At 48.7% G+C, this 557,340-nt stretch overlaps 3 protein-coding genes across 14 annotated transcripts in view; 2 read left to right on the plus strand and 1 right to left on the minus strand.

Moving 5' to 3' along the window:
• The window catches only part of PAPPA (pappalysin 1), a 299,243-nt gene extending 96,742 nt beyond the window's left edge, over positions 1–202,501 (plus strand). The window contains exons 8-22 of the mRNA XM_048512627.1: positions 17,819–17,947; positions 22,021–22,112; positions 48,644–48,837; positions 88,434–88,538; positions 90,493–90,637; positions 92,471–92,684; positions 107,506–107,674; positions 120,390–120,573; positions 124,660–124,870; positions 130,061–130,232; positions 134,827–134,974; positions 145,848–145,954; positions 159,535–159,606; positions 176,099–176,197; positions 195,561–202,501. Of these exons, the coding sequence (XP_048368584.1) occupies positions 17,819–17,947; positions 22,021–22,112; positions 48,644–48,837; positions 88,434–88,538; positions 90,493–90,637; positions 92,471–92,684; positions 107,506–107,674; positions 120,390–120,573; positions 124,660–124,870; positions 130,061–130,232; positions 134,827–134,974; positions 145,848–145,954; positions 159,535–159,606; positions 176,099–176,197; positions 195,561–195,668 (2,149 nt within the window). The 3' untranslated portion in view covers positions 195,669–202,501. The remainder of the gene's footprint in view (positions 1–17,818; positions 17,948–22,020; positions 22,113–48,643; positions 48,838–88,433; positions 88,539–90,492; positions 90,638–92,470; positions 92,685–107,505; positions 107,675–120,389; positions 120,574–124,659; positions 124,871–130,060; positions 130,233–134,826; positions 134,975–145,847; positions 145,955–159,534; positions 159,607–176,098; positions 176,198–195,560) is intronic.
• A 7,559-nt stretch (positions 202,502–210,060) lies between these two features.
• Positions 210,061–481,789, minus strand: ASTN2 (astrotactin 2). The gene is made up of 12 exons (XM_048513440.1): positions 481,624–481,789; positions 472,305–472,493; positions 424,425–424,549; positions 421,817–421,921; positions 416,022–416,201; positions 375,393–375,658; positions 336,758–336,891; positions 334,702–334,850; positions 261,030–261,171; positions 221,666–221,766; positions 220,438–220,621; positions 210,061–210,966 (listed from the first exon to the last, which is right to left on the minus strand). Exons 1-12 carry the CDS (start codon positions 481,767–481,769, stop codon positions 210,729–210,731), a joined length of 1,959 nt encoding a protein of 652 aa, XP_048369397.1. The 5' UTR covers positions 481,770–481,789; the 3' UTR covers positions 210,061–210,728.
• On the plus strand, positions 394,397–404,861 carry TRIM32 (tripartite motif containing 32). Of its 12 annotated transcripts, XM_048513430.1 has the most exons (5): positions 394,408–394,466; positions 397,086–397,239; positions 397,633–397,709; positions 399,110–399,176; positions 402,037–404,861. In XM_048513430.1, the coding sequence occupies exon 5, from the start codon at positions 402,090–402,092 to the stop codon at positions 404,034–404,036; it is 1,947 nt and encodes a 648-aa protein (XP_048369387.1). In that variant the 5' UTR covers positions 394,408–394,466; positions 397,086–397,239; positions 397,633–397,709; positions 399,110–399,176; positions 402,037–402,089; the 3' UTR covers positions 404,037–404,861. The 12 variants fall into 12 exon arrangements, with proteins under 12 accessions (XP_048369386.1, XP_048369392.1, XP_048369393.1 ...); XM_048513429.1 differs by lacking the exon at positions 397,086–397,239 and having other exon boundaries at positions 394,397–394,466; XM_048513435.1 differs by lacking the exon at positions 397,086–397,239 and having other exon boundaries at positions 394,400–394,466; positions 399,085–399,176.
• Positions 481,790–557,340: the final 75,551 nt, after the last annotated feature.

A 557,340-nucleotide genomic window follows, 5' to 3' on the forward strand; every position in this document is an offset into this window, starting at 1 on the left:
CTGCTGCATCCAATTTCCCCTCTAAAGCTTCTAAATCTGGCATGAAGATGACGTGTCGACTAGTTTATCCCCACCTTGGAGGTATACTGCCTCTGGACTACTTCATGTAGGTCTCATGGCTAACTGGCCAGATAGAATGATTTGTGGAGGATGAAACTTAATACTTAAAAAAAACCCACTCTATCTGAGATACAGAATGCATGTCACGCTATCTTTGGATAGGGTGCCACAACAATCAACTGCCTCGTGGCAAATCGTCCACATTCCATCAAAAATGTCTTAAAATTAGTTTCTTTTAATTTAATTTAGTATTGTTGTTGTTTAATATCACAGCTGCCAGTTCTTTACCTCGTTGTTAGCCTTTCGTTACAATGCAAGCCTCAATGCTTGCAATGCAATGCAATGCAATACAATGCAAGCTTGTAATGTATCGATGTAGTATTCATGTGGATCCCAGCAGGGCTGCCTTTGAATCTGACAGAGGCTGATCTTGTCGATTTGAAGATGTTTCCAGTAAGGCCCTAGTGTTTTTGAAATGGGGCCCAGGGTCCTGATTACCACTGGGAAGACCTCATCTGGTTTGTGCCATTGTTTCTGAATCTCGATTTTCAAATCATGGGCATTTTGTGACCTTCTCACATTCTTCTTCATCAACCCTGCTGTCACCAGGTATTGCTATGTCAACGATGGTCACTTCCTTGTCTTTGATCACTCTGGTGTATTATGCACCAACACTTTTATTATTATTGTTTGATATCACAGCTGCCAGTTCTTTAGCTGGTTGTTGGCCTTTCATTGTAATTAGAGCCTCACCCAGAGCCTAGGATGTTGTAATGTATCAGCATAGTATTTGTGCAGATTCCAGCAGGGCTGCCTTTGAATCTGACAAACATTGAGTTTGTCAATTTGAAGACATTTTAAATGTTGCCCTAGTGTTTTCAGAAGGGCACTCAGGGTGCCAATTACCACTGGGATGACCTCAGCTGTTTTGTGGCATAGTCATTCTATGGCACATAGACCTTCTCATGTTCTTGTTCATCAACCCTGCTACTCCATGCAACTCTGTGCATGGGTGGTGGTGGTAGGGATGCCAGACTCTATCTCCCACATACTCTTTGACTGTCAACTTTATAAGGATTTACGGGAGAAACTTATTGCCCCAGTGGCCCACGTCAACCCAACTCAAAGCAACAAGAAACAAATTGCTCTCTTCCTGTCTGATAGAGATCCACAACTTGCAAGCTAGGTTGCTCAATACTCACAGATTTTCAAAATGAAAAATGTAATTCCTAAATCTTTTAAAAAATAAAATAAAATTCCTAAAGTGAAGACCTATATAAATTGTAATATAAACACTAATTTGATCTTTTTTATAACAGCAATTTTAATCATATTTCCATTTTATCCTATAAATATTTCTATCGATTTGTATATTTTTACTTTTATGCCAATAGAGGTACTTGTACTTTACTCATCAACCCTGCTGCCAACAGGTATGCTACTTCAATGATGGTCACTTTCATGACTTTGAGCACTGTCATGTCCAGTGTATTATGTACTATTACTACTACCACTACTACTACTATTGATTAATATCACAGCTGCCAGTTCTTTAGCTGGTTGTTGGCCTTTCAATACAATACAATACAATTTCAATACAATACAATACAATACAATACAATACAATAATCACCCAGAAGCCTAGGATGTTTTAATGTATTGGCATCCCAGTCATGTGGATCCCAGCAGGGCATATCGTGTGGATCCCAGCAGGGCTGCCCTCTAAATCTGATTGATGTTGAATTTGTTGATGATGCTTAATTCAATTTCTATACCACCCCTCCCCTTTTAAACATTTTTTTCTGCATAGGGAATGCCCTCTGAATATACAAGAAATCAGCTTCATCTGAGGATGAACTTGTTTGTTCACCCAGTGGATTGCCTTTGACCATCCAGTGAAGATTGCTATTTAGAGTGACAAGCTGGGGCTAGTGAAGAATCATGGGGGAGGATAAACAATTAGAAACATTTCCTCCTCAAATCTCCCCCTCAAAGTTACTATAAACTTTCAAGGTGTTGGGTCAGCCTGTGGCAGCCTATTCCAAACACCAATCATGTGTTGCGTGAAGAAATGTTTCCTTTTATTAGTCCTAATTCTTTCCCCCAGCATTTTCAATGTATGCCCCCTGGTTTTAGTATTGTGAGAAAGAAAAATGTCTGTCTGTCAACATTTTCTACCCCATGTATAATTGTATAGACTTCAGCCATGTCCCCCCTCAGACGTCTCCTCTCCAAACTAAAGCGTCCCAAACACTGCAGCCTCTCCTCATAAGGAAGGTGCTCCAATCTCTCAAACATCCTTGTTGCCCTTCTCTGCCCTTTTTCTATCTCTTCGATAGAGACAGAAAGATAGAGCACTTCGATAGAGAACTCCCCCCCCCTTTGAAGCAGGAGTCCCAACATGGCGTCATGCTGCTCACCAACATCTCTCCTGACGACCACCAACTATTTTTAGGAAGTGGGTTGAATGAGGCCAGGTAGGACTTTTGCCCAACAAGGTTTCTGATTAGCCATTGGAGATTTGATTTGCTGTGCGCAATTTTTTTTTAAAAAAAATGTTGCTTCAGCCAGCAGCTGCTACCACAACATTAGAATCATGTCATGATGATTGCGTGGCTGGTTCCATTTCCTGTGTCGGTTATTTTGTGGCTACGCCCAACATGCTGTGTGCACATTCCAAAGGTGTCCACAGGCTCAAAAACCTGGGGGACCCCTGTCTTGAAGCAGAATATTAGGCTATTTGTTTGATTGTTTGTTTTTTGAGGAGTTTTGTAAGTTTTGTTGTTGTTGTTGTTGAGGAGTTTTATAAGTTAAACTAAGTGACATTTTTTTATACCTGTCTGGGGAGTTTCTCAACTCCTCCATTCCCTATCGGTAACCCTGTTCCAAAAAAGAATGCTTTCTTGTCCAGATGGTAAAAGTGAGAAGTCACAGATCAAATAAGATCATTTGATGGGGGAAGAATGACCACAAGTGAATGTGTTATGCTGTTCATCACTGTGTGAGGGACGTCTCTCATTGTGATGTTCCGCAGAGATATTATTTTGGGTTCTACGTTCAATGCTGGAAAAACAACAGAAATCTCCCAGGGATAGCAAATGCCATTTTTTTAAACTTGATTGAGAGAAGGGACGTATCTGGCAGATTACTTGTTACTCAACAGATTTAAAAATAACTTCCTTTCAAAAATATAGACTGGGTTGCCAAAAAAGAGGTGGGGGGATGACATTGTCGAGACTAAAAATGTTGAGATGTTGTAGAAACATTTTTCACAGTATTATCAGTTGTCCAGTTTGCTTTCTCTGTGTTTAGGTATAGTCTGATTGGTTTTTGGACACTTTACACTACAGCCCTGTGTGTTACAAGATATGTAGGTGGGGGGTGGGGGTGCACTCCTGAAGCCAGGAGCCATATCTGAGTAGGTTAAGCTGAGAGACTGGGTGACTGGCCCAAGATCACCCTCCACATGGGGCCCCTGAAGTCTTGGAGAATGGGTTGAAGGGAAAAGAAGAAGAGTTGGATTGATATCCCCCCTTTCTCTCCTGCAAGGAGACTCAAAGGGGCTGACAATCTCCTTGCCCTTCCCCCCTCGCAACAAACACCCTGTGAGGCAGGTGGGGCTGAGAGAGCTCAAAAGATCTGTGACTAGCCCAAGGGCACCCAGCTGGCGTGTGTGGGAGTGCACAGGCTAATCTGAATTCCCCAGATAAGCCTCCACAGCTCAAGCGGCAGAGCGGGGAATCAAATCCGGCTCCTCCAGATTAGAGTACACCTGGTCTTAACCAGTACGCCACTGCTGCACTTTTTTACATGGTTCTCCAATCAAGGCTGCTCCAACCCTGAGCAAAGCAAGAGTGCCTGTCTTTTCCTTTCCAGGGCTAATAACAGTGTGTATGGGATGGGGGAAGGTGAAATTGTACAGGCTAGGTTTGCCAACTCCAGGGTGGAAAATTTCTGAAGATTTGGGGGTATAACTTGGGAAAAGCTGAGTTGGGGGGGGGGGGACACTATAATGCTATACAGTCTAACCTCCAAAGCAACCATTTGCACCAGCGGAACAAATCTACGTAGTCTGGAGATCAGTAATAATTCCAAGAGATCTCTAGGAGTTGGCAACTAGGTCATCATGGGTCTCTGATCTAAACCATGGCCTAGCCAGTATCTATTAGATTTACAGAAATGTTGAGAAGTACAACTGCAGCTCCCACCATGTTGCATCTATTTTGGCTCTGAGTTCAGGGAATTTCATTTCCAGCTTGTTATAAAGTTCCAGCTTTTAATCTTTCCTCCAACAGTCTTCCTTAATTCGGCCCTCCCTGTTTAGACACCAGCACAAAGTGCGCTTTGTAAATCATTGTCTCTGTCTCGAGCAGAGTGGGAATAAGTTGGTGTGTTATGTTGCTGTGCCTTATTTAATGAGGCTAGTCGGACATTTGACAGCAATAGAGGAAATTGGCTCACTGTGGGGTTTCTAGTAGGGCAGGGAGACGGAAAAGGCCAGTGAAAATAGATTTCTGTCTGGCTCTTAAAATCATTTCAAAACCACAAGTGACTTCCTGGTTAGCTCTCATAATCTGAAGTGGGTCAAGTCAGAGTGCCTCTCAAGGGAAGCTTTCTGGGGCGTTCCTACAGGAGAGCCACCTTAGCAGACTCTCTTGGTATGTGGCCCGGAGGTCAGTCCTGTTCCATATGTGAGAATGGTCATACCTCTCCCCCTCCCCATGCCTCTGGGAACTCATTTCCACTGGAGAGGCCACCTGAGCCCATACGCTTAATGGATTCATCACCACTCATGAAGGGAAATAGCCCTTGGATAGTGCAATAGTGCAAAATGAGCCACGAGGCCTCCCTCCTGTTTCTAGCTGCTGTCAGGCACAGTTGACATCTCTAGAATTTCATAATCTTCCATTGTGTCACCTTATTATTGAGTCACACACCTGATTTCAGGTACTGTGCTCCATGCCTTCCACTCTGCCAGCTGCATTGGCTTTGAGTAGAATACCAAATCAGGTTCAAGGTCCTGATACTTACCTGTAAAGTTCCAAATGGTCTGGAGCTAGTGTATCTATGGGACTGTCTCTCCCAGAAGGCCCCTTGAAGATCACTGGACTCAGCAGATGAAAATCTGCTGATGGTTCCAGGTCTGAAAGATGTTTGTCTTGCCTTTTTAGACCTTGGCCCCTACCTGGTGGAATACTCTCTCCAGTGAGCCCTGAATCCTGCAGAACCTAATGCAGTTCCACAGGGTCTGTATGACAGAGCTGTTCATAAAGTTGAGGCACCCACCGGTTTTTCCATCTTGGACTCCCCCTTTCTATTTTCCATCCTTTCCCATCCTCTTTCCTTCAGTGGTTTAGTATTGTATTTTAATGAACTGCCACCGTTGAGTTTTACATGGGGTTATACATTGTTTTAGATTGATTTTATTGTTTTATATAAAGTGTTAGAAACCACCCTAAACCCATGAGGGCAGAATGTATAGAACTAATGAAATAAATGAAATAAATACATAATATGGGGGCAGGGGAGCACTTGAGCTACCCAAAAACTTTACATGCTCAGTACTCTGGACAAAACTGGGATTTAATCAGTGGAGCCGTGAAAGATTCCTGGTGCATCAATTCTAAAAGACCAGGAAATTAGCAACTCTGACTGCTGGGGAACAAATGGATGAAGACAATTTGGAAAAACTCTAAGATTTCTTAGCTTTTTGAGAAAACTCTACAATTCCTTAGCTGAAGTGGGGATGCGATCAGATTTATAATCTCTGTAGGAGCAGCAGTGGCATAGGAGGTTAAGAGCTTGTGTATCTAATCTGGAGAAACCAGGTTTGATTCCCACTCTGCTGCCTGAGCTGTGGAGGCTTATCTGGGGAATTCAGATTAGCCTGTACACTCCCACACATGCCAACTGGGTGACCTTGGGCTAGTCACAGCTTCTCGGAGCTCTCTCAGCCCCAGGGTATTTGTTGTGAGAGGGGGAGGAAGAAAGGAGATTGTAAGCCCCTTTGAGTCTCCTGCAGGAGAGAAAGGGGGGCTATAAATCCAAATTCTTCTTCTTCTTCTTCTTCTTCTTCTTCTTCTTCTTCTTCTAGTTTTGTTTTGCAAATGCCTGTTTCATTTTTGTTTTGATTCCCTTTTTGAAACTGACCCCTCAAAAATTTGCTTCCAAGTGATTTTATGAGCTTTTTTGCATGAGGGGGGGGGGGGGTCCCCTGTAAAATGGCATACCAATAAGGAAAAAAAAGTGTGCCATTAGGGCCGAATTCCCACTGAAAATTCAATTGAGATACAACCAAGTTTCAAAAGAATCAGCACTTTTTCATCCAGGTTCCAACATCCTCACTGCAGCATGTTTGTAGTGAAGACGTCTAGGCCTGCCCCTTAGCGGGGTGCCTGATGTCAGCGGTGTAATTGTTAAGCTAGCAGCACCAAAATTTCAGAGTATCAGTAGGAGACCCTCCTGATGATATCACCCAGGTTTTGTGGAGTTTCGTTCATGGGGACCAAAGTTATGGACCCTCAAATGTGTAGCCCCCATCTCCTATTAGCTCCCATTGGAAACAATGGGGGATGGGGCACCCCCTTTGGGAGTCCATAGCTTTGGACTCCCTAAACCAAACTTCACAAAACCTGGATGGGGTCAGTAGGAGACTGTGCTGATAATACCACCCAGGTTTGGTGAAGTTTGGTTCACGGAGGCCAAAGTTATGGACCCTCAAATGTGTAGCCCGCATCTCCTATTAGCTCCCATTGGAGTGTTTTTTCAAAAAGGTGCATATACAAGCAGGTCCAGGAAAATCCTTTGGTGGGGGGGGGGGGGTGCCAGAAATGGCCCTAACCTGTGTTCTGCAGTTCAGCAGTGGGGAGATTGTGAGGAAACCTGAATATTTCGGGTGACTATCCCAGGATTAACCACTAGTGGGAAATCACCCTTTGTCGCAAACATCTCATGCTGACCTTTGGACCATGGGTTTTCAAGGCAAGAGATGTTCAAAGGTGGCTTACCATTGCCTTCTTCTGCATAGCAACCCTGGTATCCCTTGGTGGAGCAGCAGTGGTGTAGTGGTTAAGAGCAGGTGAGTTCTAAACTGGAGGAACCGGGTTTGATTCCCCGCTGTGCCATCTGAGTTGTGGAGGCTTCTCTGGGGAATTCAGATTAGCCTGTCCACTCCAACACACACCAGCTGGGTGACCTTGGGCTAGTCACAGCTTTTTGGAGCTCTCTCAGCCCCACCTGCCTCACAGGGTGTTTGTTGTGAGGGGGGAAGGGAAAGGAGATTGTCTGCCTCTATGAGTCTCCTAACAGGAGAGAGGGGGATATAAATCCAACTCTTCTTCTTCCCATTGAAAAACTATATATATATAAACCTTTAATGGCATAATTAAAACAGCAGCAATATACCAGAAAAATGGCGACCTCAGTGTAATGATACAATCTCCAGTACAGTTATAACCGTTTGCTGATGACAGAGCACAAAAAGTTAGCCAGCGCTTCCAATACACTTGCAGAACCACAATCCAACATCGTTACCACAATTGATAGATTAATATTATCAATGGGGGGTTTTAACCACGGGTTTAGATATTTATTCCTGGCTAAACTGTGTAACGGGCAGTGTAATATCACGTGTTGGATTGATTCTTCGTAAGCTGAACTGCAGGGACAAAATCTTTCATTAAAAGGCACTTTCTGTATTCTGCCCTGAGTGGTAGCTGAAGGGAGAATATTGCACCTGGCAAGGGTCAGGGCTCGTCGCAATTTGGGTTCTAAGACCAAATGGAAATACTTGGCCATGGTATAGGGTTTTAATGGTATACCCAAGTGCAAGGGAGAGCAGCGTTTATTAGCCTGCTGCATCAGGTGACTATACTCGAGATCATACAATCTCTTTTTGATAGTCAGCTTTAGCTCATTGGCATTCATTAAAACCAATGCATCCAAGGATAGACCCATTTCGTGGATTTTCGCCTCAACAAAGGACCACCACTCGGTTTTGGCTATGAAAGAAAGAGCCTGGTAGGTAAAGCTTTTGTGACAGTTGTTAAAGCACAATCGTATCCAGAATTGGAAGGTCATGCACCATGCTCTTGTATGGAGTAGATGTTGGCCCACCTCCAAACAGACCGCAGCATATGGGACTGAGTGAGGTAAAACTAACTGTGGCTGACACTACTTAGCTTCCAATCTCTGATGAGATGAGGCTATTCACAATTCTCTTTAAACTTTCTCAGCCCCACCTACCTCCCTGAGATTGCAAATGCCTTAACAGTCCAGGTGCTTGGGAGCAACAGCCGCAGAAGGCCCTTGCTTTCACATCCTGCATGGGAGCTCCCAAAGGCACCTGGTGGGCCACTGTGAGTAGCAGAGAGCTGGACTAGATGGTCTCTGGTCTGATCCAGCTGGCTTGTTCTTATGTTCTTATGTTCAAGGTATCTGTTGTGGGAAATGGAAGGGAAAGGAGTTTGTAAGCCACCTTGAGTTTCCTTGACAGGTCTTCTTCTTCTCAGGGCTATTCACACTACTTTTAAATGGCATAACAAGGCTCAAATCATACAAATGAGCTGGAAATGCCAGCCACGAAAATGGACTCAGCAATGATAATACAATTTTTTAAGAAGAGGAAAAGGTGTATGTTAGTTCAGACTGGTCTATGAATGCCAGAACGTGTCCAGCAACTTTGCTTCGCTATTGTAGGCTCCCAGCCATCTCTCCTTGAGAGCAAGTAGGTCTATGCAGCAGACGCATCTTTTGGTGCTCTCGGCTTTTCGTGCCACTTCGTGTTGACGCGAGAGGCGGGCACCTTGTCGTGTAGCATTTGCACCTGCGTGAGCACTGTCTCTCTCTCCCTCCCTCTCTCTCTGGCCTTGTCCAAACAACAGAGAGATCTGACGGCAGCTGAAATAACAGAAGAGTGCTGAGCCGCCTGAGTTTTGACGTCTTTCTTTTATTTACAAAATCCCACCCCCTCCTCTCAGTCTCCCCCCCCCTTTTAACTTTAGATGCAGACAAGGATTGTCTTCATTATCTTCAGCTATGCTTCCCATAACATTTTGATTTTTTTTTTTTAAAAAAAAAGAAGGGACAGGAAGTAGTAGGGAAGAAACAGACACTTCCACAGTGAATAGGAATGGGAGGGGTGGGAAAATGAGGAAGTTCCTGATCTGGCTGTCCTAGCATGACCCTCCCTGCAGGGACTAAAAAAAAGAAATGTTTCTGGTACAGCTTCAAAGGGCGTGTGGGATCATGAAGGATTCACGCTGCAAATGCACATCGGTTAAGTTCCTTTTCCGACAAAGACCTAGTTACGCCAACTTGTGCCTCGGCTGTACCGGTTCTTGCTGCAGGTGCGGTCTTGCAGTGTGGACCATTGCATTACCTATGCAGTTAACTTGAGATACGCTAAGAGCATCTGGCACTTAGAAGTTGGAGGAAAAGTTTGCAAAGCTGGCTCGTGATCTTTGATGGCAGATTTGAGAGAGGGTATGTTTGTTCCAGAAACAGTGTAAGACGGACGTGATGTTATGCAGCGATGAGGCTCTTTAAGAATCCCAAGGTCTAGGAACTTTGCTTTTTAGCGGCCACCCGAAACCTTATGGAGGGAGAAGGAAATTTTCAGTAGTGGTTCAAGCTTTTATCGAGTTTATCGCCCGGATTTCCTGACCAACGTTTATAAGCTAAAGAAGAGGTAAAAGAGCAGCAAATAAATTTAGTGTTGATTTCAGGAACAACTGGGAAGATTGTAAGAAGGAAACTCCACCAGTATTTTTGATGGCCTGTTCTACTTTCATATTGGGGCCAATGCTTTGAATCAAATCTTTCCATAAAGAAGGGCCTTTCCCACTATCCCCTCAATATGGAAGTCACACAGTTCTCAGAAAGGTCCTTTAAAGACAGGGGGTATAAAGGAGAGCCATCATGGTGTAGTGGCACTCCAGATGTTAATGGACTACAGTTCCCATCATCCCCTGCCAGCATGGCCAATTGGGCTGATGGGAATTGTAGTCCATGAACCTCTGGAGTGCCATAGGTTCGCCACCACTGGCGAACCTATGTGGACTCTAATCTGGAGAGCAAATTTTGGTTCTCCACTTTTGCACCTGAGTTCTGTCCTCTTATTTGGTGAACTGGATTTTTTTCCTCACTCCTACATTCCTGCTGGGTGACCTTGAACTAGTCACAGTTTGTTCAAAACTCTCTCATCCCCACCTACCTCACAAGGTGTCTGTTGTGGGAAGAGGAAAGAAAAGGACTTTGTCAGCCATCCTGAGTCTCCATACAGGGCAGAAAGGTGGGATATAAATTCAAACTCTTCTTCTAAATTTTAATAAATAGCTCCTTCCTTGCATGTTTAACTTTCTGCACAGAGTCTGTCTGTATGTATTTATTTATTTCTGTGATTTATACCCCATCCTAAATCAAAGTCTCAGGGCAGCTAACAAATGGGGATGAAACCTGTTAAAACATACAAAATTAACATCAGAATAAAAATATAGATAAAACAATACATGAAGTCTGTTAAAACCCCATTAAAAATCCCCCCACCACGCACCCCCATGGCTGACATCAATAAGATGGTCCCCTTGAAAATGTAGGTCATTACAGTGTCCAATAACAGCAAACAATAAAACCGAAAACAGTTAATTAAATGTACCAGCTAACTCCCAAATCACAGATCCTACAACTACAAAAACTAAAATACAATAAACTAAAATAGAGCCTGCTCCACCTAGAGCATAACCCTCCCCAAACAATCCCTCGGGCTGCTGGTGGAATTCCTGTTGTAGCTGCCGGGCCCCACCCCTTCAGGCGTTTCCAATGGGATGGGTGAGGAAGGACTCTCACTCCTTCCCATGGACAACAGACGGCAGCTCACCAGGTCGACTTCTGCTTGGCTGGCTGGCAGGCAAACCAACAGGGAGGCTCTGTCCCAGGCAGGGCTGAACAAGCTGGCCTACCAGACCCCACCCTCTGTACCCCCTATCTTAAAGAAGCACACAAGTGTTAGGCTGGGCCAAGAAGAGTGAAAGACCTGGATTAAGAATAATCTACCATGCCCTCTATTTTGCAGGAAATAGTAATGGATAGACATGTGAAATCCCAAAACAATGCATGGCTTACATTAGTGTTAAAATGCATCCAGGCAACTTTATGTGAGCTGGGACTCCTCTGTTCTCAACAAAGTTGGAGGTAGTGTTGAATATGCAGTATCACACATGGATCTTTCCCAGACATGTGGAAAAGAATACAGCTCTTGCTTTTTGATGATAACGATATTGAAGGGTGAATAAGGGCTGCCCTTTTCTTACATGTAGATACTGCTGCTGCTATTGTGGGGTGCGCAGGTGTTGTTGTTTGCTATTTTTTTTAGTTGTACCTTGCTTCTCTACCTATTATTCACCAAAGCAACTGATACCTATTGAAAACAAAAACATACAAAATACAAATACCAAGAAAACCATAGCATCAGTCAGATCTGAAAAAAAAGGAGTTCATAGACCAGTAGGTGTATGAAGACGTGGAAGAAAATTGTTTTTACAGTCCACCTAAAAACGTCCAGGGGAGCAGCTTTTATCTAGGGGCAGAGAGGAACACAATAAAAATGCAGCTCTCAATTGCAACAGGATGTTTTGAACTCCATATTTGGGGCATACCTTTTGGCTGTGTGTGTAACTGGTACACGTCAATGAGGCCCATTAATTGCTCCAGAAAGGTTAAGGTAGCTAGGTCATGTGGAATGATTAGATGATGGAAATCTATTGAAGAAGTTATGCAAGGAATCTGAGCTGGAATGAGACCAGAAAAGGGGCTCAGGAAAAAAAGACAGATCAGTGGTGTAGAGAAGGATTTAGAAGGACCATGAGCAATAAGAAGGGAAGAGGAGCATGGTGGGAAGCAACGGTGGAAAATGACTTCAAAGTGAGCGTCCTCTTCTTTGTGAGAAGAGCTGCTGCAACATGTTGGCATTTATGTCCACTGTGGTTTCCCGAGGTTCATAGCAGATTTCTACGGATGGATTATATCCTCTTGACTGTCTCCCACCACTACAGAATCCACCCATTGTTGATTTCTCCTTCTTAGTCTAGGGGCAGTGGGGGAAGGGTCTTCACTAGAAAGTTGATGGTCTGAACCCAAAGTGAGCAGGGTGTGAATATGCAACCAGTAGCAGCTGGAATTATCTGATGGCTCTTTGCTGGGTTTACGTACCTGCCATTTGTGCAAGTGGTTTGAGGTGACGTACCCAATTCTCTTCTCCAGTATTTTATTTTATCCTCAAAATAACCAATAGAGGTAATTTGGAGAGAGACAGAGTGTGTGACTGGCCCAATATCACCTAATGAGTTTCATGACTCAGTGAGAATTTAAAGATGGGTCTCACCCATCCAATCTTGCCACCGTAGTACCACTACATCACACAATCTTTCATAAATGCTGCAAGCCTTTGTTGGGCAAACAGGGTCTCAAAACAAGCCTTTCTGATTCCACTCACAAGATCATCCAGGGTTTGCAGTTTTGGTAGCATAATACAGGACTTTTCATTGCCAAGGAAGTTTGCAGCTAGTGTGGTGAAGTGGTTAAGAGTAGGGTACTCTACTTTGGAGAACTGGGTTTGATTCCCCACTCCTCCACATGACCAGCAGACACTAATCTGGTGAATTGGATTTGTTTCCTTGCTCCTCCAAAAGAGGTCTACTGGGTGACCTTGGGCCAGTCACAGTTCTCCCAGAACTCTCTGTCTCACTTGCCTCACATGGTGTCTGTTGTGGGGAGAGGAAGGGACGGAGGCTGTAAGCCACTTTGAGACTTTTTATGGTTGAGAAAAGTGGAGTAAAAATCCAGACTCGTCGCTGCCTCCTCCTCCTCCTCCTCCTACTCCTCCTCCTCCTCCTCCTCCTCCTTCTTCTTCTTCTGCTTCTTCTGCTTCTGCTTCTGCTTCTGCTTCTTCTGCTTTCTTCTTCTTCTTCTTCTACCGCTACTGCTATTACTACTACTACTTGGAGGTGGTCCTTAACTCAGTGGTTGCTTTGTTTCATGAGACTGTAGGTTCTTTGTCATACCAAACCGCAAGCAGCAGTTTCTGAGAAAGACCTTTGACATGAGCCACTGTGAGTCAGACAGTACTGAGCTTGGTGGGCCAGTGGTCTACACTAAGGGTTTTTCAGTCATAAGACTGTGGGTCAGTCACTGATAGTTGACCACATTAAGCAGCCTTGTACTGAATCATTGGTCCATCAAAGTCAGTATTTCCTACCCAGAGTGTCAGTGGCTCCCCAGGGTTCCAGGTAGAGGTTTGGACATCACCCACGATCTGTCCCTTTTATCTTTAGATTCAGGAACTCCTTCTGCATGCCAAACAGATGCTGTACCAGTGAACCACAGTCCCTCTCTTAAAGGATCTCTGGTGGGATGTATGGAAAATGGACATGTTCAGTGAGTCAGTGGTCTGATTTCAGATTCACAGACTCATTTGAATCACTGGATTGAATTGAAACACATGCACAAGGTCCAGTCCTGGATGGGAAATAGATCTTTTGGAAAGCTGTTGCTAATGGTCTGGTTTTAATATTCATATAATCCATTTTGAGTGGTTGCGTTGAATCTGTCCCTGGTCCTCAGGGATGAATTGGGGGGAGGGGGCGGTCATTGAATCCACTGCGCAAAACACACAGACTTTATGCTGAAGAGAGCTCTTCCTTGGGCTGTTTTGTCTACAGCATTTGAACAGACTTCTTTAGCCTTTTTTACCACACCAGTGGCAAATATTCATGAAACTTCATTCATCTCTTTTTAAAGCAGCGTATCAGACTGCAGTCTTAGGACATTTTTTTAAAAAATTCAGTTCTCTTGCACAAACAATAACATTAGTAAAGAGCCGTTACTTTAAGCAAATAGTAAAGCAAATTTCAGCTGCTAGAGAGAAATCTCTCTATTATACAGGTTACAATAATACATGCTCTCTGTCCCAGTTCCTTTTTTTATTCTTTATTTTTTTCCTTTGGTCTGGGAGACAAATTGCATTTTATTACACTCAGATGCATATCAAATTATTCCTTCTTCTGCAGAAAGGGATGAGAAGGAGATATTCTGGCTTCATATAAAAATGTAAACACCTACCAGCTGGGAAACTGTCAAAAGGGAGCGATCTATGTTTCCATTCATGTACGCCACTAGCACTACAGACATAATAAAACTTTCCTGGGAGTAAGCACCATTAAATATAATGGGGCATACTTCCAAGTAAACCTGCTTATTATTGCTTCATTACACCACAGTCTTACTCAGAGTTGTACCATTCTGAATGTATTGACTTCAGTGTAACTCTATTAAGGGTACACTGCAATTAAGACTTATTGAATATAGTGGGATTTACTTCTGAAGAGACACATTTTGAAGTAATGATGGTGTGATCCATGCATACTACTACTACCACCACCACCACCACCACCACCACCACCACCACCACCAACAACAACAACAACAACAACAACAACAACAACAACAAACAAACAAACAAACAACAACAACAACAATAATAATACCATCTGTCAAATTCAAAAGGCAGCCCTGCTGGGATCTGCACGAATACTACACCGATACATTACAACTTCCTAGGCTTCTGGGTGAGGCTCGAATTGTAATGAAGGCCAACAACCAGCTAAAGATCTGGCAGCTGTGAAATCTACAACAACAACAACAACAACAACAACAACAACAACAATAATAATAATACACCAATACATTACAACTTCCTAGCCCTCTGGGTGGGGCTCGAATTGTAATGAAAGGTCAACAACTAGATATCAATAAAACATACTACTAGATCCAAGCCATGATGAACTACCAATCCATATGATCTAACAAATAACAACAGCTGTAACTCCGAGGGGTCCTGATAACTGGATTATGAAGTTAAAGATCAGAGATTAGGGGCAGGCCAGAATGGTAACCATAGCTGCCTTACCCATATGCCTGGTGGAAACAACTTTGTTTTTCAGGCCCTGCAGAACCAGATAAGGTCATGCAGGGCTTTCGTCAACTTGGACAGAGCGTTTTAACATTTTGTTGGTGTTGTCACATACCAAGAAATAATGTGTTCAGCTTTCACTATTCCTAATTTGTTTAACGGAGAAAGCAACATGTGAAGAGGTATGAAACAATTTCTTAGGTTTTAAAGTACTTAGGATTTAGTGTGTGTGTGTGTGTGTGTGTGTGTGTGACATATTATGTAAATAGTAGGAATGAGCAAATATTCTGTTTTTATATTAGTTTCTATTCTTATCAAGGCTATGGATGCTTTGGTCGATTTGACTGAATTGTGAACAGTTTTTATACAGCATTTATATGGACACAATTTGTCAGGTATAGGTAGCATGAAATGTTATGGCTGATTTACCATTGCACAAACGCTGTTGGAAAAAGCTACTGAGGTTTAGTTGAGGCATTTCAGTGCAGGTGGATTTCAAATGCCATTAGGGTGGGGGTTCTGCCAGTGAAACTGGGTAACTTCCCTGCTGCTTCTTTCTAATGAGATTTTAATTTTGAGAAGAGTCTTTTGCCCTGGCTTTCTCACACAGACTGAGAGAGGATGCAGGCACAATCGCATGCTTACTCACTCATCCTCAAAGTCCAGAACTGAGTAGATGAGTAGTGGCAAGCTGACCTTCAAGAAGACCAACTGCTCAGCTGTCCAGGGCAGCAGGCACGCATGATATGAGCAAACACTGTTGCCCATGTAGGAGAAAACACTCTGGCTCTACATACTTGTTGGAGAGCTCAAGAGGAGTCTCTGGGCCATGGCAGAGAGGTCTGGCAAGCACATCTATTTAATGGCCCAGTTACTTACTGGATTGGTGGCCTGCCACGTATAGGGTTCAACAAGGTACTCCCTCACCATTGCAGCTGCTTTGTCCTGTCTCAAGTGCCTTCTTCTAGAGGGGCCAAGTGGCCACCCAATTAGCTCCATCTCCAAGGTCACCTTTGCAGTTGCTGCAGGGGGAACTGTCTAGCAGGGAAGGTGGGGGATGAGCACCAGTGCAGCAGAGATGCTTTTGCCCCCATCTTCTCTGCTCATACCAATGTGCCCCTCTTGGCCTGCATGCGCTCAGTGCGCCTGGTGAGCTCATCTCTCCAGAGAATAAGCTGGTTGGGACTCTCAGAGATCCTGCCCTGGTTATGTAGGTCACGCACAGCTGGACCTTCTGTTGTATGAGAGGTGAATGCATGGTTTGGTGCCCGCTTGCAATCTTTGCACCAGTGTGCACACACTGCTGGAAGCATCTGTCACATCCTGCAGATGGCTCCTGTAGCATCTCATGAGTCAGTTGGATTGTGAAATCATGGGAATGACCAGATAAAGGGTTGCCATGTCAAATGAGAACAACTATGTTCACGTGTGGGGAGAGTCCTAGTTCTGTCATGAAAGACACCAGATCTGAGGCCTGACTGGAGGTTGGAGAAGAGTTAAATTCCCTCAGCTCTCCACCAGCATATCTTGGGATGGGACAAAGATTAAAAGAGGTCTGAGCTTGTCCATATCTCTGAGCTCTCCTTTTCCCACCACCATACCTCCCCTGTCCCTCAATGGTTGGGATCCCTGGCCCATCCCCCCCCCCAACTCCAATTTGGAACCTATCCTTCTGTATTAAGCAATTAATGCTAACTCTAGTTTCATGAAACTCACAATTCAAAAAAGGTCATCCCACTTTTCTACCTTGCCAGATTCTCTGTTCTCCATGTAAACAAGAACTCCGGAATCTGGGCTTCACGATACATATACCTCTTCGGATGGAAATAGTACCCTGTCATTTACCCTCTGCCCTCCCAGCAGAAATCACCTCTAATCTTTTAATGATGCTAAAGATTTAATTTCGTACTGATGCTTAATAGTCAAGTGCTGAAAGTATAGAGTTTAAGGATTAATATTAAGCCTGGAAGGAACTGAAAGTCTATATGAAAAAAGTACTTTACAATTTGGTACATTTCTGGTTTTGTGTCTGCTTTGGACTTAGACTTTGAAGTTCAAATAAAAATTGAAATTGAACACTAAAAAGTAGCTGGCAAATCTTGATGCTAAAAAAAGCTGGGGAAAACCGGGTTGTTTGGGATTACTGGATTCCCTCTAGGCAATAATAGAGCCATTTTTCCCCATTCTACAGAAAAAACCCATATCAATATGAATAATTAGGAAAATCTGGAAATCCCAAAAATCTTTGGGCCCAAAACATCCCAATCTGAATTTCCTGATTTCTTCTTTGCACACCCCTCCTCCCCAGTCTGAGGGATAGTCAACCACTCACCCCACAGTCCTCTGGGATTACAACTGATCTTAAGACTACAGAGGTAGAAATGGTTGCTTTGGCCATTGTTTTGGCCTTGTTGAGATCCTCCCTTCTCCAAAGCTTGCTCTCTTCAGGCTCAGCCCCTAATATCTTCAGGACTGACAGCCCTGTCTAACAGTGAGCAATGTCCTCATCTCTGACAACCCAACAGCCTTGTATTGTTGCCTACTAGGCTTCTAATCAGATCCTTCTTTGATGCTTGTTTGTGGGAAGAGGTAGCTTGATAGTAGAGTCTGTGCTGAACAGTTTGCATGCAGTCTTCCAGTCCTGAGGTCTAAAAAGCACCCAATGCTGCTCTTTTTTGCCTTTTCTATACTCATGTAGAATTACAGTTGCAACATCAGCACTGACTCTCTTCATCTGTTTCTTGGCTCCGATGTTGTTGTCCAGCTAATGTATTTTGTTTTCTTGTGTTGCAGCGAAATCAGAGCAGGCAGCTTATACACTTACTGGGTCGCCGTTGTTTCCGGGAGGGAAGAGAGCGAAGCATCCCCTCCTCTCGCTTATGTCCATGAAGGCAGCTACTGTGGCGATGGAATTATCCAAAAGTAAGTATGCAGGTTTTTTTGCTTAATCTTGGAAAACATCTGGGCATTCTTTCCTTTCCTTTGGATGTAGCCTGGCTTTCTGAATATAATAATATAATAATAAGCCTTTATTTGACATAACAATAATCATAACACAATAAAAAACGCTTTCTGAATATAGTTTGTACTGCAGTCCATAAGTGATTTTCTCTCTCTTCTGATTTCCCAGCTCTTCTTGCCCACATTTGCTTCCACATTCTTACATTCCTGCTGGGTGACCTTGGGCTAGTCACAGTTCTCTCAGAACTCTCTTAGCCCCACCTACCTCACAAGATGTCTGTTGTGGGGAGAGGAACGGAAAGGAGCTTGTAAGCCCCCTTGAGTCTCCTTAGAGGAGAGAAAGGTGGGATATAAATCCAAACTCCTCCTCTCCTCCTCCTCCTCCTTCCCCTAACCTGGAGTCCAAATCACAGTTTGAGTTTCCATATGTACATACAAACTATGGTTTAGAGCTGCAGACTTTTCTTCCTATCTGCTCAGCATTTCCATCTCTCAGAATAGCAGTCTCTAAAAGCAGTTAGACAGCAGTGGGCTTATCAATTCAGATAAAAGCAGTTGCTTCTTCTCTACCTGCTTTTAAAATTCTGTCCGGGGGATTCAGCACTCTGAGTTTTGCTCTCAGTTTGTAGAGCGGCTGTGCATCATATACAGCTGTGGTTTTCAACCCAGGAGCCAGGACCCTCCATTGGCTTGTGGCCCCCTATGCAGTTGCAGTTTTGGAGGGAGTAAAGAAAGGGTGCTACACTCCCTGCCTAGCTTAGCATGGTGTCTGAGTATTAGTCAACAGAAGGATGAGGCAGCCGCAATTCCAAGAATCTTAGCAACGAAGATTCATTCTTCCTTCATTCTGAACCCTGGCTTATCTGCCACTAGAATGGAATGTTTAATTTCCCCCTGAATCTGGTTACACTTACTATCAAATGTCTAGACCTTAACAAATAAGTTTTAAATAATTTTTTTATCGAGACAGGCAGTGATTGGTTGGCCAGGTAGATAGGAAGCTGGTATAAGCTTATGAGCAGCCCGCATTGTCCAGACTAGCCTAAATCGCTGAACTCACTTGTTACCCTGGCAGCGGGTAACACTTGGAAGTGAAGCACGGCCAACCGTAGCTCTGTGGTGAAATGCAAAGGCAGGCTCACTTTGCCTTGAAACTCACCTTGTCATAGGTTGGTTGCTACTTGACTGTGCTCAATTATAATGGTAAGCCGCAAGCCTATAAGCTTTCCTATACTTTAAGGTTAGCCGGGGAGACTCAGATCCATGTACCAACTTTCTCAGCTCTGGGAAATGTTCTTTCACCTGCAGTTTGCTATCCTTCTACCCTGTTCCCCTGAAAATAAGACATAGTAGAGGTTTTGCTGAAGTGCTAAATATAAAGCCTTCCCTGAAAGTAAGATGTAGCAAAGTTTTTGTTTGGAATCATGCTCGTCGACCAGAGCATGCAGCTGTGGAGTGGAAAAATAAGACATCTCCTGAAAATAAGACATAGTGCATCTTTGGGAGCCAAAATTAATAGAAGACACTGTCTTATTTTCGGGGAAACAGGATAAGCCTGGCAGTGCAGCTTTTAAGACCCATGGCCTTTAATGGGAGAGAGTTAAACTTTCTCATAGTGTCCCTAAGGCTTAAAAGTATGTAACTTTGGGGTGGAAAGTAGTAGCGATCTGTGCCTGTAGCTGTGAAGGTGGTGCTGTGCTTTGCCTCTGATGCCTGCCTCATCTGAAGACGTTGAGAAAGGGTCTTGTAGTTTTGGGGGTCTCAAGAGAAGGTGGCATTCAGTTAAGCCCCATGGAATTACTGCTGTCCTATTCCCTCTTCCCCGCTTCTTACTCCACCAATCATTTCTGGGTGTTCATTGCTGACAAGAAAAAGAGAGATAATGTTTCCCAGTGTCTTGGCGCTATCATTACGTGAGAAGTCCAAGGGGGCCTGTCTGCCAGGGTGGATTGTATTCCAGCTGCCACACAGTAGGTCAGGTTTCCAAGGCAACCTCAAAGCAAGGTTTGCTCTGCAGCCCCAAAGGAGTCTGGGTACACTGAAGGAGAGAGGCAGGTTTGGACTTTGATGCCAGGAACTGAATGTTGTAGTCTCGCCATCTACTTTGCCTTCCTCTGGCATATGATCTCCTGGGCTATACAAATGCTGGCCTTTTCCTCCCCTTAATTTTTAAAGGATCAATAACAATCAACTGAAGGTGCTGTTTTAATTACCTGTCCCCTAATTAAGGTACAACTTGTTAGGCACCCACCTGCTCGAGAGATCTGAAATTCTTCCCCCTGAGCTACACGTATGCTATTTTTAAACTTTATATTAATTGTCCTAGCCTGGGGTGCTGTGTGGTTTCCGGGCTGTATGGCCGTGTTCTAGCAGCATTCTCTCCTGACGTTTCTGCTGCAACTGTGGCTGGCATCTTCAGAGGATCCTCTGAAGATGCCAGCCACAGATGCAGGCGAGACGTTAGGAGAGAATGCTGCTAGAACACGGCTATACAACCAGGAAACCACACAGCACCCCAGTGATTCCGGCCATGAAAGCCTTCGACAATACATTGTCCTAGCCCGGTTGGATTTTTTTAAAGCATCGTTATATAGTATATTTTATATTACGTATGTTTTTTATTGGAATATTGGAAGTTGCTCTGAGGCTGCTTTGGCAAGAAAAGCAGGTTATAAATCTAATAAATAAATAAATGTATTACTAAATAATAGGGGCATTAAACTCATTTGCCTTATTTGGAAATTGCTTGTTAAAAGATAAATATAGATAGATATTGTGTATGTATAATATTTGGTTGGATAAGGACAGGAAAAAAAAACCAGCATGTACAGTGGTTAAGGCTAGGCTCAGCAAGATCTGGGATCACCACTCTGCCATGAAGCTTTCTGGGTGACCTTGACCATCACATACTCTCAGCCTAAGCTACTTTGGGTATCAGTTGTGTAGAAAGATGGGATATAAATGAAGTACCTAATATATACAGATGAAGACAGGGATGGAAAAGGGTTGATTGGTTGATGGGCAGGCAGGCAGGAAGGAAAGAAGCAGGGGGAATTTAAGGTATAGGGGTTGCCAGGAAGAGGGAAAGGGGAAATAATATGGGAAAGTGAGGTTCCCCCTGCAAATTCTTGCAGGTTTTTCACTTCATTACTGGGCCTGGCCCAGCCTCCATTACAGTACTAGGCTAGACTTTTTCCTGGGGTGAAGATGCCAGGGTAGGGAAGGAGAGATAGGTGAAGAGAGGGGCAGATAAAGGTTGGTGGTCTAGTGGATTGGAAGGAGAGAAGGAAGCAGGAAATGGAAGTGTTAAAGAAGGGAAAGTGAAAATAGTGGGGGAGAGGCGAACAAGTTGTCCTCAAGTCTTTCCAGGCCCCCTACATATTTATATAACAGTTTCAGTGTTCAAAGCACATCATGGACACTATCCTGTTGTCCTTATATCAGACCCCGGTAAGCCTAAAGCCATCTAGTGAGATTGGGGTGAAAGGAAGAAAGGAGAAGCAGTGGCGTAGTGGTTAAGAACAGGTACTCTAATCTGGAGAACCGGGTTTGATTCCCTGCTCTGCCACTTGAGCTGTGGAGGCTTATCTGGGGAACTAGATTAGCCTGTGCACTCCAACACACGCCAGCTGGGAGACCTTGGGCTAGTCACAGCTCTATGGGGGGGAAGGGAAAGGAGATTGTAGACCCCTCTGAGTCTCCTACAGGAGAGAAAGGGGAGGGTATAAATTCAAACTACTACTACTATTACTACTTCTTCTTAAAACAGGACTATTCGGATCAGTTTATTTGTGGCCATCATTTTATAAATTTCAGCTCAGTGACTTACATAGGATTTCCTGGTGGTCTCCTATCTGAGCCCTGACCATATCTAGACCTACTTAGCTTTGTCAAGGCAGTTGTATTATGTGCTCTGAGCTCCTAGGGTAATAAAGGCCTAGCTTTCCCCTTACAATGTTCTTTCCAAATTTGTGCATCATCATCTTTTTTTTTTTACTTTTTAATGTCTGGTTGTGCTTTTGAATCATATACAGAGACCTTGGCGAAGAGTGTGATGACATGAACAAGGTCAGTGGAGATGGCTGCTCTCTGTTTTGCCGGCAAGAGCTATCCTTCAACTGTGTTGGTAAGTTACTGTGGGGCGATGCATCTTTTCTGACTCCCATTTTGTTCAGCAGGAAAAGCTGATGATAAAGAATTTGTCACATGCTTAAGGCACTTTTATTAGCTGTTATTACTTGGTCCAAGTTGTTGGGAAAAGTTCTGAAATTAACCTAAGGATGTCAATGAGTTACAGGGGAACCTCGGTTTTTGTCGGTAATCTGTCCAACAACAATCGGTGAAAACCGAAACCAACGAAAATCGAGGCTCCATTGTAGCAACTGCTGAATGCAGTGGGTCGCTGGTTTTCACCACAAAATTAGTGCACGTGCGCCGCGAAAAACTGACAAAAACTGCAGTGACGAACGAAAACCGAGGCAAAATTTTCGGCCAAAGAATCAGTGAAAACCGAAACCGACGAACTCTGAAGGCGACAAAAACCAAGGTTCCACTGTATAAAGAAATTACAGGAAGATAAAAGAACCTTTTCATCCATTTTCCTGAATCTATCGGTCCCATGAAGTTGAAGGACCAGTGGATTCAGGACAGAAAAAGTGCGTACTACTTCACACAAGTAAGTGCATAACTGGTTTATGGAACTCACTGCTATAAGCTGAAGTGATGTATGCCACCTTGTATGCTTTTAAAACATCCTTGGAAGACAAAAACAGGAACAATAGGAAGACAGTGATTTACCAGCGACAGGGCGCCCAAAATAGGTAAGCAAGACCCACCCACTAAGCTCTCTTAATTCCTAGTAAAAGTGCTTAAGAACTGTGGATGTAGAACCACATTATGACAGCCTCAAGTCCCACAAGTCCTCTCCTCAGATTCAGCCCTCCCATATCTCTTGCAGTCGTTGTTCAATGGGATGGAGAAATCAATGCTTTCTGTTATTGCCTGCAGTTCAGGCCTTTGAGCTGAGCTAGCCTTTTGTGGATATAATCCAGAGCCTCTTTAAAGCGGAGGGGAAGGGAGGGGAGGGGGAGGGCTGCAACCTGAAAGGCCTGCTTGCAAGAGAGCTCTGGGAAGTGGGCTCAGTCGAAGGAGTCGACACCTCCTTTGAGATGCTAATGAGGGCCCTTGGAGGGGGGATCAAAGCTACTTGAGTCCTCCTCCTCCAGAGGTGATAATCGCTTAACCAGATCCCTTTTGCAAGCTCACTTTGCCTTGATTAGCAAGGGATTGTAAACACAAAGGCTGGGAGATGTTGAAGCCATCAAGGGAGCCTGTAGGTTTGTCCAGCCAAATCCTTCCCAGTTGACTATATTTGTGTCTATCATTTGTAAGAATATCTGGGGCCCCCAGGTGAGAAGGAACCCATGCTGGCCACACAGCTGTCCTCCACGGCCCCAAGTAAATGAGCAAACCCCATGGGTTTTATGCTGCCTTTATTATTCAGGGCTTGTTTTGGAAGCATGCCTGTATCTTTGGGTTTGATTGTCACAGAGTTTCTGCCTTTCGCCCCCTAGTACCTGTGCTTGTGTGACAGGGAGATCTTTAAGAACATAAGAACATAAGAACAAGCCAGCTGGATCAGACCAGAGTCCATCTAGTCCAGCTCTCTGCTACTCGCAGGTGCCTTTAAGAGCTCACATGCAGGATGTGAGAGCAATGGGCTTCTGCGGCTTTAAGACCTTTTGCTCCCCGGTCCCTGCTGCAGAAAACAAAGCAAAACAAAACCTGCATCAGCAACATGAGCAGTGGTTCAGAAAATGTGCCACAATACATCTGCAAGTCTTAAAGGTTGCAGGTTTTCCGTACATAAAACCATTGAGAACCACCACAGCCCCCCGCCACCAAACCCACCACAGCCCCACTTGATGGACCCAGTCTTGCAGCAGTGGGATTCCAATAATTTAACAACCGGTTGTTGACAAGCACCATTTTAACAACCGGTTCTGCCGAAGTGGTGCGAACCTGCTGAACCCCACCACTGTAGTCTTGCCAATCTTACCATATTTGCCTGCAGTTGATGTTTGGAGCACAGAGATAGTGTGGCGTGGTGATTCAGAGCAGAAGACTCTAAAATGGAAAAGTGGGTTCAATTCCCCACTCCTCCACAAGAAGCCTGCTGGGTGACCTTGGGCCAGTCACAGTTCTCCCACAATGCTCTCAGCCCATACAGAGCCAGGCAATATATGCTGATGGGGTCTAAGCTGGCCACGATGGAGAGAGGAAGACATCTTGGGGGTGTAGAGAAAAGCTCAATGAAAATGTCAACCTAGCGTGTGGTAGTGGTTAAAAAGCCAAACTCTGTGCTTGGAGTTATTAGGGAAAACCTCAAAAATAAAATGGCCAATACTGGAATCTCCTCTTACAAAGCTATGCAGTCTCGTTTGGGATACCATGTGTAGTTCTGGTTGACATATCTCAAAAAGGGCACTGCAGAGGCGGGAAAGATATAAAGTAGGGTAAGAAAGGGTTAGTTTTAAGAATCTCAGCCCATGCAGAGGCAGGCAATGGCAAAGCACATCTGAACCTCTTGCCTTGAAAACCGTACAGGGTGCCATATGTTAATGGTGACTTGACGGCACAATCTACCACCAGTTTTTGGAGCAGGTCTGTAGTGCTCCAGATCGTGGTGATAAGGACTGCCAAGTTGCACCATCCCAGAAGGATTTTCAAGGAAAGAGACAAAGAGAGGTGGTTTGCCATTGCATGTCTCTGTGAAGTGACCCTGGACCGCCTTGGTGGTCTCCCATACAAATACTAACCAATGCAAACTCTGCTTAGCTTCTTAGATCTGATGACATCAGGCTAGACTAGCCCATCCAGGTCAGGGTCACTAGCTTATCGTAATAGCACAGCTTAAGCCTAGAGCCGTGGTGGCGAACCTTTGGCACTCCAGATGTTATGGACTACAATTCCCATCAGCCCCTGTCAGCATGGCCAATTGGCAGGGGCTGCTGGGAATTGTAGTCAATAATATCTGGAGTGCCAAAGGTTCGCTGCCACTGGCCTAGAGGATGCTATGTGCTATGAAGCTAGAGTCATGTTAACATAAACACTATCCTGCTGGATTAAACCAAAGGTCTGTATAGCCCTGCACGCTGCCTCTTAACACTGAACAGCCAGATGTTTCTGGGAAGCTTGCAAGCAAAAACAAGCCTTCCCCTGATATTTATCCTTACGATGTGGTACTCTACGATTTACTTCCTCTGAATATAAAAGTTCTGCTTTACTGACCATGACTGTGAGCTTTCGACAGACCCATTCTCCATGAATTTACTCCCTTGCTCACATCCTTCCTTGCAAGAGCCCAGGTCTGTACCCCCAGTCCGCATAATATCTTTTATTGGAGCCAATCAAAATGACACAAAACAGAGTTGAAGCTGTCGAGTTTACCAGAACTCTCCATTGGCTTTGGCTCCCATGGGTCATCTCTCTTAAGCGACATCCTTCGATCCATTTTTCAGTGCCACTTTTGCAAGTGGCTGTTGTCATATTTTGTGGCAAGGAATTACTTAAGATAATTACAAGGATGTTCCGGAGAAAGGATATCCGGGTGCACCTGCTGGAAGGCTTTCAGTGAAAAAATAAAGAGTTAGAATTTGCATTTGCACCTGGGAAACAAGCCCTGATCCTTGTTTTGGCATACCCTGTGCATCTTTCTTTTTACCGTTGTGTTTTGTTGCTGCCGTTGTGTTGCATCGGCACGTCCACGCTTCACCTCTTCCTCTGCACGCAGCTTTCCCTGCGCTAGTTGGCCTGTAACTCAATTAGTCTCCTGTTTTGTTTTCTCCTGGCTTTCTCCCCAGCGTGCCCCCCCTTCTAATCAGATAAGGCTTGGATCAATCCGCTTAGGCCAGGGGAGGCAAACAGGGAGGGGGGGGGAGAGAAAAGAGTACAACTGTGTGGTCTTCTCTGTCAGGCTGCCCTGGCCTCTCCTCCAAAGCACAAAGCTGAGAAAAGAAAACAGATAAGATTAATGGTGTTTTGTTCCAATGTGACGCTCTTACCAAATGCAAGGTCTACAGTGGGGGTAAATAAATTAATTTGCTTCGGCATCTGGCAGTGGCCGGCTTCCCGGCCTTATGCAGCCCCTTTGCCTGAGATACCCTGCACGGTACAGCGTTACTCTCTCCTATGATGATCCAGTAGTGGGAGCAGAAGCCTGTATTGCAGAAAGTGGTGTCAGTTTCGTTTTGGGATTGTTTTTTCGGTAGATCACTTTTAAAAGTTGTTGTTCACAGTGTTTGGCATTTACCCCAGCTCCAAACTTTTACACAACCCTCGATATAAACCAAGGCTTTTCTCCACCCCATAAGGAAGGAAGTGGTCCCAATATTCCATATGCTCCCACTGCCTTTTTTAACCTGGTCCCTCTCCTTGGCGAATCTTTGTTTTGACTTTAATTTTTGCACACACCCTATGAACATACTACAAGTATTGAGAAGTGCCGGTTCTCCAGAGCCAAACCTCTTCTCCAAACCTCAGTTTGGAAGATAAATTTTAGCAGGAAGGAGAGGAGGATGAATCTTGCCTCCGGTGCAGGTGTATGCAAATGCAGGCACATGAGCACCAAGGCACAATGTTGTGCCACCTGTGTTTAGCCATGCTGCCACGACTGTGGTGTGCTTTGAATGGCTAATAGAATTGCAGGAGAATGAAGTTTTCTTGGTATGTCCGTCTCTCTCTCTCTCTCTCTCTCTCTCTCTCTCTCTCTCTCTCTCTCTCTCTCTCTCTCTCTCTCTCTCTCTCTCTCTGTGTGTGTGTGTGTGTGTGTGTGTGTGTGTGTGTGTGTGTGAGAGAGAGAGAGAGAGAGAGAGAGAGAGAGAGAGAATTCTGTAAGGAGAAAAAGCAGTGGTTTTTTTAAGTTTCATATCCTTTTGACTTGATCTAGCTAGCATCCAATATTTTGAAATGACACGCCTGCTCAACATCTCACATACTGTTCTGAGTACACCTGCTTAAGATTTCTCAGTGAAACAATTATGTGGGTCACAGTAGGTCTTCACTGGAGTTACGTGGGCCACCAATGTAGTGTCAGCTCCAAGTGCAAACACTTTAGCACACTGGTATCCAAAAACTTGATATTGTCGCCTGCTGCAGAAGAAAGGGGTCCCCTCTCTCATATGTTCCTCGCATTGTGCTGCTCCCTCCTGTTACTTTCTACCTAGGAAACAGAAAGTACTTGTTTAGAAGAAAGGCTCCCCGTTTCCCAATAGGGGATAGAACTCCACCTCTCAGCCTAGAGAGCAGTTGAGAGGTGGCATTCTGACTCCACAACCCCCAAAGTTATACTGCAACTCTACTCACGTGGTGGCGAACTTTACTCCAGATGTTATGGACTACAATTCCCATCAGCCCCTGCCAGCATGACCAATTGGCTATGCTGGCAGGGGCCGATGGGAATTGTAGTCCATAACAGCTGGAGTGCCAAAGGTTCGCCACCACTGCTCTACTCTGATCTATGACAAGGAATTTCCTGTGCTATCAGGATACCATCTTTCAACTTTTTTTCCCGACTGAATTTCCCACCCAAACCTGGAAGCTCTGATGCTCCTCAAGGCTATACAGCATCCCTCTTCCAAGTGATGTGTGGCCCACAGGCCATACTTTGTTCCCCAGTTGAGCAGGTAGTGTTGAGCTGGAGGGGCCAAGGGTCGAACTTGTCATGAGGCAAGCTTGGAAGCTTGACCACAAGTTCAGTTTGCTTTCTGTGCCCCCCATGTAGAAGTTCCACCAAATGCCCTTTTTTTTAGTGGATCTCTAGTCGGGTGATTCGTTGTTATTGCAGGAGGATACAGCCGCCACCATGTTGATGTCGGTAACTCCGGGCAGCAGGTATGAGGGTTACCACAACAGCTGCATAGGAGCATGAGAGCCAGCTCACAGTTTGCCAGTGGAGCTTCTTCGTTCCCATTTGAACCCAGGTCTTGCTGGTCCAAGCCTGACACTGTAGACAGTCATTCACACTGGTTTCCATTGTTCTTAACACCAGTATTGTATCTGTGAAGCTGGCCTCTTTGTATACCCTCTGTTCAAAGGCCTGTCGAGATATCTCAAAGAGTGCTTCATTGCCTCCAAAAGTCCCCTTTCGGGGGGGGGGGGTCAGCCTATCCCACCCCCCTTTTGCTTTTCATCAATCAGGTCTCCCACCCCTTTCATCTTATTGTTTTGGTGAGCTGCGGTGCATTCAGGGAAATAATTAATATTCATGAGCTTGCGGAGCACTGTTTGAGAGAGAGTCCTCTGGGGAGACGGCAACGTTAAGTGAGTGACACAAACCTAATTTTATACGTCTTTCCTTTTTTTCCAGCTCCCCTCCTCCCTTCTGTCATTGTCAGAGGAGTAATGTGCTTAAAATAAATTGATGGATGACCATTCATGTTCACGAAGAGGGTGTTTTTCCCCCTCCTTTTTTGCCTCCCCAGTCCTTAGACAACTCTTTGTAGAAACAGACATTTCCTGACAGCCAACTCTGTGTTATCAGTTGCTGATTTTTTTTAGAGAGGTACTGAGCAGGGTTTGAACTAACAGATGCTGTTCTATATAGAACAATTGATGAAGAGAAGAATTTCCATTTTGCTAGGAAATGCAAAAGGATATTTAGAGAGCTGTGGCTGATGATACTCCATTAACTTGTTGGGTGGGCTGGACCTCCTCTCTGACTTGCCTCAGCAGGGTCATCTCTACCACCTCCTCCTCCTCCTCCTCCTTCTTCTTCTTCTTCTTCTTCTTCTTCTTCTCCTCCTTCTTCTTTTCCTTCTCCTTCTCCTTCTCCTTCTTCACCACCACCACCACCACCAGTAGCAGCAGCTTTATTGGCATAAAAAAGCTAAATACAAAACTTTAAAATCAGCCATTGTTCTCTTAATCTTTTAGCTAAGGCAAGGAATTTAGCTAGTGTATTAGTAACAATTGGATTAAAATCAGCTAATAAATGGATCACAATTCTCCCATCAGATAAAGTGTTGTATGAGTTTATCAGAGGATGAATTAAAGTTTTCGGAATGTTTGCATAAAAGCAACAGTGCAAAAGCACATGCTGAACAGTTTCTATCTGCCATCTCTGGACTTAGCTATATTGTGGGGTAGTAGTAGTAGTAGTAGTAGTAGTAGTAGTAGTAGTAGTAGTAGTAGGAGGAGGAGGAGGAGGAGGTGGTGGTGGTGGTGGTGGTGGTGGAGAACTAGGACTAGATGCACACATTTTTAAATTAATCCTCCTCAGTTCTCGGAACTTGAGTTGAAAGTCTCTTGGGCTGAAGAGTCTCTGGGTAGCCAACATCCAGGTGAGGCATGGAGATCCCCATGGAGAACATGGCTGCTTTGGAGGGTGGGCTGTATGGAATTAATCCCTGCCTCCCCATAAAAGATCATTCCAGAGGGGTAGCCATGCTAGGAAAATTAGTAGGAAAAGTTGAATGCAGTAGAAAAAGAGAAAGATCCAACAAAAGGTGGATACATTTATCCAAAAAGCTGCAGACAACAAAAAAGTGAATGGAGAAGAAATATGTTAAAAATAGAGGCCAGTTTAAAACACAACCCCAATCAAAAGAGTTGTTAGTGTACTCAGAATGGATGATGACCCATATTAAATAGTTACAGAGAGTAGGAACAGTGGGATCAAAAGGCCACAAAAAGCAAGGGGGCAGACTGACCTTTCAGTGTAAAATTAAGAACATAAGAACACAAGAAAGAGCCTGCTGGAACAGGCCAGAGTCCATCTAGTCCAGCACTAGTCGCAGTGGCCCACCGGATGCCTTTGGGAGCTCACATGCTGGATGTGAAAGCAGATATGTTCAAGCTAAGCCCATCCTAACAAAACGTTATTAAAGTGCCTCTAGGAGCCAGAAGTTGGAAGAAAGCTGGGGTAGAGATTGGCCAGAAACGGGAATCAGAAATTGGACTCTCCCCTTTGAACATGGCCTATTAGAGCCCATGCCATTCATAAACATTGGTGTGTATTTTTGTAGATGGGAATCAGCTTCCAACCCCCGGTTTAAATTGTGATGTATAAAATGGCCAGAAATAGGCCAGAATCAGATCCATGTTTGGCCTGCAGTCTTTTTATGCTTCCACAAGGGAAGCGGCGGGATAGCTGAATATACTTTTGCTGCTGGCAGAGGGAATAAGATGCAAAGGCCAATTTGGTCCAAGAATCTGTTAGTCAGAAACAACGCTTGTGCATTTTTGTTTCCTTTTTTTAAAAAAAAATATTGGACATGTAGTTGTATGGCACAAACCTTGTTGTAGTTGGATGTGTCCCTAAGTAAATAGGCATGCTTAAAAATACCTTTCCTCTTTAATTTTGCCTGGCCTTCAAAAAATGAAAAAAAAGAGTAGCTATTGTACAAGAGAAGATAATTCCGGGGCCAAGAGCTCCCTCCCAAATAAAACACAGAAAGAAATGCCGTTTGTGTCTGTCCCTCTCCACACTGCCTTGGCAATTCGGCTTGCACAATGAAGCCCTCGCCCCCTAGAGATTCTACCCTGCCTCCAAATTAGGTAGATGTTTGGGGGTTTATTCACTAGGTGGAAAGCTACCCGTGAGAGATAAGTTTGTGTTTTCGGTCTGCTTCCTGTGAGACTTGTACCAACTTTGTCGTAACCTCTGACTCACAAAAGTCAATACAGAATATACTGCAGTAGCAATTCAGAAAAAAGTTCTGCTTTTGACAGCAGAAGAGGTACTGAGATGGGGGCTTCCACTTAAGTGTGCTTATATGCAGTGGCGTAGCTATAAGGGGATGGTGCCTCGTGCACCAGGCACATGCCAAGGGTATGGAAGAAGACCCCTCCTCCTTCCCCCACCCCCCGTGCCCCCCTCCTCCCACTTACCTTAGTTGAAAAGGAGCCTGGTGGGAACTACCTTAGTTTAAAAGCAGCCTTTAAAAGCAGGCTGGTGGGAAGTGTAGTCAACAGGACAGGCAGTTATGTGAAGGGGGTGGGGCGAGGGTGGGTCCATGTAACCCGCCTTTCCCCTACGTTTATTGGCCCAAACAGAAAGGGCCTAACTCACTTCTGTTCAGAATTGTGTTTTGACTTTCCTCTGTGGGGCTCATGATACTATACATATGATTCTTCCCTCCCTTGCTTTATCCTCACAATGGCCTGGTGAAATAAGTTAGACTGGGAGGATATGATTGGCTCAGGTTCACCCAATGAGCTTGTTACGGCTGAGCAAGAATCAGAACCCAACTCCTGCTTCAACATTCTATCCATTATACCACATTCACTGGCTCTTCACACCATTCATTAAATAACTTTCCTCCTTCCCTTTTTATCATCTGCCACCTTTTACATCTTTGGCCATTCCGTTCCCTCCTCAGAGGGACTTTTAGATTGCTGGTCACAATGTTTTGTGCGCTGTTTTAAATGGTTTTAATGTGAAATTTAGAGCCCTAATTTTATTATGTTGTATGTATTTATTGAATGTGCTCTTCTTGTTATTTTAGATTATATCAGTTGTTGGACACCGCCCAGAGCCCTCCGGGGGTGGGCAGTATAGAAGTCGAAGAAATAAATAAATAAATAAATCTTCCCTTCCGCCTCCCCATATATACTCTACCTCCAGTTATCTTTTTGGATTAAAAGTCCCCAAAGCTTTAGCTTTTTCCTTAGCTTGAACAAACCTGTGAAATCCTTGGGGCTTGTCTTCCCCACTCCCCCCAGAAATCTAATTAAATAGTTTTGCTGTTAAGGCAAATCAAAGTTTGCCTTAATGTCTGAACCACAAACTATGGTTTGCACTTTACTTGTGCAGATCTATGATATACATAAATTTTAGCTAGTCATAATGTCCCAGTCACAAACTGTGGTTTGCACTTTACTTGTTTAGCATGCAGAAGTGCAAGCCACAGTTTGTGACTGGGACATTATGACTAGCTAAAATTTATGTATATTATAGATCTGTGCAAGGAGAGGATGGAACTCGTGCATCCAGAGATCCTCCAGGTTTAGTTGCAGAATGTCAAACCATGGTTTATTATTATATCTGAACCATATGGTCTTTTATGCTGTGATTACCATGTCCCCGCTCTTTCTTCCATGCTGAAAATTTAACCCTCATCAAACTAAATCAGTCATTCCATGTTTTTAGCACATGCAGATTTCATTGATTTGATTTTATCTTTATTTTTTCCTATCACATTTCTACAGGAGAAAATCTTATGAATTGATTTTTTTTAATATCATTGCCAGCTTTCTTTAAGAAAATCTTATTTTTTTTCTATTCTCTTTGCAGCTTCTGACAAGCTTGCAATTCTTACAATTCTTGTGTGTAATTAGCTTGCAGCGGAGCTGAGTGATTATAATGAGCTTGGCTTTGATCTATCAGCTCATCTCTTGCAAAGCTTTTAAAGATAAGTCCAATTGTGAATAGCTGTTTCACTGGGAACAAGACTTAACTGCTTTGTAACTCAAACAGTACAGCTGCTCAAGACAAAAGCCAATCAGAAGGTGGAATTAAGCAGGAAGGAAAACAGTTTAGCCTCTCAAATAATTAAGACTAGCAGGTAGTTCTCTTGCAAATATCTTTCTGTGAAAAGCTCCTGGAATGCTTTTGGCATTCAGATTGAAGGGGCTGGACATTTTAGTTAATCTATATTCTCTCCTTCTCTGATGGCAGTTCTCCAGATGATGGGCATCACTGACCCTGCCAAGTTGGCTAGTGAAATATGAATAGAGCCGTAGTCCATGGAGGAAGAGGGTAGAGATTGTACCCTTCAAGCATCCTCCACTTTGAATCCACCAGTGAAATTCAGCCTGAATCTCGCTTCTCTGTGCATTTAGGTGCATACACTGGGGGAGATCTAGCTGTGAGAATGATGCTTTGTGGACAAGGATGATAGAGCACAGGCAAGAGGTCCTAGATTTGATCTCCAGAATCTCCATCTAAAAGCTGTTGTGTTAGAAAAGACCTTTCTTTGTCCAATACCTTGGAGAGCAGTTGCTGATCGCAGTAGATGATATTGAGCTGGTTGGAACAACGGTCTGACCTGGCATGAGACAGCTTGGAGATCTCTCCACTTTGGTTATCTTTAAAAAAAACCTACCTTGGGTGTCCATGTCATCTGAGGCTAGACCAGTGATGGCGAAGCTTTCAGGCTCAGTGTGTCAAAAATTTGTATAATGCCTAAAATACAGTCCAGTCATGTGTGGTGCTATGTATTATATAAAGAAACATCAAATAATTTTTAAAAAATGACTCAAACTCAAACAGGGAGAATAGTTGTCAGGTGTTGGTGAACCCTGGTGTGTCACCCAAAATGTTGTGGTGTATCACCTTTGACACATGTGTCATAAGTTCACCATCACTGGGCTAGGCAATGACAAGCTAAGGAGCAGTCTTCTTCCTTACCTGGTCCTGGTCCACCCACACTGGGGGAGGGGAAGGGAGTGGGAGGGGTCCAGCAACTGATCATGACCCACCCACCCTGGAGAGAGGAGGAGGGATGGGAAGGAATGTCCAAACTGAACTCTAAGTCATGGTGCCAAAACTTTGGAAGTCTGCAGGGATATTTGTCTGTTTCTCTCTATTGTTGTCAGTGAGTAAAGATATGTTTTTGGGTGGCATGACCCCCCTAACTGTTATTGTCCCTCCTGCCTGGTTGTATTGTTACACCTCCTTGTGACTGAGGCATATGGTATCTAGGTTGTGAGACCTCTTCCCCTCACCCCCCCCCCCAATATAATCCCTGGTTTTTCTTATCAAGGCATGTGTTGGGTGGTAACAGAGGTGGGTTCCCTGCCAAGGTCCATGCTGGGATGGAGGCATGTGACCCCATGTCAGGCAGGGGTGGAGGTGCACAGATATGCCAGTCCTCATGTTGGCCAGGAACAGAGGTACATGGTTCCCCTGAACCTGCCAGAGTTGGGGGCTCTTTCTCCCTCCCTTTCTCCCTCCTTTGAGGGGTAGCACTGAACCCTTTTCCCAGACCATTTTTTTCCTCCTGGCCTGCTCCTAGTTCTAATACTCTGCTTCCCTCCAATTCTGCAATGTTTGTCCATTTGGATAGTAAATGATGCTATATGTGTTCCTGAATAAGCTTCGATCAGTCTCAGAGCAAACCCCACCCCTTAGATCAGCAGATTGCTCACCTTTCCCCAAGGTCAGTTCCATGGACAGAATGATCCAGATGTATCCCCCTTCCTCCCTGTTAGATGTCAAAGGCCCCAAGAAGTACATACAATTCCAGGGTATCTCACTTTGTCTTGGATGCTTCTGAAACTGTATCAAGAAACCAGGGGAAGGGGAGAAGGTAGAGAATCTGCCTTTGTGCTTTTCTCTTCTGCCATTTGGTTGGCAGGCTGGCAGTGCCAGCACCACCAGTTGTGACAAGGGTGGTAAGTGGTGAAGTGGAAGAGAGAGGGAGGAAGAGTAGCTCCTTTCTAAGCCAGGGAAGAATTCAGAGCTTTAAAGCTTGCTTTCTTGTTCAAGCTGAGCATTACGAGCTGCCAAAGCTCAGATTCCAACTCAAGGGAATGTGAGTTTCGGCAGCATCTCTGGTTACAAGGGGAACAAAAATAAACAGGAGTCTTGTGGCACCTTAAAGATTAACAACATTTTATTCCAGCATAAGCTTGCGCAGGCTAGAACCCATTTTTTCCCCCAGACACAATGTCATTTATTGCTGTCATTTTATGGAGGATGTAAGAATACAAACAAGTAGGGTCACGGGCCCATGAAATTCAAGTAGTACAGCGTGAAATGCAATTATGTAAAATTCAGTTCTCATCAAGAAACTCACAGAGACCCTTCACTGGTTTTACATTAAGCTAGATAGCTCTGGCAGTGGATGGGGAGTCCCAAGTATTGCTAAGATGGTAAATACTTACCCTAAAAGAAAAACCCCAAGTCCAAGTTCAACTCAGGAGGAGAAATTAGGTGAAACCTCCATGAATCCCAATTCAGCAGTTTTATACTGGAGTCTTCCTTTGAAATTGTTTTGTTGTACGGAGACTTTCGGGACAGTAACAGAAAGCCCCAGAAGGCTGACATGTTCTTCCATTGGTTTCTCAATACTGCCATTTTAAGTCTTTTTTTTAAAAAAAAAAAAATAGGACTTCACCTATTGGAGAAAGCAGGATTGAACTATTGACACATGATAGCATATATCACGTTGGTAGATGAGCCCATTATGTTATAGATGATGCTACTGGGTTCTGTAATAATATTGCCTACGTATATGTTGGGGCAAAGTTGTTGCAGGATGTGGTCCCTAGGGGTGGGCATTTAGGAAACCTGAACCAGAAACAAAAATTCTGAAAAATAACTTCTTGGTATTTGAGAGAGAGAGGTTACCCAAAAGAAGGTGCCAATAAAAAAGGCACTTTTCAGGCCTGTTTGGGGAAGGAGGAAGAGGAGAAGAAGAAGAAAAAGAAGAAAAAGAAGAAGACTCTTTCTCCATCTCTAACCCACAGCCTAGCCAAGTCCACCATTGAAATGCACGTTCTGCCTCTGAATTCCACTATGGGTATCAGAGGTCAATTCCGCACTTGAGAATCGACCTAGGCTTGACCTGGGTCCCTGAAAAGTACTGACCTAGGTTGACTCCGTTGTTACTCGCCACAGCAGCCGAAGTCGTCCTGCTGGAGCTGAGCAAAGAGAGTGGGATCACCTCACCCTCTCTTTGCTGCTCATTCCAGTTTGGCTGCTGTTCTACCGTGGAAACGTGAACGTGCATCCCTTTTGCATGCCCAAAACACTGAACTGTGATTGGCTGAATGGGAAAGTCATGGCAAGGACAATTCCCCAATTTACCGGCTTCGACTTGAGTTCAACATAGGTTCGTTGAAAAAGTTGTACCACCCTGGTGGATTCGGAAATTTGATGGTGAGAGGGGGCGAAGCTGGGACGAATCCACGTCGAACTCAGCAGCTGTGGGGAGTACCAAGGTTGAACCTAGGTCGAACCTAGGTCGAACCTAGGTAGACTCTGCCAGTGGGGAATTGACCAGAGGCAGCAGGTGAGGCGAGTTCAGCTTTCTGCTGCCTGCTGCATCCCAGATCCTCATGCAATCCAGTGGCAGGTGTATTTTTCATGTTCAAGTTTAACAACCTGAAAATTTTTGGGAAAACCCAAAAAACCCAATATGTAGTATTAGCTTTTTCGTATTGTTTTTTAAAATCAGGTTTAATAAACCTGAATTTCAAAAATACTTCTTTTTTTGCCAACTCCATTGGTCCCTGCATTTAAGTCTCTGCTAGGCTGCCCAATTATTGTATGAGTTGTGATACTCACTTCACAGATTGTACAGAGCCAGGTTTGTACTTCCCAACAATCAAAAGAGCCACATGACTATTTTTGCCACTAGGCAGATTAATTACCCATTTAATCATCACTGTATCTCTGAGCATGTAGGGTTGTCTCCCACTACCATTGTTGAATTGTGTATCTGGAAGGAGGAGAATAGCTACGTAAAGCCTAGCTTAATCCTGGGCCTGAAGTAATGATGAAATTACCTGTTTCTAAAGAAATTGCCCACTTTCCTGGAATTTAGGGCAAGTGTCATGGGAAACAGTTCTCAAAAGAACCATAAGTGGCATGTCAGAGAACCACATGAGGTTCCCATTTTACTGAGTATCATAGTAGTGTCCACTTACAAGACTGACCCTAAATGAGACACTGGAGTCTGTGGAACTTCTGTATGGTTTGTGCTCCATGGCATTGGCTGCATGTGCAAGGGATACCATTCAAATTGTCTGTCTCATGCCCTAAAGCAGCCTGGTGTTGCCCACCTTAAAAAGGCCTCTGTTAGTTATTCGAAATGACCTGCCAATGCGAAGAACATATCTTCCCTTAAAAAGAGAAAAGAAAGAGAAAAGAAGATGACATACAGTAGTTAAAACCACATTTTCCCCTCGTTTTTCAAAGTCCATGGAACTGATGGAACACCTAATCTTTTCCTGGCTCCTGTAACCAATGACATTGGGCTGCTGTGCCAAAGAGGTAATGGAGGGCAGGGCGTGCCGACTCAGTAGAGCGGAGTTGGAATCGGAGAAGGGGCATGCACATTGCTAAGCTGCTCAGCAAGACTTTCCTTAATCAACTGGAGAGTCTCTCATTTAATTCAGAGATCACTGTCTCTCTGCTCCACTCCTCCCTCCGGCTTTGTATTCTCTGAGCAGACAGATTTATTGGGGTTTTAAACATAATCAGGAACAAATTAGACTCCGTAAGAATCGGCTGGCTCGAGCTGGAGCATTCTGGAGGCTGCCTCCCCTCTTGGTATGAACATGAAAACTCATCGTATTGGAGTAGATGAGTGTCCTCTTTTATCCCAAATATATGATCTTATCAGAGACCCATTATTTTTTATATTCAGCAGAGGGGAGGTGAATCACTTGGGTCAATTCCACACAGCATAATTGTACCGGGTTACATTTGGTATTTTAAAATCCGGGTCTATTTTATCCCGGTTTCTCCCTTCGCATGGAGGAGTCAAGTTAAGACAGGGAGGAAATACTCCAATTGCTTCCGCACGAGCCCGGCACTTTTTATTTTTACAACGTAATTGCAGCAGGCATGCTGCAACATCCCTGGTGTGCGGCCTTCTGACTAGCTTTTCCCCCCACATCCCAAAGGCAATGCTTCTGGTTGACGGACACAGTGTATAACAGACTTCCCTCTGTGATACACCTCTGAAGATGCCAGCCACAGATGCAGGCGAAACGTTAGGAACAAGATCTACCACATCACGGCCATGCAGCCCGGACAACTCACAACAACCAGTTGAATCCAGCCGTGAAAGCCTTTGACAATAAACTGTGCAATAGATCACAACCCTGCTCTTTTGATAAAAGCACCTTCGTGAACCGTGGTGTAGTGGTTAAGAGTGGTGGACTCTAATTTGGAGATCCAGGCAGAGGTGGGATCCAGCAGGTTCTCACAGGTTCCCGAGAGTAGGTTACTAATTATTTGTGTGTGCCGAGAGAGGGTTACTATTTCAGTGATTTGGTGCGCGGTGTATATACCGGCGTGATGGCGGCGATGCCGGCGGGTGCGCGTGGCGTGGCACCGCCGTGGTTTACGCAAAGGAAGGCGCCAGTGGCTGCGTCCTTGCCACAACCAACCCAACCGTGCCCGCCCCAGAATGCCCCGCCAGCCCCATTGGTGCTATACCACTGTTTGAATCCACCACCATGGGGAACCATATTGATTTTGCCTTAGTTTGGATGCCCTCCTAAGCTGATCTCTGTCAGCAGTAGTGCTTTGCCAAAACTTGAATGGCAGATCTCCAACAGGAGGTGCACCGGCGTGCGTGGCAGCCTGCACCTGCGTGCATTCGTTTCTCACCCAAGGACCGGCGCAGTGGCTGTGTCCTTGCCATAGCCCCGCCCAGCAATGCCCCGCCCCCAGAATGCCCCGCCCAGCCCCATTGGTGCTATACCACTGTTTGAATCCCACCACCATGGGAACCTGTTACTGAAATGTTTGGATCCCACCACTAAGCTGATCTCTGTCATCTGGAGATTAACTGTAACAATGGGAGATCTCCAAGTACCACCGGCGTGCGTGGCAGCCTGCACCTGCGTGCATTCGTTTCTCACCCAAGGACCGGCGCAGTGGCTGTGTCCTTGCCATAGCCCCGCCCAGGAATGCCCCACCCCCAGAATGCCCGGCCACGCCCCCGTCGTGCTCCGCCCAGCCCCATTGGCGCTACGCCACAGTTTGAATCCCACCACCATGGGAAACTGTTACTAAAATTTTTGGATCCCACCACTGGATCCAGGTTTGGTTCCCCACTCCTCCACATGAGCAGCAGACTCTTATCTGGTAAACTGGACGTGATCCTGGATATCTCCCTTTCCAGGGAGGCCCAGGTCACAAATTTAGCCAAACTGGCATTTTTCCAGGGCATCTGCCAGGGCGGCTGCACACCATTCCCATGAGTAAATCCCCCCCCCCTTGGATGGGGCTGTTAATCTGTAGTAGTAAAACAAAATTTGAGTTCAGCAGCACCTGAAGACTGGCAACATTTTCCAGGGTATAAGCTCTCATGAATCAAATCTCAATCAGATCAGAAAATATTTACATTTTGGGAAGAAAGGGGATAGGACAGCATACAAAAACGGCATGAAAATGAGGGATCACACATCTGGTTCATGCTTTGGAAATGTGAAATCAAAATGGGAATGAGAAACTTGAAAGCCCCTCTACTTTCCATGTTTTGGGACAAGAGAGATAGCTGTAACCTACCTTTCTGTGTGTTTTCCCAGCCTCAAAGGGTTACGTGTACCATTGTAACAAAGGTGCAGCAGAAAGCAGTCATTAAACTGTATGAACCTCACTGCCAAATTTCTTTCTTTTTCTTATTTCCAGCCATGTAGTTAAAAAATTGGAATCATATGCTATGGAGGTGGAGGAGGATGGTGGGGGAGGAGGTCTGGGGGCAAGAGTCATTAAGTAATTCAATTGTAATGAACTGATTTATTCTGGCGTTTGCAATGTTATTTCACTGTATAAATTAAGGAGAAAAGTAAACGGGATTCTGCCCTTTGGAAGGCACTCAACACAGACCCCCCACTGTTGAGTTTTTTTGACACCTACTGACAGTTATACTTGTTAGGGCTCATATCCATCCTTTGAACAAAACAGAGAGGCCAATTTCCTGCTGTGGTTATTTATTTACTGCTTATTATTTGCTATTACCCTTGTATACTTTGGAATACTGAGCACTGAAGAAATGGGCAAGCCAAACGACTGGAATGGTGAATTTTCTACAATTTGTAAGCTTAATTGGGAGTTGGGAAGATTTTGGATTGCTGCTCCCTGATATTTCAGCCAGAAAAAAAATCCCCGATGTGTGCCTCGGTTCCAAGATTGCTTTGTTTTCACACCATTTTTGGTTTCTCCCCACCAGTTTTATTCCTAGAAGATGAACATATTTTTCAGCATTGTTTGTGTACCAATGAGGAAACATTATAACACATTATATGCCTGTGATGTACATTGTAGATATAAATACTAGACAAAAAAAAACCCACGTAGCATGCATAAACAGGAATGTACAAAACTTTATTGCAAAGAACCTAAACCACAGACAAAAAAATCTGAGCAGGTATAAAAAGAAAAAAAAACCATGGAAAACATTGCTGGTTGCTACCATTTTGCAATGCAAAACCTAATTGAAGCATTCTGATGGCCGAGTCATATCCGTTATTCCAAAATTATATTGATACTTGTTACAGAAATTTCAAGATATTTAAGAAGAAGAAGAAGAAGAGTTTTGGATTTATATCCCCCCTTTCTCTCCTGCAGGAGACTCAAAGGGGCTTACAATCTCCTTGCCCTTCCCCCCTCACAACAAACACCCTGTGAGGTAGGTGGGGCTGAGAGAGCTCAGCTGTGACTAGCCCAGGTCACCCAGCTGGCGTGTGTGGGGAGTGCACAGGCTAATCTGAATTCCCCAGATAAGCCTCCACAGCTCAGGCGAGCAGAGCTGGGAATCAAACCCGGTTCCTCCAGATTAGATACACGAATAACCTCACGCCTGCTGCTCCTAAAGAAGAGAGAAGAGTTTTGGATTTATATCCCCTTTCTCTCCTGCAGGAGACTCCAAAGGGGCCACAATCTCCTTGCCCTTCCCCCTCACAACTAAAACACCCTGTAGAGGTAGGTGGGGCTGAGAGGCTCCGAAGCTGTGACTAGCCCAAGGTCACCCAGCTGGCGTGTGTGTGGGAGTGCACAGGCTAATCTGAATTCCCCAAGATAAGCCTCCCACACAGCTCAAGCAGAGCTTTTAGGAATCAAAGCCAGTTCCTCCAGTTGAATGCAGGGCTCTTAACTTCTCGCCACTGCTGCTCCTAAAACTTTTATGTACCAATGGAATTCCTAAAGTGTGAGAAGCTTCTAATTGTATTGTTGGGAAAATGTTACAACATATACTGGATTTTGAAACATTCACCTTTAAACCTGGAACCTGACTAAATTTTAGAAGTTCTTCAGTGCTCAAAATTTTAGAAGTTCAAATTATATATAGATATTAACAGATCATCTGCATACCTGGTTAGAAGATACTCTTCCCTTCCACATTTAACTCCTTTAATCTCTTGGTTAGATTTTAATTTATCTGCAGATGGTTCTAATGCTAAAATGAAAAGTAGCAGAAAGTGTAGACTTAGTTCCACAGTTAAGTTTTGCTATTCCTAATATGCAATTATGAATTACTATATTTTCATGTGATGTTGAATAGATAGATGAAAAGACATAATTAAATCAATTTCCAAATTCATCATATTATACTTTAAAAAAAATCTCAGCTCATGGAATCAAACGCTTTATAAATGTCTAACAATAGTAAAGCTGTAACTGCGCTCCCCCCCCCTCTCTCTCTGAATGAAATAAAAGCCCTATTACTTTCCTAACTGCATCCGATATACAATGTTCAGGGACAAAGCCATACTGATCCAGTTTTATTAAACGTGGGATACACTCTTTCAATCTGTAATCTGGAAACTAATATCTTGGTAAATTTTTTATAATTATATTATTTAATGATATTGGGTGATAAGATTCACTCAATGTTGGATTCTTACCTGGTTTTGGAATTAAAAGTAACTTCGCTTCCAACCAAAAACCACACAAGGATGATCCCGCCATAATTTCATTGTAACAGAAGGAGAAAAATGTATTTATTCTGCTCATAAAATACTTATGTGAATCCATTTGCCCCAGGTGCTGACCCTCCTTTTAAAGAATTAATTGCTGTATTAATTTCTTCAGTAGTTAAACACTTATCTAATAAATCTCTGTTTTCAGAATTCATTCTGGGAATATTTGCTGAGGTTGTCATTGTTTTACAACCAATGGTCCATGATCACTCAAGATCACTGGGTCCTTTCTATAATAAAGTTATCATTGACATTTTAAATCTATCCCTCTCTGAATTTCTCCAGTACCTCCTTCCGAGTGCTCTTCACCTCTTTTTGCAGCCACAATGTCAATGCTGCAGAAAGGTGCAAGGCCAGAGTGAGGGGGAATTGTGCCTGGGGCAAGCGTGCGCCCTGCACCCTTACCACGCCCCAGCCAACTCCGGCATGCCCCCCATGCCACAGAATGCCCCTGCCATGCTCCGCACCAGCACACACCTAATGCATCGTGCACCACCCCGTCCCCTTGGTGCTACGCCACTGGAAGGGTGCCATGACTCCTCACTCCACCTTTTTTTTAAAAAAAGGAATTTATTCCAGATATTTTCTTATTGATAAGAAGAGCAGTGAACAGAGACTTATCCTGGATCTCAGACATCTTAATAAATATTTGAATATTCCCCTTCCCTTTATTGTCTGGGGGTGTCTGGTTTGTGCTCCTTGATTTAAAGGATGCTTATTTTCCTGTATCCATTCATCTATCCTATAGAAATATTCCAAGATTTGAGTGTGAGGAGGAAACTTTATGAATATAATGTGAGACTGACTACAGCTCCACATATTTTAACTAAATTGAGAGGAGCTGCGTGGCTTAGTGGTTAAGTCCTTGCACTGCCACTCACACAGTCAGGAGTTCGAGCCCCCTGTGGGTCAGATATCCTGGCAGCTGGCTCATGGTCAACTCAGCCATCCATCCATTTCTTGGTCGGTAGGTGAGTACCTAGCTCATATGGCAAACTACCCCACAAAAACGGCTTGCCTATAACTAAATGTGTGTCAGCTGTAGTGGCCTTGTTAACATCAAAAGATTGTGCTGTGTATCCCTGCCAAGATGACTGGTTATTTGTAGCATCATTTGACCTTCGCCTCCCAAACACTAACCTGTCATTAATACAGAAAAGTCCCAATTTACACCTTACACAAAACATTTACTGGAGCAGTTTTGAATTTCATTGCACAAAAAGTTTATTTATCCCTTTCATGGTTCAAGGTCATCCCGACCTTGGTCACTGTTTTCTAATAGATTTCAAAAGGCCATCTGTACCCAAAAACTCATGAGATTTATGACTTCCACTACTTCTGTAGTTCCTGATGTGAGGTTGAATATGAGATATTTACAAAACTGGTTTCTTACGAAATTCAAACCCAACATAGACTCCCAATCTCATAAACTTTCCAAACCCAGTAGAGTTTTTAGGTCTCTTCATCGGTGAGGTCCCCAAATAATTTATTTAAAGATGTTGCCCTCGGCATAGTTCCTCATGATCTCACAGTCTACGCAAATGCCTCTTTATCAGGTTGGGGAGCTCCCTGGATGCCCTTGCAACTTTGGGGTCACTGGTCACAGAGTCAGTCTAACATGCATATAAATCTTTTATAAATTAGGGCAATGAGGTGCATTTTTGCATCTCTTTCAGTCATAGTCACAGGAAAACATCTGCTCATTGCTACAGACAGTACCGCTGCCAATTTTTTCATTAACAAGCACTGTCCATAGAAGTACAAGCCAAGTGGCCCAATTCAGAGGCCACTGGTGCACGGCCTCCAGAGGGCTTCCAGGCAGTGTGAGGAGGCAGCAAAAACTGAGAAACCCCAGACTCTATAGGGCAAAACAGACTTATGTCACCCTTCTGGGCTGGGGGTATTCCCAGGCCGAAAGCCCAGTGAAAGCTAACTAAGGTCACCTCCACCTCCAGCAACAACCTTAGCCCACCCCCAGCCATGTCAGCATCCAACTTCAGGGTAGCACAGCTTTGCAGGGTGCAGACTCTTCTTCGTCAAGTGCTGCAGAGCTTTGCGGTGCTCATCTGCCCCCCCCCCCCCGTTTGCCATGGTGCCAATACTGGATATTGTGGCTCTACACTGGCTCTAAGAGCAGATCCCGCCCCCTGCCCTGATTGGACTGAAGATGTCATAGGAAAAATAGTCAATGCTCAAAGTCAGCCACATCTCCATTGACTTCCCTCCCCAAACACCGCCTTCCTAAGGCACCAGCCCAGAAATCTCCAGAAATTTCCCAGAGCAAAGTTGGCAACCCTCTCTTCTTGTTCATGTAGGGTTGCCAGCTCTGGATTGGGATATAGGTGGAGATTTTAAGGATGGGGTGTCAGGAGGATGAAGTCTAGGGAGGGGAGGGACTTTGATGGGGTACAGTTTCATGGAGTCCACCTTCCATTTTCTCCAGGTGAACTGATCTCTGTCACCTGGAGATATGTAATAGTTGGAGATTTCCAGTCACCACCTGGAGCTTGTCAAAACTGTGTTCCCGTATGTGTCTGCTTCCACAGCATATCCATTCATCCACTCAGAGAGCCAACTGTTAGAAATCCCAGGAAGGAAACTAATCCCCAAAACTAGGACTATAATGCCAGTGAGTCTTGCAAACGACAGAAAGTCACCACCCCATACAAAAAAATAGGCAAAAATATCCACATAAGAACGTAAGAACAAGCCTGCTGGATCAGACCAGAGTCCATCTAGTCCAGCACTCTGCTACTCGCAGTGGCCCACCAGGTGCCTTTGGGAGCTCACATGCAGGATGTGAAAGCAATGGCCTTCTGCTGCTGCTGCTCCCGAGCACCTGGTCTGCTAAGGCATTTGCAATCTCAAATCAAAGAGGACCAAGATTGGTAGCCACAGATCGACTTCTCCTCCATATATCTGTCCAAGCCCCTTTTGAAGCTATCCAGGTTAGTGGCCATCACCACCTCCTGTGGCAGCATATTCCAAACACCAATCACACGTTGTGTGAAGAAGTGTTTCCTTTTATTAGACCTAATTCTTCCCCCCAGCATTTTCAATGTATGCCCCCTGGTACTAGTATTGTGAGAAAGAGAGAAAATATTCTCTATGGAACTTTTTCTACGCCGTGCATAATTTTATAGACTTCAATCATATCCCCCCTCAGACGTCTCCTCTCCAAACGAAAGAGTCCCAGGCATGATGCGTAGTCCCTGGTAAGTAGAGACAGTTGGAGTGATGTGAACGATATTACGTCTAAACACAGCCGATGGCCTGTCGTTAAATGTCTTGTTCAGGGAGGAAATGCCCATTCCTGCCTTCCACATGCTGCTGTCGATGGTACCCACGCGGCATAATTTCATTTCCCCCTGACTCTTGCTCCCTACAGCTCCGCTTAGTGTCTCATTGACTGGCGCAAAGAATGTTTATGTGCTTGCAGGAGACCCCTCTCCTCTGCTACTGCCCACGCCATTCTGTGCTGTGTTGGGTAAACAGAGGCCTCTGGTCTCTGGGGCTGTTCGTTTGGCAGCGCTCGGCCTTGCTAAACTCCGTGTTTCGCAAGTGTCATTTAAGAACAACGCCAGGGGCCCCAGAGTCTGCTGCTGGCAGGAGGCCTTTGAAATCAGCCGGGCTCTGCCAGCAGTTAATTTGCTTCTTTGCTATTTTCTCTCCCTGAGCAGAGATGGGGGTTTTTCCCCCTTTGTTTTGCTGTTATGCGTACTTGTTTTGTTTTTGCTAGTGCTTCACACCAGTAGTATACACGTGCGCACAATGTGTATGCGTGCAGGTAGACCTATGGCACATATCTGCCAAACGTGAACTATCCTCAGATTTTTTTTTCATTATGCCACAAATTAAAAGAGGAATATTCTCAGACTACATGCAGGGACGGGCCCTTGCTCAGTTGTAGAGCATGTGCTATGCATAGAGGAGAAAGTAGGTCCAATTATATTTTGTTCCACATGAAGACCCAAGTAAAACTGTAACTTCATCCGCCGTTTCCTTCTGTTCCATGCCCCTCGCTTGTCGTTTACTTCGGAGCTCGTGGTGTGGGGGGCGGGGGGCAGGAGGAAATGCAGATGAAGTTACAATTTTACTTAGGTCTTTATGCGGAACAGGGTATAGCTTGAAAGAGGATATTGAAGAGTAGGAATATAATGGAGAAGACTGACCTGAGATTTGGGAATAATGCTGCTGGTTAGAGCGGACATGTTGAAGAAGTGTTGGTTTTTATGCCTCATTTTTGCTCGACCTTTGCAATTGTCTTCCCTTCCCCTATCCGCAATAGACACATTGTGAGATAGGTGGGGCTGAGACAGTTCTGAGAGAACTGTGACGACCTCAAGGTCACCCAGCAGGCTACTTATGGAAGACTGAGGAAAACAAACCATAGTAGAGTCAGTTGCTCATGTGGAGGAGTGGGGAATCAACCCCAGTTCTCCAGATTAGAGTCTGCCACTCTTCACCACTACACCACGCTGGCTCTCTTGTGCTAGGCAGTCAGTTCTCTGACTCAGTATTAGATGGCTTCATCATAAGAGAGGGTGTAAAGTTTGGGTCAAGAAATTCCTGGAGATGTGGCTTGGGGTGGCTGTTTCTATGGGCCATTTCAATGGGATCCCTTATAGGAAAAGAGTTTGCTCTTGTGATCAAAAGTCTATTGAGGATCTATGGCTGATTCCGCATGGGCCAAAAACAGCAGTGTGAAAACAGTGTGAAAATGGTGTAAAAGGGTTTAAAATGGTGTAAAAGGGTTTATACTGTTTTCACACTGTTTTCACACCGCTGTTTTTGGCCCATGCGGAATCAGCCTATCTTATGTCACATTTCAGTGTCCAAAGTAATGAGGTAATAGATTTTTTGTGAACTGTAATGTCCTGCATTTCAGGAAGGTCAGATCAGGAGAAATTAATTATATTACTGACCGATAAAGACAAATACATTGCTTTCCAAATATCAAGATTTGCTGCTGCCATCAGGAAGAATGAAAAGATAATCGGGCCTGCTGACCAAAGTATGTCTGACCTGTGGTTGCTCCACTCAATGTTACTTGTCATCATTTATTAGTCTCTGGACTGTATGGTCTTTCTTCCATATTATTAGATATATATTTCAATGATGAATTTGTATTTTAATACTTTCTGGAAAACGTTTTTCCTCTTAAATTTTATTTTGGCGGAATTTCTACCTTGTTCTGTATGGTTGCTATGGCTTTCTTTCTTTCTTTGGCTAATGCAGTAAAGACTGTGTTATTGTCATCTGCAATCTTGAGTTCATGGAAGAGAGATGGAATATAAATTAGATAAAATAATTGTCAGGGTTTTTTTGGGATATTTGCTGCATCCATGTTTTGTTGTTTGATCTCTAAGGCACTTTATGGATTTCATGGTCAGAATGTGAGATTAACAAATCTGTTTTGTACATCCTGTTTCTACCTGGCTAGCTGTCAGTATGCAGCTACTGCTGGTTGCTTTGTCTCTTGTCAAGAAGGAAGCAACTGGCTAGCCCTGATTCCCTTGACCTGTATCACAGAATTGCTGTAAAGATTAAAAAATGGAGGAAGGGAGTAGGTTTGGAAGATTACAAATATTGTCAGGTTCAGATAATTCAGGAGATAGAGACTTTGGGCCGAATGTTAGTGGGCATATCACGGGGGTGGCGGTGGGGGCTCTCATTTTCCACAAAAATATGAGTGGGAATGTGATGTGATGCTGAGCCCCATTGTATTTTTGCTGCTGCTTGCCACGTTGAGACCTGCGCCGGCCCCTATCCAGAACTGCAAAGGGTAAGGGCTTTGTTTTCCCACACTCGCTGTGGGTCGACCAATCAGAAGCACAGCCTTTTTGTGGGCCAGCAATTCAAAAGGCAGAGCGGGGTCATTCGTTCAAGCTGCCGCCCCAAAACAACAGCCAATCAGAACGCAGGATACCGGGGATGTTTGTACATGTGCAGATACGCTTGTAAATACAAAAAGACCCGGGCTCATGCAAAACAAACTGGAGTATTTCCTCCGGCTTTCACTCGATTCCTTTCCGGAAATGGGCAGCCATTCAAAGGGAGAAACCAGGATAAAATAGGCCCGGATCGTTAGATACAGATTGTAACCCAGTATAATTATGCCATGTGAAAATGGCCTTAATCAAACTTATTCCTTATTCTAAAAAGATGTGGGGGCATGTACTTGATCTATGTCAGCACTAAACAAATGGTATATAAGAGAGACAAGTTTGAGTTTTATATACCCTGTATTTGGGATGGAAACTTCAACATCTTCCAGTGACCACCTTCATTTTCAAGGTGAACTTTGCAGTCCCAAATTCTTACTCATCTTGGACTGTATATCTGACCCACACCCAAAGATCTCATCCTCTTCTTCCTCCTCCTTGAGCTAAATTTTCATGCCTAGTCTTCCATCATGCTCCCAATGATTTTGCTAGCAGTTAATTTGCTTCTCTCCATGAGCAGGGATATTATTTTGCATGCTACAGACTTCCTGGTGGTGTCCCACAAGTGACTTGGAAGGAAAGATGAGCTATTTGCATGTTTTGAGAACAAATACCTTGATTTCTCCAAACCCAGTTCCAAACTGAACTCAGGAAGCAAGTCCCTCTCTAGTATATCATGTGCGAATGCACCGTAGAACGGCTGACGAACTTGTGAAATCTGCGACTCCAAAACAGACCCTGATACATGTGTTAGCAATTCTCCTTCTCCATCTCCTGCCCTGCCGTCTGCCAACCCCAGTCCTTGACAGAAAGGGCGGGAGGAGGAATTATGAAAACCAGACTTTATGGAAGCAGTAATATGTTATGCCAAGCAGGAAAATCCATTCAAACTGTTCTGATTTGCATAATTTATTCTTCGGGCAAGAGCTTGGGTTTTCTGAGGGCATTGTTCTCATTTGTCGATTAGGTCAAAGAACACACTGCCATTGCTAATTACGGAAGAGAAATGGCATTCATTTTGATTTTGATTTCCCTTTTCCCCCTGCAGATGAACCAAGCAGGTGTTACTTCCACGATGGCGACGGGGTGTGTGAAGAGTTTGAACAGATGACCAGCATTATCGACTGTGGGGTCTATACTCCCAAGGGTTTCCTGGACCAGTGGGCTTCCAACGTGTCTGTCTCACACCATGATGAACGATGCCCAGGGTGGGTGGTCATAGGGCAACCAGCAGCAAACCAGGTAAGAAAAGCAGGACGGCCCTTGCTTTGGTCATAAGAACATAAGAACATAAGAACAAGCCAGCTGGATCAGACCAGAGCCCATCTAGTCCAGCTCTCTGCTACTCGCAGTGGCCCACCAGGTGCCTTTGGGAGCTCACATGTAGGATGTGAAAGCAATGGCCTTCTGCGGCTGTTGCTCCCGAGCACCTGGACTGTTAAGGCATTTGCAATCTCAGATCAAAGAGGATCAAGATTGGTAGCCATAAATTGACTTCTCCTCCATAAATCTGTCCAAGCCCCTTTTAAAGCTATCCAGGTTAGTGGCCATCCCCACCTCCTGTGGCAGCATATTCCAAACACCAATCACACGTTGCGTGAAGAAGTGTTTCCTTTTATTAGTTCTAATTCTTCCCCCCAGCATTTTCAATGAATGCCCCCTGGTTCTAGTATTGTGAGAAAGAGAGAAAAATTTCTCTCTGTCAACATTTTCTACCCCATGCATAATTTTATAGACTTCAATCATATCCCCCCTGTCATGCTGTAAAGCCATACGCCCAACTCATTTCCCAAGCTAGATGCCTACTCTCTTTTCTGTATATGGATTCCTTTCCACCATTTACTTGATTGCAAAAAAGACTTCTGATCTACAGCATATCCCTCCCACTCTCCCCCCATAGTATTTATGGGTGAGGTGCCAGTATTTTGCCTAAAAGGAGAAAATTCAATATTGCATGCATAAGTACAATACTGGACTCTCCAAAAAGACATATTCCATCAGAGTAAGTGTTCGGTAAGTCTGTTACAGAACAAGCAAAAGGAGAACCCACAAAAAATATGGGCTGCAATAAATATTTTTAAGTGCCACAGGAAAAAAAACCCTGCTGGGACCATCTAGTCCCCCATACTGCTTCCAGTATACTGCAAAGCCATGCACCCAACCCATTCTCTAAGTCAGTGATGGTGAACCTTTTTGAGACCGAGTGCCCAAATTGCAACCCAAACCCACTCATTTATCGCAAAGTGCCAACCCTGCAATTTAACCTGAATGCTGAGGTTTTCGTTTAGAAAAAAAACAGTTGGCTCCCTCTTCCTCTGCCACACCCATTCGAGCAGGGGCCAGCCTGCTCTAGCCTCCAGCAAGTCCCGCGCGCATCGCTCTGTGCCTCTCTAGCATCTCTGCCTCCTCTGTGCCCCCACCCCCTTGGGCAGCAGCCACCTGGAGCACAGGAACCAGGCCCGCCAGCCAAGTCCTCCCTGCTCACCATGGTGTGCGCACATCATGCTCAGTGGCCCAGGCCAGCCTACATGTGTGTCTGGGGGGGGGGGTGATTTTCCGCCCCCACATGATGAACTCTGTGTGCACATGCCCACAGAGAGGGCTCTGAGTGCCGTCTCTGGCACCCGTGCCATAGGTTCTCCATCACTGCTCTAAGTTGAATGCCTACTCTCTTTTTGTGTGTGCGCCTTCCAATATTAGCCAGCTTTATGCCTCCAGCAAGTTCACAAGAGAGACTTAAAGCAAAAGCCACCCCTATCTCTGCCTCTTGTCTCTGAATGTCTTGTTCTCAGAGGTAAACTGCCTCTGAGCATTCAGCTCTCATAGCTGATAACTGTGGATACACCTACCTAAGCTAATATTTGTGGACTACCTGGCTGGGTGAAACCAAAGGCACTTGGACCATCAAGTGCCTTTAGGAAGCACCGAAGATCTTGAAGGCAACCACAGTTGCCCATGTTTAATTGTTTACAGTGTGTGCACACAGCTGATATTTGGTGCCATTAAACAGCTTAATTAATATTTCTGTAGTTGATGTTCAAAAATATACTGCTACTGAAACTGGAGGTTTCATTTAATTTCATCACTGTTTTGTGGTTTTGGATTGGGAGTTAGAGAAGTTGGAGGTGAATGTTCCATTTCCACAAGCTGACGTGGGAATAGCGAAGCGGCTGTTTTAGGGTATTTGCAGTTTCAGGCAGGTATGTATTTCTCTAGTTGGTTGGTGAATGTGAACTATATGCACAGGAATGCTCTGGGGAAAGTGAGTGTGAGATATGCCAGGAAATAATAATCCCTTCATTAAGTTTCCCAGAATCCTGCTTTGAACAGAAGGATACAAGATTTTTTTTTAATCCACCCGTGGTCTTGAGTTTAAGTTCCAGCTCCAGATTTTCAAAATTGTCTTGGGAAAAGTCATGTTTCCTTCCATCCCACTTTTAGCCATATTTAATTAGAAAGAAATCTTACCATGCAGGGCTGGATTTGGAAGTGGAAGCAGCTTACAAGCTATATGAGCATCGCAGCTCACACCTAGTAGATTGACAGCTGCGCAAGAAGAGGTGACTAGTGAACCTATATTAATTGTCACCATGGCTGGCTGGGGACCCCTTCCAACAGTCCCCTATGACATTTCCAGTATCACTGGGACTCAATTTAGCTTGGTCCAGGCTGACAGCAGACTTTGGGGATAACAAACCGCCATGAACTTTACCATTAAGTGGAAGGGCAATCTGCTTTTGTTGTCAGATATTTGCAGGAATTAGCATCCTGATAGTATTGGGATGGATTGAAGGTTTCCATTCCACCACCATAACAAGAATTGTGCTGTTCTAATGCCACTTATATAGCTGGAGGAACCAGTGGCAATTTTTCTGTTTCCCACACCACGTGGTAGTGTATTAATTACCCCTCATCATTCTGGCCTTACTGATTTAAATGTTGGGAGACTCTTTAGCCCATTATGCATGAAACACTTTCCTTCAGATTCTTCACTGCACAGTGAGGTTGTAGTGAGGTCTCCTTGTGTTTCTCAGTTTACACATGAGGAGGCACCCCACTGCCTGGTGCACCTGCTTGCCTGTTGAACTGTCCTGGGTCTCTGCTTTTCCTTGCTTCTCTTAACTCTGCACATCTGATCTCATCATACCTGGTAGTCTCAGGATGGCTGGCTTTGTTGAAGCCTTTTAAATTTCTGTTATATTGATATTGCTGTTGTTGCAGTAATATCAATATTGTAGACTCTTTCCAAAATTAACCGCCCAACTCCCCCAATGAAAGAGGCAAACAATTCCCTGGGCCACCCTCTGCTAAAGAAGGGGGACATGTCCTAGAACTGATATTCTCTCCCCCCCCACATACACACACAACAAACTCTTCCTGTTGCTGTTGCTTCTGCTGCTGCTACTGCTGCTGCTGCTAGAGGAGGAGAGAGAGGCTTGTTATTTCAATATCCCTTGGTATTTTAATATTCCTGTATTAGGGCTATCATTATTTCGATATAATATGGGTACAAATGCTTGAAGTTGAAATAAAGTTTTTGAAGCCCTCCTGATCATGGGGGAGGTGGAAAGTGAGTGGGGGAGGTGGGGTAGAGCCAAAAAGCCTGAAACAAAAAATAACACAGGGCCATATATTTCATCCTTCTTGTGAAGCAAGGGTATATGTCACTCTTTGTCCACTCTCACAAACAGAGATTATGGGATCTGATGCACAGTGAATGTGAGATGGGGAAGGGGGGGAGAAAGACATCCATGACAGAAGCTTCCTTCCTTCCTTCCTTCCTTCCTTCCTTCCTTCCTTCCTTCCTTCCTTCCTTCCTTCCTTCCTTCCTTCCTTCCTTCCTTCCTTCCTTCCTTCCTTCCTTCCTTCCTTCCTTCCTTCCTTCCTTCCTTCCTTCCTTCCTTCCTTACAGCATAGGCATACAGGAGTGTTAAATGGAAAACGTGTCTTTCTCCCACTCAGAGATTTAGCTTCCAGGGACTCTGAGGTAGGAACTGAACCCTGAAGAATGACAATCCCAGCAAGTAAAAATTAACAAAAGTTAATATTCCCCAAAGGCAAAAATGGGGATAAAATCAGGACAGTGATTTATCAGGGATGTGGAACAGAAAGAATAGGAGCTATTCTTTGGTAAATAGGGCGATTTGGAGTATACGGTAGATCTGAATGAATTCAGCCAGCATTCTGTAAGCTGAGGCCCATGTTCTTGGCTGCTACTGGATACCTCCCTCCCCTTCCCAGTCTATCCCTGACTCAACCATTTTGAAGGGCCAATGGAACTCCTAGGAGCCAACATTCCATCTCTTGTGTGCTTTGGCTTGCTCCATGTTGGTGTGCTGGCTTCTAAGAAACCCGGTTATGAGGTACTAACTCATAAACTGTTACAAGAGTAAATGTTGCGAAGTTTCTGCTTTCCAGATAATGTGTGGGCACCTTCATCATCATCAGAGGGGTATGCTTTGAACCTTTCAAAGACAACCATGCTACCCAGGGTGAGCTCATTCTCATTGGGGCAAATTAAGCATCCTCCTTGAGAGGGTCATATGATTTTAATCATAGCTCAAATGAATACATCTAATAAAACAGGTAGTAGAAAGTGGCAAAGGGGCTTGTTTGCATAGGTTATGAACAGTGGTGGGATTCAGCAGGTTCGCACCACTTCCGCAGAACCGGTTATTAAAATGGTGCTTGTAAAAAACCAATTGTTACATTATTTGAATCCCACCACTGGTTATGAAAGTTGTCCAGTTTCAAGGGAGAGAAATTTACATGGTCAGGGCATTCTAATAAACTGGGAGGCCTTGGATCATATATTAATGGAAGACCTTAGTTCTTCATACCAGTGTGAATAAATGAGCCAAAAGTGTTTGTCTGTTGGTCACTCTATTATTGGCTGCTTACTTAATTCCTCTACCAACTGTATATCAAGCATCTTTCAGTTCATAATAATTTCATATCATATATTATAAATATCACAGAGGGGAAAGAAATTAAAGGTCTGGAAAATGACTAAGCTTGGATATCAAGTCTTAAGGGGCTAAACTATATGAGTCAATGATTAGATATGCCCAGTGTGTTATATTAAAAAAAAAAAAAACTTTGGAAATTGCAACCAGTTTAGCTCTGGACTATGGAGTGAAGAAACTAAGGGTATTTGCGTTTACCTTCCAACATACTTTCCGCAGTCGAAGCTGCATCCTGAATCTTGTGTACTTAAGAGTTCTTTGTGCAGTTTGTTTGTGCATATTAAATGAAGACACCTAGTAAAACAGGTAGTAGAAAGTGGCAGAAGGGTTTGTTTGCAGAGGTTATGGCTGTCCAGTTTCAAGGGACAGAAAATATAGGCTCTATACAGTCATTCCAGTGAATGTTCATAAGTTGGGGTGGAGCTTGTTGACATGATCCTGGCCCCTACCCTGTGCGTACATCCATCCATTATCCTATCCTTAAAACATTCAGCATTGGGAGCAAAATTGGGGAGGGAGACACCATGGTATTGAAAGATTCTCCAGGAATTCCCACAACCTCTGGCCGCTTCCGCACTGCCACGCTGGGGGTTGGGTCGGCGTACATGATGCCAACCCAACCCCCCCGGGACCGTTCCCGGTAACGACAGGGAAGATGGCGCCGTGCCACGGCATCACCCGATTGACTTACTTTCCCTGCGACCTTCCGGTGCATCGCCGAGGCCAGGGGACACGCCCCCCTGCCCTGCGCGACCGCTCCGAAGTCGCAGGGCAGGGGGCGTGTCCCCAGGCCTCGGCGACGCGCCGGAAGGTTGCAGGGAAGGTAAGTCGATCGGGAAAGGGGGGGATGGCGCCTTCCAGCGCTGGAAGCTGCTGTTTTCCAAAAACCTCGCTCGGGGAGTGAGATGGGAAAATGGCGGCTTTGCGCTGCTGGGGGGCGAGCGAGGGTGACGCTGCTGCGAACAGCTCCCTAGGGATGGCATTTTTGCCGTCCCTAGGGCGCTGTAAACGGCCCGTGAGGAAAGGGTCTAAGTGTCATAAAGAATGGAGGTATTCCTAGAGTGTTGCTCCATAGGTGTTATCATTTCCCAGTCTTTACCGGGAAGTAGCATCGCCATCTTGAGCTATGCCCCACTTCCACTCCCGCTCCCCAAATCTCCCAGTGCTGCCAGGCTTATTTGTAGCAACTCTTGTTGTGGACTCGAGGTGACAAATAATCATCGGTTCTCTAGCACAAGAGGTCATCAAACAAATGGCAGGCCTTAATGATGAATTGCCGATTGTATGCTGCTTATGACACACACAGGCCAAAAGAATAACCATTTGAACCTTTAATGGCTGCTTTATAAACACCCCAGGAATTTGAAAATTTGCTTTCAAAAATCGGTTGAAGATAGGGAAAAGATGGAAGGATACGGGGGAGATCCATGCACATATGGGATTCCTCTGGCGCAAGAGGAGAAGCCTCTTAGCTTGGACTGGAGAAGTTGTAACAAGAAGTCCAGGAGGCATGCCAAAGCAACTTCATGCACATCCTGGTTCTTGGCCAGGTTACTCCAAAGGAAGCAAAAGGCTTCTCAATCACAGGAGGCAGGTTTCCTCTCAGCCGCTCTCCAGTTTGAGCATATTGTATTCGTTGGCCATGTCAAAGGAGTATTCACTAGTGGGGATAAAAGTGTAGCAAGGAAACAGGACTCTCCTATAATACAAAGATTCTAAGAAGGAAGATTTCCACATCTCCACCCCAGGTATTTGGAGCTTTGGTGAGCAGCTGGGCCAAGAATTGGGGTACTTGTAACCTGCTCTTATTTTTGGAACAAGCAAGCTAAGATTCTTGAAAGATTAGTGAATCACAGTGCAGTTGTGGAGGGAACCATTCTGGAGGCGGTGTGATCCCTGTACTGGCATAAGAGGCAATCACAAAAGCACCTTTCCCCCCTCCAATAATACATCTTTGGCAGATTCCGCACGGGCCAAAAACAGCAGTGTGAAAACTGCGTGAAAATGGTGTAAAACTGTTTAAAATGGTGTAAAAGGGTTTATACCATTTTCACACTGTTTTCACACCGCTGTTTTTGGCCCATGCAGACTCTGCCTTTGTTAAGATTTTATCAAATCATTTACATAAATCTTATAAATCTTATAATACATATAATCATCACTGAAATATATCACATCTGAATAAAATATCCTAACAAACAATAAGATACTAAATAATCATTCAAAACGAATAATTCCTCTGACACTACTATAAACTCCATCTTTTCCCTTAAAATTATCTCAATACAATCTAATGTATTCTGTTCTATAATTCTTTATTTCACAGTATTATATTAGCGATTATTTCAATACTCTACAGATAAAACATGTACATTTTGTCTCTCTTAACATATTCCACCCATAAATTCCAATTCAGCTTAGACGCCTCAAAGGGTACATTGCATTTTTGATTATTTATTCTATCAACCATATGTAGTTGTTGTGCTTTCCGTTTCCAATCTTCAATTGAAGGTAGTTTTTTTTCCAATTTCCACACTTGGGCTAAAATTGTTTTTGCTGCCATAATCATATGATAGAGTATATAGGAGCAGCAGTGGTGCAGTGGCTAAGAGCAGGTGTACTCTAATCTGGAAGAAATGGGTTTGATTCCCCGCTCTGCCACTTGAGCTGTGGAGGCTTATCTGGGGAATTCAGATTAGCCTGTACATTCCCAACACACACCAGCTGCATGGGCTAGTCACAGCTCTATGGAGCTCTCTCAGCCCCACCTACTTCACAGGGTGTTTGTTGTGAGGGGGGAAGGGCAAGGGGATCGTAAGCCCCTTTGAGTCTCCTTACAGGAGAGAAAGGGGGCATATAAATCCAACTCTTCTTCTATATGCATGCGTGGCTTTAGTTTACAGTCGAATCAACCCTGGCGATCAGTGGGGCGACAGATGTCGCAGCCAGATCACCCTCACATCCAGTCCTTAGAAAACACCAGCCTCAATAAGTAGGGCTCATTCCGCACATGCAGAATAATGCACTTTCAAACTGCTTTCAGTGCTCTTTGAAGCTGTGCAGAATGGCAAAATCCACTTGCAAACAGCTGTGAAAGTGGTTTGAAAATGCATTATTTTGCGTGTGCGGAAGGGATCTAGGATTCAGTGGAAAGTTGGTTTCAGTGGAAAGTTTGCCTTTGTTCAGGGGTGCAAGGGTTAAGCACCTTCTCCATCTTTGCTCCCCACAGTTCCAATCCAGCCTGGTGTAATGGTTAAGAGTGGCTGACAAATCTGAAGAACTGGGTTTGGCGCCCCGCCCCTTCACATTCAGCCTCCTGAGTGACCTTGGGCTGGTGGCAGTTCTCTCAGAACTCTGTCAGCCGCATCTACCTCACGAGGTGCCTCTTGTGGGGAGGGAAAAGGAAGGCGATTGTCAGCTGCTTTGAGACTCCTTTCAGTAGAGAAAAGTGAGCTAGAAAAAACAACAACTCTTCTTCAGTTCAAATTGCTGACTTCAATGGGGTGGCTTGAGACCTCCCGAGGTTACAAATGATCTCCAGGCAACAGAGATCAGTTCAGCTGGAGAAAATGGCTGCTCTGGAAAGTGGGTTATATGACATTATGCCCCCTTGAAGTCCCTCTTGAAGACTTCTCACTTCACAACCTGGGACTGGCAAACCTAATTTGGCAACTTCCCCCTGGCCCTGCTCTAAACGAAGAAACTATTTACGATTTCTCCCCATTTCCTCAACATCCTGTGGTGCCATCACAAAGGTCCAGTTACATGGGATGTAGGATGGAGTTGTCAGTCTTCAGGTAGGGCAGGGGTCTTCAAACTATGGCCCTCCAGATGTTCATGGACTACAATTCCCATCAGCCCCTGCCAGCATGGCCAAATGGCAGGGCTGATGGGAATTGTAGTTCATGAACATCTGGGGGGCCATAGTTTGAAGACCCCTGAGGTAGGGCCTGGAAAACTCCCAGAATCACAACCAATTTCCAGATGACAGAGATCAGTTACTCTGGAGAAAACTGCTTCTTTGGAGTTCTGTGACTCAGACTCTAGATATGTTTTTCAAGCCTCAAAAACAGCTGGGAGGGGGTAGAGATTAGGGCAGGGGTGTCCAACTGTGGCACCCCAGATGTTCATGGACTACGATTTCCATCAGCCATTGGCCACGTTGGCAGGGGCTGATGGGAATCGTGGTCCATGAACATCTGGAGGGCCAGAGTTGAACACCCCTAGATTAGGGCCACAGTACTAGGGAAAGAAGTTACATGTCAGACATGCCACCTCCGTTTCCTTCACTTCAACCAACAGCCTCTGGGGCTCTTTTAACTGCACTAGAAGCAGGGAGAAGGCAAGCACAGTTTGGGTTCCCAATATTTTTCCCTGTGGGGGCTCCTGTAGAAACTGGGGAAGATATTTTTTAATTAGGGAAACAGCACAACGGGGAAGAGTTGAGCACTCCAGCCGTTCAGCCCGACTTCATGTCAAGCATCCACAATTTAGGCTCAAAAAGTACATTATAAGTTCCAATCGCTGCAAACGTCACATGTAGTTTGACTCAAAGTTGTTTGCTAAAATGGCTATTGTTAACAGCTTGAGACAGATTTTGTTTGAAGAGTGGCAGCAAAAGAGAACCACAGTCAGATGTCAGAGGAGATTCCAGGCAATTATACTTGATCCCTCGAGGGATTTCTTTCCCTCCTACCTTCCCCTTGGTTTTGAGAATGAATCCTCTCTCTCTCTCTCTCTCTCTCTCTCTCTCTCTCTCTCTCTGTGTGTGTGTGTGTGTGTGTGTGTGTGCGCACGCGCCTCTCTCAAGAGTACACAGACAAGTCATCTAAGGAGAAGAGAGGAGCCAGTACCAAAGGCCCAGTACACCCTGTTCCTATTTTGTGTGTGTGTGTTGAGAGTGTGTGTGATGTGGTGTGGATCCTACAGAAAAAATAGATAAAAGGCACATAAAACAGTTGCAGAGAGCAAAGCTCTCATTGGGGTTTGCAAGTAAGTCCCCCCCCCCCCGTGAGATGGAGGTCAAATATTTAAAAATAAAAATGGTTAGGTATTGCAAAATCATATCTGACTGGGGTCCAGAGGCTTATTGCTGAGAACAGGCTGCCTGTCCAGGCTTAGCAAGGACAGCCCATGACATTTGGGTGCTTGAAGCTGAAAACAAATAGTAATTTGCAAATACACGTCAGAGAGAGTAGTTAATAGTGCCTTTGTCCCCTCACCCCTTTAGTGGGTTTCCCAAAGGCGTCTGCCTGACTATTGTGGGAAACAGGACGTCAGAGCAAAAGGACCTTTGGTGTGATACAACAGGGAAAAACGTGTTCTTATGAACCATAATAGTTTCAGTTGGCTCTTCCACGTTCAAAGGTGATCTAGCTCAATACCAGAAGACTTCCTGGTAGGTATTGTGATTGCTTGGGGAAACGAGATGCTGGCCTCGATGGACCTTTCATGTGATCCAGCAGGGCTCTTCTGGTGTTCTGTATGTGGTGGCACAATTCACTAGTGCAGTGGCAGGTGAGAACTCCATGGAAATGGATGATAGCTATGATAGAGCATAGTCATGAGCTGTGCTCCATGGGTCCACCTTCCATCCACTGCCTGGACCCCAAATCCACCACTTGATGTCTGCTGCTTCACTGCAGCCTATTTCTAACTTCATTGCTAAACCTGAATCTTTATTGTACTATTTCAGCCTGCCAGTCACATGACTACATTCTCTTCATCTTATCCCCTCTCGTTAAAAAAACAACACACCAATCAGTAAGGAGAAGGATTCTAGTCTAGCCTTTTCCCTGATTTTCTTCTTATATATGTGGAGTTATTGTTTTTCTTTCTTTCTTTCGAGTGGTGTAGTGGTTAAGAATGGTGGAATCTAATCTGGAGAACCAAGTTCAATTCCTTGCTCTTCTACATGAAGCCAGTTTAGGTGACCTTGGGCTAGTCACAGTTCTCTCAAGACTCTCTCAGCCCCATCTACTTCACAAGGTGTCTGTTGTGGGGAGGTGAAGAAAGCATAATTGTTAGCCTCTTACAATTATAGAAAAGTGAGGTATAAAACCAATCCCTCCCTCCCTCCCTCATTAGTTCGTTCGTTCGTTCGTTCGTTCGTTCGTTCGTTCGTTCGTTCGTTCGTTCGTTCGTTCGTTCCTTCCTTCCTTCCTTCCTTCCTTCCTTCCTTCCTTCCTTCCTTCCGTCCGTCCGTCCGTCCGTCCGTCCGTCCACCTACCCATGGTTTCATTGAGAAGCAAATGCTTAACTGGGCTGTCTCAGCATCTTGAGACAGAGGCATCTGGAACATATAAAATTTCCATAGACTGAATGAGACCCGTGGCTCATCTAACTTAGGCTCATTCCGCACATGGAGAATAATGCACTTTCAAACTGCTTTCAGTGCTCTTTGAAGCTGTGCGGAACGGCAAAATCCACTTGCAATCAGTTGTGAAAGTGGTTTGAAAACACATTATTTTGCATGTGCGGAAGGAGCCTTTGTGTCCTCTGCTGTGGCTGGGAGCAGCCCTCCAAGGGCAAAGGTCTTCTTCAGCTCTGCTGCCTGAGGTGCTTTAAGGGGAAATGGAACCTAGAACTTCCTGTTGGCAAATCCCATGTGCTCTATCACAACCCTTTTCCTGGCTTTGTACCTTTGGCTGTTGAAGCTGCTCAAACTCCCTTCCTACCCAGACTCTGCTCGAAGAGCCCTTTCCGATCTGGCGTCGGAGGCGTAGCGGCCTGACTGTCCCCCGACCGGCCCCAGGCCCATGACAAATAAGCCCCTTGTGTGTCATGGCTAAAATCCACTGCAATGTGAGACTCTCCATTCCTCTGGCTGGGCAGCTTGCCAAATTTCTTCCATGTCCCCACAGCTGGGAACACTGGCACAGCACGTTCCCTGTGGTGGTGAGAGAGAAGCCACCCTGTCCTGTCTTGAGGAGGGGATTTCAAGGGGTGCTGGCATAGGGGAAACAGGAGAGGCCGTCTGTCTCTTGCATAATTTCCCTGCAATTTGGCTGGCCGGTTCTCCTCCGATACGTTAGACTCAATAATTTGTCTCATTTCGGTCGACTGGAGACATGTCTGGCATTTAAGGTTGTGGGGAAGAAGGGGTTATGCCTCCGGGACTGGCACTTGGGAGTCCTGTCATTTGAAGAGAAGGATGTGGCACAGTTAATTATTTAGACACTTTTGTGTGCTCCAAGTGTCTCCGGTTACAAGGGACGGTCCTTATTTTCTGGGTTTTGCCTCTGATTCATCTCTGTTTTGTCCCCTTTCTTGCCTTTCGGGGAAGTTCTCTTCCAGTGTCGTTAGCACAAAGCCTTGCCTTGGCAAGGCTGCCATTCTTCAAGGTTTAGCCCATCTTTCAGTTGGGGAGTAGCGGTGGATGAATTGTCTGAAGCGTACGCACACGACAGACACCTGCCCATGAATATATGCATGTCGTAAACACCTGCGCTGTGTGTGTGGCCTTCCTTTCATACTCTGTGGCAGCAGCTGAACTATATTTTTTGAAGAGTTGAAAGCAGATTGTAAACAATCATAGACCACAAATGTCTCCGTCCCGTTGGAAACATCTTGGGGAATGTCCTTCTCACTGTGCAAGGAGAACAGCTGGCCCTGCTTTGCTCCCTCTATAGGACATCCCAGATGCCTCTGAAGAATGCTGTTCCTGTGCTCATTCCCTGGTCTTGCCTCTTCCCCAGTGTCTTGCCAGCCTCAGCGCCACTCAGCTGGATGGAGGAGAGTTAGCTGCATTTTTAAAGGAACAGTTCTGTTCAAAGCAGCTAGCTTTCCTCTGTCTGAGTGACGCCACTAAGGCTGGCAAAACACTGGGGGCGGAGACAAGGCCAGGGAAGGAGCACATCCTCCCTGGCTTTGTCTCCACCCGCAGTGTCTTACCAACCTCAGCACACTCAGATAGAAGTTAGGTTACGGTGACCAGACGTCCCGCTTTTGGCGGGACAGTCCCGCCTTAAAACAATTTGTCCCACGTCCCACGGGTTTTTTGAAGTGTCCTGATTTTTGGAAGGCTGCCGCACTGCCCCAGAAGGCAGTGCGGCAGCCTCCCACGCACGCGGCTGCAGGAGTGCACTGCCTTCTGGGGCGCTCCTGGTTTCCTGCCCTGTCACAGGTCGGGAAACGGGAGCGCCCCAGAAGGTAGTGCGCTCCTGCAAATGCATGTGCATGTGCGTGCGTACACGGCCGGCCGGCCATCCCAGTTTACAAAGGTGACCATCTGGTCACCTTAAGTTAGGTGCATTTTAAAGGCTCCAGAGGGTTGTGGAATCAGACCTGGTTCTCCAGATTAGAGTTCAACTGCTCTTAACCACCGCACCACGCTGACCCTGGAGGTGGTGGGATTTAGGCAAAATCAGGGTCAATTCAGTTTCTGACCCCTTTAGGAGTTTTACAGTTTCAGACACCACTTTACTCATTAAAATATATAAGTCCAATGTCTGCAGATAAGTTGGAATCAATCTACAGCACTCTCCCCTTTACTGAAATAAAGAAAAGAGGGGTTGAAGTTTGAGAATCAAACCCTGTGGTTCTCACCTCTAGATTCCTGGAAGGTTCACTTCCATAGAATGAAGTAGATAGACCTCTGCTGGGAGTGTTTACTGCAGAGAGTGTCCTCAGCTTCTGGTTTGAGCCTGGAGATTTCCTGGAATTGCACCTGATCTCTGTTGTGATGGAACTTGGAAGATATGCCTTTATTTTGGTCTAGTGTGTTAATTTGAAGATCTTCCCTCAGGTCACATGTTCAAGTAGCCAGTTCATTGAGAAAGCTTGCAGAAACCTTATTACTCAGGTTAATATTATTTAGACAATTCCACCTTCTTCTGGTCTCCATTTTGGAACCCAGAAATTTTCCAAACTACACAGATCAGTTTCCCTGGAGAAAGTGGCACCTTCAGTGGATGGACTGTATCGCCTTCTACCCAGCTGAGGTCCCTTCCCTCCCAGTACCCTGCTTTCCCATGCTCTACTCCAAGATCTCCATCCTAAACTCGAGCTTTCCTAGGTACTGCCCCCAGAATTCGAGGAATTTCTCAAGCCACCATCGGTGATTCTAGACAACAGGGATATGGTTGGACTTTCCTACCATGCTAACACCAGCTGTCCGGGCCCTGCGGGACCTTGGTGAGTTCTGCAGGGCCTGTAAGAGGGAGCTATTCCACTGGGCTTTTGGGGGGGCTGGCCGCGGCTCTACGGCCCCCCCACTGAGGCTGCCTGTCTTCCACCTTGACTGGGCCTGATTTCATCTTGGGCCCTGCCTTTCCCCCTCCCTCTCTGGCCTTTGGATCGGGCACCTGTTTTTTTTAACAACTTTTGTTGTTTGAATTTCTATTCATTTAAAGTAATTGCGGCAATTAGATTTTAATGGGGTGAAGTTATACTTTTGTATTTATTTGCTGTCATTGTGAACGGCCATATTGTGAGCTGCCTCGAGCCCTTCGGGGGTGAAGCGGCCTATAAATCCAACAAACAAACAAACAAATAATAGACTTCTCATGGTGGAAAACAAGATGTTGGAATGTACAGAATTTCTAGTTGATCTGGCACAGCCCTGGTTGCAAAAGGGTAGGATAACTCCCCTGCTTTTTGGTTTTCCTGTCCCTTGACCATCTTCCTTCTGCGCAGACAAAAACAAAAAGAGAACCTGATGATGCCTATATTCTTAGCAAAAACAGCCCTGGTCCCACTCACGCCTCACTAAGAAACACACACACAAACATATGTGTGGCTTTGCCAGAACTAACTTAACTGCCTTTGCAAGAGGGATTAAATGAATCCTTTCCTTCTCGTCCTCATGCCTCCAGTCAATCAAGCTGGGATAAAAATACGCTAGGAGGTTATACTTGATTGAATTGAACCACAATAATGGGAGGAAGAAGACAGCAAACAAGGAGGGAAGCATAGGGGGTGGCGGTTCAGGAATGGGGCCAGCCGTGGCTTTTCCTATATAATTTGGTTTCATGTTCTGTACCAGAAAACATGTCAAATATGAAAACGGCTCTCCAAGATTGTAACGTTCTCGCAAAGCCGCAAATACACAGACATGCAGGGCGCTATTCTTCGGCAGAATGGAATGCCCTCCTCCAAGCCACACGCTCATTTTCTCTAAGCCTGGAAGTAAACCTTCTCATACCAACCACAGAGGATTTTTCCCTCTGTGTTTAATGGTTTCTTTGTTTCGTTCATACCGTAAGAACTTCAGAAAAGCCTGCTAGATCAGGCCGAAGGTCCATCTAATCCAGCGTCCTGTTTTCCCCAGTGGCCAACTGGATACTAGCAGACGGCTTACAAGCAGGGCATTGAAGTCAAGGGCTGTTTCTTATTTGCGTGCCAGCACTGGTACTCACAAGTATTTTTTCTGAACATTGTTGTTCCATTCACCCATCATGGCTGACAGATTATTTTATCCCATCTTCACCCATCATGGCTGACTGATTATTTTATCCCATCTTAAAAACTTCTAAACTGGTAGCCATGACTGTGCATCTGTGGCACCAGTCACTATGCTAGAAACATTTTCCCCCTGCATCTTGATGCTGAATGGAATTTTCTTAATGGTCTTCTTTTCTGTCTCCATTTTCTTCAGCAAATTCAGGTCAGGAAGAATTCCTAAATTCTCCACATGTGGATTCCTCCTTGAATTTGAAGTTTCAAATTCCACAAACTTGTCCCCAAACTGGAACGAATACCTCAGAAATTCTCAGTTGTTCACTTCGTTGTTGTTTGTTTCTGAACTTTGTGCTCAGCCCTGTTCATATGCAGTTTGGTGTCTGCTTTAAGAGGAGATCGCCCAAAAACTATCTGGATGTGCCTGTTTATGCATACAGTTGTACCAGATTCCTTGTTGTGTGGTGTTTTACCATTGTACTTCTACACATTAAAACACCACACTAAAAGGGGCTTGACAAAACATTGCAAACAAAACACAACCTATTGTTTAAGGCTTTCACGGCCAGAATCACTTGGGTGCTGTGTGGTTTCCGGGCTGTATGGCCGTGTTCTAGCGGCATTCTCTCCTGACGTTTCGCCTGCATCTGTGGCTGGCGTCTTCAGAGGATCTGATGTTGGGAAAGCAAGTGGAGTATATATACCTGTTGGAGTGTCCAGGGTGGGTGAAGAAACATTTTCTGTGAGTAACAAAGAAGACAGCCAGGTCAATAGGTGAGGGCATCTGAATAGAAGTATGAGTAACAATGAAGTCTATAGCATGGGAGTAACAATGAAGTTAGCAAGGTCAATAGGTGGGAGCATTTGAATAGAAGTATCTGGCCTTTGTTTCTTTTATCTATAGTCATCCTATGTTTGTCCTACTCATCCTACTCACAGACAATGTTTCTTCACCTACCCTGGACACTCCAACAGGTATATATACTCCACTTGCTTTCCCAACATCAGATCCTCTGAAGATGCCAGCCACAGATCCAGGCGAAACGTCAGGAGAGAATGCTGCTAGAACATGGCTGTACAGCCCGGAAACCACACAGCACCCAAAACACAACCTGATGGGATAGCAGTGTAGCATTCTTATTTTTGTGTAGTGTTTTAGTTGTAACACCCTACAGACAAAAAATCCCAGCTTGGTACACCTGTATGTACAACCACATCATTTTTTTCACAACATAATGAATAATGCACTTTGCCAGCTAGTGTAGTGGTTATTATGTCAGATTAAGGCCAGTGAGATCCAGATTCAAATCCCCACTCGGTCATGGAAGCCTAATGCCTTTGTCAGTCACACACACAGCCTCATCTATCTCATAAGGCTTTTGTGAAGATAAAACGTAGGAGAGGTAAATGTTGGGGTGTAAATGAAGCAAATAAACAAACAATTAGTTTTAGATGTTAAACTAAAATTCAGGAGGAGCGCAATGCAGCACACAGAGAAATTCTGGAACCTTACATGAATGAATGAGGGTAATCCATTCATCCTAGATTCAGAATGCTTCTCAGCTACAAATGTCTATCTTTCTGTACTGTCGGTACAGAACCCAGGGGCATAATGGTTAGGGTCTTGGCCTCACTTAGGCCCCTTCTGCACCTGCTGAATAATGCACTTTCATTCCACTTTCAGTGCACCTTGCAGCTGGATTTTACTGTGCGAAATCGCAAAATCGACTTGCAGTTTGTGAAAGTGGATTGAAAGTGAATTATTCTTCATGTGCAGAAGGGGCCTCGCAGGAGATCTGGATTCCAATTCCCACTCATCCATGAAACATTCTAGGTGACCTGGAGCACTCTGTCCCAGCGTAATCTACCTCCCAGGGCTGTCGTGAGGTGAAATAGAGGAGGGGGGGGGGCATGTAAGCTCCTTGGAACAAAGGAAGGTTTTTTTAAAAAAAATATTAAATCAATGTAGTTTGTGTGTCTGGGTGGCACATTATCGGTATCCTTTTCACCTTTGTCTATGTTCAGCGGCACACAGTGTAGGTGGCTAGTCTGGTTTTTATTATACCACGAGGCTGCCTTTGAGTCAGTGTATTAGCAATCAACTCCGTCCTCTCATTAAAAGGCAGAAGCCAACCAACATGGAAAAAACATGGAACAGGGGTTTGAAATCAATATGAACTTGGCAGGGAGTTAGAATTCTGCTCACCATGTTTTCTGCAGAATTCATGCTGGGGAGTTCTGTTTTGTTTTGTTTTTTTATTGTGGGAAGAGTTGCCAAAGAACTTTGCCCGAAGCTCATGGAGAAGGAATTTTGAAAGGAAGTTAAAAGAATCTCAATAAGATTGGCCAAATGAGCTTTGCACATTTTTAAGGTGTCACTCATTCTTGCTTACAGCGAAAACGGAGACCAACCGGTTGTTCCTTGATTGTTTATGACTATCAGTGGTTACAATGGAATTGAAGGGTTCATTCCAATATGCATTTAAAAAGTATCTAAGCATACTTTTAAAACTGGATTAAAAAAAAAAATCTTTCCAGGGAAGCAGCGGGTTTAATTCATAATCTTGGGTTAGGTGGCCTCCTACATAGTTTATTTGTAAATATCTATTAAGATGTGGGCAAATATTTATTTATTTAAAAAATAATTTTCATGAATGACTGGGAAGACCATTTGCATCTCACCTATTTTCTTTGACAAATGTCCTGGCTTTAGTTCTTTTACAGGAGTCTTACACTGTATACCATTTATATGCCAAAGGGAAATATGGAAATATCCCATATAGCAAGCGGTTTTGCCCATGTTCACAAGGGCATATAGCAGGGGTGTCAAACTCGCGGCCCTCCAGATGTTCATGAACTACAATTCCCACCAGTCCCTCCCAACATGAGCATTGACTATACTGGCAAGGGCTGATGGGAATTGTAGTTCATGAACATCTGGAGGGCCGTGAGTTTGACACCTGTGGCATATAGAGACCACTGAGCATGTATTCTTACATTGTAAATTCTATACATCCCCAAGAGTCACGTTCATCAAACCCCATCTGAATGAAGCTGTACTGACCTCTGACAAAGGAAAACTCAGATACTTACTCAGTGACAAAAACCCTCAGATTATTACAGATGTAGCCACGTTCCTAATAAGGGCAATAAAGATCCAAAACCTCCAAGTCACTCCGGTCTAACCATATGGACAGTCAATTAAAACTAGTTTGCATACTTTCTGCTTTCCCCTATTTGCCATCCCTAGTGGGTAGTTTTATTCTATTTTATGTATTATATGCCAATAAAAGGTGTTGTACTTCTATGTCACGCCATCACCTTTCCATGCCATTTATAGGCAAGCAGCTCAGAAAAGACCTACATCGTTTGCAGGTTGGACTGCAGTTTCATCCCAAGTGTCAAGCAGTCGTAAAAGAAACTTGAACTTTCAAAGTGAGCTGGAGCAGTTAGGCGAGGGGCCGGTGCCTCATCAAGAGGGCATCTGCTCGGCATGCAGGGGGTGCCAGTTCAACCCCCAGTGTCTCCAGTTAAGGAGATCAGGTAATATGAGAAAAATCTACTGACCTCTGAAAGATGTCTGTCCAAGGCCCTGAAGAAGTGTTGCCAGTCTGAGGACAACAGTGATCTTGATGAGCTGAAAGATTTTTATCCCACCCTTCTTCATGTCACCTTCCCTTTCTTATTGTATCCATTCCACAACCCTGGATATTCCACCACCCCATGCACACTTCCATTAAGCTGTTGCCTCTCCCTTAGAGAACAACATTGCCCCACCCCAAGAAATCCTTGAGCTGCGGAGACTTATCTGGGGAATTCAGATTAACCTGTGCACTCCCAACACACACCAGCTGGGTGACCTTGGGCTAGTCACAGTTCTTCTGAGCTCTCTCAGCCCCACCTACCTCACAGGGTGTTTGTTGTGAGTCTCCTTACAGGAGAGAAAGGGGGGGGGGGATAAAATCCAACTCTTCTTCTTCTTCTCCTCCTCCTCCTCCTCCTCCTCCTCCTCCTCCTCCTCCTCTCACCCCAGGAGTCTGCTGTTCCCCACAATCCCATGAAAGGCAGGAGAATGGCAACCGTACCTTTCATTTTTGTGATGCATTTACTTGGGAATTAACCCTGCACCGCATGGGGTGGGGGGAAGGTTGTTCGTGTCTCGGCGGAGGTGGGGAGGGGGGGGCTCGCTATCCTCCTGGGTATGAGAAAGTTCTGTTCTTTCATTATGCAGCTGTTTTCAAATTGAGAAATTGTTCTCTTGACCTTTCCTGAATGCGAACGTGTGGTCAAACCTGGCATGCACTGCTGCACGCCTGTTTCCAGCAGCCACCGGCAACACTTGGCCAGTCATCTGTGGCGAACGTGTGCGAGGGATTGCCTTCAATAGGATCTGGAAGGCCCAGGAGAGTCAACAGGAAGTTGGGGAAAGGGGGTGCTGATGTTGAGATTGCCAACTGGCAACTCTTGGAGTTCAGGGAAGCTATCAGATCTGTGGTCCTGTGTACATGTTGGGAAGGGTTGCAGTGTCGAAATATAAAAGTCTCTTTATTATTATTTTTTACTTAGCCAAGGCAGGGTGTTGTGTTTTCGTTACAGACCTGGGTTAGAGGCGGGTGGCTGCATTTGCTATCAGTAGTTACGTTGTTGGCCCAGATGATATCATTTTGACGTGCGCTACAGGTATTGGGAAATTGCTGTTTCTTGAAATCCAGAGGGCTAACTCATGTTGCTGGGAAATAGCAAATTTCTCTGCACACAAACATGTCCGTACATAATCGCAGCTTGCCCTCTTGACCCCAGTCTTTCCCTCTCCCATCCACTTCCATGTGTCCTGTTGCCTGACTTCTCTTTCCACTGTGATGTCTCTTCGCTCTCTCAAGATAATACCTCGTAGCTCTCTTTCCAGATCTTACTTTTCATATACATTCCCTATGTTCCCTCAAAGTGTAGAGCAAGCACAAAGGCTTAGCTTTATCTTTATCTCTCCTTTGCTTCTCTTATTAATATATCCCCAAGTCATCAGCTGCTCATGGCATGTGCCACAGGGTGTGAATTCTCAGACTGTGCTTGTGAAATACCCCTCCCTATAGATGCACATGTGTTGGTCTTCATGTGCTCTAGAGTCAAGATGCATCCACCCTCTGCTGAGGAATTCTAGAAACTAGGGGAAGGGACTGAACCCTGAAGAATGGCAATTGTAGCCATTCTCACTAACCTAACTATCAAGAATGCATCCTGCCCAGTGGTGGGATCCAAAAATTTTAGTAACAGGTTCCCATGGTGGTGGGATTCAAACTGTGGCGTAGTGCCAATGGGGCTGGGTGAGGCGTGTCGGGGTGTGGCCGGGCATTCCAGGGGCGGGGCATTCCTGGGCGGGGCTGTGGCAAGGACACAGCCGCTGTTCCGGTCCTTGGGCGGGAAACAAATGCACGCAGGTGCAGGCTGCCACGCACGCCGGTGCACCTCCTGCTAGACTGCTTCAAGTTCTGCGTGCTACTGCTGAGAGGAGGGGCGTAACTAAGGCAAAAATCACGTGGCAAAATCACCAATTAGTAACCCCCTCTTGGCACACACAAATCATTAGTAACCTACTCTCAAGAACCTGCTGGATCCCACCTCTGATCCTGCCCCCTCCACACACCCACAAAAGATATAAATGATTTACTAAGGCCAGGCCAGAAAATAGGTGCTGTGGAAAATAGGCACTATGCCTTATCAAAGGGGGCAATAGAAATATATACCTTTCCTGTGCATTACTTAAGTCTCAGCCATATCCTGAAATTCCTTCCCACAGAAGATGCATTTGGTCATCCAGATGGACAATATATATTTGCCTTTGCTTAGAAATGATCCAAGGTACTCAAAATGAGCAATGTTACTTATTAACAGAGCAAACTTGGTTTGATTTGAAAATTCAAGCTTCTTTTATGATTTTCCTATGCTTGGGACAAAGCTGTGTATCCTTTCTTTTGCTTACCATCAGTGGCGTAGCACCCATGGGACAGGGGGGGAGTGTGACGCCCTAGGTGGAGCCATGGCAGAGATGTGGCCAGGCCATGGAGGGGGCATGATGGGGGTGTTCCAGGGCGGGAGTGGGCGGCACCACTGCAGGGCAGTTTTCCCTCACTCTACTTCTGCTTACCATTGTAATAAAGAGGTTAGAGCATCAAACAACAGCTAGGAAGATCCCGTCTCAAATTCACACTTGTTGATAATGCTTATTGACTAAACTTCGAGCCCCCTGTGGGTCAGATATCCTGGTCAACTCAGCCATCCATCCATTTCTTAGTCGGTAAATGAGTACCTAGTTCATAGCTAGGGGGAAAGAATAGCCGGGGAAAGCAATGGCAAACTGCCCCACAAAAGCAGCTTGCCTATAAAATCACTGCTGGCAGTGGTACCCCAGGGTCGGACACGACTGAAGGGGAAACTTTACCTTTTTTTACTACTGACTAAACTAGGCCCATGGGCCCTCTCTGTCTTTCTCTCCCTCTCTTTTTCAGTGCCTTGTTTACCTCAAAATGTTGCCATGATAACAAAGTGAGGAAGCAGACCATATAACCAATGGTGGGATCCAAAATTTTTAGTAACAGGTTCCCATGGTGGTGGGATTCAAACTGTGGTGTAGCGCCACTGGGGCTGGGCGGGGCATGACGGGGGCATTGCAGGGCATTCCGGGGGCGGGGCATTCCTGTGGCAAGGATGCAGCCACTGCGCCGGTCCTTGGGAGGGAAACGAATGCACGCAGGCGCAGGCTGCCACGCACTCTGGTGCACCTCCTGCTAGACTGCTTCAAGTTCTGCACACTACTGCTGAGAGGAGGGGCGTAACTAAGGCAAAAATCACGTGGCAAAATCACCCATTAGTAACCCCCTCTCGGCACACACAAATAATTAGTAACCTACTCTCGGGAACCTGTGAGAACCTGCTGGATCCCACCTCTGCATATAACCCTGTTCTCCTTAAGTGGGATAAAACTCAAATAAATAAATACGTGATAATAAAATCACCAATGGAGGAGGTAAATGGGAAATTGGCCAAAGCAGATAGGCAGGGAAGCTGTGGCTCAGCCGCGTGCTTTGCCTACAGAAGGTCAATCCTTGCTATCTCCAGTGTAAGGCTGTTTCTGCAGGGGCAAAAAAAAGCCAGTAAAAAGCTGGTAAAAACAGTGTTATGGGTGGAGACTTTGCATGGCTGCTGTTGCAGAAATGATGCTGCAGCAATGAAAAATTGAAAACCGGTAAACTAGTGAGTCTTCTCTGGTGTTGTGCAAAGTGCCCACCAGGAATTGGTGCCGTAGCGCCCGCCCCACAATGGCGGCCCAACCGGGTGAAAAAAAGAACACAATTTGCAAAGTGCAGCCATTTGAAGCGCTGCGATTCCGCTGATGCGCTACCTGTCCACGGAGTGGCCAGCCATGCGAACACTCCATTGCTGCAGTGTTGCCAATAACACCGATGGCACAATGCTGTAATTGGCTATTCAGAAACGACCTAAGAGATCAGGCGGTGGTGACTCTGTATGTGTACCCTGGAGAACAGTCAGAACAGACAATATGGTCCTTCATAAAATGGTGGACAGGCTCAATATAAAATAGCTTTTTGGTGTTTGTGGGTCCAACCATGCACAAAGTTGAAAAGAAATTTTGCAACTACATATCGACGTGCATCTCTTTTCAGAATGCTACGTTTAGTTTTGTTTTATAAAGTACAAGCTTCAGTTAAAATTCTTCAGCCATACCATGCCTAGCATTAGATCTTTGGCACATCTACAATTACTGTCGCTACGCAACCTTTGTTGAATCCCAAGATACGCTAAGAAGTTGTTGTTTTAAAAGTAAAGTCTGCTGTTAAGTCCCAGCTGACTCATGGCGGCTCCATGACATTCTACCTCGTAGAATGTTCAAGGCAAGAGATGGCCAGGTGGTTTGCCATTTCCTGCCTCAGTGTAGCAACCTTGGATTTCCTTGGTGGTCTCCCATCCAGGTATTGACTATGGCAGGGGTCTGCAACCTGCGGCTTTCCAGATGTTAATGGACTACAATTCCCATCAGCCCCTGCCAGCATGGCCAATTGGGATTTGTAGTCCATGAACATCTGGAGAGCAGCAGGTTGCAGACCCCTGGACTGTGGGCTGCCCAGCTTAAGCTACCAAATTTTGATGAGATCAGGTTCTTCTGGGCTATTGGGGCTGATATACAAGGCCACTATTTGTCCTGACAACCTCCCATATATATCCTTAATGGCTTTAATTGATTCAGTTTGCATAAATTTTATTTAGTGTTGGTGGGTTGCAGAAGTGATACCCCCCTAGATTCTACCTTACCCAGCAGAAGTACAGGAAGTGATACCCCACCTACCCATCCTCACCACAGGCCCAGGAATTTTTTGTGTCCTCCAGGTAGCTGACAACACTAGTTTTAAAAATACAATCCACTGTCCCTAGAATCCCAGCCAAGGATGTACAAATATGCATTTCCCCCCCTTGCTTTTCCCTGTCCTGTGTTGTAATGAGCCTTTTCATCTTGCCCACATTTGTTCCTGATTCATTCCCAGCTTGTTTGTTTCTTTTACACTGGTTTATATTATGCTGATTCACAAACAGAGTTGAAAAACAGACGTGGGGCAAAGCTGGTACAAGGAAACAAAGGACAGTTCAAAATTGGTTCACCTAAGGGAGAAGCAGGGCTGCTTTGGCAGCAAGCAACTCAGACTGGAGTACCAAATTGGTGGGGGTCCACATGGGAGAATGTTCCCACTCCTCTACACCCAGACATGTAGCGGCAATGGGGACATCCAGAGCAACGTGTCCCGGGTGCCGCCATTGCCACCATGTGTCGGGGGTGGGGCATGTCAGGAGTTTCAGAGGCAGAACAGGGGTGGGAGGGGCACCCAGGCAGCTCGTGCCCTGGGTGCAGTTCTCCCTCCCTTCGTCCCTGTCTACACCTGAGTTACTTTTACCCCACTTACCTACAAAATGACTACACCGATAGGGCATTAGGTGGCTTTAACCTTTAAATTTTGCTGTATTTTTTATATGATGGAAGCCACACTGAGCCCATAAGGGGAAGGGCAGAATACAAATGTAATAAATAAATACTTTAAAAAGCATGGCACATAAACAATGAGATCCCTTATTCTCTGCTTTTGTGTGTTCGTAAAGGACTGTCAAGTTGCAGCTGGCAACCCCAGCAAGAGACTTGCAATTCAGATGAAAAGCAGAGATGGTTTGCCTTTACCTTCCTTTGCAGAGTCTTCCTAGATTGTCTCCCTTCCAAATACCAACACTGCTTAGCTTCCAAGATCTGATGATATTGGGCTATATACCGTTCCGCTTTCCTCCCTCCGCCTACTTTATAGGCATGTAAATGGTCATAAAGCCATTCCTGTCTCAGCAGCAAGGTATCATAAAACCAAATTCATAAGTATAACTAAAAACCAGTGAAGATATAGTAAAGAAACAACATGAATAAGTCAATGTGAGCATTTCACACAGAAGACCCATATTAGCTCTTTGAAATTGGGAAAGCAGGATAATAAATGCAATCCTGCTTCCTTTTCCTGCATTGAATATCCCCGTGTTGTAACTAGGAATATACAAAGATGTCTTTTTTTCTGTGTGGTCAATGGAAGCTTTTGGATCTTGCCCATTTTGTTGCTAGTGATGGCAATTCATATGTTTCTCTCGTGTCATTTTTACACTGTTAAATGCAACTGACATACCACTGGCATTTACAATCTACACATATAAAAAGCTAACATGTGTTTGTTCCTCACGCCCTAACACCGAAACACCTGGACAGATTGCCCTGAAATTTTCCGCCAACACTTCTCATCTTTGTGAGCGTGTTTTGCGCTACTTACAAGGTTCAGGTGATACACCTGAGCCAGGTAAAACTAAAAACCGGGGGTGCGGTTTGGTGCGCATGCGTGACACCTCCCACCGGAACGTCTGTGTGATGTACAGCAGCCGTTGGACAAAGCTGCCCGCCCACTGCCTGAGGAAGCTGCGATCAGATGGCCCAAAGGAGGAAACACCCCGCCTGCCACTGGAAGAACTTCCCCACAGCGGCCTGTCTCCGTGAGGAACAGCAAGCGTGGGAGAAGGCCAGGTGGCCGGCCCCAGAGGAACGCGTGACCGCAGGGGCGCCTGGAGGTGGTGAGCCAGCCACCGCCGGGACACCCGGAGGAACAGCTGATTGAGTCCAGTCCCACCCCCAAGCAGACTGGAGCCAGTGGAAACACCGTACAGGTCATGTGCCCCCTGCGCTGTTCCTCTCACTGGCCTGTCTGTGTAAAATCAAGGAGCCCATGAAGAGCGCCAGGTGCCCAGCGCCGAAGGAAAGCACCAGCAGAGGGCCAGAAAGAGGAAGCTGCCCTTTGGCCCACTCTCAGCCACCAATGCGTGGCCGGGTATGCTAGTTGTTTATATGAAACTAGACAAAGAATCTTCACAGACGAGATAGAAAATGGTGGAAAATAAAGTCTCACTTGACTTATCTGCACTAGAGAAGCTGAGAACCAATACTTTTTTTGTTAAGAGCGCGCATGAGAAATTCAGTAGCAACTTTAGTAGTATCTGTCTACATCAGTCTTTTGCTCCCCCAAGTTTCTTCTTTGATCCTCTTCTGTTGTTTGGAACTAGCATATAATTAGCTCAAGCAGGAGCGTCCTGTTCTGCCTTAGTGGAGCAGAAAGGTTCAGTGTTCCTTCTCCGAGCATGGTCCTGTTTGCCAAGGAGGCCGTGTGCAATTTGTTGGCATCTGCCGGCCTGTGCATGTACGTGGAAACTTGGTCCCGTCCGCTTGTCCAAGTGGAAGCGAGCCATTATTTACACTTCATTCACAAGAACGGTCCCCACTAGGGTAATCTTGAGCAGGGATGGATGACACAACTGCTTTCCAGCAAAACAGCTTTGTATTAAAGTACCCAGGCTTGTGACACACTGTTTGTTTATCAATCCAGTGATGGGTTGCAAAATGTCCCCATTACGTCACATACCTACATGCATTGGGCAAGTTTGTGCTTTGTGCTTGACCTGTGTGTCTCGTCAAATTTTGGTTCTCGGTAGGCCTCTGCAGCCAAGCTTGTTGCCAAGGAAATCTGTTCCTCCTCTTTGGGTCCCTTCCCAGAATTCACTGGGACTGAACCATGAATTTGGAAGAGGCATTTAGGAAGAGGCTGTGTGGGAGCTGGGTCAGAATGTTTGGCTGTTTCTTTGCTAAAAGAGGACCAAGTTCCTTGGACCTTTCGATTCTGTTCATGAGGGAATTTCATCATGCTGCATGGCACAGCACAATACTCCAAAAGAAGCAGTCCTTGCATGGCCGTTCAATTTACAGAGGCCCTTTCCTCTGCCATTTCTGGTCACCTGGTCTTTTCCTCTCTCACACCAATCAAATTCATGGAAGAGGCAAGGTTCAAACCAGGAACTTCCTGATTCGGTCCTCATACTTATGGCCCTCTGTGCCACATGGCAACATGAAGAAAGTTCAGACTGCTGCAAATGACTTATCTCATGGTTGTTTCCATTTGTTTTAATAAGTAACTAAGGAATGGTATGTTGTTTTCAGATCCACTGGGCCTATCAATACAACTAACAGCCCCATCTGATGGGCTGGACACCTGGTTCCAGTGTCCCAACCACACTGGTCCACTGCCCTGAAGAAGACTTCCCAGCAGTGTGGGGAAGCTTAAGATGCCAAAAAGACTCCCTGCCACTGGGAAGTCCCCATTAGGCTTAATAGACTTATGCCACATTTTCGGTGGCGTAGGTCTGCAGCCCTGGCCACTGGCACTAACAGGAGCTGACTATGCTGGCAGTTGGGATGGGGGTGCAAGGATGCTGGAGCAGTATTCCTGCATCACATCGCATGGCTGGTGAGGGCCCAATGACTGCCCACCAGCAGGATTGCCCTTGCACTGGGGCAAATGCCCCAAGAAGGGCAAACCTGTTGGCATGGCCCCACACTGCTCCCATCAGTGGATTTGCCCTCCCCCAGGATGGGGCTGTAAATTGGGGTAGGCATATACTATCAAATTTAAAGTGGATCTGAGATGATACAGAGGATTACTCCATGTAGATGACGAAACCAGGGATTCATGCTTCTGAAATTGTTGTCTGAAGATTGTCCATGGATCCTGGAGTTGAAACTTGTATGTGAAAGTAGATTACAGTGTTCAGAATCCTTTAAAAATCAGCTTTGATCCAGGTTATTTTGCTATGCTCACAAGCTCTAAATCATGGATTCATCTCTGTTTCGAAACCTAGTTTGTGGGGAGGAAACAACTTCAATTGGTCAGGGTATTTGCATTCTAGATATTATGATAGACTGTAGTTTGATTGAAGGCTTTCCAAATAATATTTTAGCCATGTTCTGGGCACAAGGTGAGAGAAGTGCATAGGCATGGCTAACCAACTGTTTTCATTTCTCACCGTGTCAGAATGTAGCCAGTGAATCAGAATCATAACATTCAGGTGTTTTTGGAAAAAAAAATTCTAAACTTTGCTAATCACAACTCCTTGGCATATTACTGAATTTCATGTGAACCCTGTCTTGATTTGAAAGCTGAAGTTTTTTAGGGTTTCTCCACCTTCAACTTGAAACTGTGAATGTCTTAGTTCCTTGACCAGAGTCATACCATTTAATGGAAATATTGCTGCTAAAATGTGTGCCTGTTTTGGTATCAATTGAGTATAAACAGATTAAATAACACATAATTGACATCAAAATGTCATCAGCCATAAATGGGAAATTTGCCAAAGAAAATAGGTTGGATGGAAATGGCCTTACCATCTGTGCACCAAAATGTAACTGAACGGGGTGGCGGGCAGGGGTGCGGAGATATCACTACACACCTAGCTCTACCTCAAGTGCTATCACTCTGATTTTTAAAAGAGATAATTTTCTTTTTATGCTGTTTAACTGAGTTGGGAAAGAACATTTGAGGAAGGGAAATCTTTCCCATTGAGAATTGACTCTGGCTCACAATGAGTGTAACAGTTGTAGTAGCACGGAAAAAGAAAATGCAGTATACACCAATGACCACAAGAACTGTTACGGTGGCAGAATTTTCACTTTTGAAAGAAGTGCATCCCTGGATTCCATTCTTTGATTGACAGTTCCTCTGTGATTGCACAGTAACTGGAAAGGTGCTGAAGCTATCAGCTGGATTGAAGTCAAAGGGAATGTACTGGCTCAGAGAATTGGCTCCGTAGCGAAATGAGATGACCCTGTTCGTAGTGCTCTGTAGGAGCCAGGAAAGTTTCCCACTTGTCGAGCCAAATTCTACTCTCAGTCATGCTGGTAAAGTCACCTGCCACATGCTTCTGAATAAGAAGGCCCTGGAAATATTATAGAATTATCACATTTATTTTGGGGCTGGGGGGGGGGAGGGGAAGGAGTGGCTCTGTTTTGATTGAGCCACCCTGACTACGTCTCACATTTTTGATGTCAGTAGATGTGTTTGCAGCACAACAAGACAAATGTTTTTCCCAAATACTGGCAGCTACCCTGGAAATTGGGTTTATTCCTCCCCCCTCCCCGCCTTTTGATTTAGTGGAACAAAGTTACTCACATTCTGCACCTAGCCAGCCCAAAGAGGAGCTTTGCTTTGGAGAAGCCATTTTAAATGTTTGAATTGAAGCATGCTTTTCTTTTTAATTATTTGTAGGTGATTTTGTTAACCACCTTCATATGTTTGTATCTGTCCCTATATGGGACATGGGACCATTTGCTGTAGATTGACCTGTTCATATATGTCAGATCACCTGGAGGACATTAGAATGACTTTGGGAGTTCTATAAAACAGAACAAAAACCTATTACTCCAATGGTTACCAAACTGAAGCCACAAGAATTATATCGTATATGGAGGTAAGAGTTCAGAAGATACAAAACACAAGGGGCACAATAACAATGATACAACCTTTTTGAAGAAATTGACATTCATTACTACATGGAGGAAGACTGTAAGACTTACCTGTTTGAGGGGCTAGTGCACTGGGACTTCTATCACTGAGACTATTTACCCTGAGTCTTCTATCTCTTCTGTCTTCTCTTCAGTGCACTTTGGATACACTTCCTTTCATTTCTATTTATATTGTTCTCTTGCAAATGGCACTTTGGATGTATTCTGTCTTTGTATCATTGTTATTGTTCATACTATGTTTTGCATCTTCTGACCTCTTGACTCCTTATATAGTATAATTCTTGAGATTGGGGAAGTGATGATGGTAAAAAGAGAGGGACAATAGGTAGAGCTCCGCTGACAGAAAACTTAGAGTGAGACTGTTCAAACACTGCATAAGAGCTCATATTGGAGCCTATTGTGTGGCAGCAACGATGGCTAAAAGGCAGTATCTACCTGCCACCATTGTGTCTGCACATATTTATCCAGCTGAGCAGTTTCAAGGATTCAGGACTTTCGCATCGTCATTATTGGAAGATTCCTGCTCAGCCCTTTGGCCATTGACCTATGGGTTCGATCCTATCTTTCAGGCCATTTAATATCTACACGAAGCCACTGTGAGAGGCCATCTGGAGGTCTGGGCTGTGGTGTGGCCAGTGTGAGGATCACACAGAGTTCTGCCTTCCTTTTCTACCTAATCCTGAGGATGTTGTTGATGTTCTGAACCAATACTTGGAGTCAGTAATGGGATGGATGAGGGTTAAGAAGCTGAAACTTAATCCTGACAAGAAAGAGGTTCCCTATTTTGGTAGAAAGGCAGAATTTCAGATCTCTCTGACCTTGCATGGAATTATACTCCCCCTGAAAAGCCAGGATTGCAGCTTGGGAGTGCTGCTTGTCAAAGCAATCACCTTAGAAAACCAGGGAAAAGCATTGGTCCAAAGTGCTTTTGCCCAGCTTTGGCTGGTCTACCATCTGCCTCTGCATCTTGGTCAGTCAGATTCAGCCACAATGTTACATCTAGACTGCATTATTACCGTGCGTTCTTCTTGTGGCCCCCTTTGAAGAGTGTTTAGAGACTGCAGCTTTTGCAGAATGCTGTGGCTAGACTGTTAATTGGGGCCAGCCATCAGGAGATGGTGAGCCTGATACTACAACAATAACACTGGCTACCACTACACTGGCTACACTGGAGCAAGGAGGAACTGTGCCCGGTGTGCGTGCTCACCCTGTGACTTTCCAAGCTCCTATCTGCCCCTGGAACACCCCACCCCTGGAACACCATGGAACGCCCCTGCCAAATCCCCGAAATGCCTCCACATGGGTGTGTCGTGCACCCCCCCATCCTCTTGGCACTACACCACTGCTGGCTACCGATCTGCTACTGGTTTTGATCAGGAAAGTCCTGCATGAAGATAAATAAATAAAATAAAAATTTCAGAGTGCATCTCTGAATCAGCTGATCCTTTTTATACCCAGATTGCTTCAGAGGTAACCTTTTCCAGTTATATAGAACACAACCCAAGAGTGTTCCTGTTGGAATAAAACTCTCCTCTTTTCTTCCTGTTGAACTTATGTTCCCAAATAGCTGTTGAAGCCAATCAACCACAGGTAATGCGAGTTCTTCACCCTATTAAGAGTACCACTCACTCAGATTAACATGTTTCCCCATAGTACTAAACTGGCAGCTGTCTAGTCAGACTCCTATGGCTTCTGGCAGAAGTTAGTCCAGTAACAGAAATAATAAAAACTATACTTACCAGTTGATCAGTGGGCAACACCTCACTTGTCTAGTTCCTGCCTCAGTTTCCCAATAGGTACGTCTCATTTTGTGCCTCCCCAGGCTCCACCAGGTGAGGGAACCAGACAAAAAGGCCAGGGTGCCCCTTTCTGATGGGATACTCCAGGGAGACCAAAGTCACATGATCTCCTGGCTGGCTTGCCAAACTGCTGTACTACAGTTCAGTGGTCCAAGCTTGGGACCTGGCACCACGCAAAGCCCGATCAATCTACACAACCTATATCAGGATTGAGAAGTAGAAAATATTTATTTTGAGCTGCAGCCAAAATAGGCAACTGACCAAAGGGAGAAGCAAAGTTACAGTCAAAATTCAGAGGTTATATGGGCATACAGATGTCAATCAAAAATGCACCATTGCTGACAACATTCTTAGCCAACCTTTTGCAAAGGATAATAGGTGAAGGCCCTTTCAGGTGAGCTCATATGTCCCATGACCAGAAAATGGTGACCAAGAGGGGTGGAGATTTTGCCATGCTAATGAGACCCAGGGCAACATTCCAACAAAGTCAAATTTGAAGCTCTTCCCCTGCAAGGTCAAATAACAATGTACTGATGTTATGGCTAATATCTTTATCTCTTATCCTGGAGGAGGAAGAATCAAATTCATGACCTTTCTGAACAGTTTATGTTCTTCAAATACCCTTGAAAAGCAAGAAACTTGTAACTCCCTCCTGAATTATTGCCTAGGCAAGAAAGGGCCATTAAAACGGCAATATCTTTTAACATGAGTATATAGTCAAAGGAAAGCAACCATAGGCTAAAGGCCCTTTAGGTATACACATAGGGCAAAATGCCAGAGAGAGAGAGAGAGAGAGAGAGAGAGAGAGAGAGTTTTCCCCTTTAATTCAGCCTTGCTATAAAGGGCCAATTTATATCAATATCTACTATCTCATAAAATATACCCCTGGTTACGGCCTACATATCCAAGCTGCTTTTACACTTGGCCAATGACTTTGTTCTCCTTTTGGGTGCTTGCAGCTGTGCATGTGGAGCAATTTTACATTTTTCATGGAAAACATGGTGGTGATGGTGCAGATAAATCATGTCAGAACGCATAACCTGCTTAGATTTTTCAGGGGTGGGGGAAGAGAAGCAGATGAGAGAGAATATGAACTCTTTTTCATGTCCTGCAAGGCTAGCATATACTTAACATTCTGCAACAACATTCAGCATTGCATAGTCTTCTACAGACAAAAGAACATTGCATGTGAATTGACCCTGGGAGGTGGGGCGCGGATGGGAAGTTAAAGTATGCATGTCTTCTGGATCATTCCCCCGCATACATTCCTGAGGCCTTGAAGGCTACAGGAATAGAGCCCAAAGTGGCAGCTTGTTAAGGAACATGTTGCCTTATGGGTTGGCAGATGCCGGGAAAGTGAGTCAAAGGGAAACCTCATGGCATTCCCTGGGGGCTGCGAACATAAACTGTGTCTCCCCGTGCCTCCGTTCACTCTGTCTCCTGTGCTCCCCTCCCCTTGTGTGCACAGTGTGTGGGTGGAAGGAAGACAACCCGTATTAGAACCACTGGAAGGCAGAGACAATGTTAGATTCTTCTAATTGAAACCAGCTTTCCAGGGAGAGGTTTGAACACCGAGATGCCAGGAAATTGATGCCTTTCTTCTTTTGGATCAGAGGGCAAACTCCTCGACTTGCCACCATCCTGGTGGCAGGGCTGCAGGGAGCTTTCCGAGAAATATGGGGCCACTGAGAAGGTTGGTCCTCCCAGGGCCATACCTCCCAGTCGGCTGAGTTGAGACAGGCAGCAGAGGGATTATCCTATGGCTCCTTGTTCAGGGTGCCAGCTGCAGAGGTTGTCACATGCCAGTCCTTGTATCTGGACAGCCTGGTTTGTATTGTTGCGCATGATGTATGGTGTTTACTAATGACGCAAAATCGAGCAGCTGCATTGTGTGCCCATTGCTTTGTGTCCCTCTCCTGGCAACTGCCGCGGAAAATTGGGAAAGGATCCCAGGAAGCATCCTTTGACCTGTCCATCCTGTGGGTGCCAGGATTACTGTGACAACAGCAAAGCTGGCTGCGGAAAGATGTAGCAGGAACGTCCATCATAGCTATGACTCACAGGCCAGAACAATAGGCGGCAGGGGCGGGCTTGTTACTTGTTAAATAATGGGGGCTGCACCTCTTGCTCTGGATCTGTAACATTTGCAAGGGCTACAGACAGACTTTGCAATTGAAAGCCGGGATTCTGAGTCAGCTAATGATCCAGCTGGGCACCCAGGCACCTGCTTAGAATTCAGACAAAGCCTGGGCAACCCAGTCATGTCCCAGTCCTTAGTTTCTTTCCTCCCAGTGGGCTTTAAAGAGCCAGAAGAGAATACAGCACAGACGTGGTGATGCCATATTGCTTGACTGCTTTTCCTCCCATTAGAATGAATATAGACAGGTTATTGCTGCCATCTGTCCCAGCTTTACTGGGCTGGGATGGCCCCACAAGGATGAGACAATTGGGTATAGGGCTGTGGTGGCGAACCTTTGGCACTCCAGATGTTATGGACTACAATTCCCATCAGCCCCTGCCAGCATGGTCAATTGGCCATGCTGGCAGGGGCTGATGGGAATTGTAGTCCATAATATCTGGAGTGCCAAAGGTTCGCCACCACTAGTATAGGGTTACCATCTTCCAGGTGGGGCTGAGAGTTCCCTTCTCATTTCAATTGATTTCCAAACTACAGAGTTCAGTTCCCCTACAGTAAATGGCAGGTTTGGATGGTTGACTGTATGGCTCATTCCGCACATGCAGAATAATGCACTTTCAAACTGCTTTCAGTGCTCTTTGAAGCTGTGCGGAATGGCAAAATCCACTTGCAAACAGTTGTGAAAGTGGTTTGAAAACGCATTATTTTGCATGTGCAGAAGGGGCCCATGGTGTGATGTAGAGTTTAGGACAAACTGAAATCCTTCCCTAGGGTCTGTTAGGGTTGTTACAAAATTCGAAGGAGGAGGAGTTTGAATGCATACCCTGCCTTTCTCTCCTTTAAGGAGACTCAAGGTGACTTGCAAACTCCTTTCCCTTCCTCTCCCCACAACAGATACCTTGTAAGGCAGGTGGGGCTGAGAGAGTTCAGAGAGAACTGTGACTAGCCCAAGGTCACCCAGCAAGCTTTATGTGTAGGAGCAGGGAAACAAATCCCGTTCATGAGATAAGAGTCTGCCGCTCATGTGAAGGAATGGGGAATCAAATCCAGTTCTCCAGATTAACCACTAGACCACTCTAACTCTCATACCACGTTGGCTCAGAACAATAGCAGTAGAGCTCAGGGAGGCGAGAATTCGAGATAGTATTGAGTCTACCTTATGAAACTACCATTTTCTCCAGGGGGAACTAATCTCTGTAGTCTGGAGCTCAGTTGGAATTCCAGGAGAATCTCACAGCCAACTTGGAGGTTGGCACCACTAGATACTGACACAGACTCTCCAGGAATTTTCCAAGGTCAAGTTGGTAACCCTAGGAAGAGAAAACAAATAAGGCCTGGACATGAGTTAAAAGAGAGAGAGAGAGAGAGAGAGAGAGCGCAAACTTAGGAGCGTGAGAGCACTGAAGTTGGCAATGGTGGATTCTAGAAGAGGTTTGGCACAAGGGAAAGTTTGCCTGTTTCCCAGGGTCTCTGTAAATCTATTAATACTTACGTTGAATAATTGGGCGGTGAGGTGGGGGGCTCATTCACTTTTATACTAATCTCTTTTCAAAAATGCAGAGGTATCAAATCACTCCTAAATAGGATGTTTCCCAATGGAAGGCTATGCCAGTGCGGAGTCTGCAAAATCAACTGGCTCAGCACTTGTATGTGAGCCTGGCTGCCCTCCTAAGGACACTTTTTTGGGAGTAAGCCACTCTGAATAATATTGAACTTAATTCTAAGTAGATTTACTTAAGGTTGCTCCCATAGAGGCTGAGCTGATTGCCATGTGGCTAGTTCAGATGGCCCACCAGTACCAGCCGGGATGGCGCAGTACGAATGTGTAATCCAACTCCACTAGAATCAGCGGGAGTATTCCTTTGGATTTCTGCAGGAATCAAGCAATACTAGGAAAACTCCATGCTAAGAGCTTCAGCTGAGATCTTTTCCAACTTCTTCATAGTTTTAACTCCACAGTTTCTTAAGGAAGCTACCATTGGACAGAACCAAGGTGCGGTCAAAATAACTGTTTGCAAATGGATGGTTAAGGATTGTTAAATTAAGTCCATTTAAAAAAGTGAGATTTAAAAATGATGATGATGATGATGATGATGACGACGACGACGACGACGATGATGATGATGATGATGATGAGGCTAAAGATTTAATTTCATTGTGAGGCTTAATGGCCCAGTGTTGAAAGTGTATGGTTTAAGGGTTAATATTTGGTATAGGGAAAAAAACTGGAAATCTCTATGAAATAAGTACTGTATACTATGGTGAATTTCTGTCTTTGTGTAGGTTTTAGATTTTGATTTTGAAGAAAGAACAAAAAAAATTGTCAGCAGGCGGAAAAAAGAACAGTTGTGAATGAACTGCTGAACTTGAGCTCATTCACAAGTTCAGAACAATAGGCACAGTGGTGGGATCCAAAAAATTTAATAACAGGTTCCGATGGTGGTGGGATTCAAACAGTGGCGCTGCCGCACACATGCACCTCCAGTCCCTATTGGGCAGGGAGGTTGCTTTAGTAACCCCTTCTTGGCACTCAGAAAAAATTAGTAACCACTTCTGGAGAAGTGGTGAGAACTGGTTGGATCCCACCTCTGAATAGACACCCACCCACATCCACACACGGACTGAATAGGGACGTGGGAATCTTATCTCACTACAGATGTTAATTTTCTGTCTCCAAGAATTTCCCCTCTGCTCTAACCAAGCTGATTACAATGTGCATTATGTATCTGTATCCCGAGTTTCCTCTTAGCAACCTCTCTCCCACCTGTTGAGATTATGGATGCCAGCCATGTTGAAACTAAATGACTGTTCAGTTAACTGAGAGCATAACATAAGCTAGTTAATGCAAATGAATTAAGAGGTTTGCCTATGAATCAGGATGCCCCTGACTTACATCTCGCCTCTGCTACAAAATCACTAAGTGACCCTAGGCAAGACACTCTTTCTTAGCCTCAGTCCCTGCTCCCACTCCCCTGTTCTTTTAGGAAAAAATAATACTGGCCTATGTTAAAGGAATGTTTCAAGGGTTATAGCAGCAGAATGCATGTGAAATGACGTGAATGCGTGAAAGTGCTGTACAGATGCAAGTGTTATCATTATGATTAGTTAATCCAAAGCTCTTGGGGTGATTTGCTGAGCTACCAAATCAGCTCAAGATTGCAGCCCTACAGGAACAGTATTCTACAGCTCTTTCACAGACAGGATTCGATGGTTCTTTCTGTGTGTGCGGTGCAAAGTTTCGGGAAAAGGGCTGCAGCCACACACATCCTGGTGTGATCTTTCAGATTTCTGATTCTGGTTTCAGACGGAACCTGGAAAGTGCTGAGGTTCACAAAATGCCTGCGATGGAAACAGAGAATATTTTAAATTGTCAGAGCTTTGCTGAACCTCACAATGGTTTGTTTTGGGTTTGGCTCAAGTTTTTTAGAGGAGGTTTGGGTCAGCTTTTAATATTGGTTCTCACTCATCCATTAAGTGACACGTGAACGGTGCCAAACCCCCAGTCTTCCCGGCCCTCTGTGTTGTTAGGGGCCGAGCGAGTTCAGGAGTGTGTGAGGCACACTGCGAGGGCTGGGAAAGCAAGCAGGGCTCCCTTTTTGAGCCAGAGTGTTCTATGGCCATATAAATTACAGATGCTGGTAAGATAAATCTCCTAACTGGATAGGTATTAAAATGTTTTTCTAAAGGGGGTGGGTGGGGAGTTACCCTTTTCTCCACAACAAGAGACAGGCTGCTGAAAATGCAAGAAAAGAGAAATGGCAAAATGATACATGTCGAATTGCTGGAATGGATTTCAAATGCCAAAGATAGTTTATGTAAAGACTTGCACTGTTGTAAAATGTAACACTATCCACTGGCAAGCTTCAATGAAGTTTGGTCCCAGTTAGAGTTTTCTTTTTCTTTTTCTTTTTCTTTTTTTTTAAAGCAAAACTGAAAAACTTCCAGCCCATTAAAATTGATTTATGTTTTGCCCGTAGATTCCTTTGCACAAAGCCTTTGGGGGATTCAAATTAGAGAAATCATTACCTCACTTTTGGCCAATCCCGTCGCTTGGTTCCCAAATATTTGAAGCACTCTAGCATTGCTTTGACTTCTGCTGGTGAATTGCAGGGGGACTTTTCTGAACAGGAGGGCTGTGGAATCCCTCCCCCCTTCCCTTGAAAAAAAAAATCCCAGCTTCTCCGTTAGCCATTTTTCCTATAATGGAAGTCAGGGCATTACACGCACATGGATAGACGTGGGAAAGCTGGTTATAGTTGGCACTGTTTGGTTTCCTTCTGTGATGCCTAGAGGGGCAGCTGTCAAGCCATATCAGCAATTTCATGCCAGGCAGAATACCTGAGCAGAAACGCTAGGACTGGGCTCTGACCCTGGTTATGCCCTGTGTGGGCCTACATGTTTCCTCCCCATGCGAGGGTGGCACAGAGGCAAGCCTCCATTCTGTCTTTCTAGCATAGCACCCCCCCCCCCATTTGCTCCTCTTGGTCTAGTGGCAAAGCAATATCATGGCTCTTTGTGTATATATGTTCCCCTTTATTAGCCGGACACAGTCACCTGACATTGCTTTCCTATGTGGAATCTGATTTATGGCGCTAAAAAGGCCACTACTGTTTTAAGTCTGGACAAAGTTCTGCAGGATAATTGATTCTCAAAGTGTGGGGCCTTCTATAGGGAGGTTCAGGACCTGACCAGGTGTTTTCATTTAGTTTGCCTTGCACCGATTTCAAAGCAACGTCGGTCTTTGTTCTCTTTGTTCAAGATAAATTGAGGAAATATACTTATATATACACACACACGTGCACACACTGTTCTCTCCCAGTGTTCAAATATATTTCAGCACTGTAATATGGAACATAACAGGCTGTGAAACATGGCACCTTAGTGTTCATGACCTTGTATTTGCCTACATGTGCATTAGAGACAAGAGGCATCCAGAGATAAAATCATGGCACTGTTTTGCCAGTGGCTGGGTTGGGATTTCCCTAAGTGCTGTAGAGTGGGTGGGTGTGAGAACAACATGCTACTGCAGAGACATAGCTCCAAGGGTGTGTGTACACCGGGTGCACTCCCCTGTAGAGGTGTGGCGAGGGCATTTCAGGGGCGTGGCGTGGCATTCCGGTGTGAGGCGGGGTGGAGGCATTCCGGGGGCAGAAGACGCACCGATGCACCGGGTGCTTTTCCCCCTTGCTACACCTCTGTGCTACTGTGACATAGTGGTTAAGAGCAGTGGCCTCTAAACCGGAGATCCAGTTTCTCCATTTTTCCACATGAGCAGCGGATTCTATTCTGGCGAACCACGTTTATTTTTCCACTCCTGCACATGAAGCCTTCTGGGTAATTTAGGGCTAGTCCTGTTTCCACCGGAACTCTCTCAGCCCCACCTACCTCACAAAGTGTCTGCTGTGGGGAGGGGAAGGGAAGGAGCTGCAAGCCGCTTTAAGACTTCTTGCAGTTGAGAATAGCCAGCGGGTTGTAAATCCAGCTCTTCTTCATATATTTGCAGAGCACATCATGAATGTATTGTTTCCACAAACCAAAAAGTATCTTCCTGTAATCCAAAGATCAATACATCAGTGGCACGGTTGCAAGGATGCTGATGTGCTGATGTTCACTTTATGAATTTGGTCAAAGGAAACAAAAATGGCAAAAAAATATAAAAGAAACAAAATCAAAATGCTGATGAAGGGGGGGGGGGGGTTCGGACAGCGCAGTTGCCAATGGAGGCCAATCTGTAAAACCAGCAGAAACCAGCAGAGAATAAAAACCTAGATTCCCCCTCTAGGATGCCCTTGTGTTTTCATGCCATCATTGGCATGCCTGATATACTATCTAATCAGCACTGTCCCCTCCCGGCCTTGGGATCGGGTGCCATATATTATTGCTGCTGCTGTGTTTTATGGTTATAGATTTGTAAATTGTTTTAAATTACCTTAGTTTTATGTGTAAAATGTTGTTTTTAGCCTGCTGTGTTTAATGTTATTATGTATTGTTGTTGCAGGCCTGCTGTACGCCGCCCAGAGCCCTTCGGGGATGGGCGGTTTTAAATCTAATAAATAAATAAATAAATAAATGAATGAATGAATGAATGAATGAATGAATGAATGAATGAATGAATGAATGAATGAATGAATGAATGAAATGTAAACAAATATAAAAAGAAAAAAACCAGACATTTGCTTATCTCGCCTTGGCACTGCAGCAATGTGATCTAATAGAGTGTTGGGTCCAGCGTGGGAGACCTAGACTCAAATTCCTAGCATGGTACTTTTAGGAAGCCCACAAGTTGGGTCTCAGGTACCCAAACATATTCACCAGCCATGCCTGGTGTCCTACCAAGACCTTTTTGATCTCTAAGGTGCTACTCGACTTGAATTTAGTAGTTCTACTGTACACCAACACAGCTACACTATGAAACCAAGGCCTCAGTTATCCTCCTGGTATTTCAATGCACAAAAATTGGGAAGAATCTGTCACTCCCCCTGGAGGTCATGATTTAGAAATGATGGGTTGCGTTTGGCTGAGTGGGGCACAAATTGTTCATTTACCTGCAGTAACCCTTTCCTGTGTGCATTTGGAATCAACGCTGGTGTCTCCTCTCTTTTACTCAGGCCTGCCTAACCAAGGACTTCAGTGAGGATCTCAGTGATGAGATGGCTCAGTATGCGTGGTATCCATGCACTGCCAACCACACCCAGACCACTTACTGGCTCAAGGTAAGAGAACAGGAGAAGAACCCTGGTTGATCACCGCAAAAGTCTTTCTAGTCCACTGTCCAGTTTTCCTCAATGGCTAGCCTAGGGTTGCCAACCTCCAGGTGGTCTCCTGGGATTACAGCTGATCTCCAGGAAATAGAGACCAGCTCACCTGGAGAAAATGGCTGCTTTAGATGGTGGACTCTGTGACATTGTATACTATTGAAATCCATCCTCTTTCCAACCCCTGCTTTCCTCAGGCTCCGCCCCAATTTTTTTCTGGTATTTCTTAACCACTAGTCAAATACTTCAAGAAAGTCTGAAAAAGCGGGGTTTAACGCAGGCCCTTTCCCCACTCACCGCGCTTTGCATTTCAACGCTACTCTTGCTGAAGCAGGGCAAGTGACAAGTGCAGCCTAAACTCTGCTGCTCTTACGCCCCCCCCTCACGCTAGCCCAGCGTTATTTCCTAGCCCAAGGCTCAAAACGGCGCCTTTTGATGACCCCAAGCAGAGCATGGGGCAGTGGGGAAGCCTGGGGAACACAACCCTCGCGTTAAAAAGGTCCTGGACCAGACAAAACCAACGTCATTTTAAAACTGGGGAAATGGCCACAGTAGCCTCCCCTGCTGTTTGCTTCCCAGAAATGGATAGACTTCCTTTGAACATGAAGGTTTAGCCATCATGACCCGAAATAAACTTTTTCCCCATGAATTTGTCTCCTCAGATAGGGGCTATAAAGAAAAACCCAAAACTCCAATAGCTCACAGCTGAAAACTCTGGTTCACCTGCTGTATTCATTTGCTCTGTCATAGCCTACACTATTTCAAAAGCAAAACAAAAGAGGTATTTGACTGTGGGGGGTTTTCTAGCTGTGTGGCCATGGTCTGGTAGACCACACAGCCTGGAAAACCCACCATAACCAGTTGAATCCGGCTGTGAAAGCCTTTGACAAAAAGAGGTATTTGTATATATATTGAAAACCCTCACAATTTTTCTACAGTATGTTCTCCATGAGCAGTTTTAAAACATTGTATGGTTTGATGGTACACTGCATGTCATGGCCCCTCAGTGTTCATTCTTATGTCCATGTATGTGCTCTGGAGACAACAGTGTGGATCCAGCACATATTTTCCACTTGTACAAGAAGAAGAAGAAGAGTTTGGATTTATATCCGCCCTTTCTCTCCTGCAGGAGACTCAAAGGGGCTTACCATCTCCTTGCCCTTCCCCCCTCACAACAAACACCCTGTGAGGTAGGTAGGGCTGAGAGAGCTCCAAGGAGCTGTGACTAGCCCAAGGTCACCCAGCTGGCATGTGTGGGAGTGTACAGGCTCATCTGAATTCCCCAAATAAGCCTCCACAGCTCAGGTGGCAGAGCTGGGAATCAAACCCGGTTCCTCCAGATTAGATACATGAGCTCTATGCCACTGCTGCTCCCAAGGTAAAGGGTTCGATAGTCACTTATTCAAAGTCAATGTTATTGGGTTCCCACCTGTCTTTCTGCTTTCTGGTCCCTGCAATATATTGGGAGGAAAAATGTGGTACACCATCTTATGCAAGAAGAACGGCACTGAATCTGCTTATATTTATGTCACTGGATCTGAACTAACGTGTGCAAGCATTAATGTGTATATGCACTTAGAAACAGTACACATCTAAGACCACTGAGAAACTGAAATTGTAGAGCAAGGGAACTGAACCTCAAGAAGGGATACCTAGCAAGTCACTGTAACATCCTCAGAGGGGAAAACAAAGTTGGGATAGTGATTTGCCAAGGGCAGAGCCAGTGTCTAGTGCAGGGGTCTGCAACCTGCAACCTCCAGCTCTCCATGCTGGCAGAGGGCTGATGGGATTTGTAGTCCATGAACATCTGGAGAGCTGCAGGTTGCAGACCCCTGGTCTAGTGAGTAAGGAGAGTTGGACCACATGTCATCCGGCACCTGACCCTGTGGATTATCCTTCCTTCTTTTCTCAGGCTCTCTTCTCCCAGCCAATGGTCGCTGCGGCTGTGATCATTCATTTGGTTACAGACGGCTTGGATCCAGCTGATTACCATGACCAGAAGCAGGAGACCATTTCAGTGCAGCTACTTGACACAAAAGACCAAAGTCATGACCTTGGTAAGATTTTGTTTTGTTTTGCTTGATTTGGTCCTGTACCCTTTTTCTCTTGCTTTGCAGTTTTTGGGTGCACAGTTGTCTACTAAACAGGTAAAACATGCCACTCCTATGAAGTAAAAGACCCAATGATGTGTGTAATGGAGGAGTTTTGTGATGAAACCCCAGATGAGCCATTTGGGCCATAAAGAGCAGATGGGGATGGTATGGCTTGGGACCACGATGTTGATTTAATGACCTCTGTACACTGTTTCCCCAGTTGAAAACACCCCTCGTTCAGATCTCTGGGGGATGGGGACAGGTACTTTGACTGCTGCTTAAAGTAGCTGAGGGATCTTTTATCAGAGAAAAGTTAACCCCCACTTCCCCAGTGCTCCAGTGCCAATTCATGTCCTGCACAGGTGCTTGTAAAGCCAAATTACACATCTGTGGTTACAATCACGAAGCTCCCAATGTCATGTGGAGTTTGGCACAAAGTCAGACTGAAAGTGGGCCAAAAAGACAAAACTTGTGCAGCGTTCTTGGAAGGTTCCCAGCAAGGACTTGGTGAATCACTGAAGGGAGAAAAAGATCACAGTCAAGACTGTGCTTTATGTGAGTTTAAAGGTTGCTTATGTCAAGCTGCTGAAACAATTCTATATGAGCTAGGGCTGCCAACTCCAGTTTGGGAAATTCCTAGAGATTTGGGAGGGGAGGATCTGAGGGGAGGGATCTCAGCTGGGGTGAGATGTCATAAAGTTCTCCTTCCAAAGCAGTTGCTCCCCTCCCCACCCAAGGAACTGGTCTCTAGTCCAGAGAGCAGTTGCTAATCCAAGAGATCTGTAGCCCCCACCTGGAGGTTGGCAACCATAGCAGCCAGTGTGTATTGTGTAAGGGTGGAGTGTGTGGAGAACAGGAGGTCCAAAGATATACTTGTAGAGACCCTGGCCCACTACACATGGAATGCTTACCTCGGGACTCTTCTCTGTACAATGGGTTTGCAGAAGGCTCTCCTCACATTTCTTTGTTTGCACATGATGAGGCACTCCCTTCTTTCCCTGGAGTTTTTCTTCAGAGAGCTCTCCAGGCCTGGTTCTCTTAACTCTGACATCTCAAAGTTTGATTCTCAGAGGCACAAATCTCTACACCCAGAAGTCAAGACTGGTGGTTCCTTTAAGCTGTGCTTAGGTCAATATTACTGTTCCAAAAGTAATCCTCGCCCAACCCAGTGAAAGAAGCAAAGCAGTTCCCTGGATCACAGGCTGTTAAAAATAATTAGAGGACGGCATTATGCAAGTGAGCTTCTTTTCTGTTACTTGAAGCAACTAGCAACATGGAGGGGGACAGTGAGTGGGAAGGTGCGCAAAGTGGCCCGAGGGAGAGAAAAAGCTGGCCATGGGCAGAGGGAAGATCTCCAGGGCAAATCTGTGCTCACTGGCGAATTTCTCTGCTTTGACAGCAGAGCAAATTAAAAGTCATGCTAAAAGTGATTTCGCTTGCCATGGGGAGAGTGGAAAGTGAAAGCAGGGCTTGAGGAAACAGGTCCATAAAGAAATCACGCGATGGATATTTGCCCTCACAATGCAGAAAGCACATTGTGCATAATCAACCCACTCTTGATTTCTTCTTGAAAAACCAGGCTGGGGAACCAATATGTTTGTGGATCACCTCCAAGATGAACACTTTCCCCTGCCATTTCATGCTTTGATCTTTTTATTGACTTTTGTAATGCTGTCGTTTTGTTATTGCAAAGCATCTGAGGCAGTTCACTGCTGAAAAGTAGAAAAAATGACTATGTTGAACACTGACAGTCTACTCTCTTCCTCCCCCTTTCCATTCCCGTCCTCCTTCCGACAGGGGTCCATGGTTTGAGCTGCAGGAAAAACCCCTTGATAATTCCTGTCATCCATGACCTCAGCCAGCATTTCTACCACACCCAGGCGATCCTTATCACCTTCAGCTCTCAATTTGTGGCCATCTCTGGGGTGGCCTTACGCTCCTTCCACAACTTTGACCCCATCACCGTCAGCAGCTGCCAGAGCGGACAGACCTACAGCCCAGCTGAGCAGAGGTGAGCTAGCCGACCTCTCCTCTCTCCTTCCTCCTCCTCCTCCCCTCCCTCCTCTCCCACCCTCCTGGCTCTTTACCACCCATAGACTTCCAGCTTCAGAAGGTCTGATCAAGGGGAAAAGGAGAAAGGGTGGTTGACCTTTGGCATTGCTGGCAGAGGCTGGGGAGTTCTCATTGAATAGGAACGGATGGGGCATTTAACCCATGTGGGAAAATGTCAGTAGATTATTTCCACCTCTTTTGTCTTCTTGATGCTTTCACGGCCCGGGTGGACTCCGCATTGCCCCAATAATGGAATTAAACAGGCTGCTCAAGAGTGCACACTCCCACTGTGAGAAAAAAAGATCTTTATCATTTCCATCACACTCCTCAGCTCCCAGACAAAGTGCTTTTCGGTTCTAATTTATTTTCATGGCAATCCTGTGAAAGAGGTAGCCCGGTGAAGCCGACAGAACACAGAGCTGGATTTGGAGTGTCCTCAGATCTCCATAAAGCCCGCTGGGTGGCCTTGGGCCTCACCTCTTTCACAAGGGTGTTGGGAAAATAAAATGGGAGGGACACACACACACACACACACACACACACACACACACACACACACACACACACACACACACGCCCCTTGATCTGCTTGTAAAAAGAAAGATTAGAAATTAGAAAGAAGGAGGCTATGAATGAGTACCAGCTTTAGAGAGGGGAAATTCGGCTCTGTTTCTTTAATGGCAAACCCCTCAGTTGCTCAAACAGTTGGAATGGAACGGTTAGGGTTGCCAGTTCCAGGCTGGCCCTGGGGAGCTTCCAGCATCACAACTGATTTCCGGACAACAGAAATCAGTTTCCCTGGAGAGAATGGTTGCCTTGGAGGGTGGACTGTACGGTATTGTACTCCACCCTCCCAAAAACCTGCTGTCCATGGGCTCCACCTCCAAATCTCCAGGAAGCTCCTAACCCAGAGTTGGCACCCCTATATGTAGACCATTTTATCACAGCCCAACGAGGCCAGTCCAACTTAACATGTGAACTCCTGTAACTACTCCCCTATACAAGAAAATCTGAGGCCAGCCAAGCCTAAGAAGCATGGACTGTCTATATAGCAGTGATGGCGAACCTTTTCGAGACCGAGTGCCCAAATTGCAACCCAAAACCCACTTTTTATCGCAAAGTGCCAACACGGCAATTTAACCTGAATACTGAGGTTTTAGTTTAGAAAAAACAGTTGACTCCGAGGCGTGCATTACTCAGGAGTAAACTTGGTGGTAGTCGGTGACTTTGCTTTGAAGCAACCGTGCAACTCTTCCAACGGGTGAATCACAACCCTAGGAGGGTTTATTCAGAAGCAAGCCAGCAACCGAGCTTACTCCCAGGTAAAGGATTGCACTTTAGTTTAACAGCGCTTAACAGGGTTACCTACACTGCTTCCTCAAAACAAGGTCTTAGGTTTAATGCTAATAATTGAGCCCAGCAGCCCAGGCCAGCCTAGATGTGTGGAGGGGGCACTCTGCTTGCTCGTGCCCACAGAGAGGGCTCTGAGTGCCACCACTGGCACCCTTGCCATAGGTTCGCCATCACTGCTATATAGTAGCACAAGGCAATGAGCTAATTGGTATATACAATTAATTCGAGTATAGAGTCAATAGATAAGCCATACACCATTCATAAAGATATATTGTGATCATATTATAAGTAATATGCAACTTCAGTGTTATCTAGTCTGCCCAGTAGTATCTTTCGAGAATCTCAGAGGACTTTCTGAAGACCTGGCAGGTGAGATTTTTTACCTGGAGTGGTTGGAGGTTGAACTTGGAATCTCCTGCATGAGACTTTTGCAGCTCATACATAAAGGAGTCTTGTGGTTTCTGAAAGAGAAATAGATCAATGAGTAGCCTAGGCTTTCATGGAGGCTGAATTGCAGGGGGTAGGGAACCCTCACGGCTCTCAGATGTTCAGGAACCTGATTCCCATCAGCCCTCTATCCCAGCTGTGGTGACTATGCAAGGTAGAAACTGATAGAATATAGTTCCTATTTTATCTAGGCTCCTGGAGTTCCTAAGGCTAATCAGGAGCCTGCTTAATCAGATTGCACTTCACGAATTCAGAAGGAAGGGGGAGGGGGCTGTAATCTGGATCCCTGCTTTCCTCTTCTCCACTTCAGTGTTCTCAGACGCCACCCTGCCGCCTTCATTCCAGTGGGTCTCCCTCTGTCTCCATCGATCTCCTGCAGTGGGACTTGGCCAGACGTCCACAAACTGGACCTCTCATTTGAAACTTGATCTCATATTTCTTAGGCCTCTGAGTTTACTCGTCTCGCTTCAGTGTCGTGATCGGATGCCTTGTATCTAGGTCAGAACACTCTGTCTTCATTGATTTCTTTTCTTTTGTTATAGATATACATCTTTGTCTTCTTGATCTAAAAGGAGATTTCCAGCAATTTGAGGAAGAGAGAAATATTCAGGCCACCATCCAATGCAAACCTTCCTCTATTTATATTTACATCCCCTCGGGTGTAGTTTTTAAGAGCTCTACTTTTCAATGCACGATTTTAGGGTTGGGGGTAGAATCCAAATTCCTGGTCACCAAGAAACTTAATAGCTTGGTGCTGGCATGTAACTGTCTGAAATATTTGTTGAAGATATTTATATTCTGTCTCTGTAAGGTTGCCAGACTGGCAACTGATGGGAACTTGGAGAGTGGGAACTTGGGGAGGGGGATGTTGTCACATGCACCATGACATCATTTCCATGAATAATAGGAAGTGTTGTCATGTTGATGAAGGATTCACCAGAAAACCAATGATAAGACAATAGAGTTTCTGGAAATTTCTAGAGCAACGTGAGGTGATTTCCAGGTTTCCCCCAGAAGTGCCACCATTACATGTGCGACATCTCCTGCGGGCGGTTTCTTTGATAGGTCCAAACACCTTAAAAGAACAAAGAATAGATCATTCTCTCTTGTACGAGAGAGAAGAATACTTTTCCTTAGAAATGATTGGGAAAAGTATTCCATCATGTGTGTGAAACAGAAGAGAAAATGACTCTTCTCAGATGGCATGAAGACACATTTCCTCTTCTATTAGGGTAGGGGGAGAAGAACAGGAATTACTTCTAAAATGGTGCCTCATACCACTGTCTTTAGTAGTTCTTGTATGAAAATGATCAAGTTTTAAAAGCAAACCTGTGCTTTCCTGATCAATATGCCATTTCAGTTGATCAAAATGTGTAACTGATCACACTGAAGAATCTTTCACAAAGAAACTTACCAAACGGCCTAGTTAAACCAGTGGTGACTGACAGTTCATGTGTCCTATGGTAGTTGGTGCCAGAAGCCCACTGGAATTACGAGCAGTGGTTCTGAGGACACATAACACCACTTTTCAGATCTCTCCAGTGAAACAGAGGGATGAGTGGTCTCACCTTCCCGTGTTCATTCAGTCAGTTTGAGACTGACAGGCTCTCATAACAACTTCAGCATGGGGTGGAAATAAACTGCCAGCTCACTCAGTGGTGGGATTCAAATAATTTACTGACCGGTTCTGGTGGTAGGATTCAAATAATTTAACAACTGGTTGTTTACAAGCACCATTTTAACAAACGGTTCTGGTGAAGTGGTGTGAATCTGCTGAATCCCACCACTTGGCTCACTTCAGGTTAGGAAATACTTAAAGATTTAGAGGTGGAGCCAGATAAGGATGGGGTTTGAAGAGAACATAAGAACAAGCCAGCTGGATCAGACCAAAGTCCATCTAGTCCAGCTCTCTGCTACTCACAGTGGCCCACCAGGTGCCTTTGGGAGCTCACATGCAGGATGTGAAAGCAATGGCCTTCTGCGGCTGCTGCTCCTGAGCACCTGGTCTGTTAAGGCATTTGCAATCTCAGATCAAAGAGGATCAAGATTGGTAGCCATAGATTGACTTCTCCTCCATAAATCTATCCAAGCCCCTTTTAAAGCTATCCAGGTTAGTGGCCATCACCACCTCCTGTGGCAGCATATTCCAAACACCAATCACACATTGCGTGAAGAAGTGTTTCCTTTTATTAGTCCTAATTCTTCCCCCCAGCATTTTCAATGTATGCCCCCTGGTTCTAGGGGAGGGGTTCGGGTAGAATGCCATCAAGGCCACCTTCCAAAGAAGCCATTTTCCCCCCAGGTGAACTGATTTATGCTGCCTGGAGATCAGATGTAACAGCAGGAGAACTCCAGCTCCCACCTGTAGGTTGGCAACCCCGGCTGGAAGTGGGAGGAGCCTGTCTATGTAATATGAGAATTCCTGGGCACCTTGGGAACTTCACCACATGCTGGAAGTTAAATTCATGTGTATGGTAACCGCTACAAAAGCAGCTATCGTTATTTCTGCCCTGCCAACTATCAAGTGCTGCTATCTCCCAGTCTGTTGTGAAGATTTAATGTAATGGGGGAAATATTATCACCTTAGCTATGTCTTAGGTGTGGGACTGGTTATAAATCTGCAATAAATGTACAAATTCCAGTGCCAGAACTTTGCAGTTCCTGCCAAGCAATCTTGAGTAGTTTCCCAGTCAGGCTGTCCCTGATGCCCTGAGTCTTCAAATGGTCTGTCTCTCCTTTGCTCATACCACCTCCAGCTTTTTCTCTGCTCATCCTTCCCATCTCTTTGGCCTGCAGATCTCATCTGGCAAGACCGATCTTTGCTTTCTTAAATTTAGGGACCTCGTAAAACTTGTGATTTTTTTTTTTTGAAACAAGAGTGTTGGACGCAGAGGCGCCATTTCACATCTGGGTGGGTGCGTGCGTGAGGTTAAGGATGAATTGATTTCAAGAAAAAGAAGTGAGATTGCGTGTATTGTTACTGTTCTTGATCACTGTTTTACAAATAAATGGCCAAAAAGTACGCCTTGGGATATTTTAAGAGAATTTGGTCCAATTACTCTTGTATATCTCTTAATAACAACACCGATTATTGATAAGGAGATCTGCATTTGCCCACATAAGACGGGTTTCTTGGTAGAAGTGCCAAGAAATGGCAGCAGGATTTTTGTGGGCAGAGTCCGTGATATCACAAGCCATGATATCCCTTCTAGTTGAGGAACCAGAAGTGGCATTACTGTATTTGCAGCTTTTGAGGAATTCCCCAGATCTGAAATTTTGAGGAATTACCTTGATCACTGCAGACACAGCAATGACCCTTCTGGCCATTCAACCAGAAGTGATGCCATGCCGTTTGTATTGATGCCTTACTCCCATTTGCCCTACCATCTGCTTTATAGAGCAAAACTGGGAATTATAGTATGTGGGTGTGAGGTTGCTCACCATGGCAGGCAAACTGGCAGCTCTAGGTTCTGGGGGTTGGAGTGGTGGGACCAGTTTTGAAATTTGCCATCATACTCTTTGTAATGCCTTATAAACGTATGACACTGTCTTACACTGAGTGAGACCACAGATATATGTAACTTATTCTCAGGCCCTTTCCGCACGGGCCAAATACAGCGCTCTGGGGACGGCAAAAATGCTGTCCCCTGGGAGCTGTTTGCCCAGTGGCGCGAAGCCGCCATTTTCCCACCTCGCTCCCCAAGCGAGGTTTTTGGAAAATGGCGGCTTTAACCCTTTTCATCTTGACGACAGCAGCTGGAAGGCGCCATCCCTCCCTCCCTTTTGCCCACCAGATCCAACCTACCTTCTCTGCAAGCCCGTCCGATTGCACACTTGCTGAGGCCTGGGGACACCGCCCCTCTGCCCTGCGACTCCGGGGCCGGTTGCGCGGGAGCGGGGGGGGGGGGGCATGTCAGCACCGGCGAAAGCACCAGGCGATGCGCAGAGAAGGTAAGGTCGATCAGACAATAGCGCACCACCAGCACCGTCTTCCACGTTTGTTGCCAGGAGCGTTTTGTCGCGAGAGCGGTCCACGGGGGGGTTAGATTGAAGCATCATGTACGCCGTTAACCCCCGCGTGTCTTTGAATGCTGAAATGGCCTATAGACATATTTTTTTCTCTTGACCTGCTAGCTGCAACCCAAGGACTGTATCCCTGGCCCCTTTTTGAAAAGTAAGTGCTCTGCCACTAAGCTGTGGCACTTTCTGAAAGGGCTCGTCTTTTTTGATCATCCCAACTTCTGTTTTTAGGAGACCACTGTGGTAAAGTGGTAGGGATGGCAGATTCCATCAAAAAAACCCTTCTGTTTTTCCCTCTCCCCTTCTACATGAATCATATTTCAGACATCTCTTGAGTGCTTGGTCTTCTTCTTCAATTGTCTTGCCTTAGAAACAGAGCTGGGACAGATGTGGAAGAAACTGGAGTATGTGTCAGATGTTAAAGAGTTCTTAAAAGGTAGCTTTGTTCATCTCAGTTTAAATGTCTTTTAAATCTCACATATGGATAAGGTTGCCCGGTCTTTCTTGGTAACTGGCAGGAGATCTGGCAGGGGGTACAGGAATGGTGATCAGTGCACATGTGTGATGACATCACTTCCGGTACAATGTGGAAGTGCTGGCATTGCACTAGGGGATGCTCTGGCACTTTCCCCCCAAACTCCGTGGTTTCCACAGAGTTAATCAGTGGGTCAGAAAGTGGGAAGAGAACAGTCATTTCCAGCAGAAGATACCTGACATCCCTTTAGCTGGAGATTCACCTAGAGACCTCTGCATGCTATTCTGTGCTTAGATCAGTTCTGAAACAGCTACCTGCATTTCCTGTTTGATCTGCAAGAGGAAGTAGGTTCTGTTCCCATCGCTTTCCTGCTGCTCTTTTATTATTGCAAAGTTGTTCCTTTCAAATCTGGGGATGGCATTGTGATCCAATACCTCTTCACTTTATATTCTATGCTTGCTTCTTGTTTAAAAGAAAAATAATAATGTTTTCTTTCCTGGGAAGGGTGGAGAAGAGGGGGGCGGGGCAGGCAGGCAGGCAGGCAGGGTCAGAGATAGATATATTGATGGGCAGACACACACACACAGAGGTAAATAGGTTTAGAGTTGTTTTGGTATGGTACATGCAACACTTGCCTTTCTTGCTAAATTGTTATATCACTGTTCTGTGTACTTTATAGTTTGAAAAGAGTACATTGGCTTTTCCCGGTTGCCCTGAACCATATTTTATTGTCATCCACCTTGCCAGAGCATCTCAGAGCCAACTGCTGGAAGGTAGATGATGTTTTCATCTTTGATGGATGTGTGAAAATGGACAGAAAAACAGCCGTAGTTATAAAACATTCTCTGTTGCCATTGATGTTGTTCCTACACTGGATTTTGTGCCTCATATGAAATAATCCTCTAATGTGCTTCTACTCTAGACATGAGTGAATGTTCCCTGTTTTGTTTTTTGGGATCCATTTCTTTGGTTTGCAGTGTCAATTCTTCATTTGTTTTCACTGATTTTGTAGAATCGTGTGCACTACATAACACTTTGTATGGTTCCTCTGCTCAATGTATGATGTATTTATACCTATTTCCCATCATTTATGCATATAACATATCTAACTCTAAATATACTCCAAAATGGCAATTGATCAGTACAAAAAAAGAAAGAAAAAAAGAAGGCCTACTCAGTTAGGGGAGATCTTTCTACAATTCTGGGGCTAATTCAAGATTTGCAGAAAAAATCTGAAGACTTTTTTGAAAGGTACTTTTAGACTTGTTTAAAATCCTTTCAAACAATTATGAAAAACAAGATCTTGTGGGGTTCTGCCATGAGGTCTCAGCTACTATCTTGGATATTGTCTAGTAAACTCCCAAGATGCATTGGAGAAGGGATAAAAGGGAAGAGAAGGAGTTTGGATTTATACCCCACTTTTCTCAATCTTTCAGTAGCTTACAATTGCCTTCCCTTCTCTGCAACAGACACCTTGGTCATTTTATGACCATTTTACCCAGAAAGCTTCATGTATAGGAGTGGGGAAACAAACCTGGCTCCCCAGATTAAAGTCTGCTACTCATGTTGAGCAGTGGGGAGTCAAACCCTGTTCTTCAGATTAGAGTCCACTGCTTTTAACTACTACACCATGCTGAAAGAAGGCAGAGACAAAGAGAGAAGGAAGAGAGAAAGGTAACAGACACCAAGCACTAGTATTATATGGGATGGGAGGAAACCTGGATACCCAGAAGCTCTCTCACAGGCAAACACTTTTAGTCAGCAACCTGAAGATAAACTTGGGAGAGGAGAGACCCCCCCTCCCCCAGGAGGCAAGCAATGAACACCAACAGTGTATGGCAGTATCTACCACCACAGTAAATGAAACGAGCCAGTGGTTGTGACTGGGATAAGAATGGGGACGTGTTAACATTGACAGATCTGGAACTCCCCAAAGCCATTGTCATTAATTAATCAATGGATAGGGGTCCAAGATAGCTTATGAAATGGTCACAATGAGATTATACCATAATACACGAAAAGGCAAAAAATAGCCTGTAGACTAGTAATTTACAAGCAATATAAAATACTGCTAATCTTCATGACTTCTGTGCCATGGCTGCACAGGCTTGTGCAGGCTCGCCAGGGAGATTGACTCTGAAGCTATCAATCCATCTCAAGAAGGTTAAGAGTGCTCCCCCTTCCTTTCAATGCAAGCCAGAGTTTTCCCACCCAAACCAGCATGAGGCAGAGGCAGGGAGAGCGCTCTTTCACTAAAGTCCTATCTTTACCAACACGAAGTAAGGACACTTCTCTTAGCTCTTCCAACTTACCTCATAATTGTAACCTTCCCAGTCAGGAACTTATTTTTTTCCTCTTGTCAGTGTGATTCTGTTAACAAACAAGAAGTGAGAGAAGAAATATTTGTCCTTTTTTACTACACTTGATCTTAGCCGAAAGGCCAAGAAGCGACAATATATTAGTCATTTTTTAGTTCTTTTGTCTTCTCATGAGCCATTTTTCTTGACTCTGGCAAAGTCCTGAGGGAAATCCTTCACACCTCTCTGGCAGCTTAAGAATAAAATAAATGAAGCAACGTAAACAATTGAACATGGCCCTCTTCAAGAAATGTTCAGCGGGCTCCAAATGCTTCAGTCAGTTAACCGTGACTGCTGCTTTCTGTGTCTTGGCAAGTCTCCTAATGTTGCTGCATGTGCCACATGCAAGCAATTCGCACCAAAAGGCCAACATGAGAAAGCCTCCCAGCTGAACACGTTTTTTTGGTAGGATGAAGCTCTGGAAGCTCCAGACAAAGACCAACCACCTTGTGAAGGGGTGCAAGTGGAGCAGAGTGCCTGCCCTCTCTCCTCATGTTCAGTTCCCTCAGGTTTGATGTTGGAACTGGAGCCATTCTTGGCCATGAGTCAGCCGTTGTTTCCATTTCATTCCTTAAAACCACCTCCTCAGAAAAAGAAGTCAGACAGTCCAATCCAGAGCCCTGCGATGACCAGGAACAGCACTGCTGTGGCTCCACCCTGGCAACTTCAATAGGGCTTTTCAGCGGCACAGGGGGGAAAAAAACAAAAAAAAACAAAAAAGCCTCTCTTCTGCTGAAAAGACCTGTCCTGTCCAACAAAATAGTCCTCCTGTTGGTCATTATATCTGCTGGTAGACTTGGAGAACTGAGGGTTTTCCAACATTTACCCACATTTACAAGGTACCATGCAAACAAGGTGGTCCTCCACCCAAGCCTAGATTTTCTCCCACAGATGCTTTCTGCCTCTCATATTTCCCAGGACATGGTTCTTCCAGGGTTTTTCCCTACTGTGACTTCAGATGGTGAACATATACTACACACTTCAGGTGAATGAAAGTCACTACTCTTTCATTCAGATTGTGCAACTCCCGTCCACGAAGAAGACAATTTATTGATATGTGTTTTTTTCTGGTCCCCACAAAGGACATGCAGCTTCTGCCCAAGTCATCTCATGCTGGGTGGTCAGGGCAATCCCATTAGCTTGCTCCTCTTCAAAGATTGATTGCCCATTTCCTTTGAAAGCTCACTTCGCCAGAGCTGAGTCTGCTTGTGCAACGTCCCTGGGTAACGTTCTTTTGGACAGCATATGCAAAGCAGCCACCTGGTCTTCTCCATCAACATTCATCAAGCATTATGGCATTGACATGGACTCCAGGAGGGTTGCAGCTGTGGGGAAAACAGCTTTACAATTGTTATTTCACTGAGGATCCCACATCCACCTCCTTTGGAAAGTGAACTTGCTGTTCTCACATGTGGGGCACCACTGAAGCCGTGAAGATGAAAACAGGGCTGCACTTAGCTGTAACTGTTCATTGAGTGATCTTCTGTGCAGGAACACATCCTTCTTCTTTTCCCCCACTCTGGGATGCTCTGCTGGACCAGTCCTTCTCCATCGTTCCAGAGGACAGAGGGTGTGTGCTGCCTTTTCATCTCCATTGTAGGGAAAACTCTGGCTGGCATTTGTGGGAAGGGAGAGTAGTCTGAACTTTCTAGAGAGAGAGAGGAATTTAGACTCGACGTCTGCGGATTGTCTGGTCAAGTGGTCCCATATGAGCCTGAATATGAAGACCACTTGATGAGCCACAGTTATAGGTAAGTGTGACCCTATTTTCATAAAAGCACAAAGTCTCTACTAGTTTCACTGTCAGGATTTCATGTTATCACTACTGCACAAGCTGATGTACTTTTTTTCCCATTTACATGCAATGCGTTTCTCGTTGCAAAGATTCCCAGGCCTACTCGCAGTGGTTGCACCTGTTCTCCAGAGGGTGAAATGCTGTGAACATAACAATATTTTGTAGGTACAGAGCTGGTACAGCTTAAAAATCTTTTGTAAGACTCAAACCTGTGAATCTTTATTACTGTACCATTTTCTGTTTGCCTGTACTGAATGTTTCCCTTTTTTTTGCATTAATTGCATATAAGTAGCATGTAGTATAAATGGTGTAACAAAATGGGAAGACAAATTGGGAACACTCGCAATCCAGATGGTCAAAATTGAAAGACTCACAATCGTAATGTAGTCGACAATAAAAAATAATAATGAAAAAGTCATATTTGTATATCTCAAACTGTGGGTAACAGCTCACCGGACCAATGTACCCTTGGTGCTTAGATATGCTCCTACAGTAAATTTGAGAAAGAGTACATCCGTTCACAAGTGACTAGGAGAAATGCATCATATTTGAAATGTGAATGTAAATCCACCTTTCATCCAAACTGACATTAAAATGAGCTCGGTGTGTTCTTCTAAAAGAGGTTCACAGAGAGAGGGCGAAAGCCCCTAGCATGGCCTTGGGCAAGCTGCTATCTTTCAGCCTAAGGACTTTTGCAAGGATACATGAGAGGCAAGTGAGTTGCAATTCCCTTTGCACAGCAGAAAGTGCGATAGAATAACAATGCAGCCCACTCCATGGTAATGTCAGCATTCATTAAGATCTGCTCCCGAATTGTGGTATTGATCTTCCCTGTCTTTCTCCCCCCACCCCCCTTCTTTTCAGTCTTCAGAACTGGGCACTTTTTTTTGTTTTCTTTTTCGCCGATTCGAGTCTCAGACATTGTTAAACGGACTCTTTCAGAATCTCACTCAAACATGGTTCATGAGAAATGTGGGGAGGGATAATCAATAAATAAACTTACCTTTGTCATGAAGATGGATTAAGAAAAAAAAGGATGGGCCGCGTGAGCAGATGTGTCTAGAATATTGGCTTTTTACATGGAAGAAATTCAGCCTTGGCATTGTTATTATATGGCATCAGACCATCATTATTTTATGTTATATGGAAAATGTTATATGGAACCAGACCACTGGTCCACCTGCAGTAGATCCTCGCCCTGCATGGATTTGTGGTTCATGATTTCACTGCTGCCCAATCACCTGGTACTAGCCTGTATTTACATTATTGTAATTAAATTTAGCAGGAAACTGGGTTGTTTTGCTGCTAGGAAGCAGAGAACCCTGCCTCATTTTCAAAGATTTCACCATTCAGAGTGATCCTGGGAAGAGATGCCCCATGAATGGTGAGGCTCAGTTTTGCCTGTAGGGGTGGAATTAAACGAAGAAGAAGAAGAAGAAGAAGAAGAAGAAGAAGAAGAAGAAGAGGAGGAGGAGGAGGAGGAGGAGGAGGAGGAGGAGGAGGAGGAGTTTGGATTTATACCCCCCCTTTCTCTCCTGCAGGAGACTCAAAGGGGTTTACAATCTCCTTGCCCTTCCCCCCTCACAACAAACACCCTGTGAGGTAGGTGGGGCTGAGAGAGCTCTGAGAAGCTGTGACTAGCCTAAGGTCACCCAGCTGGCGTGCGTGGGAGTGCATAGGCTAATCTGAATTCCCCAGATAAGCCTCCACAGCTCAGGTGACAGAGCTGGGAATCAAACCCGGTTCCTCCAGATTAGATACACGAGCTCTTAACCTCCTACGCTACTGCTGCTCCTGGACGAACAAACATATTTTTAGGGTTTTGGTTTATTAGACCTGGAAATGTTTAACCCCCCCTCCCCCAACAACAGCAACAACAACAACAGCTGATACTGTATATCTGTTCTTTGGGGAGTTTTTAAAAGAAATTTGGACCATTAAACCCAAAAATATACCTGCATCCAGACTCCACATGAGTCCGGCAGGCGGCAGTCAGAACTGAACCCACACCGCCTGCTTCTTTCAAGACCCACGTGGAGTCCAGAGGCAGGCCCAAATTTGCCACTGAGCTTGGCCAGGCTGAGCCCCACATTCAGCTGTGGTCTCAGCCTGGCCAGGTCTAGCTTTAAACTGCAGGCGCTGCCTCCAAAGGGGTAAAGGAAGTGTCTGAGCCCTAAGTGTTTTCAAGATGCACTAAGCCATAATTTCATCTTATGTCTGAAATACCCTTTAGCCCAACCAACCCCTGGTGGAGAGAGGAATAATAAATCACTGTAGTCTTCTTTGAAGCAATGTCATGGATGCCAAGAGCTTTGGCACAAAACACTCACCAAGCATGTTTAACTAAATCAAACTCCCTTGTTTTCATGCAAGGTGAATTCCTGATCAGATTGCTTCAATATTTCCTGTGGAGATTCATTTAGGAGGGTGACACGTGGAGGGGAAAGCCGTGCATGTTTCCCTGAGCATCTTTGAGGAAGGATGGGATGAAATTGTACTAGGAAACAAGGAAGAAAGACAGAAGCAGCTTACACGCAGGGCTGAGTCATGTCTTTGTAATGAGTAGCAAATATGTTCATTTGCCGACATTTTTATGCTTGCAATAACTTAACCTTCCCAGTTACAAGAGAAGAAGTATGTACCTCCCAGGATCATAAGGGACCAACAGAGAATGAGTGTGTTTGCACTTGTTTACTTGGCAGCAACCATCTCTAAAGTGGTCAGTAGAGCTGACTGGAAGTTTAGCTGGGTTCACAGATGGAAACTGAAGCAGAGATGCCTCTTTGGTCAGTAAGAAAGTTATAAATGCTATGTATTAGTAATGGGTCTCAAAAAATCTTTAAAGGATGGTGCTATTATAAAAAATAGAGGTGTTGATGGCATCTCTAAGAGAGCAGTCAAAGGTCGATTTTCCACTGGAAAAATGACAGTGGATACAAGCCGGTTTGGTTTGATTTGGACCTTTCCAGTATGGTTTCATGGTCCCCACTGCAGCCAAACGACCGCTGCTCCAGGCGATGCAACAGCCAGGCTGAATTCCCCACTGTTTGCAGATCTGCCGCGCTCAGGGGCTTCCTGATTGGCTGGCTGCTGCGTTGTTCTGGGGCGGGATTTTTTTTATTTTTTGGTCTTTGGATCCACGTCTGTGCGAGCACACGCAGAAGAACTTCACGCAATTCCCCATTTCTGTGCTGCTTTGTCTCCTCGTATCCACGTGGATACGAGGTGTAGCATTCCTTTGTGTTGCAGAAAATCATTCTAAACAGCCCCACATCTCCACATATCCACGTGGATTCTAGCTACGTAAAATAAAATAAAGGGCTGCGCGCACATCGTGCGCAACCCACTGTGCCCGGATTGGATGGGAGGCTCCACTTCATTCGCAAAGGCGGGTAGTTTGAATCTGGATTCATCCCCACAACTTCCCCGCTGCTCCAGACTGACCACGCGTTTTTCGAAAAGGTCTACTTTCTTTCAGGTTCTAAAATGACGTGTACGGAGGGGTGTGTGTGTGTGTGTGTTGAGTGTGTGACAGAAATGGGGTGAATGCACGTTCGGCACTAGTGTAGTGGGGAGTTCTGCAGGAAACCTGGATATTTGAAGTGATGAGCACGCATCTAATTGTGTGCGGGGAATTGACCAAATAGTACAAATGGAAACATCCAGATTAATTCAGATCCATTCAGGGGCAGAGCAAGGGGGAACTGTGCCAGGGTGTGCGCGATCAATGGTCCATCTTGTTCAGCATCATGTTTCCCTTATAATGGCCAAGCAGATGACCCTGGAATACAAGTAGGGGTAGAGAGACCTGGTGTTCAGAGGTATGCTGCATCTGGACACCTAGCTATCATAGCTAAAAAGATCGTAGGCCCAGGGAACCTTGCCTACTTTACCTTTATTGCAGAATGACACCGAAAGCCTGCAGTTTTGCATTAGGCTGTCTGAAGGAAACAAAACAATCAGTTTGTCTCTCTTAAGTGCAATATCTGAACTGTATGGGGCCAGCCACAATTGGTTGAAGGATGATTCCCTGTTCCACAAGGACCCTGGGAAATTTAGTCCTGTTCAGAAAGCTAGACTTCTAACAGAAGTCTCAACAGCCTCGCCAGACTGAATTTCCCAAGGTTCTTTCAGGCAAGCCACAAGAGGTATCAAACTGAAAGATGTTTGTAGTGTACGATAAACCCTTTGATGCTTCTTTTGATGCTTAGCATGCAAGTGACTTCTGCTGCTATGTGGTCCTCATGCGTCTTCGTCTCTCCCTGAAATTGCTAATGCACCATTAATATTTGCAACGAGCTAATCCAGCACTTTCCCATTTGTTTCCCAACAGTTGCGTCCATTATTCTTGCCAATCTACTGACTGCCAAGAACTGGAGATCGAAAACGCGAGGGTGACTTGCACCAGCATGGGGCTCAACAGTGGTGCCCAGTGCAACGTCACTTGCAAAATGGGCTACGTCCTCCAGATACAGAGAGATGATGACCTTTCGAAGCACCAGGTCTGTTGTTACCATGTACCATCCACTATAAAATAGATGAGTGGGGTGTGTTATTAAAGCTGACAGTCCTACAGCAGTCAGTTTGGATCTTGGTTGGGAGACCATGACTTGGGCAGGAATGCTTTGGAGAAGACCTTGTCAAGGGTAAATGCACTGTTTCTTAAATGCACGGCTTTCTGCATGTTGTTGGTGTTCATTTATTTAAAGCGTCAACGCCCTGTTTTCTTAGTCTGTCCATTCCCAAAGCGGCCAGCAATCAGGGTTGCAAAGTTCCAATTTCAGTTCTAATTTATGTCACCGATCAGGTAACCAATAAAGGGGAGGAACAAAGGGGGTAAAAATCAACCCCAAAAGCCAAACAAATTAGTAAAGTAGACATAAATAATAGAAACCAAGGTAGGTTAAAAGTAGGGGTAGGGAGGCCAGCAAAGATCTACCCATCACTGCCTCAACCAAGATCTAACCATCACTGTCTCAACCAAGATCTAACCATCACTGCCTCAACCAAGATCTAACCATCACTGCCTCAACCAAGATCTAACCATCACTGCCTAACCCTAACCCTAACCCAATGGAATATCTCCATCTTACAGGCCCTGCAGAGCTGAGTCAAATCCTGCAGGGCCCAGGTCTCAATTTACAGGGTGTTTCACCAGGCTGGAGTCAGAACTAAAAATGTTCTGGCTCTGGTGAAGGACAGATGCCTTTTGGATTAGGGACCACCAGCAAGTTATTTCCAGTCAGATATTACACACTTTGGGGGTTAAATTGGGAGACACAGTCCCCTGGGTACGTGTTAAAAATGTGAACCTCAGCATGACTGTAGCTCAGTGGTAGAACATCGGCTTGTCATGCAGAAGATCCCAAGTTCAATCCTGGGCATTTACAAGAAGGAGGAGGAGGAAGAGGAGGAGGAGGAGGAGACTCAAGGTGGCTTACCTTTCCCTTCCTCTCCCCACAACAGACATCTTGTGAGGTAGGTGGGGCTCAGAGTTCCAAAGAACTGTGACTAGCCTGAGGTCACCCAGCAGGAATGTATGAGTGTGGAAACATATTTGGTTCACCAGATAAGCCTCCGCCACTCAGGTGGAAAAGTGGGGAATCAAACCCAGTTCTCCAGATTCGAATCCACCTGCTCTTAACCACTATATTACGTTGGCTCTGAGGTAGTGGGTGATTTGAAAGACCTGTGCCTAAGACTTCAGAGAGGCACTGCCAGTTTGAATAGACAATACCGATCTTGATGAATCGATGGACTGATTCAGTATGAGCCAACTTTGTGTGTTCTGCTGTGTCTGTGTTCCAGTCTTTAGCGACAAGCAGCACTGGACCTTTAAACCAGGCATGGGTGAGGAGAGACTCCACTTCCCCAAGAATGTGTGTCTTGTGTTTACTTGAAATATTTCATTCACTGCATGCTCAAACTTCCAGCAGCAAAAACAGTATTGAAAAATCTCAAAAATTTTAGCCACAATAAAATAAAGATTTTTTTAAAAAAACCTCCCAACAGATCTAAACAACAGAGAGAATAATTAACTGATGGAACTCATTGCCTCAAGATGTAACCATGGCTACTTGTTTAAGATGGTTTTAAAAGAGGGAGTGGACCGATTCCTGGAGGAGGAGTACATCAGGCCCTGTTAGCCATGATGGCTAAGTAGAATGTGCCCATATTCTGTGGTAATTGTGGGGACGGGGGGTGGGGTGTGGAACAGCATCGGAGGTCCTGATGTCCCTGCTGGGATCCAGGGTACTGGTTGATCCCTATAGGATGCTGACTAGATCTTCCAATGGCTTCTTATATCTATAGCCTTTCATTTAAGCAATTAAACATCAGCCTGTTGAAAGCTTCTCCTGGAAAGATACCCCCACCGCATCTGCCGGAGAACTGACACTCTTAGCCCCTTGTCAGCAACCAGGTCTTAACAGGTCCAGATCTGAGGGGCCAGCAACATTGGCTGAATCCTCTAACTCTGCCCCTGTGAAAGCTCAGAACACAAGAAAAGGGTTCTGGAGCCACAATATTAGCCTAGGGGCTGTGCAGAGATCTCCATCTGATATTTTAGAGGAGTCTTTGACTCCTCCTTTCTTCTCCTCCCTTTTCTTGCCCTCTGCTCACAACACCCTCTTTTCCTAGACTAGCTGGTGAGGGTGAGGCATGGCAGCTTGTCATGTGGGGCAGAGGTTGGCCTATATAGGGTGTTAGCTCCGTTTCAGTCTCTAGTGGTTTGTCTTCAATTTTTTAAAATAAATAAATAAATAAGAGGCGGCGTTCTAGTCTCCATCTAGAGTAAAGGCACCATCTGGACGTCCTTTGTGACAGATCTTACCCTGACATGGCCCCATCCCTGACTGGCTTCCTCTTGTCCCTTCCAGGACAGAGCTGGCAGCCACTCTCCTCTCCCCCCCCCCCCCGGGCCTCCCCCCACTTGTTTACTCCTCTCTGTCCGCTGGACATCACTGGCTCTTTGTGCAGAAGACAAACCCAAGGTTTAAGCAAGAGAGTCCCGCCGTCTTTACGGAAGGAAGGGCTGCAAGGTACATCTGCACATCTGGGGGCTAGGAAGGAACATTAATCAAGAGGGAGGTTGCGGGAGGTGGGCTATGCTCAGAGGTCTATCTGTGTTTTGTAAATATTCTCAGCTCCGTCATAATATTAGCCAGGAGAGGCATTTGGGGGAGGGGTAGATGAGTCAGCCGTTTTGATTTGACGGCCAAACCAACAGAGACCCTGCAAGCAGGGCCTCTTCCTCCCCTTATCCCACCCCACCTTCACTCGCACTAATTGGCACCAGTACCAGAACCCTCTTGGCAGCTGAACCTTTCTGCAGAATAGAAAACAAATTCTCCAATGCTGAGCAAGGAAGCATTTGGAATGGGCCTTCCACAGTCGAGAGTGGAAGAATCCACGGACCAAATAAAATGGCACATTTGACCAAGTCACCTTATCGTTTCAATGGCAAGGAGTTCCTTTGGGGCGGGGAGGTGGAAATCAGAGCCAGTTGCCGTGGCTGGTTTTGATCAGGGAACCCTGCTTGCAGAGCAAACTGGTACTTATTTAATCCCCTCCACTGAGCTTTAGGACCTTGGACATGTGCTGTTTACCAAGGTATACTGTCAGGCCGCCTGGCTGGGTGTCGTTTCCTATAAGAACATAAGAACTAGCCTGCTGGATCAGACCAGAGTCCATCTAGTCCAGCACTCTACTACTCGCAGTGGCCCACCAGGTGCCTTTGGGAGCTCACGTGCAGGAGGTGAAAGCAATGGCCTGCTGCTGCTGCTGCTGCTCCTGAGCACCTGGTCTGCTAAGGCATTTGCAATCTGAGATCAAGGAGGATCAAGATTGGTAGCCATAGATGGACTTCTCCTCCATAAATCTGTCCAAGCCCTTTTTAAAGCTATCCAGGTTAGTGGCCATCACCACCTCCTGTGGCAGCATATTCCAAACACCAATCACACGATGCGTGAAGAAGTGTTTCCTTTTATTAGTCCTCATTCTTCCCCCCAGCATTTTCAATGTGTGCCCCCTGGTACTAGTATTGTGAGAAAGAGAGAAAATATTCTCTATTGAACTTTTTCTACCCCTTGCATAATTTTATAGACTTCAATCATCTCCCCCCTCAGACGTCTCCTCTCCAAACTGAAGAGCCCCAAACGCTGCAGCCTCTCCTCATAAGGAAGGTGATCCATAGGGGAGCTCTCCAGCCCCTTGGATAAAGGTCTTTTGCCCTTGCCTCAGGTCTCTTAGCTGAAGCTGCCAGGGTTTGAAAGTAGGACTTTATGCTTGCAACGCATCAGCGTTACCTCTGAGCTGCAACCCCCACAAATATGAAGCTGCTTTGGTCAAAGTCAGACAGTTGAGTTGTCCAGCCCAGCATTGTTTGTTCTGATTGGCTGCTGCTCTCCAGAACCGTTTAGTGGAGATGCCAAGGACTGAATCTCAGACCTTCTTTATGTAAAACATTTGCTTTTTGGGTGGGATTACCGACCCTGGGTTCAGAAATTCTTGTCGATTTGAGGGCAGTGCTGGGGAACCGTGGAAAGTGGGGATATGAGGAACTTCAGCAGCATATGATGTGGTAGGGTCCGCTCGCCAAACCAGCCATTTTCTCTAGAGGAAATGAAACCTGTAGTCTGGTAGTCTGGAGATAAATTATAATTCTAGGGTATTTCCAGACCCCACCTGGAGATGGGCATCCCTGTACGGCAAAAAGCCACAACCCTACTTGCATATGTTGTAGCTTTGTTCCAAATCAGTGTTGCCAGCTTTAACTGGCAGTTGCTGTCCAGGGTTTCAAGCAGAGGAAGTTCTTCCCCAGCACTTGTTATCTGAGTCCCTCTACCCAGAAATGTGAGGAACTGGAGGAGCTTTATAGTATGTTCTCTGCCACTGAACTGTGAGCACTCTGATGGTTTAATGTGTAAAATGGCCACAGGTTGTTCATCACACACACAACTGTTCAGGTTCCAGGGCAATGACTCTGTCTGTAGAACCCATCCTGAATTCTTCAACCTGCATCATCAGAAACTTTTTCATTGGCTCTGAGAAATCTGTTCACGACTGATTGGCTGGAGCCATTTTTGCAAGCGGACCTGTCACATGGGATGCTGGTGGCTGAACAATTGGCACACCTCAATCAAACTTTGATTTCTGGTTTCTTGATCCTACCTGTGGAGTTGAGTTGTCCTTGCCTTATCCCCACAATCCAGTCAAGATTTGCTGTGCCTGTTTTTCTACTATTGCTCGTCCATCTTCAGAATTTGTGTACAAATTCAGGATGCCCTTGGTGAATGTGATTTCCATTCCTTTGTTTTCCTGAGTTTCATTCACCCTATTGGCCATGCTGGCAGAGGCTGATGGGATTTGTAGTCCATGAACATCTGGAGAGCCGCAGGTTGCAGACCCCTGCCCTAGACTCTCTGTTAACTTGAAGGCTTTTAAAAATTATTTTCAGAACTGGATCATAAGCAATTTGGTGCAACTTTCAAATCTTTCCATTTCTCTGCATTCCCCCTTTCATATTACCAGTGTGAAAGTGTGCAATAATAGCTTTGCAAAAACACCCCCAATCTTAAATCGGAGTGATTTTGCATTTCGCATCCCTATATCCTCAAAATCCCCATTCTGATTTGACTTCTCCCTTGTAGCAATCACATTCTCAGTTCGTTATCTCCCCGCTTCCTATTCCCTCGCAATGGATTTTTCATCCCCTTCGGGGACGGGGCGGTATAGAAGCCTAAAGTATAAATAAATAAATAAATAAATAAATGTAAAATGTGCATATTTTCAGAATTATTTGTCCACCGGTGAATCAGGGTGTCAGAGTAAACAAAGGTGCAAATTAATAGCATGGGTTGTATAGAAAAATACTGAAGAATGGTATATAATGGATTTAATGTTGCAGCTAAAGAAAGTACGGCTCATTCCACATATGCAGAATAATGCACTTTCAAACTGTTTCAGTGCTCTTTGAAGCTGTGCGGAATGGCAAAATCCACTTGCAAACAGTTGTGAAAGGGGTTTGAAAACGCATTATTTTGCGTGTGCAGAAGGGGCCTAAGTGAATGATGGAGCAGGGAGGAATGGGCAGTCTGGATTTCAGGTGTCAGGTGGAAAGTTTGCCAACATTCTGGTAGTGTGGTTTGCCATCAATTCTGTGACTCCCATGGGTCACTCACGAAGTAAAGTCAGACATACATTTTAAGTGTTCTCCAGAAATAGAACGTGCAATCCAATCAGTTTCAACACACCTTATAATATCTTTCTCTTTTCTCTTGAAAGTAGCCAGTGTTTTCACTTTCCGTTTCTTTCAGTCCTCTGCTTTTCACTGTTTCATTTGCACTGGGCGGTGTGTGTGTGTATGTCTGTGTTGTATAGCTTATGTACACAATGTATGCATCATTTGCACGTATAAAGTGCTTCCTTTCTGTTCATAATTCACTGCGCATTCCTTTCTGTCCATAATTTCTGTGCGTAACTTTCTGTGCATAATTCACTGCGATTCGGATTTATCAATCCGGATACAATATTACAAATATATATACACTTTTTTTTGGAGGTGGGGAATGTGGCGCAAGGAAAATGTCTTGAAAATAAAAACCTATTATGGGTTTGATTTTCATAAAACAGAAACTTGGAGCTGGAGGGTGGAAAGCAGAAGGATTAAAACATTTGGCATCGTTGCTGCTTTTCTCCCAGATACAAAACTCACCGTAATGGCTATCGAGTCTTTTAGACTGTTTCCCATGCGCTGCTGAGAGCCTTGCCACTGGCTAATAAATAACACCCCCCACACGCAACCGTAATCTATTGGAACTAATACCTCCTCTGCTTCTTTCTCCCTTTCCCTTTCGTTCATTGACCCCCCCCCCCAACACTCCTTCCTCTGTTCTCCCCCCGCGGGCCTCTCCCCCTCCGTCCCCCCCCCTACTCCTTTACTCAAAAGCTGCCGCTCGGCTGGTGGCTGGGTGTCATCTCTTTCTCTCTTTGCTACTGCCACTGTGGTCGGGAGGTGCTATTTAAAACCTGACAGCTCTTTAATGCTCTGTAAAGGTTTCATCAATCATGCCAGGAAGAGAAAAGGCCTGCCTCATGTGGGTTCAATTAGAGGCACTGCGGTGGGCAGCTCACAGAGGAAGGTGCACTGACTCGAGAACAGGCGGCGGGCCTCTTGAGGAGAGGGAAATTCACGAGCACAAAACTGGGTTTGTGTGCCTTAAGAGCCGGCTAGAAAAGGAGACTTTTCCTGCTTTGGGAATGTTGCGTTGTAACCCCATTATTCAAGGGATCTGGCGGAAGTTCCGCCAACTAGCCCATCGATTTCCGTGGAACTTGATTTTCTCTGCGCTCCTGTAATAACAGGGCTAGAAGAGGTGGCTTAGAATGTGAGCCATGTAAGCAAAAGACCCCAATATCACTCCTAGCCAGGCCTGGCTCAAGGATTTTTGGTGTTTTGGTCATATTATGAGAAGATAAAGAGTCACTGGGAAAGACAATCAGGCTAGGGAAAGTTAAATACAGCAGGAAAAGAGGAAGACCCAAGATGGGAAAGGTTGTCTCAATCAAGGAAGCCCGAGCCCTCCTCTTGCAAAACCTGAGCAAGGCAGTTAATGAATGATAGGACATTTCGGAGGACATTAACAGCCCCATCCAAACTCGAAGGTGGCGGGCTACGAAGCCGATACAGCACCACCCTGCCTCCTTCAAAAAGGCTTTTTGGCAGTGCAGGGAGCAGGGAGCTGCAGTGGCGTAAGAGGTTAAGAGCTCGTGTATCTAATCTGGAGGAACCGGGTTTGATTCCCAGCTCTGCCGCCTGAGCTGTGGAGGCTTATCTGGGGAATTCAGATTAGCCTGTACACTCCCACACAAGCCAGCTGGGTGACCGTGGGCTAGTCACAGCTTTTCGGAGCTCTCTCAGCCTCACCCACCTCACAGGGTGTTTGTTGTGAGAGAGCAAGGGCAAGGAGATTGTAAGCCCCTTTGAGTCTCCTACAGGAGAGAAAGGGGGGATATAAATCCAAACTCCTCCTCCTCCTCCTCCTCCTCCTCCTTCTCCTCCTCCTCCTCCTCCTCCTCCTCCTCCTCCTTCTTCTTCTTCTTCTTCTTCTTCTTCTTCTTCTTCTTCTTCTTCTTCTTCTTCTTCTTCTTCTTCTTCTTCTTCTTCTTCTTCTTTTTCCACCCCTGAGAAGTCCCGTACAGCTGATGGGACATATACTGCCGAAAGGCAGGTGTATGTCTGAGGGTTGATGTGCCTTGCAACTCACCCGAAACCCTGGGAGGGAACTGGGTTGACTCCACCCCCGAGAAAGTTTCGTCCCCCCCTCACTCCATGCTGCCATCCAAGCAGGACGCCAACACAGCTCCACCACAGCCCGAACATCCAGGTTCGGTGGCTGCAGGGCTGTGGGAAGTGTGGCTGCTGGTGCATCTTCCCCCTCCACGGGGGTATGTTCCCTGGGAAGAGCAAACTTGCTGACACAAGCCACACCGCTACTTATGGCTCCTTTCAGCCCCATCCCGTGGATGGGGATGGCCTTCATAGGGTTGAAAGAGACTTGATTGCAATTCACACACGCACACATAAGCAGGGGCAGAGCGAGGGGGAATTGCACCTGGGGCACATGTGCGCCCCACGCTCCTGCCATACCCTCACTTGGCTCCACCTACCCCAGAATGCCCCGGAACGCCTCATTCACGTCCCCACACAGGTGCGCGCCCGGGGCATCATGCCCCCCTGTCCCATTGGTGCTATGCCACTGCACATGACCCATCTCTACCAGCTCTTCCCTGTGCTGCCCACTACCCAGACAGAGGGAAGGAAGGAAGGAGAAGGATAATTGTGGATTGCCCCTTGGGACAGACAAGTGGGGTGATAACAGGACTGAGTTGGGGGGGCCCTCCACTTCTGGCACTCTTTGCAATCTCCTAGATCCACCTAATGAAATGTTAGTCCTTCTTTTAGGTGTTTCCAAGTACAGGTGGAAAAATGTACTGTTGAAAGCTTCAACCAGAATCAACCAGCCGTTGTGGGTTTTCTGGGCTGTGTGGCTGTGTTCTGGTCATTTTAGCTTCTAATGTTGCACCCACATCTATGACTGGTGAAAAAGTTTATCTGCCTGACACTCTGCAAAGTTGCTGCCAGTCAGAGTTGACAGTACTGAGCTAGACGGTCCAACTTGCCCCTGCATTTGTTCCATGTTGCCGGAGAACTTTCTAGGAAAGTTCAGGCACAAAATGAGCACGTTCAGAAGTGAGCAAGGGGGATTTTGCTGATCCCTGGCAGGGCTCACAGGAGAACTCTGCTCAACCAATCGCAGCCCCTGTTACCAATACCATTTGAAACCATTTATGTGCCCAGATATTCCTAGCAAGCTTTTACAAAACCTGTAGGTCTGAGAAGACTGATTCCCAAAATACCCCTTCGAGTTTTAGACTTCTTGTTTAACTAGGACTTTTTCATTCATTCATTCATTCAGAGCCCCTTGGGGATTGGGCGGTCTATAAATTTAAATAAGTAAGTAAGTAAGTAAGTAAGTAAGTAAGTAAGTAAGTAAGTAAGTAAATAAATAAATAAATAAATAAATAAATTTATTCACCCACCCAACCGATTTTTGCTTTCTAAAAATAATAATAATAATTGAGTAAAAGAAGATTGAAACTGTAGGTGTTGTTTAGACAAGTCATTTCCTCTTCTGCCTTATAGGCTGTCTTAGAGGAAGGCTATCATAGGCCCCTTCCGTACCCGCAAAATAATTCATTTTCAAGCCACTTTCACAACTGTTTGCAAGTGGATTTTGCCATTCCGCACAGCTTCAAAGAGCACTGAAAGCAGTTTGGAAGTGCATTATTCTGCATGTGCGAAATGAGCCTTAGAGACGGTATATCCCTACCATTTATAGATTCCAGTGCCGTTGCAGAAGAGGTGTCCCATGCCATAGGCACATAGGGGAATTTTTCTTCTAGAACTGGACAAGACGTCTCTGAATCTCACACATGGATGAAGGTCACTTCCACTGTCTCTTCTCATGGTTCCTGAGTGGACTTCAGTAGCAGATTTCTCAGCATCTATGTTTTGGGGAGGGATGTTATGTGAGAGTTAAAGGCCTAAAACTGTTGCTTCAAACTTGGTCTGAAAACAAAACAAAAACGTTCTTACCTGTAACTTTCTGTCTGCTGCTTGTGCAGTGTAGTGGTGAAGAGCAGTGGACTCTGGAAAACCAGGTTTGATTCCCCAGTCCTCCACATGAGCAGCAAACTCCAGTCTGGAGAACCGGGTTTGTTTCCCCACTCCTACACATGAAGCCTGCTGGGTGACCTTGGGCTGGTCACAGTTCTCTCAAAACTCTCTCAGCTCCATCTACCTTAACAGGTGTCTATTGTGCGTGAATTCCTCACTGGTGATTAATCCTGGGATAGTCACCCGAAATATCCAGGTTCCCTTGAGATCTCCTCACAGCCGAACCACAGAACACAGATCAGTCCTGTTTCTGGTGCTCCTCCCACTCACCCACCCACCTCATGGGATTTTCCTGGACCTGCTTGTATATACACCTTTTTGGAAAACAAACACTCCAATGGGAACTAATAGGAGATGTGGGCTACACATTTGAGGGTCCATAACTTTGGACCCCATGAACCAAACTTCAGCAAACATGGGTAGTATCATTTGGAGGGGCTCCGAAAGATACTCAGAAATTTTGGTGCTGCTAGCTTAACAGTTGCACCCCTGAAAGCAGGCACCCCCAAGGGGCAGGGCTAGAAGTCTTCACTAGAAACATGCTTCAGTGAGGATGTTGGAACCTGGATGAAAAGTTGCCGATTCTTTTCAAACTTGGTTGCATCTAGATTAAATATTTAGTAGGAATTCTGCTGTGGTGAGAGGAAGGGAAAGGGTCTATAAGCTGCTTTAATACCCCTTACAACTGAGAAAAGCAAGATATAAATCCAAGCTCTTCTTCTTCTCCTCCCACCCACCTGTCTTTTAAACTTAATTGTAGCCAGTTTGGCAAAGGGGGAAAAGGAGGCCCGCCTCCCCAGGAACAGAGTAGAATACTCCTGCCCCACTTCAGTTCAGTTGCTTACAGAGAAAATTCCCTGTTCAGGTCGGTGGGCTGGTGTGGCAAAATGTGCGGGAGATGGAGAGAACTGGTGTCCACTTTCCTTCCCTGGGCAGGGGATGCACCAGAGAGCTTCTTTTCCCCATCCAATAGCAGCTATATATCAAAGGCAGACAGATCTGAACCTGCTGAAGCCATTAGAATGTCTTGGCAAACGGGGATTCCAGCTCTCTTTGATGTGTGCTAGAAAAATTTCCCCTGCTTTCATAAGCTCACATCAATGCTTGGCAGAGCAGGGCTCCGCTTCTGCCAGCCCCCCTGAATCAGATATCTCCCAGAGGCACAGTCCGGCAGCCGGTCTATCAGCCTGGTGGTAGGTATGGCCTATGGTGGTAGGGTGTGTGTGTGTGTGTGTGTGTGTGTGTGTGTGAGAGAGAGAGAGAGAGAGAGAGAGAGAGAGAGAGAGAGAGAGAGAGAGAAACTGGCATACAGTGAGTTGCAGCTTGGGATTCTTTCAAATCTCTCATCCCTGCATTTCCAACTGCAGCATCCCTGTTTCGATTCCACTTCTCTGTAAACTCATCGTTCTATTTTTTTGCCCCAATTTTCTGCTTCCTTGCAATGAAGTTTCCCCAGCAAAATCTATACATTTTTCCAGTGTTGTTTGGCATTGTAAACTAAATGCATGTTTTAGAAATTAAGTGCATTATGAATGGATATGACTTCTGTTTAGATGACATATAAAAATTGTGTGCAGTGCAAATGGATTTATAAAAAACAACAAGCAGGGGAAATTTGACAAAATACAAACAAGTGTCGAAAGAAACAAAATAAGGAACCTCCACTTCTCGTGATTTGCCATGACTTGATGTCTCACTGGGCTTTTGACCCTTTTCCCTTCACCTGAGCCCATGGTGTAGAATGGTAAGCGGCAATACTGCAGTTCAAACTCTCAAAGAGTTCTATCCCGGCAGAAGTTAGTTTCAGGTAGCTGGCTCAAGATTAACTCAGCCTTTTATCCTTTCGAGGTTGGCAAAGTGTAAAAATAGTCTACCTGGTAAATATTATGGCATGACATCACCCCATTTGTCAGTAATGATCTGTTGTGTGCACAAGGGACTGACGACCTGTACCGTTTACCATATTTATATTTACTAAAATATAAACCATTTTTGCACAAGTATTTATGTTTTTATCAGTGATTTTTTTGATTCTCTGCTGTTGGCTGTCAGTTTTATAGATTCCTTAGCATTGCTCTCTCTCTCTCTCTCTCTCTCTCTCTCTCTCTCTCACAGAACGGTTTTTACATGCAGCATGTATATATTATGTCTAATGATAATTTATTAATGTGGAAGTAGTGTTGAGAAATGTGTACAGTTTGGCTGGAAGCTTTTGCCACAGGCAATCAGAAAATGGCTTGAATGTGAAAAGTCATATATTTGACCGAGAGCCAGCATGGTGTGGTGGTTAAGAGCAGTGGATTCTAATCTGGAGAACCGGGTTTGATTCCCAACTCCTCCATATGAACGGCGGATTCTTATCTGGTGGACTGGAATCGCTTCTCTGCTCCTACATATAAAGCCTTCTGGGTTACCTTGGGCCAGTCACAGTTCTCTCAGAACTCTCTCAGCCTCCCTCCCCCCCCACCTCACATGGTGCCTGTTCTAGGGAGAGAAAAGGGGTTCTGAGCTGCCTTAAGTCTCTTTACAGGAGAGAAAGGTGGGGTATAAATCCAAGCTCATCTTCTTCTGATTCACCCAAGGGAGATGCAAAATCAAAATATGGACTTGGGGAATGAAAACAACGAGGTTGAAAAAATCTAATTCTAATTCGTAAAGAAATAACGAGAAGAAGGCTGAGGAGATCACCACCGTGGCATTTGTTAAATTGTATGTCCATTAGTCAAGTTACTGGAAAATATCCACTGTGACATCCGTGATCGTCTTCATCCTAAAGGTTGATCGCTCAATGTTTCAAGTGCATATTATGGCTCGTCTTTCCCTGTGTCAATTCCGTTGATGTTTGGCCATGGCTCAGTTTAACACACTGATAAATTAAGATGAGAGCTGCCAGAGGTCCAGAGTTTCAGGCTTGGAGAATTGGATCCACCCCACCGTGTCTGATCTGGCTCTTAATGCATTTGTCTTCCTCCCTTTAGCTGGAGTCCAGCATCACCATGACGTGTGTCGATGGAAAGTGGAACAAGCAGGTTGCCTGTGAGCCCATTGACTGCGGCATCCCTGACCAGTACCATGTCTACCCAGCAGCCTTCAACTGCAGCGAGGGAACCACCTTTGGCAAGCAGTGCTCCTTTACGTGCAAACCTCCAGCTGTGCTGAAAGGTAAAAAGCAAATAGGAAATGGCCAGAGGTGGGATCCAGCAGGTTCTCACAGGTTCCCGAGAGTAGGTTACTAATTATTTGTGTGTGCCGAGAGGGGGTTACTAATTGGTGATTTTGCCACATGATTTTTGCCTTAGTTACGCCCCTCCTCTCAGCAGTAGCACGCAGAACTTGAAGCAGTCTAGCAGGAGGTGCACCGACGTGCATGGTACATTTGTTTCCCACCCAAGGACCGGCACAGCAGCTGCGTCCTTGCCACAGCCCCGCCCAGGAATGCCCCTGGAATGCCCGGCCACGCCCCCGTCATGCCCCGCCCAGCCCCATTGGCGCTACGCCACAGTTTGAATCCCACCACCATGGAAACCTGTTACTAAAATTTGTGGATCCCACCACTGGAAATGGCCGTTCCAAAATGGTTCTGGTGACTGGGAAGTTCTTGAGAATGTGCTTGGAAATCAGAGCCCAGGTAGCTGGTCTGCTACAGCCAGTGGCGTTTGGATGTAGGAAGCCTAGAGTCAAAATCCTGTACTGCTATGAAGCTTTCTGGCTGACTTTGAGGCCATAGCCAGCCTATCTTCCTATGGTGGGGCTGTCATGTTATGAGGGTACACTAAAAGGTCTTGTTGAGCCCAGATCTCAATTAGTGGGATTTTCCCACTGCCTTCTGCTAAGTTAAATTCTACAACTCTGTCCCACTTTCAACTAGCAGAGGAAGCCTTCTCCATCAAAACACAACTTTACAAAAGGAGGGGTTTGAATTTATGCTCCACTTTGTTCAGCTGTAAGGAGTCTCAAAGCAACTTACAAACTTACAAACCTCACAGGCAAACTTACAAACTTACAAACTTACAACTTACAAACTTACAAACTCCTTCCCTTCCTCTCCCCACAACAAGCACCTTGTGAGGTAGGTGAAGCTGAGAGGGTTTTGAGAAAACTGTGACTAGTCCAAGGCCACCCATGGTACATGTGTAAGCCCAAGGCCACCCAAGGTACATGTGTAAGCATGGGGAAAGAAACCCAGTGCAACAGATTAGAGTCAGTTGCTCATGTGGAGGAGTGGGGAATCAAACCCAGTTTTCCAGATTAGAGTCTACTTCTCTTAACCACTACATCATGCTCAGAGGTACAACCATCCAGTCCAATGTCTATTTTAGTCTGAATTTGCAGCCTCAGAACTGTATATGAAGTTGAACAGAGCAGTTGTTTTTCACTCAAGTTGGGAAGCTTTTATGTGCTTATTGTGAACTCCTTTCTAAGGTAACTAATACATTAACCCTTGAATGGCCCCGTACATTTTAATCACCAAGCAGCAGGAGCTAAAGAGGGGTCTTCGGGATCACTAAAGCATGGTAAGGCTTGAGAGTGATGTTGAGATATCTTGAATTTTAACCGAAAGAAGGCAGTATTAGGAGGGTCATGTGGATGCAACTTGGAGCAGAACCATTTTTTCAGGGCAACCGCCACTGGCACAATTCTCTTTTTCTTGTATCAGATTTTGAATATTTTCATGGTAGCTTTCATGTCTCAAATTAATTCATAGGTGGGGCAAAGCCACGTCCCAGGTAGGGTGGTACACCTTCTTGCTCTACCATGCCTATGGCACTGGATGGCACAGAACTAATGGCTCTACTATGACCTAGCCTACCCTTCACAGTTGGTGTGAGCCTGCAATACTACTAAATTACACTTCTTAGTTGAACGACAGGCTACTACAATGTGAAAAATAAAATCAGTACAAATAGATGAACCAACGAATCTCAGAACCGAAAAGGGAAAAACTGAGAATTGACATAATTTCACTAGAGCAGTGTTTTCCAACCTTTACAACGTCATGGTACCCTTGACCTCACTCTTCATATCTCACGGTACCCCTGCCATCCTTCCCCCACCTTCCCCTCCCAGGGTGAAGGGAAGCACAAGGGGTGGGGGTGTGTGGGAAGTGGCTGCTGACCTTGCGGCATTCCCTTCCCCGTGGGCCAGGTCCCTATTCTTACTGGTGCTGCCAGGAGACACCGCAAAAGTGAAGGGGGCCAGTAGCGTTGCTGCAGTACCCCTGGGACATGCTCACAGCACCTCAGGGTATCACAGAACCCTGGTTGAGAATCACTGCACTAGAATATAAACTATACTTTCAGCACAGGGAAAGTTTGCTCCTTCCACCTTCTAAAATAGCTTAAGGCCTATGCTTCTCACAGCTTCGGCACGACTCCAACTCCTGGACAGTAGTTATCAAAGCAAATTGGGTTAAGAGTAGTTCTGGATGCCGAATCATCACCAATGACTAATAAGACTTAGCCAGCGAGCTTCTTGAGATGGGAGACTGGATGACTCAATACTACTTCAATTATTGATGTCATACAGGCCACTGTTTTTTAATGTCACAGTTCATCACCCTGCCATAGCAACTATGAGATCATCGGTGCTGGACCGCAAAGACGCTGTGTGAGTCAGGCAAGAGAAAACAAAGCAGCCGGCCTCAGGAGCGAAGGAGTTTTTTTAACTGCACAAAAATATCTCAACAGCTCACAGTGGTCAGGAAAGATGAAGGGATCAGAAAGGCTTGCTAGAGATCCTTTTTCTTTGGTTTTTTTTTTTAAATCATGGCATGGTTTTTGCATATCACCCATTCCTCCTTTCCTTTCATTCACACTGTTGGTTTCTTATGCTGCACAGTTTCACTTAGGTAAAACACCTAATGAAGAAGGTGATGATGATGCTACAGATGAAGATAGTCTGCTCCCTATGACAGCATCTGTGACAATAACCCTGTTTGGCTCTTCGGGTATCATGGCTCTTCATAGAATCTTTCCCAGTGCAGATAATTACAAAATTCTCCCCAGACTTTGAAGAAAATGACTTTGGATTTATACCCTGCTTTTCTCAACAGTAAGGAGTCTCACAACAGCTTGCAAATTCCTGTCTTTCCCCTCCCCACAACAAATACCTTGTGAGGTAGGTGGGGCTGAGAGAGTTCTGAGAGAACCGTGACTAGCCCCAGGTCCCCCAGCAGGAATGTAGCAGTGCGGAAACAAACCTGGATCCCAGATTAAGTCTGTCGTCCATGTGGAAGAGTGGGGAATCAAAACCCTGTTCTCCAGATAGAGTCCACTGCTCTTAACCACTGCACCAGGGGTCTGCAACCTGCAGCTCTCCAGATGTTCATGGACTACGAATCCCAATTGGCCATGCTGGCAGGGGCTGGTGGGATTTGTAGTCCATGAACATATGGAGAGCTGCAGGTTGCAGACCCCTGCACTACACCATGCTGGGGTTCTAAATTAGTTGATCTTGTTTGTTGAACCACACCATCAAATTTGGTAGTCTGAAGAAGATGCAGTATAAATAGCAGTTGAATAATAATACTTGAAATATCCCTTCATGAATTGTAAGTTCTGCATTCGTTGTGCAGACAAAACTCAAGTGGAAGTGACATATCATTGGTAAGTAAACACAACAGAGCGTATTAATTAAGAGGCTTGCAGTATTTCTGATTCAGAACACACTGAGTATGACCCAGCGATCAAGTTCTGTCTGAATTGTGCCTTCTCAGACTACAGGAGACAGCTGTACTCCATGTCTGAACACTTCTCCAGCCAATGAAAAAAGAGAATCCCAGGTGATCTTTTGTATGGAGGAGCTTTCCAACTTGTGGCATAACTCAGACATTGATTGACCATGTAGATGACAACTTGACCTCATCTTTCAGTGAGGGCAAACAGTTCAAGTCTTGATTGCCTGACTTGCAGCCAATGCTGCACAGTGCTCCGAGTGACAAACAAAGATTGGGGATAACTTTCCAGATCCCCCTTCTTTCCATGGAAGCTTGCTGGGTGTCCTTGGGCCTGTCACATGTTTTCAACCCAACCTACTTCACAGGGCTGTTGTGAGAGAAGAATGGAGGAAGGGGAAACAGTGTGGTAATCTGCTTTGGGTCCCCACTAGGAAGGAAAGCAGGATATAAATTTAAAAAGATACAAAATGAAACTAGTGCCTAGTTTGGTGATATAAAGTGACATGGCCTCCAGTGCATCAAATTTCTCATAACCATCTGCCATAATTAATAACACTATCTGTCCTTCACAGGAAGCAACAACAACTTGACATGCATAGAGGATGGGCTGTGGTCCTTCCCAGAGGCCCTTTGTGAACTGATGTGCCGAGCTCCTCCGCTGGTTCCCAATGCAGATCTCCAGACCACTCGTTGCCATGAAGGGAAGCACAAAGTGGGGTCCTTTTGCAAGTATAAATGCAAGCCAGGTTATCATGTTCCCGGCTCTTCTAGGAAGCCAAGGAAGTAAGTGGAGTTGCAACTAGGGATACCGTTCCCCCACCCCCACTCCACTGTGAAAAGACAGAGGGATTGAACAAAGGCCTCAGAGCAGGGGCAGAGTGAGGGGAACTGTGCCTTGGGCACGCGTGTGCCCTGTGTCCCTGCCGCAGCGCCGCCCACTCCCGCCATGCCCCGGAATGCCCCTGCACACCCCTGCACTGGTGTGCACCTGGGGTGTCACCCCCCCTTTCCTGTTGGTGTTACACCACTGCCTTAGAGAGTGGTGGGAATAATAAGCGAGGAGATCAAGCTGAATTTCTACTGACACCAAAGAGTGATGAACGATTCCCAACCTGAGCACCTTCCTTGCAGTCAGTTGTGTTCGGGAAAGGCTGTAAGCATGCAATTCCCATCTTTTCCGTGCCTTGCAAAATTGTTTCTGAATGATCCCAATGCCGGGGCAGGTTTGGGCCAAGGTCTCATTTGTAAAGTGGAAAGGTGATGACTGAGTGCTGAGTCAGTGTTTACGACTGCTGTGGAAATTGTTACTCACTTGCTGCCTGGTGGCTGGCTTGACTCAGACCTGCATACTCTGTACCCATCCGAAACATCAACAGCCTTTGGGATGAGATAACCTGCAAGGAATGATGTATGTTTGCGTCTCCAAAAGTCGAAGTTTGAAACAGTGATTGCTTGGGGGGAGAGGGGATCACACCTTCCCTGCAGCTGACTTGCATGAAAAATTAAATCAGTACCAATTCCTAGGGTTTTGCAAATGGATTGATTTATAGTTAGAATATCTCTGAAAAGACCCTCCAGAGCTAAGGTTGGGGTCCTACAAAGTCATAGACTGGCTTTGCAGATTTTAATGATAAGGCAAATTCAGCAGTGCATATATGTGGGGCAACTGGCAAGCCAACCCTAGAACCTTTTTAAAAAGGAAATTAAAAGTTGTGTGCCTTACCTTATTAAAAACACCAAAATGGAATTTGAGAATATGTTCCATTCCAGTACCACGCCACCATCTCCCATGGTTGAGAAACTGGAACGTTTTGTTTGATACCAGCCGTGATGTAAATGATGCAGTTGCCAAATCTCGTGACTTGTACATAAGCCAGAGCTGCAGGAACAAAATTGGAAGGATACCTTCCTTCCCCTTTTTTCTCCTCTTTTTAATGTTTTAAAATTCATTTATTCATATATTCTTTCCTTATTCAGTTGAATTAACCCTATGTACACAACATTGTATTATCACTACGCAGGGACGTTGGTATAGATTTTTTATGGGGGGGGTTGGGGGCAGGGCCATGCCCCTACCCGCCCCTGGGGGCATGGCCACACCTCCCCAAGCCCCGCCCCTGGCCTTAGTTCTCATAAAAGCATTTGTCCAAGGACGGGGATGGCAGACTCCCCTGCCCCACCCTCTCCATCACCTGGGTTCCCAGCCGGCAGCCCCTTCTGCCCTCCCCTCTGAGCAGACGTGTAGCTTGGGAAAATGGAGCCCGGTGCAAAATCTGAGTCCCCCCCCCCCCTCAATGGACGGCCACTGTGATGCTGGAATCCATTTTCAAACAGCATCACTTGCAATGGTGTTTAAACTGGAGAGCCCAAATTCTCCTTTTAAATCCACCTTAAAGGGAGAATGTGGTGTCCCCAGTTAAAACAACATTAAAAGTGATGCTGTTTTGGGGTGGATTATCCCTCACCCTGAAACAGCATCATTTCAATGTTTAAACTGGGGACCTTAGATTCTCCCTTTAAATCCATGCCGAAGGGGGTGGATTTAAAAGGAGAATCTGGGGAAATTTGGGGTGTGCCTGCTGTCAGGGGTGCAATTGTTAAGCTAACAGCACCAAACTTTCAGGCTATCTTTAGGAGACTCTCCTGATGACACCACCCAGGTTTGGTGAAGTTTGGTTCAGGGGGTCCAAAGTTATGGACCCTCAAAGGTGTAGCCCCCTCTTCTATTAGCTCCCTTTGGAAACAATGGGGGATGGGCCACCCCTTTGGGAGTCCATAATTTTGGATTCCCTGCAGAAAACTTTACAAAACCTGGGTGGTATCAGTAAGAGAATCTCCTGATGACACCACCCTGGTTTGGTGAAGTTTGGTTCAGGGGGTCCAAAGTTATGAACCCTCAAAGTGTAGCCCCATCTTCTATTAGCTTCCATTGGAAACAATGGGGGATGGGGTACCCCCTTTGGGAGTCCATAACTTTGGACCCCCTGAATCAAACCTCACCAAACTTGGGTAGTAGCGTTAGGAGAGTCTCCCAAAACATCCCTGCAGGTTTGGTGCTGCTAGCCTAAAAACTGCACCTCCTGCAGGCCATAAACCAGAAAAACACTCAAAATACAAAAAAACCTGCAAACAGTAGGCGGAGTTTCAGATATGTAATGGGGGGGGTTGAACCCGAGAACCCCCCTTTCCTACGTCCTTGTTACCATGCCAATAAAGGTTCTTTGACTTGACTTGGCTATCTGTGAAAAATCAGCCTTAGAAGCAATGTAGACATCAGGAAAGGGAAAGATAGAATGTGCAAATTTTACCAAGGTCCAGAGACGTTACTATAAGTAGGCAGTCTCCAGTTTACTTGGGAGAATTAGATGGAGGCAGAAAACGAACAGTGATAGCTGGGATCGATAACCTATGTATACCAGGATCATCCTGGGTAAAAACTCCCAAATGAGCAGGCAATTGTATAATTAGAATATGGTTTTATTAAAGAATGGGGAAAAGAAATCCCAAGAAATATATTTTAAGCAACAAACAAACCCACACAAAGCATACAAGAGCTGACTAAAAGAAAAGGTAGGAAGCTGTTCAGAGTTTCAGGAATGGGTGATAGTTACCAGTCTTGAAGGGATGTCCAGGAAAGGCAGCACTGAAGAGGAAAGTGACCAGTGTTTCCAGGAGCAAAAGGAAGAGCCCCCATGCAAGGGGGGGGAGGGTACACATGAATCTAGAGCAGGGGTCTTCAAACTATGGCCCTCCAGATGTTCATGGACTATAATTCCCATCAGCCCCTGCCAGCATGGCCAAGAGGTAGGGCTCATGGGAATTGTAGTCTATGCACATCTGGAGGGCCATAGTTTGAAGACCCCTGATCTAGAGCAGCCACACACTACGAATGGCCAAAGAACCAATATTTATGCCCACAATGGACCCAGTGGTATGAGGTAGTATGATGTAAGCTGGCAGGAAAGCTACAGAATAAACATTAATTGCTTTTCTGGGGTTCAAACAGAAACATAGGAGATGCTTCATTAGTCATCAGGACTCAAGAGACTGGCTGGGCTATACTCTTGAATATTGATCCGTTGCTTGGATCAGTACAAATAGGATAAGTGATGGTCTACCAGGAGTGCTGATTAACAACCCCATCCAAAGGGGGGGCACAAATCTGCCGGTGGGAGTGGCATGGGGTCCCCCCCTCGGCAGATTTGCCCTCCTCAAAGTACTTTCCTCGGCAAAGGGGTGGGTGGCCACTATGGTCTTCCCATGGTGGGACATGACATTGGATGCCATGCCAGCATTCCTGCACCCCTGTCGGCATAGCAGGGGCAATCCAGGGGCGTGGCTGGGAGATGAGTCGACTTTAGGTTAGGAACAAGATCTACCAGACCGGCTTCCTCCCGGTCATTGCCCCAGTTGCACCAGCAGCCGAGGCTTCTGACTTGTGCCACCAAAAATGTGGCATACAAGTCCATTGAGCCCAATGGGGGCTTTCTGGTGGCAGGGAGGCTTTTTTTGGATGGGGCTGCTGATCACCTAAGGGTGGTACAATGTGGATTAGCTTGTCTCGCTCAGGGATCTGCATTCTGGCAGGGGCTGATGGGAATTGTAGTCCATGAACATCTGGAGAGCCCCAGGTTGCAGAGCCCTGGTCTAGCTAGGCACAGGTTAGGGCCAGGAGAAAAGTTCAGTGGTCAACTCTCTTTCATTCCAGGTTTGATCGCAAGATGGATCTCAAAACTCTCTAAGAAGCATCCATTTTGTGGGGAGTAGTGTCTTGCTTTGATGCCAGTCTTTGGCCCCCAACTCTGAGTAGTCTAGCCCAGGCCGCATGCCCATTATCATCATACGGTAGTATAGGGTAGTGGTTAGAGGGTCAGATCAGAATCTTCCGTGGAAGAGGTGTTGTGACAGTCACACACTCTCAATGTGACCTGACTGCTTTGTGGATGCTGGAAGGGCAGCATAAAAATATTATAAATGAAACAAATAAGCTATGTTGCAGGAGAACACATAAATTTAATAAAGAAATAAATAATAAATAAGAATAAAATGGAGGAGAGAATGTAAGTCTCTTTTTTTTCCCCTATTGAGCAGAAGGACAAGGTATAAATGAAGCAAAATAAAATAAATAATTTTGGTCTCATTTAAAAATAATGCAGATTTATTTATTTATTTTGCCTTCTTGATGGATGAGATGGTATGTCTGAGATGAGACGGATGGTAGTGCTGGTGTGGTTTGTCGCAAGCTCAGATAAATGTTATTTAAATACAAACAACTGGGCAACGTGGCCTGTACAGGACTTCTGGGGGGGGGGGGGAGAAAGGGAGGACTTGTTTTGCTCCAGTTTTTAAAAGCAATAGCAACCTTCTTCCTCCTCCCCCCCTACACACAACTAAAAAACACACAATGCACCAAGGACTGCTTTCCTGCCACTCCATCTCTTTGAATGGCGTTTGCATGACAATGGCATTGAATGAGTCCCCTCTGAGAGCAATTGGGGTACCTGCTCCTTTTTTTTATTATTGAAACCGTAAGCTGTTAACTTCACTCTTGCTTCTTCCAAATCTCTAAGCCTTCCATTCACAAGCCGGCTCTGCTAAGGGCCTCCTTTGGAAATGCCCCTTTGATATGCAACCTGGGGAGTCCCCTTTGAACCTCTGTGGGAAAAAAGGGGGTCTACTGGTATCCTACAATTTATAGCTCTGTGAAAACCACCTCAAAATAGCCACTGGCCGCAAGGTTGAGAAGAAAGAGGCAGGTTTTTCAAAGCAGGGCTTCAGCCAGTGAACTCTGGGCTGCCTCTGCAAACAGTCATTGTTTTCACTCTAAGACCACATGTCGTAAATCCACAGCTTGGCGTTGGAAGCACAAGTATCTGTCACAGAAACAGAGTCTCAAAGGGTAGCTGGTCTTGGGCCAATGGTTAAATAAATATCCTCTTTCTCTCTCTTACCCCCTTTTTTCACCCACGGAAGGAGGGCCTTCAAGATCCAGTGTGGGCAAGATGGAAATTGGCTGGAAGGAGCCTGTATCCCAGTGACCTGTGATCCTCCACCTTCCAAGTTCCACGGGTTGTACCAATGCACCAACCGCTTCCAGTTCAACAGTGAGTGCAGGATCCAGTGCGAGGAAGATGGCACCCAATCAGTGAGTCCCTCCCAACCGAATCGAAAACAGTGTATGGTTTCGGGAAAGGCCATGCCCATGTGCACGCCACCTCTGTGGTAATGATAACTGGAAATGAGCGAACTAAAACAAAAATTTTAGAAAACACTGAAATGGGTGAACCCTTTGACATCATTATGTTTATGGAAGGGTCTATAACTTTGTGGGACCCCAACTGTGACAACATACATTTCAGTGATTAACACTCATTGTAAGAATTTCAGACTCTTATTTTAGGACAGTGTTGGCGAACCTTTTAGAGACTGAGTGCTGGGGGCGGAGCAAGGGAAACTGCACCGGGGGCACGCATGCACCCTATGCCCCTTCTATGCCCCCGCCCTGCCCTGGAATGCCCCCGAAATGTCCCCAAACATCTCCACCCCGCCCCCAGAACACCCTTGCCACACCCCTACAGTGGTGTGTGCCCAGTACGTCGTGCACCCCTCGCCCCCTTGGCGCTATGCCACTGCCGAGTGCCCAAACTGGGGCGACAGCTCACGTGCCCACAAAGAGGGCTCTGAGTGCCACCTCTGGCACCCGTGCCATAGGTTCGCCACCACTGTTTTAGGAAGATGACATTTTGGCAATTCACAGTGGCAGAGAAAACAGCTGAAAATAGATCGGTTCTAAATACTTTGCAGTAATAAGGAGTCTGGTTTTGGTGGCTCTGTATAAAGAGAGAGGAGTGGCTGCTAGTGTCTCATAACTATCTCAGCCTTGCATATCTATATCCCCCCTTGTCTATTGTCCCACAAGGTTCTTTGTGACCCAGCCCTCCATTCCAAACCACCACCAAGCTTGTTCTGCAAATGCATTTGGTTATGCAAGTATGCAAAATGAACTGGGCTAACATTTCGCCTGCATCTGTGACTGGCATCTTCAGAGGTGTATCACAGAGAGAAGTCTGTTACAGAGAAGTCTGTCGGTGTAACAGACTTCTCTCTGTGATACACCTCTGAAGATGCCAGCCACAGATGCAGGCGAAACGTTAGGAACAAGATCTACCAGACCACGGCCACGCAGCCTGGAAAACCTACAACAACCAGTTGAATCCGGCCTTGAAAGCCTTTGACAATACATGCAAAATGAAATTTTGGGTTTTTTTTATAATTAATTCCATGGTTCGTGACTCTCCTTTCCCTCATCCTTATGACTTACTACCCAATCCAAGGGGAGAAGCCAGTAGAGGGGTAGCCAGGAACGTTGCTACTGCACTCCCTCCAAAGAGGCATTTAGTAATGCAGGCGCTGTGGGAAGAGAAACTCCTTTCTTGCATGGGAAAGTCCAAAGGCGCACAAAATGTATGCTACCCTTCGGGGCCCTTCGGGGATCGGGCGGTATATAAATTTAAGAAAGAAAGAAATAAATAAATAAATAAATAAATAAATAAATAAATAAATACCCTTTTTGGTGGCGTATGTCTGCGCCACTGGAGGGGTGTGTTCATGAGCCAAAAGTCCTCTGGGAGGGATGTTCGCAGGGCAGCCCTGACAACAGTCCTGCCCGTGGGAATGCCCTCCTTATGCCGTTGTAGCCTCCTGTATTGCAGTACCAGTTCCATTGAGAAACACTTCCTGGTTCCTGCTCCTTAGCACCCCACCGCTAGGGTATATCCCTCTGGGTCAGCATCTGTGCCACTTTGTATGGCATGGTGGTCCAGGGGCTTGCACAACCCTCCTATTGTTTCCAGTGGGGCTTCAGCTTCACCCACCATTTGGATTGCAGCCTTAGAAGGAGAATGACTGGACCAAGGTCACCCAGTAAGCTTCGTGGCCAAATGAGTGTGCTGCTGCTGAAAAATCATTGACTGAAAGTTTGGATCAGCATTGCACGAACTGAAGTTATTCAACACGAAATGTCTCAATGGTAAAAGAAGGCTGGTTCTCAGCTGAGACATGATTTTGGGTGGCTTTTCCTTTTTTTTTTAGTTTGCTTTTATAGAGGGCAAACATCAGCTTGGCTGTGAGAGTTCCCCCTCCCCATGGCATTTATATCATGCAGTAGTTAACTTTATATGATATGTTCCTTGGCACCCAAATCAGCCCTTCACTCTCATTGGAGTCCAGTTTTTCCTTGGCTTGTGAAGAGGTTTAAACCATTAGGGGCCTTAATAGACCTCGTTTTTTTGGCAGAAATAGGTATGTTTTGGTGTGTTTCAGTTCGGTGAGCTTCCAGGGCTTTGCAAAGGGCGTGTGCCCTTAAAAAAGGCCACGGCTTCAAGGGATGGGCAATTCAAGTAAGGAGAAACGAACTGACTATTAGGGAGAAATAATTTAGCTGACACTGCTCCCTAAATACATTGATTCATATTAGAATTTCAAAGGTATTGTGTATGTATGCCCTTAGCTCTTAAGATGCCAATTTTAGATGGGAGAGAATTCCCTGGCAAAATGACTTGTGCCCTTGGGATATTCACGCCCTCTTAAACTAACCTAGCAGCTGTGGCGTAGTGGTTAAGAGCAGGTGCACTCTAATGTGGAGGAACCAGGTTTGATTCCCCGCTCTGCCGGATGAGCTGTGGAGGCTTATCAGGGGAATTCATGCCAGCTGGGTGACCTTGGGCTAGTCACAGTTCTTCTGAGCACTCTCAGCCCCACCCACCTCACAGGGTGTTTGTTGTGAGGGAGGAAGGGAAAGGAGATTGTCAGCCCCTTTGATTCTCCTACAGAAGAGAAAGGGGGGAATATAAATCCAAACTCCTCTTCTTTTTCTTCTTCTACTTCACAAGTATGTTATCAGGATAAAATGGGGAAGGGGGCACTCTGTGGATTGGCCTGAGCCCTTTGCAGGTAGGATGAGATAAAAATGTACTGGATAATATGTACTCTTCTTCTAAACTCCACGGTACTCTAAGAGTACAATCATAAGAGCTGACACAGAGACCCCTTTCACAAGGTGGTATCAGCATCTGTGGGCCAAACTAGACGTCACCCATAATTTTTTGAAGGGCTAATAAGAACTGCTGATAGCCCAGCCTAGCCCAATTTCAACAAGAACTTGAAAGCTAAGCAAGGTCAGCTGCGGTGGACACTTGGACGGGAGACCACTGAGGAAGACTACTGAGAAAGGCAATGGCCAATCAGCTCTGCTCATCTCTTGCTTGAAAATCCCATGGTCCTGGCGTTGCCACGAGTCAGTTGTGACTTGACAGCACTTTGTTTTAAGTTGCTATTACAACGGGAAGCATGGCGATGGGGGATATCTGTCTTATTTACTTACTATATTTTTAACCTGCCTTTCTTCCTAGGTCCTCAGTATGGCATTCAGGATAACCCCAAGTCCCTCATCTCCCCCGCACACACCAGTCCTTTTTGTTTTGTTTTGCACAAAAGCAACCTTTATTACCTTCCATCAGTGATCAGACATGTGGCATTCACTGCATCACAAGATTTTTCAAAATGCAGAAGGCCGTAGGAAAGCACAAACTGGGATGACGATCTCTACGCCAACCGTTTTCTGTTTCATGAAATTCAATCCCACAACTGCAATACACCCAGCCAATGAAAAATCTCAGGGCAGGCTGTGAGAAATAGCAGGGATAGATTTTCTGTCGGCAGCTGATATACCCCGTCAAGTTTCTTGCTTGGCATCGGTTATCAGTTCACGAAGCCTGTGCAGACATAATGAACCCTATACTTTAGGCAGAGTTAATAGAGAAGGTGTGCATTGTGGGACTGTAGGCGAAACTCTAACCGTGGTGCTGTGTGGTTTCCGGGCTGTATGGCCGTGTTCTAGCAGCATTCTCTCCTGACGTTTCGCCTGCATCTGTGGCTGGCATCTTCAGAGGATCTGATAGTAGGAACTGAAAGCAGAAAGTGGAGTATATATAGTTCTTGTGAGGTCGTTAAAAAAGTTGCAGCCAACTTAGTGGCGAGTCCGAGTGAGGGTTTTTCAAAGCAAGAGATATTATGGTTTGCCTCTTGCATGAGACTCTGAAGGTCTTTCTTGCTGGTCTCCCATCCAAGTACTAATAAAGGCTGAGCCTGTTTAGCTTCCAAGGTCTGACAAGATCCAAGTGGCCTGGGACAGTCACTTCATCATTTACAGTGGCGCAAATTGGCATCTGATATGTGTGGCATAGCATCGGTTTTGCATGGATGTGGTAAACGTTTGAGCCACAACCAGCTTGTTAGTTTTTCAAGATTCCTTGTTGTTTTGGATGCAGTGTAAGTAACACAGCAAACCCTTCTGCAGAAATAGCTGGATATGGAATTGGCCACTGAGCTATAGGAGCTCTGAGCTATAACAGCTCTGAGCTATGGGAGACCTACCGTGTTTCCCCGAATATAAGACAGTGTCTTATATTAATTTTTGCTCCCAAAGATGCGCTATGTCTTATTTTCAGGGGATGTCTTATTTTTCTGTGTTCTGTTCGTCGGGCATGCTTCCAAACAAAAACTTTGCTATGTCTTACTTTCGGGGGATGCCTTATATTTCGCACTTCAGCAAAACCTCTACTATGTCTTATTTTTTGGGGATGTCTTATATTAGGGGAAACAGGGTATGGGGGATTTTTATGACTTGCCTTTGATTTCAAGTCACATCACATTTTTTTTTCATTCTCTCCGTTTTCCAGGGTCGTGGGAACAACGTGATCCATTGCCGGAAGGATGGCACCTGGAGTGGCTCCTTCCACCTCTGCAAGGGGATGGAAGGCCATTGCTCCCCTCCCAGCCAGCTGAACAGCAGGCTCAAGCTGCAGTGTCCAGACGAGTACGGCATAGGTACGACAACTGATGAGCTAAATCTTGATTTATTATGCCGAGCGAAGCGGGGGAAAAAGGGCAAGGAGCCCTTGAACCCACCTTCCCCGGTTGGCTCTCCATTGAAAACAAAAGGGATAATTAATCCCTTTTTAAAAGGCAGGTCAGGCTTTCCGATGCCAGACCTCTGGGTAATGCATGGTGCTCTCCTGCACTTCAGCAACTGCCGAGCTTTCTTGCGGTACTTGTCAGTGGCTCTGGGCAAGGTTAAAGAGCTACATGACAGCTAGAGTGAAAGACCCAGAAGACGAGCCCTGCTGGATCAGGCCAGACTTCCAGCTTGTACAGCAGTCTGTTCCCAGGAGAGGCTGGACAGCTGGTTCTGGGAAGGCCCCCCGCTGCATCCGGAGCAGCGCCTCTTGTGTACTGATGCCCCTCTGGACCCACCTACCTCAAACAAGCTGAAGTCTTCAGCTTCTTTCACACGTGCTGGATAGCACTCCCAGTACTTTTTAAAATAAGCTTTAGCAATCATTTGTAATTGGATTTACAGGAAAAAATGTGTCATTGCCAGTGAAGTTGTAATGTTGCTGGTGTCATTTCTGGTGTGACCCAAAAGAAAAGAAGAGAGTTTGGATTTATATCCCCCCTTTCTCTCCTGTAGGAGACTCAAAGGGGCTGACAATCTCCTTGCCCTCCCCACCTCACAACAAACATCCTGTGAGGTAGGTGGGGCTGAGAGAGCTCCGAGAAGCTGTGACTAGCCCAAGGTCACCCAGCTGGCATGTGTGGGAGTGTACAGGCTAATCTGAATTCCCCAGATAAGCCTCCACAGCTCAGGCGGCAGAGCGGAGAATCAAACCCGGTTCCTCCAGATTAGATACACAAGCTGTTAACCTCCTATGCCACTGCTGCACCTGGCGTGGCATAATCACATAGGGGGTGATGTCCGGAATACTAGAGTATCACCTAACACAATGACATCACTTTGTAGGGGAAGTGACATCATTGCACTGCTGGCAATGCTACATCCACTTGTTGTCTCCAGAATTTTTTCTCCCATAATTCGCTATAGGGCAACATGGAGAGAAAGTGGGGGGTGGAAAACCTGGCCACCCTGGAGGCAATCAAAAGGAATCCCACATTTGTGGGGGCGGGAGAGAGTGAAACCCTAAAACAGAATCATGTTGAGGCTGGCAAATCAATTGGGAAACACTTCCTCGCAAAGAACATGTGTTTTAATTTGTACAGCTGGCTTGCTGGAACACCCTATGCACAAGTGTGCTTAAAACGGCTTAAGCTTCTCGACTTCTTGGATGCCATTTTAAGCGCACTTGTTCATAGGGTGTTCCAGCAAGCCAGCTCTATAAATAAAAAAAAAAGAGAAAAAAAGCCTTTTTTTTTGGTCTCCTTAAAAAAAAAACCCAGTAAACTCTTGGGGTAAGCTTTTTTAAAAAAGAAATTTAGTATAAAATGTTGTGAGTTGTTTATTATGAATTTGGAAAAAAAAACTCTTGTAGGTCCAGGCACCGAAGAAGATTGATTGAAATAGGCAAGATAATCGGGGTTCTGCCTGCCTATGATCACCTTGCCTGAGTAATTTGAACTAAAATGGCCTTGCAAGCAATGTTTGCCCCCAATTGCTAGGAACAGAAAAACTCTCTTTTATGTATGTCACAGATTTGTTATCCCATATTTGTACGGTGCTGTCAAAATTGGGGGTTGGAGGCAGTGGTGGGATCCAAAAATTTTAGTAACAGGTTTCCAATAGTGGTGGGATTCACACTGTGGCGTAGCGCCAATGGGGCTGGGTGGGGCACAAAGGGGGCGTTGCTGGGCATTCCTGGGCAGGGCTGTGGCAAGGACCCAGCCGCTGCGCCAGTCCTTGGGCGGGAAACGAATGGACACAGGTGCAGGCTGCCATGCACGCCAGTGCACCTCCTGCTAGACTGCTTCAAGTTCTGTGCGCTACTGCTGAGAGGAGGGGCGTAACGAAGGCAAAAATCACGTGGCAAAATCACCAATTAGTAACCCCCTCTCGGCACACGCAAATAATTAGTAACCTACTCTCGGGAACCTGTGAGAACCTGCTGGATCCCACCTCTGGTTGGAGGGCAGCGCGGGCATGTCTCCTTGTCCCTGTGGAGCTCCACAGGGAGAGAAGGTGGGAAACAAACTTGTGGAGGTGCCTCCGCAGGCTGCCGTCGCTCTGGGGCTGCTCGCACCTCAGTTGGCCGCGATCTCTGGGTGGCCTACAGGCCCACCACTTTCCACCCAGCTGATCTCGCAGTGTTGCTTTGAGGGCCACCCCGATCCCCATAAAAGAAGGGCAAGCGGCAAATGGGATAGATTTGCAAGACAACTTTGCTCCAACTTTTGACTGTTTCTGGATGCCATGCAAAGCTACTCTTGAAAAAAAAAAATTCCCAACATCTATTTCAGGCCTCAAAGAGGTACTGTATCTTTTTTCCCCCTGTTGCAAATCTAAGGGTGTTTTCACAAGTGACTCTAAGAAGACCTTTTACTTTGGAATGCATCGGCTGCCAACATTAAAACTGGATGGAAAGTGGAAAATGGCCAGTTTTAAAAGGAATGTATGTTTTAATAACTGAGGACATTTTTAACCACCACCACCCTTTTCCTTTGGCGCTCAAGGCGGAGTACATTGGGGGTTTCCAGTTGTTCTATCATCCAGACACTGACCAGATGAAGTGAGACTGTTTCAGTGAGACGGCTGCATCTTTAGACTTTGGAACACAGCTTGAGGTCCATGACCACTCAGTACAAAAAGTATTGCAATGCTGAAACATCCTAAAATCTTAATGTAATGAAGCAAGCTTTGGCACCCCAAAGCTAATATCCCGATAATCTGGTTGGTCTGTAGGGTGCTACTGAACTCAAATCATGTAGTTCAGTAGCATCCTATTATTTGAAATCCTGGGTTATACAATTAAATGTGTGTCTCCCTGATCCGAAGGGGGTTGGGGAAAGAAGATGCTACAGCGTACCATTTGGCTTCCTATTCATAAACTCTTCTTGGCGGGCTGCACAATTCAAGCCCGATTTGTGATCACTCCTACTTGAAATGTGAACAAGGGTTGCCAGCCAAGAACAGGTGATGAACAGGAGCATTTTGGGGGTGGCAGGGGGCAGCATCTGGTTTGTAGCCAGACATGACATTGTGGTACTGTGTGGTTTCCGGGCTGTATGGCCGTGTTCTAGCAGCATTCTCTCCTGGTGTTTCACCTGCGTCTGTGGCTGGCATTTTCAGAGGATCTGATAGTTGGAAAGGAAAGCAAGTGGAGTATATATACCTGTGAGTAAAGGTCAGTGGGTATGGGCATCTGAATAGGAGTGGCCTGGCAAGTGAGTAACAATGGGTGAGGCATCTGACCTTGCTATCTCCATTGTTACTCACTTGCCAGGCGGCTCCTATTCAGATGCCCATACCTACTGACCTTTACTCCACTTGCTTTCCTTTCCAACTATCAAATCCTCTGAAGATGCCAGCCACAGATGCAGACAAAATGTCAGGAGAGAATGCTGCTAGAACACGGTCATACAGCCCGGAAACCACACAGCACCCCAGTGATTCCTGTCATGAAAGCCTTTGACAGTACACAGAAGTGACATCGCTTTGGGTACAAACCAGAAATTAAATCGCAAAGTCACTCCCTCAATCTGCAAATACTCCCACTGTACCGGAGAACCCCAGAAGGGGTCTGAAGAATGGTGGAAGGAGTTTGCCCACTGTCCAGAGTTTGCCCACTGTCCAGCCTAGTGTGGACATTCACATGGTTGCCACAGGCTGTGTATAACTGGCTTGTGGCTTCTGATTTTCTGGTGCACTGACTGCTGCTTAGGAAACTCTCCCTTCTTGCCTCCCTGCAACAAATCACAGAGTTTGACATGACCAAAAGCTACATGATTAAGCCATTTTAAGCACAAGACTGTCTACTACGCCTGATCTTTGTGATTCAATTCAGACCAAAAGGCAAACATAAATGCCCAGCAGAATATTCAAGTCTATTGTTTGAACCATGAGTGCACAGGCTAAAAGAAACAATAAAGCAAGGTAACAAAGTATAAATAACATTTTCAATTTTAATAAAAAGGATGATTGGATGAGCCGCAGAAAGCTTTTTGTAGAGCTTGAGATAAAGACCATGATTCAAGCTATATGCTGGGAAGGAAAGCAACCACAGAGGTGCTGACCAGGGGTGGAGGATTCATCGTCATCCTAAAAATGTTGACTAGTCAGACCACGACCAGCAGTGAAACCCACTCCACAAAGAAGGCCCTTCCAGAGCAATCCTAAAGCCTAGCTTAGCATCCTGTTTCCCACAGTGGCCATCCAAATTTCCTGGAAAGTCTACAAACAGTTCATGGATGACAACTCCTCCCACTTTTGTTAACCTCTCCCCCTCAGAAAATAGTATTTTGATGTACATTGCCTCTGAATTTGGGGGCTCCATTTGGCCATCATGCTAACATTAATTTATTTTTTAATGAATAATTTTTATTTTATCATTTAGAAATACATATTAATTGGCAGACAGTCTGACTTAAAGTGGTTCCAGTAATAACAGAATATGATCTGCCACATCAACTATAAACAATGTACTTAACATTTGTGAATAATAGCTACATCAGAAATAGTGGTTTAAGATTCTAGTACATAAATACAATGCGAAAATAAAGCTATAAATGCACAAGTGTGTGTGTGTGTGTGTGTGTGTGTGTGTATGTGTATGTGTATGTGTGTGTGTATATACATACATACATACATATATACACACACACATATGTATGTATGTATGTATGTATGTATGTATGTATGTATGTATGTATGTATGTATGTATATTTGTATATTTGTATATATATGTACCCTGTTTCCCCAAATATAAGACATCCCTTGAAAATAAGGCGTAGTAGAGGTTTTGCTGATGTGCGAAATATAAGGCATTCCCCGAAAGTAAGACGTAGCAAAGTTTTTGTTTGGAAGCATGCCCGACGAACAGAACACAGAAAAATAAGACATCCCCTGAAAATAAGACATAACACACCTTTGGGAGCAAAAATTAATATAAGGCACTGTCTTATTTTCGGGAAAACCCGGTATATATGTATATGTTTATGTTAGCCATATTATTATTATTTATCTATGTATGTATATGTGTGTATGTGTGTGTGTGTGTATGTATACACACACACATATACATATACACACATATGCATACATTGATAAATAATAATATGGCTAACATTTATTGATGGACCTTTCATTCCTTCCTTTCTTCCTCCATTCATTTTGTGAATTTTTATTCTGTTCTCTGTGACCCAGCAGGCATCTAACATCATTTCAATAAAACTTTGCACAATTCATTATGACACTTAAAAAAATTTAACTGAGGCTGGAACAATTAACCACTTAAAACATTCCTCCCAACCTCCATACCACACAAACAAGCAAAGGGGAAAAAAACAGGGAGGGGAAGAGAGGCCAGCCAAGATGGACCAGCTCTCGTTGCTGGTGGAACAACTCTGTTTTACAGGGCCTGCACAATTCAGATAAATCCTGCAGGGCTCTGGTGTCATTAGGAAGAGCGTTCTGCCAGACTGGAGCCAGAGCCGAACAGGCTCTAGCTCTAGTTGAGGTCTGCTGGACACTTTCTGGACCTATAAATTGTTGTTGACAGTGTATAATTCTCTTTGGGGGGCATGCTGAGAGAGGCAGTCCCACAAGTCTGATGGTCCCAGACAATTTAGGGCTTTAATATGACTAGCACCCTTTTAAAGCCATCTGAGCTAGAGGCTATCACTACATCTCAGCTACAGTGAACTCCACCAGTTCCTTCTACATTGTTTAAAACATCTTGTCTATCCTGGAGCTCCCATCTGGCAGCTTCATTTGGTGCCAGCGTGTTTTTGTGTTACGAGTTGGGGACTTCTCTCTCCTCACAGTGCCTGTTTTTACAAGCTTCTATGGCTTCATTATTTTATAAACTTTTCTAAAGTGGAACAACCTCTCCAACTCTTAATCCTTTCCTTATAGTGGAGATGCTCCAACCTTTTGATCATTTCAGCTGTCTTTTTCTGCATATTTTCCACCTCTAGAGTAGCCCTGTTTGTGTGTTTGTTTCTGTGATTGCCCTTGCAATCCATGTACCACTTGATTTTTTAAATTATGCATTCACTGAGTAATTGTCATGTTATGTTCAACATGCATATGGTACAATGCCCCACACAGATCCCTGGTTTCTTTTGTAAAGTGAACATTCGTGCACATGTAAACAAGTCATGGAAACAGGAGTACTATCCTTTCTTGATTAATCAAAAAAGGAAAGTAGTTATCCTCCAAATCCACATGCATGAATTTTCCATAAGATTTTGGCAGACCTCGGACAGATGACAGTTGTGGTACTCTTGTCACAAGCTGTAGGTTACCAAGTCAGCAGAGATGCATTGTGGGCAAATCTCCAGCAGAAGAGGAGGGGGCTTCTGCCTTCCACACTCTTCTCTCCTTCACTGTCCTTTTGAACTCCCGTATTCCCCTCTCATTCTGCTCCCTCATTATAGGCTAACTATGGTGAGGAACCAGGAGTTTCATGGCTCCTGTCCCAAGGGGGGTGAGGAATACGACCTGGATGAGCTCACCACTCTGTAATGATGCCAATTATGGATCGTATATCAAAACAATTCAGGTCCGCTCCTCTGCTGAAGTGCAAATTGCACCGCTGGCGAGCAACGAGACGGCAGCAGCATCCTTTTGCCTGACGATGTGTTTTTCCCCCTGGAGACGAGGTGACCTTTAGATACCTAGCAAGGGTTGTTGCACGGGGTAATTTTCTTTCAGGCCTTGTTTTTCAGAGAAAGGATGCTGGCTCTTTCTCTAGTGGGGAAAAATAATCAGCAGTAACCCCAGACAAGATAATGTTGTCATTAGCTGTTGTCATTTTGCTTCCCTCTGCACTCCAGACAAATTCCTACCTATAAAGACAGGAAAAAAACCCGTGCAAAATCATACCAAAAGTCCAACTTCCCTAACATCCAGTTTTGAATTGGGGGGAGGCACTCAATGCCCACAAGCAGGGTGTGAAACCAGTTGTTCTACTGGTCTGTTTTCCCCCAGCAACCAGCAACTGCTTTTTCCCTGTGAATGGACACTGCAATTAGCTATCATGACTGATTCAGGAATAACAGGTCTGTCTCATTTTACCCTCATGACAATCATGTAAGACAAGTTATACAGAGGTGGGATCCAGCAGGTTCTCACAGGTTCCTGAGAGTAGGTTATTAATTATTTGTGTGTGCTGAGAGGTGTTACTAATTGGTGATTTTGCCGCGTGATTTTTGCCTTAGTTACACCCCTCCTCTCAGCAGTAGCGCGCAGAACTTGAAGCAGTCTAGCAGGAGGTGCATCGGCGTGTGTGGCAGCCTGCACCTGCGTGCATTCGTTTCCCGCCCAAGGACCGGCACAGCGGCTGCGTCCTTGCCACAGCCCCGCCCAGGAATGCCCTGCCTCCAGAATGCCCAGCCACACCCCCGTCTTGCCCCGCCCAGCCCCATTGATGCTACACCACAGTTTGAATCCCACCACCATGGGAACCTGTTACTAAAAAGTTTGGATCCCACCACTGAAGTTATACCTTATCTGTTCTGGCAAAACCTGTGAGTTCTTGGCCCTGCAGGGTTTTAAGAGAAGTTCTTTTAAGTCTAAATTTGGACAACTTGTAATGTGCTTTGTATTTGTGCCTTAGCTTGACTGCATAAGTGTTCCTTTCTGCACTGTACCTTGCCCAGGGGCTCGGGGGATGGGCAGGAAATAAATTTACAGAAATAAATAAAACAAATAAAATACTTTTTTTCTGACAATCCTCAATGTATTTCTGTGAAGCTTGTTTCTGTGGATGTGCACTTCTGCATATGTGTTTTATGCATTCTCTGAACATATTGTAATATATGCACCTAATAACACATATCCAAATGAGTCATCCCCCCGCCAAAAAAACAAAAATCAGCACGGGCATCTCAGATTGGAACAGCATATTCCAGGGAGAATTCCTAGCAGAGAAGAATTCAGAAACGTCCTTAGCTGGGTCAGTGGCCTCTTCCACACACGCAGAATCATGCACTTTCAATTCACTTCCACAATGGTTTGCAAGTGGATTTTGCTATTCCGCACAGCTGCAAAGTGCATTGAAAGTGGATTGAAAGGGCATGATTCTGCCTGTGTGTGCCTTTTTTATCCAGCTGTGGAACCTCAACCTGCTGCTTTGCAGGTTTTTCAGAGCAACTTCAGGATGGGGAAATTAGAACAGGTTTCAGGGGCCCCACTTCTGGCCTTCTTCAGCAAGACAAGAAGCTATTTATAACACTGCATGGATGCTTGCAAGCGAAACCCTCATTTATTCATTCTTAGGGCCACTCTCTGTAGAATCCCTACCCTTTCGCTATTAAGAGAAACCTTTGGCAGTAATATATTGGAGCGCTTCGAAGACACAACTCGAAGCCCCGGGGGTGTTACAGCACAGCCTTTCACCCCCCTGGGAAATGCGCTCTTGCAATGGCACAGCTGTGAGGACCATGTCATTAAGGAGCTCTGTACTCCAAACAGTGTTGGAAACAAGGAAGGGGAGGTGGGCATGGGAAGAGAGCAGATACTTCTGACTTAGAACTAGCCCTTGCCTGGTGTTTGCAGTAACACCAGTGGCTTGTTATGGGCACCAGAACATAGAGTTTTGCCATTATTCTTGTGCAGTGTAGTTGAATAGACAAATTGGTTTTTCTGTTTTGTTAAAGACGGGGTGGAGGGAGGCTTTTCTTTTCAGAGACTCTTTCTCTCTGTGTGTACATGTATAGAGAGTACAAACACACATGGCAACTGATCCCATGGGCTGGCAATGGCATAATTTTACGGACAGTCTACTATAGACAGCTGTTGCTCATTTACTTCTGCAAGATGGAAAATACAAAACAGTTAGCAGGGGAGAGGAAGCATCAATGGACAAATGGAAAAAATGGATGGATGAATTTTCGTTTTTGTGAAGAACAAAATTGAGACGTTTTGGCATGTGCCAATGTCTTTTGGCTCTTGCCAGCCTTAAAGTGTAAAGGGGCAGGGGAGGGGGATACAGTTGAAAAGTGCACACTCTTCTCACCCAGTCTTGAACATATATTACATTTTGCTTCTTATGGGCCCCTTCTGCAAATGCAGAACAATGCACTTTCAATCCACTTCCAATGCACTTTGCAGTTGCGTTTTACTGTGCAGAATAGCAAAATCCACTTGCAAACAATTGGCTGATTTCTCACGGTCAATTAATTGAGTGATACTCATGCGAAATATCAAGAATTCAGGAAGAACTCCCCACTCTCTGATCGACGAACAAGGATTCATCCCGGTTCTGGCGCTCATTCTCCCTCTTATCCCACGTCTTTGCCGAACCTGCTTGAAAGTACTACTTTTTCAAAAAAAACACGTCTTTGATCCAGTTTGGAGGGGAGGATCAGGGGTCTAATCCTGGTTCAAATTTCCTGCCATGGAGCATGATGCAAATGTCTTACAACCAACCAGTGCATGAGGTGTGTTCTCACGAGAGCACGAGAGAACCACAACCAACCAGAAACTTGGGCAGGGGGAGACGGTGCTGATGTGATGACGTTCTGATGTCATAGCGTGAGTATGTTTTTGCAGGAGAAAAAAAAGGGTCCCGCCCCAACACGGCACGACAGCCAATCAGGAGAGACCCGCCAAGCTGATCGTGTGGTAGTGGGGATTGTTACACTTCTTGAATCTGAGATAGGCCTAGATGTCTTCACTGGAAACATGCTGCGGTGGGGAGGTTGAAACCTCGATGAAAAGGTGCAGTTTATTTTCAAACTTGGTTTGATGGGAATTCCCAGTGGGAATTCAGCCAATTGGATTGAAAGTGCATTATTCTGCATGTGCAGGAGGTATCCTTTCCAGTATGGATGAGCAAGAGGTGAACAGATTTCCCTTCTCCCATTCCTTTATTATTCTTTGACATATGTTCCACTTCTCTTGAATTACTGTATAACTTGGAGGATTTCTAAAATTAATTCAGAAATTGGAGCATACACAATACACTACTAATTCTTTTGTTCATTTGCATCTTCTTCTCCATCAATTATTTATTTATTTATTATATTCATTCATTCATTCATTCATTCATTCATTCATTCATTCATTCATTCATTCATTCATTCATTCATTCATTCATTCATTCATTCATTCATTCGACTTCTATACCGCCCACCCCCGGAGGGCTCTGGATGGCATTACCATTGTTCGTGTGTGCATTGATGTGATTGTCTATGTTTGAATCAACATTCTTTTTATGTAGTGTTTTGTATCTATGTCCTTATGCTTGTGACAGTGTTCTTTTTGTGTGGTATTTTGCTAAAATATTCAAGTGCACATGCATATCAATTTTTTTTAAGTGCACAGAAAGAATCATAACATGTATGATCGTATCCAGGGAAAAGGTGGGTTTTTTTTAAGTCAGTTGGCACTTGGTTGATGCTGTGGATGTTGTTGGGGAGTCAACAGTGAACTTAAGGAATTAACATTGCAATAATTTGCATGTGTATCGTGTTTCGTAAAATATCCAGAGTGATAGGAATCAAACATTGGAGGGTTCCCAGTGCATGAGAAATAAGAGAAATTCAGAACTCCAAAATTCTCAGGGTAACTTGGGCTGGAAGATAACAGGAAGCATCTCTAGCGAACTGTAGTCCTGTTTCTGTTTGGCAGGAAGATGTCTGAAATGAATTAGCAGATGTGTAATCTCTCTCTCTCTCTCTCTCTCTCTCTCTCTCTCGCTCTCTCTCGCTCTCTCTCGCTCTCTCTCGCTCTCATTTGCTATGAAGGAGCTGAGTGTATCACCTCATGCCCGGACCATCACGAGCCCGTCCTGTTGCGTGCCAATGAGACAGTACAAGACATCCAGCACTGGATGAACCCCCCAAGAGTAAAGGTAAATTGCCAGAGTATATATAATTTGGTGCTCAGATAATTGAACTTAAAACTGACCTCACAGACTTCCGTGCTCAGAGCCATTGGGTAACTTTAGAAAGCTGGTGTCGCATTTGGACACATTTTTCCCTTCAGTCTCCCACCGCCCCCAGTGTGGATTCAACAGGGTTGTTGGAACCCTGAAGAAATTTATTTTGGCTAATGCAGGGGAGGAGGGCGGGATTAAAAAAATTAGTGGATGGCATTTTAGTATTGGAAGTCCCATAGCCAATGGATTTTTAATACTCGGGGTTGTTAACTTGGGAATGATTCTCTGTTATCCTTCCCCAGCAACAGCTAATATACAAGGGTCATTTCCAAACAGCAAAATGATACCTGTGAACCACTGGGTTTTTTAAAAAACTTGAGCCTATTTTATCCCAGGATGCCCATTTGCATGACTGCCTGTTTTTTTGAAGGAATCCAGTGAAGACCGGGAGGAAATACTCCAGTTTGTTTAGCTGGGACTTCTGTGGCGTTTTCCACATGGTCCAAATATCCTGGGATGGAAAGGTGAAATATCCCAGTTTGAGTATGATTTTCGCACGTCTTCCAGTCCTAAATTGGGTCAGCCCTGCAAGATTTTCCTCATCCCGGGGTTTTCACAAATCGCTAAATTGGCGATTCTTTTAAAATACTGTGTGCTGATCCCGCTGCCATGTAAACACTGCAGAAGAAAGACTGGTTTATTTTTTCTTTGGAAGCATATTCTGAGCATGCCCGGTGTCCCACATTCTGATTGGCTGCTGTTTTTGAGTGGCAGCTTGAATAAACATCAAGTAGGGAGATCAGGTGCGTGGGCAGGAAAAAATAAACTGGTCCTGTTTCTGATAGGTGTTTGCATTGTACCAGGCTCTAACAGGCTCACTCTGGGATTTTTTTTAAAAGAACACCAAATTGGCAGTTTTTTAATACCCTGGGATGAGGAAAATATTGCAGAGCAAACCTGCTTTAGGACCGGGAACCATGCGGAATTTTTGGTTGCACAGAGATATTTTTCTTGCTCAACCCAGGATAGTTTGACCATGCAGAAATGACCAAGGTTGCTTGTCAGTTACCTGTGTGGGTTGAAGCTAGCAATTGGAACAAAACTTCATTACAGAAACAATAAAAGGCAATAAGTGTTGTGAAATCCTGGTTACCTTAGTGGCATGAACTTTCACGTATAACAGCTGTCTTCCTTGGATGCATGAGTGAGACTGAAAAGGTGGGAGATGTTTTATATAGATGCAGAATAAAAAAATTGAGTTTCTGAATGTAATAGGAGCACAAAGTCTGGTGCTGACTGACTGAAGTGATTCCACTCTGACATTGATGTCCTTACCCTGGATCTAGTTAAAACTGCCAAGAATAGCCCCCCAAAATGGGTTATTCAACAATCATGCTATCCACGATTCTCTTGTTTTAATGCAGAGTGCAGCTGCTCTCAAGTGAATGGCTGCCCCGGGAAGCACTTTACTCAGCCATGCTTCCTGGTTTTGTGCAGTCCCCGCTTCTTTGCTGTGCAGCCACACAGGGTCACAGGCACATCAGCATGGCTTCGTGAGGGTCCATGCCTGCCTGTCCACATAGCTACGCAACCGAGTTTTTTTTAAAGCTGTGCCTCCATGTGAAGGCGCGACGGTAACACGGGTTGCTTTCTCCCGACTGCAACCCACTGGTACTTTTCCTGTGCGGAAGGGGCCTTTGAGCCTGATGTAGGATTAAGCTGACATTAATAATGTATCCTACCCATCTTAATTTGAGACTCTCCAGACCTTGACTACTGCTTTTCCTGTACTTTGGTCCTCTAGCCATTTTTTTGGGTTGCTGAGTTTGTCTGAGATGTTTTGCCACTGCTATGGCCACTGAACTGGGATCTGTGGAGTTATAAGCCCCCATTGGGACAATTTTTGGGGAGAGAACAAAAAGGGGAGAGAGGCCTGTAATAATAACACCTTCTCCTCCCCTCTTTCCAGGCCCCTCTGTCACTCTTAGCTTGTCTCCACTCACTCCTTAGCCAAGCCCAAACTAGCACATAAAAACTTCCTTATCTCTATATTAGGGGCTGTTTCTCACCATCTCTTTCCTGAACTGTGGGCTTTCAAGTGTTTTTATAATTCGCTGTGAAATAAAAAAAACTCAGCTTGAAAGAGCACGGCTTGGCCTCCCCCTCGTCGTCCTCCTTTATTGATGCTGTTTCTTGGAGGGAGCTCTAACGGGTTTTATACCTGTGTATCCCTGGAGGGCTCATTAGATAGCCAGGGGGGAAATAGCTTGGTAGTAAAAGAGAATGGCAGCCAGTGTTGGGGGTAGCCAGAGGGGAGGCTGATGTGTTCCAGGAATATGTGGGGAGGGGGAGAAAAAGCGCGTGCACACACGGAGAGAAGGCGGTGAGTAACAAGGAGAGATTTGCAGAAATTTGCAATCGGATGAGGGCTGCCACAAATACTTGCTAATTGTCTTTGAAACATATCACGTCCTACGCAGATAACCAGATTCAAGGACCGTTTTGTATTTTTGATATTTGCTGTTTTGGATCAAGAGTCCCCATTTCAATTCTCCCTTGTGCGAACTGAGTCTTTCCCCCCATTTGTGTGCCGTCTTCTTCGGCTGCGCGCATAATTTCCCCAGATTCTTTATGCATCAGTGAAACAGTGTTATACGCGATGTGTAAATTGCAAACATCGGTGAAATGCATTGCAATATTAATACCATATAGGCTGCACGTAAAAACATGATGCGTATGCCATACAAATAAAATCAAGGAACCAAGAGTGATACCTGGGACTGCTGGTAAAAATGTACATAAATGTAAAAAGCAACAGAAGAGGGAACATTCATTCATCCCTAAAGCAATCTATGGGCAAACAGGCATCATTTCAGTTCTACGCAAGATCCCATTTCCCCCTTTGGCGAACTACTTCTTCCATGCTCCGTCTTCTGTATGTCCTCTCGTTGAATTTAGTTGTACGTACATTGCCGGCTAGTTCACAGAAACTCATTTGATCTTGGTCAACAAGGGTCTGAGGGCCCCACTGTACACAGATGAGAACACTTAGATCAGCTGTGCAGTGGGAGTTTTGCGCTAGTTTCACCAGATCCCTTTTCTGCTTATGGTCCCAGTGGGCAGGGGAAAGGCAAGTTCAGCCTTTCCCCAAACCGTGCCATATGGCAGATTGTGGCTACTCTGCAAAAATCACAGAAAGGGATCGTGCAGCGTGCCAAGAGAAGCTCCTGGGGTAGTTTCAGGACATGAAGTCAGTGTGCAGCGAAGGCTGAGGGCCTAGTTACAGGAGACATGGAACACAACTCGGATTACGGGTTTCCTGACCCAGTTTGCAGACACATGTGCCTTCAGAGGATTCCCCTTGCAGAGTGGTCCATCACTAGGTACCGCTCTAAGCACTGCAAAGGAGGAAGGAGGAGTTTTAGTCTTCCCCCTACACATACACAGACACACACCATTTTTGCCAAAGGAGAGCTTATCTTGCTGTTGGGGACCATCTGTCTGGAATCATGTGACTAAGGATACATGTAGCCAGGGGCAGAGTGAGGGGAAACTGAACCTGGGGCATGTGTGTACCCTACGCTCCTGTCATGGCCACACCCCGGAACACCCCCGGAATGCCCCAGCCATGCCCTGGCCATGCCCCTGCACTGGTGCACGCCTGGGGCATTGCTCCCCCTGCCCTGTTGGTGCTACGCCCAAGGAAGGGACCAACAGGACCTTCTACTCCTGTTATCTTTGGCAGAAACTGTTCCGGAGGGAAGGCTGAACCTCTCCCTCTGTGCAGTGTTCAGAGCTACACTGAATGATGGAGCACTTTCGAAGGTAATTCCACCACAGGTATGCGTGACAGTAAGTCCAGACAGGAGACCTCCAACTTGACTCACACCATGTATCTCACCTTATGTAGCTTAGCCCTGAAGTTGGGTTGCCATCTCCAGATTGGAAAATCGCTGGAGATATGGGGGCAGATCATGGAAAGGCTAAGGCCTGTGGAGGGTATAATGCCATTGAATCCATCCTCCAAAGCCCCCATTTCCCCTCAGGGAACTGATCCCTACTGTCTGGAGATCCGTTGTATTTCTGGGAGGTCTCCAGGCCTGACTTGGAGGTTAACAAGCCAACCATGAAACCAGCTCTTCACATTTACCACAGTTTAAAGCAGAAAAGGGCCGTTTCCCCACTTTTAAAAATGATGTTGGTTTCATCCAGTGTGGACCTTTTCAGTGCGGGGATTGTGTTCCCCGGCTTCCCCACTGCCCCGCGCTCTGTGCGGGGTCATCAAAAGGCGCCATTTTCAGCAGCGCCAAAAATGACGTGCGCTGAAGGGGTGCGAGAGCGGCAGAGTTGGGGCGGCTGCGTTGTCGCCGCCCCTCTAGTGGGGAGTGCCGCTGGACCCCGCGCTACTTGGCAAGAGTAGTGCGCACAAACGGTGAGTGGAGAAAGCACCAAGGATTACAAACAGATAATGTATGCCCAGCTTTGGGAGCATTTAAAAACTGTGTCCAAATGCCAAGTATTATGACAACTCCTGTGAAAAACAGAACTTGTTTTCCTTTTCACCTATGCGATGCAGCTCCATAGAGCAGTCACAGCTACTGCAAATGTTTTCTTCCTGACTTCATTTGCCATTGTTTGGCAGTGAGTTTTGGCAGAATCTTGGGTTGACTGCAGCCTTTGGACTCCTATAAAGAGCCAGGACCACCAGCCATCACTGAATGAAGGATACCTGATCAAATCGAATGACAATCCAGATGTCCTAGTGTGCATGCACACGCCAGATATGAACACGTGAAGGCTCTCGTTTATTTAAAGTATTTATACACCCCTCCTGTTCAATGTGCCTTTGCAGCAACTTCCATGAAGAGTTAGCAGCAGAATGCATAAAACAAGAACAAATAATCACAGATTAAAACCCAGAGTCTTGACAGATCAAACAGATGTTAACAGCTACATCTGAGCAAATGCCCTGAATCAGAAGCCCAGCTGTTTAAATATATTAATTATGCATCTAAGCCAAACTGAGAATAAACCACCCTAAAGAGTCATACACCAAAATCCATGCAAGAAGGAAGGCAGTAACTGTATGCGGAGTGTGTGTGTGTGTGGGGGGGGGGGGAACTTGCAAATAAATATTTTATCATTTTATCTTGCACCTGAAACACAACAGCCTTGAGGCTAGACAAAGTGAAAAGGGGGGCATGAGTATTGTGGAGTAAAATGTTAAGTAAAATGCCACAACAGGAAGGGTATCTAACTTTGGGGCTCAGGGGTATCTAACTTTGCCCTCTGGATGCATTATACTGGCAGGGGCTGGTGGGAATCGTAGTCCATGAACATCTGGAGGACCAGAATTGGACCTCCCCTGCTATAGCTGATGGAGAACACACAAGGCAGCCTCATTGGCAAATGAGCAGGTTAAATATCCTGGTGGTAGACTGTTTAGGATTTTATAGGTACCAGTAAGTGGCAAAATTTTGAACTGTGCCCAGGAGTAGCCAGTGTAGATGTTAACATGCTGTGTCCCTCTCTTATTTATATCAGCAAATGTTTTTGCTGATGCATTTTGCACTAAATGGAGCTAGCAAACTGTCTTCAAATACTGCCTCACCTAAGTAGTGCATGGATCCCTTCAGCTCCAAATTATAGTGAGCAAAGGAGGAGAAAGAAACCAAGACCTAAAGGCGTAGCTAGGGAAAATGGAGCCCGAGGAAAAATATGAGTTTTCCGGGGGGGGGGGCCTCCCCATGGGCAGCCACTCTCCCCCACCATGACCAAAGGCTGCCCTCCTCCACCACAACCAAAAACCGATTCTGCCCTCCCCTGTGCTCCACTTACCTCAGCGGGCCAGTCATTGTCGACTTCATCATCTCGCCCGGTGGCAGAAAGAGCAGTGCCCCTCTGCCACCCACCTCCTGCCTTCCTCCAGCGGGGGCCAGCAGCAGGAGGCGGTTGGTGTGGCAGTGACTGCCTTAGGAGCAGCAAGGCTTTGGAGCAGCAGGAGCATGGCAGAGGCCGGCCGGCTGGCCAGCAGAACCATGCGCAGGGAGGGAAGGAAGCACCGAGCCTCCAGCTGTTTCCCTCATCTCCCTCGTGGACAGGCTGGAGGAGGCCAACTCTTGCTGCCCAGCTTCTCACCCTGCACTGCCTCCGTGCCCTACTGCTTGTGGAAGTGAGTGGGTGGTCGCCAGAGGGGCTCAGCTGGGTGGCAGGAATCGACTTCCTCTGGGCTGTCCATGAGGGAGATGCAGGAGACAGCCAGAGGCCCAGCGCACTGCCTTCCCTCCTCACACACAGCTCCGCCCACCCACCAGCCATGTTCTTGCTGTGCCTGGCCCATCTCGCCTTGATTTTCCGCCCCCACCATGGCTTACACCCAGGACATGTGACCCCACTTGTCTCCATGGGTGCTACACCTCTGCCAAGATCTAATGTACGGAGCATTCCACTTCAGGTGAAAATGCCATCTTCTCTGCCTTCTCTGCCTCCCACAATCTCTGTGACAGGAATACAGTTCTCAAAGATCTGGAATGCAGAAGTAGATTTCCCTTAGCAGATCAGAGAGAAAATATGCAGGGAAAGCCATATGGGAGATATTTGAGATGGCATATTTCCTTTTTATGACTACATCTGGGAGACACCCCAGTTCCAATGGCACAAATGACAGGGAGCCTCTAAAACATGCCAGGGAGCAGGTAGAGTCCACAAACTCAACAGGGACCTGTACATCTTGGAACATCATCAACCAGAAATGGGTGGAAACCATTTACACTTTCCACACCCAGCAGCTAGGATTCTCTGCCCGTACCACTTGCTGAGTTTTATACACAACTCAGCCCTTCAGTTTTTACAATACCTTTTACCGCTTTGCAAAATCCTTTCTTTCTTTGAATTAGAAGCAGGTTGCTTGAAACTGGACCAAGTTTTTGCTCCCAGGAGGTTTGCCAGCTCTTAGGCTTGGCTTTGCCATTACTATTATTACAGTGTTGCTGAATAAATATTATTCAGTAGTTATTACTAATACCTCTTTTGCTAAATAGCAGCAGCAGTAGCAGCAGCAAGGTTTCCAATTTCACACGCAAAGTTCTTTAAAGTCTCTCATCTCTGTGATCCTTACAACAGACCAGGGGCCAATTTAGGCTTTGAAAAGTCAATACTCAGTGAAGTTGTGTGTCCATGGGGGTGGTCTCCTATTTCCTAAACACCATGGACTCTAAATTGCCCTCTAGGAAGTATATACCCATAAAGTTGGAGAGCCTTGGAGATGCCTCATTGTGTCTTGATCATCTGTATCTAAATTCTTCTAATGAGCGTGGCATAGTGGCTAAGAGCAGCGGACTTTAATCTGGAGAACTCGGCTTGATTGCCCATTTCTCTCCATGAAGGGCGGCCTTTTCTCAGAATTCTCTCAGCCCCACATACCTCACAAGGTGTCTGTTTTGTTGGGGAGGGAAGGCAATTGTAAACGGTTTTAAGACTCCTTGTGGTAGAGATAAACAGAGTATATAAACCAACTCTTCCCCCAGCACAGATGGATAGCAGAGCTAATTGGGGCCAGCAGCGAAACTGGCGAGTTCTTTGAAGTGTTGCGAAACTCATTTTTGTTTATATGGAAGGTGTTTATAACACCCGTTCAATCCCTTGCCATGAATTAGGAAGTATTACACAGCTAATGTTAAAGTAAACAAAAACTACGTTATATCCCGGGAAACCATAGGTTATTTTCCACGAAGCAATATTATACTATTTATGAAGAAACAATTGGAATTATATCTCACTTGGGGTAACAAAACACCTTGACCCAGTCCTGCCACAACATAGGAAGCTGCCTTCTCGATGACTCAGACCCAAGCTTCTAGCCTGCCATTGTCTACTCTGATTCCCAAGTCCCAGGCATTGAAAGGCATTTAGCTGGTGATGCCAGGGATTAAATGTTGGGGTCCACACTGCAAAGCAGGTGTTTTATCACTGAGCCACAGCCTTCCGTAATGCCCTCTTAGGAGCAGCAATGGCATAGTGGTTAAGAGCAGGTGTACTCTAATCTGGAGGAACTATGTTTGATTCTCCGCTCTGCCACCTGAGCTGTGGAGGCTTATCTGGGGAACTCAGATTAGCCTGTACACTCCAACACATGCCAACTGGGTGACCTTGGGCTAGTCATATCTCTACAGAGCTCTCTCAGCCCCACCTACCTCACAAGGTGTTTGTTGTTGAGGGGGAAGGGAAAGGAGTTTGCAAGCTTCTTTGAGTCTCCTTACAGGAGAGAAGGGGGGGATATAAATCCAACTCTTCTTCTTCTTTTCATAAAGAAAAAAGAATCCCCCCCCTTTCATTTTGTGCCCAAAGTTCAAAAGACTGGACGATGCCAACCTTGTTTATTTTGACATTTTTAAAAAGTCTTCTATATATATTTACCATCTTCACTTTCAATAAGTAGAACGCACATGCAAAAAGTTATCTTCCTGGTAGCAGACACGGTGGTGGCATTGACCTTGAAATTTCCAGAAAGCTGTCAAGACCTCGTGGGTAGCATTCTTGACACCGCCATGAGGCCTCTGAGCCTTGCGGTCTCCCTCACTCATGGGATAAACAGCATAGGTCTCCCCACCCCCACCCCTGACCGGTTTCACCCTTATTCCTTTCCTTTTCCTTTGCACACAGACCGGTCCTGTTGCAAGGCAGGTGGAGCAATCTGGCTTGAGTAATAGTGGAAAATCCTAGCGCATCGGAAAGATAAACAGCCCTGTGCAGATAGTATAAAAAGTCCTTTTGCTAGCCTGTGCCAGGTAAGCCTCCAACGACAGAAACTGCAAAAACACACCAGAGTTCCCCTGCAGACAGGTTAAATTAGTCCTCGAATCAGCAGGAGAAAAGGGCAGATTGTCCCACGGAATTTATATGGGAAGCCCTTCTCCACTTCTTGTGAAAGCCTGGGACATTTGAGCACATGCTAAAGAAGAAGACCAGGAAGAAGAAGAAGAAGAGGAGGAGGAGGAGGAGGAGGAGGAGGAGGAGGAGGAGGAGGAGGAGGAGGCGTTTGGATTTATATCCCCCTTTCTCTCCTGCAGGAGACTCAAAGAGGCTTACCATCTCCTTGCCCTTCCCCCCTCACAACAAACATCCTGTGAGGTAGGTGGGGCTGAGAGAGCTCTGAAGAGCTGTGACTAGCCCAAGGTCACCCAGCTGGCTTGTGTGGGAGTGTACAGGCTAATCTGAATTCTCCAGATAAGCCTCCACAGCTCAGGCGGCAGAGCTGGGAATCAAACCCGGTTCCTCCAGATTAGATACACGAGCTCTTAACCTCCTACGCCACTGCAGCCTAGGAGGAGGAGATAAATTCATATACCTTGCAATTTCTCAACCTTACTGCCTTCAAACTTCTTCTCTGCCTCTTCCCACAACAGACAGCTTGGCCGTTTCTGCACGGGGCATTTAAACTGGCGTGGGGTCGGTAAAAATGCCATTGTAGAGAGGAAGATTGCACATCATCCCCCCCCCCCCACACACACACACACAATGGTGTTTTTCGTTTTGGAAAATGCCAGCTTCCATTCGGTGCTGAGCAAACAGCACAGGGTGGAAGCCGGCATTTTCCCCACGCTGGCACAGATTCCTCTTACCTTGTCCCCTAGCTGCCGTCGTTCTGGAGAGGCCAGTGGACACACCTCCTGGTCTCCAGCCCTGGAGGTGCTGCCATGGCCATGGGGTCATGACCCCTGCCCTATCCAGCGTGACAGCAGCTGGGGGACAAGGCAAGAGGGATTTGCGCCAGTGTGCCCATGTGAACGTGGCCCTGTGGGCCGCTGAAGCACCAGGGCCATTCGCAGGGCACCGTGCAAATGGCCCTGGGGGTTGCACCAGCGTCCACTACGCCAGTGCACCTCCGCTCGTGAGGCCGTGCAGAAACGGGCACTTGTGAGGTAGGTGAGGCTGAGAGAGTTCTGAGAGAACTGTGACTGGTCCAAGGTTACCCAGCAGGCTTCATGCGAAGGGACGAGGAAACAAATCTATTCCACAAGGTAAGAGTCCACTGCTCATGTGGAGGAGTGGCGAATCAAACCTGCTTCTCCAGATCAGAGTCCACTGCTGTTAGCTGCTATGCCAAGTTGGCTGTCACTGTTGTGTTGTGGTATAATTTGCCTAAGAGGACAATTCAGCAGCTGTTCCCAGTCCAGTGTGAAAGCAAAACTCCTATGCTACTAATTTTAGAAGAAGTATATCAAAAAGTGGGCTTGGGAAATAGTAACTCCAATCAACCAAATCCTTAACCTTGGTTTAGTTCTAGTTAAGCTGAAATATACTTTTATGGCTAGGAAGAAATACCCCCCAAAAGAGGAGTTTCTCTGCATTCCCACCCTTCCTCAGCAGGACTATAACCAAATCTAACTGGAAATCTGTAAGAGACTTTTCTCTGTGGTACACCTCTGAAAATGCCAGCCACAGATGCAGGCGAAACGTTAGGAACAAGATCCACCAGACCACGGCCACGCAGCCCGGAAAACCCACCAGAACCAGAGAAGAATTTCATTAATCCTTAGGACTTATCTGCGTGATGCAAAGTTCATGTGTTTAGCATAAGGACTTTACATCAGATGTATGCTGGGAGTTTTCTCCCTAGCCTACACACACAACATGCCTGCAGACTCTTTTCTGTGTGCAACAAAACAGGCAACAGAAAGCAGCAATTGCCTCTCCCTGCTGCTGATTTTCCGTTGCTGTTTTTTTTTCCCATTCCTGCCGATCTACCATTAGCTCTGCGGTGAAGCTCGCATGTAGCAAAGTGAGTTGCCTCATTTTAATGATGATGCCACTCCACCACGAGGTGTACAGAAGTGAAAACAGCTGTGAGGAGAGTACCTGTTCCTGTCTCAAGAGGAAAAGAGCCAGTGTTTGTGGGAGGCAGAAAACTCCCATCGCATATCTGGTACAACATCGGGGTCTTCCCCAATGAACCCGTGTAGGAGGAATGTAAAAGTAGCGTAATGTGAAAGAAGTCCCCCCTGTGCAATTTGTAATGTGTAATGTTAAGGTAGTCCCGCTGTGTAAACACTGGGTCATTACTGACCCATGGGGTGACATCACATCGTATTGTTTGCTATGTAAACTATGGGCGTTTCTCCACTCTAAAAATAACGTGGAGACTTAACGGTTTCGTCTGTTGCGGAACCTTTTCAGCGCGGGGTCATGTTCCCCACCGCAGCTTCCGCCCCTTTCTAAATGAGCGTTGGCAGCCGCGCAGCACTATCCATTCAGGGGTGTCCTGATTGGCTGCTGCGTTTGCGATTTTCCCGCCGCCTGATGATGTGGAACCTTCCATCCGATCAGGGCATGGCGGGGCGTTTGCGATGCGGTGGGATTTTTAATTTTTTTTTCAACTGGACAAATCCTCAACTATTAGTGGACACATCTTGTGTCCTCAAATAGTCGAGGATTCGTCCAGTTGAAAATTTAAAAAAATTCCCGCTGCATCGCGAACGCCCCGCCATGCCCTGATTGGATGGGAGGGTCCACGTCATCAGGCGGCGGGAAAATGGAAACTGGGGTAACCACCCGGCCTTCCCCACTGCCCCGCGCTCTGCGCGGGTTATCCAAAAGGCTCTGTTCAAAAGAGGTGCCAAAATGACGCGCGCTGAGGGGGCGCAACAGCGGCAGCATTGGGGTGGCTGCGCTGTCGCTGCCCCTGTCATGGGGAGTGCCGGGGGACCCCGTGCTACTCTCCTCAAGTAGCGCAGGGCTGAAGGTAAGTGGGGAAAGGCCCTATGTTTATGGAGTGGTTTGTCATTGCTTTTCCGAGTTGTCTACATTTTACCCCCAGCAAGCTGGGCACTCACTGTATCGACCTCGAAAGGATAGAAGGCTGAGTCAACTTTGAGCCGGCTACCTGAAACTTGGGGTTGAACTCAAGTCATGAGCAGAGCTTTGACTGCAGTGCTGCAGCTTATCACTCTGGACCATGGGACTTCTAGTGTAGATTAAGCCCTTATAATATCTTGCCATCTTCCAGAGGGGTTTTGGCCTTGCAGTAATCCTCCGAAGAAGTTCCATCAGGGTTAGTCCATTGCAGGAAAATTAAACGGGAGTCCAGTAATCTTTTTCTTCCTCTTTGAACGATACTGTGTGTGTGACGTCAAAGGCTTTCAAGGCCAGAATCAGTTGGCTTTTGTGGGTTTTCTGGGCTATGCAGCCACGGTCTGGTGGGTTTAGCTCCTAACGTTTTTCCCGCATCTGTGGCTGGCATCTTCTGAGGCATGTCATGGTAAGATGTGTTTCTCTCCATGGCACAGTACGGAGTGATTTGTAGGGTGGGGATCTGTGTTTGTCCTCCTCTCAGGTGGAAGGGGGTGAGGCATATGTGCAAGTATTCAGGTCCTGTTCATTGGCAATTGCATTTGTATATGTCCTGTCAAAGGTACCTCATTGGCTCCCACCTGAGAGGAGGAGAGGTCTGGGAATTTTCTGCTAATTAACTCTAATTGAGACAGAAGTCCTGGAACAGTGAAATAATGGAAGCAATCCTTAGCATTGTGAGAATGAACATAACATTGGAACCTGGCCATTTGGCTGGGTCATACTTGGTGCCTTTAAAAAAAATTAAACACTCCTAGCACACTTTTGATTTACACACATCCCTTGTTCAACTGGATCTCCAATGGTGTGACCCTAAGAAGAGTTTACATCAGGGGTGTCCAGCTCTGGTGCTCCAGATGTTCATGGACTATGATTCCCATCAGCCCCTGCCAGCATGGCAGATTGTTCAACTCTGGTGCCCCAGATGTTCACGGACTATGATTTCCATCAGCCCCCGCCAGCATGGCCAATTTGGTCATTATTAAATCTATTAAGTTCTGCAACTGAAAATACCTTCTCTTTTTTTCATTTTCTACCACACTCCCCACAATCAGTAGAATTTTGCAGAAACTACTTTTAAAAAACTACATCATCTAATGGAGTTTTTTTAAAAAAACAGCAACTTGTATTGGTTTTTGAACAGTATTGCTTTGTTTATAATCCTCAGTAAGAAAAAAAATCTATATAATTAAAAAAAAACTCAGTGAAGTGGTTTGTAAGACTTTCTTCTCCCTTCCTGCCGCAAATCCTAGCTGGCCAACTCTAGCTGTATGCCCCACTCATCTCCTTGGGCATGATGGGTAAGATGGCCGGGCTGTGAAGAAGCTGTGCCTTTAAAGCAATGAGCAAAATCTCTGGAGACCATTACCAAATCTCTTCTTCCCTTCTCCCCATCAAATTTCCACCGCCAAGGCTGCTCTCCTTGTCATGAGTGAAATATTGAACACGACGCTTACAGAGAACCTTAAATATTATTTTAATCTCAAGCTTTCTGTTATTGCAAGCGTCAGGTCCAGCACTTCTTGTAAATACTTGGAAGGAGGCCAGGTCTTGAAAACACAAGAGGTATTAGGAGCGAAACTTCATTTCCAAAGTGCAGAATACGGAGCAACCAGGGCAGGGGGAAGTAAGCCCACCATGTGACTTTTCTCTACAGTGATTTCTTTGTCTCACAGTCCCCATTCTTCTTTCCCCTTTTCCTCTAGAACATCGTCTGCACAGCGGCACTCAAGTGGTACCCGTACCCTGCACTGATCCACTGCATGAAGAAATGTGAGGTGAGATCTTGAGCTGTTGCTTTTATTAGAGTCTCTGTTATACTAGGAGTTATTCACGTTGCAGTGTTAGAGGAATGACCAAAGTTCCATCTGTCTAAACCCATCTGTCTGAAGCTGTAACCGATTCAGAAGCCTTTGATCCAGGGTGACAGCTTTGATCAACAATGGATTCCCTGGTGGTTCAGCAGGTTAGACTTGCAATGTAGGCCTTCCAGTTCCACCAGTGATCCAACCTTCTGATCATCATTATCCAATTTTCTTTCTCCTTGGCAGAATTAGGGCTGGGGCCTCATGTGCAGAATGTTGTGCAAAGTGGCTCGGGGTACAAATATAGGTGTGCGCATTTGTATGGAAGGGAAGGACAGAATCCGCATTTGGATGCCTACCCATTAAAAGTCATTGAGACATTTTCTGCACTGGGATATGTGTCTTATTTAAAACTGTGGATGTCTTCTGATGGTATACCCTGAGACTCTGATTGGTCTGTAAGGTACTACTGGACTCAAAACTAACTGTTCCAAGTTTGGAGTTTTATTCCCGTAACCATTTTATTTACACCTATAATTCCTACAAACAGGGTTATCCAATATTCTTGATGAAATTTATGTGGATATCCAAGACTTGCTGGCTGGCTGGCTGGCTGGCTGGCTGGCTGGCTGGCTGGCTGGCTGGCTGGCTGGCTGGCTGGCTGGCTGGCTGGCTGGCTGGCTGGCTGGCTGGCTGGCTGGCTGGCTGGCTGTAGCCCAGTGAGAGCCGGGCGGAGGCGGGCAGGGAGGAGGAGGGAGGGAGGGAGGAGGGAGGGAGGGATGGGTAGGATAGATAGATAGGATAGGATAGAATAGATAGGATAGATAGATAGATAGATAGATAGATAGATAGATAGATAGATAGATAGATAGATAGATAGATAGATAGATAGATAGATAGATAGATAGATAGATAGATAGATAGATAGATAGATAGATAGATAGATAGATAGATAAATAAATAGATAAATAGATAAATAGATAAATAGATAAATAGATAGAGAAAACTCCTTGCAAGCAAAGGGCAGGTTTTCCATGTATCCCGTGTTTTCTGTAACCAGGGACAGACTGGTTATTGTAACCACCAGGGCATTTCTCAGTGGGTCAATGGCCCAGTCTAGCCCAGGGTAGAAGAGCCATGTGCAGTCCAGGGAAGACAGCTCCCAGCCTGGGGAAAGTAAATGGACATGCTATGCTGTTGGGTACAATGTGCAGACACCTATGCCTGGCCCTGGCACGGCTATCCAAGGTATAGGGTTGATTAATTCTATCTCTTTACCTCCCTCCCTACTTTGTAAGGATGGGGCCAGTGTGTCAGGGGGGAGGGCCCTTATCCAGGACCACTTTTTCCTCCCAGTCTCTGGCTCCAAAATTTCAGCTATCACTATGATTGCCTTTTAAATACTGAGTATTACAAAATAGCATCCATGGAGTAACATCTTTCAGCTGAACCCCTAAATGTGATTTGGAAGGCAGATAAGTAACTTATAACACTGTTAAATTTATTTCATTACACTTTGTTTTCATGCCTGGCCCGGTACCCCCATCAGTGCAAACGGGCACCACTCAGAAGTGGTGGGAGCAGCAGTGGTTGGGAGCAGCAGTGGCGTAGTGGCTAAGAGCAGTGGCTAAGAGCAGGTGCACTCTGATCTGGAGGAACCGAGTTTGATTCCCAGCTCTGCCGCTTGAGTTGTGGAGGCTTATCTGGGAAATTCAGATTAGCCTGTGCACTCCCACGCATGCCAGCTGGGTGACCTTGGGCTAGTCACAGCTTTTTGGAGCTCTCTCAGCCCCACCCACCTCACAGGGTGTTTGTTGTTGAGGGGGAAGGGCAAGGAGATTGTAAGCCCCTTTGAGTCTCCTACAGGAGAGAAAGGGGGATATAAATCCAAATTCTTCTTCTTCTTCTTCTTCTTCTTCTTCTTCTTCTTCTTCTTCTTCTTCTTCTTCAGTCACTTTGTGAAGATCTTAGTCTTTTGATTCTTTTTTATCCTTCAGCACCCAGGATGTCTGTTTCTAGCCTAAGGTGAATGTCTTACAGTTGCGGAAAGGGAATGCAAAGTTTCTCTTCCTTGTTTAGAGATTGGCCTTGATGCAGTGGAAAGGGGCTAAAATTATCCTGATTGATGAAGAAACATCTTTGCCTTTCTGTGAAGGGCTTGTAATGGATTCGGCTTTTCACATTTCCTGAGGTGGGATATCTCAAATTATCCAGTTTGATGGAGAAGCATCTTTGCCTTTCTGTGAAGGGCTTGTAATGGATTTGGCTTTTCACATTTCTTGTGGTGGGATACCTCACTCAGCAGGTTCTTCTGAATAGCACAAAAGCAGAATTCAATCTGTCCCTGGAATCAGCATCCCGTGTCTTTCAGGGCAGACAGCATAACTGGATAGACTTCTTTCTTATATTGGAAAATATCAGTCCCTGAGGAAACAAAGGGCAATAGAATCATATGCAGGGCTATATCTGTCCTGAAATCAATACAGAATTTAGATCTGGTGATGGAATTCAGGATTCTGAAAAGCATCAACTTTTGCTCTTAAGAGAAAAGGCAAGTTTCTAGCCCTTTGGGGCAACCAGAGTAGGCCTGAATGGGAGTAAAGGAACAAGAATGAGGGCAATGAGCAGGGTTTTTATAACTTTCCCTTCAACGTATACCTATTACCATACCAAAACCCTAGTCCAAGGCCTCCTCTATTGTATATGTAGAATGTCGTCAAGTCAGAGTTGACTTACTGACAATCCTGTAGGGCAAAGGTGTCCAACTCTGGCCCTCCAGATGCTCACAGACTATGATTTCCAGAGTTGGACACCCTGCTGTATGCTATTCAAGGAAAAAACATACAAAGGTATTTTGCCATTGCCTTCCTCTGCACAGTTGCCCTGGTGTTCTTTGGTGGTCTTCCATCCAATTAACCTACTTAGTATCTGAGATCTGATGAGATCAAGCTACCCTGGGCCAACCAGGTCAAGACCCATTCCTATTGCATATTACTAAAGGATTTTTTTTCTGCCAGCTGCATGGTACATTCTTTGACAGAGGCATATCGGGGAAAATGGCATCCAGGAACAACACCTGCTCGGGGTCCGTCCCCCCTCTGATCCACCAAACTAGTAACTCAGTCAAAGAAAGAGATCAGATTGGTCTGCCATGTCTTCTTCCTAAGAAAGCAATGCTGAGATTTAAGAAGCACACCATGTCTCTCCAGATGTTCACACACACTCTTTAACAGTCTGTCTAAAATCTTTCTTGGAATCGATCGCAAACGAACTGGCCGATAATTTCCTGGATTCATCTTTTTTCACATTCTTAAAAATAGGTACACCATAAGCCTTTTTCCAAATCCCCAAGTACCTCCTCTGTCCTCCAAAATTTTCCAAAAAATTAAAGAGAGGTGTTCCAAAATGACACCTGTCAACTCCTTCAGTGCTTTGGAATGCAGTTCATCGGGGTCATAGGATCATAGAGTTGGAAGGGGCCATGCAGGCCATCTAGCCCAACCCCCTGCTCAATGCAGGATCAGCCCAGCGCATCCCTGACAAGATTTTATCCAGCTGCTGCTTGAAGACTGCCAATGAGGGGGAGTTCACCACCTCCCTAGGCAGCCAATTCCAATGCTGAACTACTCCTGAGGACTTGTGTAAATTTAAAGTAAACTTGCCTGTCACCTCCCTTAAATGGATCTATCATTTCCTTATTCTTCGCTCTTACTCATAACATTATATATATATATTTAAAAATCCTATTGTTATTCCCCCTGCCCCAACCAAAGCACATTTTGGCCTTAGCCCTCGTGACTTCCTCCCTACAAATCTTCGTTTTTGTTATACATCTTTCCCTCTCAATTCTTCCCTCATTCAGCTCCTCATTATTAACCCTCTTCGACCTCAGATCTCAAAGCCTCCCTTAAAGCCAGACTGGTTTCCTATGGTGACTTCTGTTCTTCCTCCTTGTTGGAATGGCCTGCAACTGTGCCTTTAGTTTCACATTTTTTTAAAAAAAAATCTCACCACTCCTGATTTTCTTTCCCTTGAAGCTTTTCACCCATTAATGCCAGCCAATGTTTGCCTTGGATTCCTAATGTTAGCTTTTTAAAATCCAGGTTATATGTCTGACTTCACACCATAATCTTTTTTTTCCTGACAATTGTGAACACTAAGCTGGTATGGTCCCCTTGCACCAAAAGGTCACACTATTTCAACCTCCTCTACAAGACCTTTCCTGTTAGTAGGAGTGATCTCTAAAATAGCTGTACCCCTTGTTTCCTCAGCCATCTTATAATATCTAGTTGCCTGCCAGTCAAGCTAAAAAAGATTTTAGGCCTTTCACTACTAGCAGAGGAAGGTAAAAGGAAAAGACAGTCCCCTGTGCAAACACTGGGTCATTGCTTATCCATGGGGTACTATCACATCACAATATGTACTTAGGCAGATTATATTTACGAGGTGGTTAGCCATTGCCTTCTCTTGTCACCTGTACTTTATCCATCAAGCTGGGTACTCATTTTCCTGACCTCAAAAGGATGGAAGGCTGAGTCATTCATGAGCCAGCTACCTGAACCTGACTTCTGCTGGGATTGAACTCAAGTTATGAGCAAACTGCAGTATTGCATTGTATCATTAGAACATAAGAACATAAGAACAAGCCAGCTGGATCAGACCAGAGTCCATCTAGTCCAGCTCTCTGCTACTCGCAGTGGCCCACCATTGGGAGCTCACATGCAGGATGTGAAAGCAATGGCCTTCTGCGGCTGTTGCTCCCAAGCACCTCGTCTGCTAAGGCATTTGCAATCTCAGATCAGAGAGGATCAAGATTGGTAGCCATAAATCAACTTCTCCTCCATAAATCTGTCATTCTGTGCCATGGGGCTGCTTAGCAGAGTAAGGAGCCCAACAAATATCAGGATTCTTAAATTTTCCTATTGCTACGATTATACGCCTCTTATTTTTATTTATTTATTTATTTCTTCCATTTCTATACCGCCCGATCCCCGGAGGGCTCCGGGCGGTGAACAACACAAATCAAACATCAAGCAGGAGCAGGTCATGTACAATTATACAATATAAATACTTAAGCTCCATCCCATTAATTATCAATAAAGCATCCTAAAATTCATATAAAACAGCGGATCTCAGCTAATAAATAAACAATCAAGAGGTGTCCAGAAAATCCTCAATTTAAAACCTACCCCAAAGAGGGGGACTGCGGGCCCCTCAATATGAGGGGGCCCTGATGTAACAGCACCAGGCAAGATCAGTGAGGGGGCACTGACAAGCTAGTGATAATTGTTCTGATATGATACCTCCCTCTGTTGTCCTTCAGCAACTCCATAGATCAAAATAGCCCCAACAACTGCACTTAGTGAAATGGCAGGCTGCACAATTGCCTTAATGTTAGTGTGCATGCATATATACACTTACCCACTAGAGCTGAGATGCATCCTTCCTAGTTCCGCTACAGGGGAAGCAGACAAACAACAAACAATATTTAATCAAGCCTCTTCCATCCCCCAAATAAAACCGGGGCCAAAGTAGGAATGCTGCTTTTCCAATGACAAGGAACAGAATACAGTGTCAGTCACTGGTAAACAGAGCATGTTGGACTGGTCAAAGAGCAGCTGCCTGGCTACCCTAAACTATCCTTCATCCTGACCCATCCAACAGAATGTAAATTTGTACAAAGTTAGAAAACTCAACACTTGATACAATTTTTACTCCTTTAAAAAAACAGGACCGTATAGCTGGAAACAACCAGAAGTACAGAATTTAGTCCTTTGGCCTAAGGAGATAACTGAACAACTTGCTAGGTATTTGATATGCTGTCTCAACACATATCGTTGGGACAGTTCCACATGCTCAGGACCTGTTCATTTACAAACCTAAGGAGCTGATACTGGTCGGTGGAGGAGAACATGGTGGTTTTTCACCATTTTCACATTCTGGGCTGCAGTGTTCATAGACATTTCCAGTTAAAAGATCTCAGGTAGCAAGTGTTGGAAAAGACTTTTCTTTGCCCAAGATTTGGATGAGCCACCATCTAGAATAGACAACACTGGGCAGATGAAACAATGATTCACCTCTCTGTATGTCAACTTTATATCTTCCTAAGTTCATTTGTCAAATTGCTTGGCAATTTCAGTTAACAGGTGATATGATATGTTCTTGGCAATTTCAGTTAACAGGTGATATGATATGAAAATCCTGTGCCCAAGAATATGGAGAGCCACTCCCAATTAGAGTTAACAGTTTTGTCCTTGATCATCCAGTAGTTTGAGTTACGAGGCAGTTTCATGTATTTAAGATTGCCAGCATTATAGCCCATCAATAACAATTGAGAAAAGGAAAGAAAGAGTCCCGAGATGAGGTCATGGGATGGAAATGGCTGCTTTCCTTGTTTGTGTCACCAACTCACAACCACAACTACCCTGGACAAAACTTTGTGGTCAAGTGCCCTTTGCTGTTGTCGAACTGGGATTCTGCCCCAGTCTTTTCATTTTCCTTTTCTCTGGTTCAGCCTTGTTGTTGAAAGACATCAAAAATACTTTTCAAAGTGAATGAATGACTCACATTCTCCTCCTACACTTTAATGAGAATGGACATAATACCTGAAGAAATTTTCCTTTTTTCCATGGACTGGAGATATTTTCCATAGATTTTGTCCAGTGCCACAAAAAACACCAAATGCTGACAAACATACAGAGCAGCCTCCTCTGGAGTCAAGCTATTGGTTCGTCACGCTAAGCATTGTCTACTCTGACTGGCAGCTCATTTTTAATTATAACTTCTCACCTCTGATCTTTTAGGCAACACTTCCCTCATGCTGTTTCACACTCTTCCTCCCTTGAGTTAAAACATAGTCTGAAATCTTCAAGCTGAAAGCTTTGAGGCACACTGGAAGCTGAGGGTTTTAAAGGGGGAAAGTATCTGGAAACCTATGATTAAAAGTTGTCTCACTGCTCCATTAATAGAGCTGTGTTTACACTTTGCACATAACTCATCTCCTTGAAATTAGCTCACTCTTGAGATTTATGTGTGCGCGCAAGCAGAGTTTTGTTTTGGTCCATCTCAGTTTGGTTGGGGGCAGGCAGGGTGTTTCTGTCTGTAAGATTTCTTCCAGAGGCAATTTCAGGTGCTCATTGCTCATTGTTTCCTGCATTTTGTTCCCGGGATTGTAAGTTCATTATTATTAAACATTATTAATGCTACTAAGATGGTCCCATTCAAAGTACAACTCTAAAGTACACTGTAACCTATAATAGCTACAGTTAATTGTAACTAGGGCTGATTCCGCATGGGCCAAAAATAGTGGTTTGAAAATGGTATAAACCCTTTTACACTGTTTTAAACCCTTTTACACCGTTTTCACACCGCTGTTTTTGGCCCATGCAGAATGAAACTAAGTCTTATTTGTAGCAAGGAAGCATGAGCTAGATGCCTTTTAGCTGTCACGCCAAACCCATAATTGTCTTATTGAATTCTGATTTTTTTCTTTCCAAAAAGCTTTCAAAATACAGTTGCATTCTTGTTACTTCCCTGACTGGTAAGAAATGCTAAGGACCACACTACAAGGCTAGGCTTTACTTTGGTTGGGATTTGCAGTGTTTGTACAGTATTGACTTAAAACTTAGGAAGAAACAATAGGGTGCTCGTGCAGGGCAGCCTATCTGCTAACCCATTCCAGATCTTGGGTGGGTGGGTGGGTGGGTGAGGACCTGCATTTTGCTTTGAGCAAACTCACACCACCTCTCCAAGGGAGCAGAATTCTTCCTCTGACACCAGTGCTGAATGTCTCATGCTTCCCTGAATGGTGAAATTTTCATAGGACAGTGCAATAGTGGCATAGTGGTTAAGAGCAGGTGCACTCTAATCTGGAGGAACCGGGTTTGATTCCCTGCTCTGCCACTTGAGCTGTGGAGGCTTTTCTGGGGAATTCAGATTAGCCTGTGCACTCCCACACACGCCACCTGGGTGACCTTGGGCTAGTCACAGCTCTTCTGAACTCTCTCAGCCCCACCTACCTCACAGGATGTTTGTTGTGAGGGGGGAAGGGAAAGGAGATTGTAAGCCTCTTTGAGTCTCCTGCAGGAGAGAAAGGGGGATATAAATCCAACTCTTCTTCAATTTGGGTTTGACTGGATTATGCAGATATTTGTTTGTTGTGCTAAATTTCGGTTTATTTTCAAATAAATGGAGCACGTGTGTATAAAAGGAGCATGTGGTATAGTGATTAAGAACAGGTAGATTCTAATCTCCTTCCTTCCTTCCTTCCTTCCTTCCTTCCTTCCTTCCTTCCTTCCTTCCTTCCTTCCTTCCTTCCTTCCTTCCTTCCTTCCTTCCTTCCTTCCTTCCTTCCTTCCTTCCTTCCTTCCTTCCTTCCTTCCTTCCTTCCTTCCTCCCTCCCTCCCTCCCTCCCTCCCTCCTCCTCCTGCTCCTCCTCCTCCTGCTCCTCCTCCTCCTGCTCCTCCTCCTCCTGCTCCTCCTCCTCCTCCTCCTCCTCCTCCTCCTCCTCCTCCTCCTTCTTCTTCTTCTTCTTCTTCTTCTTCTTCTTCTTCTTCTTCTTCTTCTTCTTCTTCTTCTTCTTCTTCTTCTTCTTCTTCTTCTTCTTCGTCCGCCAAAGGTGGCGACCTCAGCAAGTGTCATACCCCTGGATTGTCCAATATGAGATTGCATTTTCAAATGATTTCCTGTGTTGAAAACAACATCAGGATAAAGCATTTAGACTTCTATGGACAGGACTGAGAAATAGACACAAAAATAGCTTCCATTATACCACCACTCCATTTCCCCCCACCTCACGTAGCTTGATACCACCTTCCACCGCCAGTTCCCAGGGGAGGGAACAGCATTCTCATGGGAAGACGAAGGCATGGCCTTCACCAACGCAAAGCAATCCATACTCTGCAACACTCTGAAATGTAGACGCCTGCAGGTGGCTAATGAGTATGTGGAACTAATGAGCAAGCAAGAGACAGCAGTTCCAGACAGGAGATTTCACCTCCTGGTTGGGAGACATGGCAGGATTAGGCTGGAACAAGACCAGGTCATGACAGCAAGGGACTTTCAAAGCAAGTGAGAGGCAGAGGTGGTTTGCCACGGCCTTCCTCTGTAGAGTCTTCCTTGGTGGTCACCCCTCCAAGTACTGACCCTGCTTAGCTTCTTAGATCTGATGAGATCCAGCTACACTATGTTGCCTTTCCTCCCTAAAGAGCATCAGTGACGCCAAAGAAGAGCTCTAGCAAGGCATCCAATCTGCACACATCAGTGAAAGAGACCCTGCCAAGCATAATATTTCATCTTTTATTATCTTACAGCTTGCAGTATGTGAGCATCTCTCAATGGTCCTGTTCAAGAGCATTTTGCTTCTTTCCGTGGTCACAGTTGTAGAGGGGCAGGCAGGTAGAGGCTCACTGAAGGCAAAGAGGACAATTGCCATGATGAGATTCCTCCAGTTGGCATAACTGCAAACCTTTGAAGCTCTCCTGGGGCGGGGTCCAGAAAAAAAAGGTCTTCCTTATCTTGTGCCTTTTACACCAAGTTTTAGCCTTGAAGGGAAACAAGACAAATTTATTGTCTGTACAAGGTCATCAGGTCTGGATTTGACATCCCATCTGTTTCAAAAAGCAGACTTGTTTTTCTGTTTCTAGAGACCCAGAACATAATAACTAGAATTTAGTAAAATGGACTGAAATAACTTTTGTGTCTCTTTGGTGTTATGTGGGCACAAATGTGATTGCCAGTCCTACTGGGTATAAGTAATAGAGTTGCCAACCGGTCTGGAGAAAAAAAAAGCTCCTGTCCCTTTAATAGAGGTTTAATGGGATGCTGTTTCCCAGATGATATTTTGTACCTCCCATGCCACAGAAAGCAATGGCCTTTTCCGCACGACCCCCTGAAAACATTTTGCAAACGTTTTCAAAAACCGCATTTGTCTGCAGTCACCCGCTTCCTGGCTTCCATTTTGTGGTAGTTCTGTTCTTTTTTTAAAAAAAAAACAACAGATCTGTAGATCCGATGCTTACAATGTTTCAAAGTCTTGTGCTGCAATTCTAGAGGGATCATGTCTACACAGCTATATAGACATGACCTCCCCCTTCAAAAAAAAAATTAGTTATGGAAATACAGTTCGAGACTGCTGGCGCAAGCTCAGAAAATGGTACCAATGAGGAGGTCCAGAGACTGCAGAGTGACATGGGAAGCATCTTAAAGAGATCCTCATAGCAAGTGAAAATGGTTGCACAAAAGAAACTCTTGCAGAAAACCATTTTCAAAAAAGAATTGCTTGGGAACTGCAGGCACATAAAACGCTTTGAGGCGGGAACCAAAACGTTTCGGGCTAAAAACCATGCAGAACTCCACGAAAGGATATGTTTCATTTTCTGCCTCAAAATGTTTTATTTGATTTGTGCAGAAGAAGCCACGGTTGCCCATTCCCACAGATAAAGCCTCTGTTAAGGAGGAATGATAATTTTCAGGTCTGTTGGCAACCCTAGATAGAAAGCAGCAGGAGCACCATCTTGAAATCAAATGTATTTTGTAACCAACACATACCTTCTGTAGGCATCACAGATCCTGTAAAAGCAACACATGCCTTTCAAATCATGTGTCATAATGCCCCAGATTTTCTCTTATCTTTAGGGAGGGTTATTAAAACACAGAACAAATGGCTTAAAGCACAAAATGTTGTTAGTGTTGTTATTGGTAAGAACATAAGAACATAAGAACTAGCCTGCTGGATCAGACCAGAGTCCATCTAGTCCAGCTCTGCTACTCGCAGTGGCCCACCAGGTGCCTTGGGACCATGTGCAGGATGAAAGCAATGGCCTTCTGCTGCTGCTGCTCCTGAGCACCTGGTCTGCTAAGGCATTTGCAATCTGAGATCAAGGAGGATCAAGATTGGTAGCCAGAGATCGACTTCTCCTCCATAAATCTGTCCAAGCCCTTTTTAAAGCTATCCAGGTTAGTGGCCATCACCACCTCCTGCGGCAGCATATTCCAAACACCAATCACACGTTGTGTGAAGAAGTAGAAGTGAGAACTGAATTTCTCCCTAACTGGATTTCAAGTCAGCTATTAATTTGTTCTTGTTTTTTTTTTAATCCTGCCAAAACCCAGCTTTAAAAAAAAAAAATCTTTCAAGGCTACTTTCAAACCTAAAAAAGAGGTAAAACATCCCAAATAACAACAGCGATAATAATAACATCATAAAATAGTGGACATTAACAACAGTAACTAAAAAAAAATAGCAATAAAATAAAAAAGCAAACAAAAGCAACACAGCAATGACCATATAGTATGGCAAAAACCAAGGAGCAGGAGAAATATAGGCTCTTTCTGCACAACCCCCCTAAAATGTTTTTAAAAATGTTTTTAGCCTCCTAACCTTTACAATGATGTGTCTGCATTCACCCCCTCAAAATGATCCCTGGCCACCATTACATCATTTTTTTTAGTTCTGTGTTGAATCAGTTCTTCAATGCCTCAAGGTCTCGTGCTACACACTATACTCTTTGAATACTCAATGCTTTGAAGATTGGCCCCTCCAAAATAAAAGAACCATCAGAGAAATGCTGCAAATAAACAGGCAAGCGGGAACTGAGTGAGTTCAGAAAACGGCGCTAAGGAAAAAGTTCGGGGAATCAGAGACTCATGGGAAACATAGTGAATAGATCGCATGGCAACTGAAAAACCCTTCCAAAATGTTTCGACCAGATGGGATTGGGATTCCCAACCCCCAGGTCGGGCTTGGAGATTCCCCTGGAATTACAGTTGATCTCCAGATGACAGAGGCCCCTTCCGCGCACGCAAAATAATGCATTTTCAAACCACTTTCACAACTGTTTGCAAGTGGATTTTTGCTATTCGCGCATGACTTCAAAAAGACACTGAAAGCTTGTTTGAAAGTGCATTATTCTGCATGTGCAGAATGAGCCAGAGATCCATTCACCTGGAGAGAATGATTGCTTTGGAGGGTGGACCTTAGATCATTATATCCTGTTGAAGTCCCTCCTTTTCTTATTTTCTTTAACCTTTTTAAGCCACCTAGAGACACTAATATGAAGTCATTTATTATCATAAACAAATAAACAAATCCCATAAATCATAAATATCATAAATAATAAATAAATCCCACTCTCCTCAGCTCCACCCCTAGATTTCCAAAACTTTCCTAACTTGGAGTTGTCAACCCAAGGCAGGAGAATCAGGCCTCTGGTGTGTTATGGCATCAGTAACTTCAAACAGTCAATCACTGCATGAGCTTGTGATTAAATAGTGATTAAATTTTCATCCCACCCTTTCTCTAAAGAGCTCAGAGTGGTTCTTGCCTTCTCCATTCTGTCTCCACAATAATCCTGCAAGGCAGGTAAAGCTGAGAATAAATAAGTGGCCTGAGGTCACCCACTAAGTGTTGGTCGCTGAGATTACCCAGGTCTCCCCTACCCTACTCCAATGTTCTAACAGCTCCACCAACACCCTTGGTAGCATTTATTTTTCCCCACATAAACCCACCTTATAACAAACCCTTCAGGCAACCAAAATGAAGAAGAGTTTGGGTTTATACTGCATTCTTCTCAGCTGTAAAGAGTCTCAAAGCGGCTTACAAGCTCCTTCCCTTTATTCATCCCAACAGACACCCTGTGAGGTAGGTGAGGCTGAGAGAGTTCTGAAAGTACCATGTCTAGACCAAGGTCATCCAGCAGGCTTCACGTGGAGGAGTGGGGAAACAAACCTAGCTCACCAGGTTAGAGTCTGCCACTCCTGTGAAGGACTGGGAAACTTCACGCTACAGGGGTCAGTGCTATCAGTCACAGACCAGGAAAGGGATTTAGGCGTCTTAGTTGATAGTTCCATGGGAATGTCAACTCAATGCGCTTAGCCTGTGAAAAAATGAAACTCTATGCTGGATCATTAGGAAAGGAATTGATAATAAAACTGCAAGATTGTCATGCCCTTATATAAAGCAGTGGATGCGACGTGCTTGGAGTACTGTGTCCAGTTCTGTTAGCATCTCAAAAAAGGATATTGAGGAGATAGAAAAAAGTGCAGAGAAGGGCAACAGGATGATTGAGGGACTGGAGCACCTTCCTATGAGGCTGCAGCATTTGGGACTCTTTAGTTTGGAAAGGGAGAGGCTAAGGGGATATGATTGAAGTCTATAAAAATTATGCATGGAGGTAGAAAATGTTGACAGAGAAATTTTTCTCTCTACAATACCTAGAACCAGGGGCATTCATTGAAAATGCTGGGGGAAGAATTAGGACTAATAAAGGAAACACTTCTTCGCATAGCGTGTGATCGGTGTTTGGAATGTCTGCCACAGGAGGTGGTGATGGCCACTAACCTGGATAGCTTAAAAGGGGCTTGGACAGATTTATGTGGAGGAGAGAGTCGATTTATGGCTACCAATCTTGATCCCTCTTTGATCTGAGATTGCAAATGCCTTAACAGACCAGGTATTCGGGAGCAACAGCCGCAGAAGGCCATTGCGTTCACATCCTACATGTGAGCTCCCAAAGGCACCTGGTGGGCCACTGCGAGTAGCAGAGAGCTGGACTAGATGGACTTTGGTCTGATCCAGCTGGCTTGTTCTTATGTTCTTATGTTCTTAAATGAAACCCAGTTCTCCAGATTAGAATCCACTGCTCTTAGCCACCCCACCTATGTTACAACACTACACCATGTTACAACAGAAACTGTCCAGTGAACAGCTGCAGTTGTAGGAATTTACTTTGTGCGTCGTAGTAGTTTGCAAGAGATGAGAATGTAGTCAGTTCAGTCATTACAAAACTTTTTTTAAAAAAAAACAGATTGTTTGAAAATGAATGAGCCAATAACTTTCCTGCCTGGTTGTGGAATATGACTTGAGAACGCTGAGATTCCTTCCAGTCCTGTGAGCTGTTTGTGTATATTCAAAGCAGTAATGGTGATAAAAACTTATGGGGTCTGAAACTGTTTCACAGTGTCCCCTTGAAATATTTATGAGCTTGACCTTGGCTCTTCCAAAAGGAAAACAGGCCAGCGTCCTCAGCAATTGTTCGGCAGGCATCCCGCACATTTTATTTTCAAAGAGTCCAGCCCTGCCATTAGGATACTTGAGGCAAACAAAACCCCAACCACATTAAGCTCCTTTTCCAGAGACAGTTTCTTCTGGGTGAGGACAACGTGTGTCTACATTTAGAACAAAAGGGGACACTGGGGAGAGCTCGGGTGGTCACGCGATGGTAACGATGGGCTGACATTTCAAATGACCCCATCGGCCACGACAGCAGCAAAAAGTTCCTTGCAAGGTTGTTTAATAGGAGAACACAAAATTATGTTTTATGTGATAGGACTGGAGGGCTGTGTGTGTGTGTGTGTGTGTGTGTGTGTGTGTGTGTGTGTGTGTGTGTGTGTGTGTGTGTGTGTGTGTGTGTGTGTGAGTACTTTTTAGACCTGGACACCAGTGGACAGCTATGCAGATGACAGAGAGCCTGTGTTCTCACAACATTCTCAATGAGCAATGCTTCCTGAAGCCCACTAGCTGAATTTTTTAGCAAATGGACAATCTCAATAAGTAGGGACAAGCGGAGCCATTTGATTCCACCTGGATTCGTTTTGCCCCGTCCGAACTCCAGCTCCGAATCTGGTATGGTATCCAGAGCAACCCCCCTCCCCTCTACACACACACATCAGCGCTAGGGTTGCCATTTCTGGGTTGGGGGCATTCATGGAGATTTGCAGGGGAAGGGGGGAGCCTGAACGAGAGTGGAGTTTAGAGAGGGAGGGACTTCAGTGGAATATAATGTCATCGAGTCCCTCTCCCAAAGCAGCCATTTTCTCCAGCTGATCTCTGCCCTCTGGAGATCAGTTGTCATAGATAGGATGGCTAGCAACCCATGTGCCCTGCATCCTCCCAGGCCTAGGTTTACCTTTCTTAGGAACACAGGTGGTCCAAGTCGGCGCCCCTCGGTATGTTATGGACTACGGTTCCCGCGATAATCCCCTGCCAAGCATCATGCTGGCAGGGGGATTATGGAGAACCTATGATCCATAACCTGGAAGGCGGTAACCCACCTATCTCTTCTATAGAACAGGGAGTAGGAACCTCTCGACTCTCCAGATGTTCAGGAACTGTATTCCATCAGCCCCTACCAGCATGGCTAATTTGGCCTATGCTGACGAACTGATAAAGTGCTGGACCCTAGGCTACAGGTCTATTAATTTCGGCATGAAGAATGCTAAAAGTAGTTGCTGTACCACTTCAGACAGGAGGCAGAGGAATAGTGATTTTAAGTGTGCTACATTTAAAAGGAAACGCCTTAAAATATTTACACAGCGGGGGGGAAAAAGTCTGACCTGAAACCTGTCCCGCCTCATGCTGATGCACATTTCCTTGCAAGGCAAGCTTACAGAGGTGTTCAAAACTGGAGTCCTCAGTGTAGTGTGATGAAGAAGTGCAGCTCTGCTCCAGCACCACGGCCATTTCCTCCTCCTTCCCTTGTAGTAGTAGTAGTAGTAGTAGTAGTAGTAGTAGTAGTAGTAGTAGTAGTAATCGTCGTCGTCGTTGTCGTCATCATCGTCATCATAGAAGGAGGAGGAGGAGGAGGAGGAGGAGTTTGGATTTATAACCCCCTTTCTCTCCTGTAGGAGATTCAAAGGGGCTTACAATCTCCTTGCCCTTCCCCCATCACAACAAACATCCTGTGAGGTGGGTGGGACTGAGAGAGCTCTGAAAAGCTGTGACTAGCCCAAGGTCAGCCAGCTGGCATGTGTGGGAGTGCACAGGTCAAATGTCAAGTGTAAGACCATCAGATGTGTACAGGTGAAGACTGGTCTAGCATAGCCAGTACAGGATTCCCCCTGCCCACTGTATGACAAGTAAAAGTTGAGGGCGGGTTGTTCACACCTTACCTCAAGAAGGATACCCAGGATTTTCTCCATGTGCTGTTCCAGTCAGCCAGAGCCCAGTCAATATAGTCCTGCCTTTTTTAAATGATTCCTGCCCTTCCTTTCAACCAAATAATCTCCAATATTACTTTCCAGCTCTTCAAGTCACATCTGATGTACGGTAACTTTTAGTGGGGTTTGTGAGGCCAGAGACATTCCGAGAGGTGGTTTGCCCTTCCGGGGTGGTTTGCCATTGTCATGACCCTTGGTGGTCTCCCATCCAGATACTTGCCAGCTTTGACCCTGCCTAGCTTCTGAGATCTGACGAGCTGGGCTATGCAGGTCAGGCCTACCAAAGGTGCTTACAACAGAGCAAAATGATACAATAACAATGCAGGGTAGAACACGTGCTTCGTATGCAAAAGGACCCAGGTGCTCCTCTCAGCACCTCCAGTTTAAAAACTCTCAGCTTGGAGGTAGATGGAAAGACCTGTTTTATGCCTGAGATCTGGCAGAGCCATAGCCAACTGAACAGTACGGTTTGAGATGGATCAATGGTCTGACTTGGCATGTCCCAACTTCATGTGTGTTCTTCTTTCAGCCTTTCATGGGAGACAACTACTGTGATTCCAGCAACAACAAAGCCTTTTGCAACTACGATGGTGGAGACTGCTGTGCTTCAACTGTCAAGACTAAAAAAGTAAGCTGTCATTCCCCTGGTTCTGTTTCAACCCATTGCTGTTTCTGTTCTGCAAGCGCTCATTTCTGTGGAGAAATGTGTACAGGTGAAGACTGGTCTAGCATAGCCAGTACAGGATTTCCCCTGCCCACTGTATGACAAATAAAAGTGGTACAGTCACTTCCCACCTTCCTCCATTTGAGAGTCTAATTTGCTCTGTAAGAACTTACAATGCAAATTAAAAAAAATAGATTAAATTTAGGTTATTCTGAATAGTTACAAAGGTAATTTGAAGATGATAAACTAAAGATATTTACTTCCCAGTTCATCCTGGGGCAAGACATGCATTTGCCATGCCTTGCACATTATTGTACAATACTTAGCAACCTGACTAGAGAACTGAACATTTCCACCAGAAAGCACTATGGAAGAATAGAGTATAAACTGATTTTTTGTCTCAAGTTCAAGATCCTCTAAGGAGCTTGCTAGCTGAAGCATATTAGATACTATAAAATACTTAAGACAAGCTTGGATTTGAAGACATTTTCTAGCTTATTTGGGGAGCATGCTTTAAACTTTGGCTCATTCCGCATATGCAGAATAATGCACTTTCAAACTGCTTTCAGCGCTCTTTGAAGCTGTGCGGAATAGCAAAATCCACTTGCAAACAGTTGTGAAAGTGGTTTGAAAACGCATTATTTTGCATGTGCGGAAGGGGCCTTTGTTATCCAACAGAGCAAACGTTGTTCTTTTTTGACATTGTAGGCATTGGCCTTGATAAATTTTAATTGCTAGACTGATGTCTGATATTAAATTCCTCCACCCTAGATCTCTTGCCAGATCAGCTACCACCTATTCAGATCTCATAATTGCCTCAGTAAGGGTGATAAAGGGAATGAAGACCACCAATGACCATCACTTCACAATTGCTTAACATCGAACCTCATTTGTGACACTGATGTTCCCTGGGGAGTGTATTCTGCACCTTCATCTAAACTCTTTTTGGGTTTGGTTCTGGAAACAGCACTTTATTCTAGGTTACCTCTTATTCCGTGTAAATTCAGCAAGTGTGCGTGTTCGTTTGTTTGCTGTATCTTTAGCTGGTTGTCCACCGTTATTGTTAGAATGGATTAAAACAAACAGAATTAAGCAGTTGCGCGCGTGCACACACACACACACACACACACACACACACCCATCAGTTTGGGCTTATTCCACTTTTCGATTTATGTCTTCTTTGTTTTCTTCCTTATTCAAAACATACAGATCTGAACTTTTAATGTTTGAGATAACTTGACTCAGTAGCTTAGAGGATCTTGCAGGTGCCTGAACGGTTTCTTATTCAGATTCTTTGCCGTGTGGATACTTGGGCCCAGCCTTGATAGATATTTTCCAGTCTGAGACCCTTGAGTAGAAACCAGATTCTTGTCATACTTTCTCCAATCCAGCCCCCTTGCCCTTTGAAGAGCTTTATGAGTGGAATGTAAAAGGAGATATTCCAAAGGGGGAAACAGTGAACAGAGAGCGAAAGAGGCCAGTCGAGAAGGGGTGGGGGAGGACGGGGGACTGTCTGCATTTTTAAAAGCTCCACATATCATTTCATTCCAGCACAATGTTGCCACCTACTTGAAAAGGGGCAGCTTTAAAACTCAGCTTGGGCATGAAGACCAAGAAATGCAAATCAGTCACAGGGAAGGATTCTGTCCCAGATGAAAAAAAGCCCTCTATTTTGCATACAAACAAGAGAGGCAATATAGCGACTGCTTTCCCATGCAGATATTGTGTGATCCGTGGGCTATAGCAGTCATTTGCAGGTGGATTTCCTTGTCCACAAAGGAAAATGCAGTTGCAGAAGATTTCTACGGCATGTCAACAGCACAATACCCAATGATGATCCATTGCCACCATTGTGTGGAGCAGGGGTAGGGAACCTGCGGCTCTCCAGATGTTCAGGAACTACAATTCCCATCAGCCTCTGTCAGCATGGCCAATTGGCCATGCTGACGAAGAACGATGGGAATTATGGTATCGGAAGCCTGATTCCTGATAATGAAGTTTATTTTTATTGGGGGGGGGGGGGGAGGTTCTTCTGGGATAATTAAAAGTACCGTTTTGTTCTCCGGTTTTCTGAACTTCACATATGGAGTTGCATTTTTTCCACACATCTCTTCCCCCCAAGGAATACCATCATTGTCATAAATCCACATCTGGAATGAGGCAAAGTAGCTGCTGTATTTAAACAGCTGATCTCACTGTAAAAAAAAAAAGAATGACAAAGATCCATTCCAAGGCTGCACTTGGTTGTGTTGGCAGAGGATTTGGTTCTGATCCCAGAAAGCGAGATATGTTTCTGAGCATTGGGACAAAGTCCTGTGTACAGGACTGGCCACTGCACTTCAAGACGGACTTCAGAGTCTTGAATGGGTTTCTGGGAAGCATTAGGAAGTGAGACAATATGTTGATGACATCCAGTTAATCTCCTTCATCCTTTAGCATCCGGTCCCTGGCTGAAAGCCCAGTGGAAGCCAACTAAGTTTGGCTCCACCCTTGGGAACACCCCCAACCTTCCTCGAGCTGTGCTGGCATGGCTTCATGCATTGGCATAGCTGGGGGCAGTGGGCCTTTTTGGGTCTGGTCACCCTGGAGCTTCTGTGGTGCCTGCCCGCCGGCATGTTTGATGTCTCTGCTGGTACAAGTGTTACTTAAACCAGCACGGTGGGCACCCAGGTCAGCACAAGCCTGTACCACTCTCCCCACCCCATATCCAGAGGCGTAGCAAGGTGGGAAAGCACCTGGTGCACTGGTGCGTCTTCCGCCCCGGTCCTGGAACGCCCCCATCCCACCCACCCCCGGTGCGTCGCCCCCCTTTCCCCTGGAGCCACACCTCTGCCCATATTGCCTCTTTTTCTTCATATTGAGCTGTAAGGCTGCAATCTTAAGTATATTTGCCTGGGAGCAATTTGAGATTGACTTCTGAGGAAGCATGCATAGAACTGCACTGTGCATTCTTAAGGTATACAGCAGGGATTTTTGAAGTGTGCATCAAAAAGTATATGGACTTGCAGTGTGATGGTAAACAGTGTTACCCCAATACAAGCCCTATGGCTTCCATAAACTCTGAAGGGTATAATTCTTAGGACTCTGCTATAAGTGTTTGGATTGGTTATTGCTTTCAATGGATTATTTCCATGTTTTGTGGATTGTGTTGTGTTGCTATTGGAACCCACTTCATGGGTATCAATGCACATAAATAGAGAACGAATCTCTCCAAGAAACGAGAAATGTAAAAGGGTGACTGTATCTAACACATGTTTGCAAATTTTTACATTACACAGATATTCTCATCAGGAATTTGACTGTATGAAATGGCCCTGTGATGTCTTCAGGGAGACTATGAAGTTCCATAGAATTTGGAATGATTATAAAGGCTTTGGTCTGATATTTCATTCATTCATTTGATTTATAACCCACCCTTCCCAGACAAGTCAGGCTCAGAGCAGCTTACATCATAATCATAATTTTAGCATACTTCATAAATTAAAACCAGGTTTCTTCTCCTGTTATATTCAGGGACAATTTCAGATTTCTCATCCATGCTGTTTTGGCCTGACATTTCCCCCTTTCTCCTTCATACAAATTGAACCGGCGATGTTTTATTTTTGCCCCACAATTTTCTTGTCAATTGCAAATTTTCGTTATTACTTGTGAAGCAAATCGGTATTCTGCACAATACCTGTAGGATATGTACAAATAATATCTAAGCAGACATACAAAACATGCACTGAAAAGTGGCACTGAAATAAGTAACAAAAATGTAAACAGATATAAGAATATCACAAAATAGGGACTGTTTGCTCATCCATATGTAACATTTTGCTTTCGCTAGACTAAATCTTCACAATTCTTTCAAGACTTCTGATTGTCTTTTTCTCAGTCTTTTTTTTACTTGTATGTCAACAATACCAATATATCCTACAATTGAGGCCAGCAACGAGGCCAGAAATTGAGGTTACTTTCTAGCTGGTTTCCCCCTCCTGCTTTGTTCCCTCTCTGTCCTTTAACCATTTCAGAATTTATTGTTCGTTCCCTAAATGGAATTCCAGTTACCCATTTTTTTCCATTTCCCCCTCCCTTTGTGACAGGCCTCCCAAATTATTTTATGACACTTTTAGAATATTAGTTATGGTTTTAATTTATTAAGTATGGTTTAATTGTGGTTATTGGGCTTTGTTCAGGAAGGGTGGGTTATAAATCAAACAAACAAACAAACAAACAAACAAAGTTCCCAAGAATGAAAAATATACAATTTTGGAATAGGTCTTTTTGTTTTTCAGCTCAACATAGCTTTTGCAGTTTATGCTAAATCTATCTCTTCATTGACATAGGTTTTATTGGCGGTCCACTATAACTTCCAATGCTATCTTAGATATTATATGGCCTGGTTATCTATATCTTTATCTCTATCACTAGCTCTAGACAGCCAGCGTGGCGTAGTGATTAAGAAAAGTGGACCCCAGTCTGGAGAACTGGGTTCATTTCCCCACTCCTTCCCATGAAGCCAACTGGGTGACCTTGGGCCAGTCTCAGTTCTCTCAGAACTCTCTCAGCCCATGCAGCGGCCGGCAATGGCAGACCACCTCTAACCTTCTCTTGTATTGAAAACCTTACAGGGTCATCATAAGTCAGCCGTGACTTGACAGCACACACACAAACACTGTGTCTGTCTACCTGGACTAGATGGACTCTGGTCTGATCCAGCAGGCTAGTTCTTATGTTCTTACCTACCTACTTTCAAGGCTCAAGATCGACCCACCAAAGATGAACCAGGCAGGCTGTGTTGCTGTTTTGGCAGGGACCGGAAGGCAGTTGTGGGGAGCCAGCTGGAGGAGGGAATGTGTTAATCTGCTTGCCCTGCAGCTGACCCAGGAGTGCCTTTGAGGCTCAACAAAGACCATTCCACCCAGCCCTTCCCAGTCAATGGCAGGGAGCAAGGCCTTCTGCCAGAGATCTAGAGGGGATAAGGTCCCCTCCATTAAGGGCAAACAAAATCCTATTTCCTTTTAATGTCTGTGACCTCTTGACCCAGCCCGGATTCCCAGAGCTGCCACCACTTGAATGCTTATGAAGCTTTCTGCTGTCTTAATTTAAGCGAAGACAAATGCTTTAGAAAGGAAACACCACATTGTTAAATTGAGCAAACAATTGGCCGTGCGAATTGTGGAGGGGGATAACCACACACTGTGGCCAATGGCACGGGCAGACATCTTTGCTCGGATCTCAAGATCATGCACAGATGAGTTTTAGACATTCGTTCTTTTCCACAAAACATAATTAAATGGGTTTCTGTTGTCAATGCTAGGACATTTGCTTCCTCAAGCAAGGAGCAGCCCACTGAAGTTGCCTCACTGCACAACGGGAGGAGGCCTTCTTGCCTCACAGGCTTTTGGCAATCCAGCTATGAATCATCTGTGCAGCATTTGAATACTTTTTTGTGGGAGGGGGGGACAGCCAAACAAACACGTACTTCTGATTGCAGAGGTACACCAAACATCCCATATCAGCAGTCTGTCCTTCAGTGGGGGGCCCTTCCTCACAAACTGGGACGTGCCTTGGGGAGGCAAGCAAACTGAGCACACAGTCCGGAGAACCGAATGTGGAAACACAACCAGTTTGCAAGCCTTCCCCCCTTTCCCCCCCTTTTTTTGCAGGGACAGAAAAAGGACTGGGTGTGAATACTTGAACAGTAAATCTGACAATATTTCATCACTCTAGTAATAGGACGGATAGCGCCCAAAATAGTTCTGCTGTTGTTCAGAGAACCCTTGTCCATTATGATGGAGACCGCACATAACCCAATGGATTTTTAGCAAGGGCAGGAGATACTTCTAACAGAATTGAGAGGCCCACATTCTGAGGGGAAAAAGAGTCCCAACGTATCTACCTTTTTCAGTGTAATATAATGATCATCTCTATAGCTATATCGGGAGGATCATGAATGGGTGCAGTGCTTTGGAGCGAAAAATGGGGCAGCTTTTTTTCTCCAAAAGCTTTGGCGCATAAAAATGAGCAAGGGAAGAGGAGTTGAGGACAGGGGTCAGCAAGCCACATCCATTTCCGCTATACCTCCTTATATGTCATTTCATTTGGTTGTGCTAAAGGCTTTAAGGCCAAGGTGTTCTGGGATGAAAGTCGAGACATAAGAGGCAGCAAGGAAAAGGGGCAGAATCATTTGAGAAAGACCTTTAGATGTCTAAACAAGGTGGGTCTGTTGATGAAAAGGCTGGGTAGCAGTGAAATGGAGATTTTAAGCTAGGCCAATGATGGTGCCCAGGAATCTTGTGGGAAGGGGGGCGGGGTTCATAGAAATCAGTCCATATATGAACACATGAAGTGTGCTTTGCACTGTGTCTTTCAGTTGATTTGTCAAAGATAACGTTGTCTTGCTCTGACTTGCAGTAGCTCTCCTGCATCTCAGGCCGAGAGGTATTTCACATCACCTGATGTTTTAATTGGAGTTGCTGAAAAATGAACCTGAAAATTGAACTACGTACAAAGCAAATGCTCTATCACTGAACCACAGCCCCTTTCTGTCCAGATTATCAAATGAGATGGGTAGGTGTATGGTTTATTGATGCATACATAATGTGGTGTGGTGGTTAAGAGCAGCATGGTGTAGTGGTTAAGAGCACGTGGATTCTAATCTGGAGAACCAGGTTTGATTCCCCACTCCTCCGCCTGAGCGGCGGAGGCTTATCTGGTGAACTAGATGTGTTCCCACACTCCTACATTCCAGCTGAGTGACCTTGGGCTAGTCACAGTTCTTCGGAACTCTCTCAGCCCCAGCTGCCTCACAAGATGTCTGTTGTGGGGAGAGGAGGGGAAAGGAGCTTGTAAGCCATCTGGAGTTTCCTTCCAGGAGAGAAAAGTGGGGTATAAATCCAAACTTTTCTTCTTCTTAAAATGTATATTTGATAAGTGAAATTCAGTGTGCATGTAAAACAGAGAATGAAAAAATGCGGATGACTGGGGATGACCCCGTAAACAAAGTCTGCCTAGTAAAACATCATGATGTGATGTCAACCCATGGGTCAGTAATGAACCGGTCCTTGCGCAGGGGAATGTCCTTATCTTGAAAAAAATATTACAGAGGTTCAGTATGTATATCCTTCATCTTAAAAGTGCTCCATTGAGCTGAGGAATATTCCCACTGGATTCCAAGAAGCTGTTAATTCCCCTCTAAGCTCCCCCTGCTTTGCTGCCATGGTTTTTCCAAGTGAGTGCAGAATAGCCTCCCATCTGTTTCTGGTGCACAGATTGCTCACAGAGGCCAGAGTGGAACATTCTGATGGTCTCTAATGATAGCCACCCTCCTGTCTCTCTGTTCCTCATGTAAACACTGGCAGAAACACACATACACACACACACTGGGGATGACTATGAATTGCTCATCCCTGCGGTTTCCACCCCCACCCCTAAAATCCCCATCCCAATTGCCACTTCTCCCCTCTCCAAATGGAACCCACAATTCTTTCTTTAGCACCATTTCCTGTTTACTTGTGCCAGATCTTTCCCATAAAATCTTTCGGTATTATTTGTGCATCAGTACATCATCCTTATATGCCAGTTATATGTTTACAGGACACATATTGGACAGGAAAATATCCAGCGATGCACATATAAAAATGATGCCAGTATGCCCACGCAGAGAAACAGGCCCACAAAACCAGGAGTGAAATAAAAACGGAAGCGTGAACAGGTGCTATAAAAAGAAACAAAATAGAGAGCAATCACTCATTCCTATCACCCTTCCAGGTCTCTTCCATGCTTGAGGTCAGGGCTTGCTTTGAAGGGGGATGTGCCAAACCTCCTCAGGTGACAGCCATCAATATGTTTGTGATCCATGTTTGTTTTCCTAGACTAAGTAGCACAGGACACAGGGATGGCCACTAGCTGAAGTGAATCCTAGGCAAATGATAAGCCAGTAGGCATCTAAATCTCATTCATAAAGGTAGTCCACAGTGCAAACACCAGGTAATTACTGACCCCTGGAGTGAAATAACATCACAACGTTTACTAGGCAGACAATGTTTCAGGGATGGTTTGTTATTGCCTTTCCCACCTGTTTACACTTTGCCTCCAGCAAGGTGGCTGCTCATTTTACCAACCTCAGAAAGTTGGGTGGCTGAGTCAGACTTGGCCCAGATACCCGAAACTGACTTCCCTCAGGACTGAACTCAGGTCATGAGCAACGCTTTGACTGCAGTCCTGCAATTCACCACTCTGCGCCAAGAGGCTCTTACTTGCAGGAGCATGACAATGAATGGGAGGCTTTGACCTGCATGCCCTACCTGTGGGCTTTCTGGCGCAGTTGGCCACTGTGAGAGTCAGCATGCTGGAGAAGATATGCCATCTCTGTTCTTTTTTTTCCTGTTAAGTCACAACTGACTTCTGGTGGCCCCATGGGGTTTTCATTCAAGAGACCTCCAGAGGTGGTTTTTCATGCTTGTGTCAGGACTGTAGCATTCCTTGGAGTTCTACCATCCAAACACTTCACAGGGTCAACCCTCCTTAGCTTCTGAGATCTGACAAGATCAGGCTGGCCTGGGGCTGCATAGGACTGACTTACGTTCCTACAGGTATCTTTTGTTCCAGCTGTTTCAGGATCTTGTCCTTCCTGGGACTTCCCTCCATTCGTCCCTCTAACCAAGTACGACCATGTTAAAATGTCTGTGAATCATCTCAGCCTCCGAGAGGCATCTGTGCTTGGTTCTTTCCAAGCAAAACTTCAGATGTGCATAGCTTGTCACAAGCATCTGCTTGCTTGAGCTGACCTTGGGAGAGCGTGGATTAAATATCTGTGTTTATTTGTCTTGTTGGGGAATCTCCTTCCTCCAGCCTCGTCCTCTGCTGACAGTGAACCCTCCAATATCTCATTATATTCTGAAGCACTTTGATCCCTCCCTTGTAAACCTCAGAGCATATCCCAGTGTAACATTTTCCACCGTGGGAGGATGTCTGGAACAGCCATTGCTGCAGAAGAACATGCATGGACAGTTTCCTTTCTGGATGGAAAACCAGCATGGTTACAAAGGAACCAGTATACATCTTGCTTCCTTCTCATGTTGTGAAAAACACTCCTTCAGAGGAGGGATTTTGGAACTTGATTCGAACTGAATGTTCACTGGTGGACATTTTGAGTACAGGGAGTGGAGAAGGACCGATGGACTTCATCTCTAGTTCCTTCTACCTGCTCACCAGGTAGCAAAGAGTTCAGCTTTGCCTTTGTGCTTTCTAAGCTTCAAGATGACACCATTGTGTAAATTAGATCAGTTCTATAAATGAGTGGGGCCAGATGTGGGAGTCATGAATAACAAATTGCCCAAAGGAGATGAGCTGTGTTTGTGAACTGTGGACACATTTGCAGAATCAAGGGAGCAGGCATTAGCATGTTTCTCTAGTGGCCTAGCTTCCCAGGTGTACTTGCTGTACAAATGCAGATTGTGTATGTAGGTCTTGAAACATGCTTGCAACTACATGTGCATTTACTCCTCATCAGTGTATCAGTGCATACCATCAGGACCCTCGTTTTTCCAGGGTACCGTATATACTCATGTATAAGTCAAATTTTTCAGCACATTTTTAATGCTGAAAAAGCTCCCCTCGACTTATATGCGGGTCATTAAAATTTTTGTGTGTTTTTACTTTGCCAGCCAGCAGAGGGTGCAGTTTTATGCTAGAGGCACCAACATTTCAGGGTACCCTCAGAAGACTCTCCTGATGATACCTGCCAAGTTTGGTAAAGTTTGGTTCAGGGGGTCGAAAGTTATGGACCCCCAAAGGAGGTGCCCCCATTCCCCATTGTTTTCAATGGGAGCTATTAGTAGATGGGGCTACCCTTTTGAGGGTCCATAACTTTGGACCCTCTGAACCAAACTTTACCAAACCTGGCTGGTCTCATCAGGAGAGTCTCTTTATGATACCAGCCAGGTTTGGTGAAGTTTGGGTCTGGGGAGCCAAAGTCATTGACCCCCAAAGAGGATGCCCCATCCCCCATTGTTTACAATGGAAGCTAATAGATTTTTCATTTCTGATAATATCCTTCTTAAAATCTAAGTTGGGTTACATTTGGACATACAGATGATGATGAGGAATCCAGTTTTGAAGGATTTTAACTCTTGTGATTTAGCTTGGTTGCTGGTTGAGCTAAGGTTTTTGTACTTTTAAAGTTATTGTTGAGACCATATTGTTCTTGTTGACCCTCTTTTCCACTTACAGAGCCAGTTTACTGTTTTTCTTTGAAATAAATATTCAAAAACATTTAACCTACTGATGCCTCAATTGATGCTGCATTTCCCACCCTCGACTTATATGCGAGTCAATAAGTTTTCCCAGTTTTTGTGGTAAAATTAGGTGCCTCGACTTATACATGAGTATATACGGTAGTTATTTCTAGATACAAAACTGAAGCACCTCTGTGTGCATTCACACATGCACAAATATAAGTGCATGCAATGTAACCTGGAAAAGTCCTCTTATTTGAAAGGGGCAGGTTTGTTCACAGCTTAGGGGTCTACATGTTGCAACGAACAGCTTGTCGTTTCGGAAAAAGGTCTTTGTGAAACTGGGGAAGGTATAGACAACCCAAATGACTGAGGGTTGATATCACATTCCTTAATAAAAGTTAACACATTTTTTGTGGGGTGCTTAGTTAAGAAGGAAAGTACAATTGAGGGGAGGCATGATATAACTTTATACAATTATGCAGGGAGTGGGGGAAATTGAGACAGCCCTTTTTCTTCCTTTCTTGTCCTGGGAACTTGGGAGACGGTCACTGAAGTAGATGGGCAGCAGGTTCAGGTCATACAAAAGGACTTGCTTCTTTGCCAATAATGCATACCACCGATGGGGGATGACAAACAGTGGTTTTGAGCTTCTGGTCTCTTTCCCCGCTATCGGCGGTAGCACCCCAGGGACGCTAAAAACAGCGTCCCTTGGGAGGGGTTCGCACGGCCACCGCCGCTGCATAGCAGCAGCGCCGGCCTTGCAACCCACGAGCGGCGCGAAGACGGCAGCACTGTGCAAACGGCAGCGGCTGGAAGGCGTCATTTTCCCTGCACCGTTCCTGAACGCCTACTCATCTCCTGCTTCCGGCTCACCACAGAGGCCAGGGGACATGCCCCCCTGGCCTGCCACTTCAGAGCCATCACTCCAGGCTGCGGGGGCATGTCCCCTGGCCTCTGCGATGAGCCGGAAGCCAGGAGACATGTCCCCTGGCCTCTGCGCCAACGCCTGCTGCCCTCCCGGGACCATCCATGCAAACGGTCTCAAGGGGGGTGCATCGGCATTGTTTATGCCGACGCACCCCCGCTCCGTTGTGGTGTGGAACGGGCCAGTTTCCCTGCCCGAGAGCCTCTAAGGCATCTGGTTTGATCTCTGTAAGAAATAGAATGCTGAATGAAATTAGTGTTGCCAATCTCCTCATACCTCCAAGAGCTTTGGAGGTGAGATGCAAGGCAGAAATAACATTACAAGTCAGGTGATGTTTTGAAATTCTCCCCAAACTCTATGGCATTACCATAGAATTTTGAAGGCATTCCAGAAGGTTGCCTAACATGCGGATAGCTCATAGAATCATAAAGTTGGGGGAGACCACAAGGGCCATCAAGTCTAACCTCCTGCCATGCAGGAACACACAATCAAAGCATCCTTGACAAACGGCCATTCAGCCTCTGTTTAAAAACCTCCTAAGAAGGAGATTCCACCACCCTTGGAATATACTCCAAGACAGTGTATTCTACTGCCGAACAGCCCTTGCCATCAGAAAGTTCTTCCTAATGTTAAGGTGGAATCTCTTTTCTCATAATTTGCATCCATTATTAAGTCTTTAGAACAGCAGGAAACAAGTTTGTTCCATCATCAACATAGAATCCTTTCAAATATTTAAACGTTAGGGCTATCGTATCACCGCTTAACATTTTCTTCTCTAGACTAAACATGCCCAGCACCCTAACTTTCCTTATAGGGCATGGATTCCAACCGTTTACTACTTTGATTGCCCTCCTCTGGACACCCTCCAGCTTGTCAATATCCTACTACTCTTCTGGCCGAAAACCCAGCTTCTGGCCGAAAACCCAGAAGTGACATTGACATGTCATGCAATGCTATTTCTGCCTTCCCCCCACCAACCCAAGTGTAAGGGTGGGAGTGGGCCAGACTGCCAGAAAGTTGCCTTCCTGACCTGGACAAATGGGTCAGCCTAAATTAAGTGTATGCTGGGCCTGATCCCACAGGTCTGTTTTTATGACATTTTGGCAGAAAGCAATAATAAATGTTTAAAATAATACTAATTATCCCCATCCTTCCCCATTGAAGAAGAAGAAGAAGAAGAAGAAGAAGAAGAAGGAGGAGGAGGAGGAGGAGGAGGAGGAGGAGGAGGAGGGGGGGGGTGGATTTAGAGAGAACTATGACAGACCCAGGGTCACCCAGAAGGCTTTATATGTAGGAACTTGATTCCTACATATAGGACCGAGGAAACAAATTCAGTTCACCAAATAAGAGTCCACTGCTTAGATGGAGGAGTGGGGAATCAAACCTGGTTCTCCAGATTATATTCCACCTGTTTTTAAAAGTCTGTTTAGTTCTGGGGCTCTAGAACCAGCACTATCTACTTTAACGTTCAGCCAGTCCTTGGCAGAGACCCTTCCCTTGTTGGAAAATCAATAGTGACCTGCCCTTCATTTGCACAACTTGATGTAAAGAGAGTTCCGTGTTATGTCGAAAAGGCAGGCAGGGACAGACGTCGAATGGGGAGGGACAGGTTGCAGAGCAGTGGGAACATGTGTGCATGTAATGCGTAGCATACATTCCCAGAAACCCCCATGACAAATGTGTGGAACAAAGGACAGTTGGGAGGGGCTGACTGCATAATGTGGAGCTTTGAGGTGGGGGGGGGGAAGCCCAGAAGGAGGAAGTCAATGTGTCAGCAGGGAGTGAATCCGCATTTTGCTTGCTGAAAACATTAGAACAGGTTGTGGCGTTGTCCAGGAAGGGAGGGGAATTAGGTCATTAACTTGGTCTGCGCAGATGGGAAAGACTCCTGAGAATTCACTCCAGGCACCAACCTCCCCCCCTCCCCACTTGTCCCTGTTCTTCTCTTTATGTAAATTCCTGATGCAATCCGCTGAAATGAACTTCCTTTTGCCAAAGTACTGCCAGAGGCTATTTCTTCAGGTCTTGAGCTTCTTTGTTTTTCAAAGAGACAGCCGGTTTCGCAAACCAGCCTGATTCCTTTCCTTTTCCGCTTCTTTGCAAGACTTGAGTTGCAGCCTCAAAGTAGAGCTTCGCTCTTGACTACAAAAGTAGTCAAGAAAAGCTTTGCAGGACAGAAGCTGCTTTAGCAGCAGAACAGTCCTCTAGATGGGAACTCCAGCCTAGACCTGCTGTCCATCTTTGAAAGATGACCAACCAAAGTCTGTGCAGACAACATTTAAGGACACCGTTTGAATAGCAACCAGCATATCTCTTAAACATTTGGAAATGCGTTCATGATTCAAAATCAACCCATTCAGTGATTTTTAAGGTTGGATTTCATGATGTACTTTCACCTAATTTTTAATTTTAAAAATGGCTTTGTCATAATCTGCTTTTTAACTCATACATATTCCTGCTTTAAGCATTGTTTTATGAATATGAGAAGAAACCTGCTGGATCAGACTGCAGGCCCATCTAGTTGTGTTTCCCATACTGACCAACAATGGCCCAAAGACCCACAAACAAAGCATCAGTGCTAACCTTGTTCCTGAACAGTTGGCATTCATGGAGACACACGGCCTCTACAGACTCTATAGGGTCCATTTAGCCAACATATATAATTAAATCTCATGGAAGAAATGTCACAAATTCTGCGTTAATGTGAAGAAGAGGAAGTACTGCTTTTTGTTTACGTCTGTCCCGACTTCATAGAGTGCCCAATTAAATTGCTGGCAACTGGCAGGAGTCACAGGGCACAGTTGGCACAGCGATGTTTCTTCACTCCAAGGCAAAATGAAAGTTATTGTTAAAAATGAACCTATATCTCAACAACCATAGGAGGCTATGTGCATCCCTTCAGTAGGAAAAAAAAGCTGGTCACAGTGATTCTCTCTCTCTCTCTCTCTCTCTCACTCACTCACTCTGTGTGTGTGTGTGTGTGTGTGTGTGTGTGTGTATTTGTGCACGCAGTAGTTCAGGACCTGAAAGCTATCCTTGTTATGAAACCAGGATCTCTAGGGAGGACAGCCTTGAAGGATGCACTGTTTGTATACCTTTCAACCCCTGCACTATAGGGTGAGAGACGGTCCTATTAAGAACTAATTCCCCCAGCCCTCTGTGCACAGTGGAATATGGATCAACTGAATCTTTACTGCAGATGGCTGTGTGGCGACATACTTTTTCTGTCCGCTTTGCCATGTGCTGCACTCAGTTCACAAGACAGCTGTTGGCAGGTGACAGCCACTGCAAGTTTTTTTCCCCCCCAAATTCTCCCAGCTACCTCCAATGGACGGAAAAACTGAGAAACACGTCAAATCAACGTCAGCTTTGCAGCTTAGCCAGTTTGAATCAGTTGTTTACTCTTTGGGTTGTTTATTTATTCAGGGTATTTCTGCCTCACTTTCTCAATTAGATGCTCACAAGCTAGCTTTTAAAATAAAATAAAACCCCAAAGCAGAGATCATCAAAAAGCAGTAGATTCAGTGGAATACCTAACTGTTCCCAATAAGACATTTTGGCAGAAAGCAATAATAAATGTTTAAAATAATACTAATTATCCCCATCCTGCCCCATTGAAGAAGAAGAAGAAGAAGAAGAAGAAGAAGAAGAAGAAGAAGAAGAAGAAGAAGAAGAAGAAGAAGAAGAAGAAGGCGATGACGACGACGAAGATGACAACGAGGAGGAGGAGGAGGAGGAGGAGGAGGAGGAGGAGGAGGAGGGGGGTTGGATTTAGAGAGAACTATGACAGACCCAGGGTCACCCAGAAGGCTTTATATGTAGGAGCGAGGAAGCAAATCCAGTTCACCAAATAAGAGTTCTCCTGGTTCTCCAGATTATATTCCACCTGATTATATTCCACCTGTTCCACTACACCATATTTGCTCTCAGTGGTAGTAAAACCATTCTTAAAATGCCTGGGAAAATATCAGCCCAATCCACAGCCCTGGGCAACCAGGTGCAGTACCCCAGCTGGTTACCTTGGCACCGTCAGAGAACTTTCCAGTGGTACAGGGAAGCAGAATCCCAGAATCCCATATCCCAGTGGGCTTTGTACGCCCACTGGGATATGCCCATTGCCTGGCAGCAATGCAGAAGCAATGTGTTTGGCTGTCCTGGAGAGCCATAGCACTTGCCCACTGGTATGACTGCCCCCCCACCTGGATAAGTGCCCCAGGAAAGGCAGATCTGCTGGTGCTGGCCTGCACCAATGATTACCCCTCCCCTCTGGATTGGACCTTAAGAGTATTTTGAGCTGGTGTTGAAAATTGCCACAACCAAACATGGCCATGTTCATTGTATGGTCAATTGATGGTGCAATACGAAACAGAGGTGCAAACTTGTAAGAACGTTCACTTTAGTGGCCTTTTTTTAGCCACTGGTCAACCTATGGGAACCTGTAGGGGTTTCAAGGAAAGAGATGAGCAGAAGCAGTCTGCATACCAACCTCTGATATTACCAAATACTAACTAGGGTTAATCTTGACCCCTTCCACACATGCAGAATAATGCACTTTCAATCCACTTTCAGTGCACATTGCAGCTGAATTTTACTGTGCGGAAGAGCAGAATCCACTTGCAAACAGTTGTGAAAGTGGATTGAAAGTGCATTATTCTGCAGGGGCGGAAGGGGCATTGTGTACTTTCTGAGATCTGTTCAGGCACACCTGGAACTTTAGAAGAGCATAACTCAGCTTAGAATCACACTGTGAAGTTTGGGGGGAAAAGACTGCTTGTCTTGTTTGATAGACAAGAAGGGAGGACAATTGCATCATAAGGATGTGAAGATAAAGAAAGAAGATTCTGCTTCTTAGGGATTCTTCAGGAGATATAATGTCGCCAGACAGTGTGTGTGTGTGTGTGTGTGTGTATGTGTGTGTTTTGCTCCTCAAGTTTTTTCTCTTACAGACAAAATAATATGCAATTGTTACTTTCTTATCAAAACTGAACATTTGTATATTTTTCTTTATTAAGGACATGACATAGATTGTTCTTTTTCTACTTCAGGAACATAATGAGGCCCCACAATGAAACCCAAGCAGCAAACAATGTGGACATTCTCCCTTGATTCAAATCTCTTCCTTCTCTAAGGTCTCAAGGGCTGAAGAGGTCAATTCCACACTCACACACTCACTTTCCCTTTGTTTTTCCATCAACTGACACTGAACTGACCTCAACATTCCCTGCCTTGTACAGAGCAATGAGATTATTCTCCTTAGACCATTTTGAGTGTTTTTCCCCTCCTCTTTCCTCCTCTTTTTTACCATGTACTATTTTTCTGCATAACTGAGGAGTTGCCTGGATTAAGCATAACCCTTACTATGGCCCCTTCCGCACACGCAAAATAATGCATTTTCAAACCACTTTCACAACTGTTTGCAAGTGGATTTTGCCATTCCGCACAGCTTCAAAGAGCACTGAAAGCAGTTTGAAAGTGCATTATTCTGCATGTGCGGAATGAGCCTTTGTCTGTGGATGGTCATGTTTCATCACCAGTCTGATAGGCACAAGACCATCCGATGTGATGGTTAATAGAGTGATGAAATATATTGGACACTATCCATTTATTTCAAAGGCCCGGGTAAACTACATGCATAGCCCTAAAAAGTAACTTCAGAGTTGCTTGTTTTGTATGGCAAACTGAACATATAAAATGGTATTGTTCATTATGCTTATTAAATTTTAGAATACAGACACTTGTGTTTCAATACATCAGTGATTACAGGTCAACCCAAGGTTGGAGATGAAGTTACGGTCTGTTATGCCTGATGGGAAACTGTCTGTTTCTGCTGCCTTTGGGAAATAGGGAAGAAAATAATATTGGCAATAGAAGCTATCGAGCATGGCAATAAAGAAAAGGAAAGTTTTATTAACTGGACTTAGAAACTGTATGTTCACAGTTTATTTAGCTGAGCTGGGAATTGTAACATGGAAATCTGTTGCTGTAAACATAGCAGCATAACAAAGCAAAAAAATAAGCTGCATCACAGAACCAGCTCCCAATCAACCATATAAGCAGCCAAAATTTTGTCTTGCATATGTTCTTATTTACCAAGGCTACTGTGTGAACAGGTCCCTTACCCTGATAAATAAATGTCTCAATTTTGTGCCAGTTTTTGTCCTTTGAGATGCTTTATTCAGTGGTGGGATCGAAAAATTTTAGTAACAGGTTCCCATGGTAGTGGGATTCAAACTGTGACATAACGCCAATGGGGCTGGGCGGGGCATGACGGGGGCGTGGCTGGGCATTCCTGGGCGGGGCTGTGGCAAGGACGCAGCCGCTGCGCCGGTTCTTGGGCGGGAAACGAATGCACGCAGGCGCAGGCTGCCACGCACGCCGGTGCACCTCCTACTAGACTGCTTCAAGTTCTGCGCGCTACTGCTGAGAGGAGGGGCGTAACTAAGGCAAAAATCACGTGGCAAAATCACCAATTAGTAACCCCCTCTCAACACACACAAATAATTAGTAACCTACTCTCAGGAACCTGTGGGAACCTGCTGGATCCCACCTCTGGCTTTATTAAAACTAGCCATTGAAGTTTTAGAATGAGTTAAGTGCATTAACTGGACACCAACTAGCTTAGTCTGCTACTGTTGAAATGTACAAATATGATACTATTTGATGGATTCAAATTGATACAGTGATGTTAAACTGTGTAGCACCTAAAGGGCAGGCCTATGTTTATGTAAATACAGTTACCTAAGAATATAACCCCAGATAACTTTCTGGGTGGTTTGCCTCTGGATGACTCATTTGGAATTTGGGTTCCACTAAAGTGTTCAAGTTGTAGAAGAAGTGTTTGGATTTGTACCCCACCTTTCTCTCCTGTAAGGAGACTCAAAGTGGCTTACAAACTCCTTTCCCTTCCTCTCCCCACAGCAGACAAATTGTGAGGTAGTGGGGCTGAGAGAGTTCCAAAGAACTGTGACTACCCCAAGGTCACTCAGCAGGAATGTGGGAGTGCGGAAACACATCTGGTTCACCAGATAGGCCTCTGCCACTCAGGTGGAGGAGTAGGGAATCAAATGTGATTCTCCAGATTAGAATCCATCTGCTCTTAACCACCACACCACGCTGGCTCTCAGCTCTTACTGTGGGCCATGCTCAGTGCATTTTTTTTGGCTGTGTAAACTGAGACTCATTCCGCACATGCAGAATAATGCACTTTCAAACTGCTTTCAGCGCTCTTTAAAGCTGTGCGGAATAGCAAAATCCACTTGCAAACAGTTGTGAGAGTGGTTTGAAAACGCCTTATTTTGCGTGTGCGGAAGGGGCCTGAGTTACACTGACCCACTGACTTAATTAGTATGCTGGATTGGATTGAAGGCAGCTTCAATTGGGAAGAATTGTGACATAGAAGAAAAGCCCATTCTGTATTGTGCATGGGTAAAGTCAGAGGTTGGAACCCCAGTTGAAGGCCTTAGGAAGCAGATGTCAAGAAAGAACCTTCTTTCCTTGAGACCCTCTGATGGCAGATAGCCAAAAATGCCGAAACATCAAAGGTTCTGTCGATGTGGCTCACTTGACTCCCTGACTCATATTCTGCTTGAATGTGAGTTAAATGCCGATGTACGAGCAAGTTTGATTCACCCTCTATTATTGGCAAAGAAAATACAAAACTCTACTTATGCTGTACATTTTCTTTTACAGGACCATTCTTTTGATGTTACTTGTGCACTTGCTTCCTTCCTGGCCATTATTTTAAAACGATAGCTGTTGTTTTTATTTGCTTATTGCTGCTGATCTATATCTAATTAGTTATTTAGCCACAGATGCAGGTGAAACGTCAGGAGAGAATGCTGCTAGAACATGGCCATACAGCCCAGAAACCACACAGCACCCCAGTGATTCCATCCGTGAAAGCCTTCGACAATATATACATATATATATTTGTTGTTATACTATGATAATAAAAGGCATATTGATTGATTGAGGCCCTCTGATGGTCTTGTAGCACCCCTGCTCAGAATTCCCATAGGATACCATGGAGGAGGGAAGAAGATTGAGGCCCCCAGCCCCATGGCTGGCATTTTCTTGGGCCCATTTGTTGTGGCCTACAAAGAAGTCTTTCTAGAGGCATGACTGAATTTTTGAGCTGCTGATCTGACATTTCCCTTTGTTTGCCACCTTTATCCAGGTGATCCCCTTCCCGATGTCCTGTGATATGCAGGGGGACTGTGCGTGTCGCGATCCTAATGCCCGGGAGCACAACCGACGGGATCTCCGTGGCTTCAGCTTTGGATAACTCAAAGCAAACGGGAACAAAAGAGAAACACCTCCAAAGGCAGACAAGGAAGAGATGTCATCGCACCCCCTTTTCTGGTATCATTTTTAACCATTTCAGCTGCTCAACCGAATGGCATTTCTACACCAGGGACCTTTAGAATTCAACCAGTCTGCCTTTAATTTCTTTGCCCAAGGAGAACTGAAATATTGGGGGAGGGGAGGGAGGACAAGGGGATTATTGTATTAAATGTATCTTAATAGCAAGAACAAGCAAAACAGCAACCACAAACAGTGGCGTACTTCTAAGAGTTGGGAGGGGAGGGGAAGAGCATGCGTTACGCATCCACCTAATTCAAACCATTTGTGGTTGAAGTTTTAGGTTTGTACGTTTGTTTGTTTGTTTGTTTCTTTTGGTTACATTTTGCTTTTGTATTCAGATTACAGCAAGAAACAAGCCATATATAAATGTATACCTAATATTTATAGAGAGAACTAGAGAGGGAGGGGGTGGAAGAGAGAAAAAGAGAGAGAGAGAGAGAGAGAGAATGTCATGGTGATCGAAGGGTTTTCAATAGTCTTTGCTCTCTCCAACATTCGTGGCCAAAACCGTTTGTCGAAGAGCTCGGCCTCATCTGATGCTGAGTGCTGTCAGAACCAAAGTGTGCAGAGAAGATGGTTTCACCACAGGTGGGGAACTCCTCGAGCAATATTGCTCTGAGATTACGGAGAGAGGGGTGAAGCGTCCTGAGGTGAGACGCCAAGGGAGTCTTGCCTGTGGTGACGTACCAAAGGCCGAAAGCTGCTGAAGGTGGGGCCAAGGACCAGAGGCACACTAACTGCACCTGGGGGCGGGGGTGGGACAGAGAAGAGGGTCAACCAAAACCTCCATCCTTTTTTGCCGTTCAAGCATATCTGCTGCTGCTACTCCTGCTGCTGCTATGTCCCATACAACCGATCCCCCTTCCTGTGTCAGGACAGGGCGAAACCAACCTCCAAGCAACCAAACAGTCTGCCTTAAATTGCTTTACCTAATTGCCTGCATTCCAAACCTCGGGGCTGCCTCCTTGGCCAGGAGGGCAAAGAAGACGGGGCACCAACCAGGTGGGGGGGAAAAGCCACCAGATACCCTCTGAAACATCTTAGCATCCCACTCTAATAATTTAGAAGCCTTTCCCATTATCCCCTTCTTCTTGAGACAGAAGTGTGGACTAGGGGAGATAAAAGAGGACCATTCCCAGAGCGGACCTTATCAGTATTATGAGGGCAGGGTCTCCTTCTTGACAGAGAAGGGGCATCTGGTGCTACTGCCTTTGCCCATCTCACTTCTTCCATTTAGTCCTCTCCGGGGTCAGTTTCTCGGTGGCACTTACTGGGTGCAATTCATGCTGCTCCAAATCCCTCATTCTGCATCCAGAGACCGCATGTGACCTCCCAGGAATGCAGAATGTGTGCCAAGATGGCCACGTCCCTCTCTAATCTGGGATAAGAAAACTGGGATAAGAAAAATCCTGGGATAAGAAAAATGCTCTAAGAAAACTAGAGCATCCTGCTCCTTTATCCAGGAATGGCATTGAGATATTAAGAACATAAGAACATAAGAACAAGCCAGCTGGATCAGACCAGAGTCCATCTAGTCCAGCTCTCTGCTACTCGCAGTGGCCCACCAGGGGCCTTTGGGAGCTCACATGCAGGATGTGAAAGCAAGGGCCTTCTGCGGCTGTTGCTCCCGAGCACCTGGTCTGTTAAGGCATTTGCAATCTCAGATCAAAGAGGATCAAGATTGGTAGCCATTGTTGTTCTTGGGCTCTTTCATATAAAATACACCTCATCCCTGCAGTTCTGAGACCTGAATCCCCATTTAGTTTTCACCGTGAGCAAATCAGCTTACCTTCACAATGTTGTATGTTTCCTCGCACCCCATTTCTCCCTGTAAAACGTACACCCTTCAGTATTATTTGTGCGTCAAAACTGCATTTTGCATGTAGCATACAGACAAATAGCACATGTCAAACATGTACAAGGTATGTCTGAAATTGATATACAACATACATACCCAACGCAAACAAATCAACAAAGCTAACAGCAGAAGGCAGGGCGGAATGTGGAACAAATATCAGAAGAAATGAACACAGGAAACATTTGCGTGATGCTTTTATAGTAATAATGGCCTCCTGTTGGCATGTCTGCTTTCTGGTTTGGGTGACAAACAAAATCGGTTCCCCTGCAGCTTTTCAAATCCAAGGAAGAGAGACAGCATTGAAAGAATATTCAGGCCGACTGGAGATATTTCTGAGATAAAAAGACTGATATTTACAGAATTCTGAACGATTGCTGCCAACTGTGGGCATAACAGCAATGAATAGCAATTCATTCCAGCAAACTATGGGAAATGTAGCTAGGTAAGAAAAAAAGCTGGGAGGCTTTATTGGAGAATTCTTAGCAGCCTCGCTAAACCACAGTTCCTAGGGTTCTTCAGGGGAAAGCAAGGAAATTAAACATAACACTAACAGGAATTTCTACTGAAGATATGACATCTCTGATCAGCCGGTCTGGTACCTTCAAAGTATGCAAATTCAAATCAGTAATTAGAACAAGGCAGGGAAATGGGGCCACCCACAGAACTGAAAATCCTAGAGAGGCCAAATCCTATGACTGCATTCCTCATGTGACTGGTTTGTTCTGTATTTTTATTCTTCAGAGTATTTCAATCACCAGAATGCTCCTTCTCTTGAATTCCTGTTTATTGGGCACATACCCATACACTTGGCCCCTATGTCCAGGTCACATGATTTGCCGACTTATTTCCTCCACAGTCACAACCCAATCATCTGCCTTCCAGACAAGGGGAAGATGGTGGGTTTCACAGTAAGCAACGTGGCCTCCTCCTGACACAGTCATGCCCGTTGCAGATTCTAGAATAAGACTCCAGTTCCTCCAAAGCTGGCCCCGTTGCGTGTTCCCTGAGGAATGAAGGACCATTTTGAGCTCTTCAGCTCTGCTCTGGGCAAATAGTGCAAACAGTGCTGGTGAACAAGGTTTCTTTTATCATCACCTCAAGCAAGCAAGGGAGGAAATCAGTAATACACACACACACACACACACACACACACACACACACACACACACACACACACACACACACACACACACACACACACACACACAAAGACTTGCTACACCTCACCATGGCTGCAACTGAATTCACACCCTGTTTTCTCCTTCATGTTAGGGAATCAGTTCACTAGACAGTGAAATCTTCATGCGAACAGACCGTAGGAGTCCAAAGTGTGTTGGTCTCCTAGGCCAAAATACGGCCAAGGATCTTCAACGAAGCAAAGTGGTCCTCATCCGCTTTCCCCGCTGTGCTGAATCTATCCTGTCACACAGGTTGTTGTGTTCTTTTGCCAACTCAAAAAATAAAAAAAAGTTGGCCCATGGCCCAGCCCATTAGAAAATGCCATGCTACTTGGCCCGAATTAATTGAATTAATCTCCTGTTACCCCCAGCGGGATGCTCCGGGTTAACCACTTCCCTGTCCGCTCCTTTGAACTAAATGGGCCAGGTTGGTGACTTGGCCTTCCTTGTTTGCTTGAAAGCTGATAAGAAAAGGAGGTCTTCAGCCCCTGACGGTCATTTGGAATCAGGCTTCAGCTACCTCCATTCTAGTGTCACTTGGTTGTAACTGTCGGTTTGTTCTAGGTTTTACCTGTGTTTTGTTTTTGTCTTTTTTAAAGAAAAAAAAGCGGGGAAAAGGTTTGGGCTTTAATCCTCCAGGTTAACTTAACAAACATTTCTTGCTGCATCTGATTCAAGAGGCATATGAGAAAAACCAATGATTTTCTTTTTGCACAGACAATAGTGTGTGTGTTTGTGTATGCGCGTGTGTGTGTAAGAGAGAGAGGGAGGGTGGTGCAGAAAGACCGATTTGAAAAGAGCAAGGTCTATTTTTGAGTATTATAACATGAGATGTCAATTTCCCGCCCACCGAGGAGGCAGACTTATCGCATAGATTTCCTCAGAAATGATGTGAGGGCGTCATAATGTCTTGGACAGGAATCCTCTTCAAAGGTACTCCTGCACAAACCCTTTCGAAATGAGCAGAAGGTGCATGAGAATCTATGGCAGCCTTCTGCTTTTCCCATTCATTTCACTGGGCCAAGCAGGAAGCAGCCGGCTCTATTGAATCATAGTGGATCTACCAATGGCAAACCATTTCATTGCTAGTGGACCATGCCCCCTATCTAATTCCTTTACCCTTTTGCTTCACGAGAGTTCAAAAGATGCATATTCCTTACCTCTTGGTATTCTGTTGTTCCTGCTTATGTGAAGAAGGAGGGTAGTCTTACCCTCAAAGTCATTGGAAGAGCAAAGCAAGAATGTCATTTGTCGGTATGAGTGAGTCCTCTTCCCCCATTGTTAACTTTTACCAGTATTTCATTGCTCTTCTAACTGCACAATCTCGATTCACAATATTAAGAGCAAAAAGAGAAAACCAGGGTGAAGGGGAGCTGCTAAAAGGATCCTACATGTGAAATTGGTTTTTTTTGGGGGGGGGGGACCAGATTTGTTCTGTCTTTGAAATTCCTTTCATTGTCATCAGACAAAGATGGCTGAATGAGGGTGCAGCAGCATATGAGGCTGGGTCCGCGGCAGACCCGAACGCCCTGCTGTCCACAACACAACACTTGGATGTTCCCGCAGGCAGTCAGTTTGAGTCCAGTTTCAGTCAGCAGAGGACCATATAGAGGGTCATGTGACACCATGGCCAGATTTTCGTTGCTTTTGCAGCATTGGGCTCCCTCAGTTTGCTCCTCTGTAGTATCTGCTCTATCCTGGAGTCCTTTCACAGAGCAGCAGTGCTTCTTTTACTGCTTTCAGTGGCTCCATGCTTGATGATGACTAGGGCAATATTTGCTGCCAATTAAGGTGTTGTCTAGCAGATTGGAAATTTTATGTACTTTGGCACATGGCAGGAAGGAACAGCCACTGAGCGGCTTCTCTGTGGAGTTCAGATCCCATTTAAGCACCCAAAGGCAGCTTTTGTCTTTGTTGCATTGTTGTAATCCGAACTGACCTACACCCACTCTTGGCCTAAATGGCACTCTCTCAGTCATTCAGGTCCTAGTCCACCTTCATGTACCTAGAAGCAAAACAGTTCTGAGCATCATGCATTTGCCCTGGGACATGGTCACTGGATGGCTGAGATCAGAGCAATTCAACAGCCACTTCGAGCATGTTTTGCTTCCCAGCCTAGCCAAGCCAAGCTTGATTTTCAGTCCTTTAGTGAGCACTATAGGGTGAAAAAGAGTTGTTCCTTAGAATTGGCCGATTTTCTCAGGCCTGACCGCAGATGCAAAGGAGTGGGGCTCTTGCATCTTCCAGAGTTGTCTGTAAGTAGGACAGTTATTGGAAACTGTTTGTTGAGGAAAGACAAGATTTCAATTTTTTTTACCCCTGCTGTTTCAACTCCCCTCAGAATTTCTACTCCAATTCTCCACTTTGAGATTCTCTACTTTTTTTTTGCATCCTTGCACCAAATTTCCCCCATAATATTTGTATATTTCAAATGTAATGTGTGTGTGGATAAACCAGCATTTGTACATTATTTATGATGTACCCTTGCTTGAATTTCCCAAATGAGTAGTGGAGACGCAAAGCCATAGGAAAAAAAAATACATGAGGAGAAAAGAAAGAAAATGTTTGTCCCTACAAAAATGCCCCCTCCCCCAAATTCCTGTACATTCAAGGTATAGGATTATGTCTCCTGCTTTGCATCTGATCTCTACATGCAGATGTTGGGATGGCGAAGTCAATAATCCCATGTGTTTGGAGGCTCCTGGGTCTCAGACAATTGTACCCAGAGGGAAATCGAGGACTTTTCAAGTATAAAGTAGAATGGAGAGCCCATGTTTCTTTTCCAAGACCTAAATGAAAAGATGAGACCTCATTTTGGAACCTCTTTTATCGCCCAACTGAAACTCCACCAACTTGTAGAACTCAGTCTAAGAAACCAATTGTTAGGAGGAAAGAAAGCAGAATCTACATCAACTAGTAGCCTTTATCACGGTTGTGGGGCGACCCTTACCCCCAGTGCTAGTTGAGAGTGTGAAGGCAGGGCGAAAGAAGTTTGGTGTGATTCAAGCCCTAGATTTTCAGCCAAGATGTTAACTGTTCTGAGCTCAGCGATATCTGAACACACAATGGTTTGAACTCCAGAACCTCCAGAAAGCCAAACGCGGAACAGGATATATGTGATACTTGCCTCAGGGGTGAGTTTCCTGGGCCAGGCTGAAGAAGCATTTCCATAGTCTGCTTAGTTTAGGTGGAACATCTTCGTTCCAACAAGTTCCTGTGGGACCACAGAGAAAACGGGGGGACACAAATATTGTGGGACTGAACCAACAGATCAGGAGACATCCCATGATCCTTCCTCCTTTTGGTGATGTGTTGTTTTTATTATCAGTCCATTTTTCAGTGCTGCAATTCAGAGAAATGCCCTAGACACCCCCCCCCTTTTACAAATTCCCACATGTATCTTTCTCATGTGTATCTTTACTACCTGTGGGGAAACCTTTGCCAAGAGATTTTACTACACAGATGGCTGGGGCCCCAGGTCTAAGCCTCCTTCAAGCTGGTGGAGCTGGATTTGGTCTCCTGCCACCTCAAAGAGTTATCAGCATTTTCAGAGCAGACAGCACAAGCCACATGCTGGGGACTCCCTCTGTAGGAGCAGCAGTGGCATAGTGGTTAAGAGCAGGTGTACTCTAATACGGAGGAACCGGGTTTGATTCCCTGCTCCGCTGCCTGAGCTTATCTGGGGAATTCAGATTAGCCTGTGCACTCCAGCACATGCCAGCTGGGTGACCTTGAGCTAGTCACACTTCTTTTGAGCTCTCTCAGCCCCACCTACGTCACAGGGTGTTTGTTATGAGGGGGGAAGGGTGAGGAGTTTGTAAGCCCCTTTGAGTCTAGGAGAGAAAGAGGGATATAAATCCAACTTATCTTCTTCTAGATGGAACTGAACAGGCTTAACTGCATGGGCAGCCACTAGTGCTGGTTCAGGGTCTGTGTGTGTGTGTGTGTGTGTGTGTGTGTGTGTGCGTGCGTGCGTGCGTGTGTGTCCTTTTTAACTCACACAAAGCTGCACGCCCAGCTGGAACATAGCCAGCACTCTCCCTTGCTGGATCAGGCCTGCGGGCTTTTATTAGACACGATTTTTCACCAGCAATTAAAAGGTGGAGGAACTGAAGACATGGTGGAGTTTACCATGCTTAGAACCTTGGATGGAACTTTCCTGGACTATAGTTAATGGGGCTGCCTTTTGCTTCCTTTGAAACAAAGAGTAGAGGAGGGGGTGGCCCCCTGTAGCCCCTCCTCTCATTTTTTGTGCTGACTCCAAAGGAAGCAAGACTGGCACCTGACGTATTCCAAGATATATATGTAATATTACATATATAATATTATATATATAAATTAAATGTAATATTTGCAAATAAAACTGTGATTTCTTCTAGTGGAAAAAAAATCAATGTATTCCTATTACTGACTGCTCTTCCATATTTATATACCATATTGTATCCTGTTATTAATTGTTGCGATTATGGTGGTTACTATTAATGTAATTTTATTACGGAATCTGTTTTGGCACCTGCTCAGTTCAACCAATACTCCAAAAAAATGTGCTATGGGATTATTTTCACAAGAATTCTACTGGTCTACTGTAAAAAAGAAAGAAAGAGAGAGAGAGAATTATGAAAGAGGCAAAACAAAAACACAGTTGTAAACCTTTATTTCTGTACCTCACGCGTGTAATTTGCTGCTCCTGTTTTTTTTGTCTGTTTTGTTGCTGCATTCGTTTGTTTTTAACGAATCTAATTTAAATCTTCAAGCAATATATAAAGATGTAAATAGTAAAAAAGCTTATTTATTAAGATTGTCATCCTTTTTAAAAAATTATATTTACACAATTGTTCATCTAATTTATTATTATTATTTTTTTAGTGCCGTTCTTTTCTCTACAGTCATTCTGGATTTTTTTTTTTTCCTGGTCAGTCACTTTACAAGATTCATTCCAACAGGTCTGGGTTTGTTTGTTTTTTTCCTTTTGCAAAGATTTTTTGTTTCCTGTTTTGTTTTTTCAGGTCAACATTTCACTTATTGAAAAAAAAAATAATAATGATAATGTCAAGGACATCAGACCTATTTTCCCATTGTCGATTCTTATATGTTAAAGTTCTATATTATATAAATATATAATACCTTGTATGCGCCAATATGAACAGTCTGTTTTTGTATATACCTTAATAGACATGGTTCACTCATACATAGATGGTCTTAACCCTGGGAGAACAACAAGATTTTAAAAAGTATACACTTGTATTAAAGAGTTCTGAACTAGATGTGGACTTCTCTGTTATTTCAACTTTCTGCGTCTTTGACTTGGTTTCACTCACATGCTGTGGCTGGGAAAAAAATGCCGCACAAATTGCAAACCAAGGTATAGATCCTTCAGAGCATATAAAGCTGCCTTGTGAAGAGTTACAGCACAGGTACACCAAGGTCAAAATTGTTGTGGCTCAGCAGGTTCTTTGCTTCAGAGAGATCTTTCCCAGAGAGATCTCAGATCTTGTTAGCTGGCCATTATGTGGAGTAAGTCTGTTTTATTTCGCATGCAAACCTCTGAACCACAGTTGCTTCCTCCAGTAGATAGTGGGACACGCTTCTTTCATGAACTCTACTGCTGAATGTATGGCGTTCAAATGAGTAGTTTTGGCAATACAGAGCAGTTGAAGTAGATGCCAGATTCCTAATGCTTCCTCCCCACCCCTGGGGAGAAAAAACATCTGCAGCTTGACCAGAAGGCACTAGAAATGTACAGTCAGCCTCACTAGGTTGTTGGTATAGATTACAGTAGCCTGCAACCTGCAGCTCTTCAGATGTTCATGGACTACAATTCCCATCAGCCCCTGCCAGCACAGCCATTTGGCCATGCTGGCAGGGGCTGATGGGATTTGTAGTCCATTAACATCTGGAGAGCTGCAGGTTGCAGACCCCTGGTATAGAACATATTAGAAACTCTGGAATTGGAAGCCGTTTATTTTTCCACTTTTCAGTCATTAGTTGATGTAAATGCCCCTTGAGAACAACCCTCTGATACATTTCTTCTGACAATGGGATTCAAGATTTGATTCACAACACAAATTGATTGGTCTAGTGCTAGGGTATGAAGGCATAGAAGAAAACAGTTCCTAAGGAAATCATCATAAAAGAGTGCCGGCAATGCAAGGAGAAAAGAATCAACTGTAACAGGAAGGGGACAGAAAGGATGAAGGAACGATGTGTTACCTAGCTAACAGATGGGTCAAGAATGGCCAGCCCCTCAATGTGCTCCATTGCTGGAACCAGCTTCGACCTCATTAGCCTGCTTCTCTTTAAAAACAGACTGTTCGTGCCATAAATATGTATATAAGATGAGGAGGAGAATGCTGTTTTGTGGCAAACATAATAATAATAATAATCATAATCATAATAATAATAATAATAGTAATAGTAATAGTAATAGTAATATGTAATACAAAATCCAGCATATTGATCTTGTTTGCTGTGTATAACTGTTTTTGTATCAATAATAATAATAATAATAATAATAATAATAATAATAATAATAATAATAATAATAATAATAATAATAATAGCAGCCCATTCAATCCAGCTAAGTCTGGGGGGCGGGGGGTGGCAAGCCAAAGATCAGGAAAATAATATATGCAGAAGTCAGCGGCTGCTTTTATCTGGGGTTGATCGAGCAGGGCCATTTGCTACATTCATGCCCATTTGTGATTTGAAACACAGAGAAAGGAAGAGAAAAGGATGCTGCAGGTACCCCCTACATTTTGATTCGTTTTAAAAAAACAGCCATTTCAAATTCTGCACCAGAAATTAAGAGCACAGATCACAGAACTTTTATATGTTTGTATAATCCACATTTATTCTTTCCATCCGATTACACCTTTGGGGTCCGAACAGTCTCCCCCTCACAAGCATACCCGATAATGACTGGAGGGCATAAAAATGCAAGGGCCCCAGGATCCATCAAGACCTCACAAGGATCCATTCAGGCTTGCTGGGATCTTGCTAGTTCTTTGCACAGGTTTCAAGATCCTCCTGCTGCGCCCAGGGAGTGTTTCCCCATGCTGTCTGCCAGGTAGATTTTGGCGAAGCACAGATCAACAAAACATAGCAGGGCAGGTGGCAGGACTGGGTTCCCCTGTGTCAAGCTCGAAACGTGGGGCTGGACTTGTAAGCACCCACAGAGGAAGGCAGCCTGCCAGGGAAGGAACACCTGTGTATATAATAACAGAGCCTTCAAGTGACCTGCCAACTTTCGGGGAGCCAGAAAGTGCAAGGACCTGCCATCAAAGCCTGAACATAACCTGGTCGAAAGTTTCCAAACAGCCACCACAGAACCCTCCTTTCAGTCGGCAGCTCTTTTCAAGTCGGCCCTGCGTTTGGTTTGGCTCAGGCGCCCAGCGTCAAGGGCTCCCAGCGTTCCAGCACCGTCCTCCAGCTTTGATCAGGAAGGTTAAGACTCATCCTGTTCGGCCTTGAGCAAGGCAGGGAGACATAGTTTCTGGGGACGTCTCTCCCTCCATCTGTGTGTTCCTTAAACTCCTTATCCAAACCATTTGACAATTGGGTTAAGGGGCACAAGCCAACCCACCCCTTTTTTTACCAGTAATTGCAAACCGTGTCAATCGGAGGCGCTGGAGGTGCATAGGTTTACTAACTCCAAATTAGGAAATTATTGGAGATTGGGAGGAAGGAAGGTGTATAGCACCCTCAATGGGATATAATGCCATAAGTACCAGCTGCTGAAGCTGTCCTTTTCTCCAGGGGACCTGAACTCTTGAGGTCTGGAGATTGGTTGTGATTTCAGATCTCTAAGCGCTGCCAGTGGGCTGGCAATTCTGGTATAGTGCCAGCAGGGCAAATTTTCATGTCCTCTGAACTGTTTCCTCTATTGGACCCTGCTTGCAACTCTGCAGCTAGGCGGTGGGTCTATTCCCGTGGTGGCGAACCTTTGGCACTCCAGATGTTATGGACTACAATTGGCCATGCTGGCAGGGGCTGATGGGAATTGTAGTCCATAACATCTGGAGTGCCAAAGGTTCGCCACCACTGGTCTATTCCAGTGGTGGGATTCAGCAGGTTTGCACCACTTCGGCAGAACCGGTTGTTCAAATGGTGCTTGTAAACAACCAATTGTTAAATTATTTGAATCCCACCACTGGTCTATTCCTGTACTGGACTAATATGTCTGGAGTATGATGTTTTCATTTTCTCTGCCTCTTCTGATTCTTATCCCACACTTCATCCAGGAACTGGGGACAGTATATAAGATGCCCCCCCCCCCCCATTTTACCTGCTCAATAACCCTGGGAGAGAAGTTAAGCTGAGAAAGCATGACTGGTGAGCATAACTGCCATCTAGTAAGCTGCATGGCTGAATGAAGGTTTGAGTCTGAGCTAACTCAGACGCTAGTCAATACAGCAGGAGTCACAGGGAGCTACAGGAAACTGTGGTTCCCTGTATCCATACAACACATGTGGGTGAAAACATGGACTGCTTGAGTGAAACAAGGGTGAAATTTAGCCAATGTGGACATTCAGCAAATGCAGGGCCTCCCTTGGAGTGGCACCACAACCACAAAAACTGCTTTCTTAATTTCTTTATGAGGGTGTTCTTCCAGCATTTCCACGCTGCGATGAGACAGACCTTCTGGTTACCATCTTTTTGCCTTTCCTCATCTTCTGACCTCCCCTTCCTTACCCCTTTGGGTTTTTCTAAAAAAAAAAAAACATTTTCTGTCCCTTTCCACATGCTGCTGGATGTCAAGTGTGAGAAGTAACTCAAGTGTGAAATAACCCTCTGAAATACAGATTGGAAAATGAAAAAAAATGCATTTCAAAAAATGATGTGTTGGACAAACTGTTTTCCCTCAGCCTTCAGATTCTGTCTTCAGTGTGGGTTAATCCCTTTCTCATCCACAACTGATACTAGGCTTTGATAACTGGATTACACCCAGCTCCCCCTGCCCTCGGTCTTCCTTTGTTCCCCTGCCGGATGTCAAACTGTAGGGCCAAAGGTCAAGTGGAGTTCTGGAACTGCAAATGTGTAACTTGGCCCTTAACAAAATGGGCTACAGATCAGAGCAGTGGTGCTGGAGGAGAAACAGTTTAACCTCTCCATCTCAGGTTGTTTGCTCAATTGAACACACCTTCACCTGGACTGCTGAAAACCCCAGCGGGGAAAACAGATGGATATCTGTCTAGTGCTTCACACACACATACCCTCCTTTTGCCAAGACTTAAAACAGTTCTGGTGTGTGTGTGTAGAATTTCCAATAGGCCCAAAGGTTGACTCTTTCCTTCCCAGCACCCCAATCCTGATAAGGTAGCCAAAATCCAGGTGAGGTCTGGAGAGCTACCAGAATTATAACTACTCTGCATGCTAAGCTAATTCTCTTGCAATAATTTGTCCCTTAAATCTATATCAATAAACGCGAAATACTACTCACTGACTGACTGACTGACTCATCAAAAGAACTCAAAAACCACCGAAACTACAAAGTTGAAATTTGGCACACTGGTTCATTAGGGCTTCAGGTGCTCGCTAAGAAAGGATTTTCCAAAATATTCACTTCCACTCGACTTATTAGATATTTACTGTTCAACTGTGGCGATCTGCACGAACATTCTAAGGGTGACAGTTAAACACCACAAGTTTCATGTCCTTCAACATGGTACTTTCAATGGTTTTTGAGTTCTTTTGATCAGTCAGTCAGTCAGTCAGTGAGTGGTATTTTGCATTTATATATATAGCAGTGATGGCGACCCTATGGCATGGGTGCCAGAGGTGGCACTCAGAGCCTTCTCTGTGGGCATGTACACACAGAGTTCATCATGTGGGGGATGGAAAATCACACACCCCCCCACACACACATCTAGACTGACCTGGGCCACTGAGCACAACATGCGCACACAGCGGTGAGCAGGGAGGACTCAGCTGGCGGTCCTGGTGCCTGTGCTCCGGGTGGCTGCTGCCTGAGGGGGGGGGGGGGCAGAGATGCTAGAGAGGCACAGAGTGGTGCACGCAGGACTTGCTGGAGGCTAGAGCAGGCTGGCCCTTGCTCGAGTGGGTGAGGTGGAGGAAGAGGGAGCCAACCAGTTTTTTCAAAACTAAAACCTCAGCATTCAGGTTAAATTGCCAGGTTTGCACTTTGCGATAAATAAGTGGGGTTTGGGTTGCAATTTGGGCACTCGGTCTCAAAAAGGTTCGCCATCACTGATATATAATTTCGTTTCACAGGACATTTTAATGAAGGGCACTTTGAAGCTCTAACTCCATTTGTCGCATCGACAAGTTTTGCTAATGCTCACCAAACAACAAGCATGCTTGATCCAATGGTGCACCAACTGCATTCTAACACCGCCCTCCTCTTATGCATACGAACCTGTTCCTTCTGCTGAAACCGCTAAAGGGAGAAGAGGAATTAAATGCAGAAAGCAATTTACACATTGCATTAGAAAAAGACAACTACAGGAAGCTGTTGCAAAATATGCGAAAACCAACCCGTCAGTCCACAGACAGGCTGTGAGGAAATGTGCTGCATGTCACCCCAAAGTTCACAAGCAGGCTGTAAAGAAGTATGCTGAATGTCACCCCGAAATTCATAGAGAGGCTGTGATGTATGCGTAGTGAAGCACGGGTATCCTGCTAGTGATATATATTCACAGCAATTTCAAAGATATATAAATACCAGACATAGATACAGATTATCTGATTTCAAATGATACGTATATCGGCTCTTCAGCTTTGAAACTTTAAGATAGCCAAGGATACAGAGCGGTCTGTTTGTTCAACATCAGGTAAACCCACCCCAAATTGGCTTCATTGGGTGGAACCCCCGTGGAGGTTGGCACTTCTGCAGTGGCAGCCCCATGGTAGCCACGGGGATATTGTCAAGTTTAGACTGTCCTGAAGTTGAGCCACCCCCCCCCCCCAAAAAAAAAGAGCTTAGATCCACAGTGTGGCTCATTTCTGCCAACAGCTCACTTAGTGATCTTACACAGCTATTCTCAGCCAGCCTGGGCTCCTCCTCCCCAGTCTGCAATGTCAGAATAATTCTGCTGGCTTTCCTTAAATCCGTAAGAATAATGACAAAGCACATTTGTGAAAAGGCTTCAAAGCCTTTTACAAAAAAAAAAAATGAGACACATTGATTTGAACAAAATCCATTAACCCCTACCTGGGGGAGCGCTCCCAGAATGTCTTTCTTTTACCAAGAGAGAAAACAGAAAGCATGCACCTAAAATAAAAAAAAAGAGCAGAAGTTGAAAAAAAAGCCAAACAGGTGGAAGTAATATGAATGTTTTAATGCACAGATAAACTTGTCAGGACCCTGCTAAAGATGGCTGCCCAAGCAGCAGTTCTGTAAACCTGGAGCATTTTCACTCGTTCTAAATGATTATTTTAAAAAGTTCGCCAGCAAAGTCTTTTGCACCTGCCTGGTTCTTAAACGGCGTCACTTTTACTTTCCGGATGGTGCCTCCTCTACATTGTAGTTTCTCCTGGCTCCTCACTTACCACACACAACTCATCAGAGACCCCGTTGTGGGTAAGGCCTCCATATGGGTCCATAGCTCTATCCCAATCTCGTCATTAGAGCTATGGATCCCCTTCGCTACCATGTCCCCTCCCCCTTCCCACTGTTCGGTTTCCGCCGTCCCTCTTCATCCTGGCCTCTGGGCATGTAGGCTAGAGATTTCATAAGGGGAAAAACTTAATAAAAGGGAGAGGCTTTTTTAAATGGAGTAAAATTATGTACTTCCGTTTAAAAAAAGGGATTTGACAAAAAAAAGAGAGAGAACACATCTTGCCAATCTTGCAATTTGCTGCTGTCCACGTTTTGAAGTCCCATGTGGTCTTCTTTCCCCAAATTCCAGGATGCTACAAGTTCCCGACTCCGCAGAGTCCGTGCGCCTGTCTAGTCTTTCATGTGTGCTAGGCCAGTCGCCTTCTCTCATCGCCCCTTTGACTCGCCGTACGTGTTGCGCAGCAAGGAGACCATCTTTTCCTCGCACATGATTTTGGTGTCCTTGAGGATGCTGTACCAGACCATGCCAGGCGGCCGGACCTCTTCGCTGCGGCAGAACAAGTAGGGCACGGTGTCGGTACGGCTCTGGATGTAGGCGCTGCGGAGCAAGGTTGAGCAATGGCTGCTGACCTTTTCTAGCCTCCTCAGGATGAGGTGAGCTTTCCTGAAAAGGAAAAGACCACGCTTAGACCTTGCAGAAAGCAATCTTTTTTTAAAAAATTGTCAATGTTGCTTGTCACTACCCTTTCGTAATTGTCACTGTGTACCATGGTGACACGTAGTAACCCCAGGAACATGGGGTTTTCAATGGAAGAGATGAGCAGAGGACATCTGCCATTGCCTTCCTTGGCAGTCTCCCATCCAAGGACTAACTATGGCCAACCCTGCTCAGTTTCCAAGCCTTGTCAAGATTGACCTATTCAGGCTGCTTTTATGGCTTCCCCAAAACCTTCTTCAGTTCAGACTCAAAATCCAAGGACAAACCCCCTCTTCCAATTCCTCAAGGTTTTGGGGGTGCTTGGTGACAACTGGGAAACCAACCACCATTCACTTGGTGTCAGCACCCCCCATAGCAACAACAACAAAAAAGATCAGCTGGAAACCAAGTAGATCAGGCTGCAACAGCTTTGCAACTACAGCTGCCTTACACCAAGTCATAACTCTGAACCACTGAGCTCACTGGTCTTTACTCTAACCAATAGTGGTTTTTTGGAGGCTTCAGCCAAGGATCTTTCTCAGCCTTGTTGCAAGACATTTCCAGTGAACTGGGAACACCTGTGGCTTACTCCATGTAAAGCATCAGCTGAGCTGTGGAGCCATTGAAACAAAATTGGGTTGGCATTTTACACTCTGCGAACTTGCCATGCCATCAGGACAGACATCATCCTGATAGATGAAGCAAAATACAGTGCAAAAGAGGCTGTAGGTGTCTGTGTGTAGGAGGGAGATAAGTGCTTTGGAGACAACCGAAAATTCCGCACATGCAGAATAATGCACTTTCAAACTGCTTTCAGTGCTCTTCGAAGCTGTGCGAAATGGCAAAATCCACTTGCAAACAGTTGTGAAAGTGGTTTGAAAACACATTATTTCGCATGTGCGGAAGGGGCCAAAGATAAGTAAAGAGAGAAGTTTATTATTGTTCAGTTGTATGGCAGCTCAAAGACCAGTGGCTACTCATTCACTTCTCCCTCTGGTGCCTCAGGAAAAGCCCCATTGTAATACACAGGAATGTAAATTCAAGCTAATGACATGTTGGGAACAGAATTGTCAGCCAATTCTGAACAGGAAGTTTATTGATTAGGGGAGCTTTGTGGAGTTTCTAAGCCCAGCATTGTCAAGATAGGGAGGGCAGGGGAGAGAGGGGTTGTTTTCTAATTTATCTTATGTGGTTGTGTGCACACATAAGCATCCCTGAGGGGAGTGAATCCGAGGCCGAGTGCCACACACATCAGTAAAAGGAGGCAAAAAAAGGGAGTGGAGAAAGAGGAGCATGAGCCAAAGATTGTTATGTGTCCTTCACTTTTCGGGTCTCCATTAAGCAGAATACAAACCCCAAATGCTAACCTCGTTGCCTGTCTTCATCAAAAATCTTAGTCCCTCCTTCTCAGACTAACAGAAGTTCACATTGAAAGCCATACTCTGCTCCTTGCAGAGAGACGTGTCCCTTCAGCGATGCTGTCCATGCAGTTTTTAGCATAACCGCAAGAAGGATGGAATTATGACACACACAAATGCCCAGCCCCTTGGATCAGTTAGTCTCTCTGGCCACATTTTGGCCCCTGAGAATATCCAAGGGTGTGGCTTATGGGAATTGGCCGGGTGGGCCACTGGAAGTAGCAGAAGCAGCTACGTTTGAGAGGGACTCTAAAGGGGAGGACAAGTTTGAAAAGGGGAAATGGGGACCTTTGGGGGCCTCCTGTATGACAAACCAAAGACGGATTACTGGGAAGATCTGCGGCCAAGCTCCTGGTGTGACTCACTTGTGCAGAGGAAGGTTAATGAAGTAACGTCTAAAGGTTGGACTTATCTTTGGCTGATCTTCTCTTTAAGGAGGATGAGCAGAAGGGGAGAAAGAGGAAGTGGGAGCAGCCATCTCTGCAGAGCGAGCACAGTGATAAATTGCAAGAGGATGGCTTGAATGGCCCATTTAGGGTCATAAATCAGACCCAGGGTCCCCTTCCAAAGCATTCCTTGCGGCCTGCTGGGGCCACCTTTTCAAAGACTAGAGAAGGAAATCTGACCCAGCCTTCCACCCCTTTCCAACCTGCCCAATAAAAAAAAGATGTTCAGTTTCTTATGTCATTCAAGGGCAGGGTCAGAAAGGGAGGCCGATGTGGCAGTTCTCACACCATAAACCTGAATCCACTTCCTGCTGCTGAGGGTCATCTCTGCTCTCGCTCCGCTCCCCCTGACAGCTGGCAGCCCCTTTTCAAGGAAGATGCGGTTCAACCCAAAAGAAATTTTGTTCATAAAAGGTGGCGGCTGCACTGCCTTCTTTTGATAATAACGGCTGGGGAGCATTCTTTGCATGTATTTATGTCGTTTATAGTCCACCTTTCTCACTCGATGACACAAAACAAGTCAAACCAATCCCCCTAACGGGACACTTGATCAATAATGTAATAGCATTAGGATTGCAGAACCCACCAGAACTCTAAAAACAGAACTGAAGCAGAACGTTAAGTATCAAAATGGCACTTTAAATGACACAACATTACATCACAGAAGCCTAGTTCCAACAACCCGTACACATTAGTATACACCATAGCCCCGTGGCGGCGAACCTTTGGCACTCCAGATGTTATGGACTACAATTCCCATCAGCCCCTGCCATCATGGCCAATTGGCCGTGCTGGCAGGGGCTGATGGGAATTGTAGTCCATAACATCTGGAGTGCCAAAGGTTCGCCACCACTGCTTTTTCTAAGCATCTTTGTGAATTGCTTTGTTAATACTGCCCTGCTAGGCTTCTCCGCTCCTCGGAGGAGGACCTATTGGTGATCCCTGGCCCGAAAGTGATTAGGCTGGCCTCTACAAGGGCCTGGGCTTTTACAGCCCTGGCCCCTTCCTGGTGGAACAGGCTCCCGAAAGAGATCAGGGCCCTGCGGGACTTGCAGAGTTTCCGCAGGGCTGTCTTGGACCTGTTCCGCCAGGAGTTTGGCCAGCCTAGCTGAGTCCACCACACCCAAGTCACCTGGTCTCCCGTGGATGCAGGGGGGGAGGGATATCTGATGATATCAGTTGTTTTATGGTTATTGGCTTTATTGTATATATGCTGAAATTGTTTTATTTGTTTATATTGTCATTATGCTTACAATTTTGTTTCCTTCTATTGTTCACCGCCCTAAGCCCTTAGGGGGAGGGCAGGTTATAAATGTAAAATAATAATAATAATAATAATAATAATAATAATAATAATAATAATAATAATAATAATAATAATAATAATAATAATAATAATAATAATCCCAGTGGTAATCGGCATGCTGGACGCCATCCCAAAAACACTAGGGCAGCACTTGAAACAAGAAATTAACATCTGTCAAATTCAGAAGGCAGTCCTGCAAGGATCCGCACCAATACTACGCCGATACATTACAACTTCCTAGGCCTCTGGGTGAGGCTCGAATTGTAATGAAGGCCAACAACCAGCTAAAGATCTGGCAGCTGTGAAATCTACAACAACATTATTATTATTATTATTATTATTATTATTATTATTATTATTATTATTATTATTATTATTATTATTATTAATAATAATAATAATAATAATAATAATAATAATAATAATAATAATAATTGTTTAGTACAGTGCATGTCTATTGTCTGCATAGAAAAACCCTCTTGAATGAATCAGCTTTGCATAGTTTGCAGAAAGCCAGGAGACTGGGAGCCTTCGTGACCTCCACAGGCAGGCCGTTCCACAAAGCAGAGGCCATGATGGAGATGGTAACTTCTATGAGCAGTTGTTGATTTTGCCTATTTCGAGGCTGGTTCCTGCAAAAGACACTGTTGAGCAGCACATGGGCCTTGCAGATTCAAGGGCTTGGGGCCATGAAGGAGTTCCATATCTTCAACTGAGCCAGCAACTGAAGTGCAGGATGGGAGTCACATGCATGCTCCATCTAGCTCCCAATAATAGCCAAGCTAGGACATTCTGGAACAGTTGGAGTTTTCAAATTGGTTTTGACAGGAGACCAATGTACAGTGCACTGCGGTAGTCTTGTCTCAGTGCTACTGTGGCATGGGTCCAGGTGGCCAGACCAACTGTATTAAGATAAGGGGCCATATTTTGGACTAGGCTGCGTGGGAAGAAAGACATTTTTAACAATTGTATTAACTTGCTTCTCCGATCATAAAGGTTCTTAACTGAGAAAGCAAGGGTCAGCTGAATTCCATCAACCAGCATTAAAGTGATCTTTAAATGCTGTCAAAGAGAATAGTTTGAGGTGCTCTTATTCCCACCCCCATGGCTTTTCACATGCCAAAATGGCCATACACTTCCTGTGGCTGTTTCAACACTTGAAGAAGAAGAGGCCTTTGGATTTATACCCTGATTTTGCCAACTGTAAGGAGTCTTAAAGCAGCTTAAAAACTCCTTTCCTTCCTCTCCCCACAAGTACCTTGTGAGGTAGGTGGGGCTGAAAGAGTTCCCAAGAATTGTGACTAGCCCAGGGTCACCCAGCAGGAATGTAGGAATGGGGAAACAAACCCACTTCTCCAGACTAGTCTGCTGCTCATGTAGAAAAGTGCCAAATCAAACCTGGTTCTCCAGATTACAGTCCACTGCTCTTAACCACTGCACCAAACTGACTCTCATGTGTGAGGAAAATAAGAGCCCCTCCGCCATGCTGTGTCATTTCAAAATGGCGGTGGTGTTCCTGTGGCAGATTTAAGGATTCCATCATAACCAATTTGCCCTAGGTCACTGACCAGCCCTTGCTGTTTACTTAACACAGGGGTAGGGAACCTGCGGCTCTCCAGATGTTCAGGAACTACAATTCCCATCAGCCCCTACCAGCATGGCCAATTGGCCATGCTGACAGAGGCTGATGGGAATTGTAGTTCCTGAACATCTGGAGAGCCGCAGGTTCCCTACCCCTGACGTAACAGCACTGTGTCATACAAAAGGAAATAGCCCGTGACAGAGAAAATCTTCCCAGTGAGTCCCTGCTGTGGAGCAGGATTGAATTGTCCCATATGACATCTTTTCTAACATAAAGATATTTTCTAACGTAGAGATTCAGTTTGTTTGCTACAGGGGGAATGAGTAGAAGGGGTTTCTCACTTGTTTCTCACTTGTATGTTTGTGGCCAAAGAAATCTGATTGAGTTGATACTGAAGGAGGTGCAGAGATGGCATACTCGCAAGCAAAGCCACCTCAAAGCTCAGCCTGTTCCCGTCTTCTTAATGGTAACCTTCTGCTGGAGACAGCTGATAGGCTCCGTGTCCTCTTGCAAACAGCTGTTTGCCGCAACCTGCAACGTCTCCCTGAACTGGCCTCCGGAGGCCTTTGAATGTGATATGTTTATTGTGCAGATGCAACAGCCTCCCTTCTTGTCACTGAGTTTTACAATGTGAACGTTTACTGCTGGTTGGTGGATGCTCTGATAAACATTTCAAGGGACGGGAAATAAACGACTCCCTGAGAATGCCAACAGCCTGTCAATTAAAACCTGATTTCAAAAGCATCCCCTGGAAAAGTTTGCGCTGACTTGCTGGCTTTTCCTTTCTCCAAGACCTCGGGAACTTCTTGGCAAAATGAAGCAGGCAAGAAGAAGAAGATTTTGGATTTAAATCCTGCTTTTCTCAACCAAAAGGAGTCTCAAAGAAGCTTACAATCGCCTTCCCTTCTTGTCCCCACAACAGACACCTGGTGAGGTAGGTGGGGCTGAGAGAGTTCTGAGGAACTTGACTGGCCTGAGGTCACCCAGCAGGCCTCAGGTGTAGAAGCAGGGAAACAAATGCAGTTCACTAGATAAGCTCATGTGGAGGAGTGGAGTATCAAACCCAGTCCTCCAGATTAGACACCATGTTGGCAAATAGAACTTGGCTTACAGGGGTCGAATCCCCACTACTGTCTTAGCCAGGATTCAGAACACAAACTAACAAAGTTTGAGGGATGACGTCCCCATTGCTTGCGTGGCAGATTCCGTTTCTGGCACTCGTTCTCCCCGTTAATCTGTGTTCCGGAAGGACCTGGTTGCAAGTGGCATAGACCCCATTAACACGGTTCAGAGCTGATCCGAGGGGAGGGATGAGGGTTGAAACCCTGACTCATTTCCCGCCCTGGAGTGTGACGTGGAATTCAGGCAACCAATCAGCACTGCGATGCACACGCAGCCTTTGGTTTCGTTTCCGCTTTTGCGATCGGCCAGCGGAAGGGGACGCACATGTTAAACAGTCAAATGTGTAACTTTGAAGCGTTAATGGTTTACACAGGTAAAGATGAACTGTTTGCACAGTTAAACGTTAAACTTTTACACGCTGGGTTTTTTTATCACTCCCCTACAATGTACGTTTCCGCAGTGGGAAAAGGTCCCGCCCCATCAAGGCACACCAGCCAATCAGGGGAGACCGGTGAAGTGAGCTCGCCTGGTAGTGGTGATTGCTAAAAGTTCTGCAACCGGGTGTATCTGCTGTGTGCTCGCTGCAGTGGGGAGAAACTCCGATGAAGGGGACACAGTTTCACAATGAACAGGTTTGGATCTGCATGCAAATTTCAAGTGGGGATTCGACCAGGAAGAAGGCTGAAACCTTTTTGGGAAGTGCCCTGGGGTATATGAGACGTAATACAGCAGGAAAGGATGAGCCACCAGAAGTCCTCCTCTAGTGGTGGGAAGAGGGCAGCAGGTGGCCCTGACCACACCTCTTTTGGAAAAGGGACTCATCTTGCCCAGACCAATGGCCTTGGCAGTTTCTGGTAGTGCAGTTTGGCTCACTTGCTGAAGCCAGATGGTAAGAGAAAATGGGGAAGGAGGACTACTCAACGATGAAAATTCTGGATAAAAAGTCAACCAAGGAGGCAGCCTTACATTAAGTCAACTCATTGGGAGCTTAGCCTTGTCTATGCAGACTGGTGGTACCAGTTCAGGCGGAGAGAGGACTTTCCCAGCTTTCCTATATTTCCAGCTGGAAATATCAGAGACTGAACTGTGGATCTTCTGTGAGCAAAGCAAGTGGTCACCCCTTGTAGGACACATCACAGAGACTGGATCTTTGGTCCCCACTTGTGTCCTAGATAACAGATAGGCCCTCTTCCACTGCCCTGCAAACAGTGCCTCAGATGACCACTTTGATGTGTGGGGAGTAGTCCTGCAATATTTCCCCAATATGCAATGGCGTGCCACATTTGGCCCACTGACAAAATCCAACTGTTCTCTTCCTTGATCCCTTTTGTGTCATGAAACACACTGGGTGACCCAAGAAAATGAACCCTCTCAGCTTAACCTCTCTCACAAAGTTGTTCTGATGAGAAAACGGAGGAGGGAAGATCTGTGTGCTGCCTTGAGCATCTTGAGGAAGGGTGAGATTACAAAAAAAAGTAGGAAGTAAGGAAGTAAGGAAGTAAAATACCTCCAACGCCCTCTGAGCAGAAAGGGAGGTTTGAGGAATTCCCTCCTGGGCCAAGAGTACAGTTGGTTATCTGGGTTGGGGGGGAGCAAAGCTTCAAATTCAGAATTTGCATTTAGTGCTCATAATAAAGGAAATTGGGAGGAGACAGAGAAACAACAGCTTCAATAGGGGAAGTCTCATGAGCCACTGAAGAAATTACAATTCTGTAGGAGACTCTCTTGAATTTATACCCCCAGAGAGTTGTGAATGGTTGCTTTGAGACAATCTGGGTATTAATCATCATTTATTGACACCTACTTGCTGAGGGGGAAAGGGGCATGTTGAATGACTGGAAGTAGAGACAACATCCTAACTGCACTCACTTCCTGCCATGGATAGTCTTCAGCTTTCCATTTCATTCCAAAACTTAACTCTGGCCGCCATTATCATACATCTAAATAATTCTCACAAGACTTTTGGAATACTATTGGGCATGGTACCTAGTAGCATCGTCTTAGCATTCATAACAGATTTGATTTTAACACTTTTGGGATTTCACCAAATTTGTCCATTTTTTTTGTTGTTGTTTGCAAGTCAACCACATATGATAAAAGGCCATCCACCTCTTTACATTTCCAACATTTCTTTTTATAATTCTGATCTCTTTTCTCAATACGGTATCCTCTGGTGCAATGTGCCATCAGTAAAACATCTTGTACCAATTTTCCCCTGAGTGTTTGGCTCACTGTAAACGTTATTAAGTCTTTCTATTGTCAAAGGCTTTCATGGCCGTATTCAACTGGTTGTTGTGGGTTTTCTCTGTGATACACCTCTGAAGATGCCAGCCACAGATGCAGGCAAAATGTTAGGAACAATGTTACCAGACCATGGCCACACAGCCCAGAAAACCCACAACAACCAGTTAAAGAAGAAGAAGAAGAGTTTGGATTTATATCCCCCCTTTCTCTCCTGCAGGAGATTCAAAGGGGATTACAATCTCCTTGCCCTTCCCCCCTCACAACAAACACCCTGGGTCATGGTGGATCATTGTGGGTCACTGTGGTCACTGTGGATCTCTGTGGCTCAGACTGAGTTGGGTAAGTGGGGCTGAGAGAGCTCCGAGAAGCTGTGACTAGCCCAAGGTCACCCAGGTGGCGTGTGTGGGAGCGTACAGGCTAATCTGAATTCCCCAGATAAGCCTCCACAGCTCAGGCGGCAGAGCTGGGAATCAAACCCGGTTCCTCCAGATTAGATACACGAGCTCTTAACCTCCTACGCCTACTCCTTTCGTCCATAGGAATTCCCACTGTGAAAGAGATATCTCTTCCTCAAAATTTTGCATCCATCTAATCAGACATGTTTCACCTTTTTTTGTCTCTGTGTCAAACTGAAGAAATACTTTAAAAATTCATCCTAATAAATGTTGGGTTTTGCTGCATTATCAGATTTTCAAATCCTGTCAATCCTCTTGTTGCACCTCAAGCTGTGTGAATGTCCTTTTTCAATCTTGAGACTAGTTCAAAATATAATAAGCATTGTTGCAGATTTTTTTTGTTTTTGTGTGCCAATAAAGACTGTTGTTGTTGTTGTTAATAAGCATAGTACATTTTTACCTTCTGTAACAACCATTGCACATTTTAACCGTCATCCTTCATTTTTTGCCCAATATTTAATTTGACCTTGGAAGTTTATATCATGTCTACATTATAAAATCATTATTCTTGCTCACATTTTTATCATAATATGCTTTATGGGGAACATTACTAAGGATAACTCAAAACTCAGCCTAAAAGAAGGGTTTTCTTATTAGGGATGTCAGCACCAGAAAGGAGGACGTTCTACAAAGCACTGGATTTAGGATTTTAGTTGAGCTGAAATAATAGATGCTTCCAATGAGGGGAAATAGGATGGGACTGAAGGCCTCAAGATCTACCCAAGGCCCATCCTTGACTCAACATGTATGGCAATTGCACAATTTACTTGATATTAAGTTCCACCCAAATCAGTAGTGAGAATCCAAGGAAGACCCAGCAGGCTGCAAGGTGATCAAAAGTGAAAGCTGGCCAGAAGGAAATTACCTGGGGCCGAGTTCATCCTCACTGCGCCACACAAAGTCCCCAAACTTCTCATAGTGGGAATTGTAATGGTGCTGGACGCGGAAAAGCATTGATGCCGACACCTCCATCAGCGTGTTGTAGGCTGTCTGCTGCTCCTTCCCACTGGTGTAGCCATTGTACAAATTGTAGATCTTATCGGCAATCTCTGAAAAGCAAGCAGAGATGAAGAGGAAGTGTGTTAAGGGAGTGGTGTATATTTGGAGATAGGCAACAACTAAGGTAAGGACTGCCCCCCACATTAAGACAGTCCTAGAGGTACAAGCAGACTGCCCTGCACACTTGCAAAACCCAAGAGGAGGAGGAGGAGGAGGAGGAGGAGGAGTTGTTTTTTTATAATCAGCCTTTCTCAGACCCCACGGAGTGGCTTATAATCGCCTTCCCTTTCTCTTCCCACAACAGACACCTGGTGAAGTAGGTGGGGCTGAGAGAGTTGTGAGAAAGCTGTGACTGCCCTAAGGTCACCCAACAGGTTTCATGAACAAATCCAGTTCACCAGCTTGTAGTCCCCTGCTCATGTGGAGGAGTAGGGAATCAAACACTTCCGCAAATGCAAAATAATGCATTTTCAAACCACTTTCACAACTGTTTGCAAGTGGATTTTGCTATTCCGCACAGCTTCAAAGAGCACTGAAAGCAGTTTGAAAGTGCATTATTCTGCATGTGCGGAATGAGCCAAAGAGTTGGTTTTTATAACCCACTTTTCTCTGCTTTTAAGGAGTCTCGAAGTGGCTTACAACAGCCTTCCCTTCCCAACAACAGACACCTTGTGAGGCAGATCAGATCGAGAGAGTTCTGAAAGAACTGTGACTAGCCCAAAGTCACCCAACAGGCTTCATGTGGAGGACAGGGGAAACAAACCAGCTCACCAGATAAGAGTCTGTCACTCATGTGGAAGATTGGGGAATCAAACCCAATTCTCTAGATTAGCGTCCACGGCTCTTAACCACTACAACATGAGGTGAGGAAGCAAAAGAGAAACAAATGGAGCATAATGGCTCAGACTGAGTTGGGTCACTGTGGATCTCTGTGGCTCAGACTGAGTTGGGTCACTGTGGATATGTCAGGTGCCCCGCCCCTAACTAGCCAGCCTTGGTTAGCAGAGGCTACATGACTGCCTGTTGAAAGCACACCATGCTAGGAGGATAAACTAGGGCCTTGATCCCAGCAAAGAACAGTGCAAGTGCTTTACCTTCTGCCTTACTGTCATCCACTAAAGGACATGCTGTTCGCAGGGTGATGGTGCTCAGCTCAGAGTGCCTTCCTCGTGTGTCCACTGCATACAGGGTGAATCTGCAAGAGAGCAGAACCATCTTATTGCAGTGCAGAAACTTGCACAACATACACCGGAAAGACCAAAAGCTTGTTGCAGTCAGAGGATTCATCATTGGAAGAAAGATCGTTTCAGTCTAGAAAGAATGCTCCAAGAACATAAACAGGTCAGCGTGTCCTTTACTGGTAGGTTGCCAGCTCTGGATTGGGAAATACCAGGAGTTTTGGGTGTGGAGCCTAGGGAGGCCAAGGTTTGGGGAGGGGAGGGACTCAGCAGGGTATAATGCCATAGAGTCCACCCTCCAAAGCTGCCATTTTCTCCAGGGGACCATACCTTGGTTGTCTGGAGATCGATTGTAATAGTGGAAGATCTCCAGGTGCTCCCTGCAGGTGGCAGCCCTATTCATTGAGGCATTATCCCCCCCTCCCCCTCCAAGGACAGCCATAGAAACTTTTAATCTGAATTTTCTGGTAAGTGTTAATTGAAGAAGAAGAAGAGTTTGGATTTATACCCCACTTTCTCTCCTGTAAAACTTCATTCTTCTCCTCTCCCCACAACAGATATCTTGTGAGGTGGGGCTGAGATTGTTTTGAAGAACTGTGACTGGCCCAAGGCCACCCTTCAAGGCCAGCAGGCTTCATGCAGAAGAGCAGGGCAAAACATCCAATTCACCAGATAAGAGTTTGCCACTCATGTGGCGGAGCGGGGAAATTAAACCCTGTTCTCTAGACTGGACTCCACACAGTGGTCGTTTCCCCACTTACCTGCTGCTGCCCGCTACTCTCCCAAAGTAGCGCAGGGTCCCCCGACACTCCCCACTACAGGGGCGGCGACAACGCAGCCGCCCCGACGCTGCCGCTGTCGAGCCCCCTCAGCGCGCGTCATTCCTGGCACTCATCAAAACGGCGCTTTTTGATGACCCCACGCAGAGTGCAGTGCGCTGGGAGCAGTGCGCAGCAAAGGGTGGTCGAGGTAAGTGGGGAAACGACCAACGTTTAACCACCACACCACACTGGCACCCAAATGTAGCCATTTTGACACGAGTACCTCTTCTGGAATTTTTTTGCAACAACTATCACTTCAGTACATTTTACAGAATTGCCTCATGGCAAAGGCTGGATAAGACACAGGTTCCCCTGAAGTGCTGTCGATGATAGGACTCCACCGATCACAAGAACGCCAATTATTTATTTATTCATTTTATTTATTTCTTAAATTTATATACCGCCCGATCCCCAAATTTATATACCGCCCGATTTCGGATACATTTGAAACTCCCTCTCATTGTCAATGCTTTCAAGGTGATTTATCGGCAAAAGTTTAACGCTACAATAAGTTCTGAAATAAGAGAAATATACAGATCCACAGTAAGGCTGACAAACCCAGCAGGTAGAAGAAAATTAAAAGCAGTTATTTAGCAACGTTTTCACCAGTCCATAGTAGATTACAACTTCCAGTAGAGGGCTATTAAAACACATACATATAAGAAGGGCAGGAGACTCAATCCGACCACAAAGTCAAATGCTAAAATTCAGCAGGTTAGGCCAATAAGTAAGAAGAGGAGTTTCGTCTGCATCTGTGGCTGGCATCTTCAGAGGATCTGATAGTAGGAATGGAAAGGAATATACTGACCTCACAGTATATATACTCCACTTGCTTTCCATTCCTACTATCAGATCCTCTGAAGATGCCAGCCACAGATGCAGGCGAAACGTCAGGAAAGAATGCTGCTAGAACACGGCCATACAGCCCGGAAACCAGACAGCACCCCAAGAACAAAACTACTACTACAGATCTAATGAACGGCTTCTAACCAAGCTTGATTTCCAAATTCATACTGTGGCTGCAGTAAGGCACACGGGCCTTTGTGACGCACTTGAGACTTGAACAGCAGCCCTGCAACGCCCCAAAATGGCTTTTGATAAAAGGTGCGGTAAAAGCCCCAGATCCCCTTTATCAGCGGAGGGGATCCAGTAAATCCCAGCCTAATCTTTCGCCCGGCTCCCAAAAAAGCACTTCCCGCTTTTTATCCATTCTGAGCCAGGCGGCGCAAAGCAAGGATCTGAGGCTGGCATTGATAAAGTGCAGGGAGGACTGCCGGGGTCTGCTGGCTGCTGCCTTGGGAGGTCTGAACCTCTCTGCGACGGGGCATCCCCTGATGGAAGGCAGGCCGGGCTGCCTAAACAAGGCCAAGGAAGATGCAGAGGAGAAGAGGAAATAAAAGCTGCTGAAGCTTAAGTGGGATTTGGTGGGTTACTTAGCGGCAGACCCATCACCTCCCCTCAAGTGTTCTTCCTCGTGTTGTAAGTTTTAAGTACTACTTCAAACACCTGAGGACTTACAGGGAGGCACTAAGCACACGTGGTTCTCCTTTTCGGTAGCAGCGAGTGTAGACTGGGATATGTAAGTGACAGTTCAGCCGTCCAGGCTGGTAACTGTGATAGAAATGTGCAGTCTAAATATGGAAACTGCCAAACAGCAACCCGGCTTTAGTCTGTCTCCAAGCTGTAGGGTTCTCATTAGCCCACTTATGGCAGGAGACCACCAGGTAATTGCGGCCCTTTGCCCACTGACGCTCACCTAATTGGCAGACGGAAACTGAGGAAAGGGGAGGGCATAACCATCCTTGGGGGCGGGGGAGAAAAAGTATTGCCTCAACTACTTGTAGAAGTTTTGACCTTGTGATTCCTAGAGTTGTCCATAAGTGAGTAGGGCAGCTCTAGGAATCATCAGAGACTCTATGGGCGATTCCGCACATGAGTAAAATAGATTCGACCCAGTTCCCTGAGAAGGGTACTAACCTAGGTCGAAGCCATTGTTGTCCCCCACTGCAACCAGCTTGATCCCAGCTTGGAGGGCGGAATCATCCTGTGCCTCTTCGCCGCTCCGTTCCAATTGGCTACTGTTCTACGGCCATGTTCCGTCTATCCCCACACACATTATAAAAAAAAACTGCCACAGGAATGGAGGGACAAAGGTGGCGTTTTTTGATTGGCCAGCTGTACGCATGCCTGAAACACTCAGCTGTGATTGGCTGAATGGGGGACTCCTGGCACCAGAGATTTCACACTTTACTGGAATCGAGCTGAGTTCGAGCGTGGTTTCCTGAAAAAGTAGTAGTTCCCAACTGAAGTCGGAAATTTGACTGTTACACGGGGCGAAGCTGGTACAAAACCACGTCGATCCCAGTGGTTGTGCGGAGCACTTAGGTCAAACGCAGCTCGAACTTAGGTTGATAACCCAAGTGTGGAATCGACCTATGATCAGATCTTCCTATGTTATATGCCATTGTTTTTCTTTTTAGTTTTTCTTCATGGATGCAGCTCCCCCCCCCCCCCACAGCCATGTTGCTGGTTGCTGGCACCATCTGACAGCCCTAGGACTATCTTCCAGGAGTAAGCCATGCTGAAAGATTCCAGTAGTACCAGAAACCAGAGTTCCAAGGGCCATTCAAATCAGCTCAGATGTGAATGGTGGTGGCCACAATGGGCAATGGCTCGTGTGCTGTCTTCTCCTGCCCTGCCATCAAGTGGCAGTGGCACAACAGGAAGACATGGGTGATCAGTGACTCAGATCTTAGGGGAGTGGCCCCAGCAAGACTTGCACAGCTCCCACAGCTTGGCTGTGCTTGGCCTAGCCACCACCAAATGCATATTGAGGGGGGAGCAAGCAAGGGCTTGTGCCCTGGGCGCTGCTTGAAGGGGGTGCTAGGCATGTGGAGTTGGGAGGGGCACACAGTTCAATGCTGGGCAATACTTGCCCTGGGCACCATCTTTAGTAGATAAGCCATGGGCCACCAGAGGCCCTCTACAGTTGCAAGCCTCTAGGACTTTCTACGTTGGCTACTCTGGGAAGGAAGCAAGGCAGAGGCATCTTCTGCTTAAGCGAACCACAGCTTCTTAACTGCTGTCCTCAGTTTTGCTCGCAGAACGCTCTGGCAATGTGGGTGAGATCAAAAAGCTGAATAAAGGGAGAGCTGAAGCACTAAGGGAGATGAACACCGATAGACACACTCTCTGAAGCCGCCGCTGAACCTGCTGCAGCCCTTTTAAACTGCCTGTCACCTCTTCCAACAGGGTGTGCCTGAAGGGGAGATACAGGGAAATGCACAGCAGCAAGTTCAAACACGGGTAGAAAGAGAAAAGGGAATTGTATTCTGGAAAGGGCCAATGGCATCTAGTACAAGCTGTGTTGAGGGAAAGCAGCACAATATAGCCTGATCTTCTCAGATTTCGGAAGCTAAGCAGGGTCAGTTCTTGAAAGGAAGGGACCGCCAAGGAAGACTCTGCAGAAGAAGGCAAACCACCTCTGCTTCTCACGTGCCTTGAACAGCCCTTACCAGGGTCACCATAAAACATCTGAGACTTTGCACACACACGCACACGCACACAGACACAGACACACACACACAAACACAAACCATGCGCCATGTATGCCCCAAGAAAGCAATGTGGAGGGACCCATTTGTAAAGCAGACTGGGGATGGGGATTAGGTAAGCCTTGCACCCAAAAAAGCTCTGGATGGAGTAGCCAAGATGGATAGAGTTGGATTCTTTTGCGTTGCTTTTGCTCCCAAACGCAACAGGGCCATTCCTTTTCAATTCCTGGTTGCTGTGAACCACTTTTCCACACCCCCAGGGGGTGGATCTAGGATTTTATTGATAAGATGGGGTGAGCGTGCATCCTCGGCCAGCTATCTGAAACCACTGTAAACAGGGAGAAGTCCCTGCCTGAAATTTTAAATGTTCCCCATTTGTCACCAAATATTACCTTCCAACATTTTGAGATACAGTCATATCTTGGGTTTCGTCACCTTTGAGTTTTGTTGGTTTCGGGTTTTGACGGTCACTCCTGGATGTTATTGTACCTCAGGTTTCATAAGAACATAAGAACAAGCCAGCTGGATCAGACCAGAGTCCATCTAGTCCAGCTCTCTGCTACTTGCAGTTGCCCACCAGGTGCCTTTGGGAGCTCACATGCAGGAGGTGAAAGCAAGGGCCTTCTGCGGCTGTTGCTCCCGAGCACCTGGTCTGTTTCGCTTACACAAACGGTGTAAATTTACCCAGTTTGCATAGCTCATGCGCATACGGCGTAGCCTCGGGTTTCACCAGTTTCGGGTTTCACCAAGCGTCGCTGGATGGATTACTGGCGAAATCCAAGGTATGACTGTAATTCATTGTGTGGGGAGTTATGCATCCTATTAAGAATAACTGCTCTTTTTAGGGGTAGGATGATCGTGGTGATCAACCCCCACCACATTCTTGGATAGTCCCCCCCCTTTTTTTTCAAGGCTGGTTTTTGTTAAAGCATTCTGGGAACTTGTTTCCAGAATGGCAGCTTTGCGTGAGGCTCTGGATTTGAGATCACCTAAAGTTGTGTGTCAGCCTTTGTCTTCTCAAGGTTGGACAGCCACTGGGTGTTTGATGTAGCCTCGGTCCTAGGGGCAACTATCTGCCCCCTCGCCTCATCTATTGTGGTCTCCTTTGTAATTTTTCTTCCACTCTCTTCTAGGGCTGACGGAACTGCCCCAAAGTGCCAAAAGCAACACGTCCCATTCTTGCATGTTTGTAGAGAGATGAGGTTGCGGGCAAGGGGAGAGAATATGACTGTGGATATATCTCCTTTCATAACAAGTTGTCTGTGGTGGGAGATGAGGTCTCCCCCTTCCATGACATTTCGTCCTCCTCATGGGGCCTGTGCAGCTGGACAGGCCTAAGAAGGAGCACAGTGTTCCCAGCAGTGCATGAGACGCTACATGGGATGCCACATCTGAAGAGATCAGATTGTGCCTGGGTTTACTGTGTCCTGAACACAGTGAGAAGCACGACTCAGAAACAACCAAAAAAATCCCAAGGCATTGTGAAAGTATCAGAAAGATCCTTTTTGTCTGAATTGGGCTTTTTTTGATGAAAGCCTTAATGGTGCTTTCTGACACAACCTAGGCCCATTTGTGTCCCCTACTCTCAGAATGGCACCTCTGAAATAAGGATTTTTAAAATCAATGTCTTGTCCAAAGTGTTCACAGCCGGAATCAACTGGCTGTTGTGGCATCTTCAGAGGCAACGGTAAGATGTGTTTCTTGTCAAAGAGAAAGACATCTCGCCCTGGCATGCCCATCTATTGTAATCCACTTGAACGAAGATCCACTTTGCTCTGGTCATGTAACAACCAAGATTATTCCACTGCATTGTGACAAATGACTACATCTTGTCCCTCTCCTAAGAACACCAGTCCTTCCAAAATTCCACTTGTTGATCTTGTCAGCTCCTCTACTTTTTCTCTTTACTCCAGTCCTTTAAGTTCGTAAGCCCAAGATCAGGGTTGCCTTCGTGTTTTCCTTTATGTATGTAACCCACTCATTGTTGCACTGAACTTTAAGTTTGATCCCAGTTCATTTGAAAAAAAAACCTTTTTTTGACAAATTGTATTACAATAAATATATTTTTGTCTTAGATAATTATTCAAGGGTTCTAGGTCATTTAATTCACAGAATTTACTGTAAAGGGATCAAAGAAGCTTTTTTGGCAATATCACAGTCAGTATCATACCACGATGAATTGGTGAGAGAAAAATACAGTGGTGGTTTAGCCAAAGAGTTAAAAGAATTAATTAACATAACATATTTCGCTATTCACTCTTCAGTTGAATCGGATATAGACAAATATTATTTACGTTCACTCACACCAGTAGAGTAGTGGTTAAGAGCAGGTGCACTCTAATCTGGAGAACCGGGTTTGATTCTCCGCGCTACCACTTGAGCTGTGGAGGTTTATCTGGGAAACTAGATTAGCCTGTGAACTCCAGTGTATGCCAGCTGGATGACCTTGGGCTAGGCACAGCTCTATGGAGCTCTCTCAGCCCCACCCACCTCACAGGGTGTTTGCTGATGGGGGAGGGAGGGAAAGCAGATTGTAAGCCCCTTTGAGTCTCTTACAGGAGAGAAAGGGGGGGGGGGGATAAATCCAAACTCTTCTTCTTCTGCACTAGACAACATAACAGAAGATACTTCAATTTCATTTCTTGGTGACTTCCTAATGGTTTTAAAAATATCGGAAGGGTCCTCAATCTGAGGATAATCCATTGTTTGCTCTTGATAGTTTTCTTTACATAATAGTTTTATTTCAGTTGGTAGATGATCACTCTCAAATCTTTTACCTATATCCAAATGGTCAACTATTCTAAGTACAGTAGGGGAACAAATGCCATAATCAATCACACCGCAACCATGGGAAGAGAGGCCGTTTCCGCACGGGCGGAATATGGCGGCCTGAGGACTGCAAAAACGCCATCCCCAGTCCGCCATTCGCACAGGGGGCGCAGCTGCATTGCAGCAGCGCTGCCCTCACGCCTCCTGACTGCCGCAAAGCCGGCGTTTCCCCAGTGTGCTTAGAAGCGTACTTATTGGGGAAAGGTCGCCTTGAAGCCGCTGCAGAGCGAACGGCAGCGGCTTCAAGACGCCCCCCCCCCCACTCCTTCCCGGCACTTACCTTGTCCCCGGGCCTCCGGCGCGTCGCCGAGGCCTGGGGACCCCCCCCCCCCCCCCACCCCCCCCCCCCCCCCCCCCCCCCCCCCCCACCCCCCCCCCCCCCCCCCCCCCCCCCCCCCCTCCCCCCCCCCCCCCCCCCCCCCCCCCCCCCCCCCCCCCCCCACCCCCCCCCCTCCCCCCCCCCGCCCCCCCCCCCCCCCCCCCCCCCCCCCCCCCACCCCCCCCTGCTCCCCCCGCCCCCCCCCCCCCCCCCCCCCCCCCCCCACCCCCCCCCCCCCCCACCCCCCCCCCCCCCCACCCCCCCCCCCCCCCACCCCCCCCCCCCCCCACCCCCCCCCCCCCCCACCCCCCCCCCCCCCCACCCCCCCCCCCCCCCACCCCCCCCCCCCCCCACCCCCCCCCCCCCCCACCCCCCCCCCCCCCCACCCCCCCCCCCCCCCACCCCCCCCCCCCCCCACCCCCCCCCCCCCCCACCCCCCCCCCCCCCCACCCCCCCCCCCCCCCACCCCCCCCCCCCCCCACCCCCCCCCCCCCCCACCCCCCCCCCCCCCCACCCCCCCCCCCCCCCACCCCCCCCCCCCCCCACCCCCCCCCCCCCCCACCCCCCCCCCCCCCCACCCCCCCCCCCCCCCACCCCCCCCCCCCCCCACCCCCCCCCCCCCCCACCCCCCCCCCCCCCCACCCCCCCCCCCCCCCACCCCCCCCCCCCCCCACCCCCCCCCCCCCCCACCCCCCCCCCCCCCCACCCCCCCCCCCCCCCACCCCCCCCCCCCCCCACCCCCCCCCCCCCCCACCCCCCCCCCCCCCCACCCCCCCCCCCCCCCACCCCCCCCCCCCCCCACCCCCCCCCCCCCCCACCCCCCCCCCCCCCCACCCCCCCCCCCCCCCACCCCCCCCCCCCCCCACCCCCCCCCCCCCCCACCCCCCCCCCCCCCCACCCCCCCCCCCCCCCACCCCCCCCCCCCCCCACCCCCCCCCCCCCCCACCCCCCCCCCCCCCCACCCCCCCCCCCCCCCACCCCCCCCCCCCCCCACCCCCCCCCCCCCCCACCCCCCCCCCCCCCCACCCCCCCCCCCCCCCACCCCCCCCCCCCCCCACCCCCCCCCCCCCCCACCCCCCCCCCCCCCCACCCCCCCCCCCCCCCACCCCCCCCCCCCCCCACCCCCCCCCCCCCCCACCCCCCCCCCCCCCCACCCCCCCCCCCCCCCACCCCCCCCCCCCCCCACCCCCCCCCCCCCCCACCCCCCCCCCCCCCCACCCCCCCCCCCCCCCACCCCCCCCCCCCCCCACCCCCCCCCCCCCCCACCCCCCCCCCCCCCCACCCCCCCCCCCCCCCACCCCCCCCCCCCCCCACCCCCCCCCCCCCCCACCCCCCCCCCCCCCCACCCCCCCCCCCCCCCACCCCCCCCCCCCCCCACCCCCCCCCCCCCCCACCCCCCCCCCCCCCCACCCCCCCCCCCCCCCACCCCCCCCCCCCCCCACCCCCCCCCCCCCCCACCCCCCCCCCCCCCCACCCCCCCCCCCCCCCACCCCCCCCCCCCCCCACCCCCCCCCCCCCCCACCCCCCCCCCCCCCCACCCCCCCCCCCCCCCACCCCCCCCCCCCCCCACCCCCCCCCCCCCCCACCCCCCCCCCCCCCCACCCCCCCCCCCCCCCACCCCCCCCCCCCCCCACCCCCCCCCCCCCCCACCCCCCCCCCCCCCCACCCCCCCCCCCCCCCACCCCCCCCCCCCCCCACCCCCCCCCCCCCCCACCCCCCCCCCCCCCCACCCCCCCCCCCCCCCACCCCCCCCCCCCCCCACCCCCCCCCCCCCCCACCCCCCCCCCCCCCCACCCCCCCCCCCCCCCACCCCCCCCCCCCCCCACCCCCCCCCCCCCCCACCCCCCCCCCCCCCCACCCCCCCCCCCCCCCACCCCCCCCCCCCCCCACCCCCCCCCCCCCCCACCCCCCCCCCCCCCCACCCCCCCCCCCCCCCACCCCCCCCCCCCCCCACCCCCCCCCCCCCCCACCCCCCCCCCCCCCCACCCCCCCCCCCCCCCACCCCCCCCCCCCCCCACCCCCCCCCCCCCCCACCCCCCCCCCCCCCCACCCCCCCCCCCCCCCACCCCCCCCCCCCCCCACCCCCCCCCCCCCCCACCCCCCCCCCCCCCCACCCCCCCCCCCCCCCACCCCCCCCCCCCCCCACCCCCCCCCCCCCCCACCCCCCCCCCCCCCCACCCCCCCCCCCCCCCACCCCCCCCCCCCCCCACCCCCCCCCCCCCCCACCCCCCCCCCCCCCCACCCCCCCCCCCCCCCACCCCCCCCCCCCCCCACCCCCCCCCCCCCCCACCCCCCCCCCCCCCCACCCCCCCCCCCCCCCACCCCCCCCCCCCCCCACCCCCCCCCCCCCCCACCCCCCCCCCCCCCCACCCCCCCCCCCCCCCACCCCCCCCCCCCCCCACCCCCCCCCCCCCCCACCCCCCCCCCCCCCCACCCCCCCCCCCCCCCACCCCCCCCCCCCCCCACCCCCCCCCCCCCCCACCCCCCCCCCCCCCCACCCCCCCCCCCCCCCACCCCCCCCCCCCCCCACCCCCCCCCCCCCCCACCCCCCCCCCCCCCCACCCCCCCCCCCCCCCACCCCCCCCCCCCCCCACCCCCCCCCCCCCCCACCCCCCCCCCCCCCCACCCCCCCCCCCCCCCACCCCCCCCCCCCCCCACCCCCCCCCCCCCCCACCCCCCCCCCCCCCCACCCCCCCCCCCCCCCACCCCCCCCCCCCCCCACCCCCCCCCCCCCCCACCCCCCCCCCCCCCCACCCCCCCCCCCCCCCACCCCCCCCCCCCCCCACCCCCCCCCCCCCCCACCCCCCCCCCCCCCCACCCCCCCCCCCCCCCACCCCCCCCCCCCCCCACCCCCCCCCCCCCCCACCCCCCCCCCCCCCCACCCCCCCCCCCCCCCACCCCCCCCCCCCCCCACCCCCCCCCCCCCCCACCCCCCCCCCCCCCCACCCCCCCCCCCCCCCACCCCCCCCCCCCCCCACCCCCCCCCCCCCCCACCCCCCCCCCCCCCCACCCCCCCCCCCCCCCACCCCCCCCCCCCCCCACCCCCCCCCCCCCCCACCCCCCCCCCCCCCCACCCCCCCCCCCCCCCACCCCCCCCCCCCCCCACCCCCCCCCCCCCCCACCCCCCCCCCCCCCCACCCCCCCCCCCCCCCACCCCCCCCCCCCCCCACCCCCCCCCCCCCCCACCCCCCCCCCCCCCCACCCCCCCCCCCCCCCACCCCCCCCCCCCCCCACCCCCCCCCCCCCCCACCCCCCCCCCCCCCCACCCCCCCCCCCCCCCACCCCCCCCCCCCCCCACCCCCCCCCCCCCCCACCCCCCCCCCCCCCCACCCCCCCCCCCCCCCACCCCCCCCCCCCCCCACCCCCCCCCCCCCCCACCCCCCCCCCCCCCCACCCCCCCCCCCCCCCACCCCCCCCCCCCCCCACCCCCCCCCCCCCCCACCCCCCCCCCCCCCCACCCCCCCCCCCCCCCACCCCCCCCCCCCCCCACCCCCCCCCCCCCCCACCCCCCCCCCCCCCCACCCCCCCCCCCCCCCACCCCCCCCCCCCCCCACCCCCCCCCCCCCCCACCCCCCCCCCCCCCCACCCCCCCCCCCCCCCACCCCCCCCCCCCCCCACCCCCCCCCCCCCCCACCCCCCCCCCCCCCCACCCCCCCCCCCCCCCACCCCCCCCCCCCCCCACCCCCCCCCCCCCCCACCCCCCCCCCCCCCCACCCCCCCCCCCCCCCACCCCCCCCCCCCCCCACCCCCCCCCCCCCCCACCCCCCCCCCCCCCCACCCCCCCCCCCCCCCACCCCCCCCCCCCCCCACCCCCCCCCCCCCCCACCCCCCCCCCCCCCCACCCCCCCCCCCCCCCACCCCCCCCCCCCCCCACCCCCCCCCCCCCCCACCCCCCCCCCCCCCCACCCCCCCCCCCCCCCACCCCCCCCCCCCCCCACCCCCCCCCCCCCCCACCCCCCCCCCCCCCCACCCCCCCCCCCCCCCACCCCCCCCCCCCCCCACCCCCCCCCCCCCCCACCCCCCCCCCCCCCCACCCCCCCCCCCCCCCACCCCCCCCCCCCCCCACCCCCCCCCCCCCCCACCCCCCCCCCCCCCCACCCCCCCCCCCCCCCACCCCCCCCCCCCCCCACCCCCCCCCCCCCCCACCCCCCCCCCCCCCCACCCCCCCCCCCCCCCACCCCCCCCCCCCCCCACCCCCCCCCCCCCCCACCCCCCCCCCCCCCCACCCCCCCCCCCCCCCACCCCCCCCCCCCCCCACCCCCCCCCCCCCCCACCCCCCCCCCCCCCCACCCCCCCCCCCCCCCACCCCCCCCCCCCCCCACCCCCCCCCCCCCCCACCCCCCCCCCCCCCCACCCCCCCCCCCCCCCACCCCCCCCCCCCCCCACCCCCCCCCCCCCCCACCCCCCCCCCCCCCCACCCCCCCCCCCCCCCACCCCCCCCCCCCCCCACCCCCCCCCCCCCCCACCCCCCCCCCCCCCCACCCCCCCCCCCCCCCACCCCCCCCCCCCCCCACCCCCCCCCCCCCCCACCCCCCCCCCCCCCCACCCCCCCCCCCCCCCACCCCCCCCCCCCCCCACCCCCCCCCCCCCCCACCCCCCCCCCCCCCCACCCCCCCCCCCCCCCACCCCCCCCCCCCCCCACCCCCCCCCCCCCCCACCCCCCCCCCCCCCCACCCCCCCCCCCCCCCACCCCCCCCCCCCCCCACCCCCCCCCCCCCCCACCCCCCCCCCCCCCCACCCCCCCCCCCCCCCACCCCCCCCCCCCCCCACCCCCCCCCCCCCCCACCCCCCCCCCCCCCCACCCCCCCCCCCCCCCACCCCCCCCCCCCCCCACCCCCCCCCCCCCCCACCCCCCCCCCCCCCCACCCCCCCCCCCCCCCACCCCCCCCCCCCCCCACCCCCCCCCCCCCCCACCCCCCCCCCCCCCCACCCCCCCCCCCCCCCACCCCCCCCCCCCCCCACCCCCCCCCCCCCCCACCCCCCCCCCCCCCCACCCCCCCCCCCCCCCACCCCCCCCCCCCCCCACCCCCCCCCCCCCCCACCCCCCCCCCCCCCCACCCCCCCCCCCCCCCACCCCCCCCCCCCCCCACCCCCCCCCCCCCCCACCCCCCCCCCCCCCCACCCCCCCCCCCCCCCACCCCCCCCCCCCCCCACCCCCCCCCCCCCCCACCCCCCCCCCCCCCCACCCCCCCCCCCCCCCACCCCCCCCCCCCCCCACCCCCCCCCCCCCCCACCCCCCCCCCCCCCCACCCCCCCCCCCCCCCACCCCCCCCCCCCCCCACCCCCCCCCCCCCCCACCCCCCCCCCCCCCCACCCCCCCCCCCCCCCACCCCCCCCCCCCCCCACCCCCCCCCCCCCCCACCCCCCCCCCCCCCCACCCCCCCCCCCCCCCACCCCCCCCCCCCCCCACCCCCCCCCCCCCCCACCCCCCCCCCCCCCCACCCCCCCCCCCCCCCACCCCCCCCCCCCCCCACCCCCCCCCCCCCCCACCCCCCCCCCCCCCCACCCCCCCCCCCCCCCACCCCCCCCCCCCCCCACCCCCCCCCCCCCCCACCCCCCCCCCCCCCCACCCCCCCCCCCCCCCACCCCCCCCCCCCCCCACCCCCCCCCCCCCCCACCCCCCCCCCCCCCCACCCCCCCCCCCCCCCACCCCCCCCCCCCCCCACCCCCCCCCCCCCCCACCCCCCCCCCCCCCCACCCCCCCCCCCCCCCACCCCCCCCCCCCCCCACCCCCCCCCCCCCCCACCCCCCCCCCCCCCCACCCCCCCCCCCCCCCACCCCCCCCCCCCCCCACCCCCCCCCCCCCCCACCCCCCCCCCCCCCCACCCCCCCCCCCCCCCACCCCCCCCCCCCCCCACCCCCCCCCCCCCCCACCCCCCCCCCCCCCCACCCCCCCCCCCCCCCACCCCCCCCCCCCCCCACCCCCCCCCCCCCCCACCCCCCCCCCCCCCCACCCCCCCCCCCCCCCACCCCCCCCCCCCCCCACCCCCCCCCCCCCCCACCCCCCCCCCCCCCCACCCCCCCCCCCCCCCACCCCCCCCCCCCCCCACCCCCCCCCCCCCCCACCCCCCCCCCCCCCCACCCCCCCCCCCCCCCACCCCCCCCCCCCCCCACCCCCCCCCCCCCCCACCCCCCCCCCCCCCCACCCCCCCCCCCCCCCACCCCCCCCCCCCCCCACCCCCCCCCCCCCCCACCCCCCCCCCCCCCCACCCCCCCCCCCCCCCACCCCCCCCCCCCCCCACCCCCCCCCCCCCCCACCCCCCCCCCCCCCCACCCCCCCCCCCCCCCACCCCCCCCCCCCCCCACCCCCCCCCCCCCCCACCCCCCCCCCCCCCCACCCCCCCCCCCCCCCACCCCCCCCCCCCCCCACCCCCCCCCCCCCCCACCCCCCCCCCCCCCCACCCCCCCCCCCCCCCACCCCCCCCCCCCCCCACCCCCCCCCCCCCCCACCCCCCCCCCCCCCCACCCCCCCCCCCCCCCACCCCCCCCCCCCCCCACCCCCCCCCCCCCCCACCCCCCCCCCCCCCCACCCCCCCCCCCCCCCACCCCCCCCCCCCCCCACCCCCCCCCCCCCCCACCCCCCCCCCCCCCCACCCCCCCCCCCCCCCACCCCCCCCCCCCCCCACCCCCCCCCCCCCCCACCCCCCCCCCCCCCCACCCCCCCCCCCCCCCACCCCCCCCCCCCCCCACCCCCCCCCCCCCCCACCCCCCCCCCCCCCCACCCCCCCCCCCCCCCACCCCCCCCCCCCCCCACCCCCCCCCCCCCCCACCCCCCCCCCCCCCCACCCCCCCCCCCCCCCACCCCCCCCCCCCCCCACCCCCCCCCCCCCCCACCCCCCCCCCCCCCCACCCCCCCCCCCCCCCACCCCCCCCCCCCCCCACCCCCCCCCCCCCCCACCCCCCCCCCCCCCCACCCCCCCCCCCCCCCACCCCCCCCCCCCCCCACCCCCCCCCCCCCCCACCCCCCCCCCCCCCCACCCCCCCCCCCCCCCACCCCCCCCCCCCCCCACCCCCCCCCCCCCCCACCCCCCCCCCCCCCCACCCCCCCCCCCCCCCACCCCCCCCCCCCCCCACCCCCCCCCCCCCCCACCCCCCCCCCCCCCCACCCCCCCCCCCCCCCACCCCCCCCCCCCCCCACCCCCCCCCCCCCCCACCCCCCCCCCCCCCCACCCCCCCCCCCCCCCACCCCCCCCCCCCCCCACCCCCCCCCCCCCCCACCCCCCCCCCCCCCCACCCCCCCCCCCCCCCACCCCCCCCCCCCCCCACCCCCCCCCCCCCCCACCCCCCCCCCCCCCCACCCCCCCCCCCCCCCACCCCCCCCCCCCCCCACCCCCCCCCCCCCCCACCCCCCCCCCCCCCCACCCCCCCCCCCCCCCACCCCCCCCCCCCCCCACCCCCCCCCCCCCCCACCCCCCCCCCCCCCCACCCCCCCCCCCCCCCACCCCCCCCCCCCCCCACCCCCCCCCCCCCCCACCCCCCCCCCCCCCCACCCCCCCCCCCCCCCACCCCCCCCCCCCCCCACCCCCCCCCCCCCCCACCCCCCCCCCCCCCCACCCCCCCCCCCCCCCACCCCCCCCCCCCCCCACCCCCCCCCCCCCCCACCCCCCCCCCCCCCCACCCCCCCCCCCCCCCACCCCCCCCCCCCCCCACCCCCCCCCCCCCCCACCCCCCCCCCCCCCCACCCCCCCCCCCCCCCACCCCCCCCCCCCCCCACCCCCCCCCCCCCCCACCCCCCCCCCCCCCCACCCCCCCCCCCCCCCACCCCCCCCCCCCCCCACCCCCCCCCCCCCCCACCCCCCCCCCCCCCCACCCCCCCCCCCCCCCACCCCCCCCCCCCCCCACCCCCCCCCCCCCCCACCCCCCCCCCCCCCCACCCCCCCCCCCCCCCACCCCCCCCCCCCCCCACCCCCCCCCCCCCCCACCCCCCCCCCCCCCCACCCCCCCCCCCCCCCACCCCCCCCCCCCCCCACCCCCCCCCCCCCCCACCCCCCCCCCCCCCCACCCCCCCCCCCCCCCACCCCCCCCCCCCCCCACCCCCCCCCCCCCCCACCCCCCCCCCCCCCCACCCCCCCCCCCCCCCACCCCCCCCCCCCCCCACCCCCCCCCCCCCCCACCCCCCCCCCCCCCCACCCCCCCCCCCCCCCACCCCCCCCCCCCCCCACCCCCCCCCCCCCCCACCCCCCCCCCCCCCCACCCCCCCCCCCCCCCACCCCCCCCCCCCCCCACCCCCCCCCCCCCCCACCCCCCCCCCCCCCCACCCCCCCCCCCCCCCACCCCCCCCCCCCCCCACCCCCCCCCCCCCCCACCCCCCCCCCCCCCCACCCCCCCCCCCCCCCACCCCCCCCCCCCCCCACCCCCCCCCCCCCCCACCCCCCCCCCCCCCCACCCCCCCCCCCCCCCACCCCCCCCCCCCCCCACCCCCCCCCCCCCCCACCCCCCCCCCCCCCCACCCCCCCCCCCCCCCACCCCCCCCCCCCCCCACCCCCCCCCCCCCCCACCCCCCCCCCCCCCCACCCCCCCCCCCCCCCACCCCCCCCCCCCCCCACCCCCCCCCCCCCCCACCCCCCCCCCCCCCCACCCCCCCCCCCCCCCACCCCCCCCCCCCCCCACCCCCCCCCCCCCCCACCCCCCCCCCCCCCCACCCCCCCCCCCCCCCACCCCCCCCCCCCCCCACCCCCCCCCCCCCCCACCCCCCCCCCCCCCCACCCCCCCCCCCCCCCACCCCCCCCCCCCCCCACCCCCCCCCCCCCCCACCCCCCCCCCCCCCCACCCCCCCCCCCCCCCACCCCCCCCCCCCCCCACCCCCCCCCCCCCCCACCCCCCCCCCCCCCCACCCCCCCCCCCCCCCACCCCCCCCCCCCCCCACCCCCCCCCCCCCCCACCCCCCCCCCCCCCCACCCCCCCCCCCCCCCACCCCCCCCCCCCCCCACCCCCCCCCCCCCCCACCCCCCCCCCCCCCCACCCCCCCCCCCCCCCACCCCCCCCCCCCCCCACCCCCCCCCCCCCCCACCCCCCCCCCCCCCCACCCCCCCCCCCCCCCACCCCCCCCCCCCCCCACCCCCCCCCCCCCCCACCCCCCCCCCCCCCCACCCCCCCCCCCCCCCACCCCCCCCCCCCCCCACCCCCCCCCCCCCCCACCCCCCCCCCCCCCCACCCCCCCCCCCCCCCACCCCCCCCCCCCCCCACCCCCCCCCCCCCCCACCCCCCCCCCCCCCCACCCCCCCCCCCCCCCACCCCCCCCCCCCCCCACCCCCCCCCCCCCCCACCCCCCCCCCCCCCCACCCCCCCCCCCCCCCACCCCCCCCCCCCCCCACCCCCCCCCCCCCCCACCCCCCCCCCCCCCCACCCCCCCCCCCCCCCACCCCCCCCCCCCCCCACCCCCCCCCCCCCCCACCCCCCCCCCCCCCCACCCCCCCCCCCCCCCACCCCCCCCCCCCCCCACCCCCCCCCCCCCCCACCCCCCCCCCCCCCCACCCCCCCCCCCCCCCACCCCCCCCCCCCCCCACCCCCCCCCCCCCCCACCCCCCCCCCCCCCCACCCCCCCCCCCCCCCACCCCCCCCCCCCCCCACCCCCCCCCCCCCCCACCCCCCCCCCCCCCCACCCCCCCCCCCCCCCACCCCCCCCCCCCCCCACCCCCCCCCCCCCCCACCCCCCCCCCCCCCCACCCCCCCCCCCCCCCACCCCCCCCCCCCCCCACCCCCCCCCCCCCCCACCCCCCCCCCCCCCCACCCCCCCCCCCCCCCACCCCCCCCCCCCCCCACCCCCCCCCCCCCCCACCCCCCCCCCCCCCCACCCCCCCCCCCCCCCACCCCCCCCCCCCCCCACCCCCCCCCCCCCCCACCCCCCCCCCCCCCCACCCCCCCCCCCCCCCACCCCCCCCCCCCCCCACCCCCCCCCCCCCCCACCCCCCCCCCCCCCCACCCCCCCCCCCCCCCACCCCCCCCCCCCCCCACCCCCCCCCCCCCCCACCCCCCCCCCCCCCCACCCCCCCCCCCCCCCAGGACTACAGTTCCCATCATCCCCATGCCAGCATCATGCTGGCAGGGGATGATGGGAACTGTAGTCCATAACATCTGGAGGCCCACGAGTTTGACACCTATGCTTTAAAAGGTAGAGAAAGCAGGATATAAATAAGGAGAAGGAGTGAAGGAGGAAGAGAAGAGGAGGAGGAGAAGGAAGAGTAGTACTTTGGATTCATACCTAGCTTTTTTCTATATTTAAGGAGACTTAAAGCGGTTTACAAACTTATCTCCTCCCCACCCCATGACAGACACCTTGTGAGGTAGGTGGGGCTGGCCGAGCAAGGGAGACAGATGGTCGGTGGCAGTGGGTCCTGCCATAAGCCTTGGGCTCTGGCTTCTAGGATACACAAGGTAACAGGCATGTGTGCTAGCCTGTCCCCTTCCGTGCTGTTCACCCAACTGCTGCCATTCCTCTTGGCTTTGATCTCACATTAGGGCTGCCAGCCTCCAAATGAGGCCTGGTGATCTCCTGGCCCCTCCGCTGATGATCTCCAGATAACAGAGGTCAGCTCACCTGAAGAAAATGTCTGCTTTGGACGGTGGACTGTATGGTGAGGATTTGTCTCTTCCCAAACCCCATCCTCCCCAGGCTCCCCCCCCCCCCCCCAAAAAAAAATATCCAGGAATTTCCCACCCTGGAGCTGGCAACCTTATCATGCTGAAAATGAAACAAGAAACGACTCCACATTCTTTTTCCATTGCACGGCACCCAACTGAATGACTCCTGGCCAAGTGCAGAAGCGGAACCTCTCGAAAACTATCGCCCAGGCAACTCATCAAGTGTTGTATCCATTTACCAGTGGGGCAGGAAGAAGAACGGGAATTACGATGTCATTCCGGCCTCATCCCTGGACAGGTGTCTTTTTGTGCAATGGGGAAGCAGAGTGTTTGACCTGCATCCAAAGGATCACGCTGAGAATTTTTCTAGCCTGTGATTTAGAACTTGTGCCATGGAAGCACAGCCAAGTGGAAGGGTGGCGCAAGACATTGATGCTGGCTGTGAACTGGCACAAATGCCCCACTGACTGCACCAGTGCCAAGGTGCCATTTACGCAGCGCCAGGTGCAGAACAGGAAGCCTTTGTTTTGTTTTGTACTTCCTCCTCCCTTGTTCCAGTCTTTACATGCCATAAATTTGCAAAACAAAAACCCCACCGACAGATGCCGATGTCTCTTGCGGGAGGAATGCTTTCCCTCGGCCGGCCGCCCTGGGAGGGTTCCTATTTATACAAATGTCGAAATGGCTTTTGTTTTGCAGTCTCAGAAACCAGACAGACAGAAAAAAAGAAACCTACGTGGGGATAAGATCCCGGGGAAAAAAAGTATGCGCTGTCTCGGACTGAGGAAACATCCCCTGGTCGCAGCACCACAAAATGCCAGAGCTTAACTGATTACAAAACCAAACAAGCAAAAGGAATGCAAGAACTTGGCCGCTTGGGGAGGAGAACCCAGCGACCTCGACCACTTCTGGCTGGACACCAGACCAATTTCTCCATCTGGGCAGTGCCAGGCTATAAATGGAAGACCATCCTTGGGGGCCAGTGGCTCACCCAGCCACGTGCCCCATCTCTTATATCGCCAGAGAAGCACACAACATTGCTCCACCAATAGTAGTCTACTCTGCGCTTTAAGTGGCTTTTGCTTCCGATTTCTGGTAGATTCAGCCCCTTTATACAGTTCCCCTAATCTGTGGATCAGTTCAGTTTCACACGGTAAGCATGGGCAAATGCTTTCCTGTTCATGCTCTCTTAACTCTGGCTGAAATAGCCACAGATCTGTGCTTCTTTACCTATCGGAGACAGTGGTCCATTCTGCACAACCCAAATAGAATGTTTGAGGCAGGAAATAAAATGTTTTCTCCATGGAGTTCCGCACATATTTTTAGCCCCGAACATTTTATTTCCAGCCCCAACACGTTTATTTGCACGCTCTTCACTAGTGATTTTTTTCTGAAAGTGTTCTGAAAATGTTTTCACTTGTTGTGTGATCTCTTTATCACATTTCCCACACCTCCCAGATGTACTTGTTGGTGCCATTTTCGGAACAAGCTTCGGCCATCTTGCACTATATTGTCATTTTTATTTTTTGGGGGTGGGGGGGTCATGTCTCCATGACTCCTAGAGAATCACAACATGAGGCTTTGGAACCTTGTTGAATCATATCAATAGTTTTTTAAAAAAAGGAACCACCACAAAATGGCAGCTAGGAATCATACCAAGGGAGTGAGTGTGAACAAAAGGCATGGATTGTGACACGGCACAACAGCTTCGTTCACAAGCCACACCAACATTATGGATAGTGGCAGCTTAGGTAGCAGACTCACCTGCCATGTAGCAGAGGGCAGAGCAAAGAAAAGTGGGGGGGGGGATTCTCCATCTCCCTCCACTTTGCAACATGAAGGCAAAGCTAACTAGCACCTACATGGGAGGCTTCATTTGCTGAACTCAGCAAGCAAGCTAGAAGAGAGGTTTTTTTAAATTTATATCCCCCTTTCTCTCCTGCAGGAGACTCAAAGGGGCTTACAATCTCCCCCTCACAAAAACACCCTGTGAAGTAGGTGGGGCTGAGAGAGCTCCGAGAAGCTGTGACTAGCCCAAGGTCATCCAGCTGGCATGTGTGGGAGTGCACAGGCTATTCTGAATTCCCCAGATAAGCCTCCACAGCTCAGGCAGCAGAGCTGGGAATCAAACCCGGTTCCTCCAGAAGCTTTCACAAGGAACAGGGGCTGATGGGAACTGTAGTCCACAAACATCTGGATGGCCAGGGTTGGACACCCCTTCTTAAGGTGGTCTTTGGAAATTCAGCAAAGAGTTGACAAGAAAATGAGGCAAGCAGCATCTGCCATTTTGTACATTTAAAAGAGCCCACACAAATCATGATGAAAAATCCACCTCAAGAATTGGTACGCCTGAGCTAACTTTTCTCCACGATAATTCTATCCAGTGCCCTCTGCATTCAAAGGGAAGATCTGAGGCGCGATCCTTATGGGACAACTTTGGGAAGAGAAGTCACTGTATTTCCCTTGCCCAGCTGGCTTTCTCTGTCAAGGGTGAGGAGCAAGAGAGGAAGTTTCCGCACAAGAGGGGGTGGGGGGGAAGGAAGTGTTTTAATTGTTTCAGGCACCACTTATCATTCATTACCTTGCCCTGGAGTTCAGCAACCCTCTTTGGCCTCTCCGTTCTCCACGGAGGCCCTCGTGTGTGATAGCGCCTCCCCTGAGATAACTGGGCAAGTGGAAACATTTTGTCTCGAACCTTGAGTTGTATGAATGCCGTGCGCAGCTGGGATGGGTCCCCGCTTGCTATCAAAGTCTGATAAACGGCAGCAGCTGGGCTCAGAAGAGCGGGAAGGATGGGGGGTGTCCAGTGAAGACGTAATGCTTTGCGTAAATCAGAGATTACAAGGAAAAAAGGTCTTTTTAAAATAGCAGGGGGAGGGGGGGGAGCAGAAACAGCGCCCTTTGAGAGATAAGGTCCAGAAAGGACTTTTTGTGCTTTTGGTTGAGGGGGTAGTGCGTGTGTTGGAAAGTTGTTGCAAAAAAAGAGAGAAAAGACACAGAATGTTGTGTTGCAGGTGTCAGCTCTTGGAGCCCTTAATGAGTTGTATCGATTCTCAACGCCAGCTGAGCGTTGTGACCTTGCCCTTGGAGATCTGATTTGGAACCCTGCGTAGGTTTTCAAAGGGAGACTCTCTTGCCTGCCTGGGCAAAGGATCTGCTAAGCAACATTTAAGCATGCCAAAAAAATAAAAGAGATAAAATAACCTTATTTAAAGACCAGGATCAGCCTTCTATTTACTGATGTGTTTGACAGCATTTCACTTGGGGGAGGGGGGAAACACCCCCCCCCCCAAGTTTTTTTTTACAGTTAAAATCCTCTGCAGGAAACAACCCCCCCCCCACCGCAAAAAAAAATCCTTTTTGGAATTTTTTGCACCTGCTCTCGGGTGAAAAAGAAAAAATAATCTTACATCAGCATCCATCTCAAGCTCCCCAATAAGATGAGAAAGAAAGGTGGGGAAGGGGAAAACAGCAGAGTCTTAAGACCTGCTGTTCGTTTTTTACATCTTCTATGACACTGCCCTCTGGTGGGTCTGTTGTACGAAACTTTGCTACGTAGGGCAGAAGGAGTGAGGAGTGAGAGGGAAAAGAACAACAAGTATCTTTCCCCTCTGACCAGAATGGTGAGCGTGGTTTCTCTCATCACTGGGAAACTGGAGAGAGAAAACCAAGATAACATTTCAGACCTCCAGTCACTAAGCCCCCGACTATTGTGTGTTTTCCAGGCTGTGAAAACATCAGCAGCAAAAACTACCAGACTGTGGCCACACACCCCAGAAAACCTGCAACAGCCAGTTGATTCCAACTGTGAAAGCCTTCGACAGCACATTCAGATTCTGCTGAAAATTTGGCCATTTCAAGCAATCCGCAAGAGGCATTGTGCACCACCAAGCATCAATGGAGAAGCTTGGTATCCTCAGCAGCAAATACCTGTGGGTTAGAAGGAGACCATCATACATTTCATTGTTTTAAGCTCTGGGGCGTAGAGGTTTCCCCTCCTCTCATTCTGGGAGATAAGATTAGGAAAGATTTTTTTAAAATCATGTTACTGCACACCCAAACAGCATGGAAACCAATAAAAGGGAGAGAAAATGAAGAGGCTTTCTGAACACCTGATAGGTAAGCCGGGCTTATTACAGTATCAATGGATCTTCCAGATAGTGTTTATTTTTATCCTCTTCTCTGCTATCGGGTTTTTTTTGGGGGGGGGGGAAGGGGGAATAAAAGAATAATATCTTCTGTTATTTGCGGCACGTTCTAAACCATTCATTTCCCCTGCCTCCTGGTACAAAACTGCCTTTCTAACTCACTTGCTTTCTTCAAATGGATCTATACAATACACATGTACACACACACACACATCCCCCACAAATATGGCTTGAACTGGAATGGGAATGCCTGGTGTTTCATAACAAAAATGCAAGGAATGTTATTCTATTCCTGATAGCCTAGGGGACAGTGGACCACATTTGGTGGGCAGAGTGAAAGGAACTTCAAAGTGGTGTTGGTTCCCTCTGTAGACCATGGTTTGGTGATACAAAGGAAGCAACGGGGTGGGTTACTGTTGGGTTACACTGGCCAAAGCGCCCTAAAACTGGTCATTTCCTGAAACTGCTCCTGTGGTCCATATGCCAGTCATTCTTGTTCTAAAAGTAACCTCTTAAAGCTTCAGCAGTGGCAGATGGCAATGTTCTAACCATCCATATTGCATAGTTTTAGGCTTCCAGGGACTTCCAGAGAGACAGTGTGGTTAAGAGAAGCAGATTCTAAATGGAGAAGCAGGTTTGATTCCTCAGTCTTCCACATAGGAGGCAGACTCTAATCCAGTGAAATCAGGTTTTTTACCCAGGCTGTTTTTTTACTCAGGCTGAGATCACTCTTAAAAAAAAAATCCTTGGATCCCTTAGATCCTGCCAACTATCATCCAGTGTCCCATCTGTCTTTTCTGGGAAAGGTAGCTGAGAGAGCTGTTGCAGAACAGCTCCAGACATATCTGGAAGAAAGCTCTGCCCTGGATCCATTCCAGTCCGGCCTCTGCTCTGGCCATGGGATGGAGATGGCCCTGACTGCCCTGACAGACAACCTCTGGTGGCACCTGGATCAAGGTTGGTCAGCCCTGTTCTTTTAGAACTGACAGCACTTGACCTGGTCGATCATGACATCATGACCAACTGCCTGGCCAAAATGGGACAACCGATCACAATAATTTTTGAGGAACATATTAGGAGAGCCCATCACAAAGATATGGGGTTTGTGGGCCAGCCTTGCAGTGGCTGGGACAGAGGGTAGCAATCGGTGAGTGAATCTCCACCAACCAACCACTGGTGTCTGGTGTCCCTCAAGGATCCTCTCACCGATATTATTTAATATCTATGTTTGCACTCTTGCTGGGGCTAATCGGGAGGTTTGAGCTAAGGTGTCTTCAACATGCCGATGACACTCAGCTGTATCTGTTAATGTACAGTCATCTGGAATTTGCTCCTGAAAATCTGTCCAGTTGTTTGGAGGCTGTGGTGGAATGGCTGAAAGAGAGCAGACTGAAGTTAAATCTAGTGAAGACCAGGGTCCTATGGCTGAGTCGGGGAGGGGCAGGGTAAGGCTGCCAATTAACACCTCTGAATGGTGTGCAATTGAATTCTGCGCAGACCATAAGGAGGTTGGGGGTGTGCCTTGATGGCTCCTTATCAATGGAGGCTCAAGAGACACATGCTGCTTGCCCGGCTTTCTTCCATCGACTCTAGGCAAAACAACTGGCACCTTATCAGACCCAAACCTATCTAGCCACAGTCATCCATGCAACAGCCCCCTCTGGGCTAGACTACTACAACTATGCAGGGCTACTTTGGGGCCTAATCAAGACACTCCAGCTGGTTCAGAATGCAGCAGCATGGGTCCCTATGGGGACCGCATGGCATGTACGTTTTCAACCACTGCTTCACCAGCTGCATTGGCTCCAGGTGAAGTACAGAATCAGGTTTAAGGTTTTGGTTCTAACCTTTAAATCCTTAAATGGTCGGGGGCCTTGGTATCTTTGGGATAGCCTCTCCCAATATGTTCCTCCAGGATTGGCTAGCCTCAACTAAGGCCATGGCGTTTTCAGCCCCTACCTAGTGGAATACTCTGACTGGGGACACCGGGGCCCTGTGAAATTTAATGCAATTCCACAGGACCTGTAATACAGAGCTTTCCCAACAGGGATATGGTTAAGACAATATCCATCTGGCTCCACCCTCCCTCCCTCCCCCTCCTTCTCCTGTCCTTTCCCCCTTCTCTTCCCTCTTTTCCCCCCTAATTCCACCCCATTTTCCTTTCTCATTTCCCTCTCTCCCCTTTATTCCTCAGATGAGATGAGACTGAATTTACTGCTGCATTTTTGTAGTTTTAAATGTTAAAATGCACATTTTAGATTTTATTTCTGAGATTTAATTATTTATATCGCTTATCGATGCTTCATACATGTTGGAAATTGCCTTGGGCTGGAAGGAAAAGGTGGTATAAAAATTTCAGGAACGAACAAACTAACGAACGAACTACAAGCTAAGCTGCTTAGTGTTCCAAGAGCCTATGTCCAGAAAGTAGATGAAGAAGAGTTTGGATTTATACTCCACTTTTCTCAACCATTGAGGAGTCTTAAAGCTTAAAGTGGCTTACAAACTCCTTCCTTTCCTCTACCCACAAGAGACACCTGAAATAGGTGGGATTGAGAGAGCTCTGACAGAACTGTGACTGGCCCAAGGTCACCCAGCAGGCTTCATGTGGAGGAATGGGGAAACGCAGCTGGTTCTCCAAATAAGACTCCATCCCTCTTAGCCATTATACCACACTGGCATGTTGCATGGCAATGTGATCCCTGCCTTCCCCCAGCAGACCTGCTTGCACAACAAGACAGGTTAGCTCCGCACTGAGAGAGCTTCTCTGGCAGAGCCCGGAGAAATTGTGCACAGCAGGAGGTCAGAGCATTCAACTTGTCCAAGGCTTGGAAAGGCTCCCAATAGCGTCCATGTTATTTCCCGTAAAGTTTGGGTCGAGGCTTGCCATGACCGCTGGAGAGCGTAAGGTTGTTCAGGAATGTAAATAAAGCAAGGCACTGGGGCTTAATCTAATCTTATAGCTAATGTAGCTTTTCAACAGGGGCCATGGCAACTGATACTTCACTTTGCGCTGCTCTGCTCCAAAGAGAGGAGCGGACAGTTGGACGGAGTGCAGCTTTTCTAAATCCTCGCCTGTGAAATCCAGTTTCGGACTCCACTCCCACAAACACTATGAAACAAACTCCTCGGGGTTGGCAGTGAAGGAAAGTGCAATGCTTGCTTGTGGACAGCTTAGAAAACAAGCTAGAGAAGGAGACAAAATGGAGGGAGACCCACTTGCTTTGGTAGGGGTTGTGGCTCAGAGGTAAAGCATTCACAAGAGTCCCCAAGCCTTAGCATCTCCATGCGATCTCTGTGAGCAGATAGTTAAAAAGGCTTTTCTCTAGCCAGAGAGCTCTGGCCAGTCAGGATTAGAATGGCCAGCAGATAGTTAACTATCGAGAGTCAGTGTGGTGTAGTGGTTAAGAGCAGGTGTACTCTAATCTGAAGAACAGGGTCTGATTCCCTGCTCTGCCACTTGAGCTGTGGAGGCTTACCTGTGGAACTAGATTAGCTTGTGCACTTATGCCAACTGGGTGACCTTGGGCTAGTCACAGTTCTTCTGAGCGCTCTCAGCCCCACTTACCTCTCAGGGCGTTTGTTGTGAGGGGGGAAGGGAAAGACTGTAAGCTCCTTTGAGTCTTCTACAGGAGAGAAAGGGGGAATATAAATCCAAACTCCTCCTCCTCCTCCTCCTCCTCCTAGTTAGATGCACTCAGAGCATATGACACCTTCACAACATACAAAACCCCCAGAGCCAAAAAGAAGCGTGAACTCTTAAGAGCCTCTCTTGAACCTTCTGAACAAGAAGAAGAGTTTGGATTTATATCCCACTTTAAACTCCTGTAAGGAGACTCAAAACAGCTTAAACACTCCTTCTCTTCCCTTCCCCAAAGGTGGGGCTGAGATAATTCTGAGAGAACTGTGACTATCCCAAGGTCACCCACAGGGCTTCATGTAGAGGAGTGGGGAAGATTCACCAGATTAGAGTCTGTCACTCAAGTGGAGGAGGGGGGAATTGAATGTGGTTCTCCATATCAGAGGTTACCATGCTTAACAACTATGCCATAATGGCACAAGGAACCTGAACAAGGTGTTGGCAAGTATCCCCTGAGCTGAGGACATGGCACAGGGTCTGTAGACATCAGCAAAAATTCATGTGGACTTGTTCCCATGCACCAGCAATAAGCAATCTTTTTAGCCTGAGATGCTCATGTGCTGCCATGTGAAAGGGAGAGGAAGAGAGATGCTGTTTGTTTTTTAACCAGATGTGGTAGGGGAAAGGCCCAGCAGGCCTACTATGTCTCGAACCTGCCGTGGGCATGGGAGACTAAGCCAGGCCTAAGCCAAGGAGCAGCAGTGGCATAGTGTTTAAGAGCAGGTGTACTCTAATCTGGAGGAACCGGGTTTGATTCCCTGCTCTGCCGCTTGAGCTGTGGAGGCTTATCTGGGGAATTCAGATTAGCCTGTGCACTCCAATACACGCCAGTTGGGTGACCTTGGGCTAGTCACAGTTCTTCTGAGCTCTCTCAGCCCCACCCACCTCACAGGGTGTTTATTGTGGGGGGGAGGAAAGGAGATTGTAAGCCCCCTTGAGTCTCCTTACAGGAGAGAAAGGGGGTATAAATCCAAACTCTTCTTATCCTGAGTCCATTGAGTATCGGCAGCAGCTCTGATTGCTTTCTCCCTTGCTGGCCCTTTCACCTCAGATGCCTCACAACAGGCTGGTCTGGTGTACTTCTGGTAGCTGAATATACTAGGGTGGGGGTGTGTTGCCTATAAATGGTATATCTGGTATTTGGTATATATTGTATGTATTTTTGCTTCCTATTACTAATCAGTTCATGGAAACCAGAGTATCTCTCATTCTGGTTGGTAAAACCACAGTGCACATTTGTGATGCCCAGAGCCATCTCCCCGATGCTTCAGAACATGAGGAGCCACTGCAAATGAAGTGGCTGCATTTCTTCCAGTGTTTACATGCTGCTGAAAAGCTTAATGACAAGAGGTGCTGGATCAAACTGTCTAGAAACTCCCTCCGATCCAGTTAATGAAACTGCCTGCACTTAAGGCCAACGGAAAGCAGTTTGACTCTTCCTTACTGCTTCATGGCTTGAGGCCTAGTAATGAAAACAGTGGAAGATTCATTGAGCCTGGGGCTCAAGTTAAGCTTTCCATTTAGAGCTACTTGTTTCTCTTCCTCGTTTCTCCAGCATCACAGCAGGGTGGCCGACAGCAGAGGATTCTTGGAAGGAGTCCACTTTACAAGGCAGTTTTCATCACAAACACACTGGTTTTTTTCCATAGCAGACACAGAAGATGTGAACAGTAGGGGCACCCAATCTGCAGGCCAAAGTCACTCGACTGGATGCCGACAATCAAAGTATAGCAAGAGACAGGTTTCTATTACTGTGAAGCCAGAGATGGGAAGCATGATCTCAAGTATTTCTAAGGTCAGTCCAGTAGCATCAGATAATTAACCAAAAGGGGTGAATTAGTCCAAGGTGGGCAAGATGTCATGTTCCACCAGCAGTAGCTGACATTCAGAAGGATCAGAGGCATATTGCACATGGCTTCTATGCATGTGTGGTCACCTTTGAGTGTGATTCTTGAATATGCACATATTTTCACCTTGTCACAGTCACCCTGCCTTCAGAGCAGAGAATCTCTGTGGTTTCTGAAAGCTCTGGAAGTGTGACTTTTCCTCTCCCTTCACAGGGAAAGTGAAGGAGATCAGCAGGTGTTTAGCTTTTCTTGGGAGGGTTTTTTTTCCAGTCCTCCTGGCCTTCCCCCATCCACACCACAGCAGTTCCATCCACTTTTTGGGCCACCCTTTCAGAACCTCAGAAGGGCTTTCTTTTCTTTCTGTTTTAACACTGTGAAATTGACATGAAATTGACATGGTTTAGTGAAGTAATGCTATACCAAAGACAGCCCCAAAAATGAAAAAGGCAGCCGGCAGCCAACACAAATGGTGGTTGCACGGAAGCAACAAGGAAGCGGGGGCAGGCAAAATGGCAGCTCAGCTCTGCTAGGGATACTTTTCAGGAGGAGAATCCCTGTGCAAACAAAAAAAAATGGGAAAACCCCACTGCAAAACAAACAGCCACAGGGTAAGTAATGTATGGCCGTTTCTGCACGGCCACGCTTGGGGGTGGCGAACGGTCGCACGAACAGTCCCGATAGGGACGGGAAGACGGCGCAGCCTGAACAGAGGCTGCGGCGTCACCCAAATGCCTTACCGTCCCTCTGACCTTCCGGCACGTCACCCAGGCCAGGGGACATGCCCCCTGTCCTGCGTGACAGCTCTGGAGTCACAGGGCAGGGGGGCGTGTTTCCTGGCCTGGGCGACGCGCTGGAAGGTCGGAGGGATGGTAAGGGGTTCGGGAAAGGGAGGGAAATGGCGCCTTCCAGCCGCTGCCATTCACACGGCAGTGGTTGGAAGCCGCTGTTTCCGAAAAACTGTTCGGAAACAGCGGCTTTAAGAACATAAGAACATAAGAACTAGCCTGCTGGATCAGACCAGAGTCCATCTAGTCCAGCATTCTGCTACTCGCAGTGGCCCACCAGGTGCCTTTGGGAGCTCACATGAAGGTTGTGAAAGCAATGGCCTTCTGCTGCTGCTGCTGCTCCTGAGCACCTGGTCTGCTAAGGCATTTGCAATCTGAGATCAAGGAGGATCAAGATTGGTAGCCATAGATTGACTTCTCCTCCATAAATCTGTCCAAGCCCTTTTTAAAGCTATCCAGGTTAGTGGCCATCACCACCTCCTGTGGCAGCATATTCCAAACACCAATCACACGTTGTGTGAAGAAGTGTTTCCTTTTATTAGTCCTAATTCTTCCCCCCAGCATTTTCAATGTATGCCCCCTGGTTCTAGTATTGTGAGAAAGAGAGAAAAATTTATCTCTGTCAACATTTTCTACCCTATGCATAATTTTATAGACTTCAATCATATTCCCCCTCAGACGTCTTAGACGAGCGGCTTTGCGCCGCTCGGGCAAACCCCTCCCCAGGGACGCTGTTTTTAGTGTCCCTGGGACGCTGTATTCCACCCGTGCAGAAACAGCCTATGTTTCAATGGTCTATGTCTGCAGGGCTTGAGGTTCAAAGTTGCAGTCAAGAGGCAGAATCATGACCAAAATGAGCCAAGCCAATTAGCAAGGGAGGATCCTGCCAAGCAAGACCCCTTGCTCAGACTGAAGATCCAGTTTTGTGGTTGTACTTTTATAAGCATGCTCGAGACTGATTGGTTATTTGGGAGTCAGTCAATGAAATGCTAAACTGGCTTCTATGTCAGACTTCAAAAGAACACAACTTTGAAGAACACAGAAATACAACCTAAGTGACACAGGAGCTAAACAATCTGCACCTGACAACTAGAAACTCTGGTTTACAAAAATACAGTGTGTGTTTAGCAGGTCATGGCTCAGTGGAGAAGAAGAAGATGTGTTGGATTTATATCCCCCGCCCCTTTCTCTCCTACAGGAGACACAAAGGATCTTACAAACTCCTTACCCCTCTCCCCTCACAACAAACACCCTATAACAATGGTTCTCAACCTTCCTAATGCCGCAACCCTTCAATACAGTTCCTCATGTTGTGGTGACCCCCAACCCTAACATTTATCCATTTTACAGATGGAGGGCACTGATGCAGAGAGTCTTAGGCGACCCCTGTGAAAGGGTTGTTCGACCCCCAAAGGGGTCCTGACTCCCAGGTTGAGAACCACTGCCCTATGAGGTAGATGAGGCTGAGAGAGCTCAGAAGAACTGTGACTAGCCCAAGGTCACCCAGCTGCTGTGTGTGGGAGTGTACAGGCTAATCTGAATTCCCCAGATAAGCCTCCACAGCTCATGTGGCAGAGCGGGGAATCAAACCCAGTTCCTCCAGATTAGAGCACACCTGCTCTTAACAGTTCAGTTCAGTTTTATTACGGCCATTAGGCCAGCAAAAAAGAGCAGAGAAGAACAAGAAAAAGGAGGAACAACAAACAAAAGAACAATCGAATTTGCACTGAAATCCACGATACAGAAATCCACACAAAAAATATCATCAGCTTGTAGCATTCTTACGGTCACCCTCATGTGGTCTGGCTCTTGGTCCCAACATGGTTCTTCTCTTACTATATGCCAGCATACAAAATTTAGCTACCTGCTGAGATATGAGAGAAACTCAGTCTTCCAGACAAAATTCTCACCAAAGAACTGGAGTCAGAATTAACTCTAGTTTAAATTTCTGTACTGGATAAACAATGGATGGATGCGCCTCCCTTTCCCTTTATGGAGTTCACAATGCAATAAAATATGTATTACAGAGTCCACTTCCCCTGAGTTACAAACACATAGTCTCCTATGTCGTAGGGATTTTTGAAATCTGCCCATTAGATTGGCTGATGGAAAAGCGATCAAAAGCCAGACCCCTTGAAAAGGCCCAGCGGCATTTCGTAGATGTTATATTGGACAGGTAGGGGGCAGCGAGATACCTGTCCAAGATTTTAATGGATTTATACTAACGCCCGATAGCAAGGAGAAATCTGTTTGCATTTCAATATCATTGAGCCGTTGATAGACCAAGGCTGTTGCTCTGCAATGATCCAGTTCAATAATTGTACAGGATCCAAACCACACTGTGTAAGAAGTTTTAAGTGTTATTTTTCTAGCCAGCTTGGATATGGTTATTTGCTGCCAGGAAGCAAAGGCAATAAACCCATGGGATGGGAGAGGACTTTAAAGCCAGTATTTGATAATAAGCCTCAAAGGTTGTCTCAACTTTAATAACCCTGCTTCTTGTCTTAAAACTACATTAGCTGTGACATTTAGGAGTGTTAAAAAGAGCTCTGAGGGAATGTGGATGGGACTCTCTCTAATAGGAGTAGAAATCGAAATTATTGCCAGTGGGGCTCCATAGGTGAGTTGTGCCAGGGATTTAGCTTCAAATAATCTAATTGCCGCTGGAATAAATCCACCCCCTTGTGATCGAAAATATCTTAGGATTGCCTGTGAGCTCCTTTGTGCTGTGTGTATGGCTGTTTGTATATGGGCTGAGGGTTTTCCGTTGTACTGGAAAACCACACCTAGGTATTTGAAACACTTTATTTGTTCAATCTGATGACCTAACAACTGCCATTTCAGTTTCTTAAATTTGGCATTAAAATGCACTATCTTGGTCTTTGTGTAGTTGATACTTAGCTGTTCCTCTGTGCATATCTGAGCAAATATCTTCAGCGCTCTTTTTAGCCCCACTCTTGTCAATGATAATACAACAGCATCATCGGCATACATGAGAATGGCTATACTCTTATCAGCGGTAAGGATAGGTGCCACCTGCTCTTAACCACTACGTCACTGCTTTGCCTGTAATAGAGCTTGGGCTCAGACCCTGGCATGTCCAATCAAAGGATCTCATAACCTTTCTCTTCCTCAGATCCAAGAGAGTTACCGCCGACCAGAGCTGCTGTCGATACTCTGGATGGACTCAGGATAAGGCACTTTCGTGTAGCCTTCATGGGAGGAGCCACAGTTCAGTGGTAGAGAAAAGGATTTGCAAGCAGGAGGCCCCAAACTGTAATCTTGGCTTCAAAATTCTCAGGTGGCAAGTACCTGAGACTTCTCTCTGCTTGAGACCCTGCAGAGTTGCTGCCAGTTAGAGCAGACAACATGGAGATAGATGGACCAAGGGTGTAAAAGCTGGTTTTGTGTGCATGGCTTGATTAACAGCGGCTTCTCCGGCCTACGCAGGTGCTTCAAGCCATGTGTTGCTCATGGTTTGCATATGTTAGCATTTGTGTTATTTGGATATTTGAGTCAAACACATCGGTGTGAAATGGGTAAACACTACAACACACTTGGACTATCTGGTGTGTCAATTACTATGTCTAATCCACAGAATGGAACAAAAAGATACATACGTTGCATTGTTTGTCATTCTCTGCACCACCCCTTGTGTCTCTGTAGTGTGAAATGGGGCGTCAGAGCGACATTCCGTAGAGCAGATAACCAGAAAAAGGAAGACTGCAGATCTGAGATTAGTGGAAACTGGAGCAGCCCAAAATAATCCCACTTATTTTTTTTCCAATCAAAGAATGGATTGTCCACCTGTACAATGCTGTGTGTACTATTCTGCATTTTTCCTTCAGTTCCACCTCTTCTCCAAAGAGTCTAAGACTCCTGGTGGGTCAACTACAGCACACAAAACACATGTCCTATTCACGGGCAGATTGGCCATGGGACTTCTCCTGGTGGGTCGATGGCTCCCTTCTGTAACTGGGCCAAACCAGAACGGTTACAAGCCCAGGAGAAGAGGGTCCAGGCCATACAGATTGGAGGAAGGCAGCCTCATGACCATCCAAACCCTGTGCAGGGTCCCTGCCCTTTCCTCCCATCTCCACTCATGGGGTCTGGACCATTTTTTGCTCCCAGCCTATCCTGGTCCTGCCATTGTGTTGCAGCTGTTCCTTAAGAAGCTACTTTATTCCAAGTCAGGTCACTGAACTTTCGAGCCCTGCATCTTGTCTACTCAGGCTGGAAGCTGTTGTCCTGGAAAATGCCAGAATTGAACCTCAGACTATCTTCAGTCAGCCTAGTGTAGTAGTTAAGGATGGACTGTCTGTCTGTCTCCAATGCAAGTCCAAGCCTCTAATCTGGAGAACCGGATTTGATTCCCCACTCCTCCACATAAGAACGGTGAATTGGATGTGGGTTTTTTTGCTCCTACACATGAAACCAGCTGGGTGACCTTGGCTCATTCCGCACATGCAAAATAATGCACTTTCAAACTGCTTTCAGTGCTCTTTGAAGCTGTGCGGGATAGCAAACTCCACTTGCAAACAGTTGTGAAAGTGGTTTGAAAACGCATTATTTTGCGTGTGCGGAAGGGGCCCTTGAGCTAGTCACAATTCTCTCTGAACTACTCACCTCACAAGGTGTCTGTTGTTGGGAGAAGAGGGGAAGGAGTTTTGTAAGCCACATTGAATCTCCTTAGAGGAGAGAAAGGAGGGACACAAATTCAAACTCCTCCTCTTCTTCTGTCTGCAGCTTTGCATCTGAGTGTTTTTGTACACCCGGGCATACCCACACACCCCTCAGCTGTACGACCCATCAGGTCCAAGCACACAAATGTGATCCCTGTCACTGGTCCCCTCACAGGCAGAAAGCCATGCCATGAAGGAGAATTCATTTTGGCCAAGGCAAAGTTAAAGGGAGAGAAGGAGAGAGGGGTGTGTGTGTTTTTGTTTATTTCTTAAAAAAAATAAATTTCAGATGTCTCAAAAGCAGAGAAATCAATCGGCCTCTGTTTGTTTGTTTTCAGAAACCTCAAGCCCGGCTTTGATCCGAGGAAGGAAATGTGCTGGGGGGGAGGCTAGGGTGGGGGAGGGGGGAGTTGTTCAATAGTGCAAACTAATTGCTTGAGGTAAGAAAAGTGGAGATGGCGCAAACCGAGAGGACCTGAGATCATATTTATGGAATCGATGGAGAGAGACGGGAGGCTTCCAAGCCTCCCACCCCCCACCCCCCCAGCCCTCTGCCTTCAGATCATATTCTCTGAGTCCGGGGTGGGGGCAAAGGGCACTGAGGCGAGCAGAGCCAGCGAGCACAACTCTGCCTGACAGGCTGCTGCTGAGCACAGCTTCCCCCCAGGGATCGCCTACGACTTCGAATAGCTCCTAACCTGGAGCTTTCCAAGAAATGCAGAATTTCCTTTAAAACAAAAGCAAACAAAAAGCAAGTAAACAATGGGAGAGTCACTGAGAGAGAGAGACAGCGGAAGGGAGGGGGCACCAGGCTGACAGCAAAAACACCCCTCTTAAGCCTCTGTTTTCCTGATGTCTGCGCAGGGTTGGAAGACGGCACGGGGCCTCATGTTTCCCAGCCCTGGCTGTCGTTGCTGTGGAAAACAAGTTAAGGCGCTGGGGAGCTTCAGGGGTTTTCTTCCACCTTGTTTTTAAGTGTGTCTGGCACGAGGCGCTTGTGCGTGTGTACGAATGTTTCTACGGCCTGCTTTCCGGGCAGGAAGGAGGACCAGTTCACTGCCCGTCCATTCAAATTGGCATTTGTTGTGAAATCCAGAAGGCCCACCGGCCTTTGAAGAAGGCTCGTGTTTTGTTAAGTGACAAGAACATTTTTAAACTATGGCAGCATCTGCTAAAAGCCGTGAGTAGGGCTGCCAACCTCCAGGAGGTAGCTGGAGATGTCCTGCTATTACAACTCATCTCCGGGTAACAAATATCAGTTCCCCGGGAGAAAATGGCCATTTTGGAAGGTGGACTCTGTGGCGGTGTACCCCATCAAAGTCCCTTCCCCCCAACCCTGCCTTCCTCAGGCTCCACCCCAAAAATATGGAAATATTTCCCTGCTTGGAGCATTACCCTAGTTTGCGTTTAGAACTGCTGGTGAATAGACTCCCCTCGGCTCTCACTGACTTTCTGCAACTCATTGCCCCTTCAAACAACGTATGTTTTTGCCAGTATTCCCCAAAAAAGTTTGCAAACTCCAACTGCAAACCACATTCAAATACTCATCCCCTATGACCCCCTCACTCTTTCACTATACCAGTGATGGCGAACCTATGGCACGGGTGCCAGAGGTGGCACTCGGAGCCCTTTCTGTGGGCACGTGAACACAGAGTTCGTCATGTGGGAGGCGTAAAATCACCCCCCACACACATCTAGGCTGGCCTGGCCAACTGAGCACGACATGCGCACACTGCGGTGAGCAGGGAGGACTTGTCTGGCGGGCCTGGTGCCTGTGCTCCAGGTGGCTGCTGCCCGAGGGGGGGGGGGGCGCAGAGGAAGCAGAGATGCTAGAGAGGCACAGAGTGGTGCGCGCAGAACTTGCTGGAGGCTAGAGCAGGCTGGTCCCTGTTCGAGCGGGTGGGGGGGAGGAAGAGGGAGCCAACCAGTTTTTTCTAAACTAAAACCTCAGCATTCAGGTTAAATTGCCGGGTTGGCACTTTGTGATAAATAAGTGGGGTTTGGGTTGCAATTTGGGCACTCGGTCTCAAAAAGGTTCGCCACCACTGGACTATACTAACTTCTCTTTCCCTATAATTTTATTTATTTATTTATTTATTTTATTGAATTTATAAGCCGCCTCATCCCCGAAGGGCTCGAGGCGGCTCACAACACAACTGTTTCCAGAACAGTAAATCAATATAACATAAAATCTAAACTCATTAAAACTCAGGCAGCAATTAATACAATGTAGATTAAACAACAAAAATTGTGTAAAACACACACGCAGGCGCCTGATCTAAAGGCCAAAGGAGAGGGGAGGAGAAGGCAGGGCCCCAGATGGAATCAGGGCAGCTTAGTTTCAGTTTCAGTTTCAATTTCCTGGTAGTGTGCCAGCATCGAAGACATCTCCCTTGCTCAGTCTCCCTTTGGAGGTGCCTAGAAAAATGCTGCCCCAGTACCAACCCGGACACAAAGAGACAAACTTTTCCTGGGCCCCTTGGGCTAAGATGATCTTGCAGTGTTTTCCAGAGGGTGAAGGGACTAGGGTTTGGCTGCTATGTGCTACGTTCTGGTGAAAGATGGGGTGTGGTGGGGACATGGACAAGAAGGATGGACTGTCTGTCTGTCTCCAATGCAAGTCCAAGATAGAACTCCAAAAAGGTGGGGGCTCATCTCACAATGAAACAATTGATTGGAAGATGGACAGACTTCACAATGTGAAGCTCCTCCTCCAATTCAAAATTTGTTGTCAGCACTCACATAAGGGAGGGACAAAGTATCGAAGGTGGATGGCACCTTACGGCAGTATACCTCTTAAGACCAGAAGGTAGAAACAAAGGATGACTATCACCTTTATAGTCTTTTTCAAACTTGACTGGATAATAGACTTGCCACTGTTGGACACTGAGCCAATAAATCTTGCTCTGTGCTCCTAGAAAGGCGTTTGAGTACTGGAAAATGATTAACGAGGAAACAGTGACAGTGATAGGAGGTAATTTTCCAATTCATCCGATCACTTATTTATTGGGGCCTACACTATTTAAGAATCAGAAATTAACACCACATATGCATATTTTGTATCACGGCATCCCTTGCAAAGGGTGCCTTTTGATGACCCCCGGGCGCACGCCAAGGATGCCGCGCACTGAGAGCAGTGCGCGGCATAGAGGGGATCATGTGCAGTGGGGAAAAGCCCACTGACATAGTTTCTGCCCAGTTGTTATTGTGCCTGAATTTGGTTTCTGTGGCCCTATCGACTTGGACATATTTCACCATTCAGCCTGGTTCTTTTGTATAGTCCTTGGTTGCTTCATGTGGCTTTGTAGTCAACAGGTTGCCTCGAGAAGGCTTGTACTGGCCCTAACTGATCACGGAAAGTGGGGAGTCCCTATTAAACTATTTCATAGCTGCAGGTTCGTGACCTGGATACCCAATCTCATCAGATCTCAGAAGTTAAGCAGGGCTTGCCCTGATAAGCATTTGGATGGGAGACAAACAAGGAAATGTCAGTGAATATGTGCTAGCTTCCAACCTGTAATTCACATTCAGGATGAGCAACTGTTTTTGCCCAGGGGAGCGGGGGGGGGGGGGGCACGTCATTTAAGCAGACATCATTTGGAAATGGATATCGGAGACACGCTACGAACTTTCCATGGGTATCTGAGAACATGGAGAGAATTGGAAACAAAACAGGGTTTTTTCACATTGCTAATGATGAACAGTAAATCTGGGAGTCTTAGAAAAAGAGGGAAAAAGGCATTCATACAATTTGTCCGTTTCACTGGCAGGGGAGATCAGAAGGGTTAGTCACTTGGTGGGTCTCCCAGGGAGTGGAGCGAAAGAGCTGGAAGTGCATCTCAGACCCCATGACTCTCACAGGTCAGCAGTACAGTCTGCCGGTTCCTTGCAAGGACTTTGGAAGAAAAATGGAAACCACCCCTTCTTCTCTGGCTTGGTTGGCGACCAGAGAGCCACCAACCAATAGCGTCCAAGCAATTTATTAGAAGCAAATGAATAGCACGTTGGATGGCTTTTCCACAGTCACATTGGACCTTTTTTTTTCCAGAAGAGCCTGATTCCTAGAGATATTAATATCTATAATCTTTTTTTCCAAAAAAAGGAGGAAACATTAAAAATTATTAAATGGCAAGCATGCTTTAGACCCTGCGTGCCTCATAAAGCACAGGGTAATAAAGCCATTTCCTTATTTCCCCTGGATCCTGTAGACAGGCATAATGGGGAAGGGGGGAGTTAGGGTGGTGAATGGGGGGGGGGGGCGTGATGTGAGGGGATTGCCACGAACTGGAGAGCCTAAAGGAAAGTATTAATCAAATCTGCAAAGTGCTCATTGACAACAGAGTTGCCAGTTTACAAGTTTAATGGTCTTTGCGGTTCCAGCAAAAGAAAAGAAAATCATTACTCACTACAAAATTGGTTTTAATTATCACAGCTTCTTGGCCGCTCAGCTCCCAGGGTTTCTCGTCTTCCTTTCTTGTTGCTCAAACTTCATTCCGCTCTGAAGCTTCAGCTCAAACCGACAACAAGCCAAACCATGATTTGTACGGGCCGCAGTTCAGAACTGAAGCCGTGGATTGGGTTTCCAAACATCAGCTGGCAAACCCTGGTTCAGAGTTATACATCTGCTCTCATTTTCCATCCTCACAGCACTCAGTTCCTCGTTTCCATGGTGCTGTGGCCTCCACCGGGGCAACAACAGCTATGATTACGGTTCATCTGTTTTGACACTGCCAAGCGACTATTAGCAGAGGTCACTGCTTGCAAGCACACTGGTTTCTGGTTCAGATTTGCCAACTGACTGCAAACAACAGTTTCACAATACAGGAGTCCCACTAAACTGAAACAACCCTTCTTTAACCATGGTTGGCAAACCACTTCTAACACCGTATTGTCGAAGGCTTTCACGGCCGGATTCAACCGGTTGTGGTGGGTTTTCCGAGCTGTGTGGACATGGTCTGCTAGATCTTGTTCCTAACGTTTTGCCTGCATCAGACTCGCATTAAGGAGCACAAAAGACACAGTCGGCTTAACCATCCTGAAAAATCTGCAGCTGCAGAACATGCGTTAAACAAAACTGGACGTAACATTTTATTTGAGAACACAGAAATTCTGGACAATTCGGAAGGTTACTATGTCAGACTGCGCAGGGAGGCCATTGAAATTCATAAACACCAAGACAACTTCAACAAGAGAGAAGGGACTCTGAAAATTAGCAAAGCTTGGCTACCAGTACTTAAAAAATGGACTGATAATCCCACCCCACAATACAATGCACTCAACCAACCCTAGGAATAGCAAGTTCCACCCAAACACTTACTGATTGGTTCCCGACCTTGGGACATGGACAATATACCTCAGTAAACTTTCCCTTCTCAATAGACACAGAGTGAAACAGACTTTTCTCTGTGATACACCTCTGAAGATGCCAGCCACAGATGCAGGCGAAACGTTAGGAACAAGATCTACCACACCACGGCCACACAGCCTGGAAAACCCACCACAACCACTTCTAACACTGTTTCAAATTCTGGTTTGCTGGCCAACCAGCAAGCAGTTGGTCAAGTCACCCCAAATCAAGCTTAAAACCTAAGAAACTGCCATATACCGAGGAAGACCACTGGTGATCTTAGCACAGCGCTGTCCACTTTGACCAGCAGGGACTCTGGTCCTCAGCAACTGGTCCCAGGGATTTTTAAACCAAAGATGCAAAGGACTGAATCTGAGATATTTTGTATTGAAAGCACGCACTGCACCAATAAGCCACGCTCCTTCCTGACAACAGAGTCTAACCTTATACTTGGTCAGATCATGAGTCCATTTAGACAAGTGGCCATGCTGGGGCTGACGGGAATTGTAGTTCATGACCATCTGGAGCACCATAGGTTGGCCACCCCTGGTCTACGCTGACTGGTAATGGCAAATGGACGCAGGTACTGTACTGCTGAGCCACATACTTTTCCTGATTGCTCAGAGCAAGGCAAGTGACTCCTGGTACCAAGGAGCTTTTACCCCTCTACCCTATTTCCCTTTGTCCTTCCCTTTCCCTACTCTCCCTTCCCCACTTCCCTCCTTACTTGTAGAGTCCGTCTGGCTCCAGGCACTTGAAAATGACGGAGTAGAGGCTCGTGTCAGGGACATCCCCGTGACTTCTGCCAGCAGCCACACAGGTTGTTCCAAGGCCAGACAGCAAATCATCGGCAAAGCTCAAGGACTCTCCTGCAGAGAAAAGAAGCAAAGGTGAGCCAATTGTACTTTTTACCCTCTTCGCATCTATGCCCATCTTCCTCCCTCATGAAATAGCTGGTGACTGTGTGCTAGGATTCCTAGCATTGCTCTGAGAAACGCTGGGTGATTTTGAGAACCATTCCTGGGGAAGATGGAGTTTGGGGAAGAAGTTATCCTACTTCTGGAAGACGCTTTAGGAATATGGAAGGACCACAGAGACATGGGCAAATTCCTAGACCGTTACTACGGAGGTCGTTTTTCATCTACCCCTTGATTTCTGAATGAGGTCAGGGGATGGGGCTGAGGGCAGAAGGTTTTGCAGCAGATGGGCAAATGGAAATCCTTGTGGTCTATGTGTTGGAAGTAACAATGTCTAGTGTGCAAAAAAACCTACAATGAAATCCCATAAGCAGCAGGAGGATCAGTTACCCCCTCCCCCTGCCTATACCGCTTGGATAGCAGAGGAGGGGGCCATCTTGTGGGTGGGGCTGCTCAGTCCTGCATGGAGTAATGTTCAAGCCCTGGATTTTTTCAGACAATTAAAAAGCTGAAAAAAAGATAGGGTTTTTTTCGGGGTTTTTGGTGGATTCGTCGAATTACCAAGGATACTTTAGATTGATGCTCTCAGGTCTAATCCCTTCCTTTTCTTGGAAGTCTTCCCTTTCTCCCTCCCTAGCTAGTGTGGTAGCTGTAGGCTTACACTCCCTGTCAGCTTTCCTATCTGCAATGTTTAACTTGGTCTTTTAATCAGTGAGTCTGCCATTGTCTGTGTTCCTAGTACTTCTGCTAACACCAGGTGGAGGGATCAGTTCCATTTTATTTGCACTCCACCTTATGAGTTTCATTTGGTCAAGGGACAGAGACCAGCCCATGGTCATACAGGGCTCATCAAGGATTTGAATGTGGTCTTCGGCCACACTCCATTTATAACACCTTTTAAAGAATTTAAATTATTTCTGGGACCTTTTTTTAATTAACAACAAAATTGGAACTAGGGAAATGGAGTGATTTAGCCACAAGAGGATTCAATCTGCTTTAATCCATTCACTGTACTTTTAGCCTGCTTTTCAGACACATATTGGTTTCCAAATTTACCACACACAACAAGTAAAATGCAATACACAACATCCCCTTGGAAGGAATCTCTGAACTGAGCTTGAATCGAGGATGGCAGAAAGAGGCTTTGCTGCTTCCTACCTTCCTTCTTGGGGTTCCATATGCTGGAAAGAGGGCGAGGAAGCTAGGACTGGATCCAGACACGGTGGGAAGGTGCCTAACTGATTCCTTCCCTCCCTGTCAGGGGTCTATTAGAAGAAGAGTTTGGATTTATACCTTGCTTTTCTCAACTGTTAAGGAGTCTCAAAGTGGCTTACAAGCTCCTTCCCTTCCTTTCCCCACAAAAGGCACCTTGTGAGGCAAGTGGAACTCAGAGGGTTCTTTGACTAACTCGAGGTCACTCTTGTAGAGAAGTGGGAAAACAAATTTGGTTCACTAGATCAGAGATTGCTGCTCTTAACCACTAATCTATGCTGTCTCTGGGCCTTTCCCCTTTTTCCTCTACCGCCGTCACTGCGCGCTACTCACTGCGCGCATCATTTCTGGCATGCGCCCTGGCTTCCCCACAACCAAAGCAGCTACCAAGTTTTCTCCAGAAAAGTTAGAATGATGCGCAGCTGATAACTGAACAGCGGCAGCGTGCAAGAACAGCTGCGTTGTTGCTGCCCCTGCAGTGGGGAGTGCCCCGGGACCCTGCGCTATTTGAGGAGAGTAGCGTGGGGCTTAAGGTAAGTGGGGAAAGGCCCTCTCAGTGTCAGTTGGCTACCTTTATCAGGGTCTTAACCAGGGGCGTAGGTAGCTATAGAAAATGGCACCTGAGGTAAGTGCTAAAATTGCACTCCCTAAGCATCTTGACTCCCACCTTTTGGATAACTGTTCAACTGGAGAAGCATTTCCACAGGCATGCCAACCATCCACATCCCATGGATTCTTTTAACATTTGAAGAAATCAGTTTGGGCCTCTGCTATTATGTCTTTTGATTTTGACAGTAGGGCAAACCCCCCAAATCATTTGCATTTGTCTGTTTTGTCTGTGATTTTACTTGTAAAGCACCTTAAGCTTTTAAGAAAAAAACAGGTTGACTTTTCAAATGAAGACATAAATTCCTAGGCAGTTTTACTGGAAAAATTCTTGGGAGTTTTACTAGTTTCACTGAGAAAATTCTTGGAGTTTTACTGGAGCTTTACAAGCTTTACTGGGGAAAATCCTTGGAGGAAATGATGGCAGGTGACAAGCCAGAGTCTCAAGCCCTTTTTGCTTCCAGCTAGCAATAGAAGCAAAAGCCACCACAGTGTAGTGATTAAAGTATTGGGCTAGGATCTGGGAAACCCACGTTCAAATTGTTGGAATTTTCAGCCTTGTATTTATGCAGCAGCGTCATAAGCAGCAAGGAATTCTAGGAAGCTGCACGAACATTCTAAAGGTGACAGTTAAAAACCGCTGGTAGTTCTGTTGTTCCCTGACTGAGAGAAAAGAGGTTTCTCTGTGTACTGCTAACCAATGCTATGTAAAAGTGCTTTTTGACTAAAGATACTGTATAAGCTTACTATCACAACCAAACTGTAACAAACGATAAGCTGTGAATGTAACAATATATATGCAATACTTTGTTGATATGTATATACTGTTTGTTTTTCTCTCTCAGTGAAAGTTCTCTTCATGTTTATGAACTTCTGAGGTAAAACGGCTGGTCTTTTGAGAGATAACTATTCTTATTGAACGTGCCACACAATCCACATTTCTGCTCGTTACTCTGCTTGACAGGATTATATATTGTAAATATACCTGTTGCCCTTCACAAATCCCCACTTGTGCCATAAAAGCTTGCAGGATAACCCTGACCCAGTCACACAATCTCAGCCCTGACCCTCAGCAGTATTTGGATGGGAGACCTCCAAGGAAGTATAAGGTCATGATGCGGAAGCAGGCCACAGAAAACTACCTCTGAACATTTCTTACTTTGAAAACCCTATATAATCACTGTAGGTCACCCTCCCCTCCCCCAAACTGCCATTTCCAGTCTTCTCTTCCAAACCCCCCGGAATTTCCTAACCGAGAGCTAGAAGCATATAGTGGTTAAGAGCAGAAGACTCTAATGTGGAGAACTGGGTTTGACTCCCCACTCCACATGATTGGAGGACTGTAATTTGGTGAACCAGGTTTGTTTTTCTTGCTTCTCCACATGAAGCCTGCTGGGTGACCCTGGGCTATTTGATATGATGCAAGCTGGTGAAAAAATGTCCCCCCCCCCAACTTGGTTGTCCCTCCAAAGGAAGTGAGTGGGGATCCCACCTGAGTAACTGACTAGAGGCAAAGGAGCTGGCCAGTGTGGGCTGGCAGGGCGTTCATGACCCATGCCCGGCCATGATGGATCAGGCCCTCTGATTCTGGCATTCAGTCTCTCAGTCCTTGCAAAGTTCTCCAAACAGGGAAGGGAAGGGAACGGAAGGGAGGGTTAGGAGCCTGGCAGGGGACTCCCCCTGTCACTGGCCTTTCGAGAGCTGCTGCTTTACACATTTGGTCAAGGCAGAGTGCAGAGTGCACCACAGTTGAGCAAGTTGGGTGGCCAGGAGCACTGTGATGCAGCTGCTGGGCGCACCCACCTCCTCTTCTCCATCTCAATCCCTGCAAGTCATTTTAGAGTCAGCCTCTGCCTGCACTCCCGCTGAAAGAGCACCCGGGGCTTAAGTCCTCTCTCCCCGCGCCCCCCTCACTATGCCCATGATCTTAGCCATCAGGGCACTTGGTAGCCATATTTCAGCTTCATGGTGTTTAAAAAGCAGTTTGGTGGAGATGTTTGTATAACAGCTACTGGAAAAAAGACCTGAGGTGGCAGCTCTCCCACCCCCGAGGCTCTAAACTGCTTTGTACACTTTCAAAAATAACTCTGCTGGATGCAAGCAGGCAGACAGCGGGATGACAGTCAGTGTCCTTTGGGCTTTATATAAAAGTTGTCCATTTCCAGAGCTGGACAGGTCAGCAGTGTGTAAGTGTGTGTACATGCATGCACGCAACACACACACACACACACACATATACACGGATGTTGACGGGGAGAACCTGCAGAGTCCCAGACATTGTGGCATATAAAGTAGCCCTGCGTCTTCAAGTTTTGGACTTTTACAGTCAGTTTTGGGTTGAGCTCTTGGATGGAGCAGTAGACTGACACTCATTCTCCTGTGTCTTCCTTGGCTTCCTTTCAGCCTCATCAAAGACAGAGGGCAATGGAGACCTATTCGCAGAGGGCCCAATTCACACAATGCAATGTCTTCATTTTCTGCCTCCCGGATACAAACAGGCCTGGGTTCTGATTTGTGATCATGGCCTGCCAGGAGATTCAATTTCAGCTTTTGCCAGAAGGATAACTGGGCAGGACTGCGTCCAGGTCACACTCTGTGTTTTCTGCCCCCCCCCCTGTGGCCCCCTCTCCCTGCGGGCTCCCCACTTACCTTTTTCAGCTGGTAGAAAACAGCTTTCTGTCAGCTGAAAATGGCCCAGGCTGGTGGGTTGGGGCCAGGCCTGGCGAGGCGGGGCGGGGCGGGGCAAGAGGGAAGGGGATTGGGGGTGATTTTCATGCCCCCAGGTGTGTGCCCGGTACAATGCCCCCCGCCCCCTTGTAACTCTACCACTGGCTTTTGCCCCATTGGAGGGTTTCCAGCTTCTTTGGTGTGGGGCCTAGAGAGCTCCTAAAATTACAGCTGATCTCCAGGTGATAGAGAAAATGGCTACTTTGGAGGGTGAACTCTATGGTATCATAACCAGCTGAGACCTCTTCCCTCCCCCAAAACCTGACCTCTCCAGGCTTCTCCCCCAAATCTCCAAGAGTTTCTCAACCAGGAGCTAGCAGTGTGGTGTAGTGGTGAAAAGTGGTAGACTCTAATCTGGAGAACTGGGTTTGATTCCTCACTTCTCCACATGAGCAGCGGACTCTTATCTGGTGAACTGGATTTGTTTTTCTGCTCCTACACATAAGCCTGCTGGGTGAATTTGGGTTAGCCACACTTGTCTCTGAACTCTCTCAGCCCCACCTACCTTACAAGGTACCTATTGTGGAAGGAGGAAAGGAAGGTAGTTGTAAGCCACTTTGTAAGTTGTAAGCCACTTTGAGACTTCTTAAAAGTAGGGGAAACGGGTTATAAAAACAGACTCTTCTTTTTCCCTAAAGCCATTTTGTATCCTGAAATGGCTCCAGGGGAGCTGCTATTTTCTACAAAGGGAAACTTTAGTCCAGGGATGGCTTCATGTTAAGTTTCCATTCTACAGCAAATAATGACTCTTTGGGACAAGTATTTGATGGGCATTTTAATTTAGAGATTGCGAATACAAATAATTTATATTTTAATGTAAAACTAAGTTATTGTTTTAATTTAAATGTTTTAACTGCATGTATCTTTGTATTGTTATAGCCAATGGCTCAAACAATAAATACTTGACTTGACTCTTTGGGAGCACTTCGACAGGGAAATGGCATGGGAGTTGAAGTGACTTTTCCCTAGCCACCAGAGTGGTGAAAACTGGGACCATGTATGTCTGGGGCGGGGGGGGGGGGTGTTACATATCTCCCAGTACACATCAGATTGAGAGTGTGTGCGACTGCCATGAAAAGTGTATCACAAAAAGCAGCTCCTAAATTGTGCAAACAAAGCCCCTGCTGTGATAAACCAGCAACCTATAAATTCATAATCTGATTATCTGTGAGGCAGCAGCAGCAGCAACCAATTCTACAAACACACACACACACACACACACACACACACACACACACACACAAATATTAGTTTCTTGCAAAAGCACAAGCGAGTAACAGTTTTTGTTCCTGCCAATGACTGGAAAGAAAAACAGAAAATTTTAACCTTTCCTTAAAGCAGCCCATTTAGTCATTTTAATACCTCTTGCAGCCCTCAAATGGCAACTTTCCAAAGCTGCTGCCATCCTACCACCGCTACTTTAAACAGAATTGCTGAAGGGGGATTTGAGTCAGAATTTGGCTCAGTGAGAAAACGCACACCTTGCAGGCAGAAACTCCCCGGGCCCCCCCCCCCCCCCATATCAAAGCAACAGGTGCTGGCAACAACCCATCTGTGCCTAGCAATCATGACAGCCAAAATACATCTTACTTAGTCAGATAAACTAGTGAGCCAATCCAGTGGCCTATTTTGTACATCCAAGTCCTAGCCAGAGTTTGGACTCTAGCATTTCTCAATAAAAGGGACCTCTGGTTAGCAAGGGGTGAGAAAGACTTTGGGGTATTGTTGCTGATTTATTTATTTATTTATTTATTTATTTATTTGTTTGTTTGTTTGTTTGTTTGTTTGTTTGTTTGTTTGTCAGCTTTTATACCTCCCTCCCCTGGAGGGCTCAGGGCGGTTCACAATGGAAAAACAAACAACATCAAATAATAAAATAAACAAACACCGTACATTCAGTACTGGTGTACATTAAAACAGCGTTCCATCCTAAAATACATTAGACAGCATACCATCCTAATAAAACATTCCAAGCAGAGGATAGTGCCCAACAACTAAACTCCTCTAAGAGAGAACAGTAGGGCCCCAGTTGTCGAAGGAGTGTTAGGGGAAGGGAGGGAGGGGCATCCAGCGGCATTTGGGCTCCCCTAAAAGCCCTGCTATGAATAGCTTTCGGTCTTGCGAGGCCCTGCGAGGAACTCAATTAAGGTGTCCCGCTGAGAGGGTTCAGACATGAAGCTGGCATGGAAGAGCATTCCACACCAGGCAGGGGAGGCTACAGAGGCTATAAAAGGTCTCCTGTGGCCTGAGTGGAGGCCAGCCGCGTCATAGAGGGGCCAGGAACCACCAGCAAATTGGCCTCTGCCGAGCGCAGAGGCCAAGATGGGACGTATGGGGCCAGATCTGAATAGATAGCCCTGAGGTAGAAGGACCAGTTGTCTGAGCTGGTACCAGGCAGCCTCAAATGACAGTACTGTGACTGGGCCCCTGAGCTTGCCAAGCAGAGAACAAATTTGTCAACAGGGAAGGAGCAAGCAGTTGGCAAGAGGCACAAGGTGAACCCCAGATACTCCAAGAAAGCTACCTGCCTCCAGCAAGCAACAGGGATTCCTAGAAAGAAAACGTGGACGGAGAAACATGTCAGCTCCTCTGTACTGCCCAGGGCTGACCAGCCCGCTTTCGTCTATTATTTCCCTTTCTCCCTCTCTCTTTCTTTCCACCTGTTTCTAATTTACTGTGGTGGGCATCTCTTGCTGTGATCTCAACCCAATCTGGGACTCACAAACGAGGCCGGGGATGGGGGAAGAAGAGGAGAAACTACATTTTCCCCCTTCTTCTCCAAAAAAAGACTATTTTATTTAAGTTTGCTTCATTTTTGGAATTTAGAGCAGAAGAAAGATTACCCCCCCCCCCCCCACACACACACACAAAACCTAACATAATGAAAACAAAGAGAAAATGTCTGTATGGATAAATAAATATATCGGTAGGTCTGGCGCAGGCACGATCATGTTTCAGCCCCAACGGAGCCGTAATGGGGAACAGGCGCATTCCTGTGCAACGGCTCCCAATTCCCTATCCATTTTCAAGGAAAGGAAAACAGAATCCAATAATCAGAGGCCCAAATGGGCACGGAGGGCAGAGCCTGGCTGGTAGATGGGGCCCTGTCAGAAGTTCAGCCCCCCCTGGTGACAACCTCCAGAAAGGTGTCCCTGGTGGAAGGCAGTGAAAAGGTGAAGGAGGAGCAGGGATAATTTCCATCCTGCTCCTCTTTGGTTTGATTTCATCTTTTGTTCAGGAAACACCTGGCCCTCAGAGGTCTGCGAAACTGTGTCAGACGCGGTGTCCCCCTTTACACCCTTCCCTTCTCCCATTTTCCACCTCACGGTGTTAAGATTGGAGAAGGGGGAAGCTTTGAGCAGGTAGGTGGGGGGGGGGGAGGGGTCGGCATCTGTTAAGGAACGAGCATGTTCAGATCTGTTCACAGCAAAGCTTGAAGCAGGAATGCTCCCAGGGAAAAGCTTTGGGAAGTGAGTCTAACCAAGACTGAGGGATTGCTAGGTGAAACCAGACTCAGTGAGCGAGAACAGATAGGCTTCTGCTTTTTTTTATTTCTAAAGCACACGCTGACCACACATTTCCAGGTTCATCTCTCTAGCTGTACGGGTTAGAAACCAAAACCTCTCCAAAATCTGAAACTGGAGATGTGTCGAGTTTGTCACTCTTGAGAGAGGATGAAAACACAGAGGGTTACCTGGACTGACATAGCACAACAAATAGCATTCTTCCCCAGGCTGCTCTACTGCAGAATCCATGACACTCCATGCGCAACATATATGCCAGTCCAGAAGGTGACCTTCCCTCTCTCTAAGAGCCTATTTGAGCAGGCAGGTGGCAAGTGTCATTTGCATGCCAGGAAGTGTTCAACTCCTTAGTGCCTTGGCAGGTGACTCTAGTAGCCTTGTACTCTAAATCCATGAGGGAACAGTGATTTTTGAATTGATCTGATCACACGCACACATATACACACAGAAACATCTACAGCTTTGATTGTCATGTCAGCCAGAGAAAGCTGAGCTCTGAACAAGCCCTTTTAGCAGAAAGGAAAAGCTGAACGTTACCTGTTTTACAAAGACCTTAACGTCTTTGTAAAATCTACCCTTCTGTCTTTTTAACTTCCAGCCTGATACAGATTTTCGGTGAACCTGAAAAGTTTGCACACTGTTTCGTGTCAATTTGGTGGTCCAAATAAAAGTAATCACATGGGTTTTGTTCTTTTTACAAAGACCAAGCCTGGGAATTTGGGAAGGTCATCGATTTAAGAGGCTCAAAAAACCCCAAAAGTCAAGTTAGTAAAGAAGCACGCGACCAAGAACCTGTATTAATTCCAGGGCGGGTGGGTGATGTTTGTACCCCCAGGGCAGACCTCAGTGGGTTATTGATATCTCTTCAAGACAAATGCACACGATTTATACCACAGATTTATAAATATTCACAGGAGAAGAATCCAGCTACCTTCCCACCCCATAGAACCTGGAAAGACTGTTTTTACTTTTAGCTCTGCTTTTATTTTCATTTTTTAAAAACATGCTGCTGCTTTGGACTCAATTGCCATGCTTCTTCGCTGTTTTAAGAACATTTTGTTGTATTTTATTTGTTAGTCATTTGGGGGGTGGGGGTGGGGGTAATTTGCAATGCAGCAGATAAACCTACAATCCCTGTCCCCAACAAAGGAAGAAAATAGGAGGAGGCTGCAAGTCAGCTATTTTAGAAATAACGGAAAGAAGTGGTGACCACGTGCATCATTAGGTAACTGGAAAAAAAGTCAACAGAATCTTTCAACTGCATTTTCTATTCTTCTTTTTTTTCCCCCAGTGGTTCTTAATTGGCTGTGTTTTCATGGGTTTGTTTAAAGCCTCCTTGAAGATCAACAAATAGGGAATAAAATTTTGAAATAAAAAAAGAAATAAAACAGGGCAAAGACCTGCAGGAGGAGGAGGAGGAACAGTGATGGGATCCAAAAATTTGAGTAACAGGTTCCCATGGTGGTGGGATTCAAACTGTGGTGTAGCGCCAGTGGGGCTGGGTGGGGCACGACGGAGGCGTGGTCGGGCATTCCAGGGGCGGGGCATTCCTGGGAGGGCTGTGGCAAGGATGCAGTCTCTGCGCTGGTCCTTGGGCGGGAAACGAATGCACGCAGGCGCAGGCTGCCATGCATGCTGCTGCACCTCCTGCTACACTGCTTCAAGTTCTGTGCACTACTGCTGAGAGGAGGGGCGTAACTAAGGCAAAAATCACGTGGAAAAATCACCAATTAGTAACCCCCTCTCGGCACACACACATAATTAGTAATCTACTCTCGGGAACCTGTGAGAACCTGCTGGGTCCCACCTCTGAGGAGGTGGTTTACTTGATGAGGTTTGCTGTAGATTCAGAGGTCCACAAAGACATCTGCAGGGTCTATCATTTGAGTTGCAAGTTGGAGAACAGGAAATCCCTGGAGAATTTTTTTTGGGGGGGGGGGTCGTGTAACCTTAGGAGAGTTGGATTTGGGGAGGGGAGGGACTTCAATGGGGTATATTGCCATAGCATCCACCTTCCAAAGCAGCCATTTCCTCCAGGTGGAAGTGATCTCTGTCACCTGGGGATCAGCTGCAATAGCGGGAGATCTCCAGCCATCATGTTAGGGTAGCTAAATCCCCTCTGGCCACTGGCAGGGAATTGGGGGAGGGTAGGATTGCCAGATCCAGGTTGAAAAACTCCTGGAGATTTGGGGATGGAGCCAGGGGAAGACAGGGCCTTCAGTGAGGTACAATATCATAGAGTCCACCCTTCCAAGGATCCATTTTTTCTAGGGCAGGGGTCTGCAACCTGCAGCTCTCCAGATGTTCGTGGACTACAATTCCCATCAGCCCCTGCCACCATGGCCAATTGGGGCTGATGGGAATTGTAGTCCATGAACATCTGGAGATCTGCAGGTTGCAGACCCCTGCTCCAGGGGAACTGATCACTGCAGTCTGGAGATAAACTGTAATTCTGGAGCATCCCCAGGTTGGCATCTCTACACAACCTGGAGGCTGCCAACCTGCCCACTGTTCCTCCAGGATTTATGTCCAGCCTCTCTTGGTGACTGTCTGCAGCTGCATTGCTTAAACATGGGGCATACTGTCAACCTTGCATGAGCCAGGGTACTTTGCTATCACCGTCTGCTCTCTGCCACTCCTGCTGGCTGCGTTTCCTTTGGCTTACCCTGCTCTGTATCTACCGTGTCTCTTGGGTTGCCTCTGAGTAGAAAGATTCTGTTTTCTCCATAACAGTTGCCTTCACAAAGATGAGAAAAGCAGGGCCTGTCTAGCAGAGCTGTATGTTCTAAGGATGCCTTTCCTGATTGCTGCGGTCAAAGGAAATATCTCTCTCCGTGTCCCGCACATGGGGCCTGAAGCAGGAGGAAAACGGGGCTATGTCTGGAGGGGAACCATGCTCCCCTTCCTTTCCAGTCAAGTCTCTTTCCACCTATTAAATTCTAACCCTCCAGCCTCTTTCCCTAAAACTGCGCAGCACCCTATTTTTTATTATTTTTAAGGGTCAGGGGAAAAATTATTTAAAGAAAAGCAAACCCTCTGAAATCCACAATGAAATTCTGTTAAAAAAAAGTTTTTCAAGCTTGGAAAAATTTTTCTGGGTCAGTTTTTCCTACTGTTTAATCCCTGCTTTGAGTTACACAGAAATGAGTAAACACATTTTATGAGGTTCTAATTCATACCTAACCCATATAGTTTATAGCTTTACATATATATATATATATATATAAGCTATGACTTCTTTCACATAGCAGTAGCTCTGGTGGCTGCGACATGTGCTTAAACAAAGCAGGGCCCAGCGGCATGGGCGAGGTGCGATCTCGCCAGGCAGGGGAACGGTTTCCCTTCCAGACTCCAGCCATTGTCTTTGCGATTCCTAATTAGCTGCCCTCATTAACAAAGAGAAAGAAGCTGAGGGATGTGGGCTGCCCTGGTGGAGAGTCTGGACCTAGCATGAGACCATCCGAGCTTCGTTGAATATGGCACACCAACTGTAAATGTTAGAAGCTGGGGGAGGGATGGATCCACGAAGGCCTCCATGCCAGATGTCTCAGTTCTGGAACTGCCATGAACAAAGCTTCTTGGCATTTTGGAAAGGAAAATATGGCAGACGGGGGCCCACGTTTGTAACAGGGCTTGGCTATGGGAAAAGAAGGGTGCTTTAATTACTGTAGCGGACCACCTTGGGCTTTTACAAGCAGTTGCATGGGGAAAAGGCATAGAGGCAGAGGTGTTCCAAGGCTAATGACACATCTAGGTTTGCCAGGCTGGCACCCCTCTGTTGTCTGCTGCCAAGACAACGGTGACTTCTATGTCCCCATAACCTATGTGCCTGCCAGTTGAGTCCCCAACCTCTAGCTGGGACCTGGAGATCTCCCATAATTAGAACTGATTTCCAGATCATAGAGAAGAAGAAGCGTTTGGATTTCTCTCCTGTAAGGATTCTCAAAAAGGCTTACAAATTCCTTCCCTTCCTCTTCCTACAACAGACACCTTGTGAGGTAGGTGGGGCTGAGAGATTTCTGAAGAACTGTGACAAGCCAAAGTTGCCCAACAGTCTTCATGTGTAGGAGAAGGAAAGCAAATCTAGTTCATCAGATAAAAGTCCACCACGCATGTGGAGGAGTGGGGAAATCAAACCCGGTTCTCCAGATTAGAGTCCACCACTTTGAACTACTACACCATGCTGATCAGTTCCCCTGGAGATAATGGTTGCTTTGACTGCTGGACTCTTCAGCATTATACCCCATTGAAGTCCTTCCTTTTCTCAATGCTGCCTTACCCAGACTCCACCCTGCAAATTTCCAGAGTTGGCATGCCTAATGGTATGGTCTGGCAAGGGTTTGTGAGAATGTGGATCAGCAAAATCATGTAGACAAACATTCACTCTTCCTGTGTCATGACCTCATCTTCCTTAGGAGCAGCAGTGGCGTGGTGGTTAAGAGCAGGTGAGCTCTAATTTGGAGGAACCGGGTTTGATTCCCCACTCTGCTGCTTGAGCTGTGGAGGCTTATCTGAGATTAGCCTGTGCACTCTAACACGTGCCAGCTGGGTGACCTTGGGCTAGTCACAGTTCTTCTGAGCTCTCTCAGCCCCACCTATCTCACAAGGTGTTTGTTGTGAGGGGGGAAAGGGAAAGGAGTTTCAAGCCCCTTTGAGTCTCCTAACAGGAGAGAAAAGGGGGATATAAATCCGTCGTCGTCGTCTTCTTCTTCTTCTTCTTCTTCTTCTTCTTCTTCTTCTTCTTCTTCTTCTTCTTCTTCTTCTTCTTCTTCTTCTTCTTCTTCTTCTTCTTCTTCTTCTCCTCCTCCTCCTCCTCCTCCTTCTCCTTCTTCTATAAAAGAGTTGCCCTGTACAATTCCACCTACGCCCTCCCTATTCCCTTATGGAAATTCCATCCTGAGCAGATCTGTTTTACACATTCTGTGGAAAAACAGAAATGTGGCAGTCCTTCCTGACCTCATGAGGCAGGCCATTCCACCAGGTGGGGTTGGTTCACCACTATTCTGGATCTTCTCATCACAGTCTGCTCACGCATGTCAAAATGTCATGTGTGTCAAATATAACAAAGGGTGGAGCTCTGGCAATCCATTCTGTTCCTTTCAAAATGGAGATACCATTCTTTCTCCCCAATAGCCTTGGGGACATTTTTAATCCACTAAGCAGCGATAACTTTCAAACTGGTCTTTTGCTGTGTCAGTAAATGAAACTATAAAATATGCTTGGAGGTCCCAAATGAGTCCATATAGCTGCCACGTTTTATACAAATCAACGGGGCAAAAATTCTTCAAAGTCCCTGGTGGACTCATGGGGCCAAGTCTGAAGAACATCAAAACTATGAACTTCACTAATCTAAGAACTGTAAGTCCTGTTGATGATTCCATCTGTGTTATAAGGAAATGCAAAACAGGATTTGGTGCCTCTTCCAGACAGCTGAGAATCCCCTTCTCCTGGAAGCCAACTCAAGTCCTGTATGTGGGATTCTTCAGAGATGTTGCATGGCCTTCCTTTGGAAAGGATTTTATAAGTCAGCCTCTCAGGTATTTTTCTCTTTATACAAATTCTTCCCAATGCAAGAGAGAGAGAAAATTGCTCAGCTGGGGAGATTCAAGACAATTACTGCTTTATCATTGTCCAAAGGAACTTGTAAATAAGAAACAGCCCAAAAAATTCTGACTGGAAGGTAAAGCACTGTCCCAAAGGAAACAATCCATGTTGATAACACACCATATGTGGAACAGATTTCACTTGTGTTTACTTCCACACATTCTTTGAAAGAGTGAAGAGAACAACAAAAGGAATGTTAATCAAAAAGCCAGCCTTTCTAGCCATTGGACTCTATTGCATTGTTGGTCCACCCTCTCTCTAAGGAGTACAGAGTGGCATAACTGGTGTGTGCCCCCCCCTTTTATTATTGAAACCACCCTATGAGGCATGTTATTGTAGACAGAAACTGATCCAAGAGCATTCTGGCCAAACAGGGATTTGAACCTGAATTTCTCTGGTCAAAATCCAGCATCAGACCATACTGTTTTTCCCAGTCAGTGTTGAGACAGCAAAGATACTTACTGAGACAAAACATATACTATCACATCCCTAAAAGAAACTGTGGGGTGGGGGGGGGGAGGGAAAGATTACATCTGACTTCTATTCAATCATATTTGATGTGCTAACAATCAGTAACCCCAAATAAATTTTTCTATTAGTATAATTATTGCATTCCTTTTCTTTTTTTGAAGTACGTTTACCTGCCTATGTTTCTCAGCACTGCCTTCCCTCCCCCCCAATGAAGGAACTTCATATTGAATCAGACTTGGGGGGGGGGTCAATCTGGTTTTTCAGGGTGGCATGCAGATAAAGGTCTTTTCCAACACCTGCTACCTGAGATTGATCTTGTTCACCGTTATTTACTTAGAATGGCAGTGGATCTCCCACAACAGTCTTTCCGTGGCTGCTATAAAAGGTTATTTACCAGCGATGTCAGGAATTGAACTTGGGACCTTCTACGTACAAAGTATGAGCACTACCAGTGAGCCACAGTGCATGTTTTGCCTCGTTTTCCCACTCCTGCTAACTATTTACATCTCCTACATGAGCCCACTCTGAAACGCGCTGTCACCTTAGCCAGATGCAATGTTCTTCCTTCTACCAGACGACACAACAGAGAGCACCATCTTCCATCCTCCGATAGATCTTGCACCTGCAATCCTGGTCTTGAAGAAACCGTCCATCATCTTCTATTATATTGCCCTCTATATGCTGTAGAGCGGGAAATACTACTTAATCCTTTCTTAGTTGATCTAGGCAACACTACAGATGCTGTCAAAACTTTGTTCTTGTTAGACAGCAACTCAACTGTTGCCATCAAACTGCTAGATTCTTGTGTGTTGTCATCACTGAACGTTCCCAAATGTTTAGCAGACTCAATCTCAATTCAGTGGCTTAATATCCCAGCTCTCCTGATGCTTGTTTTTTTTTTAAAAAAAATTTACCAGCCAATTTTAATTTCCATTGTATAATTTATATATATATATGCCATTAAAGGTTTCTAAATCTAAATCCAGTGAGCCACAGCCATAACACCATATCAAGGGTCATTGTGGCTGGCCACCTACTGAGGCCTGCCATTTGGCCAGACAGCCCACCTCTACCTGGAGATGCTGAGTTCATCCTTCAATGGAAAAAAATGCCTTGAAGCAACAGTAGAAAGATACAAGAGAATTCAGGTTCTGCTGTGAAAGCCAGGGTGGTGTAGTGGTAAAGAGCAGTGGACTGTAGTCTGGAGAACCAGGTTTGATTCCTCACTTCTCTACATGAGCAGTGTACTCTTATCTGGTGAACTGGGTTTGTTTTCCTGCTCCTACACATGAAGGCTGGTGGGTAATCTTCAGCCACTCATAGGCTCATTCCGCACATGCAGAATAATGCACTTTCAAACTGTTTTCAGTGCTCTTTGAAGCTGTGCAGAATAGCAAAATCCACTTGCAAATAGTTGTGAAAGTGGTTTGAAAATGCATTGTTTTGCGTGTGCAGAAGGGGCCATAGTTTTTTCCAAACTCTCTCAGCCCCACCTACTTTACAAGGGGTCTGTTGTGAGGGTAGGAAGGGAAGGAGTAACAAATGAAAAAAATAACTGAACAAAAGGCCTGACTATCTTCTACAATTTTGAGGATGCAAGTTTGGATCTTGCCTATGCGTGCCTGTGCCAATTAAAACATAGCACCTGTTTTCGGAGCACTGTCTTACGTCTGTTGTTGAAATTGAGTTTCTATGAACTTTTCCATTGATGGTCTGGATTAACAGTCTATAAGGAAGCCAGAGAAATACTTTATTTTTATTCATTCATTGCCTATAAATAAACTGCGCTCCTTCCCAGTCCTTGAACCCTACCTTGTTTTAGCAGACCTTGCAGACTTGCTGTCCTCCAACTTGAACAATATTTGACTTGAAGTATTAACATCTCAAAGAGTCACTTTCAGGGTTCAGCCGGGAAATAAGGATGCAGAAGGCCAAACTCCTACCTGATGGAAAATCTTATTTCCCCTTTCCTTGGAACAACAGAAAGTCACGTGGTACAGCCTCCCTCATCTGTGTGGCTTCAGTTTTCTGCGCAGAATATGTATGGCGAGGCTTTGAATTATAAGGTGAGCAGTCTCTTAAATATAAACAGTGAAATATATACAAGGCACCTGTTCAATAAATATGTAAAGTGGCTAGATCAAGAGGCCATCCTAGCAATAGAACAGGCTGGTGTTAGGGAAGGTAGGTCTACAATGGATCCTTGCAACGTAATAGATTGCATACTCCTGTCTCCACACTTGCTAACCAACCTCCAAGCCTTTAGGATAGGTGATTCTATTATTAGTGATCACCTCCCACTCATCCTTTCCTTCGCTGAGACCTTAACTGCCACATTTTCAAATTATAAAGCAATCAACACAACCCCCATAATAAGATGGTCAACACAAACATGTAATAAAACCAAGGAAGTGCTAAAGCAACACTATCTGCAAACTTCTAGGTTCCTCAGTAGTTACTGCAGATAATGTTAGCAGCAGTATAGGAAACTATGAAAAACTTGTTTCATATTTGGTGTCCCTTTTAGGGGAACCAAGAGGGAAGGGGAATTACTAAGGCAGTGATTGGTTTGATACTGAGTGTAAATATTTGAATCAACAGATTCGGATTTTATACAACAAATTTAGGGCCTCTTAGGCCAAATTTCCGCCTCCCGAATTGTTCAATCTCAAACAGACTTTACGCAACCTCATTAAAATAGAATGTCAAGAATCAATAAAGCACAACTAGGAGCAATTACTACATGCCACCCTATCCAATAAAAAAAAAATCTCTCAAAGGGACAGTCCTCATTATATATTGTGTTTATAGATTTTAAAGGCAGCCTTCAATTCTATATCTAGACCCTCACTATGGGCCAAGTTAGAAACTTCAAGCATTGAAAGAAGGCTCCTGATTTTTAAATGTGCTCTTCATGAATAGGTGGTGTTAAGAGTTAGATGTCTTTTAAAAAACAGCTTTTTGCACCTGGTGCCGAGTGAATGGCACTGGGTCGAAGGCGCCACTTTTATGCTCCTCCATTTTGTTTGTAAACTTACCTTCTCTTCCCTGCACAGCTCTGCAGCGATGAGGGGACACGCCTTGTGCCCTCCAACCACAAGGCATTGCCATGGCCTTGGGGGCGTGTCCCCTCGCCCAGTGGTGGGATCCAAAAAATTTAGCAACAGGTTCCCATGGCGGTGGGATTCAAACTGTGGTGTAGCGCCAATGGGGCTGGGTGGGGCACGATGGGGGCGGGGGCAGGCATTCCGGGGATGAGGCATTCCTGGGCGGGGCTGTAGCAAGGACGTAGCCACTGTGCCGGTCCTTGGACGGGAAACGAATGCACGCAGGCGCAGGCTGCCATGCACGCCGGTGCACCTCCTGCTAGACTGCTTCAAGGTCTGCGCGCTACTGCTGAGAGGAGGGGTGTAACTAAGGCAACAATCACGTGGCAAAATCACCAATTAGTAACCCTCTCTCGGCACACACAAATAATTAGTAACCTACTCTCAGGAACCTGTGAGAACCTGCTGGATCCCACCTCTGCCCTCGTCCCTGCAGAGCAATGCAGGGAAGAAAAGGTAAGTTTACAAACGAAATAGAGGTGCCTCTGTGCAGAAGTGCCTCCATGGTCTGCGGCAGCTCCGGGGCCGTTCACATGGGACCATGTGAGAGTTCCTGGGGCTCCACTGGCATCATGTATGCCGGTGTGCTGCCGCTTCACAGGCCGTTGCAGAGTGGGCCTCTCTGTTTTCCAGGAACTGGAATTCTCTGACCCTGAAAAGATCTGCAAGAAGCATTGTCACAAATAGCATATTTTGCAGCCACTACTCCACAGAGTATGTGGGAAGTATTCAAAGAATCCTTGCTGCCTGGTTCATGGTCTGTTTTCTTTTTTAACAACTACCTGCTCAGCCTTTTTTCCACCAGACAAATTCCTTCCAAACTCTGGCTACATCATTTCTTGCGTTGTTCATTGTTTGGACTTTCTAGTTTTTCTTTGTTTACTGGGTACAGTTAGTAGTTATAATGGTTATGAGTGCTTTTCTTAAAATGCACAGAAGATTTTGCATGATTAAGTTGTGCTAGACAGACAGACAGACAGACAGATGTCTTCACTGTTATTTATCCCAAAATGATAGAAAGTTGTTGTATTTAAATTAAAGATTTGTTAATTTGTTGAAGCAATTTTATATTTGTTTGACAAGCCACAGGGTGCTATCATTATATTAACTTTTAAATTTTCAAATTTGTAAAAATTAATTTTATTTTTAATTTTCTTTTTTCCTGGTTTGAGGGTTAATTCTTTCTCTAGGTTTGTCAATTCTTTTTCTAATTGTTTTTTCCTTTGCTCTTTTTTGTTTTCTAAGCTTAATTTCTTCACTTAAACAGCATCCCCTAATTACAGCTTTATGAGCATCCCATATTATCCCCTTATTTTTAATTGAATTTGTATTTATTTCCCAAAATTGCTGCAGTTCTTCATTAATTTCTTTTACCCATGTTGTTTTCCTTAATGTCCAGTCTTTAATTTTCAGATTAAGATTCCTCTTTCTATATCCAAATTCCCAACCAATGGGATTGTGATCTGAAACAGTTCTACAGTTGATTGTTATTTTGTTGGTATATATGTTCAGTAATTTAGAAGCCCATATCATGTCTATTCTGGAATGTGATAAATGTCTTCCAGAATAGTAAGTAAATTCAAGAGAGTTACCTGCTTTTCCCCTCCAGATATCTAGCCAGACTATGCTTGTGGAGTGGTTTTCCAGTCATCTACATTTTACTCCAGCAAGCTGGGTGCTCATTTTACTGACCTCCGAAGAATGGAAGGCTGAATCAACCTTCTGGCTATCTAAAACTGACTTCCACTGGGATCGAACTCAGGTCGTGAGCAGAACTTTGGCCACAGTACTGCAGCTTACCACTCTGTTCCACAGGGAGCGACTTATTGGCAAAACCACTGAACTCATTACACCCTAACAATGCAATCCCTAAATATTTATCAACCAGTGTTTTTTTTTTAAAAAAAAAACCCATCCCTTCTCCAAGGACTCTTAGCAGTTGATATCATTCTTCTCTCCTTCATTTTGTCTACACAACAATCCTGCGAGGTGGGTTTGGCTGCCAGTGATCAACCCACCCAAAGTCACCCAGTGAGTTTTATGGCAGGGTAGGCATTTGAACCAGGATTTACCAGAGTCTACTCCAACCTTTTAACCGCACCACCACGTTCTAGAGTGTAGAAGCCACGGGAGAGAAAGAGGCGTCACTTTCACAGCTATATTGTTATTCAGGATATCTTTCATGCAGACCGGGTAAACGAGAGACTGACTCACAGATTATGTCATTCGGAGACTTTTCACCGCCACATTCCCCTGTGGGTCTTTCAAGGCACCATCCCAGGAAAGGAGGATAGCAGATAATATTGCAAAGAAACAGCAAAAGTCTGCCTTCTTACTTCCCCCTCCCCCCCCAGTCTTTCTGGCTTCTATTGCAAAAAAAATAAATAAATGCAAAGCATGGCCTCTTGGGAGAAGACAGCTTTGGCAACCCAGCCACTGATGAGAAGGGAAGGTAGAACAGAGGGTCAACCGGGGAAGGCAAACTAGCTGTATGCGTGCACATGCGCATGGTGTAGGGGAAGGTCAGATCAATGGCTTGCTCTTTTATACATTTTGGATTGGGAAGAGGCGCACAGATGGTTTGTGATTTAAAATTATTCCAATAAATCAAGTCCACCAGAGTAATCAAAATGCCCCCATCTCTCTCTCCCCCCTGCCTTTGCATCACCGCTGAACAACAAAAATGGAATGCATGACCAGAGGTGGAGCGGCAGGAGCTCAGCGTGAGTGGGATGGGAGAAAATAATTTGCGGTGCGTGGACGCAAGGTTCAGACTGAGTAGGCACCTGAGAGCTTATGTCAGCTGACAGGATTGCACATTAATGTTACGTGGGGGTGCAAGAAAGAGGAAAAAGCACGTGAGCTCGAGAGGATCTGTGAGAAATATTTCACTCCCAAATCAGCCCTCCCTCGGCCTCTTGACCTGCAACCGAGGATGCTTTCCTGCAGTTGACAACTGTAACCGACATATGTTAGCAGAGGTCATAGGGCAGGGCTGGAGAAAGAAAGAGAGGGATGCTGAACACCAGCCACTTTCAAATCCTGAGGCTCCCTGGCAACCTATCAAGGTGTTTCGCCATGAGAAGAACTGTAATGGCGGATGAAGGCCCTGAGAGGCAACTTCCTCACAAATCTACCCAGATGTGGGAGAATAGGAGGTGTTATGCCCCCAGAGAAGCTATTATTATTTTCCTTATTAAGCATCAGTTACCCCAACAGCTAGCATGGTTTAATTCTTTGTACAGAGTTCTAAGGGAGGGAATTGTAGTTAGACCGTGTCCCTTTAAGAAATTTCCTTAGAGGCAGGTCTTCTTTTATTGCCCAGCAATGTTCCTGTTTAGCTCAGTCAGTTTAAGGTGCTGAGGGAGTTGGAAGACTGCAATATCTGTTATGTTTTTGGTGCATAGACTAAAGTGTATATAGTCTAGAGAACGCAAAGTTAAGGTGTCAACAGAAAATAGAGTCCAGACAAAAGACTGAAGGAACCAGGAGGAAGTGCAGACAGTGGACTTTCTGGAAAGGAGTTGAAAAAGAATAAAAGTCTACAGAAACAAGTTTGTTCACCAGTCAAGCAAGTACCTTATCTTAGTTAGACTCTGGGAGGAGTTAGGGTCTCAATTCTTTAAGCAATAAACTTTGTTTTTGAACTGTTACACCTTGCTTGTGTGTCTCCCACTCTGTTCCAGCCAAGAACAGAACGCCTTAAGGTTGTTTTACTTGGGGAACAGAACAGGAGGGCTGTGGTCAAGAATTGGCCTAGGGTGCAATCGATTCATTTGAATTGTGACTAGACCAGCCAGAAAAGTAATGCTAAGAAACATAGGCAGGTACTATTAAAACAACTCTTCAGGGTGAGGCGGCAAAAGATCCATTTCAGACAAGTGAAGCTAATGTGGGTGCAGGAGAAGTGCCAAGGTCCTGATGATACTATTGTTACATTAGAAAGAGATGTTATGGGACTGGATCCAACTTGGCTTTTCATTTGATGTTGCCCGGTTCCCTCACTGCAGTCTCAAAACCCATGTCTGCTTTTGCCTGTGTGGATTCCACGATCCCCAGCATACTTTTCAGCGTTGAAAAAAAAAAGTCCCTTCCCCTTTTTTACGAGCAGGGAAAAAAAGAGTCAGACCGAACACTATGAGACCAGGGCTTTTTGTTGTCGTTTTGCCGTCAAGACACATCTGACTCATGAAATTCCCCTGGTAGGATTTTCAAGGCAAGAGACCAACAACAGTGGTTTCCCCTTGCCTTCATCTGCATAGCAACCCTGGTATTCCTTGGAGGTCTCCCAGCCAAATACTAACCAGGGCCAAACCCTGCTTAGCTAGCTGGGGCTATCTAAGCGAAGGTAACACTTTCCCCCCCTTCAAGCAAGGTTTATTTTAGCTTGAGGAGCTATCAAGCAAACCACCAGACAGACCAACCGTCTGACTTGGTATAAGGCAGCTTCGTATGTTTATGTGACCTTGGGCCAGATGTGAGAAGGTCCCTCAGCATGCAAGTCAAAATGGAAAGGGCACCTGCCTAAAACCACTGCACACCAAGCCATTTCCCCATCCTTCCCTTCGAGGGCCTCTAGAAAGCTCATTCTTTCCTCAGCCACTCTGGCCCCACGTGGCCCTCACCTCTACTGCCCTCTCCCCCTCTTCTGCGGACCATTCTTCCACAAAGTGGACATTCCAGCCTTTCCTCATCATTCCTGTCTCATCCGTGGAATGCTGCTTTTGAAAGCTCTGGACAGTGGCTGCATTGCTTTTACGGTCTGTCCAAAGCCCTGCAAGCCGAAATAAAAGATGCTAAGAAAACACACAACGGAATAGCAAGAAACATAAGAATCATTCTGGACAGAAGATGCCCTGGTGGTGCATCAATGCCATCTATACAGTTTTTTCCCCTAGTCCTGTTCTTCCCCTAAGGTGGTATGCACTGTTCTCCCTTACTTGATTTTGTCCCCGCAGTAACCTCCTGAGAGCTTTGGCTGAGAGAGAGAGAAACTGGCCCAAAGCCCCCTGGTGAACTTCTCTGCCAGCTGGGGTAGATGCCAGGAGGCATCTGAAAGTGAATACCAGACAGCCCGCACTCTCTCCCTGTCAGTCCTCACGCTACTGAGTTTCACTACAGCCTAGATACAAACTGATCTTGGTGGTGAGATGGAAGAGAGGGGTGCTGGAAAGGGGACGGACGCCGAGGATGGAATCAATCAGCTGCCCGTGTGGAATAGGAGAGTTCCTTCGTATGCCGTCAACACCTTCCCCTCCGCCCTTGTGGGAGACAGGAGGGGAAGGAGCAGGGATGGATCCATCATTTAAAGGAAACCATCTTCCCAGACCAGGTCCAGATGGAAGTCATTACTGCTCGGGAGAGGCAGGTACCTCTCACACACAGAGCTCATCTGGATGGAAGAAGACACAATTTGGGAGATCAAAGGGAACGTATCAGTCGGATCAGTCTAGGAATTTCTAGGGGTAGCCATGACCATGATATTTCAGCATGGAGGCAAGGAAGCATAACTCCTCTGGCATGCCCGATCGTCGTCACACTTTAAAAGGGTTGATCTGGTAACACCCCGAGGGCATCCGGCTTGCTTGATCCTGAGCATCCCCAAACAGCATGGTCAAATGAGCATGAAGAGGAGCTCAGAGAGTTGGCAGAATTGTGCCCTAAAGCACCTGCTGTTATGTAGTGCACCAAAAAAAAATAGACAAAGAAATAGGAACTGCGCTCCACAGCCTCCCTCTGTAAAGCAATAACATTTGAATGTTGGATGTAGCAATATCTAGTGTGCAAAAGGACTGAGAAGAAGACCCAGCAGGGGGCAGAGAAGTGGTCAGCTAGAGAGGGCAGTAAAGTTAGTGACCCTTCCATCCTTTTGTCATCTCTTGACTGTCCTTAGACTGATACTCTCAGATCTAATATCTTGCTTCTCCTTGGAAGTTAGTTGCAGGGACTTTTTTCAGCTAGCAAGATAGCAGGAGCTATCTTCCCCTCTTTCCTATCCTAAATGTAGTTCCTAATAAATATTTACCTTTTGACCTTTTAATTTGTATTAGCCCCTTCTCTGTGCAGTAAACTCCAGCACTGAAAGCCATCTTAACTATTTCTAAACTTCTGGAGAGTGTTCTGGGCAACGGCAGGCAGAAAAGAACCATCGATTGGCCCAGAAATAGGAAAACACAAGAAGATTTTAAACACAAATAAATAAACTTATGCCAAAATATTTGAAGGAAGAAAAGGACAAAAATGAAGGTCCTCTCAAGGGCCTGGATAGGATAGTGTTGACATAAAGCTATCCAAATCCTTCAGAGGACCTCCAACTGGTTGTGGTGGGTTTTCCGGGCTGTGTGGCCGTGGTCTAGTAGATCTTGTTCCTAACATTTTGCCTGCATCTGTGGCTGGCATCTTCAGAGGTGTATCACAGAGGGACACAGTGCGTAACAGACTTCCCTCTGTGATACACCTCTGAAAATGCTAGCCACAGATGCAGGCAAAATGTTAGGAACAAGATCTACCAGACCATGGCCACACAGCCCGGAAAACCCACCAGAACCAATATAAAATTAATTTGATAAAACAATAAACCCTAAAACACATGTATTTTAAAATAAGCAAATAAATAAAATGATCGGAAAACAACTTATGGCTTGACCTGCAGAGTATTCCTCCTTTGCCTGAAGATGACTGGAATAACTCTATGGCCATGTATCCTACTGAGGTCCCTGAACTCCAAAGGCTCCAGCCCACAAACCCCCATGAGTTCCCAAATCTGGAGCAGGCAACCTTATGCTACCCATCTCTCACTGATGGCCAGGGAGGATCTAGCAACCCTACTTTGCAAAGATTGGGGTGCAGTCTGGGTAGCTGAGCCATGATAGCCACTTAGCATGCTAGGCCTTCAAGCACCCACCTAGCTACAACCATGGAGATCCAGACCAGGGCAACAAGTAGAAGAATACAAGAGGCCTCCACACTTGTCTCATGTTTTCTTTCTCCCAAGCAGTGGCTTTTACTGAACAAGCAGCTTTCTGCGTTACATTCTTGGACCAAGAAGAACCTCATTCCCACTGTCTGTGGGGAAAAAAAGGGGGAAAGTGCACCTATGGACAGCTCCAGGCCACACCTTCAAGCGCTGACACTTGAAAAACCAAATCCAAAATGCAGTGATTAATCTCTGAAGCGCAGTGGATGTCTTCAACTATACATCTTTTCTCTAACAGAGCTGACACTGCACAAAAAGCAACTGATGCATTTTCTTCCACTGCAGATAGAAGAACGGCCTATTTAGCAACGGCCAAACTCTAGCTCATGACCAACAGATTTGGCCATCTGAAGATGATAAAGGCTATGTATGTCGATAGACGGTCATCTAGATGCCTCCCATCTGGAGGCCATGGTGGAATGGTTGAAAGGGAACCAGCTGAAATTAAATCCAGCTAAGACAGAGGCTGGACCAAAGAGATTCAGGTATAGGATGCCAATTACGATCACTTGATGCCATGCAGCTGAGTTCAGCACCAACTGTCAAGAACCTTGGTGTGTTCCTGGATGCCAGGCAAGACAACTGGCACCCTACCTGTCCCAAGCCAACCTAGCCACAATGATCTATGCAACAGCCATCTCTAGACTGGACTACTTGCAACTCACTCTACATGGGGCTACCCTTGGGCCTGCTCCAGAATCTCCAACTGGTGCAGAATGCAGCAGCATCAGTCCTTACGGAACCCCATGGCAGGCACACATTCAACCAGTTCTCCACCAACTGTATTGGCCTTGCGTGGAGTCCCAGGTCATATTCAAGGTTCTGATGTTCCCCTTCATGGGCTAAAGTAATCAGGGGCCAGCATACCTACAGGAATGTCTCTCCTGGTATGTCCCTTGGAGATTGCTGCATTCAGTAAAAGAGAATATACTGGTGATTCCTAACATGAAAGATATCCAGCTAGCCTCAACCAAAACCAGGTCATTTTGTCCCTTGTTCTAGCTTTGTAGAATGCTCTGTCTACTGAAAATTGGGCCCTGCAGGATCTGATGCAGTTTATTTATTTATGATATTTGTATTCCACCTCATATTAGCATCTCTAGGTGGTTTATAAATCATTAATAAAATATAACAATGAAAACAGCAAATAACTCCAATCCAATTGACCATGCTGGCAGGGGCTGATGGGAATTGTAGACCATGAACATCTGGAGCGCCATAGGTTGGCCACCCCTGGACTCTATTCCATTCTCCCTTCCCCCCCCCCCTTCTTTTACCTGCTGTCCTTGTTTGGTTGCTTTCCCTCACTCCGACATAGCACAGTGACTAAAAGAATGAGCTTCACATGGATACATGAGTCTGCCTTGTACTAAATTTGACCATTAGTCCACTACAGTTGGACCATCTAGGGGAGGTCTTCAACATCATCTCATCCTTTACACTGGAGGTGCCAAGAATTGAACCTGTGACCCTTTGCTTGACAAGCAGATACACTTCCACAAAGCCATAGCTGCCCTTCAATTCTGGAAATCCCTAGATCAAATCCTAGGTTGACCATGAACACACTAAGTGCCCCTTGGGCCAGTGATGGCGAACCTTTTTGACATCGAGTACCCAAATTGCAACCCAAAACCCACTTACTTATTGCAAAGTGCCAACACAGCAATTTAACCTGAATACTGAGGTTTTAGTTTAGAAAAAATGGTTGGCTCTGAGGCTTGCGTTACTTGGGAGTAAGCTTGGTGTTGGTGGCTTTGCTTTGAAGCAACCGTGCAACTCTTCCAATGGGTGAATCATGACCCTAGGAGGGTTTACTCAGAAGCAAGCCCCATTGCCAGCAACCGAGCTTTCTCTCAGGTAAAGGATCACGCTTTAGTTCTTCACATGAAAATCAGTGGGGTTTAACAGCTTAACAGGGTTACCTACACTGCTTCCCCAAAACTAGGTCTTAGGTTTAATGCTAATAATCAAGCCCAGTGGCCCAGGACAGCCTAGATGTGTGTTGTGGGGGTGATTTCCCTCCACATGATGAACTCTGTTTGCACGTGCCCATAAAGAGGGCTCTGAATGCTACCTCTGGCACCGGTGCCATAGGTTCGCCACCACTGCCTTGGGCAAACCACACTCTCTCCACCTCTATAAAATGAGAATAAAAATACTGACTCAGAAAAAAAAGAAAAAGAAGAGTTTGATTTATACCCCACTTTTCTCAATCATATGGGGTCTCAAAGTGGCTTACAAACTCTTTCCCTTTCTCTCCCCACAACGGACACCCTGTGAGACAGGTGAGGCTGAGAGAGTTCAGAGAGAATTGTGACTGGCCCAAGATCAGCCAGCAGGCTTCATGTAAAGGAGTGGAGAAACAAACCTAGTTCTCCAGATTAGAGTTCACCACCCTTTACCACTATACCACACAGGCTCTCAAAAAGAAAAGAAAAATCCCTACTCATCTCTCATCACACTTCCAAACATTTCCAGTACAATAACATTCTTCTTTGAGTACTCAGTTGTCCTCCCAGTGCTAAACATGCCCCCTGGCAACTGCATGGCCTGCCTTTGGCAACGGAGTTGGCTGAGAGAGCAGAACAATAATTTTCTCTCGTTATGGATTTTTTTTCGAAAAAGAACTCACGGCTGGAGAACACAAGGCAGGAACAGAAAAAAGTTTTGACTGGACCCTTGTTTCGATACCATTTCTTCCAGCAACCTCTCCATCACTAGTGGCTACGGCAGTCGAATCCCACCCACTCCAGTTCTGTTCAAACAAAAAGTTACGAGGCAACGTCTGCGACTGCTACTCCGGGATTTGCAAGCTGGGAAATCCATTGTGCAAATGGACATTTGAACTGACTGCGTCTGAATGCGTCACACAAGCCCAGGGGCCACAACACAACATGGAAGCGTCTGCCGAAAGGATGTCAGGGTGGGATAGCAGCTCCACAAATACTATACTGGATTTCACAAACGCCAGCTCCATCTTGCCTAATATATGGGAGACGCCCTCCCAAAACCCTCAAACAGCCCTGCTCCAATATTATCAACTTGAAGAAGAAGAAGAAGAAGAAGAAGAAGAAGAAGAAGAAGAAGAAGAAGAAGAAGAAGAAGAAGACTAGAAGTTAAAGAAGAAGAGGAGGAGGAGGAGGAGGAGGAGGAGGAGGAGGAGGAGGAGTTTGGATTTATATCCCCCTTTCTCTCCTGCAAAAGACTCAAAGGGGCTTACAATCTCCTTGCCCTTCCCCCCTCACAACAAACATCCTGTGAGGTAGGTGTGGCTGAGAGAGCTTCGAGAAGCTGTGACTAGCCCAAGGTCACCCAGCTGGCATGTGTGGGAGTGTACAGGCCAATCTGAATTCCCCAGATAAGCCTCCACAGCTCAGGCGGCAGAGCGGGGAATCAAACCCGGTTCCTCCAGATTAGATACACGAGCGCTTAACCTCCTACGCCACTGCTGCTCCTTCTAAGGCGATGGACCAGCGGAACCAGAAGCTGCTGAAGACTGGCCCTTTCTCAAAAATGGCTCCTGGAAGCAGCTCTGAGCCTTTTACACACAATACCATGCCCACCTCCGGTGTGGGTGATAATTGCAGGCACCTGTATCAGCAACCAGAAGGCATCCCGGGCAGACTTCCACCCACTGCTCGCTGCCAAGCAACGCGTGGCTCTCTCCTGCTGCCGCAAGCGCGTTCCCGGCGAGACGACCTCTCCTCTCTTCTCCAGTACCCCTCTCTCGCTCCCCACGCTGTTTTCTGTCTCCTTTTCCTACCACAGCTGGTTAAAATTATGTTGGAATTTTGTTTTTCTGTCAAGCGAGTTTGGATGTGGTAAATCCTTTCCTGCCATCGCCCGTGGCCTTCCAATGAGCATTCAGGCTGTGTGCAATAGACATGATTTAAGGAAGGTGCTCCGACTGGGGTTGTTTCCGAGTTGGAGGCCAGACCGCCAAGAGGGTTCTCGCTGGCTCGGAGACAAGTGGGGCCCTCGGAGCAGCCTGGGGCTGACCCCTGGCAGGAGGTCTGGGGGTGGGGAGGGGAGCCCCCAAGGCCCGCGGCGGTGTCTGCAGTGGCTCCCCTTGTTTGTAGAGATGAAAGAGGAGAAGCGACACCTCAGCTCAGGCACGATTCCAGCACTTTGCCTCCAGAGGCTGCTGAAGCAACAGGAAAACCCTCCTGCCGAGCCAAGCCAATGGGAAACCGCAGCACAGAGGGAGCAAGGCGCGCACTTGCCAGACGAAAGGGCCGCGCCACCTTTGATTTAATTCACCATCTCTGCACATATGCACCGTGACGCTCAGGAATTCCCTCACCCCCCATTTGCCTTTCGTTCCTCAAGTCCAAGGCCTTGTGGAAGGAGCTGTGGCAAAGATCCCAGGGCTTGTCTTGCCTGACTTCTGAATGTACTTCACCTAACCCAGACAGAACACCTGTGTGTTGCCCACCAAACCCAGACAGAACACCTGTCTGTTACCCTGTCTTGACACAGTCATACTGCAGACTGTGAGGATCACAGGCTCCCGGAGGTCACAGACCTGTCTTTTCGGTTTCCATGCAGCTCAGTCAGGAGGAGGAACCCCCCCCCCCACTGCCAGTGGTGGGATCCAAAAAATTTAGTAACAGGTTTCCATGGTGGTGGGATTCAAATTGTGGCGTAGCACCAATGGGGCTGGGCGGGGCATTCCGGGGCTGTGGCTGGGCATTCCGGGGCGGGGCATTCCTGGGCGGGGCTGTGGCAAGGACGCAGCTGCTGCACCGGTCCTTGGGCGGGAAACGAATGCATGCAGGCGCAGGCTGCCACGCACGCCGGAGCACCTCCTGCTAGACTGCTTCAAGTTCTGTGCGCTACTGCTGAGAGGAGGGGAGTAACTAAGGCAAAAATCACATGGCAAAATCACCAATTAGTAACCCCCTCTCAGCACACACAAATAATTAGTAACCTACTCTCGGGAACCTGTGAGAACCTGCTGGATCCCACCTCTGCCCCCCCACCTCTTTTACATGTCATTTCTCCTCATACATTATAATATTTCCCTACAGAAGAGAACACCGTTCATTGAGAAGATGCTTTGGGGTCCACATACAGAGCAGCACATGGATTGATTGCACACACATGTGTTTTGCTGTGCGTAAACTTGCTGGGGAAATACGATCAATCCTCACTTCCCCAGAGTGCAAACACATTGTGAAATACATCACACGTGGCTCGTGAGTTGTTTTCTGACCAGAAGTCCTTTCTGTGCGAGGGGAGGGGGCTCAGTATTTGAATAGGCCTTGAGCTACTTAGAGGAGAAAGCAAAGGAAAGCAAGGAGGTTAACCATACATACACCTTTGTGGCTTGATTACTGCAAGGCATACTAGGTAGAACTGAAGAAAAAGAAGAGGTTGGATTTATGCTGGTCTTTCTCTCCTGTAAGGAGTTTCCAAGCGGCTTACAAACTTCTTCCCTTCCTTTTTCCACAACAGACAACTTGTAGGGTCGGTGAGATGAGAGCTCTGAAGAACTGTGACTAGCCCAGCAGGCTTCATGTGTAGGAGCCAGGAAACAAAGGCCCTTTCCGCACCGCAATGGTGTGGGGGTGCATCGGCATAAACAATTCCGATGCACCCGCCCGGGACTGTTCGCGTGGACGGTCCCGGGAGGGTGGCAGGCGGCGGTGCAGCCTTCACACAGGCTGCACTGTCGCCGAACGCCTACCTTGTCTCCTGGCTTCCAGCTCATCGCAGAAGCCAGGGGACACGCCATCGCAGCCTGGAGCGGCGGCTCTGGAGTCGCAGGCCAGGGGGCGTGTCCCCTGGCCTCTGCGACAAGCCAGAAGCCAGGAGACACAGTAGGCGTTCGGGAAAGGGGGGGATGGCACTTTCCAGCCGCTGCCATTTGCATGGCAGCGTTTGGAACCTGCTGTTTCCGAAATACCTCGCTCAGGGAGCGAGGTTTGGAAACAGCGGCTTCGCGCCGCTCGGGGGTTGCGTGGCCGCTGCTGCCAGGGATGCTGTTTTTAGCGTCCCTGGGATGCTGTATTCCGCCTATGGGGAAACAGCCAAATCCAGATCACCAAATTAGAGTCTGCTGCTCATGTGGAGGAGTGGGGAATCAAACCTGGTTCTCCAGATTCCGCATGGGCCAAAAACAGCAGTGTGAAAACCCTTTTACTCCATTTGAAACCCTTTTACGCCATTTTCACACTGTTTTCACACCACTGGTTTTGTCCCACGCGGAATCTGCCATGGTCTATAGCAATATATTGATTAGCCAATAACAATCAATGGCTCACTTCATTAAATGTAGGTAACTAGTTATTCGATGCAACACTGGCTATGCTGATCTAGTTAATGTTCACTAACAAACAGCATCATTCGCTCTTTCATGACTGAAATGCTGGCGCTTGCATATACCAGCATTCAGTCAATGAAACTAACTTCATCCTGGCTGATCCTGCATCTTTTCTGGTAAATGAAATGATTTATTTCTTGAACTGGGCAAAAGCAGATGGGGAGGTGCTTGGCCCTGTTCTGTGCTTTAAGATGAACTTCAATAGAGGACATCCAGGTGACCTGATGAGCAGCTAGAGGGTGTTTGAACAAGTCATGTTTTCCCGTCAAACATGTTTGCAACCGAGGTCTCAACGCACCTTTTTCCAAGGCAGAGATTTGGCAGCAAATAAAACCCTAGCCAGCTCAGACATCTGAGAAGGAATCCCAGTGCAAAGGTACAGCACAATCCAATGACCCCAGTCATGTCCTCCAGAGCCAAGAAACACAAATCAGAAAGCAGGATCCACGTCCCTTTGGTAATATATTAAGAACTGCAGTATTGCTGCCCAACAAGAAGAGAGGAACACCAAACATCTGGGCAATCTTGAGGACAGCACCAAATAATTCAGCCCCCTATTTTTATTTTATTTATTTATGTTCACATAAATACCTTCCCAGCTGGGCTAAGGACGGCAAACAACAACAAATTACAATTTAAAACAATGAAATAAACATCGATCGGATATTGAACATTGAAACATTGAAACAACTAATAGATGGCGCTAAAAATCCCCCCACTACTACACCCATGGGAGGCCAGTGATAATGATGGTCAGGCCGGTTGGCTAGATGGAAATGCCAGTCTGCTCTCCCAACTTCTTCTTCCTGGGGACGCCCTTGCGCTTTCCTTCCTTCCTTCCTTCCTTCCTTCCTTCCTTCCTTCCTTCCTTCCTTCCTTCCTTCCTTCCTGCCTTCCTTCCTTCCTTCCTTCCTTCCTTCCTTCCTTCCTTCCTTCCTTCCTTCCTTCCTTCCTTCCTTCCTTCCTTCCTTCCTTCCTTCCTTCCTTCCTTCCTTTTCTTGACTTAGCTTTTGCTACTCCTCTGTCTGTGTCCTGTCCCCCACTCTCTGAGTTCTCTACCTCCCCTGATAAGTGGGCAGCCACATTCTTGCGCCAGATATTCTTAATGGCAGCTTTTGAACATAAGAACATAAGAACATAAGAACATAAGAACAAGCCAGCTGGATCAGACCAAAGTCCATCTAGTCCAGCTCTCTGCTGCTACTATAGTGAAGCTGCGGAGTGCCTTTGGGAGCTCACATGTAGGATGTGAACGCAATGGCCTTCTGCGGCTGTTGCTCCCGATCACCTGGTCTGTTAAGGCATTTGCAATCTCAGATCAAAGAGGATCAAGATTGGTAGCCATAAATCGACTTCTCCTCCATAAATCTGTCCAAGCCCCTTTTAAAGCTATCCAGGTAAGTGGCCATCACCACCTCCTGTGGCAGCATATTCCAAACACCAATCACACGTTGCGTGAAGAAGTGTTTCCTTTTATTAGTCCTAATTCTTCCCCCCAGCATTTTCAATGTATGCCCCCTGGTTCTAGTATTGTGAGAAAGAGAGAAAAATTCTCTCTGTCAACATTTTCTACCCCATGCATAATTTTGTAGACTTCAATCATATCCCCCTCAGCCGCTCCTCTCCAAACTAAAAGGTCCCAAATGCTGCAGCTCTCTCCTCATAGGGGAGAGGTGCTCCAGTCCCTCAATCATCCTTGTTGCCGCTACTTTTTTCTATCTCCTCAATATCCTTTTGAGATCTGGCCGACCAGAACTGGACTACAGTACCTCCAAGTGCGGTCGCACCACTGCTTTATATAAGGGCATGACAATCTTTGCAGTTTTATTATCAATTCCTTTTCTAATGATCCCCAGCATGCCTTTTTTCACAGCTGCCATGCATTGAGTTGACATTCCCATGGAACTATCAACTAAGGCCTAAATCCCACCTGGTCTGTGACTGATAGCACTGACCCCTGTAGCGATGTATGTGAAGTTTGGATTTTTTGCCCCTATGTGCATCGCACATTTTGCTACATTGAACTGCATTTGCCATTTCTGAGCCCACTCACCTAATTTATCAAGGTCCGCTTGGGCTCGCAATCCTTTGTGGTTCTCACCACCCTACATAATTTGGTATCATCTGCAAACTTGGCGCCACGTACTTACGCCGCCCTGCTTCCAGGTCATTTATGAATAGGTTAAAGAGCACTGGTCCCAAACAGATCCTTGGGGACACCACTAGGCATCTCTCCATTGTGAGAACTTCCCATTTACACCCACTCTTTGTTTCCTGTTTCTCAACCAGTTTTAATCCATGGGAGGACTTCCCCTCTTCATTGCTGAGTTTTCTCAACAGTCTCTGGTGAGGAACTTTGTCAAAAGCCTTTTGAAATCCAAGTAGACAATGTCCACCGGTTCACCCCTGTCCACATGCCTGTTTACACCCTCAAAGAACTCTAGTAAGTTTGTAAGACAGGATTTGCCTCTGCAAAAGCCATGCTGACTCTTTCTCAGCAGGTCTTGCTTTTCTACATGTTTTATAATTTTATCTTTAATGATAGATTCTACTAATCAGGAACAGATGTCAAACTGACTGGCCTGTAATTTCCCGGGTCCCCCCTAGATCCTTTCTTAAAGATTGGTGTGACATTGGCCATCTTCCAGTCTTCAGGGATGGAGCCTGATTTCAGGGATAAGTTGCATATTTGAAAAGGACTGTTGCCCGTCTTCTTTTCGGATTGCTAGTTTGCCATTTAAAATTTTGCTGTGTCTTTTTACTGCATGCATCCTTTCCCATTCTTAGAAATTAAGAATGAGAAAGGTCTTAAAAACAAGCAAACATGTTAATAATAACAATCCAAAAATAGACTCAGGGACTACTTTAGTAACAGAAATGCAAATAAATAGTCGACTGAAGACATTGCTGTTCCTTGCTGTAAATAGCATAACTTTTTAAAAAACTTAAAGATTAAATAAACAGATGAACATTCCCGGTTTCTATTTACAGCAGCCAAAAGCAAACTTGCATATTCAGATAGTTTACTCCAAAGGGGTTCAGGGAAGAGAGTTCGGTGGGAATGTGATGTCTTTGTAGGATGTGTTTCTCCTAGAGTCTATGATATAACCATAGAGTTTGTCTTCTGAATCTGCCATTTCCTTCAGGGGAACTGATTTCTGTAGCGTGGAGATCAGTTGTAAATCTGGTAATTGTCAGCCCCATCCAAATGGCGGTGTACCCAGTGCGGCACTGAAGCTGCACCGCCCCACCATTCCCAGGGGGCTTTCCAGCAGTGTAAAGAACCAAAAAGGCAAAAAAAAAATGCCAAAAAGCCCTTCATAGGTCAATTCCGCGCAGGTTGCTATCGACCTAAGTTCGAACTGCGTTGACTAAGTGCTCACAACCACTGGGATTGGCGTGGTTTTGTACCAACAGCCCGGTGTAACTGTCCATTCCGACTCCAGTTGGGAACTACTACTTTTCGGGAACCACGCCAAACTCAGCTCGATTCCAGTAAAGTGTGGAATCTCTGGTGCCATAACTCCCCCATTCAGCCAATCACAGCTGAGTGTTTCGGGCATGCGTACAGCTGGCCAATCAAAAAATGCCACCGTTGTCCCTCTCCATTCCTGTGGCAGTTTTTTTTTAATAACGTGTGCGGGGATAGACGGAACATGGCCGTAGAACAGTAGCCAATCGGAATGGAGTGGCGAAGAGGCACAGGATGATTCTGCCCTCCGAGCTGGGATCAAGCTGGTTGCAGTGGGGAACAACAATGGCTTCGACCTAGGTTAGTACCCTTCTCAGGGAACTGGGTCGAACCTATTTTACTCATGTGCAGAATCGCCCATAGGGTCCCAAATGGACGTGTGGCACCAAAAAGATGGCATAAGTCCAGGAGCTGGGCACCAGCATGTCTAGCAGCAAAGAATGGGTGGAAGCCAACTAGGCTGACTCCTCCTTCAGCCACATCCCTGGACCACCCCTGTGGTGGCAAAGCAAGGATGCAGGGATGCGGGGGAATCCATGGCGACCATCCACAGGTAGATTCGCCCCTCTGCCAGGGAAAGTGCCCCGGGGAAGGCAAATCTTCTTGTAAGATCCTACTAGTGGATTTGCTGCCGCCCCTCCTTTGGATGAGGCTATATAACTTCCACTATGCCCTGCTTTAAGAATGTCCCTGCTAGTATGCAGATGGAATTCTTGACTTTGATCTGTCTGCCTCACCGTCATGACAGCCTGGAATGCACACAACTGGGCATTTTTGCTGGCCTCTGTTTCACTGCTTAAGGAAAGATGAACCAACGTGTGCATTCAAATACATACACATATCTGTCAAGCACACATGAAATGTATATTCAATGGTGAAATAAAATACATGTTCAAATCAATATATGTTCAAATGCCATTCGGCAAAAAAAAAGGGAGGAGGAGGAGGAGGAGGAGGAGGAGGAGGAGGAGGAGAGGAAAGCCACCAGAAAGAAAGAAAGAAAGAAAGAAAGAAAGAAAGAAAGAAAGAAAGAAAGAAAGAAAGAAAGAAAGAAAGAAAGAAAGAAAGAAAGAAAAAGAAAGAGAGGGAGGGAGGGAGGGAGGGAGGGAGGGAGGGAGGGAGAAAGGGAGAAAGGGAGAAAGGGAGAAAGGGAAGGAGAAAGAGAGGGAGGAAGGAGAAAGGGAAGGAGAAAGGGAGGGAGAAAGGAAGAAAACAAGCAGTGGAATGCCAGGAATGGAATGCCTACATGCAGAAAATCAGAGAAATGATTTCAGACAGGAGCCAGGAGATTCACTCATTGCTATTTCCCTGTAGTCTGGTTGTCTACTGTTGAAGACATCATGGTTAACAATACAGACTGTAGCTGTGGTCAGCAAGGCAATTATCACAACCTTGTACCATTAACAGAACACCTCTCTATTGGTCTTTTTTCCCCCAGAGACTTCCTGAATTTTGGGTTATCACCACACTGAGTTTCAAATGACCATGCAGAGCAGATGTTCCTCAATGCTTTGGTTTTACCACTAGGCTTGTGTGGATTCTCAACAGAGGTCCCTAACGGACAATATCCTGCTTTGCTTTATGAAGTCTATATCTCCTGGAGATTTGGAAAGAAATATTTTCTATTTACTGAGGACCAAAGTCCCTTTTAATTTCACAGAAAAGAAGGCAGCCCCCTTAATCTTAAGAATTAAAACCTGAAAGCCAGTGGATAAAATGTTAGCAACAGCATATTTATTTTCTCCAGGCATTTCTAGGAAGTCTTTGCCTCTAGTCTCTTTTATACATTAGATGGAGCAGAAATGCCATAAGAAATAATAGTTCCAAACTGCAGGCTTATGAGTAGGGATCTCGGGAGGGAAGGGGAGAACTGCTGGCCATCAAAACCCTCTGCTAGGGTTTTATTTCAATGAAAAGCTAGATGCAGTTCACAGATGAATGAAAGCATTCCCCAAGGCTGGGGAGCGGGGCGGGTGCGGGGGAGAATTATGTAAGAACGTAGAACTAGGCTAAGTTTGCAACACTGGAGGTCTGGACTGAGATCCGATTCTGGTTTTGCCTAAATTTTGGAAAGCAGTCATGGTGGGATTCTGGGTTTCGTTTCAGGTTCATCCAGAGTCTGAATTCCAGAAAAGTGGAATTACTCAGGTCCCACGGAATGCAATCTGGTATGCTCTAAATTTGGCCAGGGGAAGACAGAGATCAAATTCTCAAATGCTCTCTGTTCTTCTGCCTGTATATTCCACATCTAGGCACACAATGTCGTTCTGCTCTTGGCCTTTGGCTTGGTGCACGCTGGCAAGAGTCCCCCCATCCAAAGCGTTGCCTCCCAATGATGTTGTTTCCAGGGGCCAGAAGAAAAGATGCAGATGCCAGACGGTTTTGCTTGTTAACTCGGGAATGTATGCAAATTTTCACTTCCCCACTGTCAAGACATCTGTGCACTCCCTGGTTGATGAACCCTGAACCCATTTGAACACAGGCATCATGGCAGGCTGGAGCACTCGGGCTTTCCTAACATTTGGGGGCAACAGAAGCGAGATAGAACTTTTCCTCCCAGATGCAGACGTTCTTAAGTCTCCCCTGGCTTGTTCTAGAGATGGATCACGTCACAACTACTTCTTTGCATGCAAGGAAGATCTATAAAATGTCACAATTACAACGTCACGTGCAAGGAAGATCTAGTGATTCAGAGTAACCATCAGCAAAGCTACTGATGCCTAAGGTCCACAAATACATGCTCCGAGAAAATATTTTCCAGAGCTCTCCTGGAGCAGCAGTGGAGCAGGTGCATTCAAATCTGGAGGAACTGGGTTTGATTCCTCGCTCTGCCGTTTGAGCTGTGGAGGCTTATCTGGGGAATTCATGTTAGCCTGCACATGCCAACATACGCCAGCTGGGTGACCTTGGGCTAGTCACAGCTTTTCGGAGCTCTCTCAGTCCCACCCACTTCACAGGGTGTTTGTTGTGAGGGAGGAAGTGAAAGGAGATTGTAAGCCCCTTGGAGTCTCCAACAGGAGAGAAAAGGGGGATATAAATTCAAACTCTTCTTCTTCTTCCTTATCTGCAACTTGACATTAACTCAGATAATAAAAGGCAAAGGAAAACTTCTCACATGGACACTTTTTCAAAACCATTAAGTTAATCAATTGATGGAGATCTTTGTCAAATTTATGGCAGATTTGAAAGTATTATCGTTCTGAAACAAACTGGGTAGCTTTTTAATTTTTGTAACTGCAATTTTAAGATGATCTTTTAGCGTACTTTGTTCTTATTGTTAGACATCTTGAGGGCACTGCTAAAGAGGAAGAAAAATATCTTAATAAATGGATTAAAGAAACAAAGCCACTAGAGTATCAGGTGGAACTTGTAGACACCTCACAGTTAGCCTTCCTATTATAATTCATCGCAGGCTGGTGAATCCAACTTGAGAAACAACTCACAATTTTGTCCTTATAAGTCTTTAGCCTTGAAAATGTTACCCTGTAAATCCACATACTCTTCTTCTTTTAATTGCTTCTCAAGAACTGACATTCTTTCCCCAAAGGAGGAAATGGCATTTGTGTATGTGTATATATGCACAATCCCAATGCAACACTTTCAAGATTAGTCCCATGCAAGAAAACAAATACCGTTATATACTATTGGCGCCAGTCGACTTTTCAGCTACAGAGTGTGGCCGGACATGGCGTGTAACAGTGTTGTATGAGAACTTCTCTCACCAGAACCACTCTGAAGATGAAACCACAGATGCAGGCGAAACATTAGGAACAAGATCTACCAGACCGCGGCCACCTGGCCCGAAAAACCCACAACCACTCTGGTATGCAGTTTACATTTTCACCATTGCCACCCACGGAATCAATGTTTTTTGTTTCAAGTAGAAGCTGTCCCATTACAGTGCCCCCCAATCTCTCTCCTTTTCAGTCATTTTCATTAGAGACCATCCACATATATTTAAAGCTTATCCTTTTTATTGCTCTGTCTTGTGCTAGCTTATGAAGCTCTTTCCTTGACACGCTGTTGCCTGCACATAGATCCCCCAAAACACACACACGCACACACACACACATTTTCATTTCTATCATCTGAAGCTGCGATGCATTTTTTTTTTTATTCAATATTTTTTTTAAAAAAAAAAAATGAGAAGGCACATTTTCCACTATGAGAACCTCAAAAATAACTTGGCATTGGGATCTTCATTTCTTCAACGATCAAAAATGCTTATTTCAATTATCTCTAAATGTTATTTGTACAGGTTTAATACAACCCGTTCACCTGCGTCCAAAGAGTACTCAGAGAACCACTTAATGTTTACTGAGTACTTTGGAGATTAAAACTGCTGTGTAAACACAAAGTCTTATTAAATTGGATGGGCTATTTATTGATCCCAATTGTAACAAACCAGGCACTGCAATTTGGAATTGGAACACTCTCAGTGGAGTGGGGGTGGGGGTCAATATTGCTTCTAATGAAGATCCAGTTCCATAATTCCATAATTCATGTATTCCTAGCTTGTTTCTACACTAACCATTTAGTCTGGAAGAGACATCACTCATTGACTAGGGTTTTATGGAACATCCACACAATGGCTATTTCTGCACAGATCCCTGAAAATATCTGTAAAATGTTTGCAAAACATTTTCAATCCACCCTTCCCATTTATCCACACATTAAACGTATTATTTGTGAGAGGGTGGGGGGGGGGGGTCATGTCTCCATAGCTTCGAAGACACTGTCCCTAAATAAACGCTAGCCATGAGGTGGCTTGAAGCTTCACAACATCAGAACCTACCACAGATCCAGAGCGTTACACTAGGCCAAACCCCGGAGCCCCGGGCAAAAGGCCCTAGGTTAAGTTGGGTGCCCTCTGCATGGGCAGCCACCCTGAGCCTCTACCCGCTGCGGATTGCTGAATAGCTGCTTACCCAGGTGCTAAGTTGGGCTGTTCGCCTGCCCTCACATAGCGTGACAGTCACGCTGTGATCCCAGGGATCTGCCGCCCCGTCATGCGTCCTGGCGTGACCTCCTCTTCTGACTGGACTCACAGCTGGCAGGCGGCAGCCTCCACAGGCCGCATGGCCAAGTCCGCGCCACTTTTAGCCAGGGAGGCGTTGGAACTTTGAAAGATGAAGTGGCCAGCTGACCTCCACGCGGTTCTCTAGAGCGCCCAGCACGCGCCGCCAAGGTCCGGGCAAGAACCTGCAGGCGGGGAGGGCAGAGCCTCTCAGACCGCTGCGTTCTCAGAACGTTCTGCCGGGCTACAAGGCACGGGCCGCTGTAGCCTTCCACCGCCTCCCCGGCTCCCCTGAGTCCCGACCCTTGCTTGGGCTCATTCCAGGCTCCCTGCCTCATGCTTGGCCGTGCAGCCAACCACTCCCGGGTCTCCTTCCATATCATCACGCCAAGTGGCGCTGCTCTCTGCTGTCCGGGATGGCCCCATCGCCACATCCTGCTTTCTCCAAGGCCTGCACTCCAGGCCTCCGCGCTGAGGCAGCAGCAGCGCAGCCACGCCAGCTTCTAACCGCCAGCCGCCGCTCTTCTGGGAATCCCACGGCGCCCGCTTTCTGCACCCGGCCGGGCCAGGCCAGCTGCTTCCCACCGAGGGTTGCCCTCACTGCCGCCTGCCCAGGCCCTTTCCGGGCAGCGGGTGGTTCGGGAGTATTGAGAACCAGCCATGCTCCAGCGCCAGGCCTCGGCCGCTCCGCGCTTCCACCGCCTCCCGGCTCCTCGCAGCGCCTTCTTGAGAGCTGCACAGAAGAAGGGTCCAGGAGAAGTGAGGACCGGGGCGCTTCCGGGCACGTTTTAGCATTTCCACGCGGTCTGCCACCTACAATTGCTACGCCCAAGGCAGCTGCCTCTTCTGCCCTATGGGAGGTCCGCCTCTGTACAGATCTGTTAAAAAAAAATCTGAATGACCACAAAATGATGGCCAGGAATCATTTTGAGGACATAAGAACGAGCCTGCTGGGACAAGACCAGGAGTCCATCTAGTCCAGCACTCTGCTACTTTCGCCAGTGGCTTCTCCACCAGGATTGATAACGGAGACTCAAGCATGCAGGGATGTGAAAGCAATGGCCTTATGATCAACATTTTCTACGCATGCATAATTTTATAGACTTCAATCGCCATCCCCCTCAGACCTCAGTCAAACCCAGAGTCCCCAAACACTGTAGCCACTCTCCTCGCCATAAGGAAGGTGCCTAACTTCCAATACATCCCTCGTTGCCCTTCTCTGCACTTTTTCTATCTCTTCGATATCCTTTTTGAGATGTGGTGACCAGAACTGAACACAGTACTCCAAGTGCGGTCGCACCACTGCTTTATATAAGGGCATGACAATCTTTGCAGTTTTATTATCAATTCCTTTCCTAATTATCCCCAAACTCTATGATGGGGATAATTAGGAAAGGAGTTGATAATAAAATATAAACAAAAACATGACAATGAAAAAGAGCAATCTATTTTTCTGGAAGGAGAAAAGCTGGCATCCAAGCTTCCACAGTTCAGGGGAGAGAAACACTGACTGTTAGGAATTCTGAAGGCATGAAAATTAATTAATTAATTAATTAATTAAGCACAGATAGCAGATGCAACTCTGGAACAGAAGGGGAAAGATATATAATGTATACCCAAGAAATATAAATATAATAACAGAAAACCAAGGATCTCATTGAATAGGACTTACTTCCAAGTCAATGTTAAAGCAGGATGTTGCCAGCGGAGATAAGTATTGCCAGATTTTTTAAAGAAAAATCTGGAGAATACAGCATTATAGGAAGTAAGGCCGTTTCATACATGACCTCCCTAATAAAACCTCCGCGCCGGCAAGAATTCACTGGCCCGGTGGCGAAGTGGCGTTCGCGATATGCATCTACATCATGGCGACCTGCAGCAGAAACACCCGACAAGGTATGGCGAAGCGGCGCCATGCGAGCCAGTCGCTTCTATACCCGTCCACTCATCATGTCCCGTCATTAAGCCGCTTCGTTGCTGGCCGTTTAGAAGCCCGCCGCGCTGCCCTCGATACCACTGGAGGACAGGCGTGAAGCAGGCGGCCGGGCTTCTGACGGCCAGCAGGCTACTTCAACGGGACAGTGAATGAAGTTGAAGGACAGGGCCCCGGTGATTAGCGGGTTCTCGGGCGGTGCTTTCGCGATCGCACTGGGAAGAGCGGCTTTCCCAACAACAACCCTTTAAAGAGGTTGGGTTGTTGTTGCAGAAGCGACCCTGATGCATACCTGGGGAAGAGGGAGCGAATAAGGTCGGTGCTGCTGCGCGTTGCAGCCAGCGCTAACCTGTCTGTGCAAAACGGGCTGACCTGGAGCGCTACTCGGCGTTTTTTACCAGCCAGGCCCGTCGTTTTGGCCCATGCGGAAAGGGCCTAAGAGCATAGAACCAAATTTCAATTTTGCTTTCATTTAGTTGGGGAAAAGTGCTGAAAAAGGTCCTGGCAGGGAAGCACTCCTCAATGTGTGATTGTCCGCTACTTCTGTTGGACAAAGCAAATGCGACATAACTCTTTCCCAACATGCATTGCAACTTGGACATCTCCCTGACCCCAAAGAACAAGTCCTGATCAAGACAGCACAGCTCAGAAGCAAAATTATATGAATGGCTGTTAAAAGCAGCAATGCACAATTCATTAAATATAGTTCTGATGCATTCCTGACCTAGATGGCCTAGGACAGCCTGATCTCTTCAGATTTCAGAAGCTAAGCAGTTATATCTGACCCATGGTTGAGTGCGCGGATGGGAGATCACTAAGGAATAACAGGGTTGTTATGCAGAGGAAGGAAATGGCAAACTGCCCCATTAATAGCTTGCCTTGAAAACCTTACTGAGTTGCCCTTGGTTGGCTGTAATTTGACAGAACACACATGGAGTTCTGCTGCAAAATACCATCACTTCAGGAACACAACATTGATGTCATCAAATGATCTAGCTCAGGGGTGTCAAACTCGTGGCCTTCCAGATGTTCATGAACTACAATTCCCATCAGTCCCTCCCAACATGAGCATTGGCTATACTGGCAAGGGCTGATGAGAACTGTAGTTCATGAACATCTGGAGGGCCACAAGTTTGATATCTGTGGAGAAGCTAATTTACTAATTGCGACTCCCAAAGCGCACAGAATATATTTTACTCTGGCCCTTCTTAGTTTTCTTCCATCCGCTTTATCAGGAAGGAGATAGTGTGGTGTACCACTTCATGAGCACTGAGCTTCAGGGGAAACTGAAAAGCTGGACACATGCTGCTGCATTGTCCTTTCCATAATGACCTTAGATATACATTTACTGTACTCATCTTCCAAAAAATCATGGAAAGATCAGAGGAATACTATACCTGCTTTCTACTTGTCGACCTTGAATCTGAAACCTTGGATAAAGTTGCCAGATTCTGTGCAGCTACCAGAAACTGATTATGCACAACGTCCTTGCTTTGCGATGGGGGTGATTGTCCATTGCAGCAAGATTTCTTGTACGGATCTGTTTCCTGGAGGCCCGCTTTCATTTTCCAGTCTCTCCATGCAAGAGAGACCACTTTTAGCATGACTTTGAATTTGTTTCGCTGACAGAATGTGGAGATTTGCCAGTAAGCACAGCATTGTCCCAGACATCTTCCTACGCAGAGTCACTGTTTTTCATGCTCCAACACTTTCAACTGACAATAACTTTATCCCAATGGAAAGACCGGTGGACAGAATCAGACATAAGATTTCAGGATTTATAGCTGAATCAACATATCTGACTTGGAAGTCAAATGTGTCACAGATTTATAGCAGCACCTCAACTTTGAAGAGACTGACACGATGTAAGACATGTTTTTTTACAACTCACAAATCAAGCAATTTGGGCAGGAATCTTGGTTATTTGACTTCATGTAGCAGCAGGGTTTGCTGCAGTCACTCTGGAACCAATACCTGCCAATGTGGTGCCAACTGCATTCACTTGCACATTTGGAGTCATGTGTCTCTCCTTCATACCTTATACGTGAAATACAGCAAACATTTGCTGTGTCTGTGGCAAACATAACCACAACATTTAGGGTGAATGAATCCTTTATCAGTATAACTTCATATTTGCCAATACACAGGGGAAAATGGAATTCACTAAGCATATCTCAGGACAGTATGGCACATGCAGTCTGAGGCCTTCCGGACTACTCTGCAAGATTGCTTTCTGTGAGAACTTAAAGAGGGTCTCTGCTACAGAGAGCTTTGCTGGAGTTCCACCTAAGAGCTGGGCTTTAGATTGTAATCAACACCTTGCAATGCTCTTCTAACACCTTTGGATCGACACCTTGTAATGCCCTTGAACTAAATTCAGCCTAAGATTTAAAAAAAGATAACAAATGGACTTCTGCCACAGCCTCACAGTGAACAGTGGCCAAAAGAGAAGCCTCGGTAATATGTCTTGCACTGCAGTGGAAACATTCCTCCACTGTGTGGGCCAAGAAACCAACCCTCAGTGAAGCTGTTGGTGTGGTGCATGAATGAATGAAATAACCTTTTATCAAGCCAGACCCATCTCACATAATATAACTCACATGGTCAATGGCTTTTTAAGGTCCCAAACAACATGTTCATGACCACAAAGCCGCAGACCCTTTCTGTTGAATAAATGGTGTGGTTGACTGGTGATTCCTGCAGATGGAAGTCGGGCCAAGTTCCACGCCCTCAAAAGTAATACCATTATCCATCCATCCATCCATCCATCCATCCATCCATCCATCCATCCATCCATCCATCCATCCATCCATCCATCCATCCATCCATCCATCCATCCATCCATCCATCCATCCATCCATCCATCCATCCATCCATCCATCCATCCATCCATCCATCCATCCATCCATCCATCCATCCATCCATCCATCCATCCATCCATCCATCCATCCATCCATCCATTATTAATTTTATATACTGCCCTTACCCCGAAGGGCTCTGGGCGGTGTACAACAGAACATGACAATAAAACCAATGGAGCACATAAACAAATTACAAATTATAAATAAATAATATAGGCTCCAATACCCATAAATGCTAAAACTCTTAAAATACAGCAATCAATACAGAATTGGTGGTGTCCTGCAATTAAACCCCATGAAAACCCTCCCCCCAAAGGAGGGGGGAACGGTGGGTCCCTTTGATGTTAGGGGACCCTAGATGTAATGGAGAAAAGAAGAGGGCGCAATCAGTGGCCACCCGCCCCAAAGGCCCAGTGGAACAACTCAGTTTTACAGGCCCTGTGGAACTCGCCAAGGTCCTGCAGGGCCCGGACAGATGGAGGAAGAGCATTCCACCAGGCAGGGGCCAGGGCCACAAAGGCCCGAGTGGAGGCCAGTCGCATTATGGAGGGCTGAGGCTGAACGTAGAGGCTGTGTAGGGACATATGGGGTAAGGCGGTCCCGAAGGTACAAAGGTCCCAGGCCTCAGGAAAGAATGAGCAATGTGGTGCCCCTGTTTCTTGACAGGGGTGGAACATCATTTTAGAGGTTAAGAACTGAAGACACCCAAATGGATTATCTAGAGCCAGTGTGGTGTAGTTGTTAAGGTGCTGGACTATGATTTGGGAACCCAAATTCAAATCCTCACTCATACCAAGGAAGCTTGCTGGGTGACCTTAGGCCAGTCACATTCTCTCAGCCCCTTGAAAACCTCGCAGGGTCACTGTAGGTCAGCTATAGCTTGTTGACAATAAATGAATGAATAGATACATAAATAAAATGTATTATTTGGCCTGCCCTACAGCCTGGAAGTAGTTTTTCAAAGCCCCCATAACCAGAGGGTGCAAAGTTACACAAAGCCAAAGTCAAACCCCTGTAAAAGTTCCACATCCCTGTCACGATGACAGCCCTTGAACCTGGACGCTTCCCAGCTCATCAAGCTACTCTGCTACAGCAATAAGTCTGAACGACTTTAAGGGTTTTCAGATTCCAATTGCACCATGGATGCAATTAGCTAATGTCGCTACCAGTTGCAAACAGAAGCTTTCCTTGAAAAGCTTCTTCTGAAACTTCAGAAGACGTTCAAGGGTTTTGCCTTTAGACCCCCAATGAGCAAAACAGTGACGGTTAAGCTAATGCATATTTTTTGAGAATGAACAAGCAGCCTCTGCAGAGGCATGCAAGATATTCCATCATGGTGTTCTTTCAGAGAAGAGGACACAGGGTCAGGTGTGTAAGTGAAACAGGCTTCCATCTTCCCCACATCCACTGCAGTGCCTTAAGGCACAGGTGTCAAACTCACAGCCCTCCAGATGTTATGGACTACAGTTCCCATCATCCCCTGCCAGCTTATGCTGGCAGGGGATGAGAAGACTAGTCAACATCTGGAAGATGTAGTTGACTACCAATAACAAGAACATGTGATTTAAGCCATCAATGAGGGGCATGCATGAGTTCTAGATTAAGCAAACATCTCATACATTCCATCAAGGGGGAACTCAGAAGGTTGAAGTAGATGTGATATGGACAGTTCATAAGTAGCATTTCCTGTGGCTTTGTTAAAACACCAGAAGAGACTGAGGGGCATGAATGGATCCGGTAAGAGAAACCAGGGAGGATGTGCATGGGAAAATGAAACAGATGTAAAGGGGTAATTTCCGCTGCTCCAGAATCAATTCCCCAACCTCATTTTTACCCCACAAGCTGTTAAAAAAACTTTTCAAAAGGATATCCTGTTCACAGATCTTCCATGTCATGCCATATCATGCATCCACATGCCCAAAATCGTTGATTGGGCTCTATCTTTCCAAACCAATTCATTCTTTTAAAATATATATGGTGACTAATGGGCAGAAAACCTGAGGTTAGCCGAATTCCTAAAGGCCCACTTTCCAGCAGTGGCGTAGCACCAAGGGGACAAGGGGATGCTAGGCGCACTGGGTGCATGCTCCAGCAGGGTCGTGGCGAGAGTGTTGAGGGGGCGTTCTGAGGGAGTGGTGGGGTGGACAGGGTCTGGCAGGGGCGCAGGCCACACACATGCCCTGGGCGCAGTCCCCCTCTGCTCCGTCCCTGCTTTCCAGTGAACTATGGAAGGCATAAAGGCATAGCATGGTTTTTACTAAGCCACAGAAGCTATGACCACTAGACAGGAATCAGAAACTGGGATTAATGTTGTTCCAAGCAAAGTGTCTGGCATATTTTCAGACTGGGAAACAAACAAGGCCCTGTATTGTCGAAGGCTTTCATGGCCGGATTCAACTGGTTCTGGTGGGTTTTCTGGCCACACAGCCCAGAAAACCCACCAGAACCAAACAACGCCCTGCTCATGGTAAACAGTATACTGGAAAGGTGTGAAATTGGGAACAGATTTAAGATGGGTGAGGAAAACGGGTAAACTTTTTTGGTTTCCACTGAATTAGCCCATGTCTGAGTTTTTGTGGTCAGATATGTACAGCACATGATGCCCCTCAGGATAGTTCTCTTTCTTGGTTTGGTTTTGAGACAAAGGATGGAAGGGTCTGCTCTTTCCAAACAGGTTTCGGTGTGTTTTTTAAAAAAAATCCCTCTTATGAAATCAACAACAGAGTAGTGAACAGAACCACAGAAGCAACTTCAGGACACCAGCCTGCAATTTGCACTTGGGGAGTCCCTGGGGTGGCGATTCCTCTCCTACATTCAACTGCACACGCTGCAAAGTACTGACGCTGTAATTCTGCAAGGCTTAAATCAGGGGTAGGGAACCTGCGGCTCTCCAGATGTTCAGGAACTACAATTCCCATCAGCCTCTGTCAGCATGGCCAATTGGCCATGCTGGTAGGGGCTGATGGGAATTGTAGTTCCTGAACATCTGGAGAGCCGCAGGTTCCCTACCCCTGGCTTAAATAAACCCAGCCTCAACCAATGGTAACAAGGCGTGCGCGCGCACATGCACACACGCACACACATACATCCTAAGGTCCCGAGAAAAACGATAGTGGAGAGAATTTTTTACAAAAGTAATGGTGAGATGCCCCATTGGTGGTGAGATGCCCCATTGGTGGGCTGGAGGTATGTGTCCTCATAAGCAGCGCCCATCTAGCACCAGTCTTGCAGAGAGCTTTGTGTTCTTCTGTGGCAAGGGCAAGCCTGACCAAAGATGCCTGCCAAAAAGAAAGGACGTTTTGATCACCCAGCGGGGAAGCTGCTGCTGAGCGTGTTGCGTGTGTTAAATGCCATCAAGTTGCTTCTGATGCGTGGTGACGCTATGAGCCAATGCCCTCCCAAACATTGTATCATTAACAGCCTTGATAAGGTCTGGCAAAACAGGAACTGTGGCTTCCTTTATAGGGCCAACCCCTCTCATATTGAGTCTTCCTCTTTTCCTGCTGCCTTCAACCTTTCCTAGCATTAGTGCCTTTTACAGTGACTCTTATCTTCTCATTATATGACCAAAGTGCGACAGCCTCCTTTTAGTCATGTTAGCTTCTAGGAATACTTCAGGCTTGATTCGATCTGGAATCCACTTATCTGGTTTGCTTTGTGACAGTCCACAGCAGCTGCTACCTGGGTCTAAAGTCCCTAGGTCAGTGTTTCCCAACCTTTTTGACGTCACGGTACCCTGGCAGGTCTACCGCTCCAAAAGCCATAAGGGGCCAAGTCGGCGTGCTTGAATGGGCTCCGGCTCCCGGGGGCCGGCGGCTCATAGGACCCAGCCCGCCGCCTGCAAATGCCCTTGCCCTGCTTCACGGCCCCCACAATGCTCATGCAGAGATTTTCAGGCCATAGGCTGACAGGGAGGCAGGGGAGGCAGTTGGTGCTGCCGTTGCCAGCTTGATTGGTACCATGTGGTGGGCAATCCTGCAAAGGGAGGGGGGCTGATAGCATGGTTGCGGTACCCCTGGGATGTGTTCACGGCACCCCAGGGTACTGCAGGACCCCAGTTGGGAATCACTGCCCTAGGTAAACTGAAGGACTCACACCATGGCAAAGATGGGAGGGGGAGAAGGGAGAGGGTCCTCCACACCCTACTCCTTCAACAGTTGTCCCTAAAGCTACTAAGAAACAGGGAATGGACTGCAAAGTTCCCAGCCGAACCTAGCTGAGCTGTTTGCCTCCTCTTTAGCGTGCCCCTTTGCCTCCCTTCTGCAGCAACTGGGAAGCCGTGAGTGCTCTGCACCGCTGACACCTCTGCTGCTCTGGAAACCCATGAACTGATTGAGAAAGGTCAGCTGGCAGCCTTCGCTGCCCGTTTCATTTTGCTTTCTGTGCCGCCTTGCACTGGACAGTACAGGAGCCCCCTCTGTTGGCTAAGAAGCAGAGCAGAGCAGAACTTGCTTATTCTATGAGCTCCTCTTTCGACCAGGTCTTGTCCGACCCATGGCAGATCTTCAAAATCCAAGGGTTGCAAGGATGCTAGCCAGCAACTCATTTGGCCCACTCACCTGAATCAGGCAGAAAACATACTTTCATGCTCCTGCAGTAAAGAAACACCTGATATTGATGTATTCTATTTTCTCCCAGGCCCGACTTATGAAACCCTGACTGGCCATCCCTCTCTTTTGCCAGTTACAAACTCTCTGCTTCTCCCATCAGCCCCTGGTCCTCTGCCTCTTCCATCAGCAGCACGAACTTCTGCCTTTTGATTTTGGACTGCATCTTCATGTCATGCTTGCATGACCTGCGGATGCAAACCAGCCTTCCTACTTGCTTTCCAAGATTATCTTGCGTCATCGTCCTTGATCAGGTTGCTTTTCTAGGCATCTGCTAGGAAGCTGGTGTACTAGCAGCCACAGCAAGGATGGGACAAATGAGAAATGTTCAGAAATACACAGAAGGTGGAGAAAGTGGCTCATAGAGCAGAGAATGAGCAAGACTGAAGTCTGAACAGGAATCTTGGTGGCGGCTAGTGGGGAGATAGTAGTAAGGAGAAGAGGTGAAACCTTGACTCTCATTTGGATTCTGAGACTTGTAACTCTTTAAGGCCCTTTCTGCACGGGCGAAATACAGCGACATACGGGCGAAATACAGCGATGGCATTTTTGCCATCCCTGGGCTGCTGTTTGCACAGGAGGTGCTGCTGCATCGCAGCAGCTCTGTCCTGGTCACCTGGGAGCAGCATGAAGGCAACTCTTTTAACCTCGCTCAATGAGTGAGGTTTTTGCAAAGCACTGTCTTCCCGTCGGCACGGTGCAAACAGCACACGGTGTGAACAGCCGCTTCCCCCCTCCCCTCCACTCACCGTCCTGTCCAGCATCGCTCTGGAGGCCTGCAAAGAACCGCCCATGCTGCCCTCCAACCCCTGGAGGTTGGAGGGCAGCGTGAGTGGGTCCATGCAACCCTCCAGAGTGATGCTGGATGGGACAGTGAGTGGAGGGGGGTGACCGGAGGTGGCTCCATAAGAAGCCGCTTCTCTGGCTGAAGGGAAAGTCGGGGCTGCTTGCACACTAGTGTGTGAACGGTCCCCAAGCTTCCACCAGCATAATTCATGCAAGTGGAGGTGTGTTTGCATGCGTGTGCGGAAAGGGCCAGAGTGAGAAGTGTTTTGCTACTCTGCCATGCAGTTAGGGGGTCCAGGTCCCTCTTGGCCACTGGAGGAGGATGGCGGTAGGGTTGCAAGAATCGGGAACTCCTGGAGATTTGGGGATAGAACCAGGGACCTCCAAGAGTACAATGCCATGGACTCTAGTGTGGTGCAATCGCTAAGAGCAGTGGACTCTAATCTGCAGAACTGGGCTTGTTTCCCAGTCCTACACATGAAGCCTGCTGGGTGACCTTGGGCAAGTCAAAGTTCTCTCAGAACTCCCTCAGTCTCTCCTACCACAAGGAATCTGTTTGCACAATCTATCCAAGTTTTTATGGTGCTGCTTTTTTGTCCAGGGTGATGACTGGAATTTTTATGTAGATATCTATCAGTGTGCGTAGGTTTTCTGTATGCTATGTGGCCCAATTGTTGGTTTGGTTTGCGCATGGCTAAGACATCTAGAAATGGTAGTTTTCCCTCATTTTCTCTTTCCACAGTAAATTGGATGTTCTAGTGGATATTGTTAATATGGTCCAGAAACTTGTTTAGTTCTTCTTCTCTGAGGCTCCAAATTGTGAACGTGTCCTCCACATAACAGAACTACATAGTGGGCTTTTTTGGTGCTGTTTCCAGGGTTTGTTCTCAAGACCCAATACATGTTCATGTTAATTTGTTCACAACTAAAGAGGTGATGAATTTTTTTCAGGAAGCCAGGTAACAGTCCAGAACCTCTGGGAGCATTCAGAGTAGGGACCGGTTTGCCGGCATCCTGCCAGCATGCTGACATCTAGTAAAACCTGGAAGTGATGCCATGGATGTTCTAGAAAAGCGGTTTTGAAAACCCTAGAGTGCCCATGATGCTTCTTCCTTTTTTTTTTTTTACTGGAAGTGACATCAGTATGCTGGTGAAATGCCAGCCAACACCCAATTCCCCTGTTGTTTTCCCTTGCCAGTGATTCAAGTATCAGGGTGCTAAAGAACAGATTGCCATTTCCTGTTAAATAAAACATGCAAGTGTGGAAAGCTAAATCTTGTCTCCTCCTCTTCAATTTATTTTCACCATTTCCCCCTCAGCTGAGTTCAACTCTAGTACCAGAACCATGCTGGAAGAAACATGGGACATTGAAGAGCTCAGAAAGTTATGGCATGTGTGTGTGGGAGGGCATAGTTTAGCTCCCCTTATATGCTCAGTTGAAAGAGGAGGAGGAGGAGGAGGAGGAGGAGGAGAAGAAGAAGGAGAAGAAGGAGAAGAAGAAGAAGAAGAAGAAGAAGAAGAAGAAGAAGAAGAAGAAGAAGAAGAAGAAGAAGAAGAAGAAGAAGAAGAAGAAGAAGAAGAAGAAGAAGAAGATACACACACACACACAACTGGCCACATCTAGATCGGTCTTAACATTAACTACCTCATTCTGACTCAATAATGATTCTGTGAAGCTCAAATCTTTGCCCTGTTTTTCACCAAAATAAACTGGCTCATGGTGTAATCCTGAGCATCCTGAAGTCCTATTGACATCAAAGGGACCCAAGAACATATTTAAGGGCTTGGCTGTCCTCAGTTTCCACTCTTCACCTCTTTTATCCCCTGGGACAGATATGGCGATAATCGATTGCCAGCTTCTAATTTGGACACTTGTGCCTTGATGAATGCTAATGAAAACCGAGGCGAAGGAGGCAAAGAACGCAAAGCTGATTAGCATTCTGGCTGGGACAAGCTGGCTTCCTCCAGAGCCCCGTTGTCCGAGACATAATGTTATTTATTTTCCTTTGGAGAAGTTTCAGCATGAATCAAAAATATCCTAAAGCCTCTAAAGAAAGCAGGAAATTGTGCTTGCGTAGCGCAGTGGGTTCAAACCAGAAACATCACTCACTGCTGCTGTCCTAACGGCCCTAAAAAAGACTGCCGAATACATTCATTCTGATAAACGCAGGATTCCTATCATGCAAGTATAAATAATGGCAAAGGCAAATTATGGGCGATTGATGAAGTCACCTTTTCAAAGGTGACTGGATTAAATCAGTCATCTGTAAAACAGGCAGCGGAGGACAGAGAAGTGTGTTGGGGGCGGGATCTTGCTTCTTTTGTTTAAGGGACATGAACACACTTTGTGCATCAGCATGATTGACGGGTCGTAGCGCAGCAAAATTAGAACGGGCAGTAATTATGCTTTCTCGACTGAGAGTAAAAGGGACGAAAGAGAGTCGGGGAAGGCTGCTTGAGATTGCGAGCATCTGCACGAGCAGGAGGACCTTTTCTGTTTTTCAGACTGGAGCGTGGGGCCTTTTGCCACCCCCTCGGACTTCTTTTGGATGCAGCTGGCAAAGACGACTGAACGGCCGCAGCAGAGAGGCATGTCTGGGCTTGTTCAAGCAAGAGCTCTTGCTGCTCAGGAAGCCTGGCTTACCAGTGTGGGTGGGACGCGTGCCTGGAAGGCTTCTGCCTGCTTGGGGAGGGGGAATTTCTAGGAAGAGCTGACTACAGTTGAGCACAAGGGCTCAGGAAGGGCCCCAGAGACTGTTTGGCTACTCCATGAGACTCCTCTCCAGTTGAGAGTCAGACTCTGTTGCTGATCTGTAAAGGAACTTGGTTGCCCAGTGAGGAAGACAGTTGGGCTCCTGAGTTGGGTTCAAATCCCTGTTTGGGTCTGTGAAGCTCACCGGACAACCTTGGGTGTGCTCTGTCAAGTTCTACCCTACCTTGCAGGGCTGTCGCAAGGAAAGTCATGAGATACTCTAATCCACAGCTAGGTCTCTGAACCTCCTTGCAGGAAGGATGACATGTCAGTGCAGAACAAATGGCCTTTGGCAAGGTCATTTTCTTTAAGGGCAATGTATTATACACGACACTCATGATGGTGAATAAAATACAGACATATATGGCTGTGGAGGCTCTTCTGGGTTGTGCGGCTGCGGTCTGGTAGATTTTGCTCTTAATGGTTCATCCACTTCTATGGCTGGGAACTTCAGAGGCATATCATGGTAAGATGTGTTTCTCTCCATGGGCCTCTTCCGCACACACAGAATAATGTGTTTTCAAACCACTTTCACAACTGTTTGCAAGTGGATTTTGCTGTTCTGCACAGCTTCAAACAGCACTGAAAGCAGTTTGAAAGTGCATTATTCTGCATGTGTGGAAGGAGCCCATGGCACTTCTTACTGTGATATGCCTCTGAAGATGTCAGCTATAGATACGTTAGGAGCAAAAACTGCCAGAAACTACCTGGAAACTAGAAAACTGCCAGAAACTACCTGGAAACGCATCCTGGAAACTACCAGACCAGGGTCACATGGTTGATTCTGGCCATGAACGTGTTCAAGAATATAGACACCTTACAGACTGTGCTGAAAGAAACAGGTTTGTAGCCTCTGATATTATGCAGACAGTAGCTGCTAAATGCTTGAAGATTCCCTTTGAATTGTTCCGGCATTTTCCTTTAATGTTATATCTCTGTGTCTGGCTGCCAAGTTCTAGTGGAATGATACCCTGCCACAACTCAACAGAAGCAAAAAGGCAGCCTAGTTGCCAGGAGAGTAGCCAGTTCTATTAAAAATAAGGGAGGTGTTTATTTATTTGTTCATTTATACCCAGGCTTTCTCCTCAAGCCGCCTCGAGTCTGCTAACAGAAGAGAAAGGAAGGGGTGGCCTGAAACCACTGGCATCACTTTCTTCTGCTCAGTTTTATGCTTCCCTTAGAGGACGATAGTTTCAGAGGGTAGCGTGTTGGTCTGACACGGAACAGTACAACAGTTAGATCCGGGTACATTAACATCTCTGAGGAAGGCTAGTCTGAGTGTGTGATTGGCCCAGATCATTGACAGCAGGGATTCGAATCTGGGTTTCCAGGACCAACAATATAACTGCACTAGAGAGGGGGAAAGTATAGCCCTTAAATCATTTGTAAAAGCTACACAAGTGGAGGGTATTGCTAAATGGGAAGGATAATTATGCTGATATAAACCATTTCATTTTAAGATCCAGACTGGGGCATTGCTTACCCATGGGGTGATGTCATCTAATGGCATTTACTAGGCAGACCGTTTTTATGGGTGGTTTGCCACTGTCTTCATCTACACTTCACCCCCAGCAACTCGGGGACTCATTTGATCAACCTCGGAAGGATGGGAAGGCTGTGTCAATCTTGAACCAGATACCTGAAGCTGACTTTTGTTGAGATTGAAATCAGGTCATGACCAGAGCTTTGACCACAGTTCTGTGGCTTACCACTCTATGGCAGATTCCTTACAGGCCCCTATAGTGGCATCCCACTGGCATATATAATGCCAGTGGAACCCCAGGGCCATTTGCACGCTGAGTGCCTGTGGCCCGTGGGAACGACTCCGCACAGAGGCACCTCCATTTTCTTTCCCCACACTTACCTTCTCTCCCTGCGGAGCACTGCAGAGTTGGGGAGGCACGCCCATGCTGCCGTTCAACCCCTGGCAGGGAAACGCTGTTTCCCAAAAGTCTCGCTCATTGAGCTAGGCAGGGAACCAGCATTTCCTTCCTAGTGGGGGAGGGGAAAGCACGGCACTGCTTCGTTGTAAAGGCGACAGCTGTGCCAACAGCGCCCCTGGAACAGTGTTTTTACCATTCTTGGGGCACTGTTTTTGGCTTGTGCGGACTCTGCCTATGCTGCAGGGCTCCTAATTGTATAGCAGGTGTGAATTTATACTTACGCGGGCAGATAATTCCATCTGGTGCTGTGGGTAACTATACCTGGCTCCAGTTGGTGATGGAAGGTAATATTTTATCTTGTCCCTTGGGAAGAGCCATTTTGCCACTGGTTCCAGCTGGTAAATCTTGAAGTTCTGCCCTCCCCCACCCCATAGATCCCTCTGTCTGGACGAATTGACCTTAATGTCTCCTTTTTCTAATCCCAGCCTTAGTCATTGAGTTAGTCCTTTTCTAAGAGCCTGGAGCTCAAAGCACAGACTTTCCGGATCCACCCTCAACCTTTAAGCATGTCTCTCTTCCTATTGATAGAGGTCCCTACCTAAAATAAACTTCTGGGGAGGAACCAATGTCATATCCAGAAGCAGCTGCACCCAAAAAGACTGGACTTCTTCAGAGAACTGGAACTGCCCCATGGAAATCTGACTCAATGGACTATTTGGGCACACAGTTCAACTTTGGCCAAGAATCTCCTCCCTCTTACTTTCCATAATACAAATGTGTGTGTGTGTGTGTGTGCGCGCGCGCGGGCGGGCCCGCATCTGTGTGTGCACACATGCACATAAGGCAGGCGGAAACAACTATGCTTATCCCAATGAGATGATCCATACTCCTAAGGAGGCATAAGGAGGCTGGAATAAAACAGCTTGAAATGCATTACTCCACAACATCTCTCTCCCCCACCCCAGGGGAAAAAAAACCCCATAACTTTCTCAACAGTGAAGGGCAAAAACTGACAATGGATCTAAATTCATCTGTAAAAGGCAAATTACGGGTGGGTGCAGCTCCCATTCAGATCAGGGCTTTATGAGGAGATGGGAGAGGGTTAAATCTTTCTGTCCTGCTCATTTTGTGAATCCATTTCCCAATGGTTATTTACATATTAAAGGGGGGTGGTGGCAAGATTTTTAATGGACATCTCCTCTTGTCCCCCTTAAAATGTAAACAATGTGGGGGATTTGGGTTTTAATGAGCAAAACTGAAAGGGGCTTGATGGTTAATCCTCTTTAAAGCCCCGTGAGACCTCAGTCCGGATCAGAGCTGTAGGTACACACAACTTATTTGTACCCTCAGGCCCAAAATCGACATCTATGCTTTTTTTTCCTCGGCAGGCAGCACCCCAAGGAGAGATGCCTGGAAAATTGAAGTTTCCTGTCCCAAGGAGGGAAACTCCCCTGTTTCCTATGGGGGATGCGTGTTTGGTTGGGGAAAGAAAGGATGTGCCTGCTGAACAGCCTTACAACAGCAGCAGCAGCAGCAGCAGCAGCAGCAGCAGCAGTTGGTAGCAAACAACCCAAGTGGGAGTGAAGAGGAAAATCTGGAAGCTGACACTTTCAAAACTAGAGAGAGGCAGAACACCTGTGACAGGTTAGGAAACATGAGGTGCGTGTGCAACTGGACACATTTTCTCTCCTAGGATTTGGGGAAAACTGGGGGAGAGGGACACACTTGACCACCTGTCTCTAGAGGACTGGAACTAAGGGATGGAAGAGGCTGAGGGTGCCCACAAGACCCTCTCCTCCTAATATGAGGCCATTTGTGTGGGGTGAGGCAAAAGGACAGCAACAAAAGGATGAGGCCAACTCTAAATATAAAAGCAGCAAATAATTTAGAAGTCTTTGGAGTAGTAATGAGGCCAGCTCTCTCCTCCATTATACTTGCCATGCATCTAAGGGGAAAAATACCCAACTTTCATGAAAGGCGAGATGGATTACATTCAGCTCCTTCTCTTGGTCTTTTGCCAGAACTGCTGCCAGCTGTACCCCTTGGGATCCACAGCAAATAAACAAACAAACAAAATGGCTGTTGTGGGTCTGCCAGTCTGAGCTGTCATGGCCTCTTTGTTGTGCCATGGAGATAAACACATCTTACCACGGCATGCCACTGAAGATGCCAGTCACGGATGCAGGCGAAACGTTAGCTAAAACTACCCGTCCAGGGCCACACAGTCTGGAAAACTCACAACAGCCCGTCGATTCCAGCCATGAAAGCTTTGGATAATACAGACCAACAAAAATGGCCATAACACTGTCTACAATATCCTTTGCTCAAACAAAATCTGGGAAAAAAGTCAATCACATTTTAAACTGTTTGTAATCGATAAGATCATAAAGCAAGAGTTAAAGTTAGAACATGACTTTCATGGCATTCTGCCCAGGGTTTGCAATGAGGTAGAGACTGCAGCATCTTCCTTCACATTTACACGTTTCCCTGAAATTAAGACAGGGTCTTATATTAATTTTTGCTCCAAAGATGCGTTAGGACTCTTTTTTTTCAGGGGATGTCTTATTTTTTGTGCCCCCCCACATGACCAGATCAGCTGCGCCGGGGAATCTGTGACTAGGGCTTATTTTTGGAGTAGGGCTTATATTTCAAGCATCCTCCACAAATCCCGAAAAATCATGCAAGGGCTTATTTTCAGGGTAGGTCTTATTGTCGGGGAAACAGGGTACATAGCAGCATCATTGCTTCTAAATGTGTTGCACACTTTCTCTCAATATAAAATTCCTTGGGCAGGTAAACATCCAATGCTACAATTATTTCCCTATTGTTAAAAAAATGGATAGACAAAAGTAGTCAGAAACCGCTAGACAGCCAATTTGTGATGTCAGACATGAGCCTGAATGCCAACAGAAGAACAAAGGAATTATAAATAGCTTAGTGAGAGGTTTGGGGGACTTTTTGGGGCCATATACCCATATTTGCTTTTTCCACCAAGCTTTTGAGCATACTATGTCGACACTGTCTTGTCCACAACCCTAAAAAAAAACCCTCCCACATAAGTGAAAGTGGAGACGATAAAGGATGTATGTGCTCAAGTGCATCACCTGGACAGTGATATAAAATTGGTCCAAATCAAAGAAAGGGTTCCCACCCTGCCCATTTGGTTAACTCAGGAATGACCTTGTTTTGGGTTATTTATCAAGGCCAAGTCAAATGACCACCGTTGGTAATGCACTATGAGAGGATTTGTGCAAGGTATGGCAAATGGCTGAGCACTGCTGGGTTGGTTTCAGAGGTTCCCAAAACATACAACTCAGCCCATTTCAGCAACTTTCGACCAATAGAGCATAATAGTTCTGCTAAAAGTTTGGAAGTGCAATAACTGGTGAGATTTTCAAGGGAAATGCAATAACCAGTGAGGTTTGGAAATGCAAAAACCGGTGAGGTTTTCAAGGAAGAGGCACAGGGAGTTTTCCATTGCCCGCCTTTGTGTCACAACCCTGGTATCCCTTGGAGGTCTCCCAGAGGTATAGCAAAGGAGAAAAGCGTCCAGTGCACCAGTGCATCCTCCGCCCCCATGCCACCCCTCCATGCCCCCTCCGCACCTCTGCCACACCCTCGCTACACCCCCACAGGGGTGCACATGTGGTGCATCGCACCCCCTCCTGTCCCCTTGAAGCTACGCCTCTGAGGTCTCCCATCCAAATACTAGTCAGGGTCAGGGTTGAGAGTGTGTGACTGAACCAAGGTTACCCAACAAGCTTCCATGGCACAAGTGGGGATCAGAACGTGGGTTTCTCAGATCCTGGTCTGCCACTTTAACCACTACATACATACATACATACATACATACATACATACATACATACATACATACATACATACGTATGTACGTACATACACACATAAGCCTTTATCGGCATAATCAGAAGCAAATACTTATCAGCCCCATGTCCTCTGAGTACCTAGCACAGCAACCTGAGGGTCAGATTACCCAAGGTCTGATATTTGCTGATATTAGCAACTTATTACATATCTTTGATTTAATTGTTTAATATCTCTGTCCCTTGGCTTCCTGGCCGCTGCACCCAGCACATACCACTCTTCTGTGAGCAATTCTGCTCTCTTATGGCTAATGATCACAACTGCAGCTATCTGAAGGAACCCTCTGACTGCCACTTTCATTCACCACCTACTGTCTGAGGAGACAGGAAACCACTTATGATTTGATGCTGTACCTGAGGGAAGATGTTTCCAGAAGGAGTCTCCTGCTTTCCCTTTTAGCTTTCAAGCACACCTTCAGTGTATCTCAGCCAAAGGGCTGCATGCCGCATGCCACCTGCCTTGGCTTCTTGCCTGCAAATCACCGGGTTAGCTGTCGCTGTTTGCTGCACTGACATTTCTGTTGGTAAAGCCTCCCTCCCACCCTTGGAAGATGAGATCATCTTTCACTTACAAAGCAGAGGAGAAAGGGAGAGAACAGGCCAGCAGGAGCATGTCCGGTGGATGTGATGTTTATTCAGCTCAAGGACAAACTTTATCTGACTGAATGGAACCTGTTTGGTTTTTAATTAGCAGATTAGATTACGGGGCGGGTGTCCCAAGGGCCTGGCCCAGGGTCAGAGGATCACTCCAACTTGGCTCAAGAGAGGGGTGAGGGGAGGGTCTCGTTCCTAGTGTTGGGTGGGGATGTTGTGGCAGCTCACGGTGGCAAATGCCCTGCCTCATGATCAAGAGTACCCACTCTGCGTAGTGGCTAAGAGCAGGTGTACTCTAATCTGGAGGAACCGGGTTTGATTCCCTGCTCTGCCGCCTGAGCTGTGGAGGCTTATCCGGGGAATTCAGATTAGCCTGTACACTCCAACACATGCCAGCTGGGTGACCTTGGGCTAGTCACAGTTCTTCGGAGCTCTCTCAGCCCCACCAACCTCACAGGGTGTTTGTTGTGAGGAGGGGAGGGAAAGGATTTTGTAAGCCCCTTTGAGTCTCCTTGCAGGAGAGAAAGGGGGGATATAAATCCTACTACTACTACTACTACTACTACTACTACTACTACTACTACTACTACTACTACTACTACTACTACTTCTTCTTCTTCTTCTTCTTCTTCTTCTTCTTCTCTTCCTCCTCCTCCTCCTCCTCCAACCCTCTCTAATCCACATATGCACATACCTGAAGTCGCTACAGGAAACTTTCAAGGAAGAGGAAAATGTCCCAAAGAACAAGGCCTTGATGCTGAAAATGGGAGCTCCGTGTCACATGGCAGTGGCATCCTTCCTTTTTGTTGTCAATGCCTACTCAAGTGGTTCTCAATATGCAGCTCCCAAGCAGCAGTGGTCACAATTTCCATCAATGGAAAGAGCCACTTTTACCTTTATTCCTGGCATCAGGCCTGCTGCTCAAGGAGTCGTACAGCTTTTCTGTTCCACTGATATTTAGGGAAGGTCACTTGATAAAAGTATCATGAAAGGAGAACACCACCAAAAAATACGCCAAAACACCAGAAAACACCAAATACTAAAAAAAAAAAGTATAATGGAAGGAGTGCAATACCAAAAACAAAAAATGTAAACCATACTCTACAAGCCCTGGCAAGGGCTGACTGCTCTATCAAGAGATAGCCTTGTGGCCTGAGGGCAAACAGATAAAAAGTGTATAGGGGACATCCCTACAAGTTTAGCTTTAAGATGGAGTCTCCATTGTGAAGCCCCACCAGGAAAGGGCCTTGCCCACTTTCCTGAAACATCAGAGTAGGTGTCCAGAGGCGTGGCGCCAATGGGGCTGGGTGGGGCGTGACGCCCTGGGCATGCAGCATGGAGTGGGTGTTCCGGGGCATGGTGGAGCGTTCTGGGGGCATTCTGGGTTGGGGCGGGGGCAGACAGTGCTGCAACAGGGGCACAGGGCGCGTGCACGCCCCCGTCCGAGTTCCCCCTTGCTCCGCCCCTATAGGTGTCACATCGGAAACAGTACTTACAAGTGTCCCCATTGGTACGTTGGAAGACAAATGTGCCTCTTGACCCAGCGGGGGTGGGGGTGGGCAGGAGCCTGCTGGGTGCCCCACAGGCATGCACCCGGAGTCATGGGTGGCCCCAGCTCTTCCCTGCCCCTGCCTGCTCTGGCATTGCAAGCAAGGAAATGCTCGAAAGAGCAGTCGTCTGCTTTTTCGGTTTCCTTGCTTGCAAAGGCGAATGGAAACGCCAGAGCAGCCAAGGAAACGCCAGAGCAGCCATGGGCTGGGGCTGCTGTGGGAAATCTGGGAGGTGTGGGGGCGGGGAAGCAATCCGATGGGGAGCAGGTACCCTGGCTCTTCCCTGCCCCCATCTGCTTTGGAGTTACCACCCTAGACTTATACACGAGTCAATAAGTTTTCCCAGTTTTTGGTGGTAAAATTAAGTGCCCCAACTTAAACATGGGTCGACTTACACACAAGTATATATGGTAACAAGATTTTCAAGAATAAATAAAGCTGATTTATATGAAACCGGTGCACTGACCTGGATGGCCTAGGTTAGTCTGATCTCGTTAGATCTGTGAACCTAAGCAGGGTTGGTATTGGGTATTCCTTGGATGGGAGAAAATCAAGGAATACTAGGGTCATTACACAGAGGAAGGCAATGGCAAACCACCTCATAAGAACATAAGAACATAAGAACAAGCCAGCTGGATCAGACCAAAGTCCATCTAGTCCAGCTCTCTGCTACTCGCAGTGGCCCACCAGGTGCCTTTGGGAGCTCACATGTAGGATGTGAATGCAATGGCCTTCTGCGGCTGTTGCTCCCGATCACCTGGTCTGTTAAGGCATTTGCAATCTCAGATCAAAGAGGATCAAGATTGGTAGCCATAAATCGACTTCTCCTCCATAAATCTGTCCAAGCCCCTTTTAAAGCTATCCAGGTTAGTGGCCATCACCACCTCCTGTGGCAGCATATTCCAAACACCAATCACACGTTGCGTAAAGAAGTGTTTCCTTTTATTAGTCCTAATTCTTCCCCAGCATTTTCAATGAATGCCCCTGGTTCTAGTATTGTGAGAAAGAGAGAAATTTTTTTCTCTGTCAACATTTTCTACCCCATGCATAATTTGATAGACTTCAATCATATCCCCCCTTAGTCGCCTCCTCTCCAAACTAAAAAGGAAGAGTCTCCAAACGCTGCAGCCTCTCCTCATAGGAAGGTGCTCCAGTCCCTCAATCATCCTTGTTGCCCTTCTCTGCACTTTTTTTTTCTATCTCCTCAATATCCTTTTTTTGAGATCGCTTTGGCCACGACCTCAGAGACTGGACACAAGTACTCCAAGTGCTTGGTCGCACCACTGCTTTATATAAGGGCATGACAATCTTTGCAGTTTTATTTATCAATTCCTTTTCTAATGATCCCACAGCATAGAAGTTTGCCCTTTTCACAGCTGCCATGCATTGAGTTGACATTCCTGCATGGAACTACCTTTCAACTAAGGCGCCTAAATCCGCTTTCCTGGTCTCTGGCGACTGATAAGCACTGACCCCATGGTGGCGATGTAATGTGAAGTTTGGATTTTTTGCCCCTGTGTGCATCACTCTTTTACATTTTGCTACATTGAACTGCATTTGCCATTTCTGAGCCCACCTTCCACCTAATTTGTATCAAGGAGTCCGCTTGGAGCTCTTCAAGCAATCCTTGGTGGTTCTCACCACCCTACATAATTTGGTATCATCTGCAAACTTGGCCACCACGCTACCCACCCCTACTTCCAGGTCATTTATGAATAGGTTAAAGAGCACTGGTCCCAAAACGGATCCTTGGGGGACACCATTCCCGACATCTCTCCATTGTGAGAACTTCCCATTTACACCCACTCTTTGTTTCCTGTTTCTCAACCAGTTTTTAATCCATAGGAGGACTTCCCCTCTTATTCCTTCATTGCTGAGTTTTCTCAACAGTCTCTGGTGAGGAACTTTGTCAAAAGCCTTTTGGAAATCCAAGTAGACAATGTCCACCGGTTCACCCCTGTCCACATGCCTGTTTACACCCTCAAAGAACTCTAGTAAGTTTGTAAGACAGGATTTGCCTCTGCAAAAGCCATGCTGACTCTTGCTTTTCTACATGTTTTATAATGTTATCTTTAATGATAGATTCTACTAATTTACCAGGAACAGATGTCAAACTGACTGGCCTGTAATTTCCCGGGTCCCCCCTAGATCCTTTCTTAAAGATTGGTGTGACATTGGCCATCTTCCAGTCTTCAGGGATGGAGCCTGAGGTGACCTCAGCTGGTCACCTGCCTTGAAAACCCCATGGGGGGGGGTCACCATAAATTGGTTGCAACTCCTTGGGTCTCAAGCAGAAAAAAAGGTCTTTCTCCCAGAAAAAAATCACCACTTGAGATGCAAAGCATTTTTCAATCTGGGACCTTCTCCTTGGACGCGTCGACATTTTGATTGGTCCCGGGAAGGAAGCTGCTCCTCATCAGCTTTCAAGATGTTTGTATTAATTCCTGGCAAAGATTCTTCCAGCCCAGGATGGTCGGCCTTGGTTTGAAGAAGGTTTAGGGGTAAATAAAAACCCCAGGTGGGTGATCTCACTGAAAAAAAAAAAAACCCTGAGAGAACCGGTTCTCTGGCCCCACCTCTCCATTCAACGACCCACTGGGACCCTTCCAAATCAATGAGCCTTTGATCCCATGCTAATCAGCATGCATGAATCACCAAAATATAATCAAAAACAGTGCCTGCTGCCCATACTGACAATCGGCATCCTCCGTTGTCTAAATAAAGCTAAGAAGGAAGATACTGTGAACCTAAAAAGGAAGGTTCGCTGGTTCCCACAAGAAAGGAAGGAGCTGGTATGTTCAAGTGCACACATTAAGTCAGAGCATACATCTGTAAAATGTATATCCACTATACTGGATGGATATGAAAATAATCACATGCAATAAGATAAGTACTGCCATACATTTGATGGTGATCCCTGGCTCGAGAAAGGTCTGGCTAGCCTCAATCGGGGCCAAGGATTTTCCACTCCTGGCCTCCACTTGGTGGAACGATTTGTCTATTGAGACCAGGGTTCTGCGGGATCTGATGTCATTGCGCAAGGCCTGTAAGACAAAGCTGTTCCACTGGGATATGGGCTGAGGTAACTTCGGTTGTTCCATCTGTTCTTAGTTCTTTGGTTTGCTTATTTTTCCCACCTGATGTTTCTTCCTGGTCCATTATGGCATGTGTGTGTGTGTTAGCCTAAATACTAAAAAATACACACATTGCACTCTGGTTGTATCCAATCTTATATATTGATCTTACATATAATTAATCAACTTAACACTTCTATTTGTATTTACATTTCCTCCATTTTTCTGACAGAGTTCTTCAAGATACAGTATAACCTTTATAACTAAACCCGGCGTCCTCTGCGCCCCCGCTCAAGGCAGGCTCCGTGGTATACGGAGGAGCTTCGCCACATGAAACGGGTGCTCAGACGTCTAGAGCGAGTGTGGAGGAAATCTCGTGGCGAAGCTGCGCGAACATCTTATAGGACGTTTATGAAAGCCTATGAGATGGCGACGAAGGAGGCGAAGAGGGCCTTCTTCTCCTCCTCTCTCGCATCTGCTAGCTCTCGCCCGGCACAATTATTCAGGATAATTCGATCTTTGACCTGCTGGTCAGCTCCGCCAGGACCTTCCGGCCACCTTAACTACAATGAGCGAACTGGAGGCTCCCTTGCCGTCTTCAGGCCCTAGTTTGGCCCAGTTTTCCCTGCTCTCTGAAGCCGCTGTTGACAGGGCCCTGGCTGCTGTTAGACCTACTACCTGTCCTCTGGATCCGTGCCCTTCCTGGCTGATTAAATCGTGCTGGGAGGAGCTACGACCCCATCTGTTGAAGATCATCAATGACTCCCTTGAGCAAGGAGTCTTTCCAGATGGGCTGAAGGAGGCGGTGGTCCGCCCGCTCTTGAAAAGACCATCCTTAGATCCTGGAGATCTGGCCAATTACCGCCTGCCGTCGAATCTTTTCGTTTCTGGGGAAGGTAATTGAGAGAGTGGTGTTGGAGCAGCTTCAGGGCTTTCTGGATGACACATCGGCCTTCGATCCCTTCCAGTCCGGCTTCCGTGCTGGGCATGGGATGGAGACGGTTCTCCTCGCTGTCACAGATACGCTCCGTATGCAGCTAGACTGAGGCGGATCGGCGCTGCTGGTGTTGTTAGATCTCACCGCAGCGTTTGATATGGTCGATCACGACTATCCGCCTGGCCGCCTCCGGGGTTAGGGGCACTGTCCTTCAGTGGATTGCCTCGTTCCTCCGGGCGTAGTCAGTAAGGTGTGGTGTGGGGACAAAGCTTCCTCGGAGGTGCCCGCTTCATTGCGGTGTGCCTCATAAATAAAAAACATAAATAACCACTTAGTCCATTCAATTCCTGCCGATTCTTTTTTCAGAGACAAAGCTTCAGTTTCATATAGTCCATATTCCAATTCTGTAGGTTCTACATAAAAACATTTTGCATGTAGAGAACGTTTTTTGTGCGTCTTCCTCAGTATGCTAGTATATTCAATCACACTTCCAACAATTCTTTGAGGCTTCTAATGGGTATATCTGAAATTAAAGTTACACATATACTGAAATCAGAATTGCACATGTACATCTATCTTTCTTGCACCAGTGCAATTCTGATTTCAGTATATGTGTATATGTGTAACTTTAATATTCCACCAAGTAAGTGTGACAGGTTATTATGGAGTTCCAAAAAGGGTGATATGCTCTTTCGTTTCATATCACATTCTGAGCCGGTTGAAATATCACTGCAAAATATAATTTGGTGCTACGTCAGTAAAACTCAACTGCATATTCCCTCTTCCTGTTCCGTGCTTCTGTTTGTCCGCATGATCCAATCCCCTCTTTGCTGAGTTTACAACAACCGGATTTTGCTCCTACATCTCAGTGGGGCAAAGCACAGATTGCATAAACTGGAATTGAAGAGAGTGACTCAGGCCCTTGAAGGGAAGAAGAAGCATATTAGCCAGAGACTTGCTCAAATACTACAAAGAAGAAGAAGAGTTTGGATTTATATCCCCCACCTTTCTCTCCTGCAGGCGATTCAAAGGGGCTTACAATCTCCTTGCCCTTCCCCCCTCACAACAAACACCCTGTGAGGTAGATGGGGCTGAGAGAGCTCCGAGAAGCTGTGACTAGCCCAAGGCCACCCAGCTGGCGTGTGTGGGATTGTACAGGCTAATCTGAATTCCCCAGATAAGCCTCTACAGCTCAGGCGGCAGAGCGGGGAATCAAACCCGGTTCCTCCAGATTAGATACACGAGCTCTTAACCTCCTATGCCACTGCTGCTCAGTTGGCATGGTTTAGCTCCTCTCCTTCATTCTACAGTAATGCGATCAATTTATTTTAAACACTAGATTAGATCAGATTTAGGTTTATTAGGTTTAATAGGCTGATCTTCCCCTTTCAGGCTTGGGGAAGCTTACACCACACACATAAAATCACCTAAAATATTAAAACATTTCAATAAGTTGCAACTACATTAATCTAACATGATGAACATACTTTAATTCTGTAATGGGGGGAAATAGACTCACTAACAGCAAGATGGAAAAATGGAGAGAGGGGGAGGCAAGATGGTACTATGGATGCCTCAACTGTACGTCTGATGGAACAGCTCTGTCTTATAGGCCCTGCAGAACTGCAAAGGTACCACAGGGTCCTGGTCTCACTAGACAGTGTGACCAGATTGGGGCCAGAGTCAAGAAAGCCCTGACCCTGGTTGAGGTTAACTGAACTTCTCTGGGGCCAGGGACCACCAGTAGATTAGTACTCATAGACTGAAGTGCTCTTTGGGGAATGTACCAGGAGAAATGGTCCCTTAGGTGCATGGCCCCCAAACTGTTTCGGGTTTTATATGTAAATACAAACACCCGAAACTTGATCTGGTGCTCCACCAGAGCCAGTGCAGCTGGCGGAGAACTGGGTGAACATGTGTCCACCATAGGGTCCCCAATGCATTCTGGACCACATGGAGCTTCCGGAGCATGTCCAAGGGTAGTCCTGCATAGAGCAAATTTCATGACACTTGACACTTGAGATAGAATGTGCTTGTGGTGCAGAAAGAAAAAGGGTTTCACCTCCCACCTCCATATTCCTGACCTGAAACAACCTGGGGTGTACATGTGTGCACAGGTTGGGGAGCGGGACTCACAAATGTACATGTATCCCCCAATATGCCACACTCCCAGGACCACTGCAGCTGAGAAGGAAACCCCTTCTCTAATTCACACCACAGCGGCAATCTGAATTGGGCTCCACATTGATGGAAACTGAGAAGAACCTGCAAGTCTCATGTGACTATTGAACAGGACACAGACTCACGTGTGAAGAGATGCCTCACAGTTCTTTCTGAAACTAGCTGGCCTAGGAAGTGTGTGAGGCTGGTTGGGAGTGAATGAGCCAGCTGTCGACATTCTCATCCTCTCTGCAGCTTCCATGGTTAGCATAAGTATGCTGGTAGCTGCAACACTAATGTTCTTCTGCCAGGAGGAAAGGTGTGTCTGGCTCTCCCCTGTTGCAGAACCTTCCCCCTCTAAGGGTCAGAGGGGTTGTGCACACATCCCCCCCTCGAGGTGGCCGCCCCCCCAGCTGAGACCAACCATCTTAAATGCACCATTTCCCCCCAGCATAGCTCTGGCTGGTCCCATCCCATGCTTCATTCATGCCTGTGCAACAGAGTCTGGGGTTTACCGCTGTTCTCCACCCCTCCTCTTTAGAGGTTTCTCACCCTTCTACCAGAGCAGCACTGGAGTGACAGAAAACATTTTCCAAGCTTAATATTAGTTCCAGATGCTGGAAAGCCACTTCGGTATGTACCTCACCCTGTAAAAATACACATGCTCCTTCTTTTAAGCGCAGGGCCTGCTTCTACTATGACATAATCTGCTGGCTTGTTCGGCGCAGTTGCGTGCAGTTTGCTCATGCACACCAAGGCACACTCCTGCGGGCGAGGAGTGAGGCTCAGCCGCCTGGAACACTGTTGCACCCCTATTCCAGACTCATTCCCCTGACTTTCGTTCAACAAGTTCAGATGCAGTTGTGCTATTGTAAACATCAGGATACAGCCGCTCATTCTTGAGGTCGCTGGAAAGGTCTCGGTGTCTGCAACTGACCCAATGTACCCAGAAGGTCCTTCAAGGGGACTGTGCAAGCATCCATTGAGTGGTCAGCCTGCATCTGCACATAAGAACATAAGAACAAGCCAGCTGGATCAGACCAGAGTCCATCTAGTCCAGCTCTCTGCTACTCGCAGTGGCCCACCAGGTGCCTTTGGGAGCTCACATGCAGGATGTGAAAGCAAGGGCCTTCTGCAGCTGTTGCTCCCGATCACATACATGGGTATATTGTCAGTAGAGTGGAATAGCTTACTCCCTTACCCCTTTTCCACTGGATAACAGCTTGGTACATGCTCTCTGTTCATGCATGTGGATTCCCTTCTCCCTCACCTAGTTTGCTCTACCGGTAATTTTGGGTTACAGCTGATTCAGGCAAACTATGATTAGTGCTAACTGAGAATTGCTGCAGAATCATAATCTGAAACTGTAGAGTTTCAAACTGTAACTTGGTAGGCAATTCCTGCCTGGTGTTAAGTGTTGCTGGGGTGATCTGTACGTGAGAATAGACAAGAAAACCTGAACTGTATCAAGGAGTAAGATAATCTTTTTCTGATCAACTTTTTGCCTACAGTGATCAAATATTTGATCCTGGCTTTTACATACTGATGTGAAAAAGGAAAAAAAAAGCCATTAACAGCCAGGAGAAACTCGTGAAAAAGTGAAGAACTTTAATGTCATACAATCAAATAAAAGAGAACACACACGCTACGGTAACCAAACATAAACTTACAGTAACCAGGCAGAAAATTAATTAGGAGTGCTTACTTATAACTATACTAAGAAACCTAGCTATTTGCTCTAAAGCTGCACCCAAAGTATAAATCAGAAGGAACCAGTGGCCTATGGGGTCCAAATGGCGCCTGGAGAAAAAAAAAGTTCCAGGTGCACCCCCTTGGTGGAGGCCCGCTTACTCGCACAGCGCCTTGTACCCCTCACTCGCTTACCCCTTCCTTTTCCCACAGGCTCTGAGGCTCGGCTTCAGGGAAGTTGCCTCTCAGGCAGCCTGTCTCTATGACTTTCTTAAAAGAGCAATGCTCCAATGATTGCTTAAGCAATATTTGGAGCATTGCCCTTTTAAGAAAGTCTTAGTCAGAGAAACAGGCTGCCCGAGACGTGCTCTAGTTTTCTCTGAAGAAAGTGACAAGCACGCCAGGAGAAGAAACTTTGCCCCACACGCCTCCTCTCTCGGCTGGCTGCAAACAAAAAGATTTCTTGCCCTGACGTGCTTCCTGTCCCACCATGTGCCACAGCACAGATGGATAATTGGCCAAAGTGGAACATAAAATAAGTTACTATTAAATTATCATTAAATTACTATTATCGTTGATTTAATAGCTGCCAGTTCTTTCATTACAATTTGAGCCTCACCTATAGGAAGTTGTAATGCATCAGTATTATTAAAATAAGCTGTTATTACAGTTCTACAGTTCTACATTTATTCTACCACCAGAATATATAGCACGGGGTGAAGCTATGATATACAATCAAACAAGAAGATTCACATATTACTGTGAAGACTAGTGGCTTAATTGTGAAAGGAACTTTCATGGACTAGAGGCCACTTGGTCAGATGCACAAGGCTATCTTGCCTCTCATGTCCATGTTATCCTCAGTTCATGAATCTGATGAAGTTGGCTCAGGTCCACCAAAGTTTCTCCACATCACCCTTCTTTGATCATGTATATAGTTTCATCCCCAAAACCACTGCACAATTCGGCTCCCACAGCTGTTCTTGGGGATCAGATCCAGAATTTCATTCCTTTAAACATTAGAAGTCTTCTTCTAATCTCCAGCCCATATCCATAAACTTAGAGATATAGAGATAAAAGGCATACTGAGCTGCTTTATACAATTAGACCTATTGTTGCTCATCTTGTCCTGTACATGCACACACACATTAGTGATGTAAGCATGAGACATTTTCATTTTTTTTGTTACAGTACAGATTTGTCCTTTGATAATTCTTCCCGAATTTCTTTTGCTGCTTTTACAACATTTGAAATGGATTTCACATTTTCCCAGTATTCATACAGCATTTCCACTGATGTATTACATATCATTTTTACACTATTACACAAGAAATGTTAATTTTTACATGTAGATTACTACAAAATGTTATTTTGGACTGGGAAATGATTGCTACCACTTTGTCCCAAGAGAGGAGGGAGGGAGGGAGGGAGGAGGGAGGAGGGAGGAGGGAGGATGGATGGAGGAAGAGGAAGAGGAAGAGGAAGAGGAAGAGGAAGAGGAAGAAGAAGAAGAAGAAGAAGAAGAAGAAGAAAAGAAGAAAGAAAGAAAGAAGAAGAAGAGAAGAAGAAGAAGAAGAAGAAGAAGAAGAAGAAGAAGAAAGAGAAGAAAGAAGAAGAAGAAGAAGAAGGAGGGAGGAGGAGGGAGGAGGAGGAGAGAAAGGAGGAGGCGAGGAGAAAGGAGGAAAAGGGAGGAGGAGGAGGAGGAGGGGCAGGAGGAGGAAGGAGGAGGAGGAGGAGGAGGAGGAGGAGGAGGAGGAGGAGGAGGAGGAGGAGGAGGAGGAGGAGGAGGAGGAGGAGGAGAAGACTTGGTTTGATACCCCACTTTTTTCAACCAAAATAAGTCTAAAAGAAGCTTACAATTGCCTTTCCTTCCCCAAAACAGACACCTTGTAAGGAAGATGGGACTGAGAGAGTTCTGAGAGAACTGTAACTAGCCCAAGCTAGTCCAAGCTAGTCCAAGACCAAGCTAGTCCAAGACTAGCCCAAGCTAGATCACCCAGCAGGCTGCATGTGAAGGAGCAAGTAATCAAACCCGTTTCTCCAGATCAGAGTCTACCACTCTTAACCACTACACCATGCTGAAACTCCAGCATTCAAATCAACAGAGTGTCCACAAAATCCAGTAACATTCTAATACATAGGGAAAGGTACACACAAACGTCATGTGATCTTTTCTACTGAATGATCGCATCCATGATGTAGCATATACCTGTTAATTCTGAACCATATTCCCCATGAGCCAACTGAGAGTCTTAAAGATAATACACTTAGAGCCCTTTGAGCAAATGTCATGCACAGGTTTTAAACCTTTTGCATTGTGCAGTTTTGCTGACATTAATTCCTCCCCCTCCCAATTAGTGTCAGCCCCGGTTAGCATTTGGGTGGGAAACCAACAGGAAAATCAATGGTTGCTATGCAGAGGCAGGCAATAGGAAACCACTTCTGAACATCTCTCGTCTTACAGGGTCCCCATACAACAGCTGCGACTTGGCAGAACTTTCCACCACTATCACCACCACCGGACCCTTTTAAAGGGAGATGCCAAGGATGGAACCCGGAACCTTCCGCATGGAAGTCAAATGTTCTACCACCGAGTCACACCAGGTGTCCCATGGCACATCTGAGAATTCACATGGCTCTTAGCTAGCCCTCAAGAGAAACTCATCTGATTCCTTTGGCTTTATTTAGCTAATGTACTTGTGCGATGGTCTCCCCGGAACATGTCTGCCGCAATTAAACTTTATGAAAGGTAACAAAAAGTCCATCATCATCATCATCATCATCATCATCATCATCATCATCATCATCATCATCATCATCATCATCATCATCATCATCATCAAGCGATTTAATATAGCAGAATGAAATTAAAGGAAGGGAAAACCAGCAAGGAAAACAAAAGGTTCGTTTGTTTACAAATGCAGATATAAAACTCCTTCAGATTAAGTGGGAAAATGAATATGTTGGGTAATGCTGCCCTCTAGGTGCATTGGAAGGAACCTGACGACCTCTACATAAAGGTGGTTCTGGTCATTCCTGGAGGAACTCCATCAGTCCACAGACACCTTGGCAAAATTCCCCCTGGAACTAGGTCTGTTCTCTTAGACAAGACACAGACTGGTTTAGGGACACGTACAATAATAGATCTCCACAACTGGCAGCACACAGCAGCGTAAAGCTGCAGGAGGCCCACGGATGCCGAAGGAATAGAATATTGGAGGCACACAAACGGAATAACTGCCATATTGGGTCAGGCCAATAGCCCATTCGTCCTTTCACATCAAATGGATGATTCAGAAGAAGAGAACCCAGAGGGGAAAAAAAGGACAATTAAAGAATGAGTCATCCTTCCGCACTGCTCAGTCACTCCTTCCCCTCCAAAAGTCTGAGGAGTACTCAACAAAGATTTCATGTACTTTGCCATCTTGGGTAACAGCATTGAAACTCTGCTGAATGCCCTGACCTTGCTCTTTTGAGCACCGACAACAAGCTATCACCAGTCACGCAAAATGCCCTGTGCAGATGCTGAGAGGTACTCTGGTCTCCTTCCATTTCCTTCACAATATAGAAGGAAAGAACCATAACCTCTCATGATAATCAGAAAGTGCATAATTAAAACAGTGGTTCGGCAACTATAGCATCAGCCTATCTGCCATATTAGAAACCCTTCTCCTTTAGTATTCTGGGATATGGGGGGTCTGCATTTTAGGCTTTGAAGTTAGGATGTGAATGAGACAGACCAAAAAGAGATACCCTCCTTCTCCAGCAAAATGACTTTATGTATCTGAAGCTCTCCAAGTTCTGCCAAATGGCACCGGGAACTCTTCCAGTGTAGACAAACTCCAGCATGTTTACTGAACAGGAGACAATCAATCAATGAGGGACACTCAAATTGTGTTCTTTTTCAACAGGTAAAGTTTCTCTAAGACGTGGCATAGTGATTAAATGCTTGCACTGCCACTCACATGGTCAGGAGTTCGAGCCCCCTGTGGGTCAGATAACCTGGCAGTTGGCTCATAGTCAACTCAGCCATCCATTCATTTCTTGGTCGGTAAATGAGTACCTAGCTCATAGCTAGGGGGTAAAGAATAGCCGGGGAAAGCAATGGCAAACTACCTCACAAAGAGGCTTGCTTATAAAATCACTGCTCGCAGTGGTACCCCAGGGTTGAACACGACTGAAGGGGAGACTTTACCTTTACCTTAAAGTTGTTCTGGCTTTATCTTGGAGACCAATAGCAGCCACTAGGTAAGAAAAATGGGATTGTCTCCAGTAAAGAACATGTCATCTTGAAAGTCCGACAAGCAAGACAATTTGCCTACTTTGGCAAATAATTCATGTTTCTCTGTTGGTCTGTGAGAGGTTTTGTTCTCCTCTCCAATTGCCTGAGAACCCCAACCTCAGGGGAAGGACACATATTTATTACTACTGTTACAGAAAATAATAACAACAACAACATGAGAAGGTTACTAAATATCATGACCTGAATATCAATATCCGGTCACTATGGTGGTAATCGGCATCCTGGGCACCATTCCGAAAGTACTAGGGCGGCACTTGAAACACCTTCAAATCAACAAAATCAAAATCGGTCAGATTCAGAAGGCAGTCCTGCTGGGATCCACATGAATCCTATGTCGATACAGTACAACATCCTAGGCCTCTGGGTGGGTCTCGAATTGTAATGAAAGGCCAACAACCAGCTACTGAACTGGCAGCCGAGATATTAAACACAACAACGATAAACAACTATCAATTGCAAGCTAAACAATATTGAATATTTGATTTATATGTTCCGTCTGAAACTCTGATGCCTCTTTCTCTGCCTTGCCTGAATAACCGGAAATTGTGAGGGAAGGATCCAATATATAAACTGATATCCAAAGCCAGATAAACCAGAATAGCTTTGAGCTACTGTAAATGATAACATTACCAACTGCAATCATTCCTCCCCAATGAGGATATTCCAACGAGCACACACAGATAAACACACACACTCAAAAGCTAGCTGCCGTGCCCACATTGTTACAGTCATGACCACACCAAGTTGATGTACAGAAAGCCAGACTGCCATCCATATAGCTCAGTATTATTGAGAGCATAGGTGTCCAACTGGCGACCCTCCAGATGTTATGGACTACAGTTCCCATCATCCCCTGCCAGCATGATGGGAACTGTAGTCCATAACATCTGGAAGGCCGCCAGTTTAACACCTGTGGTTTAGAGAGAGGTCTTTTTCAGTATCCAATACCTGAGAGACATTAAACTAAAGATGTCAGAGACTGAATCTGGGACCTTCTGCATGCAAAAGCATAGTTCCACAAGGTAGCCATGTTGGTCTGCAGCAAAGTTCCCTGTAAGCTGCGTGGCCGTGCAGATATCAAATTGGTGCCAAGCAGATTAGGTGGCCGCAGTGCACGGGGTGTTCTTACAGGTGACTCAGCTCTACTTAGTGCGAGGGAACTTCCCTGTAGAGGCAGGGAACCATTAGAGGGACTATTGGTCTGCAGTAGAGAACCCAGATTTGAGTCCAGTAGCACCTTAAGACACCAGCAAGATTTTCAGGGGTATAAGCTTTTGTGAGTCAAAGATTCCTTTATTAGATTGCTTAGGAAGACAGTGCATAGCTCTCCAAGCAAAAATATACCATTCCACCATTGAACCAAAGGTCATCAATATTCCTTCACTGTCCCTTCTAAACTTTGATCTTGTGCTCTCACTGCCCACTAACCTGTGTAGAGATCAGTGTTGGTGTATTCATCAACCTTCTTATGATGGAGGATGTAGTCCGAGACTTTGGTTCCAATGGCAGGCTGAACATCCAACCACTCCAACGAGACGACGGTACTAGAAGGTTCCACATTGGGGGACAGTCGCAATCTGGGCCAAACAGAAGGGGAGAAAGAAGACAGAAACCCTGAAAAGCCAGCTTGCATCTTGGTGACAGACCTGCCCAGAAGAACACATATAGGCAGTCTCAGATGCTACCATTTGGAAAACCTCCCGATTTCTTCACATGATCTGCAATGTTGACGTCAGGCGCAGCTGAAGTAGGCTAGGCAGTGGGGGCCCGTGATGAGATTTTGCAGGGAAATTACATTTTAAGATGTGTTTTAATTGATGTAATCTGCCTGAGCTCATCTGATGTGGAAGGGCAGCCTATAACCTTAATAAAATAAAATGAAAGTTTCCACAAACAGCAGTTGGGGAGGGGGTACATCTAGATTGTCAATGTAGTGCTGCAAAAGAATTGCCTTCCTAGCGCAAACATCACCAGGCAAGGGTGGGGAAAAGAACTTACATTGTGAAAAGCATGTGGGGAGTAATGCCCTTATGCCCACCATCATAGTCTTGATCCAACCCCTGCCCCACAGCATAACACAGGAGATCAGATCACCAGTCTCCAACTTCTGGTCCATCTTTGCCTAGAATTCCTCTATAAACTGGGCTCTAAGTTTCCTTGCAACTACATTTGGAACATGGGATGAGCTCTGCTGGATCAGACCATTGGTCCGTCTAGTCCAGCATCCTCACACAGTGGTCAAGCAATGACTATGAACAGTCAGTAACAGGACAGGTAGACTGAAGTCTTGAAGAAGAAGAAGAAGAAGAAGAAGAAGAAGAAGAAGAAGAAGAAGAAGAAGAAGAAGAAGAAGAAGAAGAAGAAGAAGAAGAAGAAGAAGAAGAAGAAGAAGAAGAAGAGGAAGAGGAAGAGGAAGAGGAAGAGGAAGAAGAAGAAGAAGAAGAAGAAGAAGAAGAAGAAGAAGAAGAAGAAGAAGAAGAAGAAGAAGAAGAAGAAGAAAAAGAAGAAGAAGAAGAAGAAGAAGAAGAAGAAGAGGAGGAGGAGGAGGAGTAGGAGGAGGAGTTTGGATTTATATCCCCCCTTTCTCTCCTGCAGGAGACTCAAAGGGGCTTACAATCTCCTTGCCCTTCCCCCCTCACAACAAACACCCTGTGAGGTAGGTGGGGCTGAGAGAGCTCCGAGAAGCTGTGACTAGCCCAAGGTCACCCAGCTGGCATGTGTGGGAGTGCACAGGCTAATCTGAATTCCCCAGATAGGCCTCCACAGCTCAGGTGGCAGAGCTGGGAATCAAACCTGGTTCCTCCAGATTAGATACACGAGCTCTTAACCTCCTATGCCACTTGCTCTGATGTCACCTCCTGATACTGGTACTCAGATATATACTGATTCTGAATGTGAAGATTCCCTTTATTCATCAAAGCTAGTTGACAATAATGGACCTATTGTACTTGTCTTATCGTCTTTTAAAGCAATTATTTCGTGGACATCAGTGTCTTTACTTCCTCTTTTAGAGGCACCCATGCCTGTGGCCATTGCAATAATGAAGGGAGGGGGAACTGCCCCCGGGGCATGAACTGCCCACATGCTCCCTCCCACCCAGCCCCACCCCCAAAATGCCACACCCACACCGTCACCCCCATGTGACTGCAATGACAGCTTCCAAGGTGAGCCGCCCTGGATGTCCCCATTGCAGCTACACCACTGGGCCATTGCTACATCCTCTGGCAGCAAATTCCACATTTCAATCATTAATTGTATAAAGAAGCATTTCCTTTTGTTCATCCTGAATCTACTGCACATCAGTTTCACTGGATTCTTACAGTTTTCACCAAGGATTTGGGGGGGGGGGGGAACCTGGAAGGTTGATTTACCAACCTTTGAGGATGATAGAAAGGAGGGGACCCTGGATACAAGCAATGGGGCTGTGTCTGCACTGCCCACTCTGGAATGACACACAGAGAGTATGTTTGAGAAGGAGGCTTACACCGGCTGGTGGAGGGGGCTGCAGTTGGGGAGGCTGTTCTCATCGAAGGCGTTCAAGTCACATCGGCACCAGTCATCAATCACATCTCCTTTTCCTGAGCACCAGTACGAGCTCATGAGGGCCCCCTTGAAAGCCTGAAAAGAAGCAAGAAAGGAAGACTACAGTAAGACTGGCATGAGCGACAAGACCTGGCTGATGGGTTTTTTTTGGGGGGGGGGGGGCTATTCAGCAGTATCTTGAGTGAAGGGATATGGGGGGACCCGAAACCTACAATTCCAAAAAGCCAGTCAAAATGGAGAGAGCAGCGAAATACACTCTTACTCTCCTGGGTGGATTCAGGCTGTACCTGGTTTAGAACGGGTTCCGTTAGGCAGAAGAGTAGAAGAGTTGGATTTATATCCCCCCTTTCTCTCCTGTAGGAGACTCAAAGGGGCTTACAAACTCCTTGCCCTTCCCCCTCACCACAAACACCCTGTGAGGTGGGTGGGGCTGAGAGAGCCCCATAGAGCTGTGACTAGCCCAAGGTCACCCAGCTGGCATGTGTTGAAGTGTACAGGCTAATCTGAATTTCCCAGATAAGCCTCAAGCAGCAAAGCGGGGAATCAAACCCAGTTCCTCCAGATTGGAGTACACATACTCTTAGCTACTACGCCACTTTCTGCTCCTTACTGATTTTCATGTTGCACGTGCCAACTGTTGATAAGCGCCTGGGTGCTACTCCCAAACAAAAACAACACTCATCATTTTGTGTTTATTACAACATTTGCCTCCCACTCTTCAGTATGTCTACTGACAACGCAGCCACGAATCTTAAACATTTCATCATTGAAAAAAGGTCATCAGACACGAACCAAAAGAGAAGCCAACATAGCCAGGAGAAATGACAGAATGATTGTCAGCAATCGATAGCGAAGCATTATGATAGATTAAGGAGTCCTTTGGCACCTCAAAAAATAATTTAAAAAAAAACTGCTGCAAGATTTTCATGTCATTGCTGATGATCCCCAAAGTTTAGGCTGTGTCACTTCTAAAACTTCAGATGTGATGTAGGAAGGGTCCCTTAGTCCAGGGGTAGGGAACCTGCGGCTCTCCAGATGTTCAGGAACTACAATTCCCATCAGCCTCTGTCAGCATGGCCAATTGGCCATGCTGGTAGGGGCTGATGGGAATTGTAGTTCCTGAACATCTGGAGAGCCGCAGGTTCCCGACCCCTGCCTTAGTCTATGGGCCTTTCCGCATAAGTCACCTAAAATGTTTGCAGAACATTTTTTATCTCTCCTGTCCCACCCCTTTTACCATTATATTTGTCTGTGCTCACCCCCTCCAAATGTTTTCATGGGTTATTTATAGAATTGATGCTTCATAGAGTTTTAGACTGTCTGGAGTAATAGCAGATTCACGTGTAAGTAAATTTACCCACACAGAAGATAAAAAAAAATGAGTGGGAGAGAGAAGAGTAGGGAAAAAAAAACAGTCAAAAATGACAGAAAATAAAGAGCTGAGAGCGGGAAGGTCACTCAGGGACAGGAAAAAAATGGCACGGAGGGGAATGTTGAGACGTGGAAAATGGCAACGGGAAAAATAAGACATTTAAAAAATGATCACACAGTGAAAGAAGTCGCCTTGAAAACATTTCAAGCAAAAGAACCATTATAAAAGGGGTTTCAGAAGAAATGTTTTCAGGCAGGAAATAAAATGTGTCTGAAGCCAAAGTGGTGGTGGGGGGGGGGGGGACCAGTGCAAAACTCCACGGAGGAAACGTTTCATTTCCTGCCAGGAAATGTTTTGAAAGTTATGTGAGGAAAGGACATATCCCTTGGATGTCTAATCTAACTTTTAATACTATTTTAACTGTAATTATGCATGTCTTAAAATGAAACCTGTTAATTTACATTAGTGCAGAATATGATAAAGACCAATAATGAACCAGAGACCAAAGAGTTTTAAATTTAAAACATTTTCTAACTAAATTGGAGGGTAAACATGGAAAGAAAACAATAAGCTCTATTCTACACTGATTACATTGTTACCCTGATCTAAGCCGATGGCTGAACAGCTCAGAACAAAGGAAGTAAGACAACTTTATAACTTTAGAGTAGGCATGCAGACATTGGCAACTATCCTGGCCAATGGCTCACTGATAGGTCAGCTCATTAGAATATGGCCTCAATAACATATTTACATATAAACACTTGGTTAATGCTTTAATGACTGGTCATGATATTCACTGATAATTCCCAACAAACCGCTCTGATGTTACATAATAATTTATTGTTCATTAGTAATATATGGGTTTTTTCCCCAATTGGTCTATTAACTGTATTAAAATTGAATTGAATGCCACATTAATTGCCACAAGATTTCTTTTATTGAGCCTGCAGTGGACTCACAGGGCTATTTTCTGGGATGAAATATTACACCGACTCATAGCACAATCCTAAGTAGAGCTATATCTTTCTAAGCATACTTCAATCGGCTTAAGAAAATTGTAACTCTACTCAGGATTGCACCGTCAATGACTACCAGAAACATTTTGGAAGACTGCCAACATCGTCAAATATCCTACAGTAGTGATAGAGAAGACATCCTTAGGAAGTTCATGTGCTTGGTACCACTGCAGTAGGTGAAGCGGAGCAGCTGCCCACCATGTATCAGGCAGTGGGAGACCTTGACGTGTGGGTAGGTACTTAAAGGTGAGGAAAGATGGAATGGTATAGACTTCATCAAATCTTGGAAGCTAAGGGTTTGTACCAAGGAAGGGCCACCAAGGAAGAAGGGCCACCAAGGAAGGCTCTGAAGAGGGAGGCAATAGCAAACAGCCTCTGCGTCCCTTACATTTTGAAAACCCTTTGCTGGAATTGCTAGAAGTCAATTATGACTTCAAAGCACTTGTGTACATACTTAGCTGTTTACAGAAATATAGCCTGTGCTTGGTAACACTGTCAAACTCTGCAACAGAAGGCAGAGTCTTGCAAAGTACTGTGATCAGTCTGATCTTAGAACTGATAAGAAGAAGAAGAAGAAGAAGAAGAAGAAGAAGAAGAAGAAGAAGAAGAAGAAGAAGAAGAAGAAGAAGAAGAAGAAGAAGAAGAAGAAGAAGAAGAAGAAGAAGAAGAAGAAGAAGAAGAAGAAGAAGAAGAAGAATTGGATTTATATTCCCCCTTTCTCTCCGATAGGAGACTCAAAGGGGCATCCTTTCCCTTCCCCCCTCACAACAAACACCCTGTGAGGTAGGTGGGGCTGAGAGAACTCAGAACCCTGACTAGCCCAAGGTCACCCAGCTGGCGTGTGTTGGAGTGCACAGGCTAATCTGAATTCCCCAGATCAGGGGTAGGGAACCTGCGGCTCTCCAGATGTTCAGGAACTACAATTCCCATCAGCCCCGGCCAGCATGGCCAATTGGCCATGCTGGCCGGGGCTGATGGGAATTGTAGTTCCTGAACATCTGGAGAGCCGCAGGTTCCCTACCCCTGCCCCAGATAAACCTCCAAAGTTCAGATGACACAGCAGGGAATCAAACCAGGTTCCTCCAGATTAGAGTACACCTGCTCTTAACCACTACACCATTACTGCGCCTTTGGCTGCTTATAGCATTTTAACAGTACCAATACTTATTTTTATTTATTTATTTATTTATAAGATTTTTATACCGCCCTATCCCCGAGGGGCTTAAAAACAAACAAAAACCTTTCTGGCCTTACTTAAAAAAAAACTGGAGGTAAACTTACATCTGTGCTTTCAAAGAAGCTTTCAAAGAAGATATGTACAGAGACAGGCTTCAGCGTGCCGATAGAGATAACCAACTTATCATTGACTTTTGGATTAGGCAGTCTGGTCTGCTCTATGCAGAGGATGTGTGGTTGCAACAGACTTTGTCTATTTGAATAACAACACTGCAACTCCCTATTCTGAATTAGTCTGACCTGTTACCTTTTTGATTGAGGAATTAACTGGGAACAGACCCGAAGAAGAAAAGCTAGGATTATACCCTGCCCTTCTCTCCTGTAAGAACACTCAAGGCAGCTGACTAACTCTGTTCCCTTCCTCTCCCCACAACAGATACCTTGTGAGCAGTGGTGAGATTCAGATAATTTATCAACTGGTTGTTTACAAGCACCATTTTAACAACTAGTTCTGTCGAAGTGGCGCGTACCTGCTGAATCCCACCATGCTTGTGAGGTAAGTGGGGCTGACAGAGGACTGAGGCCCTTTCCCCACTCACCGTTTGCTGCGCGCTACTCTCACCGAGTAGCGCGGGGTCCAGCTGCACTCCCCACTACAGGGGCAGCAACAACGCAGCCGCCCCGACTCTGCTGCTCTTGCGCCCCCTCAGCACGCGTCATTCTGGTGCTGCTCAAAACAGCGCCTTTTGATGACCCCACGCAGTGGGGAAGCCCGGGGAGCACGATCCTCACGCTAAAAAAGGTCCTGGACCAGACGAAACCGACGTCATTTTAAAAGTGGGGAAACGGCCTGAGAGAACTGTGACTAGCCCAAGATCACCCAGCAGGCTTCATGTAAGAGCAGGGAAACAAATTCAATTCACCAGATAACAGTCACCAGATAACAGCCTGCTTATCAGTTCTTCTGAGCTCTCTGAGCCCCACCTACCTCACAGGGTGCTTGTTGGAGGGGGGGAGGGAAAGGAGATTGTAAGCCCCTTTGAGTCTCCTCGCAGGAGAGAAAGGGGGGATATAAATCCAACTCTTCTTCTGACCAGGAGTGGCCTCAGAGAATCACTATTTACCTTGTATCCCATCTGTACCTTTGTGGCATCACATCAGACTGAAGAGGGGGGGGGGGGGCAGCCGGACTGAACACTCCTCCCCACACACAGAAAACCAGCACATCGTGGAGAACAGAAGTTTGCTGTTTTGTATGGAGGGAGATCAAATCATTTAAGTATCACTTACAAATCAATGGAGACTTGCCTCCTCATCAAACATCAAGATGGACATCATGTAGGAAATCCATGATATATCCTCTGATTCATTTTCTTAAATGATGAACAGATATCATAGTGGGAGGGGGTTTGGGGTTTGGATCCAAATGGTCACACAGGGTGAGGGAGGTGACCTTTCAGCTTTTTGAACGTGCAACTGGGAACAACTTTGCAGAGGAAAATACACAAATGCTTATGGGCACCTGTGTTTCTAATTCCTTCTTGGTTGGCAGGCTCCATAACAGACCAGGGACCAGGAAAAGGTCATTGCCAGGTCCTTAGCCTTTCATTTCATCTCGTACTTTGCACTCAGATTCAAATTATCCTCTCCCTGCGGACTTAAACACAGAACCTTAACCAAAGCTGCTAACACAGTTTGAGTGTATGTGCTCATGGATGAAATGTATTAATAATAGCAGGACTACCTCAGAACTTGGCAGCCCTTTTCTCCAGCTCAGATTTCACAAGGCAGCTCACAGAAGCCTGTTTCCTGGGATGATTAGTTCCCTTTGCTGGCTTGCATCATGAGATCTTTAGTCTTTCGACTAGTTACAAGATTTTGGGGGGTGGGGGTGGAGTGAGCTTTGAAGAGTCAAACCTCCCTTTGTCAGATACCTTCATCTGACAAAGTGCATTCCACCCCCCACCCCCCAAAATCGTCTTGTGTTCCAAGGTGCTACTGGACTCAAATCTAGACACTCAACTGCAAAACAACTTGAAATTAGATCACTCAGAAGCTCGGGGGACACACATGGTTTTTCTAGTACGTTACTTGTGGCTCTTCCCTAATGTGGCACTGGCTCTTTGTCCCAAGTATGCAAGGAAGATTACTGTCTAATTGGGCTTGTGCTTGAAGAAGAAGAAGAGGAGGAGGAGGAGGAATTTGGATTTATACCCCCTCCTTTCTCTCCTGTAGAAGACTCAAAAGGGCTGACAATCTCCTTGCCCTTCCCCCCTCACAACAAACAGCCTGTGAAGTGGGTGGGACTGAGAGAGCTCCATAGAGCTGTGACTAGCCCAAGGTCACCCAGCTGCCATGTGCTGCAGCGCACAGGCTAATCTAGCTTCCCAGATAAGCCTCCACAGCTCAAGCGGCAGAGCGGGGAATCAAACCCCGAGATTATGTATCTGAGATTAGAGTGCACCTGCTCATAACCACTGCGCCACTGCTGAACCTTGAGCCTCCCTGGCCTGTGGGCCTGCTTCCAGGGATGGAAGTAAAAGGCCTGCCCTCTCCAACATTCCTTCTCTGCAGCCTCTGAGAACTAGGACAACTGCTGGGAGGAGAGCCAGAGAAAGGAGGATAAAATCACCTCAACAGCCACCCAAGAAAAGAGCAAGTTGGCCATAGTGAAGTGGTCAAAGTGGTTAAGAGCAGGTGTGGCCTGTGCTCTCCAACACACGCCAGATAGGTGACCTTGGGCTAGTCACAGTTCTTCTGAGCTCTCTCAGCCCCACCTACCCCACAGGGTGTTTGTTGTGAGGGGGGAAGGGTAAGGAGTTTGTAAGCCCCATTGAGTCTCCTATAGGAGAGAAAGGGGGGATATAAATCCAACTCTTCTTCTTCTTAACTCCCTTTTCTCCAAAGCCGGACAGCCTTTCTCTGGGTGCACTGGCAATCTTACTCTCTTGCCTCACTTGTCCTGCCTTTCACTGAGGAAAGAGCAGAGAGAAGGCCTTCTCCTCACTCCAGGCACAGAACTTTGACAGGGACAGGGAGAGACAACTCTACATGTGCAGAAGTACTCTGCTAATTTGAAAAAAGTTATAGTTAGTTGCCCGCTTTATTAAAAGTGATATGATGGTGTGTTTGATGGGACGTTGAACAGGCAATGCATCAGTCATGGGACTCTTTTGATTGCTGGCAATTGTGAATGTGGTTCTCTGTGACCTGGGAAGAGGGTAGCCTCCGTCTTCTCTGTTATCTTAGAAAACTTCAAACAATGAAGTTGCACAGCTTGCCGTCACCAGGCTGTAGTAGCAAGCAATTCCCAATGAATGCTATTGGACAAACATAACTGCTTAGGGTCATGATGTGTGGTGATAGTGGCGGCAGAGGAGGAAATTGCCATCAAGTCACGCCTGAATGATGGTGATCCCATAGGAATGTCAAGGCAAGAGACATGTTGAAGTGATTTGCCATTGCCTGCCTCCATATGGGCTGAGAGAGTTCTGAGAGAACTGTGACTGGGCCAAGGTCACCGAGCAGGCTTCATGTGGGGGAGCAGCGAATCAAACCCAGTTCTCCAGATTACAGTCCATCACTCTTAACCACTACACCAAGGGTCTTCAAACTATGGCCCTCCAGATGTTCGTGGACTACAATTCCCATCAGCCCCTGCCAGCATGGCCAAGTGGCAGGGCTGATGGGAATTGTAGTCCATGAACATCTGGGGGGCCATAGTTTGAAGACCCCTGCACTACACTGTAAAATCTAAATGCAGCCAAGATGCAAGAGGCCTCCTTCGACTGAGCTGCAAAAGGAAGGGGTATAAATAGAATCAACATGGCACTCCCCATTGTATGGAAATGTGTATGTTTCCCTAAACACCAAACTGCCTTTAAGCACGGCACCTTGAGTCACCCACATCTGCTGTTCCTGCTTTCCGTACACTTATGAAATGTTCCCATTTGGTCAGCTTTGCCGCCTTCTCTTCCCCAGCTCCTTTTATAGAGAAAATCCGAATTCACTGGGTTAAAATTTAGATCGTAACCAAAAGGTCAGACAGGGGATAGGTACTTTGGGGAAAAAAAAGAACAACAATTATGATTTATTTTTTTACTACTGCAGTCTGTCTAATAGTCCTTTGGGGAGAAGAGATACTACGGAAGTCGGGACTGTGCTGTTGGATTTCTTAAGCAACCACATTTTTAGCAATGCTCTGGCGGGAGAGCGCCAGTCTGGCGTAATGTCTAATGTGCTTGATTTAGATCTGGGAGAATTGGGTTCAGACCTCTCCTGACCTACGACCAAACCAGACTAGGGGAGACCAAAAGGCTGCCTGGGTAGACAAATTCACAGAGGAATGAAGTGCAGAGATAATACATAAAATACTGGCACCTAGAAACATATTATGATCACGCATCTTTTTAATATTCTGCCCTGCCCTGCCCCATTTGCCTGAATGTTATGGTAGACCCCAGAATGGAACGGCTTTTCCTACTCCTTTAAAGTTGATGTCTTGTTGGCTGCTTTCATTATTTCTGTTATTATGTGCACAGTTTTTTAATGCTTTATTTACTTGTGTATTTACATTGCAAGCCAGCTGTGAAGTTTTTGTACTGACAGACTGGATATAAACATTTTAAAATCTCTCTCTCTTTTTGTTTTTTACAACAAGGTCCTTTTTACCCCCACCCTTACAAATTTATAAACAGGCTGGACAGCAGAGTCTTGTTGAAAAGTGTGGCCCGAGGGAGGGAGGGAGTGTACCACAATCCAAAATATTTGGATAACCGCAAGTTGCAAAGACTTGCTCTGTTGCAGACGTGGGAATCCCTCAAGGATGGGGATACTGAGGGGGGTGGGGGGTGTCAGCAAAACATTTGAGCTGACAGATATGTTGGAGGGAGAAGAGGTGGGGAGAATCATCACAAAGGCATGGGAGTTAAAATGGTGCCAGAAATAGAGTCACCCACAGCCCACCTAGTTAGACCTACCTTGGAAGAGCACAGACAAACTTTTAAAATGTCTGCGCAGTGGGAGCCCACTGCAGAAAACCACTAGGGATATTTTGCTATCAGCATGGACTTGTGGCTTTTGGGAAGAGCCTTCCCCTTTCTCCTGCTGACTTAACTTTCACCAAGATGTGCCTCGGTGTAGGCTGTTGGATTTCTCCTCCCACTAAGGGATGCCATGAAAGCATGTGGGCCAAGCATTGCCATCAGAGCAAGCCACTGCTCCCCACAAAATGGGTGCCTCTCAGGGAATTCTGGGATCTATTTTGTGTGTCAGGCTGTTGTGTCACTTACCCTCACTGCAATCATCCCAGGAGTCAATCAGTATTCAAGAGAATAGCCTAGCTTATGCCCTCAGAACCCATTCAGAGGTATTGGTTCTTTGGCCATTCATTTTTTTGTGTGTGCGTGTGTGTGTGTGTGTCTGTGTCTTCTGGATCCATGCACATACTCCTCACTTGATTGTGGGTTCTTCCTTTTGCTCCTGGAAATGCTGATCGTTTTCTTCTGCTTTCTCTGGACACCCCTTCAAAACTGGTAACTATCACCCATCCCTGAAACACTATCCAACTTCCACTCTGTTCTCTTAGCCATCTCTGGCATGCTTTCTCTGTGTTTGTTCATTGCTTAAAATATATTTCTCAGTTTAAATCTTTAATAAAACCAATTTTTATTAGTCAACCAACTGCTCTGTTCTTGTTTCTAATGGCAGAACACGGAAATACATGGTCTTAAATATACCTGCATAACAAAGCGGTGCAATCCGTGTAACGGACTTCCCTCTGCGATACACCTCTGGAGATGCCAGCCACAGATGCAGGCCAAATGTTAGGAACAAGATCTACCAGACCACGGCCACACAGCTTGGAAAACCCACAACAACCAGTTGAATCCGGCCGTGAAAGCCTTCGACAATACACTGTGTTTCAAATGACACGTGGAGGTGGTTCATGAAGAAACACATGCCCTTTGCTCACATGGCATAGATATCAGGGAGATGGTTTGGACAAGCACGTCTTCCGCATAAAATGTTTTTTTCTTTCTAATGGCAGAACACTGAAATACATGGGAAGAAATACACCTGCATAACAAAGCCGTGCAATCCGTACACAAGACGACCACCTCAGTGATAACAGGGCACTGAGATAAACCACACCGCCATGGTTTCCTTTTGCTCTCTGCCTTACCAAGAGTCCTGTAGGTTTCACTAGATGCTGGAGATTTCTCTGATTAACTGCTGCCTTTCATATTCATAAAGGGAGTCTGCCACCCTCCCCTCCTTCCCCCAAGATCGTTGGGCAACTTGAAAACCTGCCTTGGGCTCAGCCCCACCTAATCCAATCACATCTCCAACCCCTTCCCCACTCTGGCAAAAAACTGATTTCCCCGCCACTGCCTTCCCTTTTCGTTTTGTTTTAATCGAACTTCCAGCTTGACATAGAATTCTAGAGAACTTGAAAGCTCGTGCATTTGGGGGGAGGAGGGAATTGACATTTTGGCTGGTCCTAATAAAAAAGGTATTACACGACCTTTGGAATTTCTCCCCTCCCTGCCCCCTGAGTTGCCAAAGAACTCAAAACACATTTCTCCAAACAAGTTCGGTGTGATGCCAAGCTAAAGTTTATAAGGACAGGGCAAGAAAGCATGTTGTGTTATGGACAAGGAAACAAACAGGCTTTGATGGACAAGGTATGCCCAGGCTTTTCCAGGTAGAAATGAGCTAAGGCAACGTGAGCTCATACCTGGCCTTTGGAACCTCCCCCCCCCTTTGGAAGGAACATAGGCATCCATGCCCCCCTCCCACATCCCACCTGCCTGACAGACTCCTCTGTTTACAGCTCCCCTGTGCCTCTCCTGCCAGCAAATCCTGTCACATCCTCAGCCAAAGTGAGAAACTCAATTAAAGAGATGGTGTGACCAGGGCCATGTGCGGGAGGTGTCAGGGAACAGGCAAATGCGGCGAGAGACAACACCTGACCAGCTGGTGCAAACAGGAAACAGCCTGCAGAATTCTTTGGGAATGCAGTGGGGGAAGGGAGAGGTGGAATGAAATAAAACGCCTGCTCCAAACACCACTTCGTGCTTGTCCACATTTGAAAGCAGCGTCCGCGGCCACCTACTGAGAACAGGCAATGACTCTGGAGGCAGAAAAACACGGGCCATTTCCAGAAATTTTTTGGAAAATCTACAGAGCCAGACAACCTGGAGATGCCGCATCTAGTTTGATGCTAAGTTCAACAACCCAAGTCACAAATGGATGGGATCTTGTAGGGTAGCCGACTTCAGGTTAGGAAATTCCTGCAGCTTTGCAGTTGGAGCCCTTGGGGATGGGGTGGGGGAGAAGAAGAGGACCTCCACTGGGTATAGTGACATTCAATTCATCCTCTGAAGTTTTCTTTAAAAGAAAACCAACCCCCACCCCAGGAAACTAAACTCCGAAGCCCAGAGATTAACTGTAAATCCAGGAGGGCTCCTGGTCTTGGCAGGAGGTGACTAACCTACCTTAAAGGTAGTCTCCTGTGCTAGGACTGGGTTATTATTGACTCTGGGGTGATGTTGCATCATGACATTTACTAAGCAGGCTTTGTTTATGGGTTGGTTCGCCATTGCCTTCCCCAGTTATTTACACTTTAACGGCAGCAAGCCGGGTGCTCATGTTAAGACCCTGGAAGGATGGAAGGCCGAGCCAACCTTGAAACTGACTTCTGTCGGGATCGAACTCAGATCCTGAGCAGAGCTTCAACTGCAGTACGTCAGCTCCCCATTCTGCACCATGGGGCTCTCATTGGCTGATTCCGCATGGGCCAAAAACAGTGGTGTGAAAACGGTGTGAAAACAGTATAAACCCTTTAACACCGTTTTAAACCCTTTTACACCATTTTCACACTGTTTGCACACTGCTGTTTTTGGCCCATGCAGAATCAGCCACAGCTTCGATGATAATTTAGAAACAGAAACCATTCCGATCTATTCACTGCCACTTCAAAATGTCATTATAGAACAAGCCAACCATATAGCAGAGGGAGCAGAGCCTTCAGAAACCAGTAAGAATGAGGCAGGGATGGGTGTCCCAGCACCCATCCTTGACGTGAGACAAGGATGTTAGAAACACACAAGACTGCTGCTATTTCCCCCTGTGATTCCCACTGGACATGACGTCATGCCGTGGCAGGTTACACTAACGCACGTTTGATGCTGCTGCTCCCAATAATGTGCAAAACATGAGCAATCTCAACTGGCCACGCTCCTGCCTGGGATGCTAATCCAATAGTTGTAATTGCCTTTGCTCTTACGGTAACCCCGACATTGTGTTCCTGTGCTTTAATTAGATTTGGTAGATCCGCAGGCACGCTCTGCCTTCTCTCAGCCTTTAAACAAATAAGGTTATCTACTGAAGGCATCCTTTCATTTGACTAGTCCACCTACACACCCTAAGGAGGGTTACACTGAGTCACGATTGGATGCCCCCTTGAAGGCTTGATTCAATTTGCTGGCATTTTGTTGATGGAGGAGCGACGGGCTGACGTCAAAGGCAGCCAGGAGAAGAGAGTGCCAGCTAAGCTGGGGGCGGGCAGGCAGGGTTCACGATTTGTTTGCTTTTCATTAGAGTTTCTAGCCAATGCAAGCAGTCGGGACATGGGAGGCAAAGATGAATGGAACTTGGGGGAGAAGAGGTGAAGAGGCTTGGGACAAAGGTCCGAGAAGATCAAAACAGAGCTCCCAAGTCCGGGGTTGAGTACCCTCAGAAGACTTTCCCACAACTGCCAAGAGCTCTACACTTCGAGTCTTTCCAACTGGACCTGGTTTCTGCTATCCTGCTTAGGGCACTGCTTATCTCCCTGGTCAGTGGCTTTTTCTGCCCAGGGCAAATAAAATGTCTTGCAGATGTTATAACAAGAACCGTGCTTGCTTTTTTTTGTCCACGTAACATAGAAAAATTAAGCAGCTTCAGCAAACCCAGTTCTTTTTCCCCACTGCTTTCTGCTGCTTCAGGGATTCCCCATGCCACCCGCCATTTGTTGAATGTTCCTCATGGATGTTTCCTCAGGTGGCACGGAGGCTGCCTGCCATTCAGTATTTAAAGCACCTGAGTAAACTTAGTTTTGCCAGAGAATTACACGGATGTGTTGATTCCCCACACCGCACCTCTCTCTCAGCCTCCACCTGCCCCCCACAGCCTCAGGCTGGTGCTACCCACCTTCCATTCCACCTCTTCTCCACCTGACATACTCCCTGGAGAGGTAGACAAGAGGTTGAGGACACTCTTTGCCCCTCCCTGGGGTGCAATTTTGGGAGAAGACACAATTTTAGGGAGGCACAATTTCAGTATTTGCCCTGAGTGCCATTTTCAGGAGGTACGCCACTGAGAGAAGGTGATTGTCTCCCCCAGATTACGGTTGGTTGTGCAGGATTAGAGTTAGCTCATGACCAGTGGTGGGATTCAAACAGTGGCGTAGCGCCAATGGGGCTTGGTGGGGCATGACAGGGGGTGTGGCCAGGCATTCCAGGGGTGGGGAATTAATAATTTCTCTGTTACTGTAAAAAAACTCTTACTGTAAAAAAAAGTTCCTAATTTCCAGCTGGTATCTTTCTGTCCATAATTTAAACTCATTATAGCAAGTCCTATCGTCTACTGCCAACAGAAAATTGACAGCCTGTCAAATAATACTTTCAAATACTTAATTTTGTTTCTAGAAATCAAAAGAAGCTTTCCTTAAACAAGGAATTTTACCATATTTCTAAAACATGTTTTTAAAACAGCCCAACAGGGAGAATTATCCCGTTTTCTACCTTCGCTAACCAGCCACATAGGAAACAACAGGACTTTATGATTTTTGGACCTAATGGAATTTCTAACGGAAAAGCAGACCCAATTAGTAACCCCCTCTCGGCACACACAAATAATTAGTAACCCACTCTCAGGAACTGGTGAGAACCTTCTGGATCCCACCTCTGCTCATGACTGAACAGGAATCAAAAGCAAGATGGACAGCCTAACAGTTCAATCTCAGATGTGCTATTTCCAAGACTCTGGGAGGAATTACGGCCACTTTACATAAAGGTACAAGACAGATTTCTTTGACAGGACCAGGCTGAGTTCCAGACATCACTGTTTAGGCAGGACAGTGATAAGCAAGAATGAATTCAAGGTGACAAGCTGCAGATCAAATGGCGGAATAAACAGCGTATGTTCAACACTGAGAATACAACATGGAGTTATGCTTTATCTGACCACTGATCTATCTAAATTGACAGTGAAGAAGAAGAACTGCGTTTGTATCCTGCTTTTCTCTATCACAAGGAAATCTCAAAGCAGCCGACAACTCCTTCCCTTCCTCCCCACAACAGACACTTTGTGAGGCAGGTGAGGCTGAGAGAGTCCTGAGAGAACTATGACTGGCCCAAAAATCCCCAATGGGCTTCACGTGGAGAAGTGGGAACCCGGTTCTCCAGAATCGGGGTCCACCGCTCTTGACCACTACACCATGATGGTTCCCATGTCCTCCTAACCGAGAAGTCAATACCTTCTACATGCAAACCTACGGTTCCTCCCTAGCATTGCAGGTGAAAGCAACCTTGACTATGGTGAAGACACATGTTTCTCTGCCCCCATTAACAAGGATTCTGTGACCTCCAATACAATTTCTCTGCAGATCTTTGCAGCAGTAAAGCTAATTCCTTCTGGTTTTTCTTAAGATCATATAAAGCTAATCCACACACACACACACCCCCTCACAAACGCAAGATGGAGAAACCATCTCCATGGCATTTCTGGAGCATATATACACACATACATATACACAACAGAAGCAGACCACATTCCCCCCCCCACGCCTTCCCTAACTTCTTTTAATAGATGTGTATCTGATCTGAGTTCCATTCTCCAGTGAGTCAGTCGCTCTAGTTAATTTATGACCTCAAGTGCCAAAGGGGGATTTGCAAGACTCAAAACTGGCTAGAAGTGGTTGTTTTCTAGATGAGGAGTCATACCATTAGATATATGGCATTATGAATCATCAAAATAACATCTAATTTGCTCTTAAAGGTATAATATGACCAAGTATCCCACACACTCATGTGTACACCCACATGGTGGATTGATGGGTTCTCTCTCCCATATAGTATATCTTGCTCATTAGTTTCTGACACAAGCAAGACAGAAAGGGACTATATATCCACATTCCGCTTCACTTTTAGTATATTTATATATAGAAAAAGAAGATATTAAGCAAACAAATGGCTTCTATAGCTCATCGGTTGTAAACAAAATTGACTTGAAGGGCAGTCATCTCTTGCTTTCAGGCAAAAGGAAATTCACGGGGAAAAGGAAAGCTCAGTTCTGTTTACTGATGCTCATTTTCCAGGTGTCCCATAGTTTTTGTGGTGGGTTGGGACACCGCAGTCCTGAACCCACCACTTAAAGACCACAATACTGAACAAGTTTTAGGTGTGTGGGAGAAACAGGTGATATATCCTAGTTCAGTGATGGTGAACCTTTTCGAGACCGAGTGCCCAAATTGCAACCCAAAACCCACTTATCTATCGCAAAGTGCCAACATGGCAATTTAACCTGAATACTGAGGTGTTAGTTTAGAAAAAACGGTTGGCTCTGAGGCGTGCGTTACTCGGGAGTAAGCTTGGTGAAGCAACCGTGCAATGCTTCAAATGGGTGAATCATGACTCCAGGAGAGTTTACTCAGAAGCAAGCCCCATTGCCAGCAACCAAGTTTACTCCCAGGTAAAGGATCGTGCTTTAGTTCTTCTCGCCCTCCCCCCACATGACGAACTCTATGCACGCGTGCCCACAGAGAGGGCTATAAATGCCACCTTTGGAACGCGTGCCATAGGTTCGCCACCACTGTCCGAGTTGATAATGCATACGATTGCTGTAAGAATAAAGCAAAGGAAGAAAGATCTGTGTACATTGCCTTGAGCTCCTTGAAGAAAGAGGAAAGACAAAAGTGTAGAAAACTGACATTACACAAAACCAACAGGAGATTCTTGTGGATGAGAGCCGGTTGTCTTCAGACTATCATTCCCATATGAAATAAATCACAAACACATTTCACTCTCTATTATCCCTCCCCCCTTCATTGCAGGCAGTTATAATGGAGGGGGTCAAAGCAGGAAGTAATAATGTGAATCACAGGATTGTCATCACTTCAACCAATTGTGTGAAATCCTCGTCAGGGAAACTCTTGGGATGGGGGAGATGTTCTTCTATGATCAGTCTGCATCTTCAGGTTGGTTTCTCCAGGTTTGACAGCAGGAAGTAAAGAGATTTATAAGATTTATAAAGAGAGATGTCAAGGTGGCATGCTGCAATCGTCAGTGGCATAGATCAGTAGTTCCAAAACTTTTTTGAGCTTCCATGCCCTTGATTCCATAAATCCAACCCCAGCATCCCCTACTGCATTAAAAACATTATTCAGAATAGTGGTTCGCATGACTCACTAAGGATGCTAATAACAATTAATTTAAAAACAGTAACAATTAATTGAACATTATTCATTTTCATTTGTTGAATAAAACTGATGAACTTGACTGAGTGACACTAGCTTTTCAAAGTCCGGGGGGAGGGGGGATCTAATAGTTTCTACCATGTTTGTCAGCATAGTTCCATAGCTTAATCTACTGTAAATAAATGAACAACTTTATTGAAGGGGTCTACCTCTGGCTGCAACCCTCTTGCCTCTTACTGCCACTCTAGGTAATCCCACTGCCTCCCCCCAAGGGGGCAGTACTGCCCCCTTTGGGAACTACTGTATAAATAATATACTCCAAGTCAGTGGTGGTATCCAAAAATTTTAGTAACAGGTTCCCATGGTGGTGGGATTCAAACTGTGGCGTAGCGCCAATGGGGCTGGGTGGGGCACGATGGGGGCGGGGGGGGGGGTGGCATGGCTGGGCATCTCCTGGGGCGGGCATTCCACAAGGGCGAGACTGTGGCAAGGGACGCGAGCTGGCCACTGTACCCGCCCCATGGGCAAGGAAAATGAATGCACGCAGGCGCAGGCTGCCATGCACGCTTGGAAGCACCTCCTACTAGACTGCTTCAAGTTCTGTGCCCTACTGCTGAGAGGAGGGGCGTAACTAAGGCAAAAATCACGTGGCAAAATCACCAATTAGTAACCCCCTCTCGGCACACACAAATAATTAGTAACCTACTCTCAGGAACCTGTGAGAACCTGCTGGATCCTCAAATGAAACGCGGCTTTGTGTGTCCCAAATTCAACCCAACTGAAGTCTCTCAAGGAGCGCTGGGGATTATCTTTCTTGGCCAGGAACCTCTGAGAGTTGGTGTGAGTCTGAGTGGTCCATTCTGAGTTGGAGGGGCTGATCCATGTAAGACAGTCTCATACATCCAGCTCTGGATCCAGCTCTGATTTAGTGAGGATAGGAATTTTGCAAGTACCTCGAAAGGCACTTGAAAATGACTTCCAGATGCATCGCTGCTCATTACCCTCATAGGGAAGCTCAGGCGCTCTTTAGATGGAGGGGGAAAATAAGCCCTGAAAGTTCCGCAGCACTCAAAACCCCGAGGAAGGAAAGTAACAACAAAACATGACTTTCTGGACCAGAAGATGCTTTCCAGGATTCTGACGTTTTTCATCTGCAAAGCCTGTTTCCCGGTTCACCACAAACAAGGATGAAGTTTCTCTACTGTTGCTGGCAGGTGACCTCATCCTTCCAGCGGCTCACACCCTCTGCTCCTCCGGCTGCCTGCCCCCAGAGAGCCATATCTCTTGAAGTTCATCCCATGGAGGGACTTCATCACTTCTGAAGAAAAGGTCAGAGTGCTGGAACAACCCCAAGGTGGGCAAGTTTGCACTGGGCCCTGTTATTGATGGGGGCCCGGGGAACAGGAGTCAGGAATGGAAAACCTTGACAAATAGTCGCCTGGTGTTGACACTGCTGCCCAGCCAGTCAACTTAATGCTCTCGCCTCTGACACAAAACCCTCTGTTATAAAACTATGGGGACGAGACTTTTCCCCTTCTGTTTTTAAGTTTAATCCCTGTATTCTTCTCTGGTTCAAGTTGGTGGTTGTGAGTCAGATCTAGCCTAGTAGAAGGTATAAAGCTGTGAACAGGCCATGAATTGAGGACTGAAAAATGGCAAGTAAAAAGCAAGATTTCACTGTTTTCAGAAAGAGCAATGTGGGAGAAGAAGGGTCTCGCCTGCCTGTTTTTGGGAGAAGTTCTTTGAATAGCTGCAAAGTGGACTCTCCACATTCAAACAACTCCTTGGCTGTCCCTAACAAAGAGCCATGATTATTTTACAAAAGACCAGTGGGGGTTAGCAGGAAGTGGGGCCACAAGAACCAAAAAAAAATCCATCTAACATTTCCATGGTGGGAGATGCCAAATGTATAAATGTATTTTTTAAATAAGACTGGTGTGGAGTGCTGATTCAAATTGCAACCATAGCACAGGGGAGCAAAGCTCCATCTCCATACTTTTTTTCTCTCCAACACCTGAGCTTGTATTTGTCCAACTGGAGAAAGGAAAAGCAAAATAGAGAGGGTGGTTTCAGAGGATAGCCACGTTGGTCTGTTGTAGTATGTGTTCAGTAGCACCTTCAAAACCAACAAGTTTATTGTACCTGAGCTTTGACTCTCAAAAACTCATACCTTGAAAATCTTTGTGCTTTCTAAAGTATTATTGGACTTATACCTAGCTATACAGAGGTTGGGATCCAGCCTGCATTTCCACCTAATCTTGCCAAATTCCCTTCCTTACCACAGTTCCCATCCTCCACAGCTTCTGTCCATACTGGGCTTCATGATCCTCAAAACAGCCATGTTATTGGTCAAATGGGACCTCTCCTCAATTTTCTTCCAGGAGAAAAGCTGGCAGAACCCAATCTAGAATGCTCATATATTTGTCCTAGCAGGGCAGATCACAACTTTATAAAACTATTTAAGGTCAGAAAAAGACACACTCAAGGAAGAGGTGAAAAAAAAAAACCCTTTCCGGATAGTCCTGTTATAAATCAGAGCCTGTCACAGTTTGCATTTGTGGGGGGAGGGGGTGGCAATGAGCCATGGACATATTGCTCTCAGAGAAATACCAAATTTGGTTCATAATGTTTCCGCAAAGGATAGATCTTCTGGTAATCCTGCTCTTATAAGAGTCCACGTGGCCTTGGATGCCAGTGAGAAATTGGGACATGGAGAAGAGGACTTGGTGGACACATGTGAACTCTTACTGTTGCTAAACTGAATCTGGGACTTCCTTGCTCACCTGGGTGAACTAAAGAGATAGGAAAGAATAATCAAAGAAGCAGGAAGAGGAAAGGCATCTCCCATGCAGTGGCCTGCCTGAGAAGGTTGCAAAGGCTCACATTGTCCTGGCTTTCCACAAAATGCACACAACAGAATTATTCAAGAGGACTTTTCTATATGGGCAATAGGATAGCACTGTACAAAAGGTGTCAAAAAATTACTTGGATAAATTATTTGGAACTGTAGTCTATACAGCTTGCTGTGGGTTAGATCTTATTGTGTAATTTTTCACCGTGTAATGTGTCATGTTCATACTTATGCTTTGCTTCAGTTTGTTTGTTTTTAGACTTCTGGCTGGATAGACAACCCAAATCTTATTGTGTTGTTTACTAAATGTCCCATCTTGTTATTGCATTGACTCACTCTGCACTCTGAGTGTAATTCGCCTTGAGTCTTGGTGAGAAAGATGCACTATACAATATGTAAATAAATAAGATAAAATGGTTCTGCCCTTTGGGAAAGTTCTGTCCATCAGACCTTGAGAAAGCTTGAGCCTCTCACCATAAGCACATGATTTTAATCCCCTCTCCTCATTCGATGACCTTCCTTCTTACACATGTACCTTCAGCTCTGAACCCTGATAGGTCAAGGGCAAAAAACACCAACACTTGATCTTTTTCATTGTTTGGCCAGCGGTAATTTTTCCTTGATGTGGGTTGAGTTGTGTGTACATTTTCAATCCATTTCTACAGGAGATCCATTGATTAAGGTGGTGGACTAGGATCTGTCAGCTGGCTAGTGTAAGAGAAGGTTATTTTGGAAGAACCAGGAGCTCACAGAGGTGAGAAGGTTAAGCTTTCCAAATGGCTATCTGGAGAAAGGCAAAATGAATGTTCAGAAATGAGGCACATCTCTTAACAACTGCATTTATATCCAAAAAAAAAACAGCTTATACTTCTTGGGATGTCCATGAGGTATTTGTTTAGTGTAATCACAGTGTTCTTCTTCCAGTTACCAAGAAAGGACAGTTAAATGTTGAATTCGGGGTAGGGAGGTAGTCAATAGTAGGATGAAAAGACTGTGCAAGTTGAGTGAATGAACGGACTGAAATTGGTGATATTCCTGCTATTCCAAGTATTTCCAAGAGCTACAATCAACATGTTCCTTGGCCACAGACTTACACAAGATGAACAAGGCACAAGTGAATCCTGGAAGTACGGCGCTTGCTGACGGATGCTTCCACTGGGCCAGGCCAGGCCAGGCCATGAATGTATTAGCTCAAGGTTCATCATGGTTCCTGGAAAACCACATTCTCCACAACCAGATGGACACCAGGCCTGCTTCTGACAAGAGCAGCTCCTTGCAAACTTGTCATCTGTTCTTGTGAGGCTTAGGTTCCTACTGTGAGCTTGAGTCTCTCAGTTCCATTCAATTCTAGTACCTTCAACTGTTCTTTGTAAGTCACACATCCTAGGTTTTTTTTTCTATAGGGACCTGTACTCATTCTTCATATGTGATATGTTCAGCTATGTTAAAAAGTAGGGAGGGATTTTTCTGCAGCAATACCCTTCTTCCTCTTTGCCATCATTATGCTTGTGATAACTAGGAGAGTACCCCACCTGTTGGGCTCAAACTAATCTACAAAATGGATAGCACCAGACAACACAGATGCAAACTGGATTGTTCTGTTCACTCACCAAATTCCCCTTAGCCAGTGAAACCTGTGTAGCATTCTATTTTCTGTCCACAGTAACAAAACAACTTTGACAGGGACCTCAATTCTGGGTTTGCACCAGGTCTTTTCTCACACCCGTAGAACGTGAAGAGAATTTGCTGGGATCTGTTCATTGTCCTCATGCCAACTTTTGGATGTTCACAAAATAAGGCTGCTAGGTTCAGTGGGAGACCTTCTGATGGCAGCCCTGGTGCTGTACCACTGTTTTATAGGGTAGTATGAAAAACATGCAGTGAGGGAAATGGGTGTCACTTCAAAGCACAACTTCAGTTCCAGCAGGAAGTGGTGACATCATGGTGGATGAAACTGTAGGATTCCTTTGAAACTCTATGGTTTTATCATAGTTTCAGAAAGATCCCAGAATCTTGCCTCAACACGAAGACATCACTTCTAGATTTGCACAGGGATGACATTGCATGTTAAAGTAATGTGCATTTGAATGTCCCCATCCCCAGAAACCTGTAGATTGCTATTGCTGGGCTTTCAATCCTATCACAAAGCAAACGGAGGATGTAGGCCTCAGCATTTCTTATGGGGCAGAATTTCTGTCCTCTCTTCGTAGAGTTGTAGTCAAAACATTGTTCACAACCTTAGTTTGATCCCAACGGAAGTCATTTTTAAGGTTGACTCAGCTGAAGGTTGACTCAGCCTTCCATCCTTATGAGCTTAGTAAAATGAATACCCAGGTTGCTGGGGGTGAAGTGTAGACAACTGGGGAAGGCAATAGCAAACCACCTTAAAAACATAGTATACCTAGTAAACATGGTGATGTGAAGTCATCCCATGGGTCAGTAAAGACCCAGTGCTTGCACAGGTGACTACCTTTACCTTCTCCAGTCCACAGAAACAGAAAGACTGCCTTGGTTCTCTCTGGGTGGTTTCTGGTTAAGTTTCTTCCCAGCTGCAGTCCAAGAATGTGCACTGCTTCCCTGGGACCACTTAGAGTTCTTTTGAATCCTGACACAGCCACAGAGAGAAGTTTTAAAACAGTGGGAAGCTGTCTACATGACTAAAGAGCTCCCTCCACAGTTTCTGTAATAGACTCAGAGGCAGATGGGCGTCTTGTGGTGAGGCAAGAGACACTAATGCACAGGTGTCAAACTCACGGCCCTCCAGATGTTATGACTACAGTTCCCATCATCCCCTGCCAGCATGGTGCTGACAGGGGATGATGGGAACTGTAGTCCATAACATCTGGAGGGCCACGAGTTTGACACCTCTGCACTAATGGGTGGGACGAGTATCTGACCAATGCACACATCTTCGAGGAGAGGAGCAGACAACCCACTAGTTAACTAACAATGCACACATCTTCGAGGAGAGGAGCAGACAACCCACTAGTTAACTGGAGTCATAGCATAGGTGGGGTTGGGCAGGGAATAGAAACCAGAGGACAGTGACAGACCAGGCTGCTTTCCACAGCCAGACACACAGCCACAAAGATAGGGGGTGGAAAATCGCAGGTGGTGGAAAGTGGAGTAGATGTAGGGGGCAACTCTTGGTCCATTCTGGCCTCACTATAGTAATAGCTAAGGGGGTCTGTGACAAGAGGTAAAAGGCCAGGGGTGTCCTCCCTCCTGGCCACTGCATCTAGAGTTAACATGGGCTAGCTTGCTATTACACAGTAAAACAGAGTCAACATCTGGGAGGCTAAAATCATCCCATCTCATCTCCACCTAAACTGGCTCCGTTCAGTGGTATGGATCCTTTGGTTTCTCCCCAGAAGAAAACATTAACAGACATGGGGGGGGGGGAGCATGATCCTTTCTTCATGTCGATACTCAAGCATCCTGACTCATTATATTTTCCACAGTAGTGACCACACGCGCCTCCTGGGAGCTCCTGACTGCCTGTTATGAATTATACTTGATTGACTCTGAAGTCATAGGGATCTCCCTCGGCCAGATGAGAGAGAAGGGAAGTGGAAGGGATGAGATCCTGGAGGAAAAGGCTGGAGAGGAAGAATGTGAGGAGCAAAGAATGTGAGGAGCTAAAGGGAGGAAGGTGGGGCGGGGGGGAACACACGAGACTCTGAAATAAAGCCATTTCCTTTTTAAAGATAACAGGGAAGAAAGAGCAGAATAGTGAAAAAAGAGAAAAAACAGATCATGCATTTGAAAAAGAAACATTCCTTATCCAGCTGTATTCTTGTCAAAATGAAATGGGACACAAAAAGATGTACAATGAGTCTTGATCACATTTTTCACTCAAAAAAGATTAGGTGTTACTGTAACCCCCATGCTCAGAATGGGTTGACCCAGTAAGGGGTGGAGACTCAAAGCAGCAAAAGGCTGCAGACTTCATGTAGTTTGGAAGAGACAAGGCTACCAGACTTGGACCTTGATTTGTATAAGCCCTTAACACCTTGTTAAGGTAACTGCAATGTTGTTGGGAACTACTGGGAAGGTAGTTGTTTATTTTTGCTATGTTGTAAATGTTGGAGTTTATTGTTTCAGGGTTTCTTTTTGTGGTTGTAATGGGTGAGAGTTCTCCTGGAAACCTTCATCATGTTGAATCCTGTTCACCAAGCCCTTGGAGTCTTCAGCAGCCAACCCACTTGCAAAGAAGAATTGGACTTGGCAGTATCAGTAGACTGTAAATATAAGGACTTGAAAATGCAACCTGAACAGGACCTTGAAGTGTGATGCTAAATGTTGATGTTATATGTTAAGAAAGTAAACCATTTTGTTTTTAAAAATTGTTGTTGCAAACTCATTCCAAGTTCTGCCCCACAGAACCCACAGATAAGAGGTTACATTACCTGCATCCAGTGGTGCCTAGAGCACACTGCAAGCAACCATGTCTAAGCTCAAGCCATTCTCCTTGAATGGAAAGAAGCAAACAAAACAAAGAAACCCTCTTAGGTGGTACCTGGAATTCCCCGTGTCTTAAAAAAAGAGGGTGGCCAATCCATTGGTTGTGAGGGGAAGGGGAGTGAAGACGGTACACCAGATAAGCACAGGAGTTCTTAACATAGAAAATAAAGAAATTGATGATTCGTTAAGAGTTGCTAATAAAAGAACCATTAAAGAAAAGTTAGACTTTAATTAGCAATGGCTCTAAAGGTACAATTTTACCAGGATGTTTAAAAAAAAACTTTAACGGATCATATTTAGTGCAGAAGGTACTGGAGTGCCTTATGGAATAGGTACCTTATACTTCTATGAAGAAGAAGAAGAAGAAGAAGAAGAAGAAGAAGAAGAAGAAGAAGAAGAAGAAGAAGAAGAAGAAGAAGAAGAAGAAGAAGAAGAAGAAGAAGAAGAAGAAGAAGAAGAAGAAGAGGAGGTGGAGGAGGAGGAGGAGGAGGAGGAGGTGGAGGAGGAGGAGGAGGTGGTGGTGGTGGTGGAGGAGGAGGAGGAGGTGGAGGAGGAGGGGAGGTGGAGGAGGAGGAGGAGGAGGAGGAGGAGGAGGAGGAGTTTGGATTTATATCCCCTCTTTCTCTCCTGCAGGAGACTCAAATGGGCTTACAATCTCCTTGCCCTTCCCCCCTCACAACAAACACCCTGTGAGGTAGGTGGGGCTGAGAGAGCTCTGTATAGCTGTGACTAGCCCAAGGTCACCCAGCTGGCGTGTGTGGGAGTGTACAGGCTAATCTGAATTCCCCAGATAAGCCTCCACAGCTCAGGCGGCAGAGCTGGGAATCAAACCCGGTACACCAGATTAGATACATGAGCTCTTAACCTCCTATGCCACTGCTGCTCCTCTTTGTATCTGTTGTGGGGAGAAGAAGGGAAGCAGATTGTAAGCCACTTTAAGGCTGGCTCATTCCACATGGGTCAAAAACAGCGGTGTGAAAACAGTGTGAAAATGGTGTAAAAGGATTGAAAACGGTGTAAAAGGGTTTATACTGTTTTCACGCCACTGTTTTTGGCCCATGCGGAATTAGCTGCTGTGTTTGCACAGCAAAATTGTACATGGGTGGGCCCAGAATCTTACTTACCGGGTCAATTTTGCCCTGATTTGTGCTTCCTCATGGATCCCTGCTTCTGCCCTGTGGTTTTTGTACAGCACAGGGTCACACAGGAATATTTCAAAAGTACCCCTTTGCTAGTGATTTTTGAAATTCATGGAGCAAGAACAATATTGCAGTACGATTCTGGGGCCACACCAAGGCAGGCACACTGCAGTTCCGAGGGCCATGCAGAATTCTCAACTGCACAGGTGTATTTCCCGTGCTCACACCAGTGCAACTTTGCCATGCAAAAATGGCCCAAGACTCCTTAAAGGAGGGAAAGGCAGGTTATAAATCTAAACTCTTCACTTCTTCATGAATAGTTCAAGGTTGTTTGTCAGGTTGCTTTCCACGTATGCAAACTGCACACTACCACTAATAGTGTTTCAGGCACATGCCTTCTCACACAGCCTTATGGGAGTCCTACTTCTGCCTGCCCTGCTACTGCTGCCCACTGCTTGACAGAAATGTGCACAAATGTGCAGTGAATAAATCAATCATCAAGTCAGCAATTATAAATGTTTGGTGTATTTTTAAAGTCTTACTGTTTGTTTAAGTTTGTATTATCAACATTTTTTGTGCATGCACATTTCCCCACAATGTTATTGAAGCCTCACATAATTATCCAATAATCTCCTCCACTGTGCAACTGCAAAAGCCCTCCCAAGCCAAGGAAATGAATATACACAGCCAAAACTATTGCGGGGTTCAACCTCATTCAATGGCTGCTCCAGACAGATGGTGATCAGGCAAACAGATTAGAGGTTTGGATCACAGGTGATCGCAGCTGACAAATGTCTCATATTCGCCTATTGAACACATTTACCAAGAAGTTCAAAAGAACATAAGAACATAAGAACAAGCCAGCTGGATCAGACCAGAGTTCATCTAGTCCAGCTCTCTGCTACTCGCAGTGGCCCACCAGGTGCCAATGGGAGCTCACATGCAGGATGTGAAAGCAAGGGCCTTCTGCGGCTGTTGCACCCGAGCACCTGGACTGTTAAGGCATTTGCAAGTTCATGTCTTCCTTAGTAATTTAATGATGCCTGGATAGCATTACAAACCCAAATCCAACTTTCAAACTCGAAATGTCCCTATATGTATGCATTTATGAGGATTCAAAAGTCGTCCCATGGATGCACAATTTCAGGGTTGACCCAGTTTGTTAGCAAAGGCAGAAGTCAAGGGGAGGGGAAGAAAGGAAGTAGATGTGATACAAGACACCATGTGATGGTGTGATGGGTGACCACTTTTTTTTTTTTGCTATAGGAACGAAACAAAACAAAAACAAAAAAGAAGGCCTGCAGTTCATTTCCAATATTTCTTTCCTGCTGGATAAAACTCAGCCCAAACCTCTGATCTCCCACATCTTTGATGAAAGACCAGGACATGCATCGGGGACCAGAGATCCAGCCCTGCAACAAAATCTGGTGATGAATGCAAGGAAGACAGTCTGTTCCCCTTTGCAGGGGTGTAGGCACACACAGATCCATTTTGACATGGGAAGAGCCTGACCTTGGCATACATCTGCCTGAATGCATGTCCAGCAGGTGCAGGGAGGAGACAGTCTTCCTGAAGTCTCTATAGAGGAGAATCTCTCTCTTTTGTTATAGTCTCAGCACAACATAGTAACTATGGGATGGTATCCAGCTGCACAAGGCACACTCCCTTCTTATTTGAGAAAAAAAAAGAACATGCATCCCACATCCAACACACATTAAGATTCCAGATCAGGGTTTTTCCAACAGGTAACTCACGAGCTACCAATAGTTCCCCAGCTATCCCCTAGAAGACCCACAAAAGGATCTTGAAAAAATCTACTCCAACCTTATTTTTTAAAAACAAAAGCTTTCATCTCATAATACTTTTCCTTCTGCTCTTCTTACCCAACACTTTGCATCAGGTGCTTTTCCTAATCCATGTTCTCATTCTAGGACAGAACAAAACTTGGTAATGTGTTGGAAGAGGGAGGAATCAGTCGGCATGTTTTTAACTACTTAGAAGTCGTTCTCGTTAACGAAAAGGCTGGGGTCCCTGCATGTCAGTGGCTGACAAGGTGGTAGGGATGGGAGTCAGAGGACAGGCATTACAAACCCTTTGCCCTTTGAGAAAGAGCAGCAACGGTCAGATCTTGGACATACAGACCACATCTCAGGGACTGGGCAAGAGAAACAGAGAATCAGAGGGAAATGACCAAGGGCTACTGCCCTCGCCGGTGGGTGAGAACTATATAACCACTGCAGTGTCTCCAAACGAGCCCTTTTCCAGTAGCTTGCCGCTCCATGTGGATAACCACATGCCCAAATGGAATATTCAAGTGGATTTTTTCCAGGTAAGATCCATAAGTAGAGGCCTGTGATTTCCTCCTCATGGATCTTTAGTGGGGGAAAAAAGTCATTCATGAGAGATTTTTCCACATAAGGTTTTCCACATGCATTTCTCCTCAGAAACCATTCCAAAAGCGTTCTGGTGAAGGAAAACATGATGTCAGAAGAGGCCCATCATCGGCTACACCAATCGCTGTCTGTAATGTTTACCCATTGTCTGCTGGCAACCTCCAGAAATACATCAACTTCTGCCCAGGATGTCACTCAGAATTCTCTCCCCATCCCTCCCCTCATCCAGTTGGGGAAAGTGTACACTTGCCCCCTGCTTAAAATCAATCCTGCCCCCTTGCATTTGTTTCACATGTCCCATTTGTGCTCCCTCCCACTGCAAGACTTCCTTTGCCAAAATGTGTAGTCTGTGCTCCTTGCCTGAGGCCGTCCCAGCAGATGGGGCGTACTCCGGGCGAGGCCCAGAGGCTACTATGGGGACCAATCAGTCAAGTGTCTCGTTGGTTTATTCTAGGAGCTGGGAACAGCTCACTTTTTGCTGTCCTGCCAGGGACAGCCTCCACATGCCATTTCTAGCTAATGTAGCTGATTGATTCTTGTGGGGGGGGGGGGGGGGGACTAAAGGGGGTGGGGAAATCCAGGCTAGTTTTGGGAAGCAGATGAAACACAACAAGAGGCTGTGGGGCAGACCCAAACAACCCCAAGGAATACTGCTGCCAAATGTACTTTCTGCAGCCACCAGATCTGTGACAGTCCAAATAACTCTATTGGGGACTTGCAGCCTAAAAATGCAGATCCTTTCCCTTTCCCTGGTCACAGCAGTTAATATGAATAGCAAGCACATATGCCCACCTGTCCTTGGAAGCTGAAATGACTAAACTGAGACGGTTGTATTTTGGTCACATTATGAAAAGACAAGAATGACTAGAGAACAGGTAGGAACTGTGTGGTGTATAGATATCATGATGACAGAAAGTGTCTTAGACAAGGAGACTTTAAAGCAGTGATGGCAAACCTTTTCGAGACCGAGTGCCCAAATTGCAACCCAAAACCCGCTAATTTATCACAAAGTGCCAACGTGGCAATTTCACCTGAATAACCCCCTCGAGCAGGGGCCAGCCTGCTGTAGCCTGCAGCAAGTCCCACATGCGCCATTCTGCACCTCTCTAGCATCTCTGCCGCCTCTGCCCTGCACCCCCCCGGGCAGCAGCCACCTGGAGCACTGGCACCAGGCCAGCCAGCCGAGTCCTCTCTGCTCGCTGAGGTACACATACATCAAGTCCAGGGGCCCAGGCCAGCCTAGATGTGTGTGTGGGAGGGGGCAATCCCCCCCCCACATGACGAACTCTGTGTGCGCATGGCCACAGAGAGGGCTCTGAGTGCCACTTCTGGTTCACCACCACTGCTTTAAAGGGAGGAATGAAACTGATGCATGGGAACATGCAGGGGCCCATGTCATGGGGGGAAAACTTTTCAGGGTATGAAGAGATACCTTGGATTGAACCCAACAATTCAGCAGCAGCCAATGAAGTAGTCTGAGAATAGAAGTAACCTGATCCTAGCAGCTCATCCCAGCATTGTGTGCCAGTTGTAGTTTTGATATAATCTACAAGGGCAGCTCCATGTAAAGCATAATACAGTAATCTAGCCTTACTGGAACACAGATCATTGAGGCCCGATACATCATCTGCAAAAAGTAAGTCAACTTTCTAACTAGCTGCACCAAGAGGAAAATTATTTCCTTCCTTCCTTCCTTCCTTCCTTCCTTCCTTCCTTCCTTCCTTCCTTCCTTCCTTCCTTCCTTCCTTCCTTCCTTCCTTCCTTCCTTCCTTCCTTCCTTCCTTCCTTCCTTCCTTCCTTCCTTCCTTCCTTCCCCTTTTCTTTGCTTTCTTTTTTAATTACAGGCACTTGGGTTTCTACAAGGAGTTGGGATCCAGAAAGACTTTTAAGGTCTTAACAGAAGCTTTTGGTGAAAGTTATCCCACGCGAATGGTAAGAAGGAATGATCCTATTTAAAACAGTGGCTGCTCCAGACAGTACCACCTCTACCTAATCTGGATTCAGCTTCAGTTTGATCTCCCTGAGCCATGTGACAACCACATTCAAATAACAATCAAGAACAAACAGCCATTGACAGCATATTTCAATTAAAATATAGCTGGGTGTCATCACTCTAAAACTATAAACAATCTTACCAAGGGGCCTAATGTCGATGTTAAACAACACAGGAGATGACACACATTTTTGTGGCACTCTCCCTTCTAAACTCAATGAGATTTACATCGAGGAATACAGTGCATAAGCCTTACCCCGCAATACATTCAAACAGCTAAAATGGAAATCAAATCCCCCCCAATTCACTCATAGGCCTTCTGAAATAGCACATTGTGTGAGTACACCACGGACAAGAAAGCAGGGACTGGCACTTCCCAGACACTTTCCACTTGCCCCGCTAGGTCCCTCTGCTCCTCAGAGGAGCACCTGCTGGAAATCCCTGGCCCAAAAAAGATCTGGCTGGCCTCTACAAGGGCAAGGTGGGACAGGCTACCTAAGGAGACCAGGGTCCTGCAGGATCTACAAGGTTTCCTCAAGGCCTGTAAAACGGACTTGTTCCACCAGACTTTTGGCCAGCAAAGGTAGCCATCGGACCCTCCCATCATCTAGGCCTCCCATGGGCGGGGTTGGGGTTGCTGTGTTAATCTGTTGAGTTGTACATTTTAACTCACTGTTTTATGATGCTTTTACCGAGATTTATATTATATATTTGATGTACATCGCCCTGAGCCCCTTAGGGGGAGGGTGATCTGAAAATGTAATAAATAAATAAAGCCCAATTTCCAACAGATGGGAGGCAAACCAGTTGGGAAGAAGGACAAACAGGAAGTCTGAAGGACAAAGCGGATCTATGCATGAATTCATACCAGAAGAGGCAGTTTTTCACACAGTTATCCTCTGGGTCTAAATGGTTCACCTGGCCCCAACTCCTTCATCGTTTTTTCCCATCTATTTCTGGGAAGCAGCCAGGGAAAGATACGCTTCCCTCTCCCTCAAGGCAAGTTGAGCTTCAGCTCCATTTTCATGCCAAAGAAAGAGCAACTTCAAAGTGTCCAAGGCAGGGAAGACCAAAGGGAAGACCAAGACAGGGAAGACAAAACTCTGGAAATGTTCCCTTGATATCGGGGAACTGCACAGGATCCACAACAGTTCCGCTCTGATGCTAATCTTTAATAGGATTTTATTGCTTGCACACAAACGTATATTAATTGTGGACCATTGAGAGGCTCCTGGGGCAAGAAAGTGGGAGATACACCATGAAATAAAAGAAAACAATACAGTTCCTAACTGTTGAAAAAAGAAACAAGGGTCCAGAGACGTAGCTCCAAAGGAGGTGGGGCGGGGGGTGTGACGCAGCGAGCGCGCCCCCTGTGGGGGGTTTGGCGAGGGCATTCCAGGGACGTGGCGAGGGCATTCTGGGGTGGGAAGGGGTGGAGGATGCACCGGTGCACTGGGCGCTTTCCCCCCTTGCTACACCTCTGCAAGGGACACCAGGTTTTTCTTGACCATCAGGGGCAGAACAGCCAGTTCCAGGTTAGAAAACTCCTAAAGATTTTGGGGTGGAGCCTGGGGAGGACAGGGACCTCAGCGGGATACAATGCCCTACAGCCCACTCACCAAAGTATCCATTTTCTTCAGGGGAACTGATCTCTATAGTCTGTAGTAGAGGTGGTGATCAGCAAACCCAAATCACAAAAAAAAAAAACACCCCAAAAATCTTATTGGGTTTATTCTTTATTTTCATAACCTCCCGCCTCGGTCACACACAAAAAAAGGTTATTGGCCGGGTGCTGAAAAAGCCAAATTTATTGTTGTTGTTATAGATTTCACAGCTGCCAAATCTTTAGCTGGTTGTTGGCCTTCATTACAATTCAAGCCTCACCCAGAGGCCTAGGAAGTTGTAATGTATCGGCGTAGTATTTGTGCGGATCCCAGCAGGGCCGCCTTCTGAATTTGACAGATGTTAATTTTGTCAATTTGAAGATGTTTCAAGTGCTGCCCTAGTGTTTTTGGGATGGCGCCCAGCGTGCTGATTACCAGTGGGGCAACCTCAGCTGGTTTGTGCCATAGACGCTGAAGCTCGATTTTCATCATCATCATCATCATCATCATCATCATCATCATCATCATCATCATCATCATCATCATCATCATCATCATCATCATCATCATCATCATCATCATCAATTCAATTTGGTAGATCGCCCTACCCCCGAAGGGCTCAGGGCGATTTACAAAACAATAAAACACAATACATCGAATAAACTCCGTAAAAACAATAAATACGTTAAAAACATTTGCCGCAGTAATCTTCTATAGTTCATTAATTAAAATAGATGGATGACGTCCGGTATTTAACTCCCGGGAGGGGACTGGCAGATGTTCAAATACATTTCTGCTTTTGCTTGCGGAGAATGGAACTCTCCATTCTTTGCAAGCACGCTCATATCCCATCCCCATTTGCAAGACGAGTTGCTGGTGGCTCTCTCCAAGCACCCTCTCCTCCCTCCATGGTAAATTTTGTGTTCAGCCCCCCCCCCAAAAAAAAAATCGTAAAAGGCCAAAAAAACCCAATGAATGTTGGCTTTATTCAGATTTACTGGAAATTTCCGCGGTTTTAAAAACCTGAACCCGAAATTTACCAAACACAATTGTTTGTACTCAGTCCTAGTCTGGAGGATCCCATTCCCTATGTCCCATCTGTAGGCTGGCATCCCCATTGTACACCCTGGAACTTTACAGCTAAAATGATGCAAACAACAGAGACTTGTGCCAATAATATGGTATTGGAATCACTGCTTTGGATCACAGCAATTGTGTTTTGGCACGAAGCCAATATGAAAGTCATCTTATAAGCTTCGTAAAACAGAAGTACAGATCAGATCGGATCAGGGTAAGTAAAACTGCCCTCCCCCCCTCTGGCACCTCAAGTGTAACCTGCTCAGTACCAAGCAAGTCTCTGTGGAGACGGAACTCTACCAAGGAAATGCCAGCAGCCCTGACTTTGACACTCACCCATCTTTCTTCTAAAACCAGAGACAACTTGAACTGAGCACAGCCACTGAAGCTGATCTGAACCAACTAGCAGGTGGCTATTTCTAAAGCACAGCATTCACTGTGATACAACAGATTACCAACAAAAAACAAAGACCCCCACCTAAACCATAGGAGCTTACGATTTAAAACATAAGATGAAGAGAGGCTAGAACAGAAGAGGGGAATGAAAGATGGAGATGAAAGGAGAAAGAATGCATGCTCTCAGTTCATTTGCCCCCCCCCCACTGGATTTCCAGAGAGAGGGGGTTAAAATTGATACACAATAAGGAATGAGAAGTATGTGTGCAGTGGGGTGTTTAGGGAAGGGCGGCTCAGTCCAGTATGCATGGGTGACACTACCTCTGCTCACTGGGATGCTATTCATACCTGCAGCTCACCTGTCCTGTCCCCCTCCCCCCATCCGCTGCACGCTGGTTTCTTCCAAAGCTTGAATCAAGGGCAGGCTGCTATGATAGGAAGTTATTTTAAACGCTGGACTGGGAATCGGGAGGGAGAAAAAAGGGGGAAGACCGGAAATGAATCTACATACAATTAACATTTTAAACTCCATCATCGTTTTGCAAGCTGGGTAGAAGAAAGAGCCCAAGACTTCAGGATGGGTCATGGGGACAGTCTGGCTACACCTGTCAGTATAACACTGACCTCCAGTGGCCAGCAGGGGCAAGTCCCAAAAGGTTTCTCCTTTGGTGTAGGACATGATTGCACTCTTTAAGCAGAGGAGGGCAGGGAGCTGTTCCCGTTGGAAGAAGAGGATACGACCACAATAGAGGGTGTAAATTACATGGAAAAGGTACTAGATGGATATCAGGAAAAAAGTTTTTACACTGAAAGTAGTTCGGCAGCAGAATCGGTGCTAGGGGAGTTGGTGAGCTTCCCCTCACTGGCAGTTTTCAAACAGAAGCTGGATGATGCTCTAGGCAGATCCTGAAGTGAGCAGGACATTGGGCTAGATGGGCCTGCCATGGCCCCTTCCAACTCTATGGCGGATTCTGCATGGGCTAAAAACAGTGGTGTGAAAGTGGTGTGAAAACGGTGTAAACCCTTTTATACCATTTAAACCATTTTACACCGTTTTCACACCGCTGTTTTTGGCCAATGTGGAATCCTCCCAAGATTATATGGTACATATTGGATCGATAATAACTACTCACATAGTTTTGTTGCTACTCAATCCTTTCCATTAATAGTAACTTTCCTTTTTTCCCTTTAGAATTTTTATTTAGACTTACAAGTTTATTTAGACTCACAAATACAGAAAAGGGCTCCAGATTTTCACCTGCACCAAGTACTGACACATGAAGATATTACTATGTGATATTTAATGACACATGTAAAATTACTTATTAATTGCTTAATTGCTGATAAACTTCACACTTTTATCTATTAAATATTATATGTCCCTCAAATTTATAAGTCATCAACTCTTTTTTTCCCCTTTCACCCAAAAAGTCTATGAAGGGCTTCCAGTTATCCAAAAATTTAGATAAATTATTTTCTCTAAGCAACAAAGTGACTGTAGACATCTCAGACAACTCTAATAACTTCACCAACCATTTTTCTACAACTTTCCTAAGTGTGAGAAAATAATATATCTGCACAGATTTCCTGCTATCAGACTTAAGAAGAAAATAATCCTCTTTCTATGGTGCTCTTTCACTAGGATGGACCCTTCTATTTATTCCTCTCTTTTAATAAATAAAATCAATACACAAAGTAAATATACATTTTCAAATTTTTACAATTTCTATGGAGCTTACTACCTAAATTTATATTTTTAAAAAATACATTACTTCATCTTTTAAATATATCCTCCTAGATAATAACATAGCTATTTTAAAGCATATATTTGCCTAAATCATTCTTCTTCTATTTTGGATTAACTTTATTTTATTTATTTATTTTTTAAAAATTCATCCATATAATTAACATGTACCTACCATTGTTCTTGAAATTCTGAAATCGCTTTATTATGTACAACGGGTGTTAATTTTGCCATTCAGTTAATTAAATCATCAATTCATTCAAGTCTGGATATTTCTCCACCTTCCATTTTGCTGCATGTATCACTCGCACCATCATCACCGTAAATTTTTAAAATGTGTTGAATATTTTTTGAAATATTATTTGACACAATACTTTTTAGATTCATCTCAAATATGAATTTTTAAATATTTGGCGTTTCATCCCGTATATCCATCCATCCATCCATCCATCCATCCATCCATCCATCCATCCATCCATCCATCCATCCATCCATCCATCCATCCATCCATCCATCCATCCATCCATCCATCCATCCATCCATCCATCCATCCATCCATCCATCCATCCATCCATCCATCCATCCATCCATCCATCCATCCATCCATCCATCCATCCATCCATCCATCCATTATTATTATTATTATTATTATTATTACTACACATAACAACACAGCACAAGTGTCTGGAATTCATCTCTGAATATCGAGTCCTTCCCAAGGACCTAGGATATTAGAGGTATTTGCGTAGAATATGTGCAGTTCCTAGAAGTGCTGCTTTCTGCAGCATGTGGACTGATGTTCTGTCCAAGTTTAGGCTTTCCAGATGTTTTTCAAGATTTCTTGGGATTCCTCCTAGAGCACCGACTACTAGTGGGATTACTGTTGTTCTTTTTTGCCACAATCGTTCAACTTCAATTTGTAGGTCCTTGTATTTTGTGATCTTTTCCAGCTCTTTGTCCTCTACCCTGCTGTCAACTGGCACAGCAACATCGATGATCCAAACATGTTTCTTCTCTATCACTGTTATGTCTGGGGTGTTGTGTGCCAGGTGTCTGTCTGTCTGTATTCTAAAGTCCCAGAGTATTTTTGCTTCTTCATTTTCTGTGGACTTCTCTGGCTTGTGCTCGTACCAGGTCTTGCTACAGGGCAGGCCGTATTTTTTGCAAAGGTTCCAGTGCACCATTGCTGCTAGCCTATTGTGACGTTCGAGATAGTCAGTTTGGGCTATTTTCTTACAGCAGCAGATGATGTGCTCCACGGTTTCATCACACTCTTTGCAGAGACGGCACTTTGGGTCATTGTAGGACTTTTCGATTCGTGTCTTTATTGCATTTGTCCGTAATGCTTGCTCCTGGGCAGCAAAAATCAGGCCTTCAGTTTCCTTCTTTTAGAGTTCCCCTTCTGAGCCACTCTCCCATGTTTGCTTGCTGTCAACCTTCCCTTCCAATGTTCTTAAAGTACTGCCCATTGAGTGGCTTGTTTAGCCACTGCTCCTTTCGTGTTTTAAACTGTTGGGCTCTATACTCTTCTTTTTGATTCTTTGGCTTTCAGCATCTCAGCCTTGTGGACTTCTTTCAATGCTGGCTCTTGACTTTCTTTGATGTATTTTTTTCAGGCCTCTTTTCTGTTCCTCTACTGATTGCTTGACTTGGAGCAGCCCTCTTCCTCCTTCTGACCTTAAGCCAGGTAGAGTCTGTCTACATCACTTCTTGGATGCAGTGCTCCGATTGATAGGTCATAATTTTCCCTTGTTTTCCTGCATTATTATTATTATTATTATTATTATTATTATTATTATTATTATTATTATTATTATTATTTATTATTATTATTATTGTTGTTGTTGTTGTTGTTGTTGTTGTTATTATTATTATTATTGTAGATTTCACAGCTGCCAGATCTTTAGCTGGTTGTTGGCCTTCATTACAATTTGAGCCTCACCCAGAGGCCTGTAGTATCAAGGGAGTTAGCAATGTAGCCGTTTAGTATTTAGGTGCAGATCCCAGCAGGGCTGCCTTCTGAAGTTGACAGATATTAATTTTGTCATTTCGAAGATGTTTCAAGTGCTGCCCTAGTGTTTTCGGGATGGCGCCCAGCGTGCTGATTACCAGTGGGGCGACCTCAGCTGGTTTGTGCCATAGACACTGAAGCTCGACTTTCAAATCGCGGTATCTAGTGACCTTCTCGTGTTCTTTTTCAATGACCTTGCTGTCACCAGGGACTTTCATTATTATTATTATTATTATTATTATTATTATTATTATTATTATTATTATTATTATTATTATTATTATTATTATTATTATTATTATTATTATTATTATTAACCAACCAACCAACCAACCAACCAACCAACCAACCAACCAACCAACCAACCAACCAACCAACCCACCCCTAAGGGTTATTTTTTTATTATTTCTGGTTGGGTACATTTAACACGATCATTTCCTAACTTCTAACCATTACATGGAAGGGCACTAACCACATGGACTGAGGTTGTCAGTTTCCAGCCAGCTTCAGTTAATGACAAGGAGGGGGTATACTCTGGTCCTGCCTCAACTAGCTCTTCTTCTGCCATGATCATCACAGGTAGCCTGTCTTATGCAGATTCATGGCCATTGGTCTCGCTACCTCAGAATCACCTGTTCTGTCAGGCAGCAGCTAGAGACTTTTTCAACATCAGCACCTGGAGACACGAGAGACTGATGCCAAGGACCAGTTCTCACTGAGAAGATTATGACCGTACCACTCCAATCAATGAGTGAGGTCTCACTTAACACAATAAATCCCCTGAAGCCTTCAAAAACACTTCTGGTCCAGAGCAGCCTCATCCCTGACATGCTAGTTTTCTATTATTAGAATACTTTCTTTGTAGAGAATTCTTCGATCATTTTGGTCAACCAGAGGACTTTTTGGTTAATTATTTGCTTGCTGATAAGGACGACACAGTCTTGCTCACAGTGGTGAAGTTTTGTACAGTGCTTATAAAGTTTGGAAGGCGTTGGTCAGTAAACTCATTAGCTAAAGGGTCTTCTTTACTGTAGTGCATTGTGTAATGTTTTGTTTTGAGTTCTATTGTCCTGGTCTATGGCTGTAATTAATCAACTGAACTGAGAGAGGATTTGTTGATGTGAGCATGAAGTACGTAGATATTCCAGGTGAGGTCTGACCAATGCAGAATAGAGGGGTACTATTACATCCCTCAATCTAGACACCATACTCCTATTGATGCAGCCTAAAATCGAATTTGCTTTCTTGGGTGCCGCATCACACTGCTGACTCATGTCAGTTTGTGGTCTACTAAAACTCCCAGATCCCTTTCACGTGTACTGTTGTCAAGCCAAATGTCACCAATCTTATACGTGCATTTCATTGTTTCTACTTCAGTGTGGTATCTTACATTTATCTCTGCTGAATTCATTGTGTTAGTTTTGGCCCAGCTGTCTACTCTGTCCAGGTCATTTTAAATTCTGACTCTGGGGTATTAGCTACCCCCTCCTAATTTGGCATCATCTGCCAATTTGATTAGCATGTGCTCTATTCCATCATTCAAGTCATTGATTAAAAAATACTGAAAAGCACTGGGTCCAAGGCTGTAGTACCCCCCCTAGTCATTCCTCTCCAGGATGAAGATAAGCCATCAGCGAGCATTTTGGTGGGTATTCTGGTATTGCATTTCTGCAATACACACAGGTTGCAAAGTGTCAAAAAGTTTCTGCCTCACCCATTGAAGGGGTCAGAGATGGAGAAACAGAATGGAAGGGGTCTCAGGTTTTGACCTAATCCCAACTGACTAGCTGGGCATTCAAACTGTAAGTATAATAGGTAGTATGTAGGTTTTCAGGGTCTTGTCCTTAAATAGTTATGCCCTCGGCTTCTTTGTTTTGAATTAAAATGTTTTAATGACTGGTACATATACTGGGTAGAGGAGCCACGTGGTGTAGTAGTTAAGTGCTTGCACTGCCACTCACACGATCAAGAGTTCGAGACCCCTGTGGGTCAGATATCCTGGCAGCTGGCTCATGGTCAACTCAGCCATCCATCCATTTCTTGGTCGGTAAATGAGTATCTAGCTCATAGCTAGCGGGTAAAGAACAGCCGGAAAAAGCAACGGCAAACTACCCCACAAAAACGGCTTGCCTATAAAATCACTGCTCGCAGCGGCACCCCAGGGTCGGACACGACTGAAGGGGAAACTTTTACCTTTTTAAAAAACATATATTGCTATGTGCACCATAGGTTCCGGCTGGATCCACTTCAGCTGAGAATTTTTCAGCCACCAACTGACATTGTTCAGCTCGCTAAAGGGATCCTCTAGACACCCACTACTTTAAATATGCCCAGACTTTGCACTGGATTTCAGTTATTTGTTTTGAATATTTTCAAAAACATAGTAATAGGGAGATGGAGATGGGGTTGGGAGACAGCAGTGCCAGTGAACTATGTTAGCAAATAGTTATGAGTGTACCTTCATGTATCTATCAATTGACTGATCTTCATAATTACAGTCACAGAATAGCATACATAATAAAACCAATCCAAAGATAAGATATGTTAAAGCCATACATATATTTCAAAAGAATCTGCTAGGGCAGTAGTGGTGAACCAATGGCACTCCAATTGGCCATGCTGGCAGGGGCTGATGGGAATTGTAGTCCATGAACATCTGGAGTGCCATTGGTTCGCCACCATGGTGCTAGGGGGAAAAGGGAAAAAAAACAAAGCAAAAAAAACCCCAAGAAAGATATAGGCATATAAAGGAAATGAGATAAGAACGTAAATATTAAAAGGAAACAAAAGTTTAAAAAGCTAAAGAAGGTATAAGTGAACAATGAAACAGGCTGATGGAAGACTATCTCATACATCTCTCTGTGGCCCAATGCTACTCACCTCCCTAGTTTCGTTGTCCTGGATGAGTGTGTACAGGGGGACCACGCGGTTAATCTCCAGAAGCACAGGTGTTGGACTGAGCTGCTCTTTGCCCGGCCGCCGGCACAAGTGGCATGTGGAAGGGCAGCGCCCCTTTTCTTCACAGCGGATCTCCACACCTGTGATCAGTTGTTCATCCGACAGCATCTGGGCAGACAGCAGGCCTGACAGGTAAGTAATGAATGGCATGGACTTCAGCTCCTTCTTGTTGCCAAGTTCTGTCGTTTCTGGTTTCGAGCGAGGAAGGGGAGAGAGAAGGAGAGCAAATAATAAATTTTTGGCTGTGTGGGCTACCTTCCACACTGATTCATGAGTTCTACCGCTCTGTGCTGTGTGCTCCATAAATTGCTCGCTCTGCAAATCTACAGAGGAGCAAAGGGCTTCTGACAGCCAGCTTGGAGCAGCAGTGGCATAGGAGGCTCATGTATCTAATCTGGAGGAACCGGGTTTGATTCCCTGCTCTGCCACCTGAGCTGTGGAGGCTTATCTGGGGAGTTCAGATTAGCCTGTGCACTCCCACACACGCCAGCTGGGTGGCCTTGGGCTAGTCACAGCTTCTTGGAGCTCTCTCAGCCCCACCTACCTCACAGGTGTTTGTTGTTAGGGGGGAAGGGCAAGGAGATTGTAAGCCCCTTTGAGTCTCCTGCAGGAGAGAAAGGGAATATAAATCCCAAAAAAACCCTCTTCTTGGTGTACTGATTAGATTGTTGGACTAGGATCCTAGAGATCCAGGTTTGAATCCTCACACTGCCATGGAAGGTTGTTGGGTGACCATGGGTCAGTCACACTCTCTCAAACATAACCTGCACATGGGTTTGTTGTGAGGATAAATTGGAGGAGGGGAGAATGATATAAAATGCACTGCGAGAAGGACAGGGTATAAACAAAAATGTGTATGAGAGAGAACAGAAGCTTTTTTAATGCTCTGAGGCACTTTTGCACATGCAGAATAATGCACTTTCAATCCATTTTCAATCCACTTTAAAACTGGATTCTATTGTGTGAAATAGCAAAATCCACTTGCAAACAATTGTTAAAGTGCTGAAAGTGGACTGAAGTTGCATTGTTCTGCATGTGCGAAAGTGCTCTGAGACATCCTACATTTCTAAAAGCGTCATGCAGTTCTCCTCTGAACAATTAGGCTGGGAACTCAGATTCCTGAGATCCTATTCTGGGGAAAATACACATTAGAGCCTCCCCCTACAAAAGCATGAACAGGGTGTGAATGACCACCACATATCTTCCCTCCCTGACCTTCTATATGATCAAGGACTATCCTGTACAGCCCAGCCTGCCAGTTGAGATCCTCTTCGAAAGCCCTTCTGTGCCCTTGCCTGAAGAGCTGGTGTAGGTGGACAACAAGAGACAGAGCCCTGCGGTGGTACCTCCCCTTTGGAATTCCCTCACACTAGGGTTTGTCTGCAGCCTACTTTAGTGTTATTTTAAGGGCCAGGCCACAACATTTCCTTTTATCCAGATTTTTAACTGAGCAGTTCCATCTCTTTCAGCAGTTTTTGCATTCTGCTTCTATTCTGAGAACCAATCCACAAATATCATTTTAGGCTGCTGACTGTTGTTTTGTGTTATTTGTCTGACCAAATTCATGATGAATACTATCCATGTTGCTTATTGTAATAATTTTACTTTGTGAGATGTTTGAAGCAGATTTCTAGAGAGATGGAATATTTATTTGCTAAACAAAAAACCCAACACCATGTGAACAGACAGACCGTGTGCTTTCTCCGTTTCATGATGCATAGTAACATAGTCTACACAAGACCAAGATGTCAGCTGCAGGGGAAAGACAAATCCAGATCCACATGCACAGGCATAGCTGGACCTATGGACAATTAGACGACTAAGATTGTAAAAGCTTAAGAACTGAACAACTGCAATAAAATACCATGGGGGATTTAAAAAAAAAGAAATTTGGGAATGCTTGCAGACACAGAGTTTGAGTTGCCTGTTGCTTTAAAAATGCACTTGCAAGATCTCCCAGGACAGTGATGGCAAACCTTTTTGAGACCAAGTGCCCAAATTGCAACCCAAAACCCACTTATTTATCACAAAGTGCCAACCCAACAATTTAACCTGAAGGCTGAGGTTTTAGTATAGAAAAAACTGGTTGGCTCCCTCTTCCTCCACCCCACCCGCTCAAGCATTGGGCCAGCCTGCTCTAGCCTCCAGCAAGTCCCACGTGCACCACTCTGTGCCTCTCTAGCATCTCTGTCTCCTCTGCACACACACACACCCCTCGGGCAGCAGCTACAGGCACCAGGCCCGCCAGCCGAGTCCTCCCTGCTCACCATGGTGCGGGCACATTGTGCTCAGTAGCCCAAGCCAGCCTAGATGTGTGTGTGGGGGGGTGATTTTCCGCCCCCCACATGATGAACTCTGTGTGCATGTGCCCACAGAGAGGGTTCCGAGTGCCACCTCTGGCACTCGTGCCATAGGTTCGCCATCACTGTCCCAGAACTACAACTGATCTCCAGACCATAGATATCAATTCCCCTCGAGAAAATGGCTGCCTTGGAGGGTGGACTCTCTAGCATTATGCCCTGCTGAGGTAACTCCCCTCCCCAAACCCCTTCCATTACCAGACTCTACCCTGAATCTCCAGAATTTCCCAACCTGGAGAGACAACTACAAATTGACTTTGGTCTTGGCCCATTTTCAACTTCATAGGAGATGAATCAGATAGGCTGGATGGGGGTTAGAAAGCAGATGAAGGGAGTCATGGTCGATCTATGATCTTGTCTCATTTTCCTCCAGGGAGATCAGGTAGGGTTTCCAGTCTTCAAGTGGTGGCTGAAGGTCTTCTTTATTGATTCATTGACTGATTGACTCTTCCCCGTAATGGGGTCTTCTGCTATTACAACTACTCTTCAGATGACAGAGGTCAGTTCACCTGGAGAAAATGGCCACTTTGGAAGACAGACTCTATGGCATTATACTCCCTCCTCTCCCGAAACCCCACCCACCTTAATTTGCACCCCCAAAATCTCCAGGTATTTCCCAAATCACAGCTGGCAACCTTAAACTTAGGACAGATTACATTGTCCTTCCATTTGCCACTTAGCCTCTCAACAACCTTCTCAGGTAGGCTAGCCTGAGCAAGTATACCTGGCCCAAGGTTACCCAATGACAGAGCAGGGATTTGAACCAGGGTTTTCCAATCCTAGCCTGATAATCAAACCACTGCAGTGTTTCTCAAAAGCTTGTTGCAGAGAGCCTGTATTAACTGGCCTAAAATTTAACATTGCATTCTTATTTTGGAAAGGGCCCTTGTCCTTGGCCTGCTGTTCCTCCAACAACAAGAAGAAGAAGAAGAAGAAAAAGAAGAGTTGGATTTATAGCCCCTTCATAACAAACACTCTGTGAGGTAGGTGGGGCTGAGAGAAGTCAGAGAACTGTGACTAGCCCAAGGTCACCCAGCTGGCATATGTGGGAGTGTACAGGCTAATCTGAATTCCCCAGATAAGCCTCCACAGCTCAGGTGGCAGAGTGGGGAATCAAACCCGGTTCCTCCAGATTAGATACATGAGCTCTTACTTCGGGCAAGAGCCATCTAAAAAAGCTTAGACATCACCCAAGGTTTATGCATGACATGCTATGTAGCTGTTCAACAACGGAGACTGATCGTCCATCTGTCTATCCATATAACATTCATTCATTTTTGGAGGTGGCAAGATAATCCACTCCCTGCAATTTCACTACTCCTTCTGGTTGTAAAGCCAGTGTGACAAAGACCGTGTGACTTCCAACAAGCTTTGCTTAATCTAAAGATGTTTGGGACATGGACATAGTCAGAGAAGACAAGAAGGAGGGTTTTTGTTTCCTTCGTGTTAGACCAGGGATGAAACCATCTGCAGAGATCTTTCCTACACTTGAGTAAGTAAAAGTGGTACTTTCCATGAGTGAAAACCACATTAATAAAGCGCTGGAACTTTTGCCACAGAATCTTTAATTAACCTATCTACCATGCATTCAATAGCCCCCCAACTCCATCTCAGCAGATTAAAAAAAAATGAAGCAAGAGGGGCACATAAAAATAAGGTACATAACTGTGCAAAATCAGGTCCAATCCCCCCCAAAAGAAAAAGCACCCGAGCTTGCAAATAATATAGAGAGAAATGAAAAATATGGGGGTTAAAACACCCCAAACAGTAACAGTGTCACCTGTGAACATGCAGATTTCCTGTGGGATGAAATTTTTTAAAAAAACACAACGCTGAACATTCTCTGACTTACTAAAGAGCCCAGGGGTAATACTGGATGCAGCTTTATTGTTGGAGAAGCAAACTAATTCAGCTGCAAAAAAGGCCTTCTATTCACTTCACTTAGCTCAGTTTATGGTTCTGTTTTTGATACAGCTGATCTGGCCATGTGCATTCGTGCTATCGTTACCTTGAGGTCAGACTACTGTAACGTCTTCTACCATAGTCTGACCTTCAAGGCAACACAGATAAGCCAGTTGGAACAGAATGCCCTGGCACAGGTATTATTGGGCCCGAGGCAGAACACACATATCACTCCCACTCTGCAGACACTCTGGCTGTCAAATAGTTACAGGGTTCAATTCAAGGTTCTATCCTTAATGATACTGGACCTTTATATCTGTGGGACTGCCTCTCCTGCTATGTTCCAGTGTGGCAACTGCGCTCCTTTGAGCAAAACCTTCTAAGATGTCCCTTTGTGAACAGGGAATCCCATATTATGGAATGCCCTGCCTGAGGTTATCAGAAAGTCTCCCCCAACTCGTGCATCGTTTCACAGAATGAGCAAAATAGCTTTGCTCGGTACAGATTCTTCTAAAGAAATCAGAACTGTTGTCCAATGGATCAGTTCAAGAGGCGATTCTTGAACTGCCAACTCCAGGTTCAGAAATACCAGGAGATTTGCAGGTGAAGACTGGACAGATGAGCTTTAGGGAGGGGAAGATTCTCAGTAGGATATAATGGCATACAGTCCACCTTTCAAAGCAGCCATTTTATCTGGGAGAACTGGAATGAATGAATGAATGAATGAATGAATGAATGAATGAATGAATGAATGAATGAATGAATGAATGAATGAATGAATGAATGAATGATCTATGCCATCTGCCTTAATTTATGGAACTGACCACTTTATAATACAGCAGTGGCTACAAGCTGGTTTTAAAAGTAGATAAGACATATTCACAGAAAAGTGGTCTATCAAGGCTAAACAAAGCCTCCATGTGCAGTAGCAGAGCACCTCCTAAACCCCAAATACTGGGAAAGAGGGGGCACATTTCAGTAGAAGACTGTGGCCTGTAGCTTCCCAGAAGCTAGCCATTCTTGGAAACAATCAGACAGCTGAACCCAAGATCGGATGCTAGACTAGATCATCGTGATCTAATGAAAAATGCCTGGAAGGGAAAGCAGAGGGCAAAAAGAGTGAGCACGCACAAAGAATGAAACTGCGTAGGTAAGAGCACGAGATGTTTATGAAGTGCACACACCTAAATCTTTCGTTGATTTCCACGGGAGCATGATATGCTTCAGGGTACTTTCTGTGAGTTTCTGCTGCCCTCCAGTGGAGTTTTGGAGTGACGGCCACTGGTGAGTCGGGTGGGGAACAAAAATCATTTCGTTTGAAGCTCTGGGGATCCTGAGCTGCTGCTATTTGGAATCCCCAGAAAAGGCAGTATTACAGGAAGAGATAGAGTTGCCAGATCCAGATTTGAAAACTCCTGGAGATTTGGGGATGAAGCCTAGACAGGAATCTCAGTGGGGTACAATTCTATAGAGGCCACCCTCCAAAGAATCCACTTCTTCCCTAGGAGAACTGAGCTCTGTAGACTGGAAATGAGGCGTAATTGCAGGGGAACCTGGTGGTTGGCATCCCTAGGCAAAGACTGTCCACTGGGCAAGAGCAAGGGTTTCCAGACAAAGCCCAAACTCTGCATGAGGTAACAGGATCCAACAGACTCCTCTGGTATGACCCTTTGTACAGCGGCTAAGGAAGTCACGTGACAGGGTGCCAGGAATGCCCTCTGGTAAAGCAGGATGAAGCATCAAGAACAGTTCTATCAGGTATAACTGTGCAGATATACAACATATTGTAAATAGCTTAGGGAGAAACTGCCTCTCATGTGGAGGAGTGGGGAATCGAACCCGGTTCTCCAGATTAGAATCCATCACTATTAACCATTACACCACGCTGGCTAATACAACATAGCAACTGAGATCATGAGCCTATGCCCATGACCTGAAAAGGCAGACAAGACACTCACTCTCATATTCATTCTCCTCACTCTCATATTCATTCCCAGTGGCGTAGCGCCCAGGGGATGGGAGGGGGTGTCTTGCACCAGGTGTGTACCAGTGCGGGGCAGGGCAGGGGTGGGCGGAGGCATGGCAGGGGTGCAGTCACACATGTGCCCCAGGCGCAGTTCCCCCTCCCTATGGCACTGTTCATTCCTGAACTGAAGTATGGAGCAACACTGACCTACCTTATGGGGTTGCTATACAGAGCACAACACAACTAGATGCTTGGAATACTGAAAGTGCAATATAACTTGGAAGAATTATTTTTTCCCCTGTACATTCTGATTGTCTTTACTTTTTGATTATAATTATCTAATTATAATTTCTTGCACTTCACAGCACTTTGCCTATAATCATCAACCAGGTGTAGCTGCTTTGCAACCAACTTTGATAAGATTCGGGCCTGTGAATTCTCCTATGGTGGTGGGAAATGGGGACAGTCACAGCCAACTTATGGGACCCTCCCCCCCTTATTGAGTTTTCAACGCAAGAGATTCCAGAAGTGGTTAGCCATTGTCTGTCTATGCATAGGAGCCCTGCCCATTCTTGGTGGTCTCCCATCCAAGTGCAAACCAGGGACAAGCCTGCTTGATTTCTGGGATCTGATGAGATCAGGCTAGCCTGGGCCACTCAGATCAGGGTAGATCCTTTTATTGGAACACAATTAAAAAGTTGTGCTGGTTGGCTGGAGAACCAGGTGATGCTTGACTTTCAGCTAGGTCAGAACAGCTGTGTGCGTGACATAAGAAAGTGCTCTTTGTAAATGCACTGGCCCACTCTTGACCATCACGAGCCTACATCCCCCTCTTCTTAGGAGCAGCATTGGCATAGTGATTATGAGCAGGTGCACTCTAATCTGCAGGAACCGGGTTTGATTCCCAGCTCTGCCACCTGAGCTGTGGAGGCTTATCTGGGGGATTCAGATTAGCCTGTGCACTCCAACGCTTCCCAGCTGGGTGACCATGGGTAGTCACAGTTCTTCTGAGTTCTCTCAGCCCCACCTACCTCAAAGAGTGTTTGTTGTGAAGGGGGAAGGGAAAGGAGATTGTCGGCCCTTTTGAGTCTAATAACAGGAGAGAAAGGGGGAATATAAATCCAACTCTTCTTCTTCTTCTTCTTCTTCTTCTTCTTCTTCTTCTTCTTCTTCTTCTTCTTCTTCTTCTTCTTCTTCTTCTTCTTCTTCTTCTTCTTCTAAGCTGCTGTTTTATACATGTTGACTGATTTTGTTTTTGTTGAGGCCACAAATGTACTTTTGATTGAAGAAATGCATACAGAGTGTATTAAACAAAAAAAGTAGACACCCTGCTCAAACCAGGGGGGAAAACATTGCTCAGTTTGCTGCCCAATGTGTCTGTTGGATGGATTGTGAAAGCTGGGGGAAGTCTGGCTCAAGCCGTGAGAGAACGAAAAACACACACGGAGTGACACAACGGAGCAAGTCTTTGATTCAGACATGTGTTTGCGCACGCCCCGCCATGAGCTAGAATGTCTCCAGACGCAGGGAGGACCAAGTGTCTGGTGAACTATTTCAGCAAACCAGACATCCATGACTTACGGAGGAACTGGGCAGGCCCTACGCTAGTTACGGCTGGTCCAAAAGCAGATGAAAGGCCAAGAGGAGAGTCCAAAAGCATGAACGCTGAGCAGAAATCTTCCTTCCAACTGCTGCTGACTAGCAAGAGTAGCCACACAGGAAGCCAACATAGAAAACCACTTTCCTGTCTCTTCTGCATTTTAATCTATTTTTGAACAGAAATCAGGACAGCAAAAGGGCCTGTCCTACCCGTGCCCTTTTCATTCTCTCTGTTTGCCTATTGATGTGTGAAGTTGCATTCTCCCTCCTCTCTGAAAGGAGCTGGGTTGATCACAATTTTGTTTTCCGATTTAGCGTGAGGAATTCTGACTTCAGCCTTGGAGCTGATGGGGAGTGGGGAGGGTCCCCAAAAGCTGACTGAACGCAAAGCCTTTAGGCCAGGTCTTGGCTGACGTCATAATCAAACACACCAATCGCTAAATTTGGCAAGACACTTCTCTTCTATTAATAACAACAACCCAGTGGCATATCCTGAGTACAGAAGGCTTTTAATTTGTCTCAATAAAGCTTCCTACCAGGGGAAGGTGAGGTAATTGTTACAAGGTGGTAGCTCTTTGAAACCTGTGAGAGACATAGCTTAGTGCAGTGGTGGTGAACCTTTGGCACTCCAATTGGCCATTTTGGCAGGGGCTGATGGGAATGGTAGTCCATAACATCTGGAGTGCCAAAGGTTCACCACCACGGCCTTAGTGTCTGCTTTCCCATTAAGTAAGCCCAATATGGCTTATTAGGGCCTGGGTCTGCTCAGCTTAGGTTCTACCTGGATAGATCAGCTGCCCCCCTCCCCCGAATTTCAGCAAACTAGATTTTTAATGTTATCTGTACGAGCAGTTATGAGGGCCGGGATGAACTGCTTCCCGCCATCAGTGCTCTCCTTCGCATTCCATATCCTCTACATTTATGTTCACGTGGGAAAGAGACGCCAGATTCCATCGCTCACTGACTTTTTTGATTGCCATCACTAAAGGGATCTGCGTGAGAAATTAACTGATCCTGCCATCCATCTCAGTACAGCCTTAAATACCATGGATCAAAAGAAACAACTCTCATTTCTTTTGTTTGACAACGATCCAAAAATCTCTAGCCTGATAGCTGAGTTTTTTACACCAATAATACAAATAAAGCCTGCCTAAATAGATACGAGGAGCCACGTGGCGTAGTGGTTAAGTGCTTGCACTGCCACTCACACGGTCAAGAGTTCGAGCCCCCTGTGGGTCAGATATCCTGGCAGCTGACTCATGGTCAGCTCAGCCATCCATCCATTCCTTGATTGGTAAATGAGTACCTAGCTCATAGCTCGGGGGTGAAGAATAGCTGGGGAAAGCAGTGGCAAACTATCCCACAAAAGCAGCTTGCCTATGAAATCACTGCTTGCAGCGGCACCCCACGGTCGAACACGACTGAAGGGGAAACTTTACCTTTAAATAGATACATTTCAAAAAAAATTATTCCTTGTATAAGTTATTAATCTTAACTCAAATTTTAATATTTGTGTTTATGCCTTATTATTATCTGTGTCTTTCAATGATATTAATGTGTATAGTATGCCAAGGTACTTCAAATTCAAATTCAGGTTGTCTGCAACCCAATAAGACAGACAGGCTTATCCAGGGACGGGGTGGTGGGGGGGTGGGGGTCACTCTTCTAAGCTATGTTCCAATGAGTCCACCCCCTTCTAAAACCACATAAACTTTCTAAACCACTTTCTTTTAAAAAGAAGAACAAATGTTAGACGTTCCATAGAATGCCTGTGGCCAGTGATGGGATTCAAATAATTCAACAACTGGTTGTTTACAAGCACCCTTTTAACAACCGGTTCTGCTGAAGGGGTGCAAACCTGAGAATCCCACCACTGCCTGTGGCTTATGGAACCATTTTGACAAAGCCCTGCCTGGAGATCTCATTCCTGAATGTATGAAAATACAAGACAGGTCGAGGTGACCCGACCATCTCCACTCCCAGATCATTTGTGCCGTTATGAATGTGAGGCTTCTGCTACGTCCCAGCAATCACCCCAGTTTCATAACAATTACTGAGCATGTTAAAAAAGTAAGTTCCCCACAGCTTTCATTAAGAGGTGACCTTATTGAATCATCAACAGCTGCCATTTAGTTTCACAGCAACTTTGATGTTTACAAATCCTGACACGGTCAGAAACCAGGAGAGTTGGAGAACCATTACAGATACTATGTGCCTACTTGTCCAAACTCTGTTCCATGTTCTCCCTCCTATGCGAAAAGGGCCTTTTTGGTAGTGGTTCCTCAGCTGTGGAATTCCTTCTGTGGAAGGAGGCTCCAGTATTTGGTTGTTTCTTCCAGTTTGCAGAAACCTTGATATTCACAAGGCTTTGGAGCTGAGTGGGATACTGCATTTGTTTGGTTGCTGGAATCCCACCCCCACCCCCCCACCCCCCACACACACACACTTCCACCAACTGTGGTTCCTTTGGGAATTTGTTAATTGTTTGTTTTCTGTTCATTAGGTACACCTTCCTTATGTCTGTATAATGCCATAAATTCTAGGATGTTTTAGACAGAAAGGTATGTTACTAAAGAAACAAATATATGTCCCAGGAAAACCTGAGTTTCCAGCACAACATGAAATGTCAAATTATCTCACTTTGGAACCAGGTAAAGTCACCAAGAGAGTGCTCACATCAGCAAACTTGTCACGTTTCATTTCTGTTTGAGTGTTTCCTGCATACAAGCGCTACTTCCTCCTCTACTACTGGGGGCTTACCATCTCCCCACCCCAATAATGCCGACTCTGCTCTACTGTACTCATGAACCTATAGATAGCTTCACTGTTATGCATTGCCCCCACAGAGGGCAAAGAAAGAGCAGAGGACTGTGGGATAATCATGTTTGCGGATTTAACGGTCGTCTAAAAATGTGCACGAAAAGAAAAGCAAGAGTCTGCACCGCAAGGGTGCAAAAATAAGAAAGTGCTGGGTAAGGAGGGAAACAGGAAAAAATATCATAAGCAACAAGAGAAGGCTAGCGAGAAACAAGGCTGAATGTGATGGAAAGAGGCATGTAGGTTTATTGGTTGTGCTTTCCCATTTCTGGGTGAAATGGGTGCAGACTTCTTATTTTAGTTTCATGAAAACACAGCATCAGTGGCGTACCTAGGCAAACTGGAGCCCTGGACAAAACCTGAGTTTGATACCCCCCCCCCCCAACAATAACAATAACCTTTATTAGGCATTGAAAGAATAAAAGAAAGAAAACAAGAAAACAAGCATTGGCAGGAAGTGGGTGGATTTAAAAGGAGAATCTGGGGAAATTTAGGGGGTGCCTGCTGTCAGGGGTGCAATTATTAAGATAGCAGCACCAAAATTTCAGAGTATCTTCATGAGCCCCTACTGATGATACCACACAGGTTTGGTGAAGTTTGGTTCTGGGGTGGTCCAAAGTTATGGACCCTCAAAGGTGTAGCCCCCATCTCCTATTAGCTCCCATTGGAAGCAATGGGGGATGGGGACACTCCCTATTGGAATCCATAACTTTGGACTCCCTAAACCATACCTCACCAAACCTGGCTGATGTCATTAGGATAGTCTCTTGAAAAATCCCTGAAATTTTGGTGCTGCTAGCCCAGGGGTAGGGAACCTGCGGCTCTCCAGATGTTCAGGAACTACAATTCCCATCAGCCCCTACCAGCATGGCCAATTGGCCATGCTGACAGAGGCTGATGGGAATTGTAGTTCCTGAACATCTGGAGAGCCGCAGGTTCCCTACCCCTGTGCTAGCCTAAAAGCTACACCCCCTGCAGGCCCAAAACAGGAAAAACACTGAAAATTCAAAAAATCCCACCAGCATTTTTGTCGCCCCTCACAAGGTGGCGCCCTGGGCAACTGCCCACTTTGCCCAATGGGAGGAACGCCTCTGCACAGCATGGAGGAGAGGGGAGCTCTTCTCTCCTCTCTCTCTCTTTCTCTCCCTCTCTCTGTGCACTCCCTCGTTTGAGGCAGTTTTCTTCTGATACCCAAGCTAAGCTGGGAGCAAAATGCCATTGCACAATGGAAGGAAAGGATAGAATATCCAAAAACCCAGGAGTTCCTACTTCATGTTTGAATGGGAAGACAGACATTTGAATGAATTCACATGGATGCATCCACTGCTACTGTCGGGCCCTACGGCTTCTATCCAAATCAATTGCAGAAGTCTTGTAACATTTACCACATTTAGGCTGCTTAAATGCACAAGAAATGTCCTGAAGGATGCTGACTGCAAAATGGAACGGCAGAAAATAGCAAGTAGCAGCAGACACACGAGAGTTCTTGATACTGCTGCAGCATTTGAACAAGAACTGAATGGGGTGGTAACATCTGGGGCATGTAGCTTTTCTGCTCTGTGAGAGGACATTTTAAGGCACCAAATTTCAACTGATGCTCTCTGCACAAGCACAGAAACCCACGCGTGTGCCTGTACATAGACTACAAACAGTAACAGGCTCTAGAGACAAGATGTGACATGGATCATGTCATCTTTGTGTGGAATAACCAAAAGTACGTCCAGTGCCAACTGGATGCCCTGACTGACATTTGAATCTTGGGATGGGGACTAATCATGGTCGATTCCCCACTGAAAATTAAATGTAGATTAATCCAAGTTTAAAAAGTAAACCGCACCTTTTAATTGCGGTTTCATGGTCCTCACTGTGTCATGTTTCACTTGAAGACATCTGTGCCTGCCCCAGATTCCAGCAATGCAACAATCCCCACTGCCGCGCGATCAGTTTGCCTGGCATCTCCTGATTGGCTGTTGTGCCGTGCTGGGGCGGGAACAGGAGAGTTCCGCTCCCATCCCTCCTCAGAGTGAGGCCCGTCCTCTCGCTTAGTCGTTATCTCGCTCAGACGTGAGAAACAAAGAACTAGGGAGTCTTGTTGTCAAGCGTTCCCATTCTCTCGTTTCCTCATCAGAGCGGTTAAGCGTTAGACCGAAGAACACAAGAAGCCGAGTGAAAAGAGAACGAAACCAGAAAAAACTGTGCGCACTTCGCAGATTGGCCACCGCACTCTGATTGGCTGGAAGCATTTACGTCACTGTGTACGGCGGGAAATTTAAAAGCAAATCAGATGCCCAAACCTCCCCACAAATCTGGATTGGTACTGTGCTCTGCAGAAAAGTTGCACAAGCAACCAGGTTTTGGGGGAAGGCGGGATAAGGGCGGTGATAGAGCCGGGATTGATCTGTGTTCCAAGGCTCGGCAGTGGGTGGGTCACGAGCAAACCTTGATTTTTCGGGTGCCTATCCTGGGATAAATTGCCAGTGAGGAAATCGCCCATGACTCCTGCTGGCCAGGGGAGAACTAGCCACACGTGCAGATGGCCGGCACTAAGGCTACTTCGCCCTCACAGTTGATCATGGCATCTCGATGGGGCTGAGATGCAGTAAGCTAAAACTGGGGTGAAACTTGACCTCTTGTGAGAGTCAGGAGTTCTACAAGAGGACTGAGCAGGCAACGGAGTCTGCACAAGTTACCAGGCCTTCATCAAAAATAAGGAGAAGGGTGATAGTACCCCTCTATTCTGCACTGGTCAGACCTCACTTGGAACAAAGTGTCCAGTTCTGGGCACTGCGATTCAAGAAGGATATTGACAAGCTGGAACAAGGAGGACGACCAAAATGGTCAAAGGTCAGGATTCCATGCCCTAAGAGGAGCGGCTTAGGGAGTCATCAGGCAATGTGTTCAGCTCCTGAAAAGAAAGAAGAAGGTTAAGGGATGGGACAGCTTGATAGCTCATGGTTTTAAAATTGTCCTGACAGGGATGCTCATGCAAGCTTGAAGAGGGAGCAAGTTTGTTTTCTCTGGCTCCGCCCGGAGGACTTAGGGATTGCTGTAAGGAGTAATGGATTCAAAGTTCAGAAAAAGAGATTCCACCTAAATGCTAGGAAGAACTTCCTGACACTAAGGGCTGCTTGACAATGGAACACACTGTCTCAGAGGGTGGTGGAGTCTCCTTCTTTGGAGATTTTTAAACCAAGGCTGGATGGCCATCTGTTGCAAGTGCTTTGATTGTGTATTCCTGCCTAGGAGCAGCAGTGGCATAGGAGGTTAAGAGCTCATGTATCTAATCTGGAGGAACCGGGTTTGATTTTCCGCTCTGCTGCCTGAGCTGTGGAGGCTTATCTGGGGAAATCAGATTAGCCTGTACACTCCCACACACGCCAGCTGGGTGACCTTGGGCTAGTCACAGCTGCTCGGAGCTCTCTCAGCCCCACCTACTTCACAGGGTGTTTGTTGTGAGGGGGTAAGGGCAAGGAGATTGTCAGTCCCTTTGAGTCTCCTGCAGGAGAGAAAGCGGGGATATAAATCCAAACTTTTCTTCTTCTTCTTCCAGCAGGGGGTTGAACTGGATGGCCCTTGTGGTCTCTTTCGACTCTATTATTCCGTGACTAAGGTGGACAGCCCCTTCCATATGGAGGCTGCCATAAATCCCCTGAGCTGAGATCAGAGGGAGGGAACAGGGCGGCACAGGGGTGAGTCACGGTGCTGAGCCTCTCCCTGAATTTGAAATTTTGGATTGGCTAGAACTGAGAGGAGAAGAAGAAGATGCAGATGCTCTATTCTCTCTGCTAAAACAACACCAGGAGGTGACTGTGGTACAGACCACGGGTTGTCAATATCAGAAATTAGACTACAGCAGAATAAAAAAACACCAAAACAACTTAAACAACTTTCCTGAAGAGTTTACAGATTACACGATGAACAGTGTATGTGAACCAGAAGAACTGTGGGTTAAAACCAGAGATATTGTCAAGAAATAATATGCAAAGACTATTTCTATCAAAAAAACCCACTAAAAAAAGGAAAATAAAAGCCTTAATCGGTGACTTATAAATCTCTTAAAATTTGCTAAAGGTAGACTAGAAGCAAAAGTGAAAAGTGACAGAAATAGTATCAGAAGTCTACATGCAGAGTTCCAACATGGAGAGACAAAGAGAACTATTATAACACAACTCGTGTTAAAAAAAAAAAAGGAACAACAGAAAAGGAACAAGAGATCCAAGAAATCAAAGGGAAATTTAAAGCACGGTTAGGCATGCTGAAACATCAACACAGAAATTCATTCGCTGAACAGGTCAAAATAAAGAAATGATGGGAATAATACACTAAGGAACTACACAGAGGAGATGAAAGGAGGACAGATTCCTTCAAAGAAGAAACTTTTGAAGAACCCACAGTTACAAGAAAGCAAAGGGAAAGTTGCATTCAAAGTAACTGGGGGAAAAAATCACCAGGAGTAGACAAGGCATCAGCTGAGCTATTCCAAGCCACAGAAATAGATTCCATTAAAATCTTAAGAACAACATGGCAAATGTGTATTATTATTTTATTTAATTTATACTCCACCAAATTGGGCTCATGGAAGCTTTCAACCATCAGTTCACACAAATGCCATCTATAATATGTTTTTTTTTTAAAAAAATATATTACTCATAAAGTGAAAATATGGCATCCAACTTTTATACCTACTATAGAGTATTTGTTTCTTAATTGTGAGAAAACAACAGTGGCCACAGAAACACTCAATTTGCATTTCACTTCCAGAAGAGAGGGAGGGAGGGAGGGAGGGAGGGAGGGAGGGAAAAATCAAAGACTGTAGCAACTATTGGACCATCAAATTAATTTCTCACCAAGTAAGGGGGTGCTCAAAATCTTCCAACAAAGACTGTTACCACGCATGGAATGAGAAATGCCAGATGTGCCTCTTCCTGTACCAATGATGTGAGCAAACGTGCAGGTGTGGGGCAAGAGCCCATTCGTACCAACCCCTACCCCATAAGGCTTTTATTTTTATTTATTTATTTATTTATTTATTGTTTACATTTTTATACCGCCCCATCCCCTAGGGGCTCTGGGCGGTGTACAACAACTTAAAACACAATAAATAAGTTATTAAAATCTTTAAAACAGCGGTAACATTATACTGATAATAATAATAATAGGAATAATAGGAATAATAGGAGGCGTCCGACCAAGCCCATTTTTCATTAAATTTTCCCAGGGAAAAATTGGGGAGGAGGGAGGGTGGCGAGCCACAGTAGATGGTAGCCTAGATGGCGAACTGGCTGGGGCACCATTTCAGCGGCTGGTCCCTCTGAAGGCCCGGCGGAACAACTCCGTTTTACAGGCCCTGCGGAACTCACTGATGTCCCGCAGGGCCCGAACCGCCGGAGGGAGGGTGTTCCACCAGGCCGGGGCCAGGGCTGTAAAGGCCCTGGCCCGCGTGGAGGCCAGCCGCATCATTGAGGGGCCAGGGACCACTAACAGATTTGCCTCCGTTGAGCGAAGGGGTCATGCAGGGACATACGGGGTGATGCGGTCTCGAAGATACGAGGGCCCCAGGCCGCGTAAGGCCTTAGAGGTCAGTACCAGCACCTTGAAAATTAGAGTTAGTCTGTAAGTTGACCTCTGGCAAGCAGTAGACAGCTCCTCAAAGCTGCTACTGGATTGAAGACTGCTAAATTCACATGGATAAAAGAGACCTGCAGGACAATATAACTGAAACAATAATAAATTATCCTTCACTGTGAACGGCCCTCTGCCTCTGCAAGCAGACAAAGAACGCAGCTTAAATCGTCCAGAAGCTTTCAAGCATCTGTTTTCCTCTCTATAAATGGCTGTGCATACTTTATAGCAATATTTATTTTGTTTATTCCCTCTTTTAAATGTGAGAATGTGACTGCTTTGCTTTCTGTGCAACAAAAAAAAAAAAGAGAGAGAACAGATTTTAAAAGGAGAGGGGGGAAAGGTGCTTGTTCTGAATTGAAGGCAGATGCTCAATAAAAAAAAATAAAAAAAGAGGGAGGGAAATCACTCCATCCAAATAGGAACAAGCTGGTGAATTAGTTACCAATCTGGCAAATACTGGACGGTGCAGAGAGAAATCTTTAATGCTAGGTGCTAAACAGCTGCAGATGGGTGGTTTGGGATTCCATGTGTGCGTTTGTGTGTCTGTGTGTGTGTGTGGGGGGGGGGGGGAAGTAGCCCTTCAGGCAAGTGTGCACCCATTAGTCAGACTGGATAAGAGACACAATAGGTTGTTTTAACATGGTGTGCCAACTGACTGGGCAGTTAAACATCCTGGTTTCAATAGGCACACTCTCTCTCTGAGGCACACAAGGCAAGCCCCTTTCAGGAGCAACATTTCCAACTGGGGGGGAAAAATGGGGGGAAGGTTCAAATACAACCACCACATTAATTGTAAAAGGGAGAATGTAAGAGACAGCCAGAGGGTGGCAACTGGGATTTGCAAATTTCACTCAAATTCCCACACAAGCAGCAACTGCAAGCCCACAGAACTGGAGGTAAGGGTAAAGGTAGTTCCCTGTTTAAGCACTGCGCCATCATTGACCCACAGGACGACTATGACTACCGATTATTCACTGGTGCTGAGCCCCACAGTGAGGGTAAGTTTCCTCTGGGGCAAATATTTTCGAACTGTCATGACCCCATTTGTGGTGCCAAAGATCCTGGAAGCTCTGCAGTTAGCAAGAGCAGGGAACCCCCCATGTTTCCCCCTTGCTTCAGGGTTTGTTCCTTCCAGGTTGCTCCCCTGTCTGACACAAGACTGAAGACTGCCGAATTTTCTTTCTTTCTTTTTTGGAGACTTTTAAATGTAATTTTGATATTATAAGAACATAAGAACATAAGAACAAGCCAGCTGGGTCAGACCAAAGTCCATCTAGTCCAGCTCTCTGCTACTCGCAGTGGCCCACCAGGTGCCTTTGGGAGCTCACCTGCAGGATGTGAACGCAATGGCCTTCTGTGGCTGTTGCTCCCGATCACCTGGTCTGTTAAGGCATTTGCAATCTCAGATCAAGGAGGATCAAGATTGGTAGCCGATATTCCTTATGCCGAGATTGTGCGGGTGCTATTATTGGTTTCGCTTTTTTACAGAAATGCCAGTCATTAATCCCTACAAGGAGCAGCCCCCCCCCCCTCCACTCCTCGCTGGGATCGACGGCTGGCACAAGGAATACTGATATTACATTTAAAGGGCTAAACAAACAGCTGGCAATCTTCGATCTTGCATTGAACGGGGAAGTGGGGGCAGGCAAGCCATGCAATGGGGCACCTCCTTGTTTGTAAACGAGGAAACACGAGGAGACCCCACTGCAAAGGCACTGGAGGGTGAGGAGCATTGCAGGAAACATTCCATGCATATTCAGGAGGTGGCTTGCCATTGCCTTCCCCAGTCAACACTTTTTTGTCAGCAACGTGGGAGACCATTTTACTGACCTTGGAAGGATGGGTTGATCCCTTGAAACCAATTTCTCCGAGTTTACCACTCTGCGTCACGGAGCTTCTCAGAACCAGAGGGGAAGGAGCAAAGCCAGCTCAACCCTTGCATTATTGCCCACATTTTATCCCTTACTCCAACCATTTCAGAGCAGAATGTAGGATTGTCTCTCCCCACTTTACACAGACATGTCTATTGGGACACTGAGACACCCCCCCCCCCAATAAGAATAATACCCCCCCCAGAAGGGGTAGCCAACTGTGGTCTTCCAGATGTTTATGGACTACAATTCCAACCAACCCATCAGCATGCAGAGGCAAGCGCCAGTAGACTCTAGGGAAGGGGCTGATAGGAACTGTAGTTCATGAACATCTGGAGGACCATGGTTGGTCACCCGTTCCCTACAGTCTGCATATTTGAAGAACACCACACTTTTATTGTGTGTGTGTGTGTGTGTGTATAATTTGTAGGGAAAAAGACTTTCTGCAGTGTAATAGAAACCCCTCATAACACACCCACTCCTGCACCAGCTCTGCCCTTTGCATTCACGAAAGAGAAAGGAAAATGCACAAAGGACATCAAAACTAAACCAGATGACTATAGAAAGAACTCAGTGTGTGTGTTTATTTTACTTTTTAAAAAGTCACTTTTTTACTTTACTTTTTACGTTAGTGGTGGGGATTCGAACCCATTATCCGTAGGATCTTTCCCCCTAATGATGGGGGAGAGTGGTTTGTCCCCGCATGAAAAACTACAACTCCCATGATGCCTCCCGAGAGGCAGCGTCGTTCGTGCTCGCGTGGGAGGAGTCGTGGGAAAGCACGGGCCGCCGCGCCCGCGCAGGCGCAGTGCGCCGCAGGAACAAAGGCTGCTGCAGCTGCGGGAGAAAGCGGCAGGTAGGGAGGGGCTCTGCTTTGGCTTGGGGACAGGGGGCGTTGGGGGCGGTTGTGGGGGTCACGGGCGACCGCAGAAGAGCCCCCTCCCCACTCACTGTGGTGCACAATCATCCCTGTCCCCAGCATGCTGCAAACGCCCCTTCCTTGCTGCATTCCTCGATCTGGCGTTGCTGCAAAGAACGGTGCAAAATACTCCCCAGCGCATTATTACACGGGGGCCGCCATGCATGCATTAGATGCTTCACTGTTTGCACCCTGCGAGAACCCGGTCTTTCCAGCTGCGCTGCATCCCCCACCCCCCCGATAACAACCCCACCCCCCGGCAACTCAGGTTGCATCTGTCTAGAGAGATTTGCGCGTGATCTGCTTCTTGCAGCAGATTCTTACATCGGTGGCTGGGTGACGCCTCATGTGCCCCACCCCCCAAATCGACGCTTGCAACAGAAATACCGTTGGTCATCCTCTGCATTCCTGTTGCTCACCCAATCCGGTGTTACCATTGTCTGTTTTTTTCCCCATTTCCAAACCAGCATGTATGGTTCTCCCCTACCCTCTTTTTATTCTCACAACAACCCTGATAGGGAGGCTATGCTGAGAACATTAATGGACCAGGGCCATTCATTGAGATTGGCGGCAAAGGTCTGACCCCGAGATTCCTCCATCCAAATAAGACACTTTGACTGTTGTGCACTGCTGGCCAAAAGCTTTGGAGTGCAATCGTGCAGTTACCACCACCATCAGAGCGGACTTGGGATTGGTCTCACACTCCCCTCTAGAGTGCGGTCTAAAAGAAAATCCTAGCTCAACACAGTTGATAAGCCTTCCCTCCCACAACATATGCCCAGACACCCTCACTGTAAGCCTGTAGTCCAGTGGGTAAAATATTCTAATCCCATTACTCTGTGGATCTTTGTGGGCCTCCACAAATTCTTCACATGGATAAGTGCAAAGATTTCCCATCAGAAGCATGCTCATGTTGTGAAAACCACTTGAAAAGCAGCACAAAAGTTTCTGAGAGCTGTACCACATTATACTCCCCTACCCTGCCAAAACAAACAACGGAATTAAAACCTTGAAATAGCCCTGTACTAATGGGTGCCCTAAACTTAAGGCATAGGTTCCATCCAAGCTAGGCATTTCCAAACAATATGGAATGACATCTTCTCTTCCTAACTTGCACAAGTCCTTACTTCAGAGATGAGTGCATCACCTACACACCAGTAACATCTTGGGAACTCACGACACAGGGTTTATCTCTCACTGTCCTGAAGCACAGCAACATAAAGTATCTCACCACCACTCCACTTCCTGGACTCATTTGCAAAAAAAATAATGTTTGTAATATCAGACGTCTCTCAATACAGCCAACACACCTCCTCCATACCTTGGAAGCTAGAGTACAACACAAAAAAACCCCAGGTTAATGTTTTAGTAAAGTCATGGTTACCTTGAAAGGTGTGGTTTTTTTAATAGTGGAACGTGACTGTATTTGCCCCACAAGCCCCCTTTTTAAATCGGGGTGTCTAGTTCCCCCCCTCCCCCAGCAAGAAGTTGTGTCCTGTTGCAAATTGCATCTGTGGCCAGTGAACCGGTGAAAGGGTAATTGCACTGGAGAGCTACAGTTTCAAGGTGATTCTCAGCTTTAATTTATGCAGCTCTTCAGAGTGGCTGGGGCTTAGGCCATTACAGGGGACCACTTTGGAATATGTAGGCAGGAATGACACCCCAGAGATGAAGGAAAGGTTGAGAAAGTGCAACGTTACCCTTTCCAGTTTCTGAGTTCCACTCTCCTGCTGAATTTTAGGTTCTGTATTCTGGAAGAGCCTGTTAGAGCATAGTAGAATTGCATGGGATGCTTCCTGGTCTAACTCTTCCACCTGTTATCAGGTTCTCCTGTGGCCCTTTAAAAATGCAATACCGACACCTAGAAGTATTGTTATCGTTGTCAACTCTTCTTATTGCATCCACCCCCCCCCTCCCCTCCATAACCTTGATGGTATTTCACACACGAGAAGAAAAGTTGGCTTTCATACCCCACCTTCCTCTACTGAAAGGAGTCTCAAAGCAGCCTTCTCTCCCTCGCAGCAGACACCTTGTGAGGTAGGTGGGGCTGAGAGAGTTCTGAGAGAACTGGGACTGACCCAAGGTCACCCAGCAGGCTTCATGTGAAGGAATGGGGAAACAAACTTTTTTTAAAACCAGATTATAGTCTTCCGCCCAAATGGAGGAGTGGGAAATCAAACCCAGTTCTTCAGATTAGAGTCTTCCACTATTACACCACATTTTAACCGCTATACCACAACATACATTTGCAGTATTCTTTGTAAATCTGGGGTGGGGGGGGGGGAGTTTCCTTGGGTTATTTTTACGTTTGTGCACAGGCTGAAATCCAAATGAATGGCTGGAAGGGAATGTAATGCGGCACCCTTATAGAAATTGGACAGGTTGGGATCAGTCCTGGGATAAGAGGCCTCTGGGGAACTCTTTGATGCACCAGACCTTAAATTCTGCGATAAAAGGAGGGTGGGATTTCAATGGAATAAATAATAAAAGGCACTTCACCTGCCATTATGCAGCCATTGAAAGAAACCTTCTCTTCTCTCCTCTTTAATCACCTAGATTGCAGTTATGGCAGGATGGTGAAAGGATGTTAAATGTGGACTAATTCACGGGAAACAAGCTGGAGTTGAGAAGTGATTCCACACAGCAACCGAGCGCAACTCTCTTTTCTGGTGTTTCAGCTGAAGAATTATTTCCCACCAGCCTAAACTTGGTCTGCTTTCACTGAACAACCAGTCCCTTGCATTTGCATCTTGGGAAGTCTAGTCAGCATTAAAGAAAAATACATGGCGGGGGCCTTAATTAAATGTGGTGGTGCCCATAGTCTGGCAAAGTTCAGTGTTTCTTGGCCGTTGCAGGTTTTCCGGGCTGTCAGGCCATGGTTTGGTAGTTTTGCTCCTAACGTTTCACCCACATTTATAACTGGCATCTTCAGAGGCCTGTCACGGTGCTGTGGTAGGCCTCTAAAGATGCCAGTTATAGATTTGGGCAAAATATTAGGAACAAAAACTATCAGACGACGGCCATGCATCCCAGAAAATGCACAACAGCAAATTGATTCTGGCTGTGAAAGCCGTCAACAATACCTGGTGTTCCCTCTTTGCAGGATGCAGTGACGGGACGTGACATACCAAAGGGGGACAAGCAAGCAGGAGTGGTTTAGGAAATCCTTCCAGGAGTCAGGTTAAGCATAAACATTAATATTGTGCTTTAGAATATTCAAAGTGACTCCTATATATTGTCGGGTTGTACTCTTCACAGCAGCCTATTAAGGTAGGGCAGTAGTATTATTGTCATTCTGTAGATTTCAGAGAGCGAAGGTCAACTGAACGTGACTTGCCTGAGGTCACGTCAGTTTTGAAGCCAGGAGATCATGATCTGTAGCTTACAGCACAGTCCCACCTCTCTAAGTCTCTTCAACTGTTCCTCACATAGCTGCTACACTATACAACTGAGTTTTGTCTATTGTTACTTGCATGTGAAACCCCACTTGAACTTGTACGCACAGATAAAGAAGCTAGGAATGGGAGAAACTTGCTTGTCAAAACGAGTTCTGGAGGTCCTCAGTGCTAAGAACCTTTAGCCCTATTTAAGAACTAACTAGTTGTTAGTTTCATGTGGCAGAAAGCTACATTTACGAGTGGGGCAAACCACTCCTACCCACATCTTATGAAAACACAATTGGAGCCTTGATGAGAGCCCATTACATTTGGAGGAGGGCGATTTACTTTGTTGTAAGGATTTTGAAATGACAATGATCTGGGGACTCTATGAAAAGACTTTCTTTGTGCGTCTTGTTCTCCAGTGTAATAAGAGAAGAGAACGCAGCCATCAGATCTGAAAATGGCAGTGGATGAGGAAGGAAGAGCTGTCTTGCCAACTTAGCCAAACCAGTTCCAATCCAGACCAAACTGGAGCTGGGGCATTGATGGCTACTGCATAGTTGATTTGTTGGAGACAAAAAAGGTGGAGCAGAGTGATGCAGGACTCTAAAGTGTGGCTCGGCAGGATCCCTTAAGTGCCCAAAATTCTAGGTTTGAACTTCCAGAAACTAAGCACACTAGCTCTTCATTTGTGCGTGCTGGACATGCTCTGGAGTTATCTCACTCCCAGACTTCTCCACCTAAATCACAGGTGCTTGGAAGAGGCCTTTGCAAGGTTTCCACCATTCTGTTAGCAAATGGCTCCAACTGTATCAAACCTGTAATGCCGTTTATTTTATTTCTGTGTTTTCATGGGCTTTTGGGGCTTTAATAATTTTGTCACCGGCTATATCACAGGCACAACTTTGCTAAGCAGTTTTCTTGAGGCCCCACGGTTTTGACATGATCAGCTGAGGGCTGGCCCAGCTGAGAAATATTGTTTGACAGGGTTTTCTCTCAACTGCTGGTGAATTCTAGTCCTTCAACTAGCAGTCCTAAAGAGAATGTCTTTTGCACCTGGAAGTTTTATTAGGATTCCCCTTGGTAAAGAGATGAGTGCAGCGTGAAGCATGCTTAAGGTTACTTGGGTAATCGAAAAATTAAGGGGAAGATCTCTTTAATATGCTCCTTCACAGGACTTTTCTGCCTCTGTATACCCAGGGAATTGCTGCTGTACCCAAAATAGAACAGGTTGGACGCCTCTGCAGAAAATCTACCCCAGAACAAGGTAAAAACTGAATTCTTGAATGAACCGTCCTCCTGATATGCATGGTATTTATCATCTGATTTTAGCACCAGGAAATTGGGGGTGGGGAGTTAAATGTCATCATTGAATTCTGCAAAGTACAAATCTGCCTTGATAAAACTACAATAATTTATTGGTAGCAACTAGATTTCTCTTAAACTTAGAATCTATCTTACTTGGCATCCTGCTTCTCCTTCAGAACGCCTGGGAATTCCCCTGCGAGGGCAGGAGGACAGAATGCCTGCATCATCATTTGAAATGCGCCCTGCTCTTCCCTGTCTTCAGACTGGGAGAGAGAGAGTTACAGTATATAGGCATTTTCCCCTTTCCTTTTTTACAGACCAAACATAGCAATCCAGCTGAGATACAAAAGACCGTCTCTTTGTCACATAATGGCTTAATGATACCAACTTTTTTGGGGCCTGTGTTCTTTTTCAATGGTTGGCTGCTTTGAAGAAAGCACAGCTGGAATCCTAAAGATGAAGAGTGCAATATGAAAAGGGTGGCGTGGGGAAGGATGGTGAGAGGGAACCGGACAATGATAGATTGTCCTGTTATGTGCAAGAATGCCAGCTGTTACAAGAACATTTAGTCAGAATTAGAAAGGGAAATTACCAGCATTTTACCTAAAGGCAAAACTTGGGAAGGCTGAGAAAATGAAAATGCAAGAGATTTTTTTTTCCTTCCAAAGAAACTTGGAAAAAGAGGCAACTGATTAACTCCTGCTGAGCTAGCATCAGTTGGTACATGACTGCTTTGCAGTAGCAAGGCACAAAGCATGCTGGGTACTGACAGATCTCTCTTCTTTCCCCTGATGCCTGTGAATCTGGGGAATTATCTGGCTTTGCTAATATCCAGGGTGGTAGACTTACACCCACACAGTGCATTTCGCTTGTTCCCATTGTCGTATCTGAATTCCAGCCTCTGCAGTTGGCCTTGATATCCCAAGGCTTCATTACCTGCTCTGACGATAGAGGAGGACTTTAAAAATTTCCTGCTTCTCATAACTGTACAAACCCACACTCCACAATATGCCACCGGTGCTGCCAGGGTCATTGTTTGCTCTGGCTGGAAGCATCTCTCCTGGGTCTAAACAGCAAAAGTGGGACGTTCTCCTTGGATACCATGGGCTGTACTACCAAGCGGTGGCTCGACATAGTTCAGCTGCCCCAAGCGCCAATGATTCATTCACTAAAATCTGGAGAGCCAGTGTAGAATAGTGGTTAAGAGTGATGAACTCTAATGTTGAAACTGGGTTTGATTCCCCACTCCTACACATTAGTGGCAGTCTCTGATCTGCTGAACCAGGTTTGTTTCCCCATTCCTACACATGAAGCCTACTGGGTAACCTTGGGCTATATACTCATAGTTGAGAAAAGTGGGGTATAAATCCAAACTCCTCCTCCTCCTAGATCTGGCTCATCATTTTGAATCACCGACCCTTAGCATCTCCCCACAACTCTGCAGCATCTCTCCCCCCTCTTTTCATTTCCATCTCAGACTCTTCTGGGACATCCCCACATGGTGCCTATGTGCCCCTTGGCCAGTGGCTTTATCATGCTTATCACTTGCTAGACTCATGTGTCTGCTTTCCCACCACACTCTTTCCTAGTCTATTCTGCCTCCCGTTTCTCTCTACAGCTGGGCAGGTCAGCCAATAGCAGCAGAAGACCTGCCTGCCTCACCCATCTGGGAGACGAAGGCCAGGCGTGAGCAAGGGCTTCAACATGGCCGTGACAAAATCCGTTCCTATCTCTGCAATTACACACTGTGACTAAACGAGTTAACACACTGAGGAATGGTGGTTTAGCAGAGTGAGCAGAATAGTTTGATGCAAGTCAGCAGCCAGCATCTCCCTGCCCGGTACACCACAAGCCATAAACTCACAGCAAGCAACATGTGCCATGCGCAACACACAAGTGATAAAAGATAATTTGGTGTGATCTTCTAAAACAGATTAGTCTTACTACTGGTTTTGTTCCTCGTGAGCCAAAATGACAACATCCTGTTTGTGTTAGATATTCTTTTCCAATTGTGAAGCAGGGACCTGCCTCTTTATAGTCTGGAAAATATCACACAGATGTTTGGACAGCCGGAGCATGCACTGTGTTCTCAACAGATGGCTGCCATTTTGGTTCACTCATTCCTGAGCTTCTCCTTACAGTTTTACATATACTGCGACACCTTGCCTTCCTTCTTGTTTAGACTGGTTTTGCAAAAGTTAAATATTGCCCATTTTATGCACATGGCTTTAGTGGGTGCTTGCTGTTGTTGAACCTAAGGTGGTCTCGTTTGGTGAACTTCAGGTTGGAGGATCCCCTGGGAACCCCCCCCTCCCCAGCCCATGTACAGTGCCTGAATCCTGTGAAAGAAAAGCACACTGGAATGCAGTTAAGGCCTGTAACCCACCCCAGGTCAGAAAACGCAGACAGCTAGAGATTGGATAAGAACAGAGGAACAATGACTAAGAAGGGTGGAGTCTAGGGTACTGGTTGGCAGCAGGAAGTTGGGATGTATGGACACAGGAGTTTTGCAAAAGAAGAGTCGTGTCTCTCCGGTCCATGAAAGCCCCTCTTAAAAATCACGTAGTCTTTAGCAAAAATTGCCTTCATCTCCATTTTCTCCTCTGCCATGAGATTTAGTAAGCCCCTCCCCCAAACACACACAGATACATTTGAAAAGGAAATGCGTTAAGATTTCCATAATATGATAGATATGTATCAAACACAAGCGCTAGAGTAGTATCCCCCAGTTGCACAATTAGCCAACCTGCTTGAAAACAGACAACTGAATTGTGGTAACGAATAATCTGTTTTTGTTTTCCTTTTCTTTTCCTGAACAGGATTGGGCTGCACTGAGATAAATGCCGTTAGCCTGGCCTCATCTGAAAAGGCCATGGCCGCGGCCCCTCACCTCAACTCAGATGCGCTCCGCGAAGTCCTGGAATGCCCTATTTGCATGGAGTGTTTCACCGAGGAGCACCTGAGGCCGAAACTGCTGCACTGCGGGCACACCATCTGCAAACAGTGCCTCGAGAAGCTCCTGGCCAACAGCATCAACGGGATCCGCTGCCCTTTCTGTAGCAAGATCACTAGGATCACGAGCCTGACTCAGCTGACGGACAACCTGACCGTGTTGAAGATCATAGACACTGCGGGACTCAATGAAACCGTCGGCATCCTCATGTGCAAGGCTTGCGGCCGGCGTCTCCCCAAGCACTTCTGCAAGATCTGCGGGCTGGTCTTGTGTGAGCCGTGCAAGGAGGCCGAACACGCGCAACAGGGGCACGGGGTGGTGGCTATCAAAGAGGCAGCCGACGAAAGGAGGAGAGAGTTCGGGGCCAAGCTCGGGCGGCTGCGGGAGTTGATGGGAGACCTTCAGAAAAGGAAGCTGTGCCTGGAAGGGGTTTCAAAAGACCTGCAAGGGAGGTACAAAGGCGTCCTGCAGGATTACGGCAAAGAGGAGCGCAAAATCCAGGAGGAGCTGGCCCGGTCACGCAAGTTCTTCACCGGCTCGCTCTCCGAAGTGGAGAAAGTGAACAACCAGATCATGGAAGAGCAGGCTTACCTGCTGAACATCGCCGAAGTGCAGATCGTGTCCCGGTGCGACTACTTCCTTGCTAAGATCAAGCAGGGGGACATAGCCCTTTTAGAGGAAGAAGGGGAGGAGGAGGAACCCGAACTGATGAACAGCCTTCCTAAAGAACTGACTCTGCAAGAGGTGGAGCTCCTGAAGGTGGGGCACGTCGGGCCGCTGCAAATTGGGCAGGTGGTGAAAAAGCCTCGGAGCATCAACGTGGAGGAGTCGCTGATGGAGACAGTGGGGTCCGCCTCCGTGTCCTTCAGGGAGCCGGACCTTGTTCGAGAAGAAGCCAGCTCGCTGCCAAATTGTTCTTCCCCGGTCAAGCCAAGGATGACGGAAGCAGCTGCCAGCATACAGCAGTGCAACTTCCTCAAAAAGATGGGCTCCAAAGGCAGCACTCCAGGCATGTTTAACCTCCCCGTTAGTCTGCACGTTACCCCTCAAGGAGAGGTGCTTGTGGCTGACCGGGGCAACTTCCGAATCCAAGTCTTCACCCGCAAGGGCTTCCTGAAGGAGATCCGGCGAAGCCCTAGCGGCATCGACAGCTTTGTGCTTAGTTTCTTGGGGGCTGACCTGCCCAACCTGACGCCCTTGTCTGTCACCATGAACTGCCACGGGTTGATCGGCGTGACGGACAGCTACGACAATTCCGTCAAGGTGTACACGATGGATGGGCACTGCATAGCGTGCCACAGGAGTCAGCTGAGCAAGCCATGGGGCATCACAGCTCTGCCTTCGGGACAGTTCGTGGTGACGGATGTGGAAGGGGGGAAGCTTTGGTGTTTCACCGTAGACCGCTGTGTCGGCATTGTGAAGTACAGCTGCTTGTGCAGCGCGGTCCGTCCGAAGTTTGTCACTTGCGATGCGGAAGGGACTATTTACTTCACCCAAGGACTGGGCCTGAACCTGGAAAACCGCCAGCACGAGCACCATTTGGAGGGAGGGTTCTCCATCGGTTCTGTCGGCCCAGATGGTCAGCTGGGGAGGCAGATCAGCCACTTCTTCTCGGAGAACGAGGACTTCCGATGCATCGCCGGGATGTGTGTGGATTCGCGGGGCGATCTGATCGTGGCTGACAGCAGCCGTAAAGAAATCCTCCATTTCCCCAAAGGAGGGGGCTATAACATCCTGATCCGAGAAGGACTCACGTGCCCCGTCGGCATTGCCATCACGCCCAAGGGGCAACTGTTGGTTCTGGACTGTTGGGATCACTGCATTAAGATCTACAGTTACCACTTGAGGAGGTATTCCACTCCATAGGCGAAGGCTGTGCCTCTTTTTCCAGATTCTTCCTGGATCCCCTTGACCGACATCAGTGCCATATCTCCAAACAGACTGTGCCATCATGGCTGTCGTCTTTTGTGTGTGCTTAGAAGAAAAAGTAGACCGTTTGTGTGGGTTTTCCCCTCCTTAAATATAATGAAGTGCAACTCCTCACCACGGGAAGAGAGTTGATGAGCACTATGCACACAGACACCCCCTGAACCACCCGATCTTCCTCCTCCTTCCATCACTGCATGCTGATTCCGCAATAAGCCCGCGAAGTCCGGCTCCTTCCTCACGAGGCTCAGTTACACGGCTTTGTTGCCACAGCCGTCAGTAGCACCGTCCCGCAGTCCAGTTCCTTGGATTTTCGTCACCAGTCCCATCACAAGAGGGTTCTACCAATAGAATTACCGCTTAGAAGTAAATACATTTCCCTCCCTGTAGTGACCTGGCTATCCTTTTGGTGCCGACTAAGTCTTGCCGTGCAACTTGGTCCGTCATATCTGACATGAAGTACGCCTGCTGCCATTGAGAAAAATGGACTTGAAACAGATAGCTGCCCTCCTGGTAGCAGAAGAGGCTCCCCCCCTTTTCCCCCTTGATCCTGGGTATTTGTTACAACCAGCCTGGGAAAGCCATCAAGGGGTTGCTGGGGGGAGGGAGAGAAAACCCTGCACAGGGTGGAATCGATTGGGGTTTACTTGTTATTGGCAACTGTGTTGTATCTTGTCTGGAAAATGTCTTGGAAGGTCAAATTTCTAGTTGAAGCGCCTCCAGGAGAGGGAGAAATTGGAGTAAACAAGATGAAATGTGACAAATTATACGTCTACCTGTGCACCTTCAATATCCTGCATTCCACACCATTGCATTCCCTGATAGGTTTCCACTAGTCTGCATCTTGTGCAAAAGCTACTTGTCCGTAAGATGGGAAAAGGGGCTGCTTATTTTATTAGACAGAATCTCTTTCTCTCTGTCTAGCGAGGGTTTCACATCTCAGTTCCTTTCACAGCAAAATACCACATTGCTAGCAGTGCCGCTAGGCCTTATTTAAGGCAACAGATAGTGCACTCATCAGCCGACAGGCATATGGCTTGGGTCAGATGAAGCATAAAACCACAGCTGGGCGAATTGGCGCACCCAAAGCATACCCATATGGGATGAGGAAGCGCATCCCCCAGCGTGGCCAAAAGAGCTTCAGAGAAAGGAAAACCAGTTTGTTATGTTTAAGTTGCCCCTGGTTATGTTAGATTTGACAGTGTTTTTGCCAGCGAGTTCCTTGCAAAGGCGGAGGGTAGTGGGGATAATGAAAGAACCGGGCTCTTTGCTAGTTGCATTTGCTGGAGGGTGAAATTTCAGACAGCTTACCAAAAGCCATAATCACCCCGGACCAGAAACAACTTGGCCCTCGAATTTCTGACACGGGCTGCTGAAGGCCAGCTGCTACACCGATAGGAGTGTTTTGAATGTGCCAATCAAATCAGAGCGTTGTTATGCTGAAGGGCTCCAAGTATGGCAAGCATTACTTAAATATCTAAAGGCAGTGGCGTAGCGCCAACAGGGCAGGGTGTGGTGCGATGCACCGGGCGCGTGCTGCTGCGGGGGGCGTTCTGGGCTTGGGGCCTTACAAGGGTGCAGCTCCCCCTCACTCTGCCCCTGTCTAGAAGTCAGTCTCTCTTTCCTTGAACCTATGAAAACCAGCTTCCTCTGGCAAATTGTGTGTGGGTGTGGAGGGGGGGATTCTTATAACTGCAGACTTCTGATTTGCATACATACAATTAGATTATGCATACAGAAAACAGCAGTTGTTAACTGAGACCTTTTCCACACACATTATTGGCCTTAGGGTCGAAGTGCTCTTAAGCAGGGTTTTTTTCCCTGCTTCCCAACAGCACTGTGCGTTTGTGCACTTCTGAATTTAAAGATTATAGCAAAGTTTGGAAGGCTGCTGTGTATATGGGAAAGGTCAGCTTTTCCTGGTCCTACCTGCATGGCAACCATTCTGTCTGTCCTTGTTCCTCTGGCAGCCACTTCCCCTTGCAACTGAGGAGCTTTTATTTTTATTTTTAATCAGCTATTAGGTATTGCTGAATTCTCCGTTTTCATTACAAACAAAAAAAACCCCCAAGGTAGTTGCTTTAATTGCAGCCTTTTCCCTGCAATGATGGCTAGATTTTTTTAAAAAAATGAAAGCTAGCGATTCACGTGACCTGAGACACAGATTGCTATGAAATTACAATAGTATCCAAATTGGAAAAGCCCCAGTGGCATGAAGAGGGTAGAGGCTGCAGCCGGGAAACGGTGGTAGGAAAACCTATCAGGTGGAAGCCCCACTGACTGTGTACTTTATCAGCAGCTGGAGCGTCAACCAGGAAGCCACATAAATTTGTCCTAGTGTGGGAGACCCCTATAAGGCATCTTTCCCACCCCTGGCAACACTTGAACATGCTGCTATCTAGCAGGGAATCCTGGAAACACATCACATACTTCACAGAATTGCACTAAAAGATATGCCAGTTAGTTGACAATATGGGGTGTTTCAATGCTGCAAATCAGAACTTCCCAAAACACCGATATATTTATTTACAAGCTGGCACCTCTTTCCTAGAAAATTCATTTTTGCAAGTGGAGGGGAAAATATTTTGTGAAAGAAAATCTCCTTTGCACAGCTGCATAACTTTTCTAACAGCACAATGAAAGGAGGAATGTGGAGGAAAAGAAACCATTGCATATGTTTCGGGAGACATCTGAAATGGTGGACAGCTTTGCTGAGCAAATATATCCTGCTCTTCCAATGCTGCGACTCTCCTAGACGCCCTGTCTGTTCTTAAGCTGAAGATGCCCATGATTTCTGGGGGATTGATTTCTTTGTCCCTAATGGGGACCGGAATCTTGCTTTGACTAATGTGGGCAGAGCTTCCCCGGCAGATTCAGTTCGAATCTGCCGCAGAGTCAGGGCTCTGCTGCTCCTCAGATGTCCAGCAGGAAGCTACTTTCCAGTAGGGGTAACTGGCATTTGTGGTCAGAGAGGCCAGCTCAAATGAGATAATGGGAGTTAAAAAGAACTTCCCTCTGTTTGCTAAAAAGCAGCGATCCAGCACGTAGGGGGTCAATTCTGATCAGACCCACGGAGGAACAAAAGAGAAAGAAACTGGGAGCTTTGAGCACATTACTCTCCGCCTCTCATGTGGTTTGACCATCACAGTCCCAAATGCGCAGCGGAGACGCAAAGCTGGCCACACGATCTAGCTGGCCACGGCAGGCTTTAGCTGCCAGACTCTGCAAGAGTACACCCGTTGCAATGCAAAGGGCAGCTCCCACAGACCGACAATTCAGATGAGCATAATTGCCTGGCCTGGAAACGGCTTTGTCTAATTGCTGCACGGTCTTCCCCGCTGTCCCTTTGATAAAACATGCCGTTTATGGTGCTTTCTGTCGGTTTTGCATTTCGAAATGCCTGCTTTTATGCGCTGGCTACCGGCCGCCGCTTCCACCCGGCTGACGAGCCAGAGCAATATTGTGTTTTTATAAATAAGCACTTGCCTCGCACGCCGTTCCGGAGAGCCTCTTTTGTAGTAAATATACCACTACAGAGAGCGTTTTCGAAAGCCGTCGATTCGGTTAAGTGGACTTAAAGCCCGGTCCGTTCTGCTGACGGAGCACTTGACTGCCTGGCTTTAGCCAAACAGCCACATCACAGTTTAAGCTAAGACTAGGCCATCTGTTCCCCACTCTGGTTGCAAGTACAGACTGGGGGGTGGGGTGGGGTGGGGGATTTAATTTTATAATGCATTTGTGGCTCATAGAGGCTTTACGAAAAATCTGCCAGGAGGGAGGGTTGGGTAAAGAGGGGAATTCTCACTCACATGCATATCTGTTTCTCTTGGCATTTTGGGGTGGGGTTTTTTTGGGAGGGGGACAGATGGACAAAAAGCTGTGATCCCAGGTGAAGAATGCTTTTCCTGACAACTCACAAGTCGCCGCGAGATCCTTTCTTTACCTGTATCACACTGTCTTTTAGTGGACTCAATACCACCCACCCACCCCCCACCCCGCCTTTTTGAGAAGAGGGTAATGATTACTTTTGAATGCAGGTGCCAAAGAAGATAAAACCACATCATTAGCAAGCTACAATTAAAAGTTTGGCGGCATTTTTTTTCCCCTCACCACAAGACGGAGCATGCTTGATGATGACCGGCACGCTCGTTTCAATTTTTTTTTCCTCTTAGGAGGTTGCTCGATAAGAGAAAATTGATCCAATTAAAAGTGCATCGGGAAATGGCTTGTCCCTGCTATATTAAAAACGCTCCGTCTCCTCTTCTTTCTCTTTGGCGGCAGGGTGGTTTTCAAGGCCTCCAAAGAAATTATATTTGTTCTTTCCCGTGCCATTAAGAGATGCAGTAATTGCAGCAGTGGCAGCAAATAGACAGCATTTCTGAAGGTGTGCGGAGGGTAACTTCATGACTCTGCTTGTCAGTTTCCCCCCATCCCTTCCTGATCATGGGAACTTTCAAAGCAAAACGTTTTAAATATCGCTTTCAAAATTAGAACTATGCCTGCCGTGACTTTGTTTTACATGGACTCAGGTTTCTGCATCTCAGATGTTTTTGGGTTGGGCGTGATTTACTTTAGACTCCTGGCAGCGATGGACGAACTCAGCTTATTCTTACAGAATCAGAGCAACTGTTCATCAAAGCTAAGGTTGTGAAACGTGCGGTCTGGGGGTCAAATCTGGCCCCTTGAGAAGGCTTAGTAGGCCCATGATCTAGCTGAAACACTCCCCCACCCAACTCCCAATCTGGCCTGATGAGCCCTTTTCAGGTTGTCGAGCCCCCCCCCCCCCCTTCGCCCCGATCTGGGCTGGCGACTCGGCAGCCAATCCTCTCCCGTGCAAGGGTGCCCAACCAAATCACATTTCTGTCATATCCGGCCTCTTAACAAATGAGTTTGGCATCCCTGATCTAAATTCAGGGTTCTCTGCTCATTGGCAGAGCCTTTCCAAGAACCTGGGCGGAAAACAAGTAGCAGCAAAAAGCTCTTTCAAAGTACTGCCCACCTGAGGTCCTTCGTAAGGGGAGCCAGCGATTGGCTCTGGCACCTTCTGAATATAAAGCATGCACATGAATTGCTTTCTTTAACTGTCTCTTGGATAGCCAGCTTGCCCAGGACCTGCAACCTGTTCTATCACCATCTACTTGGCAGTATGCTACCAAGACTGGCAGACTCTACTCTGGAAAACTGTGTTTGATTCCTCCCCACCTCTGAGTGGTGGATTGAAATCTGGTAAAACAGGTTTGTTTCCCCTCTCCTCCACATGAAGCCTGCTGGGTGACCTTGGGCCAGTCACAGTTCTCTCAGAACTCTCTCAGATCCACCTACCTCACAAGGGGTCTGTTGTGGAGAGAAGAAAGGAAAGGAGTTTGCAAGCCGTTTCGAGATGCCTTGCGGTTGAGAGAAGCAAGGTATAAATCCAAACTTTTTGTTTTGCCTGCTCCTCCACATGAAGCCTGCTGGGTGACCATGAGCCAGTCACAGTTCTCTGAGAACTCTCTCAGATCCACCTACCTCACAAAGTGCCTGTTGTGGGGAGAGGAAGGGAAGGAGTTTGTAAGCCACGTTGAGTCTCCCTAAAGGCAGAGAAAAGTGGCGTATAAACACCAACTGCTGCTTCTTCAGTGTCACCAAGTTGGGTCTGTTGGCAGTGGAACAAACTACTGGTGCCAACCTTTGCTTCTGCCTGTTCTCAGTGGGTATATTTGCTAAACCAGCAACCCTCATTTTCCCTAGAATACCAGGCAATAAAGATTATACTGTATTCTGCCCACAGCACTGAGCTGTCTAAATGCTGTCCATCTGACTACTGAACATTAGTTTACAAGCATATAAAGCTGGCTTATATGGAGTCAAATCACATAGTTCAGAATGGTCGGCTTCAGGGATCTACAACTCACTAACTCCAACCCTAGACAGCTGTTGTTTGGGGGGACCATCTTTGGGAAGGACCTGCTGCTTAGCCACAGAGATAGAAATCTTGATGGCTGCCTTTCTCAGTGAGGGGGAGGCTGATTTTTTTCTGCTGCTATATTATTTCCCTGGGAACTTTGCCGCTCTACGGCTGGAACAGCTAGACGGTGAAGATTCCTTTTTACAACAGACAATTTCAGGGACTCCTTTCCTGCCTAGACTGTCCTGGCTACACTCAAGTCCTCCAACAGGTCTTCCAATGTTCCGTATTTGCTCGCACATGGCCTCTCCACTCCTATGGTTGACATCCTATCTCTGGATCCTCTTCCTGCCATCTGACTGAAATAATTCTTATCTGTCCCGTCCTCTCCTTACAACCAACCTCTTTGAGGTAGGCGGGGCTGAGAGAGTTCTGTGAGAACTGTGACTAGCCCAAGGTCGCCCAGCAGGCTTCATGTGCAGGAGCAGGGAAACTTATCCAGTTCACCACATAAGAATCCACCACTCAGGTGGAGGAGTCAGGAATCAAACCTGGTTCTCCAGATTACAATCTAGAAGAAGAAGAGGAGGAGGAGGAGAAGGAGGAGAGGGAGGGGGAGGAGGAGGAGGAGTAGTTTGGATTTATATCCTCCCTTTCTCTCCTGCAGGAGACTCAAAGGGGCTTACAATCTCCTTGCCCTTCCCCCCTCACAACAAACACCCTGTGAGGTAGGTGGGGCTGAGAGAGCTCCGAGAAGCTGTGACTAGCCCAAGGTCACCCAGCTGGCATGTGTGGGAGTGTACAGGCTAATCTGAATTCCCCAGATAAGCCTCCACAGCTCAGGCGGCAGAGCTGGGAATCAAACCCAGTTCCTCCAGATTAGATACACGAGCTCTTAACCTCCTACGCCACTGCTGCTCCTAGCCACTACTGCTCTTAACCAATGGGACAACAGCACCCTGTACTTCCCCAATGGGACAACAGCACCCTCAGGGACCATTTCAGGTCTAGAAAATAGTGTGGGCGGGGGTGAGGCAGGGTAAAGCCTTTTCTTCACGCACTATGAAGTCCTGGCCTGACTCAGACTGTGAGCCTACAACTCACATCTGACCATGACATGGAGTGGTGATCCCACACCCAACCTGTGACCTTCATAATGTGTGAACTGGCTCATGTGATCAAAGATCAGCTAAGAGCGCTGGCCTTAACTTCTCTTCCCTGCAGGTGTTTTTTTTTTTCCTGGACCATTTTATCTCTAACCTGCTTTTCTGACTCTGACACTGTCAATTGGGTTGTGTTTCTAGCCAGGGCTTCTGCAGGTTGCAGCTCACATCTGAATTCCCACATTAATTCTGGACCCTTTGCCTGCACGCCTGTCATGAATAAAAAAATCTTTGCACCCTTGCTTAATGTGATATGGGTTGCTTGCTGTGCATACAGATGAGTCTGAGACGAGTTTATCGGCTGGAGTGAAGGCTATTGCTGTCCAGGTAGCTGAAGTAGGGGAAACCTGTTCTATTCATCAGTCCCTGGGGAGAATCAAAATAGGGAAGGGGGCGGGCCCTGTCTCACCTGTGAAAATTTGCAAGCTCTCTAAACAAATTCTATTACACTTTCCACCTTCTCTGATGAAAGAAAGTCTAGTGAAGCCATTTAAGAGGCCAGCAGAGGACAGGTTCAGTTGCAGGCATCTGAAACGTTATTTTAGAGATTCAGGATTTCCCTGGCTCCGTGGTCTTTTTAATCATTTGCCGAGCCCTCGGGATAGTGTGGCTCAAACGCAAAGGAAATCAAAATCTCCCATTTTATTTCCTTTTCACTGAAGGGGAGGAGGGGAAAGAAAGCATAGGGCTTCATTCTTTGAAAAAGCATCCTATTTGAAGATTAGTGGGTACCTGCAACATCCTCCATGAAGCTATAGGAACGGTCACCCACCCTTTTATCCTCACAACAGCCCTTCGAGGTAGGCTAGGTTGAGACATAATAACTGGCAAGGAGTGAACTTCATGGTTGATTTTAAGCCAGGTCTCTTTTATACAGTCCCATGTACATAGTTCTCACGGCGGAGGTATATGTGTAGCTGGGCCTCCAACTAGCCTCCAGTAAAGCACCACATAATTTGATTCATAGAAGCAACACCTTCCTCCAGATAATTGCAAACTGGCACGATTCATATTTGTGCAGAATCAGCGGCTGGACAGTTGATGCCACCTTCCCAGAGTCATGTCCAAAGAGATGACTAGCGGGAAGGTGAGGTTCCAAAATGTACTTCAATTCCCTAGCAAAAAACAGGAAGCAAGAAAAAGCTAAGGTTTTCCTTTTTTGGAAACAAAACATAGTGACAAACTAGGAAGGACCGCTCTTTAGAAAGAAGCAGCCCCTGCAAATTTGGCAGCCACAATTACTTTACGGAGCTCCAATCTGGGGAGCAAAAACCGCTGAGAAATTAGAGAGTGTTCAATCTTTGTTTCTTCGTCGTTTATTGGGTCTTCCAAACTCAGTCACGTACCAAGTTCTTTGTTTAGAAACCGGAGCCAAGACAATTTTTTCCCGGGTTTGGCTCTCTTTGGCTCATTCCACACATGCAAAATAATGCACTTTCAAACTGCTTTCAGTGCTCTTTGAAGCTGTGTGGAATGGCAAAATCCACTTGCAAACAGTTGTGAAAGTGGTTTGAAAACGCATTATTTTGCGTGTGCGGAAGGGGCCTTTGTTTAAATACTGGCTTCGCCTTCATTATAGAGCCCTCCCGGGCAGTCTCACATATTTTCTGTTAAGCGACCACTTCCACTCCACCTGGCACACCAAAATTATCAAGCAAATAAACAACATAGGTGTATCTTTTGACCAACTCCTACTGATGGACGAAAGACAGGCTTTCGGAGTTTTGAAACAACGTACTCTTGACATTGAAGGGCAGCTTCTCACAGCTGGAGCCTGCAGAACTTGTTCTCCCACATTTTATGGCATTTCACCACCATTGCCGGGTTTTATGGCTAAATATATGAGTAATTTAACCAATCCACATCTCCGCAGATATTTTATGCTTGCTCGGCTAAATGTGTTACCGACTGCCCAAACAAGAGGCAGATATCATGGCATCCCACAGGAGAACAGGACTTGTTCCTGTGCAGCGGGCCTACCCGAAACAACTGAACACGTGCTCCTTCATTGCAAAGATTTGGCAGTCTATCAGTTGCTTTTTCTCGAGGCCATCTTGAAGAAATTTTCAGTGAGATCAGACAAGGAAATAGTTTCACACCTGCTTAGTGACCATCATCCCCACACTACTGAATCAGTTGCCAGGTTTTTAACAAAGGCACTTGGATCAAGAGTGAAACCTTTGTGTAAATTTTAGTCAATTGGTTTTAACATAATCTGTATTTTACCACTCTTTATATGCCATTAAAGGTTTTGTATTTGTTTGTATTTGTAAATTTGGCAGCCCAAAACTGCTTCCTGAGACTGGGATACTGGCCCGATTCTGGCAGCTGCCCACAGAATTCAAGCCACACCGTCCACTCCTTGCTATGTGTGTGTTTCTTTAAAAAAAAATTATTATTATTTTTAAAGCTCCCTGGAAATTACACAGTGAGGAAGATTAATAGCTTGGAAGGGATATAAACACACCTCCACAATATTTCCTACTCTGCAGCAGTACTTGCAAGAGCAAGCTGTCATTTATCATTGTTTAAGAATAAAACAAACAGGCACAGGGAGTGGTGAATACATTTTTTCAAAGTAAAGGGGGGAGAAAAGGCTTAGTTGTGGGGGGAGGTGTACTGGGGGGAGTGGAGAGCCAGCAGGGAGGGGGTAGAGAGTGTTGAGCCGGTATCTGGTTGCCCCTGCATTTCGTCACACAGAGAAGCATCAGTGGCATAGTGGTTAAGAGCAGGTGCACTCTAATCTGGAGGAACCGGGTTTGATTCCCTGCTCTGCCATTTGAGCTGTGGAGGCTGATCTGTGGAATTCAGATTAGCCTGTGCACTCTAGCACACGCCAGCAGGGTGACCTTGGGCTAGTCACAGTTCTTCTGAGCTCTCCCATCCCCACCTACCTCACAAGGTATTTTTTGTGAGGGGGGAAGGGAAAGGAGTTTGTAAGCCCCTTGCAGGAGAGAAAGGGGGGATATAAATCCAACTCTTCTTTTTCTTCCTCCTCCCCTTGATCGTAACACATAGCCAAATCCTAAACACCCTTACTCAAACACTACTCCTCTGGAGGCCCAACCTGAGGATCTCAGAGATTTAAGCCCCAGCTCCAATCTGCATCTCCTCTCCCCCTTAGATAGGCACAACTTTTTGACTTCATACTTCATATTTCTGAGACCATAGATTTCAATTCTGGCTCCATATGGGATGAAACATCCAACTGAATGTTGTTCCAGGCTGCATCCTGCCTCGTTTAAAGGTACTAGTGACACATAACACTGTTACTGCTATGACATCCTCCTTCAACCACAGTTTCCACATTCAAAACTAGATAATGAGGTTAACTGTAATGGCTCTGCAGTAGATCACCAAAGGGACTGGCAAACTACGTGCTCCCATGGATCCTGCAGGGGGGACTACGAACAAAACCATCGTAAGAGCAGAGTTCGTGTGGATTCCTCGCAGCCAAAGTAGTGCCGAACCCAGAAGTGAGGCTGGATTAAGAGATCCAGGGAGCAGGATTATATGTTTCTTAAAAACTGAGAGGATTTTGGGGGAGTGATTGGGCCTTCCTGAGGCTGAATCATGACACTGCTCCAGTCCAGAATTTGTAGGCAATGCAAAGGGTGGCAAAATCCCTGGATCTTCAAAAGTGTGGCAGCAGGCCACCAGAGTGCACTGAATATGGGACACTGGCCTTTTGCTGCCAACTGGGCTTTTGTTAGAGCAGTGGTGTCCAACTGTGACCCTCCAGATGTTCATGGAGGGGCTGATGGGAATTGCAGTCCATGAACATCTGGAGGGCCAGAGTTGGACACCCCTGTGCCAGAGCCTCAAACTGATCACATTTTTGTCCCCCCCAGGAAGCTCAGTGTGGCATACAGAACCCACTCCCCGACCCCTTTCATCCTCTCAGCAGCTCTGTGTGATAAGTTACTCCAAGCAAGGGCAACTAGTCCAAGGTCGTCCAATGGGCTGCACGGATCAGCATGGATTTGAAGCTGGATCCTCTCCCTTCCTGACCAGCATGCAAGCCCCTGCATCACTCTGTGTGCTCTTAGCTCAGTCCCTCCTCGAGCATCACATTAGTTATTTCTGCTGCTTAAGCAGATGCAGTCTGACAACGAACTGAGCAACAGGAGTTTGGATTGAATACAGCGTAGCATTAGGCCCTCATGCTCCCCTTATTTTTGTAAGGACAGGGCAGAAAATAGGCGAGGATGGGCAGGCAGCACAGCTACAGGCTGCTCCAGTTTTCTACAAAGGAGGCGGCTAAATTGGCAATGGCGATAACCAAACTTTTTTCTCCCGCCCCCCCCTTCCCCTCAATATAACCTAATTGTATCACTTCAAAGTCCCAAAGTTTATTACCCTGCTTAATGATGTGTCTTGTTATTTATGGCATGGCACAATGAGCCTGCCCTGAATTAATATACTTCCTTAAAGACCGTCATTGTCACAAGCAATAAAACGAAACCATTCCCAGACAGCTCAATTATGTCACATTGATAGAAACGGACCCAAATCACCCGCGGCGATTTGAAAGGGGGGGTTGGCGAGCAGATGACATGGAAAGCGTGCTCGGGCTCAGAGCCGGGACAGTGACACGGGGGCCCCCGCAGGCAAGTGCAAAGCGTGCAGGTGGACGCATGGGAGGTAAGAGACACATGCAAGCAGGGGCAGGCTGTGGTGGCTCCCCAGGTAGCTAAGGTATACGTGGCTAAGCTGTCCCTGGCTATATGACAGTAAAAAAGATGCACAGTCTGGGTTTGGGGTTGTCCGGGGTCTTTGCCTAAGGAGCACAAAACGACTGCATAGGTGTGTACGTGCGGGGTCAACAAGGGAAAAGGTGTGCGCATTGTCTGCCCTCCGCTTGGAGCCACTTACCTTTCTGATACTGAAACCACAGCTGCTGTTGAACCCTCTTGCTTGGGAAGTGGATGACGCAGCTGAATTCAGAGCCGTACAGGGCCTCCGCTATGTAGTGGGAGCCGTACTGCTGGATGAAGGTCAGCAACTCTTCCCGGCTGCTGTCCTTGTTCAGGATCTTCAGGGTGTTGGAAAATCCTGGAATAGAAAAGCATGGGCAAGATTATATGAGAGGGGCAGAGGGATGGGGCGGCATTTGGCATTCGCATACACCACTCGAGGCCCCCAGTGTGAATCATTCCTCTTGAATTTTGATTTCTGCATCAGGATGTGCCCTTGGTGTTAACAATGCGCAGAGGTGCTCTTCAAATGACTGAGTTCACAGCATGCATCACTCATCACCAGCAGTCTCCACTGTCAACAAATCTACCCATCCTTCCCCCGCTCCAACCCAGTTTTTGGCAGGTAGGCTGACTATAGAAGAGTTTGGTTTTATAGCCATTTTTTCTTAACTGTTAGGAGTCTCAAAGTGGTTTACACACTCCTTGTCTCCCTCTCCCCACAACAGACTCCTTGTGAGGTAGATGGGGTTGAGAGAGTTCTGAGAGAACTTTGACTTGCCCAAGATCACCCAGCAGGAGTAGTGGGGAAGAGTGGGGAAACAAACCTGTGTGTTTAGAGTCTGCTACTCTCAATCACTGTAACATGCTGGCTCTCTAAATGTCAACATAACATTTATTTTTGAATCACAACAAACCAGAAAGTTTTCTGCTGTACCACCAACACCAATCATTGCTCTAACCTCTCTTTTTTGTTTTGTTTTTGGTGTTGATGTGCACTGCTTTCCTTCCCCAAATGGCTTCTGGGATAAAGCACTGGAGGAGGAAGTTGGTGAGTCTTCTTTGGGCTGATCACCATCTGTTGGGCTCAAGATCACACTCACAATCAAATGCATGTGTGTGTAACTGAGCCCTTCTGCAACAAGGCAATAGCTACTGCATTCACTCTGACAGCTAATTCAGTCTGACAACTTTTCACTCTGACAACTAATTCAGTCAGCTCTACGACCCTTCATTTATCCTAACCCCCAGGGTGCAGTGGTGGACATCCTGTTTGGAAATTGGTATGGAATGACACCACTCTAATAACCAGTATGAAACTACAGTTAAACCTTGCTGTCGAGTTAAACCTACAGTTAAACCGTCACTAATCATATTTTGCACTGTATTGTCCCTAAACATGGAAAACCTGGACTCAAGTCACAGCCCCATTATGGACTTATAAAACAGCCACCACCAACTCCTTCAACAAAACCTGGAATACAAAATGACCTATCTTACAAAGTTATTAGAAAGTTAATGGGAGGAGTATTGACCAGCACATCATCAATACTCAAGTATTGACAGTGAACATCAGAACAGCAAGCACGTTCCCCCATGTTTCTGTTGTTTTTACTATGGCCTATATCAGGGGTAGGGAACCTGCGGCTCTCCAGATGTTCAGGAACTGCAATTCCCATCAGCCTCTGTCAGCATGGCCAATTGGCCATGTTGGTAGGGGCTGATGGGAATTGTAGTTCCTGAACGTCTGGAGAGCCGCAGGTTCCCTACCCCTGGCCTATATCAAATGCTGGTATACGACCACCATTATTCTTGGTTTGCTGCCTTCTCTGACTTCAGTGGTCACTAAATCATTATGAAGACAGGGACATAACAGTGCTGCTGTCCCAAGTCCCCACTTCTTGAAATGGTCAACCAGTGTCTCCAAAAAGTTCACAGTGTGATGTCAAAGTGCTGGCCCTCCCCTGACATTGCTCCCCAGGACCTGGTTTCCAGAGACATACCCCCTCCCCTTCCTCTCCCTTTCTCCTTTTCCCTCCTCCCCTCTTACCCCTTTCTTTCCACCTTCCTCTGCCTTTCCTTTTTCTCTGCTTTTTTTTGCTCACTCATTGGGACATTCGTGTATTATCTACATCCCTATAGGACAGTGGTGGCGAACCTTTGGCACTCCAGATGTTATGGACTACAATTCCCATCAGCCCCTGCCAATTGGCCATGCTGGCAGGGGGCTGATGGGAATTGTAGTCCATAATATCTGGAGTGCCAAAGGTTCGCCACCATGGCTATAGGATCATTGTGTTTGCCTCTTGGATTAGCTAAATTGATTAGATTGCTGAAAGGTTTTAAATGTTTAGGTGTTTTATGCATATGTATTTTTATAAGTTATGTTGTAAGCCACCCTGAGCTGAAAGGGGAGGAGCGGCCTATTAAATCTAATAGATTAAATTAAATTAAACATGGAGGTTCCATGTAGCTATCAATAACCCTCCCCTTCATGAATTGAGATATGCTTTTTTCCTTATATTTATGTGAGGAAAAGAGAATTCAAGCTTATAATTCAAAGAACTTGGTAAACCTATAATTACGTTGATATTAATAATACAATATTTTAGTGCTGATTAAAAAGAAATACAACAACCCTAGTTGGTGGGGAGGGGGGGAGTGGCTTCTGCTGGCACCAGAGAAAAAGCAGCACGGTTTGAAAAGGACACAGTGCTCACCCAAAGAGTCAGTGGAGCTCCTGACTCTTTTATATATGCTTAATTTTAGCCTTCAAAAAATTCAGCTGTTATACTGATTTCTAAGCTGTGTTTCTAAGCTGTGACATTACTGATGATGCTTCCAAAGATATCCACATCCAGTGGTGGGATCTAAAAATGTTAGTAACAGGTTCCCATGGTGGTGGGATTCAAACTGTGGCGTAGCGCCAATGGGGCTGGGCGGGGCACGACGGGGGCGTGGCCAGGTATTCCAGGGGCGGGGCATTCCTGGGCAGGGCTGTGGCAAGGACGCAGCCGCTGCGCCGGTCCTTGGGCGGGAAACAAATGCATGCAGACGCAGACTGCCACGCATGCCGGTGCACCTCCTGCTAGACTTCTTCAAGTTCTGCGCGCTACTGCTGAGAGGAGGGGCGTAACTAAGGCAAAAATCACATGGCAAAATCACCAATTAGTAACCCCCTCTCAGCACACACAAATAATTAGTAACCCACTCTCGGGAACCTGTGAGAACCTGCTGGATCCCACCTCTGTCCACATCCTCTCTTGAAGATCCTGATTATTCAAGGCACTCATGGAAGAAATCCACAAGTATGAAGCCGTAGAGGAAGGGCAGACATGTGAAAGAACTGTGTCTTGCGGATTGGCTAACAAGAAAATTAGGAGTAAGTTGAGCATGAGAAAAAAATCTACATCTGTATTAGGAGCATTGGGAAAATGGCCAGAAGACAAGAATCCTTGAACCTTAATGCCCTATACCAGGGGTAGGGAACTTTTAACACTCAAAGAGCCATTTGGACCCATTTTCCACAAGAAAAGAAAATACTTGGAGCTGCAAATAATTTTTGACTTTTAAAATAAAGATAATACTATATATATTGGGGTTTTTTTACCTTTTACTCTGCTCATTCTGAGAAGCGCATGGATGCGTCCGCCCTGCTGCCTGCAGGGCAGGCAAGGATGAAGCCAGTGGCTCGGCTTGTGGAGCCGCAGTGCAAGAGCAGAAGAGCCGCATGCGGCTCTCGAGCCACAGGTTCCCTACCCCTGCCCTATACGATAATTACCCCCTGCAAGGCACTTTACATTCAGGAAGTTGGGTAGCTCTGTGTGGACACTCAGTAATCTATTCCTATCAGTCAGAGAAACATGAAATTGGCACCAGAGGCATGTAGAGTTCAAATGAAGATGTAGATGTTTATTTATTTACAAGGAAACTGAAGTAAATCAGGAATGGTTTTAAGCCAAGAATCACATTAATAATTGCATACAAAAAGCTGGTTCAGATAAAATACTTGTTTACAAGATGTTTCAGGATTTTTAAATTGCTGTTACAAGGGTAGCATTGGTCACTAACTCCAGTGACTTCAAGTTTTTTACAGTCACGTAGAAAAAAAACCCCTATCCTAATCCTTAAGAGGTAGTTATTTTGTTGGCTGATTCCGCATGGGCCAAAAACAGCAGTGTGAAAATTATGTGAAAACAGTATAAACGCTTTTATGCCATTTTAAACCCTTTTACACCATTTTCACACCATTTTCACACTGCTGTTTTTGGCCCATGCGGAATCAGCCATAGTTCTGAAATATCTAATTCCAGTGCTGACAAGACTTAATTCCTCACTTTAGTTAAGTGTAACCAACACATGTCCTAAACCGCTAACTCCTAGATTATCTCCCTTACCTGAGGCATCTGTTTCACATGGTGCTTACCAGAGAAGGACTTGTGATTTTCTTCCAGAAAACCTAATTTTTTCTCTATTTACACTTCAACCACACACAGGAGCGTCACAGTCCCATGTCTGGATGAGTTCTCCTCAGATAAAGTAAACCAAGTCACCTCCCATATGTTCCTGACTAGGAATTGAGGTTATAGGGAGAAGCCCTTCTGACTGCTCCACCAATCAATGAGGCTCTTTTTATGGGCACATGAGAGATGCCATTTTTGGTGGCAGACCCACAATTATGGAACAACATCCCCAAAGAAGTGTTCCTGCCCCACTCACTGTCAGTCTTCAGGATACAGTTGAAGATAGTCTTACTTAATACTGCATTTGACTGATTCAGTTTTTATTTATTGGTAACCCCAACTGGTGTTTTTAAATTGTGACCTTTTATATAAGAGTGTGTGTGTGTGTATGCGTGTGTTTTAAATATATATTTATATATATTGTTTTTATTTTGTTTCTAAATTATTATTTTATTTATACTGCAAGCCACCTTGACTTCCTCAAGGGAAAAAAGACAGCTAGTATATGTTTTAAATAAGCAAATTAAAGAAAACTTTTTTTAAAAGGGTCAGGCGTGCATCTCAGAGATGTATGTTCTGCAAACATCCTGCAAGCTGGTCAACTAATGTGTAAGACACATCTCGTGCTGTTTAGACATTGACCAAATATGCACAAGGTGTCTGGCACGCAATGGGGGCGAATGTCTGACTCAGCAAGATTTCTTGTTTGGACCTATTGTCTGGAGTCCTGCTTTCACATTCTATTCTCTCTGAGGCAAGTGCAAATTGTAGTCTGCAAACTTTTAGTGCAAATTTTAATCTGCTAGAGCGGACAGATTTGCCAGTGAGCACAGCTTTGCCCCGGACATCTTCCCTCTCCCTCACAGCACCATCCCTCTGCCCATTTGCAGGCTCCTTCCTGCTTCCCTAAATGCTCATATCGATATATCAATATATCAATGTAATAATAACAGAGAGTTGACTTTTGCAAAGAACAGTACAAACAGATCTCTTTTTGGCTCCATCTCACCTCTCCTGTTATGCTTCCACCCTCTCTGATGGTTGGGACAGCTTTTAAAAACTTTATTTCCAACAAGCCTCTATTTTAAAACATGCCTCTCTCCTCTCTTCTCTTGTAGCACTGGCAGCGAGAGAGCGAGTAAGAGAGTATGTGGAGGGAAAGGGGGGCAGAGAATATCAACTCTAATATTGGGACTACTGAGTGTGATGAGATCAGTGCCTTTAAGGCTGTTGATGGGCAGAATTAAAAGAACTGGGAGAAGCAGTGATCCAGCAGAGTTCAGCAGACAAACTATGCTGCAGGCTGTGCACTGCCTCCTCCATCCATAAAACCATAAACATTCTGCTCGAAAAAAGGCACCATTAATTCCAATGCCCTAATAATATCACAGTTATATGCCATAAACCCATCAAATCATTCATCACAGAGGAAGGGGGAAAGAACAATAAGGGGGAAAGGGAAGCCCGCTAGATGGACTATTGCTAATCACTGCAACATGGTCACTCTCACCTGCCAAGAGGGCAATGGTACTAAGCTTCACTTTGTACAGGTTGCTTCGCACCCTCCAGTGCTGCACCATAGGGTAACCCATGGCTTCGTCGTACCGAATATCACCTGCAAAGAGAGAGTTGGGGTTTAGAAAGCATCAGAGGGGAAGAGGTGGCTTCAGAAGGGAATGTTGGTTTTGCCGAGATTGCGTTCCCCAATGCACATTCCAGGGCTAGGGACACTGAAACAACAAAGATCACAACCCCCAACAATCTCGCTGCTGGAGTTCTGAGCGATACTGACAGCAACGGTGAGGAGGCAGCTGTTTCTGCCACGGGCAAGCCGGTGATGGAGCTGTGTCTGTCGGGAGCGATCGCGCTTTTTGAGAAGTAGCATCATTTAAAGCAGCACAAAACCAGGAAGTTCTGCTAGAGTGAATTATTTCTAAGACAAAAAAATGTGTGACAGCCAACGAGTGACACAGATAGCAAGGGGGGTCCATATATTCCCAATTAGTTGATCTACAGATGAAAGCAAGGAATGAAGGAGACCGCATGAGGCATGTCTAAAAAGGCAGCAGGAAGTGCTTCGAACCAGTCGCTTACTGCAGCACAAAATCCCGTAAACAGTCTAGTGCCTCAGATGCACAAAGAGGATTGTGAACATCTGAACACTCAGAGGTTGAAACGGAAAAGTAGATGTCACCAGATGTAGGCAAAATGACCCTTCCCTGGGACTTCTACTTCCTGAGTTAGTTTTCTGATATGTTTGCATTTCAGGTCTTGCTCACACATTTAGGCCCCTTCCGCACACGCAAAATAATGTGTTTTCAAACCACTTTCACAACTGTTTGCAAGTGGATTTTGCCATTCCGCACAGCTTCAAAGAGCACTAAAAGCAGTTTGAAAGTGCATTATTCTGCATGTGCGGAATGAGCCTCAGTGATATGGAGGAGATCTGAAACAGTAAAACAGGTGGTGGATTCAGAAAGGAGGAGGTGGATTCCAGGTCTTAAGGTTCACCCACATTTTAAAACAAAGAACAAACAAAACACCTCTAACCTCTGTATTGTTAACCTCTGTACAAATAAAAAAAATGTGAAAAAGGCAAAATGTTAGGTAACAATCCCACAATATTCCCCTCCACCCACAGGAAAGCACAATTGTAATTAACTGAGAGGAGTCACACCTGGAATCTAATCTAGGTTTCAAAGCGCTCCAACTTTTTGAGACCAATTAGGAGAGCCAGTGTGGTATAGTAGTTAACTGTGGCAACTCTAATCTGGAGAACTGGGTTTGATTCCCCATTCTGCCACATGAGCAACAGGCTCTAAACTGGAGAACCAGGTTTGATTCCCCATTCCTCCACACGTGAAGCGGACTCAAATCTGGAGAAACAGGTTTCCCCACTCCCCCACATTAAGTCTGCTGGGTGACCTTGGGCTAGACACAGTTCTCTGAACTCTCTCAGCCCCACCTATCTCAGAAAGTATATGTTGTGGGGAGGGGAAGGGAAGGTATTTGTAAGCTGCCTTGAGTCTCCTTTCAGTAGAGAAAGGCAAGGTATAAAAGTTGGTCTTATAGGAAGGTTGTTTTTTATTATGTAGGACATTTCTATGCAGCCTCATCAGTGTCCTGCTCAAAGTGGCTTACTCTTAAAATAATAACCTCTCTCTCTCTCTCTCTCTCTCTCTCTCTCTCTCTCTCTCTCTCTATCTATCTATCTATCTATCTATCTATCTATCTATCTATCTATCTATCTATCTATCTATCTATCTACAAGCAAGCCCAGGGAAAACATGCCCCGGGAAATAAACATACGTCATTTCTCCCCTGGCAAGTACCCCCCTTTTTCTTATGGGAGGGGCTGCTTGCTAGATAAGTAGCCACACCATGCCTTGCACTTACAACTCAGTGTTGGGCTCAAGTACGTTCTCTGGAAAGCTACCTCATCCTGCAACTGTTAAGTTGGAAATATGTTGTTTCTGTTCACAGTGTTTGTTCACAGTTACGTTTAATGAATGCAGTTCTTTATTTGATGTGCATAATTTTTCCACCTGCATGTCAAGGTCTTAAATTCTAACTTTTGTATTGTATTGTAATACTAAAACTCACTGTTGGGAGGGGTTGTGCTTACCTTGCATGACTCCTTCCTGTTGGTTACCCTAGATGTAAAAAAAAAGATGGACGAGGCTCTCTTGGCACAGTCTATTTCTTGGCAGGTGCCTAAGTTCCTCTGACTTAAGGAGGAAATGGGGGAAGGACATGGGCTGTTGAACAGGAGAGGGAGCAGCAGCACTATATCTGGGAGAGATCAAGCCCTTAAATAGTTTGGTGAAGGTGATGTATTCCTCTCCCCACCCCCACCACACTCAAGACGAGGTTGGCCACATTTAGCCTAGAATGTACATACTTTGGTAGACTTCCAACCACTGTTCTCTGCTCTATGGAGGCCCTGGATCTTGCCAAGCACCAAACCTCAAGGAGAAAAATCTAATAACATTGGCTTATATCGCACCGTGGATAAGGCTTGTACGGATCTGTATGTTTTCTTCTGGAGAGACAGCATGCACATTTTCTAAATGAACACACATTGTCCACATGAATGATGGAGAGATCAAAGCTCTTACCAGTGAGCAGCTGAAGGTTAGGCAGAGGCTCGGAGAGTACACCACGGCATTGCTCTTCCACTGGCAGGGGGATCACCATCAGTGCATCAGCCAACTGGGGAAAGTCCTTGATGAAATTATTTTCCCTGCAGAAGGGGACAGAATATTTCAAAGCCATAATTCAGGGGGCTCTTTAAACAGACCAGACCAATACTCTGGGTGGGTTGTCAGGGGATAAGGAAAGGGCTCAGGGATGCAGAAGTGAGAGTATGCATTAGCATTTGTGCAAGGAGAAAAAAAACCTCCAAGGTGCAACTTTTTTTAAAAAAAATGTACAAATGGTGTAAAGCGCCATCAAGTCACAGTCAACTTATGGTGACCCCATTCAAGACAAGACACCAAGAGAGGTGGCTTGCCATCAGCCGGCTTTGTGTAGCAACACTGGAGTTCCTTGATGGTCTCTGGCCATGGGAGTGGGGACCCTACTTAGCTTCCAATATGTGATTAAATTGAGCTAGCCTGGACATCCATTCTAAGAACTACAGACACAACATGCTCTTTATCCCCAGAGAACTGTGACCTGCCTAGGGTCTCCCAGCAGCTTCATGAGTAGGCGTGGGAGAACAAATATGGTTCACCAGATAAGAGTCAACCGCTCATTTTGGACTCAAACCCAGTTCTCCAGATTAGAGTCCACCACTCTTCACCATTACACCACACAACCAGAGTCTTTCAGATGTGCCCTTCAACTTGAAGGTTGGATCCAGAGGTGGGATCCAACCAGTTCTCCCCACTTCTCTAGAAGTGGTTACTAATTTTTTTTCTGAGTGCCAAGAAGGGGTTACTAAAGCAACCTCCCTGCCCGATAGGGACTGGAGGTGCGTGTGTGCGGCGGTGCCACTGTTTGAATCCCACCACCATCGGAACCCGTTATTAAAATTTTTGGATCCCACTACTGGTCGGATCCCCCGCTGCAAGGAAGAGGAGCTGCTAATTAGCTCCCTTGGAGACTTTGGCATCGCAATTCTTTTTTCCTCTTCGAGCCTTTCACACGTTGAGCTGCCAAGAAAGGGAGGAAGGGGCTCCTATCAGAACAGAAGCTGGCAAAGATATGGCTCCTGAGACAGGTTTTCATAAGTGAGGCAGAAGTTGGCCGGCAACCCAAAACTTAGGCCTCAGTTGGCTGCCACGTGCCCTTTATCATGCTGAAATCTTCTCCCCAATTAACAATATTCGTACACAGCACTAACAGTCATATACAGAGAGATGGTCTATGAAAGGTACTTCACTTTCAAGCACACTGTGACATTCATGTTGGCAGGGAGAGGGTTAGGGAGGATGCATTTTAATTTTAGAGACGGCGGCTGAGAGGGTGGCCCTGCGCAGGGATTGTGTTTATATATGCATGTGCTATAAGAGAGGGGGACTATTAGGTTTTATTACTCTTTTATTGCTATTGTTGCCAAGGAGGGAAATTTTTAATTGGATTTTATTGTGTTGTGATTTAGTGTGTTATGGCTTTTAAATTGCTGGGTATCGCTTTGGGTGCCTGTGAGCTGAAAACAAACACGACGAGCAACACATAGGCATCCCCCCCCCCCCAAACACACACATCCATTCTGCTCCCTGCAACCATCTTCAGTTAACAACACACCATTCCTACGAACCAGCTCGATTCACAAAACCACTTTTTCAGAGCTTCCTTTTTCTGGTGCAATTTGTGGGGAACAAATGAAGAGGAGGAGTTTGGATGTATATACTACTTTTCTCATCCGCAAAGCGGCTTAAAAACTCTTTCCCTTCCTCTCCCCGCAACAGACACCACGTGAGGTCGGTGGGGCTGAAAGAGTTCTGAGAGAACTGTGACTAGCCCAAGGTCACCCAGCAGGCGTCATGTGCAGGAGTGGGGAAACAAATCCAGTTCACTGGATAAGAGTCTGCTGCTCTCGTGGAGGAGGGGGGAAATCAAAACCGGTTCTCCAGATTAGAGCCCACTACTCTTAACCACTATACCACACCGGTAATTATGGCCTTCCAAAGGAGTCTGAAGCTGGGTTTATCATCACCTGATCAAATACCATACCCAAGAAGGGCAGATTTTTGAATGCCCAATAGATAAAGCAATGGTTAAGACCCCGATAGACTTGCTGTAATGGTCTACTGACCACTTCTTAAGAAACAACCAAGTCCATTTGCTCTCTTAAAGAGAAGTTTACCACCAGCTGGACTGGAGCAGTCATTCGCTGTTATTAGCCACTGAGGTCAAGGATTGAGCAGAGAAATGGTAGGCTTAACTGCTCTAAGCATCTTATTGATATCCTTAGGCTGCAGCAGAAACAAAACAAAAACTTTTTTTGACCTTTGCTCATCTCCCCTACTTAGATGCGGCTGCGTTGGAGGAAACAACCTAAATCGACAGCCCCTTCCCCCAAACTTCTTCCCACTTCAAGACTGAGCCCTTCTCTCCCACCCCTCTGGCGTCGCTATCTGATTCCTCGCTTCAGTGGGTTCGGTGAAACAAATGATATGAAAGCAGCTGTATCAAATAAAGTCCATATCGATCTGTACCCAGTCAGCCAGCCCAGACTCACTGCAGAACTATCATAACACAGGGGAGGGAAAAGGATATTACTCAGCCCTCTTTATCTATCCAAGCCAGAGAAAATTGTCAAATCACACCTTTCTCCAGCGAATAAAAAAGTATCTTATGACACTAGTGGACCACCTGCTGATCAGTTAATTCTCCGAGCTTGCCTCCTCGTAAACAAGGAACACAGGGAGAGACTGTGGCTCAGTGGTAGAGTACCAGTTTTGTATGCACAAGGTCAGAGTTTCCACCCCTGGTGTCTCCAGTTCAAAGGACTGCAGGTAGACGGGTTGGGAAAGTGAGGGCAGCCGAGACAAGGCAGCGAAACGGATCAATGGCCTGACACTGTGGACAGCAGCTTTGTATGTACACCGTGGCAGGCACCGACACTCATTGCAAACAGCTCGGGGTACAAAGCGACAGCTCAGATAGCCACAGAATGCTGACTGTGCGGCAAAAGCAGCTCTCAGGGAGACAGCGGCTGCGACAAGAGAGATTTAGACGTCTGACGGATGTTATAGCAGAGCACGTGCTGGACACATACGCAAGAGGCACCAGAGCTGAAGGGAAATAACACGGCAGACTCTCTGGGCTCCTGGTTTGGTGCGTCGAGACAAAATACAGAGCCAAGCAGAGGAGACAGGTGTTTCTCCCGTGGATGGATGGATGGATGGATGGATGGATGGATGGATGGATGGATGGATGGATGGATGGATGGATGGATGGATGGATGGATGGATGGATGGATGGATGGATGGATGGATGGATGGAGGGAGGGAGGGAGGGAGGGAGGGAGGCAGGGGCAGGCAGGCAGGCAGGCAGGCAGGCAGGCAGGCAGGCAGGCAGGCAGGCAGGCAGGCAGGCAGGCAGGCAGGCAGGCAGGAAGGCAGGAAGGAAGGAAGGAAGGAAGGAAGGAAGGAAGGAAGGAAGGAAGGAAGGAAGGAAGGAAGGAAGGAAGGAAGGAAGGGAAGGAAGGAAGGAAGGAAGGGGAAGGAAGGAAGGAAGGGAAGGAAATGAGGCAGGCAAGGCAGGCAGGCAAGGCAGGGCAGGCAGGCGAGGCAGCAAGGTGAGGCAGGCAGGCAGGCAGGAAGGCAGGCAGGCAGGCAGGAAGGAAGGAAGGAAGGAAGGAAGGAAGGAAGGAAGGAAGGAAGGAAGGAAGGAAGGAAGGAAGGAAGGAAGGAAGGAAGGAAGGAAGGAAAGCAGGAAGGAAGGAAGGCAGGAAGGAAGGAAAGCAGGAAGGAAGGAAAGCAGGAAGGAAGGAGGGCAGGCAGGCAGGCAAGGTCATAGCTTTCCCCCCTCCCATTTGCTCCATTTGTCAGAAGGTGTCAGGAAAGAGACCAATGCAGGGTGAAGCTTCAAACACAAACTGTGAGGGTTTGGTTATATATGAGATGCTTACCCAACTGTCTTTGACATATAGATGCGCTTTCAGCCAGGCCTTGTGAGAAGATGCCCACCAAGAATAGCTTTCTTCAACCAAGACCCCAGGCAGAGTGGTCAAAAAAGAGGCTCAGCCCAATATAAAAAAGGTGAGGAAAGGACCAAGGCACGATCTCCTCCCTGCTTCTCAGTTCATCAGCAGGACAGGGGACCCAATCAAACAGAATTCACTTTCTGAGTTGGAATCTTAAATGTTTCACATCATTCATAAATAGAATTGAAGTGGAATGTGAATGTCAAGGTTTGAATATGTAAAAGAGGGGTGGGAAAGAAACATACAAAATATAAAAGGGTATTATGACAATGATTTCTGCAGCACACAAAGAGAGAGGGAAGATTGTGATTTATTTTATTTTAAGACCTACTGATTAACAACCCACTACTGGTTCTTATTTGCACAAACCACACAGTTTAGGATTCTTGACATCACACAGAGACACCTTATGGAAGTGTGGAATGAAAAACCACAGTCCTCTCAAGTCACCCTAAAGGAGCATTAATCACTAGTTTTCTCTAATCCTTCACAGAACTAAGAGGCTGCAAACTGGGGACAACTAAAAAGTGGGCTGTTCCAAAAATGTCGCTACTGCACCCTCCCTGTTGTATCACCATCCAAACCTCCAGGGTGGTAGAAAGAATCTGGAGGTGCAGTTAGGAATCCCAGCCGGTAGAGGGCTGCACACGCTTTGTAACGTCACGCTGTTCAGGACAGCAGTCCATTAAGGTGACACAGTTCTGCTCAAGGCAATGTACAAAGGCAGCTTTCCCGTCAAACAGTGATGCTCTTTTGAAAGCTCAAAGAAACCCTTATCCTTGGGCTTTTGTACTGAACCCTGTGCCAAGCGCAGACACCCTGATATGCTGTAGGGGAGGATTACCTGCGGATGGAATCACACACGATTAACCGAAAGGGAATGAGCATGAGCGGGTGTCTGGGCACAGCTGCATGCAAGAGGACTGACTCCTACATCTGCAACTGGTTGTCTGTGTGACTGTGTGGATGCGATCGCTGATAATGCACAAATGTGTGTGCGTAATTGCTTTGGTAGCAAATGCTGACTGACATCCCATTTTGCTAGCAAATCTTTGGCGTGCGTGCGGCTTTACACAGTTATTTACCCATACTCTCCTGGAAGGTCAGACTGAGAAAAAGGCAATTCTTATTTGCAGGACACTCACTAAACAAAGGATGATAGGTTATAGATTCGTTTTAGCAATGCCGACACTGTCCATCGCTTCATATCGGGGTTCCCCAAGTCAGGATCAAATCTTTGTAAGCTTTTAGAAGGTAGCTAATGGCAAAGAAGGGAACCAAAGACTCTAAAATAGCCCAAGTGACAGCTTCTTAAGACAAGCACAAAGCTAGCCACAGAGGATCTTTTTGTGCCCAGCACAGGCAAGTAATTATTTGGCCATAATGTCCTTCTTGGGCAGTTGGGCACTCTCAGGGTTTTTGTGCATTTACTTCTTCCCACATGACTGTATGATTCAGTGGGTTTTCCCCACACGGGACTCTTCTCTATGCAGTGAGCTTGCAGAGGGTTCTCCTCACATTTCTCTGTTTAAATGCAAAGAGTACCTGCCCCACAGCTGCTTCCTGAAGTCTCAACCTGTTTCTCCTTTTGCTGCTTCTCTTAACTCAGGGGTAGGGAACCTGCGGCTCTCCAGATGTTCAGGAACTACAATTCCCATCAGCCTCTGTCAGCATGGCCAATTGGCCATGCTGGTAGGGGCTGATGGGAATTGTAGTTCCTGAACATCTGGAGAGCCGCAGGTTCCTGCACCCCTGTCTTTAACTCTACCTATCAGCTGACCTTAAAGGGCTGGGGTCGCTTTGTTCTCTTCCCCTCTCTTCCCCTGGCCACACACTCTGTGTTTCATTTGCTGCTGCTGCAAGTAGGGCAGCATGGTGCCTTGGTGCATGTGGGATGCAGTTCCCTTTGCTTTCCCCCTGAGAAGTGGGGCATAGTGCGTGTGTGTGTCACACTTTACCAGGTTTTAGAAACACTGAAGAGAGTCTGATCTGAGGTGCCCTGAATTCTGAAGAGTCTCAGGCTCATTCCGCACATGCAGAATAATGCACTTTCAAACTGCTTTCAATGCTCTTTGAAGCTGTGCGGAACGGCAAAATTCACTTGCAAACAGTTGTGAAAGTGGTTTGAAAATGCATTATTTTGAGTGTGCGGAAGGGGCCTCAGTGTGCGTTAGAAAGAATCAATCTTGAAGGGAATGAATTCAAAGCAGACCACAAGAGCATAAATGGCCACAATTCAATCAAGATGACACAGGAGAATTTAAGGAACAGTCTGTCTCTTGCTAATGGCACTTGCATTGGAGATCCCCAAGTGTTGTTTGTTATTGTTAAACTACGGCTCACAGCCCTTTGTTGGTGGGAAACCAACAAACAAACTACAATTTCTTGAAATGCCTAAATTTAAATATCATGCCAAAGAGTGATATGGTCACACAGCATGCAAAGCATGTGCTCTATGTGCCCAGCTTGACCTCACACAAAGAGCCGGAGGACATAAGAACATAAGAAAGAGCCTGCTGGGTCAGACCAGAGTCCATCTAGTCCAGCATTCTGCTACTCCCAGTGGCCCACCAGGTGCCATTGGGAGCTCACGTGCAGGATGTGAAAGCAATGGCCTGCTGCTGCTGCTGCTCCTGAGCACCTGGTCTACTAAGGTGACATTTGCAATCTCTCAGATCAAAGAGGGATCGTTAGATTGCTTGCCGTAGGATGGAACACCTCTTCCATAAATCTGTCCAAGCCCCTTTTAAAGCTATCCAGGCTAGTGGCCATCACTCACCTCCTGTGGCAGCATAATTCCAAACACCAATCACACATTGCGAGAAGAAGTGTTTCCTTTTATTAGTCCTTATTCTCCCACCCCACCCCACCCCCAGGAGTTACCATATCCTATATTCGCAGTGGCAAAGTGGTTAAGAGCAGGTGCATTCTAATCTGGAGGAACCGGGTTTGATTCCCCACTTTGCTGCTTGAGCTGTGGAGGTTTATCTGGGGAATTCAGATTAGCCTGTGCATTCCAACACATGCCAGCTGGGTGACCTTGGGCTAGTCACAGTTCTTCTGCACTCTCTCAGCCCCACCCCCCTCACAGGGTGTTTGTTGTGAGGGGGGAGGGGAAAGAAAATTGTAAGCCCCTTTGAGTCTCCTACAGGAGAGAAAGGGAGGATATAAATCCAAACTCTTCCTCTTCTATAGAGCTTTGATTTGTTTTTAAGTCAACAGAAGAGATTTTTTTTGGGGGGGGGGGGGAGAACTGCACAGAACAGAACATGGGGATACAAAGGCTTGAGTATCCATCTTGTCGCTCCAACAATGGTCACTCATAACATGCTATCCACTGGACATTTATTGCCCCTTTTAAGGGAAGCAGCCCTATCCCTTCCCATCTCAGAATGCAAAAATACAGAGGCATTAATTGCAGGGAGGAGGGAGCGTGAAAAGGGAGAGTAAGATCACAACCCATGACAGAGATTAGCAGAAGCCAGGAAGCATGAGATTTAATTACTTTTTTTCCCAGTTCACACTGCTACAAACGTTAATCATATTATCACCCGCCCCATTGTCCAATGAGGTTACTGCTCTGAAAAGCGACGGGGTGGGGAGAGATGGGGGGGGGGGGGACTGAAGCACTTCAAAAGCAACTTCCCTGGTTCAGTGAGTTGATGCAGGTAAATGGTCACTCAAAGGTACATAGGTTGCATGTTTTATTTCTGGCAAATGAAATTACGCGGGGGGGTGGGGGGCGCATGCCTTTGAAGGATTTCCACAATCAAAGCAAAAAGAGGGGAAGGGGACATTTACCCCCCCCGGCCCCCCCCCCCCCCCCCCGGTTCCTTGAAATACATAAATGTTTGAATTGATAGTTTCCAAGATAGATAACAGAACTTTCCATAATTAAATGCTTTGTTCTCCCCCGTCATCCTGCATTTTTTTAAATCCTACACTCTTAGACAGGTGGAAGACTCTGGTCTGCTCTAGCAGAGGTTTCAAGCTACAAAAAAGAAGAAGAAGAAAAGGGGAGGGAAGGAGCAAAGCAATGGTCCTCATACTTTTAGAAATGGAGCCCGCTCCTAAATCTATATTTATTTTTGGAATTTTCTTGAATGGCCTGGGCAGGTTACTTTCCCCCACCCAAAAATGCAGGTTATTTCACATTAATCAACACTAAACCAATTAGTAAATGCTAAACAAACTTCCCATTTAGAATGGGACAAACATATAGGATAACTGGACAACGGGCTGCATTTCACGGCTATTGCAACTACCATACAAAGGCCATTTGCCATCAAGGTGAAGAAAAGTCCACCCACTCGCCAGTGCCGATAGATATATGCCCCCCATCCATATATGGACAATTTGGGCTAATGGTGGAGTGCAAATAGAATATCTGGCACCATACGAGGTTAGAATCTGCTTGGTAGCCCTTACTGGTGCTAGGGACAGGTAGGATGGGGAAGCAAAGGTTACAAAGCTGCAGGGAGAATGTTCCGGACTTAGAATGGGCCAAGCTCCAGGCATCTGTAGGGCTCAGCCGAAAGTGTACTTCCTTGACCTTGCCGGATAGTTGTGATACTAGGTCTGGGTTTTCAGGTGTTCCTAGGACAGTGGTGGCGAACCTATGGCACTCCAGATGTTCATGGACTACAATTCCCATCAGCCCCTACCAGCATGGCCAATTGGCCATGCTGGCAGGGGCTGATGGGAATTGTAGTTCATGAACATCTGGAGTGCCATAGGTTCGCCACCACTGTCCTAGATGTTCAGTGAGTCATGACCACACAAGTAGGGTAGGCAACCTCCAGGTGGTACCTGTAGATCTCCGACTACTATTTTTGATCTCCAGGTAACCAAGATTAGTCCCTCTGGGGGGAAAAGGCTGCTTTGGAGAGTGGCCTCTATGCCACTATACTCTGCTGAACCTCCTCCCCTCCCCAGTTTCCACCCTTAAAATATTCAGGTATTCTCAAACCAGAGCTAGTAACCCTACATACAAGTAAAATGGTAGTTTTGCCCTCGGCTCTTTTGAAAACGTAATGAATATGGTACTGTGAAAATCTTTTTTACTGGCTATAAAAAGCGAGCTTGGAGATTTTTACTCTTCATTTTGCCTCCTTCTGGAAGAGCCGGTGCCGCAGAAGTCCTCGGCTTGTAAACTGAGCTCATTTCCTCTGGAGCTGTTGCGGGAGGCACGGAATGCAGAGCCCCAATTTTACAATCACATTTGAGAGGGTTAACTATTTTTACTCAGTTCTCAGACCCACAATGCCAATATATGAGATGTGTTAAGCAAAGGCTTCAAGAAGTAGCATTGCTTATTCTGAATTTACTGGCCATTAACTCACTTCTGTTCCTTTGCAAAGAGACTGGGGTGCCGAGTGAGGGCAGGGGAGGTAAAAAAAAGAAAGAAGAAGAAGAAGAAGAGTTTGGGTTTATATCCCCCCCTTTCTCTCCTGCAGGAGACTCAAAGGGGCTTACAATCTCCTTGCCCTTCCCCCCTCACAACAAACACCCTGTGTGGTAGGTGGGGCTGAGAGAGCTCCGAGAAGCTGTGACTAGCCCAAGGTCACCCAGCTGGCCTGTGTGGGAGTATACAGGCTAATCTGAATTCCCCAGATAAGCCTCCACAGCTCACGTGGCAGAGCTGGGAATCAAACCTGGTTCCTCCAGATTAGATACACGAGCTCTTAACCTCGTACACCACATCTTACCCCACTTTTCTCTGCCACAAGGAGTCTCAAAGTGGCTAACAAATTCCTCTCTTCCGCTCCCCAAACCAGACATCTTCTGAGGTCGGTAGGGCCGAGAGAATTCAGAGAGAACTGTGAATAGCCCTGGGCAGGCTTCATGCGGAGAATCAGGGAAACAAAGCTGGTTCTCCAGATTAGAGGCCATCTGCTTTTAATCACACTGGCTCCCCGTTGTTACATTTCACTGCCTCCCTCCCCATCCATTGACAAAGCCAAGGTGTAACTTTGACCCCTCCCTGTGGCACACAAAGCTCAGCATACTGTTTAGCCTACGGGCCAAGTGCCATGTCAAAACACAGCCTCGGTGGTTGAAGAGCAGAGTCAAGCATTCATGTTCTGCACACAATGACTGCAGTCATCGTGGGACACCCTGGCGGTTATCCATGCTGTGACTAGCAGTGGTGTAGCTACCACGGGGTGGGGTAGGAACAAATGCCCCAGGCGGGCCCCTGTTTGGTCACGTGGGGGTGGAAAATCGCCCCCACCACTCCTCCCCCTTCCCCCCTTGGCTGGCCCTGGCCCCACTAATCCGCTTCATCAGCCTTTCCTTTCAACCTTTCCTTTCAGTGTAGGATGAAAGAGTGGCTTAGCAAGGCTGCTGCAGGGCATCCCTTGGCTCGTCCCTGGCCTGTCAGAGGCAACAGCCGGGCACCCCTCAGCCCCACCAGGCCCTGACAGGCTGCCCAGGACTGCCGCTGGCTGAAGTAAGTGGAGCATGGGGGAGGCAGCTTCTACAGGGTGTGGGGGCCCAGGAGGAACAAGGGCTGCCATTTTGCCTCAGGCACCATTTTACCCCTCTATGCCTCTGGTGACCAGCCGGCACTCCGCATTATGGCATTTTCCAACATGTGTTGGAAGCAGCCATTTTTTTTTTGCGGGGGGGGGGAGGGACAGATCCATCACCATGCAAAGAAGATGCTGATTGCTCTTCCAAAGACCTCTCTCTGATTGGTAGCTCTCTGTCATTGCCAGAGTGCTTTCAGAACGCCTGTTGTTGAGGGGACTACGGGGGAAAAGCATTACAGCACTGATGAAAATATATGCAAACTTCACAGGGAAGATTCTTAGAGCAGGGTGCAGCTAACATGCTGGTCACAGATTTCCTACAAAGCTGGATTTTCAAGGGACTTGACAGATTAGCCATGGGGGTGAACTAAAGCTGCTGCCTTTGTGGAGAACCAAGCCTTTGGGTCTTTCTTCTTCCTTGTTACAAGTGCTGTTCCAACGGAACCAGATAAGCTGTGTTTGTTGAGCTGCCAAGGGGCGGGACAAGAATGAGGCTGCAGGAGAAATCAAGCTACAATGAACAGAGCCTGTGCCAGCTGGATGCCATTCCTCTGTCACTCCCCTCCCCCCACTCTAGTCAACTGCAGTTTTGTACATTTCAGCACAGATAAAACGTCCCTTTCTCCAATGCGTCTGCTTCACCCTTCCTCACTGGGGAAGGCTGGAGAAATTACAATGAAACAGAGGAGCGTTCGGTGTGTTGGAAGTGAAGGACTTTGTTACGCTGTTTCCTGCCTCAACCTACAGAGGGGGTTTTACTAGAGAGCTAGTGGCTAGATAGGGACCTAAGGATTTGACACCTTTACTCTATCATGCTGGTTCTATCCCTTTGATGTTAGACTGATACTCTCAGGGACTTCCTTCCTTCCGGCTTCTTCCTTGACCCCTTCTCACCCACTTCTTCCTACCATGCCTAGAGAGAGGATGGATGCTCCTCGCATCCATCTCCATCCAGCTAGATTAAGATAGCATAGTGACTCTATCTACCTACCTTTCTATCCAGAATGGAGTTCACTAATAAATACTCTTTTTATTAGATCAGAAACTATAACTGACTCCGACTTTCTTTTGTGTAAGCTTGCCGCACATTGGGATTCATCACGCACACGCACGCACACGAGGTAAGGCTTCTGCTGTGTTCTAGCCACCCGTGCCGCTCTGCTAACTACGATAAAGAGATAATCTCCAACTACCAGGAGCTCTTATCCCAACACGGTGCATTGTCAACGGGTTTCTTGGCTGGAATCAACTAGCTGTTGTGGGATTTCCAGGGTGCGTGGCCTTGGTCTGGAAGTTTTTTGCTCCTAATGTTTCACCCGTATCTACAGCTGGCACCTTCAGAGGCATGCCACAGTGAGGTGCCACGGGGAGAAACACGTCTCGCTGTGACATAACTCTGAAGATGTAACCAAAGATGTGAGTGAAACGTTAAGAGCAAAAATTACCAGACAGCAGCCCCATAGCTCAGAAAACTCACAACAGCCAAACAGCAGAGCCCTGGAACACGCTAAGTAAGTAGGAAGAGTGTACATTTCAGCTCAGAGTGCCTCTCTTCACTACTGATTAACAACAGCAGACCTCAACCCAGCCAACGTTCAAAGAGCAGAATATCCAAGTCAGAAGGAATTGGTCCCAGGCATACTTAAGCTCTGGTACCCCTTTATTTTTTATCGTTTCAAGTACATATTAACTACTCAGTGGGCGGGTGGGCTATCAATGCCCTTATATGAAGTCATCGGGTCTGTAACTGTGAGGTGCTGAAAATGATTCAGTCAATCATCTTTGGCAGAAAGCCTCGGGCTCTGTCTTGACAGTTCTTCATCCGAGCAGAGGAATACTAATCACACTGGAGATGTGCATGCTAACGTTTTGCTCCCTTCCGAGCTGACGGAAGCTCCAGAAAGCATAACCTGGGCCTTTCTTCTTTAATAACATCTGATCTGAGGACACACACGCAAAGCACAGAGAGGGATGACACACACACACACACACACAGGCAGGAACAGGGAAATAAAGAGCCTTCTACCAAGAGAACACGGCTGCGCAGCCTTGCTAGACAGTGTTTGCAAAATATTTTTTGCTGCTGGCTTGAACGGCAACCGGAAACTGTGGTGTCAGCTCTCTGGAAAGCCACCAGCCTCCCCTGTTTCCCACTCTCAGTCCCAGAAATTGCAGCAATATTTGGAGTAGTGCGCATACACACACACACACACACACACACACACACACACACACACACACGCTGCATTTTGTGAGGAGGAAAAGGAACAGTCTGATGAGAAGCTGGAATTAGGGTCTGGAGCAGTTTGCAACTGCTTTGAGAACATAAGAACATAAGAACAAGCCAGCTGGATCAGACCAGAGTCCATCTAGTCCAGCTCTCTGCTACTCGCAGTGGCCCACCAGGTGCCTTTGGGAGCTCACATGCAGGAGGTGAAAGCAATGGCCTTCTGCGGCTGCTGCTCCCGTTCACCTGGTCTGTTAAGGCATTTGCAATCTCAGATCAAAGAGGATCAAGATTGGTAGCCATAAATCGACTTCTCCTCCATAAATCTGCCCAAGCCCCTTTTAAAGCTATCCAGGTTAGTGGCCATCATCACCTCCTGTGGCAGCATATTCCAAACACCAATCACACGTTGCGTGAAGAAGTGTTTCCTTTTATTAGTCCTAATTCTTCCCCCAGCATTTTCAATGAATGCCCCCTGGTTCTAGTATTGCTTTGAAGGGGCTTTTGTGAAGTTAAAACTGACTCAAGATCAGCCACATCTGCAGTAATTTTAGGGAGAAAAATTATTTCCTGAGATTTTGGGAACTATCTCAGGAAAACATGCAAGAAGTTACCGTTTCTAAAGGGGCAATGCAAACATCTTGTCTGTCTGTTCTACCAAGCCTTTGAGAAGTGAGAGCTGGGACTCCTGAGAGTCCAGCTGCTGGTGGTCTTTGCTTACTGCTGACTTTTAATCAAATTTTAATCTGATTTTTAACTTTTTTGCTTGTGATTACTTTTTGAATTTTTATGGCTCAGAAGTAACTTCTTAAAGGCGGTCCATATAATGTTGAAAATAAAGGAGAAATAAAGGCCATTTATGCACATGTGTTCTGCCGCTCAGTGAGCATACTTTTCCTTCACCACAGACTTTCCATTATATAACATTTTTTGCCTCTTCCAAAGCCACAGTGTGGCAGATCAGAGAAGCCATGTGGCTTTCAAGTACAGGCAGAACGTGGAGTTTCCTGTCATTTCACTTTCCCCATCAAGCTAAACAGGACATTACTCTTTTTCTGGATTTGTTGCTTCTCCCTGCCTCCCTCCACCTGCCCAACTGCTCTTCTGGCCATGCTACTCTTTGTTCGTTCAGGCTGCTGTACATCAAAAGTTCAACAGACCAGTGAAATCTCTTGAATTTTTGATAGAACGATCCCCACCCCTCCTAAAGAATGTGGCAAACGACCTCCCCCAGAGAGAGGTCTCAATTAGATGCAGGAGAAAGTGACTGGTGGCCAAAATGGATGTACGCGTCAAAGCACAAGGGTTCTTCAGAACAGGGAACTGTGGGGGAAAACCCAGAGTGTCACACCCAGATGTGTGGCAACAGTAACAGCACTACAGTTTACAGTTAACCAGGTCTCACTTATAATCAGGGCATAGACCACTGTTGCTGACAGGCCAGCACCTTCAGAGCCAAGAATTCCCAACCAAAGGTCTAAGCCAGGGGTCTTCAAACTATGGCCCTCCAGATGTTCATAGACTTCAATTCCCATGAGTCCTACCACTTGGCCATGCTGGCAGGGGCTGATGGGAATTGTAGTCCTTGAACATCTGGAGGGTCATAGTTTGAAGACTCCTAGTCTAAGCCCTGCAGCATCCCAATGACATGACAACAATAGCCAAGGAAACCTTGGCTGCCCCATCAAAAGATGATTTCCTTTCCAGCTCCCCTAGCCTCCTCCTCCTCTTCTGTTTATTTTACTAAACTGTCTCCCATGTGCTTTAAACTCCCGATAAGCAATGGATCTGCTTCCCTGGAGCGTCTATTGGGAATGTAGGAAAACTCAGCATGGAACACAAATAGATTCAAGAAAATTTATGGTTCCCACGGCAACACCTTGTTCCTATGTATTATGTGATGTTAAAGCATACAGCTCCAGATTTATGCCTTAATTATGGAGTCAATGCTAACTTCTCTCTTTCAGCCTCTTATGCAACTTGGTAAATGGATACATCCCTTCCTTGGAGACACCAGCTGTTTTCGGCTGCGTTTTGGATCGGCGGAGATTTTGTGTGCAAAGTTCAAAGAAAACCAGGAAAATCAGCTTGGAGCTACAGGGCCCTAGGAAGAAGAAAAGAGTGTGTTTCTGTTGAATAGCACAGTATCAGCATATAAAATGTCAGGGAACCTTTCTACTGCTGACCCCTAATTCAAATACAAGGTACTTTTAAAAGTTCACGCTTGTCAGCCAAGTTAATCCTCCCATAAGAGCAGCAGAAGCCAAGCGGCAGGAGAGCAATGGTTTAGAAACACAATACAGAGGCTCAAGCGGACAACCTTTCCTAGCTGCACTGGGGGAAAGTAATCTTGAGGAATAATTGGGGGTGGAAGAGAGCCCTCTCACTGGCTACATGATGCATGGAACATCAGGTCCAAGAAAGATGGCAGCCAGGAAAATCATTTAATGGAAACATTGCTGGGAGAAAGCCGGGTGGAATTCACTTTTGAGTTGGAAAACCAACCCCACCACACTACCCAAAACCAGGATCCAGCTGTAAACCCATGTCTCTCCTGGACCTTTCACCCTAAAGTACAGGTGTCAAATTCGCAGCTTTCCAGATGTTCATGAACTACAATTCCCATCAGCCCTAGCCAATATAGCCAATGCTCATATTGGGAGGGACTGATGGGAATTGTTCATGAATATCTGGAGGGCCGTGAATTTGACACCCCTGCCCTAAAGGGTGGAGGTTTAGCTTCCCCTTGAAGTTTAAGAGTTCCCACCTCTGCTCTTTGATGACCCAGTCTAGGTCAATCTCCTCAGCTCTTGGGAGTTAAGACAGGATGGCCTAGTTAGAAGATGGATGGGAGAACACCAAGGAAGTCCAGACCATCCACTAGACATTTTTTGCTGAAGAAAATGGTTACATTTCTCCAGGTGTGTAGTATCTAAGAGGGTCCCTGATGTTGTGATAGAACAAGAGTTGCTAGAAAGGACAATAATGCTAGGAAAAGTGGAAAGCAGCAGGAAAAGGAGAAGGCCCAACATGAAATTAACTTCCTCTATAAATCAAGTCATGGCTTTCAGTTTGCAAAACCTGAGCAAGGCTGTTATCCTATGTGTAGAACATGAGCAGTAAACATGAGCTTTTCACCCTGCATGCACACACAAAATACGCACATGACAAAGAGGACAAAGTCACATGCCATGTTCCAGTTCTGTAAACATGTTTAATGCTTCACCACAGACCTGGACAATTTTCCTTTGGCTCTAGGAGCCAGACCCAAAATTTAGGAGATATATGCACCATTTCATATTTTAATGATGATTTTTTTCTAATGATCGCTACCGCAAAACTAATCCTAAACTCTTCAGAGTTTCTTATAATTTTGGAAGTTAAATTGTAAATATAAATAAACATATATTGAATGTATTTTGTAATATATACACACATATAGTGGGAATCCTAGTTGCCATAACCACAACAAAAAGCCAACCTTTAACCCTAGCCTTAGAAGGCAAGAGTTACTGGAAAAGGCAACAGTGCTAGAAAAATGTTGAAGGCAGCAGGCAGGGGCGTAATGCCCATTGGGCAAGGTGGGCAGCTGCCCAGGGCATCACCTTGTGGGGGGGCATCAAAATGCAGGGTTTGTTTTTGGGTATCATCTGGAGATGATGGCACCCCCCAATTTTGGTGCAGCTTGGTTCAGGGGGTCCAAAGTTATGGACCCTCAAAGGGTAGCCACCATCTCCTTAGCAAAGAATGGGGGATGGGGCACCCCCTTTGAGGGTCCATAACTTTGTATCCCCTAAACCAAACTGCATAAACAGAGACACCATAAAGACAGTTTCCAGATGGTACCCTGAAATTTTGGTGCCAATACATCCAAACCTGCGCCCCCCTGCAGGAACATCCCAGAAATTTGCCCAAGAATCTTTGTTCTGCATTGAGTTTTCTGTATTGCTGTCCATGGGGGTTGCAGGCTGGGGGGGGGGCATTTCTGAAGGCATAGTCTCAAAACTTTCAGAGTCTCATCAGGAGAATGCCCTGATGATACCCCCCAGGTTTGGTGCAGTTTGGTTCAGGGGGACCAAAGTTATGGACCCTCAAAACTGTAGCCCCCATCTCCTATTAGCTCCCATTGGAAACAATGGGGGATGGGGCACCCCCTTTCGGAGTCCATAACTTTGGACTCCTTGAACCAAACCTCACCAAACCTGGGGAGTAGCATAAGGACAGTCTCCTGATGGTATGCTGAAATATTGGTGCTGATATGTTTAAAAATGCACCCCCTGCAGGCACCAATATCTTGGTGCAAAAAAAAATTTGGTCGTGGTGGAGTGGCTGCCCATGGTGGGGGGGGCATCCAACTCAGGTTTTGCCCAGGGCTACAGTTTGCCCAGGGCTACCTCGTTACGCCCCTGGCAACAGGAAAAGAGGAAAGCCCAATATGAGATGGATTCGACTCTGTAGGCGTCAAACTTGCAGCCCTCCAGATGTTATGGACTACAGTTCCCATCATTTCCAGCATGATGCTGGCAGGGGATGATGGGAATTGTAGTCCATAACATCTGGAGGGCCGCAAATTTGTCAGGAAGCAGGAAGCCATGGCCTTCAGTTTGCAAAACCTGAGCTAGGCTGTTAATGATAGGACAGTTTGGAGGTCATTAATTCATAGGGTCTCCATGTGTCACAAATGACTTGATGGCACTTAACACGCACAAACAAATGTAGCCTGACTTCTCCAAAAATTTCTCACTATTACCTTATTTCATTTTTTAAAAAAGTAAAATTAATTGAGTACTGGAGCCAGTATCGAAAGCAACTGGTTAATTAATGGAATACTGGAGCTGGTACAGAAAACAACTGGTTAAGAAATGAGTTCATCCACTGCTACTGAAAGTTATGAAGTTAAGCTTACATACAAACAAAGAATGATAAGAACTACAGACACCATATTTTTTTCACATCATGCAAAAAATAGCATTCTGATGTGAAATCCTTAAATATGCACTGTACTTTCACGGCAAGTTGCTGCAAGGCACCTCAATAAAATAAATGCTGAAAATATTGGATGCCACAATGAAACTTCTAGGTGCCATGGAGACTGGCTACCAGGAGCAGATTCCGCATGGGCCAAAAACAGTGGTGTGAAAATGGTGTGAAAATGGTGTGAAAACGGTGTAAAATGGGTTTACACTGTTTTCACACCACTGTTTTTGGCCCATGTGGAATCCGCCAGGTATGTGTGGAGCCTTTAGTTACAGTGTACAAGTTTCTTGCAAAGTCCTATGAAGAACTGTCATCTAGATGGGAGTTCTCTAAGCAGTAAAGCAGTCCCCAGGTACCATAATCATCCGAGCAAGCCCCAGAACCTTTGATTTGCTTTAGCAGGACACATCCCAACTTTCTGAGGACAAAAGTCCCTTATGTCGCCTAGTATGTGGACTCCTTTTTGCACAAAGGTATCAGAAGTTACTAGACAATGGCTATTTCTTCACATTCTTCTTAGAGAAAAACATCTGATTTCTCAGCACTTTCCTTCAGCAATTTGTTTCAGTTTGATCAGGTAGCCAACTATATGACTGGGGGGAGGGGGGGGATGTGCTGTACATACAACTACCAACTGTAAATATGGGCAATGTATACAATTAGCTTCAGGGACCCTGGATCAAGATATCCTGATGTACCAAATTCAAACAACTATTGATGACCCCTGGGATGCTGGTTTGTACAACCCTACAAGGGGCCAGATGTTAAGTTTCTACCAGTTTTTACAGCTCATTACATTAGCTTGTGTAGATCTATTTTTCAACTGATGTGCAGCTACGGCAGATCTGGAAACTCTAAAGTCCCATTCTTCACTTGATTGGCAGCAAAAAGATGGCTTATTTTGTATGCATCATCTAAATGAGACAAGCCAGCTAGCACAGTTGCAATGAATTTCTTCCCTGGTTCCTCATAAATACCACAATGCAGAATTTACAGTGACAACGCACCCTTACCCCCCAACAGGAATGAATGTGGTGACTTGAAATACAATGTACCTGGCTGTGTCTTGCCACAACCTGCCCATCAGCAACACTTCAGTTCCAAGAATCTAAATGGACGGTGGTTGTCAGTCTCATAGGGCCCAACTAGTCAAGAAGATAGCAGATCTGAGAAAAGAACCCCCAATGTTTCTTTTTGGGGGTTTTGAATATGCAGATAAAATGGTCATTAACGCTGCTACTTATCTTTATAAAGGCAACAAGGGCTCCCTGTTCTAAGATCTCCCATGACCGTATTCCCCTTCCAAGAGGGAGAGGAAATGGAAACAGAAGGGCACTAGGACCAGAAACTTAAAGTGTGGGTGGGGATGGGGGGGTGGGATCAGCACTAAGGAGATGCTTGGGATAGGGTCCAGATCAGTTATTTCATTCAATACTTTTACCAAAGAGGAAGGCCCGTAGTTAGATGGATTGACCCTATAAAGGAAGTCACAACCCTCAGTTTGCAAGACTTGAACAAGGTTGCTGACAACAGGACAGTTTATAGGTCATTAATTCATAGGGCTGCAATGAGCTGCAAGAAGGATAAGAAGAGTTTGGATTTATAACCTGCCTTTCTCTTCTGTAAGGAGATTCAAGGCAGCTTAGAAACTCCTTTCCCTTCCTCTCCCTTCCCAGCAGACACCTGCGAGAATATTGAATAAACTACGAGTAGCTGAAGGTCACCAAGCAGGAATATGTAGGAGTATGGGGGGAAAAAACCCAGTTCACCAGATGAGAGTCCACTGTTCATGTGAAGCAGTGGGAAATCAAAATCCTGTTCTCCAGATTAGAGTCCAACTGCACTTTACCACTACACCATGCTGGTTCTCAAAGTTTAAGGCTTTCAAGGCTAATATCAAAACCTTAAACCATTTGAAGCCAGCATAGCTGGCGAAGAACCCACTGAATGTGCGCTCACATGGGATCCCTACAGAGATCTGCGCTGTTGCATTCTGCACCAAGGTTAGCCCTGCATAGAGTGAGAAGGATGAGAACATTGGCATGTGAAATGCATTTTAGTTGTTCCTTTTGCCTTTTCACATCTCAGCTGTTCAACTTTGCCCCAGTCATTCTGCACTCATTAGACAGAAATAACAAAGGATACTGGCTGCTATTTTGCCTTACATCTCTACAGAAACTGTCTTTCTCTGTCTCTTGGAAATGAACATGAAAAGAAAAACCATGGAGAATTCCTGAATAGGACCAGACCAGACTGGTAGATATACTGGTGAAAGGGAACCCTGCTGCTCCACAAACTCTTGCAAGCATCCCTATAAGTTTACCGAAATGCTACTCTTGGAAGCCTGAAAAAAGGGTCATTTTGTCCATGTGTGGATCTCGCTGTCTTGCACTAACAGGTTTCCACACGCATGACTAACTTGACAGAATGCACGACGCCCTCTGCAACGTGGCACTGCTGCACGTCTCTTGTAGAAACACCCCCACCCTGCTCAGCAAGAACGTACTCGATGAGCAAATCTCAAAGACGGACTTTTTATGAAGCAACATCCGGTTTCAGGTTGTCATGGCCAACTGTCTCTACAGGAACGTTTGTTCTGTGCACAGTTCTTGTTTGATCCGTGTAAGGTTCACAAGGGACGTGTCCCCTTCCATCACCACACAAGGCACGCGGGCTTCTTAATGACAAGTGGCAATGCCATCTAACCCTCCAGATGTTCACTTGTTGCCCTCCAGTAACAAAGCATCTGGCAGTTGTTGCAAACCGAATGACAGCAAGGGAAGAGGGAGAGGGCAGGCCAGCAAAAGCAGCTTGAAGAAGAAGAAGAAGAAGAAGAAGAAGAAGAAGAAGAAGAAGAAGAAGAAGAGGAGGAGGAGGAGGAGGAGGAGGAGGAGGAAGAAGAGGAGGAGGAGTTTAGATTTATATCCCCCCCCCCTTTCTCTCCTGCAGGAAACTCAAAGGGACTTACAATCTCCTTGCCCTTCCCCCCTCACAACAAACACCTGTGAGGTAGGTGGGGCTGAGAGAGCTCCGAGAAGCTGTGTCTAGCCCAAGGGCACCCAGCTGGCATGTGTGGGAGTGTACAGGCTAATCTGAATTCCCCAGATAAGCCTCCACAGCTCAGGTGGCAGAGCTGGGAATCAAACCCGGTTCCTCCAGATTAGATACACGAGCTCTTAACCTCCCATGCCACTCCTGCTCCTATCACTCTTATCTTCCACTGCACCCGTTGCACAGTTTTTCCTACCTCTCAACTACTACTGCACTGTGATACACCTGCCAAAACTCTCTGTGTAATCTGGAGCTCAGAAAGGAAGCCAGAGCAGCAGAAATATCTGTCTTCAGATGTGCATGGAAACATGAACTCATGAAGCTGCCTTCATCGGTCCATCTACCTCAGAACAGGCTACTCAGACTGGCAACAGCTCTCCTGGGGTCCAGGTCTGTCTCATCACTAACTACCTGAGGTTTTTAAGTGGAGATACTGAAGAGGAAACCTGGGACCTTCTGCAAGCCAAGAAGATGCTCTAGCACTGAGCTACAGCCCATCCCATGGACTAGCAGCGGTTCTCAACCTGTGGGTTGCAACCCCTTTGGGGGTCGAACAACCCTTTCACAGGGGTCACCTAAGACTCTCTGCATCAGTGTTCTCCATCTGTAAAATGGATAAATGTTAGGGTTGGGGGTCACCACCGCATGAGGAACTGTATTAAAGGGTCGCAGCATTAGGAAGGTTGAGAACCACTGGACGAAAGCAAGAATGGATGCTGGCTTTTAGGAGAGGAAATTGTGTGTTTAAAATGGGTGTGTTCACTGCAAGGATCTTCTGCTCAAGAGTCTTAATGGAATACAAAGCAAATGAGGAAATATACTCAATGAGCCAACTAGTATTCAATTATTAGACAAATGTTTGAGTTACACAGAGCTCCTATTCAGGATTAGGTAGGTAAATACACTTTAACAATGTTACATATCCAGGATGATGTTGAAAAGTAGAATATTCAAAGTGTCTGGCTACGGACAAGGAGTCAGAGATACTATCGCAAGCGAAGGAATGAGAGTCAGTGAATGGAACTAACTGGCATCCTGTGTCTTATCACTAATCCCCAATCACAAAAGGCAAATATGTCCACATGAGTGTTCTGAAGAGCTTAATTGACAAAAAAAACCCTAAGAAGATTTCCTGCAAAAACTGCAGAATTGGATTGCAGTGCAAACAGATGGGGAAGAACAGCGCCAAAGAGAAGGATGAATCTTAAAGCCAAGATTTGTGACAGGGGTCAGACTCAAGAAGTCATCTAAGCTGGGTCAGGGGGCAAAGATTAACGGAGAACCAAATCAAACAAGATGGGAACTGGAGAAACTCTGAATATGCTCTGGAGGCCTGTTGTGCCAACAGTGAGGCCAGAAGATGTGAGACCAAAAAAGTTGGAGCTGTATGAAGAAAGATTAAAGTCAGTTGTTTTGTGTCTATTAGCTAATCTGCGTCTTGTCACTAGAAGCCAAAGGGACGTGAATCATCACACAAAGAGCTTATCAATACTTACACAAGCAGGCCCATTGGACAACTACCCCAGCACTCAAAACAGGGGTGTTTCAATGTAAATCCTTCAAACACTGGATTCATTTTTTTAATTATTCCAGCAGAAGAACACAAGAAGTCACATATCAAGGAGGAACTGAAATGGGGATTCCCTTCAGGACAGAATACTTTCTATGCATAAAGGTGGTGAGTTTCAAAATTACCCCCATCAGGGGAAGCAATGGCTCAGTTCACTCACAATGTCAAACCATACCTTGCTGACATATTGAATTGGTGAACTATGGGGGCTGCCTTAATTAGAAATGAAAGCCATTATGAAACCATGGTTTTTGGTTCTGGTTTGAAGGGCAAACCGAAACGATAGTTCATCAGAAGTCTGGACTTGTGGGGGAGGTCAGGAAATACAAAAGGAGAGAGAAGAAAGAGCAGGAATCAAAGCAAGGGGAGAAACAAGCAGCCATGATGTGGTTTAGTTCTAATAATTCAAACCGGATCATCCATTCATGGAGACACAGTCTTTGTTGTGTGTTGCCATTCTACACTGAGCAGGAGAAAACATTTTCAGAAATGTCATGAATCGTCCAGATTTTGGAGGAGGGGGGAGAGGGGAGAGGGGAATGATGAAACGGAGAACTCTTTATTGCGTACCATGTCATATCTTTGTTCCATCATGGAGTTCAACACAACATACCAAGCAGGTCTCCTGTTCAGGTACTCACCAGAGCCTGCTGAACCATGAGCTTGCCAACCATACCCTGACCCCACTTCCTGCAACCAGCGCCTACTGCAATTTGAGCTACTCCTGCAAGAGCCGGCCAGCAATCTTGCCAAGCAGGGATGCCAGCCTCCAGGGGGTACTTGTGGATCCTCCAGAATTAAAGCTCATCTCCAGACCACAGAAATCAAGTCCATTGGATAAAATGGAGGCTTTTGAGGATGGACTGTATGGCATTGTGCCCTATTGAGGTCCCTGTCCTACCCAAGCTCCACCCCAAATCTTCAGGGGTTTCCAAACTAGAGTTAGAAGCCCTACTCTCATCCCCACTAGTGGCTGGGGAGGCTGGAAATGACCTGGCAACTCCACTGCCAAGGGTGGATCTGTGCCTTCCTTGAAAGTGCTGCCGATCCTAGTAAGGAGTGGGGGGGGGGGTGCCCAAGGGGTAGCATGGAAGGACAAGAAGGGGAGGGAATTCAATTGACCCCATGGGTCCTCCAGGTCTCTTCTTTCCCTCCCACATTGAGGCAGCGAGTATACTTGCTGGCTAGCCTCATGAAGCACGCTCTCAGTAATAGGTGAAACAAAATCCCCTGAGCTCCTCCGCTGGGATGGTCCAGATGGCATGCTGTCAAAGCCCCCAGGATGCCTGGAAAGATGGGAGCAGAACCATCTGTTTCCAGCCACTGTTTTAGCTGTGAGAGCATGCCTTCTAGGATTGTCCCAGGGGGTTCATTCTCAGAATTCTGAAGATGCCTGGAAAGTTTGCAGGGAAGGAGTTTGTTTTTTGGTTGCCTGAGGAGGCTGTGAAGCATGGACTGTTATTGCAGTCAACCTCAGGCATTCGTAGGAACAATCCACAATGTTTGGGCTGTGGGTTCCCACTTCTGCAGACTCTGTTTCAGAATGTTTACACTGACTTCCTAGTCTGTCACCTTCTGCATGCAAGATTTCTGTGCTCTCTTTTGCCCGCTGTTTCCTCCTGGATCAACGGGGTCCTCCTGGCTCTGGTTCTGACTGCATTATGCTGACAGCAGGACAAATGCCTCAGTTCTGTTCATTAACCGTTAGCCAAAATACACACACACGCACGCACACACACACACAGGGAAGAAGAAGAAAGCACTTTGGATGCCCCTTGGGGATGAAAGGTGAGGTGCTTAATAAATCCAAGCTATTATTAAAATTGTAAAACCAATTTATGCCACATTGCTTAATAATGTAGAGTAACTGTGCAATAATCCCAGGTTAAAACTAGGATCGTAAAAAATTAGAGACAGGAAAGACCTCAGAGGTCAGCCCATTCCATCCGAAGCCAGAAGATGCATCATTCCCTACCGTGCTATGAAAATGGAATAAGATGGGGAAATGCGCACCGTGTAACCCCAAGAAGTCCCACCATCCAGCTAGGGAGCTGCACCAATGGCCCACAAGCCCTCTTAGCGTTGCAACTAAAATGCAACTCACTTCTGCTTGTGTCACAGTTATGGGAATGGTGGAGAGGGACAGGTTATAGGAGAAATGGGATAAAAGGTATTTGCTCTGGGTCACAGGGCTTGTCTGAATGGTGAGGGAGACAGCCATGAGAGCCAGTGTGATGCAGTGGCTAACAGCAATGGATTCCAGTCTGGAGAACTGGGTTGGATTTCACACTCCTCCACATCTCCTCTTTCCTGTGTCACACCAACCCTTTTGTCAGATTCCTTCCTCCTGGGCTCCCAACCTCAAGATGGGATCTGGAGACCTCCCAGAAATGCAAATAATCTTCAGGTTAGAGATCTGCTCTCCTGGAGAAAATGGCTGCTGAGGAGGATGGACTGTCTGGTTTTATATTCTGACGAGGCCTCCTTCCCCAAACCGCACCCTTCCCAAACTCTACCCCCAAATATGGAGGGACACCCAGAGATAGCAACCCTACTCTTCCACATATTTGGTCATTGACTGTAAATAAAGGTAAAATCGTCGATAGATTTATGCGTTATTAAGTTGTCGTTGTAGAGTAGGTAAGTCGTCTTCTTCTTCTTCTACTCTTCCACCTCCCTCACAAAAGAAATCTCAAAAGATTTTGCTAGTCTCTTCCCCCCCTTTTTTTGCTATCACGTCACACTTAAGTTGCGGCGACCCTGTAAAGTTTTCAATGCAAGAGAAGTTTGAAAGTGGTTCGTCATTGCCTGTGTCTGTATCACCTTGGTATTCCTTGGAGGTCTCCCAGCCAAAAATTCTGGTTAGGGTCAGTCTGCCTGTTCACTTTGTAGTGATCTGTACATCACTAGCACAGTTTGCATTGAATCTTACACTCTGTTCTACTTTAAGCAACTAATGGGAAACATGTATTGTCGAAGGCTTTCACGGCCAGAATCACCGGGGTGTCATGTGGTTTCTGGGCTGTATGGCCGTGTTCTAGTAGCATTTTCTCCTGATGTTTTGCCTGTATCTGTGGTTGGCATCTTCAGAGGATCCAGAGCTGATCCAAGGGGATGGATGTGGGTTGAAACCCTGACTTGTTTCCTGCCCTGGAGTGTGATGCCGAATTCGGGCAACCGATCAGCACTGCGATGCACATGCAGCCTTTCTTTGGTTTCGTTTCCGCTTTTGCGATCGGCCAGCAGAAGGAAACGCACACGTTAAACAGTCAAATGTGTAACTTTGAATCGTTAATGGTTTACACAGGTAACGATGAACTGTTTGCACAGTTATACAGTTAAACATTAAACTTTTACACGCTGTTTTTTTTTATCACGCCCCTACAATGTATGTTTCTGCAGAGGGAAAAGGTCCTGCCCCATCAAGGCACACCAGCCAATCAGGGGAGGCCAGTGAAACGAGGTCGTCTGGTAGTGGGGATTGCTAAGAGTTCTGCAACAGGGTGTGTCTGCTGTGTGCTCGCTGCCGTGGGCAGGGAGAAACTCCGATGAAGAGGACATGGTTTCACAACGAACAGGTTTGGATCTGCATGCAAATTTCAAGTGGGGCTTCGACCAATATCTATGAAAGTAGAGAGCCTCAATCCCAGAGCCTGCCCCAGTTCCTCTTCTGCCTTCACAAGCATACTACATCCTGTTCTCAGACAGGACTATAAATTCTACTTCCCTCCTGCCATCAAAGTCTCTTTGGCCACTCTCCCAATACTCTCCCATTATCCAACCTAAAATAAAGGGAAGAAGAGCTGGCTTTCGTGCACGGCTGGTGGGGTTTCCTCTCTTGGCGGATCAGTGTTCAGCCCAATTAGCGTTGCTGGATGAGAAGGCTCTTTTTTGCGCTTTGTGATTATCTGTGGAAATGCAAATCGGCGCTTCCTTCACTGCAGCAAGCTAACAAGATAATGACTATTTTCACCCACTGAACAGATTACAAACATCTGCAGAGGAAATGCACTGTGTAACACAAAGGTGGCTGGAGAGGAAAAAGCTGAGGACAAGGGAAGATGCTCCTTTCTAATTTTTGTTTGGGGGCGGGGGATGCAAAGGTCCCACAGCCCGGAGAGAAGGAAGTTTTCCGTGCAATGCTGTGTTTAAAGCTGTATTCTTGTGATAGAAGTCTCTGAGACAGTTTTGCATATAGGAGGTTTGAGACACAGAGTATCACCCTGAGTTCCAATGAATACCATTTAGGAAACTGGATAATTGTTAGTACAAAACCCTGGAATGGAGAGAGGACTGGGAGAGGCAGGCAGCAACCAGAGACAGGGCTCTTTCCGTGGTGGCACCTTCCCTTTGGAATGCTCTCTCCATTAAGGCTCTCCTAGCACTTACTCACTATCTTTTAGGCACCAGGCAAAAAAAAAAAACATTTCTTCATACCCTACCTTTTAGTTGCAGAGCTTCATCTTTTTAAACTGTTTTCTGTTCCAGTTCTAGCTTGAGGACCTTTTTATGCATTTCGTTTTAAGCTGCTTAATGTTGTTTTTAATGGGTTGTTTTTATATTTATTTTCTTACTGGTGGTGGCAGTGGTGGCGGCGGTACAATGGACTAGATGGAGTACAGGTTGGCTCCAGAAGACCCTTCTTCCATTACAAAATAAGGCACAGCTCCTGTTAAGAAATTTCCAATACTATATCCAAAATTATTTCATCCTTCTCCTTGACAGCTACATGATGGCCTTCAATAATCATGAGATAATACTATGAAGAAATGCAGAACCAGCAGTGATCTGTGGTGAAACCAGAGGCCATTGATAACCATAAAGATGGGTCAAGGGGCAGCCTAAAAATTAATTTCAAGTTGGCATCACCAACCAGCCTACTGGAGACATAATCACATTGTCTATATTAATGGTCTGAAGCAAGACTGCTGAGAGAGAGGGAGAGAGAGAGAGAGAGAGAGGGAGGGAAGGGAAGGGAAGGGAGAAAGAGAAAGAGAGAAAGAGGAGGGAAGGGAAGGGAAGGGAAGGGAGAGAGAGAGAGAGGAGGGAAGGGAAGGGAGAGAGAGAGAGAGGAGGGAAGGGAAGGGAGAGAGAGAGAACATCTGGAACAACTGTCCTATGGCTAAAGGCAGTGGCTAGTGAAAAGATTTGGGGCATGGGGTATGCACTGTGATGTAACATGTCCTAGAACACAGGTGTCAAACTCATGGCCCTCCAGATGTTATGGACTACAGTTCCCATCATCCCCTGCCAGCATGATGCCTTGTCTCACCTTGTCTATTTTCAGCCCTGCTCTGATACAGATTCTGCACAGACCTTCCCTACACTCTTGAAAGCTGATTTTGCCCGGATCTTGGTATGCCAGTGCCAGATTTTTTTGGAGCCAGCCCTTCTTTGATTTCCCAAGTGTTTGCACTGCTTAGACAAGCTCGGAATATAGATTATGGCTGCAGGAAAGTGGGGTGGGAGTTTCAAACAGGTAAAAATTGCCAGCAAATGAATTATCACTATTTGTTTCACAATCAGCGCCACTTCTCAGAAGTCTCAGAGTCTGCGCCGCTGTGAGGGCTCCGTTAGCATCCAAACACAGACTAAAATGCAGAATTCGATAACTTCTTGGGAAGGAATCCTTAACCCTCTTTAAAAACAAAGGATAGGTCGTTTAAGTCTAAAGGAATTGCCCCACCCCCCAACACACTCACAGAGTCCTAAAAGTAAATATGAGATGAGTTTATGACAATTGTTCTGCCCCCCAAGTGAATCTGTTTGAGGTGCCCTGTACTTGGCTAGGAGTGGGGGACACACAAGCCAGGTTCAACAGTTCTTACAATTACTTGAGAGAAACAAGACCCTAACTCCTCCCTTGGGACTATCCAAGTCAGAGTACTTGCTTGTCTTGAGCACGTCTGAAGCTGTAGGCTGTGTCTTCTCTTGGTTTCTTTCATGAAACTCCACTGTTTCTTGCTTCCTTTCAGTTATTTCAGTCTTGGTCTAGTTCTAACTGCTGTTAAACTTGACTTATGCTCTATGGACCCCCATATACGACATGAATATTCCAGTCTCCAGGGACCCTTGGCACCTCACTCAGACTGACTGGCTAGAACAAAACAGGGTAAAGAAAGGAAACTGCCTATTGGGAAATGTCTTAAAGGGACAGGGGCTAACTAAAATACTCTCCCTTAGAAGACTTAACAATGAACTAAAACCATGCTAACTATGGGGAAACTAAAGCTTAATGGGGAAATAACAAAAGCCTCTGTGGGGGCAGGACAACAATGTCTCATAAGGGCAGTTCCGAATGTGATCACAAAGACAACAGGAAGGTTCAGCTGTAAATGAACTCCACCCAGACACATGCAAATGTGCCTCCTCCCCACCCAGAGCTGTAGCAAGGGGGAACTGCGCCCAGGGCACGTGTGTGCCCTGCACCCCTGCCACGCCCCAGAATGCCCCTGCACTGGCACACGCACAGGGCAAGAAGCCCCATCCCATCTCCTGGCAGCTACACATCTTCCCCCCTACACTCCTTTGAGGTACATAAAGCATATATCTCAATAGACAATCACTCCCCACAATGCCACGGAGAGAAACACACCTTACCATGACACGCCTCTGAAGACGCCAGCCACAGATGCAGACAAAATTTTATGAGCAAAAAAGTACCAGATCACGGCCACCCAGCCCGAAAAAGCCACAACAGCCAGTCTCGCAACTTTACTTGCCAACCATGACAATGTGAGAACTATTTACACATTCTCCCCCGCCCCCCCACCACCACCCCGGTAGATCTCAGGTCTATTCATATCCACAAGGAGCCTCTTTCTGCCTCTGTTATCATTCTACTCGGGGGTTTCAACAGGTAACTTGTGAGCTGTTTGTAGCTTAATCCTGGGGTACAAAGATATGCCCTAGGATTTTTATTGCATTTGCATGTTTAAAATTTGTTTTATAACTGTGGCGCTCAGTGTATGGCTTCACTTTTGGTGCTCTTCCTACTCCATGTTCTGTTCCTAGGACAGAACAAAACTTGGTAACATGTTTTGGAAGACAGAGCAGCTGGTATCTCTTTTCATTACTCATAATTAGCTTTCTGTTTTAAAAAAGTTAATTATTCCTCCGCTCTGTCCATTATCCTCTTATTAGCTGTCCCAACCCAAACACACAACTAACTAAATCTGCAAAGACAGAAGCAATAATTGTATCTATACAACCAGAAAACGGGGCCAACCAGCAGCAATCGAAAGAGGGGGAGATGATGCTTACAAACCCACCACCCTCTTTTCCCTTACCCTCAGTTATTCAGTGGAAACGGCCATTGTGGAAACTAATGAGCACTTCAGCTATCTCACCAATATAGCACAATTGGAGCAGACAAGTCATATAGGACATCTGCCCCCGTACACTGTGACAGGGCTGTGTGACCTTGGGGGACTCATCTGCATACAGAGAAAATCGCCAAGGCCAAATTGCCTTAAAGAGACATTGGTGCCGGTAGGAGACCCAGCTCATTCCGAACGGATCGCGGGGAACTAATGCTGTTCCCGGATGGCAGGAGGCCGTTTGTTTTTGCATGCTGCTTTGAATTTCCCTGCGTGAGCCTGCATAGCAAATGGAAGCCGATGGGCCAGCTCTCCTGCATGAGGGCTCTGCCATGCCGCTTAAACAGCAACAGCTCAGTTTCTCGCTCCGCTCAGCACGTCGCTTGGTCCAATCCATCGCGGTGGCGTGTTTTTTTGAGGCATTAGCCGGGTTCGAAAACCATCATTACCCTCCAACCAATATGTCTGAGGCTTTAGAGCTCTGAACAGGTAATAGAATTGCACAAAAAAACCAATAATAAAATGGAATGAAACAGAAGCCAGCCCCGGGAAAGCAGATCTATCTATTATGCCAAGCTGAAGGGTAAGAGGAAAACAAGCTATTCAAGGCACCGAGAATACGCTCCACTCTCCAGGGCAGGAATAATAAACAGACCAATTATTCTTTATGCATTCAGATGTTTCAAAGGACCCCTCTTCTGAAAATCAATGGAATTAATTTAATGTTGTTACACGCTTTACATTTAATATTCCCAGAGGACTGCTCAAAATGTACTCAGAGATCTAAGGCCCAGACCCGGGCTTGGATGATGAGCAGTGTTGGGAACTGCTGGTCCACATCCTGTAAATGTAAGCCACTGCACAGGAGTACAGTGTTGGAAACATAAAGGACAGAAGCCTAAACCACCCTGCCACACCGTCCATTGGACAATGTATGTAGCAGCACTTTCTACAGATAAGGTGGCTAACCTCCAAGTAGAACATAATATTGTTCAAATAGATAAAGTCACTATTATTTTACTTTGGGTACAGTTTGTTATTCTTTGTGTTAGACGCTGTTACCCCCCCTCCCCCGATGATAGATTAGATTAGATGAGAGAGATTTGTGTGTGTCCCCCCAATATATATATCTATATATCTATCTCTATCTCTATCTCTATCTCTATCTCTATCTCTATCTCTATCTCTATCTCTATCTCTATCTATCTATCTATCTATCTATATATATATATATATATAGAGAGAGAGAGAGAGAGAGAGTTGGTGGCTGGAGATCACCTGCTATTACAATTGATATTCAGCCAACACAGATCAGTTCAACTGAAGACAATGGCCGCTTTGGAAGATGGACCCCATTAAATCATCCTCCCCTTCCCAAACTCTAGTCCCTTCAGGCTCCACCCAGAAAATCTCAGCCCAGAGCTGGTGACCTTGTTTATAGATCAACCATCATGTTTCACTATCATGACCCCAACATTGGGTAAACACACTGTAATTGTGATCAAGGTGTAATATGAAAAGGAAACTCCATTTTATATCATACATTAACTAGGGCATTTTATATCATACATTAACTAGGGACAGCAAGATTGAGGGTTTTCATGGTGATGGTCCCCACTCTCTGCAAAACACTTCCTTATTAAGCTTTTTATTATACCTAGATTTTAGCAGATATTTTCATGGGCTGCTTTTGCTGTGTATTGATGTGATTTGATGATGTTTTTAACAGTGGCTTTTTGTTGGTTGCTAACTGCTCTTTGAGATGTTGTGATTTTTAATGCAACATGTTATTTTCCTTTTCCTCATTGAGTTTCATACAAAGAGGAAAGTTTGGCATAGAAATTAAGGTTCTGGGCTGTCCTAACAAAAAGGAAAAGAAACAATGGTTGGCATCTCTCTAAGGCTATTGCCCAAGAGTGTGCCTTACTTTTGTAGTATTTCAAAAAGTACTGTACACATCATTATATTTCTGGTGCTATCTGAACAGAAGGAGGATCCTGTTACAAGAAGTCATGTACAGATGTTCCCCTCGGCATCATTAAGAGGAAGAAGCCTAGGGTGGACAGGCACAGGCCAAGGAAAGGATGAAGAGGGCTCAACTTTCTTGATACTTTATGCCAAATAAAGGCTAAAGAAAGAAAGAACTTTCTTGATACTCCCATTTTACAGAGGCAAGCACATTTCTCTTCAAATAAGAGTACATACTCCTGTTCTCTTCTCTCCTACTTTACCTTTGGGGCCTAGTAACCTTCAAATGCCCACCATATGGAATATATTTTAACTGGTTCTACATGACAGCTGCATTCATCTAACATGGAGAGGGCAATTTTCTTGATATTGTCACAAGCTACCAAAATCAAAGTCTGCAGTGACCAAGAAGAATTTTCCCAGTATCCGCACTAGGAATTTGCTCGGCTGCCAGCCGTCCGTTTTCTGGTGTGATATTGCAGAACACTCATGGCTGTGTTCCATATCTGGAGCTTTTACTATTATTTTTTCATCTTACTTTTTATTTAGGGCTCATTTTATCAGTTTTTTGTTATTTTCTGCAGCCTTATTTAAGTTTCCTCAAGTTGTTCTCTTTGTGTTCTAGTTTTATTGGCTCTTCCTTCCTATTTCCCATTCTTAATTATAAATGGTATAATACAGGAGATTTGCATACCATGTCAACAGCAGATTGAACTGGTTCTGGAAGGAGATGATTTTAGATGCACCGATTTTCTGTGAAATTAATAGTCACGCAGCAATAAAGAAACTGAACTTGGACATTTCTGTGACAACCCTAAGCCACAGACTCTTCTGAATGCATACAAATCACAGTGCTCAGTTTGCATGTGGAAGAACCAACATTCTCAGCCTTGAAGAAGAATTCCTGTTTACCACTACTCCAGAGGGAAGATATAAAGCAGCTAAACACCCTTCCATAACACCTGAATTCAATCCTGTTCACAATCCTTCCCTCAAGGAACATCTGTATTGAATTCTGATCCAATTTGTATATTTTTAGTTCATGCAAATTGCTTGGAGAGCCAATTTTGGCTGACAAGTGGAATTAAAATATAAGAAGCCATCAAACATAATAAGCTATGATTAAATAGAAAACCATGAGATAAAGATATACACAATGCAACCTGCCCTGAACTCCTCTGGAATAAAGCGAGGAAGAAATCTCAATAAAAGGCTAAGTGCTTTATTGTTAGTCTTGATGCCATAGAGAGGTAAACATATTGCTGAGATTTGATTAAAATTACGAATACATAAGTTGATTCAGTGGACAGCTTCACCAATTAAAAACTTTCTGAGAAGCTAAAAAGATGTCCCAATTAAACAAGGCAAACATAAGAATCTTAAATATGTCTCAGTGTTCTTGCAATCTTTTAGCCTTCAGGCCTCAAGACTATATCTTGATAGATATTCGGAAGATGCGGATCATCAGCCAGCCTTGCATTTCATTTATTAATTTATTATTTTATTACTAGGTCACCCTTCCCCTTACAGGCTCTGGGTGGCTTACAACATGTAAAATCACAATGTAAAAACCAATAAAAATTATGGCAGTGACCCAGATGGCAAAAATATAATTTACAATAAAATAACCACACCCTAATCCTACTTAAAAAAATAAAACATTCAGAGGACAAAGAGGAAGGAAGACACTTAGATGGTACTACTGTAAGTGCCTCACCCATAGGCGTGGTGGAACAGCTCTGCCTTACAGGCCCTGTGGAACTGCATTAAGTCCCACAAGGCCCTGATTTCATTAGACAGAGCATTCCACCAAGGAGGGCCCAGGGCCCAAAAAGCCCTGCTTTGGTCGAGGCTAGCCTTTTTCAGGTTAGGAATCACCAGCAAGTTTTATTTGCTTAACATAACACCCGTCAGGGAACCTTTTATTGAGATTTCACAGATATGATAACCCCAGACCACAGGTGTCAAACGTGTGGCCCTCCAGATATTATGGACTACAGTTCCCATCATCCCCTGCCGGCATCATGCTGACAGGGGATGATGGAAACTGTAGTCCATAACATCTGGAGGGCCGCACATTTGACACCTTGCCCCAGACCACTTAGATTTTTAAAGTAAGTGCCAAAACCTTGAATCTGATATAGTATTCCACTGCAACCAATGAGCGAGAGAAGAACAGGTTGTATATGCACATGACACGGGGTCCCTGTAAGGACCAGTGCTGCTGCATTTTGCATGAGTTGGAACTTCCAAAGTAGGCCCAAGGGTAGCCCTGTGTTGAGAGAGTTGCAGTAGTCTAATCTGAAGGTGACTCTTGGATGAATCACTGTAGGTAGATCTGGGATAGGCAGGGTGCCAACAACTTCACCTGGTAAAGATTGTAGAAAGGTTGGTGGGCCATGTGATTCACTTGAGCCTCCATAGTTAGGGAAACATAAAGTATCACTCCCAGTCTCTTGATGGTTGATCCAGGTATTAACTGAATGCCATCAAGAGTAGTAACTGGCATATTCCATCTGATCCCTGCCAACCCAGCCACAGGACTTCCATCTTAGATGGATTTAACTTTAACTGGCTCTGTTCTAAAGATTTCCCCATGACCTCCAGACAGCTGGACAGAGCATCTGGGGCAGTTTCTGGATGACCATCCATCAACAGAAATATCTGGGTGTCATCAGCAAACTGACAACACTTAAGCCTGAAACTGCAGGTTATCCTGGCAGGAGTGTGCAGATAGATATTAAACAACATCAGAGAGGGAGAATTGCCTCTTGGGGACCCTTCAGGGTAATGAAAGGCAGTGGCATAGCACCCAAGGGATGAAGGGGAGTGTCTTGCCCCAGGCAAAAGCCAGTGCAGGGGCAGTGTGGAGGTGTGGCAGGAGCGGGGGCATTCCAGGGCGTGGCAGGGGCACAGGGCACACATGTGCCCCGGGCGTGGTTCCCCCTCATTACGGCTCTGGTGAATGGCGTATGGAGACTCTCTTTTTGATTGTTACCCTCTGATATTTGAATGTTCTCAACCTGTTTGAAGCTTGCTTGAGAGACTAGTATGTAATCTATAATACTATTACCACGTATTGATACGTGGGTATAGTCACCTGAGGATGCGTATCGGGCTAAGCCATTTAAGTGTATTAAGCCAAACTGAGAGCAAAATGTTTACAAAGTCAGCCCCCGCTGCGTTAGTCAGAAGATTTTTTGATGTTCTGGTTAAGGAAAAATACCATGGGCAGTTCTCTATGTCCAGCCCTACCAACTTCTGGAGGCAGTACCCTCTGATATCAACCCTGGAGAAATGAGTGAAGCCACTGTCAAGCTATCCAACAAATCCTGCATTAGTAAGACAGTGGACCAAGACTAGGTGGAATGCAACCATCATAAGAACATAAGAACAAGCCAGCTGGATCAGACCAGAGTCCATCTAGTCCAGCTCTCTGCTACTCGCAGTGGCCCACCAGGTGCCTTTGGGAGCTCACATGCAGGATGTGAAAGCAATGGCCTTCTGTGGCTGTTGCTCCCGAGCACCTGGTCTGTTAAGGCATTTGCAATCTCAGATCAAACAGGATCAAGATTGGTAGCCATAAATACAATTTAAAAAATCAGATCTAATGTATTCAAAAATGAAATAAAATAAGGGAGGGGGGAGGAGTGGATCCTGAAGGTACAAGTTGTAAAAACCTCTTTCCACCACAAGGCTATAAGTACTGAACTATTCTTCTAAATAAACAATCCTCTTCAACAAATCCAACTTTTATATAATTTCAAAACCTCAGCAATCATGTATTTATGGTGATCTTTATAAACATCAACTCATAAACTATATTTGGTTCACAATTCATGCCTCAACATCTCAGGCAAAATTTCTCTTAATCAGATTATAGTTCAACAATTCTCAACTGTCACCTCAAATACAAAATTGAGCTTTCATAATATGACATGTATTTTTGGGCTAACCTCAAACACAAAAAGTGAACTTTCAAAATATAGCATGCATTTTTGGACTAATCAACCTCCTGGAAAGGTTTGATCTCAAACCTCCTTCTTAACGGCCCAATCTGAATTAATCCACTCAATTCAGTTTTACATAAGATCGGAGTATCCCAAGTTCTTACATGCATGTTTCAAAACCTTTGCAACTGCTTCTGGGGACTGCCTGCAGTGGCAAAAATTTTGACTGCATTGACTACAACGTAAGGGTGGGATTAGAGGGTGTTATTAATGTGTTTTATGTTGTCCAAGACTATTGGATTATTTGGATTATCTGAGATAGCCACTAGCAAGTGCCTTCTTTCAAGAGGTATTCCCTCTTTGCTCTTTATGAGGGAACACCTCTTCTAAGATGGTGCCTGACATGATACATATTCACTGTTTGAAGCAAATCATGCATATTTTTTTCAAAGCTACTGCTTTGTTCATATGGAAGGACATAAAAGTTTAAACAATTAATACAATAGCTAAAACTCATAAAACAACCAAGGTATCATCACCTTCATCATCATCACTGTGAGTGAGATCAATAACTCAATAGTATGGAGATCTTAAAAACAGTATAAAGATGCTAATTTGTTCTTCTCCCACCTTTCCAAGCCCCACAAAATATTTTTTTAATTAAAAATAACAGGTATGGGGAAATACAGACCAGCTGCCAGCGGGACAGCCAGTGTGGTGTAGTGGTTAAGAGTAGGTGTTTGATTCCCCACCGAGTTTGATTCCCCACTCCTCTGCCTGAGTGGTGGAGGCTTATCTGGTGAACCAGATGTGTTTCCTCACTCCTACATTCCTGGTGGGTGACCTTGGCTAGTCACAGTTCTTTGGAACTCTCTCAGACCCACCTACCTCACAAGGTGTTTGTTGTGAGGAGAGGAAGGGAAAGGAGCTAGTAAGCCACCATGAGTCTCCTTACAGGAGAGAAAGGTGGGGTATAAATCCAAACTCTTCTTCTTCTTCTGCATAATAACAGTGATGGTCAAGGACTCCAATCACCCTGAGGCTACCAAGATCTCCAAGAAAGAAGGAAAGGTATGAGGCAATGAAGTGAGAATCCGGGTCTCCATTCAGAGTCTCACAAATTCCTTATTAGTTGGATTTATACTCCATTTTTCTCTACCACAAGGAGTCTCAAAGCAGCTTAGAAACTCCTTCCCTTCCTCTTCCCTTAACAGACATCTGGGGTGGTGGGGTGAGAGAGTTCAGACAGGACTGTGACTGGCCCAAGGTCACCCAGCAGGCTTCAAGTGTAGGAGTGGCAAATCAAAACCTGTTCTCCAGGCCAGAGTCTGGAGTTCTCTTAACCACTGCATCATTTGGGTCAGGTATAATGATGTATGATAAGCCAGACTCAAGAGGCCAGAAAGGAGAGGGAAAAGGGTCCTGGCTTGGGGAAATAAAGACAGCCTCACTTGCTGGCTCCAGTTACGAGGCTCGCCTTCAAGCTGTCAGGCGTGACCCGTAATCATCACAGAGTTTTATTAAGAAGCAGCAGTGAGGGAGAAACCCAGTGACAGCTTTAAAATTAACTTGCCAAACTCACCATCAATATTATGACAATTCCTCCCTCGTCGGTTCGCTGACCTGACATGGAGCTTGACGATATTAACAAAGCTTTGCTGAAACAAAAGGCTGCTACTTTGGATCTGGAAGCCGGGACTGACTTCCGGAGATGGGAGAAGGGAAGAGATGATAGTCCACAGTTCAGCTGGATTTTCATGTGTTTTGTCCTTTGTCTGAATGCTCAATGAGAAAGAACCTTTTGGTTCAGCAAAGAAGCAAACAGCACACAAGTCTTTGTGTATTCTCTCTAAGACCTCCTGGTAAAACCCACAATGACTGCAGTTATGTCTTCAGTGGGTATGGGAAGGTCTCACAGACAACATTTAAAGGCACGCAGTCTTTCTGCAATGGAGTTGGGGAGTGTTCTGGAGTTTGGTCAGGCAAGCTCAAGGCTTGCATCGTTCCTGTTCTTCCAGAGTGCAATGACATAGGTATAGATTTTTTAGGGGGGGATTTGGGGGGTGGGGCCATGCCCCCACCCACTCCTTGGGGCATGACCATGCCTCCCCAAGACCCACCCCAGCTTCAGTGCTTATGAAAGCAGCTCTCTGAGGCCAGGGATGGCACACACCCTTGACCCCCCCCCCCCCACCGGCTGGGCTCTCAGTCGGCAGTCGCTTCTGCCTTCCCCTCCAGGCAGAGGCGTAGCTAGGGAAATGGATCTTAGTGCAAAATCTGAGTTTTGCGGAAGGGCCCCCAATGGGCGGCCGCTGTGGTGCTGGAATCTACCCCAAAACAGCATCTCTTTCAATGGTGATTAAACTAGGGAGCCCAGATTCTCCTTTTAAATCCACTTTAAAGGGAGAATCTGGGGTCCCCAGTTAAAACAACATTGAAAGTGATGCTGTTTTGGGGTGGATTATTCCCCACCCTGAAACAGCATCACTTTCAATGCTTAAACTGGGGATCTCCGATTCTCCCCTTAAATCCATGCTGAAGAGAGTGGATTTAAAAGGAGAATCTGGGGAAATTTGGGGGGTGCCTGCTGTCAGGGGTGCAATTATTAAGCTAGCAGCACCAAAACTTTCAGGGTATCTTCAGGAGACTCTCCTTCTGATACCAACCAGGCTTGGTGAAGTTTGCTTCGGACCCTCAAAAGGGTAGCCCCATCTACTATTAGTTCCCATTGGAAATGGGATGGAGCACCCCCTTTGGGAGTCCATAACTTTAAACCCCCTGAACCAAACCTCACCAAACCTGGGTGGTATCATCAGGAGAGTCTCCCAACGAATCCCTGAAATTTCGGTGCTGCTAGCATAAAAACTGTGCCCCCTGAAGGCCAAAAACAAAAAAAAATAAAATACCAAAAAAACCGGGGGGCGGAGCTTTGACATGTAATGAGTGGGGGTTGAACCTGAGACCCCCCCCCCCTTACCTATGTCCTTGCCAGAGTGTGAGTACTTCCCCAAGATAGGGAACAGTTTTTTCTCTGGGGTGAACACTAGCTTGGGGAGGGGGGGTTGTAAATGGAAAGTCAAGGGGGCAATCAAAAGCTTACTGGGAATAAACAGTAAAGAACAATTCAATAAAGCAAAAAGGAAAGGAAAGGAAAAATAATTCCTTTTGCTGAGTTCTGATGAAGACAGACAGCTCTTTACCACCTTTACCACTGCCTGGCTTCTTTTATAAATATTCATGGTATTCAACCTATACATGCAGTCTCTAGGAGGGAGGGAGAGAGAGGGAGAGAAAGAGAGAAAAAGAGATAAAAAAAAAGAAAGAAAGAACCTGTGCAAGATCAACAAGGAATGAAGAGGTTTCTCTTCTTGGTTCTGTGTTTTGTTTTGCTTCTTTTAGTATAAGTGGCTGCAAAGTAGATGGGAGAAAATGATGGCACAACAATAGTTGTAACACCTGTGATCAACAATTTTCTCCCTCCTCTCCCCACTCTCCTTCTCTGAAAATACAGCAACAGAATCTGAACTCTTTATCCACCCAAATGCTTTTTTTACAAAACTTGATTTTGTTTGTATACTATGTATTAGCCACCAAAAATACAATATAATGCAATTGTAGCACTGGAGAATACACAGTCTTGGAGCAGTAATGCTTTACACTGAGAGGGAGAAAGAATAAAACTACTTAGGGAAACAAATAGAATTTACAGGAGCAAACAAATTTAGTAGAAGCAAACAAATGAAGAATGCAGAACGAGTGAAAAAGGGGGGAAATAAAATAGGTTCACTTGTTGAATGCACTGTATTCTAGTGCTCCAGCAGCTAAGCTTGCATGCATGTTTCTGTGAAGACAGTTTCCCTGTTAATAAAGAGCCTTTAGCTCATCTCTAGAATGCTGATGTCTGACCTAGATGAATTTCTGCAACGTTCTTCTCCTGAAGGCGACTCCCTCATTGTCATCCTACAGAATACTCAGCTTGGCTGCCCATCTTTATACATCCTGCTTGTCTTTATGTACTAATGCAAGGGAAGAAGAAGAAGGAGTTGGATTTATATCCCCCTTTTCTCTCCTGTAAGGAGACTTAAAGGGGCTTACAAACTCCTTTCCCTTCCCCCTCACAACAAACACCCTGTGAGGTAGGTGGGGCTGAGAGAGCTCCGAAGATTTAGCCCAGGGTCACCCAACTGGCATGTGTTGGAGTGCACAGGCTAATCTGAATTGCATACAACATTTTTCCTACTATCCAGTAAGACCCTTTCTGCCCATACTTTGTACTGATTATTGCAAGTCTAATCTTCTGCTAACAACAGGAATAGCTCCTTGACCTCCTATAAGTGGCAGCCCTTCAAATACATAAAGAGGGCGATCCCATGCCCCCCCCTCAATTTTCTCTTCTCCAGACTAAACATTCCCAGGTCCCTCAACCTTTTATTATAGGGCATGTTCTCCAGGAAGATCAGACCAGCTTCCGACAATTTCCAGGAGGGAGAAAATGAGCAAGAGAGAGTAAAACAACAAAGAAAGGAGGAAAGAGACATAAAAAACCCACCAAGACAAACATCAGTCATTTTTTTATTTAAATCTGGGCATCTATAATGTATCAAATCAGGTCCCAAGCTCTGTGTGATAATTTGGGGTTTTCTACTGACAAACAGCTTAAAACTACAAAGTGCTCTTATACCAAAAAATCCTTTTATTCCCTGAGGCAGAGAATGGGGGGAGAACAGATTAGTAAGAAACAAACAAGCCATTTGAACGCTAATCCCCTCTGAGATTTGGGAACAGCTAGCAAAATCTTGAGCTCTGCCCCACCGCTAAGCGAAGCCTGTGCTCTGAAGGGGACAAAACGGAGGTAAAGTTGTGATCATTCCTTACTTTTCTGGATCCAGAGCTGAGCTCCTGTGACTGAAAGCAATTTTGTGGGCTCCCCCCCATCCATGTTTATTAATAGCTCAGCAACACAACATGGAAAGAGGGAGTAGCAAAATGCAACGTTTATTCCTTTGTGATTGCCTGTTGCAGTCTCAACAAAGGGTGAACAAAAAATTGCTAGGAAGTGATCTTGAAAATCCATCTTTGAGGTCTTTGGCATCCAGCTGAAAGGAGAAAACATGCTTGCCAGTGGCTGGTTTGTTTGATCTGCCTCCAACCCCGAAGTTCATTCCCCCCGTCCATGTTTTTACACATTTAATTAATGCTGAGCTAATACCGAAGCGTGTTATGTGATGGTGGATGAGGGTGCATGCACTTTTTTCTAAACCTTGCCCTTCTCCATGAACATGTCCTAACTCTTCAACAATTTTCAGTTTCCTTTCTGAAAGGGTGTGGAAGAGTCTGCAATGTAGGTAAGCACCAATTCCATGGTCTAGGCCACAGGCCCAACTCCCCCTTGCCTCAATCCAGGCACATGTGATCGGCTACTTCAGGTAGAAGGCTGCTGGAGAGGCAGACCCTAACCCTGTTGCAACCCACAATCTTTTCCCTAGGCACTACTACTGCTAAATTATGGGGGGAGCCTTGACATGTAAAGTTGGTGGGCCATCAGTCACGTAGTGCCAAGGCGGCGTGGTGGGGTGTGATGCACTGGAGGCATGCCAGTACAGGGGCATGGGGGGTGTTCCGGGGCATTTGGGGGATGTGGGCATGGTGGGGGTGCAGGACGTAGGCATGTCCTGGGCACAGTTCCTCCTCACTCCACCCCTGTGGGCCATGGAAGCAACTGAAACACATAACAGATTAGCGAAGATCATCCCCTTGGGCCTTTCCGCACAGCAGAAAGGGCGCCTCTCCACTGGCAGAGGAGGGGGCCGTTCGCACAGGAGCGTGCGAGCGGCCCCCGCAGAGGCCAGCACAGAAAAGGCGGCTCTGCACTGAGTCACCTCTTCTCCGTCCCCCACACTCACCTCGTCCTCCAGCGTCGGTCTGGAGGGATGCAGAGACCCGCCCATGCTGCCCTCCGACCTCCAGGGGTCAGAGGGCAGCATGGGTGGGTCTCAGCAGCCCTCCAGACTGACGCTGGAGGACGAGGTGAGTGGGGGGGAAGGGAAAGTGGCGCCCGCACCACGCCGATGGAAAGGCGGCACTTTCCAAAAACCTTCCTCAGGAAGGGAGGTGGAAAGCGGTGCCTTCATGCCGCTCGGGGCCACACAGGATGGCGCTGCTGCATTGCAGCAGCTCTGCCTGTGCGAACAGCTCCCAGGGACTGGTGTTTTTGCCGTCCCTGGGCCGTTGTAAATGGCCCTTGTGGAAAGGGCCCTTGTTTTAGCAACAGGGACTCATTCCTCTATTTCCCTTCTCTCCCACAAAAGGCCAGTGTCGAGCCTGTGTATTTATTGCATTGGTAGCACTGTGTCTATCCATACTTGCTCTCTTGCCTCCATCCACATCTCTCTGGATCTCCAGCAGTAAAATGGTTAAGAATGGTGTACTCTAATCTACAGAACTGGGTTTGAGTCTCCAGTCCCCCACAGGAGCAGCAGTGGTGTAGTGGTTAAGAGCAGGTTTACTCTAATCTGGAGGGACTGGGTTTGATTCCCCGCTCTGCCACTTGAGCTGTGGAGGCTTATTTGGGGAATTCAGATTAGCCTGTGCACTCCAACATATGCCTGCTGGGTGACCTTGGGTTAGTCACAGTTCTTCTGAGCTCTCTCAGCCCCATCTATGTCACAGGGTGTTTGTTGGGGGGGGGGAGGGAAAGGAGTTTGTAAGCTCCTATGAGTCTCCTTACAGGAGAGAAAGGGGGGACATAAATCCAACTCTTCTTCCTCACAAGACATCTGCTGCAGGGAGAGGAAGGGAAGGAGTTTGTAAGCCACTTTGAGACTCCTTGCAGTTGAGAAAAGTAGGGTATAAATCCAAACTCCTTTTCTTTTTCTTCTTCTTTTCTGCCTAGCTTACTCTCTCAAGTTGGCCTCCCATTTGCTGTAACAGAAGATACCTGGATAAAAACACCGGAAAAAGACTGTCTAGCAGATAACGCCTGTTCTCATTCAACTCACACCTTAATTAGATGGTGAATATCCTATTTATTCAGGAAGCTACCGAGACCCAGGAAGGAGGCTGACTCATTCTCTTAGTGAAGGGATCCAAGGAACTATAAATCTCTCTAAAAGATGCAGCCCCTTGATTCTGGTAGCATGCTCTTGCTTCAGCGAAACAAGCTTTTAATCCCCAATATTAGTCAGTTCCCTGCTATTTTTCACGCACACCAAATTAAGGGCTTCTTGAACAGCTGGTATCCTCGATGCTTAGAGAGGTCCTTGAATATCAATGAAAATTGGGGCAAATTGCATCTTTTAAGTTAATAATTTCTCTCTTATTAAGCTTCCCTTCTCATCCCTTGTCACCGGGTGATGTAATGCTGGTTCAAGCCCACAGCATCCGTCCTTGCACAACAAACTAGATTTCCTCCTCCAGATGCTGTAGGCAGACAAGTACCAGCAAGCTAAGAGCATCTGCTCAAATCCAGAAAATTAACACCAGCAATTCAACTGTCAGAAAGGGATGTAGCATTTAGGATTTTGGAAGGGGTTTTTTTAAGTATACTGCTCTGTAGTGTGCTTTACAACATGTGCATCATTTGGGACCCTCCCATCCCCTTCCCTCTTTTCTTTAGGGGACTTGATAGTAGGTGCCATCTATCATGTTGATTTTAGTATGCTGCATTTTAATGGGATGGGGTTTTACTTTATATAGAGCCAGAAAATTAATTTAACGGATTTTAGTCTCGGTCTTATGTGCTCTATTTATGTTGTTGCTGTTCACCGCCCTGAGCCCTCCGGGGGAGGGCGGTAGATAGATAGATAGATAGATAGATAGATAGATAGATAGATAGATAGATAGATAGATAGATAGATAGATAGATAGATAGATAGATAGATAGAGAGAGAGATAGAGAGAGAGAGAGAGAGAGAGAGAGAGAGAGAGAGAGAGAGAGAGAGAGAGAGAGAAAGAGAGAGAGAAAGAGAGAAATAGAGAGAGAGAGAGAGAGAGAGAGAGAGATTTATTTTCACAGTTCTAGGGGAAAGGAATGTTGTTATTTCCATTCTTCAAGACAGAAAGGAGAGACGCTTGTGACTGCACAGTGGCACACCTGAGCTATGTTGATTGACTCCACTTATGTGCACAATAAAGAACATCTTTCCTTCCGCACACGCAAAATAATGCATTTACAAACCCCTTTCACAACTGTTTGCCAGTGGATTTTGCTATTCCGCACAGCTTCAAGGAGCACGGAAAGCAGTTTGAAAGTGCATTATTCTGCACGTGCGGAATGAGCCTGTTTTTGGCCCATGTGGAATCCACCCCTCCCTCTCTCAGCCTCAGCCTCATTGCAGAGCTCACAATGATGCTGAAACGGCACGCTAAGTTTCTTGGTGGGAAGGTGGAGACAGAAATGCAGGACATAAAAGAACTGATTGGCAGACCGACTGAAATGTCAGTTCCAGGCCAAAGGGGCCCGAGTGCATATTCCAACTCTGCCTCAAAGTCAACAGGAGTACCTCTTGACCAGCATGACCTACCTCTCAGGATGCTGGTGAGCTCCTTGGAAGGATGGAAGGCTGAGTCAACTTTGAGCTGGTTTCCTGAAACCAATTTCCATCAGGATCAAACTCAGGTCGTGACCAGAGCTTTGACTGCAGTACTGCAGCTTGCCATTCTGTGCCATGGGTAATAAGGTCCCAACAAACGTCTCAAACTTCAGAAGAAATATACTAATCAACCAGCTGGAATAAGTACCACCTGATGTTTGGGTTGCTCATACACCTCTCTTCTGGACAACACTATATCCTTTTATATAGAAATACAGCATCCCTTCTTGAACACAGATGAAAGCACACAACTACTTCTGAGTCAGACTGCCAGCCTGTCGAGGCCAATATTCTATACTCCGCAGCTCTTCAGTGTCTCGGGGGGGGGGGGGGGCTTCCACAGCACCTCCTTTAGATGGAGATGATGGAGATTGAATGGAAGATCTTGCAAAGCATAGGCTCTTCCAGTGACCCATAGAAGAAGGAGAAGAGTTTGGACTTATATCCCCCCTTTCTCTCCTGTACGAGACTCAAAGAGGCTTACAAACTCCTTTCCCTTCCCCCCTCGTAATGAACACCCTGTGAGGTAGGTGGGGCTGAGAAAGCTCAGAAGAACTGTGACTAGACCAAGGCCACCCAGCTGGCATGTGTTGGAGTGTACAGACTAATCTGAATTCCCCAGATAAGCCTCCACAGCTCAAGGAGAAGGGCAGGGAATCAAACCCGGTTCCTCCAGATTACATCTTAACCATACACCACTGCTGCTCCTCCACAATTTCTTGACTAAGTTTGATAGCATTTCAAGTTTTCAAGAACACCATCCGAATTGAGGGTGATGGTGGTGGAATCTGCCTAGGAAGTGACATGCCATCGTGCCAGCAGATTTGCCTTCATGGGGCATTTACTCCGTCATGCCAGTGGATTTACTTCATGGAGGAATCCTGCCAGCATGGAGCTGCTGCCACACACCCAGGAAACTGGAACATGGCACTAAATGCTGCAATAATGCCCCAGGCCCCCCTGACAGGCACTACTGGTGTAGCAGGAAGGATGTGGTCAAGGGAGGACATTAATTAGCGCCCTCCTGATCTTTGCTCGAGTTCAGCCCGTGTATCAGACTTAAGTTGACCTTTTGGGCGGCATCAGTCCATTGGGACCTATAGAGTGGGGAGAAGCTTTCTGACTTTTTGAGCTTCCCCACACACCCAGGAAGCCTTTTGTGGGTAGCAGCCAAATGCAGCTGCAATGCCATAGTTGGGCACTGGGCTCACAAAAGGGGCTGCCCGTCTTATCATTTACAGAGGAGCGCTCAAAACAATTATAAAGGAGTGTGTTCAAAGAACTGAGAGCATGTGGACTGGCACTCTAACCAGTTAAGAGGATATTTCTTCATTATGCACTGTTGACAGCCCCGTCTCCCTCCCCAATTTCTGACTCCACTGCTACCTTTGCCGCCTCGCTGTTATAGATTAACACAGATGCTCTTCCAGAATTTCTCCCTAATTATTCTCCAAGGCCGTCAGAAAGCTGCTGAGCGCCCCTGGGTAGCTTCTTGTGAACAAACTGCTGTCTATTGTGACATGAAGAGCCTTGAAGATTTGCAACATCATCAGCCCTTATCTAGTGAAGAGGGCAATGGCGAACTGGGCTGCTGAATCAGCAGATGACTCGCAGGACTCCAATTGTGCCAGCTGTCACTGACGCAGCAGCCTCATGCGGTGTCCAACTTCAGCTAGCCAGTAAAACTGAGAATGAAATTGAGCAGCTCAGGCCATAAAGAAAGAAAAGGGTGGGGAGGGGGAGGTATAAAATCCTCTGTGCTTTGTGGCTACTCCATAGTCTTAGGAGATTGGACTGAAGAAGAAGAAGACTTTATTTACAGTCAATGACCAAATGTATTACAAATCTCCAAAATATCTACAACAAAACAAGAATGCAGATCTCTCTCCCATATTCCAGCACTATCCATCTATATATCGAGGTTGAACTGAGTTCTAACTTTCCTAGTTTTTAATCACTCCACAAAATCTCTGCATGAGGACAGAAGATGAGGTCCCTCCCTAGAGCCGCTCTAGATCTGGACCACAGCAAAAGGATGTGGGGGGTCAGACTGTCGCCAGAGAAATCTTTCTGAAGGACTTTGAAGCACCTCCCTTACACCCCTATAACCAGGCATCCAACTTGAGCTACAGCAGGTAGTAAATTATAATATATCCAAGTCTGCCTGGGTGCAGACATGTGTACTTTAAGGCCCAACAATTTGACATCTTGTTGGAACAAGTCAGAGACTGCAAGTTTAATTTTTTTTGTTTTGTTTTTTAAAACCACATTACATTTATTCCACCCTTTCTCAAAAGTGTCGAAGGCCTGCAGGCTTCTCTGACAGGTCCAGACCTTAGCTTTAAAAACAAGCATGAAATGCTTTCAGACCATTCCCTGGGCACAATATCCTTTGCTGCAGGTTGGAACTGAACAGAATGCACCACTCTGGTCATGACTGCATCCTACAGAATTGCCTTTTCATGTGCTTGAGAATTGATGGAAATATGTCAGCAAAGCCTGAAAAACAGGGTTTCACTGAACAGGGTGGAGACGGCAGAAACTGAGAAGCAAATACGTCTAAAACTGAGCCCCTATTTCTATTTTTAAAGAGATAAATGAAAGTGGATCACATGGAAGGCAGTCTGGTGCAACTGTTAACTGAAGTCCATTTAAACGTTTATATGCAAACAAGAGCAAACGCTTGTGAATGGGAGGTAGGCAGTTATAATTCACAGCTATGAGGCTTTGCTGTTGCTGTAAAACATGAAGAATCCGAGCAAAGTTCATGCTGTTACAAAGGCATGTGGAGCTGTGCATTCATGCAGGTACACTTGCACACGAAGCTGCCTTACACCAAATAAGACCACTGGCCCATCAAAGTCAGTACTGCCTACTCAGACTGACAGCGGCTCTCCAGAGTGTCAGGTGCAGGTATTCTACGCAACCTACAACCTGATCTTTTTAACTGGCGATGCTGGGGGCTGAACCTGGAACCAACTGCATACTAAACAGAGACTCTTCCACTGAGCCACATCCCCTTCCCTGATCTGGATGGAGGTTAAGGACTCATAGTCATAATGCAGATATCATAGGGTTTGCTCCCAATCTGTACTTCCACCTGTTTTAAGAGTGCTAACAGTCCTTCCCTAGTCCTTACTTGTGGCCAAAGGAAACAGAACAACCCTGCAAAACCCTGTGCTCACATGCTACATACTTCATTGTTACTCACATGCCAGGCTACTACTATTCAGATGCCCTCACCTACTGAACTTGCTATCTTCATTGTTACTCACAGGTATATATACTCTACTTGCTTTCCTTTCCTACTATCAGATCTTCTGAAGATGCCAGTCACAGATGCAGGCGAAACTTCAGGAGAGAATGCTGCTAGAACCACACACCACCCCAACCCTGCAAAACTTTGTTTCACTTCTCAGGCTTGGATTTCTTGTAAACATTTATTTCAGAACTCCAGATAACACTTCTTCCAGTCACAGAATTTGGGTACTGGGAATAAAGAGCTGCAACATCTTTCAAATGCTACCTGTCCAGTCATGAACAGGGACGTAAGGAGATATACACCACTGCAAATGCACCATTCTGAGCATAAGAATCTGCATCTGAAGATCTGCATCACTCTACCAAAAGTGGCGGTGGGGATATAACACTTACCTGAATGTCATCTGGAAGACCTGCCCTTGGTTGACGTGTTGGGTTCTGTTGTTGTAGCCATGCAACATCTCCCCAAAGAGAGTGTCGTTGAATTTTGTATTTGGTTTGAGGCATTTGGACCCTTCACAAATGTCTGATAACATGAGGCAGGATTTGCCATCTGGAGCCAGCTTGTATTCCTCAACGCAGCTGAGAGAGAACCCACACGAAAGGAACAATGAGCAAGAAACAAAAGCCAGTCCCGGTTAAGCTCTGTTGCATTTGTTTTTGTGGTCAGAAACAGAGAAGGTTAAAACAAATCAACTCACAGGGGGAAAATGTAAACATTCAAATATCTCATAAACCGAGGTGGATGAAGCACATGAGATTTCCCCCCATTCCTTTCAGCATTTGCCTGTACCTAGTATGCCTCCTACTAGTAAGTCTAGTAAGTTGCCTGTACCTAGTATGTCTCATACCTAGTATGTCTCAAACTAGGTGCAGGTGAATGCTGTAAGGAATGGGAGGAAGTGGAAGAAAAGTATCTTTCTTAGCTTCAAAACAACACAAGTGGGGCTGAAACCATTTGGACTCCTAATCATTTTATAAATGGGAATCAGAAGGCACATAAAGCCCCTTGATGAATTTTTCACCACTGGACATGGTGACTAAGTAAAACGGGGGCAGAGCTCAGCTGCAGAAGGTGAGCTTAGTCAAAACAAAAACCTTCAGGATATTTCAGTTTCAGGTTCTGGTGCATGCATTTTGCAAAGAACATTAGCTCTCCTTTATAAGAAGAAATATATATTGGAAGAAACCCCACATTTCTTGAGAAAGGGGAACTTCCTAGTTCCGAGCACCATGCTGCAAACGTACTTTGAGCTGAATTGATCCCAGTTTTTTCACACAACTAATTGTCTGGTCTTGCACATGAACAGCTGTAACATCTGGAATACCAACCCAGTGAACTTCCAGCAACCACACTCACGTGTGGTGATTGTTGAGGATGCAGAAAGACCAGGCAAGAAAAACTGCCACAAACGCTCCTATTCAAAATGATGTTGCTCACACCACTGTTTGCATGAGTACTTATTTGCCAAAAGGTGGCATCAGCTAGTGGTCTTCAGCCTTTCCGAAGATGAGCTACAGTCATTGGGTATCACGATCATGTGACAGAAGGAAGTCAGAGTTATGACTTCACTAGTATCAAGGCCAGAATTTGGGGCAAGAGATTAAGAGGGCTGAGGAACGGTAACACAAATTAAGCATTGGAAACTGTACCTAAGTAAGGAACAAATCAGCAGTCAGAGCCCTGGAGAAACCCTCTCCAAAGTTTAAAGAGGTGCCCTGCTGCTCCTCAAAAAAACTATGGCACGTTGGGATTCTAAATGTATACTCTAGCAGTGGATCCTTCCAAAAGGCAGCCAAAAATGGCAACTCTAGAAAAGCTCATAGCTCAGCTGGTAGGGCTTTGCAAACCACCTGAGGGTCCTGACCGATAAGCTGAAGACTAGTGATCTAGACCAATGATGGCGAACCTATGACACATATTTCAAAAGTGACATGTCATTACATTCTGAGCATAAGAATCTGCACCTGCATTCACTGACACCCCACAACCATTCTCTCATTCTGAGTTTGAGTCGATTTTATAGTTATTTGTTGTTTCTCCATATAATACATAGCACCAGCACTACAGACTGTTTTTTGAAGAATAAATTAATATGTAAAGAATTGTTTCTTTTTTGTTCTAGGGTGAGTGTGTGTATGACACATCAGAAGAGTCAAGTTAGGCATTGTCCAGATTTTTGACACACCAAGACCTTGACTATCTGAACCAGCTCTTTGTTTCCAAAGGCAAATCAAGAATCTCTGTTCAGCACCACGGAGAGCAACCAGCATCACCGACCAGTGAGGACAAGAGGTAACAAAATCCTGCTCATTTTTTTTAAAGGACCTTTTCTGGAACCTAGTAATCTAAATCAATCTTCTGGTGTCACTTGCATGCTTATGATTCTTTCATAAATGATGTTTCAGAAATTGTATTTAACCTTACCTACAAACATTTTTTTTAAGTCATAGAGCTGTGAATCCCCCCAACCCTGCCTGCAGTTTCGACTGCAGCCCCATGCTACTAAGACAGTAGGTGCTGTGTAGAAATTAGAGTGTTGTGCTGTAGTGGTGTAATGGTTAAGCATCATGGAATCTAATCTAGAGAATCGGCTTCGATTCCACCCTGTTCCACGACCGCAGTGAATTCTAGTCTGGTGAACCAGGTTTGCTTCTGCACTACTCCATATGAAATACAGACTAAAATCTGGTGAATTAGGCTTGTTTTCCTACCCATGAAGCCTGCTGAGTGACCTTGGGCCAGTCACAGTTCTCCCAGCCTCACATACCTCACAGCGTGTCTGTTATGAGAAGGGGATTTTAAGCTACTTGGAGACTCTTAACAGTTGAGACAAGCAGGGTGTTAATCCAAACTCTTCACTCATGGGGCAACCTGTATTAAAATTTCAACCCATCTAGGAAGCCTACTGGGCAACCTTGGGTCAGGCACTCTCCCTCAGCCTAACTTATCTCACAGGGTTGTTGTAAGGATAGCATAATGCAGGGAGGGGTGTACCTTGCCCTGAGCTCCTTGAAGAAAGGATGAGATGATGAAGAAGAAGAGTTGGATTTATAACTTCCCTTTCTCTCTTGTAAAGAGACTCAAAGGGGTTAAAAAACTCCTTTCCCTTCCCCTCTCACAACAAATACCCTGTGAGGTAGGTGGGGCTGAGAGAGCTCTGAGAAGCTGTGACTAGCCCAAGGTCACCCAGCTGGCATGTGTGGGAGTGCACAGGCTAATCTAAATTCCCCAGATAAGCCTCCACAGCTCAAGCGGCAGTGTGGGGAATCAAACCCAGCTCCTCCAGATTAGAGTACACCTGCTCTTAACCACTACACCACTGCTGCTCCCAAGTCAAGTAGAATTATAAAATGTTGTTGTTATTATTATATTGGATTTTACCACATTCTACTTTCAAGATGTGCAGCAGACTTTAAGGCTGCAGGGGAGAGTTGCAAATTGCTCAATTACCCTCTGATTAAAAACAAAAAAAAGAGTCAGGAACTGAAATATGAAACTGCTTGGAGAACCATCTCCAAACAGTAGTTGTCAATGGCCTTTCATCTGATTGGAGAGAGATGTCCAGTGGAGGGCCACAGAGCTCAGTTCTGGGCTCAGCAGTTTTCAATATTTTATGAATGATCTGGATGAGGGGGTGGAGGGATTATTCATTAAACTTGCAGAGGACACCAAATTGGGATGAGTAAAGAACACCCCAGAAGATAGAACTAGAATACAACAAGATCTGACCACACTGGGAAAGCGGGTGGCCGTGAACAAGATGCAATTCAACAAGTGCAGAATTCTATATCTGGGTAAGAAAAATGAGAAGCACATGTACTGGATGGTGGTTATACTTCTGGGTAGCAGTGCACGTGAACAAGATATTGGGTGGACTGTAAGCTCAATATGAGCTGTCAGTTTGATGCAGTGGCAAAAAAAGGCTAGTGCGGTTTTGGGGAGTATCAATAGGGGTATAAATCCAACTTGCAAATGTCATAGTCCCAGTGAACACTGCATTGGTCAGGCTATGCTTGGAGTACCATGCATAGTTATGGAGGCCTCGCTTCAAAAGGGATGTTGACAGAAGGGGACAGCTGCAGTGACAAGGATGATCAGGAGCCTAGAGACCAAGTCCTACAGGGACAGGCTGGAGGACTTGGGAATGTTCAGCATGAAGAAAGGAAGGTTGGGAGCGACATGATTGCTTGCTTTATGTATTTGAAAGGTGTACGTGTTCCTGTGGAACTGGATGTGAAGAGTCAGTTCTTCGGGTTCTATTGTATTGCCCGCTTTACAATAGGCCTAGGTGCAAATATTTAGAACCCTTACTGATGGGTCTTGAAGAGCATGCTGATTACCAAATGATTATATTCCTTCTGAATGGTGATTGTAAGGAGATTCTGGAGCCGGTAGCAAAATGTTTATGTTTTGTCATTGACAAATGTGCATAAAGGGGTTTATTGTATCCTGCCATTGTGTTATTATGCATGCAAAGGTTAATTGAATTGAATTGAAGTATTTGAAAGGCAGTCACTTCGAGGACAGCTAATAGCTATTCTTATTGGTAGTCGAGGATAGGACTCAAAATAATGGGTATATATTACAGGCTAGATCAGGGGTAGGGAACCTGCGGCTCTCCAGATGTTCAGGAACTACAATTCCCATCAGCCTCTGTCAGCATGGCCAATTGGCCATGCTGGTAGGGGCTGATGGGAATTGTAGTTCCTGAACATCTGGAGAGCCGCAGGTTCCCTACCCCTGGGCTAGATGGAGGAGAGACAAGTAGGGCAACAACTGCTTAGCCTGGAGAAGATGGAATAATGCCACTTCACTTACTATCAGGTGCCATGGAGTAAAACCAGACAGTCTGTCTCTGATTTTAGATGGAAAGCTCATCACAATAAAAGAAGTTAGGTAAACTGCTGGCCTCATATGGCTCTTCTGATGCCCCTCGTCCATCGACCCAACATCAGGTCAACCTGGGTAATTTTCCATGTTGACTAGAAAGCAGAGCTTTGATGCTTGCATGCTTCAGCTCCTCTTCCTGGATTCATTGCTCATCCTGCACAATTCAGTTCACTCTTTACTTATTCTTCCCTGTTCTGAGTGATAGAGCCGTAAAAAAGTAGTTGATGAGCCCAAAGCCCAAGGGAACCATGAAGGGCTGGAACGCAGCAAGATCTCTGCCGCTTGAGCACCTGGATGTGTCAGGAATTGACAGATGTGCTTCGGAGTTACTTTTAGGAATTTGCTTCTCCATTGCACAAATCCAAAGCATATTCCTTTGAAGGTCAAAGTGGTGTTGAGAGAGCAGTGGCTGCCACTATGGAGTGTTTTTTTTTGGGGGGGGGGTCAGGATACCAGGAAGGGGTGGAGATAATGCCTCTCTGCTGTCAGGGACTGAAATATGCTGATTGGATGTCAAGAGGTGTTCTAAAATATCCTTCCTGTATGAGTATATAGGGCCGTGGTGGCGAACCTTTGGCACTCCAGATGTTATAGACTACAATTCCCATCAGCCACTTCCAGCATGGCCAATTGGCCATGCTGGCAGGGGCTGATGGGAACTGTAGTCCATAACATCTGGAGTGCCAAAGGTTCGCCACCACTGATATAGGGTCTCTTCCATCCATTGCTAGAAAACCTTTGATTCCCAAACAAGGGACACAATGTAGAATTCACAGTGGATGTATGCCAAGGGCAAGCCATGTTTAAGCATGCACGCAACCCAACAGCTGTGCTGTTATTTCTCCTGTCAATAAGCCCTTAGGGCAATGGGGGACTAAGGTACGCTCCGTATGGAGCAAAGCAGTTTGCTGGCAAAGATTCGATAGGCGTTTGTGATGGTAAACGATGCGCCTGCAGTCGTCTTTTCACAGCAACACATTCAAAGTGCAAAATGTAGAACTGATTTGGTTTCCAGAAGGTCCATGCTCTGTTGTGGTGATGGCAAACTTTTTTCAGCTTGGCGTGTCAAAAATTTGGAAAATGTCTAACTTTACTCTGCTGGTGTGTCACCTACCCTCCTTCCAAACAATGGAGAAACAATTCATTATGTATTCATTTATTTAAAAAATACAGTGCGATCATGTGTGATGCTCTGTATTATATAGAGCAACATCAAATAATTGCAAAAATAACTCAGATGCAAACAAGCAGAATAGTTGTTGTCAGGTGCTGGTGAACGCTGCTGTGTCACTCAAGATGCCATGGTGTGTCACCTCAGACACCTGTGTCACAGGTTCTCCATCACTGCTCTATTAGACTTTTTTGGCTGAGGACTCAGAAACTAAGTGGCAGGAGCCATCCATGACCTCCAGGGAAGGAAGAGGATGGCACATCTTTGTCTCCCAGTCATCACTCCTGCATGTCACCAAGCTTTTGCCTGCTCTATTCTTCCTGCCTTGCCATCTCAAACTCAGTTAATACCACAATAAAAAAACACACAGCAAAGATGAGGGACATCAGACACCCTTCTAAGAAACCACATATCTGTGGTATGTTTTGAGGGTTAAGGAAGGGGGTTTATATGATTTTGTCTTTAGGTTTAATGGTCCCCCCCCCCTAAGGATGCTTTTTAAGACTATGTATTAAGTAGACTTTTATTTATATTTGTATTTTAGTATGTAGTTGGCACCACGCTGTTGGTCATTTTGCAGTTGACTGTTTAGGATAAAGAAGAAGAAGAGTTTGAATTTATATCCCCCCTTTCTCTCCTGCAGGAGACTCAAAGGGGCTTACAATCTCCTTGCCCTTCCCCCCTCACAACAAACATCCTGTGAGGTAGGTGGGGCTGGATATAAAAGTGGATATAGAGGTATTTGCGTCCCCCCACTGTCATCAGTGTTCCATCTCAGACAGGAGTTGGTTTTGGAGATTGAGGCTCCATCCCATCTGGGCATAACTGAAGCTGCCAGTATCCTAAGGGTGACTAAGTTCAAAAAGGGAGGGGTGGTATTTTAAGTCCACTCTGTCCCTCTTAGTAGCATATGGAAATGACTTTTGGTGCCTGTTAGCCAGTCTGTGCCCAGCTGTGTCACAGAATGTCCAGCAATGTCTTGTCTGAGGGTCAGAGGCTTAATTAAGGCTCAAGTACTCAAAAGTAAGTCTGAAGTGATGGTTCCTCTCTAAAGGGAATCCACTCCTACATGGGGCTACTGTCAAGCCCCAACCCTTTGGATCTTGCCATCACCATCCAGGGGAGCCCAGGCGATTGTGTCACCAAAGAGTCCCTTGCTGGTGCTTGTGTTTTGTTCAGAATAATAGCAAGGAAGTTTCTCAGCCCAGAAAGACAATACCTGCTCCTCATCTGACTTCCGACCTTGGAGAGAGCTGTGCAGCCTGCGGAGGCTTCTGCTTTGGGAATGCTTTCACTTTTGGGGTTGACCATTAAAGGAGGGGGTGCTTATCTGGGGCACACAGACTGCTACTTAGTATGTTAATGCCAGATTCGGCAAAAACCCTGTGGACTGTACCAGTTCGTACTCTGATACAATAAACCTGATTTTGGTAACCCTGAGTCTGGTTATTGGGAGGAGGTCAACCAAAAAAACCCCAGCTACTTTTTATGTTCAAAAACATTGATGGTGGAGCAGGAAAGCAATGGATGGGGTGGTGGTGGCTTTGATATTTTTTTCTGAAGGGGTGTGTGGTTGAGTGCAATGAAATATGTTTTGTAAAAATGCAGTTCTGTCTGCAGTCATTATATAGTCAAAGTGAGGCATTAGCAGGGGAATGAACTAATTGGCAGTGCCCACCAGCACTCTGGCCAAGTAACAGTATGATACAGTGGGGGGAGGAGGTTAACTCCCTTGCCAGTACAATCTGAGGGGTTTTTGGTCTGGAACATTCCTTAACTGAATAAAAACTAAACATCTCTGAGGAATAGTTCTGTCAAAGTGTGTGAAAGGAACTATTGTTATCAGCCTGAATGCTGAGAGAAAGCAATTATGCATATATCAAGTATACTGGGGAAAAGGTTTATTGGAGGGCTAAGTGAAATGGTCATAAGAAATATTTTCTAGGTAGAGAAGAGTTCCACTGTACCAATGGGTCTTGGGTACAGGGATTTACTTTAAGTTTACCTCAGTGGAGAGTGCATGTTTTATGGGGGGGGGGGGGATTCCTAATGGGAGAGTTGAGTGAGGGTACTGTGAAAAAGTACCTAGCCTATGTTAGGACTCCATGTAGAAACCATAAGCCAGTATTATCTACGATAAAGGAACTGTATAAACTGTGTAACATCTATGAAACCAACCTCTAAGTTGAACTATAACTGAATAATCTTAAGTGTTGTGTTGAAGAAATCAGAAACTCTAAACCTTTGAGCCAAGCTCTTGTGTAATGAGTGTATATATTTCTCTTGCCTCCTGCCATATTTGCCTCAATCATCTCCAAGTTGTTATTCTTCCCTTCCCTTGTTTAGTTGTTATTCTTCCTATGTCTTCTATCTGTTAAATAAATCTGTGTTACTGTTTACTTCTGCCTCAGAATATTTATTTTACTGTGCCTTAGTGAGGGGAGTGCCTGGAAAGAAAAATAAAAGTCATTGGGCATCCTTCGCCTTCTGGAGAGTGTTACAGGGTTGAGGGAGAATGCTTTCTACTATACGCTACCATTACTCCAAAGCACCTCAGTCCCTGAACAAAAAAAGGAGGGAAAAAGCTGAGTGAGTGGTTTCCCTGCCTGAAGAAGAACAGAAGGTCTAAGGGGTGTCATTGCAGGGTGTTTTATTACAATGCCTTCTTTTTATGGGTATGGTAAGAACTTTCCAATGCATTAATGTTAACAAGTTCAAGAGGACACTTGGAAATGTCTGACCCCAGAATGAAGTAGTCTGTATTGTCTGTTTTTAAAACCTTATAAAAACAATAAAAAAAACAAGTTGGCAAGAATCCAAACAAAAGAACAAGCCAGTTCTGACCACTACTGTGGGTGCCTGCATCAGACAAGCCTTCAATTTAACTCAGACTGAAGCTCAGTTTTAAAGGGATAACTTCTTAAAAGCCCTGCTGGGCAAAAGAAGAAGAAGAAGAAGAGTTTGGATTTATATCCCCCCTTTCTCTCCTGTAGGAGACTCAAAGGGGCTTACAATCTCCTTGCCCTTCCCCCCTCACAACAAACACCCTGCGAGGTAGGTGGGGCTGAGAGAGCTCCAAGAAGCTGTGACTAGCCCAAAGTCACCCAGCTGGCGTGTGTGGGAGTGCACAGGCAAATCTGAATTCCCCAGATAAGCCTCCACAGCTCAGGCGGCAGAGCTGGGAATCAAACCCTGTTCCTCCAGATTAGATACACGAGCTCTTAACCTCCTACGCCACTGCTGCTCCATCCTTCCTTACCTGCTTTCTGAAAACGCCTGGTGGGCACTGGGAAAGGTACTGGAGGCACCATGGTGCCGATGGGCATCACATTGGAGACTAATGATCTACCTCATCAATTCCATTAAACAATCTATCCTATAAAGCATATGATAACTTTGCCCACTACAGACCCAAGTGGTCTTACCAGAAAGATTGATTCACAGGCATCTCTCAGTCCTTCCTCAGGGCTCTCCACCCTCAATTATCTGCTGAGGATGTGTTTGCATATCTGAGGGACCTGTTTAGATCTTTGCAACATCATGCTGGCTTAAGTAGACAGGACCCGGTGGGACGAGCACATGTAGTTGACAAGAATTCACAATCGGTTCAATTAATAGACCTGTCCGAGAGAGCCCAGGATGCTTACCCACAGAACATGTGGATGGTGCTGGACAGGGGGTCCGTTGGGAGAGGAAGAGTCTGCTGCAGGCACAGCTGTTCACAACCACCGTTGAAGCCATCAGAACAATCAATCCCTCTGGAGTAGTCAAAGCAGCCAGTACCATCCTTCATGGGTCTCAGTTCCTCAGGACACTACAGTGAGGAAAAAGAAGAAGAGGAGTATGGCTTTATCTCTTGTAAGGAGTCTCAAAGCAGCTTACAAACTTCTTTCCCTTCCTCTCCCCACAACAGACACTTTGTGAGGTAGGTGGGGCTGAGAGAGTTCCAAAGAACTGTGACTGGCCCAAAGTCACCCAGCAGGTTTAATGTGTAGGAGCAGGAAACAAATCCAATTCACCACTCAGTCCGTCGCTCATGTGGAAGAGTGAAGAACCAAACCTGGTTCTCCAGATTAGAGTCCATCGCTGTTAACCACTACGCCGCACAGTTGAGAGAGTGGAAGTCAAAGTGAGCATATTCCTTGCTCATTGTGACATGTTTTCCAACAAAATAAAGATAGGGGGAAGAAGAGAAAAGGAAAGGGGGAGAGAAAAAGCCTGAACTGTAGAGGCAAGCCTATGAAAAGGCTGTTGGCATACAAAAGGGGGGGATATACAGATTGAACTTGGTGATAGGTTTATTCAGCCCCCTTCATCTAATATATTGAAAGTAATGTTGACTCTGATATGTTTGAGGTAAAGATTACCACAAAATAATGTTAGAATAGGCAAAAGTAGTCCATCAATCCAAGGTGTTTGAGGGTTGTTATGTTTGAGTGTGCCCCCTCAGCCACCTTGCCTTCTTTCTCGAAAGAAGAGGTGAGGGTGACGCTCCCAGAGTTCCTCCCAAAACTTTTCCCACCAATTCTTAGCCTCAGCCTCCCTCCTTCCTGTACCACACCCACCACAGCGGTTCTCATTCTGGCCAGCACCTTGGTGGGATACCACAAACCAAAGGGACAGCATAAATAAACCTAAATTGATATTGTCTCCATGAACATAATTACAGTTTATAATCTGTAATTACAATCTCTACACAGTGAACATACAATTGTGAATTGGATTGTATGCACAAAGAACAGTAGAACAAATTCATAGAGCTGTCTGATTTTGATTTTTGTGGGGGGGGGGGTTATAATTGATTACTTTTGTTCCACCATTCCAAGGAGGTCGGAATCCCATACATAGTCCCTCTACAACCCTATGAGGTGATTTAAGCTGGGAGAAAGCAACTGATCTAAGGCTGCCCAGTCACTTGAATCTGGCTCTCCCAGAATCCAGTTCCACACTCAAGTCACTAAATCACAGCGATTTACTTGTCAGTTATGTCTAAGATATATGGTAGTCATAATATGACTTACAGAGAAAATCCAGCTCTCTTGAAATGCAGAGCTGGAAATCTTCATTGGCTCTGCTTTTATGAAGGATCACAAATTTTGAAAGTGAGGGGACCTCCTAGACAGTGGTGGCGAACCTTTGGCACTCCAGATGTTATGGACTACAATTCCCATCAGCCCCTGCCAGCATGGCCGATTGACCATGCTAGCAGTGGCTGATGGGAATTGTAGTCCATAACATATGGAGTGCCAAAGGTTCGCCACCATGGTCCTAGGACTTGCAGAGGGTATCTCACGGTATCCTCTCCCAATATTTCATCTTTCCCTTCCCTGACAGCCTCCACAGTCTTTTGCCTTTTCTCCTTCCCACCCATCAGCCAACCTACCTTGATCTGCTCTCCTGCCTTTACCTTTCCCTCTTTCCTGCATCCTCTCTCCTGGAAAAGTCTTGCTGGGTTGCAAGGTGGCCAGCTCCAGGGAAAATTTTGCACTGGCTGAGATCAGGCTGAGTTATACAGTAGCTACCATACCTGGGCTAAGTCCAGTTGTGTGGGTAACGAGTTTCTGGTAGGTGCCAATGCAGCTGTCCCCACTGAGTCCACCTCCATCAGAAGACATAAAGTGTAGTGGGGGGGGGGGGGCAGGACTTTTCCCAGGCCTGTTTCAGCCTCCTAATCCACTCCTGCTTTCCTCCCCATGGCTGTGCTTTATAGAAGACAGCACTTGGAAAAAAAAATTGTGTGGTTGCCTAGCAACTCCAAACAGCCACTGAGAGTTCCATGGGCATTCTTAAAAACAAACAAAAAGCAAACTATAGGTTTGTTTCTTGGGAGGGGGATTTTAATTCAAATATTTTCTTTTTTATGAGGATTTCTGATTTTTCTGCAACCTTGGGTCTTCCTCCAGGTTTGCAGAAAAAATCCCGCTGGTCTGTCCCTAGATCCATTTTGCAGCTCTATCGATCATAATCCTTTATGACATGGTTTGGTGAGAGATATATTGATTATTATGATTTGGTTCGTAGCCCCTAGGAAAGCTGTTCTGAAGTGTGTGGGCTGTTGTTGACTAAGACAAACAAGGAGTCAGGATAGAAACGGATTTGCTTCAATTTTTTTTTTTAAAAAGGGCAATCTGTCTTGCTGATACATACTTGTTTGTTCGGCTTGCTATCCCACCCTTTCCCAACCAAGAAGAGTTCAGGGCGGCTCCCATACATAATAAAACACAATACAAAATCCATAAAATAGAGCAAACAATGAAAACAAAATTTCAATTTCTCTAAAATTCCATAGGACAATTTATCACATCCGAAATAAGTTAGCCTAAATTATTGATTTCTACCACCTGGAACTCTGATCCAATTCTATCTCCCCCTTTTAATTTCATCAACCTGGCAAGCACAGAATCCCCCAAATGATTAAAAAGGAAAGCATTCGGCACTATCAATCAATAGCCAGCTCTTATTAACCTGCACTCCAATTTTACCCCTATTTGTTGCTTTCAAGTTACCCAGAAAATATCATTCCATCGGGCGGGTTTGTGTGTGTGTGTGAATATAGCCTAAGAGCAGTTCTCCATTAAGTCTGTGCTCCATTAAGTCTGTGCTGCAAAATTCCTGGCAATGAGTTGAACCATAACCAGCACTGAGATAAATGAAGGCACATTGCGGACATCTTCTGTCCCCTAAGAAGAATGTGTTAAAACTTTGTAAAAAGGAAAAAATAAATTTGCCGTGCAAGCGCAAACCCATACTAATGAACCCAGGAGATCCCTGTCTGGCCTGCTGCCCAGATGGGTTCTTCTTTGGAAGCCCACCGCTGCTACCATATAACCTGGGTTTCAAATGCACCTGCCTTAATGAACTGACTTCTGGAAGGCTGCCGTCAGAGACTCCTCCCAATCTCCTCCTCCCATTATGCAAAGCCTCCTTTAAACAATGATTCCATCACTCTGTTGAACCATGGCTCTATGAGGCCTTAGCGAAGCATTCTTTTTCAACCTCATTAAGCGGAGATTGGACAGGGAGAGGGAAGACTTAAATGACGGGGGGCACGGGAACGGAGAGGAAGCCACTGAAGGCACAGCAGACACAGTCCGAACCATGTAATGTTAAAAGAAAATACAGAGAGAAAGGTGCCTGGATGACATATTCAACATGTTGGAGTGGGAAGCCATAATGCAGGATATGTCATGGGAATAGCGCCATTATCATATGCAGAAGAACAGTTCAAGCCATCATTTTTACATGACTGGAGATCAACGTGAGTAGTCCCCTCCCTTCCAGAAAGGTAAGACAGGTTTACTGCTTATACCACACACGAACATGTGAGACATGGTAGGAATTGGAAGATCTCAATTTTGGCAGGTGTCAGTGCATGCCTATTTCACTGCACTGTTTTTTTTTTAAAGTCTGCTAGAATTCACTTTGCAAATACCAGTGGAGAAGGCAACACTGGTTGCTTGAAGGAGGATCAAGAGTGACTCAAAGCTCACATCTAGAATCTAAAAACATGACAGCAATGTAAGCCACAGCCTATGTTCTGTCTAGGAGATGCCATTCATAGCCAGGGCACAGACTTTGAAAAAAAGATCCAAAGTTCAATTTTTGTTTTCTCTACAGGAAATTAATTATATTTGTGTATTGTCGAAAGCTTTCACGGCCGGAATCACTAGGGTGCTGTGTGGTTTCCGGGCTGTATGGCCGTGTTCTAGCAGCATTCTCTCCTGACGTTTCGCCTGCATCTGTGGCTGGCATCTTCAGAGGATCTGAAGATGGCAGCCACAGATGCAGGCAAAGATCCTCTGAAGATGCCAGCCACAGATCCTCTGAAGATGCCAGCCACAGATGCAGGCGAAACGTCAGGAGAGAATGCTGCTAGAACACGGCCATACAGCCCGGAAACCACACAGCACCCCAATTATACTTGTGTTGAAAATGATATTGAAATTGATGTGGTTTTATTTTATGTAAAAGTGCTGTTATAAACTGCTCTCAGTCTGTCGAGGTGGGGGAGTGTGGTCAATCAATCAATCAATCAATCAATCAATCAATCAATCAATCAATCAATCAATCAATCAATCAATCAATCAATCAATCAATCAATCAATCAATCAATCAATCAATCATTTACATCAGACAATATTGAACAAGGTGGATGCATTCTCAGATTCAATATGTGTTGCTTTTCTTAACAAAAGCTGGCTCTCAAAGTTCCCTCTACTAATAAAAACAAAGCATACAAACTATAGTATAATTTTTAAAAAGGTATCTGAGGAGAAAGACCTTAAGGAGGTCTCCGTTGAGGCTTGATGGAAAGTTGTTTGTTTCTATTTCTTCTTCTTCTGGACTTCCTGTTGGCCGGTGGAAAGAAAGAAACATGGATCTAGATTTTGTCTGACAGATGACATTTCTCATTCAGACTCTACTTGGTTTAAGGCAGTTTCCTGTGTGTATATGTCAGCAGAATTGTTGTGGGTTGTGAAGGTCACCACCTGAATTCTACCCAGCATGGTTGGTGAAATTTTGACAGGAGAAGGTGAAAGAGCCACTAGTGGATATCAGATTAATAACTCATTGATTCCAGGAGCCTTTCCTAGCATACTGAGACAGGCAATTATCCAGGTTTTATTGAAGAAACTTTATTAGCGTTTTTAAAAATGTGCCTAATTACGTACCTGAGAGCCAGCATAATGTAGTGGTCAAAAGTTCTCAAATGGACAATGCAGATAAAACAGGCCATAAACTTGGCTAAACACAGAATAGTGACTGTTACTCACTTCTTCGATGCTAAAGGTAGCCTGTTGATTCCAGCTGCCATCTGAGTTTATAAAGCCAAGTTGCTTTCCCAGTTGTTCTATGAAATTCCTATTTGGATAAATGCTTCCAACTCCAGACTTGAACAAATCCAATCAACTTTCCTTCATCGTCTTTTGGGAATCCCTAATTGTGTTGCTTATACAACCCTTTGTTTAGAACCTGGGTTAAGCTTTCTAGAAATGAAAGTGTGGCTTTTAGCCCTAAAACTGTGCGTTGGCCTGTTCTTCAGATCCAATCCCACTAGTCTTGTCTGGTCCATGCTATCAGACCAGTATCATTCTAAATGATCCAAATAAGTCACTGCAAAATCAATTCAATAGGTATTTTCTTAGACTCCCTCTTGACTTCTGATTAATCCCAAGCCTTCAGGATACTGAAACAAAGAATTTCCGATACAGAGAGGCAAACCCTGTACCCATTATGGCAGAGAGGTTTTTGTCCAGTGGAATTTGGCATAATTCTCACCTATGGAATGTTACCAACCTATTTTTTCCACCTACATTTCCTGCAGTTATGAGGGTCCTTTATGTCAGCCTAGCTAGCGTCCTGCCGACAGCAACCCACTGGGGCAGATATATGAACATTCCTTGCAGAAAAAGACACTGCTCCGGCATGCAGAAACAACTTGAAATGGTTGAGTATGTGTTGCTGCTCCATGATTTTTACACATCCCTGCAGAAAATTCTTACTGAACCATTACTAATGGATGGCCTAAGGATCTCCAATAAGGAACGAGTGTCTTATCTTCTAGCTGACCAGCATCTTCAAACAACGGTGGGGATGGCCAAGTTCCTGTTAACTTCTATTAGGATTCAAGATGTCAAGCACAACGATTACGATTGCCAACACTAGTGCATAGAGACAGTAATGTACTGTGGCTGACATTTCTTTTATTGATACATTTAATGCATTTGTTTTATTGATACATTTAATGCCAATAAAGGTTTGTATGATTGGTAGGTTGGTTGGTTAAAAACCTGGAAAACCCAGGTTTAAATCCCCACTCTGCCAAGGAAACTTGCTGGGCCAGTCACACGCTCTTGACCTAACATTTTTTGGTCTGACCTGACATTGGATCAACACATTTCAGTTCCTGACAGCCCAATGAGCCAGAGAGGAATTATCTGCACCCTTTCCTGGTGTCCTCAAAGCCTCCTTCCATACTGTATGTATCTTTGTCTGGTGGCAGCGACTGCCGTCTCAGCACCACTCTGACCTTCAAAGGAGTGCATGCTATGGATTTGTGCAGTGAAGGAGCAAATTCCTAAAAGTAATCCCAAAGAACACCTGTCAATTCCTGACAGATCCATGTGCTCAGATGGTAGAAACTGCCACCACTCAAGTGCCTAAAAACAAAGTAGAGGAGACCCTTTCCAGACATGAAGCATGCTGGATTGTTTATGGGCCAGGTTTTTTTGCCCATAACAATAGCTTCAAAATAACAAGAACTTCGACCCAACTAGCCTCACAGGCTTATTATGAGGTTCAGTGAGAGGTCTATTAATGTATATTGAAAAGTGCCATAGATATGCTAGGTAATAAAATGCACTGGGCTGAATCATACAACTGTGGGAAAACTGCTGTGTACACCATTTCCTATTTCCCTGTTCTTCAGAATGTATGATGGTACCCAATGGGGGAAAAAAACAGACCATTGGTTCCTCTAGCTCAGTATAAGCTACTGGCAGCTACTTCACAAGATCCTTTTAAAACTGGAGAATTAATTAGAAAAAAACTGAACCTGGAATCTCTTGCACACAGACCACAAATTCTACCACTAAGCCACATCCTCCCCGCCTTTTACTATAAATCTGTATCGTTCTAAGTAGATTTTGCTTCCTTGAATGTTTCACTCAGCCTCCATATCTATCTTTGGGAAAACAAACAAACAAGGATTAGATTGATTGATTCACTCCCCCCATAGAAAATTCAAACCAAAACTGACGGAAAAGGGGGGGCTGTAGGAAGAGGAGGCTTGGCAGCACTTCAGGGCCCACGGTAATATATTTATTGTTTAAATAAACCTGTATCATCATGATTAACTTAATATCTGCAAACTATTTTGCACTTCCAAGCGCTCGATCTTTAATTGCAAGTAGTTCATCATCTGTGCGCCAAGTAATGTGCCTGCCAGAAGCTTCGGGGACTCTGCCAAACAGCAGGAGCTCAGTAAGCAGACGCAACAAGGGGCCAGCAGGCAGCTGCGACTGCGTGTGGACAGTATGGAGCGAGAGGGTGGAGTGAGGGGGAACTGCGCCTGGTGCACACTTGCGCCCTGCGCCCCTGCCATGCCCCGGAACGCCCCTGGAACGCCCCCGCAAGGCACGTGCCTGCTGCATCATGCACCTCCCATCCCCTTGGTGCTACGCCACTGAAGGAGCTTGAGTTATCTTGTGTGATATGAATACTGGTGTCACCCCAGTGGTTCTTGGGGAATGTCAAAACCTCTGCACTTGTACGGTGTTGCATTATTTGAGCTCAAGCTTCAGTGTGAGACATTCATTCATTCCCTTGATCGCTCCCTCCAGCTGGGAAAACATTTGACTCAAGTCTAGGAAAATGGCAGTGCCATTAATTTTCCTGTTCCCCAAATGGCCAGTTGAGATCTGGATATTCATTGGTTGACAACGACCAATCACTCACACTCACACTCACACTCACACACACACACACACACACCCATGAACTCACTATATGAAGTTGCCTCATACCAAGTCAGATCCTTGGTCCACTAGGTGTAGTACTACTTGGGTTGGCAGCAAGTCTCAATGGTCTCAGGGACAACTGGGATTCTTTCAGTTGGAGATGCCAGAAACTCTCTTTAACTCTGCCACCAACATTTATGTCCCTTGTCTTGACCCTGACACCATTCTACATTTGCTCTTCATAGCCCGTTGGTCCGTGACCCACCTGCCTGGTCTTTCAGACTATGTTTACAGGGACATTTACCATTTCCTCCCCCAGTTGTCTACACTTAACCCCCAGCAAGCTGTGTGCTCATTTTACCAAGCTTGAAAGGATGAAAGGCTGAGTCAACCTTGAGCCGGCTGCCTGAACCCGACTTCTGTCGGGATCGAACTCAGGTTGTGAGCACAGCTTTGGCAGCAGTACTGCAGCTTACTACTCTGTGCCATGAAGTTCCTAGCTGGTTTTCCAGAGTTCCCAAATGCTAGCTAAAGCCAAAAGAGAGTCCACCACCTTACAGAATTCAGACACTTCTAAAACACTGGGTTATTTATGTGATGCATTTATAGTGGATTTTCTCATGGAAACTGCAACATAGACAATCCCCATGGCCAGTGCAAGCTGTTTTTGCCTCTCTGCCACAGCTGCTGGGTGTGTGCCAAGTGAACACCCTAATGCCCATTTCCTGAATGCGCCTAAAGAATCCTATCAGTTATTGCTAACATTGATCAGTCTGCCTTGGGCAGCCGAGAAGCAATAATTACCGTGAGTTTTAATCAATTCTGCAGCAATTCAGCTGCAGTTCAATTTGTGATCTGCCTCTCTGGTGACATAAGGTGGTGGGGGGAGAGGTCTGGAAATTACTAGAAAATCAATAACCACCTTGGCCAATAATTCTTTCTGGATAATCGTGGGCAATGTGTCCCTAGTCAATACACCCCCACAATAACTGTCTTCTGGATGTTTGGAATGCAGTATAGGGGACAAAGTTTTGGGCACATCATTAATTCAAAATGTAACCAAATGCTAATATGTGTCTGGGGGGGGGGAGGGCAGGGTTCTGAACAAACACTTAATATACGACAAAGCATTCCCTGGTCTTTGGAAAAGGCAAGAAAAAGGTCAGTGGTGTGTATCCAATCATATAGGTCTTCCAGTATAAAGGAAACAATGATTTCTGCCAATTTTCCCTTCTACTGCAGACCCCAACATGACTGTAAGCAGCTGGACCACTCCTCCCGCTGAGGGTACTATAAGAGTATGGGGGCCAACGATTGGCAGAAGATCAAGACACTGCTCCCCACAAAATGGATACCTCTCATAGAGTTTTGGGATCCATCTTGTGTGTCAAGCCTGGGAAGGAAGGAAAGCAGTTGATTGCTGAATTTTTTCCCTTGGCCCTAAGGCAGTGGTGGCGAACCTATGGCACAGGTGCCAGAGGTGGCACTCAGAGCCCTCTCTGTGGGCATGCGCAAGCAGAGTGCCCGCCCCCCCCCCCACACACACATCTAGGCTGGCGTGGGCCGCTGGGCTCAATTATTAGCATTAAACCTAAGACTTAGTTTTGGGGAAGCAGTGTAGGTAACCCTGTTAAGCGCTGTTAAACTCCACTGATTTTCATGCAAAGAACTAAAGCATGATCCTTTACCTGGGAGTAAGCTCGGTTGCTGGCAATGGGGCTTGCTTTTGAGTAAACCCTCCTAGGGTCGTGAAGAGTTGCATGGTTGCTTCAGAGCAAAGCCACCGACTACCACCAAGCTTACTCCTGAGTAACACACGCCTTGGAGCCAACCATTTTTTCTAAACTAAAACCTCAGTATTCAGATTAAATTGCCATGTTGGCACTTTGCGATAAATAAGTGGGTTTTGGGTTGCAGTTTGAGCAGTCGGTCTCGAAAAGGTTCACCATCACTGCCCTAAGGTGTGTCTGGCTGGTCAATGGGGCTAGCTAATCTCCATTGTGTCACCTTAGGATAATTCAATCAGCACTCTACTTACCCTATCTCAGGGGTCTGCAACCTGTGGCTCTCCAGATGTTCTCGGATTACAATTCCCATCAGTCCCTGCCAATTGGCCATGCTGGCAGGGGCTGATGGGAATTGTAGTCCGTGAACATCTGGAGAGCCACAGGTTGCAGACCCCTGCCCTATCTGCACCCATCCCAGCAATCACTGACTGATTACGGATGGGGGAGTTTACCTCCTCTCTGCCCCACTGCGGCATCAGGCACACACCTGAAGCACTCCAGTGATTCCGGCCGTGAAAGCCTTCGACAATACACTGAACATCTCCTGCTATTCTATGTTTCTTGCATCAGTGCTAACCAGTTCTTGAGTTCAGCCTGGCATCTCTTTGTTATTGCTTGTGTATTTTATTTCCACACCCAAATAGTTCTTCTACAGCTCTCCGCCTGCTTCCTACCCATAAGCCTCTTTCCTTTTTTTAGGATGGTGGCTGGTTTTCAGGTTGGGAAATGGCATTTCTTTCACAGTTGTGAAAAGGTGCCCAGACAGCTGCAGATGCTTAGACGTATAGACGTATAGGCACACTCTCTCAAGGACAAAAAAAAGGGGGATGAATGATGTGCACAGAGGAAAAAACAAAAACCTCCAGGCAATGTAAAACAGTCCACAAACAAGTGGTCCGCTGGTGGGGAATGAGTGAGCAAGAGGAAGGAGATCCATGTTTAGCATTACTTGTGAAGAGCAGACTGGCAAAAGCACAGAAAGCAACTTTCCGACAGCTGAGAAAAAATGTCCAGAAAGGCAGTGAACACAGAGGCAATTGGAGGACATTTCTCCAAGCAAGCATGAGGGATGTGAATCAGACAGCTGGTACTGCTTTCACAAGGTATTTATTTTCACAAGGTGTCGATTTAAGGCCCCAAAGGCAATGGAGCATGAATTGGTAATGGAGACTTGGGTGAGAGACAGAACTTACGTGCAATTTGTCACATGAAGGCCCAAATCATGTGTGGGGGTAAGGGGTGCCTCAGGCACAATGGTTAGAGCTTGGAAGCTCTTCTGCCACCCAATCAGACTAGCAAAGAGCTTATAGAATGGTCAAGTCATCTGCTTGTGAATTAACCATTCTATAAACTCTTTGGCTCCTTCCACACATGCAGAATAATGCACTTTCAAACTGCTTTCAGTGCTCTTTGAAGCTGTGCAGAATAGCAAAATCCACTTGCAAACAGTTGTGAAAGTGGTTTGAAAACGCATTATTTTGTGTGTGCGGAAGGGACCTTTGCTAGTCTGACTGGGTGGCAGAAGAGCTTCCAAGCTCTAACCATTGTGCCCCCATCAGCACTAGAGTACTGTATATTTTGCAGTGCTACATGCAAGCTCTAAACTTCAGCTCAAAGGTTTAGAGAAGCTGTCTATATTTGCATCCCTAGAGCAAAGGGTAGACTGCATTTCAAACGTGCTCCTTCATTGCTATCTTGACACTGGAACAAGAAGAATAACCCTCCCCCCCCACCCAGAGATTGCTTGTTTTTTGTCCCCACAGTGTGTGCATCTACACACATACTCACAACACACACTGAGAGATTAGATGTGCTGAATAAGGAGGAGTTATTTCTAACTTGCCTACTTTTTGGAGCAGAACAGGCAATTTTAAAGGACATTCCTGAAGGTCGTAGTGAAAATAGAACTGCAGAGTCCCAGAATCTCCTAAGACCACACACGCTATATTTAGCAAGAGCTTCTTATTAACTCAGTGGGCATGAAATACTTTTTTGGGTAGATTGACAGTCTCAAATATTGATGGTGATGATTCTCCCGTGCCCTACTATTATCTGACCGAAAGTTCATTCGTCTCCGGGATATGCAGAGGGCTTCAATATCAACATTTGTTAAACGAAGCCTCCTCTCCAGTATGGGATGTCTTCTAATCACAATTGTTCTTTGATAAAATACAGCTTCTCGGGGAACATCAATCCACATTGTGCTGGGATGTCCACCAAAGGATAACGGAAAAGATTACGCATATTCTTCAAGTGACAAATAAATAAACCGCTGGTTAATTAATCAAAATGGTTTCACAGGGCAGGAGGGGGGGGGGGCTCTCATTTGAGTAGGCAGCACTATGGTTATCTCAGAAACAGCCCAATGAGGTGTTTTCATCAGACTGGCCTGACTTTGCACCAGAGGCACACACCAGCTGCATTGGAAAAATGGCAATGAAGGTGACAAATGTGGAAAGGAGTGAAGGCGATTACCATATTGTTACTAGGAAATGAACAGTCATTCTCTGCCCAGTCACCAACTGCAAAGCATTCACAGCCCACAGTTGCAAAATTCCTGAGTTAAATCATGTACCTTTTTAGATCTTTGAGAACCGGTGTGATGTAGTTCAAGTGTTGAATGAATAATGAGGGGACCTGGGTTCAAGGCCCCCACCACAGACGTTTGTGGGGTGCCTTTAAGTCAGTTGCATATCTTGAGCCTAAACTGCTTCATAGGGTTGTTCTGAGAGGAGGAAAGGAGACCCCTGTGCTCAGGGCCACAGTGAGGGGGAACTGTGCCCGGGGCACGTGTGCGCCCCCGCCCACCCCAGAACACCCCCGCACTGGTGCATGCCCGGTGCATCACGCCTCATGCCCCCTTGGTGCTATGCCACTGCCTGTACTCCACACTGAATCGATCCTTTGAAAGAAGGGAATGATGCAAACACAAATGGCAGGTCTTATTCTGGAATTCGGGGATCGGGCGGTATACAAATTAAATAAATAATAATAATAATAATAATAATTATTCCCCACTTTTATCCCTGACCCAAAGCAGTTTGCAGCAATTTTTTTTTAAAAAAATGAAATGAAATGAACCAAAAATAACCAAATGAACCAAAAAATAACCAACTGTATTTTGTGCCAGTCCTGAATCCAATGGGCCAAAGGGCCAAAGGCACAGGTTCAGAGTCTTTTGCCTTGCACCCAAGATCTCATACCTCTGATCACATCCAAGCTTTATACTGGAGCCACGAAGAGCAACACAACACTTGCCTTAAAAGTCACAGCTGGCAGCAAAGTTCCCTCAGTCTGTGCCTGGCGATTCTGTCGGCCCTTCTTGGAAGAGAGGAATTTTCTGCACAAGGCTTTTACTCCAGCTTGGCTTTGCAACTGCATCAGATTTTCCCCTCCTTCACACTAAGTATCATTTGTCAGTCTCTGCTCTCCTGCTTTTTCCCACTTTTTTTCTATTTTTTTCCAGACCACCTGAGAAATATGGGAGGGAGATAACTTGGCAGGGAGGACGTACACAAATGGAAGAACAATGGCTGGCAAACAATACTGTTTATAAGGGAAGGGGAAACACACTAAGAAGCCAAGCTGGAGCAAAAACTCATTGCAGCATAGTCCACAGTTTAAATGGGAGCAGCAGTGGCGTAGTGGTTAAGAGCAGGTGCATTCTAATCTGGAGGAACCGGGTTTGATTCCCCGCTCTGCCGCCTGAGCTGTGGAGGCTTATCTGGGGAATTCAGATTAGCCTGTGCACTCCCACACACACCAGCTGGGTGACCTTGGGCTAGTCACAGCTTCTCGGAGCTCTCTCAGCGCCACCCACCTCACAGGGTGTTTGTTGTGAGGGGGGAAGGGCAAGGAGATTGTAAGCCCCTTTGAGTCTCCTATAAGAGAGAAAGGGGGATATAAATTTAAATTCTCCTCCCCCTCCTCTTCCTCCTCTACTATGTGGGCTGACCATATGGGTGTTTCCCAGAAATTCAGCACCTCCACATGCTGGTTCTATAGGAAAGATCCAGGAAATTGGGCCTCTGACTCTCAATTGAATCATTTAAATATTCTCCCACCAGTGCAGTATCTGCTCATGGGCAAGCTGTTTCTAAACAGCTGGTAGAACATCTGAAGGACATTTCATGGGCACCAGTTGGGCGGCCCGGAAACGCAGGAAGAGGCCACAGATATTTCCCCCGATGACGCTTTCCTCAGGTCCTCTGAAGCTGACTGGGACAATGACTGCCAAATGCAACTGAAAATGGGCCTGGGAAATCAAAGACTTTGAGGTGAGATTAAAGGCACCATAACGTGAAACAGACTGAATTGGGCCATTTGCTCAAAAAAATGAATAGAGGACCACTGCCTGTTTATGTCCACATCTTTAATCAGGTCCAGAGCTCACTGACAACAAGGTCGGGGGAGGGAAGGAGAGCACTCCTTTCTTCTGCAACATCTAAAATGTCTAATTACGGACATCCTAACGCCGAGAGGAAATAAGTGAGCTAAATTGCCGAAGAGGCCGCGTTGTCTTATTATGAAGCTCAGTTCCCTTTCTCCATTATTAAACTTGAAAAAGAATATTTAACAGGTTTCTGCTGAGAGCAAATTGCCGCCTTTCCAATCTTTCTATTGCATCCTCTAAATATTAGCAACCACTTTGTCAGTGGCTCTTAATACAGGTATGAGAAAGCTGCTGCCGGCAATTCAAAACCAGCCGGTGCCGAGAACAAGATCGGAAGCAGCACACAGCTTTGCGCAGGGGAGTTGTAGCAGGCCCTTTGAGAAGGGAAGAAGAGTTGTTGTTGTTTTTTAAATACCCCACTTGTCTTCACTTCTAAGGAGTCTTGAAACAGCTCACAATCACCTTCCCTTCCACTTCCCACAAAAGGCACTTTGCGAGATAGGTAGGGCTGAGAGAGTTCTGAGAGAACTGTGAGTAGACCCAGGTCACCCATCAGGATTCTTGTGGAGGAGCGAGGAAAAAAATTAACTGGATTAGAGTCTGCCACTTACGTAAAAGAGCATGACATCAAACCCAGTTCTCCAGATTAAAGTCCTCTGCTCTTAACCGCTATACCACATGGGAAGCTGTAGTGGCTTCTCTTATTTATTTTTTTTATTTTATTTATTATTAAACTTGTATACTGCCCTCCCCCGGAGGGCTCAGGGCGGTTCACAACATAGATATACAACACAGGTAAATAAACAAATTCCGTACATTTAGTACTGGTCCTTATTAAAATACAGCGCTCAAATTATAACATACCATTATAAGAGCAACTTTTTAGATGTTGCAGCTTAAATTCCTCTGGGGGGGACAGCAGGGCCCCCGCTGTTAAAGGGGGGGCGCACATCAGTGGCTGGCCTCCCCAAAAGCCCGGTGGAATAGCTCAGTCTTACAGCCCCTGCGGAACTATTTCTTACACAGAAATAGTGAGAGGGGATGGCCAATTAAAAAGTATGAAACAAACCCGACCTCCCACCTAAATACACAAAGAACCCAGGTAGCAACGGGTCGCTGAGCTCCAGGGAAACTCTCCCGCTTAGAACCTTGTTAAGATGTTCGATGTCACACAGCAGCAGCCATTGTTACTGCAGATCAGCTTCAACCCATAGCAAGCTCCATTCTTACACAGTCACCAGCATCCTTACAAAACAACTCCCAGTGCATTCATGAAGGACCACAGGCAGCTGAGCACTGGAAAAGCTGAAGAATGTGGCTCAGCAGCTGTGTCTTCCTTGACCTACTTCTCAATGAGCTGTGGTCAAGCAGATGCAGGGGAACGAGTGGAAATTGATTCTAGACAGGCCTGAGGGGAAAATTACGCTAGTTGGGACAGCTGATGTTCTTGAAAGGCTCAATCGGCCAGTCCTAGATAGGCTAAAATTATGCTTGGCAGGTCGGAAGCAAAGTTTAGGAGTGTTCTTGCTCTTCACCAAGAAGGCTGAAATGGGTGAAAGGAATACTTTTCATCAAGTATACCCTATAACAGTGGTGGCGAACCTTTGGCACTCCAGATGTTCTGGACTACAATTCCCATCAGCCCCTGCCAGCATGGCCAACTGTAGGGGCTGATGGGAATTGTAGTCCATAACATCTGGAGTGCCAAAGGTTCGCCACCACTGCCCTATAAGGCCTTTTCCCCTTCCTAACTCAGCTGACATGGCCATGCTGCACCAGGCTACTATGACTTCAATGCTGACTACTGTAACACACACTATGTGGACTTGCCATTGGAGACAGTGTGGAATCCTAAAGTCCAGAATATGGCTGCTTATCCACTTACTAGGACAGTGGTGGTGAACCTTTTCGAGACCGAGTGCCCAAACTGCAACCCAAAACCCACTTATTTATCGCAAAGTGCCAATGCAGCAATTTAACCTGAATACTGAGGTTTTCGTTTAGAAAAAACGGTTGGCTCCGAGGCATGTGTTACTCGGGAGTAAGCTTGGTGGTAGTTGGTGGCTTTGCTTTGAAGCAACCATCCAACTCTTCCAACAGGTTAATCACGACCCTAGATGGGTTTACTCAGAAGCAAGCCCCTTTGCCAGCAACTGAGCTTACTCCCAGATAAAGGATCACGCTTTAGTTCTTCGCATGACAATCAGTGGGGTTTAGCAGCCCTTAACAGAGTAACCTACAATGCCTCCCCAAAACTAGGTCTTAGGTTTAATGCTAATAATCGAGCCCAGCGGCCCAAGACAGCCTAGATGTGGGGGGTGGGGGCACTCTGTTTGCGCGTGCCCACAGAGAGGGCTCTGAGTGCCACTTCTGGCACCCGTGCCATAGGTTCGCCATCACTGTACTAGGAGTACGTCCCAATGGTTATATTACTTTACACCAATCTGTTCTGATTGGCTTCTATGCTTAATTCAAGGTAACCCCTAAAGGCAGGCACAAGCTTGGGCCATCAATTCTTGTATGAGCTTATGATCTAGTGAAGATGCTCTTTCCTGTCTGCTCAGCCTTCCACCAAAATATGTTTTTCATGCCCTAAATGTAGTAGTTGTAGCTTGCCAGGTTGTCCTGTTAATGCGTAGAGTCTCTTCTGAATAGCATGTGAGGGAGGTGCTTTTTGAAGAGCATTTGCATAGCGTCCTGTAGCTATTTAACTGGGCTTTGGAAATCTTTCATATTTTCCAACTTTATGATGTCCTTTAATTACGGACTTCTTTTAAACATGACTTTTGCAATCTTGGAAACCATCCTAAGTTGTTTTTTTTTTTAAAAAGAAAGTTATGACTTCATATGATGAAACTGAATGAATAATTAAATTTCAGGAAGAATGCAGAATACCAACAAGAACATCAGTACAGATGTACAACCATTTGCCTCCAAGATCTGTGAAGGAGACACACACCACCTCCCCAGAGAACAAAACCTCCCTCCCTCCCCGACACCATTCCTCCTCCCATTCTCCAAGCACAGATTGTTGTCTTGTGATCCCCAGGGTACAAATACCAGAAGAGATTTTTCCATCACATCCTCTGGCTCCCCATTACCAGTTTTTAACTTAATACCTTCCCTGTTTTTCCAAGAATAACAACCTTCCTGAGGCAAGTCGAAGCAAATGTTTTCCTCAACAAGAGCCTATATCTCCCTCTCTTCTACTCCCCCAAGAAGTCTTGTCATTTATAAGAACAATCCATCATTATTTTATTTTCAGATGTTCTGATTCAGGCATTTCTTGAGCATCTTAGCACAAATCACAACACCCCGCCTTTTACTAAGCGTTCCCCTGTGGTGGCAATGAAGTGCAACACACAAATGGCTCAGAAAATTTCAGAGAATAATGGAGCTACCTGCGTTATAATTAAACACTGCGGGTATTAAATAGACATATATTTCTTCCGCAAACCCTCCCTCTTTGTCCAAGGCATAAGAACATAAGAACAAGCCAGCTGGATCAGACCAAAGTCCATCTAGTCCAGCTCTCTGCTACTCGCAGTGGCCCACCAGGTGCCTTTGGGAGCTCACATGTAGGATGTGAACGCAATGGCCTTCTGCGGCTGTTGCTCCCGATCACCTGGTCTGTTAAGGCATTTGCAATCTCAGATCAAAGAGGATCAAGATTGGTAGCCATAAATCGACTTCTCCTCCATAAATCTGTCCAAGCCCCTTTTAAAGCTATCCAGGTTAGTGGCCATCACCACCTCCTGTGGCAGCATATTCCAAACACCAATCACACGTTGCGTGAAGAAGTGTTTCCTTTTATTAGTCCTAATTCTTCCCCCCAGCATTTTCAATGAATGCCCCCTGGTTCTAGTATTGTGAGAAAGAGAGAAAAATTTCTCTCTGTCAACATTTTCTACCCCATGCATAATTTTGTAGACTTCAATCATATCCCCCCTCAGACGTCTCCTCTCCAAACTAAAGAGTCCCAAACGCTGCAGCCTCTCCTCATAGGGAAGGTGCTCCAGTCCCTCAATCATCCTTGTTGCCCTTCTCTGCACTTTTTCTATCTCCTCAATATCCTTTTTGAGATGCGGCGACCAGAACTGGACACAGTACTCCAAGTGCGGTCGCACCACTGCTTTATATAAGGGCATGACAATCTTTGCAGTTTTATTATCAATTCATTTTCTAATGATCCCCAGCAGTTTGCAGTTTGCCTAGTATCCTCGCTGCCCCTCAATTTATCAGGTTTGGCAACCTCCACACTTCGGTCCCCAAGTGATTGTCCTTCCAAATACATCTCAGCAGCTTACCAATTTCTCTTTGCTACCTTGGCACTATGCTCAGTCATGCACTGATCACTTTTCTCTGGTCCAGACAGCAAACCTATGGTTGAACTGTATGTACTATGTCAGGTTGCCAATACAGCATCACACGAACAAATGTTTCCCTATAACTATTTCTGTACATATCCACATAAAGAAAAGTAGCAAGCATAAGAGCCCTTCTGTCTGACAGGACAATTTTCCATATGCATGGAACTGGGCATAGGAGCAGTCGTGGGATCCAAACATTTTAGTAACAGGTTCCCATGGTGGTGGGATTCAAACAGTGGCGTAGCATCAATGGGACTGGGCGGGGCATGACGGGGGCGTGACCGGGCATTCCGGGGGCGGGGCATTAATAATTTCTCTGTTACTGTAAAAAACTCTTACTGTAAAAAAAGAAGTTCCTAATTTCCAGCTGGTATCTTTCTGTCCATAATTTAAACTCATCATAGCAAGTCCTATCGTCTACTGCCAACAGAAACAACTGCTTCTCCTCTAATTGACTGCCTGTCAAATACTTAATACTTTCAAATACTTAATTTTGGTTCTAGAAATCAAAAGAAGGATAATTTCCTTAAACAAGGAACTTTACCATATTTCTAAAACATGTTTTTAAAACAGCCCAACAGGGAGAATTATCCCATTTTCTACCTTCGCTAACCTGCCACATAGGAAACAACAGGACTTTATGATTTTTGGACCTAATGGAATTTCTAACAGAAAAGCAGACCTAATTAGTAACCCCCTCCCGGCACACACAATTAATGAGTAACCCACTCTTGGGAACGGGTGAGAACCTGCTGGATCCCACCTCTGCATAGGAGACTCCAATCACACAAGCCTCCACTGGCCAGTTCCAAACACATGTTTGCCACTTTAGTCCCACAACAAGTTGCTGATTGTAACTATTGTTTCTTGAGTGCATGCATACAGATGGGCTTTTGGCTCTGCCTGGAGCTGCGATCCAGCAACTTCTCGTTACTTTAGGCCCCAAAAATTCTCTCTACTCAGATACAGAGACTTGATTGCGAGTGTCCAAGGGGAGGGGTGTCACGACACTGAACGGCAAGCCACCTTGAACTATAAGGAAAGGCAGGCTACAAATGTTTTTTTTTTCATTTTTAAAAAAGAGGAACTTTTCGGAGACACCTTCTTTGCAAGCTAGTTTTCTTTTTAAAACAAAAAAAAATGCTCACAGTTCATTATCCTTTTAATTCTTCCCTGCACCTTCCCAACTTTTTTTATCTTGAGCTTCCGGCAGCAATCCAACTGATGCGCAGAGACCACAAAGCAGTAGCTAATAATTCTAGGCAGAGGCATAGGGAGGGGAAATGTTGTCCGGGGAAACACCTGCTCAAGAGCGCCCCCAGCGCCCTGCCCCCCACCCCCACTGTGCCCCACTTATCTCAGCCGGCCTGGAGATTGCCATCGTTGCCAGCCTTGTCCTCTGGCCCAGTGGCGCCCCTCTGCTGTCTGCCCTCTGCCGGGGGGGCCAGCAGCAGGAGACAATTGGCATGCCTCAGGAGAGGCGAGGTCTTGTGGTGACGGGCCAGGCACAGCAGGAGCATGGCAGAGGCCAGCTGGCAGCAGGTGGAGCCGGGCAAGATGGGAAGGCAGCACAATGGACCTATGGCTGTCTCCCGCATCTCCCTCATGGACAGCCCGGAGGAGGCCGATTCTTGCTGCCTGGCTCAGCCCACTCCACTGCCTGTTCTCCCTTGCTCCATGTGTCCAAGCACTTGTGGAAGCAGGTGGGTGGTCACCAGAGGGACTTGGTCGGATGGCAGAAGTCGGCCTCCTCCAAACTCATCAGTGAGCTTCAGGTCAAATTTTGGTGTTGAACCCAAGTTTTCCTAAGCCTACTCCCACACTTCAACTATTACTTACAAATGAAAGAATAAAACCTTAAGAGCTAAGGAATTTGTACAATATTGCAGACTATAATTTTTTATTATTATTATTATTATTATTATTATTATTATTATTATTATTATTATTATTATTATTATTATTATTATTATTATTTATTAAATTTAGTATACCGCCCTATCCCCAAAGGGCTCAGGGCGGTGTACAGATAATTTAGTCTTTATGCTACAATATTTCTGCAATCTGAGTTTAGATGAGAGAAACATAAATGTGGCTACCTTGCACGTGACATCCTCAAAGACATCAGCCATTATAAAACACATTTTATTCTCCTCAGTACCTGCTAATTTTTCTAAAATATTTTAAAGATCTAAGTTCTGGATATGAGAAGCATGGGACAGTACAAGATATAATGCATTACGTTTTCTACCTTATCTACGCGACAATCACATTATGCATTGATCTTTCGGGCTCTTGTTAGATCTTCCAAAAGGATAGTTTGATGGAAAAGATTGAAATGTTAGGCTTGTAAAAACCTTTCTTAAATTTGGATTCATTAAATTTGTAAGACAAAGGGCCTGATTATTATGTTTCTTAATTTTTGAAAACCAAGGGGTGAAATTCGTGTCAGCAGCACTCTCTATATCCTGATAGAAGTTTGTATTAAATAACCCGTTACTCATTCTACTTAACTCCCATACCAAGATAGTTTCAAGGGATGGAATCTCATAGCTATTTATTAGGGAAACTAGCGGGGCCTGGCCACGCGTTGCTGTGGCTTACATGGGGGGGGGGGGGGGGTAGGAACAGAAGGGAGGAGGAAAGGGAGAGGTGCGCCGGCTGTCCCCTGTGGCTTGGCGTGGGACGATCTATGTTCCTCTCCTGTGTTCGAGAGCCAGGAAAAGGACTATGTACATGGGAGGTAGATGGAGTGGGAGAGAGTAGGTGGTGGAGTTGGTGCAGAGTTAGTTCTTTGCAGTGGGAGAGAAGAGATGGTTGAGTTGGTGGAGAGTTGTGTGTGTATGAGGGACAGATCGTTTGTTGTTGGTAGTTATAAATGAGTAAGTAAAGGCAGACAGCTGTGGAGAATATGGGTGAGGAATTGTGTATGTGATGGTTGCCTGTGAGAGGGGGCAGAGTGAAGTGGGTGAGGAGGAGGGAGAAGTGTGTGACTGGTGGAATGTGATGGAGTGCAGAGTGAAGTGTGTTGGGAGGTTTGCAGTTTCAGGAAAGGAACAGTGTTGGTCTGCAGTATGAAAGCTTGATACAAGTCCAGTAGGATCTTAGAGACCAACAAGATTTTGGAGGCATGAATTTTCAAAAGTCAAAGCTATCTTGGATGTATCAGAGAATTTCTTACAGAAACCATCACTCAAAATGTGTTTTTTTTTTCCTTTGCCAGTGCTTGGGAGGTTCAGACTTTCAGGGTTGCTGCCTGAAAATAACTCTGCTCTCCAGATACACACATTGGTCTCCCTCCTCCTACCCCCCGAATTCTCTCTCTGTACAAGTATGCTGTACTCCTCGCTGCACTGACCCCTGCAATCACTTGCACACAGGTATTTAAATCACTGCTGTCTAGCACTGAAACAGAGATTAAAAATAAATAGCCAGGTGGTAAGGAAACGAAACACTGAGGCAGGTATGAAGCTGACCATATGGCAAGCCCAAAATACGAGGCACTTTTGTCGGTGTGTGCACGCAAGCAAGCTGTTTTCCTCTCTGCTTCTGCCGAAGCGCAGCTAGCAACCTGTAGGTGCTCAGACACCCTTCTTCACAAAAAAAGGGGTAGGATTAAGACAATAGTCGAATTGCACAGGGCAAATACAATGGGAGTAGGACGCTGTACAAACTGTTTGGGAGGGGTGAATTTGCGCAGGTCCCGGGCCCAAAATGGGTCTGTCCTGCTTTATCCTTCTCAACCCAGAATTTTCAAAAATCACTCAACCAGCGATCCTTTCGCAAAATCCCGGATTGAAGCCACTCCTGTGCGAACAGCCAGGCAGGAAGTGCTTTATTTCACTCCCTTCCGTAGCACCTGTCATTGCCCTGCCATTGTTTTTGGTTTGCTTTGCTTTAAATGTTGTGTGTTGGACATGCGCAGCTACACAGGTGCAGCCAATCATATTTTGGGGCAACTGGCATGGCTGCGGAAGTTCATTTCTGCATGCCTATGTAGCTACAAACGTGTTGCAGGAATTTTTTTTAAAAAAGAGAAGTGTCTCCGTGTGAAGGCGCAAAAGCAACCCGGATTGTGTCGCTGCCTGCATGGCATGTGTGTGAACAGCAAGAAAGAAAATGGATTCCTTTGTAATGACTGCAACCCATTATACATTTGCTGGGCGGAATCAACCAATGTGATATTCCATGTTTGGTTTCAGCAGAAAATGGTGTGTTGTGTTAGGTGAAGATGAAAAGCATGAGAGATTATGCTAAAAAAAACCCCTGTAAATCTGGATGAACAATAGGAGAATCAGAAATTGCTCAGAAGAAGAAGAGGAGGAGGAGGAGGAAGAGGAGGAGGAAGAGGAAGAGGAGGAGGAAGAGGAAGAAGAAGAGGAAGAAGAAGAAGAAGAAGAAGAAGAAGAAGAAGAGGAAGAAAAAGAAGAAGAAGAAGAAGAAGAAGAAGAAGAAGAAGAAGAAGAAGAACAACAACAACAACAACAACAACAGCAGCAGCAGAAGCAGGAACAGGAGCAGGAGGAGTTTGGATTAATACCCCACCTTTCTCTCCTGTAAGGAGATTCAAAGTGGTTTACAAGCTCCTTTCCCTTCCTTTCCCCACAACAGACACCTTGTGTGGTTGGTGGGGCTGAGAGAGTTTTGAAGAACTGTGACTAGTCTAAGGTCACCCAGCAGGAATGTAGGAGTGAGGAAACACATCTGGTTCATCAGATAACCCTCTGCCACTCAAGTGGAGGAGTGGGGAATCAAACCTGGTTTTCCAGATTAGAATTCACCTGTTCTTAACCGCTATACCACACTGGCTTGCTATAGGAGATAAACATGGGATGTTTCTGCTTTACAATACATAGCAGCCGAGGCATTCCTCCCATTGGGCAAAGTGGGCAGTTGCCCTGGGCGCAGCCCTGTGGGGGGCGCAGGTTTGTTTGTGGGATTTTTTTGTATTTTCAGTGTTTTTCCATTTTTGGCCTACAGAGGGCGCAGTTTTTAGGCTAGCAGGGATGTTTTGGGAGACTCTCCTGATGCTATCACCCAGGTTTGGTGAGGTTTGGTTCAGGGAGTCCAAAGGTATGGACTCCCAAAGGGGGTGCCCCATCCCCCATTGTTTCCAATGGGAGCTAATAGGAGATGAGGCTACACCTTTGAGGGTCGATAACTTTGGACCCCCTGAACCAAACTTCCCCACACAAACCTAAGGGAGAATATCATCAGGAGAATCTTTACTACTGATACCACCCAGGTTTTGTGAAGTTTGGTCCAGGGGGACCAAACCTATGAGACTCAAAGGGGGGTACTCCATCATCCATTGTTTCCAATGGGAGCCTAACAGAAGATGGGGGCTACACCTTTGAGGGTCCCACTAACTTTGGACCCCCTGAACCAAACTTCACCAAACTCTGGTGTGGTACCATTAGGGGAGTCTCTAAAGAGTACCCTGAAAGTTTGGTGCTGCTATAACAATTGCACCCTGCTTGTGAGCACCCCAAGATTTCCCACCCCAGATTTCCCCCCCCCCCCCCCACCACCCCCCTGGCCCCCCACACCCCCCCCCCCCCACCCCCCCCCCCCCCCCCCCCCCCCCCCCCCCCCCCCCCCCCCCCCCACCCCACCCACCCCCCACCCCCCCCCCCCCCCACCCCCCCCCTCCCTCCCCCCCCCCCCCCTCCCCACCCCCCCACCCCCCCCCCCCCCCCCCCCCACCCCCCCCCCCCCCCCCCCCCCCCCCCCCCCACCCCCCCCCCCCCCCACCCCCCCCCCCCCCCACCCCCCCCCCCCCCCACCCCCCCCCCCCCCCACCCCCCCCCCCCCCCACCCCCCCCCCCCCCCACCCCCCCCCCCCCCCACCCCCCCCCCCCCCCACCCCCCCCCCCCCCCACCCCCCCCCCCCCCCACCCCCCCCCCCCCCCACCCCCCCCCCCCCCCACCCCCCCCCCCCCCCACCCCCCCCCCCCCCCACCCCCCCCCCCCCCCACCCCCCCCCCCCCCCACCCCCCCCCCCCCCCACCCCCCCCCCCCCCCACCCCCCCCCCCCCCCACCCCCCCCCCCCCCCACCCCCCCCCCCCCCCACCCCCCCCCCCCCCCACCCCCCCCCCCCCCCACCCCCCCCCCCCCCCACCCCCCCCCCCCCCCACCCCCCCCCCCCCCCACCCCCCCCCCCCCCCACCCCCCCCCCCCCCCACCCCCCCCCCCCCCCACCCCCCCCCCCCCCCACCCCCCCCCCCCCCCACCCCCCCCCCCCCCCACCCCCCCCCCCCCCCACCCCCCCCCCCCCCCACCCCCCCCCCCCCCCACCCCCCCCCCCCCCCACCCCCCCCCCCCCCCACCCCCCCCCCCCCCCACCCCCCCCCCCCCCCACCCCCCCCCCCCCCCACCCCCCCCCCCCCCCACCCCCCCCCCCCCCCACCCCCCCCCCCCCCCACCCCCCCCCCCCCCCACCCCCCCCCCCCCCCACCCCCCCCCCCCCCCACCCCCCCCCCCCCCCACCCCCCCCCCCCCCCACCCCCCCCCCCCCCCACCCCCCCCCCCCCCCACCCCCCCCCCCCCCCACCCCCCCCCCCCCCCACCCCCCCCCCCCCCCACCCCCCCCCCCCCCCACCCCCCCCCCCCCCCACCCCCCCCCCCCCCCACCCCCCCCCCCCCCCACCCCCCCCCCCCCCCACCCCCCCCCCCCCCCACCCCCCCCCCCCCCCACCCCCCCCCCCCCCCACCCCCCCCCCCCCCCACCCCCCCCCCCCCCCACCCCCCCCCCCCCCCACCCCCCCCCCCCCCCACCCCCCCCCCCCCCCACCCCCCCCCCCCCCCACCCCCCCCCCCCCCCACCCCCCCCCCCCCCCACCCCCCCCCCCCCCCACCCCCCCCCCCCCCCACCCCCCCCCCCCCCCACCCCCCCCCCCCCCCACCCCCCCCCCCCCCCACCCCCCCCCCCCCCCACCCCCCCCCCCCCCCACCCCCCCCCCCCCCCACCCCCCCCCCCCCCCACCCCCCCCCCCCCCCACCCCCCCCCCCCCCCACCCCCCCCCCCCCCCACCCCCCCCCCCCCCCACCCCCCCCCCCCCCCACCCCCCCCCCCCCCCACCCCCCCCCCCCCCCACCCCCCCCCCCCCCCACCCCCCCCCCCCCCCACCCCCCCCCCCCCCCACCCCCCCCCCCCCCCACCCCCCCCCCCCCCCACCCCCCCCCCCCCCCACCCCCCCCCCCCCCCACCCCCCCCCCCCCCCACCCCCCCCCCCCCCCACCCCCCCCCCCCCCCACCCCCCCCCCCCCCCACCCCCCCCCCCCCCCACCCCCCCCCCCCCCCACCCCCCCCCCCCCCCACCCCCCCCCCCCCCCACCCCCCCCCCCCCCCACCCCCCCCCCCCCCCACCCCCCCCCCCCCCCACCCCCCCCCCCCCCCACCCCCCCCCCCCCCCACCCCCCCCCCCCCCCACCCCCCCCCCCCCCCACCCCCCCCCCCCCCCACCCCCCCCCCCCCCCACCCCCCCCCCCCCCCACCCCCCCCCCCCCCCACCCCCCCCCCCCCCCACCCCCCCCCCCCCCCACCCCCCCCCCCCCCCACCCCCCCCCCCCCCCACCCCCCCCCCCCCCCACCCCCCCCCCCCCCCACCCCCCCCCCCCCCCACCCCCCCCCCCCCCCACCCCCCCCCCCCCCCACCCCCCCCCCCCCCCACCCCCCCCCCCCCCCACCCCCCCCCCCCCCCACCCCCCCCCCCCCCCACCCCCCCCCCCCCCCACCCCCCCCCCCCCCCACCCCCCCCCCCCCCCACCCCCCCCCCCCCCCACCCCCCCCCCCCCCCACCCCCCCCCCCCCCCACCCCCCCCCCCCCCCACCCCCCCCCCCCCCCACCCCCCCCCCCCCCCACCCCCCCCCCCCCCCACCCCCCCCCCCCCCCACCCCCCCCCCCCCCCACCCCCCCCCCCCCCCACCCCCCCCCCCCCCCACCCCCCCCCCCCCCCACCCCCCCCCCCCCCCACCCCCCCCCCCCCCCACCCCCCCCCCCCCCCACCCCCCCCCCCCCCCACCCCCCCCCCCCCCCACCCCCCCCCCCCCCCACCCCCCCCCCCCCCCACCCCCCCCCCCCCCCACCCCCCCCCCCCCCCACCCCCCCCCCCCCCCACCCCCCCCCCCCCCCACCCCCCCCCCCCCCCACCCCCCCCCCCCCCCACCCCCCCCCCCCCCCACCCCCCCCCCCCCCCACCCCCCCCCCCCCCCACCCCCCCCCCCCCCCACCCCCCCCCCCCCCCACCCCCCCCCCCCCCCACCCCCCCCCCCCCCCACCCCCCCCCCCCCCCACCCCCCCCCCCCCCCACCCCCCCCCCCCCCCACCCCCCCCCCCCCCCACCCCCCCCCCCCCCCACCCCCCCCCCCCCCCACCCCCCCCCCCCCCCACCCCCCCCCCCCCCCACCCCCCCCCCCCCCCACCCCCCCCCCCCCCCACCCCCCCCCCCCCCCACCCCCCCCCCCCCCCACCCCCCCCCCCCCCCACCCCCCCCCCCCCCCACCCCCCCCCCCCCCCACCCCCCCCCCCCCCCACCCCCCCCCCCCCCCACCCCCCCCCCCCCCCACCCCCCCCCCCCCCCACCCCCCCCCCCCCCCACCCCCCCCCCCCCCCACCCCCCCCCCCCCCCACCCCCCCCCCCCCCCACCCCCCCCCCCCCCCACCCCCCCCCCCCCCCACCCCCCCCCCCCCCCACCCCCCCCCCCCCCCACCCCCCCCCCCCCCCACCCCCCCCCCCCCCCACCCCCCCCCCCCCCCACCCCCCCCCCCCCCCACCCCCCCCCCCCCCCACCCCCCCCCCCCCCCACCCCCCCCCCCCCCCACCCCCCCCCCCCCCCACCCCCCCCCCCCCCCACCCCCCCCCCCCCCCACCCCCCCCCCCCCCCACCCCCCCCCCCCCCCACCCCCCCCCCCCCCCACCCCCCCCCCCCCCCACCCCCCCCCCCCCCCACCCCCCCCCCCCCCCACCCCCCCCCCCCCCCACCCCCCCCCCCCCCCACCCCCCCCCCCCCCCACCCCCCCCCCCCCCCACCCCCCCCCCCCCCCACCCCCCCCCCCCCCCACCCCCCCCCCCCCCCACCCCCCCCCCCCCCCACCCCCCCCCCCCCCCACCCCCCCCCCCCCCCACCCCCCCCCCCCCCCACCCCCCCCCCCCCCCACCCCCCCCCCCCCCCACCCCCCCCCCCCCCCACCCCCCCCCCCCCCCACCCCCCCCCCCCCCCACCCCCCCCCCCCCCCACCCCCCCCCCCCCCCACCCCCCCCCCCCCCCACCCCCCCCCCCCCCCACCCCCCCCCCCCCCCACCCCCCCCCCCCCCCACCCCCCCCCCCCCCCACCCCCCCCCCCCCCCACCCCCCCCCCCCCCCACCCCCCCCCCCCCCCACCCCCCCCCCCCCCCACCCCCCCCCCCCCCCACCCCCCCCCCCCCCCACCCCCCCCCCCCCCCACCCCCCCCCCCCCCCACCCCCCCCCCCCCCCACCCCCCCCCCCCCCCACCCCCCCCCCCCCCCACCCCCCCCCCCCCCCACCCCCCCCCCCCCCCACCCCCCCCCCCCCCCACCCCCCCCCCCCCCCACCCCCCCCCCCCCCCACCCCCCCCCCCCCCCACCCCCCCCCCCCCCCACCCCCCCCCCCCCCCACCCCCCCCCCCCCCCACCCCCCCCCCCCCCCACCCCCCCCCCCCCCCACCCCCCCCCCCCCCCACCCCCCCCCCCCCCCACCCCCCCCCCCCCCCACCCCCCCCCCCCCCCACCCCCCCCCCCCCCCACCCCCCCCCCCCCCCACCCCCCCCCCCCCCCACCCCCCCCCCCCCCCACCCCCCCCCCCCCCCACCCCCCCCCCCCCCCACCCCCCCCCCCCCCCACCCCCCCCCCCCCCCACCCCCCCCCCCCCCCACCCCCCCCCCCCCCCACCCCCCCCCCCCCCCACCCCCCCCCCCCCCCACCCCCCCCCCCCCCCACCCCCCCCCCCCCCCACCCCCCCCCCCCCCCACCCCCCCCCCCCCCCACCCCCCCCCCCCCCCACCCCCCCCCCCCCCCACCCCCCCCCCCCCCCACCCCCCCCCCCCCCCACCCCCCCCCCCCCCCACCCCCCCCCCCCCCCACCCCCCCCCCCCCCCACCCCCCCCCCCCCCCACCCCCCCCCCCCCCCACCCCCCCCCCCCCCCACCCCCCCCCCCCCCCACCCCCCCCCCCCCCCACCCCCCCCCCCCCCCACCCCCCCCCCCCCCCACCCCCCCCCCCCCCCACCCCCCCCCCCCCCCACCCCCCCCCCCCCCCACCCCCCCCCCCCCCCACCCCCCCCCCCCCCCACCCCCCCCCCCCCCCACCCCCCCCCCCCCCCACCCCCCCCCCCCCCCACCCCCCCCCCCCCCCACCCCCCCCCCCCCCCACCCCCCCCCCCCCCCACCCCCCCCCCCCCCCACCCCCCCCCCCCCCCACCCCCCCCCCCCCCCACCCCCCCCCCCCCCCACCCCCCCCCCCCCCCACCCCCCCCCCCCCCCACCCCCCCCCCCCCCCACCCCCCCCCCCCCCCACCCCCCCCCCCCCCCACCCCCCCCCCCCCCCACCCCCCCCCCCCCCCACCCCCCCCCCCCCCCACCCCCCCCCCCCCCCACCCCCCCCCCCCCCCACCCCCCCCCCCCCCCACCCCCCCCCCCCCCCACCCCCCCCCCCCCCCACCCCCCCCCCCCCCCACCCCCCCCCCCCCCCACCCCCCCCCCCCCCCACCCCCCCCCCCCCCCACCCCCCCCCCCCCCCACCCCCCCCCCCCCCCACCCCCCCCCCCCCCCACCCCCCCCCCCCCCCACCCCCCCCCCCCCCCACCCCCCCCCCCCCCCACCCCCCCCCCCCCCCACCCCCCCCCCCCCCCACCCCCCCCCCCCCCCACCCCCCCCCCCCCCCACCCCCCCCCCCCCCCACCCCCCCCCCCCCCCACCCCCCCCCCCCCCCACCCCCCCCCCCCCCCACCCCCCCCCCCCCCCACCCCCCCCCCCCCCCACCCCCCCCCCCCCCCACCCCCCCCCCCCCCCACCCCCCCCCCCCCCCACCCCCCCCCCCCCCCACCCCCCCCCCCCCCCACCCCCCCCCCCCCCCACCCCCCCCCCCCCCCACCCCCCCCCCCCCCCACCCCCCCCCCCCCCCACCCCCCCCCCCCCCCACCCCCCCCCCCCCCCACCCCCCCCCCCCCCCACCCCCCCCCCCCCCCACCCCCCCCCCCCCCCACCCCCCCCCCCCCCCACCCCCCCCCCCCCCCACCCCCCCCCCCCCCCACCCCCCCCCCCCCCCACCCCCCCCCCCCCCCACCCCCCCCCCCCCCCACCCCCCCCCCCCCCCACCCCCCCCCCCCCCCACCCCCCCCCCCCCCCACCCCCCCCCCCCCCCACCCCCCCCCCCCCCCACCCCCCCCCCCCCCCACCCCCCCCCCCCCCCACCCCCCCCCCCCCCCACCCCCCCCCCCCCCCACCCCCCCCCCCCCCCACCCCCCCCCCCCCCCACCCCCCCCCCCCCCCACCCCCCCCCCCCCCCACCCCCCCCCCCCCCCACCCCCCCCCCCCCCCACCCCCCCCCCCCCCCACCCCCCCCCCCCCCCACCCCCCCCCCCCCCCACCCCCCCCCCCCCCCACCCCCCCCCCCCCCCACCCCCCCCCCCCCCCACCCCCCCCCCCCCCCACCCCCCCCCCCCCCCACCCCCCCCCCCCCCCACCCCCCCCCCCCCCCACCCCCCCCCCCCCCCACCCCCCCCCCCCCCCACCCCCCCCCCCCCCCACCCCCCCCCCCCCCCACCCCCCCCCCCCCCCACCCCCCCCCCCCCCCACCCCCCCCCCCCCCCACCCCCCCCCCCCCCCACCCCCCCCCCCCCCCACCCCCCCCCCCCCCCACCCCCCCCCCCCCCCACCCCCCCCCCCCCCCACCCCCCCCCCCCCCCACCCCCCCCCCCCCCCACCCCCCCCCCCCCCCACCCCCCCCCCCCCCCACCCCCCCCCCCCCCCACCCCCCCCCCCCCCCACCCCCCCCCCCCCCCACCCCCCCCCCCCCCCACCCCCCCCCCCCCCCACCCCCCCCCCCCCCCACCCCCCCCCCCCCCCACCCCCCCCCCCCCCCACCCCCCCCCCCCCCCACCCCCCCCCCCCCCCACCCCCCCCCCCCCCCACCCCCCCCCCCCCCCACCCCCCCCCCCCCCCACCCCCCCCCCCCCCCACCCCCCCCCCCCCCCACCCCCCCCCCCCCCCACCCCCCCCCCCCCCCACCCCCCCCCCCCCCCACCCCCCCCCCCCCCCACCCCCCCCCCCCCCCACCCCCCCCCCCCCCCACCCCCCCCCCCCCCCACCCCCCCCCCCCCCCACCCCCCCCCCCCCCCACCCCCCCCCCCCCCCACCCCCCCCCCCCCCCACCCCCCCCCCCCCCCACCCCCCCCCCCCCCCACCCCCCCCCCCCCCCACCCCCCCCCCCCCCCACCCCCCCCCCCCCCCACCCCCCCCCCCCCCCACCCCCCCCCCCCCCCACCCCCCCCCCCCCCCACCCCCCCCCCCCCCCACCCCCCCCCCCCCCCACCCCCCCCCCCCCCCACCCCCCCCCCCCCCCACCCCCCCCCCCCCCCACCCCCCCCCCCCCCCACCCCCCCCCCCCCCCACCCCCCCCCCCCCCCACCCCCCCCCCCCCCCACCCCCCCCCCCCCCCACCCCCCCCCCCCCCCACCCCCCCCCCCCCCCACCCCCCCCCCCCCCCACCCCCCCCCCCCCCCACCCCCCCCCCCCCCCACCCCCCCCCCCCCCCACCCCCCCCCCCCCCCACCCCCCCCCCCCCCCACCCCCCCCCCCCCCCACCCCCCCCCCCCCCCACCCCCCCCCCCCCCCACCCCCCCCCCCCCCCACCCCCCCCCCCCCCCACCCCCCCCCCCCCCCACCCCCCCCCCCCCCCACCCCCCCCCCCCCCCACCCCCCCCCCCCCCCACCCCCCCCCCCCCCCACCCCCCCCCCCCCCCACCCCCCCCCCCCCCCACCCCCCCCCCCCCCCACCCCCCCCCCCCCCCACCCCCCCCCCCCCCCACCCCCCCCCCCCCCCACCCCCCCCCCCCCCCACCCCCCCCCCCCCCCACCCCCCCCCCCCCCCACCCCCCCCCCCCCCCACCCCCCCCCCCCCCCACCCCCCCCCCCCCCCACCCCCCCCCCCCCCCACCCCCCCCCCCCCCCACCCCCCCCCCCCCCCACCCCCCCCCCCCCCCACCCCCCCCCCCCCCCACCCCCCCCCCCCCCCACCCCCCCCCCCCCCCACCCCCCCCCCCCCCCACCCCCCCCCCCCCCCACCCCCCCCCCCCCCCACCCCCCCCCCCCCCCACCCCCCCCCCCCCCCACCCCCCCCCCCCCCCACCCCCCCCCCCCCCCACCCCCCCCCCCCCCCACCCCCCCCCCCCCCCACCCCCCCCCCCCCCCACCCCCCCCCCCCCCCACCCCCCCCCCCCCCCACCCCCCCCCCCCCCCACCCCCCCCCCCCCCCACCCCCCCCCCCCCCCACCCCCCCCCCCCCCCACCCCCCCCCCCCCCCACCCCCCCCCCCCCCCACCCCCCCCCCCCCCCACCCCCCCCCCCCCCCACCCCCCCCCCCCCCCACCCCCCCCCCCCCCCACCCCCCCCCCCCCCCACCCCCCCCCCCCCCCACCCCCCCCCCCCCCCACCCCCCCCCCCCCCCACCCCCCCCCCCCCCCACCCCCCCCCCCCCCCACCCCCCCCCCCCCCCACCCCCCCCCCCCCCCACCCCCCCCCCCCCCCACCCCCCCCCCCCCCCACCCCCCCCCCCCCCCACCCCCCCCCCCCCCCACCCCCCCCCCCCCCCACCCCCCCCCCCCCCCACCCCCCCCCCCCCCCACCCCCCCCCCCCCCCACCCCCCCCCCCCCCCACCCCCCCCCCCCCCCACCCCCCCCCCCCCCCACCCCCCCCCCCCCCCACCCCCCCCCCCCCCCACCCCCCCCCCCCCCCACCCCCCCCCCCCCCCACCCCCCCCCCCCCCCACCCCCCCCCCCCCCCACCCCCCCCCCCCCCCACCCCCCCCCCCCCCCACCCCCCCCCCCCCCCACCCCCCCCCCCCCCCACCCCCCCCCCCCCCCACCCCCCCCCCCCCCCACCCCCCCCCCCCCCCACCCCCCCCCCCCCCCACCCCCCCCCCCCCCCACCCCCCCCCCCCCCCACCCCCCCCCCCCCCCACCCCCCCCCCCCCCCACCCCCCCCCCCCCCCACCCCCCCCCCCCCCCACCCCCCCCCCCCCCCACCCCCCCCCCCCCCCACCCCCCCCCCCCCCCACCCCCCCCCCCCCCCACCCCCCCCCCCCCCCACCCCCCCCCCCCCCCACCCCCCCCCCCCCCCACCCCCCCCCCCCCCCACCCCCCCCCCCCCCCACCCCCCCCCCCCCCCACCCCCCCCCCCCCCCACCCCCCCCCCCCCCCACCCCCCCCCCCCCCCACCCCCCCCCCCCCCCACCCCCCCCCCCCCCCACCCCCCCCCCCCCCCACCCCCCCCCCCCCCCACCCCCCCCCCCCCCCACCCCCCCCCCCCCCCACCCCCCCCCCCCCCCACCCCCCCCCCCCCCCACCCCCCCCCCCCCCCACCCCCCCCCCCCCCCACCCCCCCCCCCCCCCACCCCCCCCCCCCCCCACCCCCCCCCCCCCCCACCCCCCCCCCCCCCCACCCCCCCCCCCCCCCACCCCCCCCCCCCCCCACCCCCCCCCCCCCCCACCCCCCCCCCCCCCCACCCCCCCCCCCCCCCACCCCCCCCCCCCCCCACCCCCCCCCCCCCCCACCCCCCCCCCCCCCCACCCCCCCCCCCCCCCACCCCCCCCCCCCCCCACCCCCCCCCCCCCCCACCCCCCCCCCCCCCCACCCCCCCCCCCCCCCACCCCCCCCCCCCCCCACCCCCCCCCCCCCCCACCCCCCCCCCCCCCCACCCCCCCCCCCCCCCACCCCCCCCCCCCCCCACCCCCCCCCCCCCCCACCCCCCCCCCCCCCCACCCCCCCCCCCCCCCACCCCCCCCCCCCCCCACCCCCCCCCCCCCCCACCCCCCCCCCCCCCCACCCCCCCCCCCCCCCACCCCCCCCCCCCCCCACCCCCCCCCCCCCCCACCCCCCCCCCCCCCCACCCCCCCCCCCCCCCACCCCCCCCCCCCCCCACCCCCCCCCCCCCCCACCCCCCCCCCCCCCCACCCCCCCCCCCCCCCACCCCCCCCCCCCCCCACCCCCCCCCCCCCCCACCCCCCCCCCCCCCCACCCCCCCCCCCCCCCACCCCCCCCCCCCCCCACCCCCCCCCCCCCCCACCCCCCCCCCCCCCCACCCCCCCCCCCCCCCACCCCCCCCCCCCCCCACCCCCCCCCCCCCCCACCCCCCCCCCCCCCCACCCCCCCCCCCCCCCACCCCCCCCCCCCCCCACCCCCCCCCCCCCCCACCCCCCCCCCCCCCCACCCCCCCCCCCCCCCACCCCCCCCCCCCCCCACCCCCCCCCCCCCCCACCCCCCCCCCCCCCCACCCCCCCCCCCCCCCACCCCCCCCCCCCCCCACCCCCCCCCCCCCCCACCCCCCCCCCCCCCCACCCCCCCCCCCCCCCACCCCCCCCCCCCCCCACCCCCCCCCCCCCCCACCCCCCCCCCCCCCCACCCCCCCCCCCCCCCACCCCCCCCCCCCCCCACCCCCCCCCCCCCCCACCCCCCCCCCCCCCCACCCCCCCCCCCCCCCACCCCCCCCCCCCCCCACCCCCCCCCCCCCCCACCCCCCCCCCCCCCCACCCCCCCCCCCCCCCACCCCCCCCCCCCCCCACCCCCCCCCCCCCCCACCCCCCCCCCCCCCCACCCCCCCCCCCCCCCACCCCCCCCCCCCCCCACCCCCCCCCCCCCCCACCCCCCCCCCCCCCCACCCCCCCCCCCCCCCACCCCCCCCCCCCCCCACCCCCCCCCCCCCCCACCCCCCCCCCCCCCCACCCCCCCCCCCCCCCACCCCCCCCCCCCCCCACCCCCCCCCCCCCCCACCCCCCCCCCCCCCCACCCCCCCCCCCCCCCACCCCCCCCCCCCCCCACCCCCCCCCCCCCCCACCCCCCCCCCCCCCCACCCCCCCCCCCCCCCACCCCCCCCCCCCCCCACCCCCCCCCCCCCCCACCCCCCCCCCCCCCCACCCCCCCCCCCCCCCACCCCCCCCCCCCCCCACCCCCCCCCCCCCCCACCCCCCCCCCCCCCCACCCCCCCCCCCCCCCACCCCCCCCCCCCCCCACCCCCCCCCCCCCCCACCCCCCCCCCCCCCCACCCCCCCCCCCCCCCACCCCCCCCCCCCCCCACCCCCCCCCCCCCCCACCCCCCCCCCCCCCCACCCCCCCCCCCCCCCACCCCCCCCCCCCCCCACCCCCCCCCCCCCCCACCCCCCCCCCCCCCCACCCCCCCCCCCCCCCACCCCCCCCCCCCCCCACCCCCCCCCCCCCCCACCCCCCCCCCCCCCCACCCCCCCCCCCCCCCACCCCCCCCCCCCCCCACCCCCCCCCCCCCCCACCCCCCCCCCCCCCCACCCCCCCCCCCCCCCACCCCCCCCCCCCCCCACCCCCCCCCCCCCCCACCCCCCCCCCCCCCCACCCCCCCCCCCCCCCACCCCCCCCCCCCCCCACCCCCCCCCCCCCCCACCCCCCCCCCCCCCCACCCCCCCCCCCCCCCACCCCCCCCCCCCCCCACCCCCCCCCCCCCCCACCCCCCCCCCCCCCCACCCCCCCCCCCCCCCACCCCCCCCCCCCCCCACCCCCCCCCCCCCCCACCCCCCCCCCCCCCCACCCCCCCCCCCCCCCACCCCCCCCCCCCCCCACCCCCCCCCCCCCCCACCCCCCCCCCCCCCCACCCCCCCCCCCCCCCACCCCCCCCCCCCCCCACCCCCCCCCCCCCCCACCCCCCCCCCCCCCCACCCCCCCCCCCCCCCACCCCCCCCCCCCCCCACCCCCCCCCCCCCCCACCCCCCCCCCCCCCCACCCCCCCCCCCCCCCACCCCCCCCCCCCCCCACCCCCCCCCCCCCCCACCCCCCCCCCCCCCCACCCCCCCCCCCCCCCACCCCCCCCCCCCCCCACCCCCCCCCCCCCCCACCCCCCCCCCCCCCCACCCCCCCCCCCCCCCACCCCCCCCCCCCCCCACCCCCCCCCCCCCCCACCCCCCCCCCCCCCCACCCCCCCCCCCCCCCACCCCCCCCCCCCCCCACCCCCCCCCCCCCCCACCCCCCCCCCCCCCCACCCCCCCCCCCCCCCACCCCCCCCCCCCCCCACCCCCCCCCCCCCCCACCCCCCCCCCCCCCCACCCCCCCCCCCCCCCACCCCCCCCCCCCCCCACCCCCCCCCCCCCCCACCCCCCCCCCCCCCCACCCCCCCCCCCCCCCACCCCCCCCCCCCCCCACCCCCCCCCCCCCCCACCCCCCCCCCCCCCCACCCCCCCCCCCCCCCACCCCCCCCCCCCCCCACCCCCCCCCCCCCCCACCCCCCCCCCCCCCCACCCCCCCCCCCCCCCACCCCCCCCCCCCCCCACCCCCCCCCCCCCCCACCCCCCCCCCCCCCCACCCCCCCCCCCCCCCACCCCCCCCCCCCCCCACCCCCCCCCCCCCCCACCCCCCCCCCCCCCCACCCCCCCCCCCCCCCACCCCCCCCCCCCCCCACCCCCCCCCCCCCCCACCCCCCCCCCCCCCCACCCCCCCCCCCCCCCACCCCCCCCCCCCCCCACCCCCCCCCCCCCCCACCCCCCCCCCCCCCCACCCCCCCCCCCCCCCACCCCCCCCCCCCCCCACCCCCCCCCCCCCCCACCCCCCCCCCCCCCCACCCCCCCCCCCCCCCACCCCCCCCCCCCCCCACCCCCCCCCCCCCCCACCCCCCCCCCCCCCCACCCCCCCCCCCCCCCACCCCCCCCCCCCCCCACCCCCCCCCCCCCCCACCCCCCCCCCCCCCCACCCCCCCCCCCCCCCACCCCCCCCCCCCCCCACCCCCCCCCCCCCCCACCCCCCCCCCCCCCCACCCCCCCCCCCCCCCACCCCCCCCCCCCCCCACCCCCCCCCCCCCCCACCCCCCCCCCCCCCCACCCCCCCCCCCCCCCACCCCCCCCCCCCCCCACCCCCCCCCCCCCCCACCCCCCCCCCCCCCCACCCCCCCCCCCCCCCACCCCCCCCCCCCCCCACCCCCCCCCCCCCCCACCCCCCCCCCCCCCCACCCCCCCCCCCCCCCACCCCCCCCCCCCCCCACCCCCCCCCCCCCCCACCCCCCCCCCCCCCCACCCCCCCCCCCCCCCACCCCCCCCCCCCCCCACCCCCCCCCCCCCCCACCCCCCCCCCCCCCCACCCCCCCCCCCCCCCACCCCCCCCCCCCCCCACCCCCCCCCCCCCCCACCCCCCCCCCCCCCCACCCCCCCCCCCCCCCACCCCCCCCCCCCCCCACCCCCCCCCCCCCCCACCCCCCCCCCCCCCCACCCCCCCCCCCCCCCACCCCCCCCCCCCCCCACCCCCCCCCCCCCCCACCCCCCCCCCCCCCCACCCCCCCCCCCCCCCACCCCCCCCCCCCCCCACCCCCCCCCCCCCCCACCCCCCCCCCCCCCCACCCCCCCCCCCCCCCACCCCCCCCCCCCCCCACCCCCCCCCCCCCCCACCCCCCCCCCCCCCCACCCCCCCCCCCCCCCACCCCCCCCCCCCCCCACCCCCCCCCCCCCCCACCCCCCCCCCCCCCCACCCCCCCCCCCCCCCACCCCCCCCCCCCCCCACCCCCCCCCCCCCCCACCCCCCCCCCCCCCCACCCCCCCCCCCCCCCACCCCCCCCCCCCCCCACCCCCCCCCCCCCCCACCCCCCCCCCCCCCCACCCCCCCCCCCCCCCACCCCCCCCCCCCCCCACCCCCCCCCCCCCCCACCCCCCCCCCCCCCCACCCCCCCCCCCCCCCACCCCCCCCCCCCCCCACCCCCCCCCCCCCCCACCCCCCCCCCCCCCCACCCCCCCCCCCCCCCACCCCCCCCCCCCCCCACCCCCCCCCCCCCCCACCCCCCCCCCCCCCCACCCCCCCCCCCCCCCACCCCCCCCCCCCCCCACCCCCCCCCCCCCCCACCCCCCCCCCCCCCCACCCCCCCCCCCCCCCACCCCCCCCCCCCCCCACCCCCCCCCCCCCCCACCCCCCCCCCCCCCCACCCCCCCCCCCCCCCACCCCCCCCCCCCCCCACCCCCCCCCCCCCCCACCCCCCCCCCCCCCCACCCCCCCCCCCCCCCACCCCCCCCCCCCCCCACCCCCCCCCCCCCCCACCCCCCCCCCCCCCCACCCCCCCCCCCCCCCACCCCCCCCCCCCCCCACCCCCCCCCCCCCCCACCCCCCCCCCCCCCCACCCCCCCCCCCCCCCACCCCCCCCCCCCCCCACCCCCCCCCCCCCCCACCCCCCCCCCCCCCCACCCCCCCCCCCCCCCACCCCCCCCCCCCCCCACCCCCCCCCCCCCCCACCCCCCCCCCCCCCCACCCCCCCCCCCCCCCACCCCCCCCCCCCCCCACCCCCCCCCCCCCCCACCCCCCCCCCCCCCCACCCCCCCCCCCCCCCACCCCCCCCCCCCCCCACCCCCCCCCCCCCCCACCCCCCCCCCCCCCCACCCCCCCCCCCCCCCACCCCCCCCCCCCCCCACCCCCCCCCCCCCCCACCCCCCCCCCCCCCCACCCCCCCCCCCCCCCACCCCCCCCCCCCCCCACCCCCCCCCCCCCCCACCCCCCCCCCCCCCCACCCCCCCCCCCCCCCACCCCCCCCCCCCCCCACCCCCCCCCCCCCCCACCCCCCCCCCCCCCCACCCCCCCCCCCCCCCACCCCCCCCCCCCCCCACCCCCCCCCCCCCCCACCCCCCCCCCCCCCCACCCCCCCCCCCCCCCACCCCCCCCCCCCCCCACCCCCCCCCCCCCCCACCCCCCCCCCCCCCCACCCCCCCCCCCCCCCACCCCCCCCCCCCCCCACCCCCCCCCCCCCCCACCCCCCCCCCCCCCCACCCCCCCCCCCCCCCACCCCCCCCCCCCCCCACCCCCCCCCCCCCCCACCCCCCCCCCCCCCCACCCCCCCCCCCCCCCACCCCCCCCCCCCCCCACCCCCCCCCCCCCCCACCCCCCCCCCCCCCCACCCCCCCCCCCCCCCACCCCCCCCCCCCCCCACCCCCCCCCCCCCCCACCCCCCCCCCCCCCCACCCCCCCCCCCCCCCACCCCCCCCCCCCCCCACCCCCCCCCCCCCCCACCCCCCCCCCCCCCCACCCCCCCCCCCCCCCACCCCCCCCCCCCCCCACCCCCCCCCCCCCCCACCCCCCCCCCCCCCCACCCCCCCCCCCCCCCACCCCCCCCCCCCCCCACCCCCCCCCCCCCCCACCCCCCCCCCCCCCCACCCCCCCCCCCCCCCACCCCCCCCCCCCCCCACCCCCCCCCCCCCCCACCCCCCCCCCCCCCCACCCCCCCCCCCCCCCACCCCCCCCCCCCCCCACCCCCCCCCCCCCCCACCCCCCCCCCCCCCCACCCCCCCCCCCCCCCACCCCCCCCCCCCCCCACCCCCCCCCCCCCCCACCCCCCCCCCCCCCCACCCCCCCCCCCCCCCACCCCCCCCCCCCCCCACCCCCCCCCCCCCCCACCCCCCCCCCCCCCCACCCCCCCCCCCCCCCACCCCCCCCCCCCCCCACCCCCCCCCCCCCCCACCCCCCCCCCCCCCCACCCCCCCCCCCCCCCACCCCCCCCCCCCCCCACCCCCCCCCCCCCCCACCCCCCCCCCCCCCCACCCCCCCCCCCCCCCACCCCCCCCCCCCCCCACCCCCCCCCCCCCCCACCCCCCCCCCCCCCCACCCCCCCCCCCCCCCACCCCCCCCCCCCCCCACCCCCCCCCCCCCCCACCCCCCCCCCCCCCCACCCCCCCCCCCCCCCACCCCCCCCCCCCCCCACCCCCCCCCCCCCCCACCCCCCCCCCCCCCCACCCCCCCCCCCCCCCACCCCCCCCCCCCCCCACCCCCCCCCCCCCCCACCCCCCCCCCCCCCCACCCCCCCCCCCCCCCACCCCCCCCCCCCCCCACCCCCCCCCCCCCCCACCCCCCCCCCCCCCCACCCCCCCCCCCCCCCACCCCCCCCCCCCCCCACCCCCCCCCCCCCCCACCCCCCCCCCCCCCCACCCCCCCCCCCCCCCACCCCCCCCCCCCCCCACCCCCCCCCCCCCCCACCCCCCCCCCCCCCCACCCCCCCCCCCCCCCACCCCCCCCCCCCCCCACCCCCCCCCCCCCCCACCCCCCCCCCCCCCCACCCCCCCCCCCCCCCACCCCCCCCCCCCCCCACCCCCCCCCCCCCCCACCCCCCCCCCCCCCCACCCCCCCCCCCCCCCACCCCCCCCCCCCCCCACCCCCCCCCCCCCCCACCCCCCCCCCCCCCCACCCCCCCCCCCCCCCACCCCCCCCCCCCCCCACCCCCCCCCCCCCCCACCCCCCCCCCCCCCCACCCCCCCCCCCCCCCACCCCCCCCCCCCCCCACCCCCCCCCCCCCCCACCCCCCCCCCCCCCCACCCCCCCCCCCCCCCACCCCCCCCCCCCCCCACCCCCCCCCCCCCCCACCCCCCCCCCCCCCCACCCCCCCCCCCCCCCACCCCCCCCCCCCCCCACCCCCCCCCCCCCCCACCCCCCCCCCCCCCCACCCCCCCCCCCCCCCACCCCCCCCCCCCCCCACCCCCCCCCCCCCCCACCCCCCCCCCCCCCCACCCCCCCCCCCCCCCACCCCCCCCCCCCCCCACCCCCCCCCCCCCCCACCCCCCCCCCCCCCCACCCCCCCCCCCCCCCACCCCCCCCCCCCCCCACCCCCCCCCCCCCCCACCCCCCCCCCCCCCCACCCCCCCCCCCCCCCACCCCCCCCCCCCCCCACCCCCCCCCCCCCCCACCCCCCCCCCCCCCCACCCCCCCCCCCCCCCACCCCCCCCCCCCCCCACCCCCCCCCCCCCCCACCCCCCCCCCCCCCCACCCCCCCCCCCCCCCACCCCCCCCCCCCCCCACCCCCCCCCCCCCCCACCCCCCCCCCCCCCCACCCCCCCCCCCCCCCACCCCCCCCCCCCCCCACCCCCCCCCCCCCCCACCCCCCCCCCCCCCCACCCCCCCCCCCCCCCACCCCCCCCCCCCCCCACCCCCCCCCCCCCCCACCCCCCCCCCCCCCCACCCCCCCCCCCCCCCACCCCCCCCCCCCCCCACCCCCCCCCCCCCCCACCCCCCCCCCCCCCCACCCCCCCCCCCCCCCACCCCCCCCCCCCCCCACCCCCCCCCCCCCCCACCCCCCCCCCCCCCCACCCCCCCCCCCCCCCACCCCCCCCCCCCCCCACCCCCCCCCCCCCCCACCCCCCCCCCCCCCCACCCCCCCCCCCCCCCACCCCCCCCCCCCCCCACCCCCCCCCCCCCCCACCCCCCCCCCCCCCCACCCCCCCCCCCCCCCACCCCCCCCCCCCCCCACCCCCCCCCCCCCCCACCCCCCCCCCCCCCCACCCCCCCCCCCCCCCACCCCCCCCCCCCCCCACCCCCCCCCCCCCCCACCCCCCCCCCCCCCCACCCCCCCCCCCCCCCACCCCCCCCCCCCCCCACCCCCCCCCCCCCCCACCCCCCCCCCCCCCCACCCCCCCCCCCCCCCACCCCCCCCCCCCCCCACCCCCCCCCCCCCCCACCCCCCCCCCCCCCCACCCCCCCCCCCCCCCACCCCCCCCCCCCCCCACCCCCCCCCCCCCCCACCCCCCCCCCCCCCCACCCCCCCCCCCCCCCACCCCCCCCCCCCCCCACCCCCCCCCCCCCCCACCCCCCCCCCCCCCCACCCCCCCCCCCCCCCACCCCCCCCCCCCCCCACCCCCCCCCCCCCCCACCCCCCCCCCCCCCCACCCCCCCCCCCCCCCACCCCCCCCCCCCCCCACCCCCCCCCCCCCCCACCCCCCCCCCCCCCCACCCCCCCCCCCCCCCACCCCCCCCCCCCCCCACCCCCCCCCCCCCCCACCCCCCCCCCCCCCCACCCCCCCCCCCCCCCACCCCCCCCCCCCCCCACCCCCCCCCCCCCCCACCCCCCCCCCCCCCCACCCCCCCCCCCCCCCACCCCCCCCCCCCCCCACCCCCCCCCCCCCCCACCCCCCCCCCCCCCCACCCCCCCCCCCCCCCACCCCCCCCCCCCCCCACCCCCCCCCCCCCCCACCCCCCCCCCCCCCCACCCCCCCCCCCCCCCACCCCCCCCCCCCCCCACCCCCCCCCCCCCCCACCCCCCCCCCCCCCCACCCCCCCCCCCCCCCACCCCCCCCCCCCCCCACCCCCCCCCCCCCCCACCCCCCCCCCCCCCCACCCCCCCCCCCCCCCACCCCCCCCCCCCCCCACCCCCCCCCCCCCCCACCCCCCCCCCCCCCCACCCCCCCCCCCCCCCACCCCCCCCCCCCCCCACCCCCCCCCCCCCCCACCCCCCCCCCCCCCCACCCCCCCCCCCCCCCACCCCCCCCCCCCCCCACCCCCCCCCCCCCCCACCCCCCCCCCCCCCCACCCCCCCCCCCCCCCACCCCCCCCCCCCCCCACCCCCCCCCCCCCCCACCCCCCCCCCCCCCCACCCCCCCCCCCCCCCACCCCCCCCCCCCCCCACCCCCCCCCCCCCCCACCCCCCCCCCCCCCCACCCCCCCCCCCCCCCACCCCCCCCCCCCCCCACCCCCCCCCCCCCCCACCCCCCCCCCCCCCCACCCCCCCCCCCCCCCACCCCCCCCCCCCCCCACCCCCCCCCCCCCCCACCCCCCCCCCCCCCCACCCCCCCCCCCCCCCACCCCCCCCCCCCCCCACCCCCCCCCCCCCCCACCCCCCCCCCCCCCCACCCCCCCCCCCCCCCACCCCCCCCCCCCCCCACCCCCCCCCCCCCCCACCCCCCCCCCCCCCCACCCCCCCCCCCCCCCACCCCCCCCCCCCCCCACCCCCCCCCCCCCCCACCCCCCCCCCCCCCCACCCCCCCCCCCCCCCACCCCCCCCCCCCCCCACCCCCCCCCCCCCCCACCCCCCCCCCCCCCCACCCCCCCCCCCCCCCACCCCCCCCCCCCCCCACCCCCCCCCCCCCCCACCCCCCCCCCCCCCCACCCCCCCCCCCCCCCACCCCCCCCCCCCCCCACCCCCCCCCCCCCCCACCCCCCCCCCCCCCCACCCCCCCCCCCCCCCACCCCCCCCCCCCCCCACCCCCCCCCCCCCCCACCCCCCCCCCCCCCCACCCCCCCCCCCCCCCACCCCCCCCCCCCCCCACCCCCCCCCCCCCCCACCCCCCCCCCCCCCCACCCCCCCCCCCCCCCACCCCCCCCCCCCCCCACCCCCCCCCCCCCCCACCCCCCCCCCCCCCCACCCCCCCCCCCCCCCACCCCCCCCCCCCCCCACCCCCCCCCCCCCCCACCCCCCCCCCCCCCCACCCCCCCCCCCCCCCACCCCCCCCCCCCCCCACCCCCCCCCCCCCCCACCCCCCCCCCCCCCCACCCCCCCCCCCCCCCACCCCCCCCCCCCCCCACCCCCCCCCCCCCCCACCCCCCCCCCCCCCCACCCCCCCCCCCCCCCACCCCCCCCCCCCCCCACCCCCCCCCCCCCCCACCCCCCCCCCCCCCCACCCCCCCCCCCCCCCACCCCCCCCCCCCCCCACCCCCCCCCCCCCCCACCCCCCCCCCCCCCCACCCCCCCCCCCCCCCACCCCCCCCCCCCCCCACCCCCCCCCCCCCCCACCCCCCCCCCCCCCCACCCCCCCCCCCCCCCACCCCCCCCCCCCCCCACCCCCCCCCCCCCCCACCCCCCCCCCCCCCCACCCCCCCCCCCCCCCACCCCCCCCCCCCCCCACCCCCCCCCCCCCCCACCCCCCCCCCCCCCCACCCCCCCCCCCCCCCACCCCCCCCCCCCCCCACCCCCCCCCCCCCCCACCCCCCCCCCCCCCCACCCCCCCCCCCCCCCACCCCCCCCCCCCCCCACCCCCCCCCCCCCCCACCCCCCCCCCCCCCCACCCCCCCCCCCCCCCACCCCCCCCCCCCCCCACCCCCCCCCCCCCCCACCCCCCCCCCCCCCCACCCCCCCCCCCCCCCACCCCCCCCCCCCCCCACCCCCCCCCCCCCCCACCCCCCCCCCCCCCCACCCCCCCCCCCCCCCACCCCCCCCCCCCCCCACCCCCCCCCCCCCCCACCCCCCCCCCCCCCCACCCCCCCCCCCCCCCACCCCCCCCCCCCCCCACCCCCCCCCCCCCCCACCCCCCCCCCCCCCCACCCCCCCCCCCCCCCACCCCCCCCCCCCCCCACCCCCCCCCCCCCCCACCCCCCCCCCCCCCCACCCCCCCCCCCCCCCACCCCCCCCCCCCCCCACCCCCCCCCCCCCCCACCCCCCCCCCCCCCCACCCCCCCCCCCCCCCACCCCCCCCCCCCCCCACCCCCCCCCCCCCCCACCCCCCCCCCCCCCCACCCCCCCCCCCCCCCACCCCCCCCCCCCCCCACCCCCCCCCCCCCCCACCCCCCCCCCCCCCCACCCCCCCCCCCCCCCACCCCCCCCCCCCCCCACCCCCCCCCCCCCCCACCCCCCCCCCCCCCCACCCCCCCCCCCCCCCACCCCCCCCCCCCCCCACCCCCCCCCCCCCCCACCCCCCCCCCCCCCCACCCCCCCCCCCCCCCACCCCCCCCCCCCCCCACCCCCCCCCCCCCCCACCCCCCCCCCCCCCCACCCCCCCCCCCCCCCACCCCCCCCCCCCCCCACCCCCCCCCCCCCCCACCCCCCCCCCCCCCCACCCCCCCCCCCCCCCACCCCCCCCCCCCCCCACCCCCCCCCCCCCCCACCCCCCCCCCCCCCCACCCCCCCCCCCCCCCACCCCCCCCCCCCCCCACCCCCCCCCCCCCCCACCCCCCCCCCCCCCCACCCCCCCCCCCCCCCACCCCCCCCCCCCCCCACCCCCCCCCCCCCCCACCCCCCCCCCCCCCCACCCCCCCCCCCCCCCACCCCCCCCCCCCCCCACCCCCCCCCCCCCCCACCCCCCCCCCCCCCCACCCCCCCCCCCCCCCACCCCCCCCCCCCCCCACCCCCCCCCCCCCCCACCCCCCCCCCCCCCCACCCCCCCCCCCCCCCACCCCCCCCCCCCCCCACCCCCCCCCCCCCCCACCCCCCCCCCCCCCCACCCCCCCCCCCCCCCACCCCCCCCCCCCCCCACCCCCCCCCCCCCCCACCCCCCCCCCCCCCCACCCCCCCCCCCCCCCACCCCCCCCCCCCCCCACCCCCCCCCCCCCCCACCCCCCCCCCCCCCCACCCCCCCCCCCCCCCACCCCCCCCCCCCCCCACCCCCCCCCCCCCCCACCCCCCCCCCCCCCCACCCCCCCCCCCCCCCACCCCCCCCCCCCCCCACCCCCCCCCCCCCCCACCCCCCCCCCCCCCCACCCCCCCCCCCCCCCACCCCCCCCCCCCCCCACCCCCCCCCCCCCCCACCCCCCCCCCCCCCCACCCCCCCCCCCCCCCACCCCCCCCCCCCCCCACCCCCCCCCCCCCCCACCCCCCCCCCCCCCCACCCCCCCCCCCCCCCACCCCCCCCCCCCCCCACCCCCCCCCCCCCCCACCCCCCCCCCCCCCCACCCCCCCCCCCCCCCACCCCCCCCCCCCCCCACCCCCCCCCCCCCCCACCCCCCCCCCCCCCCACCCCCCCCCCCCCCCACCCCCCCCCCCCCCCACCCCCCCCCCCCCCCACCCCCCCCCCCCCCCACCCCCCCCCCCCCCCACCCCCCCCCCCCCCCACCCCCCCCCCCCCCCACCCCCCCCCCCCCCCACCCCCCCCCCCCCCCACCCCCCCCCCCCCCCACCCCCCCCCCCCCCCACCCCCCCCCCCCCCCACCCCCCCCCCCCCCCACCCCCCCCCCCCCCCACCCCCCCCCCCCCCCACCCCCCCCCCCCCCCACCCCCCCCCCCCCCCACCCCCCCCCCCCCCCACCCCCCCCCCCCCCCACCCCCCCCCCCCCCCACCCCCCCCCCCCCCCACCCCCCCCCCCCCCCACCCCCCCCCCCCCCCACCCCCCCCCCCCCCCACCCCCCCCCCCCCCCACCCCCCCCCCCCCCCACCCCCCCCCCCCCCCACCCCCCCCCCCCCCCACCCCCCCCCCCCCCCACCCCCCCCCCCCCCCACCCCCCCCCCCCCCCACCCCCCCCCCCCCCCACCCCCCCCCCCCCCCACCCCCCCCCCCCCCCACCCCCCCCCCCCCCCACCCCCCCCCCCCCCCACCCCCCCCCCCCCCCACCCCCCCCCCCCCCCACCCCCCCCCCCCCCCACCCCCCCCCCCCCCCACCCCCCCCCCCCCCCACCCCCCCCCCCCCCCACCCCCCCCCCCCCCCACCCCCCCCCCCCCCCACCCCCCCCCCCCCCCACCCCCCCCCCCCCCCACCCCCCCCCCCCCCCACCCCCCCCCCCCCCCACCCCCCCCCCCCCCCACCCCCCCCCCCCCCCACCCCCCCCCCCCCCCACCCCCCCCCCCCCCCACCCCCCCCCCCCCCCACCCCCCCCCCCCCCCACCCCCCCCCCCCCCCACCCCCCCCCCCCCCCACCCCCCCCCCCCCCCACCCCCCCCCCCCCCCACCCCCCCCCCCCCCCACCCCCCCCCCCCCCCACCCCCCCCCCCCCCCACCCCCCCCCCCCCCCACCCCCCCCCCCCCCCACCCCCCCCCCCCCCCACCCCCCCCCCCCCCCACCCCCCCCCCCCCCCACCCCCCCCCCCCCCCACCCCCCCCCCCCCCCACCCCCCCCCCCCCCCACCCCCCCCCCCCCCCACCCCCCCCCCCCCCCACCCCCCCCCCCCCCCACCCCCCCCCCCCCCCACCCCCCCCCCCCCCCACCCCCCCCCCCCCCCACCCCCCCCCCCCCCCACCCCCCCCCCCCCCCACCCCCCCCCCCCCCCACCCCCCCCCCCCCCCACCCCCCCCCCCCCCCACCCCCCCCCCCCCCCACCCCCCCCCCCCCCCACCCCCCCCCCCCCCCACCCCCCCCCCCCCCCACCCCCCCCCCCCCCCACCCCCCCCCCCCCCCACCCCCCCCCCCCCCCACCCCCCCCCCCCCCCACCCCCCCCCCCCCCCACCCCCCCCCCCCCCCACCCCCCCCCCCCCCCACCCCCCCCCCCCCCCACCCCCCCCCCCCCCCACCCCCCCCCCCCCCCACCCCCCCCCCCCCCCACCCCCCCCCCCCCCCACCCCCCCCCCCCCCCACCCCCCCCCCCCCCCACCCCCCCCCCCCCCCACCCCCCCCCCCCCCCACCCCCCCCCCCCCCCACCCCCCCCCCCCCCCACCCCCCCCCCCCCCCACCCCCCCCCCCCCCCACCCCCCCCCCCCCCCACCCCCCCCCCCCCCCACCCCCCCCCCCCCCCACCCCCCCCCCCCCCCACCCCCCCCCCCCCCCACCCCCCCCCCCCCCCACCCCCCCCCCCCCCCACCCCCCCCCCCCCCCACCCCCCCCCCCCCCCACCCCCCCCCCCCCCCACCCCCCCCCCCCCCCACCCCCCCCCCCCCCCACCCCCCCCCCCCCCCACCCCCCCCCCCCCCCACCCCCCCCCCCCCCCACCCCCCCCCCCCCCCACCCCCCCCCCCCCCCACCCCCCCCCCCCCCCACCCCCCCCCCCCCCCACCCCCCCCCCCCCCCACCCCCCCCCCCCCCCACCCCCCCCCCCCCCCACCCCCCCCCCCCCCCACCCCCCCCCCCCCCCACCCCCCCCCCCCCCCACCCCCCCCCCCCCCCACCCCCCCCCCCCCCCACCCCCCCCCCCCCCCACCCCCCCCCCCCCCCACCCCCCCCCCCCCCCACCCCCCCCCCCCCCCACCCCCCCCCCCCCCCACCCCCCCCCCCCCCCACCCCCCCCCCCCCCCACCCCCCCCCCCCCCCACCCCCCCCCCCCCCCACCCCCCCCCCCCCCCACCCCCCCCCCCCCCCACCCCCCCCCCCCCCCACCCCCCCCCCCCCCCACCCCCCCCCCCCCCCACCCCCCCCCCCCCCCACCCCCCCCCCCCCCCACCCCCCCCCCCCCCCACCCCCCCCCCCCCCCACCCCCCCCCCCCCCCACCCCCCCCCCCCCCCACCCCCCCCCCCCCCCACCCCCCCCCCCCCCCACCCCCCCCCCCCCCCACCCCCCCCCCCCCCCACCCCCCCCCCCCCCCACCCCCCCCCCCCCCCACCCCCCCCCCCCCCCACCCCCCCCCCCCCCCACCCCCCCCCCCCCCCACCCCCCCCCCCCCCCACCCCCCCCCCCCCCCACCCCCCCCCCCCCCCACCCCCCCCCCCCCCCACCCCCCCCCCCCCCCACCCCCCCCCCCCCCCACCCCCCCCCCCCCCCACCCCCCCCCCCCCCCACCCCCCCCCCCCCCCACCCCCCCCCCCCCCCACCCCCCCCCCCCCCCACCCCCCCCCCCCCCCACCCCCCCCCCCCCCCACCCCCCCCCCCCCCCACCCCCCCCCCCCCCCACCCCCCCCCCCCCCCACCCCCCCCCCCCCCCACCCCCCCCCCCCCCCACCCCCCCCCCCCCCCACCCCCCCCCCCCCCCACCCCCCCCCCCCCCCACCCCCCCCCCCCCCCACCCCCCCCCCCCCCCACCCCCCCCCCCCCCCACCCCCCCCCCCCCCCACCCCCCCCCCCCCCCACCCCCCCCCCCCCCCACCCCCCCCCCCCCCCACCCCCCCCCCCCCCCACCCCCCCCCCCCCCCACCCCCCCCCCCCCCCACCCCCCCCCCCCCCCACCCCCCCCCCCCCCCACCCCCCCCCCCCCCCACCCCCCCCCCCCCCCACCCCCCCCCCCCCCCACCCCCCCCCCCCCCCACCCCCCCCCCCCCCCACCCCCCCCCCCCCCCACCCCCCCCCCCCCCCACCCCCCCCCCCCCCCACCCCCCCCCCCCCCCACCCCCCCCCCCCCCCACCCCCCCCCCCCCCCACCCCCCCCCCCCCCCACCCCCCCCCCCCCCCACCCCCCCCCCCCCCCACCCCCCCCCCCCCCCACCCCCCCCCCCCCCCACCCCCCCCCCCCCCCACCCCCCCCCCCCCCCACCCCCCCCCCCCCCCACCCCCCCCCCCCCCCACCCCCCCCCCCCCCCACCCCCCCCCCCCCCCACCCCCCCCCCCCCCCACCCCCCCCCCCCCCCACCCCCCCCCCCCCCCACCCCCCCCCCCCCCCACCCCCCCCCCCCCCCACCCCCCCCCCCCCCCACCCCCCCCCCCCCCCACCCCCCCCCCCCCCCACCCCCCCCCCCCCCCACCCCCCCCCCCCCCCACCCCCCCCCCCCCCCACCCCCCCCCCCCCCCACCCCCCCCCCCCCCCACCCCCCCCCCCCCCCACCCCCCCCCCCCCCCACCCCCCCCCCCCCCCACCCCGCCCCCCCACCCCTCCCCGCCCCCCCAACCCCCCCCCCCCCCCAACACCCCCCCCCCCCACCCCCCCCCCCCCCCCCACCCCCCCGCGGCCCCCCGCCCCCGTCCCCCACCCCCCCCCCCCCCCAAAGGCCCCCCCCCCGCCCCCCCCCCCCCCCCCCCCACCCCCCCCCCCCACTTCTTCTTCTTCTTCTTCTTCTTCTTCTTCTTCTTCTTCTTCTAATGTAGCCAGAGCTAAGAATGTGAATAGGAACAACTTCCTGGATTATTTATTTATTCGTTTATTTAATTTTATAGGCTCAGGGTGACTTACAACAATAATTGGCAATACTAAGATCAATAAAATCATTCCCTTGTAACTACCACCAAAGTCTTCTCTAAGGGGATAACAATTACAATTTAAAACTCTGCCCCCTAGAAACCCAATATTTACACTAATATTACACAAAAGAAAAGGAACGGGAAGAGAAAGGAAAGGAAAAAGAAGAATTGGGATTGACATATCTTCGAGTGCACAAGCTAATCTGGTTCCTCAGATAAGCCTCCACACCCCAAGTGGCAGAGCAGGGAATCGAACCCGGTTCTCCAGATTAGAGTGCCCCCCCCCCCCCACCCCCCCCCCCCCCCACCCCCCCCCCCCCCCACCCCCCCCCCCCCCCACCCCCCCCCCCCCCCACCCCCCCCCCCCCCCACCCCCCACTTCTTCTCCTTCTAATGTAGCCTTTTCCCTGATAAACTACTTATCTATATAGTTTGTATGGGGGTGGGGGGGACAACATTAATCTATGTGAAATCTTGCTTGAGGTCTGAAGTGATACAGCCCACTTTTATCACCTTGCTTTGGATATAGACTATGCTCTAAATATAGACTATTGATTTAGACACTTTTGAAACACTTGCAAGCAATGTTTGCATCTTATTTATTATTGTACTTAAAAGTCTGTGACATCTATTTTTGTCTTATATATTATTGTGCTTAAAAGTCTACAAAGATTTACTCAATTAACAGCAGCTATAAACAGGATGTAAACACATTTAAGCTGCAGAAAATCTCCAGAGCTGCTTCAAAACACTGTGACATGCAAGTACTAAATGCACATGTACCGGAGTATTCTTTGCAGTTTATTTACTTAACATTGTGGAGGGGGAGGGTCTATCTTTGCAGATCACTGCAAATATATATATTTAACAGACTACTAAAACTACATTGAAGTACAGTTGAAATGCAAAGCGTGAGACGCATGTATGTTCTGCTCAGACTTAACTTTTAAGAGATGAATTGTTTCAGGAGATAAGAAACTTGGGTAGATCTACTTGAGATGCTGAATTCGGTTCCTATTATTCTGGTGCTCTACAATTGCTGCCTCTCATACAACCCCAGGAACATCTCCCTTTCCCTCTGAGAGACATCAGCTAGGCTGGCCCAATCTAACCGGCAGCCTCTAAGGAATTACAGTTGCGCCTGAGCTGCTGACACTTTTTGCTAGCAGCATAGACATGACAGTAACACTTTTGACCTCACGTAGTCACAGCCAATGGGCAATAGGGGGAGCTGCCCAGGCCCCATGCTGGGAGGGACCCCAACCACAACAACTCCTGGAAGGGTTGGGTGGCAGGAGGGCAGTAATTCTGAACCCCATCCTGGACTTTTGTCCATCGCCCCAGAACCAGTAAGGCTGCTCCTAGTCACAAGACAGGACTTCACATCAATGTAAGCCTCCAACACACACTCCCTAGGTTGCTGTTTGGTTCAGGAGATGTTTTGGTTCCTGTGTTTGGTCCTCGTGTTTGTTTCAGAGTCGGCCTCATGTTTGGTTCACGAGAATCATGAGCACTGGAGGAAAGACGGTGCAAACAGAGATGAGAAGAATGTACTCAGGTACAATTCAAACAAAAGCAAAATTCACTCTGTTGGTCCTTCAATGCAGGAAACACCAATGGGAGGGAAGAGGATACAGTTGGAGGGGGGATTCTGCCACCTTATCTCATTCCATCCATGACTTACACTTAGTCCAGTTTGGTGGGAGGAGTTTGCGGCCAAGACGGAAAAGAATCTTCAACTGCACAAGGGATGGTGATGCAACCCCAGACCTCTGACATGGTCTGTTCCGAACTGGCCTGCAAATCAGAAGCTATGCCTTCCTCAGAGCTCGGGAAAGGCCAGTAGGCGTGCTGGTTGCCACAAACGTGCAGACAAAACAGAATACCGTTCCTGTTTACGGAGGAGGGATCTATTTTCAAAAATGCAAAGCCGTGGCAAACCAAGCGGGGCAAAACTGGGTTTCTGTTATTCTGGTGCTTTGCAATTACTTCAGTGACTTCAGGGGTAACAAAGCTTTAGCTGAGCCCAGTGACAGAACGTATTTCAGTCCTAAAGTGCAAGCTATGGAAAACGGGAAAGCAGCAAGGAAGGAAGGTGCCCTTGAGCAAGGACTCCATGTCTCCCTCCCCTCCACTCGCCAGCCCAACAAATATTCAGCTTTTCTATCTCTGAGATTAGCACACTGAGAGCCCAAAGAGACTCCAGCCTGGAAACCTCTCAAGTTTATGAAGAAGAAGAAGAAGAAGAAGAAGAAGAAGAAGAAGAAGAAGAAGAAGAAGAAGAAGAAGAAGAAGAAGAAGAAGAAGAAGAAGAAGAAGAAGAAGAAGAAGAAGAAGAAGAAGAAGAAGAAGAAGGAGGAGGAGGAGGAGGAGGAGGAGGAGGAGGAGGAGGAGGAGGAGGAGGAGTTTGGATTTATATCCCCCCGTTCTCTCCTGCAGGAGACTCAAAGGGGCTTACAATCTCCTTGCCCTTCCCCCCTCACAACAAACACCCTGTGAGGTGGGTGGGGCTGAGAGAGCTCCGAGAAGCTGTGACTATCCCAAGGTCACCCAGCTGGCATGTGTGGGAGTGAATTCCCCAGATAAGCCTCCACAGCTCAGGCGGCAGAGCGGGGAATCAAACCCGGTTCCTCCAGATTAGATACCTCCTACGCCTCCTAAATAACCTCCTAAATAAGTAGCATAACTACTTGAAAGAGCTGATATTTATGACGGCATTTATCTCCCACCTGTCTAGACCTTAATTTCTTTATTATCGGCATCATGTACCTGCTGCATCATGTGCCAGCAAGACCGTCCCCCGGGAACCTCACATTTTTGCGCCCATGCAGCCGGACACTGATCAACCCACAGCCATTTGCAGATGCTGAACACCGTTTTTTGAACTGGTACCAGACTGCACGTGTGCATTTATTAACAATCTAAATTATTAAACAGCATCTCAAAGACAGGGGACCATTGAACATCAAACGGGTAGCAGCTATATTTAGTAACTGATAGTAATTTCTAGTAATTGAACACTAATTAACTCATTTACCAAGAAATGCATTTGCACAGTTAGAGGTGGCTTCGTAACCGATGAGGATTTATTTGCAATTTAGAACAGGGCATTGTTTTTGTTTTGTTTTTTTAACTGGAACATTATTAAGCAAATTCTCCAAGTTTATTAATATTGGTTTATTACTATTCCCATTATACTTACTGAGCTGCTCAGCCTACCATTCATTTCAAGCTCAGAGCATCCAATCTTTACTTATTTCATTACTCTATACCAGCCTGCTAGTTAGTATCCAATAGTACTGTCTGGGGGATTCATCTATCTTAGACCCATTTCAGTCCAGTTTCCAATTCTGCAGGGCTTGTAAGACAGAGCTGTTCTACCAGCACATGGTTGAGGCAGCCTCAGTTCTATACCATTCAAAGGCTTCCCTCTACCCTTCCTTTTCGTTGTTCTGTTTTATTGGTTGGGATGTTCGTGAGTTCCAGAATTTCTAGTATATTGATTGATGTTTAGCTGCCATCTATGTTTTCAATTGTTATTTAAGGTATGATGTTATTGTTTTTACATGGTGGAAGCCACCCTGAGCCTGTGAGGGGGAAAGGAAGATCCTATGGATCATTCCACTAATAGAGGCACCTCTTATGCTCCTCAGCCTGAGCCCTCTCTGTCCCTATATAGTGGTTGCCCCTCCTCCCAGCCAGCCCCCAATCCTGGCATCAGGGTCGGGTGTGCGCCCACCCATTCTGGGCCGTAGTGGCTACTCACCCTGTCTTTATGCTTGCAGCCAACCCCACTTCCATGCCTCACCCAGACACCCAGGCCTGGCTAGCTGTGCCAGGCCTATCACTGGCTGTGGTCCTTGCCCCTGTCTTCTCTCCCCACACAGGGGTGAGCCCCCATGGCTCCCGACTGCTTCCACATCTCTTGCAATCCCTGGCCCCTTTTCTGCCTGTGCTGTTGCCCTTCATTGTCAGCTGTCACCTAGCCCTATCTGCTGCACTCCAGGTAGCAGGAAGTGAAGAGGCTGCTGAGGTTCCTGGGCTGTTGGGAAGTGGAAGGCATGCTCGTGCCACTCAGCAGTGTTTCTGAGCCCCGTCTGTTGAGCCTGGCCAGCTCCTGCTCTGCTTGGAGCAGCATCAGAGTGTTGGGGAGGGGATATGCTAGCAGATGGCCTGCGTGAGTCCTGGCTGGCAGCATCGACCCCTCAGCCTGGCGTGGGGGCCATCCCAGGATAGTTACCACCATCACTATGCTGGCTAATTGAGTTTTGCTGGTGTGGTCCAGTGATGGGGGGGAAAAGTGGCATGGTATAGCCCCGTGGTGGCGAACCTTTGGCACTCCAGATGTTATGGACTACAATTCCCATCAGCCCGCTGCCATTATGGCCAATTGGCAGGGGCTGATGGGAATTGTAGTCAATAACATCTGGAGTGCCAAAGGTTCACCACCACTGGTATAGCCTGTTTTTGTGAGATCTTGGAAGACAAGAAGAAGAAGAAGAAGAAGAAGAAGAAGAAGAAGAAGAAGAAGAAGAAGAAGAAGAAGAAGAAGAAGAAGAAGAAGAAGAAGAAGAAGAAGAAGAAGAAGAAGAAGAAGAAGAAGAAGAAGAAGACGCCGCCGACGCCGCCGACGCCGCCGACGCCGCCGAAGAAGAAGAAGAAGAAGAAGAAGAAGAAGAAGAAGAAGAAGAAGAAGAAGAAGAAGAAGAAGAAGAAGAAGAAGAAGAAGAAGAAGAGTTTGGATTTATATCCCCCCTTTCTCAAAGGGGGGCTTGCAATCTCCTTGTCCTTCCCCCCTCACAACAAACACAAAGGGGCTTGCAATCTCCTTGTCCTTCCCCCCTCACAACAAACACCCTGTGAGGTAGGTGGGGCTGAGAGAGCTCCGAAGAACTGTGACTAGCCCAAGGTCACCCAGCTGGCGTGTGTGGGAGTGTACAGGCTAATCTGAATTCCCCATATAAGCCTCCACAACTCAGGCGGCAGAGCTGGGAATCAAACCCGGTTCCTCCAGATTAGATACACGAGCTCTTAACCTCCTACGCCTCCTCTTAATCCTCCTACACCACTGCTGCTCCTGCAGGGTCGCTATTTGGATGGGGGGAGGCTGCCAAGGATGGATCTGCTGAGGAAGGCAATGGCAAACCACCTCTGCTTCTCCCTTGCCTCGAGCCCCTTGCTGGGCTTGTAATTTGACAACACGTATATACATAGTCCTGCCATGAGAAGAGGATATATTGACATCCCACCAGAGATAAGAAGGCAGAGCAGTGAAAATTTTAAATAGACAGCAACATAACAAACTAGGTCTGTTGTCAATAAATTAGAACGCTGCATCAAATATTGTTTCCGGGGGCGTGGGGGAATCCAAAGTTCTGATGTGCAGCATACTTAACATAATTGTAAGTGCTCTTGTGCCCAAGGCATCGTGTGTGAGAGGAGAGAGGCTGGTTGGATAAACCTGGGCCTGACGATTTCTCCCCTGTTATGCACATCCTGTAGAATATCACACGACTTGAAGACAGACCTGCAAAGAACAAAGCCAGAGGCATTTCCACGTCTACCTAGATTACAGGAACAACTCCATTCAGAAGAAGTTGTTTTTCAGTCCAACCACTGCTGGGCTCCGTGGGAGCTGCCCTTCAACTGGGTCGATGAATGTTTTTTTCCCTGCCTTTGTAACACATGTAGGTTTTCTTCAGAAGTTTCTCTATATTCACTGCGCGGCGCATTTAAGGCTAATTCCACAGCACCATTCCCGGTCTCTTTTGTATTCCTCTGTATATCTCTGTAAAATGGGTAAAGCGTCCACCCCCCTCCCTCTTTTTGTGTTTCTGCAAAGGCCCATTTTTGTAACAAGCGGCTTCCTGCTGTTACCTTCTCTGTACTGACAATGGAATGTGAGTGTATTCCTCACACATCTTTTAAAATAAAGACGTTTTTTACAAGGGCTTTTCCAGTGTTCTCCAACCAGTCCAAGTATTATCATTGGACAGCCATGTGAATTAGAGGGTCATTAAGAACTGAAGAAAGAGCGCACAAATAAGGATGTCTGTACTTTATTTCAAGTATTAGGATATCCTGTCTTGGGATAACATAAATCATATGAATACTGGTTTCTAATTCCACCTTTATGTTGAAGCCACTGCAATCAAAAACTTTGCCACAGCTACCTTTATGCCAAAATCAGGACCTGCTAGCAATAAGACCAGGGAAGTAGAAGAAGCCCAAGAAATAATCACTGGATGAATTCAGAAATTTCTCAGAAGTTCCACCAGCATGCAAGCAAAGACCTCACCTACACTGGTTAGATCTCACCTGGAATATGGTGTACAGTTCTGGGCACTGTAATTCAAGAAGGATATGGACAAGCTAGAACGGGTCCAGAGGAGGGCATCAAAAATGGTAAAAAGGATGGATCTGAGGAAGACAATGGCAAACCACCTCTGCTTCACACTTGCCTTGAGCCCCTTGCTGGGCTTGCAGTTTGACAACACGTATATACCTAGTCCTGCCATGAGGAAAGGATATATTGACTACCCTACAAAGAGAGGCTTAGGGATCTGGGGATGTTTAGTCTGGAGAAGTGAAGGTTAAGGGCTGACATGTTAGCCATGTTTGAATATTTGAAGGGATGTCATGTTGAAGAGGGAGCAAGCTTGTTTTCTGATGCCTCAGAAATTAGGACATAGAATAATGGATTCAAGGTGAAGGAAAAGAGATTCCACCTAAACAGTAGGAAGAACTTCCTGACCATCAAGGCTATTTGACAGTGGAATTCTCTGCCTCAGAGAGTTGTGAGTCTCCTTCTTTGGAGGTTTTTAAACAGAGGCTGGATGAACACATGCCAGGAGTGCTTTGATTGTGTGTTCCTGAATTGCAGGGGGTTGGACTTGATGGCCCCTGTGGTCTCTTCCAACTCTATGATTCTATGATTCTAAGATATGAGCTGGGTGCGTCTATCTGAATAAACTATTCCATGGAATTCACCCAGCAAAACTGTGGAAGGTAAAGTATTTAACCGAGCCGATATTTTGGGATAGTCATCTGATAAAAAAAGTGTTGTGGATGTGTAGAAGGAGACATTGTACCACAAAATGTTGTAGAGCACACTCCACGAGCCCTAGTGAGGCACAGATGTCAAGTGATGACACTCCCTCCCTACTTCCTTTTCCTTCATGCAAACCACTGTCTGGGGCTAATACTCAAGTCAAAGAATGATCCCAGGTCTGTCAGATCCATTTTGATTGGTCAAGTCAGGTGACCATGCTAACACCTAGGTCCCTTGTTGGCTTGAAACCATGCTGGGGTAGGAACCAATGGGGAAGAGGTGATGCACATTAAACCTGGTTTAATGTGATGCTAAATGAGCTTTTGGGTTGTGATGAGACTAGGACAGTGGTGGCGAACCTTTGGCACTCCAGATGTTCATGGACTACAACTCCCACCAGCCCCTGCCAGCATGGCCAATCTACAGGAGAGAAGGGGGGAATATAAATCCAAACTCCTCCTCCTCCTCCTCCTCCTCCTCCTCCTCCTCCTCCTCTTTTTCTTTTTCTTTTTCTTTTTCTTTTTCTTTTTCTTTTTCTTTTTCTTTTTCTTTTTCTTTTTCTTTTTCTTCTTCTTCTTCTTCTTCTTCTTCTTCTTCTTCTTCTTCTTCTTCTTCTTCTTCTTCTTCTTCTTCTTCTTCTTCTTCTTCTTCTTCTTCTTCTTCAGCAGCATTTGTGGATCACTGCTGAGTGTGCCCTTGCAAGTGTTATTGGATCAGGCAGTAGGTTTTTTTTTCCGGTTCAAGGTAAGAACTGCAGGTATTTCAAACCAAGCAATCAAGATTGCTAGTCAAAATCCTCCTTGTCGTGAGAAGATGGTTAAGGAAATCCAGTCTTGGTTGTACGCAACTCATCGTCGAGAGTAGCCACCAGGGAACTCCTCTAATCTCGCTGGACTATTCTTCTGCTACCCGCCACCCACCATGGTGCAGTGGTTAAGACAGATGGGCTCTAATCTGGAGAACCCAGTTTTTCTTCTTTTTATCTCCCCTCCCCTCATTCTACACCCCTGTCTCTTTGCAAAGAGAAACAGAATTAACGACCAATACATTCAGAAAAAACAATGTTATTTCATGAAGCCTTTACTTAGCACTTCTATATCCTGGCATTGTGGGCCTGAGAACAGAGTAAAAATAATGAATCCTCTCAAAAGCGATTTTATAACCAGGACTCTGCATTCCGTGCTTCCCGCAATAACTCCAGATGAAAACGGGGTATAAATCCAAACTCCTCTTCTGTTCATTCCGAGTTGAACAAACCTGTCCGTGGCTCACAGCTGAATCATGAGGATTGAACTCGGTATGACTGACTGTCAAAAAGTTTGCTGCAAAACGTGTGGTATCCTTTACCAGCTTTTGAGCTCAACACAAACAAGAGAGTGAAACTGCAGTCTGGCCATTTGGACATCCTCCTCCCCCTTACATGTTACATTTCCCTCGGCTTATACTTCTAGTTTGGGAGGGTGGGAGAAAACCGTTTTGGACGCAGTTGTAAGAGGCTGGATGTAATGACTAGAGTTTGCTTCTAAACATGGAGAGAAGGACAGAAGAGCAGTGAGCTCGAATAGGAACAGGACAATACATGCCAGCCCACCGAGAGCGCATGAAATGCCAAAACCATGCCCAGCATCCCCAGCAATCTGCTTCTCTGCAGCGGCTCTGCCCATTTTAGCAGCACATAATGACATACAACTTATGTTTTAGAGATGAGCCCAGAGTTCTGAGCACTTCGACACAGAGGGTGCCTATTCTTGTATCTTCCGCGTCCTTGTTTTTTAAAAAAATCCTAGCATTGTACAACCCCCCCCCCCCAAGTCCCTGCCCCAGCAATCTACCAAGGCTGCAGCAATTGCAATTTAACACATAATGCGTGCTTCATCTTCCAGTTCGACGCAAGAATGGAAACAAGTTGTAACCTGCAACGGTGCCTCTGTTTTCTTTTCTTAAAAAAGAAAGAAAGAAGGGCTTAATCAAAAGGTCCCTAAGTCACAGCAGGGGTCTATTCACTTTAATGCTTGTGAAGTATGTGAAGATGCAGAGATAAAATGGGTGACAGACCCCCGTGGCGTTATGGCGATTATTATGAATTAGGCTTCCACTTGTTCCTATTACGAGAGTCCTGGCGGAAGACGGCTGGGCATTGTTCCCCACACCTTTTATTACTACCCTCATTCACAGGGTTTTCAATTGTGGATTAGAAGGCAAGAGCCTTGAGAAGCACAAAGAACAAAAATAACAAAACACTTGAAGCGGGCGGGGGAGAGAAAAGGGTTTTCAAATCCTCTGCACTCTTCCAAGCTGGCGTAAGCTTTGAGCCGAGAGAAAGCCCTTGTAAAAAGAACAGGGGCAGAAGGCTTCGCGGTGAAAAAAAAATGCCAAGAGAAAACCCGTCTTTCATTCCACTCCCTCAAAAAATGTTTCAGGTCTTCTCTACGCTCACCCTTCCTTGGTGGGGCCGCCTCAGACACAGCAATGCCAGACAGCTAGCAACCATTAGCATTCAAGGCAGAAGGGCCCTCTTGCAAGGGAGACAATAACAACTTCTTGGGGGGTCAGAGAAAAAGTGACCCTCCCGGTTCGAGTGTAAAGCAGCGCAGAGGTGGGTTGGTCTCATCTGAACACCAAGAGGGATGTGCAAAGGAAGACCACAGAAGGATAGGAAACTGCCTTACGTTAAATCAGATTGTTGGACCACCGAGCTCAATCTGTTCTGACTAGAAGCAGCTCTCCAGATGTACTGTTAAAGGTGCATTCATATTTTGCATACTCACCTTATTTTAAATTCCCCTTCTTAACCATTTTTCCTTACATTATCCCACCAAAACTCTTTAGAAGAGACCAGCAAACCCTTAGTTGTGACTGTTCTACCCTTGTAAACTCATTGACAGAGGCGTATCTAGGCAAACTGGAGCCCAGGGACAAAACCTGAGTTTGGCACTCCCCCCACCCATCCATGGGCCAAACACACAAACCCACCCCCACAACAATAATTTTTTGCACCAGCTCACAAAACACCTACCACCCCCAGCAAAACATACATGGTTCTCTCTCCACCAACTCTCTTTCCTAATTTTGTCCTCACACCAACCCTATGAGGTAGGTTGTTAGCCTGAGAAACAGATCCAAGCCAGTGCAAGTGAATATTAAGCATGTAAATCTTTCACAAATCACCCCCAGCAAAACATTTACCAAACAAATGTCAGCATCATCTCTCACAAAACACCTCCAGTGGAATCCACCCCCAAACAGCATCACTTTCAATGTTTAAACTAGGGAGCCCAGATTCTTATTTTAAATCCACCTTAAAGGGAGAATCTGGGGTCTGCAGTTAAAACAACATTGAAAGTGATGCTGTTTTGGGGTGGATTCTCCCGCATCCTGAAACAGCATCACTTTCAATGTTTAAACTGGAGGCCTCACATTCTCTCTTTAAGTCCATGTCAAAGGCGGGGGGATTTAAAAGGAAAATCTGGGGAAATCTGGGGGGTGCCTGCTGGCAGGGGTGCAATTGTTAAGCTAGCAGCACCAAAATTTCAGAGTATCCTGAGGAGACTCTCCTGATGATACCACCCAGGTTTGGTGAAGTTTGGTTCAGGGGGTCCAACGTTATGGGCTTTCAAAGGTGTAGTCCCCATCTCCTATTAGCTCCCATTAAAAACAATGGGGGATGGGTGCACCCCTTTTGGGAGTCCATAACTTTGGACCCCCTGAACCAAACCTCACCAAACCTGGGAGGTTTCATCAGGAGGGTCTCCTTAAAGATCCCTGAAATTTTGGTGCTGCTAGCTAGCCTAAAAACTGTGCCCCCCTGCAGGGCAAAAACGGAAAAAAAACTAAAAAAATACAAAAAAGACACAAACAAACCTGAAATTTTGGCGCCCTCCACTGGGGGATGCCCGAAGACATAGGGTACCCCATGTCCCTAGGTAAATACGCCACTGCTCATTGATCCCTACTGCTGAACCTATCTGCTTTGGGATTCACTGGAGAATGCTGGAGGAAACTGAACTAAACCTAGAGGAAGTTGTCTTTAGAAGGCAAATTATTTGGCTACATTGTTAAATGTTAAGTGAATCTGGTCAACACCTGGATGGGCGACCTCTTGGGAAACCTGTGTATGTTGATTTCAATTCCATAAAATGAAAAACAAAAAATGGCAAAGCACTGGGTCATCATTACTGACCCATGGGGTGATGTTATGTCACAAGACAGATTTTGTTTATGGAGTTATCTACACTTTACCCCTAGCAAGCTGGCTGCTCAGTTTATTGATCTCAGAAGGATGGAAGGCTGAGTTAACCTTGAGCTGGCTACCTGGGATCAAATGCAGACCGTGAGCAGAGCTTTGACTGCTGTACTGCAGCTGGCCACTCTGTGCCACAGGCCTCCTTAAAGGGGAAAAAAGCATAAAAATAGAATTAATATTCTAGCTTTTCAAAGTGTGTTCTGGTGAGTCCTTGGATTCCTTGACAGCCTATCAATGGTTCCTTAGCAGAATGGTCTAGGTTGGAAGACAACCTTGCTCGAAAGAAGCATCATCTTCCTTTTGAATGTGTGAGTATATTTGACTGAAGGGTATCTTCTAGGACACTGGTACAACTGGGGGACGAGCAATTTTCACAGTAACAGAAGGCAAGCCCTGACAGGGGCATTATTTTATTTTCATTTGCTAAAAGGGATTTCTTTCCAAAGAAAGCAGAATATTGGCAAGCAGAGGGGGGGGGGGGAAGACAAAAAAAAGGAATGCAAAAGGGTTTTTTGTTTTTTAAGGCACCATGTGACAAGATGCTGCTAAAGATGGGTATCAAACTTGAAAAGTTACAAGACAGCAGCCCTCGGCTACATTCACAGTGGGCTCCAGAGAGGCCTGACAGCAGTAGCCTGTATGAATAGAGGATGAATTGCGATACATAGCCCAGAGCTCTGCAATATGAAGAAGAAAAGTTTGGATTTCTACTTAGAATCAAAGAATTGGAAGAGACCACAAGGGCCATCAAGTCCAACCCCCTGCCATGCAGGAACACACAATCAAACTTCTTCACTTCCTTTCCCCACAACAGCCACATTGTAAGGTAAGTGGGGCTGAGTGAGTTCTGAAGAACTGTGACTGGCCCAAGGCAATCCAGCAGAGATGTATGAGTGGGGAAACATATCCAGTCCACCATATGTCCACCGCTCATGTGGAGGAGTGGGGAATCAAACTCGGTTCTCTAGATCAGAGTCAACCTGTTCTCAACCACTATGCCAGGGGTCGGGAACCCACGGTTCGCGAGCTGCATGCGGCTCTTCCGCCGCTGTTCTGCGGCTCCATGAGCCAAGCCACTGGCCCAATCCTCGCCCACCCTGCAGGCAGCAGGGCGAGCGCATCCATTGTCCATGGCCAGCTAGGCCACGCCGTGGGCTGTGCCTCCAGCCTGCCCCGCTGGTTGCGGGGCGGGTGCTCTCCTGGCTGCGGGCCAAGCTGAGCCACCGGCCCCATCTTCACCCGCCCTGAAGGCAGCAGGGCGGGTGCATCCATCGCCCACGGCCGGCTAGGCCGCGCCGTGGGCTTTGCCTCCTGCCCGCCCCGTTGGTTGCCTCCTGCCCACCCCGGGGGGTGAGCGGCCGGGGTGTGTGTGAGCGGGTGGGGGGGTGAGCGGGGGTGTGTGTGAGCCAAATGGCTCTTTGAGGGGAAAAGGTTCCCGACCCCTGCACTATACCATGCTGGCTTTCAGACATATTATTGGACCAGGCTGATCTTTCCACTCTGGACATTTTGGATGGATGAATACAGTGGAGCTATTCTATGGCCTTTATTCATTTGGTCAGAGACAAGAGACTAGAGCATTCTTCTGATCTTTTCTCAACCATCCTTGAGGCAACTGGCAACTGGAACAGAGTCCTTTCTGCTAGCAGTGGGGTAAGATGGATACTGGAACTCTGCTCCCTAAAAGTCAGCTGACAGTGAATGGCCTACTATTGATCCAAAGAAACAGAAGAGGTTGTAAACCCCATTCCATTCCAATATACTGCCCACTAGACTGTGATGACTCACACAGCGTTAACTGCAAAGTTAAAGCATTTCTCCAGAATGTGGCATTCACGACAGAGGATAGTCCCTACCATGTCCATACAGACATCACAGCCATCGTAATTCCTGGTCTCAGCTGGCCACTAGTACAATACAGCCAGAAGCCAGCCATTGCTCTGTGTGAACCACAACAACCTTGCTCCCCTCTAACCTCCAGAATAAAACATGCCACACAGCCAGAAGCTCTGCCTTGCCAAAAAAGCCCTATTGTTCATGTTTAATTCAAATGTGGGTTTTAGATAATCTATTTTTTAATAATTAATCACCTCCAGCCTAAGTTTTACAATTTCATACAGGTGGTGGGGAGAGGGAGGGAGGGAAATAGCAACTGGGTGCATACAGAAGGTCACGCAGGATCGCCGATCGGACTTCCGAGCCAACGCGATTACCGAAAGTTTGTACTCTGATGGCTTCATTTCTATTGCATCTGGTCCCCACTCTATTTTCATCTTGTTTCTGATGAAATGTTTCACATTCATAAAAGCAGCACCAGAGATGCTAAAATACAAATGACAGATTTTGGGGGGTGGGGGTGGAATTACATGCTGCATTAACGAGAGGCATATTCGCCTCCCAGGCAGAGGCCTGGATCTGAAACATGAGCTACCATCAACCCCCCCACCCGCTCCCCCTGCAAAAAAAGTCAAGAGCGAAAGAGGAACAGCATAAAACAACCAAAATATAGTTCGGTCAGATCACAGCCTGCCACCTAATCAGTATGCATTACCCCAGAAGGTGCAAAAATAGATGAGACATCCAAATGCATCTGTGGAAATAAACTAAAGTCTAACACATTCCAGTTGATAACGTGAAAGTCGGCCGCAGACGCCAGGTTGCAGGAGCAGATTACATCACAGTATTTTGTATCTGCCATCTTGTGAGTATGTGCACTTTTCAATGAGTACCATACAGGGGGGAAAGGCCACCAGTTTTCTAATCAAGGCTGGCCGGCCTGAATTGCTGGGGCCATGCTATAGCAGAGACAGTAACACCCAGAAATGTATTTTGCTGTATAGGCAGACCTCCTCTTGAATAATCAAGTTCAATAATAAAGTCATCAGTACAGGCTTGGCCATTATACAGCTCAGGGGAGCCGACATAGTGTTGTGACTAAGAGAAGAAAAAGAAGAGTTTGGATTTTATGCCCTGCTTTTCTCTCCTGTAAGGGAGGCTCAGGGTAGCTCACAAACTCCTTTCCTTACCCTCCCCACAACAGACCACCTTGTGAGGTAGGAAGGGCTGAGAGAGATTAGAGAGAACAGTGACTAGCCCAAGGTCACCCTGCAGGTATCATACATATAGGAGACGGGAAACAAATCCAGTTCACCAGATAAGAGTCGGCTGATCAGGGAATCAAACCTGGTTCTCTGGATTAGAGTCTCTTAACTACTACACCATATGGTGAACTGTGATCCAGAATCAATGTTCAAATTAAAATTCAGTAGCACATTATTTATTATTTTATTATTATTATTATTGGTTTTGTATACCGCCCTACCCCCGAAGGGACCTGGGCGATGAACATAAAGCACATATATACAATAACCTTTAAATACATTAAAACAATTTAAATTGCAGCGATCAGTAACAAACAATGTCCGCAATAACCCTCATTAAAACCCTCCCAAAAGGGGGAAGAAAATGGGTCCCATAGATGGTAAGAGACCCAGAAAGATGAAGAAGAGGAAGAGGAGGGGGCACCTATCAGTGACTGGAAACTCCAAAAGCCCGGTGGAACAACTTCGTCTTACAGGCCCTGTGGAACTCAACAAGATCCCACAGGGCCCGGACAGCTGGAGGAAGAGCTGAGCGCAGAGGCCTAGTAGGGACATATGGGGTAATGCGGTCCCGACCAAGATTTTCAAGGTTCAGAGGCGTAACTACAAGGGGACAGGGGGCTTTGCACCGGGCACGTACCTGGGGGCAGAAAAATCACCCCTGCCCTGCCCCACCCACTTCCTTTGATGTGCGTCTGGGTGGGGGTTGGGGCAGGGGCCATTTTGCCCCAGGCCCCATTTTCTACCCCTACGCCCCTGTCAAGGTTATAAGCTTTTAAGGGTCAAACTTTCCTTTGTCAGGCACAGGCTTTGACTCTTGAAAATCCCCAAAAACCTGCTGGTGGAGAAAGTGCTAGCAAACTAGAACCTTCCTCTTTTACTGACGACCAGCATGGCTGGCCATCTGAAACTGCGATCCAGGACGTTCCCCCAGTTCAAATCTCACCTGTGCCTCAAACTCACTAGGCAAACTGCCCTCTGCTACGCCTCACACAAAGATAAATGCTGCATCATATGGGGATAATCACTGGCCTACATTAAAGGTTTGTGATGCAGAACACTACAAAAAATGCGTGTGAAATACTTTTGGTGCAACAAGTGCTATATAAAATTGGTGCTAAAAGTGCTGTATAAGTATTTTTACCGACCCAGACTTTGCAGGCATGCGATGCACAAAACTAAACAAAAGAAAAAGAGGGAAACTGAATTGTGAAGTCTATTTTTTTTTTTTGCAACTTGAAATGATCCCCTCCCCTTTCCAAATGAAAGGAACAGTGTGCGGTCCTCTTGCTGTACCTTGCTTAAAACGTGATATGGGGGTCAGGGAACTGACAAAATTGCTTTGAGGCTGAATGTAAGCCATGGGCGCCGAAATTGGCCATCCCTGATCAAAAGCACCAGCGACTGAAAATTGCCATAATGAAATGTGCTTTTCTGCAGCGCATAGGTTCTGATTCAATGTTAATAATTCAGTCCTCACACAACACGCCAACTTTACGGTACAAGCGGCTCCCCCACCCTTTTTTTCCCCAGGAAAGCAGCAAAGGCGGAGGAATGTGGAGTGGCAGGTGCTAAAAGCACGCTGATCACAGAAGGGGGATTCCTGACGGACGGGGACCTCAAGTGTGAGGAAGAGAGGGCAGGTGCTAAATGCGCTGCTCAAAGAACGCGTGCCCAGGTGCCAACTGCATTGTTCAAAGAATATACATCTTTTTATAGCAGTTATATTTCATTCTCTACTGCCAGAATGGAGAAACATGCTGGGTTTTTGCATCCATAATTGGAGAAGAACAGATGGCAGAGCCGCAGATGGAGGCAATGCTGCCATTAAAATAATCTATACGGCTCGTAATTTTCCTATACGAGAAAAGGCGAGAGGGAGCTCTCTCCCCCTCCCCATGCCGTACCCACCCACCCTGATTATACCAATGGCGTGGGCTCCAATGCCGCTTAAAAGAGTTGTTTATTGCAACTCTTTGGGGCGATGGGAGATGTTAGTTATCACATCCATGACACTTTGACGCTATGTCAAACTCTGAGACTCTCTCCTGCGAAAACAGTTTATTTATTGTGGAGTGCCCCCTGCACCAACTCTGAGTTGGGGCCTTCAGACATCTCTCCTTCCCTTCATGGGTGGCGGTCTGCCCATACTATGTCCAGGTCTCACATGGCTGCACAGAAGGTCTCAGCTTCACCCCTGTTCTGCCCGAGGGCTATCCCCGCAGGCTGGTGTTGAGATGGGATCAGGCATCGCTCTTATTCCCTCTCTCACTTCTCTGTCTCCCTCTCTGTTCTGGTTCCACTTGCTCTTGCTTGGCTCTCTAGCCCTCTTTCTTTCTTTTTCTTCCTTGCTTTCACTTTCCACCCCGACCTCTCCTCCTTTCATCCCCCTCAGCAGTGGGAGCAACCCTGGCATAGTGGTTAAGAGCAGGTGCATTCTAATCAGGAGGAACCAGGTTTGATTCCCCACTCTGCCACTTGAGCTGTGGAGGCTTATCTGGGGAATTCAGATTAGCCTGTGCACTCCCACACATACCAGATGGGTGACCTTGGGCTAGTCACAGTTTTTTTGGAGCTCTGCTCATTGCTCTCAGTCACTTTGCCCCCCTGCTCTATGGAGCTCCCACAGCCCAGATGGTGAGAAGTGAGCGGGGTGGTGGTGGAAAGTTCAGGATGGCAGCAGAAGCCAGCTCCAGACATGGACTGATCGATCAAATTTCAGCACCCACTTCCCCTTGCAAGCTCAGAGCAGCTTACAAGATACAAAATTAAAATATCCAAAGTAGGTGTATAATCTAGACACAAATCATGATTAAACTAGAGGAGAGGAAGAGAGGAAACAAGGGAACAGACAAGGTAGGAGGAGGAGGAGAAGGAAGCAGAGGAGGAGGAGGAGGAGGAGGAGAGAGAGGAGGAGGAAGAAGCAGAAGAGGAGGAGGAGGAAGCAGAAGAGGAGGAGGAGGAAGCAGAAGAGAAGGAGGAAGACTTTGGATTTATACTCCACCTTTCTCTCCTGTAAGTCACTCAAAATGACTTACAAGCACTTTTCCCTTCCTCTCCCCACAACAGACACCTTGCAAGGTTGATCAGGCTGAGACAGTTCCGAAGAGCTGTGAGTACCCCAAGGTCACCCAGCAGGAATGTAGGAGTGCCGAAACACGTCTGGTTCACCGGAGAAGCCTCTGCCATTCAAATGGAGGAGTGGAGGATCAAATCCAGTTCTCCAGACCAGAAACCACCTGCTCTTAACCACTACACCACACTGGAAGTGGGCAGGGAGGCCAGCTCTGTTCAAAAATCGCCACTGCTGCCTTCAGCCTGGTGGAACAGCTCTGTCTTACAGGCCCTGTGAAAATGCAGCAAGTCCCTCAGGGCCCTAGTCTCATTTGACAGAGTGTTCCACCAGGCAGGGGCCAGAGCTAGGAATGCTCTGGTCCTGGTTCAGGACAGCCAGAAACCTTTTGGACATGTTTCAAGCTTTAGAGCAACTAGGGGATGTTCAGCAGCACACCATAATCTTATGTACATTCACTTGAAGCTCTTTGCCTTTTTTTTAAAAAAAAAATTATTGTACAAGAGTCAGAGGATAACAAAAATCAAAGCATGAATATTGAAAGAATTAACTCAAATGCTCCATAAATTCCATATAATCCATGCAAAATTATCCTAACATTTCGTCTATTTAATAATATCCTCCTCTAATACAATGCATTGCTATTCTTGTCCTATGTAAACCCTCCACCCATCCCCTCTGTATCCCCCACCCCGGACTTCCACTCTACATTTCTTGTATATAACATTCCTATAGTTAAAACAAAAAGTTAACTTTTTATTAAATCTCCTATCTTAAATCATTAATATCAAGCTGGATATATTGTCATGTTGTAAGTTTCTAAAATATAGTCTGACCATGGTTGCCATATCAGTTTATACTGTTCTAAATTACCATTTTTTAATTGAAATGATATTTGGTCCATGGACCGAAGCTCTTTGCCTTGTGGGGTCACTCAGGATACCCACCCTCCACAAGGAGAGGGCATGACCAATCGACACCTAATGTCTTCATATCTTTTAGAATCTCTGGCCCCTTCCACACACGCAAAATAATGTGTTTTCAAACCACTTTCACAACTGTTTGCAAGTGGATTTTGCCATTCCGCGCAGCTTCAAAGAGCACCGAAAGCAGTTTGAAAGTGCATTATTCTGCATGTGCGGAATGAGCCTAAGAGCAACTATGCTGGAGTAGGCTAGGGGTCACCTAGTTCAGCATCCTGTATCCTACAATGTCCAGCCAGATGCTTTGTACAAGCGAGGCACAAAGCCAACAGCCCCCAAGCAACAAGCAACTGATATTCAGACTTGAATTGCCTCCAAACCAGGGGGTAGTTTGTATTTCAGATCCCCCTTTCCAGTCATTTAAACCCACACTTGTCACTCGCTACTTTTTGTGGCAGTGAGTTCAATACACTGACTTCGATCCAGTGAAGTGAAAACAGGAACACAAAACAACTTGGAGCAGTTCTGTTGGTACATCATCTTGTGCGATGCCCAGATATTCCCTCTATATATTATATTCCTCAAAAGTGAAATGCACAAGAATCTGTGCAAGAGGAAATGCAAGTCTCTTCTCAAACAACTACCGCATTCTTTTTCCTGAATTGTGCAAGCAGGGGTTTTGAACTAGATTAATTAGTACTAGGGGTTCCTTCCAGATTAATGTAGTATGTACTGGACAAAGCGGTGCATTGTCTATCCAAAGGTGTGGAACAGTAGGTAAGGCAGAGGTGTTGCATTCTACAAAGGTACAGTCAGCAAACACAGTCCCATGATGCATCTTGTTGCTTGTTACTAAAAAGTGCTTTCTTCGTTTTTGGTTTTACACCAAAGACCCCAACTCGAGACTTCGGGAAACATTTGTACATATATGTCCTGTATTCAGGAACCCAATGGAGAACAACCTTATTTAGGGTTGATCTAGTAATCCACAGCTCCCAAGACTTCAGACTCATCTCCACGGCAACATGTGAAACTCCACTCTTCTTACCTTCTCTGTCCTACAAACACGGGGGTCAGACATAAATATAGCACCTGGTACAGAATCTCACCCACAGCTTAATAAGCTAGTTCCTTTATGTTGTTATTGTGCGCTTTTAACTTACCATGGGAACTTTCCAGTCTACATGGAGGGGGGTGGGGAGGAGGGGAATGAATAAAAAAAAACTATTTCCAACTTGTTTTCCCAGTTGGGTACATACTCGGAATATCAGCAGATGGGCCAGGCTCTGAAATCAGGCATTCTGGCACCCTGCCACAACTCTGACCACCTAACTACATTTCTGTGTTCTCTACGCCAAAGCAGCTGTTCCAGCACCTTTCCATTCAGCTCAAAATCTCCATGACCCGCGTATGCGGACAAATCCCTTGACTCCAAACCTTCAGACCCCCTTCCTACTCCTTGTCCAGCAGGTTGTTTCCATGACAGCTGGCTTTGCTTTATAGCACCATAAATTGTTTTAATGGGTAGAGGGCAAGAGAGACAAAGATGTTGCATATATAGCAGGGATTTAAAAAAAATAGCTCAGAGGAATTTAAAGGGAGAAGTAAGAGATAGTGGGCACAAAAGTAGCAAGAGGGAGTTAGAAAAAGTTAAAACACAGGATTAGTCCTTTTCAAGGAATCAGAAGATGGTGAGGGGTGGGGTCGAGAGATCATAGGGCTGTCTTGTGTAGTGCACAACAGAACCCTGGGAATGAGAAACCAAGGTCTACATTACATGTGATGTAGGAGATCTGTAATGGAACTGCCTCAAAAGCAATGGAACACAGAGACTGGTCAGGCCTATTTTGAAACTGGAAAAGAGCCATTTCAACATATCAAAACAATGATTTGACATGAATTTAAGGAAGAAGAGTTGGTTTTTATATCTCATCTTTCTCTACTGTAAGGAGTCTCAAAGCCTTCCTTTCCTCTCCCTACAACAGACATCATGGAGGCAGGTGCGGCTGAGAGAGTCCTAAGAGAACTGTGAATGGTGCAAAGTCACTCAGCAGGCTTAATGTAGACAAATGGGGAGTCAAACCCGGTTTACCAGATTAGAGTTTGCTGCTCTTAACCACTATGCCACACTGGTTCTCAGTGGGCTGAGCCACCTGTTCCACTGGTCTTGCAAGGAACCCAAGTCTATATATTTTTTCTGAATGTGAAGGTATACAAAACAACTGACCTAGAACCACACCTCCTATAGTTGTCCCTGTTTCTTGTCATCTGCCTTGGACATATAGCTGACCACATTTCTCCTCTCCTTTGGGGAATACTTCATTTTTTAAAAGTTGCTACGGTGAATCACAATCAATGTCACTTTACAGGGTCATCTCTCTCCCCTCCCCTTTCAAAAAGTTGACTCTCTCAACTAAGAGAAGTAGATGCATCTGGTTGCTAATATATTTGCATATGAATGAACATGGCATGAGTATCCAAGGACAATACCAAGTACATTTCTTTACCATGCTGCTGATGCAGTGGTACACTTTGAACTGTGACCACACATTATCGGATGATGTCTCCCCCCCTTAACATATCATTAAACAGAGAACAAAAAAACTCCCCTTGATGTTTGTTTAGACAGGGTTAACATAAAGTAGGTCGATAGAGAAAGCTTTAACCTGAGTACATGTTCAATAATACCAAACAGAGGAGGTGGGAGACAAGCTTTGATATGAGAATGGGGGACTACAGCTATGCCTACAGCGTTTGATGTTGGAGGGCACTGTAAGTGATGCCTTCTTGATCTTTGTATAGGTAAACAAGGAAAACTGTTTTCAATTTGGTGTCCTAAAGTTAAAAGAAAAAAAAAACACCTCCAAAATGCATTCCTGATACCTATCTCTCCAATCCCTCCTTAAGAAAGACATTTACCAGCCTTCACTTTCAATCCTTTCCTATTGAATATCTCCTGGTTAGATACCAGGAGGTTAAGAGGTTAAGAGCTCGTGCATCTAATCTGGAGGAACCGGGTTTGATTCCCAGGTCTGCTGCCTGAGCTGTGGAGGCTTATCTGGGGAATTCAGATTAGCCTGTGCACTCCCACACACGCCAGCTGGGTGACCTTGGGCTAGTCACAGCTTCTCGGAGCTCTCTCAGCCCCACCTACCTCACAGGGTGTTTGTTGTGAGGGGGGAAGAGCAAGGAGATTGTAAGCCCCTTTGAGTCTCTTGCAGGAGAGAAAGGGGGGATATAAATCCAAACTCCTCCTCCTCTTCCTCCTCTTCCTCCTCTTCTTCCTCTTCTTCTTCCTCTTCCTCCTCCTCTTCCTCCTCCTCCAAAGGACCAGCATCTCTGCCCATGTAGCCCTGGCCAGCCAGAAGACTTAGCCCATTATATCTTACATTTCCCCTCTATTATAATATTTAAGGCAAATACCTCCACCAAATTCTTCCTGAAATTAATGGATCTGATGATGACAGGTTGTGTTTTCTTTGACAAATGTATTCTCTAAGGTCACTGTTAAGGTGGCAACATTTACCTTTTTAGCAACCATTTTAAGAAGGAAATTAGTTGTAGATCAAATTTTTGAAGCTAAAATTTATGTTTGTATTTTCTTTTTGCTGCTATGTTGTTACAAATATTATCCTAGTGTAGCCATGGGACTTTGTGATTTATGCTATCTTTGTCATTGTGATGGCCTATGGCTGACAATAAATCACAATGACTATTTGTCTCCCTACTCCTTCTTTGAGCTTAGATCAAACTGAGCCTCCAAATTCAGAACCCCAAGAAGTGGAGATCTGAACGCCCATAAATGACAAGATCTTCAAGATGAAAAAAAATAATAATAAAAAGAACTGTTCATTCAGTACTTGGAAATAGCACAGTAAACAGTGTCAAAGTTCTACTCAGCAGTGGAAACGCCTAAAACATTCATTTCTATTCAGGGGTTAATAAGTTCAGAATAATGTCTGCACACCCACCTCTATATTCCTCTTAAAATACAGGCACGACAGGAATGTCATTATTGCAAGCGCCTGCTGGGACAATGTGAGTTGAATGACTTTCTTTTTCCTTAACAATGCCAGTCACAATGGGAGGGGATAAACAAGATCTTGACAACTCAGGAGTTGAGATGAAAGCTGAACCAACTGCCCTAAAAATTCTTTACAATCGTTTTTTCACCGAGGTGTAAATGCACGTCTATGTCTTCATGCAGATTTTTAAAATCCTCTTTTCATTGGACAAAGTAGTGGCCCTTGACAACAAATATCAAAATACTTCTTGTTGGAGGCCCTGTGGCCTATTAATGGATTACCACTGTCACCTTTTTTATATTAATTAATTAATTAATTAATTTAGTTAGTTAGTTAGTTAGTTAGATTTATTAGGCGCACAACAATAAAAGCATACATCTTTAGATGCTCCAAACACTACATTCTTCCTAAGGGTTCACCAAATCCAGTAACATTTTGGGGGCTCAATTACACTGCAATCCTAAAGCTTACACGGCAATCCTAAAGACTGCACTACACTGCAATCGCAGCCACTGCACCACGCTGGTATGTTTATTTATTTCAATTGGCTTAGACTGAAGTAGCTCTCCTTAGGATTGTAGTATTAGTTGGGAAGAAGAACTGGGGAAATCCCCCCTCCCAAATTGTTTTCAGGGTCCTGAAATTGTTGGGACTTAAAAAAAAAAATACAGGCTACTGACTTGCTGTGAGTTTCCTGGTTAAGTGGGTGTCTGAACCTGATATTCCCATATCCAAGAACATGCAGTGTTCATTATCTAGTATTGTGCCTTTTAGTCACTGTGAAGACTGCATTCAGATGTGGCAATGGACCACACAGAAAACATGTGCACAATCCCTGCTTGCTGAAGGACTTCTGCAACTTGTTCCTCTTTTCTCATGAGGACAACTGTGGTTAAAAGCTGGCTCTTGACACCTGTGATGTATGAATGCAGCTGTGTATATCAATAAAAGATCATCTTTAATTACCGGACTCCGGTGTTACAGTTTAAGGAGTCCTATGACCCATGCTATTAATTGGCACAGGTTGTCCTTTCGATTTGGGTGATGATTTTCAGATCAGCTTTGTTATATCCATTTTGAACACAACGGGACTGCTTACACTAGAGTTCATACACTAGTTTAGTGGAGGAGGAGGAGGAGGAGCAGGAGCAGGAGGAGCAGGAGCAGGAGGAGCAGGAGCAGGAGGAGGAGCAGGAGGATTTATACTCCACTTTTCTCAACCACATTGCATCTGGTTACCCAGGCTGACGGTCTTCTCAACCAGAATAATAGGGGAGCAAATCCTTGTTGATTATCTTGGATCGCTTTGGGACATTCAGTATTAATCAACCATGGTATCCTTGGAACCATGGAAATCATGGAACAGCTGGCCAAGTTAGGAGTGCCATATATCCCATTTTGGTAGTTCTGTCCTGAGTTGACTAGCTGATTTCAGAAGGTAGAAGGAGAAATTGGAGTTTGGATTTATTCCCTGCTGTTCACAACTGTAAGGAGTATCAAAGCAGCTTACAACTCCTTCCCCTCCCTCCAACAGACACCTGGTGAGATAGGTGGGGCTGAGAGAGTTCTGAGACAACTGTGACTAGCTCAAGGTCACCCAGAAGGGATGAAGCAGTGGGGAAAGAAACCTCGTTCACCAGATTAAGCCTGTCGTCCATGTGGAAGAGTGGGGAACCAAAACCCTGTTCTCCAGATAGAGTCCACTGCCTTCTTTAATATTTTTTCTTTAATATTAATATTAAAGGTAATAGTAACATGCATCCCTGTCAACACAGCACAAGGTGCTATGAAAATCTGTGGGAAAACTGGTGCATAAACACCTCAAATAAATAAGTGTCTGAGTTATTTATCTTTTAGTCCTTTTTAGACCAGTTTGAATATTCTGAAGAACCCTAAGTTTGATCTGTGACAGGTTCAGCCATGATGGAATGCCCCTCCCCCTCCTTTCATAAGAAAAACCACACTAACCCTAACCCTAATCTCAGGAGCGCCAAGCTATGGCAAAGGCCATAGAAGACTATAATTCAGCAGTTTGTCTAATGGTATGTCTTGGTTTGTATAACTGATGATGATGAAAAAGAAGTGTTTGGATTTATACCCAAATTTTCTCAGCCATAAGGAGTCTCAAAGTAGCTGATAAACTCCTCCTCTTCCTCTTCCCATAACAGATACCAGGCAAGGTTGTTGGGGTGGGAGAGTTTGGAGCAAACGGTGACTAGTCCTAGGTCACCCAGCAAGCATCACGGGCGAGAGTGGAGGCAACAAATCCAGTCCACCAGATAGGAGTCCGAAGCTCAGGTGGAGGAGGAGGAGGAGGAGGAGGAGGAGGAGGAGGAGGAGGAGGAGGAGGAGGAGGAGGAGGAGGAGGAGAAGGAGAAGGAGAAGGAGAAGAAGAAGAAGAAGAAGAAGAAGAAGAAGAAGAAGAGGAGGAGGAGGAGCAGGAGCAGGAGCAGGAGCTTGGATTTATATCCCCCCTTTCTCTCCTGCAGGAGACTCAAAGGGGTTTACAATCTCCTTGCCCTTCCCCCCTCACAACAAACACTCTATGAGGTGAGTGGGGCTGAGAGAGCTCCGAGAAACTGTGACTAGCCCAAGGTCACCCAGCTGGCATGTGTGGGAGTGCACAGGCTAATCTGAATTCCCCAGATAAGCCTCCACAACTCAAGCGGCAGAGCTGGGAATCAAACCCGGTTCCTCCAGATTAGATACACGAGCTTTTAACCTCCTACGCCACTACGCCACTGGTTCTCCAGATTAGAGTCCATCACTCTCAACCACTGCACCACACTGGTATGTTGTTTGAAGGCACATTGTCTGAGGTCTCCTGCCTCTCCATTCCCTCTCGTCTCCACCTCTGACCCGCATCTGTTCTCCACTTTGCCCCACTAGGTCAAACCGGTAATGCTGTGGCTTGGTTCAATTAAATTATGATCATAAAATACATTACATGTTTTACTCAGAGCCAATTCCAACAATATTCGGGAAAGACAGAAGGGAGGGAGGGGCCCTTCCCCATCAAGCAGTTGCAGGCCACGCTCCAGTGGTGCCCTGTGCTTGTCACATCCCCATCCATGAAGCTTGATGTCCCCTCGTTAAACTCAGCACCTAATTTGACTAACCCTTTGTGGCTAATTTAATTACCCCCGGCCCGCAAACTGACAGACAGCTGTTAAAAAATGGTTATTGCATTATTAATACGCTCCAATAATTTCCTATTAAAACTATACTGTTAATAATTCCCCCCTCCCGCATTCCTTCCCCCTTAATTAGTCTATTTAAAACTTTGAAGAAATATTCTCGCCATGCTAAATGGAAGCGTGGAGCAAATTACATTTTTGATTGAATACTTCTGTGATAGGCCAGCAAATAAGACCGTCAAGTTGTTAATTATTGTCAGAGTTCCACACGATGCCTGCTAATGAGGCAGTCAATCTTGCCGGCAATTCCCAGAATATTAATGGAGCCCTCTCTGATATTGACTTTGATGCTGGGAGACGCCCAGGAACATGTTGCTTGGTGCGAGGAAGGGGCCGCGACCAACTCATCTCGCACAGCATCTGCCCATAAGAAGAATGCTTGATGGAGAATTGAGAAGAGCAGTAAGAAATCTTCGGAGCTTGTAACCCAACAGGTGAGATAACAGAGATGGGATTTGGAGGGACACTAGTGGAATTTAGACTGTGACCATTACTACTGTATTTGTGTGCATGAACTCTGCGCTACTGCCCCCAGCAAAGGGGAAAAGCCAATATCTTCTGGTTTCAAAGGGTAGCCATAGTTGGTTTCAAAGGGTAACCATATTCAAAGGGTAACCATATTTGCGCTACTGCCCTCAGCAAAGGGGAAAAGCTAATATCTTCTGGTTTCAAAGGGTAACCATAGTTGGTTTCAAAGGGTAACCATATTCAAAGGGTAACCATATTTGCGCTACTACCCCCAGCAAAGGGGAAAAGCCAATATCTTCTGGTTTCAAAGGGTAGCCATAGTTGGTTTCAAAGGGTAACCATATTCAAAGGGTAACCATATTTGCGCTACTGCCCTCTGCAAAGGGGAAAAGCCGATATCTTCTGGTTTCAAAGGGTAACCATATTTGGCTGTAGTAGAACAGCTAGATTAGAATCCAGCAGCACCTTAGAGGCCAGCATGATTTTCATGATATAATCTTTCAAAAGTCAGTTTTCTGTCAGATATCAGATACCTGGGGCATGAACCAAAGATTTAGATGTCTCTACACTAATGCACAAAGCATGGGTAATAAACAGGATGAACTGG

This window comes from Sphaerodactylus townsendi, linkage group LG12 (genome assembly GCF_021028975.2).
Source record: "Sphaerodactylus townsendi isolate TG3544 linkage group LG12, MPM_Stown_v2.3, whole genome shotgun sequence".
Lineage (NCBI taxonomy): Eukaryota > Metazoa > Chordata > Lepidosauria > Squamata > Sphaerodactylidae > Sphaerodactylus > Sphaerodactylus townsendi.

What these genes read in the sequence shown, in the direction of transcription:
- TRIM32 (XM_048513427.1), top strand. Translation starts at nt 399,071, where the DNA reads ATGCTCCTTCACAGGACTTTTCTGCCTCTGTATACCCAGGGAATTGCT. An exon ending in AAAATCTACCCCAGAACAAG is followed by an intron (nt 399,177 to 402,036) that starts GTAAAAACTGAA and finishes TTTCCTGAACAG; the next exon opens with GATTGGGCTGCACTGAGATA.
- ASTN2 (XM_048513440.1), bottom strand. Translation starts at nt 481,769, where the DNA reads ATGAAGGATGGTACTGGCTGCTTTGACTACTCCAGAGGGATTGATTGT. An exon ending in AGGACAACGAAACTAGGGAG is followed by an intron (nt 336,892 to 375,392) that starts GTGAGTAGCATT and finishes GCTTCTTTTCAG; the next exon opens with GCTTTCAAGGGGGCCCTCAT. An exon ending in AGCCCCCTCCACCAGCCGGT is followed by an intron (nt 334,851 to 336,757) that starts GTAAGCCTCCTT and finishes TGTTTGGCCCAG; the next exon opens with ATTGCGACTGTCCCCCAATG.